At 43.6% G+C, this 556,545-nt stretch overlaps 1 protein-coding gene across 2 annotated transcripts; it reads right to left on the bottom strand.

Moving 5' to 3' along the window:
• Positions 1-177,797: 177,797 nt before the first annotated feature.
• Positions 177,798-510,194, bottom strand: GPR158 (G protein-coupled receptor 158). Of its 2 annotated transcripts, XM_069729591.1 has the most exons (12): positions 508,624-509,726; positions 449,495-449,600; positions 360,415-360,520; positions 350,482-350,699; positions 304,943-305,011; positions 210,195-210,304; positions 202,062-202,300; positions 196,136-196,274; positions 195,783-195,888; positions 193,688-193,834; positions 185,945-186,007; positions 177,798-179,685 (listed from the first exon to the last, which is right to left on the bottom strand). In XM_069729591.1, exons 1-12 carry the CDS (start codon positions 509,505-509,507, stop codon positions 177,919-177,921), a joined length of 3,954 nt encoding a protein of 1,317 aa, XP_069585692.1. In that variant the 5' UTR covers positions 509,508-509,726; the 3' UTR covers positions 177,798-177,918. The 2 variants fall into 2 exon arrangements, with proteins under 2 accessions (XP_069585692.1, XP_069585693.1); XM_069729592.1 differs by lacking the exon at positions 185,945-186,007 and having other exon boundaries at positions 508,624-510,194.
• Positions 510,195-556,545: the final 46,351 nt, after the last annotated feature.

The raw sequence follows: 556,545 nt of genomic DNA, 5'->3' as shown, positions 1-556,545 counted from the left end.
ACACGATGACAGTGCACTCTCTTTTGCCAGCTCAGATCAGCAGCAATGAACTGGAAACAGAGCAAGTTGTCAGAATATCTGCCATACAAACAGCAGCACCACCCCTTCAAGTGAAGTCACTTTAAGGGGGCGATGCTGATGTCTCTGCATTACAAGTAGTCTTGCAACACACTAACACTGCTATTGTGCCGGCTCGTTACTGCTCATCTGAGCTGGCATCAGAGAGGGCGCTGTCATTGTGCACATCGCATCGTGAATTCCGCAAAGTAACTAGCCTGGCCCCTGAAACCAGTGTCACTCTGCCAACTGATGATGCTTTGTTTGGGTATTCCATCAGGCATTTGGATTCTCAAATGAAGCATCATAAAAACTAAAAAAAAATGGAAAAAAAAACGAAAAGCAGTTAGATAGTGAAAGTAGAGAAGGATAGGGAATTTCTAATTCAAGTACAGTATGTATCTGTATGTACTGTATATAATCTGTGCTTTGGTCTGATGAGTCCAAATTTGAGATCTTTGGTTCCAACCACCGTGTCTTTGTGCAATGCAGAAAAGGTGAACGGATGGACTCTACATGCCTGGTTCCCACCGTGAAGCATGGAGGAGGAGGTGTGATGGTGTGGGGGTGCTTAGCTGATGACACTGTTGGGGATTTATTCAAAATTGAAGGCATACTGAACCAGCATGGCTACCACAGCATCTTGCAGCGGCATGCTATTCCATCCGGTTTGCGTTTAGTTGGACCATCATTTATTGACAATGACCCCAAACACACCTCCAGGCTGTGTAAGGGCTATTTGACCAAGAAGGAGAGTGATGGGGTGCTACACCAGATGACCTGGCCTCCACAGTCACCAGGCCTGAACCCAATCGAGAAGGTTTGGGGTGAGCTGGACAGCAGAGTGAAGGCAAAAGGGCCAACAAGTGCTAAGCATCTCTGGGAACTTCTTCAAGATTGTTGGAAGACCATTCTCGGTGACTACCTCTTGAAGCTCATCAAGAGAATGCCAAGAGTGTGCAAAGCAGTCATCAAAGCAAAAGGTGGCTACTTTGAAGAACCTAGAATATAAGACATCATTTCAGTTGTTTCACACTTTTTTGTTAAGTATTTAATTCCACATGTGTTAATTCATAGCGTTGATACCTTCAGTGTGAATGTACAATTTTCATAGTCAAGAAAAATCTTTAAGTGAGAAGGTGTGTCCAAACTTTTGGTCTGTACTGTACATTAGAATAAGTTTAGAATATGGCATTAAATAGATAGAGATTTAGGATGCAAATGACTTTGCATGTCAGACCACCCCTTTAACTCAGTCCCTAGATAGCAACATTGCTCTTTCACTATTTGTGTAAATAAATCTGATAACTACATGAAATGGCTAGGAGTCCTGCTTGAATTAAGATGCACGTCCACATGATATATGGCGTGACTCTCTTGCCCTCCATTGGTCCAATTTCACAGGAGCCTTCATTATTATTATTATTATTATTATTTATTGTTATAGCGCCATTTATTCCATGGCGCTTTACATGTGAGGAGGGGTATACATAATAAAAACAAGTACAATAATCTTAAACAATACAAGTCATAACTGGTACAGGAGGAATGAGGACCCTGCCCGCGAGGGCTCACAATCTACAAGGGATGGGTGAGAATACAGTAGGCGAGGGTAGAGCTGGTCATGCAGCGGTTTGGTCGATCGGTGGTAACTGCAGGTTGTAGGCTTGTCTGAAGAGGTGGGTCTTCAGGTTCTTTTTGAAGGTTTCGATGGTAGGCGAGAGTCTGATGTGTTGTGGTAGAGGGTTCCAGAGTAGGGGTGATACGCGAGAGAAATCTTGTATACGATTGTGGGAAGAGGAGATAAGGGGGGAGTAGAGTAGGAGATCTTGTGAGGATCGGAGGTTGCGGGTAGGTAAGTACCGGGAGACGAGGTCACAGATGTATGGAGGAGACAGGTTGTGGATGGCTTTGTACTTCATGGTTAGGGTTTTGTAGTGGAGTCTCTGGGCAATGGGGAGCCAGTGAAGGGATTGACAGAGGGGAGAGGCCGGGGAATAGCGGGGGGACAGGTGGATTAGTCGGGCAGCAGAGTTTAGAATAGATTGGAGGGGTGCGAGAGTGTTAGAGGGGAGGCCACAGAGCAGGAGGCTGCAGTAGTCAAGGCGAGAGATGATGAGGGCATGGACTAGGGTTTTGCAGATTTATGGTTGAGGAATGAACGGATTCGTGAAATATTTTTGAGTTGAAGTCGGCAGGAAGTGGAAAGGGCTTGGATATGGGGTTTGAAGGAGAGATCAGCGTCAAGGATTACCCCGAGGCAGCGAGCTTGTGGGACTGGGGAGAGTGGGCAGCCATTTACTGTAATGGATAGGTTCGTTGGGGGGGTCGGGTGAGATGGGGGAAAGATGATGAATTCTGTTTTGTCCATGTTAAGTTTCAGAAATCTAGCGGAGAAGAAGGATGAAATAGTGGACAGACATTGAGGGATTCTGGTTAGAAGGGAGGTGTCGTCAGCATAGAGGTGATACTGAAAGCCATGAGATTCTATGAGCTGTCCCAGGCCAAAGGTGTAAATGGAGAAGAGCAAGGGTCCAAGGACTGAACCTTGTGGGACTCCTACAGATAGAGGGCGAGGTGAGGAGGTGGTGTGTGAGTGGGAGACGCTGAATGTACGGTCTGTTAGGTATGATGAGATCCAGGATAAGGCCAAGTCTGTGATGCCAAGGGATGAGAGGGTTTGTAATAATAGGGAATGGTCCACTGTGTCAAAGGCAGCCGATAGGTCGAGGAGGAGGACAGAGTAGTGTCGCTTGCTCTTGGCGGTTAAGAGGTCATTGGTGACTTTAGTTAGGGCAGTTTCGGTGGAATGGTGTGACCGGAGGCCAGATTGTAGGCGGACAAAGAGGGAGCAAGAAGAGAGATGGGAGGACAGTTCAAGGTAGACGTGTTGTTCCAGTAGTTTGGAGGCATAGGGGAGAAGTGATATAGGGCAATAGCTAGATACAGAGGATGGGTCAAGAGAGGGCTTTTTGAGGATAGGTGTGATGGAGGCATGTTTAAAGCTTGAGGGGAAGACACCAGTTGTTAGTGATAGGTTGAAGAGATGGGTTAGGGTTGGGATGAAGATTGGGAGGTGGGATGGGAGTGGGTCAAGTGCACAGGTGGTGAGATGCGATCTTGAGAGTAGAGTGGAGAGTTGATCTTCTGTAATGGTGGAGAAGTTGGTTTTGGAGGTGGAGGGCTGGGAAATCGGGAGGAAGGGCTCTGGGGGTTGTTGACCAAAACTGTCTCTAATGCTATCAATCTTCTGCTTGAAAAATGAGGCAAAGTCTTCAGTGGAGATAAGTGGGGAGGGAGGAGGTGCTGGGGGACGGAGGAGAGAATTGAAGGTGTTGAATAACTGTTTAGGGTTGTGAGAGAGAGCGGATATGAGAGATGAGAAGTAGGTTTGTTTAGCTGTGGCGAGTGTGGTCTTGAAAGTAGTGAGGGACTGTTTGAATGCGATGAAGTGCTCGTTGGAGTGGGATCTTGCCTTTCATGCCTTAGTTCTTCCTACTTAGCTCTTCAACTTTTCACTACCAAAATAATCTTTATTTGCTGATATAGTAATAGTCCTTAAATTCAAAGAGGTTGATTAATATTTAGAGCAAGTATGAATTTAAAGGGGACCTATCATCAGAAATATAGCTATTAATCTGTCGATATGGAGTTAATCTGCAGTTTTATAGCATGATTAACCTGCTCGGTGCCCACACAATGCTGAATGCAGCAGAGAAAATTAACTTTATTCCCCCCTCAGCGTTTCAGTCACGGGACGGCACCAGTGCTGGTTCAGTCACCACTCTGTGTATAGAGAGCGGTGGCTGTAACTGTATCCCCGGCCCTGACTGACACTGGCTCTGCATTAGGGTCGACTGTCAGTCAGTACCAGGGCGGTTACAGCCGCCGCTCTCTATAAACAGAGTGGTGACTGAACCAGCGCTGGCGCCGCCCCGTGACTGAAACCAAAACACTGCTGAGGGAATAAAGTTCATTTTCTCCCCGGAGCGTTCGACTAAGCGTCAGGCAGGTTAATAACGCTATTAACCCTATATCTGCATGTTACTTAGATTTTTTTTGGTGGCAAGTTACTTTTAAAGCAACTGTCCAGTCAGGGACTAATCAAAAATAAGTTAATAATAATAACCTTTATTTATATAGCACCAACATATTCTGCAGCGCTTTACAGTTTAACAGTTTTTAACACAACAGTCATAAATAACAACGTTAACAATACAATAAATAAAACAAAATAAGACAACCCTGCTCGTGAGCGCTTACAATCTACAATGAGGTGGGGGAGATACAAAGTACAGGTGTGTATTTACAATGATGTATTTACAATGATGGTCCAGCCATCTTCAGGGGGTGGGGGATAGATGGAGATAGTGAATGGGCTACACACACACACACAAACATAAAATGACTTTGATTAGGGAACGTCATAGGCCGCTCTGTACAAATGTGTTTTGAGGGAGCGCCTAAAACTATGTAAATTGTGGATGTTCTTAATATCTTGGGGTAGAGCATTCCAGAGGATTGGCGCAGCATGGGAGAAGTCTTGGAGTCGGGAGTGGAAGGTAAGGATTAATGCAGAGGTTAGTCGAAAGTTGTTTGCAGAGCGTAGTGGTCGGTTAGGCCAATAGCCCGAAATGAGGGAGGAGATGTAAGGGGGTGCCGCATTTGTGGGTGAGAACAAGTGCTTTGAATTGGATTCTATAATGAATAGGCAGCCAGTGTAACGACTGACGAAGAGCGGACACGTCTGAATACCTATTAGCTAGATGGACAACCCTGGCTGCTGTTTTAAGGATGGACTGGAGAGGGGAAAGTCGAGTAACGGGGAGGCCAATTAACAGATTGCAGTAGTCCAGGCGGGAGTGGATCAAGGCGAGAGTGAGGGTTACTGGTGTTTCCATGATGAGAAAAGGGCAGATTCTAGAGGTATTCTTTAGGTGTAAGTGGCAAGAGTGGGCAAGAGATTGTTTATGGGATGCGAAGGAGAGATCGGAGTCAAACATAACATCCAGACAGCGTGACTGCTGCCGGGGTGTTGTTATGGTGCCACCCACGGATAGGGAAATGTCAGATTTAGGGCGGTTAGTAGATGGCGGGAACAGAAGAAATTCAGTTTTGGAGAGGTTGAGTTTCAGATAGAGAGCGGAAATGATGTTGCAGACTGCGGACAGACAGTCACTGGCGTTCTGTAGTACAGTGGGGGTAAGGTCAGGGGATGACGAGTATAGTTGTGTGTCATCAGCATAAAGATGGTACTGAAAGCCAAATCTGCTGATGGTCTGTCCAATTGGGGCCATGTAGCGGGAGAAGAGAAGGGGGCAAAGGACTGAGCCCTGAGGTACCCCAACAATGAGAGGAAGAGGAGATGAAGTGGAGCCAGCGAACAGAACGCTGAAGGAGCGGTCAGAAAGATAGGAAGAGGACCAGGAGAGAGCAGTGTCCTTAGAGCAGAGAGTGGTCACAGTTACATTTTGCTGTCAGAAGGTCGTTGGTTACCTTGATGAATGCAGTTTCTGTTGAATGTAGGGGGCGGAAACCAGACTGTGAAGGGTCTAGGAGGGAATGAGTGGAGAGCTAACGGGTAAGGAGGGAGTAGATCACGCACTCCAAGAGTTTAGAGATGAAGGAGAGATTGGAGATTGGTCTGTAGTTGTTTGTGCAGGATGGGTCGAAGGCGAGTTTCTTTAGTAATGGAGTAATGATAGCGTGTTTGAAGCAGGAGGGGAAAATGCCAGAGGAGAGGGAGAGATTAAAGATTGTAGTTAGGTGAGTTGTGACGACTGGAGAGAAAGACTGGAGGAGATGAGAGGAAATGGGGTCAGTAGAGCATGTAGTCGGACGAGAAGAAGAGAGGAGCTTGGACACTTCTTCTTCTGTGATGAGATTGAATGTGGAGAGTGAGCCAGGGGAAATGAAGGGAGGGATGGGAGTCACTGCACTTGGTGGCTGGGAGTGGGTTTCCTGACGGATATTATCTATTTTCTCTATAAAGTGGGAGGCCAGATCATCAGCACAAATGTCTGTGATAGGGGCTTGTGCTTTTGGCCTGAAGAGGGACAGAAAGGTGTCAAAAGGTTTCTTGGGGTTGTTGGATAGTGAGGAGATCAGGGTGGTGAAGTAGGTCTGTCTGGCAAGGTGAAGGGCAGAATTATAGGTTCTTAACATAAATTTGAAGTGTATGAAGTCTTTTGTTGTGCGAGTTTTCCTCCATAAGCGTTCAGCACACCTACAGCATCGCTGGAGAAATCATGTTTGCGATGTGAGCCAGGATTGTGTTACTCTGTGTTTGGAGGTTCTGAGGGTGAGGGGAGCTACTTGGTCAACGCTGCTTCTAAGAGTGTCATTGAAGTGATGTACTGCCAGATCAGGACAGGAAAAAGAGGAGATTGAGGACAATGATGAGTGTAGAGAGTCTGAAAGTGTATGAGGATTAATAGCATGTTGATTTCTGAATGTGTGGTAGGTAGGAGGGTGCTGGGGTGGGCGAGGAATTGTGAGTGTGAAGGAGAGAATGTTGTGGTCAGAGAGGGGAAGCGGTGAGTTATCTAGGTAGGAGATTGAACAGAATCGGACAAAGACCAGGTCAAGGGTGCTACTGTCTTTGTGTGTTTCAGAGGTTGAGAGCTGTGAGAGGCCTAGAGAAGTGGTTAGTGATAGACGCTGGGATGCAGATATAGAAATGGGGCTGTTAATGGGGATGTTGAAGTCTCCCAGGATAAGGGTTGTATATATATAATAAGAGAAAAAGGAGTCACAAAACTGCCATTTATAGTATATAAAAGTTGTAACATTTATTAAGTAACATCATATATTTAAAATACTCAGGTAATCTGATGATACATAACATACAATCATTATAGGGTTGCTATGTGAATCGCGGATACAGGTAACAAAACCACACACCACACCTATCCTGTACGACTTGAGGTCACAAGTTTACTAAGGAAAGTATACCATTAATAGTTAAACATTAGTTATCCCACTGGGAACCCATCAAAAGTGCAAGTCTATACCAATATATAGCACTCGACCTCACCCATATCAGTCGTGGTGTGGACATGGAAACGCCAGCCCCTAAGCGCGTTTTGCGTAAGCTGACGCAAAACGCGCGTTGGAGCCACCATGTGGGTCATCCTGGTTACCAACCCTTGGGTAAGGATCAATAAGATCTGTTTATGGTGTCTTTCCTTTCCCCCTCTCCTTGGCTCTTGATTATTGACCGGATGTAGTGGTCACTTAGCCTGTGCGCAGGGCTATCTATACGTATGCATAGTCGCTAAGTAGAGACTCATAGGGGTACTGGTATACTATCTGATCTTTTTCCCGATTACTCTGTGGCACTATGCACTTTACTAATATTAAATTGGCATCAGGATTACCTACGTGGTGTCTAATTCCATCTTTTGCTGCCATTCACTCTCCTTTTCAGTTATATGTTTTGTTTAATTGATTTATGATTTTTGTATATTCTCCTGGCTATGGTTGCCTATTGTTGTAAAGAATAAAACTTGATTTTTGGACTTTAACTCCATTGTTTCTTCCTTATTGCTATTGTGAGGAGTGTCCACTTTTACTAATTGATATCGAACTTCTCCCTGGGTAGCTCCCCCACTTGGGGTGTGAGCATGGTGGAGGTTTCGGGTACAGTATCTTCATATTTGGTCTTTTGCTGCTAAGGAGTCTAAGGTAGTCTGAGACACACACCCTGGCTCGTCATTGGTCGAAACTTCTGTTCTCTTCCTACTGCTGCAGCTCTGCCTCCTCTGATTGGCTGCTGTGTGTAAACACAAGCTTTTCATTAGCTCACCAGCAATTTAGTGCATGTAGAGCAAGGACAGAATAACAATAAAGTACAGATTACTAAACCACCAGAGAGCACATTTACTTAGATAAATGAGTATTAAGGTTCAAGTACATTACACGATTATCATTCGTGATTATCATGCAGTGTAAACAGGCTCCTGATCACTCAACAAATGACTAAAATACTCTTGCATCAGTGAAATGATCTTTGACTTGCTTAAATATCACGGTTCTCGGCAGCACATCATTCTGTATTAGCAGCACATGTGCTGCCGAGATCAATGACAGCCGATGAATACAAAATCTAATTTATTACTGTGTTCTGCTATTTATTATTGTGGTCTGCTTGTGTGAACAGGTTAAAAAATGACCAAAAATTGGCAAACATGTCACCAACATGTTGTTTATTGCCTCCGATAAGGTTGGCTAAACCCGGCCTTAGAAAGCCGGAAGGTCTCTTTAAATATAAATTACAATGCAAATGGTACTGAGCAGTAAAGTATTCAAGATAAAGATAATTAGTACTGTGATAGTTGTTGCTTCATATCATAGTTTAGTGAATCCAATTTGAATACATAATTGCTAGATAATTACTTAATAACACGTGATGAAGCCATAATGATCGCAGATTAGAAGAATTAATGGTTTATTAATTTAGATTTTTTGAGGGTTGCGACCCCCTTAGGCTTTCTTTTTATATTTTCAGGAAAAAATAAACTGCAGTGCTTATTGCATGCTGAATGTAAAATCACTGTTGTGTTTCTCCTTTATTGCCTTTTTATTAACTTTCCTATGTTGTAATGTCCACCTTTAAGTGCTGTATTTTCTTTTGTCTTTCCCGATTAGTTCCTTGATATACGTTTATATAAGTCAAAGCAAATTTTATCTGACGCAGAGCTCCAAATCCAAGATATACATAGCAGCAAGAGCATAGCCAAAGGGGCATCAGGGGAAGGTCGCCCCCAGGCCCATTTTTATGGTGGGGCCCATGCAGAGCGACGGTCACACTTAAATGTTTCAGTGTGCATAGGAAGCTAGTACAGTTAATCTCTATGGTAGAGCAGGGAGCCGTGGTGCCCCTGTCCAATCACTATCCGTTCTGTAGACTTTAGACTTGCAGCCTACTAAGGCTATATTCACACTTAGCGGTTTTTACTGCGGAACCGCCGCGATTTTGATGCTGCGGGTCCGCAGCAGTTTCCATAGCGTTTACAGTAACATGTAAACCCTATGGAAACCGCAAACCGCTGTGCACATGCTGCGGGAAAAACCGCGCGGGAACGCAGCGGTTTACAACCCGCAGCATGTCACTTCTTTGTGCAGAATCGCTGCGATTCTGCACCCATAGGAATACATTGAACCGCTTACTTCCCGCATGGGGCTGTGCCCACGTTGCGGGAAGTAAGCGGATAATGTGCGGGTGGTACCCGGGGTGGAGGAGAGGAGACTCTCCTCCAGGCCCTGGGAACCATATTTGGGGTTAAAAAATAAAAAATCTGGTTATACTCACCCTCTGATGTCCGGAGCTCCTGGGCGCTGCACGCGGCTGTCCGGTCAGAGTTGCTGTGCGACCAGGACCTGCGGTGACGTCGCGGTCACATGACCGTGATGTCACGAAGGGTCCTTCTCGCACAGCATCTCTGGAACCGGACCGCCGGGTGCAGCGCCGAGGGATCGGGACGTCAGAGGGTGAGTATAACCAATTTTTATTATTTTTAACATTACTATTGATGCTGCATATTGCTGCATATGCAGCATCAATAGTATAGGCGGAAACCCGCAGCGGAAAACGCGGAACAAACCGCGATAAATCTGCAGGGAGAACCGCAGTTGTTTTGCCCTGCAGATTTATCAAATCCGCTGCGGGAAAACCCGCAGAGGGACGCCGCAAGGTGTGAACATAGCCTAAATGTTAAGGCACCTTGTTTCTCCATCTGTGCCGCACAGCCGACTGTGCTGCCCCATCATGATCTAGAGGTTAGTTGAGTACTTACATGTGTTTTTTTATTCTGCCATACTAAATCTCTTTGTAGGGGAACTCAAAGGTGATAATTAGTATAGATGGTAGGATCAGCAGGCAAAATTAGCATGTATGGGGGGATCAGAAGGCAATATTAGTATCTATTGGGGGATCATGGCAAATTACTGGTATATATGGGAAATGAAGGGGCATTTCTACTATACAGGGTCAGACTGGTTGTCTGGCAATTCTAGCAAATGCCAGAAGGTTTCACGAGTGTGTCAAGTCCTCCTGGGAGATCTGGGGTTAGGCGATCTTTACGTACTGTGAATCGCAGGTCTTCCATTTAGCCTGTGTGTTTTGTTTCTCATATTAAATGGACTTTGTTTCCTTTGGCCCTGAAGAGGTTAACAACTCTTTGTATGCTGGTTAGAGACATCCAGCTTCATCTCATCTGGCCAGACCTTCTCATCTCTGCCTGTGAAAGTTTTAGTTTCTGGCTTGCTGGAGTTGGTGTATGAAGTTGGAGTTCGTAGTTGCTGCTGGAGATTGTTGTTTGCTGTTTTTGGGTGTATGCTTTCTCCATTATCCTATTCCCATTTGGTTTGTACCTTCCTATCCTTCCCTTTATTTCTCTCTACCCTTGGTGAGTATTTTTATATGTGAGCTGCTTTTTGTTATACCTGTTTGCCTTAAGTGTTTATACACTAACATAGCGTTCCCTGTTTGTGTCCCCGCGGCTGCATGTATTGCGACTGTTAAACAGCCTCAACACATGTGGGGATTCCCTAATAAATAGGCAATCCCTGCATGTTTTGAGGCTGTCTAAGGCCGGTTTCACACGTCAGTGGCTCCGGTACATGTGGTGACAGTTTTCTCACGTAGCGGAGACACTGACTCACGTAGACACATTAAAGTAAATGTGTCTCTGCACATGTCAGCGTGCTTTCACGGACCGTGTGTCCGTTTGCAAAACACGGAGACATGTCAGTGTTCGTGGGAGCGCACGGATCACACGGACCCATTAAAGTCAATGGGTCTGTGTAAACATGTACCGCACATGGATGCTGTCCGTGTGCCATCCGTGTGCTGTCCGTGTGCGTTTTTCCTGTCATAGGGTTAAAATTGTTGCAATACACAGACACAAGTACAGCACACGTACAGCACACATACAGCACACGGACCCTAAAAACGTACTCACGGACATCACACGGATCCCACACGGACGGCCTACGTGAGCACACGGACACACGGACATGGATAACTCCAGTACCGTTTTCTCTGGTACTGGAATTATCTGGACGTGTGAGACTGGCCTAACAGGCGCAGGGACTCAAACATAATATACAAGCAAAATACTGAGATAAAATCCGAGCATGCTCAGATAAGACATTATCCGAGAATGTTCGCTCATCACTAATCAGCACCATTTCAGACTCAGAAACCAGCGAATCCCCTGCTGCGCTCAGGGCGTGCGCTGGGGGGATTCAAAAGTCTGAAGTCACACACAGTGACTGCAGGCTTACGATTTTAGACTGGACAGCCCCTTTAACCTCAACATGATTGTTAATATTGCTCTCAGATTCTGAAAACATATTAAATAAAGTCTTATAATGGATTATAATGTATACCATATATACGTATATGGTATAAATTATATGAAGTATAATGCTGACGTAGACTGGTAGAAATCACCCAAAGAGACCCAAGAATGTTGTTCGGGGCTCAGAATGTTAAGTTCAAACATATAAATTTTATTGATCCATAAGAAAAAACTTTTTGTAAAAAATACATAAAATACAACAATTGTACATGTACCTCCAATCCAAGTAGAACAACAACTGACATGTGCTTAGTAATGATGCCTGTCATGCATATGCCCTTCAAAACAAATTATAATTTATTATAAAACCAATTTATTATATGGCAATGCTATGCAGGCTCTAGATTATTATTGCAGCAGGTGGTTGCCTTAAAATCACTGAATCACTAAAGTGTCGATGTGCCTAGGTGCGTGTTTATGTGCTACATTTGTCGGCCACAACCTCGCTGGAAGATCCCTTCCTAGTCCTGCACATACTCAGTTAGAATATTACGACGGTAAGTATAGTGATAGAAAGTATATTCACCTGCTGGAGCACACTCAGGTCAACCCCTACGCGCGTTTCGATATTGTCTTCATCCGGGGGCGTCCGGATGAAGACAATATCGAAACGCGCGTAGGGGTTGACCTGAGTGTGCTCCAGCAGGTGAATATACTTTCTATCACTATACTTACCGTCGTAATATTCTAACTGAGTATGTGCAGGACTAGGAAGGGATCTTCCAGCGAGGTTGTGGCCGACAAATGTAGCACATAAACACGCACCTAGGCACATCGACACTTTAGTGATTCAGTGATTTTAAGGCAACCACCTGCTGCAATAATAATCTAGAGCCTGCATAGCATTGCCATATAATAAATTGGTTTTATAATAAATTATAATTTGTTTTGAAGGGCATATGCATGACAGGCATCATTACTAAGCACATGTCAGTTGTTGTTCTACTTGGATTGGAGGTACATGTACAATTGTTGTATTTTATGTATTTTTTACAAAAAGTTTTTTCTTATGGATCAATAAAATTTATATGTTTGAACTTAACATTCTGAGCCCCGAACAACATTCTTGGGTCTCTTTGGGTGATATCTGACTGTTATGAATGTGTTCTAGTAATATTTATATGGACTAATATGTATAAGTAGACTGGTAGAAGCAGCGCGGTCAGACACAGGTATGTTATAAAGCAGCTGCAGTAAGGGGTAACAATAAAACTCTAGACAGTGAAGAGCCATGTCTCACTTACACCTGCACTTGGCGATATTGCCATATCTAGAAGATCATCAGGTGTCATTTGAGTATCATTGTTACTGACCGCTGTTTCACCATCCTAGTAGAACCTCCTCCATCTATGGCATGTGACACCTCAGCCATTTTCTGGTTAGCGTAAAACTTTTGGCTTAAGGTACCGTCACACTAGACAGCCCCTGCTGTGATATCGCTGGTCGGGGCAGAAAGTCCAGAACTTTGTTTCGTCGCTGGATCTCCCGCTGACATCGCTGAATTGGCGTGTGTGACGCCGATTCAGCGATGTCTTCGCTGGTAACCAGGGTAAACATCGGGTTACTAAGCGCAGGGCCGCGCTTAGTAACCCGATGTTTACCCTGGTTACCATCGTTAAAGTAAAAAAAAACAACCACTACATACTTACCTACCGCTGTCTGTCCCCGGCGCTCTGCTTCTCTGCTCTGGCTGTGTGCGCCGGGCAGCCGGAAAGCACAGCGGTGACGTCACCGCTCTGCTTTCCGGCCGCTGTGCTCACAGCCAGAGCAGAGAAGCACAGCGCCGGGGACAGACAGCGGTAGGTAAGTATGTAGTGGTTGTTTTTTTTTACTTTAACGATGGTAACCAGGGTAAACATCGGGTTACTAAGCGCGGCCCTGCGCTTAGTAACCCAATGTTTATCCTGGTTACCGGCATCGTTGGTCGCTGGAGAGCGGTCTGTGTGACAGCTCTCCAGCGACCAAACAGCGACGCTGCAACGATCCGGATCGTTGTCGGTATCGCTGCAGCGTCGCTAAGTGTGACGGTACCTTTAGGCTTAGTGTTATCATTCATTAAAAGAAAAGGTGAAAATCAGTCACTCCATACATTTTCCCCATCCAGACCATATATATATTTTTTTATACAGTATATTTCTGCTAAATAAAGCTGCCTATTTCTTAGTTATCCGTGGGTCACAAAAATCTTTGCCCCGATTCATCTAGACTAACATTTTGCACAAAAAAAGCTATGTCATAATTAATCAAGACTAGCATTTTGTACCAAAAACTATGACTCGATGAATCAAGCCTGGCCCTTCGTAGGACAGCCTCGATGAACAGTGCACTGGAGTAAGAGTGCACCAAATTTATTGAAGTGCTTGTATATTAATGAACATGGTGCATCTGTAGATACTACACGCCAGCGTAACAAAAGCACCCCAATCAAGAGCTAGAGTATGTTTCTGTCATATCCAATTTTTTTTTGCCAGAATTCTAGCTCAAGCTGTTTGATTTGGGGCCAGTAATCATATGCTTTTCTTCTAGATATAAAATCTCAATGTAGCAAAATACAAGTAATAGAAAGGGGGCACCACGGACCGTGGTATGCCACCAGGACCTGCAGAATATGGGCATACACAAAAGAGGAACAGACAAGGTCCTAAAAAAGGGGATCACCACAATGGGAATATGGCAAAACTATACACACAGCTTTATTGAAATACATGTACAAAAAAGGGTAACAAACACATGGACACATAAAAACACTAAAAAGCATACAAATGCTATATACAACAGCCCCTAATACGGCCGTACCCCACATAGGACTCAAACAATCAAACTAAATGTACATATTATGATAACATAGAACAAAAATGACCATAAATGACATATAAATCGCTGCACTACAGGTGCTAAATAAAGGACACAAATGCACAAACCTGTCTAAAGCATAATGAGCGACAGGTGTGCATCAACCAGTACAAAATGTCAGATAGCAGGGGCTATGAAAAAGCAGAGGCTATCAATCAGCAGCATGGTACCTAATAGCGTATGACCCGCGGTCTACCATGCCGCTATATAGCAAATACCACCAGGAGAGTGTAGGCAGTAGAAAGATATATTACCAAGGGCACATAATGCCCAAGCCTGTGACGCCTGGAAAAGGAGTCCTAATGTGGGCTACTAGGAGACTACTCATTTATAGTATCCAGGGGAGTGCCTAGGTAGTTTGGCCTATATATATAACCTTATGGTCATTTTTGTTCTATGTTATCATAATATGTACATTTAGTTTGATTGTTTGAGTCCTATGTGGGGTACGGCCGTATTAGGGGCTGTTGTATATAGCATTTGTATGCTTTTTAGTGTTTTTATGTGTCCATGTGTTTGTTACCCTTTTTTGTACATGTATTTCAATAAAGCTGTGTTTATATTTTTGCCATATTCCCATTGTGGTGATCCCCTTTTTTAGGACCTTGTCTGCTCCTCTTTTGTGAATGTAGCAAAATACTACGCATACAGCTGATATAATTCGAGATTATTTGGGACTATAAGGCTAGAATCACACGACTGTATTTTCTCTTATCTGAGAGAATCAGAACGATTATGCTAATCACACTCTGGTCAGAGTTTTTTCACAGTGTGATCTCAATGGGATCCGATTTTCTTGGAAGAGGAGAAGATGAAAAAAAAAGTTTTCATCTTCTCCATTCTGTTAGTTCGTGAAAATCGGGCCAAACTCGGATGCCATCAGATGTTTTCTTGGATGTTTTTCATGGATCCATAGACTTACATGGCCAACTGTGACCTGATGTACAGATGCAAATTATCCATGCTGCAATTTCGTTCCTCACAAAAATTCAGGCATGTGCATAGTCCTATAGAATAACATCGGTCCATTTGTGATCCAATGTTTGGTCTGATCGCACTTGGACCGAAAATACAGAGGTCTGCACGTGCTCTAATGAAGGCAAATGAGGCAGTTGCCCTGTGCTTTTTATCACCATCCCCCATTTAAAATAGTTGAAAAAGATCTATCACCTACTGGAAATCATTATGAGGTTAAAGGAAACTGAATTAGACAAGTGCAGCACCACAGGTGACCGGCTGCTGCAGTGATGTTGCTTTTCCTTTTGGGGAAGGTAATGTCATGCTCAGAGGCAATGGAGTTCTCTTCACCAGGTAAGGCACCCACATGCAACGCATTCTGAATCCAGGCCAGGAGGGGGAGCTCAAGACCCCGTTTCAGGGGAGCTTCCCTTTGCTATATGTATCCTGACCTGGAGGAGGAGCTAGGTAGTTGTTGAGAGACACTGAAGTAGAAGGAAGTCTGGAACTGAGTGCAGACAGAGAGGCCTGGCAGCCAAGAGGGAGCTGCAGCCTCTGGAAGGACAGATAACCTGGAAGGGTTGTATGTGGAGCAGCCGGAAGGGAATGAGCAAAGGAGAGGAACAGGGCTCAAAGGGGAACTGTGACTGGGCACCCTCAGAGCCATAACGCAGAAGCCGGGTTCCGGGAACCCGAGGCCTTAGTGGAACTGTACGACACTTGGCAGAACCGGAGGACTAAGAACTTTATGTGATTGGCCCACACCACACCTGAGACACAGCAGCACCTGAGGAGCCTGGGGCATGATAGAGTCCCTGTAAAAAGGTTCAAGCTGCCCGTCATGCCGCTACCTGTCTCAGGACAGGGGGAATAGGGGACTCTGCAGAAAGATTCAGGCAGCAGGGACTTCATTTACAGCAGGAGCTAGTTGGAAAGGCTCACAGACCTCTACTGGAACAAGGGAACTCTCTGTTGCCTCTGAGCTGGCCGGACCACCATCACCCGCGCCTGGTGCCCTGGACTGTGGCCAGTAAACTACAGTAAACCAGGTAAAGACTTACAACTGTCTACTCTATTTATTCATTGGCACATACCATCAACACAGCCACAAACCTTAGGATCCCTGGGGACCCAGCTTCACCTGTGGGAATCGTAACACCCGTGCATCCACAACATTCCCAAGAGGACCCCTTTAATGCAGCGTCGGTCCCACTACTGACCGAACACCACAGATGGCATCACGACAGACTTTGAACATTTTCCCCTTCAAAGACCGTTCCCCTTTAAAGTTGAGCCCCAGAGCCACGGACCGGGTCGCCGGCACCATGACATCCCCTTTAATAGCCGACCAGACCCGGTACCGAGTACCCTACTGCCCTGGCTGGGCGACTCACAACCATTGTCAAAAAATGTATTATTAGGAAAGTCACAAAAATTCCTGTCTTATTTAGTGATGAAAGTGCAGCAGGTAAATATAAAGGAGATCTGTACTGTTATATTAATTCATGATATATATTATTTATGAAGCAATAATTATGTTGGAGCATGGTGGCTCAGTGGTTAGCACCACAGCCTTTGCAAAACTGGGGTCCTGGGTTGAAATCTCACTAAGAACAACATCTGCAAGGAGTTTGTATGTCCTTCTTGTGTTTGCGAGGGCGTTCTTTGGTTTCTCCCACATACAAAGACATACTGATAAGGAATTTAGATTGTGAGCCCCAATGGGGATAGAAATGATAATGTATGTAAAGTGTTGTGGAATATGATGGCACTATATAAGCAAAGCATAATAAATAATGAATGTAAGACACACTTCTGTGTATTATGGAGCAACAGGAGACTAGACGTTGCAGCAACAGAGGTAAACCCAGTCTCTTCATTGTGACTGCTGTTAGTTGGGAGAGTATATAGTGAGAGATTCAGATTTCCATATATACTTGTGTATAAGCTGAGATTTTCAGCACACTTTTTTTTTGGCTGAAAACGCCCCCCACGGCTTATACACAAGTCATTGTCCAAAAAGCCAGTGGGGGGGGGGGAGGGGGATGGGGAGCGGCAGAGCAGCAGCAGGAGCCAGTGGCTGTGACATCACACGTCCTTGCATCTCTGTTGTCCTGATGCGGCAGCTCTTCCTGTGCTCAGCAGTTATGTGATACCGCTCATTAAGGTAATGAATATGCATGTGTCTCCACTCCCATAGGCGTGGAGCTCATATTCATTACCTTAATGAGCGGTACCATGTGACCACTCAGCATAGGAAGAGCTGCCACAGCGGGACAATGGAGATGCAGAGACTTGCAGTGACTGCGCGAGGAGGGTGAGTGTGATGGGGTAGGACATCGGAGGATGCCGAGCCATGCATACACGGGGGGAGGACACCAAGCCATGGATTCAAGGGGGAGGACGGGGGAGGATGCTGAGCCATGCATACAAGGGGAAGGACGCCGAGCCATGCATACACGGGGGAGTACGCCGAGCCATGCATACATTGGGAGATTGCCGAGCCATGCATTCAAGGGGAAGGACCGGGAGGATGCTGAGCCATGCATACACGGAGGAGGACACCGAGCCATACATTCAGCTAGGAGGACGGGGGAGGACGCCAAGCCATGCATACAGGGGAAGGATGGGGGAGGACGCCAAGCTATGCATACAAGGGGAGGATGCCGAGCCATGCATACAAGGGGGAGGACAGGGGAGGATGATGAGTCATGTATACAATGGGGAGGATGCCGAGCTACGCATATAACGGGGGGCGGGGACTAATCACAACTGTAGCACACAAACAACGCTGCAGTCAATCACTGAGCTGAGCCGATCTGTCACTGCTAAGGTGGTGATGTGCGCTGTAGTCATGACATCACTACTTGAGCCTTTAAACTATCATTGTAAATGAGTAAAAGCGAAAGACAGAAAGTGTAAGCTGCAGTGGGGTACCCAAAGCAGAATCCGCTTTAAAAAACGAAAATCTATCCAAAAATAAAAGTAATTTTAAGGAAACGTGAGTTTTTTGTCTGAAAGAAATTAGGGCACCTGAAGGCTGACTGCAGAATCTGGAAAGCTAGAAGGAATCAGATGAAAAAGCAAAATAATCATCAAAGGGTAAAAGTGCCTTTACTGAAGAATATGACACTTCAAGTACTGAAGCTTCTTTTACTGTTAATGCAAGTGCATCAAAACATGCATGGTGTATAGACTCTGGGGCAACTAGTCGTATTAGTCATAGACTAATGACAGAAGATTCTTCTCTAACCTTGACCAAAATAAGTCAGAGAAAGTGATCTTGGCTAATGGTCATTATATGAATTCAGATGGAATAGGAGATGGTAACATTAATTGTCAAGTCTCCCCACCACAAAGCTAAATAAAGGTCAAGATCTGCAGGATTACATAAGAAATACTCTACGAACTGGGAAAGGCTATGTGGATGCAGACTGGGCTGGTGAGTCGTGACTTAAGTGATCATAAATCAAGAAGCGGCTATTTGTTCAAGCTTTTGAGAAAGTTCAATTTCAGAAATCAGGTGTCTATAGACTTGTCACCTAGGGAAGCAGAGTATGTGTCTGCAGCCCACACAAGTCACAACTATAGCTGATGATATGACAAAGCCACTTCCAAGTACCAAATTTGAAGAATTCATAACTACTAAGGGACTAATAAGATAAGTAGTTGTTGAGTGTATGTGTTGGAATGCCATATTATTGTAGAAGATCCATGAAAGCAGTGCCCACAGAAGGGAAGATGAGGTATGAATTTCTGAGGGAGTGCAGGGCGTAGGCATAGGATTCCGGGGCCATAACTGACGTGCATGGGAGGAGGTAAGTATTACAATGAGGAGAGGAGGCAGGGATGTTTTCCAGGCGCCACATGCCCCGGAGCCTAGAAGAAATCATTAACATAAAGACAGAATATAACATTTCTCAGTAACAAGACCATTAATATGAGACATACAGGTAGGACTAGTGTAACATTTCTATTACCTGTATGCCCATATTAATAGGTCATATACGTCCCGGGGGGTGACAGATTCCCTTTAATTAGCTCTATTGGAATATTGTAACATCCAGGCGCCTTGTCGTTTGACAGAAGCTTTATTGCAGTAATGACTTTCAGAATGTTCGGCTTGTTATAATTTCCAGTCTCAGTGTCTTTCCATATTACTGAGTTGTTCTTATAGAGGTGCTCTGTGGACTCTTTCCATCTTTCCTTGACTGTTCCTGCTCAGTTAATTTATTCTTGCTGGCATCTTTGAACATGCCTACTCTTGGTTGAAATTCTATTTTACTGATTTTGTATGCTTCCTGCTTGTTACCTTTTGCAATTTGTCTTTTTTCGATGATCACTATTCACCATGGCTGCTGGGAGGTCTCTTCTGCCTCTTGTTTATTGTCTTTCTGGCTTCTTCAGTAATAATAGTCCTTATATGTGTCTATAATATACAGTTAGGGCCAGAAATATTTGGACAGTGACACAATTTTCGCGAGTTGGGCTCTGCATGCCACCACATTGGATTTGAAATGAAACCTCTACAACAGAATTCAAGTGCAGATTGTAACGTTTAATTTGAAGGGTTGAACAAAAATATCTGATAGAAAATGTAGGAATTGTACACATTTCTTTACAAACACTCCACATTTTAGGAGGTCAAAAGTAATTGGACAAATAAACATAACCCAAACAAAATATTTTTATTTTCAATATTTTGTTGCAAATCCTTTGGAGGCAATCACTGCCTTAAGTCTGGAACCCATGGACATCACCAAACGCTGGGTTTCCTCCTTCTTAATGCTTTGCCAGGCCTTTACAGCCGCAGCCTTCAGGTCTTGCTTGTTTGTGGGTCTTTCCGTCTTAAGTCTGGATTTGAGCAAGTGAAATGCATGCTCAATTGGGTTTAGATCTGGAGATTGACTTGGCCATTGCAGGATGTTCCACTTTTTGGCACTCATGAACTCCTGGGTAGCTTTGGCTGTATGCTTGGGGTCATTGTCCATCTGTACTATGAAGCGCCGTCCAATCAACTTTGCAGCATTTGGCTGAATCTGGGCTGAAAGTATATCCCGGTACACTTCAGAATTCATCCGGCTACTCTTGTCTGCTCTTATATCATTAATAAACACAAGTGACCCAGTGCCATTGAAAGCCATGCATGCCCATGCCATCACGTTGCCTCCACCATGTTTTACAGAGGATGTGGTGTGCCTTGGATCATGTGCCGTTCCCTTTCTTCTCCAAACTTTTTTCTTCCCATCATTCTGGTACAGGTTGATCTTTGTCTCATCTGTCCATAGAATACTTTTCCAGAACTGAGCTGGCTTCTTGAGGTGTTTTTCTTCAAATTTAACTCTGGCCTGTCTATTTTTGTTATTGATGAATGGTTTGCATCTAGATGTGAACCCTTTGTATTTACTGTCATGGAGTTTTCTCTTTACTGTTGACTTAGAGACAGATACACCTACTTCAATGAGAGTGTTCTGGACTTCAGTTGATGTTGTGAACGGGGTCTTCTTCACCAAATTAAGTATGCGGCGATCATCCACCACTGTTGTCATCCGTGGACGCCCAGGCCTTTTTGAGTTCCCAAGCTCACCAGTCAATTCCTTTTTTCTCAGAATGTACCCAACTGTTGATTTTGCTACTCCAAGCATGTCTGCTATCTCTCTGATGGATTTTTTCTTTTTTTTCAGCCTCAGGATGTTCTGCTTCACCTCAATTGAGAGTTCCTTTGACCGCATGTTGTCTGCTCACAGCAACAGCTTCCAAATGCAAAACCACACACCTAGAATCCACCCCTGACCTTTTAACTACTTCATTGATTACAGGTTAACGAGGGAGACGCCTTCAGAGTTAATTGCAGCCCTTAGAGTCCATTGTCCGATTACTTTTGGTCCCTTGAAAAAGAGGACGCTATGCATTACAGAGCTATGATTCCTAAACCCTTTCTCCGATTTGGATGTGGAAACTATCATATTGCAGCTGGGAGTGTGCACTTTCAGCCCATATTATATATATAATTGTATTTCTGAACATGTTTTTGTAAAAAGCTAAAATAACAAAACTTGTGTCACTGTCCAAATATTTCTGGCCCTAACTGTATGTGCTGATCGTTCCAAGAAACTTCAGGTATGTTGGTCAAACCAAAGTTGGAAATGACCTGTTGGAATCTATGTATGTTGTGAGCATGCTCTGTAACATGTAACTATTTAACTATGTATGCTAAGAGCATACTCAGTGACAGAGCTCCTGGGCTCCGATGCAAAAACTTAGGGTTCCCAAAGATCATGTGAAATGTATCATTCTAGTGGTTTATAGGTCAAAAAGCTGTGTGAAATCCCATTTGACTTCAGGCTCTCTGTCACAGAGCATGCTCACAACATACATATTTACATGTTACAGAGCATGCTCACAACGTTCACGATAGGTAATCTTCAAATACTTTCTAATGCCATGATTTTTGATATAGGACAATATTTCTGGTTCTGGAGTTGAGGCAATTCAGATGACTGCTCCCATATTCATGTAAAAAAAAAAAGAAAAAATCTATGCATATACAGCTCTGGCAAAAATTAACAGACCACCGCATCAAATCCCTGTCATGGGCAGCGCAATCTCCAGACCTTAACCCCATTGAAAACCTCTGGAATGTAATCAAGAGGATGATGGATAGTCACAAGCCATCAAACACAGAAGAACGGCTTCAATTTTTGCGCCAGGAGCAGCGTGAAAGACTGGTGGAAAGCTGCCAAGACGCATGAAAGCTGTGATTAACAATCATGGTTATTCCACAAAATATTGATTTCTGAACTCTTCCTTAGTTAAAACATTAGTATTATTGTTTCTGAATGATTATGAACTTGTTTTCTTTGCATTATTTGAGGTCTGAAAGCACTGTTTGCTGTTTTAAATTTTGACCATTTTTCTTTGTCAGAAAAAAAAATACAAAATTTATTGCTTGGCAATTCAGAGACATGTTGTCAGAAGTTTATAGAATAAAAGAACAATTTACATTTTATTCCAAAATATACCTATAATGAGAAAAATCAGACAAACTGAACATTTTGCAGTGGTCTCTTAATTTTTGCCAGAGCTGTATATATATTTTATTTTTATTTAATTAAAAAGGAACAGAAAACAAGTAGAGGCATCCCTTGTAAGGCACTTACTAAGTATTGATTATAGCGCTTAGATCCTCCAAATCTGACCTGTCACTGACCTTCAGACATGGCTGACACTGAGAGTCCTGTAACAAAAGCTGTGAGACTAACACAAAAGACAGGAAAAACCTGCATGTCTTGTGAATCAGAAGAATAGTAATACATGCAAACACTGTCAGTCAATACTTCCCCGAGAACAATGGATGTCACCACTGCAAAAGAATTCAAAGCCTCCGACACAAAGAGAGATTAAAGACTTGGTAAAAACTGGCACACATTCATTTCATACTGTGTTAAAAATGACTATAATAAAGCCCAAAGACTAACCAAAAATGAAAAGAGTTAATGTCAGCAATGTAGACAGGGTGAAAAAGTACTACATTGGGTGACATCCCATCTAATGCTCCAATAATACTGCAGTATTGGACTATCATTAATTACATTTGCAGAGCTGGTGTACATAGACCACCAGGAGTATAATGGTGTAAACTTTTTTTTACTTCTTACTTAAATGTATGTATTTTTGGCTAAAAATTATTTTTGTAATTGTGTTTCATTAAAAATGTGCACTCATTACTAGGGTTGAGCGACTTTTCTATTTATAGGATCGGGTCGGGTTTCACGAAACCCGACTTTTTCAAAAGTCGGGTCGAGTGAAATCGGCCGATCCTATAGAAAAGTCGGGGTCGGCCGAAACACGAAACCCAATGCAGTGCATTGGGTTTCTAATGGTTCCCAGGGTCTGAAGGAGAGGAAACTCTCCTTCAGGCCCTGGGATCCATATTTAAGTGTAAAATAAAGAATCCAAATAAAAAATATTGATATACTTACCCTCGGACGCGCCCTGGTTCTCACCGACAGCCTTCCTTCCTAACAATGAGCGCCTGAAGGACCTTCGATGATGTCGCGGCTTGTGATTGGTCGCGTGAGCGGTCACATGGGCGTCACGCGACCAATCACAAGCCACGACGTCATCTAAGGTCCTTCAGGCGCTGATTCTTAGGAAGGAAGGCTGCAGGTTAGAACCAGGGCGCGTCCGAGGGTGAGTATTTACCTATTAGGAATATACTCACCCTCGGACGCGCCCTCGGACGCTTCCTTCCTAAGAATTAGCGCCTGAAGGACCTTAGATGACGTCGCGGCTTGTGATTGGTCGCGTGACCGCCCATGTGACCGCTCACGCGACCAATCACAAGCCGCGACGTCATCGAAGGCCCTTCAGGCGCTCATTCTTAGGAAGGAAGGCTGCCGGTGAGAACCAGGGCGCGTCCGAGGGTGAGTATATCAATATTTTTTTATTTTTATTCTTTATTTTACACTTAAATATGAATTCCGATACCGATTCCCGATATCTTAAACATATCGGAACTCGGTATCGGAATTCCGATTCCAGATCAGAAGATCGCCGACCTCATGGCCGACCCCACACAGGGGTCGGGTCGGGTTTCATGAAACCCGACTTTGCCAAAAGTCGTCGACTTCTGAATCTGGCCGACCCGTTTCGCTCAACCCTACTCATTACCTTATACAGTATTGCTTCTGCGTTGTATTATCTAATAAAGGGTGCAGAATAAGATAACTGACGAATGGATCCTTCAGTGAACTCGTTCTGACGGTGCAATGGCAGAATTTTTTATGATTTGTTGTCTTTTTTTAGCTCTCTAAAAAATGTCCGTATATCACATCAAAGTTGAATGCGCAGATAAACAAAGAACCAGTAAAAAGCCAAATATTGCAAAGCTTTTAATGAAGGTAAATTTCCAGAATTATTTTTTTGCCCCAATTACATGCATTGGTAAACAAAATTGATTCTAGAGATGGACAACCCCTTTAAATTATAATTAGGGCTCTTACAGGTGCTGCTCAACACCATTACACTTCTAATCACTCGCACTAAGAGGTACCAGTGCCACCATCAAAATGCAGGTTGTGTCCACTCATTGTAATATTGCCTCAACCAACCCTTTCTGCAGCGCCCAATAGCAGCCACATTGTGGCTTCTGAGGAACCTGCGTCACTTTATGTATGATTGACATGGCGTTTGGATGTTTTCTTTCTACTCATCATCGGTCATAATGTTTAGCGACAAATAAGGATTTAGTGTAACACCCCAAGTAATCAGTTGTTACAGTGATGTTGCCTTCCCTTTGGGGAGGGTTATGTCATGCCTGGAGGCAAGGAGGATCCCCTTTAACAGGTAATACAACTACATGCAACATATTCTAAATCCAGGCCAGAAGGGGGAGCTCTAAACCCAGATTTAAAGGAGGTTGCCCCAGATATATGTATTTTGGTCTGGAGGAGGAGTTAGGTAGTTGGAGATGGAGAGAGAAGGAGAGATGAGTGAAAGCAGAGAGCGGGGCCATGCAGCCACGTGTGGTTCTGCAGCTCCAGCACAGAAGAGAACCAAACGGGTGGCAGTGATTGAAAATACCTGAGGGAGAAGCAAAGCATTAGAAAGGAGCTCGGAGGGGAACTGTGTTTGCGCACCCTCTGAGCTGAAGCGCAGGAACCAGGCATCAGGAGCCGGAGGTTGTGTCGCACTCCACGTCCCACAGCAGAACCGGAGGGCAGAAGACTTTATGCAGTCTGTCCGCACCCACACCCAAAGGTGCAGCAGTACACAGAGAGCCCGGATCGTGATAGAGACCCTGTAAAAAGGATCACATTGCCCACCATATGGGGTATGTCCCAGGACTGGAGAAAGAGGACCTTGTAAGGGAGCCACAATCAGCAAGGACCTTACAAAAGAGCGCTAGAAGGAAGGCTTACAAACCTTACCTGGGAGAAGGATCCATCATTGCCTACAAGCCGGCCGGACCACACCAACACATGTTGCTGGTACCATGGACTGAGACTGTCTACATCAGTAAACCAGGTAAAGAGACTGCAACCCTGTGTCCTCCGTTTATTTCCAGCACCACAGCATCCTTGCCAAGCACCAGCCCTGGGGACTCAGCTTCACCTTTGGGAACCAATACCATCTTTGCTGCAGTACTATCACCCCCAGAGGACCCCTTTAAGGAGCATCGGTCATGCCTAACCAAGTACCACAGGTGGCATCACGAACATTTCCCATTTCTACAAGCTTTATTCAAATCCCTTTAAAGACCGTCCCTTTTACTTGTGCCCCCATGGCCACGGACCAGGTCGCCGCCGCCATGACACATCCTCTTTAAGTACCGAACCCGGTACCGAGTACCCCATGGCCCTGGCGGGCGTTCCAACGAACAGGATGGACCGACCTATTGAAATGGGTCCTGTGCACCATGGACTGTATTGAATTGATTAATTGCCGCCATTGTTGCACCACGAGGCGGATAAAGGACGGAAAAGATGTGCTGTCATGGGTGGAACCCGTGGATGGGTGTGAAAGCTGGACCCACCCACTGCAGACTTTAATGGAACAGATCCGCCCCCGGAGATGGCGGGAAAGTGGAGCAGAGACCGCCCACGAAGCAAAAAGAAGGAGGAAGACGTGGTAAAGTGAGTCGCCCACAAGGGCCGTGGGGTACTTGGTACTGGGTCCGGTACTTAAAAGGGATGTCACGGTGGCTGCGACCCAGTCCGTGGCCCTGGGCGCCCAAGTAAAGGGAATGTCCTTAAAGGGGTTTTGAATAAAGTTTGTGTTCGTGACGCCACCTGTGGTATTCGGTCAGTGGGAACCGACGCTGCTTAAAGAGGTCCTCTGGGGTGATGTTATGGCAGCTAGATGGTATAACTTCCCACAGGTGAAGTTGGGTCCCCAGGGCTCCCGATGTGTAGCTTGTGATGTGGGTAATGTATAAAGAAACAGAGGACACAGGTTTGCAGTCTCTTTGCCTGGTTTACTGGAGACTTCAGGTATCCACAGTCCAGGGTCCCAGATTACAGGTACAAGCAAGGTCCGGCCGGCTTGGAAGCAAGTTCAGAGTCCCCTTTACCAGATGGAGATGAGAGCCTACCTGCCAGTGCTTTGGTGTAGTCCCTTGCTGCCTGTGGCTTCTATCAAGGTCCTCACAGTTCTCTCTGTCCTCCGTAAAGGTGGGACACAAACCCGTATGACAGGTGGCTCAAGCCTTTTTACAGGTTCTCTCTCATGACCCGGGCTCTATGTGCCACTGTGGCTCCTGGGTGTTAGGGCGGGCAGGTTACATGTAGTCAGTCCAGCAGTCCTGCCGGTTTGTGCTGTGCCTCCTAGAGTCTGACACAACCTTGGTCCTCCGGCTACCAGAATCTGCGCTCTGCAGGGAGGTAGCCCAATCGCAGCTATCCTCCCCAGTTGTTACTCCCCTGTGCTTCGCTCTCCTGCATGCTCTCTGCAATCTGTTCTTTCCTTCTGAATTCTCTGTATCCAGGAGCTGCAGCACCTCTGGCTGCGCGGCCCCTCACACGTTCTTCTGCCTCAGACTTCTCCAGTCTGCTGTCTGGCACCAACTACTCTGCTCTGTCCCTCTGACAGACTGACTGCTTTCCCTCCAAGCCAGAATATACATATAGGGAAGTTCCCCTTAAACAGGGTTTAGAGCTCCCTTTTCTGGCCTGGAGTGTGAACATGTTGTATGTTTGTGAATACCTGATAGAGTAGATGTTCCTTCGCTTCCAAGCGTGACATCACTCTCTCCATGAGGAAAGCAATCCCACTGTAACAACCAGGACCCTGGGGTGTTACAAAAGTGTGGCCGCAACATGGCTGCGCGATAACTGTTGAAAGCTATGGCAGACAGCAGTGGAGAGTCGCTGGGACCTGCCGACACCAGAGAGGATGTCCCCGGTCAGCCACAAGAAACCCTGGCCCAGATGACAACCTTGGATCTGTAGCTCGTCAGCGCAGAGATGGAGGAGCTGGCCCGTCAACTCCTTAGGACCCAGATGACAGTGGTGGCCACATGGAAGGAGTCCCTGCTGAAAAGGATGATGACCATGCAGAACCAGGTTCTACCACCAGCCCTCACAACCTCAGCAGAGCCGGAAAGAGAGTCACTGCTAAAGAAGATAACGGTGCCAACGAAAGACCTGGAGCCCGTACCCTTAGCCCCAGCTGAGTCATAAAGAGCGACACTGCTGGAGGAGATGACAAAACCGCTGAAATCGATCCTGCAACCAGGGATCCTGACCCCAACGGAGGTGGAGAAGGACACCGGCACAGGAGAGACAGGTGTGCAAATTGCCTTGGTAGCTGAGGAAACCCTGGTGGGACCCTTAGAACCCTCGTCAACCCTAAGCCTGGCCAGGTAGTTACAACCGTAACCTGGGACCACATGAAAGACCTGGGGGTAAACTCACAGACCCACTGGTACCTGAACACTTGCCTCTGAGTACATGCAGGCAGCAGGAAGCCATACACTGGAGGCACCCAAAGACAGACCTTATGGGGTTCCCAGAAAAGGCCCAAGCAGCAGCTAATCGCGTAGAGATAGCGGAAAAGGAAGAATACTGTCGACAGCAAATATTAAAACTTGTTGTCGAGGATAAAGAGCACAGAGCTAAGTGGGAGATAATGGAGGAGTGCAATATGCTAGCTAAAGCCCAGTCCGCAAAATTAAATTTGCGGATATAAGACCAATAAGAAAAGGAACTGTGGTCACTTTTAACCTGGATAGAGGATGGGGGTTTATTAAGAAACATGGAGAAACTCCTGAACTGTTTGTCAACCGCAGAGATGTGGAGTCACATCTCTTTAAGGGACACCCTGGCCGTGACCTATACCCAGGAGATAAGGTAACCTTTACCTGGCACCATGGTGCCCTGCACGTAAAATGGTGCAGAGAAGAGCATGCCAATACCGTTGTAGCCACCAAGAGTGGAGTACATACCCAGGCTACACAAACCCCAGTTGCTGGACTGTTTTCAGTTGAGTCACCAGTTGCGACATTTGCAAAAGAACTTCCCCAGTCAGGAAGCAGTGGACACCAGGACCTACCTTGGAAGAGGAAATAAGAAAATAAGGAACAAAGATACCTTGTAGGGTTGAGTGAAACGGGTCGGCCACTTTCAGAAGTCGCCGACTTTTGGCAAAGTCGGGTTTCATGAAACCCGACCCGACCCCTGTGTGGGGTCGGCCATGAAGTCGGCAATCTTCTGAATGTGGTATCGGAATTCCAATCCCGATTTCCGATATGTTTGCAATATCGGAAATCGGTATCGGAATCCATATTTAATGTAAAATAAAGAATTAAAATAAAAAATATCGCTATACTTATCCTCTGACGCGCCCTGGTACTAACCGGGAACCTTCCTTCCTTCGAATCAGCGCTTGCAGGACCTTGCGTGACGTCGCGGTGACGTCGCGGCTTGTGATTGGTGGCGCGGCCGCCCATGTGACCACTCGCGCGACCAATCACAAGCCGCGACGTCACCGCGACGTCACGCAAGGTCCTGCAAGCGCTGATTCTTAGGAAGGAAGGCTGCCGGAAAGAAGCAGGGCGCGTCCGAGGGTGAGTATATACCTAATAGGAATATACTCACCCTCGGACGCGCCCTGCTTCTTTCCGGCAACCTTCCTTCCTAAGAATCAGCGCTTGCAGGACCTTGCGTGACGTCGCGGTGACGTCGCGGCTTGTGATTGGTCGCGCGAGCGGTCACATGGGCAGCCGCGCGACCAATCACAAACCGCGACGTCACCGCGACGTCACCGCAAGGTCCTGGAAGCGCTGATTCGAAGGAAGGAAGGTTCCCGGTTAGTACCAGGGCGCGTCAGAGGGTAAGTATAGCGATATTTTTTATTTTAATTCTTTATTTTACACTTAAATATGGATCCCAGGGCCTGAAGGAGAGTTTCTGCTCCTTCAGACCCTGGGAACCATTGGAAACCCAATGCACTGCATTGGGTTTCGAGTTTCGGCCGACCCCGACCTCGACTTTTTTATAGGATCGGCCGATTTCACTCGACCCGACTTTTGAAAAAGTCGGGTTTCGTGAAACCCGACCCGATCCTATAAAAGTAAAGGTCGCTCAACCCTAATACCTTGTTTAAAAATGTTCTGATTGTGTTCGTTAGTGTTTATTAAAGTTTAAAAAGGACAGAAGGGTAATGAATGGTGCATTCCTGAAAACTTTTCCCCTGTAAATAGTTGGCACCTCTTAAGGTGCCCATTATTGGTTTTACCACACGCCGGCAGCGTGTGTGGAACCCTGTTGTTTACAGACCGAAGGAAAACCATCTGGCGTGGCTGAAGACCAGGTCTGGATGATACGCCTTGTAGCCCGCCCAAGACCTACGATGGGGGTTTATAATTGGTCCCCCGCTCATTGCTGTTATTGGTGCATAAGGAGACCTGATATTAAAAGTTTGCAGTTTTCATTTGTTTGCACTTTTTGTAATTTTTATATGTTATGTAACGTTAAAGAAGCCAAGAACCTCCCAAAAAGTGAAGCCTAAGTTTTCACCTGTTTAACCTGTTGACATGCATGTCCTAAAATGCTTGCATTATTGACCTGTATTGTTTATGTTTTCTTTTCCCAGTCCTGGAGTACTGGAGATAACGGAGGGGAGTGTAGCACCCTAAGTAGCCGGTTGTTACAGTGATGTTGCCTTCCCTTCAGGGAGGGTGATGTCATGCCTAGAGGCAAGGAGGATTCCCTTTAACAGGTGATACACCTACATGCAACACATTGTGAATCTAGGCCAGAAGGGGGAGCACTGAACCCGGATTCAGGGGAGCTTCCCCCAGATATATGTATTCTGGTCTGGAGGAGGAGTTAGGTAGTTGGTGACGGACAGAGGAGTGAGAGCAGAGAGTGGGGCTGTGCAGCCACATGTGGTGCTGCAGCTCCCGGACAGAAAAGAACCAGATGGGTGGCAGTGATAGCAAGTACCTGAGGGGAGAAGCAAAGGAGAAGAAAGGAGCTCGGAGAGGAACTGTGATTGGTCACCCTCTGAGCTGAACCGCAGGAACCGGGCACCGGGAGCCCAAGGCTGTGTCGCACTCCACGTCGCACAGCAGAACTGGAGAGCAGAAGACTTAATGTAGTCTGTCCACATCCACACCAGAAGGTACAGCAGTACACAGAGAGCCTGGGTCATGATAGAGACCCTGTAAAAAGGCTCACATTGCCCACCATATGGGGTACTGTCCAGTAGGAGAGCGCTAGAAGGAAGGCTTACAAACCTCACCTGGGAGAAGGATCCATCATTGCCTCCAGCCCGGTGGGACCACACCAACACCGGTTGCTGGTACCCTGGACTGAGACTGTCTACATCAGCAAACCAGGTAAAGAGACTGCAACCCTGTGTACTCCATTTATTTCCGGCACCACACCATCCTTTCCAAACACACCGGGAGCCCTGGGGACCCAGCTTCATCTGTGGGAAGCGATACCATCTTTGCTGCAGTACTTTCTCCCCCAGAGGACTCCTTTAAGCAGCGTCGGTCACCCCTGACCAAGTGCCACAGGTGGCGTCACGAACATTTCCCATTTCTACAAATTTTATTCAAATCCCTTTAAAGACCGTCCCTTTTACTTGAGTGCCCAGTGCCACGGACAGGGTCGCCGCCGCCGTGACACATCCTCTTTAAGTACCGGACCCGGTACCAAGTACCCCACGGCCCTGGCGGGCGTTACATTTACCTTCAAAGGTTTGAAACCCTGGATCTCACTCATCTTGATCAGTTAAGAATTGTTAAACCCTTCTTTGCCTTCAATTTGTTGCCTGAGTGAGCATTTCTGTGCCTGTAGCCTCTAGGAAATTTCACATGTCAGCTTACATCGTCTTTGTATGAGAACAAGCCAGCTGTTTAATATTGCTTGCAGCCTCTAAAGGTACCGTCACACATAACGATTTCTTTAACGATATCGTTGCTTTTTGTGACTTAGCAGCGATGTCGTTAACGAAATCGGTGTGTGTGACAGCGACGAACGATCAGGCCCCTGCTGGGAGATCGTTGGTTGCTGGGAATGATCAGGACCTTTTTTTTGGTCGCTGATCACCCGCTGTCATCGCTGAATCGGTGTGTGACGCCAATCCAGCGATGTGTTCACTGGTAACCAGGGTAAATATCGGGTTACTAAGCGCAGGTCCACACTTAGTAACCCGATATTTACCCTGGTTACCATTGTAAATATATATATAAAAAAAAAACATAACATGGAGTTGTCAGGTGTGCAGTGGTCGAAGGTACAAGACATGTGTCAAGTCCTTCAGTGTTTTGAGGAATGCACATGGCTGGTTAGTGCAGACAACGCCATAATAAGCATGAGAATCCCCCTAATGCGTCTGCTGATGCAAAGTTTGACGCACATAAAGGAGCAGGCGTCTGCAGCAGAAGAAGAGGAAAGCCTTGATGACAGTCAGCCATTGTCTGGTCAGGGCAGTGTACAGGACGAGGTAGCGGGCGAACAGGAGGAGGACGAGGAGGATGATGGGGATGAGTATTTTTTTTAATGAGGAAGCTTCTCCGGGGCCAATGGAAATTGGTGGCGTGGCAAGGCCGGGTTCTGGTTTTTTGAGGGACACAAGTGACGTAGATTTGCCTGTAACTGCCCCTCAACCCAGCACAACCGCAGATTTGACAACTGGAACTTTGGCCCACATGGCGGATTATGCCTTACGTATCCTCAAAAGGGACCCACGCATTATTAAAATGATGACCGATGACGATTACTGGTTGGCCTGCCTCCTTGATCCTCGCTATAAAGGCAAATTGCAAAATATTATGCCACATGAGAACCTGGAACAAATATTAGCAACCAAACAATCAACTCTTGTTGACCGTTTGATTCAGGCATTCCCAGCACACAGCGCCGGTGATGGTTCTCACACGACTTGCAGGGAGCAGCAGGCCAGAGGTGTTAGAGGTGCACAAATCAGAAGTGGCGTTGGACAGAGGGGTTTTCTGACCAGGTTGTGGAGTAATTTAGCAATGACCGCAGACAGGACAGGTACTGCAGCATCAATTCAAAGTGACAGGAGACAACATTTGTCCAGTATGGTTACTAACTATTTTTCATCCCTTATCGATGTTCTCCCTCAACCGTCATTCCCATTTGATTACTGGGCATCCAAATTAGACACCTGGCCAGAATTGGCAGAATATGCATTGCAGGAGCTTGCTTGCCCAGCAGCTAGTGTGCTATCAGAAAGAGTATTCAGTGCTGCTGGTTCAATATTAACCAAAAAAAGGACTCGTCTGGCTACCCAAAATGTTGATGATCTAACCTTCATTAAAATGAACCACTCCTGGATTTCAAATTATTTTGCCCCACCTTTCCCGGCTGACACCTAGCTTTCCTATTAAAAGGTCTTGCTTGTGGACTGATCTGACTGAGTTTTCTAATCTGGTAATTTGCAGCAGCTGTTTGTCCAGCATATGACATGTTTACACCTCCCTAAATGGGCAAACTCCCCCAATGGGGCCGTGGTCTCGCCACTTGGCGCAAGCACCCGTGAGAGTGCCGTTTGTCTGAAGAGGTGGGTGTGCACGCTTTTGGTCGACGGCACTGCCACTGGGTCCCTCATAGTACAATAAAGTGTCTCTGGCGGTGGTGGTGCACAACCAACGTCAGACACACCGTTGTAACATGAGGGGCCCTGGGCCTTTACCGCCGGCCACAAGACAGTTCCCCCCCCCAGCTCAAACAGTGCTCTACGATTTGCAAAATTATCTCTCACAGCTCCACCAAAGTTTAGTCTATGCGCTGACATCCTTCAATGCATGGCACTGACAATACCAATGTGTTGACATGTATGATGCAACTTAAAATAGTCAGGGGCAGTGTCCTATATTTACACCAGTAAATACTTAGCGCCAAATTACTAGGTCTGAAACTCAGCAGAGGAGCCCACCCCTGTACCTAAGTATGCTACCCTTTTGTTTTTGGGTTTTGTTGTATTGCAAGACATTAACATCTATTTATTTTTTGGGAGTACTAACTGTCAGACACTCCTTACAATCGGCCTCCGCTGACAACACCAATGCTGCCTGTGTACCCCTGCAAGATAATTCCAAGTGCATAGAGCCTACTTTTGTTATGTTAGGCCTACTAAGTCTGTCTGCAGTCCATAGTTGAAATTGTCCTCCACTGACCACACCACTGCTGCCCGTGTACCCATGGAACCTATTTTAAAGTGCCTACAGCCTACTTTTGTTATGTTAGGCCTACTAAGTCTGTCTGCGGTCCCTCCTTCCAATAGTCCTCCACTGACCAGACCAATGCTGGCTGTGTACCCCTGGAACCTATTTTAAATTGCATAGAGCATCCTTTTTTTAATTGTAGGCATACTAAGTCTGTCTGCGGTCCATAATTGAAATTGTCCTCCACTGACCACACCACTGCTGCCCGTGTACCCCTGGAACCTATTTTAAAGTGCCTACAGCCTACTTTTCTTATGTTAGGTCTACTAAGTCTGTCTGTGGTCCCTCCTTCCAATAGTCCTCCACTGACCAGACCAATGCTGGCTGTGTACCCCTGGAACCTATTTTAAATTACATAGAGCATCCTTTTTTAATTGTAGGCGTACTAAGTCTGTCTGCGGTCCATAATTGAAATTGTCCTCCACTGACCACACCACTGCTGCCCATGTACCCCTGGAACCTATTTTAAAGTGCCTACAGCCTACTTTTCTTATGTTAGGCCTACTAAGTCTGTCTGCGGTCCCTCCTTCCAATAGTCCTCCACTGACCAGACCAATGCTGGCTGTGTACCCCTGGAACCTATTTTAAATTGCATAGAACATCCTTTTTTTAATTGTAGGCGTACTAAGTCTGTCTGCGGTCCATAATTGAAATTGTCCTCCACTGACCACACCACTGCTGCCCGTGTACCCCTGGAACATATTTTAAAGTGCCTACAGCCTACTTTTCTTATGTTAGGCCTACTAAGTCTGTCTGCGGTCCCTCCTTCCAATAGTCCTCCACTGACCAGACCAATGCTGGCTGTGTACCCCTGGAACCTAGTTGAAAGTGCATAGAGCCTACTTTTTTCTTTATTTTATATTTATAAAGCCCAGATGGACTACGCTGTACCACGGTACGAGCTACCCAGTCGTCACTTCTTTTGCGAGAAAAGCCATCCCAGCCCTCCACCAGCATGTAAAAGTCCGCATTGTCTATGCACTCAGGCAATCTAAGAGTAGAAAGGTGCACCTGACAACAGACGCATGGACCAGTAGGCATGTCCACGGAAGGTTACATGTCCATTACGGCGCACTGGGTTAATGTGGTGGATGCATGGTCCACAGGGGACAGCCTACTAAGTCTTTCTGCAGTCCCTAATTCAAATTGTCCTCCGCTGACCACACCAAAGCTGCCTGTGTACCCCTATAACCTTTTTTAAACTGCATTGAGCCTAATTTTTTGTTTAAGGCCTACTACCTGTGTCTGTCTGCGCCACTCAATTCAGCTGTCCTCCTCTGAAAAAAGCTGAGCGTCAATTGTCTGGTTTTCAGCCTATAGGAATTTGAAAACTGCATTGGGGCTACTATTTCGGTAGGGCCTACTAACGGTGTCTGCCGCTCCAAGGTGTTCTCCTGGTTGCCTTTCCTGAGCTTCGATCTTCAGGCTCTTGTTAAATAGTTTTTTAATCAAACTGCAGTGGGGCTAGTACTAGGGTTGGGGACCACTACCAGTGTCTGCTGCTCCAAGGTGTTCTCCTGGTTGCCTTTCCTGAGCTTCGATCTTCAGGCTCTTGTTAAATAGTTTTTTAATCAAACTGCAGTGGGGCTAGTACTAGGGTTGGGGCCTACTACCAGTGTCTGCCGCTCCAAGGTGTTTTCCTGGTTGCCTTTCCTGAGCTTCGATCTTCAGGCTCTTGTTAAATAGTTTTTTAATCAAACTGCAGTGGGGCTAGTACTTGGGTTGGGGCCTACTACCAGTGTCTGCCGCTCCAAGGTGTTCTCCAGGTTGCCTCTCCCTAAATTCTATCTTCAGGCTCTTGTTAAATTGTTTTTAATATAACACTGCATTTGGCCTACTTGTTTTGTTGGCCCTACTAACGGTGTCTGCCGCTCCTTGATGTTCTCCTCCACTGAACAAACCAGTGCCGCCTGTTTACTTCTGTTACCAATTTTGAACTGCATTTAGCCTACTTACTGATTTGGGCCTACTTACTGTGTCAGCTGTTGTGAATTCCGCTCTTGGGCTCCCTCCGGTGGTTGTAAGTGGCACTTTTGTGAGTTCTGCTCTTGGGCTCCCTCTTGTGGTTTCAAGTGGTATGGCTGCTCCTTGGAGTTAGCAGTCATCAGCTGCCTCCACTTATCTTCTCTTCTGCTCGGCTATTTAGGTCTGGCTGTTCCTTCAGCTAGTGCCACTTCTAAATGGTTTCTGGTTGGATTCACATCTCTTTGGATTTCCCTGTTTTCCTGACCAGTTCAGCAAAGCTAAGTTCTTACTTGCTCTGTTCTGTTCACAGATTGTGGACTTATCCGTTCAGTGCTTTCTATGTTTGTCCAGCTTATCAGTATGAATTAATTCTGTCTTGCTGGAAGCTCTGGGAAGCAGATTTACCCTCCGCACCTTTAGTCAGGTGTGGAGATTTTTAGTAAACTCTGCGTGGATTTTTGTAGTGTTTTATACTGACCACACAGTATTCCATCCTGTCCTATCTATCAAGCTAGACTGGCCTCCTGTGCTCATCCTGGTTTCATTCTGTGTATGTCTTTTTCCCTCTCCACTCACAGTCATTATTTGTGGGGGGCTAATCTATCCTTTGGGGATTTTCTCTGAGGCAAGATAGTTTTCCTGCTTCTGTCTTTAGGGGTAGTTAGCTCTTAGGCTGTGACGAGATGCATAGGGAGAGTTAGGAGCATTCCACGGCTGCTTCTAGTGTTGTGTTGAGCTTAGGGACTGCGGTCAGTACAGTTACCACTTCCTTCAGAGCTCGTTCCATGTTGCTCCTAGACCACCGCATCATAACAGTCAGCCTCTCATTACAGTTGTACTCCACTGAACAAAGCAATGCCCCCTGGTTAGTCCTGTTACCAATTTTGAACTGCATTTAGCCCACTTTATTATTTGGGCCTATATCTGTGTTTCCTCCTCATCCTGCCCATTGCCCAGCCAGTGATAGATGAGTCTGCTGGTACATTGACACAGAACGCTACATTCCCTGTGCACGCTACACAGCCAGAATGTGACCCTGCTGAAAGTCAGGTTCCGCTTCCCGCATACCATACCACCTTACACGGGGACAAAGAGGAAGGTGCAGATGAAAGTGCAGGTTCCTTTATCAGGTGTGGGGGGGGGAATACTCTTTGGCGACGTCACTGGCACAGGGCCCCTCATAGTACACAAAAGTGTCACTGCCGGTGGGAGGCGCCCCAGCCGTGCAAACACACCGCCGTACTTTGAGGGGCCCTGTGCCAGTGCCAATGCCAAACAGTGGGCCCCCCCTGCTTGCTCAGGATCACAGCACTTGCAAAGTTGAAATACTTACCTCGCCCTGCTCCTCTGCCGTGACGTGGTCCAGATTTCCTGGGCCCACAAAATACTTGAACCAGCCCTACCCCCAACAACTTTAGCCAAATGACCCCCAATTTCCAATGCCTAACTATTATTTTAAGGGAAATTAAGATTGACAAGCTTCATTAAGAAGAATGGATGTTTTTGCCATTAAAATGGGCACTCTAGGTGTTTTCCTGGCCCCCACTCACTGCCGACTATGCTGCCCCATTGACTTGCATTGGGTTTCGTGTTTCGGTCGATCCCGATTTTACGACATAATCGGCCGATTTCACTCGACCCGACTTTTGAGATAGTCGGGTTTTGCGAAACCCAACTCGACTCTAAAAAAGTCAAGGTCGCTTAACCCTAGTAATGACTATAGCATTACTTATGAATAACTTGATTAAGTGCCATCTTGTCTTGAAACTTACTATGTCTTTACTTGAATGTGAGTCATATTGATACACTGGTATTTATATTATTGTAGTAATTTTCCAGGATGTCCACCTTTTTTCTGTGTCTGTTGTCTCTCATTTGTGCCTGTTTGGGCTTTTTATGACCATGCTGTGGTCTTAATTTTTGTCTTTAATAAAATATCAATTATATTATATATGTGTGGTGCCTCTTTTGATAGGTGGGTATTTAATGTTCGGCCAACCACGTTAGGATATATTATAGGTGTTGTGTCTTTATAAGAAACAGAGGCAGGTCTTTATCTCTTTCTAGGTAATAGAGGAGTGTTATGACCTGGTGGTTAGGAGCACCCGGAATGACCTGATAGTTAAACCTCATACAGGACGAGCTCTGGGATGTGGGAGCTCTGCTGACCGCAAGCCCTAATCCTATCACACACACTAGAAATAGCCGTGGAGCGCTCCTGACCAGACCTAGGCGCCTCGTCACAGCCTAAGAACTATCTAGCCCTAGAGATAGAAAATAAAGCCTACCTTGCCTCAGAGAAATTCCCCAAAGGTAAAGGAAGCCCCCCACATATATTGACTGTGAGTAAAGATGAAAGTCACAAACACAGAAATGAAACAGGTTTCAGCAAAGGGAGGCCAGACTTACTAAATAGACAGAGGATAGGAAAGGTAACTTTGCGATCAGCACAAAAACCTACAAAAGACCACGCAGAGTGTGCAAAAAGGACCTCCGCACCGACTCACGGTGCGGAGGGGCCACTCTGCATCCCAGAGCTTCCAGCTAGCAAGACAAAATCATGATAACCAGCTGGACAAGAAAACAGTGAACAAATAATGACGATCAAGAACTTAGCTTCAGCAGGAGAAGGCAGGTCACCAGAGAGATCCAGGAGCGAACTGAACCAATGCAAAAACATTGACAGCTGGCATGGAGTAACGATCTGAGAGGAGTTAAATAGAGCAGCCAACCAAAGGATAAATTACGTCACCTGTGTAAGGAACCTCAGAAGCACCAGCTTCACTCATAGCCACCAGAGGGAGCCCATAGACAGAACTCGCCGAAGTACCATTCACGACCACAGGAGGGAGTTCGTCAACAGAATTCACAACAGAGGAGGGTCTCTGTCTCTTCATAAGAACTTGAGGCGGGACTTTGTTTCTTCATGGGAAGTGGAGGTGGATTTTTGTCTCTATAGAAAATAAAAGCGAGTCTTTGTCTCTTTATAGGAAGTGGAGGCGGGTCTTTGTCTGTTTATAGGAAGTGGAGGTGGGACTTTGTCTCTATATAGGAAGTGGAGGTGGGTCTTTGTCTCTTTATAGGAATTGGAGGCGGGTCTTTGTTTTTTTATAGGAAGAAGAGGCGGGTCTTTGTCTCTTTATAGGAAGTGGAGGCGGGTCTTTGTCTCTTTATAGGAAGTGGAGAAAGGTCTGTGTCTCTTTATAGGAAGTGGAGGCAGGTCTTTGTTTTTTTATAGGAAGAAGAGGCGGGTCTTTGTCTCTTTATAGGAAGTGGAGGCGGGTCTTTGTCTCTTTATAGGAAGTGGAGAAAGGTCTGTGTCTCTTTATAGGAAGTGGAGGCAGGTCTGTGTCTCTTTATAGGAAGTGGAGGCGGGTCTTTGTCTCTTTATAGGAAGTGGAGAAAGGTCTGTGTCTCTTTATAGGAAATGGAGGCAGGTCTGTGTCTCTTTATAGGAAGTGGAGGCGGGTCTTTGTCTCTTTGTAGGAAGTGGAGGCAGGTCTGTCTCTTTATAGGAAGTGGAGGCGGGTCTTTGTCTCTTTATAGGAAGTGGAGGCGGGTCTTTGTTTCTATATAGGAAGTGGAGGTGGGTCTTTGTCTCTTTATAGGAAGTGGAAGCGGGTCTTTGTTTTTTTATAGGAAGTAGAGGCGGGTCTTTGTCTCTTTATAGGAAGTGGAGGCGGGTCTTTGTCTCTTTATAGGAAGTGGAGAAAGGTCTGTGTCTCTTTATAGGAAGTGGAGGCAGGTCTGTGTCTCTTTATAGGAAGTGGAGGCGGGTCTTTGTCTCTTTATAGGAAGTGGAGGCAGGTCTGTCTCTTTATAGGAAGTGGAGGCAGGTCTTTGTCTCTTTATAGGAAGTGGAGGTGGGTCTTTGTCTCTTTATAGGAAGTGGAGGCGGGTCTTTGTCTCTTTATAGGAAGTGGAGGCAGGTCTGCATCTCTTTATAGGAAGTGGAGGCAGGTCTGTGTCTCTTTATAGGAAGTGGAGGCGGGTCTTTGTCTCTTTATAGGAAGTGGAGGCGGGTCTTTGTCTCTTTATAGGAAGTGGAGGCAGGTCTGTGTCTCTTTATAGGAAGTGGAGGCAGGTCTGTGTCTCTTTATAGGAAGTGGAGGTGGGTCTTTGTCTCTTTATAGGAAGTGGAGGCAGGTCTGTGTCTCTTTATAGGAAGTGGAGGTGGGTCTTTGTCTCTTTATAGGAAGTGGAGGCAGGTCTTTGTTTCTTTATAGGAAGTAGAGGCAGGTCTGTGTCTCCTTATAGAAAATAGAGGCGGGTCTTTGTTTCTTTATAAGAAGTAGAGGGGGGTCTTTGTCTCCTTATAGAAAGTGGAGGTGGATCTTTGTCTCTTTGTGAAAGAACCTAATGAAAAGAGTGGGTGGCATGTAGCAGAGCATTATAATAAAAAGCACTTTTCAAGTTCTGCTAGGCGGATTGCAGCAAGACTATGCTGTTCTACAGGCTTTGTGTGAAAGTATGCTTTATCACAACAGCAGCATATTTTACCTCTCTTTTTTTTTAAGATAAAGTATTTATTTTAGGCTGAGCTAACCCCATGAATATAAATGCTGCATAATTGTAGCCTATAAATGGCCCATGCCACATATTTTTTTGTATTGTAATTCATATTAATCTGACATGATAAAAAAAATGTAGAGCCACCGTGTAAATCACATTCTATCAGTCAGTATAGCAAAGATAGGTCTCTCAATGGCTTGCACCATACACATCAGAATGGAAAATCAAACTCTAATTTTGATTGTTCCCAATCATCATGATAGCACAACAAAAATGGCAAAATGGTAAAAGTCAGTCAACAGTTAGTTCTTCCGATGCCTCATTCACAAACAAGTACAATTTAGCCAAGTGAGCATGCGTTCTCAATGGGGTAAGAGGAATAATTCGCACCCAGATACCTCTGGTGGTGGCTCATCTTTTTTGAGAACAAACAGATGATGTACTCAGTGTCTGATCTTTCTTTTCACCAACAATATCTGTCGGCGTGGAGTGTTGAGACCCCCCACACACATGATAATCGATGAGTTTGGCAGATTTTACTCTTTGGTGTTTGGCCATCATAATTCAGTAAAAAAAGTAAAAGTAAAATACAGTGGTCTGACTATTTCTCAGAAGTGTGTAGACAAACCACGGTGTAATAAAGAAGAGTGGGAACAGGGGAATCATAGTGATAAGTGGCCACTCTCACACCTCAGAACACCGATAAGGCTGCCAAAAGGTGCAATATTGTCAAGAGTGTACACTGATATCACATGCTCGATGCTCATAGTAAAACTTAAGATCCATATGCACTGAATGGTAATCATGAACGAGCGACTCTAGGAATGCATTTTTCCACAATAATTGTGCAGGCTGTCAATCAACTGGCAAACTAACGAATCAAGACCAGAAATGCCCTTCGGACTTGGCCGCCCTGCATATGGGTATAATGAAAGGTCTTTTTGGGGGATCTGAAGAGGAGATTGGGGACATACATGCAGCATACTAGAATGCTTTAGAAGAAGTCTTAGAGTAGAAGGCCGTAGTTTATATTGGAAAAGCCTAGTGACAAGCTCCCTTTAAGAGCCTTAGCGCTCAAAACGCGTAGGCCAAGTATTTCTATTTTACTCCCTTTTATTATTTTTAAAGAGTTAATCAATAAATGATGTTTTTAGAATATATTGTCAATGTGGCTACTGGAACCACTTGTTCTTTATTTTCAAAGCATACTATACTCTATAGCCTTAACTAGACTTATAGTCTTACTGGCTACTATGGAAAAAAGGTGCTATAAGCATCGTCCGCCAAGCAGATGTCCCCGCTAATTTACTTGTACTAATGGTTGTGATTTATAATCTCAATAATGGCTATGGGAAGGGTCATACATAGAAATCATGAGCCCCATAGTAGTTCTAATTTGGGCCCCCAAAAACAACAAAAAAATTAAAGGGGTATTCCCATCTCCAAGATCCATTTTCAATATGCAGTAGGTCTTATAATAATAATAATAATAATAATAATAGCAAATATCTCCAATTAGAAATATGGTATAGTTTTTCTGATTCGCTATTTGTTTTCCCTCATGTGCAGACATTACAGGACCTCCAAGGTTACTACCACTAGAAACAGGCTATCACTATATCAGTGGTCGTAACCATGGATACGTAAGGTCCTGCAATGCCTGGACATGAGGAAAGAGATATAGCGAATTAGAAATACTATACTACATTTCTAATTAGAGGTATTTGCTAATATTATTATTACTACACCTAATACTTATTGGAATAGGATCTTGGAGAGGGGAATACCCTTTTAATATTTGGCAGAGTCACAGTAGAGTATATCTCACAATTTTGCAGCCTTTAGAAAGCAATTTTCCTCCTACTAAAGGCCTAGATTCCCCTTTGATTGCACTCATAAAGTATGATGCCAACAAACATTGCATGATGTCCTCACAGTGAGTTCCTCCATAGTACTCATCACCACATGCACAGTATGATGACCTTACTGCACCCCACTTCAACTCCCCTGGCAAAGTATAGTTGGTGATGATCCAAAAATAGTATGATCCCCCCTGTGACCCTAACACAGATATCCATGCAGTATAATGGGCCTACACACAGTATTATGCCTCACATTTCACCACAGTAACCCACCAAACAGTATAATGTCTCCCACACAGCCCTCCACACGGTATGATGGATCCACACAAACCTTCACACTGGATCATTGCTTGCGTACAATATAATAGCCCCACATAGCCTACCATAAAATATAAAGGCTCCCACATAACCCTTTAAATAATATAATGGCCTCCACATAACCCTCTAAATATTATTATGGTCCCCACATAGACCTCCATATATTATAATAGCCCCCACATAGCCCTCCATATAGTATAATGGTCCCCCAGTTAGTACAGTATATTGCACCACAAAAATCCTCCATATAGTATAATGCACTCCCTAGTGTCCTCAATATAGTATAATGCACTTTCCATAGTCCTCAATATAGCATAATGCACTCCCCATAGTCCTCCATATAGAATAATGAACTCCCCACAGTCCTGCATATAGTATAATGCACTCTCCATAGTCCTCCATATAGTATAATGCACTCCCCATAGGCCTCCATATAGTATAATGCACTCCCTATTGTCCTCAATATAGTATAATACACTCCCCATAGTCCTCCATATAGTATAATGAACTCCCCACAGTCCTGCATATAGTATAATGCACTCCCCATAGTCCTCCATATAGAATAATGCACTCCCCATAGGCCTCCATATAGTATAAATCCCTTTGCATAGTCCTCCATATAGTATAATGCACTCCACATAATCCTCAATATAGTATGATGCACTCCCCATAGTCCTCCATATATTTCATACATCCAGGATGCCAATACAGTGGAACATGTGATGACAGGCGAGGAGGGGAGCCCAGTGCCGACACTGGCACCGGGCCAACCTGGCTCATGGGACCCATAGCAGCCGCGTGGCCTGCTGCCATTGTCCACCACTGGCTGTTGGTCAACGCAATTTATGGAACTTCCTATTTCCAGTAGATTAGATTTGTATGCTATACTATATACAAATACAGACAGTGACGACACTAAAGGAGGTAGAGGAGTTGCAACAGCACCCATTTTGTTTTCAGCTCTAAAGCGAGTTGTGTAACTTGGAGCTCATGGAAACTCAGTTCAAACCAACAGGGCTTCCAACTATGATTGAGCTTCAATAATTTTTGGATCTTTTGTTTTCCCCTAGGCTCAAGGACCCAGTTTAGACTACAACCCCTGCTTTTAGTATAGTTATTCCCGTGGTTGCCTCTCTCTAGATACACCACTGGCATGGGATTAGGAACACTGTTTATATCATTATATGTAGCACCCCGATGACATGAATTACACAAGACGACTGGTAGAATAACAGATGATTCCACCACAGCTAGGAAGGCATTGTACAAAGAATGACTCACCTACAAGAAGGCAGAAGAGGCCAAGAGCAGCAGACATGGGTTGTGAGGCTCATCTGCACCGCGAGTGTCGTTCCCTTTCACATGCCTATTCTCCGATGTGCAGTGCATTAAATTTTTACAGGTAAACATAGCAATGACCAATGTAAACTGTCAAAGCGGTGTCATTTTAGCTCTGACAGTCTGCCCTTACTGACGCTGTCCTAGTAATTTTCATCCCTTGTTTCACCATCTCAGATGGCACGGGTGGTATCGTGGTCATCGCACGTATGAAAATGAATTGTTTGTTATCTTTCGGAAAGTGCTCAGAACTTCAGAATCACTTCCAGATCACACAGACATCAGCAGCCGAACATTCTCTCGCACGCAGGCGACTTAGACAAACGCCAACTTCCAGAAATAGTTAATCCCTTTCTGGGTTCTTTAGAGAAGGTGTAAAATGTAAAGCTCCTAATGCAGCCGACAAGAGGATTTAGGCTCCACCGGATATTTAACCTTTTCCATGAAGGAAGAAACAAGACTAGGTGCTTGTGTGCCTACATTTACATGCATGTTTACACGCATATATTCTTTTTTTTCAATTTGAATATTGATACAGTAAATTAAATAGGAATGGAAAATAATTTGTAGAAGTCAAGTCATGACCCTATATAAAAGCCGCCAAAGATTTCTTAAATGTCATCTATCATATCTTTACCTATATTTTTTAGTGATCTAGTTACATTGACCAACCGTAACATTAAAACACCTGCCTAATAATATTGTCAGTAGTGCAAGTATGCAAATATAGTGACTCAACTAATATGGATTCTTTAAAATATACCACCAGTTTACCATTTTTAATATATATATATATATGTATATATATATACACACACACATATAGCATTAAAACTACTTGCAGATTGGTGGGTGTCTGGGTCCTGAGCCCCCACCATGGCTCAAAAAATTGGGAGAAGGCAAAAGTGTTCATACCTTTACATGAGTCTACACAGAGCAGTGGACAGGATCGTACACTTAAAGGGGTTTTAAGATGGACTATGTGCATTTTAATCATTAGATCTTGGAATAATAATATTTTCAACATTTGGATGTGTTTAAAAAAATGTTCCTGTGCTGAGATTATCTTATAAATGTGTCCCTGCTGTGTACTGTGTAATGGCTGTGTCTGACCATACATGCATGGTCTGATCATGCCAAATTTCCTGACCAGGGGAGGGAGCAAAATAAAGTATACAGACAAGACAACATGGCATCGTAAATAATTATTTTTGTAAGGTAAAAAATTGTTAAGAAATAAATAAATGTTTTATTTTATAGAGAGCAGCATCTGTGATCTCATGCTGTTCTGTCTGTATACTTTCTTTTTCTTTGACCCATGACAATACACCTGAGAGAGAGGGATCCGCCCAGCTAGGACAGGAACCTACTGAAATAAAAGGGTGGTACCTCTCCCCTGCTTCAGTTGGGTTCCCGTCCTTGATGGGATTCCCATGCTGAAATCGGTGGTAACCTGAGGATGTCCCAGCGTTGGAAGAGCAGGCTTCATACCTGTGGCGCCGGCCTTCAGATGTCTGGAAGCGCTGTCCATGGGTCCATGGTCCACCACATTGCCCTCCCCTGCTGTTTGTACATACCAAACATGTATAGGTTCTTTTTTATTTAAGTGTTGAAAAAAATCCAAAATTTGTCAAAAACAATACATAGGGTTGTATTTCATTTAATTAAAAACTTTGCTGTCAGCACTGCACACACATCACCAATAAGTTCTTGAATGTGAATCAAGCCTTCAAAAATACACAAAAGTCGCAAGTAATTGGCTCCAAACTTAGTTTGAGGTGATGCTGCCCCCCGCTTGACCTTTAGGCTATGTGCACACGTTGCAGATTTTGCTGCAGATCCGCAGAGTCAAAACCTCAATTCGCAGCAGTTTTCCATGCGTTTACAGTACCATGTACCTGTAGTTACCTCGAGTTGCGGTGATGCGCCCTCTGCTGGATGTCCTCATATGAACTCGAGCGTGGGAAAATATTCTGAAAAGTTCCCAGGCTCGAGTTCATATGAGTTCATCCAGCAGAGGGCGCATCACCGTGACTCGATGCAACTACAGTTCATTCCCCTGCATTCCATTCATTCACCAAGTTTTACAGCCAGGAGCACAGCTGCATTAGCAGAGCTCCTGGGGGTAAAATGATTTAACCCCTACAGATGGATTTACAGTGTGGGACAAGACTGAGCATCGGAGAGGTATGGAATATTGTTGTTTGTTTTTTTAACTTTATTTCAGGTGACAAGGGTCTTCAGGCGGATTAAGAGTATAATAAAATATTAAAACACCATGTGTCTTTATTTCATTAAAATACTTTTTAATAATGTGTGTGTGTTTTATTAACCATTTCGTACTATTGGATTAATAATGGATAGGTGTCATAATTGACGCTTCTCCATTATTAACCTGGCTTAATGTCACCTTACAATAGCAAGGTGACATTAACCCTTTATTACCCCATACCCCACCACTACAGGAGAGTGGCCAAGTGCCAGAATAGGCGCATCTTCCAGATGTGCCTTTTCTGGGGTGGCTGGAAGCAGATGTTTTTAGCCAGGGGGGGGGGGGCAATAACCGTGGACCCTCTCCAGGCTATTAATATCTGCCCTCAGTCACTGGCTTTCCCACTCTGGCGGAGAAAATTGCGCGGGAGCCCACGCCAATTTTTTCCGTGATTTAACTTTATTTTAATAGCTAGAGACCCAAAATTTACACACAGACACTTGGGGCATTCTTAGTGAGGAATATGTGCAAAAAAAAGGGATATGAGATGGTTTACTGTATGTAAACCATGTCTCATATCCTGTCAGGTTTAGGAAGGAGAAATGAAAAGCCGACAATTGAATTACCGGCTTTTAAGCTATCTAGCGCTGTATGAAATATAAATTCATATATATGTGTCTCACTGACATATATATATATATACATATATATATATACCTATTCTATGTGTACACATTTATTCCACCTATTCTATTGTAAGCTGTCAGTGTGATTTTACTGTACACCGCGCTGAATTGCCAGCTTTTCTATAGAAGACCGCTGCATATTTCTCACAAGTCACACTGCTGGTGTGTAATCCGTATTTTTTGCATCCCATAGACTTTCATTGGCGTATGTTTTGCGCAATATGGTGACAAACGCAGCATGCTGCGATTTTCTACGGCCGTACAAGACCATATAATACGGATCCGTAAAATACGGCAGATAGGAGCTGGGCCATAGAGAATCATTGTACCGTGTGCAATCCGTATTATCTGCGCCTCTCATACATCCGTAAATCTCTCTAGTGTGAGGCCGGCCTAATAATTTTCAGTAAAAATGTGCAAATTCTATCATATTCTTTACACAAACACCAAAAGTTGTCCTGTAGTAAGCAGCTTGTGTACATAGTACGCCTTGTAAAAGGCAGTGGAAATTAATCCTAGGTGCGGCCTGCTAAAATTTTAATGCCTTCAATTAGAATAATGGGTCAGCAGCTAATGTGTCGGTCTGTGAGAACGGGCCAAGGTAAGAGCGGATCCACAAAAGACGAATTAATTAAAGTTTTATAGTAGATTTATATACAGCATGAAGGTGCAAAAGGCGATTCAATAATTGGGAAGCTGAATCTCTTGTTCATTTTAATTGCTTTATGTTTTATATAGAAAACAGTGACAGCTATACAAGTTTTACAATTACGGTATTTCCACATGTAAGGTCTTAGGGTATGTTCCTAAGCAGCTGGTTTTTTTTTTGCTGTGGAAAATCTACGATGTTCACACGTTATGGCTGCAGTGCATTATTTGCTGCTGTCATAGTAGAAACACAGCATTTTGCACCGATTTTGGAAAAATGCAATCAAACGATACGGCAGCAACATGTGAACACAGCCTTATAGTGTCAGCATTGTAAAAGAGTTTTTAATAAGTCTTATTTCCACATCGCATGACAAACTGTTGCAAAAAAAATACCTTCTTGTGGAATTGAAATCCACAGCATGCTAATTTTTGCTGCAGATGACATTGTGTATTTCACCTTTTTCCCCAGCTTAAGCCACAGCAATATTTGCCCACACTCCTTGGAAGTCAATAAAATTTTTAGTATGCTCTTGAAAAAATTAGATTCTATTAGAAAAGTAGGTAATCTCTTGTTGATTTGTTATATGGCTAAGGAGCGACCAAGAAGCTGGGACTTAGCTATAGGACCATTGTTGTTTCCTGGCATAGGCATGAGAGGAGGCTGCAGCCAGTTGTCTTACAACCAGTGAGGAGGAAGACGACAGATGTGGCTGAGACACAGAGAACAATTCAATATATTTTTCTTAGTTTTAATTGTGATACGAAATTATTATTCCCTCTGATAGGACCAACGTATCCCATTCTGACAATTGCTACCGTTACTAATTGTGCAATGATATAATCATAGAAAATGAGTTCCAATAGCTTGATATTAGTGGCCTAGAAATAAAAGTTATAAGCTATCACCAGCAATTCCACAGTGCAAGTGGTGAGCATATATAACTGAGAGGAGTGGCCAACACAGAACTGCTGAGACAATTCAGGATAGGGAGCTCCAGGAGACAGAAATGATTAAAACTTACAACAGAGCAAGGAAGACCTACACTGCTAAAAGGAAGGTGAAGCAGACCTAATAAGTGCAGTGCATTGTGTAACCAGACACCGTTATCTTGTGGCCCCTCTCTGTCATGGTATCCCTGTGACCCTTCCACTGCCAGTCAATAAGTTCAGCTTACCTGGTCTTTGGCCCTAATCCTTGCTTCTATTGTATTTCCTAATTAATCTTATTTTATTACCTCGACTTGTTTTTTGACCACCCGCTTGCTTTCTGGTTTTGACCCTGACCTCTTGATGTCAACCCTGCATGACAACCCTTCTTACCACCAGCTTACTCTACCATTTAGCAGCTCATGCTGTGGACCCAGCTCAGGGATTCATGTGTAAGTCCAGATCCCTGTGGATCGCCCCCAAGGGCTAGGGGTACTCGGTACTGGGTCCTTCGGTTCTCAGGGGGATGTCACAGTGACTGACCCGGTCCGTGGCCCGTGGGACGTCCGAGTTAAAAGGGGAAGGTCTTTAAAGGGATATGTTCCTGACGCCACCTGTGGTATTCGGTCAGGGTGACCGACGCTGCTTTAAGGGGTCCACTGGGGTGATGTTATGGCAGCTAGATGGTATACCTTCCCACAGGTGAATTGTGTCCCCAGTGCTTCCCAGTGTGTAGATGGTGGATGGTGTGAGGCGCAGTGAAGAACGAGGACACAAGGTTGCAGTCTCTTTACCTTTTACTGAAGGTTCAGCATCCACAGTCCAGAGCACAGACCATGGGGCAGGCAGAGTCCAGCCGCTTTGGAGGCAAATCCAGAGTCCCCTTATCCATGTAGAAATCAGTAGCCTTCCTCTAACGCTGCGGTGTTGTAGTACCTTACTGCTAAGCCTCTCATAAGGTCATCACAACTGTTGAAGATGTTATGTCTCTCTCTCTGTCCCCCAGATGGATAGGACAAACCCGAATGACCGGTGGCTTGAGGCTTTTTACAGGGACTCTATCTTGCCCCGGCCTCTAAGCCGTGCCACCTTGCCTCCTGGGTATAAGGGTGGATCAGTAACATGAAATTAGCTGTCCTGCTGGTATATGGAGCAAGGCATAAAGGACTGTTGCTCCATCGGTGTTTCGGCTGCCGGGACCTTGTGCCTCAGAAGGAGGCAGCCTGTGTAGGGCAGATCTCCTCTGATAGCCACTCCTTTGCTACAACTTCTTCACCCTCTCTACAATACAGTTCTCTTTCCGTGTCTCTTTCTGGAAGCTGCCGCACTCAGGGCAGGCACAGCTCCGTGTCCTTCTGTCTCGGCCTCTGACAGGATCCCACCCCTGTCAGGGACCAACTACCTGAGCAAAGCTCAGCCAGCAACTGCCTAACTTCCTCCCCAGGTCACCAGTTTTACCGAAGTGTGAGAAGTGCCCTAATAAATAGAAGCATAGCTCCCCCTGGTGGCCTCGAGTGCGAAATGTGTTGTATGTTTGTGATACCTGGATTCGGTTGTCTTTCTTTGCCTCCAAACGTAACATCACTCCCCCCTAGAGGAGAACGATATTACTGCAATGACAAGGACCCTGGGGCGCTGCACCTGCACATGGGTTATAGGGTGAAGGCCAGGGTAACTCCTGAGAACTGGTCAATGGAGTGGCTTGTGCTAAGCCTGTCCATGGAAGCCTTATTTATAGATGAAAAACAGAAAATTTTTCAGCTCAACAAGTAGAAACATTTGTCTGTAGTCCACATAATGTCCGAGCAAGGAAAAAACATCTCTGTCTGACGTTGAAACTTGTGCACATGGAAATAAAAATCTAATATTGTTCATAAAAATCTTAACATATTAAGGGACGACCATATTATGGATACTATTCTTCAGGATGGTATAAAAATAGTATCAAGACATGCTCCCACTTTGGGTAATGTTTTATACCCTAGTTATTTAGATTCTATGAGTGGCAGGAATCCAACTGGCTGGTTATCCACTAAAGGGTTTCTCAAATGCGGGTCACACCCTTGTAAAACCTGTCCCTATACTAAAAAAAACGCTAATTTCTCCAGTTCTGAAAATCAGAAGAATTTTTTTATTAAGAGTTTTTTGAATTGCAATACAAATTACGTAATTTATATCATTGAGTGCACAAATTGCAAACTTTTTTATGTTGGATCTACTATAAGAAGAATAAAAGATCGTTTCCGTGAACATCTTCATGACATATTGCAACCAACAGTTAGACACGTTTCCAACATTTCTAATCACTTTATCAGAATACATAACAGACAAACAACTTTTTTAAGAGTTTTTGCAATCGAACAGATATACCGAGATATCAGGGGGGAGGGGGAGATAGAGAGAAAAAACTACGTGACAGAGAAGCATTCTGGATCTATTTGCTAAATACTCGTGTTCCATCAGGGTTAAATCTCAGAAGAGAAGCTATGTTGCATTATTAACTCATACTTGTGTTTTTGTGTTTATTCCACACGTCATATTTAGTTATTCCCCTTTTTTTCCCCATTTTGCCTGTTATGTGTATTTCTTTCATGAATATTTTATATGTCTTGTTGTTATTGCAGTTCTGCTTTGGTTCTCTCCCTCCTGCAAAGTCGGCATGGTAGTGACCCAAAGTACTTAGCTGAATTATTTTCACCTGTTTTTAGTGGTTATATATTGGGTTCGTCTGTTTAGTCTTATGCTGAAGTCTAAGAGCACCGTTTGTGCTCGAAACGCGTCCAGCGACTACATGGTAGCTTCCATCCAAATGATGTAATTTTTCGCTTGTCAGCAGTTTTCCATATTTTAATATGTTTAAATAAATTTTTGATACTTTTTATTCCTGGAGATGGATTTTTCTTTCTATTTATAGATGCCAAAGTTTCAGGAACAGTGCAATCTCACGCTGTACATGGAGGTCCGTAACCACCCAGGATGATCTCATGGTCATTACCTCTCTTCAGAAAATCCAACTACCACAACAGATCTTCCTCACTGCTTGTATTATGATATCTGGAGACAGATCTGCTTTAATCAAATCCCACCAAGGATGACATCTGCAAGGAGTTTGTATGTTCTCCCCCTGTTTTTGTGAGTTTACTCCAGGTTGTCCGGTTACTTCCCACTATTCAGAGACATCCTGTATGTTCTCCCCGTGACTGCATGGGTTTCCTCCCACACTCCAAGGACATACTGATAGGGAATGTTGATTGTCTGACCCAATGGGGACTGTTGTGAATTCGGTTGTCGGGCTCCCTCCTGTGGTCATGAATGGTACTTCGGCTGGTTCTGTTCATGGACTTCCTCTGGTGGGTGTTTCTGAGTTTCACAGGTGACAAGGTTAATTCTTTAGCTGCTGCTCTATTTAACTCCACTTAGATCTTTGCTCCATGCCACCTGTCAATGTTCCAGTATTGGTCTAGTTCACTCCTGGATCGTTCTTATGACCTGTCTTCCCATCAGAAGCTAAGTTCCTACTTGTATTTCTTTGGTTTGCTATTTTTCTGTCCAGCTTGCTATTTAATTTATTGTCTTGCTTGCTGGAAGCTCTGGGACGCAGAGTCGGTGCGGAGGGTCTTTTTGCGCCCTCTGCGTGGTCTTTTTGTAGGTTTTTGTGCTGACCGCAAAGTAACCTTTCCTATCCTCGGTCTGTTCAGTAAGTCGGGCCTCACTTTGCTAAATCTATTTCATCTCTGTGTTTGTATTTTCATCTTTACTCACAGTCATTATATGTGGGGGGCTGCCTTTTCCTTTGGGGAATTTCTCTGAGGCAAGGTAGGCTTTATTTTTCTATCTTCAGGGCTAGCTAGTTTCTTAGGCTGTGCCGAGTTGCATAGGGAGCGTTAGGCGCAATCCACGGCTATTTCTAGTGTGTTTGATAGGTTTAGGGATTGCGGTCAGCAGAGTTCCCACGTCCCAGAGCTCGTCCTTATTATCAGTAACTATCAGGTCAATCCGTGTGCTCTTAACCACCAGGTCCATTATTGTCCTGACCACCATGTCATAACAGTACAGGTGGCCCAAAGTACTAATGCATCTCAATAGAGGGATAAGAGAAGTTCTGAGACCATTTTTTTTTTCTTTGCAGTGTGTTTTGTCTCTATTTTCCCCTTTACCTTTGGGTGGTTCAGGACACTGGTGTAAACATGGACATTCAAGGTCTGTCCTCTTGGATGGATAATCTCACTACAAGGATACAAAACATTCAAGATTTTGTGGTTCAGAATCCGATGTCAGAGCCTAGGATTCCAATTCCTGATTTGTTTTTTGGTGATAGATCTAAGTTCTTGAATTTCAAAAATAATTGTAAATTGTTTCTTGCCTTGAAACCTCGCTCCTCAGGTGACCCTGTTCAACAAGTAAAGATCATTATTTCTTTGTTACGTGGTGACCCTCAAGACTGGGCATTTTCCCTTGCGCCAGGAGATCCGGCATTGCGTGATGTTGATGCGTTTTTCCTGGCGCTTAGATTGATTTATGACAAACCTAATTCAGTGGATCAGGCAGAGAAAATCTTGCTGGCTCTGTGTCAGGGTCAGGATGAAGCGGAGATATATTGTCAGAAGTTTAGAAAGTGGTCTGTGCTCACTCAGTGGAATGAATGTGCCATGGCAGCAATCTTCAGAAAGGGTCTCTCTGAAGCCCTTAAGGATGTCATGGTGGGGTTTCCCATGCCTGCTGGTCTGAATGAGTCTATGCCCTTGGCCATTCAGATCGATCGACGCTTGCGTGAGCGTAAAGCTGTGCACCATTTGGCGGTACTATCTGAGCATGGGCCTGAGCCTATGCAATGTGATAGGACTTTGACCAGAGCAGAACGGCAAGAACACAGATGTCGGAATGGGCTATGTTTTTACTGTGGTGATTCCACTCATGTTATCTCCGATTGTCCTAAGCGCACTAAGCGGTTCGCTAGGTCTGCCACCATTGGTACGGTACAGTCTAAATTTCTATTGTCTGTTACTCTGATTTGCTCTTTGTCATCCTATTCTGTTATGGCATTTGTGGATTCAGGCGCTGCTCTGAATTTGATGGACTTGGAGTATGCTAGGCGCTGTGGTTTTTTCTTGGAGCCCTTGCAGTATCCTATTCCATTGAGAGGAATTGATGCTACGCCTTTGGCCAAGAATAAGCCTCAGTATTGGACCCAATTGACCATGTGCATGGCTCCTGCACATCAGGAGGATATCCGCTTTCTGGTGTTGCATAATCTGCATGATGTGGTCGTTTTGGGGTTGCCATGGCTACAGGTTTATAATCCAGTATTGGACTGGAAATCTATGTCTGTGTCCAGCTGGGGTTGCCAGGGGGCACATGGTGATGTTCCATTTTTGTCTATTTCGTCTTCCACTCCTTCTGAAGTTCCAGAGTTTTTGTCGGATTATCAGGATGTATTTGATGAGCCCAAAGCCAGTGCCCTACCTCCTCATAGGGATTGCGATTGTGCAATTAATTTGATTCCTGGTAGTAAGTTTCCTAAGGGCCGATTGTTCAATTTATCTGTGCCAGAACACGCCGCTATGCGGAGTTATATAAAGGAATCCTTGGAGAAAGGCCATATTCGCCCGTCGTCATCACCGTTAGGAGCAGGGTTCTTTTTTGTGGCCAAGAAGGATGGTCCTTTGAGAACTTGTATTGATTACCGCCTTCTTAATAAAATTACTGTCAAATTTCAGTATCCTTTGCCGTTGCTCTCTGATTTGTTTGCTCGTATTAAAGGGGCTAGTTGGCTCACCAAGATAGATCTTCGAGGGGCGTATAATCTTGTGCGTATTAAACAAGGCGATGAATGGAAAACAGCATTTAATACGCCCGAGGGCCATTTTGAGTACCTGGTTATGCCATTCGGGCTTTCCAATGCTCCATCAGTATTTCAGTCCTTTATGCATGACATCTTCCGAGAGTACCTGGATAAATTCCTGATTGTGTATTTGGATGATATTTTGGTCTTTTCGGATGATTGGGAGTCTCATGTGAAGCAGGTCAGAATGGTGTTCCAGGTCCTTCGTGCGAATTCCTTGTTTGTGAAGGGGTCAAAGTGTCTCTTTGGAGTTCAGAAGGTTTCATTTTTGGGGTTCATTTTTTCCCCTTCTACTATCGAGATGGACCCTGTTAAAGTCCAGGCCATTTACGATTGGACTCAGCCGACATCTGTGAAGAGCCTGCAAAAGTTCTTGGGCTTTGCTAATTTTTATCGGCGCTTCATCGCTAATTTTTCTACTGTTGCTAAACCGTTGACTGATTTGACCAAGAAGGGTGCTGATGTGGTCAATTGGTCTTCTGCGGCTTTGGAGGCTTTTCAGGAGTTGAAGCGTCGGTTTTCTTCTGCCCCTGTGTTGTGCCAGCCAGATGTTTCACTTCTGTTTCAGGTTGAGGTTGATGCTTCTGAGATTGGAGCAGGGGCTGTTTTGTCGCAGAGAAGTTCTGATGGCTCGGTGATGAAGCCATGTGCTTTCTTTTCTAGAAAGTTTTCGCCTGCTGAGCGTAACTATGATGTTGGTAATCGTGAATTGTTGGCCATGAAGTGGGCATTCGAGGAGTGGCGTCATTGGCTGGAAGGAGCCAAGCATCGCGTGGTTGTCTTGACAGATCACAAGAATTTGACTTATCTTGAGTCTGCCAAACGGTTGAATCCGAGACAGGCTCGATGGTCGTTATTTTTCTCCCGTTTTGATTTTGTGGTTTCGTACCTTCCGGGCTCTAAGAATGTGAAGGCTCCTGTCAAGGAGTTTTGTGCCTGACTCTCCGGGTGTTCCTGAGCCGGCGGGTATTCTCAAAGAGGGGGTAATTTTGTCTGCCATCTCCCCTGATTTGCGGCGGGTGCTGCAAAAATTTCAGGCTGATAGACCTGACCGTTGCCCAGCGGAAAAAACTGTTTGTCCCTGATAGATGGACTAGTAGAGTTATCTCTGAGATTCATTGTTCAGTGTTGGCTGGGCATCCTGGAATCTTTGGTACCAGAGATTTGGTGGCTAGATCCTTCTGGTGGCCGTCTTTGTCGCGGGATGTGCGTTCTTTTGTGCAGTCCTGTGGGACTTGTGCTCGGGCTAAGCCCTGCTGTTCTCGTGCCAGTGGGTTGCTTTTGCCCTTGCCGGTCCTGAAGAGGCCCTGGATGCATATTTCTATGGATTTTATTTCGGATCTCCCCGTCTCTCAAAAGATGTCGGTCATTTGGGTGGTTTGTGATCGCTTTTCTAAGATGGTCCATTTGGTACCTTTGTCTAAATTGCCTTCCTCCTCTGATTTGGTGCCATTATTTTTCCAGCATGTGGTTCGTTTACATGGTATCCCGGAGAACATCGTTTCTGACAGAGGTTCCCAGTTTGCTTCAAGGTTTTGGCGATCCTTTTGTGATAGGATGGGCATTGATTTGTCTTTTTCCTCGGCTTTCCATCCTCAGACAAATGGCCAAACCGAACGAACTAATCAAACTTTGGAAACATATCTGAGATGCTTTGTTTCTGCTGATCAGGATGATTGGGTGTCCTTTTTGTCGTTGGCTGAGTTCGCCCTTAATAATCGGGCCAGCTCGGCTACTTTGGTTTCGCCGTTTTTCTGCAATTCTGGTTTCCATCCTCGTTTCTCTTCAGGGCAGGTTGAGTCTTCAGACTGTCCTGGTGTAGATACTGTGGTGGATAGGTTGCAGCAGATTTGGACTCATGTGGTGGACAATTTGACATTGTCCCAGGAGAAGGCTCAACGTTTCGCTAACCGCCGGCGCTGTGTGGGTCCCCGACTTCGTGTTGGGGATTTGGTTTGGTTGTCGTCTCGTTATGTTCCTATGAAGGTTTCCTCTCCTAAGTTTAAGCCTTGTTTCATTGGTCCGTATAAGATTTCTGAGGTTATCAATCCTGTGTCATTTCGTTTGGCCCTTCCTGCTTCTTTTGCCATCCATAATGTGTTCCATAAGTCGTTATTGTGGAGATACGTGGCGCCTGTGGTTCCATCCGTTGATCCTCCTGCCCCGGTGTTAGTTCAGGGGGAATTGGAGTATGTGGTGGAGAAGATTTTGGATTCTCGTGTTTCGAGACGGAAACTCCAGTACCTGGTCAAGTGGAAGGGTTATGGTCAGGAAGATAATTCCTGGGTTTTTGCCTCTGATGTTCATGCTGCCGATCTGGTTCGTGCCTTTCATTTGGCTCATCCTGGTCGGCCTGGGGGCTCTGGTGAGGGTTCGGTGACCCCTCCTCAAGGGGGGGGTACTGTTGTGAATTCGGTTGTCGGGCTCCCTCCTGTGGTCATGAATGGTACTTCGGCTGGTTCTGTCCATGGACTTCCTCTGGTGGGTGTTTCTGAGTTTCACAGGAGGTTAATTCGTTAGCTGCTGCTCTATTTAATTCCACTTAGATCTTTGCTCCATGCCACCTGTCAATGTTCCAGTATTGGTCTAGTTCACTCCTGGATCGTTCTTGTGACCTGTCTTCCCATCAGAAGCTAAGTTCCTACTTGTATTTTTTTGGTTTGCTATTTTTCTGTCCAGCTTGCTATTTAATTTGTTGTCTTGCTTGCTGGAAGCTCTGGGACGCAGAAGGAGCGCCTCTGCACCGTGAGTCGGTGCGGAGGGTCTTTTTGCGCCCTCTGCGTGGTCTTTTTGTAGGTTTTTGTGCTGACCGCAAAGTAACCTTTCCTATCCTCGGTCTGTTCAGTAAGTCGGGCCTCACTTTGCTAAATCTATTTCATCTCTGTGTTTGTATTTTCATCTTTACTCACAGTCATTATATGTGGGGGGCTGCCTTTTCCTTTGGGGAATTTCTCTGAGGCAAGGTAGGCTTTATTTTTCTATCTTCAAGGCTAGCTAGTTTCTTAGGCTGTGCCGAGTTGCATAGGGAGCGTTAGGCGCAATCCACGGCTATTTCTAGTGTGTTTGATAGGTTTAGGGATTGTGGTCAGCAGAGTTCCCACGTCCCAGAGCTCGTCCTTATTATCAGTAACTATCAGGTCATTCCGTGTGCTCTTAACCACCAGGTCCATTATTGTCCTGACCACCAGGTCATAACAGGGGACAGTGATGATGTCTTTAAAGTGCTGCAGAATTAATGGCGTTATATAAGCAAGTAAAATATATAAATGTTTGCACATGGTTTTCAAGGACTTTTTTTTGATATGTCAACACACCCCAAGTAATGTTCATACCTATCATTAATTATGCACTGACCAGTAAATGGACTGTTGATTTCATCACTAAGATCATACGTCAGGTTCCTTTGAAGGACGGCATGGTTTTTTCATGATTGCACTTGTCATTGTAAAGAATCTGTACGATGAATCATGGAAGAACAGTTGGGTACAAAGACTTAGAAGTCTGTTGAGCACCTACTCAGCAACTACCTGCTTCAGGCAAAATTACTATGTTCACTTCTACCATGAGTTCATACGTATACATTATTGCACTTGTTTCCTACTATATGTAATTATAGAGGTTACATTGTACAAATGAAGGTCTCCACAATGGCTGCTGGCGGAGCAGCAAACTCAATGTTCTGCCCTTCTCTTCTATTGCTTTGACTTGAACCTTCTTCCAAGCTGCTCCCACTTTCTTTCCATTATAAGAATCTGAAGTTATATCTTTACTATTATATTTATTCCTCCAGACCAGACTACAATAATTGATGCATTATATGGATTGTGATTTGTGACATAGCGCACCTTCTAAATGTTCCATTTTTTTCAGGACAAACAATCAGTTGGACTTTAAAAGGGTCGTTAACGTTTGGTGGGTGAATTTTTGGTGCAGTTTAAAATAAGAAATATTGGTTAACATGCTGGGAGGTACAGATAGAATTTCCTGCATTAGATATGAATAAGCTTACTATCTGAATTTTTACTATGTGCTTCTGAATATTGTAAAATAGAACTTAAGAAATGTCTTAAAGGGATTGTCCACTTTTGTCTACTGATATTAAGCTGATCACAAGGTGTCCTGCGGCTAAGACCTCCATCAATCATCTGTGAGCAAGTATTTAACTCCTCCACAGCGCCACATCAGGAGACATTAAGCATTACAATGCGCTTCTTGAAATCAGTATACTGCACTGCATGTGAAACACTCAGATTTTTAACCCCTTCCCGACCCATGACGCCACGTAGGCGTCATGAAAGTCGGTGCCAATCCGACCCATGACGCCTATGTGGCGTCATGGAAAGATCGCGTCCCTGCAGGCCGGGTGAAAGGGTTAACTCCCATTTCACCCGATCTGCAGGGACAGGAGGAGTTGTACTTTAGCCCAGGGGGGGTGGCTTCACCCCCTCGTGGCTACGATCGCTCTGATTGGCTGTTGAAAGTGAAACTGCCAATCAGAGCGATTTGTAATATTTCACCTATTATAACTGGTGAAATATTACAATCCAGCCATGGCCGATGCTGAAATATCATCGGCCATGGCTGGAAATACTAATGTGCCCCCACCCCACCCCACCGATCGCCCCCCCAGCCCCCCGATCTGGCCGGTACACTGCTCCGGCTCCCCTCCGTCCAGTGCTCCGCTCCCCCCGTGCTCTTGTCCGCTCCCCCCGTGCTCCAATCACCCCCCCGTGCTCCAATCACCCCCCCTGCACTCCGATCCACCCCCCCCGGTGCTCCGTTCCACCCCCCCGTGCTCCATTCCAGCCCCCCCATGCTCCGTTCCACGCCCCTGTGCTCCGTTCCACCCCTCCCGCGCTCCGATTCCCCCCCCCCGTGCTCCGATCCCCCCCCCGTGGTTTCCCCCCACCCCGTGGTCCCCCCCCACCCCATCATACTTACCGATCCAGCCGGGGTCCCGTCCGTCTTCTCCCTAGGCGCCGCCATCTTCCAAAATGGCGGGCGCATGCGCAGTGCGCCCGCCGAATCTGCCGGCCGGCAGATTCGTTCCAAAGTGCATTTTGATCACTGAGATAGATTATATCTCAGTGATCAAAATAAAAAAAATAATAAATGACTCCCCCCTTTGTCACCCCCATAGGTAGGGACAATAAAAAAATAAATAAATTTTTTTTTTCCACTAATGTTAGAATAGGGTTAGGGCTAGGGGTACGGTTAGGGGTAGGGTTAGGGTTAGGGGTAGGGTTAGGGGTAGGGGTAGGGTTAGGGTTAGGGGTAGGGTTAGGGTTAGGGTTAGGGGTAGGGTTAGGGGTAGGGTTAGGGCTAGGGTTAGGGGTAGGGTTAGGGTTAGGGTTAGGGCTAGGGTTAGGGTTTCGGTATGTGCACACGTATTCTGGTCCTCTGCGGATTTTTCCGCTGCGGATTTGATAAATCCGCAGTGCTAAACCGCTGCGGATTTATGGCGGATTTACCGCGTTTTTTTCTGCGCATTTCACTGCGGTTTTACAACTGCGATTTTTCTATTGGAGCAGTTGTAAAACCGCTGCGGAATCCGCACAAAGAAGTGACATGCTGCGGAATGTAAACCGCTGCGTTTCCGTGCAGTTTTTCCGCAGCATGTGTGCAGCGATTTTTGTTTCCCGTAGGTTTACATTGAACTGTAAACTCATGGGAAACTGCTGTGGATCCGCAGCGTTTTCCGCAGCGTGTGCACATACCTTTAGAATTAGGCTATGAGCACACTGTGCGGATTTGGCTGCGGATTGGCCGCTGCGGATTCGCAGCAGTGTTCCTTCAGGTTTACAGTACCATGTAAACATATGAAAAACCAAATCCGCTGTGCCCATGGTGCGGAAAATACCGCGCGGAAACGCTGCGTTGTATTTTCCGCAGCATGTTAATTCTTTGTGCGGATTCCGCAGCGTTTTACACCTGTTCCTCAATAGGAATCCGCAGGTGAAATCCGCACAAAAAACACTGGAAATCCGCGGAAAATCCGCAGGTAAAACGCAGTGCCTTTTACCCGCGGATTTTTCAAAAATGGTGCGGAAATATCTCACACGAATCCGCAACGTGGGCACATAGCCTTAGGGTTAGGGTTGGAATTAGGGTTGTGGTTAGGGTTGTGATTAGGGTTATGGCTACAGTTGGGATTAGGGTTAGGGGTGTGGGGGGGTTAGTGTTGGAGTTAGAATTGAGGGGTTACCACTGTTTAGGCACATCAGGGGTCTCCAAACGCAACATGGCGCCACCATTGATTCCAGCCAATCTCGTATTCAAAAAGTCAAATGGTGCTCCCTCACTTCCGAGCCCTGACGTGTGCCCAAACAGTGGTTTACCCCCACATATGGGGTACCAGCATACTCAGGACAAACTGCGCAACAATTACTGGGGTCCAATTTCTCCTGTTACCCTTGTGAATCTAAAAAAATGCTTTCTAAAACATAATTTTTGAGGAAAGAAAAATGATTTTTTATTTTCACGGCTCTGGTTGTAAACGTCTGTGAAGCACTTGGGGGTTCAAAGTGCTCACCACATATCTAGATAAGTTCCTTGGGGGGTCTAGTTTCTAAAATGGGGTCACTTGTGTGGGGTTTCTACTGTTTAGGTACACCAGGGGCTCTGCAAACGCAACGTGACACCCGCAGACCATTCCATCAAAGTCTGCATTTCAAAAGTCACTACTTCCCTTCTGAGCCCCGACGTGTGCCCAAACAGTGGTTTACCCCCACTCATGGGGTATCAGCGTACTCAGGAGAAACTGGACAACAACTTTTGGGGTCCAATTTCTCCTGTAACCCTTGGGAAAATAAAAAATTCTGGGCTAAATAATTATTTTTGAGGAAAGAAAACGTATTTATTATTTTCACGGCTCTGCATTATAAACTTCTATGAAGCACTTGGGGGTTCAAAGTGCTCACCACACATCTAGATAAGTTCCTTTGGGGGTCTAGTTTCCAAAATGGGGTCACTTGTGGGGGGTTTCTACTGTTAAGCCACATCAGGAGCTCTGCAAACGCAACGTGACGCCCACAGAGCATTCCATCAAAGTCTGCATTTCAAAACGTCACTACTTCACTTCCGAGCCCCGGCATGTGCCCAAACAGTGATTTACCCCCACATATGGGGTATCAGCGTACTCAGGAGAAACTGGACAACAACTTTTGGGGTCAAATTTCTCCTGTTACCCTTGGGAAAATAAAAAATTGCAGGCTAAAAGATCATTTTTGAGAAAATATTTTTTTTTTTTATTTTCATGGCTCTGCGTTATAAACTTCTGTGAAGCACTTGGGGGTTCAAAGTTCTCACCACACATCTAGATTAGTTCCTTTGGGGGTCTAGTTTCCAAAATGGTGTCATTTCTGGGGGATCTCCAATGTTTAGGCACACAGGGGCTCTCCAAACGCGACATGGTGTCCGCTAATGATTGGAGCTAATTTTCCATTTAAAAAGCCAAATGGCGTGCCATCCCTTCCGAGCCCTGCCGTGCGCCCAAACAGTGGTTTACCCCCACATATGGGGTATCAGCGTACTCAGGACAAACTGGACAACAATATTTGGGGTCCAATTTCTCCTATTATCCTTGGCAAAATAGGAAATTCCAGGCTAAAAAATCATTTTTGAGGAAAGAAAAATAATTTTTTATTTTCATGGCTCTGCGTTATAAACTTCTGTGAAGCACCTGGGGGTTTAAAGTGCTCATTATGCATCTAGATAAGTTCCTTGGGGGGTCTAGTTTCCAAAATGGGGTCACTTGTGGGGGAGCTCCAATGTTTAGGCACACAGGGGCTCTCCAAACGCGACATGGTGTCCGCTAACAATTGGAGCTAATTTTCCATTCAAAAAGTCAAATGGCGCGCCTTCCCTTCCGAGCCCTGCCGAGTGCCCAAACAGTGGTTTACCCCCACATATGAGGTATCGACGTACTCGGGAGAAATTGCCCAACAAATTTTATGATCCGTTTTATCCTACTGCCCATGTGAAAATGAAAAAATTGAGGCGAAAAGAATTTTTTTGTGAAAAAAAAGTACTTTTTCATTTTTACAGATCAATTTGTGAAGCACCTGAGGGTTTAAAGTGCTCACTAGGCATCTAAATTAGTTCCTTGGGGGGTCTAGTTTCCAAAATGGGGTCACTTGTGGGGGAGCGCCAATGTTTAGGCACACAGGAGCTATCCAAACGCGACATGGTGTCCGCTAACGATGGAAATAATTTTTAATTCAAAAAGTCAAATGGCGCTCCTTCCCTTCCGAGCCTTACCATGTGCCCAAACAGTGGTTTACCCCCACATGTGAGGTATTGGTGTACTCAGGAGAAATTGCCCAACATATTTTAGGATCCATTTTATCCTGTTGCCCATGTGAAAATGAAAAAATTGAGGCTAAAAGAATTTTTTTGTGAAAAAAAAGTACTTTTTCATTTTTACGGATCAATTTGTGAAGCACCTGGGGGTTCAAAGTGCTCACTATGCATCTAGATAAGTTCCTTGGGGCATCTAGTTTCCAAAATGGGGTCACTTGTGGGGGAGCTCCAATTTTTAGGCACACGGGGGCTCTCCAAACGTGACATGGTGTCCGCTAAAGAGTGGAGCCAATTTTTGATTCAAAAAGTCAAATGGCGCTCCTTCCCTTCCAAGCCCTGCCGTGCGCCCAAACAGTGGTTTACCCCCACATATGAGGTATCAGCGTACTCAGGACAAATTGGACAACAACTTTCGTGGTTCAGTTTCTCCTTTTACCATTGGGAAAATAAAAAAATTGTTGCTAAAAGATAATTTTTGTGACTAAAAAGTTAAATGTTCATTTTTTCCTTCCATGTAGCTTCTGCTGCTGTGAAGCACCTGAAGGGTTAATAAACTTTTTGAATGTGGTTTTGAGTACCTTGAGGGGTGCAGTTTTTAGAATGGTGTCACTTTTGGGTATTTTCAGCCATATAGACCCCTCAAACTGACTTCAAATGTGAGGTGGTCCCTAAAAAAAATGGTTTTGTAAATTTCGTTGTAAAAATGAGAAATCGCTGGTCAAATTTTAACCCTTATAACTTCCTAACAAAAAAAAATTTTGTTTCCAAAATTGTGCTGATGTAAAGTAAACATGTGGGAAATGTTATTTATTAACTATTTTGTGTCACATACCTCTCTGGTTTAACAGAATAAAAATTCAAAATGTGAAAATTGCGAAATTTTCAAAATTTTCGCCAAATTTCCGTTTTTATCACAAATAAACACAGAATTTATTGACCTAAATTTACCACTAACATGAAGCCCAATATGTCACGAAAAAACAATCTCAGAACCGCTAGGATCCGTTGAAGCGTTCCAGAGTTATTACCTCATAAAGGGACACTGGTCAGAATTGCAAAAAACGGCAAGGTCTTTAAGGTCAAAATAGGCTGGGTCATGGAGGGGTTAAAATTCTTTGAAGCCTATACAGGTTCTTGCTATTGGAGCTCTTCTTTAATTTTGTACACAAGATTTTGTTCTCTAAATTCAGCATTACAACGTAACTGATGTGTACCATAACAACATTTTATTTATTATTTTAATTGCTTATATAGCTCTATTAATACCACAGCGCTTTACAGACATTAATATCACTCTCCCCATTGGGGCTCACAATCTAGATTCCCAATCAGTATGTTTTTGGAGAGTGGAAGGAAACCCTAAAACCCGGAGGAACACCACACAAACACTGGAAGAACATACAAAGTTCTTGCAGATCTCCTTGAACCCTTAGGCTAGGTTCACATTGCATTAGTGCAGTCCATTCAACGCATATGCTAACGGACTGCGCTAACGCAAGTGGCAAAAAAGGATCGCATTTATGCGATCGCGCTAGCGGATTGCATCCGAGGGTCCGTCACAGTCTGTCAGAGAATAACAGCACAACACTAACGCATGCCGATTATGACATGCGTTAGCGATGCGCTACATAATGGCAGTCAATGGGTGCACTAACGGATCTGTTACATAGCATTAGTGCCGCTCTGTAACGGATCCCGCTAGCGGACTGCCATTAACACAATGTGAATCTAGCCTTATGTGCTGTAATTGTGCACAGTCTTTCTCTTTTAGGGTATGTGCACACGTCAGGATTTTTAGCTTTTTTTTTGCGGAATTTCGCCATAAAAACGCTATAAATCCGGTAAAAAAACGCTAACATTATGCATCCTATCTTTTAGTATGCATTCCGCATTTTTTGTGCAGATGTTAGCGTTTTTTTCCGCAAAAAAAACGCATACCGCAAAAAATCCGGACATGCTCTATCTTTTTCCGGATTTTTTGCGGATTTCCTATCAAAAAGGTCATTCCGGAAAAAAAAAAAACGCAAAAAATCCGCGCAAAAAACGCGCAAATTCCGCAAGAAATCCGTGCGAAAAAAGAGCCCAGATTATAAAGGGGATGGGAGTGGCTAACCAAGCTCAGCTGTGAGCACAGGGATTTCCAACATGGCCAATTAACCCCTATTCTGCCAGAAGAAAAGAGCACATTTAAAATGAAAGAGAAGTGCTTCTTCTTAGTGATGGAGTAGAAGCAATCAGACGCTTCAGGCTCCACACTGTCGCGGTAACTGCATGACAGGTTGTTTCATGAGTATTCTATTGTATATGAACCACTTAATTGTAAAGCGATGCAGAATATGTTGGCAGCATATAAACAAAGATTAATATAAATAAAGATTATTATTATTATTATTATTATTTTTCACCTGTGTTACCTCCTTTAACCCTTTAGTGACGAGCCAATTTTCACTTTAATGACTAAGCCAATTTTTACAATACTGACCAGTGTCAATTTATGAGGTTATAACTCTAGAACGCTTCAAGGGAGCCCAATGATTCTGAGAATGTTTTTTTCATGACGTATTGTACTTCATGTTAGTGGTAAAATTTCTTTGATACAACTTGCATTTATTTGTGAAAAAACAGAAAATTGGCAAAAATGTTAAAAATTTTGCAATTTTCAAACTTTTAGGTTTTGTGTCCTTAAATCAGAGAGTTGTGTCAAACAAAATAGTTAATGAATAACATTTCACACATGTCAACTTTACATCAAAATAATTTTGGAAACATATTTTTTTGTTAGGATGTTATAAGGGTTAATAGTTGACCAGCGATTTCTCATTTTTCCAACAAAATTGACAAAACCTTTTTTTAGGGACCAAATCACATTTGAAGTGACTTTGGGGACTCAGTATGACAAAAAATACCAAAAGTGACACCATGCTAAAAACTGCACCCCTCAAGGTATGCAAAACCACATTCAAGAAATGTAATAACCCTTCAGGTGCTTCACGAGAACTGTAGCAATATGGAAGGAAAAAATTTACATTTAACTTTTTTCCCAAAAAATGCATTTTAGACCCAAACTTTTTCATTTTCTCAAGGGTATCAGGAGAAAATGGACCACAAAATTTGTTGCACAAATGCTCCTGAATACGCCGATACCCAACACAACGCTAACCACAACACATCCCCAACCCTAGCCCCAACCCTTACCCTAGCCCCAACCCTAACCTTAGCTGTAACCCCAGCCCCAACTCTAAATCTAGCCCCAACCCTAACCCTAACTGCAAAGAATGGAAAAAATACATTTTTTAAATTTTATTATTTTTACCTAACTAAGGGGGTGACAAAGGGGGGTTTGATTTACTATATGTTTTATTTTGATCACTGTGAAAGGGTGTATCACAGTTATCAAAATGAGCCGATAGGAAAAAATCTCCTATTGTTTCTGTGTACCGTCTGGCAGATTTCGGCGGGTGCAGTGCACATGTGCTCACCATTTTCTTCCAGGAAGAAAACACGGAGGGCCAGGTGATGGAGTCAGAGAATCCGGGGATGGTAGAGGTACCGGGGGATCAGAGGACCCCATTTCTCTCTTCTCTGGTATGCTAGATCATATCAGAGGAGAGAGAAAATAATGGAAAACTGGACTTTTTTTTGCAATCGCCTTAATACGGTAAATAACAGTGATCACAACACTGGGGATGGCTAAAAACTGACCCGAATCATGTTCTCCGGAGTCTCAGCTACCCCCTGTAGCTGAGACCCTGGAGATTTTCCAACACTAGGGGCTAGGGGGGCTATACACGTATTTCTCAGCACCGTTAAAAGGCATATCGGCAGTCGTTAAGGAGTTAAGGTGGTCTGCTGCATCCTGTTTGTGCATTTTCCTTTCTGATCTTGGCTGGTAAGTACCATTGCCTTTTTGCTATGTCTATAATTGAGTTATTTTGGGAATTTTTAAAGTTCCTATTATTACTTTTTGATTTTTATTTTAATATTAATATTTGCGACAACTGAATAAACATGATTACAATAAGAAGAATAACATTGCGTAACATCATTTGTACACAAGCAATAATGGAAGTGCATGCAGTGTAATTCATCATGAGTGAAGTAATGATTTATATTACAGCGGCTGGAAATCATAATGTAAAGAGCCATCGAGTTCTTACCTATAAATTTACGATTCGCACAATGGCTCATACAATGGCAGCATTGACAAATAGCACCAGACCTCCAACTGTGCCTGCTGAATGACAATGGATAGAAGTAAGGGGATAGAACTGATGAACAACTATCATGAAAGTAAGCAGGACACTTGAGAAATGTATAATTTGAACAATTAGATGTGGATAAATATATATCTTAAGTGACCCTTAGAGTAACTGAGATGAGGTGCTCCCTATATGTCCTCATTGTGTGACTTGTACACAGCTCAATTTTTTTTCCTAGCCACACTAAGGTGGCACAAATGTAAGGGGGTTACCTTCTCTGCTCCATGCCTGGAACCACTTAGCTGTGCAGTAGGTTTCCCTGGGGGCAGACTTAGAGACCGGGAAAGGAAGGAAGCCGGGCTGAGAGAGAAAAAAGGCATGTGTTCCAGGGCTAGAGCAGCGTATACTGGAGAGAGAGCAGCATGTGCAGTAGAGAGAGCAGCGGGCACAGCGGGGAGAGCAGCGGATACAGTGGCCAGAACATCATGCAGCTGCGCTCCGGGGAAGAGAGAGAGAGCTCCCGGTTGGAGGACTGATACAGGGAGATTGTCCAGAAAGACTGCATCTTGTGAGTACCTGAAAGTGGACTCTGCTGTTACTGGAGAGGTGCACCCTGACGCACGTGCCGAGACAGTGACCCGTGCAGAGACAGTGACCCGTGCAGAGACAGTGGCCCGTGCAGAGACAGTGGCCCCTAGTACCCACGGTGTTAGTGCAGAGCCCCTGATTCCTGTTGAGAGACCCAATGATAGACTGAGCATCGTTCTCCCGGGATAGGCTGCACTGTTGAAGCAAAAGACTCAGAGCACAGGGGACCCCGTTTGCCTAGCATCCCCTCTGCCCACCAGAGTAACCCCTTAAGCCCCAGGTTGCGGGTTCCTAGAGACTACACAGCCCACAGATAACAGAGGGACGACAAGTGCCGCTGTTTCTCGGCGCCTACGTTGGAGAAGACGACCCTACAAGCAAGTCCTCATCAGACTGATTAGTGTTTTCCCAAGAAATTCCGTTTACTGCTGTTATACTGTTTGACTGTCTGGGAACTTATACTGCTTCCCATATATTTGCACAGTTATTTTATCAGTTTATATTCTACTGTTTTCTCCCTGCGAGGAGAATAAATAAACCCCCCTCAACAGTTGGTCTGTCTGTTCCATGGTGACATACTCTACCCTGCACTCTATTACACAAACATAAGTTTCATAGAGTACAATTGGTAGAAAAATGAAAGAATAGTAACACAGGTAGTTGAATGAAAGTAATTGAAGGCCTGCCTGTCTGGGAGCCCTACTGCTACAGGCAACCCACCAGATGGAGACCAAGCTTGGAGTCACCACATTCCTAAAAATTATTGTCACACACCATAAAAGTGGCATCAATTTCCACAGAGTAGAAACAGTATAATAGGCCTCTGACACACCTTCTACTACAGGCAACTCACCAGATGGAGACTCAACTTGGAGTCTCCAAATTTCAAAAATTTGTTTATAACATCAGCAGCTGTAGCAACAGCAGGCACAGAAGCCATGACAAAGGTGGCACAGACTGCAATAACGCAAGATCAGTGAATGAGAATAACAATGACATGATCTCCTTGTCTGCCCAGTCTGCGACTGGGGTGTAAAAGTCATTGGAGATTCATGACTTGTTCATTTTGATGATAGTTAGGCGGTCTACACTTTCAGGGGACAGTCGGATGTGCTTATCTACCAGGACACCACCAGCAGCGCTGAAGACACATTCTAACAGAACGCTGGCTGCCGGGGATGACAAAACCCCCAAGGCGTGACAGGCGAGCTCAGGCCACTCTTCCAGTTTTGAAGACCAATATGAAAAAGGGTTCAAATTCCTCCTGATGGCATTGGAATTGAGCTTGAGATAATCCTGCACCATCCTCTCAAGTTATTCACAACGTGTCAGACTTGGAGTTTGTTCTGCTGCTGCACGGGCTGGTCTAAAAAATGTGTGAAACGACTCAGAAATTGCTTATACCACTTACACTGCTGCTGCTAATGTTTTTGCAGTGACGCCTTAACTTTCCCGAGGTTGGAAGTCTATAACTGCGATGCACACTGTGTACCTCACTGCTGACTTGGGAAAACCACTATTAAGGATGTACGTGTGTCCCTTTACAGGAGTGGAAGCATCTGTCTAAATTTTCTCTTGTACCGTGAACATAACAGAGTGGCAACCCAGTAGTCAGCACAATTTCTTACCCTAAGAATACAGGCATCATGTTGAAGTGCAGCAAGAAGGCACTCATGTGTCAGCCGCTTCCATGAGGTCTAAGTCCATGATGTGTTGCTGGTGGGTTAACACTCAAGATTTCTTCCTCGTCCCCTCCCAACAACCATGGACAACAGAAACGGGATCATTATCCTTTTTGTCTCCTGACTGTTGCACATCCATCACCTCTTCCTCCTCATCCTCCTCAATTTGTTCCTTGGCTCCTGCACCTTCACTAACAGTTTGTCTGGTACCAGGGACCCCTTCGATCTCTGTAATCCACCCTCCCATGACACCTGCCTGTGCGAAGACAGTCCGGAACTTAAAGATATTGTTACTCCTTCCGCATCTTCCTTTGCTTCCATCTCTTCCTCTAGGATCCATTACCTCCTCATGCAGTCTTTTCAAAGTGTGCTCCAGCATGTAGATGACCGGTATAGTGATGCTGATCACGACATCGTCAGTGTTAACCATCTTAGTAGCCAATTTGAAACTGTGCAGAAGGGTGCAAATGTCCACTCTGCAAGCATGATTTGCATCACGTCCGTACTGCATTGGCCCAGGCTATGCAAAAGAACATACTGCACCGGGGCTCGTTGATGCTGCCTTGGTCGCTGCAACATGTACGGAGTAGAATTCAACTGTGTCGGAACATTGCAAATCAAACCGTAAATCGATAATCTGATAGACCTCTGTAGTGATGCAAGTCAATGACCTGCAGAGTGCAATCGAAGTGAGCACACAGCGACTATGCTTTATGCAGCAGCGCATCCAGTCCAGGTTAGTGGCGGAGAAATTGTTGTACCATCAAGTTGAGGACATAAGCCATGCAAGGCATGTGTGTGAGGTTGCTTCCATATAGGGCCACCACCAGGTTTGCACAGTTATCCAGGTTCTGTGGAGAGAGCCATTGCTCTCATTCAGCCTGGATAACTGTCCACAACTCTTGAGCTGAGTGACTGCGATCTCCAAGGCATATTCATTTTAACACTGTCTGATTGTGATGAGCCCTGGCTGCGCAGTACAGAGGTGGCGAGGATTCTCTCTGCACTGTTTGAACATGTACCTGATTAATGGAGAGGTTGGGGGTGCAGGTGTAGGCCCTAGAGGAAGTGGAGGAGCCAGAAGCAGTGGAAGAAGTGGTGGATACAGAGGTTTGTCCTGCAATCCTGGTTGGCAAGGCCTGCTAGTCCACATTTTAATGCAGTAAGATTCCCATACTATGGTATGTTGATTCTTTTTTTTGCAAATTTGGCAGATAACATGAGTTGGGTCATTCTTTGAGGTCTTAAAAAAGTCCCACCCTCATCCTCTTCCTGCCATAACACCACAGTACAGTCAGCATACGTTTCCGGTATCTGAGTCTCATCAGAATCACCTCAATCCCTGGGGGTTAACATCTGGTGACGATGGTCTGGATTCTGCTCTGAGTCTACTTCGTCTGGCCCTGGATCCAACAGGAAAACATTTTGGGCATTCGTGCTGATGCTTTCCTCCTCTGGATTCTGTGAATCTTTGGATCAGATCTTCGATGTCCATGGAATTGAATGTGTGAACAGCTCTGGAGAATGGCCCATCTGTGGCTCCCACAGTCAGTTGTAAATTTGTGATAAATGGGCAAACAATGGTGATTGGGGTGCCACCTCTGAGTATTGTACTCTGTGTGATGTTACGGTGGAGGAAGAGGAGGAGAGACCACTTGATGCAGCGCTTGCCATCCACAGGAACACATGCTCTTTCTGACCGTCATCGACAACACTGTGTAGAAGACGTAAAGAACAGCGTATACAATGCAGAGCGTGATATGTAAAGTGACTGATGGCACTTCATGTGTGGCTGCCTAAGAAAAGGAGTCGAATAGCCCATCCAAAAACAGATGTTGTCAGTGGTCTTTGGGCAGGACAAGACAGTGTTTGTTCAGTTGAGCTTTTATTAAGATTAACACCTAATCCAGACACATGTCGAACACCAAGCCTATTCGCCCTTCCACCACGACCTCATTTTTTCCTACTCATGTACAGTATGTGTGTACCTTTCCCCTCTTTTAAACTGCTGTTTCCCAACCTTATGCCTACAGCTGTCAGTTACCTGTCACTAAATGAACAATCCCTATTTATTTTCTCTGATAGCCTGATGTGCCTGAACAACACTCTTAGGCTGGGTTCACATTGCGTTAAACCCCGTCCATTAGACGGACTACGTTACACCGTGGCATAACGCGGTGTAACGCATTCCGTTAACGTCGCCATTGAATCCAATGTCGGCCACATCGCTAGCGCATGCCCACAATGGGCGTGCGCTAGCAATATGCCATCATTGAGTGACGGACCCCGAGACGCGGGCTGCAGCGCTTCCGGGTCCGTCACCGCAAGCGCAGATAGAGCCAGCAGATGCTCTATCTGCGCTAGCGCACTGTCATACCAGCACTTGCGTTAACAGCAGCCCGTTAACGTATGTGTTGAACGGGCTGCTGTTAACGCAATGTGAGCCCGGCCTTAGACCTAATGATTTTGAGAAGCAAATGGGGCCCCCTGATTCCTCACTGCAACACAGTTTCATCCCAAACAATTTGGATCAGCAAATAGGGTCTCGGCTTAACCCCTATATTGGACCTAACGATTTTTAAGAGCAAACGGGGCCTCCTGACTCCTCACTGCAACATGGTTTCAGCACAAACTATTTGGATTAGCATATAGGGCCTATCTATGCCATATCTATCCTATCTATCTATCTATCTATCTATCTATCTATCTATCAATCATACAGTTAGGGCCAGAAATATTTGGACAGTGACACAAGTTTTGTTATTTTAGCTGTTTACAAAAACATGTTCAGAAATACAATTATATATATAATATGGGCTGAAAGTGCACACTCCCAGCTGCAATATGATAGTTTCCACATCCAAATCGGAGAAAGGGTTTAGGAATCATAGCTCTGTAATGCATAGCGTCCTCTTTTTCAAGGGACCAAAAGTAATTGGACAATGGACTCTAAGGGCTGCAATTAACTCTGAAGGCGTCTCCCTCGTTAACCTGTAATCAATGAAGTAGTTAAAAGGTCTGGGGTGGATTCCAGGTGTGTGGTTTTGCATTTGGAAGCTGTTGCTGTGAGCAGACAACATGCGGTCAAAGGAACTCTCAATTGAGGTGAAGCAGAACATCCTGAGGCTGAAAAAAAAGAAAAAATCCATCAGAGAGATAGCAGACATGCTTGGAGTAGCAAAATCAACAGTTGGGTACATTCTGAGAAAAAAGGAATTGACTGGTGAGCTTGGGAACTCAAAAAGGCCTGGGCGTCCACGGATGACAACAGTGGTGGATGATCGCCGCATACTTAATTTGGTGAAGAAGAACCCGTTCACAACATCAACTGAAGTCCAGAACACTCTCAGTGAAGTAGGTGTATCTGTCTCTAAGTCAACAGTAAAGAGAAGACTCCATGACAGTAAATACAAAGGGTTCACATCTAGATGCAAACCATTCATCAATACCAAAAATAGACAGGCCAGAGTTAAATTTGCAGAAAAACACCTCAAGAAGCCAGCTCAGTTCTGGAAAAGCATTCTATGGACAGATGAGACAAAGATCAACCTGTACCAGAATGATGGGAAGAAAAAAGTTTGGAGAAGAAAGGGAACGGCACATGATCCAAGGCACACCACATCCTCTGTAAAACATGGTGGAGGCAACGTAATGGCATGGGCATGCATGGCTTTCAATGGCACTGGGTCACTTGTGTTTATTGATGACATAAGAGCAGACAAGAGTAGCCGGATGAATTCTGAAGTGTACCGGGATATACTTTCAGCCCAGATTCAGCCAAATGCTGCAAAGTTGATTGGACGGCGCTTCATAGTACAGATGGACAATGACCCCAAGCATACATCCAAAGCTACCCAGGAGTTCATGAGTGCCAAAAAGTGGAACATTCTGCAATGGCCAAGTTAATCTCCAGATCTAAACCCAATTGAGCATGCATTTCACTTGCTCAAATCCAGACTTAAGACGGAAAGACCCACAAACAAGCAAGACCTGAAGGCTGCGGCTGTAAAGGCCTGGCAAAGCATTAAGAAGGAGGAAACCCAGCGTTTGGTGATGTCCATGGGTTCCAGACTTAAGGCAGTGATTGCCTCCAAAGGATTTGCAACAAAATATTGAAAATAAAAATATTTTGTTTGGATTGTTTATTTGTCCAATTACTTTTGACCTCCTAAAATGTGGAGTGTTTGTAAAGAAATGTGTACAATTCCTACATTTTCTATCAGAAATTTTTGTTCAACCCTTCAAATTAAACGTTACAATCTGCACTTGAATTCTGTTGTAGAGGTTTCATTTCAAATCCAATGTGGTGGCATGCAGAGCCCAACTCGCGAAAATTGTGTCACTGTCCAAATATTTCTGGCCCTAACTGTATATCTATATATGTATCTATCTCTCAGCTACTAAAACCTATCATGTCGATTTGTCTCTAATCCTTCCATCATACGTCTACGTAACGATCACCTCTCTGTGTAGATTATACATGTGACGCTCAGCCTTGCATGCACCATTAGGGATTGCTTTCCTGCTTTCTGCCCTGTGTGGACAGTGCTTCCCATTCCTTTGTCCTCTTTCTATCACACATGTGAACATGTTATCTTATTCCAAGAACTGCTCAGGGAAAGTCTGTTTAATTTCTCGCTCCAGTGCTTTACAAATGGCAACACTAGTGGCAATCTGATAAATTCATCATCTGATGGAGAGAAAAAGCCTCTTATGTCCAGGAGGTAGAGATGCAGAGCAGAGTTTACAATGACCGCTCTTCAGTGAGGGTAGAAGACATAAAGAGCAGCGAATACAATGCAGAGCATGATATGTAAAGTGACTGATGGCACTTCATCCAGTAAGTAACATGCAATGACCTCAGTAATCTGCTGCGTATCAGTAGTATGTGAATATGCCGACAGGAGGACAGACTGGTCATGGTGATATAGCTGGAACTGCTGGCAGTGCCCCAGACATATGGTGCAGAAACGTGCCCACTCCTGTGCTCTACTGCTAACAGTAAAAGAAAGAACCTGGCACTCAACTTAATGCTTGTGAGATTTTAAACGTAGTAGCCAAAAAACGTTTCGGTCCTATATCTGGACCTTCATCAGTTACGTACTATGATGAAAAAAGGGAATGACTGTAGTGTCATATAAGGCACAGCATGGTCTGCGTCTGGTATTTGCGCAGATAGGTTTAGGCACACAGACTGGACTTATTCACGCTGATAGGTGCTGTGCTTGTGTCCAGACACAGAATCCCCGCTTGAGACAAATACCAGACGCAGACCATGCTGTGCCTTATATGACACTAGTTGAGTGCCAGGTTCTTTCTTTTAGTATCACATGGTGTGGGAACCTACCTGGGCACCACTAGTAGTAGTGCACACGGCTTTATCTTTGCTAATGCTAACAGTAGTCACCCTGGCAGCCAATGCTACATGTAGGGTACTGTTCTCTACCTGTACTACAGGTACTGTACTGCTCTCTACCTGTGCTACAGGTACTGTACTGCTCTCTACCTGTGCTACAGGTACTGTACTGTTCTCTACCTGTACTACATGTACAGAGCAGGCCGGAGCGAGCCGTCCCTTCCCCCCCACAGACGGTGTACGTGCAGGCCGTCATGACAGGGGTTTGGGAGGGGAGAGATAGGAGGGGAAGGGGTTAATTATGGGAGGGGGGTTTTATGCATGAGGCAGGGGTTTATAGGGAAAGGGTGGGGTGGGGCTTACCAGTTCCCGCTCTGGAAGCCTCAGGAAGATTGCGGCGCCATGTCCAGAATCGACGGGGTGCTGCAGCAGCTGCGGGCGGCGGCGGAGCATCAGCCTCCTGGCTGGCTAGAGGCCCAGGTGGCTGGTATACTGGGCAGCGGCAGCGGAGTCGTGCAGGCGGCGTCCAGCGGTGAGCGGCGCTCCCGGCGCGTGCGACCTCCAAAACGGCTGTCCCCTGATCTAATCCAGCCCCAGCGTCGGCGAAGGAGCCCCTCCAGGAACCCTCCAGACCAAGCGCCCGCCTGTAAGCGCCCCAGCAGGGCCCGGTCCGGGAGGAATCCGAATGCTGCAATGGGGCCTGCGGCGGTGGAGAGGCCTGCTTCCTCCTTATCCCGGGGGGCGGGGCCTTCGCGCACCGGAGCTAAAACTGCCGGTGACGTCACGGGGGGGCGCCATGGTGCAGCTTCTGCCGCGCGACCTGCTCCTGCCTCTGCACCGAGACAACGTGGGAGAGCCTGCACTGCAGCAGCCGGCAGCGCCGCTTCTTCCCCTGGGCTGCCGGGCCCGTCCAGCACACAGGGATCGTCAGCCGGGTCACCAGATGGATCCAGTAGGAGTCGTGGTCGAGCGTCCGTTGGGCCTGGATCGAACGGTGGGCCTGCGCCGGGCACTCCTTCCCACCGGGCCGCATCGGGATCTCCAGCATCAGGCCGGAACGGGGCCGTATCCTCACGTTATTCATCACGCGGTTAGACGCAGCCTCACGGGGTTCCACGGAGCGGACCAGGAGGCGATGACAGCGGGACGAGTAGGACGTCTGCGGCTGGGGGGACCTCAGTTCCCCTGCAGCTTGGTGAGCAAGATTCCCTGTCTGTTCTGTTACCAGCACTATCGTTTTCCCCGGTGGTAGGGGTTAGTCAGGCGAATGGGGTAGGGGCTATGGGGGAGCAGGTGGGGATTCGGTCGGTTTCAGGGAGCGAGGGGGTAGGTGAGTTATTGTCCAGCGTCCGGGAGTTGCTCGCACGGTTGGGTGGCGTTAGGTCGGTGTCGTCCCCTTTGGCTGTGTGGGTTGGTTCTATGGATTTGGGTCTTGGGGCGTCTGGGGGGGTGTATCGGCGCCCAGCAGCTCAAGTGAGCCTGTGTCGGTGTCGGTGCAAACTGAAAAGGAGAAGGAAGGCGGGATTCGTTTGGACGACAAAGCGCGGGGTGAGGTTTATGTCTGCTTTGAGGGGCCGCTTGGGGCCCATTTGAAAAAGGAAGTAAGGGAGAAGATCTGGAAAGATGAGTACATTGACATTTTTTCGCTTATTCCTTTAGAAAAATTCAATTTAGATAAGAGCAAAAAGGAGGACAGTAAGAAAGAGGACGAGGAAAAGCGGAGGTGGTGCCTTATCCCGCAGACTTTTGTGAACTGGTTGCAAGCGTTTGCAATTCTGGCGAGCGTAGTTGGTGAGAAGGCGCCGGAGAATTGTTCGGCACTCTTCTGTTACATGGATTCGATAGGCGAGGCGTACAGGGCATACGGGGGTCAGGCTTGGCTCCGGTACGACGAACAGTTTAGGCAGCGGAAGGCCGTTCGTCCAGTGATCCGGTGGGATCAGAACGACATTGGTTTGTGGTTGCGAGTAATGGCGCCCACAAAATTTGGTCATTCCTTTCAGGGGGGGGGGGGCTGGAAATGCCGGCCAGTCCGCGGCGCAAGGCAGTTCGGGATCGGGTAGTCAGTCTGGCCAATCGAGCCAGAAGCATGGCTTGTGCTGGCAGTTTAACGACAGCCAGTGCAAATTCGGGGCCACCTGTAAGTTCAAGCACGTGTGCTCACATTACAGTGGATCCTCCCATGGGGCCGCAAAGTGCTTCAAGAAAAAGGCTAAGCCTGATGGCAATTCAAAAGGGGGTGACGCCAGTGAGGTTGGACGCGATGGCCCCCTTTCTAAATAGGTTTCCGGATAGGCCGAAAGCGGAGCTGTTGTTTTTAGGTTTTCGTGATGGTTTTCGAATACCTGCCCCTACTTTTAGTATCCCGCAAGTTGTGAGGAATTTGAAATCGGCAGTGTTGCACGCGGCTGTGGTGTCGGAAAAGCTGAGCAAGGAAGTGGCATTGGGTAGGATGTCCGGCCCTTTCCCCGCTCCAGCCCTTGAGGATTTGGTTATTTACCCGTTGGGTGTGGTTCCGAAGAAGGAGCCTAACAAGTTTAGGCTAATCCATCATTTGTCTTACCCTAGGGGGCGGTCTGTTAATGACGGAATAGATCCGGAGCTTTTCTCCATGGTTTATACGTCTTTTGATGAGGCGACACGCTTGGTTCGTAGCTGCGGCAGGGGCGCATTGTTGGCTAAGACCGATATTGAGTCGGCTTTCCGGTTACTTCCCGTCCATCCGGATAGCGTTAGACTGTTGGGTTGCTATTGGGACCAGGGGTTTTATGTTGACAGATGTTTGCCGATGGGCTGTTCTTTGTCTTGCGCATATTTTGAGGCTTTCAGTTCGTTTCTTGAGTGGGTCGTTCGGGATGTGTCTGGTTTGGACTCCATCAACCATTATTTGGATGACTTTTTGTGCATCGGGCCTGCTCAATCCAGTTGTTGTGAAATAGCTTTACAGACAGTGATTTGGGTGGCCGAGCGGTTCGGTGTTCCGTTGGGCCTAGGAAAACCGAAGGGCCCAGTATGTGTATTTCATTTCTGGGCATTGTCATTGATACTGTCGCATGGGAATTTCGGTTACCCGAGGAGTAGGTGGTCGGTTTGAGAAATGAGGTGGCTCGAGCGCGTCGCTTAAAGAAGTTGCCTTTGCGGGAAGTTCAGTCTCTTCTTGGCAAATTGAACTTTGCATGCAGAATTATACAAATGGGGAGGGTGTTTTCTCGGAGGCTCGCGGGTGCTACAGCAGGGGTTAAAGCCCCCCATCATTTCGTGCGCTTATCTAGCGAGCACAAAGCCGATTTGGAAGTGTGGGATAGTTTCTTGGCACGGTACAATGGCTGATCACTTCTGATGGAGGAAGTGGTGGGCAATTCTGACTTGGATTTGTTCACGGCTTGTATCGGCTGGGGTTGGTTTTGGTGCCTTTTTTAGCAGACGGTGGTGTGCCTCCAGGTGGCCAGACGACTGGTTCGGTTCCGGTCTGGTTAAAAACGTGACTTTGTTGGAAATTTTTCCTATTTTAGTTGCTGTTTATCTGTGGAAGGATGATTTGCGCAATCGCAGAGTGCGGTTTAATTGCAATAACATGGCAGTCGTCTGTGTTATCAACAGTTTGACGGCATCGTCCCCCCCGGTTATTCGGGTTTTGCGTCAGTTGGTGTTGTTCTGCATGTCTATTAATGCGTATGTTTCGGCATCTCATGTGCCCGGTGTTGAGAACTCCATTGCTGACTCTTTGTCTCGGTTTCAGTGGGAGCGTTTCCGTGCTTTGGCTCCGGAGGCGGAGGAGACGGGTCGGGACTGCCCGCAGGAACTCTGGAGCGTGGTATCCGGGCTGCAGGACCTTTGATTCATGCGTCTTTGGCACCAAGCACATGGGCAGCATACCGGTCGGTGTGGTGTGATTGGGAGTCCTGGTTGGTGTCTTGTGGGGTTGGTAACGTGGGAGATGATTATGTTGGGGCCCTGTTGTTGTGGTTGAGACGCGGGTGCCGATAACGGGTGGTCAGCGTCAAAGGTGGAGAGGGTTCGGTCGGCTTTGGCTTTTGATTTTCAGGTTAGAGGTTTGCGGGATTTGACGAAGTTGTTTTTAGTAAGGCAGGCGGTGAAGGGTTTTAGAAGGAAGGTTGGAAGGGGCGATCAGAGGCGCCCAATTTCCTTTAGCCTGCTGGAACGAGTTGGTGCGAAGCTCAGTGAGATTTGTACATCCGACTTTGAGATGGCTCTGTTCCGTTTAGCATTTTCCCTGGCATTTTTTGGTGCATTGTGGGTGGGTGAGATCGTGTCTCCTACCACGTACGTGCAAGGGGGGCTTTTGGCTAGGGACGTGGTGCTTACCGAAAGTGGTTTACAATTTTGGTTGCGTAGGTCGAAGACAGACCAGGAGGGTAGAGGTAAACGTGTGGTCTTGGGCACTGTCGTGGGTTCGCTCATGTGTCCCGTTAGTTGCTGGCAGGTTTGTAACTGTTTTCAGCCGTCTAGGGATGGACCTTTGTTGTGTCACGAAAATGGGTCCTTTTTGTCCAAGTTTCGTGGCGGTGCTTAGACGGGAGCTGGGGGAGATGGGTCTGGATGCTTCTCATTTTGCTTCTCATTCCTTCCGTATTGGGGCCGCGACTGAGGCGGCTTTGGGAGGTTTAGCACCGGAAGTTGTGCAATGGATTGGGAGATGGGAGTCGGGGCGTTACAGGAGCTATGTTAGGCCCTAAAGTTTGGGTGGGTGGGGGTTTACGATGTTTTTGTATTTGTGGTACAGTTGTGGAATTTAAGTTGTCTGTATTTTCAGGTTCCAATCCCCTGTTGGTCTGGATCGTCGGCCACTCGTACGTGTATTGGGGCGCGAGACGGGCGGACGTTCGGTGGGACGGTCGGCAGCTCGGGTATCCAAAGAGGTGGCCGTGGTCAGGTGGTTGGGTTTTCGGGGATTTGGCTGGAACGGGGTTATGCGGGAAGTGCATAACGGTGCTCGTTTGGACAGACCTCCGGATATTTTGGTTTTGCATGTTGGAGGAAATGATTTGGGGATCCGCCCTTGTCGGGAGCTGATCCGGGATATCAAGCATGACCTTCTCAGGTTATGGGTGTTCTTTGGGGATTTGTTGGTTGTATGGTCGGATATTGTCCCGAGGAGGTGTTGGAGGCACGCCAGATCTGTGGATAAGGTTAATAAAGTCAGGATTAAAGTTAATCGGGCGGTTGCTAAGTTTGTGGTTAGGAATGGAGGTTTGTTTGTCCGTCACTTTGAACTTGAACAGGGTGGAGAGGATTTTCTCCTGGGTGATGGTGTTCACCTGAACGCTGTGGGCATTGATTTGTGGGCCCTGGGTTTGCAAAACGGTATCGAAAGGGCCATAGCGGTGAAGTGTGGGGGTCTCGGGTATTTGAGATGTGCAAATACCCTCGTTGTGGCGGTGGGAGGGGTCCTTGGAGTTGGTGCTAAATTGGCCTGGGGGATCCGTCGGGGTACGGATCCTTCAGTTGGTGTAAACTTTGGTTTCGGGTCTGGTGGTTCGGGGGGGATCTTGGCAACGGTGGGCCGGATCCCCAGGTCTAAAGTGGACATGGTTAACCCTTCGGGGTATTTTGGTGCTCCCGAGCCTGGGTGGTTATGGCTGGGAGTAAATCTATGGTATGTTTCTGTCCACTCTCTTTTATGGTTGACCACCAGTTTGGAGCTTCAAGGACTCCTCCCTACGTTATTTTATTGTTGTTGTATGTTTATAATAAAGGCCACTATGGCCAATTATAATCCAAGTTCAGTGTCTGTCGTTATTTGGTGGGGGGGTTATTCGGCGACAAATACCTGAAGGTTAAGGTACAAAGGGGGTGTCATTCCATTGAGGGATCGACCAATAGCAATTTCAAGAGCAGGCCGGAGCGAGCCGTCCCCTCCCCCCCACAGACGGCGTAAGTGCAGGCCGTCATGACAGGAGTTTGGGAGGGGAGAGATGGGAGAGGAAGGGGTTAATTATGGGAGGGGGGTTTTATGCATGAGGCAGGGGTTTATAGGGAAAGGGTGGGGCTTACCAGTTCCCGCTCTGGAAGCCTCAGGAAGATCCCGCCCTCCCGCCCTGTTTTTTGTGTTTTTGTACTGTTGCGTTTTCGGGTGGTTGTTTTGGGTCATGGTGGCTCGAGGCGGTGGGAGGGGTCCTTGGAGATGGTACTAAATTGGCCTGGGGGATACGTCGGGGTACGGATCCTTCAGTTGGTGTAAACTTTGGTTTCGAGTCTGGTGGTTGGGGGGGATCTTGGCAATGGTGGGCCAGATCCCCAGGTTTAAAGTGGACATGGTTAACCCTTCGGGGTATTTGGCGCTCCCGAGCCTGGGTGGTTGCGGCTGGGAGTAAATCTATGGTATGTTTCTGTCCACTCTCTTTTATGGTTGACCACCAGTTTGGAGCTTCAAGGACTCCTCCCTACGTTATTTTATTGTTGTTGTATGTTTATAATAAAGGCCACTGTGGCCAATTATAATCCAAGTTCAGTGTCTGTCGTTATTTGGTGGGGGGTTATTCGGCGACAAATACCTGAAGGTTAAGGTACAAAGGGGGTGTCATTCCGTTGAGGGATCGACCAATAGCAATGTCATGTACTGCTCTCTACCTGTGCTACATGTACTGTACTGCTCTCTAACTGTGCTACATGTACTGTACTGCTCTCTACCTGTGCTACATGTACTGTACTGCTCTCTAACTGTGCTACATGTACTGTACTGCTCTCTACCTGTGCTACATGTACTATTCTGCTCTCCACTTGTACTACATGTACTGTACTGCTCTCCACCTGTTCTACATGTACTGTACTTCTCTCTACCTGTACTACATGTACTGTACTGTTCTCTACCTGTACTACATGTACTGTACTGCTCTTCACCTGTACTACATGTACTGTACTGCTCTCTACCTGTACTACATGTACTCTACTGCTCTCTACCTGTACTACATGTACTGTACTGTTCTCTACCTGTACTACATGTACTGTACTGTTCTCTACCTTTCCTACATGTACTGTACTGCTCTCTACCTGTGCTACATGTACTGTACTGCTCTCTACCTGTACTGTACTGCTCTCGACCTGTACTACATGTACTGTACTGCTCTCTACCTGTACTACATGTACTGTACTGTTCTCTACCTGTAATACATGTACTGTACTGTTCTCTACCTATCCTACATGCACTGTACTGCTCTCTACCTATGCTACATGTACTGTACTGCTCTCTACCTGTTCTACATGTACTGTACTGCTCTCTACCTGTACTACATGTACTGTACTGCTCTCTACCTGTACTACATGTACTGTACTGTTCTCTACCTGTGCTACATGTACTGTACTGTTCTCTACCTTTCCTACATGCACTGTACTGCTCTCTACCTATGCTACATGTACTGTACTGCTCTCTACCTGTTCTACATGTACTGTACTGCTCTCTACCTGTTCTACATGTACTGTACTGCTCTCTACCTGTACTACATGTACTGTACTGTTCTCTACCTGTACTACATGTACTGTACTGCTCTCTACCTGTACTACATGTACTGTACTGCTCTCTACCTGTTCTACATGTACTGTACTGCTCTCTACCTGTACTACATGTACTGTACTGCTCTCTACCTGTACTACATGTACTGTACTGTTCTCTACCTGTGCTACATGTACTGTACTGTTCTCTACCTTTCCTACATGCACTGTACTGCTCTCTACCTGTGCTACATGTACTGTACTGCTCTCTACCTGTACTACATGCACTGTACTGTTCTCTACCTGTGCTACATGCACTGTACTGTTCTCTACCTTTCCTACATGCACTGTACTGTTCTCTACCTGTACTACATGTACTGTACTGCTCTCTACCTGTACTACATGTACTGTACTGTTCTCTACCTGTGCTACATGTACTGTACTGCTCTCTACCTGTACTACATGTACTGTACTGCTCTCTACCTGTACTACATGTACTGCACTGCTCTCTACCTGTGCTACATGTACTGTACTGCTCTCTACCTGTACTACATGCACTGTACTGCTCTCTACCTGTACTACATGTACTGTACTGCTCTCTACCTGTACTACATGTACTGTACTGCTCTCTACCTGTTCTACATGTACTGTACTGCTCTCTACCTGTACTACATGTACTGTACTGCTCTCTACCTGTACTACATGTACTGTACTGCTCTCGACCTGTACTATATGTACTTTACTTATCTCTACCTGTACTACATGTACTGTACTGTTCTCTACCTGTGCTACATGTACTGTACTGTTCTCTACCTGTACTACATGTACTTTACTGCTCTCTACCTGTTCTACATGTACTGTACTGCACTCTACCTGTACTATATGTACTGTACTGCTCTCTACCTGTACTACATGTACTGTACTGCTCTCTACCTGTACTACATGTACTGTACTGCTCTCTACCTGTGCTACATGTACTGTACTGCTCTCTACCTGTTCTACATGTACTGTACTGCTCTCTACCTGTACTACATGTACTGTACTGCTCTCGACCTGTACTATATCTACTTTACTTATCTCTACCTGTACTACAGTAGCTGCAATGGCATCTTTCCCAATTGGAACCAGACAAGGGGACGGCAGAAAGCTGGTGACGAGGGAAGCATGGACAGAACAGAGTCTCTCTACAAGTATGGCAGCGAATAACGTAAGGAAGGAGAGAGAGTCTACAGAAAGAATAGAGTCTGCCCGGAAGGCAGGAAAAGAGCAGAATACATGGCACAGTGTGAATTGTTCTGCCGTGTGATGAATATGCTGCTGTTTAGTAAAGTTAAGCTGTTGGAAAAAGATCACATCTCTTAAGTGATCTCTATCTGAACTGCATGTACTGTACTGATTTCTACCTGTGCTACATGTACTGTACTGTTCTCTACCTATCCTACATGCACTGTACTGCTCTCTACCTATGCTACATGTACTGTACTACTCTCTACCTGTACTACATGTACTGTACTGCTCTCTACCTGTACTACATGTACTGTACTGATTTCTACCTGTACTACATGTACTGTACTGCTCTCTACCTGTACTACATGTACTGTACTGCTCTCTACCTGTACTACATGTACTGTACTGCTCTCTACCTGTACTACATGTACTGTACTGATTTCTACCTGTACTACATGTACTGTACTGCTCTCTACCTGTACTACATGTACTGTACTGATTTCTACCTGTACTACATGTACTGTACTGCTCTCTACCTGTACTACATGTACTGTACTGCTCTCTACCTGTACTACATGTACTGTACTGCTCTCTACCTGTACTACATGTACTGTACTGCTCTCTACCTGTACTACATGTACTGTACTGCTCTCTACCTGTACTACATGTACTGTACTGCTCTCTACCTGTACTACATGTACTGTACTGCTCTCTACCTGTGCTACATGTACTGTACTGCTCTCTACCTGTACTACATGTACTGTACTGTTCTCTACCTGTGCTACATGTACTGTACTGCTCTCTACCTGTGCTACATGTACTGTACTGCTCTCTACCTGTGCTACATGTACTGTACTGCTCTCTACCAGTGCTACATGTACTGTACTGCTCTCTACCTGTACTACATGTACTGTACTGTTCTCTACCTGTGCTACATGTACTGTACTGCTCTCTACCTGTGCTACATGTACTGTACTGCTCTCTACCTGTGCTACATGTACTGTACTGTTCTCTACCTGTGCTACATGTACTGTACTGCTCTCTACCTGTGCTACATGTACTGTACTGCTCTCTACCTGTGCTACATGTACTGTACTGCTCTCTACCTGTTCTACATGTACTGTACTGCTCTCTACCTGTACTACATGTACTGTACTGCTCTCTACCTGTACTACATGTACTATACTGCTCTCTACCTGTACTGCATGTACTGTACTGCTCTCTACCTGTACTACATGTACTGTACTGCTCTCTACCTTTTTCAAACAAACTTTATTGAAACATTTTACACACACAAATAGAGGATAGGTACGGAAAATGGATATAAAGAGGGATAATAGTTAGGGTAAATAGCTTTATAAACTTTATTAGGGAACAATATGGGAAGGGGAAAGGGAAAATCATGGGAAAAGGGGAAAGGGAAGTACTGCTCACTACCTGTACTACATGTACTATGTACTGTGTCTGAACAGTGCGGTGCACACACCATCAGGATTCACCAGCATTGTCAGTGAGAGCGGGAGGTCAAGCGACCGCAAGTATGAGATTTACATAATCACGTGACTGTTTCTTTCACAGGCAATGTCGGTGAATCCTGACAATGAGCGCACCACACGCTGTCAGGATCCTGACATCTGCAGTCTCATGTGACAGTAGACTTTTATTAGAAGACTAGATGGTGGCCCGATTCTAACGCATCGGGTATTATAGAATATGTATGTAGTTTATTTATGAAGATTATAACAATTATTATAATTAGAATAATGCAATGAATACACAGGATTCGGCTGGCCGGGCACGACCAATTAGCAAAGTGTGGTTCAAATCCCGCTCCAATTCGTGGCCGAACTGCATCTGTCGTTGATTGTTCACGGCTGGCCAGGCGTGACCAATCAGTGAAGCCTGGGCCAGCTTCAGGTTTTTGAGGGCCCCGGGCGAAAGAGTCTCACAGCCCACGTAGCATATAACACAACCCACGTAGTATATAGCACAGCCACATAGTATATAGCACAGCCATGTAGTATATAGCACTGGTACGTAGTACATAACACAGCCACCACATAATAGATAGCACAGCCACGTAGTATATTGCACAGCCACATAGTATATTGCACAGCCAGGTAGCATATAGCACAGCCACGTAGTAGATAGCACCGCCCACGCAGTATATAACACAGCCCACGTAGTATATAGCACAGCCCACATAGTATATAGTACAGCCCACGCAGTATATAACACAGCCCGCGCAGTATATAGCACAGCTGTGTAGTATATAGCACAGTCCACGCAGTATATAGCACAACCCACGTAGTATATAACACAGCCATATAGTATATAGCACAGCCACATAGTATATAGCACAGCCTACGTAGTATATAGCACAGCCCACGTAGTATATAGCACAGCCCACGCAGTATATAACACAGCCCACGTAGTATATAACGCAGCCACGTAGTATATAGCACAGCCACGCAGTATATTACACAGCCACGTAGTATATAGCACAGCCCACATAGTATATAGCACAGTGACGTAGTATATAATACAGCCCACACAGTATATAACACATCCCACACAGTATATAACACAGCCCACTCAGTATATAACACAGCCCATGTAGTATATAGCAACGTGGGCACCATATCCCTGTTTAAAAAATAATTAAAATAAAAAATAGTTATATACTCACCTTCCGGCGGCCCCCGGATCCAGCCCAGGCCTTTAGCCTTGCGGCAATAACCCGGGATGATGTAGCGGTCTCGCGAGACCGCTACGTCATCTGGGGTCATTGCCGCAATGCATTCTTGGGACCGGAGCATCGCGAGGAGCAGGAAAAGCTGCCACGGACGCCAGAAGGTGAGAATATAATGATTTTTTTAAAATTATTATTATTTTTAACATTATATGTTTTTACTATTGATGCTGCATAGGCAGCATCAATAGTAAAAAGTTGGTCACACTTACAGGGTTAATGGCATCGTTAACGGAGTGCTAAAACGCTTTGTGGGCACTGACTGGAGGGGAGTATGGAGGGGGCACTGACTGGAGGGGAGTAGGGAGGGGCCAATTTGCGGCCGGACTGTGCCTGTCGCTGATTGGTCGCACCCAGCCGGCCGTGACCAATCAGCGACGCGGGATTTCCGTGACAGACGGAAGTGGACCTTAGACGATTATATATATAGCTCAGACAACCCATTTAAAGTGTACTTATTGTGGTCTACAAATGAAAAGTGAGTCTTCCAAGTCTTCATTGCAAGCCTCATCGTTGGCCAATCCTTTTTATATATTCACCTCTAATGTGCAGTCTAAACATGAAAGATGAACTTCCTTGCACACTTTACTAGATACAGCAGATATACGTACATTATAATGGGGTATGATTTGACGCCTCAGTTATACATATGAAAATAAACAGCGTAATGATCAAAGGCAAATGGAAAGTCACACAGCTCTGACTGATAATGCTTCAATGGTGAGAAATATTTAGAGATAAAAATGACATATTAAAAATTAAATGAGCGGAGGGATCAATGTCCTGCAAAATCATATTATGATTTATGGCTGTTATTTGCTGGGCAATGGTGAATATTAATTTATGGCCTCTTCAATGTGGGATTAATCATAAATGAAATATTATCAGCATTTATATACTATTTATAGAAAGACCGCGCCGTTTTATTCTTATCTGAAGGCCTCCTCATCATCACAAATAATTTCACAGTGTCAAGAATCAGACATTTTAAAGGACGTTCCATTTTTTATGTAAATATTACTTTTTTCCTAATGTTTTGCTTTAGATATTTTACAAAAATAGAATTGGTTAAATGTTTTTTGTTGCATAAAATAACTGCTCTGATTTTAAAGGTTTTCCGGTCGAAACTACAAGAGGACCAGTCACGGACTGGGACTGAAATTCAGTCCTGGCATTTGCAATCACACAGGCCCATGGTGGCCGCGTCCCCATGAATCAGAAAGGAAATATTACTAATATTACCCTGGATGGAGGAAAGCAAGATTGCTTCATCACAACTCTTAACAGTATGGGTGTCTTGAGAACAACGATTATGTTAATAGTGTAGTAGACAAGGCAGCCCATGACCAGATAGGCCCTTCTGGCATTTGCCAGAATTGCCAGATGGCCAGTCCGGCCATTTTATTGATGCATATACAATTAAAGTGGGTTGATCAGCTTCTATTTTTTAAAAGGGTCTTCTGACAATAAATCAATTGCAAAGTGTTACACTGCGGCTGGAAAGGACTGTGACTACAGGTCTACACAGGGTTCGTTTGTAGTTTATAACCATGGAAACCCAAAATTCTACGTAAGAGCTGTAGACACAGAACGGTAGCAGATTTCCAATAAGTCGTACTGCCTCCATCATTTACCCCATGCTACTTGAATGCTAGCTTATGAGTAAAATATACATAAATAAAAACACCGCGCTAACTAGAGGAGAAAGAGGATCAAATAAATGAATAATAGGGCTATACCACCAGCAAGAAACAATACTCCATAAAGTGGGGATATAAACCCAGTAGTCAAATAATGGGCAATAATATCTATATAATGAAGTAAAAAAGAGCAAATGATCACAGACCCAGCAGAGTAATCAATAATAATAATAATAGAGCATGTGGCAGAAAAGTATAGAAAATCAATACAAGAACCGCACACTTACTTCGTGAGAGATAACTGTTGAGAAGCTGCTGGCGCTGTCTGGGTGGATGGTAGCTGCAGAGAAGCTAATAGCGCTATCCTGAAAAAAATGGGCACTGTCCCAGGAAGGGAATGAGGCAGAATCCCCAGCAGTCCGGGTAGCTGGAGCTGCAGGATCCAGAATAGCAGCAAGGGGCGGCACAACACCTAGAGATATGGGGAGCGTCCTCCCCGGTGAGTGCGCAGCCTCCGAGCGTCTGGAGCGCTGCTACGCGGCACACGTGGGCCCGAGGAAAGCCGCTACACAGAGCGGTGAGACAGAGGGGGCGTGGTCTGGGTGACGTCACCAAGACAAAAGAGAAAGGAGCAACGGACGGGGGCCGCACAGGAACAAACTTGCCTACGCGTTTCGAAGGTCACCGGACCTTCTTCGTCAGGGCCCTGACGAAGAAGGTCCGGTGACCTTCGAAACGCGTAGGCAAGTTTGTGACGTCACCCAGACCACGCCCCCTCTGTCTCACCGCTCTGTGTAGCGGCTTTCCTCGGGCCCACGTGTGCCGCGTAGCAGCGCTCCAGACGCTCGGAGGCTGCGCACTCACCGGGGAGGACGCTCCCCATATCTCTAGGTGTTGTGCCGCCCCTTGCTGCTATTCTGGATCCTGCAGCTCCAGCTACCCGGACCGCTGGGGATTCTGCCTCATTCCCTTCCTGGGACAGTGCCCATTTTTTTCAGGATAGCGCTATTAGCTTCTCTGCAGCTACCATCCACCCAGACAGCGCCAGCAGCTTCTCAACAGTTATCTCTCACGAAGTAAGTGTGCGGTTCTTGTATTGATTTTCTATACTTTTCTGCCACATGCTCTATTATTATTATTATTGATTACTCTGCTGGGTCTGTGATCATTTGCTCTTTTTTACTTCATTATATAGATATTATTGCCCATTATTTGACTACTGGGTTTATATCCCCACTTTATGGAGTATTGTTTCTTGCTGGTGGTATAGCCCTATTATTCATTTATTTGATCCTCTTTCTCCTCTAGTTAGCGCGGTGTTTTTATTTATGTATATTTTGTTCTGCGTTTCATGACAGATTCTAGCACAGTTACTGTCTAAAACACCTGCAGCTCTCTAGCAGATACCTCCTCTGGGAGCGCCGGTGTGTCTTTTCCTTTTTTATATCTAGCTTATGAGTAACTCATATTGATAAAATGCTAAATTTGTAATGATTCAATGTGAAAAATAAAATTTTGCATAAAACACTTAAGGCAGAATGATGTACATTTACGCCATCTGGAAAAGTATAGTTTCCGCAGAATCCCATGCACAAGTGTAATGGTGATACACGGAGCTAGCTTCTGATCGCCGCAGGCAGGGCTAAGTATAGCAAAGCATTAACCCTGCAATCAAACATTTGTAGTTTAACATCTAGGTAAACTAAAATAAGAATTAAAGAATTAAAGGCTAAAGGAGATGTCCAGGCTTGGGACTCAGACTTGTGAATCCTCACAGTGGGCACAGGGCACTGTTAGCGGGTAATATGCAATGTGCAAATTTCTGACCACATTCCAACTAGACGTGTCCAGCCTTGCCTAGTTCATTTGTTTTGAGAGAGGCTGTGCATGTCTAGTCGGCATGTGTCCGCAAATATGCAAATACCGGCACCGACACCAGACAGTACAGTAAGGATTTATACTAATAGTAATTCATGGTAACTTGGAGGCACTTTCCTGTGTAAATGCTGAACAATGCAGGCAAATTGTGGTGTTAATCTCGCTTTTATTTGCTTAATTTGGGAGGTAAGAGAAGAAAATTCTTGCTATGTGGAAATGGTTAACAAGGCGCTGTTGACAGATCTAACTATACTTTGCTGTAAGTAGTTGAGGCGTAATATCCAGGTGCCAGGACTATCTGCTACTTGGCAAAACATAATCATCCAAACAGCATTTATATCGGAGACTCTTGACTCACAAGAGACTGATTGTGACTGAGGCTACAGAAAACAAATTGCACAAAATTTGCCCCCAAATAACTGGCGTATATGAACTCATTCTAGGATGAGAGGAGACTGGAGAACATGTGCGTAAAATTTGGGGAATTTGTAAAACGTTGCATTTAATGAATCAGTCTGGAAAAGCTACAATGACATGAAAATCTGAAAAGTAATCAAACAATAAAAGACAACTTTAAAAAAAGGTGCAATTGTTTAATTCATTTAGATATAAGCAATAAACAATAAATTTCCACACTCGTAACACCAAGAAAAAAACTTTCATAGGAAGCACTGGTACACAGTATACATTAAGGGAAATCTGTCAGGTACTTTCTTTGTCGTATCCTGAAATAGGGCGCGGGCAGCTCCTTCTGGTTATGTAATTTTTATAATCCAACGTGGCCCTCTTGTCTTGGTGTAAGCCTTGGATAAATGTATTGTCTCGTGATGGCAAGTCAAAGATATGTAAGTGAGAAATTAATATTTCCACGCCCTTCCCCCGCCCTGAATCCCACCCTTCTACCACCCATAATTCCGCCCTTTTCCAACCCATAATCCTGCCCTTCCCCTGCCCATATTCCCGCCCTTCCCCTGCCCTTATTCCCGCCTACCCCTCCTGGCTGATGTCACTGATTGAGTCAGACTGCCCTATGCCTGACTCAATGGGAATGGGCGAATATTCATTTATCATTTACATATGCGTGACTTGCCGGTACAAGACAATACATTTGTAAATTTGGGAATTACTTTGTTTTTACATAACGCTGGTGTATATTACTTGAGATGAGCGATTCTGCTGAAATTCAATTTGCTTTAAATTAATTTGATGCTAATCACGAGTCCTTATTGCCTGTAAAAGAAATTTAAAAAATAATAAATATGCTACACTTTCCTCACCCTTCACCTGTACCACCGCCGTAGCTTCCTACTTGGTCCCCTGCTGTTTCGCCTCCCTCTTTGGCACCTCGGGGGCCGGCTTTAGCCTCACATTATGTCAGCACGTCGTGTGCAGATGAAGAGCGTGGAATGAAGAGAAAAACACCGCACCAGGATGGAAAGAGCCAGCAGAGGACCAGGCGGGAAGGACAGGTAAGGAGCAAGGAGAATATAATATTTGTCTAAACCCTTCACGGCCATAAAAACAAATCAGGAAAATGGATTCAAAGGAACTGAATAGTAAAAACAATATTGGATTCTGTTGACTTAGGATTTAAAAAAAAAAAAAAATCATAGTGAATTTGGTTCCCTTTAAATACATTTTTCCATGTTTAAATATCTATATATATAATTGTCTAAGGGTTACTTCTGTCTGTTTGTCTGTCTGTAACGGAAATCCCGTGTCCCGCAGACGGGCACAGTCCGGCTGCGAATTCGCCCTTTCCTACTCCCCTCCAATCAGTGCCCCCTCCCTACTCCCCAGTCAGTGCCCCCGTAGCGGTTTAGCAGTCCATTAAATGGACTGCGTTACACCGCGGCATAACGCGGTGTAACGCAGTCTGTTAACGCTGCTATTAACCCCGTGTGACCAACTTTTTACTATTGATGCTGCCTTTGCATCAATAGTAAAAAGATCTAATGTTAAAAATAATTAAAAAAAAAAAAAATCATTACATTCTCACCTTTCGGTGCCTTTCCCGCCTTTCCCGCTCCTCGCGACGCTCCGGTCCCAAGAATGCATTGCGGCAATGACCGGACATGACGTAGCGGTAACTCGAGATGATGACGTAGCGGTCTCGCGAGACCCCTACATCATCACGTGTTATTGCCGCGATGCATTCTTGGGACCGGAGCATCGCGAGGAGCATCGCTAAACGCCTGGGCAGGATCCGGGGGCTGCCGGGAGGTGAGTATATAACTATTTTTTATTTTAATTCTTTTTTAACAGGGATATGGTGCCCACATTCCTATATACTACGTGGCCTGTGCTATATACTGCGTGGGCTGTGTTATATACTGTGTGGCCTGTATTATATACTACGTCTCTGTGCTATATACGTGGGCTTTGCTATTTAGTACATGGCTGTGCAATATACTACGTGGCTGTGTTATATACTGCGTGGCATGTGTTATATACTACTTCTCTGTGCTATATACTACGTGGCTGTGCTATATACTACATCGCTGTGCTATATACTACGTGGCTGTGCTATATACTATGTGGCTATGCAATATACTACGTGGCTGGGCAATATACTACGTGGCTGGGCAATATACTACGTGGCTGTGCTATACACTACGTGGCCTGTGTTATATACTATGTGGGCTGTGTTATATACTATGTGGGCTGTGTTATATACTACGTGGCCTGTGTTATATACTACGTGGCCTGTGCTATATACTACGTGGCCTGTGCTATGTACTACGAGGGCTGTGTTATATACTACGTGGGCTGTGTTATATACTACTATACATATTCTAGAATACCTGATGCGTTAGAATCAGGCCACCATCTAGTTACATATAAAGGCGAACTTAGAGAGCTAAATGCCAACAGTAAAAGCAGGTGGTGACTGTTTAGGTAACATAAACCTAACTGATGGGTTTCCTATAAAGAGATTGTCTGCTTTTGAAAGTTCTCTTGCAACTAAGCAGATCAGAAAGCTGGGACTCCGAACAATCAGCAGTTATCTATAGTGATACCTGTCAGTAAGTGATCAATTTCTCTGCAGCGCCGCAACAGGCAAAATAAAGTATTACACCGTGCACATTGAAATGATTGGCTTATATTTCTATTGAAGGTCCTCCAAAGCAGCAAGATGGCTGTAACCTGAAAAAGGACCCCTCTATAAACTCAGAATTTGGAAATACAATAAAAGGAATGTTTTCCTAAAGTGTAAATCCCCATACAGGGTTAGTATGGGGCAGGAACTGGTGCAGAAAAAGAAGTAGAATCAAAGTCTGAACTGAGCCATATACGGGTTATTTTCTATATCTGCACGGTTATATATGCAGGACGCCATTTCTTACTCCAGCCACAAAAAGCTGGCATACTGACTGGCATCTGAACAGTGAAGAGGAGGGGGTATATACCCCTGCTTGGAGTAGCCTCCTTTGTTTAGGCGTCTTTGTCCTTTCCCAGTGTATAATAACAGAACAGAGTCTATTTTCTAGGAGGCATCATAAATAGATGACTGGCATGTAATTATGGGAGAATATGTTCTCCTAATGTGTCTATCAGGAGCCACCATCCGTGTCACTATGGCATTAGTCAAGCATAACATGGCCAGCTGCAGCCAAACACCCGATACGAGAAGACAAAAGGACTGGACTCAAGAAATTCTAAAAGGTTAAGTGGCGGATTTGCACTAGGTTCTCTCTCATTTTCATCCACAAAAGAGCAATCTGGGATCATTATTGTTTCATTTAATGCTTTCAAGAGGCAGCACAAATATGGTAGGAAAGGTTGAAGCAGAAATAGTTTTAGTATTATGTAATCTTCCCTATTCTTGTCATGTTACATACATTTTTACCAGTAACATAAAAGGCGTAATAAAACTGCAAAATGTAATAATATCAATAAACAGCACAAACCCTAAATATACCAGTGCTGGTGCCACACTGCCACCATGTGGACAAATCAAGAAACTACACCAAGTCAACAAACACAATAATACGTAATTTTTGCCTTAAAATGCTCAAATTTTTCCACCTTGTGTCTTTTTAAAGTAACTAGGTGGACACCACATTCTGAAATTCATTATTCCAGATTTTTATTATCATCTCTCATAAACCCACCTGTGATTCTGCAGCATCTACTTATTATATGTAGTTACAGATACGCCTATAATTGCCAACCCCAAATTTTTTTCCCCCAAAAAATAAAAATTCACTTTCTAGAGCCTAAAGGGCAGAGGCTGAGAGAACGGTATTCAGTTTTGCCAATTAAAATAAATAAATATAATTTAGCAACTTGTCGAGATGAGCAAATCACTCAAAATTTCTTTTAGGCAGATTAATTCAAATTGGAATGAGATTGGAATCAGATTTAAGTCAGTTTGAATAAAATTCAGTCTTATCCGAATCTGTCCCAAAAGACATTACAGAGAAGCAAAAACAAAACAAAACAATGGACAATACCAGGAGCCATGCATACTAGTAAATTTGAGAAAGGAGGTTCCAGAACTTATAGTGCTGGCAGAATGCCAATGAAGATGAATTGCCTACTCAAAAATACTGGATGGAAAGTTATAGAGCATAGACTTGGGCTTATTAGACTGGCATGCGCACAAAAAGCAGTCTCCTGTATTGTGTGTGATGATGAAAGGAACACCATGATTTTGTACAGTTTTTATGTGAACGCAGACGCCAATACTGTACATTCACGCATGCAGTTTTGATACAGTTTTTGAGACAAACACAAATTATTCTAAAAAAAAGGGAACAATTGAAATATCCCGTACTTGGCACAAGAAAAGTGCATTTTGCTCTATGTCCTGTATATTGGTCAATAGTACGAAGTATTTTAATGTTCCCAAGCCGCCAAGTCCCATCTACTAAACAAATTCTATCAAACTGTCATTTTACATCTTGTTTATCTTATATCTTTAGATATCCTTGTACAGGCTTGGACTGGCCCAAAGCAGAACAGGAAAATCCTCCGGTGGGCCCCTCTGCAAGAATGGGCTGCTACCCTCTTATATGAGCAGTACTTGGCACAATACCCTTCAATCACTATATCTTAACGTACCTTCACACATAACGATTTCGTTAACGATATCGTTGCAACGTCACGCTTTTTGTGACGTAGCAACGATCCCGCTAACGATCTCGTTATGTGTGACAGCGACCAACGATCAGGCCCCTGCTGGGAGATCGTTGGTCGCTGGGGAATGATCAGGGCCTGTTTTTGGTCGCTGATCACCCGCTGTCATCGCTGGATCGGCGTGTGTGACGCCGATCCAGCGATGTGTTCACTGGTAACCAGGGTAAATATCGGGTTACTAAGCGCAGGGCCGCGCTTAGTAACCCGATATTTACCCTGGTTACCATTGTAAAAGTTTAAAAAAAAAAAAACAGTACATACTCACATTCCGATGTCTGTCACGTCCCCCGGCGTCAGCTTCCCTGCACTGACTGTCAGCGCCGGCCGTAAAGCAGAGCACAGCGGTGACGTCACCGCTGTGCTCTGCTTTACGGCCGACGCTTACACAGTGCAGGGAAGCTGACGCCGGGGGACGTGACAGACATCGGAATGTAAGTATGTACTGTTTTTTTTTTTTTACTTTTACAATGGTAACCAGGGTAAACATTGTGTTACTAAGCGCGGCCCTGCGCTTAGTAACCCGATATTTACCCTGGTTACCCGAGGACAGTTTCAACGATGCCGAAGTCGTTGGTCGCTGGAGAGAGCTGTCTGTGTGACAGCTCTCCAGCGACCACACAACAACTTACCAACGATCACGGCCAGGTCGTATCGCTGGTCGTGATTGTTGGTAAGTCGTTTAGTGTAACGGTACCTTTACTCATGTAACAATCTGCCCCGTTAATTGTTATGTAAATTTGTGATTGGGGATAATGTCACATCTGCATGTAGCTGAATAGTGGGGCCCTGGAGTTGGATACTGGGGGTCCTTGGCTGCCCAGTCCGACACTGTCCTCGTATCATCCTGTCTCTTGTAGATGTTCTGTAGACGCCTGCGCTCTATACTTTCACCCACTCATACTCACACACACCAATGTATGTTCTGTACAAGAAACCTACACCTCGTCACATCTTTTGTTGTGTGATGACTAGTGTTGAGCGATACCGTCCGATACTTGAAAGTATCGGTATCGGATAGTATCGGCCGATACCCGAAAAATATCGGATATCGCCGATACCGATATCCGATACCAATACAAGTCAATGGGACATCAAGTATCGGAATGTATCCTCATGGATCCCAGGGTCTGAAGGAGAGGAAACTCTCCTTCAGGCCCTGGGATCCATATTAAAGTGTAAAATAAAGAATTAAAATAAAAAATATTGTTATATTCACCTCTCCGGCGGCCCCTGGACATCAGCGGGAGGATCCGGCGTCCGGCACGGCTTCTTTCTTCAAAATGCGCGCCTTTAGGACCTGTGGAATGACGTCCCGGCTTCTGATTGGTCGCGTGCCGCCCATGTGACCGCCACGCGACCAATCAGAAGCCGCGACGTCATTCCTCAGGTCCTAAAAGGCGCTCATTCTAGGACTTTAGCTGAGGAATGACGTCGCGGCTTCTGATTGGTCGCGTGGCGGTCACATGGGCGGCACGCGACCAATCAGAAGCCGGGACATCATACCACAGGTCCTAAAGGCGCGCATTTTGAAGAAAGAAGCCGTGCCGGACGCCGGTTCCTCGCGCAGATGTCCAGGGGCCGCCGGAGAGGTGAATATAACAATATTTTTTATTTTAATTCTTTATTTTACACTTCCGATACCGATACCCGATATCACAAAAATATCGGATCTCGGTATCGGAATTCCGATACCGCAAGTATCGGCCGATACCCGATACTTGCGGTATCGGAATGCTCAACACTAGTGATGACTCTGAGTACAAGGTGTTATTCCGGCTGCCGGGAGATAATAATGCCTTTCCAACAGTATTATTTAGAAAATGTCTAACCATCAAAATGTTCAGATTTTAGCAGTGTAATAAGCGTCTTCACTCTTCAGTTTTCTGAAATAAACAGCATTGGCGAATGTGTCACATTGCACCCACTACTTTGAAAGAACACAAATAATAATGAATCTGAAAAATAATTTTTTATCTCCTTTGATATCACAAGGAAGGTATGAGAACCCTATATTTAAATAGTCCTTGTTGCTTCATTAGCTCCTGCTGTACGTGAGAAATAATGCTATTTCTGGCCATTGTATAACTTGTATCTGTAATTTCTGCCTCTATCTCCGGCAGTGACAATCATAGAGGTCTGCTGGAAACCTGTGGCTGTCATGTCATGGCGGGATTTCTGGCGCGCTTGTCGGAAGCGCCAGTTAAATGCCGCTGTCAGAGATTGACAGCGGCATTTAACTACCGTAGTTAACAGCCGTGGGTGGATCGCAATTCCACCCGCGGCTGTTAGAGGCACATGTCAGCTGTTCAAAACAGCTGACATGTGCCGGAAAAGATGTGGGCTCAGCGCTATACTATTTTATAAAAGAGTGTGTTTATGACTTGTAGCAGGTTTATCATTTAATATCAAGATGTCCAAGGCTTTGTTCTCCTCAGCATTTTGGCTTCTGTGCTGTGCCAGATCTGTCATGCAACTGGCCCCATAGGCGAACAATAGCCTCTTTTATTTTAGAATAGGGTCTGTTGGCTTCTCCTCGAGTGTCTCACTTTTTTACAAATTGGAGACAGAAGCAAGTAACGAACAGACGCTTTCTATAGGTCCATGCTCCACTTTGGGTCTCCAAAAAGAGTTTAGCAAAGCCGATCATAGTGCCCAGTTGAGCGTTCAACAGGACCAGTACCCCCACCTGATTAAAACTTATGTCATGTCATCATTTTATTTTTTTTTAAATGTTGGTTATGGTTACCTTAGAATAAAAAAAAACGTTGTTAAAGGAAAATAGGTTAACAATTTTGACCAAAGTAGCTCATTCCATTTTCCCCATGCCCCACCATTTACATGAAACTTGTATTAAGACTTAATAGTTTTTAACCATCAGCTGCCTTACTGAGTGATGAACAGTTCTGCCTCGGAAGCTGTGCTGCGCTATGACTCACTTGTCTCTGCTCAGTGTAATCTAACAGACTAGTTTAAGGACTTTAATGAGAATTGTTTCATAGGTCGCACAGCATGATAAGGGCTAAGCAGCTTAATACAGGTCCTTCTCAAAAAATTAGCATATAGTGTTAAATTTCATTATTTACCATAATGTAATGATTACAATTAAACTTTCATATATCATAGATTCATTATCCACCAACTGAAATTTGTCAGGTCTTTTATTGTTTTAATACTGATAATTTTGGCATACAACTCCTGATAACCCAAAAAACCTGTCTCAATAAATTAGCATATCAAGAAAAGGTTCTCTAAACGACCTATTACCCTAATCTTCTGAATCAACTAATTAACTCTAAACACATGCAAAAGATACCTGAGGCTTTTATAAACTCCCTGCCTGGTTCATTACTCAAAACCCCCATCATGGGTAAGACTAGCGACCTGACAGATGTCAAGAAGGCCATCATTGACACCCTCAAGCAAGAGGGTAAGACCCAGAAAGAAATTTCTCAACAAATAGGCTGTTCCCAGAGTGCTGTATCAAGGCACCTCAATGGTAAGTCTGTTGGAAGGAAACAATGTGGCAGAAAACGCTGTACAACGAGAAGAGGAGACCGGACCCTGAGGAAGATTGTGGAGAAGGACCGATTCCAGACCTTGGGGAACCTGAGGAAGCAGTGGACTGAGTCTGGTGTGGAAACATCCAGAGCCACCGTGCACAGGCGTGTGCAGGAAATGGGCTACAGGTGCCGCATTCCCCAGGTAAAGCCACTTTTGAACCATAAACAGCGGCAGAGGCGCCTGACCTGGGCTACAGAGAAGCAGCACTGGACTGTTGCTAAGTGGTCCCAAGTACTTTTTTCTGATGAAAGCAAATTTTGCATGTCATTCGGAAATCAAGGTGCCAGAGTCTGGAGGAAGACTGGGGAGAAGGAAATGCCAAAATGCCTGAAGTCCAGTGTCAAGTACCCACAGTCAGTGATGGTGTGGGGTGCCATGTCAGCTGCTGGTGTTGGTCCACTGTGTTTCATCAAGGGCAGGGTCAATGCAGCTAGTTATCAGGAGATTTTGGAGCACTTCATGCTTCCATCGGCTGAAATGCTTTATGGAGATGAAGATTTCATTTTTCAGCACGACCTGGCACCTGCTCACAGTGCCAAAACCACTGGTAAATGGTTTACTGACCATGGTATTACTGTGCTCAATTGGCCTGCCAACTCTCCTGACCTGAACCCCATAGAGAATCTGTGGGATATTGTGAAGAGAAAGTTGAGAGACGCAAGACCCAACACTCTGGATGAGCTTAAGGCCGCTATTGAAGCATCCTGGGCCTCCATAACATCTCAGCAGTGTCACAGGCTGATTGCCTCCATGCCACGCCGCATTGAAGCAGTCATTTCTGCCAAAGGATTCCCCACCAAGTATTGAGTGCATAACTGAACATTATTATTTGATGGTTTTTTTGTTTGTTATTAAAAAACACTTTTATTTGATTGGATGGGTGAAATATGCTAATTTATTGAGACAGGTTTTTTGGGTTATCAGGAGTTGTATGCCAAAATCATCAGTATTAAAACAATAAAAGACCTGACAAATTTCAGTTGGTGGATAATGAATCTATAATATATGAAAGTTTAATTGTAATCATTACATTATGGTAAATAATGAAATTTAACACTATATGCTAATTTTTTGAGAAGGACCTGTACTGCATTATAAAAGTTAGATCTGTGACTAAAAGTAAAACTTCACATTTTGTCATCAAGTCAGTTTTGTAGTTCAACAATGATATACTAAAGCGTTAGTATCAGTGGTGGACAATGACAGTGAGGGGTCCCTGTTCAGGACTTGTGTCTGCACATCCCCCCATCTGTCAGGCCCCACCTGCCAAACACAAACAGATTTACATACATATTCACAGTAGAAACAATATAATAAGTGCACATTCTAAATGCTAATACATAAAACACGTGCACCACCATTTACACATCAACAAATTTTTGCTAACTCATCTGAAAACAACATGAAGCAGAGACTGAGACCCTGATTCCAGTGATTTATCACTTAATTAACTGGGTGCAGCAGTTGTGATACCATCAGAGTTGTTAGGTACAGCATGTAGCAGAGCTCAGAAAGCTGTCCCCACCCACACCTCAGCTTTCTGTGTACATTGTATATTGACAGTGAGCTGCTAATCAGTGCTGGGAGGAGGAGTTGGGCCAGGATGCACACGAGATGTAGTCCTGTACTGATAATCTCCTGCTTATAAAATATTCATAAAATTGAAATAACAGCACAAAGCCTAGTAAGTGATACATCACTGAAATCAGTGTCTCAGCCCTACCTCATCCCTTCCTCAGACTCCATAGCAAAAACTTGTATACAGATTCCTTTAAGCGTGCATATACATAGTGCACTCATGCACACCATCAAAAATTAGATAAAATTCTAAACATAACACACATGACTTATTGGGATGCATTCAGACGACCAGACAATTTTTTTTGTTCATTCAATCTCCCCACATCCATGGGAGAGGAGAGCAGTGAATAGTCATTCCCTTTAGTAGCGGCACAAGTGATTGCCCAGTTGCTGTTGGACGCTGGATGTTGTGGCTATCACTGTGCCTGCTATTAAAAAGAAATTAATATTCACTGCTCCACACGCCCATAGTCCCGGGCGTGGCGAGCAGTGAGTATTCCGGCATCTGACCTCGGCTTGTAAGCAGCACATGATGTCAATGCCATGCGCTGCTTTCAAGCATAAATCTGCTCTTGGCATCAGAGCAGGACACTGCAAGGGTAAACTATTTGATTATGTTTCGCACTGTGGACAAAGGAACATGAAGATCTCTGGAGATTGACTTGTAACCTTGAGATTGTTGATATTGTTCAACAATTTTAGTTCTTAAGTCCTCAGACAGTTCTCTTTTCTTTCTGTTCTCCATGCTTAGTGTGGTACATAGATACACAGTGCAAAGATTGAGTCAACTTCTCCCCTTTTTATCTGGTTTCAGATGTGATTTTCATACACCTGTTACTTGCCACAGGTGAGTTTGAACGAGCCTAGAGATGGAGGGGTTATGTAGCAAGATCAGAGAGAACTTCCTGGTAGTGACTCAGACAGGGCCTAGCTTGCAGCTAGAGCAGACATTTGGCTTGAGGGCTCAGTAAGGCCACATGCAATGGGTGTTTTGGGGCAAGAGAAAAAGGAGCTCAGGACAGAGATAACTAAGACAGAGGGAGAGTTACAGAGAAGCAGAAAGAAGGACAGTACAAACTCAGAGGACTGATCAGAGAGAAGAATGACCAAGTGAGAAGGGTCCGGGGAAGGTGTGCTAGCAGCAAGTGGCTTACAGCTCTTAAAGGTAATGGGCCAGGATGGAATAGAACGTGAGACAAAGTGAGTGTCCCTGGGTGGTGGTGAAGGAAATGTGACCAGTGGAGGCAGGATTGTGTGAGGCCGAGGAAGTAACGAGACTGTGTACTGAAATGCTCTGTATTAATGAAGACACGTGTGACAAGTGGTGTACCCGCTGTCCTGTGTACATAGTCGCCACACAATGGCTGTGTAGGAAAGCTTTGATTGTTAAGAACTGGTGGTCTCCTTTCATGAACGAGTTAACATCTGGTCCTGGAAAACCAGCGTCATGAGTTACATACGGCCTGCATTGGTATAGCACCCCCCACACACCCAGGCAGGACACCCACTTTCATGTAATGTGCCGAGGCGCAAGTGACGAGTACCTCGCCCACAGCTAACGCTCCGCGCCACGTCACGGAACTAGCAAGTTCAGCATCTAAAATGCTCCACACCGAAATTGAGCAAACTTGTAATCTGACGTGTTAATGACATATGATGCACCAAACGCTGAATCAAAGTTTACTTAATATTTATGAACCATCAAACATTTCAGATAGAAATATCCTAGATTAATAACTAAATATAACGTGCTTGAGAAAATGGCAGAGCATCAGCAGATGGCACTCTTGTATTCTACAAGGCTAATGTTGAAAAAAAAAATTTGGCCGTGAAATGGCAAATGAATGAAAGTATTCTCATGGCCTTTATGCTGTACATGGGTTTATGTTTAATCTTGGTTGTTACGCTTTGCCAGTGTTATAAATGAAACATACAGATAATTGGATTTGGGTCTTAAAACTTCAAGACTTTGGGTTGAAAAATAATATGTGTGATTAAAAGGGTCGTTCTATGGACATTATGGACAGGAGCTCTGAGCTCAATCATGTGGATAGACGTCTCAGTTATATGCCATGGGGGCTCAACCACTGGAATCTTTACTGAGGCAATTGCTGCTGGTACAGCAATGCAGAACTTATATTATTATTATTATTATTTTTTTTTATTTCAATGTCATCCCTGGAATTAAACATTTTTCAGCAATGGATAATCTGGAGAATGGTCCCAAGACCAACATATGGTCAGCTGTTTAGTGAGGAACCACTTCTGTTATCATTTTTTTGCTGTGAGAGCAACATGATGAAGGCGAAGATATCCTAATTCCAGAGACGTTTCACTTAACGGGCTGCTTGTTGCAGTTGTATAAGAACAGTTTATCTGCTGCAGATCTAGCAGTTCTCTGAATGCTGAGCTCTGTATGACCCCACCCACCTGTGCATAGGCAGAAAGCTGCCAATCAGTGGTGGGAGGTTATTCAGAGCTCATGAATATGGATCGATACATAGTGATGAGCGAATATAGATTTCTCGAGCGCGCTCGGGGGTCCTCCGAGTATTTTTTAGTGCTCGGAGATTTCATTTTTCTTGCCGCAGCTGAATGATTTACATCTGTTAGCCAGCATAAGTACATGTGGGGGTTGTCTGGTTGCTAGGGAACCCCCACATGTACTTATGCTGGCTAACAGATGTAAATCATTCAGCTGCGGCAAGAAAAACTAAAACTCCGAGCACTAAAAAATACTCAGAGGACCCCCGAGCGTTCTCGAGAAATCTCGAGTAACGAGTATATTCGCTCATCACTATACATGACTGCAGGTTTACTGGTCCTCTAGTGAGGATATCCTGCTGATTAAAGGAAACTTGTCATGTCAAAAAACATTATTAACCTTTAGATAAAATAATGTCATACACCTGCCAGCAGGAAATTAAGTTTATTCCTTCTGGCAGTCTCTGACTTTCAGTCATAGAGGTGTGGCTGTTGAACCTTCATTCACTGCTCAGAATATAGAGCCTGGCATTACAGAGACGGCTGTCAGTCAGTGCTGGAGCACGGTTGCAGCCGCAAGTCACTATGTACAGAGCGCTGACTGAAACTGCGTCAGTCGCACTTCTATGGCTGAAAGTCAGAAGCTTCCAAAAGGAATAAAGTTCATTTCCTCTGGCAACTGGGCTTTCAGTAGTGCGGCTGCACAGCTCTAGAACACTACAAACCTGCAGATTAACCCTATTTCCCTTTAATCAATGATTTTATCAAAACTACAGCAGCTCAGTAAGTGACACATTGCTGGAATCAGGATCTCTGTCTCTACAGTATGTTATGTTGCTCTCAGATTAGGTACCAAAATCTTGGTGACAGATTCCCTTTAACAAGCATTGTTCCACTTACTGGTATATGTGATAAATGGTTATTGACGGCAGTATCTGAAATCCTCTGCACTCGCACCAGAGTTGTGGAGAAAACTTGGTGATGTCCTATTGTGAAGACACAGTCTTGTATCTTAATTAACCAGATGTAAATTGTGTAGGCCCAGAATCATAAACTGACTCTTTTTGTAGGGCAAATATTTGCATCTAACTTTATCTCCTATAGTTTACTTTCTGTTATCTTTGCTAAACAGTAATGCATGGCCACTGAACAATGACGTTTGCTGATTTGTTAGTTAGATTTATTGTCCTTGCCTGCCAGTTTGTTTGCACTGTAAACAGAGGAGGAAAATCTATGCAAATAGTTTGAATAATCAAGTAATGCCACTTGATCTCATCACCATTCTTCCCCTTATCTGTGATCCTGGACTGAGGAACACTGGGTAAATCTAAAAATAGGTTACATGCCTCTGTTTAACGAGACTGAGAGACAGAGAGATTGGGTGAGACAGCCAGAGATTCTGCCAAGACATATACATCCAAAGAACCATAGACAGGATAGCAGCCAATTCATCAAGGCACTATCACGAGAGACACGGATCTATAATTCTACAGGAATCAACCTAGAGGTTTTTGGCTCCGGTTGAAAGAATACAGATCTGCTTTATTGACCAATGTTGAACCATGGACACGTTTGAGAAACCAGGTTGTGACTCTTGGCTTAACTGGCCCTGCACCTCAATGGACTGTCATCTTACTATGCTTGTCATTACCTCCTCTGTTTGCCACAAGTGGGGTACCAAAGCTGGAAGATCTGAAGTCACAGCTGCTATTATCCTGGCGAGTCAGCGGAAGGGTGATACTTTGTAATGTGCACCATCTTGGGAGTATTTTGCTGGGACTGTTCTATTGGTTATCTGCATTTTTTGTGGTTCAATAAAGCATTGCCACACTGTTTTACCTTCACCCTGTGTTGTCTGAGTATCGTTATGCCCATGTTAAACGGAGAGCGGGCATTTGGCGAGATGATCATAGTCCATGCGGTTTCAGCTAGCAGACCTGGGTGCCCACCGACCGCCCATGTCTCCACACCTGTTATGGGTAGAATTGTCATGGTAACACAAGCCCCATAAAAGAAATACTCAATAAAAACACTTGACACAGATTTTTTGGTTGGGATAAAATGGCCGTGGCGTTTATTTTTGGGTTACCAATAAATTTATCTTAAACCAATAAATAAATATAACCATTGAGATATGAGCAAATTGTTTAAAGCTCCACACATATAAATCCAATCCACCCGAAAATTAACGGGCGACTTTCCCAAACGCCTAGCCTTAAGAAGGCGAGGCCCCCCCAAAACGCCAAAGCCATTTTTCAATGATGGTCTGGAAGTCCAAATTTAACACGTCCAGACCAACATCAGACAAATGAACCCAATCCCTTCTGTACATGCCTGGAATGATTTCCTCCAGATCGACATGCCTGTAAGAAAAACCGTCAATTAAGCACATAAATTTCTCCAAACTCCTATTGATTCGCTTACGAATCCTTTCCAAAAATAACATATTATTACTGAACCATAAAAACCTTGGAATGATCTCAGAAAATACCAGGGTTGCATTACTAAACTCTGTTTTTAACATAGCCATGTCCCTTTTCATGAAGGCAATCAAATTCAAGGTGCTGATTCTACCCAAATCATTTCCTCCCACATGAAAAATTATTAAGTTCGGTAAAGGCCATATTTCCTTCAATCTTCTAATTTCTTCAATTAAATTCTTCCACTGCATACCGCGCCTACTAAACCAAAAAACTTGGAGAAAAGAAGAATTAAATGACAGATTCCCCGTATAAGTTCTCACATTCGCCCTCTTTTCTGCCCAAAAAACATAAGAGTGTCCGATGATCCACACCGACCAAATTCCTAAAAAAGGAATGAAATATTAAGAAGAATACAAGTTAGGGCGAATGTACAACCTAAATCTATCCGAATCCCAGCGGCCAATTCTTTTAATTGTGTTATCGCGAAAGCCTAATCTAGCGGCCTCAGTTGCCGCTCCAATACGAAAAGAATGGGATGATAGCTTCAAATCAGTTAAATTAAGCTCTTTTAAACATTTTTTGAGTATAAAATTGAATTGGAAGCAAGTCACAGGCTCACCATTAATGTGAATAAAAAATGGGCCATTGATCTTAGGTCTTAATAACATCCATCTTTTCGTATTGGAAACAGGACAGATGGTACTGTCAGAGATCGAGTTCAGCCGCAAGGAGGCGCCTCTCCCCATTTGATCCATTTTGGATTTACGAACAAATAACATGACATAGGAATCAAAAATTGTAACGTCCTCAACGAAAAGACCAGACGGAACCGATTTCTTCTGGGATACCAGCTCACCAACCCGTAATGCTGCAAAAAACGCTAAAGAAAAAGCTGTTGAAAAAAGACATGACTCAAACTCATTAATACAGACTAAAGACACACATGAACAAAGGTTCTTTAACAAATTAAAAGAAATTGGGCGGCGTTCATCCGGTTTGAAGTGAGACCTCCTAAAACCTTTCAAAAATTGACGTACATGAAAAATGTCAGACATAGGACTAGCGCCTAAAACCTTTAGAAAAAATGAAACTCCCGCTACATGTTTAGCTAAAGCAGAGTAAGATAAACCTTGACGAACTAGAGACTCTAAGAACATCAGTGACATTTCTACGCTACAAACTGTATGTGGATGATTTTTTACTAAACAAAAATTAAACCATAAATTCCATGCCGCCGAATACTCGGCCCATGTTCGGTCAGCCAAGGATTTAGAAATGAAGTGTGAAGCTAATCCTGTATCACATCCCAAATCCAATGTGGGCAAATTGCTCTGTTTCCTTCCTCGTCGTGATTTCCTCTCTTGGGTAGAGAAAGCTGGCGACGATAAACAAATGCAGCATTATTAATGTTCATAGAAGAGAAAGAAGCCTTTAGCCAGATGTTATAATCCAAACAAAGAAAAACCAATTGCCTAATAATCTTAGCAGCCCATCTGTTTTTGGAAGACAGTGTATTCAGTGCAAAAACTAAACCTTGATTATTGGACAGAAACAAAATTCTTTTATTCCTCAGAAGCGAACCCCAAAGATGAAGGCATAAAAATACAGCGAACAAATCCAAAACCGTCTGATTATCAATAACTTTAAGCTGCTTCCATGAGAAAGGCCACACCTCAGACAACCAAAAAGACAAAAATGATAATCTAACACCGAAATCTCTATCAGCCAAATAAAACAAAGACAATTCCTCGGCAGAGGCAAATGGCTCCTGCCAAACAGTTCTTCCATTAAATTTGGACAAAAACTTAAACCACACCTTCAAATCCTCTTTCAACTCAGAACCGAGCCGGATATGAGAATGAGGTGAGGAATGACCCGCAGTTGCCTCGTATAGCCTCCTAGAGAACACCCTGCCTATGGGAATAATTCGAAGCGCAAAATTCAAAGATCCTAACAACGACTGTAGATCTTTCAGAGTAACCTTCTCTAACGCTAAACAACGGGAAATGGAAACGCACAATTTTGATATTTTCTCAGAAGGTAAAGAACAAGACATGCTTTCAGAATCCATTAATATACCCAAAAATTCCAAAGATGTACAAGGAGATACCGTTTTTTCAGCTGCAATAGGAACGCCAAAGTGATTGCAAATGCTTAAAAACTTGCTTAACATAGAATGACATACAACTGAACCCGCCGGACCAATAATAATAATAATAAAAAATCATCTAAATAATGTAACATCCCGCCACCAACAAAATCATACTCAACTACCCATTGGAGAAACGTAGAAAACGACTCAAAATAAAAACATGACAAAGAAAAACCCATAGGCAAGCATCTATCAAAAAAGAATTTACCATTAAAAGAAAAACCAAGAGAGCAGAAACCATCTGGATTAACTGGCAAAATCCGAAATGCCGACTTTATATCAGACTTCGCCATAAGCGCATTCCTACCAAACTCACGCAACAAATCCAAAGCCACATCAAATGACGTATATTGCACAGAGCAATCCACACTTGACACCTCATCATTTAATGACGCACCTCTGGGGTATGACAAATGATGAATGAGTCTGTACGAGCCAGCTTCTTTTTTAGGGACAACTCCTAAAGGCGAGACCCTAAAATTTGCAAATGGAGGAGAATCAAAAGGACCAGAAACTCTACCGGCCTCTAATTCTTTTATAATTTTTTCCTCCACCACATGAGAAAACTCAACTGCAGATAGCAAATTATCCACGAACTTGCAACCATTGCCTTTAAACGGAGGCACAAAAAACCCCTTTAAAAAACCGTTAAACAGGAGAGAACTACTCTCCTGATCTGGGTAAATTTCTAGCCAATACGCCATTCTTTCCAGCATCACTGGAGTCCGGGCCCTTTGAAAAAGACTCTCTGGTATTACCTGGCTGATTGGATTGCATCTGTTTTTTGAAACACTTGGACATCGGGTGCATGCCTCCACAGAATGAGCACTCATGTCGAAAACGACAATTCTGCGCCCATTTACAACTAGATTCATTAAATGCAAAGCACACACCCTTTCTTACTGATGGGTTAGTGGTTGGCCTTTGTGACTGAAACCTCTGTGGTATCATAAGGTTAACCCATAACCCTACATCCTTAGTGCCCCATGCTAGATTAGGGAACATTGACAATTTCTGCCTGAAGGCTTCATCATACAGTAACCAGGCCATACCCCCAAAATTTCTATAAGCCTCTAAAATAGCATCTAAATGCTGGAAAAGTCCAGAACAAAGATTAGGAAACTTCTCGCCGAGAACAGCAGAATAAATTGAGAAAGCTTGGACCCAATTGTTAAAAGATTTAACCGGAGTAAATTTTTTTCTATCGTCAGACTCCTCTTTTTTCTCATACCTATTCTGCTGTTCACGCCCAGAAGGCAAAAGCGAAAATAAATCGATGAATGACCTATTCCAAATTTGTTCTTTCACCGCAGGGCTCAAATGAAAGCCCAGCGGAGAAACCTCACAGGTAAGTGATTCTTTCAGAAGCACTTCTGGCAAACCAGGTCTCAAAACTGCATTAACATTAACATAATTATTATCAGCAGAGGAAGATCTGGGCTTGACAGGAAAAACCCCGCTGCCCAAATAATCCTCTAATGCTTCCCTAACTAAATCCTTCACTTCCAAAGGATTAGCATAAAAAGGGGCAATAGTGCTCTCACCAGATCCAGGTAGTCCAACAGCATCAGACGTGCCACCCGCACTCAAGCCTGCTCCTGCAGGCGAACGCGGAATGTGGAGAAGACGTCCTTCATCTTGAACCGAAGCTGACTCAGCGGGGATCCACGACTTGCCGGCGGCAGCAGCGGCAGAAGACACACTGGTGCTAAATTGCTCACCGCATGGCCGGGACCTCGGTGCCCCAGATCGTTGGACCGCTGCAGCGCTTGTACGGCTACAGCGGTCAGCTGTCCCAGCGATTCTCCTCGCCGGCGCCGGGATCACTTCCGGGTCTCCCCTCAGCTGCTCACCGGACGTGACATCCATCGCCGGCGCCTGAGGCAAAGAAGCCAGCTGACCGCGAAGAGGATCTCACGCAGGACTCCGGGACTTCCGCCTTGCCAGTCTCCGCCCACTGGAGCGCCGAGCCCGGGAGATCTCCGGAGCAGACGCTGATGGCGGCTCCGGCGAGTACGCAACTCTCGCCCTCCGATTTCTCCTCAGGCTCCTGCTTGACCTCGCCGGGGAAGCTTCTATAGGCTGAGGGGAAGGCGACGACCGTGGCGCAGGAGAAGCCGGCACCTCATTTTCAGAGGTAGGTTTTATAGACGGTCTTATAGCCAGGCAACTCCGCAGCCAGTCGGTGCCACCCTCCGCCTCCGCCCTCTGGATCAGCTGCTGTAGAAGGGCTTCCATCCTCTGTCTTCAATCTTTGATCTTCTCAGCTGACTGGCGACGAGCCGTTAGAACAGCTGATTTTTATACATAAAAAACCCCCCCGCACATCTTCTTTAAACCAATCAAAAACCGCAAAAAGTGCGGGAAAAATACCGGAATAAACCAGATCGAACCTGCTCGTGCCTAGCACAGCTTACTGAACATCTTAACCCTTTGTAAACCATACCATCACTTTATAAACGTCCACACACCAATACATAACAAAAAAAGGGGGGGGGAGGAGGAAGAGAGGCTGTGTTATCATGCGACCCCCTTTCAATTGACAAAAGGGGGGCGTCCATTCTTCAATCAATAATTTCCTGCTCCTCTCTTGTAAGATATTCACATAGAATCATAGAATCACAGAATGGTAGAGTTGGAAGGGACCTCCTGGGTCATTTGGTCCAACCCCCTGCTCAAAGCAGGATTCACTAAATCATCCCAGACAGATGTCTGGCCAGTCTCTGTGTGAGGACTTCCATGGAAGGAGAACTCACCACCACTCGTGGCAGCCTGTTCCACTCATTGATCACTCTAACTGTCAAAAAGTTTTTTCTAATATCTAATCTGTGTCTCCTCCCATTCAGTTTCATCCCATTGCTTCTAATCTTTCCTTGTGCAAATGAGAATAAGGATGATCCTTCTACAATGTGACAGCCCTTGAGATATTCATAGACAGCTATTAAGTCTCTTTCAGTCTTCTTTTTTGCAAGCTAAACATTCCCAAATCCTGTAACCGTTCCTCATAGGACATGGTTTGCAGGCCGGTCCCCATTCTGGTCGCTCTTCTCTGAACTTGCTCGAGTATGTTGATGTATTTTTTAAAATGTGGTGCCCAAAACTGGACACCACATTCCAGATGAGGTCTGACCAAAGAGGAGTAGAGGGCAATAATTACTTCACATGATCTAGACTGTAAGCTTCTGTTAATACATCCCAGAATTGCATTTGCCTTTTTTGCTGTGGTATAACACTGTTGACTCATGTTCAGTTTATGATCTATTAGTATACCCAAGTCTTTTTCACATATGCTGTTGCTTAGCCTTATTCCTCCCATTCTGTATATGCTTTTTTCATTTTTATTGCCCAGATGTAGAGCTTTGCACTTTTCCCTGTTAAAAACCATTCTGTTAGTTGCTGCCCACTGCTTCAGTTTATTTATATCCTTTTGAATCCTCTCTCTCTTCTCTAGTATTAGCTATCACTTCTAGCTTTGTGACATCAGCAAATTTAATCAGTGTACCCTCAATTCCTTCATCTAAATGATTGATACAGATGTTGAACAATACAGGGCCCAGAACAGAGCCCTGTGGTACCCCACTTGAGACATTCATCCAACTGGATGTGCAGCCATTTACGACCACTCATTGTGTTCTATCACTAAGCCAGTTATGAAGCAACCTAACAGTTGCCTTGTCCATTCCATACTTAGTCATTTTTTCAATAAGGATGGTGTGAGATACTTTCTCAAATGCTTTGCTGAAGTCAAGATATACTATATCTACAGCATTTCCCTGATCCACCCAGTCAGTGATTCTGTCATAGAAAGAAATTAAGTTAGTCTGACAAGACTTATTAGTTACAAACCCATGCTGACTCTGGTTAATCACTTCATTCTTATCCAGGTACTTACATACATGTTGTTTAATGATTTGTTCAAAGATTTTTCAAAGTCAGACTCACCAGCCTATAGTTCCATTGGTCCACCTTCTTCCCCTTTTTGAAGATAGGAACAACATTTGCTCTTCTCCAATCTTCTGGGACTTCTCCTGTTCTGCAAGAATTTTCAAAGATTATGGAGAGTGGTTCTAAAATTTCTTCTGCTATCTCCTTCAGTATTCTGGGGTGTAATTCATCTTGACCTGGAAACTTGAATTTATTTTTGTTAGCTAAGTGTTTCCTCACTATCATTCTGTTTATAGATATCCTGGGTTCTTCTGTACCTTTAATAGGACAGTGAAGATCAGTTGATGGTACATTTCCTTTCTGAGAGAAAACAGATGCAAAATAGGAATTTAGAAGTTCAGCCTTCTCAACATCCTTTCTTACCATTTCAGCATTTTCATCCTGTAAAAATCCTATAGCATCTTTGACTTTTGTTTTATTTTTTACTTATCCCCTAAATCCTTTTTTATTGCTTTTGACATCTCTTGCAAGTCTTAATTCATTGTCCGCTTTAGATAATCTGATTCGTGCCCTGCAGGTTCTGCAGAGAGCATTATATTCTACTTTAGATATCCCTCCCTCTTTCCATTCGATAAACATTTCTTTCTTCCTTTTTAGCATGTGTTTAGGTTATATGTTCATCCATCCTGGTTTCCTTAACCTTCGTCCGGCTGAGTAGGTACAATTGTAACTATTCCGTTTTAAAATTGCAATAACTTTTTTTTTTTCAAAAAGCCATAGAGGGCTGAAATTTTGTGACATCTCTGTAGTTTAGGTCCAGAATATATTGGCCAAATTTCAATAAAATATATATGAAGGTACAATTGTACCTATGCAGCCTGTTAACGTAAAATTATGCAGCCTGACAAAGGTTAAATGCTTCGTATTCTTCCCTCTTTTTGGAATTGTTAATGATTGTGCTTTGAGAATCTCATTTTTCAAGATTTCCCATCCTTTCTGGACATTTTTGTCCTTAAGGATATCCAGCCATTGGATCCCTCCGATTCTCTTTCTGAGTCCTTAAAATCTGCCTTTCTCATAAGAATAAGAATAAGGATAATAATTTGGCTTGATCTGTTAGTTTTGCTTGAGAGAGATTCCCAACAAATGTCTGGATACTTAGTTGAAATCTCCCATGACCACTATGTCATATTTTTTTGAGAACTTGGCCATTTGATGCATAAAGTATTCATCCATATCTTCAGCTTGCACAGGCGGCCTGTAGTAAATGCCTACAATGGTGTCCTTTCCATTGTTCTCTCCTTGTATTCTTACTCAAACAGTTTCCACAGCTCTAGCTCCCAGTCTCTGAAGCTTCAATTTCTGTGCAGATACACGCTTTTCTAACATACAATGCGACACCTCCTCCTCATTTATCAAGTCTGTTTCTTGCAAATAAGTTGTATCCTTCTAGCCTTTTATTCCAATCATGTGTATCGTCCCACCAAGTTTCAGTGATTCCAATGACATCATACCGTATATACTCGAGTATAAGCCGACCCCCCTAATTTTGCCACAAAAAACTGGAAAAACTTAATGACTCGAGTATAAGCCTAGGGTGGGAAATGCAGCAGCTACCGGTAAATGTCAAAAGTAAAAATAGATACCAATGAAAGTAAAATTAATTGAGACATCAGTAGGTTAAGTGTTTTTGAATATCCATATTGAATCAGGAGCCCCATATAATGCTCCATAAAGTTTATGATGGCCCCATAAGATGCTCCATATTAAAATATGCCCCATATAATCCTGCATAAAGGTTAATAATGGCCTCATAAGATGCTCCATAGACATATTTGCCCAATATAATGCTGCACAAATGCTGATTATGGCCCCATAAGATGCTCCATAAAGATATTTGCCACATATAGTGCTGCACAAACATTGATCATGGCCCCATACAGACACTTGCGCCATATAGTGCTGCACAAACGTTATGGCCCCATATAGACACTTGCCCCATATAATACTGCACAAACGTTATGGCCCCATACAGACACTTGGCCCATATAGTGCTGCACAAACATTATGGCCGTTATTCATTACTGTAATGAGCGGTACCATGTGACCACTCAGTACAGGAGGAAGCTGCCGGCGCCGGGGAAGCCAGGGACCTGCAGGGACCTCGCCAGGAGCAGGTAAGTATGATTACACAGCCCCCGCTCCCCCTCACCTGCCAACCCCTTGGGTATGACTTGAGTATAAGCCGAGAGGAGGACTTTCAGCCCAAAAAAGTGGGCTGAAAATCTTGGCTTATACTCGAGTATATATGATATTTCTTCTCCAGTGTTAGTAGTTCCAATTCTCCTTGTTTGTTGCCTATGCTTTGTGCATTTGTATAGAAACATTTTAGTTTGTGATTGGTTTCTCTTCCTCCAATATTTTTTATTATTTATATTTTTTTGTCTTAGTTCCTCCTTTCCACTTCTAATAGCAGAGTTCTTAATTGTATTTGTCACGTGTATGGCTTTTTCTTCTCTTCCCACATTGTTCTAGTTTAAAGCTCTCCTGATGAGTGCAGCAATGCGACTTCCAAATACCTGTTTTCCAGTTTTCGTAAGGTGCACCCCATCTCTAGCAAGCAGTCCATCGTATAGGTAATTCACTCTGTGATCCAGAAATCCAAATCCTTGCTGATGGCACCATCGATGTAGCCAGTTGTTCACTTGCTCCACGTTTGCAACTTTACTTTTTAGTACTAAGACCTCTTCTTTCCGTACACCCTGCGGGGGCCAATCACTCCAGTTCATGGTGTCCTGCAATCAGGCAGGTCTATCTTCCAGACTTCAGGGCAATGGGAATATTAGAATGCACCAAAACTTGTGCCTTGTCTGCTGTCTATTCTGCAGCCTTTACTGTCTGCTGTTGGCATCATAAGGGCTCGATCACATTTACAATGTAATCAGACAAGTGCAATCCAATAAAAATAATCGGACTGCACTCTGCCCAATGTATAAACTATGTGACAGCTCACATCTGCGATAATTTTCTCATGCCGATTCAGCATGTGAAAACTATCGCATCATGCTGTGATTGCGTCTGAGAATTGGATCGTATGCACCTATATAAGTTTAAGGGTGCTTGTGATAGATCACACTGCACTCGGATAACACAGAGCACTGACTCACGGCTCACGCTCGCAGCAGAGCTGGAAGGTCATTAGCATATCGTATCTGATGCTCTCACATTGAATGTCATATGCCAGTGTGACTCCGGCCTTAACCTGGAACTAGAGATGAAACTGAACTGTAAAGTTCAGGGTTCATACCGGACACCTAGTGTCTTGTGCTGAACTCCGAACACAGACTTCTCCCGGAAGTCCACTTTAGTGTTCAGATGTCTGGGCAAAGTCCAAGAGGAGCGAGAGAGATTTTTCAGCTCCAAAGTTCAGGTCCCCATTGATTCCTATGGGGTTCGAGTTCAGGTTCGGGTACCCAATACAAATTTTAGATTAAAGTTTGGTCAAACCCGAAGAATCCAAACTTCCACGGGTCCGCTCATCCCTACTTGTGATAGTTATATAACAACACTCACTCTTATGGTTAGAAAAAGCCTTAGTCTGTATATCGTTCAAAATCGTATCAACTCTAAAAGGGAACTTTTGGGCGATCTTGGTACAAACTACTCTGATTAGTTGGTCTCAAGGGCTCCTCGGTAGTCACGCTTTGACCCCTATGAAAGGACCTGACCATTGCTGGGTTGCAGTTATGAAGTAGAGCTAGGTGGTGGAACAAGTTAAGGGAAACAATCAGTGTTCAGTGGGCCAGGTTAATTTGAAAAATAAGATGCATTCACGGTACAACCCATTGGTGAAGAGCAATCTGTTAATCAAAGTACCAGGGCATGCTTACTGCCGCGGCCCACTGTGTACTGAGCTGTGACTGAAGCAGCTTCCGCGCACGCTTCTATGACTAAAGCATGGCGGCTCCCAGGAGGAAAAAATTAATTTCCTACCGGTAGCCATAGTTTCAGTAAGATGGCCAGGCAGCATTGTCACGCTACTAACCTTCCTTCAGATTGACCCTATATCTGCAGGTTAATAGCGTTTCAGGACATGACAGGTTCCATATAAGTTTAGCCAAAGGTGAAGAATGGGGAAAATGAGGAAAAAAGTATAAAGAGTTGGTCAAAATACAGGCCGAAAACATAGTCTATAGCCTTATTTTCTTCATTGTAGTCCCTGTTCAGTTCCACATTGTATGTTTATGTAGTTCTTAAAAATTTACTGCATTTTTTTTTTACACTGAGCCGCATCCTCTGTCACCCTGTAGAGACAAGCTCTAATTACCTCTGTCTCCATGGCTACGACGGCTTCTTCCACCTTCATCCTGACTCATGGCTCTTCATATGTTTATCCCTTAAATCTACTGCAATTTTCCTGTCTCTTCCTCCCCAGTATAAAAAGCCGTCATTGTCAACAACCTAAATGTTGTGTTCTCGCAACAGCTGTTTTCTAGATCCTAAATCTCTGTGCCCTGTGCGTGGCCTTCTGTTCATCCTACATCTTATGGCAGACATCTTCCTCTTATTATACAATGCAAGGTTGTTAGGCTCAGATGTCCATACAGTGGTATACGTCTTTTATATGGGGAAATCCTACTGACGTATACCCCCAAAGGAAGGCTCAAATGTGTCCCAATGGTTGTGAATCCTCAGTAGATGACTGATAGATTTTAACTGTTTTAACCCCTTCACGACTGACGACGTATAGGTAAGTCATCAGTCGTGTTCCTGCCTTTGATGCAGGCTCCAGCGCTGAGCCTGCATTTTTCCTTGCACATGACGGCTAATCTGATTAATAATAGTAAATTAATCCTATCGTTAAACGGTGCCACGAGAAAACAAATGAAAACACCGGAATTACATTTTTTGGGGCCTTCGTGACACAAAAATAAGTCTTCACCCAGCACCAGTTCATGATAAATGGAGACACCACAGGTGGCGACATTTTTTTTTCTTACAAATGTGGAATTTTCTATCACCACTTACCGAATATACTCAAGTATAAGTCGAGAATTTCAGCCTATTTTTTTAGGCTGAAATTGCCCCTCTCGGCTTATACTCGAGTCATTCCCAGGGGTCGGCAGGGGAGGGGGAGCGGCAGCTGTATAATCATACTCACTTGCTCCTGGTGCGGTCCCTGCACGTCCCTGCTTCTCCGGGCGCTGACAGCTTCTTCCTGTATTGAGTGGTCACATGGTACCTCTCATTACAGTAATAATTATGGACCCTATTACCATGTGACCGCTCAATACAGCAAGAAGCTCCCGGCGCCCGGAGAAGCAGGGACGTGCTGGGACCCCGCTGGGAGCAGGTGAGTATGACGGGGCAGTGCGCGATATTCACCTGTCCGCGTTCCACCGTCGGCGCCGCTGTGTCTTCTGCGTCCTCTGCAGTGATGCTCAGGTCAGATGACGCGATTAGTGTGCGCACCGCCCTCTGCCTGAACAGTCAGTGCAGAGGACGCAGAAGACACAGCAGCGCCGACGGTGGAACACTGACAGGTGAATATAGCAAGTGTCGGGGGCCTGAGCGACGAGAGGTGAGTATGTGATTTTTTTTTTTTTAATCGCAGCAACAGGATATAGCAGAATAGTCTATGGCGCATCTTATGGGGCCATAATCAGCATTTGTGCAGCATTATATGGGGCAAATATCTCTATGGAGCATCTTATGGGGCCATAATCAGCATTTGTGCAGCATTATATGGGGCAAATGTCTGTATGGAGCATCTTATGGGGCCCATTATAAACTGTGTGGAGCATTATATGGGGCGTATTTTGTATGGAGCATCTTATGGGGCCATCATGAACTGTATGGAGCATTATATGGGGCTCCTGATTCAATATGGATATTCAAAAACACTTAACCTACTGATGTCTCAATTAATTTTACTTTTATTGGTATCTATTTTTATTTTGGACATTTACCGGTAGCTGCAGCATTTTCCACCCTAGGCTTATACTCGAGTCATTAAGTTTTCACAGTTTTTTGTGTCAAAATTAGGGGTCTTGGCTTATACTTGGGTCGGCTTATACTCAAGTATATAGGGTAAATAAAAAATAATCTGTACACGTTTGGTATCTGCGTACTTGCACTTACCTGGAGAATCATATGACGAGGTCAGTTTTAGCATTTAGTGAACATGGTAAATAAAAAAACCTAAACTTTCACAGCACTTGGAATTTTTTTTCCCGTTTCCAGTACACTATATGGTAAAATCAATGGTGTCAAATGCGTCATCTTTAACTTTAGCCCTTTTAGAGATCATTTCATCTTCAACTTGCTTATCTGTTCACAATAATAGTAATTTTGACCAGGGGTGCCCAAACTTTTACATGCCAGGTTAATAATGTAGAGGATCCGAACAACAAACTCCTGTGAAACAAAGGGCTGAATAAGGGAAAAAACTGTCCTGTATTTACTTGGTGACGCCTGTCCTCTTTACATGTGAAGGAAAGCAATTTACACATCTAGGAAAGAGTTCTTTAATCGCGATCTGCCCGCACCTATTAACTAGCATTTAACTACCGCTTCTGGCCGGGCGGCCGGAAATGACGTCATCGCCGACCCCCATCACATGATCGGAGGTCGGCGATGCTTCTCTATTGTAACCATAGAGGTCCTTGAGACCTCTATGGTTACTGATCGCCGGTAGCTGTGAGCGCCACCCTGTGGTCGGCGCTCACAGCACACCTGCATTTCTGCTACATAGCAGCGATCAGCAGATCGCTGCTATGTAGCAGAGGCAATCGCGTTGTGCCTGCTTCTAGCCTCCCATGGAGGCTATTGAAGCATGGCAAAAGTTAAAAAAAATGTGAAAAAAAAAAAAAGTTTAAATCACCCCCCTTTCGCCCCAATCAAAATAAATCAATAAAAAAAATATCAAATCTACGCATATTTGGTATCGCCGCGCTCAGAATCGCCCGATCTATCAACTAAAAAAAAGCATTAACCTGATCGCTAAACAGCGTAGCGAGAAAAAAATTCAAAACGCCAGAATTATGTTTTTTTGGTCGCCGCGACATTGCATTAAAATGCAATAACGGGCGATCAAAAGAACGTATCTGCACCAAAATGCTATCATTAAAAACGTCATCTCGGCACGCAAAAAATAAGCCCTCAACCAACCCCAGATCATGAAAAATGGAGACGCTATGGGTATCGGAAAATGGCGCTTTTTTTTTTTTTTTTTTAGCAAAGTTTGGAATTTTTTTTCACCACTTAGGTAAAAAATAACCTAGTCATGTTAGGTGTCTATGAACTCGTACTGACCTGGAGAATCATAATGTCAGGTCAGTTTTAGCATTTAGTGAACCTAGCAAAAAAGCCAAACAAACAACAATTGTGGGATTGCACTTTTTTTTGCAATTTCACCGCACTTGGAATTTTTTTCCCGTTTTCTAGTACACATGTCGTACATGTGTACGACACATTGGCTAAAACCAATGATGTCGTTCAAAAGTACAACTCGTCCTGCAAAAAATAAGCCTTAACATGGCCAAATTGACGGAAAAATAAAAAAGTTATGGCTCTGGGAAGGAGAGGAGTGAAAAACGAACATGGAAAAAACGAAAAATCCCAAGGTCATGAAGAGGTTAAAGGGATTCTGTCAGTAGGATCAACCCTATATGGACATTCAGGACATAGAATTTGGAATAAAATGATATCTTGATATCTGTGATCCTATGTCTTTTTCCAGAGAAATCATGTTTTTTTTTTATATGTAAATGAGCTGTTAAGATCTATGGGCCTGACATAGATCTCCCCAAGGATATGCCTCGAGAGTTTATTTTTAATGAAAGGGGCATTGACCTCAACCCCATCCAAAATCTTTGTGATGAACTAAAATGGTCGATTGTGCGCTCATCCTTTCCTCCAGCAGCAGTGCTCTTCACGATGAATAGGCAAAAGTACCCAGAAACACCTCCAGAAGCTTGTTCGCCAGATGGGCAAACATCACCCATGGCTCCTATAAATTCCTTTTGAGACGGCCCAATCGGGACTTACCCCTACATTTCGTTTTCCCTTACATTTTCTCTTGTCACAAGTGAGGTTTTGACAAAGACCGCCCCTGGTCGAAACGTTAACCTTATTGTCCCGCAACTACTATATGTCATGTGCACCCGGTGATATTTATATGCATGAATAAAGAAATACTATTTTTTGCATAATCTTCAAACTACTTGAGTACAGCTGATTCTCTTTTTGATATTTGGACTGCTAGGTGTTCAGCCCGCACCAGCTTACTTTGGATTACAGTGTGCACATCATTTTGTGGACATTATGGATGTAGAATGGGCGGTCATAAAAGCTCCTGAAGATGATGTAACGTATAGGCGTCCCACTGCTTTTGTTCGTATAGTGTATGAAAGATGACCTACTTTGCATTCCAGATTTCAGCTCTGGACCAGTCCTGAAGTCCTTGAGGTTTTTCTACAGAATAATGAGTAAGGCTAGTTTCACATTTGCGTTTAAAAACGCAGCATTTAAAACGCATCCGCAGGTGGTGAAAAAAACGCATGTAAACGCTGCGTTTTATAGACGCATGCGTTGTCACATGCGGTAAAAAAAACCGCTGCGTTTGTACGCGTTTACATGCGTTTTTTTCACCACCTGCGGATGCGTTTTTGGTACGCATGATGAGAAATTGTATTTATTTCCATTTTCCCATTATGGTTAGGGCTAGGGTTAGGGCTAGGGTTAGGGTTAGGGTTATGGTTATGGCTAGGGTTAGGGTTAGGGTTATGGTTAGGGTTAGGGGTAGGGTTAGGGGTAGGGTTAGGGGTAGGGTTAGGGGTAGGGTTAGGGATAGGGTTAGGGATAGGGTTAGGGTTAGGGTTAGGGCTAGGGTTAGGGGTAGGGCTAGGGTTAGGGCTAGGGTTAGGGTTAGGATCCCTTTTTTCACCTTGATGGTGGGGGGTGGCTTATAAGTGTCTAGACTTGTTTTTCTCTATTAAAACGCATGCGTTCAAAAACGCAACCAAATGCATGTGCTTAAAAACGCATGCGTTTACATAGACAGCAATACGTTTTTTTGACGCAATCGAACGCATGCGTTTTTTTGCGGCAAAAAAACGCCTCTAGAAATTACTACATGTTGCATTACCGCACCAAAACGCAAGCATCGAAATGACGCATGCGTCGTCAAACGCGGCCATACGCGTACAAAAATGCGTTTTTAATGTTAAATATAGAAAAAAAACGCATGCGTTTATATGCGTTAAAACGCAGCGGCAAAAAACGCAAATGTGAAACCAGTCTAACAGCTACAAACCTCTAAGGTGGGAGGAGATCAGGTGGGTGGTCTGTGACCCACTGTTAGACCACATGCCGAAAAAAAAATACTGGACAGTTACCATAAGAATCCCTATTGTTTTTGGTATTTAAGAGTTTGAGCAACAACGGGGGCGTAATTTCTGCTCCTGTCATATAATCTAGCAAATGTTTTTGCAAACTAAGTCAAATGTTAAAATTCAAGTCTCACACAGTTCACATACAGACAGTAGTATTCAGGTTATGTCTTTTTTTTTTTTCTACCACTAAATCTATCCTTGCAAGTTTCAAAGCCATTCAAATCTTGGGTTTTAATACTGGCGTAACAGGTGAAGAACGGCTGACATTGTTCTGATACGCTCCATCTGTTTTCTGCTGATAACATAATCCAGGGTACTGATGGGAAATGTCCTCAAATGCTTATAAAGTCTGCAGTCTAATCTACTTGCAAGGGGAAAAGAAGAAAGCCCTGAGGCAAACATTGTTATTCGGAAGGAATAATTGGGCAGATACAGCTTTTACGTATACGCAGTAGGAAGCTTTCAGCGAGCAATTTTCTCTGTATGGCTGATGACTCATGTACTGCAGTGAAGGTTTTTTTTTTATTTTTTAAGCCTAAGCAATGTACAAAAAAATCGTGTAAGTATAAAAGTGGTGCATTGTAGGATTAGTTTTAAAAAAAATCACACTCCTTGATTTACTAAAAATGCATAGTGACTGAAGCATATACAGTAGCCTGAAAGCTGCATTTTATATAGTACCGTCCTACTCTTTCTGTTTGTACTATACACTTCCTACGTGGTATAACACTACTATCGCACCTCACTATGCAGCCACGCTCCTGTCATACATGCGCCAATGGTATACAAACTAGTGAAAACTTTCAAGATGAAGCCACCTGAAGAATAGTCAGGTCACTTCTTTTAACCCCTTAGTGCATTTTGAAATGTGAAGTAGTTAAAAAAAAGCTCAAAATAGAAGATATACACAGCAAGTCATTTATATATTGCAATACATATGTTCTTTTTAGCATTTATTGCGCACTTTTTTAGGCAGGTTATGTAGTGTATGAGTCTGAAAAACACTAAATACTCTAAAGTTATATTCACACAGCCATATTTTTTGTCATGCGGCTGTAGTGCAGTTTAGCGCAACTTCCACCAGAGGGAGCTTGAGAGGGAAGTGAGACTGCGTTCACAGAGTAGCTCAATAGAGCAGCAGTGCAGGCGCCACCAAGTGGAGAGAGAGTGGTCAGACAAGCCGAGTCAAAAAAGTCCAGAGGCAGAAGTACAAAATGGAATAAACAGTACACGTGGTCGCAAACAAGCCAGGAGGCTCAGTAATGGTCGGAAGTGGATAAGACAAAGACAGAAAGCAGAAGCAAGTCCAAATACAGGCCGAGTCAGGAACCAGAGAATCAAACTGACAAACAGGGAAAGCTGGGAAGAGGGCAGACAGAGGAAGACAACAGACAAGGCGAGTCAGGGATCACAGCAGGACAAATCAAGGGTTACCAGAGTCAGGTTCATATGCCGAAGGCAGAACTATAGCTGGCACCGCCTGCAGGATACCGAGGAGCTAAATAGCAAACGTGAACCCAGAATAAGGCAGAGCAAAGTTAACCCTTGACATGATCAGCTTGGAAAAAGGGCAGACAGGATTAAAACCTGGAACGGATCATGACATTTTTTGTCCAAGTGCTGTCCATGGTAAAAAAAACTGACTAGGGTCAGACAGCCATATTTTCTCTTATCTAAGAGAATCGGGCCGATTATATAAATTACACCCTGATCAGAGTTTGATCAGAATGCCAGCATAGTGCGATCTGACTGTTTTGGATGAGAGAATTGGAGCACACTGTGAGAAGATGGAGTGTAGGAAGATAGACCGGGCCTGTGATGCCTCTCTCGCATTGGTTCCGGAACTATCGGGGTTGTCACCATTGTTGTCGAGAGGAAAGCTTTCGGACCTAGACATACCTTTGCACTCGACTGTAGGGGGCAGGTCAGGAGAGGTAAAAGGGACAGTGCATGAGAAAGCAGGACACTTGGCGAGAAGACAGAGCGCACAGCAGGAGAAGGTTGACTCACTCCCCATGGGGCTACGCGATAGTCTGATCCTGCGCTGCAGCTCCTCAGCCATTGCGCACACCGACTGTGAGGGATATAGATCCGTGTGCCCGCTGACCCCTCCGAACGAGGGTCTTACCCACACCGTACCGTTGACTGCCGCGAGTGTGCGGCCTAGATCTGACAAGGCAAATCATCCAGAGCTGGCTAGCTTAATCCCTGTCACCGCCACCGGACTGAGACACTTTCTGGTGGTGTCAGAAACTGCTTCACATCATGTACGTCGTTCCGGTAATCTAGGACCTCGCCTCGACGAGCCAGGATACATCGCTTCCGTAAAGAGACAGTGCATCAACTTCCTTCAAGAACAGGGCAGAGACTTCATGCGTCACCTACGGCGCCACTATTGGATTTCAAGCTTCCACAGCCTGGAAACCATTACTTTTTTCATAACTGTTTGTTCTCACCCTGACACTATACCCAGTTTTACTCCCCTCCTAACCATTTCTCTCCCTTGTAGTATGAATGCCTTGTAGTAAACCCTTTAACTCTTGCTCTGCCTCCTGCTCGTCACTGCATCCCACATTCCTGCTATCCTTCGGGAGGACAAGATTTCTCCATCTTTTCTATTGTGTCAGTGAGTAGAAATCTAACTGTACGTAGATGTCATCCGAGTGCAGTCCGATGATTTGCATGCACTTATTGACCTGCATGGCCGAGTGCGATCCGATAATCAGATCAAACTCAGACATTCTGCTATTTTTTCCTCGGACCATCTCAGTCCTGGGAAAAAAATCATAAACCTTCGCAGCCCCATAGAACATTGGTCCGGATGTGATCCTATGTTTTGTCGTATTGCACTCGGATGGAAAATACAGTGGTGTAAACCTGGCTAAAGACCAATGTTATTCTGATGGGCTGTTGCGATTACCTTTTCTTCTGTGTTAAAAAAATGGCAGCATGCACTAGTCTCGTCAGTATTTTCCATGAGACTTGGTTATGCAATAGTGACAGGTCTCTCGTTAACAATCCAGCACAAAGAGCTGACTTCCCCACTGTGAGCAATGGGAGCTGGCACCTCATTGAGAGCCACTTACAGTCTTTGAATGGCTCACATTGGAGTAAAATGACGATGCCTGTATAGCAACTCACACGGGAAAATAGGTTAAGCATTAAAAACTGCAACTGACCCTGCCAGTTCATGTACAGACTAGATATCCTGGCTCCTCAGTCAGTAGTGTACCTGCGGGTGCAGAAATAGACCTAATCACAGACTAGGTGATGGTAACTCTCGCCTAAACATCCTAAAAGGCAGAAGAGTTGTTTCACATTCCGGAGGACAGAGCAGAGCGTGAATTACTTACAAAAAAATAAGTGTGCTGAACAAAAGAAAGAATCCAAAGTGAGTAAAGTAAATAATGAAATACCAAACAAACAATAATGCAAGTGCTGTTAACAAGTATATGGCCTACTTCCTAATGATAAGCAGACGATAGGTGTAAAGTATAGCAAAGAAACAGCAAAGGAAAAAACTCTTAGCTGGAATCTCACAGACTGGCTCCAAACATAAATAGAATGGCAGGACATCTGTCATGCAGCTGCAGTGCAGTACAGCGCAACCTCCACCAGGGGGTGCTTGGTAGGGAAGCCAGACAGCACACACAGAGTAACTGAACAGATGCCACCTAGTGGCGAGAGCGAGGTCAGGAAAGCCAAGTCTGAGCTCAAGACAGCACAACAGTACAAAAGGATTTAGACAGAATGGATAGTCAGGACGTAGCAAGGGATCAGTAAACCAGGACGGGCAAAATATGGTACAATAGGGACAAACTGAAATGGAGACAAAAAGCCAAGCCAGGAGATCAGAACCAGAGAGTCAAGCAGAACTACATACAAACAAAGAGACACTGGGAAAGGGCACGCAGGGGGATATAACAGACACAGGACAAGTCAGGGTTCACATTAGGACAAATCAAGGGCTTCTAGGGTTAGGTTCACACGCCAAAGACAGAGCTATAGCTGACATCACCCTCAGGATACCTGGGATCTAAATAGCAAACCCGAGCCCAGAATGAGGCAGATCAAAGTTAACCCTTGACATGATCCACCCAGAGAAAGAGCAGACAGGACTAAACTCCGGAACGGATCATGACAACATCCAAGTGAATCTATCACCAGCAGGGGGACTGTTGTGAATTCTGTGGCTGAATTCACTCCTGTGGTCACAAGTGGTACTGCAGCTTCTGAGCTTCCTTCCTCAGGTGTTCTGGTGAGCTCATTAGCTGCTTCGTTACTTAACTCCACCTGATGCTGCTATCCTTGCTCCTAGTCAATGTTCCAGTGTTGGATCTGAGCTTCTCCTGATTGTTCCTGTGACCTGCTGCTCTGTATAGCTAAGTGCTTTTTTGCTATTTTGTTGCCTTTTTTCTGTCCAGCTTGTCTTTTGTTTTGCTGGAAGCTCTGAGACGCAAAGGGTGTACCGCCGTGCCGTTAGTCCGGCACGGTGGGTCTTTTTTGCCCCCTTTTGCGTGGGTTTTGCTTTAGGGTTTTTTGTAGACTGCAAAGTTCGCTTTACTGTCCTCGCTCTGTCTAAGAATATCGGGCCCCACTTTGCTGAATCTATTTCATCCCTACGTTTTGTCTTTTCATCTTACTCACAGTCATTATATGTGGGGGGCTGCCTTTTCCTTTGGGGTATTTCTCTGGGGGCAAGTCAGGCCTATTTTTCTATCTTCGGGCTAGCTAGTTTCTTAGGCTGTGCCGAGTTGCATAGGTAGTGGTTAGGCGCAATCCACAGCCACTTTTAGTTGTGTTTAGGATAGGATCAGGTGTGCAGTCTACAGAGTTTCCACGTCTCAGAGCTCGTTCTTTTGTTTTTGGGTATTTGTCAGATCACTGTGTGCGCTCTGATCGCTAGGCACACTGTGTCTCTGGATTGCCTTCATTACACCTTTCATTAGCAGACATAACAGTACTAGGAGCCAACTAATGATTCTCAATAGAGGGAAAGAAAAAGTTCTGACATCATTTTTTTTTTTTCTTTCTGCTCTGTGTTCACTTTTTTTTTCCCCTAGACATTTGGGTGTTTCTGGACACAGGTGTGGACATGGATTTTCAGGGTCTGTGCTCTTCAATGGATAATCTCGTTATAAATGTACAAAAGATTCAAGATACTATTGATCAGAAATCTATGTTAGAACCAAGAATTCCTATTCCTGATTTGTTTTTTGGAGATAGAACTAAGTTTCCAAGTTTCAAAAATAATTGTAAGCTATTTCTGGCCTTGAAACCTCATTCTTCTGGTAATCCTATTCAACAGGTTTTGATTATTATTTCTTTTTTGCGTGGCGACCCTCAAGACTGGGCATTTTCTCTTGCGCCAGGAGACCCTGCATTGAGTAGTGTCGATGCGTTTTTCCTGGCACTCGGATTACTGTACGATGAGCCTAATTCATTGGATCAGGCTGAGAAAAATTTGCTGGCTTTGTGCCAGGGTCAGGATGATATAGAAGTATATTGTCAGAAATTTAGGAAATGGTCAGTACTCACTCAGTGGAATGAATCTGCGCTGGCAGCTTTGTTCAGAAAGGGTCTCTCTGAGGCTCTTAAGGATGTCATGGTGGGATTTCCTATGCCTGCTGGTTTGAATGAGTCTTTGTCTTTAGCCATTCAGATCGGTAGACGCTTGCGCGAGTGTAAATCTGTGCACCATTTGGCGGTATTGCCTGAGATTAAACCTGAGCCTATGCAGTGCGATAGGACTATGACCAGAGTGGAACGGCAGGAATACAGACGTCTGAATGGGCTATGGTTTTACTGTGGTGATTCCACTCATGCTATTTCTGATTGTCCTAAGCGCACTAAGCGGTCCGCTAGGTCTGCCGTCATTGGTACTGTACAGTCCAAATTCCTTCTGTCCATTACCTTGATATGCTCTTTGTCGTCGTTTTCTGTCATGGCGTTTGTGGATTCAGGCGCTGCCCTAAATCTGATGGATTTGGATTATGCTAAACGTTGTGGGATTTTCTTGGAGCCTTTGCGGTGTCCTATTCCATTGAGAGGAATTGATGCTACACCTTTGGCCAAGAATAAACCTCAGTACTGGGCCCAGCTGACCATGTGCATGGCTCCTGCACATCAGGAAGTTATTCGCTTTCTGGTGTTGCATAATCTGCATGATGTGGTCGTGTTGGGGTTGCCATGGCTACAAACCCATAATCCAGTATTGGATTGGAATTCCATGTCGGTATCCAGCTGGGGTTGTCAGGGGGTACATGGTGATGTTCCATTTTTGTCGATTTCGTCATCCACCCCTTCTGAGGTCCCAGAGTTCTTGTCTGATTATCAGGATGTATTTGAAGAGCCCAAGTCCGATGCCCTACCTCCGCATAGGGATTGTGATTGTGCTATCAATTTGATTCCTGGTAGTAAATTCCCTAAAGGTCGATTATTTAATTTATCCGTGCCCGAACACGCCGCTATGCGCAGTTATGTGAAGGAATCCCTAGAGAAGGGACATATTCGCCCATCGTCATCACCACTGGGAGCAGGGTTCTTCTTTGTAGCTAAGAAGGATGGTTCGCTGAGACCGTGTATTGATTACCGCCTTCTTAATAAGATCACTGTTAAATTTCAGTATCCCTTGCCATTGTTATCTGACTTGTTTGCTCGGATTAAGGGGGCTAGTTGGTTCACTAAGATAGATCTTCGTGGTGCGTATAATCTGGTGAGAATCAGGCAAGGAGATGAATGGAAAACTGCATTCAATACGCCCGAGGGTCATTTTGAGTATCTAGTGATGCCGTTCGGACTTGCCAATGCTCCATCAGTGTTTCAATCCTTTATGCATGACATCTTCCGTGAGTACCTGGATAAATTCCTGATTGTTTACTTGGATGACATTTTGATCTTCTCAGATGATTGGGAGTCTCATGTGAAGCAGGTCAGAATGGTTTTTCAGGTCCTGCGTGCTAACTCTTTGTTTGTGAAGGGATCAAAGTGTCTCTTCGGTGTGCAGAAAGTTTCATTTTTGGGATTCATCCTTTCCCCTTCTACTATCGAGATGGATCCAGTTAAGGTCCAAGCCATCCAGGATTGGATTCAGCCGACATCTCTGAAAAGTCTGCAAAAGTTCCTGGGCTTTGCTAATTTTTATCGTCGCTTCATCTGTAATTTTTCTAGCATTGCCAAACCATTGACCGATTTGACCAAGAAGGGTGCTGATTTGGTCAATTGGTCTTCTGCTGCTGTGGAAGCTTTTCAGGAGTTGAAGCGTCGTTTTTGTTCTGCCCCTGTGTTGTGTCAGCCAGATGTTTCTCTTCCGTTCCAGGTCGAGGTTGATGCTTCTGAGATTGGAGCAGGGGCGGTTTTGTCACAGAGAGGTTCTGGTTGCTCAGTGTTGAAACCATGTGCTTTCTTTTCCAGGAAGTTTTCGCCCGCTGAGCGTAATTATGATGTGGGCAACCGAGAGTTGCTGGCCATGAAGTGGGCATTCGAGGAGTGGCGTCATTGGCTTGAAGGAGCTAAGCATCGCGTGGTGGTATTGACTGATCATAAGAACTTGACTTATCTCGAGTCTGCCAAGCGCTTGAATCCTAGACAGGCCCGTTGGTCGTTATTTTTTGCCCGCTTCGACTTTGTGATTTCGTACCTTCCGGGCTCTAAAAATGTGAAGGCGGATGCTCTGTCTAGGAGTTTTGTGCCCGACTCTCCGGGTTTATCTGAGCCAGCGGGTATCCTCAAGGAAGGAGTCATTGTGTCTGCCATCTCCCCTGATTTGCGGCGGGTGCTGCAAAAATTTCAGGCGAATAAACCTGATCGTTGTCCAGCGGAGAAACTGTTCGTCCCTGATAGGTGGACTAATAAACTTATCTCTGAACTTCATTGTTCGGTGTTGGCTGGTCATCCTGGAATCTTTGGTACCAGAGAGTTAGTGGCTAGATCCTTCTGGTGGCCATCTCTGTCACGGGATGTACGTACTTTTGTGCAGTCCTGTGGGATTTGTGCTAGGGCTAAGCCCTCCTGTTCTCGTGCCAGTGGGTTGCTTTTGCCCTTGCCGGTCCCAAAGAGGCCTTGGACACATATTTCGATGGATTTCATTTCTGACCTTCCCGTTTCTCAAAAGATGTCAGTCATTTGGGTGGTCTGTGATCGCTTTTCTAAAATGGTCCATCTGGTGCCCTTGGCTAAATTGCCTTCCTCCTCTGATTTGGTACCTTTGTTCTTTCAGCATGTGGTTCGGTTGCATGGCATTCCTGAGAATATTGTTTCTGACAGAGGTTCCCAGTTTGTTTCAAGGTTCTGGCGAGCCTTTTGTGGTAGGATGGGCATTGACCTATCCTTTTCCTCGGCTTTCCATCCTCAGACTAATGGCCAGACCGAACGAACCAATCAGACCTTGGAAACATATCTGAGATGTTTTGTTTCTGCAGACCAGGATGATTGGGTGTCCTTTTTGCCGTTGGCTGAGTTCGCCCTTAATAATCGGGCCAGCTCGGTTACCTTGGTTTCTCCATTTTTCTGCAATTCTGGGTTCCATCCTCGTTTCTCTTCAGGACAGGTTGAGTCTTCGGACTGTCCTGGTGTGGATTCTGTGGTGGACAGGTTGCAGCAGATCTGGACTCAGGTAGTGGACAATTTGACCTTGTCCCAGGAGAAGGCTCAACTTTTCGCTAATCGCAGACGCCGTGTGGGTCCCCGACTTCGTGTTGGGGATCTGGTTTGGTTATCTTCTCGTCATATTCCTATGAAGGTTTCCTCTCCTAAATTTAAACCTCGTTTTATTGGTCCGTATAGGATTTCTGAGGTTCTCAATCCTGTGTCTTTTCGTCTGACCCTCCCAGACTCCTTTTCCATACATAATGTATTCCATAGGTCATTGTTGCGGAGATACGTGGCACCTATGGTTCCATCTGTTGAGCCTCCTGCCCCGGTTTTGGTGGAGGGGGAATTGGAGTATATTGTGGAGAAGATTTTGGATTCTCGTGTTTCTAGACGGAAACTCCAGTATCTGGTTAAATGGAAGGGTTATGCTCAGGAAGATAATTCCTGGGTTTTTGCCTCTGATGTTCATGCTCCCGATCTTGTTCGTGCCTTTCATGCGGCTCATCCTGGTAGGCCTGGGGGCTCTGGTGAGGGTTCGGTGACCCCTCCTCAAGGGGGGGGTACTGTTGTGAATTCTGTGGCTGAATTCACTCCTGTGGTCACAAGTGGTACTGCAGCTTCTGAGCTTCCTTCCTCAGGTGTTCTGGTGAGCTCATTAGCTGCTTCGTTACTTAACTCCACCTGATGCTGCTATCCTTGCTCCTAGTCAATGTTCCAGTGTTGGATCTGAGCTTCTCCTGATTGTTCCTGTGACCTGCTGCTCTGTATAGCTAAGTGCTTTTTTGCTATTTTGTTGCCTTTTTTCTGTCCAGCTTGTCTTTTGTTTTGCTGGAAGCTCTGAGACGCAAAGGGTGTACCGCCGTGCCGTTAGTCCGGCACGGTGGGTCTTTTTTGCCCCCTTTTGCGTGGGTTTTGCTTTAGGGTTTTTTGTAGACTGCAAAGTTCGCTTTACTGTCCTCGCTCTGTCTAAGAATATCGGGCCCCACTTTGCTGAATCTATTTCATCCCTACGTTTTGTCTTTTCATCTTACTCACAGTCATTATATGTGGGGGGCTGCCTTTTCCTTTGGGATATTTCTCTGGGGGCAAGTCAGGCCTATTTTTCTATCTTCGGGCTAGCTAGTTTCTTAGGCTGTGCCGAGTTGCATAGGTAGTGGTTAGGCGCAATCCACAGCCACTTTTAGTTGTGTTTAGGATAGGATCAGGTGTGCAGTCTACAGAGTTTCCACGTCTCAGAGCTCGTTCTTTTGTTTTTGGGTATTTGTCAGATCACTGTGTGCGCTCTGATCGCTAGGCACACTGTGTCTCTGGATTGCCTTCATTACACCTTTCATTAGCAGACATAACAGGGGACATAATATAAAGCTGCACCCAAAAGGTGATAGACACACAAATGAAAACACCTCTGTTATGCTAAGCAGACTACAGTCAGAAAAGCATAACCCAAACACCCAAAAGAAAAAGTGTGTCTCCTATGGTTGGGCAGAAAGAGAAGCCAACCACAGAACACAAACTCAAGAGATCAAATCCAGGAGCATAACAGTGACCCCAACACATTATGATCCCCCCACCTGTGACAATAACACAGCCCTCAAAGTAGCTCCACACCTCACAATGACCCCCACTAACACTCCAAACAGTATAATGGCCCCTACATAGCCCTCCATAAAGTATAAAGGCTCCCACACAGTGTCAGACTAGCCTGACTGACTGGGTTTTGGTGAAATGACCGGTGAGCAAGAAAGAGAGAAGAAAAAAAAAGTATACTGCACTCCCCATAGTCCTACATATAGTATAATGCACCCCATAGTCCTTCATATAGTATAATGCACTCCCTATAGTCCTCCATATAGTATAATGCACCCCATAGTCCTCCATTTAGTGGGATGCACTTCCCATAGTCCTCCATGCAGTATAATGCACCCAAAGTCCTCCATATAGTATAATGCATTCCCCATAGGTCTCCATATAGCATAATGCACACCATAGTCATCCATACAGTAGGATGCACTCCTGATATTCCTCCATACAGTATAATACACCCATAGTTCTCCATACAGTATAATGCACCCCATTGTCCTTCAAATAGTATACTGTAATGCACCTCATAGTCATCCATACAGTATTATGACCACCACAATACACTGATTTTAAAAAATACAATACTCATCTCTCCTCTTGTCACGTCCTCTCGCATTATTACTTTCAACTGGATAGGTATCTGATACAGTTGAATGCGTGTTGACATGCGCGGGGAGCCGGCGTTTGCACTGGGGCCCCCTGGCTCACGAGCACCAAAGCGGACGCGTGGCCTGCCACAATTGATGGTACACCACTGCTGGGAACATTTCTATTCCATCTCCTCACAACATCATATCAGTGATATACACTTAGAGATGCGGAAAATAGAACAGAAGAAAAAATGTACAAGTCTGCAAACCGTATGAGAGCAGATATGTGACGAGCGTGGAGAGTGTAAAACAGAGCGGAATCCTAACAGTGAGTACATTACACAGATAGGATTCCACACGTTAAACTCCCTGCTAAATTATATAGATATCCCCTTTAATGCAAATCAGATCCTCTTAAACTAGTAGAGATCTCAGTCCGTATCTCATCTAACGTCCATCTTGCACTAGACTCCCTAAACTCTCTAGCCATGTCCTGAAATTAAATAAGACTCCAGAGTTAACTTCCAAATCAATGTAGACCCCAGACCAGACCACAGCATAATTTTGAGACCTTAGGGTAAGTCCCAAAATTATCTGGAAGCAGATGCATTCTATGTCCTGGTGCTGGCATGCAGCACCTGCAGATAAAAATGAACCCAAAGTGACAAATAATATATGTTGGCAGCTGATATTTACTGGATTTGGATTTGATTTCTCTTTCAGTTACTGTTTTACATTCATCTATTTTCATCCAATCTTCTATATAGACCGCTGCAGGTGATTGCTGCCTGTTCGCTCCCCTTGTACGTTCTGAGCCCTTGCTGTACTCTGTTACCATGACAACAATCATATCCCATCACTGTAGAGGTACACAGAGCTTAAAGAGGTATTCCCATCTCCAAGCTCCTCTCCCTATATGTAGTAGGTAAAATAATATTGGCAAATACCTCAAATTAGAAATGTAGTATAGTTTATCCGATTTGCTATGTTTTTTTCCTCATGTGCAGGCATTGCAGGACCTTAGGTATCCATGGTTACGACCACTGATATAGTGACAGTTAGTTAGCTGGTTGCCAGTGGTCGTAACCATTGATACCTAAGGTCCTGCAATGCCTGCACATGAGGAAAGAGACATATGGAATCAGAAAAACTATACTACATTTCTATTTGGAGGTTTGCTAATATTATTATTACTACTACATCTACTACGTATTGAAATAGGATCTTGGAGATGGGAATACCCCTTTAAGTCACATAGATATGGCATTTCTTGCCCAACACAACCTCTTTTTTTTACATGTAGACTCACTGTGGGGGGAGATGTATAAAAAGTGGTGAAGAAGAAAGATGGAGAAGTTACCCATAGCAACCAAACAGATTCCACCTCTCAGGTTTTAGAGGTCCCTTGGAAAACGAAAGCAAAAATCTTGTAAGAGGTTTAGAAAGTGACTTCGCCAATAACCCTGTTACAAGCAAATATTGTCTCTCACAAGTAGTTGTAAGAGATCATGTGGGATTTGTAAAAGTGCTTAGCCGTGCCATGCCTTATTAATCCAGTTAGTTAGGGGTTGAGAAGGTTGTGTGGAGGATACCAAACAGGTCAGCCGCATGCATCCCTTGGGTAGCGTAGGGATTTCCAAGTTCATAGCATAGTTTATTTACGGCACTGATTTCCCACATTAGCAACCATGAGAGCGGGTTAGAGCCAGTTCAACATAAAAGACCTGAGGAAGAGTAAAATGGGATAAAGGTGTGCTCCAATTCAGATTTTGCAAAGGTTTACTCTGCTTGCTGTTCTTGGTGGAGGAACTATCTTCATAGCCCCCAACCATCCTGGATTCAGCGAGACTGTCCCAATTTCAGGGGTCAGTCCCGCTGTGCCGGCCCATCAAGGCTTAGTCCCAACTTTCACTCAATCTCTCTCTGTGCGATGTCTTCTCTTGTCCGTGGCTTCTCCTCCTCAGATGGCAACGGGGCCGGCATCTCTCCACCCTCACTCTTAGGCCGGGGTCACACTTGCGAGTGCAATGCGAGAAACTCGCGCGAGTCTCTCGCCTCAATACCTGGCACGGCCGCCGGCGGTTCGGACTGGAGCGTTCAGCTGCATAGAAATACATACACACTCCAGTCCCGAGTGCTGGGTATTGAGGCGAGTTTCTCGCATTGCAGTTGCAAGTGTGACCCCGGCCTTACACTAATTATACAACTTTTCTTGCGATTTGGTCTCACTGAGGACCAAACTCAAAACTACTACAATTGCATAGAGCAGCTAAACTTATGAACCACATCCTGCACTGAATAGCATAGGAGAATTTTGCATACTTGAAGCTGCAGTGCAGGCTGTGAGCCCACGGGCAGGTTATACTGGTACATAGAGATACATCTGTGTATACCGGTGTATTTATATGTACCTGTATTCTAGAGGGAACATAAAAGCAAATTTTTTTCATCCTATAAGATTACATAAAAATAATGAAAAACAATTACAAAAACATTATTTTCTCTTCTTCTGACTTGGTTTGCTGGTAATTGAACCCACAACCTACATTGTAAGCAGCAACTAAAGTTTTGAGTGACAGCACTGATGAGCATTGAAGAATTTTGCAACCTTGAAGTTGCAGTAAACCCACAGAAAGATTATACTGTTACATTGAGGTACATTGTATATAGCAGTGTATTTCTATGCACCTGTATTTTAGAGATTAAGAAAGTCAGATTTGTTTTCTTTTGATAACATAGTAACATAGTAACATAGTTAGTAAGGCCGAAAAAAGACATTTGTCCATCCAGTTCAGCCTATATTCCATCATAATAAATCCCCAGATCTACGTCCTTCTACAGAACCTAATAATTGTATGATACAATATTGTTCTGCTCCAGGAAGACATCCAGGCCTCTCTTGAACCCCTCGACTGAGTTCGCCATCACCACCTCCTCAGGCAAGCAATTCCAGATTCTCACTGCCCTAACAGTAAAGAATCCTCTTCTATGTTGCTGGAAAAACCTTCTCTCCTCCAGACGCAAAGAATGCCCCCTTGTGCCCCTCACCTTCCTTGGTATAAACAGATCCTCAGCGAGATATTTGTATTGTCCCCTTATATACTTATACATGGTTATTAGATCGCCCCTCAGTCGTCTTTTTTCTAGACTAAATAATCCTAATTTCGCTAATCTATCTGGGTATTGTAGTTCTCCCATCCCCTTTATTAATTTTGTTGCCCTCCTTTGTACTCTCTCTAGTTCCATTATATCCTTCCTGAGCACCGGTGCCCAAAACTGAACACATTACTCCATGTGCGGTCTAACTAGGGATTTGTACAGAGGCAGTATAATGCTCTCATCATGTGTATCCAGACCTCTTTTAATGCACCCCATGATCCTGTTTGCCTTGGCAGCTGCTGCCTGGCACTGGCTGCTCCAGGTAAGTTTATCATTAACTAGGATCCCCAAGTCCTTCTCCCTGTCAGATTTACCCAGTGGTTTCCCAATCCCTTGTTGCTATTGGGAGGTGGGCAATAGTTAAAACAATTACAATAATGTAGTTTTTTTTCGAATAAAGAAAAGAGGATGTGATTTCATGAAAACTGTGCCCAATATGCATCTAAAGACGGTGCCGATCTGTACAGTCGTGGTGCTTTTTTTTTCTATGTTGAGCCTAAAAAACCACATGTAAAAAAACGGACCATAAAAAATGCAGCAAGAACGCAATAATCATCACCTCGTCTGACATCCTTCTCCTGCAGGGCAAAAAGAAATGGAAAATGGCTGTGACCTGGAATGTGACCAGGGCCCTGGTCAGAATTTTGCCTCTCACATAATCTACAGTATTACGCTTTATGTTGTGCACATGTTGGGAGGTAAGCTATTGTTCACCTATGGCGAGAGGTGTGAGTGACGATCTGAACGGAAGAACTTGCTGTGATATTTGACCAGACCTTGGGGCTTTGCTAGGCAATTTGATGACTGCAGGGCCTGGGCCCCAACTTATAAGTGCATAGCCCTCTAGGGTTGTGCTTTTCAATTTTAAATAAAGTTAGCTTTATTCAAATGCAAGCTACTGCCATGCTATGGCCTCTCAGTCCATGCATAGCAGGCTGCTCCTCCTGTGGTAAACGGGTGGCGGAGTCATAGAACAAAATGTGTATGAGCCACCCAAAGGGAAGCACAGCTAGCATCCAAGCAAGTGAGGCTAAGAGCCCACAACCCAGCTGGTCAAGCAGGAGAAAAAAGGGTATTGGCCCCGTTATCCTAGTTCTTGCATTTTTGTGTATTTGTGTTTTGTTCTTTTGGAGCAGGTACATATATTTGGCTTTTGAGCTAGAATGCTATTTAATCTATTCCTTTTGTCGTACCTCCCAACTTGTGAAGAACAGAAAGAGGGACACCATGTGGCGTGTGTAGCGCCACGGAAAATTTTGACCAAGCCCCTGACTGACCCCAATCCACGCCCATTTACCATTTCCTTTTCCTCTAGCAGGAGGAGATGGATGTGATAGTGGGGGAAATTCAACTGACGCCCGAGACTGCAGGGCGCAGATCCAAATCCGGGACTCTCCGCTGTGTCTGGGAACGTTGGGACTAGAGGTGAGCGGATCGATTCATGGGTCTCTGGTCCAGCGTCCAGGTCAGTGGTTCCTGGCAGCTTGACGGGAAGTCGCAAATCTCTAACCTTCCGGCGTCCCCGGCACAGCATTTGATTAGCCAGAGCTGGCGGGATGTCATCTGTGAGTCCTGCTCATCTCTAAGTTGGGACCTGTGGATTTATTTTTTGTTTATTCATTCATTCACATTCACTCAGCCACCATAACTTTCTCATCTCTACATAGCATCACTATACGACATCTAACTTCTGGTGTCTGTAAGGCCGTGTTCACACATTGCAGAAATACTGTGTTTTTTGTTTTCTGCAGGATCTGCACCAAACTACACAACAGCAATCTTATCCCCCTTATTTTATGCGCTTTTGGTGCAGATGTGAATTTGCGTATTTAATGTGTTTTTTATAGTACAGAAAAGCTTTGATTCTGCACTTAAAAAAGTAACTGCAGTTTTTTACATGTGTTTTTTTATGCTCCACATAGAAGACAAGAGAGAAAAAAACAAAGCAAAACCGCACAGTTCAGCAGAATCCTTGGTTCAGTTGTCATGAAATCACATCAACTTTGCTTGGATAGTTAAACACAGTATTTCTTCAGGAAAATTATTGCAATTACACATTTTTGTTATACAGATGTTTACTTTTTTTGTGTTTATTGGAACAACACAAAGAAACAGCGAAAAAAAAGTCAAATTGGACATAATTTCCCACCAACACCCCCAAAATGGTCAGGACAAAATTTTTGGCACTTTTCCAAAATTGTGGGTAAGCAACTTTGTTTCAAGCATATGATGTTCGTTCAAACTCACCTGTGGCAAGTAACAGGTGTGGGCAATATGAAAATCGCACCTGAAACCAGATAAAAAGGGGAGGAGTTGGCTCAGTGTTTGCATTGTGTGTATGTGTGTGCCACACTAAGGATGGAGAACAGAAAGAAGAGAAGAGAATAGCGATAAGGTGTTATCCGAGCATGCTTTGGTGTCTTCGGGCGTGCTTAAAAAATATGTTTGAAACCCCATGGCTGCACGTCTCGATGCTATTTGATGGCAGGGTTCGCCTGTTTGTTAGGTGGCAACAATTTTGTCCGGTCCATTTTTGAGTTTTTTTGTGAATTTTAGTCCAATTTGCCTTTTTTTCTCCGCTTTGTTTATGTTGTTCCAGTACATACGAAGGAAATAAACATGTGCATAACATAACATGTGTAATTGCAATAATTTTCTGGGAGAAATACTTCATTTTCTGGAACAATTTCAAGGGTGCCAACACTTTTGGCCATTACTGTATATCACTACTATCTTCTGTAGCACTTTATGGCACAAAGCTCTTGTTTGCAATCGTTCGGCCATCTTTTCGGAGACATACAGGTGAATGAGCCAGTGTCTGTGTAAGCACCGATACAGTATGAAGTGCATTTGGTGAAACAAGTAAGTGGGCCACTGTTGAAAGAAGGCAGAAGGGTCTGAAAAGTAACGTAGAATGAAGGTAAAAAGAAAAGAGTCAAATTAGTATGACAAGCCGGTGTAAAAACGTGTTTTAGGGAGCTCTTAAAAGTGTGGATGTTGGGAAATAATCAAATTGTCTGGGGTAATGCATTCTAGAGAGTTGGTGCAGCATGAGAAAATCTTAGAGACAGCAGCGAAGGGTCTGGATTATGCAGGATCTTAGATTTTAGGCACTGGCAGAATGGAAAATGTAGTTTATAGAGTTTTTTTCTGATAGTTTTTGCTTTTTGGGACAGATTCTGGAAATATTTTTGTGGTTCAACTGTTGATCATGATCCTATACATCGGTCCTTCCACCTATGAGATATAGTAGAGCGCCACACTCTGAATACAAATATCAGGTTTACTCAGTAGAGTATACCTACACATTACACCTACACATTTAGGCTGTGTGCACACGATGCAGATTTAGTGCCGAATTTTCTGCATAAAATCTGCACTAAATATGCGTTTTTTATGCGTTTTTTAGTGCAGATTTTACCAATGGATTTCTATTATGGAGGGGTGCAGAAACGCTGCAGAACTGCACAAAAGAAGTGACATGCACTTCTTTGAAATCTGCAGCGTTTCTGCGCAGATTTTTCTGCACCATGTGCACAGCTTTTTTTTTTTCACATTGATTTACATTGTACTGTGATCACAGTGCAGTTCTGCAGCGTTTCTGCTGCAGAAAAATCTGCTGCAGTTCTGCACTAAATCTGCATTGTGTGCACATACCCTAAAGCTGTGAAGTTAGCGGCAGAAAACACCTTCAAGCGTCATACACTAAGATAAATGTAAAATGAAATAAGTGTTTAAGATAACAACGCAATGCAAAAAATATCCTGTTCTGATAACCTATAAAACAACTAAGTATTACATTTTTGTGTTAAATAAGATTCACTGATCTGAATTGTCACATCATCTGGAGGATAGAACTTTGTATATGTGGAACTGTAGTATTACAGATGCACAGCAGAGGGCACTAGTGTATCATTAAATGTAGAAAAAAAGCTGGTTAATGTCAAGTGCAGAATTCAGAGTGAGTTCCATTATAGATGGAGCTTTCAAGTGTAATTAAATCACATTAGTGGGACATGTTCAAAAGTAAACCACTTTGCAACGTAGAACATACCTATCGTCCCCAAGACATGATCATGTGATGCCTATACCTCGCCATGGCCCCGATCGCTGCCATCTTCATACCCCCGATCGCTGCCATCTTCATACCCCTGTGAACCCCTGGACGTCATATAGAAGATGATTTTCACTAAAGTATGACAATGCATAGTACAAATAATCAACTCATCCAGGATCTAAAAAGTACAATAAAAATGGGGAAAAAAAGTTTTAAAAAAGCATTACAAAAAATTCCCACTCTTTTCCTTATTTAAAAATTAAAAAACTATAAAGTGGCAAAATTAGTTTTTTGTTTTTTGCACCCCACCCTAAAATGCAATAATGTGTAAAAATAAAATTCAATTATAAACATTATTTGTACCCAAAAAAATGGTACCAAGAAAAGCTACAGCTCACTATGCTAAAAAGAAATCCCTCATATAGATGCAGCAATGCAAAAATAGCAAGTTCTGATTTTTTTTATTATTAAAATATATAAAAAACATACAAATTTGCTATCAGCGTAATCGTACTGATCTGGAGAATCGTAATGCCAGGTCATTATTACTGCACAATGGATATAGTACAAACAAAACCCAATTAATCATGGCAAAATTTGCCTTGTTTTTTTTTTACCATTTTAGTTCACTTGGAATTTTGGAGAGAGAGATCTGAAGGGGGGTTTATCTTTACTGTCCAATTCCTGCGCTTCCTGCAGAATGCCAGTCTGTCCTTGATGTTTTCCTTGGAGAGAAGTGACATCTTTGCTGCCCTTATTGTCACTACACCAGCCTCCAAAATCCTTTGCCTTCTCTGGCAAATGTACTGATATCTGCCTGCTGCCATTTGTGAGCAAGCTCTGCACTGGTGTTGTACCAATCCTATTGCTGAATTCTCTTTTAGGAGACGGTCCTGGCACTTACTAGACTTTCATGGGAGCCATGAATCATCCTTCACAGAAATTGAACATTTCTCTTTGAAGTTCTTGGTGATCTAATAAAGAGCAGCTAAAGTGTCATAGCTGTGTAGGAAGCTCACAAGTCCCTGACTCTGCTTGTGAGAAGTTTCTTCAGCTGTGCGATGAAAATGTTTGATGAAGACATGCCACTGCTCTGCAACCCAAAGAAAGGTGTCTGCATCTCATGCTGCTTTCTTGATGACTAAAACGAACAGTAAACTTGTTTTTATACACTGTTGTGGTCTTCCGTTCGTAGGGTCGCAGTTAATCCTGGCGACGGTCCAGAGGAGGCAGGAGGTGTCCACAGTCACAACAGCAACGTACACACCCGAAGCAGGCTCCTGTTTTCTGTGACCTGCTGGGGTGTCGGACTCAGGACACTCGCCCACGGCTACCACCCTGGGCACCGTTACATTTACACAGGGTATATCTTTTGCTTCGAATGTTCCTTCAAAGCAGAAAACTATTTAAAATATCATTTTTTCCGCTTCTTTGAAGCTACGTTAGCCACATAAAACAAATGTATTCACGTGTTTAACCCATCTAATTATAAATGACTCTATGAGCAGATCTAATACATAATTCATGCTGCAATCATCTTTGAAATAGACGAACAGAACCAGCAAATAAATTTAACAATTTAGTATGTTAAAACACAGGAAATACAACCATGAGCAGTCATAGTAAGTGCAAATGACAAACTCTGCATCACGATAAAGGAAAGCTGTCAGCAGGTTTTTACAGTGTAATCTGAGAGCAGCATAATGTAGTGACAGAGAGCTCGATTCCAGGGATGTGTCATTCATTAGGCTGTGTGCCATAGTTTCAATACACTCAGTGTTTTATCAGCAGGAGATTATCACTACAGGACTAGGTCTCACGTGCAGGACAGTCAGGCTAATCTGTGTAACCCCGCCCCCACCACTGATTGGCAGCTTGCTGATAGTGTACACAGGAAGCTGCCAATCAGTGGTGGGGGCGGGGTTATACACAACTCAGCACTGCTATATCTACAGCAGGGAAAATAGGGATTTTATCAAACTACACCAAGCAGCCCAATAAGTGACACATCCCTGGAATTAGAGTTTCTGCCTGTACGTCATGCTACTCTCAAATTAAATTGCAAAAATCTTTTAAGGCTTACAGTGGATGCTAATGCTTTTAAAGGGATTGTGCAGTTTAAGACTGCCATTTTCATATACCATATACAGGTGTGGCTAAACATGTTGAGACCGACACAAATTTTGTTTTTCCAACAGTTTGCTTTTTCAGTTTATATAGTAGTGGTACTGGTTTGCATTAACTCAAAGAGTAATCGGGATTAAGAATGATCAGATGAATGGCAAAGTGATGCCTTGCTATGAAAATTAAATTAATCACATAAATCACATTTCCGCTGAATTTCAGCCCTGCTACAAAATTATCTGCATGCATATTTTTTGTGATGGACTGATGCTTGACGTCATTGTCTTATGTTAACCATGCTTACCTTCAAGGAAACACATGCAGCCAGCAATGCTTTGCATCAAAAGGGCTTTACAAGCAAGGACATTGCTGCTTGTAAGATTGCCCCCAAATCAACCATTTTTCGGATCATCAAAAACTTTAAAAGGAGAGATTCAAGTGCTGTGAAGAAGACTTCAGGGCTCCCAAGAAAGCCCAACAATGGAAACAGATCAACAATAGTGATCAGCGAATATACTAGTTACTCGAAATTTGTTGAGCACGCTCAAGGGTCCTCTGAGTATTTTTTAGTGCTCGGAGATTTAGTTTTTATTGCCGCAGCTGAATGATTTACATCTCTTAGCCAGCTTGATTACATGTGGGGATTCCCTAGCAACCAGGCAACCCCCACATGTACTTATGCTAGCTAACAGATGTAACTCATTCTGCGGCAAGAAAAACGAAATCTCCGAGCACTAAAAAATACTCGGAGGACCCCCGAGCGTGCTCGAGAAATTTCGAGTAACGAGTATATTCGTTCATCACTAATCAACAACAGTACAGAGCTTGCTCAGGAATGGCAGCAGGCAGTGTGTCAGTGAATTTACACCCCCAGTGAGGTGAAGGCTTTTCGAGGCGGGTCTTGAGTCAAGAAGGGCAACGACCAAGCAACTTCTCTCCAAGAAAAACATCAAGTGCAGATTGATATTCTGCAGGAAGTACAAGGATTGGAAAGTAGAGGACTGGGGTAAAATTATTTTCCGACTAAACTGAAAGGCAATTCCATATGTTCTATGAAAGCAAACTAAAGATACGGTAGTTTTCCTATTTAAATTCTCTTTTTGGAGAGTGAATGTACAGCCGTGTCCAAAATTATTGAGACTGACACAGATTTTAGTTTTCGCAAAGCCTGAAGCTTCAGGTTTTATAGTGGCAATTTGCATTAATACTAGATTGTTGTGAGATATGATATTTCTGAAGAAGCGACAGGCGAAACATACGGTACTTTAGAGACTCAATGCTGGTGATTATAACCTTATGTGTGTGATTATTCCTGACATGTTTGGCTATCTAGTACCCTGGGGGGTGCTTGTGCTCCCATAGTGGAGGTATGTGGACTTGCATTTGCACTTTATAATTAATATACTTATATATGTGCACTATTTCTTATACAATATGCTACATAGAATTTATATACCGTACATATAGTTAAATATCTTCTCTTTCCTGAAGAAATATATATTTTGGTATTACTTGGTCTAGATTTTATAATAATTATTGTGGATAGTACTTGAAAGCATATGAATAATTAAAAAAATATATGTATTATTTTCAGCACATGGATTAATCTGACTAGCATTTATTGTTGAACATTTCATGTGACACATATTTTTTCCTGTAATCTAGCTGTATAATTCTGCAGTTATTCTCTTTTTTAACCCTGTTTTTTATGTCATTTTTAATTAAGATTTATAAATTTATTATCTATGCTGATGTCTCGGGTCCCTCACTGAGATGTAATCATTGCAGTTTTAATGGAACGTGTCCACTATGTACACATCTCCTTGTAATTAGCTTTTATTTGCGAAATAAAAAATCTCTGAATTTTGGTAGATTGGAATTTGACAATAAAGGGACTACATGGACAAACATAACAAATTTGAAAGTAAAAAGCTTAGCCAAGCTGTGTAATAAAGATTAAAAAATGACTTTTTGAAGCCGTGGCTCTACTTGAGATCACTCCTTCTCGCAGCAGGTGGAGCAGTCCCCCCAGCGCCGTCTAATTGAACTAAAGTTTTAAAACTGCCAATTATTAAACTATCAACTGTTATAATTAGCGCCTTCAGGACAGACCAATTTTGAGCCTCCGAGGCAAAGCTTTTTTTTTCTTTTAATTCTTGTATTTAAAGAGCGGCAACATTTTTATTTTTCCTGCAACATAACCCTATGAGGGCTAAATTTATGTAGGATGAGTTGTGTTTACCAGTGGCACCATTTTGGGATACATATAACTAGGGTTGAGCGACCTTGACCTTTTTAGAGTCGAGCCGTGTTTCGCGAAACCCGACTATCTTAGAAGTCAAGTCGAGTGGAATCGGCCGATTATCGCGAAAAGTTGGGTATCGCCCGAAACACGAAACCCAATGCAAGTCAATGGGGGAGCATAGTCGGCAGTGAGTGGAGGCCAGGAAAACACCTACACTGCCCATTTTAATGGCAAAAACATCCATTCTTGTTAAAGAAGCTTGTCAATCGTAATTTACCTTATAATAATTGGAAGGCATTTGAAATTGGGGGTCATTTGGCTAAAGTTGTGGGGGGTAGGGCTGGTTCAAGTAATTAGTGGGCCCAGTAAATCTGGACCACGTCACGGCAGTGGAGCAGGGAGAGGTAAGTATTTCAACTTTGCAAGTGCTGTGATCCTGAGCAAGCAGGGGGGGCCCACTCGTTGGCATTGGCACTGGCACAGGGCCCCTCAAAGTACAGCGGTGTGTTTGCATGGCGGGGGCGCCTCCCACCGGCAGCAACACTTTTGCGTACTATGAGAGGCCCTGTGCCAGTGACGTCGCCAACTAGTATTCCTCCCCCCACCTGATGAAGGAACCTGCACTTTCATCTGCACCTTCCTCTTTGTCCCCGTGTAAGGTGGTATGGTATGCGGGAACAGGAACCTGACTTTCAGCAGGGTCACAATCTTGCTGTGTAGCGTGCACGGGGAATTTTGTGTTATGGGTCAATGTACCAGCAGACTCATCTATCACTGGCTGGGCAATGGGCAGGATGAGGAGGAAACACAGATATAGGCCCAAAGAATAAAGTTGGCTAAATGCAGTTCAAAATTGGTAACACAGGACTAACCAGGGGGCATTGCAGTGGAGGACAACTGGAATGAGAGGCTGACACAGAGAGTAGGCCCAAATCAGTAAGTAGTCGAAATGCAGTTCAAAATTGGCAACCGTAGTAAACAGGCGGCACAGCTTTGTTCAGTGGAGGAGAACAGCAAGGAGTGGCAGACACCGATAGTAGGCCCCAACCCAACTAGTAGGCCAAATACAGTCTAACATTAACAACTACTTAACGAGAGCCTGAAAATGGAATTTCAGGACAGGAAACCAGGAGAACAGCAAGGAGTGGCAGACACCGATAGTAGGCCCCAAACCAACTAGTACGCCAAATGCAGTTGTTCCGTTTAACCACAATTTAATGAGAGCCTGAAGATAGAAGTTCAGGAAAGGCAACCTGGAGAACACCTTGGAGTGTAACACACCATCTCTCTACACCCCATACCCAATTTGTAGGCCTAATGCAGCGTAGTTTCCAACAACTACAAAAACGAGAGCCGGAAGATCGAAGCTCAGGAAAGGCAACCTGGAGAACACCTTGGAGTGGAACACACCATCTCTCTACACCCCATACCCAATTTGTAGGCCTAATGCAGTGTAGTTTCCAACAACTACTAAACGAGAGCATGAAGATCGAAGCATTGGCGAGGAAACCTGGGGAACACCTTGGAGTGGAACACACCATCTCTCTACACCCCATACCCAATTTGTAGGCCTAATGCAGTGTAGTTTCCAACAACTACTAAACGAGAGCCGGAAGATCGAAGCTCAGGAAAGGCAACCTGGAGAACACCTTGGAGTGGAACACACCATCTCTCTACACCCCATACCCAATTTGTAGGCCTAATGCAGTGTAGTTTCCAAGAACTACTAAACGAGAGCCGGAAGATCGAAGCTCAGGAAAGGCAACCTGGAGAACACCTTGGAGTGGAACACACCATCTCTCTACACCCCATACCCAATTTGTAGGCCTAATGCAGTGTAGTTTCCAAGAACTACTAAACGAGAGCCGGAAGATCGAAGCTCAGGAAAGGCAACCTGGAGAACACCTTGGAGTGGAACACACCATCTCTCTACACCCCATACCCAATTTGTAGGCCTAATGCAGTGTAGTTTCCAAGAACTACTAAACGAGAGCCGGAAGATCGGAGCTCAGGAAAGGTAACCTGGAGAACACCTTGGAGTGGAACACACCATCTCTCTACACCCCATACCCAATTTGTAGGCCTAATGCAGCGTAGTTTCCAACAACTACTAAACGAGAGCCGGAAGATCGAAGCTCAGGAAAGGCAACCTGGAGAACACCTTGGAGTGGAACACACCATCTCTCTACACCCCATACCCAATTTGTAGGCCTAATGCAGTGTAGTTTCCAAGAACTACTAAACGAGAGCCGGAAGATCGAAGCTCAGGAAAGGCAACCTGGAGAACACCTTGGAGTGGAACACACCATCTCTCTACACCCCATACCCAATTTGTAGGCCTAATGCAGTGTAGTTTCCAAGAACTACTAAACGAGAGCCGGAAGATCGAAGCTCAGGAAAGGCAACCTGGAGAACACCTTGGAGTGGAACACACCATCTCTCTACACCCCATACCCAATTTGTAGGCCTAATGCAGTGTAGTTTCCAAGAACTACTAAACGAGAGCCGGAAGATCGGAGCTCAGGAAAGGTAACCTGGAGAACACCATGGAGTGGAACACACCATCTCTCTACACCCCATACCCAATTTGTAGGCCTAATGCAGTGTAGTTTCCAACAACTACTAAACGAGAGCATTAAGATCGAAGCAATGGCGAGGAAACCTGGGGCACACCTTGGGGAGGCAGACACCGTTAGTAGGCTCTACCAAAGTTGTACCCCCAATGCAGTTTTAAAATTCCTAGAGGCTGAAAACAAGACTATTGACGCTCAGCTTTTTTCAAAGGAACACAGCTGAATTGAGTGGCGCAGACAGACACAGGTAGTAGGACTTAACCCAAAAATGTGGCTCACTGCAGCTTAAAAAAGTTACAGGGGTACACAAGCAGCAGTGCTCTGGGCAGTGGAGGACAATTTCAAAAGTGGACCGCAGACAGACTTTGTACGCCTACTATTAAAAAAAGGATGCTCTATGCAATTAAAAATAGGTTCCAGGGGTCCACGGGCAGCAGTGGTGTGGTCAGTGGACGAGTATTGGAAGGAGGGACCGCAGACAGGCGTAGTAGGCCTAACATGACAAAATTAGGCTGTAGACACTGTAAAATTGGTTCCAGGGGTACACGGGCAGCAGTGGTGTGGTCAGCGGAGGAAAATTGGAATTAGGGACTGCAGACAGACTTTGTAGGCTGTCCCCTGTGGACCATGCATCCAACACATTAACCCAGTGCGCCGTAATGGACACATAACTTTTTGTGGACATAGCCTACTGGTCCATGCGTCTCTTGTCAGGTGCACCTTTCTACTGTTTGATTGCCTGAGTGCTATGACAATGCAGACTTTTTCATGCCGGTGGAGGGCTGGGATGGCTTTTCTCGCAAAAGAAATGTCGACTGGGTAGCTTGAACCGGTGCACAGCGTAGTTCATCTGGGCTTTCTAAATATAAAACAAAGAAAAAAAGGAGGCTACATGCACTTTCAGCTGGGTTCCAGGGGTACACGGCCAGCATTGGTCTGGTCAGTGGAGAACTATTGGAAGGAGTGACCGCAAACAGGCATCGAAGGCCTAACATAATAACACATTGCTGTTGGCAATTTTAAATTGGTTCCAGGGGAACACGGGCAGCAGTGGCCTGGTCAGTGTAGTAGTAGTAGAAAGAACGGACCGCAGACAGGCATCGAAGGCCTAAAATAAAAAAATTGGGCTGGCTGTAGGCAATTTTAAATTGGTTCCAGGGGTATACGGGCAGCAGTGGTGTGGTCAGTGGAGGCCTAGTGGAAGGAGTGACCGCAGACAGGCATCGAAGGCCTAACAATAATAACACATTGCTGTTGGCAATTTTAAATTGGTTCCAGGGGAACACGGGCAGCAGTGGCCTAGTCAGTGTAGTAGTAGTAGAAAGAACGGACCGCAGACAGGCATCGAAGGCCTAAAATAAAAAAATTGGGCTGGCTGTAGGCAATTTTAAATTGGTTCCAGGGGTACACGGGCAGCAGTGGTGTGGTCAGTGGAGGCCTAGTGGAAGGAGTGACCGCAGACCGGCATCGAAGGCCTAACATAATAACACATGGCTGTAGGCAATTTTAAATTGGTTCCAGGGGTATACGGGCAGCAGTGGTGTGGTCAGTGGAGGCCTAGTGGAAGGAGTGACCGCAGACAGGCATCGAAGGCCTAAAATAATAACACATGGCTGTAGGCAATTTTAAATTGGTTCCAGGGGTACACGGGCAGCACTGGTGTGGTCAGTGGAGGCATATTGTAAGGAGTGACCGCAGACAGGCATCGAAGGCCTAAAATAATAACACATGGCTGTAGGCAATTTTAAATTGGTTCCAGGGGTACACGGGCAGCAGTGGTGTGGTCAGTGGAGGCCTAGTGGAAGGAGTGACCGCAGACAGGCATCGAAGGCCTAAAATAATAACACATGGCTGTAGGCAATTTTGAATTGGTTCCAGGGGTACACGGGCAGCAGTGGTGTGGTCAGTGGAGGCCTAGTGGAAGGAGTGACCGCAGACAGGCATCGAAGGCCTAAAATAAAAAAATTGGGCTGGCTGTAGGCAATTTTAAATTGGTTCCAGGGGTACACGGGCAGCAGTGGTGTGGTCAGTGGAGGCCTAGTGGAAGGAGTGACCGCAGACCGGCATCGAAGGCCTAACATAATAACACATGGCTGTAGGCAATTTTAAATTGGTTCCAGGGGTATACGGGCAGCAGTGGTGTGGTCAGTGGAGGCCTAGTGGAAGGAGTGACCGCAGACAGGCATCGAAGGCCTAAAATAATAACACATGGCTGTAGGCAATTTTAAATTGGTTCCAGGGGTACACGGGCAGCACTGGTGTGGTCAGTGGAGGCATATTGTAAGGAGTGACCGCAGACAGGCATCGAAGGCCTAAAATAATAACACATGGCTGTAGGCAATTTTAAATTGGTTCCAGGGGTACACGGGCAGCAGTGGTGTGGTCAGTGGAGGCCTAGTGGAAGGAGTGACCGCAGACAGGCATCGAAGGCCTAAAATAATAACACATGGCTGTAGGCAATTTTAAATTGGTTCCAGGGGTACACGGGCAGCAGTGGTGTGGTCAGTGGAGGCCTAGTGGAAGGAGTGACCGCAGACAGGCATCGAAGGCCTAAAATAAAAAAATTGGGCTGGCTGTAGGCAATTTTAAATTGGTTCCAGGGGTACACGGGCAGCAGTGGTGTGGTCAGTGGAGGCCTAGTGGAAGGAGTGACCGCAGACAGGCATCGAAGGCCTAAAATAATAACACATGGCTGTAGGCAATTTTAAATTGGTTCCAGGGGTACACGGGCAGCAGTGGCCTGGTCAGTGTAGTAGTAGTAGAAAGAACGGACCGCAGACAGGCATCGAAGGCCTAAAATAAAAAAATTGGGCTGGCTGTAGGCAATTTTAAATTGGTTCCAGGGGTACACGGGCAGCAGTGGTGTGGTTAGTGGAGGCATATTGTAAGGAGTGACCGCAGACAGGCATCGAAGGCCTAAAATAATAACACATGGCTGTAGGCAATTTTAAATTGGTTCCAGGGGTACACGGGCAGCAGTGGTGTGGTCAGTGGAGGCATAGTGGAAGGAGTGACCGCAGACAGGCTTTGAAGGCCTAACATAACAAAAATGTCAATACAATGGTATTGTCAGTGGCAGGCATTGAAGGATGTCAGCGCATAGACTAAACATTGGTGGAGCTGTGAGATAATTTTGCAAGTGGTAGAGCACTGTTTGAGCTGGGGGGGGGGGGACTGTCTTGTGGCCGGCGGTACAGGCCCAGGGCCCCTCATATTACAACGGTGTGTCTGACGTTGGGTGCGCACCACCACCGCCAGAGACACTTTATTGTACTAGGAGGGACCCAGTGGCAGTGCCGTCGACCAAAAGCGGGCACACCCACCTCTTCAGACAAACAGCACTCTCACGGGTGCTGTCGCCAAGTGTCGATACCACGGCCCCGTGTGGGGAGTTTGGCCATTTAGTGAGGTGTAAACATGTCGTATGCTGGACAATCAGGTGCAGAAAATTACGAGATTGGAAAAGGCATTCAGAATAGTCCACAGGCAAGACCTTTTCATAGGAAAGCTAGGTGTCAGCCGGGCAAGGTGGGGCAAAAGATTTCGAAATCCAGTTGTGGTTCATTTTAATGAAGGTTAGATCATCTACATTTTGGGTAGCCAGACGAGTCCTTTTTTCTGTTAGTATTGAACCTGCAGCACTGAATACTCTTTCTGATAGGACACTAGCTGCCGGGCAAGCAAGCTCCTGCAATGCATATTCTGCCAATTCTGGCCAGGTGTCTAATTTTGATGCCCAGTAATCAAATGGGAATGACGGTTGAGGGAGAACATCGATAAGGGATGAAAAATAGTTTGTAACCATACTGGACAAATGTTGTCTCCTGTCACTTTGAATTGATGCTGCAGTACCTGTCCTGTCTGCGGTCATAGCAAAATCACTCCACAACCTGGTCAGAAAACCCCTCTGGCCAACGCCACTTCTGATTTCTGCCCCTCTGACTCCTCTGGTCTGCTGGCCCCTGCAGCTCGTGTGAGAACGATCACGGACGCTGTGTGCAGGGAATGCCAGAAGCAAACGGTCAACAAGAGTTGATTGTTTGGTTGCTAATATTAGTTCCAAGTTCTCATGTGGCATAATATTTTGCAATTTGCCTTTATAGCGAGGATCAAGGAGGCAGGCCAACCAGTAATCGTCATCGTTCATCATTTTAGTTATGCGTGTGTCCCTTTTGAGGATACGTAAGGCATAATCCGCCATGTGGGCCAAAGTTCCAGTTCTCAAATCTGCGGTTGTGCTTGGTTGAGGGGCAGTTTCAGGCAAATCCACGTCACTTGTGTCCCTCCAAAAACCAGAACCCGGCCTTGCCGCGCCACCAATTTCCAGTGGCCCCGGAAAAGCTTCCTCATTAAAAATATAATCATCCCCATCATCCTCCTCGTCCTCCTCCTCCTCCTCTTCGCCCGCTAACTCGTCCTGTACACTGCCCTGGCCAGACAATGGCTGACTGTCATCAAGGCTTTCCTCTTCCTCAGCTGCAGACGCCTGATCCTTTATGTGCGTCAAACTTTGCATCAGCAGACGCATTAGGGGGATGCTCATGCTTATTATGGCGTTGTCTGCACTAACCAGCCGTGTGCATTCCTCAAAACACTGAAGGACTTGACACATGTCTTGAATCTTCGACCACTGCACACCTGACAACTCCATGTCTGCCATCCTACTGCCTGCCCGTGTATGTGTATCCTCCCACAAAAACATAACAGCCCGCCTCTGTTCACACAGTCTCTGAAGCATGTGCAGTGTTGAGTTCCACCTTGTTGCAACGTCTATGATTAGGCGATGCTGGGGAAGGTTCAAAGAACGCTGATAGGTCTGCATACGGCTGGAGTGTACGGGCGAACGGCGGACATGTGAGCAAAGTCCACGCACTTTGAGGAGCAGGTCGGATAACCCCGGATAACTTTTCAGGAAGCACTGCACCACCAGGTTTAAGGTGTGAGCCAGGCAAGGAATGTGTTTCAGTTGGGAAAGGGAGATGGCAGCCATGAAATTCCTTCCGTTATCACTCACTACCTTGCCTGCCTCAAGATCTACAGTGCCCAGCCACGACTGCGTTTCTTTCTGCAAGAACTCGGACAGAACTTCCGCGGTGTGTCTGTTGTCGCCCAAACACTTCATAGCCAATACAGCCTGCTGACGTTTGCCAGTAGCTGCCCCATAATGGGAGACCTGGTGTGCAACAGTGGCAGCTGCGGATGGAGTGGTTGTGCGACTGCGGTCTGTGGACGAGCTCTCGCTTCTGCAGGAGGACGAAGAGGAGGAGGAGGGGGTGCGAACGGCTACAGCCAACTGTTTCCTAGACCGTGGGCTAGGCAGAACTGTCCCAAACTTGCTGTCCCCTGTGGACCCTGCATCCACAACATTCACCCAGTGTGCCGTGATGGACACGTAACGTCCCTGGCCATGCCTACTGGTCCATGCATCTGTTGTCAGGTGCACCTTTGTGCTCACAGATTGCCTGAGTGCATGGACGATGCGCTCTTTAACATGCTGGTGGAGGGCTGGGATGGCTTTTCTGGAAAAAAAGTGTCGACTGGGTAGCTCGTAGCGTGGTACAGCGTAGTCCATCAGGGCTTTGAAAGCTTCGCTTTCAACTAACCGGTAGGGCATCATCTCTAACGAGATTAGTCTAGCTATGTGGGCGTTCAAACCCTGTGTATGCGGATGCGAGGCTAAGTACTTCCTTTTTCTAACCATAGTCTCATGTAGGGTGAGCTGGACTGGAGAGCTGGAGATCGTGGAACTAGCGGGGGTGCCGGTGGACATGGCAGACTGAGAGACGGTGGGAGATGGTATTGTTGCCGCCGGTGCCCTAGATGCAGTGTTTCCTACTACGAAACTGGTGATTCCCTGACCCTGACTGCTTTGGCCTGGCAAAGAAACCTGCACAGATACTGCAGGTGGTGCGGAAAATGGTGGCCCTACACTGCCGGAAGGGATGTTGCGTTGCTGACTAGCTTCATTGGCCGAGGGTGCTACAACCTTAAGGGACGTTTGGTAGTTAGTCCAGGCTTGCAAATGCATGGTGGTTAAATGTCTATGCATGCAACTTGTATTGAGACTTTTCAGATTCTGTCCTCTGCTTAAGGTAGTTGAACATTTTTGACAGATGACTTTGCGCTGATCAATTGGATGTTGTTTAAAAAAATGCCAGAGTGCACTCTTTCTAGCATCGGATACCTTTTCAGGCATTGCAGACTGAGCTTTAACCGGATGGCCACGCTGTCCTCCAACAGGTTTTGGCTTTGCCACGCGTTTTGGGCAAGATACGGGCCCGGCAGATGGAACCTGTTGCGATGTTGATGCCTGCTGCGGCCCCTCCTCCTCCGCTTCAGAACTGCTGCCGCCTGCACCCTGTTCCCCCAATGGCTGCCAATCGGGGTCAAGAACTGGGTCATCTATTACCTCTTCTTGTAGCTCGTGTGCAACTTCGTCTGTGTCACCGTGTCGGTCGGTGGTATAGCGTTCGTGATGGGGCAACATAGTCTCATCAGGGTCTGATTCTTGATCATTACCCTGCGAGGGCAATGTTGTGGTCTGAGTCAAAGGACCAGCATAGTAGTCTGGCTGTGGCTGTGCATCAGTGCACTCCATGTCAGATTCAACTTGTAATGGGCATGGACTGTTAACTGCTTCACTTTCTAAGCCAGGGACGGTATGTGTAAAGAGCTCCATGGAGTAACCCGTTGTGTCGCCTGCTGCATTCTTCTCTGTTGTTGTTTTTGCTGAAGAGGACAAGGAAGCGACTTGTCCCTGACCGTGAACATCCACTAACGACGCGCTGCTTTGACATTTACCAGTTTCACGAGAGGAGGCAAAAGAGCTAGAGGCTGAGTCAGCAAGATAAGCCAAAACTTGCTCTTGCTGCTCCAGCTTTAAAAGCGGTTTTCCTACTCCCAGAAAAGGGAGCGTTCGAGGCCTTGTGTAGCCAGACGACGAACCTGGCTCCACAGCTCCAGACTTAGGTGCAATATTTTTTTTCCCACGACCAGCTGATGCTCCACCACTACCACTACCCTCATTACCAGCTGACAATGAACGCCCCCGGCCACGACCTCTTCCACCAGACTTCCTCATTGTTTTAAAAACGTAAACAAACTAACGGTATTTGTTGCTGTCACACAACTTACACGGTGAGCTATAACTTCAGTATGATTTAGCTACCCCTTTACAGGTGAGTGAGACCACAACGAAAATCAGGCACAATGTTACACACTCTGTTGTTGGTGGCAACAAATGAGAGAGATGCCACACACGCAGGACTGTCACTGAAGCACAAATGTAAATATTAATCTCCCACTGATTTGTTTTTTTTTTTTTTCAGGGAGACTTTAGGAAAAAAAAATAATAGAATGAAATGATTTTTTCAGGAAGAATTTAGAAACCAAATAAAATAAAATGATTTTTTCAGGGAGAATTTAGAAAACAAATAAAACAAAAAAAGGCTTTCTATGGCCCACTGAGTGAGAGATGACACACACAGGAGTCATGAGTGGCACACAAGCCCAGAGGCCAATATTTATCTCCCACTGATTGATGTAGTGATTTTTTCAGGTAGATTTTGGAACCCAAATCAAGCTAAAAAAATAATAAGCTTTCTATGGCCCACAATTGGAGAGAGAGAGAGAGATGGCACACCCAGGAGTCAAGACTGGCACACAAGCAGAAAGGGCAATATTAATCTCCCACTGATTTGTTTTTTTTTTTTTTTTCAGGGAGACTTTAGGAAAAAAAAATAATAGAATAAAATGATTTTTTCAGGAAGAATTTAGAAACCAAATAAAATAAAATGATTTTTTCAGGGAGAATTTAGAAAACAAATAAAACAAAAAAAGGCTTTCTATGGCCCACTGAGTGAGAGATGACGCACACAGGAGTCAGGAGTGGCACACAAGCCCAGAGGCCAATATTTATCTCCCACTGATTGATGTAGTGATTTTTTCAGGTAGATTTTGGAACCCAAATCAAGCTAAAAAAATAATAGGCTTTCTATGGCCCACAATTGGAGAGAGAGAGAGAGATGGCACACCCAGGAGTCAAGACTGGCACACAAGCAGAAAGGGCAATATTAATCTCCCACTGATTTGTTTTTTGTTTTTTTTTCAGGGAGACTTTAGGAAAAAAAAATAATAGAATAAAATGATTTTTTCAGGAAGAATTTAGAAACCAAATAAAATAAAATGATTTTTTTCAGGGAGAATTTAGAAAACAAATAAAACAAAAAAAGGCTTTCTATGGCCCACTGAGTGAGAGATGACGCACACAGGAGTCAGGAGTGGCACACAAGCCCAGAGGCCAATATTTATCTCCCACTGATTGATGTAGTGATTTTTTCAGGTAGATTTTGGAACCCAAATCAAGCTAAAAAAATAATAGGCTTTCTATGGCCCACAATTGGAGAGAGAGAGAGAGATGGCACACCCAGGAGTCAAGACTGGCACACAAGCAGAAAGGGCAATATTAATCTCCCACTGATTTGTTTTTTTTTTTTTCAGGGAGACTTTAGGAAAAAAAAATAATAGAATAAAATGATTTTTTCAGGAAGAATTTAGAAACCAAATAAAATAAAATGATTTTTTCAGGGAGAATTTAGAAAACAAATAAAACAAAAAAAGGCTTTCTATGGCCCACTGAGTGAGAGATGACGCACACAGGAGTCAGGAGTGGCACACAAGCCCAGAGGCCAATATTTATCTCCCACTGATTGATTTATTGATTTTTTCAGGTAGAATTTAGAACCCAAATCAACCAAAAACATAAATAGGCTTTCTATGGCCCACTATTTGTGAGAGAGATGGCACGCTCAGGACTGGCACACAAGCCCAGAGGCCAATATTAACCCCTTTCTGCCATCTGACGTACTATTGCGTCCATGTGGGGTGGGCCCTACTTCCCAAGGACGCAATAGTACGTCATGCCCTTTAATGCGACACTGCGACTTAAGTCGCAGTGATCGCATTAAAATTCCGACGCCATCTTACCTGCAGGAAGATGGTGTCGGCATCCTAGGGCCTGTCGCCGCCCCCCCGGCCTCCCGATCGCTGTGATTGGCTGCTCAATTCTGAGCAGCCAATCGCAGCCTTTCTCATTGTTTCAGCCAATCAATTTGGCTGAAACAGTGAGGTCCCAGCCTAGGATCGAGTACCGATGTACTCGATCCTAGACCAGTGCCTGGCAATGCCAGGCATGTGCCCAAACCCCCCCGGGATTGGCGCGATCGCGATAGATCGATCGCGCCAATCGCAGGGCACAGCGGCGGTGTTACCGCTCTGTGCCCTGCCCCTATCTGCGCACTCTGCAGCCCCGGGCCATGGCTCCGGATCTCCTGCCATGGCTCCGGAGCATTCAACTCTGATTGGCGCGATCGACGATCACATCGATCGCGCCAATCGCAGGACACAGCGACGGTGTTACCGCCGCTGCTGTGTCCTGCCTACCTGCGCGCTCTGCAGCCCCGTGTTCCCAGTCTGATTGGCGCGATCGATGTGATCGTCGATCGCGCCAATCACAGGGCACAGCAGCGGTGTGACCGCGCTGTGCCCTGCCGGTGCCCTGCCGGTGACCTGCCGGTCACCTGCCTGTCACCTGCCTGTCACCTGCTGGTGACCTGCCGGTGACCTGCCTATGATCGGAGCTGTGAGCTCCGATCATAGGCTGGTGCATAGCAACACCAGCGTCACCAGGGCCTTCTTTGATTGGTGGGATCGATGTGATCATCGATCCCACCAATCACAGGTCACAGCAGCGGTGTGACCGCTCTGTGACCTGTCTCACCTGCCCCTGACCTGTGTAACTGCTCTGAAGGAATCCTCACACTTGGTGAGGATTCCTTCAGAGCGGTCACGCTTTGAGATCCCCTCCTGTGCTGAGACTTGTGGTGCCACAGTAGCCTGTGACACCACAATTCTAGCTAAAGAAAGAAGAGAGAAGAAAGAAGAGAGACTACAAACCGTAAGTGTTGATACCCCGATCCCGGCCCGATCTCTATTCATCCCCCCTTCTCCCGTCCCCCCTTCTCCCATCCCCCCTTCTTCCATCCCCCCTTCTCCCATCCCCCCTTCTCCAATCCCCCCTCCTTGCGCCGTATCCGTGCCCAAATTTAGCAGCCGCCGAGCGTTGATTGGTGACGCAGTTCACCTATCAACACTCGTGCTCGCTTTTTTTTTCCCCATCCCCGTGCGCTCCCCCAGCCGCCGCGTCTAATCTGTGCCTTCCCTTTTCTTTTTTTTTTTCTTTCCCCATCTCCGTGCGCTCCTCCAGCCGCTGCGTCTAATCCGTGCCTTTTCTTTTTTTTTTCCCCCATCCCCTTGCGCTCCCCCAGCTGCCGCGTCTAATCTGTGCCTTCCCTTTTCTTTTTTTTTTCTTTCCCCATCACCGTGCGCTCCTCCAGCCGCTGCGTCTAATCCGTGCCTTTTCTTTTTTTTTTCCCCCATCCCCTTGCGCTCCCCCAGCCGCCGCGTCTAATCTGTGCCTTCCCTTTTCTTTTTTTTTTCTTTCCCCATCTCCGTGCGCTCCTCCAGCCTCTGCGTCTAATCCGTGCCTTTTCTTTTTTTTTTCCCCCATCCCCTTGCGCTCCCCCAGCCGCCGCATCTAATCTGTGCCTTCCCTTTTCTTTTTTTCTCTTTCCCCATCTCCGTGCGCTCCTCCAGCCGCTGCGTCTAATCCGTGCCTTTTCTTTCTTTTTTTTCCCCCATCCCCTTGCGCTCCCCCAGCCGCCGCATCTAATCTGTGCCTTCCCTTTTCTTTTTTTTTCTTTCCCCATCTCCGTGCGCTCCTCCAGCCGCTGCGTCTAATCCGTGCCTTTTCTTTTTTTTTCCCCCATCCCCTTGCGCTCCCCCAGCCGCCGCATCTAATCTGTGCCTTCCCTTTTCTTTTTTTTTTCTTTCCCCATCTCCGTGCGCTCCTCCAGCCGCTGCGTCTAATCCGTGCCTTTTCTTTTTTTTTTCCCCCATCCCCTTGCGCTCCCCCAGCCGCCGCGTCTAATCTGTGCCTTCCCTTTTCTTTTTTTTTTCTTTCCCCATCTCCGTGCGCTCCTCCAGCCTCTGCGTCTAATCCGTGCCTTTTCTTTTTTTTTTCCCCCATCCCCTTGCGCTCCCCCAGCCGCCGCATCTAATCTGTGCCTTCCCTTTTCTTTTTTTCTCTTTCCCCATCTCCGTGCGCTCCTCCAGCCGCTGCGTCTAATCCGTGCCTTTTCTTTCTTTTTTTTCCCCCATCCCCTTGCGCTCCCCCAGCCGCCGCATCTAATCTGTGCCTTCCCTTTTCTTTTTTTTTCTTTCCCCATCTCCGTGCGCTCCTCCAGCCGCTGCGTCTAATCCGTGCCTTTTCTTTTTTTTTCCCCCATCCCCTTGCGCTCCCCCAGCCGCCGCATCTAATCTGTGCCTTCCCTTTTCTTTTTTTTTCTTTCCCCATCTCCGTGCGCTCCTCCAGCCGCTGCGTCTAATCCGTGCTTTTTCTTTTTTTTTTTCCCCCATCCCTTTGCGCTCCCCCAGCCGCCGCGTCTAATCTGTGCCTTCCCTTTTCACATCCCCGTTCGCACACCCAGCAGCCACCGAACTCTGATAAGTGAACCGTGTCACTTAGAGCTCTCGTGCCTGGCGTTTTTTCCACATCCCCGTTCGTACACCCAGCAGGCGCCGAAATTTGACGCGGTTCACTTATCAGAGCTAGGGCCTGCTGTTTTAGACTTTTCCTTTCACAGGTATTTTTTTCTCCCCTTTACTTTTTCTTTCCCTTTAGCTTTTTCTCTTAAGAATAGTTTGCACCAAACACTATCCCCCCACACGTACACATAGTTCCCAATAAATTACACCCAAGCACCATACTCATAAAAAAAATGTCCCGCTCGTCCCGTTCGTCCCAACAGCGCTATTCAGCGGAGGAGGCATATGCTTTCCTTGCCTCCGACACTGATAGCGAGGGAGAGGATCCCACTTTTCATTATTTTTCTGATTCTTCCTCATCCTCTTCCTCCTCCTCATCTTCCTCCTCCGGCCCTGCGGAACCGCCACGCAGACGCCGCAGGACAGAAGTGCCCATCATTCATGAAGATGAAGATGAGGCAGGGCCCACTCCTGAAGATGAACCAGCGCGCCCCTCTTCGGACCCCGTATGGACCTCGCCCCCCGAAAATTACGAGCCACTGATTCCTGATTTTGTGGCAGAATCAGGAATCAGTTTTGACACCACCGGCCTCACAGAAATAGACTTTTTCAAAGTCTTTTTCTCTGAGGATTTTGTTAACCTCATGGTGGAGCAAACTAATTTGTATGCTCGTCAATTTTTGGAGCAAAACACCAGTTCATCATATTCTAACTGGTCTCCTGTAGACGCAGTTGAAATGATGCAGTTTTGGGGCCTGATGCTTCATATGGGGCTCCTGAAGAAGCCAGAAGTTCGGCAATATTGGAGTGTTGATATTTTATTCAACACTCCAGTGTTCCGAATGGTCATGGTCCGAACGCGTTTTGAGGCCATCCATAAATTCCTGCATTATTCCGATAATGCACAGTGTCCCGCACGAGATGACCCCAACTTTGACCGTCTGTTCAAAGTTCGGCCTGTCATCGAACACTTCAACAAAAAGTTCGGTGAAGTGTACGTGCCCAAAAGGGACATCTGCGTGGATGAGTCCTTGGTTCATTTTAAGGGGCGGCTCAGATTCCGTCAATACCTGCCCAGCAAGAGGGCCAGGTACGGAATCAAACTCTACAAGCTGTGTGAGAGTACCTCAGGGTACACCTACAGCTTTAGAGTCTACGAGGGGAAGGACAGCAGGATTGAACCGCCTGAGTGTCCCCCTGTCCTGGGAGTGAGTGGGAAAATAGTGTGGGATTTGGTGCACCCACTGCTGGATAAAGGTTATCACCTCTATACTGATAACTTTTATACCAGCATCCCACTCTACAAATCCCTCTCTGCGCGAGGTACCGCAGCCTGCGGTACTGTCCGCAAAAATCAGAGAGGCCTCCCAAAGACGCTACTTGGGCAGATGCTCAGAAAAGGTGAGAGCAGAGCCCAATGTAGCGACCACCTGCTGGTGGTCAAGTACAAGGACAAGAGGGATGTCCTTCTCTTGACCACCATACACGGTGATGGCAGTGCCCTCAGCACTGTACGGGGTACCTCTACACAGGTCTGCAAACCGGACTGTGTACTGGGGTACAACAAAAGCATGGGGGGCGTTGATCTCTCCGATCAGCTCCTCCAACCGTACAGTGCTTTGAGGAAGGCCAAGGTGTGGTACAAAAAGCTGTCCGTGTACATCGTACAAATGGCAATGCTCAACGCTTTCCTGCTGTCACAATGTGCACGCCACAGCGATACGTCGTACCTTCAGTTCCAGGAGGTAGTGGTTAAGGCCCTGTTATTTGGCACGAGGGAAGGAGCGGGCCCCAGTACTTCCGGAACTGAAGGTGCTCGTATCGTACCAGGTCAGCATTTCCCGGGGGAGGTCCCGCAAACTGCAAAAAGAGGTAGGTCGCAAAAAAGGTGCCGAGTGTGTTACAAAAGGGGAATACGCAAGGACACCACTTATCAATGCGACACCTGCCCCGAAAAACCTGGCCTGTGTATGAAGGATTGCTTCAGATTGTACCACACCTCCATGCACTACTAATTTACTTTACAGGAAACAGTAGATTAGTTCCAAAAAGGGGGCACATCTATGTAAGTTCATTGGGGGTCTAGTTTACAAAATGTCACTTGTGGTTTTTTTTTTTACTGTTTGGGCACATCAGGGGCTGTGCAAACGGAACATGATGTCCGCGTACCATTCCATCAAAGTCTGCTTTTCAAAGCGTCATTACTTCCCTTCCGAGCCCCGAAGTGTACCCAAACAGTAGTTTTCTCCCACATGTGGGGTATCAGCATACTCAGGACAAATTGGACAACAACTTTTGGGGTCCAATTTCTCCTGTTACACTTGGGAAAATTAAAAATTGGGGACTAAATGATCATTTTTGTAGGAAAAAATAGGATATTTTATTTTCACGCCCGGGCGTTATAAATTTAAGTGAAACACTTGGGGGTTCAAAATTCTCACCACACACCTAGATAAGTTCCCAGTTAGGTCTAGTTTCCAAAATGGGGTCACTTGTGGGGGATTTCTACTGTTCAGGCACATCAGGGGCTCTGCAAACGGAACATGATGTCCGCGTACCATTCCATCAAAGTCTGCTTTTCAAAGCGTCACTACTTCCCTTCCGAACCCCGAAGTGTACCCAAACAGTAGTTTTCTCCCACATGTGGGGTATCAGCGTACTCAGGACAAATTGGACAACAACTTTTGGGGTCCAATTTCTCCTGTTACACTTGGGAAAATTAAAAATTGGGGACTAAATGATCATTTTTGTAGGAAAAAATAGGATATTTTATTTTCACGCCCGGGCGTTATAAATTTAAGTGAAACACTTGGGGGTTCAAAATTCTCACCACACACCTAGATAAGTTCCCAGTTAGGTCTAGTTTCCAAAATGGGGTCACTTGTGGGGGATTTCTACTGTTCAGGCACATCAGGGGCTCTGCAAACGGAACATGATGTCCGCGTACCATTCCATCAAAGTCTGCTTTTCAAAGCGTCACTACTTCCCTTCCGAACCCCGAAGTGTACCCAAACAGTAGTTTTCTCCCACATGTGGGGTATCAGCGTACTCAGGACAAATTGGACAACAACTTTTGGGGTCCAATTTCTCCTGTTACACTTGGGAAAATTAAAAATTGGGGACTAAATGATCATTTTTGTAGGAAAAAATAGGATATTTTATTTTCACGCTCGGGCGTTATAAATTTAAGTGAAACACTTGGGGGTTCAAAATTCTCACCACACACCTAGATAAGTTCCCAGTTAGGTCTAGTTTCCAAAATGGGGTCACTTGTGGGGGATTTCTACTGTTCAGGCACATCAGGGGCTCTGCAAACGGAACATGATGTCCGCGTACCATTCCATCAAAGTCTGCTTTTCAAAGCGTCACTACTTCCCTTCCGAACCCCGAAGTGTACCCAAACAGTAGTTTTCTCCCACATGTGGGGTATCAGCGTACTCAGGACAAATTGGACAACAATATTTGGGGTCCAACTTCTCCTGTTACACTTGGGAAAATTAAAAATTGGGGACTAAATGATCATTTTTGTGGGAAAAAATAGGGTTGTTTTTTTTCACGCCCAGGCGTTATAAACTTTCGTGAAGCACTTGGGGGATAAAAGTGCTCACGACACATCTAGATAAGTTCCTTAGGGGGTCTAGTTTCCAAAATGGGGTCACTTGTGGGGGTTTTCCACTGTTTAGGCACATCAGGGGCTCGCCAAACGTGACATGGCGTCCGATCTCAATTCCAGCCAATTTTAGATTGAAAATGTCAAACGGTGCTCCTTTCCTTCTGAGCCCTGCCATGCGCCCAAACAGTGGTTCCCCCCCACATATGGGGTATTAGCATACTCAGGACAAATTGGACAACAACTTTTGGGGTCCAATTTCTCCTTTTACCACTGAGAAAATAAAAAATTGGGGACTAAACGATCATGTTTGTGGAAAAAATAGGATTTTTTATTTTCACGCCCAGGCATTATAAACTTTCGTGAAGCACTTGGGGGATAAAAGTGCTCACGACATATCTAGATAAGTTCCTTAGGGGGTCTAGTTTCCAAAATGGGGTCACTTGTGGGGGTTTTCCACTGTTTAGGCACATCAGGGGCTCGCCAAACGTGACATGGCATCCGATCTCAATTCCAGCCAATTTTAGATTGAAAATGTCAAACGGCGCTCCTTTCCTTCTGAGCCCTGCCATGCGCCCAAACAGTGGTTCCCCCCCACATATGGGGTATCAGCGTACTCAGGACAAATTGGACAACAACTTTTGGGGTCCAATTTCTCCTTTTACCCTTGAGAAAATAAAAAATTGGGGACTAAACGATCACATTTGTGGAAAAAATAGGATTTTTTATTTTCACGCCCAGGCATTATAAACTTTCGTGAAGCACTTGGGGGATAAAAGTGCTCACGACACATCTAGATAAGTTCCTTAGGGGGTCTAGTTTCCAAAATGGGGTCACTTGTGGGGGTTTTCCACTGTTTAGGCACATCAGGGGCTCGCCAAACGTGACATGGCGTCCGATCTCAATTCCAGCCAATTTTAGATTGAAAATGTCAAACGGTACTCCTTTCCTTCTGAGCCCTGCCATGCGCCCAAACAGTGGTTCCCCCCCAAATATGGGGTATCAGCGTACTCAGGACAAATTGGACAACAACTTTTGGGGTCCAATTTCTCCTTTTACCCTTGAGAAAATAAAAAATTGGGGACTAAACGATCATGTTTGTGGAAAAAATAGGATTTTTTATTTTCACGCCCAGGCATTATAAACTTTCGTGAAGCACTTGGGGGATAAAAGTGCTCACGACATATCTAGATAAGTTCCTTAGGGGGTCTAGTTTCCAAAATGGGGTCACTTGTGGGGGTTTTCCACTGTTTAGGCACATCAGGGGCTCGCCAAACGTGACATGGCGTCCGATCTCAATTCCAGCCAATTTTAGATTGAAAATGTCAAACGGCGCTCCTTTCCTTCTGAGCCCTGCCATGCGCCCAAACAGTGGTTCCCCCCCACATATGGGGTATCAGCGTACTCAGGACAAATTGGACAACAACTTTTGGGGTCCAATTTCTCCTTTTACCCTTGAGAAAATAAAAAATTGGGGACTAAACGATCACATTTGTGGAAAAAATAGGATTTTTTATTTTCACGCCCAGGCATTATAAACTTTCGTGAAGCACTTGGGGGATAAAAGTGCTCACGACACATCTAGATAAGTTCCTTAGGGGGTCTAGTTTCCAAAATGGGGTCACTTGTGGGGGTTTTCCACTGTTTAGGCACATCAGGGGCTCGCCAAACGTGACATGGCGTCCGATCTCAATTCCAGCCAATTTTAGATTGAAAATGTCAAACGGCGCTCCTTTCCTTCTGAGCCCTGCCATGCGCCCAAACAGTGGTTCCCCCCCACATATGGAGTATCAGCGTACTCAGGACAAATTGGACAACAACTTTTGGGGTCCAATTTCTCCTTTTACCCTTGAGAAAATAAAAAATTGGGGACTAAACGATCACGTTTGTGGAAAAAATAGGATTTTTTATTTTCATGCCCAGGCATTATAAACTTTCGTGAAGCACTTGGGGGATAAAAGTGCTCACGACACATCTAGATAAGTTCCTTAGGGGGTCTAGTTTCCAAAATGGGGTCACTTGTGGGGGTTTTCCACTGTTTAGGCACATCAGGGGCTCACCAAACGTGACATGGCGTCCGATCTCAATTCCAGCCAATTTTAGATTGAAAATGTCAAACGGCGCTCCTTTCCTTCTGAGCCCTGCCATGCGCCCAAACAGTGGTTCCCCCCCACATATGGGGTATCAGCGTACTCAGGACAAATTGGACAACAACTTTTGGTGTCCAATTTCTCCTTTTACCCTTGAGAAAATAAAAAATTGGGGACTAAACGATCACGTTTGTGGAAAAAAATAGGATTTTTTATTTTCACGCCCAGGCATTATAAACTTTCGTGAAGCACTTGGGGGATAAAAGTGCTCACGACACATCTAGATAAGTTCCTTAGGGGGTCTAGTTTCCAAAATGGGGTCACTTGTGGGGGTTTTCCACTGTTTAGGCACATCAGGGGCTCGCCAAACGTGACATGGCGTCCGATCTCAATTCCAGCCAATTTTAGATTGAAAATGTCAAACGGTACTCCTTTCCTTCTGAGCCCTGCCATGCGCCCAAACAGTGGTTCCCCCCCACATATGGGGTATCAGCGTACTCAGGACAAATTGGACAACAACTTTTGGGGTCCAATTTCTCCTTTTACCCTTGAGAAAATAAAAAATTGGGGACTAAACGATCATGTTTGTGGAAAAAATTGGATTTTTTATTTTCACGCCCGAGCATTATAAACTTTCGTGAAGCACTTGGGGGATAAAAGTGCTCACGACACATCTAGATAAGTTCCTTAGGGGGTCTAGTTTCCAAAATGGGGTCACTTGTGGGGGTTTTCCACTGTTTAGGCACATCAGGGGCTCACCAAACGTGACATGGCGTCCGATCTCAATTCCAGCCAATTTTAGATTGAAAATGTCAAACGGCGCTCCTTTCCTTCTGAGCCCTGCCATGCGCCCAAACAGTGGTTCCCCCCCACATATGGGGTATCAGCGTACTCAGGACAAATTGGACAACAACTTTTGGTGTCCAATTTCTCCTTTTACCCTTGAGAAAATAAAAAATTGGGGACTAAACGATCACGTTTGTGGAAAAAAATAGGATTTTTTATTTTCACGCCCAGGCATTATAAACTTTCGTGAAGCACTTGGGGGATAAAAGTGCTCACGACACATCTAGATAAGTTCCTTAGGGGGTCTAGTTTCCAAAATGGGGTCACTTGTGGGGGTTTTCCACTGTTTAGGCACATCAGGGGCTCGCCAAACGTGACATGGCGTCCGATCTCAATTCCAGCCAATTTTAGATTGAAAATGTCAAACGGTACTCCTTTCCTTCTGAGCCCTGCCATGCGCCCAAACAGTGGTTCCCCCCCACATATGGGGTATCAGCGTACTCAGGACAAATTGGACAACAACTTTTGGGGTCCAATTTCTCCTTTTACCCTTGAGAAAATAAAAAATTGGGGACTAAACGATCATGTTTGTGGAAAAAATTGGATTTTTTATTTTCACGCCCGAGCATTATAAACTTTCGTGAAGCACTTGGGGGATAAAAGTGCTCATGACACATCTAGATAAGTTCCTTAGGGGGTCTAGTTTCCAAAATGGGGTCACTTGTGGGGGTTTTCCACTGTTTAGGCACATCAGGGGCTCGCCAAACGTGACATGGCGTCCGATCTCAATTCCAGCCAATTTTAGATTGAAAATGTCAAACGGCGCTCCTTTCCTTCTGAGCCCTGCCATGCGCCCAAACAGTGGTTCCCCCCCACATATGGGGTATCAGCGTACTCAGGACAAATTGGACAACAACTTTTGGGGTCCAATTTCTCCTTTTACCCTTGAGAAAATAAAAAATTGGGGACTAAACGATCATGTTTGTGGAAAAAATAGGATTTTTTATTTTCATGCCCAGGCATTATAAACTTTCGTGAAGCACTTGGGGGATAAAAGTGCTCATGACACATCTAGATAAGTTCCTTAGGGGGTCTAGTTTCCAAAATGGGGTCACTTGTGGGGGGTTTCCACTGTTTAGGCACATCAGGGGCTCGCCAAACGCGACATGGCGTCCGATCTCAATTCCAGCCAATTTTAGATTGAAAATGTCAAACGGCGCTCCTTTTCTTCTGAGCCCTGCCGTGCGCCCAAAAAGTGGTTCCCCCTCACATGTGGGGTATCAGCGTACTCATGACAAATTGGACAACAACTTTTGAGGTCCATTTCATCTTTTTACCCTTGGGAAATTAAAAAAATTATTGCTGAAAGATCATTTTTGTGACTAAAAAGTAAAATGTTAATTTTTTCCTTCCATGTTGCTTCTGCTGCTGTGAAACACCTGAAGGGTTAATCAACTTCTTGAATTTGGTTTTGCGCACCTTGAGGGGTGCAGTTTTTAGAATGGTGTCACTTTTGGGTATTTTCTGCCATATAGACCCCTCAAAATGACTTCAAATGTGAGGTGGTCCCTAAAAAAAATGGTTTTCTAAATTTTGTTGTAAAAATGAGAAATTGCTGGTCAAATTTTAACCCTTATAACTTTGTAGAAAAAAAAAATGTTGTCTCCAAAATTGTGCTGATGTAAAGTAGACATGTGGGAAATGTTATTCATTAACTATATTGTGTCACATATCTCTCTGGCTTAACAGAATAAAAATTCAAAGTTGGAAAATTGCGAAATTTTCAAAATTTTCGCCAAATTTCCATTTTTTTCACAAATAAACGCAAGTTATATCGAAGAAATTTTACCACTATCATGAAGTACAATATGTTACAAGAAAACAATGTCAGAATCACCGGGATCCGTTGAAGCGTTCCAGAGTTATAACCTCATAAAGGGACAGTGGTCAGAATTGTAAAAATTGGCCCGGTCCATAACGTGCAAACCACCCTTGGGGGTAAAGGGGTTAATCTCCCACTTTTTATTTTTTTTCAGGGAAAATTTATAAACCCAATAAAAAAAATAATAAATAGGCTTTCTATGGCCCACTATCTGAGAGAGAGAGATGGCACGCTTAGGACTGGCACACAAGCCCAAAGGCCAATATTAATCTCCCTTTTTTTTCAGGGAGAATTTATAAAACCAAAAAAAAATAAATAAATAGGCTTTCTATGGCCCACTATTTGTGAGAGAGATGGCACGCTCAGGACTGGCACACAAGCCCAGAGGCCAATATTAATCTCCCACTTTTTTTTTTTTTGTTCCAGGGAAAATTTATAAACCCAATAAAAAAAATAATAAATAGGCTTTCTATGGCCCACTATCTGAGAGAGAGAGATGGCACGCTTAGGACTGGCACACAAGCCCAAAGGCCAATATTAATCTCCCACTGATTGATTTATTGATTTTTTCAGGTAGAATTTAGAACCCAAATAAAGCAAAAAAAAAAAAAAAATGGGCTTTCTATGGCCCACTGAGTGAGTGATGATGCACACAGGAGTCAGGAGTGGCACACAAGCCCTGAGGCCAATATTTTTCTCCCACTGATTGATGTAGTGATTTTTTCAGGTAGATTTTAGAACCCAAATCAAGCAAAAAAATAAATAGGCTTTCTATGGCCCACTATTTGTGAGAGAGATGGCACGCTCAGGACTGGCACACAAGCCCAGAGGCCAATATTAATCTCCCACTTTTTTTTTTTTTTTCCAGGGAAAATTTATAAACCCAATAAAAAAAATAATAAATAGGCTTTCTATGGCCCACTATCTGAGAGAGAGATGGCACGCTTAGGACTGGCACACAAGCCCAAAGGCCAATATTAATCTCCCACTGATTGATTTATTGATTTTTTCAGGTAGAATTTAGAACCCATATAAAGCAAAAAAAAAAAAAAAGTGCTTTCTATGGCCCACTGAGTGAGTGATGATGCACACAGGAGTCAGGAGTGGCACACAAGCCCTGAGGCCAATATTTTTCTCCCACTGATTGATGTAGTGATTTTTTCAGGTAGATTTTAGAACCCAAATCAAGCAAAAAAATAAATAGGCTTTCTATGGCCCACTGACTGAGAGATGGCACACACAGGGATGGCACTCTAGCAGAAATGTCAATCTTAATCTCCCACAAAAAAAAAAAAAAAAAAAACAGGGAGTGTCCAACAATTACTATCTCCCTGCAGTAATCTCAGCCAGGTATGGCAGGCAGCAATAAGGAGTGGACTGATGCACAAATTAAATAAAAAGTGTGGACAAACAAAAAAGATAGCTGTGCAGAAAGGAAGGAACAAGAGGATTTGTGCTTTGAAAAAAGCAGTTGGTTTGCACAGCGGCGTACACACAGCAATGCAGCTATCAGGGAGCCTTCTAGGGCAGCCCAATGAGCTACAGCGCTGAGGGGAAAAAGAAAAAAAAATGTAGCTTCCACTGTCCCTGCACACCGAAGGTGGTGTTGGGCAGTGGAAATCGCTACAGCACAAGCGGTTTGGTGGTTAATGGACCCTGCCTAACGCTATCCCTGCTTCTGACGAAGCGGCAGCAACCTCTCCTTAAGCTCAGATCAGCAGCAGTAACATGGCGGTCGGCGGGAACGCCCCTTTATAGCCCCTGTGACGCCGCAGACAGCAAGCCAATCACTGCAATGCCCTTCTCTAAGATGGTGGGGACCAGGACCTATGTCATCACGCTGCCCACACTCTGCGTTTACCTTCATTGGCTGAGAAATGGCGCTTTTCGCGTCATTGAAACGCGACTTTGGCGCGAAAGTCGCGTACCGCATGGCCGACCCCGCACAGGGGTCGGATCGGGTTTCATGAAACCCGACTTTGCCAAAAGTCGGCGACTTTTGAAAATGAACGACCCGTTTCGCTCAATCCTACATATAACTTATTGACCAACTTTTTCAAACTTTTTATGAGAAGACATGCAATCACCACATGTATTCAAGCTGTCTAGCAGCCGCAAATCATGCAGCTGCATCGACATAAACTAAATCTCCGAGCACGCTGAAATACTCGGAGACCACCCGAGCATGCTCGGAAAAACTCAAGTAACGAGCATACTCACTCATCACTAGCTGTAAGCCATAATAATCAACATTAACAGAAATAAACACTTGAACTATGCACTTACCTGACTTTTATTACATCTTTTTGGCAAGGGTTGAATAATTGTAGTTGAAAAGATTGTCAAAAGTTAATTGCTACAGTGTACAAAATGTATGTTAAAAGAACAAGTGGCAATGTATGGGTTATCTAAACGAGAAAAAACCCTATACTTAAGCTAAGATGATGGGAGCCTCTAGCAGCAGCAGAAGCACAAACAGCAATGGTACAACCAAACGCAGGTGAAATTGGCCTCCGTTGGCTCCAGCAAGCATATTTCTGAGGAGGAAGCAGAGGGAGTTACGGAATATATGGCACATCATTCAACTCAGTCACAGCAGGAAGATGTTAACTCTGACAGCGACACTGTCAGTTTGAGTTAGTAATGCTTTCACATGTATAGTCCAAAGTTGTTTTCTTTAAATCATCTAATAAGTGACTTGTCTTTCAGGACTCTGGAAAATGTGGATCTGTCACACCAGCCCTACTGATTGCTGTTCATGAAGAAGAATGGTATGCCACCATGCAAAAAGCACTAAACGCATGCATATGCAATGTTGAATAACGTTGCTTCCACTTCAATCTAACAAGTGGTAGCCATACATTTGAAACTTGTCCGGATTGGACAACTATACCCTGAAATACTACCCCTGGTATAGTTTAGCTAAATTATTATATTAGCCATACCAAATATAAAAGCCACCGCCATGCATGGCCCTAACCATCTCTCTTGTGGTGAAGCACTCCCCAGCGCTCCAATATGTGATGGAGTTTAGTCCCCCTTTCTTCAGAAACAAATCACTGACGAAGGTACATCAAATATAACCTTATGATACTGGCATAATTAGTTGGAGCACTTTTTGCCTATCTACAGCTTTTGTTAGTAGTTCACCTTGAGAAGTGGATTCACTAACCTGAAAGTCAGAGTGAGCAGCATGGACTAGAGAAATTACTGCAGCCGAGCTGGACGACAGACAGCACTCGGAGAAGTGACGACGGGTAGCTAGAGATAAGTGATATTCAAAGTCTTTCCCAAATTTGCCCCAAAAATGTGATTTGTGGAGAATAAAATTGCATGAATAGCTTAATTAGAAAGCCTCTAATTACCTGGAAAAATATGTGTAGAACACTGTGAGTTCCCCTTGAAGTCAATTGAACATGTTTTGAACTCTGTAATGCAAGCACAGTCCAATCACTTTTTCCTATCTGACTATGTAAAGATTGATGGTAACCAGAGGTAATTGAGAGAGTATTTAACAACATACTGCTGTATCAGACTTTTTAGGCTTCCTAAATCATATAAATTATCCTTGTTTGTTGGATATAAAGACTTTTGTGTTTTGCTAGATGAAGAAGTGATACCATTTTTATAAGCCATCCAAAAATTATCCCTTTTACGAGGAAACAAAATAGGTGCACTGTACTGTTTTGAATGTAAGAAGTAATGGCATCTCATTCAGAAATGAAAAAAAAAATTCCTTTTTTTGGTCTACAACTGGTATGCTAATCACAAAATCATTAGGCAATTTCAAAGGCTTTTTAATCAAGCCATCCAAAAAGTATCCCCTTATTTCTGGAGACAAAACAGTGACCCTGTTTTGAATGTGAAGATGTTCTAGCTTGTTGTCATCAAGCCTTTTAAAAAATTAGCCCCATTTTCAGAGCTGTTTCATTAGGGTACGAAAACACGAGAGTACATTTCCCAGCATCAGTAATACAGTCAATCACTATGAAACACAGTGGGCAACCAGGAGATGTGTGACCAACGTTTCTGTACCATGGCTATTGCAGGAGCAGCATGGTAGAGAGTTAGGATAGGGCAGTTAAGGAGATGCTAAGGAGTTTAGTGCCAGCAATAGCAGTCTCAGCATTAGCAGTACTTCAGTATACATGACATTGTGGACAGTGACTAGATGCCTGGCAAAATGTGATCTATCGGCACTGGCAGCAGCAGAGCACCGTAGACAACAGTCAACGAACAGGCAGGCAGACAGTGCAATGGCACAAAAAACATCTGGTCCATCATGCCAAATATACTCAAAGTGTTGCTGCTGCTGTCTCATCTACTTGTAGCTCTAATTCTGGGACAGGCAGATGAATGTAGTGTTAGCGTGGATCGCAGAGGGGTCTAGGCCTTTGCTCATCAAAGGTTTCGTATAGCATATAACAGAGCTTATATTGGTAGTAAGTTATTTTGGACTTCCTTTCGGAAGATGGAAAGAATTCCTCCATTTTGCTTTGATAGCGATGGTCTAAAAGAGTGGCTATCCACTTTGCTTCATGTTAACAATACAACTGTCCTACCACAAACATTGCAGAATACAGCTTCCCATGCTCACCAGCATGACTGAGTTTCATTAAGGTAACCCCGCTGTAATGGTTCGTTGTCAAGTCCAGCAGAGTAGTCAATGTAACTTTCACTCTATCTGCCTTGCCCCTGCCTGCACCAAGTCAATGTTAGGTGTCGAGTTCCCGCCTCTGCACAGGGAGAATCTCGAACCATCTCTGCAGCGGTCTCCCATTCTTCTCCAGCCGCAGTGGAGTCTGCTCAGCAGAGACGTCGGTCCCAGCGTCAAGCTCAGGCTAATACTGGACGACTGATTACTACTGCCCTTCCAGGCTCTGTTCTTGTAGCCAGCAATGTTCAGCAGTGAGCAGGTCTTTCTGGGTCTAAGTCCAGATTTTCCCTTTCTGAGCATGCCCCGGGATGACCTCCCATTGGAGGTCGGGGGTCACATGCTTAGATACTGCAGCTAATCCCATTGGTCCTCTAGGAAGGTCCTAAAGGTGTTCTTCTTCTGTGGCAGACTCCCATTGGTCCTTCTTGGAAGGTCTTGTACTTGCTGCAGCTATAATAGGTTTGCATGGCCGCACGGCCATGCGCTAGTATACAATTGTTATCGTGTGTGTGTTGATGAGTGCAAGTCATTCATTAAAAAACCCATCCCTTGTGTATGACTGTTCGCGTAAGGTGTATGGCTGCAATCTAGCGCCCGGCTGAACTCTCAGCTTTAACGCACGAAACAGCATCTAACTGCTGTGACTGCCAGTGCAGCGCCGTGCGCTATTAGAGCGCTTACCTTACCCAAGTCTGGGTGGTTTGTGGTGTCCACTAGTGTGGCACAGCATGCACTTCTGTGCATATTAGTTACCGCTGATACCCCAATTGTGGTGTCGATCGCAAGAGGTCTACACTAACTCTAATCCTGTGTCCTGGGATAGAGTTCTGTGGTTCCTTGCTTGCACTCTCTGTGCGGTACCGTGACCCTGTGACTTAACAGGGATCGATTTCTTCATACAGGGTGAAGTTAACCCATGTGTGTATCCTCATTGTACCGCCATGTAGTCCATCATTACTTAGCAGCAGGTTCCATCTCTGCACGGTGGACCCCGGACTGCGAACGCACCTTATTATATCTATTTAATTATTTGGTGCGTTCCGCTAGCCCTAACAGTCTATATCCTCCTCCACTTTCACCTGTTCCTCCTCGTCTTCCTTCTCCTCTTTGTTCTCCAAACTCATCAGCATCTGACATAGGTAGCCCAACAGAGTACCCAGCAGACATAGGTCAAAGCTGAACAGGTGCCAATTAGTGTTCTTCCTCCATCCCCTCTTGCATGCTGGTGCGTATTTTTCCAGGATAATATATAGTCTTGAACTCCAGCGGGTTGTGACGTTTCAAACCATGTGGTGCTCAAGAAGGCTGATGCGTTGTTTTTTTGCAAAGCCAGAAAGGAGTGCTTTGCCACATAAGATCTATTGAAATGGACCAACACTTTTCTTGCCATAACTACAATAGCCAAACTTAATGGAACAAGTTGGTGAACACTTGTAGGTAGAATCACGACTCAATAGCAAGCACGCATAACTGGCCAGTGTACTCAGGTGGAGTGTGTACAAGTGTAATATTAGACTAATTGGGGCCATGAAGCGGGCTCAAGAAATTACTTTAAACAATGTGCACACTTTTGTAGGTAAACGCTTATGTTTAAGTTTCAGGATTTTGGAGATTTCTCTTTTTTTTAAAAAAAATTCATTTACAAAAAGCAACCCTTGAATTCAGATTTAGTTGCAAAATCTGCAGTGAGTGATTTAATACTATTTTTGCTTGCTGTCACTTTGTGAGAACAAGAACAAAATAGCAGCTATTAAGGGGCTGTTTCTGCTGAATATCAAAGATGTATTCCTTCACACACTGAGTGCTAATGACAAGATGTGTTATAAATATAATGATAAACATCTATCTCATATTAACCAATTAAATATCGGTCAGAAGAATGATGCTATACATGCATGTTTCCTATCTATATAAAGGTTAAATCAGGCTAGGAAACATGACAGTAATATCTCCCGCCGGGGACCTTCAGGGGCAAAGATATGGTCGAATTTGGAAATCTCCTAATTTTCTAAGACACATCCTATGGTTTTCTGAAGACCAGCCCTGCTGTGAGTCACCAGAGGGGAAGTATGTGGGTGTAACTTGTGTTAAAAAAAAAAAGCAAATGCCAAATTTTATTCTTGGTCAGTCCTGGGATATGCAGTTTACTGTAGTTCTGTCCATTACCTCCCAAAAACGAAGAGCTCCACTTCATAAAAGCCAACCCTGCAATATCAGGTTTAGTACATTTCTTCTGTTTATCTTTTTTATTTTATGCAATTGTTTATACTGTACTGTTTTGTCCATTTTGAAAGAATTTTGTACATTTTTATAAACTGCCTACGTTTTTAGGATTAGCTATGTAAAATTTAATAGCTCTGTTTCTTTTGTTCTGTAAACCACACCATGGAAGTAATACGCTATATCAATGGGTGCCCAATCGGTCTGTTTAAACAATTGGTGGTGGCAGCTAGATCTTTTTGTTATGTGGAAGTTGTCAGTAAGCATACTGGGGTATTTATCTATATTCTACATGTTTAATCGGAGGTGTATATATCATACGCTCACCCCAATAACTGGCCCAGTAGAGAAGACAGCCATGGCCTTCTCCAGCACTCGTCGGTCAATTGCACAATTGTCCTTACAGTTGGAGGCAGCAGAGTGTCGTCCCCTGACAAGACGCTACAACAGTTCACTATATATCACTTGAATCTTAGATTTCTATTCACAAATTGAGACTCTCACTCGCATTTTCAATCTGGTACATCAGCACTCCACATAGTAGCACACCACAATTGCATTAGGCCTTTATTTCTCTTTATCTTGTGTGCTCAGAACGCTCGTATTCCTACACAGTTCATGCATTAAATGGTGTTCTATGGCCAACCCCTATTGTGTACACTGCCTGTGATAGCCCCACTTATTGGCTGTGCTACATGATGTGATCAGATTCCTACAGGGCATTATGGGGAAGCCCACTCTGCCACATCAGATGCCAATAGCCCACCCACTGAGTGTGCAGCATATGTGAAATGGTGCTGAGATTTTTTTCTTTTATTTGCAAACCACAAATATTCCAGCAGATTGTTCAAATTCATGTGAAATCGCAGATTTCAGGAAATTTGACTCAAACTTGATCCTCCTTGGATCGATCCACTCATCTTTACCGGTAGAGAAGGTTATGCAGGAAGGTAACGGGATCATCGGAGCTGAAAATACTACATGCAGCAGTATCCAGTGTGTGGACAGTACATTGGAATAGTAGAGATGAGAAGACTGGCAGGTACCTTGATATTGCATAGATGAGAAAGAGAAGAGCTGACTTTCTAGTAGAAGCTGGATCTTGAATAGCACTCAAGAGCACCTAAGTTGATTATTAGGCACCTGACTGTAGTAGAGATTAATGGGAAATGTGGCTAGACTCCCGAAAAATGCATGGAAACAGTGTGCACACTCTAAACACTCAGGCCGCATGCAGCCGACCGAGGTTTCTACAGACACCTAACAATCACTACGACAAAAGAGAAGACGGAAACAAAGCTCAACCCTGGAGTCAGGACAGGTGAGTAACAATCATTCACTTTGAGTTTTGGTTTCTTGATTATTAGCTCACTGATGGATCAGATTACAGCTGTTGCCTATGTATGGAGAGGTGAGGAGGAGAAGAAAAAGAAGCTATAGACACAGAGGCAGAAAGACACACAAAGAAGGTGATATAGCTTCTAGTGAGTACAGCTACAAAGGGCAAAGCTGATAAAAATAGAAGATCCAAGTTACATAATTGCCAGATATAGTATTATTCTCATGTATACACGACATCTAAAAATGCAGTTACACTTTGACACCTTTAATTAGATTTTATTTTAATACGTTATTTGCTTCCCTTTCATTGCAATTTATTATATATAACGCGTAAGTCAATTTCCTTACAAATGTGTTTTATTGCATTTATTATAATATTTACATGCTGCGACACATCACAACATCAGTCTATCAAATTCTTTTTTTTTTTTAATGGTGGATGCTGTACAGTAAATACCATAATGTAATATATTATAAGTAACACACATTAGGGTGACATCTCTTATAGTTTTCATTTCTTATGCATATTTCTTCTAGAGAGTTACTAAAAGTCAGAAGGCAGTGTTTCATTGGTCCTATCTACCACTCACATGCAGAAATCTAGGCCATAAATTGGGAACTACCGGCATATTTGATGCAAATAATGATATTGTGATGACGGGGTACACTCTTACTGCATAAGTCATTTGGTAAAAAAATAACATATAATTACTTTATTCCAAAACAATTCTATAAATTAGAGACACAAACGGTGATGTGCAATTAATGCATGCAGTCAGAGGACAACTTAGATAATGTTCGTTAGTACAAGGACCATGACCAATGGGTGGAGACATGGCCTTCATCTATCTAGACTGTCTAGTAGAAAAACTGGTTGTGTTACCTTCCAACTTTTGTTCTGCGACTGGACGCTATGGGGTAACACCGCCATTTTATCTGTTAGTCTAGATAATTGAGGCTCAATTTCACATACATGTTTTGATAGGTCTTTAGAATCAATAGTAGCAGGACTTTAAAATCAATGGTTTCAAAGGTGACGCCCTCCGATCACAAAGTTTAATGAATTTTGGCCCCTTCTCAATGGTAACCTAGAAGATGACATTATACTTGCTGACTTTTTATACTACATCTCTGGAACGATACAATAAAACGTCTAGGGACACAGGTCTACTTTGACCCCACCAGAATGGCTATTTGGGTGCAGGACCACCCTCTGAAATATATCCATTAAAGGTTTAGAAATAAAGATGAGGAAATCGGTCAAAATTCAAATTTTGAATATTTGCTCAAATTTTGATTGGAAATTTGATTTGCATTGAATTAATTTTGCGCAACTCAAATATGCTAGGCAGGGGTTAAAAAAATGTGGCGGTCCAGAAATAGAAGAAGATAGGAAGAAGAAGTCAGAATATAAAAGACAGAGGAGCCGATAAGAAGACCAGCAGTTGCAGGAGAAGAATGGGAGGGTCAAGAAGAGCTGAGTATAATTTTTATAACCCCTTCCTGGCCCTTAAAATACAGTAAAATAGTGGCCGTCAAATCTGAATTTTTGAAGAAATTCTTAAAATTTGATTACTTATGAATTAATTTGCACATCTCTAAGAAGGCACCCAGATGATTTGTTATCTCCTACTAAAGTCTAGGCCATCTTCCCTTTGTCTGGAATCTTCATGATGTTCCATGAGAGTTAGGAAGTATTGATCACCTACTTCACCGAACCCTTATTCCACCTGGACAAGAAGTGCATTATTATTTACGTTCAATTATATATCACTAAATAACCTATCAGTATGGAGAAGGAGATGTATTAATACAATCATAAACGGGTCATCTCAATGATAACCTGGGGTAGTACACATCGTAGAAGGCGGACATGCTTGTCATTTTGAAAGAACAACTTCGGGTTTTAGGAAATTTAAGTTATTCTTATGCTTTTCCAACTCTCTTGAATGGTTGCTATGTGTTACTACATTACTGCCACAGCTTCCTAGGCACAATTAGCTGATGTCGGTGAGACAACCCCTTTAAGATACCTCAAAATATGTTCTTCTACTCGCTATATCACTTAATGGTGACCGACATATAAGACTGACATGTGGAGTTAGCCAGAAAAAAAAACAAATAAAGGTCATTTTGTCAAATCTCATCCTTATATCAGATATAAAATAAAAAATATATGAAAATGATAGAATTTTATGATGAGGGAAACGTTAGTATATTTTGATGTTACAGCAAAAATTAAAGGGGCTGTCTCCTGACATATATGGACATTGTTAGAATAGCCCACTAATGTCCAATTGGCAGAAGGTCCAAAGTTAATGACTCCTAGCAATTACAAAAATTGACTATAAAGCTGTGGTGCTCGGAGGAATATTTCGAAGCTCCTAGCTCTTAGTGCAAATTCTGTAACATGTACCCCACCTAATGTGGTATTTATAATACTGGTGTCTTCTTATGTGGTAAAGAAACCTTTGGGATCATCTTCGCTTATCTGGGTTATTTCTGGTGGCTGCATGGTTGGCTGTAGACCAGTTTCCCCCAACTCCAGTCCAGAAGAGCCAAGAACAGGTCGTGTTTTCAGGATTACCTTAGTATGGCCCAGGTGATATAATTGTTGCCTATCTAGGTGATGGAATTCTCACCTGGGCAATATTAAGGAAATCCTGAAAATATTACCTGTTGGTAGCTCTTGATGACCGAACTTGGGGAACACTGCTGTAGACCATAAAAGACAATGATTAGCTGCAGTGGTCACGTGTTTGCCAAGTTTCGACATGAGATGAAAAAGCCAAATTCAAGTTCAGGCGGATTTTCCTGGGTAATTTGATTTGCGGAGAAGTTATTCCCTTAGCATTTAATGTCCCTTATTATGTTCTGGGGTCCCCAGAGCATAATAAACATAATATGTAAAAAATAGTTATACTCAGCCTCTGCTCCAGTCTCTACGCTACTCACTGCCACCCATCAGGCCCTCAACGTATCTTCTGATTCCTCTCCTCTTGAGTTGGAATCTTCCGGCATCTCATACTATGCCGAACGTCCGGCAACTGGAAGCATTCTGAGCAAGGGCGCGGGAGGTCAACGCCGTCATGATGTGTGCTGTGACTTTCTTGCTCGCATTTGCAGTACTCTCCCGGGCACCATGACAGCTGGAATTCTGGCACAGTGTGAGAGGCCAGAGAATTCCATTGAGAGCGGCAGGGGATCAGAAGAGGCAGTGAGGACCGGATAGGAGGTAGTGATTAGCGGAGGGGTCAAAGAGGTGAGCTGTAAGGGGAGTGTAAGGAACTTTTTACAACTTTTAATGGCCCATTATGGATATGAAAAATGGTGGTCAGCTGAAATCACATGGAAGCGAATTGCAAATAATCTGCATTTTGTGGATTATTGTAGAGTTTAATTCTACTCAAATCAAATTTATTTGCTCAACTCTAGTCATGATGTCATCAATGCAGTAGGACGTAGCTACTGGTGGAAAGCCGAGCAGCATTGAAACACAATTAGTGGGGCGGAGGGTCGGTGAGGTGAGTATTGATGATAATTTTAATCAATTCCAAACCTTTTTCAGTTTTGGAGAGGTGGACACCTCCTTTAAACTTCCAATGGTCTAACTGCTATACAACTCCTCTCATTACAGAGATTGTCCATTACATAGGCTGTTTTTTTTCCCTAAAACAGAGACATAGTTTTACAGAGGTTGTGTGTGATATTGTGTGTGAACTGCAATACCATAAATGATTTATAGACAGGTGTGGCGCTGCTTCTGGGATAAAGGCAGCCAAATTGCTACTAAACCTGTGCAACCCAGAATTGGGGTGATTTCACAAGATTCGTGCTCAGATTAAAATACCAGCTCCAACCACCTAGCATATATGAGACTGCTGAGACTACTTCTGCCATTCACTCTCTATTCGCTGGATGGATAGTAACCGTTAACTTTTAATGATAGCAATAACTTATAGATAAGGCCATCAACCTTTTTTCCCAATAAACCCTCTTAAAACTAAAGAACTGTATGTAATTTTGCATGAAATTGACAAATGGGTAACAATGAAAATCTTTGTGAAAATCAGGGCTTAGATTTTGCAATATGATAAAATGTATATTTGGTCAACTACATTTGTGATTTTAAGCCTGTAAAAAACTGTAATTTGCAGTAATTGCATTTACTGTATTCCCATAAAATAACTGTATTCCCATAAATAAAAAGAAGGAACGCATGGAAGTTCTAAAAAAAAATTGATGGTCCACATTTCTAAATGTAAAAAACTCTTATTAACATATACTTGGATTTAAAGGAACACTCCATTCTAAATTGATACAGTGTTATTCCTAGGTCAGACCATGAGAGGGCAGTGCATGATTGGAATTCTAAGATATGTTGAAAAATATTTAGAATTGAGAGTCCTCAGTGGTTGATACCTTTTAATCAGTGCCTGATGAAGAGACCTGAGAAGTCTCGAAAGTTTGCAATTTTCTACCATCTTTTCAGTTAGCCATTAAAAGGTATCAACCACTGAGGACTCTCAATTCTAAATATTTTTCTATCTACTGGCTAAGACAGTACAAAGATATATATCTTTCCTGTAAGATATGTTGCACACTGCCCCCTCAGGCATACACTAGGTATTACACAATGTAATGGTCCTGGAGTGTTCCTTTAAAAATTTAGTATCAAGTGGATATGTATGACCATTTTTATACTTTACTTTATAAGAATGATGCCAAACAATAAATAAGTTGTCCCCTGAGGTACACAAATTCATATTTAGGTAGGACCATTTGATTTCTACTAAACCTAAGGCCATAAGCACTAGTAACTATATTTTTACAATAAGCCGAACAGGTATGGTAACATTCCATTTAAAAATAAGAAAACCCTGAATAATATAGTATCAAACTAGAGTACTGAATAGTTATAGAGAGGTGAACAGAAGAGAAATCAAAACCACAATATAAACCACATCAGCCCAAAAAATAGTTCTCGTACAATAGAATGGCTTCCGAAGCCAAGTGAAAAGTTACAGAAACTCTATAAAGGAAAATTTAGAACAGGTATTTTGGTTGCAATATCAATACAATATCTGCAAATTTGCATAAATATTTTGTGTCACAATATATCAAAGTTATTTGCAAATATTATACAATCTGGAATGCTTTAACATGGGACACGACTGTGTACAAGAAACATACACACATATAAGAAAATGAGAGCAGTCTCTTTAGAAAATGTACTTTTTGAATGCATTAAATTAGTAGTGCTATTAGGATTAAATATGTCAAGTGATACATCCCATTCTTTGTTTGTGCTGTTGGCAGCCTTCCCCTTCCTTCCACCACCAATCATTTCTTTACCAATCATTATTTCCGCCCGCTGTTATCGTGATAGTCCCATGGACAGATGTCCACCATGTTTGACTTTTGCGTTATTTTGTTTGGTTTGCTGTCAGATGATTCCGTGTCTTGATCCGATTGTGAAGTGGAAAGACTTTCCCATGGACACACTTCCGCTAGTTTGCATTTGTCTATGCCATGCTGGTTTGAGGTACTTTTCCCTTTATTTACTGAAACCGCCAAGGAATGGTCTCCAACCATGGAGCAAACCTCGGCACTTTTTGACTTGTCCATCTTTATAACTGGATCCATCTCTTTTTCATGACTTTTATTTTGACCCCTTATGTTGCTTTCGTCTTTTTTTGCAATACTTTTTGATCCCTTCTTTTTCGAAGGACTTATTGGCATGTCTTTAGAAGGGGATGAAAGGCTTAAAGCCGAGCTGGTAGGAGAATCTTTACTTCTGTTTACACTTAATGCATCCTGTGAATCGTAGTCCCATGGACATACTTCAGCTCGAAGAGCTAAAGTTTGTGGTAGGTTATTATTAGAATTATGGTAGCCATCTGGTGATGGCAATACCCCCTCAATGACGGGGGGATTTTTTTTGCGTTCTTTTTCTTGTATATTAGCATTTTGTTTGGTCACTAACTCTTGATCTATAGTTCCTGTATCAATAGATTGAGACTTTTTTGCATTTTCATCTTTCATGACATGATCTTGGCTTTCCTTTGAATTTAGGTCAGATTTACCTGGACTCTTCTGTTTTGATTGATGATGTGCTTGATCGGTTGTCTTAGATCGATTGTGAGATTTGCTTTTAGAACGTGATGTATGATACTTTTCAGAGTCCAGAGGTGCAATAGAAACATGCTTCTGGACTTTATTTTCAGAAGGCACTGTAGTGGGAGTAAGGTCGTACATTTCCCAAGGACATACCTCTTCAATATCAAATTTATCTTTAAACCCAGGAGTACCGATTGCTTTTTCGGTATCTGCCAATGTCAAACTCATTGCTTGTTGCTTCATAATACCAGGCTTGTGAGATTTTGGAGTTTCTTCAATGGGGCTTGATGTTCTGTGCTGCTCCATGTTCTCCTCCTTGTCGGAACAAGGCATACATTTCTGACCTGCATTCTCATTCAAGTCTACTCTTTGATACGTATCACAATCCTCTACACTATTCGTTTGCTCACTAAGTCCCAGGCTTTTCTCTTTAGAGTTAGCGATGGCACTAAGTGACTTTTGTATGACAGACAAACTTGGGTGTAAAGGTTTTTTATCTAGACTTAGGTTATGAGCACTGGCAGATTTGCAGACCAACGGTACCGATTCAGCAGATCCAACCTCCAGTTCGTCTGCCTCTTTATGTCCCGGTTTCTTACCATTGACTGAAGTCTGTATTGCATTTTCACACACGTCCATTTTTTCTGAAGAAACTCCATTGGGTGTGTCATTTGGTCCTCTTAAATGGTCATATGTGCTATGGGACTTCTTCAGAGAGAATGGCCTGTGCTTTGAGTCGTCCTTCGACTTTGCGTTATGTGCATTGGAATCCTGATGATTCTTTTTAGAGTTGCTTGTGGTATTTTTAGGATTACTATGATCGGCACCATCTTTGTCTTCCCGAGAACACTGTCTGCTGACTGACTCCGGGATCTCGGTTATCCTTCTCATAATTGACCGCCCCAATCCTTTCTTGGAACACCTCTTTTTCTGGAGATGTGGGTTGTTCGCAATCATCTTTTTTCTTTTGTAAATCTCCAACTGAGTGTAGAGTTTCTTTAGCTCATCCTAAAAAATAACACAAAACACTTGTAAGTGTAGGCTATGCATTTACCAATATACAATACGAGGCTAATTCGTCAAAGGTTTTGCACCAGAAAACTGGTGGCAAAGCTTTGAAAAGTCGCAGTACTTTTGCACAACAGTAAGTTGCGCAAAAAATCTGCAGTTTTTGGCATTGTCATATCATTTTAAATTAGATATGAAAAATAGGTGGATCTAGGGAGGAGCTGGGGCTGCAGGGAGTTATCAATAAGCATGAAATCGGCAGTCACGTCCCGTCAACAGAGCAGAGCGGAAGATTACCTGCTGCTGTGTCGACGTGATGTCAGCAGAAGCCACTGAATTGCCACAACGATCTGTGACCACTCTGAGCCGGCAGAGCTGGGCACAAGGCACAACAGGCACATCCATAGTAGAAAAAAATAGTCATGGACAATCTCTTTAGGTGGCATTAGTGGCATCTGCCTCTTAATGAATTCACAGCCTACTACTCCAGCAAGACTAACATAGCGCTAGTGTGTACTATGCCAGTATTGATAAATCTGCCCCAAAGTCTTTACTTTTTTATTTAACAAAATTATGGCAATATACAAAGGAACAAAAAAGGGGAAAAAAAGGGCAATAAATAAAGGAGGACATTCGATATGTAATAATTCTATACATTAAAGTGGGTGTCCACTACTTTACACCAGTTTGTCTTCTCTCCTCTGAACTAACGTTTCAAAAAAAGTAAATACTTTTATTTACTTATCTTGCCACATCCTTATTGTACAAAAACCTGTAACATGTTCCCACCTGTCAGATTTGCCATGAAAGCATGTGACAGTTTCCCCTCCGTTATCCAACCTTGGACAAACCGTCAAAGTGACGTCATTCACTGCAAGGCTGTCTCAATGATACTGTGGTCCCTGCACCACATAGCAGTTATGCCGTTGTCAGCTGTCGGTCTCTGCGCCGGCTACAGAAGAGGACGACGTGCGTTGTGGGAGCGGAGTAAGGTGAGAGGAATGTTTTTCTTATGCTTTAGAGAACAGATGCAGAACTGGCGACATATAAACAAGGATGGAACCCAGAATGAGGGACATATCTACCAAGAATGAGCAAAGGATGGAGGAACATATATACCAGGATGGGGAACATATATACTAGGATGGGTGACATATTTACCAAGATGGGCCCAGGATGGGGACATATATACCAGGATGGGGAACATACTGTATATACTAGGGTGGGGATCATATATACCAGGAAGGGGAACATATATACTTGGATGGGGGACATATATACCAGGATGGGCCCAGGATGGGGAACATATATACCAGGATGGGGGACATATATATATCAGGATATGAGCATATATAAAAGGATGGGGGACATATTTACAATGGAGGAACACAAAATGGGGGTTGTACATAGGATGGGGGACATATATACTAAAATGGGGGAGATATTTAACAGAATGGGGAACATATATACCAGGACAGGGGACATATATACAAAAGAGGAACCCAGGATGAGGGGTGTATATACCAGGATGGGGAACATATATACCAGTATAGGGGAGATATGTAACGGGATGGGAACATATATTCCCTGATGGGTGACACATATACCAGGGTGAGGGCATATATAAAAGGATAAGGGACATATATACAAAGAAGGAATCCAGGATGAGGGGTTTATATACCAAGATGGGGGACTTATATACTAGGAAGGGGCCCAGGATGGGGGACATATATATCAGGATGGGGGGCATATATACAAGGATAGGGGACATATATACCAGGAATGAACCAAGGATGAGGGGCATATATACCTGGAAGAGGCTTAGGATCAGAGGCATAAATACCAGGATGGGGAGCATACATTATATTCCTGGAAAAGGCCCAGGATGGGGGACATTGCTACGTGATAGGAGGGACAGCATGTATGTCCTTATAGGATTTAGAATGCTACAAGGGCCCAGGTCCAAATTTTGCATTGGGGCCTGTCGTACTCTAGTTACGCCACTGGTTGCTGCTAACATACATGTGAACTTCCTGACAGTACAGGAAGTATGAGTCAACTATAGCTATAATGGCCAATGTGTAAATTGAAAAAAAAATTGGAAAAATGTAAAAAATATATATTTATCATAAAAACCTGATTTAAACAATCGGTTAAACATTAAAATAGTTAATCTATTCACTTAGAATAGATCAAGTCAAGAACGCTTATCTGATTTTACTACTTTTCACAGTGAATTTTATACTCTTACTTTGAAGTGGGAATAAATGAATAATAAATCAATCAAAGTGAAATTATCTTAGCTTTAAATATCATTTTGGAATACTTACAGAAATCTAACAGTTTAAGGACATATCTATTTTTTGCTTTAAGGAAACAGCAGTTTGTTCTTGTGTTTTTTTTTTATTACTGTGTACCAAGTTCAATAACTTTAATTTTTTTAATTAACCCCTTCCCGACATGGCGATTTTCCATTTTTGCACTTTAGTTTTTTCATCCCCCTCTTCCAAGAGCCAAGACTTCTTTTTCCCATCGACATACCAGTATAAGAGTTTGTTTTTTGCAAGACAAGATGTCATTTTGAATTACAATCTCCATTTTCAAATACAATTAACTGAAAAATGGGAAAAATATTCCAGGAATTTGAAAAAAAAAAATGCCACAACTGTTTTTGGAATTTTGGGTTTACACAGTTGATTGTGCAGTAAAAATAACATGGCAATATGATTCCACAGGTCGGTATGATTATGGAGATATCAGGCATGACTAGTTTTTTTTTTATTTAAAGGGTGAACAAAAATTTGGAAATTCGTAAAAACAAAAACTTGCTTATGTCGATGTTTTCAAAGACCAGTAACGTTTTAATTTTTCAGTCGATGGGGCTGTGCGAGGGCTTATTTTTTATGGTGCAAATTTATGTTTTATTGATACCATTTGAGGGTAGATATGGAGTTTTTGAGTGCTTCTTATTGCATTTGTTGCAGTGCCCAAAAAAAACACAATTCTGACATTTCTATTTTTTTTCTCTGTATGGTGTTTACCAATTGGATTAATTATTTGTATATCTTGATGTATCAGACTTTTTTGTATGTGGAGATACCACATATGAGTATTTATTTAATATTTTTTTATTTCTCTATTTTTAATGGGAGAAAAAGAGGGTGATTCTAATTTTTATATACAGTACAGTGGGTACGGAAAGTATTCAGACCCCTTTCAATTTTTCACTCTTTGTTTTATTGCAGCCATTTGGTAAATTCAAAAAAGTTCATTTTTTTCTCATTAATGTACACTCTGCACCTCATCTTGACTGAAAAACAGAATTTTTAGAAATTTATTAAAAAATAAAAACTGAACTATCGCATGATCATAAGTATTCAGACCCTTTGCTCAGTATTGAGTAGAAGCACCTTTTGAGCTAGTATAGCCATGAGTCTCCTTGGGAATGATGCAACAAGTTTTTCACACCTGGATTTGGGGATCCTCTGCCATTCTTCCTTGCAGATCCTCTCCAGTTCTGTCATTTTGGATGGTGAACGTTGGTGGACAGCCATTTTCAGGCCTCTCCAGAGATACTCCATTGGGTTTAGGTCGGGGCTCTGGCTGGGCCAGTCAAGAATGGTCACAGAGTTGTTCTGAAGCTGCTCCTTTGTTATTTTAGCTGTGTGCTTAGGGTCATTGTCTTGTTGGAAGGTGAACCTTCAGCTAATTCTGAAGTCCAGAGCACCCTGGAAGAGGTTTTCATCCAGGATATCTCTGTACTTGGCCGCATTCATGTTTCCTTCAATGCCAACAAGTCGTTCTGTCACTGCAGCTGAAAAACACCCCGATAGCATGATGCTACCACCTCCATGTTTCACTGTTGGGATTGTACTGGGCAGGTGATGAGCAGTGCCTGGTTTTCTCCATACATATCACTTAGAATTATCACCAAAAATGTCTATCTTCATCTCATCACACCGGAAAATCTTATTTCTCATAGTATGGGAGCTCTTCATGTGTTTTTCAGCAAACTCCATGCAGACTTTCATGTCTGGCACTGAGAAGAGGCTTTCGTCGGGCCACTCTGCAATAAAGGCCCGACTACTGGAGGGCTGCAGTGATAGTTGACTTTGTGGACCTTTCTCCCATCTCCCTACTGCGTCTCTGGAGCTCAGCCCCAGTGATCTTGAGGTTCTTCTTTATCTCTCTCACCAAGGCTCTTCTCCCACGATTGCTCAGTTTGTATGGACGGCCAGGTCTAAGTGGTCCCAAACTTCTTCCATTTAAGTATTATGGAGGCCACTGTGCTTTTAGGAAACTTGAGCACTGCAGAAATTCTGTTGTAACCTTGGCCAGATCTGTGCCTTGCCACAATTCTGTCTCTGAGCTCCTTGGCCAGATTCTCATTTGGTTTGACATGCACTGTGAGCTGTCAGGTCTTATATAGACAGGTGTGTGCCTTTCCAAATCAAGTCCTATCAGTTTAATTACACACAGCTGGACTCCAGTGGAGGAGTAGAACCATCTCAAGGAGGATCACAAGGAAAAGGACAGCAGGTGACTGAAATTTCAGTGTCTGAGTAAAGTGTCTGAATATTATGACCATGTGATGTTTCAGTTTTTCTTCTTTAATAAATTTGCAAACATTACTACATTTCTGTTTTTTTCAGCCAAGATGGGGTGCAGAGTGTACATTAATGAGAAAAAAATGAACTTTTTTTGATTTACCAAATGGCTGTAATGAAACAAAGAGTGAAAAATTTGAAGGGGTCTGAATACTTTCCGTACCCACTGTAAATATATATCTTCTTATCTCCTGAGCATCTTTCTACCGGTAGAACTAAACGTTCATCAGCTCTATGACATACAATTGCAGGGTGTCTATGGGTTGCAATGATAGCCTGTTTGTTAGGCAATCTCTGCATGTGTTGTGGCTGTCAAACAGCCATGAGACATGCTACAGTGGGGACTCAAACATATTATTCGAGCACGCCGAAGACACTTAGCACATGAGCATGCTTAGATAACACCCGAGCATGTTTGTGTCACGAGTGTGTCAGAGGCTGCACACCGTCGCACTGCATCTTACTGCAGAAGGTCTCAGCAGTTTGCTTTGCAGACTTCCTCCTGGTCCTTCTGACTCTAGGACCCAGTGGCAACCTTCCTTCTACTCTAATGGACGCACCTGGGACCGGGAGTTTATAACTTTCAGCTTGCTGCTGGTAGTTGCTGGTGATATTTCCATCACCCTGTTCAGGCATGGAGATATAGCAGTCGGCTATCTTCCTCCTTGGTGTTTGAAGGAAGTCTGTGTTTCTCTACTCAAGCTAAGTGTTCCCCTTGTTTGTGTATCCCACCTGTTTTTAGTTGTAGTGGTGATTGACTAGTGCCTATCCTATCTTTCCCTATGCAGGGCTTACTGCTAGGGTCAGGCAGGGTTTAGGTATCCTGCTCGGCAATAGGTGCAGAACCTATATAGTGACGTTAGGGCAGACAGGGTGACATTAGTTCTGCCTAGCGGTCTCCAATCCCCCCTTCCCTAGTGTTGGGTTCCCTTTTCGTTATCCCATCATGTTGCACTTAGTCTTTCCTACACTGTGCCTGAAAGTTTTCTCATCATTAATAGCTATCATAGCAACCCATAGGCACCCTGCAATTGCATCGCGGGGAGCTGACGAACGTTTAGTTCTACTGGTAGAAAGATATTTATTTTTTCTGCCATTTTTTCACACATAGTCACAGGGGTAAAGAAAGGCAATGAGAAATCAGCTCACCACCTCATAGTTAGTGCCTAGAGTTTAGTATGGATACCTGTAGTACAGGTGTGGTGCATGGAATGATTTGCCCAAGATCATTCAGTGCAGCAGAACATTCCTCAGACGACCATTAATAACGTCATTGATGTCAGCCAAGCCGTGTAAATGTAGGGATTTGTTAATGTGGCGCTCATACTCGATACTGAATAAACGATATGTTTAGAACATTTTTTCTCCATTTTGCTATCATTTACATATCAGTAACATGTTTATCCATCCTGTGATTTCCATAATTCCACAACTTTTCTTTCTTGGTGTTGCAATTTCAATCAGTGCAGAAAAAGAATGACGTCACACAACATTCCGAAGTTAAGTGCACACATATGATGTACACTCACGATATTGTGAAGACGGTGACTAGAACAAGCATTGAGTGCATATCTGTAAAGACGTAGCTAATAAGGTGGGCTACATTGCTGCTAAGGCACGTGCAAGTGACAAAACGTGCAATTTCTGCTCACATGAGTATGTCTGACACCCCAGCCATTGCCATAAGACCGGCCCTGGTCAGTTTCATCAGGTGTCTGAAACGAAGAACCAAACTAATGTTACTATGTATCAAAGGGTGCAGTTAACTGTGGGGTGCGTTCATCATTCATTTTTATCATTTAATATTAACCAGCAAAATAAATTCTCCACCTATTGATCTCAGGGACTATGACAAACAAAAATGCACATAAAGTGCTCTGATTAGTGCACGTAAACATATGAGTTTTGCATTTTGTAAGTTAGTCTTTATCAATGATGATAAATGCAAAATACTTGCACCTTTTCAAAAATGCATGCTTTCTATGAATGCCTTATATTAAAGAAATTGTCCAAGAGTTTGAATAGTACAAAATGATTGTTCAAACCAAGCACAGGAGCGAAGTGCACACTTGGTGTGGCCAAACCGTACTGCACCTTCCCACCTACTAGGTGTGCGTCTATCTTTGGGCCCCTTGATTGACAGCGCCTGATCTTAGAAGAGCAGAGTCAGATGAAAAGCAAAGTAGGTGTGAAGGTGCGCTGAACTGCACTGAGCCCCTGTGCTTGGTTTGAGCAGTCATTTTGTAATGACAGACTGGTTTACACTGCTCCTGGTTCGGACAGCATGAATAAGTTTACAGGTTCCCTTTAAAAATTTAGGAAATGAATGTATGTTATAAAAAATAATGCTGATGTCCCCATGGTCCCCGTCGGTCTTTATTCATTTATCTGATAACATGCTGTAGATCTACGTAATGGATGTAGTCAATTATCGGCCTTAAGGTACCTTCACACTGAGCGACTTTAGAACGATAACGATAGCGATCCGTGACGTTGCAGCGTCCTGGATAGCGATATCGTTGTGTTTGACACGCAGCAGCGATCAGAATCCTGCTGTGACATCGCTGGTCGGAGCTAGAAGGCCAGAACTTTATTTCGTCGCTGGATCTCCCGCAGACATCGCTGAATCGGCGTGTGTGACGCCGATCCAGCGATGTCTCCACTTGTAACCAGGGTAAACATCGGGTTACTAAGCGCAGGGCCGCGCTTAGTAACCCGATATTTACCCTGGTTACCATTGTAAAAAAAAAAAAACACCACATACTTACATTCCGGTGCCTGTCACGTCCCCCGGCGTCCTCTTCCCTGCACTCCTCTTGCATCCTGTGTCAGCGCCGGCCGGCCGTAAAGCAGAGCACAGCAGTGACATCACCGCTCTGCTTTACGACCGGCGCTTACACAGGATGCAAGAGGAGTGCAGGGAAGAGGACGCCGGGGGACGTGACAGGCACCGGAATGAGAGTATGTGTTTTTTTTTTTTTTTACATTTACAATGGTAACCAGGGTAAACATCGGGTTACTAAGCGCGGCCCTGCACTTAGTAACCCGATGTTTACCCTGGTTAACCGGGGACTTCGGCATCGTTGGTCGCTGGAGAGCTGTATTGTGTGACAGCTCTCCAGCGACCACACAGCGACGCTGCAGCGATCGGCATCGTTGTCTAGATCGCAGCAGCGTCGCTTAATGTGACGGTACCTTTAGCTTTTTTTGTGCTTCACATTCCAGCAAATGATTGGCTGCAGCAATCACATGGATGTACGAAACATCATCACTCCAGTACAATAAATAAAGGCCGGCAGGGGGGGATATACCAGATGAGTAATTTTTAAAAAAAATATTACTATTATTCCATAACATTTCACAGAAAATGAATCACGGACCATGTACAGAAGGAGAAAGCTCAATCTGAACAGCCGAGGTCGCAACTCCACATAATACTTGCTTTGACAATCACAGCCATCGATGTTCTCTGTGGGATGTGCACCTTTCTGTGTTTGCCACTAGAAAGTTGTGACTTTTTGCTTTTAAGCTCTGTCTTTTTCTGCAGCCAAAACCTGCTCTCTTGTCAGTAAACAAAAAAAAAAGCTGTTTATTCTGCTTTTTTTATTTTTATTTTTGCTGCAGATTATATGCATCATTTGACTACAGTACATGTTTCGTAAAATTAGTTTAATTCACCAAAAATAAAAAATAAATGCATTTTTGCAGCTTTTTTGCAATTTTTCATTGCTTTCTACGGTGAAAAAAATGGTGCAAAAATGCTGAAAGAATTGACACGTTGCAGCTAGCAAAAAAGCAGCAGTTTTCAGGAAAAACCACGCAATTGCATGCATAAGATTTCTGAAATTTCAGAGCTTTAGCTGGTACTCTAAAAAGCCGCTTGTAATTTGCTTTAAAAAATGCATTAAAAAAGCTACAAAAGTGCTAGGTGTGAACATAACCTTAGTGTTCATACATACACTGCCCTATTCATTGTCTTGGGGCTTCTGGATGTAACCTAGCTCTGCTATTTTTGGCTATCTTATCGTCTATAAAAGGAGTATTGGCAAGCTTGCAATGCCATGGCTTTATTCCGAAATGTCCCTACAGAATTACAATCTGCGGACCGGTGGCGATACCAATGGTGGGACGTCTAGCAATCAGCAAGTTCTCACCTATCCTGAGATAACTTATTTATAACCATTTAACCACATAATGAACAGGTACATAATAGAATTACTTTAAGTTCTTCCAACTTTATCGTTACAAGGGACACAGCATTTAAAGTGCTTGACAGACGGAGGAGGCTTCCTCTGTCATTGCATTGATGCAACAAAGGAGTGCCAAGACGTTACAAAGGCCTTCAGGTCTGCTATAGCACACACTACTTTAAAATACTATAAGTTCTAAAACTTTAAATTTTTAATCACGCAATGTCTGTTATGAGTTCACACAAGTGAGATTTCTGAAATATTTTTTATACCCATAAGACAGACCAGGGTAATGCTTTAGTGTCACAATATGTAGCGGAAGTTCATGCCAAATTGACTTTCAATTCGTCTTTTATTTGTTTCCAGTATTCATTTAAAAATTCTACTGTGCAGACCATAAATCACATCTGTGAAAGCTACTGTCCCACATGCACCTAACCAACAATTGGAAAAAAAATGGAAAAAAATGGAAAAAATAATGTATATACTGTACATAACAATATATACAAAAATACAATATATGGCAAAAACACTGAAAACTGTCTAGCTAAAAACAAGGTTTCATATAGATAGATTGATGGAAAAATAAAATGATGGCTCTTGGAACACAAAAATGAGTTATTTTCCCATAAAAAAAGGTTATTTCCTATCGTCATATTTGTAACTAACAACTATTAGAAGAATTTTTTTTTTAATTTTACAGCATGGCATATGCAGTGGAAAAAAAAAAGTAAAAAACAATGTTGGAATTGCTAGAGGTATTTTTTCTGTGCATCCTAACCTATCCCCACCTAAAAGCTACAGTATATGTTTTTCAAAATGGCAAAATGGTGCCATAAAAAAATACAACTAATACCATAAAAAAGCTAGCACTCATTCCACATTGACTGAAATAAATTGATCAATAAAAACACAATAATGTTACAATTCCAAAATAGAGCACAGCCTAAAACACCTGACTTCATCACAATGCAGCACATGCTCAACAGTACAACGCCTACAGTAGAAATACACACATTATGAGTAGCTCGCATGGGCTGCAACCCAAGCTTTCAGCTTTATCATGGCTGGTTATCAAGAATAGAGGGATCTACACACTTTAAAAAAAAAATATTTAAATTAATAATTTAATAAAAGGGCATGGGGTCCCCCCATTTTTGACAACCAGCCAAGCTAAAGTAGACAGCTGGTGGATGGTATTCACAGGCTGGTAAGGGGCCATGGATATTTGACCCCCCAGCCTAAAAATGGCAGCCCGCAGCCGCCCCAGAAAAGGCACATTTGTTAGATGTGCCAATTCTGGTGCTTTGCCTGGTTCTTCCCACTTGCCCTGGTACAGTGACAAGTGGGGTAAGGGTTGTGGGGTTCAGCTATGAACTCTAGCTAACATTTTCACCTGGATCATCGTGGGCCATCTTTACATCGGACAAGTGAGGGATATGGTTGTTTGTTATTTTTCTGTTTTTTATAGGGGTCATGGGCATCATTGGATAAGGTGTAAGGTGAGTATTTTTGTTGTTTATTATTTTCTCTTTTTTACAGGTGATATGGGCATCAGTGGATTAGGCGTAAGGTCAGTATACATAAAGGAGTCTATGGCTTTCTTTAAAATAAAGAATTTTATTCTGGCTTTGTCTTTATTACAATATGACTAAGGGGTTAATAATGTGGGTGTCTTATAGATGCCTCTCAATTACTAAAACCTTGGCTTGATGTCATCGGCCATAAAACAGATGACATCGACCCCACAACCATAACCCCACTTAACATCGCTATAGAGCAAGTGGGAAGAGCCGGGCAAAGTGCCAGAACTGACACATGTAATAGATGTGCCATTTCTGGGGCAGCTGCGGGCTGCTATTTTTAGGATGGGTACCTACCAGCCACTTACCAGCCTTAGAATACCAGACCCAAGCTGTCTGTTTTAGATGGATGGCTGTCAAAAATGGAAGGACCCCAAGCCATTTTTTAAATTATTTATTTAAATAATAAAAAAAAACAGAGTGGGAACACCTCTATTCTTGATTACTAGCTAAGATAAAGCTGATAGCTGAGGGTTGCAGCCGGCAGCTGTCAGTTTTGCCAGCACTGGTTATCAAAAATAGAAGAGACCCCACATTTTTTTTTATGAGTTTGGAGCAACACAGCAAGATGAAGTATTCACGTTTTACTCACAGTTCAGGTATTGGGAACCAGCCTGGGTGCTGTGTCCTCCAGGTGAATGGTCCAGGAAACTCTCCAGCAACTCAGGGCTCCTGTCCAGAACCTCCTTTTATAAACCTTTCCTGGCCGTCTCTCTACGCTGGTTTCCACTCATCCTGCCCAACGTCTCAGCCACAATGTCCTAAGCCAGCCACAATTAACTTGGTCAGGCGATGTCCTCTGAGTCCCCTAGGTTCTATACGGCCGCCCTTTTAGCCTGTTATGGGTGGATGTGACTGTGACTTTTACAGATGCTACAGCCTCCGGGTTTCTAGTTAAGACCTGTTGTTCTTCCACTAGATCTGGGGCCAGTTCCCCTTTCTGCAACCTGGTCCCCCAACTTGATGCTGGTCAGCCTAGATGCGGGCCCCACGGGTGGCTTCTGCACTTCCCGTGCCCCTAAGACCCTTTCTTTCTTCTGCTAGCTTCTTTCCTTTCTTTCTCCCTTCTCACTGTCAGGAGCTGCAGACCCATATGTCTAGTAGTCAATCACAAAAAAAGAAAAAAAGCAGGTAGCACCACCAGCCCAACCAGATACCGGGCATCAATCATGCTTGGTGTTTGCCAGAAATTCGCCTTCGGATGTCGGGTGCTTGCATAGAAAAAACAGTGTCACTATCTACAAGTAAGAAGAAATGCAGCAGCACTCACCAATCCTTGAAGTTGTGTGGTTCCTTTATTCAATCATAATAAAAGGCCTTTACATGGCTCGGGGGTGTGCAATACAAAGCAGTGTGCAGGTACCGACGACGGCCGTTTCGCACTCGTCACAGCGCTTCCATGGGTGTGTATTGCACACCCCCAAGCCTTGTAAAGGCCTTTTATTATGATTGAATAAAGGAACCACACAACTTCAAGGATCGGTGAGCGCTGCTGCATTTCTTCTTACTTATGGATAGACCCATATGTCTGCTGTCTGCTCAGCTCTTCTTCCTCTCCTCACAGATTCTCAAACTCCTCCCAACTGTCTCCTTTGACAACTCCTCACTCTCCACCCACATTTTCTACCTAATCCCTCCCTGGCCTGGAGAGGTCTTGGTGTTGGGTGTAAGTGTTAGGGTTCTGTACAGTGTCCCCTCCTTACCAGAGAGTTGGGGTACCACACCTCTGGACGAGATGCAGTAACTCTGTGGTGACTGGACCTATTTATAGCACAGGAGCCGGCTCATAAATATTCCCATCAGCGACGCCTGCTCTTGCAGTCACCACCAGCAACAGGAGGTATAGGCTGATGGGAGTAGTACTCTCTTATCAGCTGATGCCTGTGGCTGGCAGTAACCTTTTACTGCTGGTCACAGCTGCTGGCTCACACTGTCAGCTGACAATGTGGGAACTGCAACTCTCTGACTGGCCGTGATGATCTTACCGCCAATCAGAGCCCATGCTTGCCACGCTGTCATACAGATAACAGCATGGCAAACAACGGATGCTTGGGCCTCCCATTTGTCTGAATGGAATTTGGGTTCGGGTTCCGTTCTGGGACCGAAACCTTTTTTTTTTTTTAGACATTAGGCCGAGCCAGCCAGACCCGAACATTCAAGGGTTTGCCCATCCCTAACTGTAATGGTTCTTTCACAATGCAATTTGTCACATCCCATTGGGGCTTACCTCTAAACCCCTTCATGTCGAATGGCATTCGGGCATATGTGCCAAAAAGGCCATGGACTACAATGGTACCAACAGAGTGAACGTGTGCTCTATCGGGCATCACTTTTCGACCGTATATGCCCACTGGTGGTGGACACTCAGTTGCAGTCTACTATGTCTAAGTATACGCCCAAAAATGATGCCCATCAGAGCACACGTTCACTCTTTTGGCACCATTATAATCTATGGCCCCATTGCTGCATATTCCCGAATCCCATTTTGGACGTAAGCGCCAACAGGACCAACGAACGTGTAACAAAGCGCAATGTCAAAGCACCCTACCATCATCACCATAGAGGACACATACACAAATGATCTTTTCCTGGACGGCTATCTATGTTGAATTACTGCTGCTGCAAAACTAAAAAAGGTTCTATAATGAACATGTTTAAAATACAAACTGTTGGTCTAATTTGTCATAACTGTCAAGAACAGTGTCATCGTTGCTTACAGCAATCAACTGGAACCTAGATTTCTGTTGTTAAATTGCTCTAGAAAAATTAAAATTGTATTATGCAGGAGGTTTTTTTTAAAGGATAGAATCCTTAAAAGGGTTGCCCCACCAAGATAGTCCCTGTTCAAGAGCCGTGTTAAAGCAAATTATATCTATAGAGGAGATTCCCACATTTAAAACCTCCTCTAGAAGGCAAAAATGGCAGTCACAGGAAACATGTGCTCTCACTCTCAAGGAATCAATGAAAATATCATAGTCAACTATTGGGTGATGTAAGATATCATAGTTATCAGCCAATGCTGGTGCAGAAGAAATGTGGACTTGATAGCAGCTTCCACCAGCTATAAGAGCTGATTGCCAGGAGCCGGACCTCTGGGGAACATCCCATCATTGAAGGTCAAGTACTTGAACTTCGAACCTGCAACATGTTTTAAGCACAGTACAGATGTGACCTTTCTTCTATGCCACAGTCTGCCTACAATGGATGTAGCATCCAGGCAATAGTAAGTATTTGTCTACACGGTACATGTGTTGAGCAGTGTTACATAGGGACATCATATCTAATGATTTCCTATGGGGTCACATTGCAACTTACGGACCTCTTGCAAAACAGGTTGTTTCCAAATGTGTCAGAGTTTCTGCCACTGGTCGCAAGTTGCACGCAACTCCCTTGCCGTAGATTTCAATGCAAGTCACATGTGACCTCTCTGCGATTTGGCGATTTTTTTTACAGCAAAATCACAGATCTAAAGTAAACTTAGGGTCAAACGGCCACCTATTTTCTTGTGGCATCAGAGTGGCTGGTGATATCTGTACAGCACAAAAAATTCTGTATTTTTTTATATTTTTCCTTTGGTCTCTTTGGGAATTAATCTATAAAAGTGTAAGATGTATGAACATACCCTTATATCTTCTGGATCCAAACTGTGTTCGCTCCAAGCAGAGGTGATACTGCTGTTTAGGTAAGACCCAGATCTTCCCATGTCCAACTCATCTTCATAGGCCTCAGCCGCGATGTCATCTCTTGGATTATTATGTGAGTGTGAAAACTGAAAAGAATACAAAATTATAGAAAAATAGTTTAAAAATAGTATACATATTGGTATCACCGAAGCCTGCAATGTTCGGGTTCCATTTCTCAGTGTCTGACCATTGGGACCATCAGTGATCCTGAGAACATGGCTCTGGCACCCCAAGACTAGTCTCTGCAACCGTGCCTTGTATGGAGCTGAGATGCATTTGCCTGACTTTGCCAGAGAAGAATGAATTAGTTAGAGGTGAATAATATTCACCTTGAATTTCAGAAAAAAACAAAATTTGCAATTCGATTCACCGATGCCATCATTCTGCTTGATTCAAAAGGGTCGAGAAGGGGTTGAAAAAAAGATTAATAATCACCTCTATTCAGACCTCTAGTCAAGACAGGACTCTACAGAGCTGATTTCTGGATTCCAAAGACCCATTCTCAGGACTGCTGGGGTCCCAGATGTTGGTCCTCCAGCGCTAAGTATAGTAAGCTATAGATAGGTGATATTATACACGCTTAGGAATAACCCTTTTAATTACTACAACTGTAACTGGTTTCCGAACCTCTCATTTGCTATGATGTCTACTTAGCCACAGCCACCCAAACCACCTATCTGCTTGGGAGGAGAATCACACACCCTTGTCATTGACTTTTCTAAGCTAAATATTCTTGTCTTTTCCAGATAGGCGACTTTACATAGCCTTCTATTTGATTTGTACCATTCTTAGATTGTCTCTGAAAAGGGGTGCTACAAGTCTTGTAGTGGTGTGGTAGACCTTTGTCAGGTATTACAGGTCTGACCTGTGTATAAGAGTTGTACTGTGCAATTAGCGTCTTCAGATGTATCGATCCTAAAAGTCAATGTCACCTCATTAGCAGGCATTTGCCGCATGACTTAGAATAAAAAGTCAAAGCAGAAACTCTGTTTCCAGACACGTGTTTCAGGTTGTTTGCCCCTCATCAGTGCAAAGCAGAAGGTCTAATTTGGATGGTAAAAATGCATCTGACAGAGATGGGGAGAGATCTATCTATCTATCTATCTTTATCTTGATTATTATGTTTTTAACCCCTTCCCGTCCCTTTCACATTGTGAAAAATGCAATTTTGTTGCATTTGCACAAGCAAGCTGAAAAAAAATTCAATTTTTTATTTGTAAAATTCAAGATAGATTTTATTTTTCTCTAATCGATTTGCTCATCTCTAGTTTCTGGTTCGGCAGGTAGAACATATTTTCATGTTTCTTTCCCATGGATCATTGCTTTACAGGGGATATGTCGCACCCCGGGACGTATATGACATACTAATATGATGAATACAGGTGATAGAAATGTTACACTAGTCCTACCTGTGTGCCTCATTGTGATGGTCTTGTGGAGGACACTTATTATATTTCTTTATGCTAATGATTTCCTCCAGGCTCCTGGGCGTGCGGTACCTGGAAGAAATCCCTGGTCCTGTCTTCATTATAATATGACCCACCTCTCATGCACGTTACAGTGCCATGTGACTTGCGGTTGTGGCACCGGAATCCCGCGCCTGCGCCCTACGCTCCTCTCTACAATGCTGACCTTTTCCTTCTTTCTATGAGCACTGTATGCCCATAATAATTGGTTATACATCCCAGACGGTGACAGATTCCCTTTAAATATAAGTCTCCAAATTGAATTTGGACTTTTAGTGTGAGTTAATATGCTATTGCTCACTGATATTCTAAGCTCAAAATGTATAATCTAATCTTTACCACTCAGGTCTTACGTCAGACGACCTGTTTGTCCCATGTAGTGTATGACATTGACCACCATTGATTAATAAATGGTGTAACAATAATCGCATAATTATAGAGCAAAATCACGCGACAATTTGCCATTGAGATGGAAAGAGTTTCGGCTCCATGCGGCCAGCCACATTTTTCTGGTCCTATCTTTAGTAAACGCTGCTTGTTAAATTACGCACACATAGATAATAATTACCTTGGGTATTAGCAGCAATCCCACTGTTACCGTCACAGTCAGATGAGTGTGAACAAAAAATATTATCAACATCCAGTCTGGCTGAAGTTTCGACACAAACACAAACCTGTAACAGGGATACATTGGGAAATGAAGACTTTCGAAGAACCGAAGACATTCTCTACTTTAATCAAAGAGACATTAAAATAGATACTATACAGTACACTCTTCTGGCCTCCGTCAGGTGAATGGTGGACCATGGATACATTCTATATACTGTACACCAGGAGGTTTTCCGAAGGATATGGTAAATGTGTGACTGGACAGTTATTCATATTCTGCCCTTCTACAAGATGTAATTTACAGATACTTGCCTAATGGTGTGGAATATTGTAGAGATTATGAGCTCATTGTGAACTATTACAGCCATATAGCGAGGCTCATGGAAGGCGGAGGGGACGGTTCTCACTGCGTAACAAAGGTACACACCCCAGAGGAGAAATACAAATTCGCCTAAAAAAAATAAAGAGGACACAGTAATTTTACAATGATATCAGTCATATAAGGACCATATTAACACTTGAGAAACCATGCATACAGTATATATAACAAAGGCACACACTAAAACTAGCATTAGGATGCATTCTCACATTCGCACGTAATAAACTGTGTTTTTCTGCTTGTTTGAAAAGCGGGGCAACGCCGCAAGAAAAAGCCCAACCAAGTCTATTTAAACTCCGTTTGACTCATTGCTCTCTACGGTTCTGCTGAAAGTCCTGTCTGAGTCCCGTTTTTTGGGGATTCAGACAAAAACAGCTGACGAAAGGGCCAAAATGTAAAGCGTCTAACTTTATTAATGCAAAAAGACAGAATGAAACACTAAAAACACTTAAAAATCCCTAAAAAAAATGGAATACAAGACTGGGCTCAAGTTCCATCAGACATAGAGAAGAGAGAAGATGATGAGAAGACGTAGAGAAGATGTGCGTTGGGAAAGTGACTCCTAGAACCATATGTGCGTACAAAAGAGTCTACTGGGTAAGGAGAGATGAGATGAGCAAATCTCTATTCACTGGCTTTGACAACATTCTTCCAAAAATTTGATTCACTGTGAATCAATTTGAGGTAAATGGCAAGCATTTCAATTGGCTTGAAAAGACATGTGTAACACTCTGAGGTCTCTTGACTGTATTCAACTCATTTCAAGCTCTATAACTCAAGCGCATCCTTAGTAGTATCAAAGTGACCTTAAGATATATGGCTATGGGACAACGGATAACAACTGTTCTTCTTCACTGCTGCCCTGTCTCACACTATCATATCATTCTTGCTAAGCTTTGAACTTTGACTCCTCTAATTAACCAAATTCCATACAAAAATGGCTGCTGCATTCCTTGCCTTGGTTTTTATATAGGCTATGATAGTCTTTCCTGATTACCTGTTCTACACCACGTCATAGGTCCAGCCACTGGGACCCCCAAATATTACCGGTCTTTCAGACCAGCCCACATTCACTCATCACCTCTCATGTAGCTACAGGTGTTATGTTATCAATGTGATCACCCCTACTCTGGAACTCTCTACCCCAACATATCAGACTCTCGTCTACCGTGTAAACCTTCAAAAGGAACCTGAAGACTCACCTCTTTCGACAAGCCTACAATCTGCAGTAACCACCGACCCACCAAACTGCTGCACGACCAGCTCTACCCTCACCTACTGTATTCTCACCCATCCCTTGTAGATTGTGAGCCCTCGCGGGCAGGGTCCTCTCTCCTCCTGTACCAGCTGTGACTTGTATTGTTTAAGATTATTGTACTTGTTTTTATTATGTATACCCCTCCTCACATGTAAAGTGCCATGGAATAAATGGCGCTATAATAATAAATAATAATAATAACAACCCCTATAACGTTTGTAGGCCCTACACAAAACCTGTGATAGAATCCCAAAGAAGTTGATGCCATTTTCTGTATAACACTGCTTTCCACCTATGTATCAGAGAACCCTTGAGAGCCCCTCTGGCTCCTGGGCAAGGCTGCGTTTGCTATACCTTTTGACAGCTCCATACCACAAGTGAGTTATATAATGTCATTTTACAGCACCCACATAAATGTGGAGCCCAAATATACCTCCATATGACTACCTTGTTAGCATCTCTTACCAAATGTGTCACGCTACTAGTACGTAGGACAACACACTTAAGAGCCAAGTTGATTCTGACTTCAGATTTTTACTATTTTCACATATCATGGTTTTGCACTATTAATACAAAGTAAAAGGGACGCTGGTTCGGAGTGGTGGAATATTGCTTTGCTATTGAACCTGTGTATGTGGCACATATGGGAAATATCCTACATCGGTGAATACAGGATTGGCGGAGTTCATCCCCCCTAAATGTTTCCTGTTCTGAAAACTTTTCTACCTTAGTTTAAAGTCAGGCATTTAAATAACGTTACTTTTGCATAATGTTAACTAAATAATGTCTAAAGTTATTAAAAAAAAACACAATAAAGGTAGGCTTAATTTAGTTTTATTACAGAAGTGACAACTATATAGTAGTGTTCATACAGTAATGCAGTAAAGCCCTGTAGATATTAGTACTGCTACCACTCCTATACACATTAGACTAAACTCAGCCAATATCGGTGGGATTGGCCAAGTCCAATGTGTAATGGGGCCTCCCAACTCTTCCCCAACTGATGATGTTGGTGCAGATCTGGACCGGACAGTTTGAATATTACCAGCCAACTCTTTTGTTGTTCAGTAGATTATCCACTGTCAGAGCCATTTTGTGGCACCTTTTTCCTTTCTCCTCTTTGAGAACCTGAACATTTGACCGGGGTCCGAGTGTACTTGGGTACGGGGAGTCGGCCAAATAGGGCCTTGTTCTTCAGCTATCCTATGTGTATACCCAGCTTTACGTACAGATAGACCCTAACAATTGTGGTTAGTGCCCATGTACATGTACGCGGTTGACCAGATATTAGTACTAATACTTTGGTACTACTGCACGACACCAGGGATCTTCTGAAATTTGGCTTGCTCACTTAGCTGTAGACCATATGCAGATGTCAAAAATTGGTGTATATTCCCAAATGCTGATGTGGCTAAAGGTTCATTCACTACCATAAGGTTCATTCACTACGACCCTAAGAACCCAATATTTGTAGCATAAAGTAGATCATTGGGCACTCTTTTTCCACTATTGGAATGGAGTTTGTGATATCTTCTTGTGTATGATCACTCCAAAACACACCGCTAGGGTCTACTGACTCCCCTTTGATACTGGCCACTTTGAGATTTTGAAGGTCACAACGACTGCGGTGATCGGTGATCATTCCTGTACTGTGCTGTGGAATTAAGTTGGTGCTATGTGATTAACAGGCACAAATAAAAGTTAGGAAAATTATTCAATTCTATTCGTTTTTTAATTATTTCTTTTCCAGAACATTGTAATCCCGAATCGCTGTAATATTTCTTCATTATGATCAGAGCCCGCTATCAGAGAACAAGGCTTAAAAGTAACATTAAGCGTGTCTATAACTCTAATGTGTACGCCGAGATAATGAAAATGAATCAAGTGTCCTACTTTAAAAAGAAAAGATTTAAGGAAACTGCAGCTGCTTATTTGCATAATATTAACATATACCAAAATTTTAAGACGAGTAACATTTAAATTAGTTCCTTGCGATGTGTCTAACAGCGTTCTTGGAAGAAAGATGTAAAACTTATTAAAACAATGGAAAGAAAGTCACTGTGAGAAGTATTATCAGTTGTTAAGACGATTTCTTATTACAGTCTGCATATATTAATAAAAAGATATCTTAGACTTGATGAGGCAGTTGTACTTACATTGAAAATCTTTGCCAGTCTGGCTATATAATCTTTTTTTTTTTTTTAAGTATTTCCAACTGACGCTATAATAGGCATTTAATGAATTCAGCTCCAATCAAGCTCAACTTATTAAAGGATTCTGACCTGAATTTTCACAGTAAGTACACCAGCCTCATTAAGTCCAAAACATCAATGTAATAACATATGCAGTTTTTGTTGTGAAATCTGCTGACAGCTGCTTGTAACAGGGAGCTTCACACCAAGCTATAAAATTATAAACCATGTCAAGCATGACGGATGACAAAAAAAGACATTTTATAGTTATAGAGACCCCAACTGGTGCCAAATACCACAGAAAATGAACCTGTATGGTAATTACTGAAGAGGGATCCATTGGGCATATGCAAGTTGATTTCATTGGTTGTGGTGTGAGGTTGTGCTCCATGTTGCAGCATTTCCATTTAAAGGGGTTTTTTGAAGTTAACATTAATGTCTGCAGTCACACTATGTGATTGCATATTGCTGAATCCTGACAGTGTGCATGTATTCCTGCATGATTGAAGCTACAGCTAGACTAGAGCTGAGCTCATAAAATGTCTGTTTATTATCACCAGGAGAAAAATGTCAAAAAGGGTTAGTGATATAAATTTTCAGTGAAAGCTCACCAGCCTCATCAGGTCTAAGACATTTATGTTATAATACATGTAGGTTATTTTGTGAAACCTGCTCACAGATCTACTTTAGGATTGATGAGACTTGCTCTAACAGTGAATTAATCAAAGTGGGATCTGTTTTTATAATAAAAAATATTATATATTATATATAAGTAATATATAAATTAAAAAAAGTTTCATCATCCTTTCCTTTCTGTCAGTCCGTGAAAATTGGATTTGAGTGTGGTCCAATTTTTTTCACAGACCCGTAGACTTGAATGGCCGAGTGCCATCCAATTATCGGAGGCAAATTGTGCATGCTGCAATTTTTTTCTCTTGGATCACTCAGTCCGAGGATAAAGTTGGACATGTGTGCGGCCTCATAGAATAACATTGTGGGATTCAATGTTTTGACGGATCGCACTCAGACTGAAACGAGCCCTGTCTATCAGCAACTACACGACGATTGTTAAGGTGGCAAAAAAGTGGAAATTGTGCAAATTGTGCACACTGTCAGGATACGACAATCTGCAGTCTCATAAAGGACTGCACCAATTTATGTGGAGCCTGGAAAACCCCTTTAAATAGGACTTAGGCTACGTTCACATTAGCGTCTTTGGGTGCAGCGTCGTCGACGGATATCGATGCATGCGTCATGCGCCCATATCGTTAACATGGGGGGCGCATGGACATGCGCCGGTATGCGTTGTCAAGCGTTGTACGACGCATGCATCATTTGTGCGCACCAGACAGGGCGCGGCTGACGCTACATGTTGCATTTTTCCTGCGCCAAATTTCCAATAAACAACGCATGCAACGCACTTGTGTCGTAAATGTGCCAAAAAAAAAATTTGTGTCTATGTAAAACGCATAGGGCGCAGGTGCCTGCGTTAACCGCATTGTTCGACACATGCGCCTTTTCAGTAAAAAACAAGTGATGAAGTGTCTAGACAGTGACAAGAGCATAAGCATTAGCCAAGGCAAAATCCAACTCCATATTCATGTAGATACTCTCCATGGGACGCTCCTTCTTGATGCTGGAAACACAAGAAAAATGGGAGGAATTCATTTCTGCAAGGGTATATATACACAAATTCCATTACACCCACCCTCTTCTATCCCATTGGTGGTTTTTCTCTTTAGTGTCTAGACACTTTTTTGGGCGTTTTTTATCTTCAATTGTGTCAAGAATAATAACATTTTAGGACAACGCATGCATCAAAAAACGCTGCGTTATGTATGCGGTTTGACATGCGATTTGGGTTGCGTCAACGACGCTGCGCCCAAAGACGCTAATGTGAACGTAGCCTTAGCTGTAAAACTACTGTACTCACATCCGCTTCCAAAAGGATGGAGCTTTATCTGGTAAGTAATAAATGGGACATGGTCTTTACTTTATCAATTGAAGCTGTAACGATCGAATACTTAAAGAGGTTGTTCCCCTTCAATTAAATTTCTCACCTGGCTGCCTAAAAATCTGTCATAAAAAGAAACTGCACTGTACTCACCGTCCTTGGGTCCACCGGCGAGTGGGTCTGCTGCTGCTCTCTGTCACCTCCACATTGCAGCAAAAAGTCAGTGAGATCAGCGGCTTAGAACGGGGCTCTGAAGTCACTTTGTACCAAGAGTCGGATTCTCCTTCGATCTGATATCGATAGCCCTTACTAAAGATAGGATAGTAGGACTACACATTTTATAACCTAATATTTCTTTTAAGGTTCTAAAAGGAAACAATATTCTACGCCAAATTAAAAAAAAAATCCCTAAAAGCTAAAGAGGACAGAAACAATTTCTGATCATCCCAACCTACCAACGGCCATCATGTAATCCCATCGATCTATCAGACACATCTTAAACTGATAATGGTCAGATGTTTCTCCTTGACCAATCAGAGGAATATTTCGGTCCATGTTCTGGAAAACAGCCGATGTCCAAGCCACCAGGAACCAGAGGACTAATAGCAGAATTACAGACAGCATCTTCATGACTCTACAGCTGGTCATATACGGGATGCGCTGGGCTGTCCGAGAGAGGAACACCTTCAGAACCCTGGAAGAACAGAAGAAAATGACTTAGCATTGGCTTAGTACTTGACAATATGCCACCTTAAAAAGGCGGTTCATACTCGGAAACCCTGCAATGTGGCTGAATTACAACAATTCTGTGAAGATGAGTGGGACAAAATTCCTCCAGATTGTTGTAAACGACTCCTTGCCAGTTATCGCAAATGCTTTATTGCAGTTGTTGCTGCTAAGGGTGACCCAACCAGTTATTACTTAGGTTTAGGGGGCAATCACTTTTTCACACAGGGCCCTGTAGGTTTGGATTTTTTTTTCCCTTAATAATAAAGACCTTCATTTAAAAACTGCATTGTGTGGTTACTTGTGTTATCTTTGTCTAATATTTATATTTGTTTGGTGATCTGAAAGATTAAAGTGTGACAAACATGCAAAAGAATAGGAAACCAGGAAAGAGGCAAACACTTTTTCACATAAATGTATATTTGGGAAAACCACCAAAAGTGATACCATTTTAAAAACCGCACCAGTCAACATATTCAAAACTGCTGTCAGGTAGTTTGTTAAGCGGATTGCCAGGAATTAATGAAAAATGGAATAAAAGGAAAGAAGTATGTTATTTTTACCACCTAAATGTTGCTAACTTCTGAACAGGTCGCTATAGCCGGCAGATGCTAAGCCCATTAAGTGGCCGTGAATTGCATTGGCAAACATCAGGACCACACAATCATGATCTCAGGATGTTGATGCGGTTAAAGAGGGAGCCCCCCACTGTATTTACCTGTTAGGGTTTGGTGGAATGCACCAAATATATACCGTATTTGTAGAGTAATCGGTGAATTCGCAACCCGGGGTCCACCGTGCAGGAGTAAAACCTGCTGCTAGTAACTGACGGTACTATATGGTGGTATATGTGAACTCTGTTACTTCATAGAGTCACTAAAGACAAGAGAACGCTGTGCCCTGTTAACCTCACAGAGGAACACAACTACCAAATAGAGTTGACAGTGGTCATGCAGTCAGAATAGCACACGCAAAACTCCTCACCGGAGGTGCTGGTATTCTAGGGGCTTATTTCAGCCGAACCCTGAAACCACATACACATGACCACACTGGCGCAGAACACATAAGTTAGTTGATACTAGCGCATTGCCGTGTGGCCATGCAAACATTTTATAACTGCAGCAACTTCAGTACCTTCCTAGAGGACCAATGGGAGCTGCTGCAGTACCTGAGCATTTGACCCCCAACCTCCAATGAGAGGTCTTACCCTGGGCATGCTCAGAAGGGGACAAGCAGGACTTAGTCCCAGAGACGTCTGCTCGCCGCTGACCAGTACTGGTTACAATGGCTGAACCTGGAAAGGCAGCAGTTATCATCCGCACCGTATCAGGCTGAGCCAGATGCTGGGACCGATGTCTCTGCTGAGCAGGCTCCACTGCGGCTGGAGAAGAATGGGAGACCGCAGCGGAGATGGCTCGAGATTTCCCCTGTGCAGAGGGGGGAACTCGACCCCTAACATTTACCATCTACATGGTGTAGTCACTATTTATCTAAGGGGTTATAGGGCCATGGTCAGTGCCAATCGATCGTGACTGATGCAGCATTTGGGGGATGCTATTCTTTTATATCTTCAGTAAGAAAGCATATCAGTGGTCACTAAAGGATTAAATGGAGGGCCAGGAAGGGCTTAATGAAATTTCCTAGGCTCTCACCTTGGTAGTTTAGTTCTTTAGTTCCACATGACCCACATGAAAACTCCAAAAATAAAGACCTTGTAGAGGATCTGGGAACTACAATGATGACAGAGGAGGTGAGGGCCTACCACAGTTAAGTACAGTGTTTTTTAATTATTTTAACTCTTTCCAGGTTTTCAAAAGAATCCTGCAAATCGGTTCCCGAAAAATTTCAGATTTGTTAGAATCACAGATTTTCAGGAAACTTGTCCCAAATTTGATTTTTTACAGATCGATTCATTTATCTCTAGTCCTGGAGGCTCCAGAAAAAAAAAAAAAATGTAGACCTAAAGCATTCCTGGAAGAGTTGGCAAATCTCCCGGAATCACAGAAGCCTTACCAAACGTCCCAGTATGTCTCAGCAATATGTACACACAGGAGCAATATTTTTTTTAATGGCTGCTATTGAAATATTGCTGTGTCGTACATTATCTAATAGAGAATTAAAATGTCAAATGGTGCGAAAGCTCCTTTACATTCATTATCATTAGTCCTAGGTCTTATTTTTTTTTCTGAAAGTTCTCTAGCTATTTTCTCTTTGTTTTAATCTGATAAAAACCCTCCCAGCAGTGTAGAATGAGCACAGTACGACTCCTCATTAATCTCCTTATGAATTATTGGTACGGGCAAGGCATTACCTCTGCTCCAGCTCATACAAAGTATAGACAAGCCTAATTGAACATGCAAACACTCTATGTGTTCAATTAAATATTAAGTTGCTGATAATGCACAGCTTATAATTTCGTCTGGAACAAAAATCATATTAGGGCTTGGTTGGGTTAATCCATCAGCCAGATAGTTCACGTCTCGCCGGATAGATGTGTATCTAAGGCTACTTTCACACTAGCGTCGTTTTGGAGAAAAAAACGCATCCTGCAAAATTGCTTGCAGGATGCGTTTTTTCTCCATAGAATAACATTAGCGACGCATTGCGACGCTTTGCCACACGTCGCAACCGTCGTGCGACGGTTGCGTCGTGTTGCGTCGGACCGTCGAAACCAAAAAACGTTGCATGTAACGTTTTTTGGGTGCGTTGTGTCCGCCATTTCCGACCGCGCATGCGCAGCCAGAACTCTGCCCCCTCCTTCCCGCAGCTCAGAATGGGGCAGCGGATGCGTTGAAAAATTGCATCCGCTGCTCCCGTTGTGCGGCGCATTCACAGTATGCGTCGCAGCATCGCATTGCGACGTGCGTCGTACGACGCTAGTGTGAAAGTAGCCTAAGATGTAAAGCATTTACTTTTAAACCGGTTTAACATGAAAAATTTGGTGAAAAGATCTCTTTAGAATTCTGAAAGCTCTTGTGACAATTTGTTAAAATTTTCTAACTAAAGGCACATTCAGACCTCCTTACAAATCGGTCTGAGATTAGTTTTGAAGAGAGACCCACAGCCAGACGCCCTAATACTGATACAGCTCACTTTCTTCTTTGTAAGCACAATGGGAATGAGTTTTCAAGAAATCACATTTACTTTGCTGAGACAATTAAAGGCAGCAGTAAAAAAAAGTAGTATTTACTCTGAATTGGAAAAGGCTGGAGATCATTATACCAGGAAGGGGCCCAGAGTGGGGGACATTATCAGAGGAAGAGGCTCAGAACAAGGGATATTATAACAGGAAGGGGCTTCGGATGGTGGACATTATATCAGGAAGGGGCCTAGGATGAAAGACATTTTACAGGATGAGGGATTATAACAGCAAATAGCCATGCTGGAAGACATTATAACATGAGGGGTGAATACGCATGTCATTATAGGATCTAGAATTCTACAAGGGCCCAACATGTAGGTGGGTGCCCAGATCCAAATTTTGCACCGGGGTCCATCGAACTCTAGTTTCGCCACTGTATCTAAGTATTTATTTCTGTCCTATTTAGCCTATTGCATTGCGCTGATTGTAATGAGATTGTGATTCTTTATTTGGCTCGGAGGCATCTTTACACCAATATGACACATCTTGCTTATTTCCCAGAAGTGACATGGAATGAAGTAAATCAATATTTTTTTCCATTTCACAAACACTAAATATAGAGTTTCTTATCATTGTGTGTTATAGTAATAATGAAATTTAATAGTTTCTGTATTGTTTACCAAAGTATTTAGACTGATTGTTTTTAGGTAGTGTTTATTTTATTTTTATTTGAAGTTTATTTTATACTTAAAAAAAAAAAAAGATTATAAAATATTTACTACACACTAGCCCATATTTCAAATCTGCATATGTGCCTCTACTAAAGACACTTTGAAGGTTAATCTGCACATGTCCTGCCTCTGGCACCATTTCACTGAAGACCACCAGGAAGTTATTCTGTGCAAGAGCCACTGCAAAGATAGGGCCACCGCAAACTTTAACGCAGAAGGCAGCTACAGGCACCAGAGACACCGGACGGGCTGGGGCAAGAGCCAGAGACCCCACACACAGTCCTGCCCCTATGCACCGAAAACTTATTACACCCAAACTACAAATGCTGATTAAAGTTCTTCCATCACGTGGATTTCTTTACTAAAGGAAGAGTTAGGCGGGCAGATGAGGAAAGCAATATAATGATCAGACTGTCCGTCGGCTCTCCGACCCGAGCGTGACAGCATGTATTTCTATGATGGTGTAAGAAGAAGAACTGGACTGGGGGTACCTCTCTTGCGCCAGGTCCAGAACTGTCGGTGCCATCTCCTCTGTTGTCCGGGGGAAAGATAAGTGGACCAGACCAACCTTTGCACTGGTCTGCAGGAGGCATGGCTAAGCAAAAAGGGAGAGAATGCATGCGGAGGCGGTCAGACTTGGTGAGAACGAAATGCGCGCAGCATGGAGAAGAGTTTGCCCTGTCCCTCGAGCACAGCAGCAGTGTAGGCCCAAGCAGCGGCGTTCCTGCTGTGACCAGAGACATGGTGAGTGCCCGTTGGCTCCTGCAAAGCAAGGTGCCAAACGCTCCAGGCCCATGAGTACCATGCGCATACCGCTTAAGAAAGACTGGGGGTGCTACCGTGAACTGTACCCCTACCCCCCCAGTTCATGTCTGTCGAGCCACGTTAGCCTCTGGCATCGCTGTGAGCTGTGCTATGCTCCCTTTGCTGGATCCCAGACCAAAGATCCCCCAAAAGACACCGGAGACTAATTGTCGATGCCAGGACTCCGCTCATCGACGTCACCAGGACTACACCGGACACACTACACGCTAGCCATTGTTCGCGCCATTCCCTATCCTGTGGACATTGCATGCTGGATGTCGTCAGGACCGGATAAGTCACACCTTGAGCACTGTTGTTATTGTAGTGTCTTGCATTTTCCACAAACTGCATATCCTTTATCTCCTAATACCCCTGTTCCCCCACCTTCCTCCCTGCGTGGAGTATATACCTGTTAGTAGTAAATACGTTAACTCTTGCTCTGCCTCCTGTTCGTTACTCAGACAGCCGCACACCGAGCAGGACGCGGATGCGCCGCTCCATCACCCTGGACACCACACCTTCAGCAGTTTTGGTTACCCTAAGACTAAGGGTCCTACATCCTCTACTTTGGCATCTCCTGCCAAGTAACCCCATGACTAAGACCCAGGAGGGTCGAAACGTTGGGTTGTTATATCATAATTTATCTCTACACTGCTTGTGGGTTATTTTTTCTCTCTGAAACTACTTTTGGAATAATTGGAATAAAAGTGTAAATACACGTCTGCAAACCAGCATCTAAGAGTGTGCGGTGAATTTCTACTACTCAACTCTGGGGCCATCTAGGTCCGTTACACCAGCACCTCGTAATTTAGACCTGAGTGCACACCATTTTTTCCTCTATTATGGGTCAGGAGAGCCGACAGCCAGTCCGAGAACTGGGTTGCGATCCTCATCCGAGTTATACTGCCGTCTGACTCTTCCCTAAAGGTATCTATTTAATATTTTTGTATTTGTAACAGTGCCAATATGACCGTGCCTTTACTTTAACCTGTATAGAATAGAATGTAAGTCCGCAAGGACAGGGTCCTCTCCCCTTTGTACCAGTCTGTCACTGTAAACCAGGGGTCCCCAACTCCAGGCCTCGAGGGCCGCCAACAGTGCAGGTTTTCTGGATTTCTTTAGTATTGCATCAGTGGTAATGTGATCATCTGCACAGGTGATGATTCCAACCCCTGTGCAATACTAAGGAAATCCTGAAAACCTGCACTGTTGGCGGCCCTCTAGGCCTGGAGTTGGGGACCACTGCTGTAAACGATATCTATAACTCTGTACGTAACCCCTTTCTCATGTACAGCACCATGGAATTAATGGTGCTATATGGTATATATATTCTATATATATATGGTGCTATATAAATAATAATAATAATAACATGTAAAATAGTGCTGACAGGTTCTCTTTAATAATACAGATATTAGCGCACATTCCAAACACTCATTGAAAGTTCACCTGTGGATGCGTGATCATGTTATTGGCGGAATAACCCCTTTTAGGCAGATATTCTGTTTTGGAAATAAACTGTACTTGGGATCAGATACAATAATAGAGATCAGATTATAAAGAAACTATGTAAATAAGACAATGAAATATATAAAAGGCATAAATACAGTGGGGCAAAAAAGTATTTAGTCAGTCAGCAATAGTGCAAGTTCCACCACTTAAAAAGATGAGATGCGTCTGTAATTTACATCATAGGTAGACCTCAACTATGGGAGACAAACTGAGAAAAAAAAATCCAGAAAATCACATTGTCTGTTTTTTTATCATTTTTTTTGCATATTATGGTGGAAAATAAGTATTTGGTCAGAAACAAACAATCAAGATTTCTGGCTCTCACAGACCTGTAACTTCTTCTTTAAGAGTCTCCTCTTTCCTCCACTCATTACCTGCAGTAATGGCACCTGTTTAAACTTGTTATCAGCATTAAAAGACACCTGTGCACACCCTCAAACAGTCTGACTCCAAACTCCACTATGGTGAAGACCAAAGAGCTGTCAAAGGACACCAGAAACAAAATTGTAGCCCTGCACCAGGCTGGGAAGACTGAATCTGCAATAGCCAACCAGCTTGGAGTGAAGAAATCAACAGTGGGAGCAATAATTAGAAAATGGAAGACATACAAGACCACTGATAATCTCCCTCGATCTGGGGCTCCACACAAAATCCCACCCCGTGGGGTCAGAATGATCACAAGAACGGTGAGCAAAAATCCCAGAACCACGTGGGGGGACCTAGTGAATGAACTGCAGAGAGCTGGGACCAATGTAACAAGGCCTACCATAAGTAACACACTACGCCACCATGGACTCAGATCCTGCAGTGCCAGACGTGTCCCACTGCTTAAGCCAGTACATGTCCGGGCCCGTCTGAAGTTTGCTAGAGAGCATTTGGATGGTCCAGAGGAGTTTTGGGAGAATGTCCTATGGTCTGATGAAACCAAACTGGAACTGTTTGGTAGAAACACAACTTGTTGTGTTTGGAGGAAAAAGAATACTGAGTTGCATCCATCAAACACCATATCTACTGTAAAGCATGGTGGTGGAAACATCATGCTTTGGGGCTGTTTCTCTGCAAAGGGGCCAGGATGACTGATCCGGGTACATGAAAGAATGAATGGGGCCATGTATCGTGAGATTTTGAGTGCAAACCTCCTTCCATCAGCAAGGGCATTGAAGATGAAACGTGGCTGGGTCTTTCAACATGACAATGATCCAAAGCACACCGCCAGGGCAACGAAGGAGTGGCTTCGTAAGAAGCATTTCAAGGTCCTGGAGTGGCCTAGCCAGTCTCCAGATCTCAACCCTATAGAAAACCTTTGGAGGGAGTTGAAAGTCCGTGTTGCCAAGCGAAAAGCCAAAAACATCACTGCTCTAGAGGAGATCTGCATGGAGGAATGGGCCAACATACCAACAACAGTGTGTGGCAACCTTGTGAAGACTTACAGAAAACGTTTGACCTCTGTCATTGCCAACAAAGGATATATTACAAAGTATTGAGATTAAATTTTGTTTCTGACCAAATACTTATTTTCCACCATAATATGCATATAAAATGTTAAAAAAACAGACAATGTGATTTTCTGGATTTTTTTTTCTCAGTTTGTCTCCCATAGTTGAGGTCTACCTATGATGTAAATTACAGACGCCTCTCATCTTTTTAAGTGGTGGAACTTGCACTATTGCTGACTGACTAAATACTTTTTTGCCCCACTGTATATTGTCTGAGAAAAAAAAAAAGTGGAATACCTGTATAGCTTCAACGTCACAGTTCCATAGACAATTGCAAATCCCAAAAGTCGAACCCATCGAAGTAGGATGCAGCGAAAGGTGCTTGGATCAAAATATAAGATAATAACCTGTTAGAGAAGAGAGAATTGACAGAAGTTAATTTATTTTATTTTTATTGTCCTTTGCACGTTTCACAATTTTTCCAGAAGTTATAAATAAATTATAAGAAGTATATAGAGGGGCTTAATTATAATGTCTGCAGGGGTTGCACTCTTGAAGGCCCATTGGAGAGTTTGCATTGGGGCCCACACTACTGGAAATGTGCACGTTGTAGGTAAAAATACCTTGAGTTTATTACATCCAAACAAACACAAAGCAAATGGATTTAGAATAGCTTCTCAGCCCACTGCATAAACCAAGGGCGATTTACAAACTAATGAGGTGAAAAACATTTCAAAGAGCTGGGTCAGCCATCTATCACCACATCACGAGGAGCTAATGGTCCAGTCTCTCTCCCTGGACCATTAAATGCACCAGGTTTATTTCTCACTATGTTCAATGTCTATTTTTCTCTAATATTATAGATAAGAAAAAAAGAAATTGTGTACTTGTAAAGATAAGTTTATAATATCCAGCTGTGTTCTGCTTGCCTTAAACTCAAAATTTTCAATACTTTTACCCATACAAATGGAGGAAAAACTATTTAAAAAAAAAAGAATTGGTAGATAAAGTTATGTTTCACAGCAAATATAGAATCATACGATACAGAGTACCAGATTTGTTTTCCTTTTTTTATCTTGTAATTTTTTACTCACTGGCGAATTTTGCGCCAAATACAGAAAATTGGCACACAGGTGTTTGATGTAGAGTATTATTTTATAACTGTTTTTGCGCCTTTTTAGAGAAAAAAAAGTTTTACAATCTTTTCAAAAAGAATTAAAATGTTTCACGTTATTCAAGAATTGCACAAAACATCAAAAAAAACAACAACAACAAAAAAGAAACAAAGGTATTGGAGAACAATTGTAAAAACAATTATTGCAACATTTTGAAAAGTCACAAATGATAAATTAGGCTAAAACATCTGGATAACCAAAGCCAAGCCAATAAGTTGAAAAAAAACAGCAGACAAAGCCAAGTAAAGCTAACTTAAAAGAGGAGCAAATTAAATAATACATAAGGGACAAATAAAACAGTTATTGTTAGGCCGATGTCACACTTGCAAGTTCAATGCAAGAAACTCGCACGAGTCTCTCGCATCAAGTCCCGGCACTGCCGCCTGCAGTCATCATATTATATAGCGCTGTGTAGTTACAATTACTCATTTTTCCTTTCTACTCAGTTAATTCTTCTGTTTCCCCTTAAGTCTATGTCATCATGTGATTAAAATCTGACTAGCTGAATCCTTCTAAGCTCTATGAAGAAACAGGAGGTCAATTTTGCCTGCGTGAGTCACCACTGCAAAAGTCCATGGGAGAAGGATGGAGCGGAGCAGCTGGGTCAGGAGCTGAAGAGGCAAAAGAGACTCATGCAGGCAAAAGAGACTTCCTGTTTCTACAGCGAACAGAGAAAGGAGAAGAATTTACTAGGTAGAAAGACAAAATGAGCAATTGTAAGCACACGGTGCTATATAATATGACTGCAATATATTAAGAGGATAAAAACTAATGGTAGTGCTTCTTTAAAGAGTAATGAAGCTTCGAAAACATTTTTTATATTTTGTTGACTGGTAAGTTCCCTGCAGATCGATGGGGTCCAGATTGAGTAACTTTTTAAAATGATTCTATAGTACTTAATTTTCTGTGAATCAGAGAATTTATTTTACGGCAACAAATATTCAGTTTGCCCTTCAGTTCAGCTTTTTAGTATGTAATTGCACTGGCTAAGGAGAGTATCCTGTTGGCACCTCTGGCACTTACCACCTAAGCTATGGCTCATCTCACAAAACATTGTAAGGAAGGAACAGATATCAATATTGTTATCTCAGAAAACCTTGTAAAACCTGAGGACAAATAGTACCTCAGTAGACAATACTGTAAAATTCAGGTCATGGAAAGTAGTCATTAAAGCCATAAAACTGTGGGCCAAATTGGGTCCTGCATCATCATCATCCTATTATCTGCAATATATGCTCAGCTTCCTATTATAGAAATTTTATGATACTTTCCATTTCAAAAATGGCCTTCTTAATAACAAAAAAGGTGATATTCTTCATGGAGCACTGCCAGAAGGCAGAATATTATCTCACAGGACTGATTAAATGAGAGGTCACACAAATGGGTTCTAAGCAAGGATAAGATGAGACAGATAATTGCCGGACGAAATAAATAACCTGCCTGGGTCCCAGGATAATGCTATGTTTGTGACTGACCTTTCTATTCACTTGTAGCCAATAGAAAATAACACAGAAAGTGATATTTATCATAGGTGATCGATCCAATGACAGAGGATATATAGCAATGATTTAAGACCATTTAAAAAAAAAATACCCCCATACAAAGTTTTTACTAGGTATAGGAAACAGTCGGCAAACTAAAAATAATTTGAAACATAGAAATAGTTTTTATTAATTCATAAAAAGCAAAGTGAATGAACCAAAAAGATATCTACCGTAAATCAAACCAATATTTGGTGTGACCAGTGACAACCCTTTGCCTTCAATACTGCATCAAAGCATTTTTTTAAGGAACTCGGCAGGGTGCTTGTTTCAGGCATCTTGAAGAAATAACCACAGGTCTTCTGTGGATGTAGTCTTGTGCAAGTCCTTCTGTCTCTTCATGTAATCCCAAAAAGTCTCAATGATGTTGAGATCTTGGCTACCAGGACTCTCAGATGGTCTTTCTGCTGAATATAGTTATTAATGACATTGGCTTTGTGTTTGGTTTTGTTGCCGAATTAGTCAATTTAACACCTCCTGATAACATTGCATGGTGGAAAATTTTCTGCCTGTATTTCTCAGCATGAAGGATACCAGTAATCCTGACCAGATCCTCAACTCCATTTGCTGAAATACAACTTCAAAACTTACAAGGACCCTCCATCATGCTTCACTTTGAGTGAAGATACTTATTATTGAACCACCCTCCAGCCCTCATGCAAACAAATGACAGTACCTTGTCTTACAGTCAAATATTTCAAATTCTGACCCATTAATCCAGAACAGAGAACACCTGCTGTCAATTTTCTGCACCCGAGATTCTATATTTTTGTTCATAGTTGAGTCACTTGGCCTTGTTTCAATGTCGAAAGTATGACTTTTTGGGCACAATTCGTACATGGAGACTGCTTCTACTGCTACTTCTACAAACAGTAGATGGTGTAGCTGGGTTCCGCTGATTTCTGCTCGTTCTGAGCTGATGGCACTGCTGGACATCTTCCAGTTTCAAAGGGAAATATGATGTGTCTGCTGCACTAAATTTCCTTGGCCTATCATAGTGTCTACAGTAATCAACATTGCTCATTTCTTGGTGTATCTTGTACAGAACAGAAACTGAACATCTTGAAACTGTAGTCTGCTTTGAAATCTGTGCCTGGGAGAGACCTTCCTGATGCAGTATAACTACCTTATATCTAGTTTCTGTGCTCAGTCTTTTTCCCCATAGTTTGTAAGCTTGCGAGCAGGGCCCTCACTCCTCCTGGTATCTGTTTTGAACTGTATTTCTGTTATGCTGTAATGTCTATTGTCTGTACAAGTCCCCTCTATAATTTGTAAAGCGCTGCGGAATATGTTGGCGCTATATAAATAAAATTATTATTATTATTATTATTATTTTGTATGACACGTGACATAAAAGAAGAACAAAGAGTCCTGGAAGTAATAATAGGGCCTCCAAAAAGTTTTGATCATCATTGAATCTTTCTGGGATTACACAAAGAGACAGACGGATTGGTGCAAGACTACACAAGATCTGTGCTTGTTTTTCAAAGATTTTTGAAACAATCTCCTTTCTAACTTTCTTCAAAATCTGTGTGAAAGTTTACTTAGATGAATTGATGCTGTTTGAAGGTCCAGGGTGGTCACCAAATATTTATTTGATTTTGATTTCTTTTTTGTCCATTCACTTTGAATTTTGTTAATTGATAAAAAAAAGTAAACTATTAAAGCTTTCTAGCATATTTGCGTCAGCTTGGCAAATTCTAAGAGGGGCATCTGTCACTGGCCGGGACGGAGCCCCCGGGACGGCGCCCCCATTATCTAGAAATCATTTTGTTTTTGCCCTACTCTGGAAAATATTCGGTAAATAAGCCACATCTTCCGGAATATTGAACTGTGTTTAATCTGCTTATCACAAGGACCTTTTTATGTGGACCACTATCTTTATGGTGTGATTTCATCACGCAAAGGTAATTGAATATTTAGTGTTTATACTCCATTCATGTCCTCATAACTTTTTAATGCTTCTGGTCAAAGTTTATAGACTCATCTTTATTGTTTGTTTATTATGTTAGATATTTATACACTCCGGTTTTTTGGCGCAAATGTAAATCTTTTTATATACTATTTGCCACACCTGCCTAAAACTTTACACCATACTGTATATAATTTAGTCCATCATGTGTAGACACAGTGTAGACAGCTGACAGATTGTATTAATGTTCAGAATAAATGGTTTTGGACATATTTGCTTTCTTGTAGTTTTACTTTAGATATTTATAACACATCTTCTCCTCTCTGGATATTAACTAGACAAGTTTCTGAAACGCTTATTCTGCACATCCACTGATCATGTCAATGCTAGAACTAACATTTAGGCTATATTCACACTTAGCGGTTTTTACCGCGGAACCGCCGCGATTTTGATGCTGCGGGTCCGCAGCAGTTTCCATAGCGTTTACAGTAACATGTAAACCCTATGGAAACCGCAAACCGCTGTGCACATGCTGCGGGAAAAACGGCGCGGGAACGCAGCGGTTTACAACCCGCAGCATGTCACTTCTTTGTGCAGAATCGCTGCGATTCTGCACCCATAGGAATACATTGAACCGCTTACTTCCCGCATGGGGCTGTGCCCACGTTGCGGGAAGTAAGCGGATAATGTGCGGGTGGTACCCGGGGTGGAGGAGAGGAGACTCTCCTCCAGGCCCTGGGAACCATATTTGGGGTTAAAAAATAAAAAATCTGGTTATACTCACCCTCTGATGTCCGGAGCTCCTGGGCGCTGCACGCGGCCGTCCGGTCAGAGTTGCTGTGCGACCAGGACCTGTGGTGACGTCGCGGTCACATGACCGTGACGTCACGAAGGGTCCTTCTCCCACAGCATCTTAGGAACCGGACCGCCGGGTGCAGCGCCCAGGAGATCCGGACATCAGAGGGTGAGTATAACCAATTTTTATTATTTTTAACATTACTATTGATGCTGCATATTGCTGCATATGCAGCATCAATAGTATAGGCGGAAACCCGCAGCGGAAAACGCGGAACAAACCGCGATAAATCTGCAGGGAGAACCGCAGTTGTTTTGCCCTGCAGATTTATCAAATCCGCTGCGGGAGAACCCGCAGGGACCCGACGCAAGGTGTGAACATAGCCTAAGTGTAGATTTAAAGGGAACCTGTCACCCTCAAAATCGCGGGTGAGGTAAGCCCACCGGCATCAGGGGCTTACTGTATCTACAGCATTTTGTAATGCTGTAGATAAGCCCCCGATGTATCCTAAAAGATGAGAAAAAGACATTAGATTATACTCACCCAGGGGCGGTCCTGCTGTTGGTCCGGGTCCGGCGCCTCCCATCTTCTTACGATGACGTCCTCTTCTGGCCTTCACGCTGCAGCTCCAGCGCAGGCGTACTTTGCAGTGCGCAGGTGCTGGACCTCTCTGACCTTTCCCTGCGCCTGTGCACTGCAGTACTTTGCTCTGCCCTCAACAGCGTGAAGATCAGAAGAGGACATCATCTCATGAAGATGGGAGGCGCCGGACCCGGACCAACAGCGGGACCGCCCCTGGGTAAGTATAATCTAACATCTTTTTCTCATCTTTTAGGATACATCGGGGGCTTATCTACAGCATTACAGAATGCTGTAGATAAGCCACTGATGCCAGTGGGCTTACCTCACCCGCGATTTTGGTGGTGACAGGTTCCCTTTAAATGCTTTTCTGAGATTTTACAGTGATGGCCTATAATTAACTGGGTCTTGTACTTTCACACATCCACATAAGTTGCTAGATAATGTTATAAGAAAATAAATCACTTTATTTAAAGAATATCTTGTTTTACCCCACATCATTACAAATTACCAGCCATAGGATGTCATCCTTATGTGTAACTTTCTGTCCACTGCCTGTTCTATAGTGTAATCCATGTCAGCAGAGATACAGAAATACGTTATAGAAAGTGGTGGCTGTGTTGTCCTTCTCTGTTTCCTTCTCCAGGTGTAAAGTCTTTCATCGTCTATTGGCTGAAAAAGACTACCTTCCGATATAATGGGATTCCCTGTATTGCTTCCATGGAAAGGCTGCTGGCCGGTGGAGTGAATCAGAGGCAAAAGAAGCCTATCTAGCTAGGTAACAGGAGTGACAAGATAACGGAGAGACACATAAATTAAAAACCGTAGTCAGCGGAATAGCCAGGATCAGATGCTAGGTAATCTGTCAGAGCCAAGTTACACCGCGGTTCGGCAAAGAGGGATATTGGAATCACACCAGGTCAAGATAAAATCTATCTCAGCAATCCACAACAAAGAATACCAGAGTCGAGGGAAGTTCTAGGCACAATGTCTGTCAACTTAAAGCATGAAGTCATGAGTTTAGGGTGTGATACCTCTATATAGATCACAGTAGGGAAATTATTACACCTGCTGGGCTGCTAGAGAATTAAGACACCCATTGGTCTGGTTGAGCGAAACTGTAGGTCTCAGCCAGACTAATCTCCGGCTCAACAGCGACAGCACTACTGGCTACCACAATTCCCTTAGTACCAGCACCACAAGTAGGGCGAATATGGTGTAGACTGGTGACTAAAAGAGATGCAACTTGAGAAATGTGACACTCTGCCTGTGAAACTTCATTCAGATATAACAGAGACACACTTTTTTAGTTAAGAGCCGGCAAGTCATTGGGCAATGGAAGAAGTCATATTTGCTGGAAAAAGAGGGAAAGGAAGTTCCAGTGCCTAGGGTGCTGTCAGAACATTGACAAAGAGGAACGAAGCATTGAGAAAAAAAAGGAAAATTACAGAGCATGAGAATCAGGACACGTTAGACTTTCATGTGCACCAAAAGGTTTGAACTCGTTGTGGGGGATGATCATGTTTTTCTACAGGTTTTCGTTGAAAGGATGGGTAGGCTTTAAGCTACAGGTTTTGGTTAGCAACAAGTGTGAGGCAGTACCTTTTACAAGTTTACTTGAGTTGAGCTCCAATATTAACCATGTCAGATACTTTATGAAGAGAAAAGGCTTTTATTTTGATTGTTGGGGTTGTTTAGCTGAGCTATACCAATTACCACTGTAATGCTATGTAATAAAAGTGTAAATGGTGCTAAGTAAATGGACTTCTGCCAACACTGCAGACGCCCGCTGAATGGGCTCTGAAATGCCCCAGACAGAACCATATATGGTTGTCGGCGCTGTATTCATTGTTTGTGGGATTGCCAGAGATAGCTAAGCACAGTGTTCGGCTTTTTCATTTGTCCCAAAGACAATGAATGGATCAATGGATCAATGGTGTGCATGAGCAGACAGGGCTTCATTGCAATAAACTATTTGATTTCAGAGCTTCGATCACTGGATCAATAAAGGTCCCAGCAGACAGATTACCACTGATCAGCACGTTATCACCTATACTTTTGACCCCTTTGATACCAGTCGGCTCTCTCAAGTCCATTCTGTAGAGCAAAGAGATACTCACCTAACTCCCTCTCTCTCTCAACCAGCCAAAATTATAGCAAAAAGAATATTTTAGGTTTATAGTCTTCTGAAAGAGGACTAATATACTGTGTACAGAATTATTGTGCAAGTTGTATTTTGATCACATGATACTTTTATACATGTTGTCCCACTCCATGCTGTTCAGGCTTGAGAGCCAACTACCAATTAAGTAAATCAGGTGATGTGCATCTCTGTAGTGAGGAGAGGTGTTGTCTAATGACATCAACACACTATATAAGGTGTGCTTAATGATTAGGCAACTTTCTTTCCTTTGGCAAAATGGGTCAGAAGAGAGATTTGACGGGCTCTGAAAACTCCAAAATTGTGAGATGTCTTTCAGAGTGATGCAGCAGTCTTGAAATTGCCAAACTTTTGAAGCCTGATCACCGAACAATCAAGCGTTTCATGGCAAATAGCCAACAGGGTTGAAAGAAGCGTGTTGGGCAAAAAACATCAACATTGTTTAGGTTTCTTCCCGACACGCACAAATCTTACATTGTCTGAGAAGCAAGCACTCACATCACTTCAAAACAATAAAGCTATCATCATTAAACCAGCAGATAAGGGTGGGGCCACGGTCATTATGGACCGTTCTCTATATTCCAGTAAAATATTACACCAACTAGTGGATTCCAATACGTATAGAATTATTCCGAGGGACCCCACCTTCGAAATCCGTAAAAAAATCCAGTCAATACTCAATACCTATGTGGATAACGGCACTATTGATCAACAAACAGTCAAATTTCTCTCCAACCCTCATCCTATAACCCCAGTATTTTATGTCCTCCCCAAGATCCACAAGTAACATAGTAACATAGTTAGTAAGGCCGAAAAAAGACATTTGTCCATCCAGTTCAGCCTATATTCCATCATAATAAATCCCCAGATCTACATCCTTCTACAGAACCTAATAATTGTATGATACAATATTGTTCTGCTCCAGGAAGACATCCAGGCCTCTCTTGAACCCCTCGACTGAGTTCGCCATCACCACCTCCTCAGGCAAGCAATTCCAGATTCTCACTGCCCTAACAGTAAAGAATCCTCTTCTATGTTGGTGGAAAAACCTTCTCTCCTCCAGACGCAAAGAATGCCCCCTTGTGCCCGTCACCTTCCTTGGTATAAACAGATCCTCAGCGAGATATTTGTATTGTCCCCTTATATACTTATACATGGTTATTAGATCGCCCCTCAGTCGTCTTTTTTCTAGACTAAATAATCCTAATTTCGCTAATCTATCTGGGTATTGTAGTTCTCCCATCTTTATTAATTTTGTTGCCCTCCTTTGTACTCTCTCTAGTTCCATTATATCCTTCCTGATCACCGGTGCCCAAAACTGGACACAGTACTCCATGTGCGGTCTAACTAGGGATTTGTACAGAGGCAGTATAATGCTCTCATTATGTGTATCCAGACCTCTTTTAATGCACCCCATGATCCTGTTTGCCTTGGCAGCTGCTGCCTGGCACTGGCTGCTCCAGGTAAGTTTATCATTAACTAGGATCCCCAAGTCCTTCTCCCTGTCAGATTTACCCAGTGGTTTCCCGTTCAGTGTGTAATGGTGATATTGATTCCTTCTTCCCATGTGTATAACCTTACATTTATCATTGTTAAACCTCATCTGCCACCTTTCAGCCCAAGTTTCCAACTTATCAAGATCCATCTGTACCAGAATACTATCTTCTCTTGTATTAACTGCTTTACATAGTTTTGTATCATCTGCAAATATCGATATTTTACTGTGTAAACCTTCTACCAGATCATTAATGAATATGTTGAAGAGAACAGGTCCCAATACTGACCCCTGCGGTACCCCACTGGTCACAGCGACCCAGTTAGAGACTATACCATTTATAAACACCCTCTGCTTTCTATCATTAAGCCAGTTACTAACCCATTTACACACATTTTCCCCCAGACCAAGCATTCTCATTTTGTCTACCAACCTCTTGTGCGGCACGGTATCAAACGCTTTGGAAAAATCGAGATATACCACGTCCAATGACTCACCGAAGTCACTAACCAATCCTCCAGGCCGCCCTATTGTGGCGTTTACCAACTCCATACTTTTGCCTCTCTCGGTCTTTTTAGAAAAGATCCTAACGCCACTAGTTAAGACCACTAGGTCTTTTTTTACTGGATACTGGTCATTTCCTCAGTGTGATTAGACACCTCCACACCATACCACCAGATAGTTTCCTGGTCACTGTGGATGTTAATAGTCTTTATGCCTCTATTTCCCACAAAAAGGGCATCACAGCATCCAAATCACTGCTAGAAATAAGTCTACTAGCTCTATACAACTTTGCCTGGACCTATTAAGACTAGTCCTATATGAGAACTTTTTTCTATACGAGGATACCTATTACATCCAACAAGGGACCGCAATGGGCTCAATGTCCCGCCCGCGTATGCTAATGCATTCATGAACACATTCGAATTGGGATTTGCCTACACAGATGATAGATTAAACAACACATACAGTGCTACCATCGCTATATAGACGACATCTTCTTCGTCTGGTTGGGACCTACAGAAACACTATTAACATTTAATCAGTCTCTAAATGGGATCTACCCAGTATTTCAATTCACAATGCACTATGACTCAAAGCAGATCTCCTTCTTAGATACCCTTGTATGCAAAGACAACCAGGGCCATCTCTCTACTGATTTATATTCTAAACCATCTGACTGTAATAGTCTGTTGCACTACTCTAGCAGCCATCTGAAGGCAACACGCAACAGCCTTCCCCGCTCTCAATTCACTAGGGTATCCAAGATTGTCTCTGACCCCGACATCCTCCCTATACGCCTTGAGAGCATGTCAAATAAGTTCAGAGAGAGAAATTACCCCCAACATTTGCTCGACCATGAGAAACTACGGGCACTCCATCCCCAACCACCACCCCTTAGGCAAACCAACACAGACTGGGTGCCCTTTGTCCATACCTTTCATCCCTTCATGCCAAAAATTGAAGCTGTCATTAAGATACACTGGCCATTGTTAGCTAGAGTGTACCCTAACATTGACAGCTTCTCCCGTCCAGCTCTCATGTGTAATAGGCGGGCGCCCAATGTCAGAGACTGGTTGGTCCAGGCTGACATTGGAAGCCCACGTCCTACTACCAATCAAAGTGTACTCTCAACGCGCTGCCACGGAACATTTTCCTGCCTAAACTGTGCCTCCTATTCAAATATTATCACGTCTGACAGTGTCACTCACCCCAGAACGGGGAAATCCTACCCCATACAGGGCTATTATACATGTGATTCTAATTTCGTGATTTATGTAATAAAATGTCCCTGTGGCCGCAACCACATAGGGGAAACGACACAACATGTCAAGGACCGGATAGCAAGCCACAAATCAACCATCCACTGTGGGAAAACGTGGCTGTCCTTCCCGGAGCATTTTATTAAATCCAGACACACGGTAGCACAATTGAAGCATCAGATGATCGAACAGGTACCCAGACCCAGGAGGGGCGGGATCACATTAAGCAACTTAAACTAAGGGAAACATTCTGGATCCATAAACTGAAGACTTTAACCCCCAAAGGACTGAATAGAGAAATAAATTGGTTGTTGTAACACTCCACTAATCTTTTGTTTTCCTTCCAGACACATTGAGCCAACATTTTAATAGGTGAGTTTCCTTTAATTACCCCTTTCATTTATAACACACATTCCTTAGCTTCATATTATGCCCTCCTTTTTACAGATATTCCTCCCACATACGTGTTTGCCTCTATCAGCCTCCCGATAGTCCGGACGCTATTGTCCTTATTTATCTTCCTTTTTTTATATATATATGTCCATATATTTATATGATCCTACTCCTTCAGACATCTCCATGTCCACAGCATTGGCACCATATATCCATATATATATACAGTATCCTATTCCTTCCTGACATCCCCATGTCCACAGCACTAGTACCGCATGATTTTATTGGTCCTCCCATTCTTTTAACTGCTTTCCTACACACATTCTTATGCCCGTACATATACAGCACTTCACAACCTTATTGGCCCTCCCCCCATACATGTGACCGCTCTTTTCACACACCCATCTTCTGGCATACTTATGCCCATACATGAACTCTACCACAAGCACCCACCACGCATGCGCAGATGCTCCTACACAGCGGCGTAATGCCATTTCCGGTCTAGCGGCCGCACTTCCAGTCTGGCGATACTATTGGCGGCATATAAACCCGCCACCTGTCCCCATCCAAGCACACCATTCTGAGCAGGGCACGGGAGCGCCGCTCTTTCATAAAGTCCAGGACATCGCAGGTATTCTTACTGCCTTTGTACGCCACCACTGCTCTCCCACCCTTACCTGATACGATCCTATCTACAGGTCCATCACTCCTGGTGCAGCAACATGATTGGGGGTAAATAGACCCGCCATCACCCCCTAACACCATAGTGCACCGTACCCAACTTGGCACGGATGTGCCATTATTCCAGGAAACCACAGGTATCCCATTTTTTTCTTTATGCTGTGCCATCCTCACTATATACAGCGATTTAGGTCTATCTCAGCTACCTATATACGCTTCCCCTCCCTTACATGAGATGGTCTTACCTACAGGTACAGCACGTTTAGTCCAGCAATACTATTGGGGGCAAGTAGACTCGCCACCCCCCTCTATCCTATTGTACCTTATCGGACTGGACACGGATGTGCCACTATTCCAGGACACCACAGGTATCCCACTTTTCTGTTCCCGCTGCGCCACGATTGTGTTTATTCTATCTCCTCAACCACACATGGTTATTTATTTACAGGCCCAACATTTTTGGTACAACTCTACCTCTGGCAGTGTATAAATTCTCCATCCACCTTCAACATAGTACACTATATCATACTGGGCACTGGAGCGCCTTTCCAGGACACCACAGGTACCTCAGCCATCCACCTACACTGCACCACCACTTCTTCCCTTATCCCTTCATAATATGCAGTTATTTACCTACAGGCCCATCACGGATGTGACGGCCATTTCCCCTGGATGTCTACTACAAAATAGGATTTCTACTTTCTTTCAACGCCTTGTACCAAGGTATATAACCAGTACATCTACTAGGGGACCCCCCTCCCTCCCTCTTTTTAGAGTAGTGATATATATTTTTTACCTGGCATACCCGCCCTCCCAGGATGCATCCTATTATGGTTACCTATACCCGGGGCTCTAAGGCACTGACCGCTTTATTCTTTATTCTTTATAATAATGCTGCTCTATCTATCACAGTGACAGGATTTATATTAAAGAGATTGCCCTCCTGCTCTCCTTCTTTGCCATTTATGTACGCACGTCTGGAAACCAAGGTAATCAGCCTACACTACATCTGTCGCTTCCTACATTTCACTTCCTTTCCTATACCTCTCCTTTCAGAAATATCCTATAAGTGAATATGCATTATCCTTGAAAGTAATTTGTGACTACCTTTCACTTTATATTGTGTATGTTTTATTCATTGTCTTTGTGTTTATTTTATTTGTACATATACCTTGGTGATTGTATACTTAATTCTTTTGACCCTCCTTCACTGTATATTTGCTTATTTTTTTTATAATGTTGCTATTAGTGTTGAGTGATACCTTCCGATATCGGAAAGTATCGGTATCGGTTTGGATCGGCCGATATTCAAAAAATATCGGATATCGCCGATACCGATACCCGATCCCAATGCAAGTCAATGGGACCAAAATATCGGAATTAAAATAAACCCTTTCTTTCCTTGTAGGTTCATTCTACATGAAGGAAAACAACTAAGAATAATGTAGGATGTATGGGGGAGGTGGCGGAGACATTAAAGGCAATGAGGATTAGTCCAATCAAATAGAATAGCATGTTTTTTTTTTTTTTTAAAGACGTTCGGATTGAAAAAGATATTGACTATGTAAATTTTTTTTATTTTGTCAGATATTGATGTTTCACTATTCCACGCCCTTCCCCTTCTTTTTTTTCTTTTTTTTTTTTCTTTTCCCACACTTTCATCTTCATCATCATCAGCATCTTTGACATCAACTTCTTCACCTTATTCATCTTCTTCTTCTTCATCTTCTACCTATTTTTTTTTTTTTATTACATTCTTCATATTCATTTTCTTCAACTATTATTATTCTTCCTATTCTACATATTCTTTTTATTCCACTGTTATTATTCTTCCTATTCTACTTCTTCATCATATTCTCATTTGTGACAGGCATTCCCGTAGTTGTTATCTATAAAAGTTGGAAGATTACACCTTCCGTTCTGCCAGTCACAAAAGTTACATTTGTCCGCGTTCAGTTTGGCCTGCAGCATCAGGCTTTATCCAGGGGCACCACGAGGAGGAACGGACTCACCCCCATACACTGCTTAGTCTTCTTCTGCATATAATTTAGATAATATCTTTTGCTCTGATATTAAGTCTTATGCTTAATGTTCTTCTGCTCTTTGTTCTGCAGCCTCTTGTTCTTCTGCTTCTCGGTCTTCCATGTTGTCGTCTCCAGGGTCGTCGTCTCCAGTGTCGTCATCTCCGCCGTCGTCGTCTCAGCCGTCGTCGTCTCCGCCGTCGTCGTCTCCGCCGTCGTCGTCGTCGTCATCGGGGTGGTCTTCCGGGTCGTCGTCATCGGGGTGGTCTTCCGGGTTGTCGACGTTAGGGTCTTCAACTTGGAAATGTAGCAGAAGGTACAAGAAGGCTGAGAAAATGCCAAGAACCAGCTGATGGAACTGGAACTCGGATGGCTACCCGAAGGTTCAAGAGCCTATGGAACTACCGAGGACCAGCTGACGTTACTGGAACCCGGTTACTAAGCAGGAGGTACCCGTGCTAAAAAGCACTACCAAGGACCGCCTGACGTTGGCGGAACTCGGATACCCAGAAGGAGGCACCTAAGCCAAAGGCTCTGCCCGGAACCAGATGACGTTACTGGAACCAGGATGGGGAGCAGAAGGTACAAGAGCAAAAGACACTGCCGAGAACCAGCTGACGGTACTGGAACCCGGATGGGTAGCCGAATGTCCAAGAGCCAATGGAACTACCAAGGACCAGCTGACGTTACTGGAACCCGGTTACTAAGCAGGAGGTACCCGTGCCTGAAAGCACTACCAAGGACCACCTGACATTGGTGGAACTTGGATACCCAGAAGGAGGCACCTAAGCCAAAGGCTCTGCCCGGAACCAGCTGACGGTACTGGAACCAGGATGGGGAGCAGAAGGTACAAGAGCAAAAGACACTGCCGAGAACCAGCTGACGGTGCTGGAACCAGGTGGTGGACCCGAAGGCCCACAGGAGAGGAGAGAACAGCTAGGCCGCGAGGCAGCCGCAGTTACCGAACCCCAACAGTCCTACAGGGGGAGCTGGGCCTACTGGCACTACAGAACCAGCCTTGACTACCAGTTCACGCAGCCCACATAGGAAGCTCCTAAACTGGAGGCACCCTGGAGTTGGCTAACTCGACCGCCCCACGACGGGGCAAGCATAGGCGTCTCAGTGAAGTTGACACAACCCGGAAACAGCTGACGGTGCTGAAACCAGGCTTGGCACGAGGGAGTACCTGTGACAAGAACACTGCCGAGAACCAGCTGGCGGTGCTGGAACCCGGATGCGTTGCCCCAGTGTGCAAGAGCCAATGGCACGACCGAGGACCAGCTGACGGTGCTGGAACCCGGTTACTAAGCTGTAGGTGCCCGCGCTTAAAAGCACTACCAAGGACCGCCTGGCGTTGGCGGAACTCGGATACCCAGGAGGAGGCACCTAAGCCAAAGGCTCGGCCCGGAACCAGCTGACGGTGCTGGAACCAGGTGGTGGACCCGAAGGCCCACAGGAGAGGAGAGAACAGCTAGGCCGCGAGGCAGCCGCAGTTACCGAACCCCAACAGTCCTACAGGGGGAGCTGGGCCTACTGGCACTACAGAACCAGCCTTGACTACCAGTTCACGCAGCCCACATAGGAAGCTCCTAAACTGGAGGCACCCTGGAGTTGGCTAACTCGACCGCCCCACGACGGGGCAAGCATAGGCGTCTCAGTGAAGTTGACACAACCCGGAAACAGCTGACGGTGCTGAAACCAGGCTTGGCACGAGGGAGTACCTGTGACAAGAACACTGCCGAGAACCAGCTGGCGGTGCTGGAACCCGGATGCGTTGCCCCAGTGTGCAAGAGCCAATGGCACGACCGAGGACCAGCTGACGGTGCTGGAACCCGGTTCCTAAGCTGTAGGTGCCCGCGCTTAAAAGCACTACCAAGGACCGCCTGGCGTTGGCGGAACTCGGATACCCAGGAGGAGGCACCTAAGCCAAAGGCTCGGCCCGGAACCAGCTGACGGTGCTGGAACCAGGTGGTGGACCCGAAGGCCCACAGGAGAGGAGAGAACAGCTAGGCCGCGAGGCAGCCGCAGTTACCGAACCCCAACAGTCCTACAGGGGGAGCTGGGCCTACTGGCACTACAGAACCAGCCTTGACTACCAGTTCACGCAGCCCACATAGGAAGCTCCTAAACTGGAGGCACCCTGGAGTTGGCTAACTCGACCGCCCCACGACGGGGCAAGCATAGGCGTCTCAGTGAAGTTGACACAACCCGGAAACAGCTGACGGTGCTGAAACCAGGCTTGGCACGAGGGAGTACCTGTGACAAGAACACTGCCGAGAACCAGCTGGCGGTGCTGGAACCCGGATGCGTTGCCCCAGTGTGCAAGAGCCAATGGCACGACCGAGGACCAGCTGACGGTGCTGGAACCCGGTTACTAAGCTGTAGGTGCCCGCGCTTAAAAGCACTACCAAGGACCGCCTGGCGTTGGCGGAACTCGGATACCCAGGAGGAGGCACCTAAGCCAAAGGCTCGGCCCGGAACCAGCTGACGGTGCTGGAACCAGGTGGTGGACCCGAAGGCCCACAGGAGAGGAGAGAACAGCTAGGCCGCGAGGCAGCCGCAGTTACCGAACCCCAACAGTCCTACAGGGGGAGCTGGGCCTACTGGCACTACAGAACCAGCCTTGACTACCAGTTCACGCAGCCCACATAGGAAGCTCCTAAACTGGAGGCACCCTGGAGTTGGCTAACTCGACCGCCCCACGACGGGGCAAGCATAGGCGTCTCAGTGAAGTTGACACAACCCGGAAACAGCTGACGGTGCTGAAACCAGGCTTGGCACGAGGGAGTACCTGTGACAAGAACACTGCCGAGAACCAGCTGGCGGTGCTGGAACCCGGATGCGTTGCCCCAGTGTGCAAGAGCCAATGGCACGACCGAGGACCAGCTGACGGTGCTGGAACCCGGTTACTAAGCTGTAGGTGCCCGCGCTTAAAAGCACTACCAAGGACCGCCTGGCGTTGGCGGAACTCGGATACCCAGGAGGAGGCACCTAAGCCAAAGGCTCGGCCCGGAACCAGCTGACGGTGCTGGAACCAGGTGGTGGACCCCAAGGCCCACAGGAGAGGAGAGAACAGCTAGGCCGCGAGGCAGCCGCAGTTACCGAACCCCAACAGTCCTACAGGGGGAGCTGGGCCTACTGGCACTACAGAACCAGCCTTGACTACCAGTTCACGCAGCCCACATAGGAAGCTCCTAAACTGGAGGCACCCTGGAGTTGGCTAACTCGACCGCCCCACGACGGGGCAAGCATAGGCGTCTCAGTGAAGTTGACACAACCCGGAAACAGCTGACGGTGCTGAAACCAGGCTTGGCACGAGGGAGTACCTGTGACAAGAACACTGCCGAGAACCAGCTGGCGGTGCTGGAACCCGGATGCGTTGCCCCAGTGTGCAAGAGCCAATGGCACGACCGAGGACCAGCTGACGGTGCTGGAACCCGGTTACTAAGCTGTAGGTGCCCGCGCTTAAAAGCACTACCAAGGACCGCCTGGCGTTGGCGGAACTCGGATACCCAGGAGGAGGCACCTAAGCCAAAGGCTCGGCCCGGAACCAGCTGACGGTGCTGGAACCAGGTGGTGGACCCGAAGGCCCACAGGAGAGGAGAGAACAGCTAGGCCGCGAGGCAGCCGCAGTTACCGAACCCCAACAGTCCTACAGGGGGAGCTGGGCCTACTGGCACTACAGAACCAGCCTTGACTACCAGTTCACGCAGCCCACATAGGAAGCTCCTAAACTGGAGGCACCCTGGAGTTGGCTAACTCGACCGCCCCACGACGGGGCAAGCATAGGCGTCTCAGTGAAGTTGACACAACCCGGAAACAGCTGACGGTGCTGAAACCAGGCTTGGCACGAGGGAGTACCTGTGACAAGAACACTGCCGAGAACCAGCTGGCGGTGCTGGAACCCGGATGCGTTGCCCCAGTGTGCAAGAGCCAATGGCACGACCGAGGACCAGCTGACGGTGCTGGAACCCGGTTACTAAGCTGTAGGTGCCCGCGCTTAAAAGCACTACCAAGGACCGCCTGGCGTTGGCGGAACTCGGATACCCAGGAGGAGGCACGTAAGCCAAAGGCTCGGCCCGGAACCAGCTGACGGTGCTGGAACCAGGTGGTGGACCCCAAGGCCCACAGGAGAGGAGAGAACAGCTAGGCCGCGAGGCAGCCGCAGTTACCGAACCCCAACAGTCCTACAGGGGGAGCTGGGCCTACTGGCACTACAGAACCAGCCTTGACTACCAGTTCACGCAGCCCACATAGGAAGCTCCTAAACTGGAGGCACCCTGGAGTTGGCTAACTCGACCGCCCCACGACGGGGCAAGCATAGGCGTCTCAGTGAAGTTGACACAACCCGGAAACAGCTGACGGTGCTGAAACCAGGCTTGGCACGAGGGAGTACCTGTGACAAGAACACTGCCGAGAACCAGCTGGCGGTGCTGGAACCCGGATGCGTTGCCTTGCCTATTAAAGATTGTCTTCCTAGAGCCCCAACTAGCGGTGTTGGAGCAAAGGGTAAGCAGGGGGAGATGAGTGTAGGCCGAAGCCTGCACTGGAGGCAGCTTTGTGTCTGCGTTGCGTTTGCAGGACACTTTGCCGGCTACACACTGGGGGAACAGCTGGCGTTGCTGAACCCCACTAACACAATGGCGTGTGTTTTTATCTGTGCAGCTAGCACTTGCGGGCAAAAACTAGCGATGTTAGAGCCCGTGTTGAAGCAGGAGGAGGAGGAGAGGAGCAGAGTGTAGGCCGAAGCCTAGTTGAACCAATTTCAAAGGAAACCTTTAACCCCCCCCTCAGGTGTTACAAAGTACAAGAGACACACCTTGTGCAGTATTAATGCTGCACAAGTGAAAGGTTGCTCTATTAATTTGTCTACTTGCACACGCTGAATGAAAGACATACACAATTTACCCCATTCTACAGTCAAACTGTAGTGGATGCGTGACTTGGTTTTTTGATGAGACGCAGCACAGGTGTCCAAAATAACGCCTTGGTGCTTGGCGCAGCTTCCTGAGCGTTGTTATTTGCTGTACAGGAGTCTGCGCTCTTGTGTTATCCCTTGGCAATGCCCTGTTAGCGCTGCCCATCTTATGACATCATTTCATGTTGGCCGGTGCGGTTAACGATGGCCATAAATCCCAGACCCACAGTGTCTTTTCATAAAGCCACACTGCGGTGCTGGGATTCGTGGCCTTGAGCAGTAAATATTTTGGCCGCTCACACACGTCCTTACACCTGCTTCAGACTGGGCGGCCTCTGCTGATCCCTTCTCGCATGCCGCGGCCATGAGGCTGCACAGTCTGAAGAAGGCGGAAGGAGATGAGTTAAGACAGGCGAAGATATGCACTGCTCGTGCCCATCAATCACACCCTCGCAGTCAAAATAATTAAGACAACGAGGAGCATTTTATTCAGGCAGGGCGGACGAACAGGCGCAAGTAGCCAACCAATGATGTCAGAAGACGGGAAGCGCTACCAAGGGGGGTGCTGCGTATCATTAGAAAGGAAAGTCACACCTCAGGGACAGTGGAATGGTCTCAAAGAGACACATTTTGTACGTGTTGAGTTCCACGTGGGCAAGGAGAAAACATCAGCCACCTTGTACAAATGCAGCAGTACTGCTGTACAAGGTGGCTGTTATACATAGAAACACCTGGGGGTGGGGGCCAGGCTCCCTTCAATTTCAGTTCATGTGCCTGCGTGGCGTTTGCAGGTCACGTTGCAAGCTGCACAGCAGGGGAACAGCTGGCGGTGCTGAACCCCACTAACACATTGGCTGGTGTTTTTCTCTGTGCAGCTAGCATGTCCGGGCAGAAACTGGCGTTGTTTGAGCCCAGGGTCAGCAGGAGGAGGAGAGGAGCAAAGTGTAGGCCGAAGCCTGCACTGGTGGCAGCTTTTGTTCTCTTGTGCCAGCGTGGCTTGTGCTGGACACGTTGCCGACTACACAGCAGGGGAACAGCTGGCGTTGCTGAGCCCCACTAACACATTGGCTGGTGTTTTTCTCTGTGCAGCTAGCATTTCCGGGCAAAAACTAGCGGTGTTTGAGCCCAGGGTCAGCAGGAGGAGGAGAGGAGCAAAGTGTAGGCCGAAGCCTGCACTGGTGGCAGCTTTTGTTCTGTTGTGCCAGCGTGGCTTGTGCTGGACACGTTGCCGACTACACAGCAGGGGAACAGCTGGCGGTGCTGAACCCCACTAACACATTGGCTGGTGTTTTTCTCTGTGCAGCTAGCATTTCCGGGCAAAAACTAGCGGTGTTTGAGCCCAGGGTCAGCAGGAGGAGTAGAGGAGCAGAGTGTTGGCCAAAGCCTAGTTGAACCAATTTCAAAGGTTACCTTTAACCCCCCCCTCAGGTGTTGCAAGGTACAAGAGCCACACCTTGAACAGCATTATTGATGCACAAGTCAAAGGTTGCTCTATTTAATTTTGCTCCTTGCACACGCTGAATTAAACACGTACACTATTTAGCCCATTATACTGTCAAACAGTAGTGGAGGCGTGACTACTAGTCTTTTTAAGGAGACGCAGCACAGGTGTACAAATTTACACCTAGGTGCTGTGCGCTGATTCCTTACCGTTGTTATTTGCAGTACAGGAAACTGCGCTCTTGTGTTATCCCTTGGCAATACCCTGTTAGTGCAGGCCGTCTCATGACCTCATTTCATGTTGGCCGGTGCGGTTAACGATGGCCATAAATCCCAGACCCACAGTGGCTTTTCCTAAAGTCACACTGCGGTGCTGGGATTCGTGGCCTTGTGCAGTAAATATGTTCGCCGCTCACACATGTCCTTACACCTGCTTCAGACTGGGCGGCCTCAGCTGATCCCTTATCGCATGCCGCGGCCATGAGGCCGCACAGTCAGAAGAAGGCGGAAGGAGGGGAGTGAAAACAGGGGAACATATGCACTGCTCGTGCCCATCAATCACACCCTCGCAGTCAAAATATATGAGACAACGGGGGGCGTTGTGTCGGGCAGGGGGGACGCACAGGCACAGCCAGCCAACCAATGATGTCAGGAGACGGGCAGCGCTAACAATGGGGGTGCTGCGTGTCATTAAAAAGGAAAGTCACACCTCAGGGACATTGTAATGGTCTGTAATGAGACACATTTTGTACTTGTTGAGTTCCACGTGTGCAAGGAGAAAAAGTCAGCCACCTTGTACAAATGCAGCAGTACTGCTGTACAAGGTGGCTGTTATACATAGAAACACCTGGGGGTGGGGGCCAGGCTCCCTTCAATTTCAGTTCATGTGCCTGCGTGGCGTTTGCAGGTCACGTTGCAAGCTGCACAGCAGGGGAACAGCTGGCGGTGCTGAACCCCACTAACACATTGGCTGGTGTTTTTCTCTGTGCAGCTAGCATGTCCGGGCAGAAACTGGCGTTGTTTGAGCCCAGGGTCAGCAGGAGGAGGAGAGGAGCAAAGTGTAGGCCGAAGCCTGCACTGGTGGCAGCTTTTGTTCTCTTGTGCCAGCGTGGCTTGTGCTGGACACGTTGCCGACTACACAGCAGGGGAACAGCTGGCGTTGCTGAGCCCCACTAACACATTGGCTGGTGTTTTTCTCTGTGCAGCTAGCATTTCCGGGCAAAAACTAGCGGTGTTTGAGCCCAGGGTCAGCAGGAGGAGGAGAGGAGCAAAGTGTAGGCCGAAGCCTGCACTGGTGGCAGCTTTTGTTCTGTTGTGCCAGCGTGGCTTGTGCTGGACACGTTGCCGACTACACAGCAGGGGAACAGCTGGCGGTGCTGAACCCCACTAACACATTGGCTGGTGTTTTTCTCTGTGCAGCTAGCATTTCCGGGCAAAAACTAGCGGTGTTTGAGCCCAGGGTCAGCAGGAGGAGTAGAGGAGCAGAGTGTTGGCCAAAGCCTAGTTGAACCAATTTCAAAGGTTACCTTTAACCCCCCCCTCAGGTGTTGCAAGGTACAAGAGCCACACCTTGAACAGCATTATTGATGCACAAGTCAAAGGTTGCTCTATTTAATTTTGCTCCTTGCACACGCTGAATTAAACACGTACACTATTTAGCCCATTATACTGTCAAACAGTAGTGGAGGCGTGACTACTAGTCTTTTTAAGGAGACGCAGCACAGGTGTACAAATTTACACCTAGGTGCTGTGCGCTGATTCCTTACCGTTGTTATTTGCAGTACAGGAAACTGCGCTCTTGTGTTATCCCTTGGCAATACCCTGTTAGTGCAGGCCGTCTCATGACCTCATTTCATGTTGGCCGGTGCGGTTAACGATGGCCATAAATCCCAGACCCACAGTGGCTTTTCCTAAAGTCACACTGCGGTGCTGGGATTCATGGCCTTGTGCAGTAAATATGTTCGCCGCTCACACATGTCCTTACACCTGCTTCAGACTGGGCGGCCTCAGCTGATCCCTTATCGCATGCCGCGGCCATGAGGCCGCACAGTCAGAAGAAGGCGGAAGGAGGGGAGTGAAAACAGGGGAACATATGCACTGCTCGTGCCCATCAATCACACCCTCGCAGTCAAAATATATGAGACAACGGGGGGCGTTGTGTCGGGCAGGGGGACGCACAGGCACAGCCAGCCAACCAATGATGTCAGGAGACGGGCAGCGCTAACAATGGGGGTGCTGCGTGTCATTAAAAAGGAAAGTCACACCTCAGGGACATTGTAATGGTCTGTAATGAGACACATTTTGTACTTGTTGAGTTCCACGTGTGCAAGGAGAAAAAGTCAGCCACCTTGTACAAATGCAGCAGTACTGCTGTACAAGGTGGCTGTTATACATAGAAACACCTGGGGGTGGGGGCCAGGCTCCCTTCAATTTCAGTTCATGTGCCTGCGTGGCGTTTGCAGGTCACGTTGCAAGCTGCACAGCAGGGGAACAGCTGGCGGTGCTGAACCCCACTAACACATTGGCTGGTGTTTTTCTCTGTGCAGCTAGCATGTCCGGGCAGAAACTGGCGTTGTTTGAGCCCAGGGTCAGCAGGAGGAGGAGAGGAGCAAAGTGTAGGCCGAAGCCTGCACTGGTGGCAGCTTTTGTTCTCTTGTGCCAGCGTGGCTTGTGCTGGACACATTGCCGACTACACAGCAGGGGAACAGCTGGCGTTGCTGAGCCCCACTAACACATTGGCTGGTGTTTTTCTCTGTGCAGCTAGCATTTCCGGGCAAAAACTAGCGGTGTTTGAGCCCAGGGTCAGCAGGAGGAGGAGAGGAGCAAAGTGTAGGCCGAAGCCTGCACTGGTGGCAGCTTTTGTTCTGTTGTGCCAGCGTGGCTTGTGCTGGACACGTTGCCGACTACACAGCAGGGGAACAGCTGGCGGTGCTGAACCCCACTAACACATTGGCTGGTGTTTTTCTCTGTGCAGCTAGCATTTCCGGGCAAAAACTAGCGGTGTTTGAGCCCAGGGTCAGCAGGAGGAGTAGAGGAGCAGAGTGTTGGCCAAAGCCTAGTTGAACCAATTTCAAAGGTTACCTTTAACCCCCCCCTCAGGTGTTGCAAGGTACAAGAGCCACACCTTGAACAGCATTATTGATGCACAAGTCAAAGGTTGCTCTATTTAATTTTGCTCCTTGCACACGCTGAATTAAACACGTACACTATTTAGCCCATTATACTGTCAAACAGTAGTGGAGGCGTGACTACTAGTCTTTTTAAGGAGACGCAGCACAGGTGTACAAATTTACACTTAGGTGCTGTGCGCTGATTCCTTACCGTTGTTATTTGCAGTACAGGAAACTGCGCTCTTGTGTTATCCCTTGGCAATACCCTGTTAGTGCAGGCCGTCTCATGACCTCATTTCATGTTGGCCGGTGCGGTTAACGATGGCCATAAATCCCAGACCCACAGTGGCTTTTCCTAAAGTCACACTGCGGTGCTGGGATTCGTGGCCTTGTGCAGTAAATATGTTCGCCGCTCACACATGTCCTTACACCTGCTTCAGACTGGGCGGCCTCAGCTGATCCCTTATCGCATGCCGCGGCCATGAGGCCGCACAGTCAGAAGAAGGCGGAAGGAGGGGAGTGAAAACAGGGGAACATATGCACTGCTCGTGCCCATCAATCACACCCTCGCAGTCAAAATATATGAGACAACGGGGGGCGTTGTGTCGGGCAGGGGGGACGCACAGGCACAGCCAGCCAACCAATGATGTCAGGAGACGGGCAGCGCTAACAATGGGGGTGCTGCGTGTCATTAAAAAGGAAAGTCACACCTCAGGGACATTGTAATGGTCTGTAATGAGACACATTTTGTACTTGTTGAGTTCCACGTGTGCAAGGAGAAAAAGTCAGCCACCTTGTACAAATGCAGCAGTACTGCTGTACAAGGTGGCTGTTATACATAGAAACACCTGGGGGGGTGGGGGGCAGGCTCCCTTCAATTTCAGTTCATGTTCCTGCGTGGCGTTTGCAGGAAACGTTGCAAGCTACACAGCAGGGGAACAGCTGGCGGTGCTGAACCCCACTAACACATTGGCTGGTGTTTTTCTCTGTGCAGCTAGCATGTCCGGGCAGAAACTGGCGTTGTTTTAGCCCAGGGTCAGCAGGAGGAGGAGAGGAGCAAAGTGTAGGCCGAAGCCTGCACTGGTGGCAGCTTTTGGTCGGTTGTGCCAGCGTGGCTTGTGCTGGACACGATGCCGGCTACACAGCGGGGGAACAGCTGGCGGTGCTGAGCCCCACTAACACATTGGCTGGTGTTTTTCTCTGTGCAGCTAGCATTTCCGGGCAAAAACTAGCGTTGTTAGAGCCCAGGGTCAGCAGGAGGAGGAGAGGAGCAGAGTGTAGGCCGAAGCCTAGTTGAACCAATTTCAAAGGTTACCTTTAACCCCCCCTCAGGTGTTACAAAGTACAAGAGCCACTCCTTCTGCAGCATTAATGCTGCACAAGTAAAAGGTTGCTCTATTAATTTTTCTACTTGCACAAGCTGAATGCAACACGTAGACTATTTAGCCCATTATACTGTTAATCAGTAGTGGAGGCGTGACTTGTCTTTTTAAAGAAAAGCAGCACAGGTGTCGAAAACAACACCTTTTTGCATGGGCGCAGCTTCCTGAGCGTTGTTAGTTGCTGTACAGGAGTCTGCGCTCTTGTGATCCTTTGGCCATGCGCTGTGAGCACTTCCTGTCTTATGACCTCATTTCATGTTGGCCGTTGCGGTTAGCGATGGACATGAATCCCAGACCCACAGTGTGTTTTTAAAAAATCACACTGCGGTGCTGGGATTCGTGCCCTGGTGCACTAAATATGTTTGCCGCTCACACATGTCCTTACACCTGCTTCAGACTGGGCGGCCTCATCTGATCCCTTATCGCCTGCCGCGGCCATGAGGACACCCAGTCTGAAGAAGGCGGAAGGAGATGAGTGAACACAGGCAAACATATGCACTGCACATGCCCATCAATCACACCCTCGCTGTCCAAAAAAATAAGACACCGAGGGCCGTTGTTTCGAGCAGGGGAGATGCACAGGCGCAGCCAGCTAACCAATGATGTCAAAAGACGGGCAGCGCTAACAAGGGTGGTGCTGCGTGTCATTACAAAGGAAAGTCACACCTCAGGGACATTGTAATGGTCTCTAATGAGACACATTTTGTACGTGTTGAGTTCCACGTGGGCAAGGAGAAAAAGTCAGCCACCTTGTACAAATGCAGCAGTACTGCTGTACAAGGTGGCTGATATACATAGAAACACCTGTGGGTGGGGGGCAGGCTCCCTTCAATTTCAGTTCATGTGCCTGCGTGGCGTTTGCAGGTCACGTTGCAAGCTACACAGCAGGGGAACAGCTGGCGTTGCTGAACCCCACTGACACATTGACTGGTGTTTTTCTCTGTGCAGATTGCATGTCCGGGCAAAAACTAGCGGTGTTAGAGCCCAGGGTCAGCAGGAGGAGGAGGAGAGGAGCAAAGTGTAGGCCGAAGCCTGCACTGGTGGCAGCTTTTGGTCGGTTGTGCCAGCGTGGCTTGTGCTGGACACGATGCCGGCTACACAGCGGGGGAACAGCTGGCGGTGCTGAACCCCACTAACACATTGGCTGGTGTTTTTCTCTGTGCAGCTAGCATGTCCGGGCAGAAACTGGCGTTGTTTGAGCCCAGGGTCAGCAGGAGGAGGAGAGGAGCAAAGTGTAGGCCGAAGCCTGCACTGGTGGCAGCTTTTGTTCTGTTGTGCCAGCGTGGCTTGTGCTGGACACGTTGCCGACTACACAGCAGGGGAACAGCTGGCGGTGCTGAACCCCACTAACACATTGGCTGGTGTTTTTCTCTGTGCAGCTAGCATTTCCGGGCAAAAACTAGCGGTGTTTGAGCCCAGGGTCAGCAGGAGGAGTAGAGGAGCAGAGTGTAGGCCGAAGCCTAGTTGAACCAATTTCAAAGGTTACCTTTAACCCCCCCCTCAGGTGTTGCAAGGTACAAGAGCCACACCTTGTGCAGCATTAATGCTGCACAAGTAAAAGGTTGCTCTATTTGTTTTGCTCCTTGCACACGCTGACTAAAACACGTACACTATTTAGCCCATTATACTGTCAAACAGTTGTGGAGGCGTGACTTGTCTTTTTAACGAGACGCAGCACAGGTGTCAAAATTTGCACCTAGGTACTGGGCGCAGCTTCCTGAGCGTTGTTATTTGCTGTACAGGAGTCTGCGCTATTGTGATCCCTTGGCCATGCGCTGTGAGCGCTTCCTGTCTTCTGACCTCATTTCATGTCGGCCGTTGCGGTTAGCGATGGACATGAATCCCAGACCCACAGTGTGTTTTTAAAAAATCACACTGCGGTGCTGGGATTCGTGCCCTGGTGCACTAAATATGTTTGCCGCTCACACATGTCCTTACACCTGCTTCAGACTGGGCGGCCTCATCTGATCCCTTATCGCCTGCCGCGGCCATGAGGACACCCAGTCTGAAGAAGGCGGAAGGAGATGAGTGAACACAGGCAAACATATGCACTGCACATGCCCATCAATCACACCCTCGCTGTCCAAAAAAATAAGACACCGAGGGCCGTTGTTTCGAGCAGGGGAGATGCACAGGCGCAGCCAGCTAACCAATGATGTCAAAAGACGGGCAGCGCTAACAAGGGTGGTGCTGCGTGTCATTACAAAGGAAAGTCACACCTCAGGGACATTGTAATGGTCTCTAATGAGACACATTTTGTACGTGTTGAGTTCCACGTGGGCAAGGAGAAAAAGTCAGCCACCTTGTACAAATGCAGCAGTACTGCTGTACAAGGTGGCTGATATACATAGAAACACCTGTGGGTGGGGGGCAGGCTCCCTTCAATTTCAGTTCATGTGCCTGCGTGGCGTTTGCAGGTCACGTTGCAAGCTACACAGCAGGGGAACAGCTGGCGTTGCTGAACCCCACTGACACATTGACTGGTGTTTTTCTCTGTGCAGATTGCATGTCCGGGCAAAAACTAGCGGTGTTAGAGCCCAGGGTCAGCAGGAGGAGGAGGAGAGGAGCAAAGTGTAGGCCGAAGCCTGCACTGGTGGCAGCTTTTGGTCGGTTGTGCCAGCGTGGCTTGTGCTGGACACGATGCCGGCTACACAGCGGGGGAACAGCTGGCGGTGCTGAACCCCACTAACACATTGGCTGGTGTTTTTCTCTGTGCAGCTAGCATTTCCGGGCAAAAACTAGCGGTGTTTGAGCCCAGGGTCAGCAGGAGGAGTAGAGGAGCAGAGTGTAGGCCGAAGCCTAGTTGAACCAATTTCAAAGGTTACCTTTAACCCCCCCCTCAGGTGTTGCAAGGTACAAGAGCCACACCTTGTGCAGCATTAATGCTGCACAAGTAAAAGGTTGCTCTATTTGTTTTGCTCCTTGCACACGCTGACTAAAACACGTACACTATTTAGCCCATTATACTGTCAAACAGTTGTGGAGGCGTGACTTGTCTTTTTAACGAGACGCAGCACAGGTGTCAAAATTTGCACCTAGGTACTGGGCGCAGATTCCTGAGCGTTGTTATTTGCTGTACAGGAGTCTGCGCTATTGTGATCCCTTGGCCATGCGCTGTGAGCGCTTCCTGTCTTCTGACCTCATTTCATGTCGGCCGTTGCGGTTAGCGATGGACATGAATCCCAGACCCACAGTGTGTTTTCAAAAAATCACACTGCGTGGCTGGGATTCGTGGCCTTGTGCAGTAAATAGGTTTGCCGCTTACACATGTCCTTACACCTGCTCCAGACTGGGCGGCCTCAGCTGATCCCTTATCGCCTACCACGGCCAGGAGGCCGCACAGTCTGAAGAAGGCGGAAGGAGATGAGTTAAGACAGGCGAACATATGCACTGCTCGTGCCCATAAACCACACCCTCGCTGACAAAATAAATATGACAACGAGGGGCGTTGTTTCTAGCAGGGCGGATGCACAGGCGCAGCCAGCTAACCATGATGACAAAAGACGGGAAACGCTACCAAGGGGGGTGCTGCGTATCATTACAAAGGAAAGTCACACCTCAGGGACAGTGGAATGGTCTCAATGAGACACATTTTGTACGTGTTGAGTTACACGTGGGCAAGGAGAAAAAGTCAGCCACCTTGTACAAATGCAGCAGTACTGCTGTACTAGGTGGCTGTTATACATAGAAACACCTGGGGGGGTGGGGCCAGGTTCCCTTTTAATTTCAGTTCCTGTGCCTGCATGGCGTTTGCAGGTCACGTTGCCGGCTACACAGCAGGGGAACAGCTGGCGTTGCTGAACCCCACTAACACATTGGCTGGTGTTTTTCTCTGTGCAGCTAGCACTTCCGGGCAAAAACTAGCGGTGTTTGAGCCCAGGGTCAGCAGGAGGAGGAGAGGAGCAGAGTGTAGGCCGAAGCCTGCACTGGTGGCAGCTTTTGTTCTGTTGTGCCAGCGTGGCTTGTGCTGGACACGTTGCCGACTACACAGCAGGGGAACAGCTGGCGGTGCTGAACCCCACTGACACATCACCTAGTGTTTTTTCTGTGTAGACAACACTTCCAGGTGGCAACTGACAGTGTTGAAACCCAGGGAATCAAAGAGGAGCAGAGTGTAGGCCGAAGCCTGCAGTGGAGCAAGTTGAAAGGGAACCTTTAACCCCCCCCCCCCCCCCCCCAGGCATTTGTTGCTGAAAGAGCCATCTTGTACAGCAGTAATACTGCACATGGAAAATGGTGGCTCCGAAAATTATGCTCCTTGCAAACGCTGAAGTACACACTCATATAATGTGTCCCCTCACACCGTCAAACCATCCCGGAAGTGGGACTTTCCTTTGTAATGTGACACAGCACAGCCGTCATTCCAACCCCCTTGGTGCCGGGCACCACCTCCTCAACGTTGTTTGGTTCTGTCACGGAGCCCGCACTGTAATGTTATCCCTTGGCCATGCACAGTTAGCGGTGCCCGTCTTCTGACATCATGTAGGTGTCAGGCTGGCAGTGCCTGTGCGTCCAAGCTGCCCGAGATCCAACCTTGCAGTGTCATCTAATGTAGTCCCACTGCGGGCCAGGGATCCATGGGCATGCGCAGTGCATATCATCGCCTCTCACTCACCTCCTTCCTGCTTCTTCAGACTGTGCGGCGTCACGGCCGTGGCATGCTATTAGGGATCAGCTGACGCCGCCTAGTCTGAAGAAGCGTGAAGAAGGGGAGTGAGAGGCTAGTATATGCACTGCGCATGGCCATGGATACCAGGCCCACTGTGGGATCACATTAGACGACACTGCGAGGTGTGATTTCGGGCAGCGTGGACGCACAGGCGCAGCCAGGACGACAACAAATGATGTCAGAGGACGGGCAGCGCAAACTGTGCATGGCCAAGGAATAACATAACAGCGCAGGGTCCATGACGGAATCAAACAACGCTAAGGAGGCAGCGCACGGTGCCAAGGGGGTAGCAATGACGGCTGTGCTGCGTCACATTACAAAGGAAAGTCCCACCTCCGGGACGGTTGGACGGTGTGAGGGGACACATTACATGAGTGTGTAGTTCAGCGTTTGCAAGGAGCATAATTTCAAGAGCGACCTTTCCCTTGTGCAGTATTAGTGCTGCACATGGTGGCTCTTTCAGTAACAAACGCCTAGGGGGGGGGGGGACAGGTCCCCTTACATTTTAGTTGTGCCAGCGTGGCGGTCGCATGACACGTTGCCGGATACACAGCTGGGGATCAGCTGACGTTACTGAACCCCAATAACAGAGGAGCGACTGTTGACTGTGCACACAGCACTTCCAGGCACCAACTGGCGGTGTTAGAGCCCAGGGACAGCAGGAGGAGCAGATTGGAGGTATTGCCGCACACACAGCTGGGGATCAGCTGACGTTACTGAACCCCAATAACAGAGGAGCGACTGTTGACTGTGCACACAGCACTTCCAGGCACCAACTGGCGGTGTTAGAGCCCAGGGACAGCAGGAGGAGCAGATTGGAGGTATTGCCGCACACACAGCTGGGGATCAGCTGACGTTACTGAACCCCAATAACAGAGGAGCGACTGTTGACTGTGCACACAGCACTTCCAGGCACCAACTGGCGGTGTTAGAGCCCAGGGACAGCAGGAGGAGCAGATTGGAGGTATTGCCGCACACACAGCTGGGGATCAGCTGACGTTACTGAACCCCAATAACAGAGGAGCGACTGTTGACTGTGCACACAGCACTTCCAGGCACCAACTGGCGGTGTTAGAGCCCAGGGACAGCAGGAGGAGCAGAGGAACAGAGTGTAGGCCGAAGCCTGATTGGAGCAAGTTGAAAGGAAACCTTTAACCCCCCCCCCAAGACGTTTGTAGCTGAAAGAGCCATGTTGTGCAGCACTAAGGATGCAAAAGGAAAAGGTTGCTCTTTTAATTATGCTCCTTGCAAACACCGAAGTAAACACTAAAAATGTGTCCCTTTATACCGTTAAACCGTTCCGGAGGTGCGAATTTCCTTCGTAATGGGACACAGCACAGCTGTCATTCCTATCCCCTTGATGCCGTGCGCTGCCTCCTCAGCGTTGTTTTAAGCTGTCACGGAGCCTGCGCTGTTCTGTTAGCCCTTGGCCATGCCCAATTAGCGCTGCCTGTCTTCTGACATAATTTGGTGTCAGGCTGTCAGTGCCTGTGCGTCCACGCTGCTCCAGATCCCACCTCGCAGTCTCATCTAACGTAATCCCACTGCGGGCCTTGGAACCATGGGCATGCACAGTGCATAACCTCGACTCTCACTCCCCTCCTTCCCTCTTCTTCAGACTGTGCGGTGTCACGGCCGTGGCATGCTAGGGATCAGCTGACGGCGCACAGTCTAAAGAAGGCGGAGGGAAATGAGCGAGAGCCCGAGGGGAAGATATGCACTGCGCATGCCCATGGATCCCAGGCCCGCAGTGTGACTCAATCAGAAGACACTGCGAGGCGGGATCTCGGGCACCGCGGCCGCACAGGCGCAGCCAGCCTGACACCAAATTATGTCAGAAGACAGGCAGCGCAAATAGGGCATGCCCAAGGGATAACAGAACAGCGCAGGCTCCGTGACAGCTTAAAACAACGCTGAGGAGGCAGCGCATGGCACCAAGGGGGTAGGAATGACGGCTGTGCTGCGTCACATTACGAAGGAAAGTCCCAGCTCCGGGACGGTATAACGGTATCAGTGAACACATTTTATAAGTGTTAAGTTCTGCGTGTGCAAAGAGCTAAAAAAAAAGAGCTACCTTTTCCTTGCGCAGCATTACTGCTGCACAAGATGGCTCTTTCAGTAACAAACGACGGGGGGGGGGGGGGACAGGTTCCCTTACATTTAGGTTGTTGTGCCAGCGTGGCGGTCGCAGGACACATTGCCGGCTACACAGCTGGGGATCAGCTGACGTTACTGAAACCCAATAACACTGGGTCGTATGTTTTTACTGTGCAGCCTGCACTTCTGAGCCGCAACTGGCGGTGTTGGAGCCCAGGAATAGCAGTTCAGGTGGTAGAAAGATGAACACAGCAGGAGACCTGGATGACACCCAATTACTTAATCAGGCAGAGGAGTGGCAAATTCCTGCGAGATCCAGGCCTGGTTCATTTTCAGGAAAGTAAGCCGGTCAACGTTATCGGAGGATAGTCGCATGCGACGGTCTGTTAGTACACCACCTGCGGCACTAAAGACACGTTCCGATAAGACACTAGCCGCAGGGCAAGCCAGCACCTCCAATGCATACTGGCTTAGCTCTGGCCATGTATCCAGCTTAGAGACCCAAAACTTGAACGGGGAAGAGCCGTCTGGGAGTACAGTAAGAGGGCAAGCCATGTAGTCTGTCACCATCTGACGGAACCGTTGCCTCCTGCTGACTGGAGCCGCCGGTGATGGTGTAGACATTTGGGGCGGGCACACAAAAGTGTGCCAGAGTTGTGCCATACTGGGCTTGCCTTGGGCAGAGGCACTGCTTCTGCTCCCTCTTTGGGCAGAGCCTCCCCCACTGCCTCGACGCACTGAGCTGCTTTGTAAAGCACTAGCAGCACTCCTCTCAGTTGGACAGGAGAAGATGATGGAATTCACCAGTGTGTCGTGGTACTCCCGCAATTTACGCTCCCGGGTCAACGCAGGGATGAGGTTTTGGACGTTGTCCCGGTAGCGAGGATCGAGGATCGTGAACACCCAATAATCAGGCATGTTGAGAATGTGGTCGATGCGGCGGTCGTTTCTCAGGCACTGCAGCATGAAATCCACCATGTGCTGCAGAGTGCCAACCGGCCCAGAAACGCTGTCCCCTGCTTGAGACATGATCTCTGCCCGCTCGTCATCACCCCACCCTCGCTGTACACACTGACCACTGGACAATTGTGTCGCTCCCTCCTCTGGACGGAGCTCTTCCTCCTCCATTGACTCCTCCTCATCCTCCTCACAAATTGGCCCCTGCGTACCCCTTTGTGAGGAACCACGTGGCGCTGACTCTCCAGAAGCTGATGGAAAAGGTGACTCCTCATCCTCCACCTCTTCCACCACATCATCCCTTAACCCTTGCAAAGTTTGCTGAAGCAGGCAGATAAGGGGGACAGTCATGCTGACTAGTGCATCATCTGCACTTGCCATCCGCGTGGAATAATCAAAAGGACGCAAAACCTGGCAGACGTCCTTCATAGTGGCCCACTCTGTGGTTGTGAAGTCTGATCGGCGCTGACTGCGACTTCTTTGCGCCTGATGCAGCTGGTACTCCATAACTGCTTGCTGCTGCTCACACAACCGCTCCAACATATGTAACGTGGAATTCCACCGGGTAGGTAGGTCACATATGATGCGGTGTTCCGGAAGGCGGAATCGGCGCTGCAGAGCAGCAATGCGGGATCTGGCCAAGCTGGAACGCCGCAAGTGAGCACACTCTAGGCGGACCTTGTGCAGCAGGGCATCAAGATCCGGATAGTCCCTCAGAAAACTCTGCACAACCAAATTGAGCACATGTGCCAGACATGGGATGTGAGTGAGGTTGCCAAGGGCCAAAGCTGCCACCAGATTTCGGCCATTGTCACACACTACCATGCCTGGCTGGAGATTCGCTGGCAGTAACCACACATCGCTCTCCTGCTTTATGGCATTCCAGAGCTCCTGCGCTGTGTGGCTTCGATGCCCCAATGAAACTAGTTTCAAGACGGCCTGCTGACGTTTGGCCACGGCTGTGCTCATGTCGGTCATAGGTAAACGTTCACGGGTCCATGTGGGGGTGGACTGTGACGGATCCTGCAGAGAGGAATCAGAGGAACTGGTGTAAGAGGAGGAGTCGATGCGTACAGACTAGATTCCTGCAATCCTTGGAGTGGGCAGGACACGTCCTGCGCCACTCGCACGATCTGTACCTGGCTCAACAACATTAACCCAATGGGCAGTGAGGGAAACATATCGCCCCTGTCCATGCTGACTGGTCCACGCATCGGTGGTGAGGTGGACCTTGCTACTGACGGCGTTCAGTAGCGCATGTTTTATGTTTGCCTCAACATGCCTGTGCAGGGCAGGGACAGCCTGCCTGCTGAAGTAAAAGCGGCTGGGCACCTTGTACTGTGGGACTGCCAATGCCATCAAGTCACGGAAGCTGTCAGTCTCCACCAGCCTGAACGAGAGCATTTCCAGGGACAACAGTTTGGCAATGCCTGCATTCAGAGCCTGTGCTCGGGGGTGGTTGGCCGAGAATGCCCGCCTTTTCTCCCATGCCTGTACTACCGATGGCTGTAGAGTAGACTGGGAGTGTGAGGATGACTGGGAAGGTGGTGCTGTGGGTGGAATTACACAAGGTCTCTGGGAGGAAGCCAAACCAGCTGTGCATGAGCTGGAGGAAGAGGCAACACGAGCTGAAGAGGTGGTAGCTGCCGCTGTTGGTTGGCCTACATCTTCAGTGTGTTTCTGTAACTCCACCGCGTGCCTGGTCCGCACATGTTTCCACATATTTGTGGTATTGAGGTTGCTGACATTTTTCCCTCTTTTTACTTTATGATGACACAGCTTGCATTTGACAAAACAAATGTCATCTGCAACTGTGTCAAAAAAGGACCAGGCACTGCAAGTCTTGGGAGCGCCCTTTTTGGCTTTGGAAAGAGACAGGCTCCTAACGGGTGCCAAAGTGGAGGCTACAGGCTCCGCAGTCTTCCCCCTCCCTCTCCCTCTTTGGCCCGTAAGAGGAAGCTCTTCCTCTGAGCTGCTCCCACCACCTTCCTGTTCCTCACGCCACGATGGGTCAAGGACCTCATCATCTCCACTACCCTCTGCCACCAACTGCTCCTCCTGGGTAGTCTCAGCAGCACAGTACGCACGAGAAAGCGGCACCTGAGTTTCATCATCAGATGCGTACTGCGCTGTGGTCACCGGAGGCACTGGCCCACCTGCCTCTTCAGAGTCAGAGAGAAAAAGGTGTTGGGCATCACTGCACACTGCCTCTTCTTCCATTTCTCCAATGCTGCTTGGCTGGCCCCGTTTCCAAGCCAAGAGATTCAGAGAACAGAAGTAGAGACGGCTCCTGTCCTGGGCTCTCTGACTGCCTGGCCAATTTGGCAGGTGGTGAAGAGACAGATGGCTGCTCTCCAGTGCTCTGTGCCTGAGAGGATGTGGCACTAACTGAAGTCGATGCCGAGGCGTTAGCTGCCATCCACCCGACAACGGCTTCAATTTGGTCTTCACGCAGCAGCGGTGCACGGCGCTCTCCGACAAAGCTGCGCATGAAGGACTGTTCCCTGCTGAAACTGAGTGACGACGAGTCACCGGCGCCCGCAGCAGGCACAGAATCACCACGTCCTCTCCCTGCTCCTCTCCCTGCTCCGCGCCCACGCCCACGTGCCTTACTCCCTGCCCTCTTCATCTTGGTTGACAGATAAAGATAAGCAGAAAAGTACTAAGGCCTTAGTGTGCTTATTCCTGTAATGCTCCTCCTAACAGGTGTAAGAAACACTAATGTTGTAAATTGTGGACTAAACTTTATTATTTTTCAAATGTGGCCTACACAAGTGTTAAGTTGTGTTTGGTGAACTTAACCTTTTTTTTGGTGCAGATCGGGCTACAGAGCTAGTTTAAATCACACGGAGACCGTGCAGACAGCCGTAAACGGCGCTGCAAGGCCAAAAAACCCTCCTCTAGGTTATCCTATATAGTGTTTTTCCACTATTTAGCTGGATACAAGTGGAAAGACACTAATAGGAATTTTTTTTTTCAAATTTTAAACTGGCTGCACTATTTGAAAAAAAGGAAATTGTTTTTCAAGGTATGAGGCAGTAACGCACCCTGAGCTGAATCCAACTGGCTATGGCTGCACACAGACTACAGGGCGAGCTGCGCTCACACAGAGACCGTGCAGACAGCCGTAAACGGCGCTGCAAGGCCCCAAAAAAACCCTCTAGGTTATCCTATGTAGTGTTTTTCCACAATTGAGCTGGAGACTGGTGGAAAGACACTAATAGGAATTTTTTTTTTTTCAAATTTTAAACAGGCTGCACTATTTGAAAAAAAGGAAAATTTTTCTCAAGGTATGAGCCAGTAACGAACCCTGAGCTGAATCCAACCGGCTATGGCTGCACACAGACTACAGGGCGAGCTGGGCTCACACGGAGACCGTGCAGACAGCCGTAAACGGCGCTGCAAGGCCAAAAAACCCTCCTCTAGGTTATCCTATATAGTGTTTTTCCACTATTTAGCTGGATACGAGTGGAAAGACACTAATAGGAATTTTTTTTTTCAAATTTTAAACAGGCTGCACTATTTGAAAAAAAGGAAAATTTTTCTCAAGGTATGAGCCAGTAACGAACCCTGAGCTGAATCCAACCGGCTATGGCTGCACACAGACTACAGGGCGAGCTGGGCTCACACGGAGACCGTGCAGACAGCCGTAAACGGCGCTGCAAGGCCAAAAAACCCTCCTCTAGGTTATCCTATATAGTGTTTTTCCACTATTTAGCTGGATACGAGTGGAAAGACACTAATAGGAATTTTTTTTTTCAAATTTTAAACAGGCTGCACTATTTGAAAAAAAGGAAAATTTTTCTCAAGGTATGAGCCAGTAACGAACCCTGAGCTGAATCCAACCGGCTATGGCTGCACACAGACTACAGGGCGAGCTGGGCTCACACGGAGACCGTGCAGACAGCCGTAAACGGCGCTGCAAGGCCCAAAAACCCCCCTCTAGGTTATCCTATGTAGTGTTTTTCCACAATAGAGCTGGAGACTGGTGGAAAAACACTAATAGGAAATTTGAGAAAAAATGTGCAGCAGGCTGCACTAAGAGCAAAAAAGAACAACTGTGTGAGGCAGTGTGAACCCCCCCTGAGCTGAATACAACCGGGTATATGGCTGCACACAGACTACAGAGTGAGCTGCACACACACACACACACACACACAGAGACCTTGCAGAACGCTGTTAAAACAGCGCTGCAAGGCAAGAGCAAGGTGAACAGTGAAGAACACACAGCGTTTTGCTAAATTAGCCTTTGGAAAGGAAAATAAAGCAATTAGCAAGCTCAACTGGCCCTCAGTTAGAACACAGCGTCCTGTCCCTAACTGAAATCACAGCAGAGTGAGCGCAAAATGGCGGCAGCGCTTTTTTATAGTGCAGAGTGACATCATTTCAGCAGCCAATCCAAGCCTTGCCAGTACTTACATGCCCACCATGCTAAACAGGATGTGCCCACACTTTCATTCATTCCTCATTGGCTGCTGCGTTCAATTTGAATTCTGGGAACTTCCGATTCCGGTATCCGATACGCGGGAAGTATCGGAATTCAGTATCGGAATTCCGATACCGCAAATATCGGCCGATACCCGATACTTGCGGTATCGGAATGCTCAACACTAGTTGCTATACTATGACTAGTTATTTATACTGTTTCTTTATCTCCTCAGTAACCCCATGAATAAGACCCTGGTGGGTCGAAATGCTGGGTTTGGTTTCGATTTACACCCACTGCTCTTATTATCCTGTGGCAACCTTTTTTGTTATGATAATAAATTTGTTGAACACTTTTGCATCACATCAAGTCTGAGTGTGCGGTATTTTTTGGTATATGACTTTTTGGGCAAAAAAGGTGCAAAATAACTGCCCATGAATTGAGGAAAATCAAGCGTGAAGCTGCCAAGATGCTATTTGCCTCCAGTTTTGCCATATTTCAGAGCTGCAACGTTACTGGAGTAACAAAAAGCACAAGGTGTGCGATACTCAGGGACATGGCCAAGGTAAGGAAGACTGAAAAACGACCACCTCTGAACAAGAAACATAAGATAAAACATCAAGACTGGGCCAAAAAATATCTTAAGACTGACTTTTCAAAGGTTTTATGGACTGATGAAATGAGAGTGACTCTTGATGGGCCAGATGGATGGGCCAGAGGCTGGATCAGTAAAGAGCAGAGAGCTCCACTCCGACTCAGACGCCAGCAAGGTGGAGGTGGGGTACTGGTATGGGCTGGTATCATCAAAGATGAACTTATGGGACCTTTTCAGGTTGAGGATGGAGTGAAGCTCAACTCCCAGACCTACTGACAGTTTCTGGAAGACAACTTCTTCAAGCAGTGGTACAGGAAGAAGTTGGTATCGTTCAAGAAAAACATGATTTTCATGCAGGACAATGATCCATCACATGCCTCCAGCTACTCCACAGCGTGGCTGGCCAGTAAAGGTCTCAAAGAAGAAAAAATAATGACATGGCCCCCTTGTTCCCCTGATCTGACCCCATAGAGAACCTGTGGTCCCTCATAAAATGTGAGATCTACAGGGAAGGAAAACAGTCCACCTCTCGGAGCAGTGTCTGGAGGCTGTGGTGGCTGCTGCACGCAATGTTGATCGTAAACAGATCAAGCAACTGACAGAATCTATGGATGGAGGCTGCTGAGTGTCATCATAAAGAAAGGGGGCTATATTGGTCACTAATTTTGGGGGGGTTTGTTTTTGCATTTCAGAAATGTTTATTTCTAAATTTTGTGCAGTTATATTGGTTTACCTGGTGAAAATAAACAAGTGAGATGGGAATATATTTGGTTTTAATTAAGTTGCCTAATAATTCTGCACAGTAATAATTACCTGCACAAACAGATATCCTCCTAAGATAGCCAAATCTAAAAAAAAAAAACACTCCAACTTCCAAAAATATTAAGCTTTGATATTTACGAGTCTTTTGGGTTGATTGAGAACGTAGTTGTTGATCAATAATAAAAATAATCCTCTAAAATACAAATTGCCTAATAATTCTTCTTCACACAGTGTATATATTTCTGTGAGAAAGTGTTAGGCAGGTGTGGAAAAATGCTGCTAAGAATGATTTAAAAAAAAATAGATAGTTTCATATTTTATTTTTATCACTTATCAAAATGCAAAGTGAGTGAACAAAAATAAACCTAAATCAAATCAATGTTTGGTGTGACTGCTTTTTGCCTTCAAAACAGCATCAATTCTTCTTGCTACTTACACTCAGTTTTTAAAGGAACACAGCAAGGAGGTTGTTCCAAACATCTTGGAGAACTAACCTCAGATCTTATATTGATGTAGATTTACACAAATCCTTCTGTCCCTTCATTTAGTCCCAGATGGACTCGATGATGATAAGATAAAAGCTTTGTAGGGCATTATCATCACTTTCAAGACTCTTTGTGTATCTCTATACTGAAAATAGTTATTTTTCACTAGGGATGTATGTTTGGGGTTGTCCTGCTGCAGAATAAATTTTGGAACCAATCAGATGCCTCCCTGATGGTAGTTCTTGATGGATAAGTATCTGATGAAAACTAAAGAATCTTCACCATGCTTCACTGTTCCTGCAGACACTCATTATTGTATCTCTCTCCAGCCCGTTGGCAAAAAAATGGCTCATGTGAAGACCAGATATTTAAAAATTTGACGCCTTGGTCCAAAACACTTGGTGCCATTTTTCTTTATCCAAGTTTCTATATTTTCATGTATGGTTGGGTCACTTGGTCTTGTTTCCATGCTGAATGTGTGGCTCTTTGGATGAATGAAAGTAAACATGTCTCTGCTGTACTAAGTTTCCTTGGCCGACTATTCCATCTATGCTCCTCAAGATTGCCCATATGGTGCTTCTTCAAAAGACCTTGAACAGAGCATTTTGAAACCCAATTCTTCATTGAAATCCACCAAGAAGAGACCTTGCTGATGCAGTATAACTACCTTGTGGCTTGTTGCTATGATCAGTCTTGCAATGGTGTATGACTTGTGACATGAAACAGATTTCCTCAACTTCACCTTTCTAGCAAATTTTGACTGTTTCTCACAGCTGTTTTTGTTTTAGTTAATGACTGTGTTTCAACCTACATCAGAAAATGATGATCATTATGACCTGATTGCTATAATTGGTTGCCTATATACCTGACTAGAGATGACAAACTCAAACATTAAAGTTCAGTGTTCGCACCGGACAACGAGTGTCCGTGCTGAACTCCAAACTCGGACTTCTCCCCGAAGTCTATTTAATAGTTTGAAAGTTGAGGGAGGAGAGAGTTAGGCTGGGGTCATACGAGAAGCTCGAGCGAGTCACTCGCATCAATGACCGGCACTGCCGCCAGCACTCGGGACCAGAGCGTTCAGCTGCATAGAAATACATACAGCCGCACGCTCCGGTCCCGAGTGTCGGCGGCAGTGCCGGGTATTGATGCGAGAAACTCGCGTGAGTTTCTCACATTGCACTCGCAAGTGTGACGCCGACCTGAGAGAGAGAGTTCGGATCCCCATTGATTTCTATGGGGTTCGGGTTTAGGTTCAAGCAGGGGCGGATTATCAGAGGGTCAATATGGGCGGTAGCCCAGGGCCCAGTGGTCTGGGGGGGCCCTGGGCTACCGCACAGATTGACCCTCTGATAATCATCTGTGAATGCCGGCGGCCGCCGCCACCGGCATTTATATGCCCCCGCCGTACCCGGTGGGCAGAGAGAGGGGGCCCGCATCGGGCCCCTTCTCATCTGCTCACCGGGCCCCTTCCGGCGCTGCGGCGGTTTCCTATTGACGTGCGGGCGCTCGCCCGCACGTCAATAGTTAACAACAGCCGCCAGCCAATTGGAGGCTGGCGGCTGATGTCGGCCGCAGGCGCACACGTCGCCGGCGTCTGACGTCATTGTCAGTCGCCGGCGAGTGTGCTCTGTTGGAGGGAGCTCAGCGCTGGAGCGTGGACAGGTGAGGAGACTTTGTTTTTTGTTTTTATAACGGTGGAAACACTGAGGGCAATGCTGGAGGACACTGGGGCAGATAGCTGGAGGACACTGGGGCAAATGGCTGGAGGACACGGACAGATGGCTGGAGGACACTGGGGCAGATGGCTGGAGGACGCTGGGGCAGATGGCTGGAGGACGCTGGGGCAGATGGCTGGAGGACGCTGGGGCAGATGGCTGGAGGACGCTGGGGCAGATGGCTGGAGGACGCTGGGGCAATGCTAGAGGACACTGGGGAAGATTGCTGGAGGACACTGGGGCAGATTGCTGGAGGACACTGGGGCAGATTGCTGGAGGACGCTGGGGCAGATTGCTGGAGGACGCTGGGGCAGATTGCTGGAGGACGCTGGGGCAGATTGCTGGAGGACGCTGGGGCAGATTGCTGGAGGACGCTGGGGCAGATTGCTGGAGGACGCTGGGGCAGATTGCTGGAGGACGCTGGGGCAGATTGCTGGAGACACTGGGGGAAATGCTGGACATACTGGGGCAGATTGCTGGACACAGTGGTGGTAATATTCTGGACACACTGTCTGGGGGCAATGCTGGACGCACTGGGGCAGATTGCTGGACGCACTGGGGCAGATTGCTGGACACATTGTCTGGGGGCAATATGCTGGACACACTGGGGCAATATGCTGGACATACTGGGGCGAATTGCTGGACACACTGGGGCGGATTGCTGGACACACTGGGGCAGATTGCTGGACACACTGTCTGGGGGCAATGCTGGACACACTGGGGGCAATATGCTGGAGACACTGGGGCAGATTGCTGGACACTGGGGCAATATGCTGGACATACTGAGGCACATTGCTGGACACACTGGGGGCAGGACTGGAGGCATGGGCAGAATGTAGACACGGGGCATGATTGGAGACACGGAGCAGAATGAAAGACATGGGGCAGGATTGGATCATGGGGCAGGATGGATACGATGGAGACAGATGGGACAGGATGTGGAGATCATATGGGGTAGAATGGATACTCATGAGGGCAGGATGCGAGAACATATGGCTGGAGCCAGGAATGAGACACACGGGGCCAGGGTTGGGAATATTATTACCATAGGGGCTATTTAAGGGATATTATTACTGCAGTGATGTATTTATTTTATTTTTTTAGTATACTGTTTTAAATGGGGGGGCGGTCCTGTTACTGTGCAGAGTGACACTATATCGCCTTTTTTTCTTCATGTGGTGTAATGTAGAAGTTGTGAAAAATTAAGTAATGTGTTCTGCAAGCGGAGCTCGAGATAACTGTGTTATTTCCTGCAGAAACGAGTCCTGGCTGGAAGAAATGATGGCGGTCTGTGCTGGATGAAAGATGAAGGACTTCACCTAGAGACGTCACTGGTGAGTCAGTGTTACCTATACACTGACACTATACACTGTATACTATATAGAGGTCCTGTGTATAATACCACCAGTGATCTCTGTATTACCTCTACACAGACACCGCATACTAAGTACAGATCTCCTGTGAATACTGGCACTTATGGTGATAGTATTGTGTTGTTGTTTTTTACTGATCAGTATTGTAGTATTCAGTCACTATGTGGTGGTAATATGTGGTCTGGACATGGTGTTGTGGTATTTGTCCCTTGTATGTGATATTTGGTCACCAAGTGGTGGTAATATGTGGTCTTGACATGGTGCGGTGGTATTTGTTCCTTGTATGTGATATTATTCGATCACTGTGGTTGTAATTTGTGGTCTTGACATGGTGCGGTGGTATTTGTTCCTTGTATGTGATATTATTCTATCACTTTAGTTGTAATTTGTGGTCTGGTCATGGTGCGGTGGTATTTGTTCCTTGTATGTGATATTATTGGTCAAAATATACCTAAATTGTATTGCAGATTTTAACAAATATTTAATAGGTTACAGTAGAGTAGGGCCTGGCCATTTTTCTGGAATAATCTGGTTCGGGTATATCATGACCCCCGTCACATGACCCCCGTCACATGACCGGGGGGGGCCCACAGTGTCTGAACAGCCCGGGGCCCTGGCTACCCTTAATCCACCCCTGGGTTCAAGTTTGGGTATAGTTCTGTTACCCAAACTGAAATTTGGACTGTCGAACCCGATGAACCCGAACTTCCACGGGTCCACTCATTCCTACACCTGAATAAAATCCTACAAATCCATGACTTTGTATAAGTGTACCTAGATGAACTGATACTGTTTTGAAGACAAACGACAATCACACCAAATATTGATGGGGGTTTAGATTTCTCTTTTGTTCATTCGCTTTGCATTTTGTGAAATGATAAAAATAAACTTCTATTTTTGAAAGCATTCTGACTTTACAGGATTTTCTTACACACCTGCCTAAAAGTTTGCACAGTGCTGGCCCATACCCTCATAAACAAGGGATTTAATATTCCTATAAGATAAATGTGCTCACATCAGTGGTTGTGTCCCCGTAGGAGGTCCTGTTATTAGAATCGCTCCACTCACAAACAGAAGATGTGTGATAATAATAAAGATGGAAAGCAGTGCTTCATTCCCTATGGGTTTCTTGTCAGCCCTTCCACAGACATCGGTGGTTTTATGACAAATTGTGTCGTTTGCATCTGTGTATTATTCCAACAGATTCACTGGGCAGTGGCAGGAGTCTGGATATGTTTTATTAACGAAAAACTCCCAATTTTTTAAACAATCAGTCAAAAAATAAAATGTTAGCCAGGACTTTAATCACATAGAATTTATGAATGTTTGCTTCAAAACTATATTTTTTTAAATAATTATAAACAAATACTGATAAAATTCCTAAGTTTTTTTTATCCTGGACCAATTGATCTCTATGTTTGAGTGTTCTGGGCATGCTCTGTGATCTGTGCAGAGGTCATTGTGCAGGGAAGGAGAGGAGGTGAGCTATGACTGTCACCTATTTGGAATGGTAGATTCTTTGTTTTCTATGCTTTTAGGGGGCGCCTTTCATCATATTTTGCTTGTGATAAAAATAATATGGCTGACAAAAATTCATCTCTACAGAACAGGAAATGGGTATCGATGAGTGAATCTGATGAGATTTGAATTTGTCAGCTTGCTTGAACATGACAAGGAAATTTGATTTGTATTGAAATTATGTGAATTAAATATTCCTCATGACAATTTTGGGTTTCTATAAACTCCAGGACATAATAAACGTAGGTTGTTAAAAAATTAATAAAAAATTAATACTTACTGTACCTTGCCGCTCACCTTTCCTGCTACCACTGCAGCTGAATGGTCCTCTATTTGGCCTCTTTCTTCATTTTTGGGCATTTTCACTCTGAACCAGGGTTTCCAACCCTGAGTAAGTTTGTAACATCACAGCACTCGTTGTAATGTCTTGATGTCACCCTTTACCTAGTCAGCACATCAGGAAGTGCACACCATGACATCATGACCTCAGAGGCCCATTTGGAATCTTCAGTACAGAGCGAAGATGCCCAAAGAGGGCATTGCATGCCGGAGATAAGAGCAGAGGACAGTTGGATATGGTGGGACAAGTTAGCAGCAAGATGAGGATAAATTTGTCCTTTCCCAACCCTTTACAGTTCAGCAAATTTGGTGGCTTGGCCACTTGCTAAATTTGCAGAAAGCAAAGCACCCAAAAAAGTGGATTGAATAGAATCCATTTTTTTTGTACAATTTGAGGCAAATTCATTTAGCCTTGAACAAATTTGCTCATCTCTAGAAATGAGGCATAGTGAGGCAGACTGAAAACTGCAATAATTAAACTATAGGTCGTTTTCAAATAACATATTTCCTTCAAAGCTAGAGCTCCTCAACCTCAATATTTCCCTACACAAGAACAAGTCATCAGCCATAATGAAATCCTTACTGCTGTGGAACTGTTCTGTACAAATGTAAAAAATAAGAAGAGAAACCATGGTTGATGGTTATTCTAAGAACTTTAATGTTCTCATACTTTGTCCAGTCGCCATTTCCTATGCGTACAGACATGAATATTCAATCAAATTCTTAACTTTTAACATCTGTCTAAAGAATCTGTAGATGTGACAGATTCATCCCCTTATCTGTCAGTATGAAAAATCCTCAGGGTCAACGTTACGGGCGGCAGGCTGCGTGATGGACCTTCTGGAATGGCTTTTGATTTTGAAGGTTGTCAAGCTGACACATATATGCCATGAATTTCATGTCATTGAATTGAAGGACTTTTCTGTTTACCGTTTATGAATTAATAAATTCCTAGAAACATTTTTCCCTGTATCACGATCAGAAATATGACATCATTATAATCTAGGCATTGGCCAAATAAGACTCACCAATTTTAAAAAAAAAAAAATGAGCAAATCAGTTTGACACCATCTGATTTTGCCTTGAAGATGTCCGCTTTACTGATTTGTAGAGGGATGGAAAAAGGCCCCAAAAACCTTGTCATCTCACCTTTCACCTTTCCCTCTTCCACAGCCCCTCGTCTAGTCCTCCTCACAACGCACAATGTTCTCTGCCGGTTTTCAGTACCAAGGAAGTCTCTGACGTCACAATGTGTTTTGCCCAAGGCACTGACTAACAGTGGGGTAGACATCGTGATGTCACATTTTTGTATGTGTCGCCATTTTCTCAGACCAGTAACGTTTTTATTTTTCCACTGATTGATCCATGTTAGGGCTTGTTTTTTATGTGTTGAGCTGAATCATTTACTGATACCATTCTGGGGTACATACAATGTTTTCATTTCCATTTACTGCATTTGGTAGGTGTAGTGACTGAAAAAAACGCAAATGTGGTATGTGGTATTTCCATTGTTTTTCCATTTTACAGCTTTCACTGTACAGGATAACTAATTGTATATTTTGATAAATCAGAATTTTGCAGCCAAACATTTTTATTTCTTTGAAATTAACAGGAAAAGAGGGTTGATTTATGTTTCTCTATTTAAAAAAAAAAAATTCTCATATTTTCAAAACTTTTTTTTACTTGGGGGACTAATCTGTGATCGTTTGTTCACTTGTACTATTCACTACATTCCATAGGCAAAATTATATTTTCCTATGAAGCCCAGCCACAGGCTGAGCTTTACAGAAGTATAAAGATGACAGCCATGAAGGTTTTCAGCAGGTTGCCAGCTGCCATGACTACCCATTGGTTGGCACCCTTCGATTGTGTCACAGGGCCAATGAGAGCCAGTAAATTATCACACTGGTAATTACATTATTTAAATTTATTGTGAGCAATTGACAGCAGCAAAAAATTCTAGTTCTTATTTTATTCCCCCTGCTCATGCCTTTTTTTTTTTTAATTCCACCATACGATTTTAGAGATTTGGGGCTTTTCAATTAGTGCTAATGTTTATGGTCTTCATCAAGGGGGCGTGGCTCACTGGTTCCTCTGGGGTGTGTCTTTAGGCTGCTCTGCATTATTATTCTGTGAGCTACGCCCCATTGGAAAGACCATAAAAATTACCACCAAGGTAAAAGTCCCATATCTCTGGAACTATGTGATGGATTTAAAAGAAAAATAGGGGGAGCAGCGGGAATAAAATACGAGCACAATCTGGCCACTTTTCACGTAGTGACAGGTCCTTTTTAAATGGCTCCAGTTGATGGTGCTGCAGACAGTTAATGGCTGTGTTACACAGCCAGCGTCTGCCAGGTATGGTAGTGGCTCATCTCCTCAGTCTGCTTCACGCATTGGGTCCGACATAGAATGTAATATTATGAAATGTGCTAATTATAATCTATGGAATAGTAAGGGAATAGGCTTGATAAGTGTTAATTTTTACTGCTCTTCTTTTATAAATTGTTTTACTAAATCCTAGGCTTTTTAGCTGCAGGATACCGTGAGATCAAATAATTGTTGGTCAACCCTCTTAAAAAAAAGAAATTGTCTAAAGTGAATATCCCCTTTAAAATTCACCAGTCATCTCTGTTTAACAAATACTTGTATACCCTATGAAATAACAATTTTGGAATTTCTTTTCTCATGATTTAGCTAATTTCTTCTGTTATTCCTTGGAGATACTTATTAACAAATATTTGAATGGGTGTGACCATTCTCATAGTCAAAAGGTGGTCCTCTTTTAAACTCTAGCACTGATTGGAGAGTGTCAGGCTATAGGGCCACACCCACAACTGATAACACCCAGTTGTCAATTTATTCATATTTTTCTATGAGAAATAACAAAGGATTTGCAAAAAACAGCGTTATGAGAAAAAAAATATTAAGAAAAGATTTCAAGAACATATACAGATTTTTAGACATATTCTTTTTTTTCTTCAAATATGACTTTATTTTCTGATGGTAGATTTTTTTATTTTATGTTATGACTTTCAGGGCAGTCCTCTTGGCTAAACTTTTCTTATTCTATGTAAAAGGAAGTTTGAAAATGTGCTTTAAAGCAGATATAAATACATGTTGAACTCATAGTCTGGAAATGATTTATTGACTTTAATTGAAGAGTGTTCTGGAGTCTGGACATGCTCTGCAATCTGTGCAGTGGACATTGCGCAGGGAGAGGGAGGAGGTGAGCTAAGACCATCTCCTTACTGTGAATGGTGGATCCAGTCTTATCTTTATACAAGTGCTACATTTCATTCCAATCCTGCCTTTGATGACTGAGATCACTGCTGAGTAGTGTTGAGCGATACCGTCCGATACTTGAAAGTATCGGTATCGGATAGTATCGGCCGATACCCGAAAAATATCGGATATCGCCGATACCGATATCCGATACCAATACAAGTCAATGGGACATCAAGTATCGGAAGGTATTCTCATGGTTCCCAGGGTCTGAAGGAGAGGAAACTCTCCTTCAGGCCCTGGGATCCATAGGGATGTGTAAAATAAAGAATTAAAATAAAAAATATTGATATGCTCACCTCTCCGGCGGCCCCTGGACTTCACACTGCTAACCGGGAGGCTTCTTTGTTTAAAAAGCGCGCCTTTCGGACCTGTGAATGACGTCCCGGCTTCTGATTGGTCGCGTGCCGCCCATGTGACCGGCACGCGACCAATCAGAGGCCGCGACGTCATTCGCAGGTCCTCAATTCCTAGAATTAGCAGTTTTGTGAATGAGAATGACGTCGCGGCTTCTGTTTGGCCGCGTGTCGGTCACATGGGCGGCACGCGACCAATCAGAAGCCGGGACGTCATTCACAGGTCCGAAAGTCGCGCTTTTTAAACAAAGAAGCCTCCCGGATAGCAGCGTGAAGTCCAGGGGCCGCCGGAGAGGTGAGCATATCAATATTTTTTATTTTAATTCTTTATTTTCCACATCCCTATTGATTCGATACCGATACCCGATATCACAAAAATATCGGATCTCGGTATCGGAATATACCGCAAATATCGGCCGATACCCGATACTTGCGGTATCGGAATGCTCAACACTACTGCTGAGACATTATCTCTACCAGGAAGTGTCAGCTGTTAGGAAACAGTGTAAAATGTGAAAAGTGTAATATTTTTTAGGATTTTTTTAACAATAAAAAAATTAAAAAAGGGCAAATAATTAAAAAATATATAAAATTTTAAACTTTAAACAAATGCAATGTCATAACGGGGGAAGCATAATGTACAAATATTATATAAGGTTATGTAAGTTGTTAAAAAAACATGGTATTAAACGTTCGAGTATTAGAAAATTCAAAGCAGAAGGGGTTGTGTCTTGGGAATATGCAATGTTTGTCTTTTCATGTTTTAATGGGCACATTTTTCACCAATGCTCTAAGGGCATAAGAGAAAGATATTTCAGAAAGCAAATATCAATATGCTAACATAGCTGCAAAAGAAAAGGGTATGTAGGTCACACAGCTTTCTCGCTTGAAGGATTCTTTAACCCACAGAGAAGCTCCCAACACCACACACGTATATACAATTTACTTTATATAGCACAGATCTGCTATGTGGAATCTGGATCACAGAACAACTTCTTTAAAGACCGCACACAGATGAATATTAGTGCAGTCGTTGAAAGCCAAATTCTAGTTGCACAACAAATAGAGAAAAATCGCTTAATTTACTGCACTGTGTTAAGAAAACAAGAAATATCAAGAAGCGATCAAACGAGATGAAAAACTATTGAAGAATTGGAATAGCTTTTCCCAGTAAAATATAATGTAAAGCCTCCAAAATTCAGCAAAAAATTTAAAGTACACATTATTTATTAACTGAAAGATCAAGTAGCAAATTAGTGCAATGCTAAGTGCTGGTGTCAAGTTTGTCAGATTTCAAAAGCTCAAAAAATCTTCCTTGGACAGACTTGGCACAAGCCACTTTGTCTGGTCAATTCCAAAGAAACACCAAACTTGACCCTTTAAACTTTGATCTTGCAACAGGGTGTTAGGCGCCGGGATTCTCCCACTGCACAGGGTAGATCCCAAGCCTTGCCTGTATCAGCGGTCTCCCATTCATGCCATCACCATTCAGAACAAATACCCTTTGCCACTCATTTCTGAGTTATTTGACAGACTGTGGGGTGCTAGGATATTTTCTAAATTGGATCTGCGTATTCGAGAGGGAGACGAATGGAAGACTGCTTTTAATACATTTGAAGATTCTATGACGTCACTCCTCCTTTAAAATAGGGTGCTCAGAAAAGGGATGCCACCCCTATATCCAGACACTGACATTCCTTTCACCGCACGGATTACTGCTGTGATTCACCGGACACACTTGCGAACTCCTGACGGAGTCACATTTAGTACACTTATGGTGGTCTATACAAGCTCTGCATATTGCGTCTGATGAAGGCCATAATTGGCCGAAACGTTACGTTATAGCTGAAAACTGGATTTATAATCAATAAAATATAATTATCTTTTTTGGAGTGCCGGATTTTTTCAGTGCTTTTAATACATGGGACGGACATTATGAGTACTTGGTAATGCCGTTCGGTCTCTGTAACGCTCTGGCCGTCTTCCAAGATTTCATCAATATTTGAAGGGAAAAAGGGAGGCACAAAGAGCAAATAGGGTCTTATTTTACAAAAGAATGGAGGAATCACAAAGAAAATCGCTCACCTGGTGAAGCTGAAAGCAGGTATGTAAAGATTTCGGCTGCCGCAGATCCACAAGCCGGTCACTGACCATATGAAGCAGTATACTATAGGAAGTGTGGATTAAATCCGCGCTGCCGTAAGAATGATGAGGTTTCAGTTGATAATAGACTTAAAATAGTCACTATTTTTAGTCTACTATCAACTGAAACCTCATCATTATTAAGTCAGCGCGGATTTAATCCACACTTCCTATAAGATTTCATCAATTACATTTTCCAGGAGATGTTATCCACATCCGTAGTCATCTACCTGGATAATATACTTATTTTTTCTCCCGATTTCGATACTCACCATAGAGATGTGGCCAGAGTCTTTGAACTCTTGCGCGCCAACCCTCTCTACGCCAAACTAGAGAAGTGTGTGTTTGAGCAGGAGTCCCTACCATTCCTTGGATACATCATTTCAGCCAAAGGTTTGGATATGGATCCTGCCAAGGTGGAATCAGTGTTGAACTGGCAGGAGCCACATTCTCTTAAAGCGGTCCATCGCTTTATGGGGTTTGTTAATTACTACCGCCAGTTCATCCCGCACTTCGCTACTCTGGCAGCTCCCTTGGTAGCCTTCACCAAGAAGGGAGCTAACCCTAAGCAATGGACTGAGGAGGTCTCAGAGGCCTTTACTTCCTTGAAGTCCCACTTCACTATGGCCCCTGTGCTACATCGGCCAGATGTAGATAAGCCCTTCATCCTGGAGGTAGCTGCCTGTTCTGTCGGTGCCGTAGCTGTCCTATATCCGAAGGATGCTCATGGATGGAAACATCTGTGTTTCTTTTTCTCTAAGACCTAAGAGAGGAATTATTTTATTTGGGGACAGGGAGTTACTGGCCATGAAGCTTGCCTTCTCAGAGTGTAGATATCTCCTAGAGGGAGCTCGGCATCCCTTCCATGTATTTACGGACCACAAAAATCTGCTCTATCTGCAGACGGCCCAACAGCTGAATTCTCGCCAGGCCAGGTGGTTCTTATTCTTCTCCCGATTTAATTTCACTATTCATTTTTTCTCTGGGGTGAAGAATTTTTGTGCTGACCCCATAGTCTCATCTGAGGATTGGGAAGAGCCATGGATAATTGTCCCGTCAGAGAGTCTTCGAATGGTGGCTCCAGTCTTTCTCGAGCGAGTGCCTCCGGGCAAATCTTTTGTACCAGCTAACGTGTGGTCTCTCTTGGGCTCACACTTCTAAGTTAGGTGGGCATTTTTGCATCAAGACTGAGAGACTATGTTCAAGCTTGTATTTCCTGTGCCAGAAATTAGCCTTCCCTGCTGAGATCTGGAGGCTTGCTTCATCCTTTGCCGGTGGCTGATAGGCTCTGGGAGATGGTTGAGATGGACTTTATTGTGGACCTGCCCAAGTCCCGTAACAACACAGTCATTTAGGTAGTCAAGGACCATTTCTCCAAGATGGTACATCTGGTCCCCCTTCCGCGCATACCGTCGGCATGGGCTTTGACAGTACTTTTCGTGAAGCATATTTTCTGCCTCCACGGGATGCCTGACAAGATTGCCAGTGACCGGGGTCCCCAGTTCACCTCTCGGTTCTGGAGATAGCTTTGTCGGTTGCTCAGTATTGAGCTCAATCTCTCTACCACGTATCATCCCGAGACGATTGGGCATGACGACAGGGCATCCTTACTGCCTTGGGCGGAGTTTGCTCTTAATAACGCCATCTCCGATTCCACAGGGCAGACGCCATTCCTCCTTAACTATGGTCAGCATCTGTGTGTTCCCATGCCCATGCCCGTCTCGTCTTCCAACCCTAGGGTGGAGCACTGGGCAGTAAAGGCTCGTAACATCTGGGACAGCATGCAGTATGCCATTAGGGCTTCTAAGGAGAGAATGAGAATCCCGCCGACGTGCATTGTCATCTCGCTCCGGTCTTCGCCCCTGGCAATTTAGTGTGGTTCTCGGCTCGTAACATCAGGCTGCATGTGGGGTCCACTAAATTTGCCCCTCGCCATCTAGGTCGCTTCAAGGTCCTGGAACAGTATTCTATCGTCTCAGCTTTCCACCGCATCTAAACATCACCGACACCTTCCATGTGTCTTTGTTGAAACCCGTATATATGACCAGGTCTTTGGGGACTCCTGCCGGGAGCTCAGAGATGTCCCTGGACAATTTTTAGGTCAATGCCATTGTCGGGTCCAAGGTGGTACGTGGCAAACCATTTTTATGGTTGGACTGGAAGGGTCATGGGCCTGGGAGCCTATTGAGCACATTTGTGCCCCCCAGTTAATTGCGGCTTTTGAGCATGGCGAACGTTGCCAGGGAGGATGCTAGCAGGGGGGTAATGTTAGGCGCTGGGATTCTCCCACTGCACAGGGTAGATCCAAAGTCTTGCCTACATCAGCGGTCTCCCATTCCGCTTTGGCCACTGCAGGTGCTGTTGAGCATAGATGTCTCATTGGTGGATGGTTGTCAGCTGCTCTTTTGATGTGGCAGCTCCAGATTGGTCCGCGAGCAAGGTCCTGTCCGACTGGACATGAGCTGAACACATAAAAAGGTCTCAGAGGCGCACATGGGAGCGCTAGTATCAATTCTTTACGTGTGTGTATGGGACTTTGCAACAGTGTGGTCTTTATCAGCATGTGCTGAGGGTCGGTGGTATGCCGTTAGAATTCCGGTTTTCCAGAGAGGAGATTGTCCGAATGAATTCAGGGCTTGGGCACCCCCCAAGAGGAGTTGGTTGAGTGCTTTAGCTGACCACTGTGTGCTTCTTACCCCATATGCAGGCTTCATTCCCCTGTGAGGTTAACAAGGATCGTATCTAGCGTCATTTCTATTACTGTGTGCGAGTGACACAGCTCTATAGCAGAGCATCTATTTCGTTACTGTGTGCGAGTGACACAGCTCTATTGCAGAGCATCTATTCCGGACCTGTGTGCGAGTGACACAGCTTCATATGCTGTTCACTGAGTGGCGTTTAACTCAGTGTGTGCAAGCAGTCGCTTGCTGTGTGTTCTGTCATTGTTCACACTAGCTGCAGTTTTACATCTCTATTATATTTATTTAGTGCTATTGGATTGTTTTCGTGGTAGGGCTGCCATCCAGAAGAGCGAACCAGAGGCAAGAAAGATCCCGATTCGCCAAGCAGGGTTAAAGCCAAAAGGTCACGTCAGGAAAAGAAACACAAAACAAGAGGAACGTCAAAATTTACGCTGAGGTCAGAAAACAGGAGGAATCAGGAAAATACCACAAGCAAGAACAGGAACACAAATCAGGTAGCAAAGCATATTGCCTGATAGTAGAAGTCAGAGACACAGGGGTTTAAATAGCAGGCAGTAAAGCCCAAGGCTCTCAGAAAGGAGTAATCAAAACCAGACAATTAACCCCACAGTTCCCTTATCTTATGGCACAAGAGTTCCCAGGAATCAAACAGGACTGAGACTGTCAAACATCACCCGCAACAAAGGTGTAGCGCTGCCTAATGACAAAAGCAGAAACCGGCACAGATGTTAAAGCTAGTAGATGTTAAAATACCCCCAAAATGTGGGTAAATAGATAACATAACATTCCTGGAAGTGTCAGTGTTTTATGAGGCTCATTGGAAAAGTGTGGAAGATTTATTTTTTAAAGACAGTGACATAGAAATTTTAACTTCCCATTAAACAAAAGCAATGTTATAATAGGGGAGTTATAAAGTGCTGGCCTTATATAAAGTTATGTAAGTTGTAAAACAATACAAAAAATAAAAAAGCATGGGTTTAAATGCACCAGGAACTGGCCAATACATCAGTATTATAGAATTCCAAGCATGCCTCTATGCCTTGGTCAGTTCCTTTGACCTCATGATTCTCATTTGGTCTGACATGCACTGTGAGCTGTGAGGTCTTATATAGACAGGTGTGTGTGCCTTTCCAAATCAAGTCCTATCAGTGTAATTACACACAGCTGGACTCCAGTGAAGGAGTAGAACCATCTCAAGGAGGATCACAAGGAAATGGACAGCATGGGACTTAAATATGAGTGTCTGAGCAAAGGGTCTGAATACTTATGACCATGTAATATTTCAGTTTTTCTTTTTTAATAAATTTGCAAAAATGTATACATTTCTGTTATTTTTCAGTCAAGATGAGGTGCAGAGTGTACATTAATGACAAAAAAAATGAACTTTTTTGAATTTACCAAATGGCTGCAAAGAAACAAAGAGTAAAAAATTTAAAGGGGTATGAATACTTTCCGTACCCACTGAACATGCACACAAAAAAAACAACAACAGAGGCATGGCATAATAAATGAACATTTAAATAAACAAACTGAGCTTGGAGAATGAATCCTTGATTTGATTAGATTGTGTGAACGCTTTATAGTCCCAATATCCAAGTGAGATCAGAGACCTGGTGGCCTCCTGTCTCTTTACCGGTTGCCAAACATTTCTGTGGTCCAGGACACAACATATACAATATGAAAGTTGTCATATTAAAAGGCAACTTTAAATCACAAAAACATAGAAGGGTTTAGGAATACAAACTTATTACAGACTTTGATCCCTCCACACAGGACCAAATCTGTCAGGAGGATTTATGACTCACTATAGAATCTGAACAATCTTCTCCAGAGATATGAAGGCACCAGGCCTCTGATCTTACTTGGTGATTGGGACTATAAAACGACCATATTTTCATACTATAAGGCGCACTGGACCATAAGATGCACCTAGGTTTTTATAGGAGGAAATTAAAAACAAATTGAAGCAAAAAAATGTGGTCAATTCTGTACTTAATATCCCCTATCCTGGTATATATGGTCCCCTCATCCCCATCCTGGTATGCATGGCCCCCTCATCCCTATCCTGGAATACATGGCCCCCTCATCCCAATCCTGGTATGCATGGCCCTCTCATCCCTACCCAGGTATGCATGGCACCCTCATCCCAATCCTGGTATGCATGGCCCTCTCATCCCTACCCAGGTATGCATGGCACCCTCATCCCTATCCTGGTACGCATGGGCCTCTCATCCCTTGCCTGTTAGGCATGTTCCCCATATCCCTAGCCTGTTAGACATGGCCCCCTCATCCCTATCCTGGTATGATTGGCCCCCATCCTGGTATGTAAGGCCTCTGATCTTACTTGGTGATTGGGACTATAAAACGACCATATTTTCATACTATAAGGCGCACTGGACCATAAGATGCACCTAGGTTTTTATAGGAGGAAATTAAAAACAAATTGAAGCAAAAAAATGTGGTCAATTCTGTACTTAATATCCCCTATCCTGGTATATATGGTCCCCTCATCCCCATCCTGGTATGCATGGCCCCCTCATCCCTATCCTGGAATACATGGCCCCCTCATCCCAATCCTGGTATGCATGGCCCTCTCATCCCTACCCAGGTATGCATGGCACCCTCATCCCAATCCTGGTATGCATGGCCCTCTCATCCCTACCCAGGTATGCATGGCACCCTCATCCCTATCCTGGTACGCATGGGCCTCTCATCCCTTGCCTGTTAGGCATGTTCCCCATATCCTTAGCCTGTTAGACATGGCCCCCTCATCCCTATCCTGGTATGATTGGCCCCCATCCTGGTATGCATGGCACCCTCATCCATATCCTGATATGAAGGGACCTAATCTCCATCCTGGTATGCATGGCCCCATCCTTATCCTGGTATGCACGGCCCCATCTACATCCTAATGTGATTGGCTCCCATCCCCATCCTGGTATGCAGGAACCTCATCAGAAAAACATAACACAAAAACCATAAACCATTACACTTACCTTCTCTGCGTTCCCTCACAGCATCTTGTTCTGATACCAACAGCTGCTGCATGCTTGTAAGCAGTGTATGGCAGGGACATCATGTGCTACTTACAAGCTGAGGACAGCATCCTGAATACGCACTGCTCTCCACATCAGGACTATTGCATGGAGCGCAGAGAATATTCATTTCTCTTTACTAGCAAGCAGAGTTTTAAACACAGCCACCGGCTTCCTGCAGCTACCGGGCGTTCACATGTGCCGCTACTAAAGGGAATGAATATTCACTACATTCCACGCCTATGGGAGTGAAGAGCAGTAAATATTCATTGCCTTAGTTAGTGAACACAGGCAACTGCCCGGCAGCTGCAAGAAGCCAGCAGCTGTGGCTAAAACTGTGCCCGCTATTAAAGAGAAATGAATATTCACTGTTTTCCAAAGCCCTTGGGCGTGGAATGGAGTGAACATTCATTTCTCTTTAGCAGCGGGCACAGCAGTTAGCCGCAGCCTCCGGCTCCTGCCTCCTGTAACCCGCTGCTCCGCAGCTGCCGCTCCCCCATCTAACCAACACAGCCAGAGCTCATCCGGACTATAAGGGTATGTGCACACGTCACGATTTCTTTCAGAAATTTCCTGAAGAAAACCGGAAATTTTCTGCAAGAAATCCGCATTTTTTTTTGCGTTTTTTCCCCGTTTTTTTCGCGTTTTTTTTAGCATTTTGCAAGCGAAATTAGCTTGCAGAATGCTAAAGTTTTCCAAGCGATCTGTAGCATCGCTTGGAAAACTGACTGACAGGTTGGTCACACTTGTCAAACATAGTGTTTGACAAGTGTGACCAACTTTTTACTATAGATGCTGCCTATGCAGCACCAATAGTAAAAGATAGAATGTTTAAAAATAATAAAAAAAAATAAAAATAATGGTTATACTTACCTGCAGACAGCCGATCTCTCCAGCGGCGTCCGTTCCTATAGATGGTGTGTGTGCAGGACCTTCGATGACGTCGCGGTCAACGCGACCAATCACAAGATGGCGACGTCATCGCAGGTCCTTCACACACACCATCTATAGGAACGGAAGCGGCAGCATGCACCGCTGAGAGGCGGGAAGACTCCGGGGCCATCAGAGGGTGAGTATATGACTATTTTTTATTTTAATTCTTTTTTTTACCAATTATATGGTGCCCAGTCAATGGAGGAGAGTCTCCTCTCCTCCACCCTGGGTACCAACCGCACATAATCTGCTTACTTCCCGCATGGTGTGCACAGCCCCATGCGGAAAGTAAGCAGATCAATGCATTCCTAGGTGTGCGGAATCCCCGCAATTCCGCAAATGTAATGAACATGTTGCTTTTTTTTCCGCAATGCGATTTTTTCGGAATACACTGTAAATAATAGGAGGCATATGTAAGCGTTTTTTTCGCGTTTTTATCACATTTTTATAGCGAAAAACGTGAAAAAAACGTGAAAAATACTGAACGTGTGCACATGGCCTAAGATGCACCCTGTTATGATACGGTGGTCTAGGAGCAACATGGAACGAGCTCTGAAGGACGTGGTAACTGTACTGACCGCAGTCCCTAAGCTCAACACAACACTAGAAGTAGCCATGGAATGCTCCTAACTCTCCCTAGGCATCTCGTCACAGCCTAAGAGCTAACTACCCCTAAAGAAAGAAGCAGGAAAACTATCTTGCCTCAGAGAAAATCCCCAAAGGATAGATTAGCCCCCCACAAATAATGACTGTGAGTGGAGAGGGAAAAGACATACACAGAGTGAAACCAGGATGAGCACAGGAGGCCAATCTAGCTTGATAGATAGGACAGGATGGAATACTGTGCGGTCAGTATAAAACACTGCAAAAATCCACGCAGAGTTTACAAAAAAAAACTCCACACCTGACTACAGATGTGGAGGGCAAATCTGCCTCCCAGAGCTTCTAGCAAGACAGAATCAATTCACACTGATAAGCTGGACAAACACAGAAAGCACAGAATGGATAAGTCCACAATCTATGGACAGAAAAGAGCAAGCAAAAACTTAGCTTAGTTGAACTGGTCAGGATAACAGGGAACTCCAAAGAGATGTGAATCCAACCAGGAACCATTTACAAGTGGCACTGGCTGAAGAAAGAGCCAGACCTAAATAGCAGAGCAGAAGAGACGATAAGTGGAGGCAGCTGATGACAGCTAACTCCAAGGAGCAGCCATACCACTAGAAACCACAAGAGGGAGCCCAAGAGCAGAACTCACAAAAGTGCCACTTACAACCACCGGAGGGAGCCCAAGAGCGGAATTCACAACAGCACCCCCCCATTTTCCTCCAGATTTTTGTAGGAAAAAAGTGCATCTTATAGTCTGAAAAATATGGTAAGTTTGTTTATTTATTATGCTATGCCTCTGTTGTTGGCTTTTTTGTGCAGATATTTGTGTTGCTTCTGAAAGTTTGTTACACTATAGAGAGTGAATGAGAAACATGGAGAGTTTAAATATCCTTGTAATGGTATGGGTTGACCTCAAAAGAGTATGTCTGAATATTAAAGACTTGCTATGTCAAATGGTACAAAAATATCTTTATTAATCAATGAATACTCATAGACAAGACAATACTAGTATGAACAAATCCATACACCCAGGTACGAACCGGGGCTGAAATTCAGCCTTGGCATTTGAAATCACAGAGGCCCATGTTGTCCCCGTTCCCATGAACCAGATGGGATATATTACTAATATTACCCTGGATGGAGGAAAGCAAGATTTGCTATAAGACCAATATTTCTAATGATACCCATGGCCTGCTGGGGTAAGTGATGGAGTCAGCGACTTTATGCTCCTTCACAACTCTTAACAGTATGAGTGTCTTGAGGACACCAATTCTGTTAGCAACGTAAGAGACAAGGCGGCCCATGACCAGACAGGCCCTTCTGGCATTTTCCAGAATTGCCAGATGGCCAGTCTGGCCCTGCATACACCAAAAGATTATTATAGTAAAAAATAGGCAGGCAGCAGTACAACCATTGAGAAAAGGGAGGCATACAATATAAACAAACAAGTGAGAGAACTCTAGACACCCGGGACAAAATTTATATCACAGTACATGTTGCTGAATGCAAAAAATGTATACATGTACTAAGGTTATCCAACAATAATTCCTAAAATGAGAAAAGAGGAAGTATTATGATTTTTGGTAAATTACAATCCTTATAATTGTAGCCTGGTCAATGTATAGGAATAGGGATATTGCCAAACACATTATTAAATAATGATAAAGTGCCGCATGTGTATGTAAAGGGATAATGGTAAAGGCCACTTACCCATAGTTAGTATGCCAAGCCGTTAGTTTGTTCTGCTATGCCTGAGGAAGAGACCTATAAGAAGTCTTGAAAGCGTGTTTTGTAACATCATTGGTTTTATTTTTGTTAGCCATTAAAGGGTATCATAACTACAAAATTATCTTATTTTTCTCACTGAGAGTAATATTTTTAATTTTTCAACTGGCTAACAGGGTACCAAATTCTTTTTTTCTTTTTACTAATCAATGGTCACGGCTCACTTCTCCATACACCCTACACAATGACTTCTGCCCCCAACAATCTCCCACAAAAGTCAATGGACATCTATCTCCAATCTACAAGTTCCTATGGTTCCTATACAGGAAGCGCTTCCTGTCTTAGCAGTGGACACTGCAGACTGTCACACAGCACGCTGCCACACAGATCTCCTCTATCCAGATGACTGATGAAGGTCAGGTATTGACCAAAACATCTAATTTATTTCTGGAATTTCTTCGCTCAATAAATAAGTTCTTGAACACATCTATACGAGTGTCAAGTATTTCTACATCACAGCTGACGGATTTGGTTATCCTACTTGTGCACCACCAGAATTCCAGAAGTGCCATGTGTTCCTAATTACCTATGGTCCATGTGGCTGCCGTGAAGCATACAGAATCTCTGAATGCTGTTAATGGCAATTAAAGCAAGATTTACACCCCCATATCCACTTAAAGAAATTGGAAGAAAAAAAATCTCCAATCAGAAAATTAAAACAGATTAGAAATGAAGAATATCTATCAGTGTTGGTTGTAATTAGTAAGAAAAAAAAATATATCGATGATACCTTCCCTTTCAGAGAGAACATTTATCTGAGCCCACAACTTCATAAGTCAACATATTTTATCAATGCCATCTGCCATATTTTGGCTCATAGGAACCTTTAAAGTAGAGATATCCTTGCAAATATTTTCTAACCTTGCACATCCACATAGTGTTTTGTAGAAATTCTGAAAGTCAAGGCCATATAATCAATGAAGCATGGCATTGTAGAAATGTTACTGAATAAAGACCATGTAGCTCCTGGGATTCTAAGAAATGACTGGAACCTTATGATAACAAGAGTGGGGAAGAGATAGGAGCAACGTCTCATGATCTAGTGCTTTTGGGAGCAAAATTGGAGGACAAAACATTTTACAAAAAAGAAAGGATTATTCAATAACTCATTGTTCCGAAGACCTTTACTTCTTATAGAAATTTTATTGACAAATTGTATGAAGCAATTTTTGTCTAATAGTTTTGGATTCGTTGACTGAAAAATACAATTACTACAAACCAAGGTTGATTGTTGACTAAAGTTCTTCAAAAATACCAAAATAAAATCTTACAACGAGACTGTAGAATTTTAACCCCTTTATGACCGAGTCACTTTATGAGGTTATAACTCTGGAACACTTCAATGTATCCCACTGATTCTGAGTTTTTTTGTGACATATTGTACTTCATGATAGTGGTAAAATTTCTTTGCTATGACGTGTGTTTATTTGTAAAAAAAAAAAAAAAAACCTGGAAATTTGGAAACATTTTTGAAAAATTTGCAGTTTTCAAACTTTTAATTTTTATGGCCTTAAATCAGAGAGCAATGACACATAAAGTGGTTAATGAATAACATTTGCCATCTGTCTACTTTATATCAGTACAATTTGTTAAACAATTTTTGTGTTAGAAGGGTGAAAAGTTGACCAGCGCTTTCTGATTTTTCCAACAAAATTTACAAAACCATTTTTTTAGGGACCCCATCACATTTGAAGTGACATTGAAAGACCTATAAGACAGAAAATACCCAAAAACGACACCATTCTAAAAACTGCACCACTCAAGGTGCTCAAAACTACATTCAAGAAGTTTAATAACCCTTCAGATGCTTCAGAGGAACTGAAGCAATGTAGAAGAAAAAAATGAACATTTAATTTTTTTCACTAAAAATTTACTTTTTTATTTTCACAAGTGTAACACGAGAAAATAGACCCCAAAATTAAATAGGTGGATGTTGCCAAAACTTTTGCCCAACAGAACACAATGTCACTCCGTCAGCATCATTAAAGTCAATGGCTCCATCAGCACAAACAATTGTATCCTGGTTTCCAAGGCTTCACGTGTAAGCCCCTATGGAGCCACTGACAGAAGACTAAAATGCAATGTGAACCTGCACCCTTCAAGTTTGTAATACTGTATGAATGTGTGACCTATTTATTTTGTTTGTGCCTCTACACTACCGTAATCCACAATGTTGATATAGATAATGGTTGGGGTCTGTCCCAAGTAAAACAGTTGTTTCTCACATAATGATTGAGTTCTGAATGATTCTGCTGAAAGCTGAAATCTGCAATATTTTAAACATCTCATCAAGTAATTTAGAAATTTCCTTTTACCTCTAATGTATTTGTAAATTCCTTTTCCGTTTCTTACATTACCATGGTGCTTATTCTTTCATCTTGGATTGACTACTTTAACCATCTCATAACATAATCTCTGCAGGTCTGCCTTAATGTACCCATGGCAAACTAATTTATGACTTCATAAATGAAGACTTCTGATATCAGACATTTACCTTGCAGCACCATATAGGAGTAGTATTACATAGCATTGGTGAATTTATGTCATATATGGGTGACCTGAGACTGTCAGAATGGTGGCTCAGTTCGGGGGGACCCAATTCTTTCATGTCCAGATGCCATTCTAGGACATACATACAGCATATATGAAGAGACCAGTCAATAAGTCCGAGCTTGGTGGAAGAAGCTGTAGTGAAGCCTACAAGAAGAAATGTCTTCCCATGCCTTGATTTTATAAAAACTGACTTTCCCAAGAAGACCATATCATTTCATAGGTGTCTGGACTTAGGGCACAACAAGACTTCCAAAAGATTTCTTGTCCCCTCTGGTCACTACACCCTTGTCCTATATTGATACATAGGAAATGGCAGGAAATGTCCATTTAGCCAATTACTGGACACAGCAGGCATCTGTCTCAACCAGCTGCTAGGCTCCCCTGTTAAGTTGAATCCTCCAAGTCCAAGACCCGAGTGGGCACATAAGCCACAGATGTAGGTGCGGCAGGGATATGAAGCATGCCGGAGACAGATAGCAGAGATAATAGAGACTGCAGATGGACAGGAGACTGAGGAACTGGAAGCCTCACACAGCCAGGAGACGTCTTGGAGACTGCAGAAGGGTTGAAGAAATAATGAAGGTCACAAGCAGACAGGAGACTGAGGGTCTGGAAGCCACAGGCAGCCAGGTGATGTCTTGGAGACCACAGACAGGTAGCAGAGATACTGAAGGCTACAGGCAGACAGGAGACTGAGAAACTGGAAGCCACCAACAGCCAGGAAATGTTTTGGAGACTACAGACAGGTTGCAGAGATACTGAAGTTGACAGGCAGACAGGATTCAGGAATATTAAAGAGTCTTAATTCCAAGACACAGGTGCATGTCTTGGTGAATCGTATACAGACCCAGGTAGATGATCACATGAGCTCATTCTGTGCCATCTGCATAGCCCAATTTGGAGCACAACAGAGTTTAGCGAGCCAGGGTGAAGAAAGCAAAGCCCGGAGCCTCAGACAGGTACATAACACCAGCGCTCAGCTGAGCAGGCAGTTCCCGAGGGTTGTAAAGGGACCAGGTAGTAGATACTTCCATAAGAGAGAACTACAGTAAGCTTATCGCTTTAAGGGAAATATTAATGCCCCTAAGGGAATTATTAGGATTATATAGAGTACGATTAGCAAAGTGGAACTTGGTCAGGGTTGTTATAAATTTTTCCGATTTCTAAAAAATATTTCTAGAGTATTATAAAACTATCATTAGCGAGTGCACTCCAGTAGAAAAAGGCTCAGAAGCTCAGATCCAGATTATAAATGTTTTTAGTGATGTTGGCCAAAGTTAATGCACTTAGTTCTTGTTACAAGCAAAATTCTATTAGAATCTGATACATGACCCTTGACATTTCCTATTAAATGGATCAAGGATATGAAAACTCATGTCCAGAAGTGTGTTTGGCATATCATCTTTCTTTCATAATGGGTTATTGCTTCTTCATGACTAATACCTGACCTTTCCATGAACAACATTGTATCTACAATGAATGAATGGAATAAGGCAGAAATATCATCTGGTTTGTATAAAACGTAAGCTGCTAAGTAGTGATGAGCGAGTGTGCTCGCGTTACTCAAGTTTCTCCGAGCACGCTCGGGTGATCTCCGAGTATTTCGGCGTGCTCAGACATTTAGTTTATGTCGATGCAGCTGCATGATTTGCGGCTGCTAGACAGCTTGAATACATGTGGGGGTTGCCTGGTTGTTAGGGAATCCCCACATGTATTCAAGCTGTGTAGCAGCGGCAAATAATGCAGCTACGTCAACATAAACTAAATCTCTGAGCACGCCGAAATACTAGGAGACCACCTGAGCGTGCTCAGAAAACTCAAGTAACAAGCACACTCGCTCATAACTACTGCTAAGCTTTAATGGTAAACTGTCACCAGGATTTTGCTATCCCATTTGAGAGCAACATTATGTAGAGACCCTGATTCCAGTAATGTGCCACTTACTTTACTGGGGGCTGCAGTTTTGATAAAATCACAATATAAAATGGTGCAGACCTACCAGTTCTCTGAATGCTGAGCTCTATATGACCCCGCCCACACCACTGATTTGCCACTTTCCGTGTACACTGTGCATAAGCAGAAAGCTGCCAATCAATGGTGGGGGCGGGGTTATACAGAGCTTATAAATAGGGACAACTACATGGCAGCAGGTTTTGTTTGCAAAAATCTGGTGACAGATTCCTTTTAATTGCAAATGTCCTAGAATCATAGAATGTTAGAGTTGTAAGGAATCTCCAGGGTCATTGTGTCCAATCCCCTGCTCAATGAAGGATTCACTAACCCATCTCTGACAGATGTCTGTACAGCCTCTTGTTTTCCTATACTTCCTACAAAGTTAGCTTGTAAATGGTAGAGACCAAACAGATTCTCTTGAATCCATAGGAGCACCAGACCCTGTGATAAACTAGAGACCTAGCATTGCGGGAAATCCTCATGATAATGTGAGAGAGGAGTCAATAAGTAAGTCAAAGCAATACATTGTATATTTTCCAATAAAATCAAAGTGTTTATTGATTGTAATGCATAGAAGTAGTCCTGCATGGCAAGCATCTAAACTTAAAGGGGTTTTACCCAGGACTTTAATATTGATGACCCATCCTCAGGATAAGATATCAATAACAGATTGGTGGGGCCCACATCTCTCAGAATCTCCATAGATCATGAATTTCATGAATGCATCTCATGAATGGTAGAAATCTTGCACTAACATTTCTTGCCACTATATATATATATCTACTATAAAGAGCTGAATGTGTGTGTGTGTGTGTATGTGTGTGTGTGTATGTCCGGGATTGGCATCTGCACCGTTGCAGCTACAGCCACAAAATTTTGCACAGTCACACGTCTGGACCCTGAGAGCGTCATAGGCTATATTGTGAGGTGAAATTTTAACCCCGCGCTTTCCAATTCACCAAACTATTTTGCCCCTATCTACATAATGGGGGAAAAAGTGAAAGGAAAAGTGTTGGAAGCGTCGCAGCTACAGCAACAAAATTTTGCACAGTCACACGTCTGGACCCTGAGAGCGTCATAAGCTATGTTGTGAGGTGAAATTTTAACCCCGCGCTTTCCAATTCACCAAACAATTCTGCCCCTATCTACATAATGGGGAAAAAAGTGAAAGGAAAAGTGTTGGAGGCGTCGCAGCTACAGAAACAAAATTTTAATAAAATAATGCACCTAAGTGCAAGAAGGTATGCGCTTGATAATAGCCAATAAAAACTATGTGCAGTAGAGACTAAAATAACCCCTATGGGTAATAAACTAAGGCACAATCAAGTGTGCGCTTGATAATAACCATTAAAATCTATGTGCAATATAGAATAAGATAACCCCTATGGGTAATAAACTCAGGTGCAGTTTCTCAATATGTCCACCAGAGACTTGTCCTTATTTGAACCGGTGATCAATAGTCAAAGTGCTAGGCATGGATGTTCCTACCTCCGGTGACAAGTCTGTGATGGATATTGAAACTGCCGTGCTGCCGCTGTATTTCCAGGAGCTTCAGGCACAACGAACTGATGCAGAGTCCAGACTGGTGGCTGCCCCGGCCGGTAGCAGCCACCTGAAACCAACCTCCGGGTTGGAACGGGGTCCTGAAGTGTCGGACGCCGCGTGGTGTGAGCGCGGTAAGTCCGAGTGAGGCGCAGGACCTGCGTGACGTGTCTAGTCACGTGACTGTTACCGAAGCCCGAGAGTGAATACGGAACGTAGTGCGGGTCAAACAACCGACGCGTTTCTGAGACTACTGTCTCCTTCTTCAGGGTTAACCCTTGTTCCGTATTCTCCATCCTTATATAGTCTCTCCTGACATAATTATTTCACTGAAATCCAAAAATTTCCGAGCCGATGTTTAAGCCTCTGGGTGCAATGGTGTCTAACATGAAGATCCATTTAGTCTCGGCTCTGGACATGGCTTTGATGTAATCGCCACCTCTCCAATGATGTACTACTTTCGCTATACCTGACACTTTCATAGAATTTATCTTTCCTTCATGATATTCAATAAAATGTTGAGAGAGTGGGTGACCCATGAATTTATTTTTAATATTACGGATGTGCTTCCCTATTCTTATTCTTAGTGATCGTTTAGTCCTCCCTACATAAAGTTTTCCACACGGGCATTCTATAATATATATTACCCCAGTAGTGGAGCATGTCACAAAGTCCGTAATTGGGAATTCCCTATCTCCTTTTTTAATATTGGTACATTTATGCGTAATAGTTTGGTTACACATGTTACATTTGCGACATGGGAAAAATCCTTTTAATGTAGTGTGGAAAATGGAGGGCTGTGTAAGGGAAGGCTTCTTTTATATGGTAGGCGCAATCAGGTTCCCCAGATTTTGGGATTTTTTGTAAATAAATCGGGGTTTCTCCGTAATCCATTCTCCCAATATTTTATCATTTTTTAGGATATGCCAATGCTTCCCAACTATCTTACGTAAGATGTAAGAATTGGTATTATATTTAGTTATTATAGGAATAAAGTCTATATTTTCTGTAATTTTAGGAGCCGGATTAATAAATTCCTGTCTAGTTCTAGATAGAGCCATTTCTTTAGACTTCTCCAGCATATTTATATCATATCCCTTCTCTAAAAATTTTTTTGTTAATGCTGACGCCTCCATTTCAAAGTCCTGGGGTCTCGAACAGTTGCGATAGATCCTAATATACTGGCTCTTAGGAATGTTAAGTAGCCAGTTCGGGAGATGGCAACTGTCTAAAGGGATGTAACTATTTATATCAGTGGGTTTATTGAAAGTACAAGTCTGGATTTTGTGTTCATCAATGAAAATTTTCAAATCTAAAAAATGAATATGTGTGGTACTGGTAGTGGAAGTGAATTTTAAAAAATGTTGATTTTTATTTATATCATTTAAAAATAGATTAAGAGAATCCCAACCACCAGACCATATAAAAATGACATCATCTATAAAACGCCGCCAGAGGACCAGGTTCGCGCGCAGACGGCCCCCCGGGTAGATAAATGAATTCTCCCAGCTACCCACATAGAGGTTAGCGTAACTGGGCGCGAACCTGGTCCCCATAGCGGTACCCCACTGCTGGGAGTAGTAGTCCTCCCCATACAGGAAGTAGTGGTGAGTTAAAATAAAATACATTAATTCCCCTAAAAATTCTATTTGTGCTAGAGGTACCTCGGAAAATTTATTTAAAAAATACATAGCGGCCTCACAACCTTTTCTGTGGTCTATTACCGTATAAAGAGAGGTTATATCCAATGTACCTAAAATGAAGTCCTTTCTCCATTCCACTTGTTGTAAAAGATTTAAAACATGTGCACTATCTTTTAGATGTGATGGTAATAGCGGTACAATAGGTTGTAGGTGGGAGTCAACCAGTTTGGACATATTGGCTGTGAGACAGTTAATACCCGAGACTATGGGTCTACCGGGCGGATTGGCAGTATCTTTATGAATTTTGGGTAAGTAGTAAAATACTGCCAATCTAGGGGGTCCACAGTTAATGAAATCGAATTCATGTTTATTAATAAATCCCATATCGAAACCTTTTTTAGTAAGGATTCTCATTTCCTTGGTGTACTTTTCAGTGGGATTATGATTTAATCTCCTATATGTGGTAGAATCCCCCAACAGCCGAAGTGCTTCCTGATGATAGGATTCCTGATCAAGGATGACCACACCTCCCCCTTTGTCCGCTGGACGAATAACCAACTTTTTGTTATGTTGTAAGGAAATAATGGCCTCTCGTTCCTTTTTATTTAAGTTGAATTTAAATTTCCCACATTTTTTATCACTAATTTTTCTAATTTCATCTGTTACGTTATTTAAAAACGTGTTCATATGTGCTGAATATTCATTGATTGGATGAAATTTAGATCGATTTTTGAGGTTCGTGTGGACAAAAGTACTCCTCTGAGCTACTTCTTCATGTGTTACCACCGGATTTTTTACGAAATGTCTTTTGATTGCCAGTTTTCGCATAAATAATTTTATACCTATATAGGCTTCGAATTTATTGAATTTGTTGGCAGGGGCATATTTGAGACCTTTCCGTAATAATGACAATGTATCCTCATTAAGATCCTGTTTACTCAAATTGAAAATGGTGGGGCCCGACTTACTGGGTATATTTAGTGACCTTTTCTTTTTGGTGAGTTTCCCGCTTCTACAACCCCTTTTCCTAGTTTTTTTCCTACCACACGAAAAAAAGGATGTTTGGTAGTTCTTTTGTTAGTAGTATTACTCCTTTTGTTGGTATCTTTATCCCTAATACTTGTTTGATTATGGTTAGATTGACCCCCATGAATTTCAGACCTCAACGGTATATGTGCCTCATCATTGATACTTCCATAATTATTCCGTGGTGACTGACAGATGTCACTTAAGGTTTGAAAACGGTTATGCGTAACTGTAGAGGTAGATGGCAGAAGGTCATGAGGTGGTTGTTCCTCCTGGGTACCTATTGGGGGATTATAGGGACTGCCGTGATTGTGCACCACATTAGGGGTTAATATTCCGGGAGAGAGGGGAGGAGTGGCATGTATGGTGAGATTTTCCAAAAAAGAATTAGTTCCCAGGGTGCTCCCTTCCACTTGATCAATGGTCTCAAATAAAGATTCATTCTGTGAGCTGTCCCTAAATGTGCATACAGGGACTGCATCTCTGCCAAATTTTTTCTTTTTCCTCTCAATAATCTCCTGTTCTTTATGTTTAATCCTGATGCGAATACTATTTGAGATTTTTATAATCTCTAGGTGTTTCCTAAACGGTTTTATGGTATCAAATAATTTAGAGATAGAGTTCTTACTTGTCATTAATTGTTTTCTCCTTTTATCTATGATGAATTCAACTGCTTGTTTAGAAAAATCCCTAAACATAGCATTCCACTGAGAAAGTGTATCTGGGTCTCCTATGTCCCCTGAGAGAGCCTTCACAACCTTTAAACCTTTAGGAATGCAATCATAGGCTATATATCTTTCTAAAGTAGCCACTTCCCACATATCTCTCATTTCTTTTAAGAGTAGTTGTTCTAGTTGTTCTGGTGGACATATTGAGAAACTGCACCTGAGTTTATTACCCATAGGGGTTATCTTATTCTATTTTGCACATAGATTTTAATGGTTATTATCAAGCGCACACTTGATTGTGCCTTAGTTTATTACCCATAGGGGTTATTTTAGTCTCTACTGCACATAGTTTTTATTGGCTATTATCAAGCGCATACCTTCTTGCACTTAGGTGCATTATTTTATTAGGATTATTCATTCATTCACCAATCAAGTGTGGAGGTTGGTTTGGTACTGCAGCAAGGATTGATAGCCCTTTTCTTTACATTTTGCGCCACCATTTGTATATATTTATTTGTAGAAACAAAATTTTGCACAGTCACACGTCGGGACCCTGAGAGCGTCATAGGCTTCGTTGTGAGGTGAAATTTTAACCCCGCGCGTTCCAATTCACCAAACAATTTTGCCCCTATCTACATAATGGGGAAAAAGTGAAAGGAAAAGTGTTGGAAGCGTCGCAGCTACAGCAACAAAATTTTGCACAGTCACACGTCTGGACCCCGAGAGCGTCATAGGCTATGTTGTGAGGTGAAATTTTAACCCCGCGCTTTCCAATTCACCAAACAATTTTGCCCCTATCTACATAATGGGAAAAAATGAAAGGAAAAGTGTAGGAGGCAAATTGACAGCTGCCAGATGTGAACAAGGGGGACTTAAAGAATGAGAGCGATGGCGCCAAAGAGTATATACTGTACAGTTGCTAAGGTGGGGCCTCGACATGGGATACTCACCACACACGGGGATATGAACACACACAAAATGCGCCACACACTACCACGTGCTTGAACACATATTACCCTCAGCACACATTTCACCACAAATACACCAACCTCGCCACATAAAAGTCAAAACACAAAAGTCGCCACTCAAAACTCGCCACGCGCAGAACTCGCCACATGCAAAAACTAGGCTCTTGCAAAACTCGCCACAAGTGCAAAATTCTCCTCATGAAAAACTCGCCACATGCAAAACTTGCACACGCGGAAAAATTGCCACATGCACAAAAGTTGCAACACATGCAAAAGTTGCCTCACACAAAACTTGCACATACTCAAAAGGCACCACACATAATACTCGCCATGCGCAAAACTTGCTGCACACAACTTGCTACACTAACCTGTCACATGTAACTCGACACACAAAAAGTTGCTACACGCATGTTGCTACACAAAACTCATCTCACAAAAGTCGCTACATGCATGTCGCCACACGCAACTCAACACACACAACTTGGCAAACGAAACTCGCCCTAAAACACACACAAGTCTGGTATTATCCTTCAAAAATAAAAATCTCATTAATAAGCTACAACAATTGCACCATATAGGAAATATGGCAGCTGTCAGTCACATGACCTGTCTATTATGTGTATGTGTGAGCTAATATATACTGCCAGGGGGAGGGCTTCCTGTTGGCTGGGGATTTATCAGGCTGCCAATTTAGCTTACAAATACTGAGGTAAAAATAATGAGCAAATAACGTGTGAACGAGGTCTAATACAGGAGATGACACACAGGTATATACTATATACAGGGGAGATGACACACAGATATATACTATATACAGGAGAGATGACACACAGGTATATACTATATAGAGGAGGAGATGACATATAGGTACATATATATACAGGAGGAGATGACATACAGGTATATACTATATACAGGAGGAGATGACATACAGGTATATGCTATATATAGAAGATGACATGCAGGTATATACTATATGTAGGAGGAGATGACACTCAGATATATACTATATACAGGGGAGATGACACACAGGTATATACTTTATACAGGAGGAGATGACATACAGGTATATGCTATATATAGAAGATGACATGCAGGTATATACTATATGCAGGAGGAGATGACACTCAGATATATACTATATACAGGGGAGATGACACACAGGTATATACTATATACAGGAGGAGATGACATACAGGTATATACTATATATAGAAGGAGATGACATTCAGGTATATACTATACATAGGGGAGATGACACACAGCAGGTATATACTATATACAGGGGAGATGACATACAGGTATATACTATATACAGGAGATGACATACAGATGTATACTATATATAAGGGAGATGACAAAAATGTATATACTGAGGTGATGAGGTGAAAATGAAAGGTGTGAGGTGAAAATGAAAAGGTGAGTGCAAAATGAGAGGAGTGAGGAAAAATAGTGGAGTGATCAGAAAATGACAGATGTGAGGTTGAAATGACAAGTGTTAGGGGGGAATGAGAGTAGTGAGGGAGAAAATGAGAGGTGTGAGGGAGAAAATGAGAGATGTGAGGGGAAAATGAAAGATGTGATTGGGAAAATGAGAGGCGTGATGGGAAAATAAGAGAAGTGAGGTGCTATAACTAACCACAGATATTTACTATGCCCAGCAAAACTCGCCATGCGCAAAACTTGCTGCACACAACTTGTTACACTAACCTGTCACATGTAACTCGACACACAAAAAGTTGCTACACGCATGTTGCTACACAAAACTCATCTCACAAAAGTCGCTACATGCATGTCGCCACACGCAACTCAACACACACAACTTGACAAATGAAACTCGCCCTAAAACACACACAAGTCTGGTATTATCCTTCAAAAATAAAAATCTGATTAATAAGCAAACAAACTACAACAATTGCACCATATAGGAAATACGGCAGCTGTCAGTCACATGACCTGTCTATTATGTGTATGTGTGAGCTAATATATACTGCCAGGGGGAGGGCTTCCTGTTGGCTGGGGATTTATCAGGCTGCCAATTTAGCTTACAAATACTGAGGTAAAAATACTGAGCAAATAACGTGTGAACGAGGTCTAATACAGGAGGAGATGACACACAGGTATATACTATATACAGGGGAGATGACACACAGATATATACTATATACAGGAGAGATGACACACAGGTATATACTATATAGAGGAGGAGATGACATATAGGTACATATATAGACAGGAGGAGATGACATACAGGTATATACTATATACAGGAGGAGATGACATACAGGTATATGCTATATATAGAAGATGACATGCAGGTATATACTATATGCAGGAGGAGATGACACTCAGATATATACTGTATACAGGGGAGATGACACACAGGTATATACTATATACAGGAGGAGATGACATACAGGTAGATGCTATATATAGAAGATGACACGCAGGTATATACTATATGCAGGAGGAGATGACACTCAGATATATACTATATACAGGGGAGATGACACACAGATATATACTATATACAGGAGGAGATGACATACAGGTATATACTATATATAGAAGGAGATGACATTCAGGTATATACTATATATAGGGGAGATGACACACAGCAGGTATATACTATATACAGGGGAGATGAAATACAGGTATATACTATATACAGGAGATGACATACAGATGTATACTTTCTGGGAAAAGCGAAGAGTCTCCCTAAGCTAGAAGATCGTTGGGTACAGCCGGGACCAGCTGCCTGGAAAGAATCACCAAACCAGGGATTCAAGCTTGAGGAGGCTAATTTGCATATTCCAGGTGCCTTCTGGGAAAAGTGAAGAGTCTCCCTAAGCTAGAAGATCGTTGGGTACAGCCGGGACCAGCTGCTTGGAAAGAATCACCAAACCAGGGATTCAAGCTTGAGGAGGCTAATTTGCATATTCCAGGTGCCTTCTGGGAAAAGCGAAGAGTCTCCCTAAGCTAGAAGATCGTTGGGTACAGCCGGGACCAGCTGCTTGGAAAGAATCACCAAACCAGGGATTCAAGCTTGAGGAGGCTAATTTGCATATTCCAGGTGCCTTCTGGGAAAAGCGAAGAGTCTCCCTAAGCTAGAAGATCGTTGGGTACAGCCGGGACCAGCTGCTTGGAAAGAATCACCAAACCAGGGATTCAAGCTTGAGGAGGCTAATTTGCATATTCCAGGTGCCTTCTGGGAAAAGCGAAGAGTCTCCCTAAGCTAGAAGATCGTTGGGTACAGCCGGGACCAGCTGCTTGGAAAGAATCACCAAACCAGGGATTCAAGCTTGAGGAGGCTAATTTGCATATTCCAGGTGCCTTCTGGGAAAAGCGAAGAGTCTCCCTAAGCTAGAAGATCGTTGGGTACAGCCGGGACCAGCTGCTTGGAAAGAATCACGAAACCAGGGATTCAAGCTTGAGGAGGCTAATTTGCATATTCCAGGTGCCTTCTGGGAAAAGCGAAGAGTCTCCCTAAGCTAGAAGATCGTTGGGTACAGCCGGGACCAGCTGCTTGGAAAGAATCACCAAACCAGGGATTCAAGCTTGAGGAGGCTAATTTGCATATTCCAGGTGCCTTCTGGGAAAAGCGAAGAGTCTCCCTAAGCTAGAAGATCGTTGGGTACAGCCGGGACCAGCTGCTTGGAAGGAATCACCAAACCAGGGATTCAAGCTTGAGGAGGCTAATTTGCATATTCCAGGTGCCTTCTGGGAAAAGCGAAGAGTCTCCCTAAGCTAGAAGATTGTTGGGTACAGCCGGGACCAGCTGCTTGGAAAGAATCACCAAACCAGGGATTCAAGCTTGAGGAGGCTAATTTGCATATTCCAGGTGCCTTCTGGGAAAAGCGAAGAGTCTCCCTAAGCTAGAAGATCGTTGGGTACAGCCGGGACCAGCTGCTTGGAAAGCATCACCAAACCGCGCGCCTTACGGCACGTGAATTTTTGCCTGTAGGACATTATTGCAAGAGAGCTTGGCTGAGTAGATTACACAAGAAGGAAAACACACAGCAAGTCAGCAGGATCTAGGAGCAACATGGCAGATGTGACAACCTACATGGTGAGCTGCAGCATGTGCTACATGTTCACAGATCAACCAGAAGAAGAATCCAATTTCACCTGTCAGAAGTGTAGACTAGTGGCCCTTTTAGAAGAAAAGGTGCGGGGTCTGGAAGAAAGAATAGCAACTTTGAAACTCATCAAAGACAATGAAGACTTTCTAGACAGAACAGAAGCATCTCTACTGGTCACAGAAGGTGAAAAAAGTGTCAGAGAACCTCTAAAAGCAGATGAGTGGAAGCATGTGACCAAAAGAAGCAAGAAGACCATGGAGAAATCACCAACCACACAACTGAAGAACCGATATCAAATCTTTGTAGAGGATGAAGATGGCACACCTAAGGATGAAGCAATACCAGCAAGCAAAAAAGAAAAGGGCACACAGCAACAAGTGACAGCAAAAAGTACAGCCAAGAAGCAACGAAGAGCGGTGGTGGTGGGAGACTCACTACTGAGAGGCACAGAAGCAGCCATCTGCAGACCGGACATAACTGCAAGAGAAGTATGCTGCCTTCCAGGTGCGATGATCAAGGATGTGACCGATAGGATACCAAAGCTCTTGAGCTCCAAGGACGTCCACCCATTTCTTCTGATACATGTTGGCACCAATGACACGGCAAGGAAGGACCTACCGACAATCTGCAAAGACTTTGAAGAGTTGGGGAAGAAAGTAAAGGAACTGGATGCACAGGTAGTTTTTTCTTCTATCCTTCCAGTAGACGGGCATGGCACCAGGAGATGGAACAGGATCCTTGATGCAAACAACTGGCTAAGACGATGGTGCAGACAACAAGGATTCGGATTCCTGGACCACGGTGTGAATTACTTGTGCGATGGACTCCTCGCCAGAGACGGACTACACCTCAACAAACCTGGGAAACACACATTCGCCAGAAGACTCGCTACACTCATCAGGAGGGCGTTAAACTAGAAGAAGAGGGGACGGGAAGAAAAACATTAGACTTGAACAAAGAAGATCCAGGAAAGCATACTCAGAAGGGAGGTAAGAACATTTCTAAAACAATCCACAGCGAGGAGATTGGAACAAAACAAAATCCTCTAAACTGCATGCTCGCAAACGCCAGAAGCCTGACAAACAAGATGGAAGAACTAGAAGCAGAAATATCTACAGGTAACTTTGACATAGTGGGAATAACCGAGACATGGTTAAATGAAAGCTATGACTGGGCAGTTAACTTACAGGGTTACAGTCTGTTTAGAATGGATCGTAAACATCGGAGAGGAGGAGGGGTTTGTCTCTATGTAAAGTCTTGTCTAAAGTCCACTTTAAGGGAGGATATTAGCGAAGGAAATGAGGATGTCGAGTCCATATGGGTCGAAATTCATGGAGGGAAAAATGGTAACAAAATTCTTATTGGGGTCTGTTACAAACCCCCAAATATAACAGAAACCATGGAAAGTCTACTTCTAAAGCAGATAGATGAAGCTGCAACCCATAATGAGGTCCTGGTTATGGGGGACTTTAACTACCCGGATATTAACTGGGAAACAGAAACCTGTGAAACCCATAAAGGCAACAGGTTTCTGCTAATAACCAAGAAAAATTATCTTTCACAATTGGTGCAGAATCCAACCAGAGGAGCAGCACTTTTAGACCTAATACTATCTAATAGACCTGACAGAATAACAAATCTGCAGGTGGTCGGGCATCTAGGAAATAGCGACCACAATATTGTACAGTTTCACCTGTCTTTCACTAGGGGGACTTGTCAGGGAGTCACAAAAACACTGAACTTTAGGAAGGCAAAGTTTGACCAGCTTAGAGATGCCCTTAATCTGGTAGACTGGGACAATATCCTCAGAAATAAGAATACAGATAATAAATGGGAAATGTTTAAGAACATCCTAAATAGGCAGTGTAAGCGGTTTATACCTTGTGGGAATAAAAGGACTAGAAATAGGAAAAACCCAATGTGGCTAAACAAAGAAGTAAGACAGGCAATTACCGTATTTTTCGGACTAAAAGACGCACTTTTTCCCCCCCAAAAAAGGGGGGAAAATGGGGGGTGCGTCTAATAGTCGCAATGCAGGCTTACCTAGGTGGCAGAGGTGCGGTTGCGGGGGTGTGGCGGCAGAGGAGGCGCAGTAAGCGGGGTCCCTTTCCCCGGTATGGTGATGCAGCAGGCCCGGTATGCAGCAGAGCCGGGTGAATCCTCTTGTTATCGGTGGTGGCGGCCATTTTCCGGAGGCCGCGCGTGCGCAGATGGAGCGCTCTGCTTCCCGGGGCTTCAGGAAAATGGCCGCCGCGATCTCCATCTGCGCACGCGCGGCCTCCCGCGGCCATTTTCCTGAAGCCCCGGGAGCAGAGCGCTTCATCTGCACACGCGCGGCCTCAGGAAGATGGCCGCGCCCACCGATAACAAGAGGATTCACCCGGCTCTGCTGCATACCGGGCCTGCTGCATCACCATACCGGGGAAAGGGACCCCGCTTCCTGCGCCTCCTCTGCTGCCACACCCCCGCCACCGCACCTCTGCCACCGGACCTCTGCCACCGCACCTCTGCCACCTAGGTAAGCCTGCATGGTACGCCAGGGACCCCTCTCACGCCATACCTCTCACTGCACCTCCTGATCCCAGCACCTCCTGATCCCAGCACCTCCTGATCCCAGCACCTTCTCATCCCAGCACCTCCTGATCCCAGCACCTCCTGATCCCAGCACCTCCTGATCCCAGCACCTCCTGATCCCAGCACCTCCTGATCCCAGCACCTTCTCATCCCAGCACCTCCAGATCCCAGCACCTCCTGATCCCAGCACCTCCTGATCCCAGCACCTCCTCATCCCAGCACCTTCTCATCCCAGCACCTTCTCATCCCAGCACCTTCTCATCCCAGCACCTCCTCATCCCAGCATCACCCCACCTTGCCTCCTGTGACCCTGCTCTGCCACCGCCATAAGATACTGTAAATTCGGACAATAAGACGGACCCCCATGTTATAAAAAATCTTTTTTTCTGCAATTTTCACCCCAAATTTGGGGTGCGTCTTATGGTCCGGTGCGTCTTATAGTCCGAAAAATACGGTAACAGTAAAAAGAAAGCATTTGCACTACTAAAGCAGGATGGCACAATTGAAGCTCTAAAAAACTATAGGGAGAAAAATACTTTATCTAAAAAGCTAATTAAAGCTGCCAAAAAGGAAACAGAGAAGCACATTGCTAAGGAGAGTAAAACTAATCCCAAACTGTTCTTCAACTATATCAATAGTAAAAGAATAAAAACTGAAAATGTAGGCCCCTTAAAAAATAGTGAGGAAAGAATGGTTGTAGATGACGAGGAAAAAGCTAACATATTAAACACCTTCTTCTCCATGGTATTCACGGTGGAAAATGAAATGCTAGGTGAAATCCCAAGAAACAATGAAAACCCTATATTAAGGGTCACCAATCTAACCCAAGAAGAGGTGCGAAACCGGCTAAATAAGATTAAAATAGATAAATCTCCGGGTCCGGATGGCATACACCCACGAGTACTAAGAGAACTAAGTAATGTAATAGATAAACCATTATTTCTTATTTTTAGGGACTCTATAGCGACGGGGTCTGTTCCGCAGGATTGGCGCATAGCAAATGTGGTGCCAATATTCAAAAAGGGCTCTAAAAGTGAACCTGGAAATTATAGGCCAGTAAGTCTAACCTCTATTGTTGGTAAAATATTTGAAGGGTTTCTGAGGGATGTTATTCTGCATTATCTCAATGGGAATAACTGTTTAACTCCATATCAGCATGGGTTTATGAGAAATCGCTCCTGTCAAACCAATCTAATCAGTTTTTATGAAGAGGTAAGCTATAGGCTGGACCGCGGTGAGTCATTGGACGTGGTATATCTCGATTTTTCCAAAGCGTTTGATACCGTGCCGCACAAGAGGTTGGTACACAAAATGAGAATGCTTGGTCTGGGGGAAATTGTGTGTAAATGGGTTAGTAACTGGCTTAGTGATAGAAAGCAGAGGGTGGTTATAAATGGTATCGTCTCTAACTGGGTCGCTGTGACCAGTGGGGTACCGCAGGGGTCAGTATTGGGACCTGTTCTCTTCAACATATTCATTAATGATCTGGTAGAAGGTTTACACAGTAAAATATCGATATTTGCAGATGATACAAAACTATGTAAAGCAGTTAATACAAGAGAAGATAGTATTCTGCTACAGATGGATCTGGATAAGTTGGAAACTTGGGCTGAAAGGTGGCAGATGAGGTTTAACAATGATAAATGTAAGGTTATACACATGGGAAGAAGGAATCAATATCACCATTACACACTGAATGGGAAACCACTGGGTAAATCTGACAGGGAGAAGGACTTGGGGATCCTAGTTAATGATAAACTTACCTGGAGCAGCCAGTGCCAGGCAGCAGCTGCCAAGGCAAACAGGATCATGGGGTGCATTAAGAGAGGTCTGGATACACATGATGAGAGCATTATACTGCCTCTGTACAAATCCCTAGTTAGACCGCACATGGAGTACTGTGTCCAGTTTTGGGCACCGGTGCTCAGGAAGGATATAATGGAACTAGAGAGAGTACAAAGGAGGGCAACAAAATTAATAAAGGGGATGGGAGAACTACAATACCCAGATAGATTAGCGAAATTAGGATTATTTAGTCTAGAAAAAAGACGACTGAGGGGCGATCTAATAACCATGTATAAGTATATAAGGGGACAATACAAATATCTCGCTGAGGATCTGTTTATACCAAGGAAGGTGGGGGGCATTCTTTGCGTCTGGAGGAGAGAAGGTTTTTCCACCAACATAGAAGAGGATTCTTTACTGTTAGGGCAGTGAGAATCTGGAATTGCTTGCCTGAGGAGGTGGTGATGGCGAACTCAGTCGAGGGGTTCAAGAGAGGCCTGGATGTCTTCCTGGAGCAGAACAATATTGTATCATACAATTAGGTTCTGTAGAAGGACGTAGATCTGGGGATTTATTATGATGGAATATAGGCTGAACTGGATGGACAAATGTCTTTTTTCGGCCTTACTAACTATGTTACTATGTTACTATGTTACTATATATAAGGGAGATGACAAACATGTATATACTGAGGTGATGAGGTGAAAATGAGAGGTGTGAGGTGAAAATGAAAAGGTGTGAGTGCAAAATGAGAGAAGTGAAGAAAAATAGTGGAGTGATCAGAAAATGACAGATGTGAGGTTGAAATGACAAGTGTTAGGGGGGAATGAGAGGAGTGAGGGAGAAAATGAGAGGTGTGAGGGAGAAAATGAGAGATGTGAGGGGGAAAATGAAAGATGTGATTGGGAAAATGAGAGGCGTGATGGGAAAATAAGAGAAGTGAGGTGCTATAACTAACCACAGATATTTACTATGCCCAGGCAACGCGGTATATACTATATACAGGAGCAGATGACCTGCAGGTATATACTATATACAGGAGGAGATGACATACAGGTATATGCTATATATAGAAGATGACATGCAGGTATATACTATATACAGGAGGAGATGACACACAGATATATACTATATACAGGGGAGATGACACACAGGTATATACTATATACAGGAGGAGATGACATACAGGTATATACTATATATAGAAGGAGATGACATTCAGGTATATACTATATATAGGGGAGATGACATACAGGTATATACTATATACAGGAGATGACATACAGATGTATACTATATATAAGGGAGATGACAAACATGTATATACTGAGGTGATGAGGTGAAAATGAAAGGTGTGAGGTGAAAATGAAAAGGTGTGAGTGCAAAATGAGAGGAGTGAGGAAAAATAGTGGAGTGATCAGAAAATGACAGATGTGAGGTTGAAATGACAAGTGTTAGGGGGAATGAGAGGAGTGAGGGAGAAAATGAGAGGTGTGAGGGAGAAAATGAGAGATGTGAGGGGGAAAATGAAAGATGTGATGGGGAAAATGAGAGGCGTGATGGGAAAATAAGAGAAGTGAGGTGCTATAACTAACCACAGATATTTACTATGCCCAGGCAACGCCGGGCTCTTCAGCTAGTATATATATATATATACATATATATATATAATAAAAGTATGGCGCTGCAACACTTCCAACTTCGGTTGATCGATGGGGGTTCTGGGAGTTGGAACCCCACCAATCTGGTAAAGGTTATCTATTCAAACTAGCATATAAAAAAAGCAGCAACTGACAGCACTTCAGATGACAAGGATGTCATCACAAAAAAGACCACATAACGGACTCAATATATAGTAGGATTTGGCAGGCAACGAAGAAAACAGGGGCACGGGTGCCACCAGTGTAAACAATCCAAGGATATTCTGCCCCATAACCTCCAATCATCCCTGGATGTCAAATCCTAAAATCACATGTAGTCCCATAGCTTCCCTATTGCCATGGAGATGGCTGGGTGTGCCCTGGGCTCTCACTGGGGTGCGTGATGCGCGGTTGTGCTGTGGGCGGTCTGGTGGTGTGGCTGGGCGTTAGTTCGCTGTGGCCCCGCCTCAGATTACACGCGAGCACCTGTTTTGCCTTGCGCCAGGAGTGGTTGACTCAGGTATTCGGCCTGTCGGTGTGGGCGTCTTGCGCGTGCGCATTGGGCCGCCCTCGGTGGTGCGATCACGTGATCTGACGTGGCCGCTCGCCGTGGGTGTCTTGTGCGCGTGCGTGCTCTGACGCTGGGCAGCCGATGAACACCATGGGTTGTGTATGTAATCATAGGACTCAGTTGATAGGCTTGTTCATATTTAAGCGCTAACACAGTATTGTTATATGATTGGCCAAAGGGGTTGTTGACATGTGGGATTGTGCTGATTGGTGAAGGGTAATCATGGCAACCGGATAGCCCGAAAATGATTGGGATATATATCAAAGGGGTGTATTTTAAGATAGTGTGTTTAATCTTTGATGGATGAATATTTATCAAATGTGTTTTGTAAAGTAATATTGCGGTAATGTGATAAATGTTTTGTACATACTATGATGTTTTTTCATGTTATTTGTGTATATCTAATAAAGGCTGTTCCTTGATGGTGATTGGTGCATACCTAGCTCCACACTATATAAGGTTGCCATTTGTACCTCACTGTATACTTGGCAAAGACCAGGTTGGGTCGAAACGTTGTACTATATTTATGGCAGAATAAAACATTTTTTACGTCTTTCACCTGGGTCGGATGCTGCTCACCTTTCTTTAGTTGTATCTATTCAAACTAGTCCTAGTAAATTCCTTTAAATGGCTCTCAACTTCACACAATGCAGGGAGTTCTCAAGTGGCCACCCAATTCCTATTTAAAGGGGCTTTCTACTTTTGGGGACATTTTCTTTATACTTAAATTCATGTATTTGGGGCAAAAAATTATTTTTGCAATTAACTTTGATTAAAAATGAAAATTTTGCAGCGTTTGTCTTCAATGGTCTCTGATCTATTGCTGGCTATGGAATGAGTTAAAAACAATAATTGAGCTTGAGAGTTTGTAGATCTTTTATTTCTTTTTCTGGGTGACTCTTAGCCAATTTGTAACCATAGATCACATCAACGTTGAAAGTGCAGGGAAACAAAGAGCCTGCAAAAATTAAACATTGCAAAATGTTGAATAAAAACGTTCAAAAATGATTTTATCCCCGAAAGATGACTTTAAGTAAAAAAAAATTGTTCACACAACCATATTTTCGGTCCAAGTGCTCTCCAAAAGAAATGGACAGCACTCAGACCACTGTTATTCACTGGGACAGTTCTGATGAGTGATTTTTTTCACTGAACTAACCAACGTGTGAAAAAAATTACAGTGTGCGCTAGTTTCTTTGATAAATTGAATGAGAATGCTCATTCAAGTCTATGGGTTGCCAAAAAAAACTCGGATACCATACGGAGTCACAGTCTGGCAAATTATTTTTTATGGATCCATTGCAATTCTGTAACATAAGAAACTGCAAATAGTCTTGTAAATTATTAATATTTGTTGATATAAGAAAACCGATGTCAAGTGAGAAAAAAAATCGTTCCACTTTTTGGGGTAAAACTCTGATTTTTTTTGTACGCTCGTGTAAAATTGTCCTTTGTGAGAGAAAAAATTTGGTGTCTGTTTCTTTTGGTTGCTCATTTTTTTCTTTTTTCTTTCTCACAATTATCAGACTTATAAGTAAATATGGATTTTGCTGCAGATTTCCTTTGAAGATGTAAAATACACGTATGTATAGAAGGCACAGTATCTGAATTTGTATTTTTCATTGCGCATGACAAACGACGCAAATTACTAATCCTATTCTATTAGAAAGATAAAATACTAACAGTAAGTGCACGATCTACCATAATCACAAAGTTCAAGTGTAACTCGCAGTAGTGTGTCAGATTTAGCTTAATAATTTATATTATCCAGTGTACCATGTCTAATCCTAATGTATTATTTAGGAAGATGGAACAATTATAGCATCAAATCATTTCCTTTCATGGGTATTACGTTAATATTGAATCTGTCTTTTCCTTACAATGACCTCAATTATACCGGAGGTGCGTACGTGGGTCTTGATTTCCGACATTCATTGGGATATCAATGAAAAAAGAACACAAACCATTAAGAAGTTGAAGAAGCGCTGGCTGCTTACTATACATAAACAACACTATCTTAAAAATAATTTGTACTTTTTTAACCTTATTCCTTATACAGTCTCCACAGATCCAATAACAATGAAGACGATGAACGTTGTGGGGCTGCACATATGTCTCCATAAAATAGAGTGATCACAGAGTGTCCCATTGCTTGGGCCACAGCAATTAGCTCAGATCAGAAAGAACATGGGAGCAAAATGCAAAGTTCCTTGAAATTAATGAGCAACATGAGACCGGAAGAAACACTTTATTCTTGCCCTCTAGTCTAGCTAATTGATGATAGCTGTGAATAAATGACTCCCATCTATCAACTTGCCCATATAGAGTATTTGAAAAAGTTTACCAAGTTTTCCTAACCTAAACATGCCCTGTAGGTAGGGATCAGTGAATCTATTCAATGTGAATCAAAGTCGTCTTGCATTTTTAGGAATTTGCAATTCACGCCTTGTGAATCACCAATACGGTAATTGCTGCCATCATTTTAAGCATTGAATAAGACTGCATTACTCAAATAATGCTCTCATAACCTCATAACCTCAGGCAGGCTTTCCAATAATGATTTGCAGCTATCACATTACATGAGCCAGCCCAGCAACTCAGGATGGACTCTATGAAAGCCGAGACAGAGAATGTAGCAGCCAGTTTGTGGTGAATCTGGATAGTGAGAGGATGTCACAGCTCAGAGCTTAGCAAAAAAGATAAGGAAAGAAAGCTATAAAACTGTGAACAAATTGTACAGATAGAGAGGTAAGAGCTGACAGAAGTGATTGATCACTACAGTTATTATAATTAGGGATGAGCGGGACCCATGGCAGTTTGGTTTCTTCAGGTTTGGAGTTCGGGTACCAGAATTTACCTAGAACTTGACCCCGCACCCAAACCCCATATAAGTCAATGGGAACCTGAATTTTGGTCCTGTAGAATGGTAAGGGCTAGTGCGCTGAAAAAGGGAGCAAAATTGGGTAAGAGCAGGACAATTGCCCTGCAAGTAAAGTTGTATACAAAAATGACTTAAAATAACATATAATAAAAAAATGTTATGAGGAGGCAGAGGTCCAAGTGAATGACTGGAGCAATGCTTGAGTGTTTCGTTTACTGCACTTGTTAATAAATAAATAAATGAAAAGAATGACGTGGAGTCCCCGCTATTTTTTAATAACCAGCCAATGAATACAGACAACTGTGAGCTGGTCTTATTATGCTGGGAAGTGGACAATATCCATGGTCCTTCCCAGCCTGTGAATATCAGCCTCCAGCTGTCTGCTTTGCCTTTGCTGGTTATTAAAAATTGTGGGACCCTAGACAAAATGATGTGAGGTCCCCTCTATTTTTAATAACCAGCTAAGGCAAAGCAGACAGATGGGGACTGATATTAGTAAGCTGGGAATGGCCATGGATATTGGCCAATACCCAGCCTAAGACCAGCCTCAGCCACCCCAGAGATGGCACATCCATTAGATGCGCCAATTCTGGCACTTATCCTTGGCTCTTCCTGATTGCACTGGTGCATTGGAAATAGGGGTAATTGGATTGTGGGGTTGATGTCGGGAGCTGACACTGACATCGAGCTCATGGGTTAGTAATGCAGAGGTGCCTATCAGCCACCCCCATTACTAACTCAGTAGTCAAAAGAAATAAACACAGAAAAAAATCTTTATTTCCCTCTTTCACCCATTTATTAAAAAAGAAACAACACTGGTCCACCGCAGTCTACATGGAGGACCCACAACGATCCCAGAGAACGGGGCTCCATAGACTGGAGAAGACGTCAATGCTGGGTCTCAAACTGTACTCCACTGGATCTTGCTAGAAAGATGAGCAGTGATATGATAGTGGGTGACCCATGGAGCCTCTTTCTCAAAACTATATAGGTCGCTCGCAATCATTTCTCATGGGCAATAAATAGTGATGGGCAGACTTGTGCATGCTTGGGACCGTCGCGTTTGACCGGACATTAAAAAGTTTGATTCTGAATCCAAACCCCATTCAATTGAATGGGGGACCCGACAATCCATTTTTTCCCATGCTTTCATCTGTGCAACAGCACAAGAAACACTGGTTCTGATCGACGGTAACCTTTCACATTACCGCAGGTCAGAGAGCTGCGATTCCCACACTGTCACACAGACGACAGCATGTGAGCCACCAGCTATGACTGGCGGTGAAAAGGTTACCGCCAGTCACAGGTGTCAGCTGATGAGAGTACTACTCTCATTTTCGTATGCCTGGTCACGCTGATAGCATCGAGAGCAGGCAAGGCTGATGAGAGATTTCCCCTGCCAGGTTCTGTCCATGGTAATAAATATGTCAGTAAGATAATTAGGGCAAATTTTAGCATGCATTCTGTCAGGTTGTGTCGTGCTGGCGTAACGGGCTGAGTGGCCCCTGTTCAGAGGAAGTTAAAATTCACCGCACACTCTTAGGTTCATGTGATGCCAAATAATTTTATTAGACTCTGGGAAGGAAGAGGGGACAAGGGACAGGGAGAGGTAACAGTGCAAAGTGACTATGGTATATCATAGACGTTTCGACCCATCCTGGGCTTTACTCATTGCGTCGCTGATTATGGTTGGAAAGCGTTTGATCAATAGTACTAGTAGGAGAGGAGGAGAGTCTCCATGTCAGAGTCACATAGAGAGAATGCTGTACAGTAGTCAGAACAGGAATTTGGGTAGAGTGTGAGTGTGCTTATTGGGGTGATGTGCTGGCGGTGCTCCCGCGCCTTGCTGCCGTTGCTGGCATCAAGATAAGATAATTACTGCAGTGCGTGTGTAGAATTACTTATGTATTTATTGAATAAAAAAATCAAAAGAAAAAATGGCGTGGTGTCCCCTCTATTCTTGATAACTAGTGCAGGTAAAACTTACAGCTGTAGGTTGCAGCCCTAAGCTGTGAGCTTTATCTTAACTAGTTATCAAAAATAGAGTGGTCCCCATGGAGTTTTTTTTAAATTATTTACCGTAAATGAGTAATTTAAAAAAAGGCATAGGATCCCCCCCATTTTTGATAACCAGTCAAGCTAAATCAGACAGCTGGGAGCTGGTATTCTCAGACTGGGAAGGGACAATGGATTTTGGCCTTCCCCAGCCTAAAAATAGCAACCTGCAGCTGCCACAAAAAAGGCGCATTCATTAAATGCGCCATTTCTGGCTCTTTGCAGTCTCTTCCACCTTGCTCTGTTGCAGTGGCAAATGGGGAAATAGTTTTGGGGTTGATGTCAGCTGTTTTATGTCTGCTGACATCAAGCCCAGTGGTTAGTAATGGAGAGGCGTTTATAAGACACCCCATTGCAAACCCCATCATCAAAAGTAATAAAGACTGAGCAGTCACATCAGTGATACGATACGGTGGTGATGTGACTGCTCACCACAACATCCTGATCGTCGTGGGACATGGGTATTAATGTATTATCGGTGGACAAGTGAGTACAACTTGGATTTTTTTCTTTTTCTTTTTATGGAATAAATGTGTAAAATAGGATTAGGAAGTTTTTTTTAAAATAGAGGACTCTGTGTGTTTATGAAAGAACTTTACGCCTGTGTTTTTGTCTTTATTACATTTGACTATGTGATTATTAACCCTTACTATCCCTTGGGCTTCATGTTAGCAGCCATAAAACAGCTGATCTCAACATACAGCAATTACCCCATTTGCCACCACACCAGGGCAAGTGTGAAGAACCGGGCAAAGTGCCAGAATTGGCATATCAAATGGATGTGCCTTTTCTAGGGTTGCAGCAAGCTGCTAATATTAGGGCTTATATCCATGACCATGACCCCTTCCCAGTCTGAGAATACCAGCCCCCAAATGTCAGCTTTAGCTTGGCTAGTTATCAAAAATGGGGGGACCTGACGCTTTTTTTTTTAATTAGTTGTTTAAATAATTTTAAAAAATGCATGGGGACCTCTCTATTTTTGATACCCAGCCAAGATAAAGCTGACAGCTGAGGGATGCAGCCTGCAGCTGTCTGTTTCCTACATTTTCTCATCAATTTGCCATATGTTTGCTGAGGAAACATACATCTAGTCATCCATTGGTCTGGGATCTCTCACGTGTACAAGTACACCACAATTACTTCTCAACGACGCCTTTGGCAAAATTATGGCATGCGCTCATCCTCCATGGAGCAAATCTACGCTGCCACTATTTCTTGAAGAAAGCAGTTTCTGGTTTCTAATTTCACATATCAGAAATTGTTTGTCGCTCCTAGGAATTGTCGTTGTGCTGCAAGTTACACTCCACCACTTTCATCAGCAATTACAGTCAGGGATTTTACATGTCTTTCATGGCCCATTGAGTCAGAACAGTCTGTTTGATCACAAAAAGAGGGATAATTTTTGGACCATTTTTTTCCCATTATTATTGTTATGGCTGTGTTTATGTTTAACCCCTTAATGACCGCCAATACGTCTTTTAACTGACCTGAGATATAAGAGAATAGCTTCCCCATACAGGTGACAATCCAGCAGCTGCCGGCTGTCCACCATAGCTGACAACTTGCTGCGTCACCCGCAATCAGCGTTTGCACCATCCAAATCTGTTTAACCCCTTAGATGCTGCTGTCAATAGTGACTACATCATTATAAATGGTTAACAGAGTGTGGGGGTTTCCTCTGTATCCCAATTGGTGCTCTCGGATCATGATTGTGTGGTCCTGGTGTTTGCCATTTCAATTCATGACCAAATAGCGGCCTTAGAGTCTGACGGCTGTTGTAATCTGTTCAGAAATTAGAGATATTTAGGTGGTAAAAATGCACATTGTCATTTCTGTCATGCCACTTTGCATTAATTCCTGAAAAGCACCTGAAGGGTTAATAAACTACCTGACAGCAGTTTTCAATATGTCAGGGGTTGCTGTTTTTAAAATGGTATCACTATTGGGGGTTTCCAATATATAGGACCCCTAAAGTCACTTCAAACATATATAGGTCCCTAAAAAAATAAATTTTGTAAATTTTCTTGAAAAAATGAAAAATTACTGCTACATTTTTAAACCGCCTAAAATGCTAGCAAAATAAAAGAACACTTTACAAATGATGCAGATGTAAAGCCGACATGTGGTAAATGTTATTTATTAATGTATTTCTGTGGTATGACTATCTGGATTAAAGGGATAATCATTCAAAGTTAGAAAATTGCTAATTTTTTTAAATTTTTCTCAAATTTCTAATATTTTTTAAAAATAAACACAAAACATATCGACCTAAATTTACCATTATCATAAAGTATAATGTGTCGTGAAAAAACAATCTCTAAATCACTGGGATATGTTGAATCGTTCCAGAGTTATTACCACATAAAGTGACATTGATCAGATTTCAAAAATTTGGCTCTGTCACTAAGGGGTTAAAAGCTTGAATGGAGTTGAATATATTTTTTCAGGGCAATTGGAGTCTTTCAAGTACTTGCTATTCACAGGAAATTGATTTGCCGCATTTCAAAATGTAAACAATTTATTTTTGCAAAGCTGCAAAATTTGAACTTTAAGAGGCTCACTTACCTTTACCAGTCAAGCTGACTGTGGTCAATGAAACAAGGCTTTTGACCCCAATACATACATAAGTCAGCTATACGGTAAACAAAATTTTTGCTGTGTCATCAGTTTTTCAACCAAACTTCTTTTATAGAGCATGAAAATGAAATACACAGAAACAAAAAATAACTGAACATAGCTAGACTTACCATATGTGCATGCCTTGCACAAAAGCTCCATAGAAATGGGGTCCACTGTCCCCTCAGTTCTCTGTTGTTATCAGATTGCTTGCAAATGACTACTGATGATGACCCTAAAGCTGGCCATACACATGAGATGACAATTGATTGACAAAAGATCATTCCTCGTTTGTATAAATATTTCCTTGCATGACAGTACCATGCACATGTCCAATTACATTGGACAAATATATTTTAGATAAAGCCATACATTTTTATGAATACAGAACAAAAACATTGGATTAACTGTGGGATGGAGCTAATGAAATGAAGCTTTCCAGGCGATCAGCACATACACATTATGCCATGCACAACACTAAACGTAAATATCAGACACGCCCGATGGATCTTTCAGACAACTGAGATTGTTCTTTATACAATAGGAGATTTTGAGTTTTTTGTATATAAAAATATCTTTTATTAAATATAAAACATCAAACAAAACAAAAAAATTATTATTTCAAAAATAGATAGAACAATTTTTCATTTGCATGGAAAGTTGTGTGATCCCAATAGGTGAAAGCGCAACGTGATCGCTAATCAGGGCTGATAGTATAGCAGCTTTCAAAAAGTTACCGCCAAATAGGCATGTATATAAGCGTGAAGCAAAAAGCACTCTTATTTCATGCATGTGCTGAAAACCAAAGACGTTTTTTTCCCCTCTCAAGGATAGTATGTCAAATATACATATCGCAGATAGAGTACATTGAAACGCTGCACAACAAGTATTATAGTGAAAGGTTAATTACCCATTATCCTAAGATTCAGTCCTGAAGGCGACCACTCTCCCCGACGCGCGTTTCGCGAGACAGATTCTCGCTTCCTCAAGGGGGTGCCCGAATGTCGATGGCTTGCCACCTAAAGGCCATACAACGAACCATCGACTTGGTCGAAATTATCTCTTTAGTACAACTTTATGTCTAATGTGCATGTGACTTTAATTCAAGTTGTTTCAATACATGCAGTACTAATCAACCTCAGTTTACAAATCCCTTGTGAAAAGTCTAAACCATGAAGGGCCAGTTGTTTCCTAATAGTTTTATCAGCACTTTAGTAATGAATGATTATATTATGATTCTCATTAGCTCGTGTCTGCTCCACTTTCAAGTCGTCAGAATGTGAACAAGTTAAATGGATCAAAAACAGGAAGATAAGAATAATTTCCGTTCTCTCTCCATTTTTCAAGGAAGCTTACATCTACGACTCAGCACTCGCATAGATGACTTAAAATTTTCTTTTTTCTTTTTTTCTTTACTTTTTTAACTAATTAACGTTTAAAAAAGCCTTTTAAATATTGTAAATTATTCCTGCTGATCGTGTTCAAAGAGGTTGAGTGTAATTTAGCAAAGGCTCTCATTATCTGGCCATGAAAGTATTGCTGCTGACTGGTACAGACACGCATTAAATCTAGTAATGATGAATAGAGCTGTTCCATCTCATTAATTTATTTACCTTAGCTATATGAATATAGATTTTGCTTTTGGCATGAATTGTTATGTTATTCCATACTGTTTTTGTTATTAATATTTGCCATTAGTTAAATCCTAACATAACGGTATAAAACACAACCCTAGTAGTTCATTATTCATCAATGAGATGTAAACAATAGGTTATATAATTTACTGCTATAGTTTTATTAGTCCATGTCATGGGTCCTGATCGTCTAGTAGAGCTATTCCATATAATGTCCTGGCTGCTCGGTTTACTATTATTGTTTTCCCTGTGTCGGCACATGGTCTCCTGTCTGTATTTAGTTTGTCACTACTACTTTATTGCCTATAATCCTAGAATACATTATTTCAAGAAAATAATTTGTGCATGTCGCATTTTGAACCTTATGGTTGATTAGAAAAACATTGCTCCTTTTTTTTCCAAAATCAGCACCACACATACCGTCTGCTTGTGTGTGTGTGGTATTGCTGATCAGTTTTGCACAAAGACCCTAGTAGGGAGAACGTACATTTAATACCTAATAAACACACAGTTCCCAAAACAGCAAACTAATACCAGCATTCACCGCTGTACTATATCAACTTCATATTTTTAGCTACTTATTACCACATGATTAAAATTTCAATCCTTTTGGTCTACCAAAAACTGATTAGTGCTTTAAAGCATCTATTATACTTCTAATGTACAGTAATACAATATGTCTGTGATGCTGAGCTACTTCTCACGGTCAAACTGTGTGGTGGGGTAGTCAAGGAGTCCGAGGTCAAAAGCCAGGAGGGTACATCAAGGACAAAGGGATAAGACAAAAGGATAGTCGGAGGCAAAGTCTGGGGTCAGGTAACTAAGGTCAGAGTGTGTTGAAGGCAAAAGGGGCAATACAAATGAGTAGGCAAAAGGCAAATCCAAGGCCCAGTAACAAAGATCAGGAAATCAGAACACAAAATACAGAGCAACACACCACTGAGCAAAGCTACAACTGGCCATGGTCTAACTATTGCTAGCCAGCCAAATATCCAGGTAGTTACCCTGAACAGTTAATATCTAGAGGAAACCCCACAGGCCCGGCCAGATAAGACAACTGGGCTGTCATTCACAATACTGAGAGCTCAGCACGCCCCTGCCTCAGATTGGATGACTGGTTTGTCACTTACAATACTTCAGGAAAAACAGTTTACAAAACGTGGTGTCATTCAGTTGCGCTGCTGATAAAGCTCGATGGCTGAGATAAAATCAAGGGAATTTAATAGTACAGGTTTTACAAGTCATCGCGGTTCAAGGTTCTGCACAACCTTTTCATCAGGACAAAAACCTCTCAGGACAGTTCATAATTCTACAAGCCATTACCAGGGTTGTACATGAACTTGTACAACATCAGAGGAAGGGCACATCCCACACTACTCTCCCTATATCTCCACCTCATATTGCGTTTATTGCTTTAGAGGGAATCTGTCACCCCATTTTTGGCCTATAAGCTGCGGCCACCGCTATCAGGGGCTTATCTACAGCATTCTGTAATGCTGTAGATAAACCCCCGATGTAACCTGAAAGATAAAAAGAACGAGTTAGATTATACTCTCCCAGAGGCGGTCCCGGTTTGGTTCGGGTTCAATGGGCATCGCGGTCCGGGTCCAGCTCCTCCCATCTTCATGCGATGACATCCTCTTCTTTGCTTCCTGTTGCGGCTCCTGTGCAGCCAAACTGATTTGCCCTGTTGAGGGCAGCGTAAAGTACTGCAGTGCGCTGGAGGTGCTGGACCCGGACCGCGACGCCCATCGGACCCGAACCGGGACCGACCCTGGGTGAGTATAATCTAGCTCGTTTTTCTTATCTTTCAGGTATTACAGAATGCTGTAGATAAGCCCCTGGTGGTGGTGGCCTTAGCTTATAGGCGAAAAATGGGGTGACAGATTCCCTTTAAGAAGTATCTTGTCTCTTTCGTCTCTTGGACCAATGATCACAAGATCATTGGAGATATATAGCGCTATTTCTTAAAAAAAATAGCCATATTCTTCTAATCCTATCATTTCCTTTAAGATGAAGTGAATTTGGTACATTCAAATGTTTAACGACTACATATGGTCAGTTTCTAAATTTTTCTACATTTTTTTTAATTGTTAGTGAACAAGATTTCCAGTTAGAATAAGGAAACTATATAGTAAATGTGTCAAAAATTCTAGTTATTGTACGTTATTATGACATTCTAAAAATAATTAAGCTGAAATTTGCTGTGATGGAGTGATTTACTTTAAATGTCATTGCACAGAAAGTTATTAAATGATTAGGTCAATGCCAAGTCTTCGTTGTGGAAAATACATTAGCTTTAGGCAGCTGGTAAATATCTTCGATATTCAGTCATACCCTGGCTATGCCAAGCCAAAATGAAGAAAAAGATGCATGCAGCAGCTATTTGTAATGTTACAATTCTCAAAGGAATATCAACATGTTCTGAAATAGCCAGAGAAACTGACAAGAACACTGACCAATTGACACCACTGACGATAGTGGGGTCTTACAAGTTTCCTTATGGTATCCATTATTCAAGAACAATTAAAAAACTGTGACATGATGTTCTATTCTTTTTCTTTTAGTTTTTCTACTGAATGTGTAAGAGAGGCTCTGACAAATATGTATGCATTCTAATAGCCACTTCTAGTGAATTGCTTATTGTTGATGACCACCTTGTTGGGCAGTCCATTGTATGCAAACTAATGAAAAGTAGCACGCATTCTGTTAGTTTGCTCAACCCTGGAAAGCCATCTATATAGGAATAAAATGACACCTTCATATCTGCAATCTGATGTCCTATTACCGAGAAATCCATGTTTTTCTTAATATGTATATGAGCTGTTAAGATCTATGGGCTGGACATAGATCTCCCTAAAAAATCTGCCTCCAGAGCTTATTTTAATCGAAAAGAGATGTTTCCAGCTTGAGACATGTAGATCAGGAGAGCAGACTGTCAGTCATTACATGTCTCACACTGGTAACACCTCCTTTGAAATTTAATAAGCTCTGGAGGCAGATTCTCCGGGAGATCTATGTCCGGCACATAGATTTTAACAGCTAATTTACATATTAAGAAAAATGTGGATTTCTCCAGAATAAAACATCGAAATGCAGCTATCAAGGTATGATTTTATTTAGCTTTCTATGACCTGCATGAATATAGATAGCTTAGAAGGGTTAACCCTATTGACAGATTTCCATTAAGATGAGATTTAGTCGTTTAAATGTTGCTGCTTTAAAAATGTGGTCAAAAAAGGTCAGAGCATTAGACAAATAAAACTCATTTTTCTGCATCTGGTACATTTACGAGTGTCCAGATACAGGTTTTTTTTTTAACCATGGAGATTTTTGTTTATAATTAGTCCATGAGAATTTGCAAAAAAAAAAAAAAAATCATGATTCATCTAGTGTCTCATCAAAGTCATTGTCATTGAGGAAATTTCATTTTTATTCTAAGTTATTTGAGAACTTTCTTTTCCCTCACCTTCTCCTCTTATTCCCGATGTTTTTTTCTGTCTCGAATGAAGGAATCTATTTTAGCTTTTAAAACCCTGAGTAGTAATTACCGTACATAGTAATTACAAAGGTCTAATTATAATTAATAGCCTAAAAGAAAACTTCCGTCCGCTTGTGTTTTTCATCATTAGCGCTTTCGTTGTTAGCTGTCCTTCCCCTCTCTACAGCTCGAGAAAACCCAAAGCCCAAAGACAAGGCACCATTTTCGGTCAACAGAAAAATGCATAGATGGAGCCGTGTAAAATGTCATATCTAAATGTCAAGAGCATTTATGAAGAACTAAAATAGACCAACAGTGCACTGGCAAGTTTTGTGATAACTGGATAGCATATGTAATTCATGTAAATAGCTTACTCCTCCATTGTGTGGACTGCGGAATATTGCAATTGTGCATTCATCACTGTGAGCAATCAGTTTTAATTAATTCAATATTTATGACCAGGTTCTCATGAATTTTTTCATCTTAATTGTGCCATTAAATGGGCAAAAATTGCAGTTGATGCTGTTAAAGGGTTATTGTCACGCAGTATGCGGTGATAAAGGGGCAGGACGGCGTACTGGAACCCGCACCTGTCCCTGCCTCTATAAAGGGGCCCTGGCTTTCCTTTATCTCGGGGGTACCTATGATGGTTAGGAGGCCCGAGCCGCCAGCGTATCCCTGTCTCCTGTGCAGGCCGTAGAAGTGGCCCCCTCTCCCCCCAAAGGAGGTGGACTGCACCAGTGTAATAATACAACAAATAACAGGGTATACAGACAAGGTAACTAAAAGTCTCAAACTCACCAAATGCTCACACAACCACAGAGGAACACAGAGAAGGGAAGAGAAGGAATAAACTTAGGAAGGAAAACAGGTTTAACATGCAACCAAAACTGCAGACACCAATCTCTGTAAATAAACCTCCAACACCAACACTACGCTCCTTCAACCTCCAAGCCAGGCAGTAGAACTGATCACTGACACTAGCTGAAGTCAGGACTGGGTCTATACAGAGGATCAGATTACAAAATCCACTTCAGCTGAGAGACCCAGCTCTCAGCAACTTAGCAATAAGGTTAACTCCTGCACTGCTGGCACAAAACAGCTAGGTCAGAATACAGGAGAAGAGCTTCTGTTCACTGTATGTGAACAAGGCCCAGAGCGCTGCGGTTCTCTGGAACCTCTCTGTCGCGGTAGCCCCGTGACAGTTATTGTCGTTAAAGAGATATTCCATCATTAAAAGTTGTCACCTACCCATTGGATAAGTGATATCTTGTGGATTAGTGGGGTCAGAGCACTGTAACTACCACCAATCCTGAGAACAAGGCACTGAATGACATTGCATACACAGTTCCATTAATTATTTTATTATTTTTTGCCTATATGGTGCTACCAATATTCTGCAGCGCTTTACAGACATCATCACTGTCCCCATTGGGGCTCACAATCGAAATTCCCTATCAGTATGTCTTTGGAGTGTGAGAGGAGACCCACACAATCATGGGGAGAACATACATACTCCTTACAGATATTGTTTATGGTGGGATTTGAACCCAGGACCCCAGCACCTCTCCATTGTAATGGTGGATTTCAGAGCCTAGTTCTCAGTATTAGTGCACAGGACAGGACGCCTATCGATCTGAAAGTTGTGACTGACCCTTTGCATAGGTGATGACTTTTAATTATGGGGATGACCCTTGAAAAACAATGTGTGAAAGACAGGGCATTTTTCTCTTCTATGACTTTATACTGAATCTTGGTGGGACAGTTAACACATGTGATATCAGTCATGTGAACAAGGTCTTAGGCTATGTTCACATTTGCGTTGTGCGGTGCTGCGTCGGCGACGCAACGTACAATGCATGCAAAAACGCATGTAAAACGCAGCTTTTTGTGGCGCATGCGTTCATTTTTGCATGATTTTTGGCGCAGAAAAAACTGCATCATGCAGCGTTTTCTGTTGCGCCAAAATGAAGCATGCGTCACAAAAACGCAAGACAACGCATGTCCATGCGCCCCCCTTGAAAAATATAGGGGCGCATGACGCATGCGTCGCCGCGGCTGCGCCCGACGCAGCCCTGCACAAAGCTAATGTGAACGTAGCCTTAAAAAGATCTTTTGTACTGCCCTTGATGCTACAACTTGTTTATCTTGTATACAATATGCATAATCCAACAGCAGGTATCCAACATTGTGAATAAATACATAAATGAATACACTTACTGGGAAGTATAGTAGAAGTGATCCAAATAAAATGGTCTCTAGTAGAATGAGTCCTGAAGCTCTGATACTCTAGGAAAAGAAAAGAGTCAAATAATGACTTGTTATGATAGATAGATAGATAGATAGATAGATAGATAGATAGATAGATAGATAGACAAAAGATGCATAGATAGATAGATAGACAAAAAGATAGAAAGATAATAGACAGATGGTAAGATAGATACATAGATACCATAGACTCTTTACAAATGCAGAGATTCTTAAAATGACAAACATATGACAATGCAGAAAGATATTCCCGGCTTTGCTGTGTGACATTGATGTTCTGTGCCGTAATATCTTTCTTGTGTGTTAGTATAAAGTTGGCCACACACATTAAATGGCCATTAAATGGTTGTTGGCCGAGAGATCATTCGTCTGACAGTCATCGCAGCCAACATTCCTATACCCAGGAGAGCTTGTTTGGCCGAGCGGTCCTGCGTTCTCTATGAGAAAGCCGCCATTGACATTTTGGCAAGGCGGATTATCTCACTGAGAACAATGTGATTGTTTGTCAGGAATCCGGAATGCCATGTTGACACTCTCCCTACCATCATTTGGCTGGTGCCCCCATACATGTTACACCGTCGATCGAAATAGTTGATATCGGTGGGTTCAGCCGACATAAGTCTAATGTGTATGGCTAGCTTATGGGTGTGTTTACACCATCTAATTTATGACCATAAAAGACCCCGGATCAGCTACTTCCTTGATGATTGCCAGTTGTTAAATTGTCTGTTTAGACAGGCAGATCACATCTATGCACACTGAACAATCAGTAATCAATCGCCCTGTGTGCTTCGGCTGCCATCGTTCTCGGCAGAAATGTTCTGCTTACACAGGACGATGTGATACCAAGAAGTATGATCTTTTAAGCAAACCAAAAGATTGGCTGATTGGCTGCATATTTGGACTACCCTATTCATGGGAGTCGAAACAAGGGTTCCTTAGAAGGTGAAAATCATTCAGTGTAAATCCAAACTGTGAATGGGCACAACCAACATTGACCAATAACACATTGACTCAGCCACTGGTCATTATTTGGATCCATCACATTGTTATGACGTCACTTATATTACACTACTGTGGAAAAAACCTTAAACAGATATGAAAAGGCATTTAATGTAATGAAAATAAAACTATAAAATGCAACATTCTTCAAATTTATATGATATCTCTGTAAAGCAGGCACATTCAGATGCTTTTACCCCTTCTCAAACCACCTTTCTTCCCGACACACACATGCCCGGGAGCTGGGAATGCTCAAAGATTACAAATCAATTTATATGAAGAGAGTAATCAAAGGTAAAGATGCTCATACACCTCCAATAGTTTTCGGGTGAACACTCGTTTGTCTGACAGCTAATTCTTCTGGATCACTGATACATATGCATGCTCAATTTAGACAAGTGTGTATGTATTCTCATAGAGAAAAAGGGGAGGTAAGATGCTACCATCAACTGCCCGATCTGTCTTTGTCTCATCATCGTCTGCTGGTGGAACGTCAGGAGTAGGGTTGAGCGACTTTTAGTTTTTTAGGGTCGAGTCGGGTTTCGTGAAACCCGACTATCTCAAAAGTCAAGTCGAGTGAAATCGGCCGATTATGGCGAAAAGTCGGGGATTGACCGAAACACGAAACCCAATGCAAAGTCAATGGGAAATCTTTTTTTCTCTCTCTCTCTCTCCTCCGTCCCTGAACAGAAAAGCTGGTGTTACACATTGCAAATCGCTACAGCGCACATGCGACAAGATGGCGATAGGCGTCCACGCCCCTAAGACCTATGTCATCACTCTGCCCACGCTCCTTCATTGGCCAAAAGCCGGCGACTTTTGAATTTGTACGATCCGTTTCGCTCAAGCCTAGTCAGGAGGAGTCTATTCACATTAGATGTTCTGCTGGTCCTCTCGAAATCAACATGTCTGGCCAGATTTGCTTTATTTATGTATGGGCACTCTTAGTTTTGGTTGACAAATATCTTTACAGTTCCTTTGTGTTATAAAAAGGGGTTGCGCAAACCCTTGCACATGAAGCAGAATGAACCTGAACTAAATGTATGTGTTGGGTTTTCAGTGCAGGAGATTTCTGCATCATGTGGACATCCCTCAATACTATAGAAAGATTTAAAAAGACAATTATAGATTTAATTGGATTTAATTTTTTGGAAAACCGGTAATTAGAAATTTACATTAAATATAAAGGAGGGAATTTACTGTCAGTTTAAACAAGCGGCATGAAAAATTATGGAGGCACTTTTTCTGAATATCGCTTCTTTAGATGATAACTGGGAGGGGTCTAACAGGAAGGGTGAGGACCACCATAGGTCAACAGATACAGTGGGGCAAAAAAGTATTTAGTCAGTCAGCAATAGTGCAAGTTCCACCACTTAAAAAGATGAGAAGCGTCTGTAATTTACATCATAGGTAGACCTCAACTATGGGAGACAAACTGAGAAAAAAAAATCCAGAAAATCACATTGTCTGTTTTTTTATCATTTTTTTTGCATATTATGGTGGAAAATAAGTATTTGGTCAGAAACAAACAATCAAGATTTCTGGCTCTCACAGACCTGTAACTTCTTCTTTAATAGTCTCCTCTTTCCTCCACTCATTACCTGTAGTAATGGCAACTGTTTAAACTTGTTATCAGTATAAAAAGACACCTGTGCACACCCTCAAACAGTCTGACTCCAAACTCCACTATGGTGAAGACCAAAGAGCTGTCAAAGGACACCAGAAACAAAATTGTAGCCCTGCACCAGGCTGGGAAGACTGAATCTGCAATAGCCAACCAGCTTGGAGTGAAGAAATCAACAGTGGGAGCAATAATTAGAAAATGGAAGACATACAAGACCACTGATAATCTCCCTCGATCTGGGGCTCCACGCAAAATCCCACCCCGTGGGGTCAGAATGATCACAAGAACGGTGAGCAAAAATCCCAGAACCACGCGGGGGGACCTAGTGAATGAACTGCAGAGAGCTGGGACCAATGTAACAAGGCCTACCATAAGTAACACACTACGCCACCATGGACTCAGATCCTGCAGTGCCAGGCGTGTCCCACTGCTTAAGCCAGTACATGTCCGGGCCCGTCTGAAGTTTGCTAGAGAGCATTTGGATGATCCAGAGGAGTTTTGGGAGAATGTCCTATGGTCTGATGAAACCAAACTGGAACTGTTTGGTAGAAACACAACTTGTCGTGTTTGGAGGAAAAAGAATACTGAGTTGCATCCATCAAACACCATACCTACTGTAAAGCATGGTGGTGGAAACATCATGCTTTGGGGCTGTTTCTCTGCAAAGGGGCCAGGACGACTGATCCGGGTACATGAAAGAATGAATGGGGCCATGTATCGTGAGATTTTGAGTGCAAACCTCCTTCCATCAGCAAGGGCATTGAAGATGAAACGTGGCTGGGTCTTTCAACATGACAATGATCCAAAGCACACCGCCAGGGCAACGAAGGAGTGGCTTCTTAAGAAGCATTTCAAGGTCCTGGAGTGGCCTAGCCAGTCTCCAGATCTCAACCCTATAGAAAACCTTTGGAGGGAGTTGAAAGTCCGTGTTGCCAAGCGAAAAGCCAAAAACATCACTGCTCTAGAGGAGATCTGCATGGAGGAATGGGCCAACATACCAACAACAGTGTGTGGCAACCTTGTGAAGACTTACAGAAAACGTTTGACCTCTGTCATTGCCAACAAAGGATATATTACAAAGTATTGAGATGAAATTTTGTTTCTGACCAAATACTTATTTTCCACCATAATATGCAAATAAAATGTTAAAAAAACAGACAATGTGATTTTCTGGATTTTTTTTTCTCAGTTTGTCTCCCATAGTTGAGGTCTACCTATGATGTAAATTACAGACGCCTCTCATCTTTTTAAGTGGTGGAACTTGCACTATTGCTGACTGACTAAATACTTTTTTGCCCCACTGTATACTATAATTTAGGACAGAAATTTGTGTAAATTATAGCACATCAAATAGATATAATTTGGCTCACAGACAGACAAATATTCATTAAATGCTATACTGTATGCATCTTTATAAAGTTGGCTTATGAAAGGTCAGTCTAAATAAATTCCTAAATTCCCCCCAAATGGTTTTATAGCTCAGATAAAATGTCAAACATTAGTTTGAAGTATAATAATCAGATATCTTCTCATATGGTAACAATATACACTGACAAGCAAAAGGGTAACATTGTTTTGAACTTTTGATTTTCAGGCTCCATATCTCACCATCCACTACTGCTTCAATCGTGAGACTACCATCACTTCATAGAAAAATTGCAAATTGATATTGTGGTTTGGCTTTTATCCTAAGTCAGTGGCTAGGCTCGTTAAAGGGGCGATATTGACTGTTAGGATTGCTACTTCCAATAGTAGAATTCTAGTCCTTTCCCTCTCTGAGACAATTTGCAGCTTTACATTTCACAAATACTTGATACTTTGTGTTGGTATTTCACATAAAAAGCCAATAAAATGCATTTATTTTTGTGTGTGTAACGTGAAAAAATGTGTAAAAGTTCACAGGGTATGAATACTTTTTCAAGATACTTTATGTTTACTTCAGAACAATAATCCAATGTAAGGGGAATGATATTTTGTGCCATGCAAATGGTCTTCCATGTGCAATATATACTTATTTCCCCAACTGTGTATATATATATATATATATATATATATATTCTCATAGACATACTGTACATATTCACCTTTATAAAAGACTCCTGTCCACAGACTCAATTAATCAGTCAGACTCTAACCTCTACAACATAGGCAACACCAAAGAGCTTTAAAAGGATGTCAGGGGTCAGGGACACTATCATAGACTTGCACAAAGCTGGAATGAGCTACAAAACCATAAGTCAGATGCTGGGTGAAAAGGAGACAACTGTTGATGCAATAGTAAGAAAATGGAAGAAATACAAAATTACTGTCAATTGACATACCTCTGGGGCACCATGCAAAATCTCACCTCGTGGGGTATCCTTGATCATGAGGAAGGTGAGAGATCAGCCTAAAACTACACAACTTGTTAATGATCTCAAGGCAGCTGGGGCCACAGTCACCAAAAAAGCAATGGTAACACATTACGCCGTAAAGGTTTAAAATCCTGCAGTGCCCGCAAGGTCCCCCTGCTCAAGAAGGCAGATGTGCAGGCTCATCTGAAGTTTGCCAATTAACAAATGGATAATTCTGTGAGTGATTGGGAGAAGGTGCTGTGGTCAGATGAGACAAAAATTGAGGTCTTTGGCATTAACTCAACTCGCTGTGTATGGAGGAAGAGAAATGCTGCCTTTGACCCAAAGAACACCATCTCCACCGTCAAGCATGGAGGTGGAAACGTTATGTTTTGGGGGTGTTTCTCTGCTAAGGGCACAGGACTACTTCATCGCATCAATGGAAGAATGGATGATGTTATGTACCGTAAAATCCTGAGTGACAACCTCCTTCCCACCACCAGGTCATTAAAAATGGGTTGTGGCTGGGTCTTCCAGCAAGACAATGACCCAAAACATACAGCCAAGGCAACAAAGGAGTGGCTCAAAAAGAAGTGCATTAAGGTTATGGAGTGGCCTAGCCAGTCTCCAGACCTTAATCCCATAGAAAACATATGGAGGGAGTTGAAGCTCAGAGTTACCAAGCGACAGCCTCAAAATCTTAATAATTTAGAGATGGTCTGCAAAGAGAAGTGGACCAAAATTCCTCCTGACATATACGCAAAGCTCATCATCAACTACAAAAAAAGTCTGACTGTTGTGCTTGCCAACAAGGGTTTTGCCACCAAGTATTAAGTCTTGTTTGCCAGAGGAATGAAATACTTATTTCTCAATGCAAAATGCAAATAAATTTATATAATTTATGCAATGTGATTTTCTGGATTTTATTTTTGATATTCTGTCTCTCAATGTAAATGTTACATTTATGCCGCTAGGTTCAGATAGGGGTGGGACAGGTCTCATGAATTTTTTGGAACTCTGGGGGAACTGTTACTCAGGGCGACCATGTACTGCAGCTACCTCAGGCACAAAATGGATCCACTTGCTCACCCAGATGCAATTGATAGAGTCATCATGAACAGATGAACAGTGTAGTTTAATGTCACAGCACATTCAGTACAATTCAAGTCTCTTAAGCACAGGCTTCATAAACTGGACAGCTTCTCCTTATAGGCACATTGAATAACAGTCTCTTTAGATAGCACAGTTGAGCACAGATCAAACTCTTTACAAAAGCACAGGAGTATACAGCATTCCTTCCAGCACAGTGTAATGGAGGAGGGAGAGGGGTTTTCTGAGGGAGATTATCCATGTACATAACTTCTTTCAGTCCTTATCTTTCTGCTCCTATTAGACTTCCTCAGCTAGCAGTATAGGGGTAGCCCAACTCCACTCTGTACATGAATCCAGTATCCTATGGTTCACTTGCCTGAACTTCTGTGAGAGAGATCACAGAAATACACCACTCATTCCTTTTGCTGCTGCCAGAATGTAAAACAAGTTTCCCAAAATCCTCCTGAGGCTCTGCTAACCCTCTCTATCTCCTGTGACTGTGTTAACCCCTCTAGTTGCTGGATGCTTTTGAAGTAACAACAGTTAGCACTATTTCTGCATGTCACATTAAAATTAACCTATCCTTAAAATTATAGACTGTTCATGTTTTTGTCAGTGGGCAAACTTACAAAACCAGCAAGGGATCAAATACTTTTCAAATACTTATTTCCCCCACTGTGTATATACAATATATATATATACAGTACAGAGTAAAAGTTTGGACACACCTTCTCATTTAAAGATTTTTCTGTATTTTCATGACTATGAAAATTGTAAATTCACACTGAAGGCATCAAAACTATGAATTAACGCATGTGTAATTTTATATTGAACAAAAAAGTGTGAAACAACTGAAAATATGTCATATATTCTAAGTTCTTCAAAGTAGCCACCTTTTGCTTTGATGACTGCTTTGCACACTCTTGGTATTCTCTTGATGAGCTTCAAGAGGTAGTCACCGGGAATGGTCTTCCAACAATCTTGAAGGAGGTCCCAGAGATGCTTAGCACTTGTTGGCCCTTTTGCCTTCACTCTGCGGTCCAGCTCACCCCAAACCATCTAGATTGGGTTCAGATCTGGTGACTGTGGAGGCCACGTCATCTGGCGTAGCACCCCATCACTCTCCTTCTTGGTCAAATAGCCCTTACACAGCCTGGAGGTGTGTTTGGGGTCATTGTCCTGTTGAAAAATAAATGATGGTCCCACTAAACGCAAACTGGATGGAATAGCATGCCACTGCAAGATGCTAGTTCGGTATGCCTTCAATTTTAAATAAATCCCCAAAAGTGTCACCAGCAAAGCACCCGCACACCATCACACCTCCTCCTCCATGCTTCACGGTGGGAACCAGGCATGTAGAGTCCATCCATTCACCTTTTCTGCGTCACACAAAGACGCAGTGGTTGGAACCAAAGATCTCAAATTTGGACTCATCAGACCAAATCACAGATCTCCACTAGTCTAATTTCCATTCCTTGTGTTCTTTAGCCCAAAACAAGTCTCTTCTGTTTGTTGCCTGTCATTAGCAGTGGTTTCCTAGCAGCTATTTTACCATGAAGGCCTGCTGCACAAAGTCTCCTCTTAACAGTTGTTGTAGGGATGTGTCTGCTGCTAGAACTCTGTGTGGCATTGACCTGGTCTCTAATCTGAGCTGCTGTTAACCTGCGATTTCTGAGGCTGGTGACTCGGATAAACTTATCCTTAGAAGCAGAGGGGACTCTTGGTCTTCCTTTCCTGGGGCGGTCCTTATGTGAGCCAGTTTCTTTGTAGCGCTTGATGGTTTTTGCAACTGCACTTGGGGACGCTTTCAAAGTTTTCCCAATTTTTCGGACTAACTAATTGACCTTCATTTCTAAAAGTAATGATGGCCACTCATTTTTCTTTACTTAGCTGCTTTTTTCTTGCCATAATACAAATTCTAACAGTCTATTCAGTAGGACTATCAGCTGTGTATCCACCAGACTTCTGCTCAACACAACTGATGGTCCCAACCCCATTTATAAGGCAAGAAATCCCACTTATTAAACCTGACAGGGCAAACCTGTGAAGTGAAAACCATTCCCGGTGACTACCTCTTGAAGCTCATCAAGAGAATGCCAAGAGTGTGCAAAGCAGTCATCAAAGCAAAAGGTGGTTACTTTGAAGAACCTAGAATATAAGACATATTTTCAGTTGTTTCACACTTTTTTGTTAAGTATATAATTCCACATGTGTTAATTCATAGTTTTGATGCCTTAAGTGTGAATTTACAATTTTCATAGTCATGAAAATACAGAAAAATCTTTAAATGAGAAGTTGTGTCCAAACTTTTGCTCTCTACTGTATATATATATATATATATATATATATATATATTGCACAGTGACGTAGTATATAACACAACCGACATAGTATATAACATAGCTACGTAGTATGTAACAAAGCGTACGTAGTATATAGCAGAGCTACGTAGTATATAACTCAGCCACGTAGTATATAACACAGTCACGTAATGTGTTGCACAGCTACGTAGTGTATCGCACAGCTATGTAGTATATTGGTCAGCGATGTAGTATATAGCAGAGCCACGTAGTATTGCCCAGCTACATAGTATATAGCACAGAGATGTAGTATATAACAGAGCCCACGCAGTATGTAACACAGCCCACGTAGTATATAGCAATGTGGGCACTATATGCGTGGTTAAAAAAGACTTAAAATAAACATATACTGACCTTCCGAAGGCCCCTTGAAGTCCTGGCACCTGTGTGCGGTGCACGCGGCAGCTTCCGTTCCCAGGGTTGGTATGAGAACAGGACCTGTGATGACGTCGCGGTCACATGACCGTGACGTTATGGCAGGTCCTTCTCGCATAGCATTCTTGGCACCGGAACCTGCCGCTTGCACTGCCGAGTACAGCGCGCGACGTTGGAAGGTGAGAATAACCTTTTTTTATTATTATTATTATATCTAACATTAGATCTTTTACTATTGATGCTGCATACACAGCATCAATAGTAAAAAGTTGGTCACACAGGGTTAATAGCTGCGTTAACAGAGTGCGTTACACCGTGATCCGTTAACGCTGGCATTAACCCTGTGTGAGCAGGGCAGTAAAGCAGCGGCCATTTCGCTGCCAGACTATGGCCATCGCTGATTGGTCGTGGCAATCGTCATGGGCGTTTTGCCATGACTAGAGTTGAGCGACCTTGACCTTTTTAGAGTCGAGCCGGGTTTCGCGAAACCCGACTATCTCAAAAGTCGGGTCGAGTGAAATCGGCCGATTATGGCGAAAAGTCGGGATCGACCGAAACACGAAACCCAATGCAAGTCAATGGGGCAGCATAGTCGGCAGTGAGTGGGGGCCAGGAAAACACCTAGAGTGCCCATTTTAATGTCAAAACCATCCATTCTTCTTAATGAAGCTTGTCAAGCGTAATTTACCTTATAATAATTGGAAGGCATTTGAAATTGGGGGTCATTTGGCTAAAGTTGTGTGGGGTAGGGCTGGTTCAAGTAATTAGTGGGCCCAGGAAATCTGGACCACGTCACGGCAGTGGAGCAGGGAGAGGTAAGTATTTCAACTTTGCAAGTGCTGTGATCCTGAGCAAGCAGGGGGGGCCCACTTGTTGGCATTGGCACTGGCACAGGGCCCCTCAAAGTACAGCGGTGTGTTTGCACGGCGGGGGCGCCTCCCACCGGCAGCAACACTTTTGCGTACTATGAGAGGCCCTGTGCCAGTGATGTCGCCAACTAGTATTCCTCCCCCCACCTGATGAAGGAACCTGCACTTTCATCTGCACCTTCCTCTTTGTCCCCGTGTAAGGTGGTATGGTATGCGGAAGAGCAACCTGACTTTCAGCAGGGTCACAATGTTGTTGTGTAGCATGCATGGGGAATGTTGCGTTATGGGTCAATGTACCAGCAGACTCATCTATCACTGGCTGGGCAATGGGCACGATGAAGTGGAAACACAGATATAGGCCCAAAGAATAAAGTGGGCTAAATGCAGTTCAAAATTGGTAACACAGGAATAACCAGGGGGCATTGCAGTGGAGGACAACTGGAATGAGAGGCTGACACAGAGAGTAGGGCCAAATCAGTAAGTAGTCGAAATGCAGTTCAAAATTGGCAACCGTAGTAAACAGGCGGCACAGCTTTGTTCAGTGGAGGAGAACAGCAAGGAGTGGCAGACACCGATAGTAGGCCCCAACCCAACTAGTAGGCCAAATGCAGTCTAACATTAACAACTACTTAACGAGAGCCTGAAAATGGAATTTCAGGACAGGAAACCAGGAGAACAGCAAGGAGTGGCAGACACCGATAGTAGGCCCCAAACCAACTAGTACGCCAAATGCAGTTGTTCCATTTAACCACAATTTAATGAGAGCCTGAAGATAGAAGCTCAGGAAAGGCAACCTGGGGAACACCTTGGAGTGTAACACACCATCTCTCTCCACCCCATACCCAATTTGTAGGCCTAATGCAGTGTAGTTTCCAAGAACTACTAAACGAGAGCTGGAAGATCGAAGCTCAGGAAAGGCAACCTGGGGAACACCTTGGAGTGTAACACACCCTCTCTCTACACCCCATACCCAATTTGAAGGCCTAATGCAGTGTAGTTTCCAAGAACTACTAAACGAGAGCCGGAAGATCGAAGCTCAGGAAAGGCAACCTGGGGAACACCTTGGAGTGGAACACACCATCTCTCTACACCCCATACCCAATTTGAAGGCCTAATGCAGCGTAGTTTCCAACAACTACTAAACGAGAGCCGGAAGATCGAAGCTCAGGAAAGGCAACCTGGGGAACACCTTGGAGTGTAACACAACGTCTCTCTACACCACGGAAGGGCTGATTCTTAGGAAGGAAGGCTGTTGGAAATAAGCATTGCGCGTCCGAGGGTGATTATATTCTTATTAGGTATATACTCACCCTCGGACGCGCCCTGCTTCTTTATTTGGAATTAATGTTTATTTGCAATGTGGTGTTGACTTTCTCTATTATTTTGGTAATTAATGATTTTATTATTTTCATTGTTTTGCATCTTCTCGGCAATAATATAAAGAAGACGCGACAGGACAACACTCGGTGGATGCCATATCTGTGTTTTCAATTTAAAAAACCTTTCAGTTAAATACTTGCAGGATAAAGTTATTGTAGCTGGTGGCCATTTTTAGTACTGTACCAGATTTTAGTTGTGTGTTTGTTTTTAATGTTAAAATGTCTGCATTTGATATCTCACCAGTATTTTCTTTTTTATAAGCAAAATACTTTTTTTTTTATTTTATGATGTTGGTTCAAGGGGTACACGGGCAGCAGTAGACAGGTCAGTGTAGGCCTAGTGGAAGGAGGGACCGCAGACAGGCTTCGAAGCCCTAACATAATAAATTGGGCTGCCTGTAGGCAGTTTAAAATTGGTTCCAGGGGAACACGGGCAGCAGTAGACAGGTCAGTGGAGGCCTAGTGGAAGGAGGGACCGCAGACAGGCTTCGAAGGCCTAACATAATAAAATGGGCTGGCTGTAGGCAATTTAAAATTGGTTCCAGGGGAACGGTATTTGTTGCTGTCACACAACTTACACGGTGAGCTATAACTTCAGTATGATTTAGCTACCCCTTTACAGGTGGGTGAGACCACAACGAAAATCAGCCACAATGTTACACACTCTGTTGTTGTTGGCAACAAATGAGATGGCACACACGCAGGACTGTCACTGAAGCGCAAATGTAAATATTTATCTCCCACTGATTTGTGTTTGTTTTTTTTAAAAGGGAGACTTCAGAAAAAAAAAAATTAAAAAAAAAATATTTTTTACAGAAGAATTTATAAAACAAATAAAATGAAATGATTGTTTCAGAGAGAATTTAGGGAAAAAAAAAAAAAAAAGGCTTTGTAGGGCCCACTGAGTGAGAGAGGACGCACACAGGAGTCAGGAGTGGCACACAAGCCCAGAGGCCAATATTAATCTCCCACCGATTGATTTAGTTATTTTTTTTGGTAGATTTTGGAACCCAAATCAAGCAAAAAAATTAATAGGCTTTCTATGGCCCACAATTGGGGAGAGAGAGAGAGATGGCACACCCAGGAGTCAAGACTGGCACACAAGCAGAAGGGGCAATATGAATCTCCCACAGATTTTTTTTTTTTTTTTTTTTTTCAGGGAGACTTTAGAGAAAAAAAAATACAAAAAAAATGATTTTTTTCAGGAATAATTTAGAAACCAAAGAAAATAAAATGATTTTTTCAGGGAGAATTTAGAAAACAAATAAAACAAAAAATAGGCTTTCTAGGGCCCACTGAGTGAGAGATGACGCACACAGGAGTCAGGAGTGGCACACAAGCCCAGAGGCCAATATTAATCTCCCACTGATTGATTTAGTGATTTTTTTTTGGTAGATTTTGGAACCCAAATCAAGCAAAAAAATTAATAGGCTTTCTATGGCCCACTATTTGTGAGAGAGATGGCACGCTCAGGACTGGCACACAAGCCCAGAGGCCAATATTAATCTCCCATTTTTTTTTTTCCAGGGAAAATTTATAAACCCAATAAAAAAATAATAATAAATAGGCTTTCTATGGCCCACTATCTGAGAGAGAGAGATGGCACGCTTAGGACTGGCACACAAGCCCAAAGGCCAATATTAATCTCCCACTGATTGATTGATTGATTTTTTCAGGTAGAATTATGAACCCAAATCAACCAAAAAAATAAATAGGCTTTCTATGGCCCACTATTTGTGAGAGAGATGGCACGCTCAGGACTGGCACACAAGCCCAGAGGCCAATATTAATCTCCCACTTTTTTTTTTTTCCAGGGAAAATTTATAAACCCAATAAAATAATAAAAAAATAGGCTTTCTATGGCCCACTATCTGAGAGAGAGAGAGATGGCACGCTTAGGACTGGCACACAAGCCCAAAGGCCAATATTAATCTCCCACTGATTGATTTATTGATTTTTTCAGATAGAATTTAGAACCCAAATCAAGCAAAAAAATTAATAGGCTTTCTATGGCCCACTGAGTGAGAGATGGCACACACAGGAGTAAGGAGTGGCACACAAGCCCTGAGGCCAATATTTTTCTCCCACTGATTGATGTTGTGATTTTTTCTGGTAGATTTTGGAACCCAAATCAAGCAAAAAAATAAATAGGCTTTCTATGGCCCACTGAGTGAGAGATGACACAGACAGAGATGGCACTCTAGCAGAAATGTCAATCTTAATCTCCCACAAAAAAAAAAAAAAAAAAAAAAGGAACTGTCCTTCAATTACTATCTCCCTGCAGTAATCTCAGCCGGGTATGGCAGGCAGCAATAAGGAGTGGACTGATGCACAAATTAAATAAAAAGTGTGGACAAACAAAAAAGATAGCTGTGCAGAAAGGAAGGAACAAGAGGATTTGTGCTTTGAAAAAAGCAGTTGGTTTGCACAGCGGCGTACACACAGCAATGCAGCTATCAGGGAGCCTTCTAGGGCAGCCCAATGAGCTACAGCGCTGAGGAAAAAAAAAAAAAAAGGAGCTTCCACTGTCCCTGCACACCGAAGGTGGTGTTGGGCAGTGGAAATCGCTACAGCACAAGCGGTTTGGTGGTTAATGGACCCTGCCTAACGCTATCCCTGCTTCTGACGAAGCGGCAGCAACCTCTCCCTAAGCTCAGATCAGCAGCAGTAACATGGCGGTCGGCGGGAACACCCCTTTATAGCCCCTGTGACGCCGCAGACAGCAAGCCAATCACTGCAATGCCCTTCTCTAAGATGGTGGGGACCAGGACCTATGTCATCACGCTGCCCACACTCTGCGTTTACCTTCATTGGCTGAGAAATGGCGCTTTTCGCGTCATTGAAACGCGACTTTGGCGCGAAAGTCGCGTACCGCATGGCCGACCACGCACAGGGGTCGGATCGGGTTTCATGAAACTCGACTTCGCCAAAAGTCGGCGACTTTTGAAAATGTTCGACCCGTTTCGCTCAACCCTAGCCATGACCAATCAGCGATTTGGATTTCCATGACAGACAGAGGCCGCGACCAATGAATATCCGTGACAGACAGAAAGACAGAAAGACAGACAGAAAGACGGAAGTGACCCTTAGACAATTATATAGTAGATATATATATTGCCCCTGATACAAGTCTTCCTGAAAATATAAAAACAGTTTCAAAGTATCAATGATGGTCCGCGTGTCACATGCATGGTCACTTAAGTCATTTCAGCAATTCATTTTTATGTCACAATATCTTTTTAGTGATCCTTCAATAACAGGTCAGGTTATCAGATGATCAGAAAGAGAATGAGGCAGAATCTTAAGTTGAGAGCAGAAATTGAGATTGATAACTCCATAACAAGGCGACTATCCATAAAATTGCACATTGCATTCATTGGAACCCTAAAGGTCATGCTATAAGGAATTTAATGAAAATGTGTTTCAGCTCATGGAATTTAATGAAAATATAAATTAATCAGAAAGAGGCATGTATGTTGTATTGCTCATGTTTGAAAACGTATGCACAGTACAAATACTCTTCCAAAATCTTCAAAATTGTTTTTTTAACATTATCTTTACAAACACAAAGAGCATTTCCACAGCCCCTGACACAAAACTGTATTAAGACTATACTGTGAATGGTGTTTTTTCTGCCTTTTTCAGCTACATAGGATCAAATGGCATTTGCAAAATTTAAAGGGACCCACTTTACCATTAGTCATTGACTTTAGTTATGGCTTTCAGTATTGTTCCTGCTACAGAACTTTGGAGTGAGTTGGATCAAACCTTGGCTGAAACTAAACCAAAGTAAGGCTGAAGTCACATCACTTTTTTTTTTCTTCCTGTTAAATATTTTCTTTTTTCAGATGTACGCAGGTTTTTCCATTTTGATATTTAACAAAAATGAATAATTTAAGAATTTTCAACTCACCGATCTCTAACCAATTTCTATCCAATGCAATCCTTTCAACACAGAAACATGTGACTGTTGTGGCCAATCACTGACTGAGGTGGATCACCACTACGACCAGTGATTGGCTGAGTTGCCATTTCCTGTGGTCAAGATTGACCAGGAAGTAAAGACCGCCAGAGGAAACAGGAACAGTCAAAATGGAAGCAGCTGCTTATTGGTAAATGGAGTTTCTTTTTATCTTAGGCACCTTTTTAATTTAATGTTGTTGAACAGGATGACCCCGTTAGACATTAAAAACTTCTATGAAAAGATGTGAATAGATTTGCTTGAAAAAATAAATAAATAAATAATAAATACCAAAGTAATAATCAAGCAAGTGGTCTGAGCTTAAATTACATGGCATTTGCAAAACTTTGCATGCATACAGTAGGTCCTGACTGTAGGAACCTACAGTTAGGGCCAGAAATATTTGGACAGTGACACAATTTTCGCGAGTTGGGCTCTGCATGCCACCACATTGGATTTGAAATGAAACCTCTACAACAGAATTCAAGTGCAGATTGTAACGTTTAATTTGAAGGGTTGAACAAAAATATCTGATAGAAAATGTAGGAATTGTACACATTTCTTTACAAACACTCCACATTTTAGGAGGTCAAAAGTAATTGGACAAATAATCATAACCCAAACAAAATATTTTTATTTTCAATATTTTGTTGCAAATCCTTTGGAGGCAATCACTGCATTAAGTCTGGAACCCATGGACATCACCAAACGCTGGGTTTCCTCCTTCTTAATGCTTTGCCAGGCCTTTACAGCCGCAGCCTTCAGGTCTTGCTTGTTTGTGGGTCTTTCCGTCTTAAGTCTGGATTTGAGCAAGTGAAATGCATGCTCAATTGGGTTTAGATCTGGAGATTGACTTGTCCATTGCAGAATGTTCCACTTTTTGGCACTCATGAACTCCTGGGTAGCTTTGGCTGTATGCTTGGGGTCATTGTCCATCTGTACTATGAAGCGCCGTCCAATCAACTTTGCAGCATTTGGCTGAATCTGGGCTGAAAGTATATCCCGGTACACTTCCGAATTCATCCGGCTACTCTTGTCTGCTCTTATGTCATCAATAAACACAAGTGACCCAGTGCCATTGAAAGCCATGCATGCCCATGCCATCACGTTGCCTCCACCATGTTTTACAGAGGATGTGGTGTGCCTTGGATCATGTGCCGTTCCCTTTCTTCTCCAAACTTTTTTCTTCCCATCATTCTGGTACAGGTTGATCTTTGTCTCATCTGTCCATAGAATACTTTTCCAGAACTGAGCTGGCTTCTTGAGGTGTTTTTCTGCAAATTTAACTCTGGCCTGTCTATTTTTGGTATTGATGAATGGTTTGCATCTAGATGTGAACCCTTTGTATTTACTGTCATGGAGTTTCTCTTTACTGTTGACTTAGAGACAGATACACCTACTTCAGTGAGAGTGTTCTGGACTTCAGTTGATGTTGTGAACGGGTTCTTCTTCACCAAATTAAGTATGCGGCGATCATCCACCACTGTTGTCATCCGTGGACGCCCAGGCCTTTTTGAGTTCCCAAGCTCACCAGTCACTTCCTTTTTTCTCAGAATGTACCCAACTGTTGATTTTGCTACTCCAAGCATGTCTGCTATCTCTCTGATGGATTTTTTCTTTTTTTTCAGCCTCAGGATGTTCTGCTTCACCTCAATTGAGAGTTCCTTTGACCGCATGTTGTCTGCTCACAGCAACAGCTTCCAAATGCAAAACCACACACCTGGAATCCACCCCTGACCTTTTAACTACTTCATTGATTACAGGTTAACGAGGGAGACGCCTTCAGAGTTAATTGCAGCCCTTAGAGTCCATTGTCCAATTACTTTTGGTCCCTTGAAAAAGAGGACGCTATGCATTACAGAGCTATGATTCCTAAACCCTTTCTCCGATTTGGATGTGGAAACTATCATATTGCAGCTGGGAGTGTGCACTTTCAGCCCATATTACATATATAATTTTATTTCTGAACATGTTTTTGTAAACAGCTAAAATAACAAAACTTGTGTCACTGTCCAAATATTTCTGGCCCTAACTGTATATGACACATTTACGATGAGTTTATTTGTGGTCTTATACAAGGGTGTAGCTATAGTGGGAACAGGGTTTGCAGTCCGAGTGGAGCCCTAGAGCCTTTGCGGGACCAAGGAAGAAAGCCAACATTTTTAAAGACCTGGGATCATTGGGGACACAGTTGGAGAATTTACATTGTGGCCCACAAGCTTCATGTTACGCCGCAACTGGTCTAAGTGCTCAGCAACGGCTGGGAAACCTCGTACTAAATCATAGACAATACTATGCCGAAGATCAGCAAAAGGCAGGCAAATACAGTACCAGAAGGTCAAGTAGGTGTAGAATCAGAAACATTGTAAGTAAAGTAAGAAAAAAAGTAATATCCAATATACATGCTAATGAAAAAGTGCCAAGAAAGACCAATAGAGCTTTAGTTTGAGTATTCATGCAATAAAATATTTTTTTATTCTCCTATTAAAATCACACTTAAAATATTATCAGTAAGTGGTGGTCAACTAGAATAAATACATTGTCCTTTTAACAAACTGTAGTTTTAGAGGAAATAAAATATTGAACCATCTGAGTAATTTGTGACTTCTCAAAGTTTTATACTAATCAATGAAAGTTGCAAAAAAAAAAAACTGCTTCAAAAAACCTCACTACGCTAAAACATTGGACAGAAATGCGAGAGAACTCAGAACCTAATACAGATAAAGGATAAGTCCTTGGTTTCCAAGTATAGAAAATCCATAGTGAAAAAGCATGGATCCCTTTAAATGTCACGATTCAGATGAAGTAAAGTGGATAAATCCAGGTGACAAGGTACCTAAAGAGTAAAAATGGAATATAGTGTAGAGCCACTAAATTGGATAAGTAGTGAACAGGTATTTATTATACTCACAAAAGTAATTAAAGACAAATGCATGGAACAGTATGCCGAATCCAAATGTGCAACCCCACCCCAGGTTTCACCTTGTAAAGGACGGCTTCTTCTGGGGCTAACGGGTAAACTGTATCGTTATTTTCCAAAATTTAGCGGCAAAACTCCAAGTGTCCTAGCTAAAAGGAAGAGGTCTTCAAGGGTTCATAGGGTGAGCAATTGACTAATTGATTTGAATTAGAAACATTTTAAAAATTTAGCAAAATGTTTTAAACAGTCATCTGGACCCCCAGTATTAATACTACATTATGGCATTTTGAGTTAATAACAATGGGTATTTTATTTGTAACCACTAGTGATGAGCGAGTATACTCGTTGCTTGGGTTTCCCCGAGGACGCTCCGGTGGTCTCCGAGTATTTGTAACTGCTCGGAGATTAAGTTTTCATGGCCTCGGCTGAATGATTTACAGCTACTAGCCAGCTTGAACACATGTGGGGATTCCCTAGCAACCAGGCAACCCCCACATGTACTTAGGCTGGCTAGTAGCTGTAAATCATTCAGCTGCTGCAATGAAAACTAAATCACTGAGCAGTTACAAATACTCGGAGACCACCTGAGCGTGCGCGGGAAAACCCAAGCAACGAGTAAACTCGCTCATGACTAATGACCACCATTAATTTACAAAATAGAAAAATAGCTGTAGATTGTATTCCCCTATGCGGGACCTGGCATATCTTCATGCTACAGGGACTAACCAAAGAGGAGAAAAACTATCAAACAGTCCAAAATTATATAAAAATGTAAATACTTTATTGATATCACATAGAGGAACAGGTAAGAAAGGGGAGAAAACAAACAGTGCGTATGTGCAGTATGAAGTGCGGGATGCAATGTGCAAGCTGGAGGTCAAGAAGGAATATTAGTTATATTTGGCAAACAGCCATTAGATTAGAACAGAGGAAATTAAGACCTACTGCCCAAAATTTGGATCACAACGGTATGGTAATCACGTGCAGATAAAGTATGCACAGAAGGCTCTAATGCATTGAACATATAGAAAGATATACAAAATATATATAATAAAATTCTGAAAAGCATACCTAGCACACCATACATAGGGGGACACAGCAGCATGTGCGTCCACCCCGACGCGCGTTTCGGCATTGCCTTCGTCAGGGCAAATATTTTATAAAATTTTGACTATCAGTCCCTTATATTGTCCTCTCTCTATATATGTGTACCATGATGAATAATATGACATTGGATTATATTTAATAATTGACAATGGTGCCATTATTTCTGTTGAGCTATTTTTACAATGTTACAGGGACTGCCTACCTGCTCTAAAGGACATCATGTACAACTTAATTTCACATCTCATAGTGCTATAGGTGAATTTAAAGGGAACCTGACAGTTGACACATGCTGCCCAATATACAGGGGCGTTTGAGAAAAAATACATAGTTTAATAGCCCCCAGGGACCAAGCCGCACTGGAGGTGATCTGTGGATCAGGCATCATGTATCAGCTGTCAGGTTCCCTTTAATACTTGATACCAAGTGTTTTTGATCAGAATTTCACCATTTTTACTATCAGAATTTTGTGAGTGATTTTTTTTTGCGTGAAAAAATGTAAAGATTCAAAAAAATGTAAAAACGTTTCCCATCCACTACAATATTAATAATGAACTAGTAAGATATATGTATCACTGTGGCAATGCAATATATAATCACAGCCCAATGTACACAGTACACTGTGGCATTAACTTTATTCATAGCCTCTGACAAGTCAGCGTGCACTGGGTATATAATTATCCTTCAGCAAAATATTTTTCCAGCAAATAAACAAGTCCACAATCCATGATCGTCATCAATCTTATTAATCTAATGTTGTGTTAAACCCTCTCTGTCTAATCGCCAGGGAGTCACACAAATTCAATAATGTTTACAAATATTCCCTTCCTGCGCTCCATATCTCACAAATAACACTTTTCCCTCAGGTCTGTTTTCTCTCTGCTACTTCTACGTGTCGTCAGAAGGCAGTTCTAGAGCATTTAAAGAGCACGGGGATGAATTTATCATCACCGACTCTGGTTACTAAAGGTACAGTCACATCTGTTGCTGTCAGGCTTTGATGCCGAGCCCTTAACCTTCGGACAGCTCAATAGTTTATTCTTTTTATACTGTACTAGATGGCAGCCCGATTCTAAAGAATCGGGAGTCTAGAATCCATATATACTTTATTTATTCAAATGTAAGAATAATACAATTAATAAATAATAGTAAGAAAGAACAAAAAATGGCTGCACTCACCAGCTCTTGACAATTCTTGTTATTTAAGGTACAGTTACACAGGATCCATGAACATGCTTATGAGGGGAGGGATGAAAGACATCAGACTTAGCACGCTGTTTGCGCTTACATGCGGCATCGGCGGCTTTTCGCTCTGCATCATTACCATACTTTATATCAGACCTGATCTTACGTGCGCCATCATAAGCTTTGGACTCTGTGTCATTAGTATACTTAACAGTGTCCATGCGCTTGCATCTATCCTCTGTACTCTTGTTAGCACGCTGTTTGCGCTTACGTGCGGTAGCGGCGTCTTTTTGCTCTGCATTATTAGTATACTTTCTATCAGACCTAATCTTACGTGCGCCATCAGCAGCTTTGGGCTCTGTGTCATTAGTATCCTTACTATTAGAGCTCATGTTGGCTAAGCTAAACAGCTTTAAGCGTGGTGGTGGCAAACAACAGGTTAATAAGAGGCAGTGTCAGGTAGTAGGAAAATAGCCAGTTAATAATAGGCAATAGTTCTTTGCAGGAATGCAGATATTAATAAATAGGCAGTTTATAGTGCAGAGAAATTGCTGGGCAATAATGGACAAATTTGTCCTTATGTGGCAAATAATAGAGCAATATACCCAATGTGGCAAAGAAGAGGTTAATAAACGGCAGTCTCTCAGTATAACAGTCAGTGAATAATAGGCAGTATATGGAGAAAACACCAAACAAAAGTTCAAAATTGGTGTGAAAATGTCACTGAACCACTTCACAACTAAATATATATAGTTTTGGTAAATGGTATTATCATTTTTTTGACGAAATTCGGCAGGAGCTTGAAGAGCAATGTCACTGCGCCCGCCTCCACGCAGTAGAAACTTGCTGTGAGGTAAAAATTCAAAAATCACACCAAAATGGCGGGCGGAGTGTGTCACAGTAGGCGGCAACCAATCAGACACTGGACACTGTTGACGTCACTTATCTCCGGACATTAGCTCCGGACATTAGCTCCGGACATTATCTCCGGACATTAGCTCCGGACATTAGCTCCGGACAGGAAGTTGGCACAAATTGCAGGAAGTAGTATTCTAGGCAATTATATATTAGATAATACACCAGGGCTCAAATCCGGCATTAGAGAACATTGCCTGAGGGGATTTTGTGCCTTACATCAGTTCCATAATTTTTAAAGTTGAAGGTAGACATAAGTCCATCAAGCTCAAACTATAGCCTAACACGTTGATCCAGAGGAAGGCAAATACCCCATGGTGGTAGATGTTAATAGCCCCATATTAGGGGGAAAATCTTTGCCGACTTCACCTACAAACTAGTTCCCAGGATCAACATCCCATTGCAGAATCTAGTACCCTTATCTGGTAATATTATATTTTTCAAGAAAGGTATCCAGGTCCTTAATGAACTTTTTTAGTGAATCGACCATTACAGCATCATGTGGCAGATATTTCCATAATCTCACTGCGCTTACAGTAAAGAATCCATAGTCTCACTGCTCTTAAAGTAAAGAGTCCATAGTCTCACTGCTCATACAGTAATTAATCCATAGTCTCACTGCTCTTACAGTAAAGAATCCATAGTCTCACTGCTCTTACAGTAAATAATCCACAGTCTCATTGCTCTTACATTAATTAATCCATAGTCTCACTGCTCTTACAGTAAAGAATCCATAGTCTCACTGCTTTTACAGTAAAGAATCCATAGTCTCACTGCTCTTACAGTAAATAATCCATAATCTCACTGCTCTTACAGTAAAGGATCTATAGTCTCACTGCTCTTAGAGCAAAGAATCCATAGTCTCACTGCTCTTATAGTAAAGAATCCATAGTCTCACTGCTTTTAAAGTTATGAATCCATAGTCTCACTGCTCTTAGAGCAAAGAATCCATAGTCTCACTGCTCTTATAGTAAAGAATCTATAGTCTCACTGCTTTTAAAGTTATGAATCCATAGTCTCACTGCTCTTATGGTAAATAATATATATTTTCACTGCTCATACAGTAGAGAATCCATAGTCTCACTGCTTGTACAGTAGAGAATCCATAGTTTCACTGCTATTACAATAAAGAATATATAGTCTCACTGCTCTTACATCAAAGAATCCATAGTCTCACTGCTCATACAGGAATGAATCCATACTCTCACTGCTCTTACAGTAATGAATCCATAGTGTCACTGTTCTTACAGTAAAGAATCCATAGTCTCACTGGTCATACAGGAATGAATCCATAGTCTCACTACTCATACAGTAAAGAATCCATGGTCTCACCGCTCTTACACTAAAGAATCCATAGTCTCACTGCTCATACAGTAAAGAATCCATAGTCTCACTGTTCTTACAGTAATGAATCAATAGTCTCACTGTTCTTACAGTAATTAATCCATAGTCACACTGCTCTTACACTAAGGAATCCATAGTCTCACTACTCATACAGTAAAGAATCCATAGTCTCACTGTTCTTACAGTAATGAATCCATAGCCTCACTGCTCTTACAGTAAAGAATCCACAGTCTCCTGCTCTTACAGTAATTAACCCCTTCGCGCCATGCGCCGTACTAGTACTGCGCTGCCGGCACTGCATTAGTGCCAGCAGCAGTACTAGTACGGCGCATCGATCACCGCGGTCTCGTGCTGAGCGCCGCGGTGATCGGGTGCGGGTGTCAGCTGTATATGACAGCTGACACCCCGCAGCAATGCCCACGATCGGCGCTATCGCCGATCGCGGGCATTTAACCCCTCTGATGCCGCTGTCAGTAGTGACAGCGGCATAGAGGGGGATCGCGCAGGGACGGGGGCTCCCTGCGCTCTCCCACCGGAGCAACGCAATGAGATCGCGTTGCTCCGGTGACCCGGAAGGAGTCCCCGGATCCAAGATGGCCGCCGGACTCCTTCCGGGTCATGAAGTGACCTGGCTAGCCGGCGCCTGCTGAGAGCAGGCGCTGGAAAGCCAGCTAAACTGCCTGTCAGATCGTTGATCTGACAGTGTGCTATGCACAGTGTCAGATCAACGATCTGATCTAATACAGAGATGTCCCACCCTGGGACAATGTTAGAAAGTAAAAAAAAAAAAAAATAGAATGTGTAAAAAAAAATAAAAAAAAATCCCCAAATTAAAAAAAAAAAACATTTCCCAATAAATCCATTTATTTATGTAAAAAAAAAAAAAAACAATAAATGTACACATATTTGGTATCGCCGCGTCCGTAACGACCCGCTCTATAAAACTATCCCACTAGTTAACCCCTTCAGTGAACACCGCAAAAAAAAAAAAAAAAAAACAAGGCAAAAAACAACGCTTTATTATCATACAGGCGAACAAAAAGTGGAATAACACGCGATCAAAACGACGAATATAAATAACCATGGTACCGCTGAAAACGTCATCTTGTCCCGCAAAAAAAAAGCCGCCATACAGCATCATCAGCAGAAAAATAAAAAAGTTATAGCTCTCAGAATAATGCGATGCAAAAAACAATTATTTTTTTATATAAAATAGTTTTTATTGTGTAAAAGCGCCAAAACATAAAAAAAATTACATAAATGAGGTATCGCTGTAATCGTACTGACCCGAAGAATAAAACTGCTTTATCCATTTTACCACACGTGGAACGGTATAAACGCCCCCCCTAAAAGAAATTCAGGAATTGCTGGTTTTTGTTCATTCCGCCTCCCAAAAATCGGAATAAAAAGCGATCAAAAAATGTCATCTGCCTGAAAATGTTACCAATAAAAACGTCAACTCATCCCGCAAAAAACAAGATCTCACATGACTCTGTGGGCCAAAATATGGATAAATTATAGCTCTCAAAATGTGGTGATGCAAAAACTATTTTTTGCAATAAAAAGCGTCTTTTAGTGTGTGACGGCTGCCAATCATAAAAATCCGCCAAAAAAACGCTATAAAAGTAAATCAAACCCCCCTTCATCACCCCCTTAGTTAGGGAAAAATAATAAAATGTAAAAAAATGTATTTATTTCCATTTTCCCATTAGTGCTAGGGTTAGTGCTAGGGTTAGTGCTAGGGTTAGGGCTAGGGTTAGGGTTAGGGCTAGGGTTAGGGCTAGGGTTAGGGCTAGGGTTAGGGTTGGGGTTAGGGTTTCAGTTATAATTGGGGGTTTCCACTGTTTAGGCACATCAGGGGCTCTCCAAACGCGACATGGCGTCCGATCTCAATTCCAGCCAATTCTGCTTTGAAAAAGTAAAACAGGGCTCCTTCCCTTCCGAGTTCTCCTGTGTGCCCAAACAGTGGTTCCCCCCAACATATGGGGTATCAGCGTTCTCAGGACAAGTTGGACAACAACTTTTGGGGTCCAATTTGTCCTGTTACCCTTGGGAAAATAAAAACATAGGGGATAAAATATCATTTTCGTGGAAAAAAAAAATATTTTTTATTTTCACGGCTCTGCGTTATAAACTGTAGTGAAACACTTGTTGGTTCGAAGCTCTCACAACACATCTAGATAAGTTCCTTTGGGGGTCTAGTTTCCAATATGGGGTCACTTGTGGGGGGTTTCTACTGATTAGGTACATCAGGGGCTCTGCAAATGCAACATGACGCCTGCAGACCAATCCATCTAAGTCTGCATTTCAAATGGCGCTCCTTCCCTTTCGAGCTCTGCCGTGCACCCAAACAGTGGTTCCCCCCAACATATGGGGTATCAGCGTTCTCAGGACAAGTTGGACAACAACTTTTGGGGTCCAATTTGTCCTGTTACCCTTGGGAAAATAAAAACATAGGGGATAAAATATCATTTTCGTGGAAAAAAAAATATTTTTTATTTTCACGGCTCTGCGTTATAAACTGTAGTGAAGCACTTGTTGGTTCAAAGCTCTCACAACACATCTACATAAGTTCCTTGGGGGGTCTAGTTTCCAATATGGGGTTACTTGTGGTGGGTTTCTACTGTTTAGGTACATCAGGGGCTCTGCAAATGCAACATGACACCTGCAGTCCATTCCATCTAAGTCTGCATTTCAAACGGTGCTCCTTCCCTTCCGAGCTCTGCCATGCACTCAAACGGTGGTTCCCCCCCACATGTGGGGTATCATCGTACTCAGGACAAATTGGACAATAACATTTGTGGTCCAATTTCTCCTGTTACCCTTGGGAAAAAAAAAATTGCGGGCTAAAACATCATTTTGTGGAAAGAAAAAATGATTTTTTAATTTTCACAATGCTACATTCTAAACTTTAGTGAAACAATTGGGGGTTAAAAGTGCTCACCACACATCTAGATAAGTTCATTAGGGGGTCTTCTTTCCAAAATGGGGTCACTTGTGGGGGGTTTCCACTGTTAAGGCACGTCAGGGGCTCTCCAAATGCGACATGGCGTCCGATCTCAATTCCAGCCAATTTTGCATTGAAAAGTCAAATGGCACTCCTTCCCTTCCGAGCTCTGCCATGCGCTCAAACAGTGGTTTATCCCCATATATGAAGTATCGACGTACTCAGGACAAATTGCACAACAACTTTTGGGGTACAATTTATCCTTTTACCCTTGGGAAAATAAAAAATTTGGGGCAAAAAGATCATTTTTTGTGAAAATTAATAAAAAAATTTTTTTTACGGCTCTACATTATAAACTTCTGTGAAGCACTTGGAGGTTCAAAGTGCTCACCACACATCTAGATTAGTTCCTTAGGGGGTCTACTTTCCAAAATGGTGTCACCTGTGGGGGTTTCCACTGTTTAGGCACATCAGGGGCTCTCCAATCGTGACATGGGCTCCGATCTCAATTCCAGCAAATCTTGCATTGAAAAGTCAAATAGCGCTCCTTCCCTTCCGAGCTCTGCCATGTGCCCAAACAGTGGTTTACCCCCACATATGGGGTATCGGCGTACTCAGGACAAATTGTACAACGACTTTTGTGGTCCAATTTCTCCTGTTACCCTTGGTAAAATGAAACAAATTGGACCTGAAGTAAAAATTTTGTGAAAAAAAAGTTAAATGTTCAATTTTTTTAAACATTCAAAAAATTCCTGTGAAGCACCTGAAGGGTTAATAAACTTTTTGAATGTGGTTTTGAGTACCTTGAGGGGTGCAGTTTTTAGAATGGTGTCACTTTTGGGCATTTTCTGTCATATAGACCCCTCAAAGTCACTTCAAGTGTGAGGTGGTCCGTAAAAAAATGGTTTTGCAAATTTTGTTGCAAAAATGAGAAATCGCTGGTCAACTTTTAACCCTTATAACGTCCTAACAAAAAAAAATTATGTTTCCAAAATTGTGCTGATGTAAAGCAGACATGTGGGAAATGTTGTTTATTAACTATATTATGTGATATAACTCTCTAATTTAAGGGCATAAAAACTAAGAGTTTGAAAATTGCTAAATTTTCATAATTTCCGACAAATTTTTGTTTTTTTCACAAATAAATGCAAGTCATATCGAAGAAGTTTTACCACTATCATGAAGTACAATATGTCACGAGAAAACAATGTCAGAATCACCAGGATCCGTTGAAGCGTTTCAGAGTTATAACCTCATAAAGTGACAGTGGTCAGAATTGTAAAAATTGGCCCTGTCACTTAGGTGAAAACAGGCTTTGGGGTGAAGGGGTTAATCCATAGTCTCACTGCTCTTACAGTAAAGAATTAACATTAAACCATTTTTCCTCTAGATGTTAAGGATCCTACCTTCCCACCTTCCCCCTTGTGGTCTGACACATTCATTTATTTACTTTGTGCCAAAATGTTCTGCAGCTTTGCGCACAAAATGATTCTACTCCTCCCAGTTGTCCACAAAGTCTACCACCATCATCTTGCACTTGTCATGATTCCTCAATAAGTGTGTCATAGGCACAGTGAGTGCTAGCTCAGTCATCCTATCGGATGCAGGGGTGTGCTCAGCTGTCAGTGTGTTGAAAGACAGCTCAGTCATCCAATCTGGCGCAGCCATGTGCCTAGCTGTTGGTACTTTAACAGCTCAGCCATCAAATCGGAGACTGGGGGTGCTGGGCTTCTTGCAGGTGATTCCTGTTTCTAATTAATTCCTATCTACTTAGCTGAGGCCTAAGATCAGATCTCTGCCGATCGTGCTGTTTGCCTGATCTATTGCTGCCTGACTTTTGACCTAGTTCTGACTATCCACTTGCTCAACCCCTTTGCTGTGATCCGCTATTCTCCTTGTATTCTGACCTCGGACCGTGACCTGACTTTGCCTTAACCTCCTCTCCTCCCTTTAGCTTTTTGCACGCTCTCTTGGTACCTGACCCTGGATCATTTGACCTCCCTGCCTCACGGCTTGTCAAGAAAGTGTGACTAGCATTACAGAGGGTAGGCTGATTCCAGACAAGTGCACCAATCCTCTGCAATTTCACTGCCTGGCACCAATAACTTTCAGAGGCACTGAACAGATGGGGGTGGTGCTAAGTGAGGAATTAGACCGCCGTCAGTGAACTTACAACCTCATTGACATACAGATGAAGTAGATTTTCCAGGCGATGGAGAATTCTATTAATATTGTGGCCAGGAAGGTATGGTTTAACCCAGGGATGTCAAACTGCATTCCTCGAGGGCTGCAAACAGGTCATGTTTTCAGGATTTCCTTGTACTGCACAGGTGATAATTTAATCACCTACACAAATAATGAGTTGGTGATTAAATTATCACCTGTGCAGTACAAGGAAATCCTGAAAACATGACCTGTTTGCAGCCCTCGAGGAATGCAGTTTGACACCCCTGGTTTAACTTGTCCTTCATTATTCTACCTAGAAAAATATTTAGAATTGAGAATCCTCAGTCGTTGATACCTTTTACGGTACAAAGATGTATTTCTTTCCTGTATCACTATCCTACCTGGCAATTTAATTAGGTTTCTCAAAAGCTCCCGACAGGTTCTCATTAAACTAGTCTGGTGTCTGGACAAGGGCAAAAGTCTCAGTTAATTATGTGAAGAAGAAAAAGCAAGCTTAGCTGTCACTTTTATCTACGTCACAAGCAGTGATCCTATAATAATAAGCCTACAGACTTAGCAGAGCAGCTGATCCTTGTCGGCAACAAGCATCATCTCCTTTGTATTATTTTTCATTGAATTTTTATATCAATAATCATCATTCATTTAGAAAATAACCAAATACATGAAATAACTTGGTTAAAGCTTGGTCATAATTTTCACTTTGTTACTTAAATAAAAGTTCCATAATCCAAATGTCCGTCTAATTTTTGAAACCGACACTTTTTCCACATTAACAGCTCGCTGGAGAACATACCAGTCCCTGGTTACTAAAAATTCTTAATGATTTCTATTATTGACCTCAAGCTGTAAATATCCACAAAACAATTGTTGAATATATCAATCAATCAAGGAACCAACAACTGACCGCCAATAATCAACCCTATGTATTAGGCCGCCGTCACACATGCGAGTTTTACGGACGTAAGAGCGCAGAATCTACGTCCGTAAAACTCGCAAAAAATACGGCACAATTATTCTCTATGCCCCTGCTCCTATTTGCCGTATTTTACTGATCAGTATTATACGGCTTTCTACGGCCGTACAAAATCGCAGCATGCTGCGTTTGTCACCGTACTGCGCAAGAAATACGCCAATGAAAGTCTATGGAAGCGTGAAAAATACGGATTACACACGGACAAGCAGTGTGACTTGCGAGAAATACGCAGCGCTGTTAGAGAGAAAAGCCGGTAATTCAGTGCGGTGTACAGTAAAATCACACTGACAGCTTACAGAAGAATAGGTAGAATAAATGTGTACACATAGAATAGGTATATATATATATATATATATGTCAGTGAGACACATATATGTATATATATTAATATTTTTTCCAGCGCTATACAGCTTGAAAGCCGGTAATTCAATTACCGGCTTTTTCCTTCTCCTTCCTAAAACCCGACATGATATGAGACATGGTTTACATACAGTAAACCATGTCTTCTCTCCATTTTTTTTGCAGATTCCACACTACTAATGTCAGTAGTGTGTATCTGCAAAATTTGGCCGTTCTAGCTCTTAAAATAAAGGGTTAAATGGCGGAAAAAATTGGCGTGGGCTCCCGCGCAATTTTCTCCGCCAGAGTAGTAAAGCCAGTGACTGAGGGCAGCCAGGGAGCTTTCTAGGTAATTTCCCACGATCTATGAACAGCCAGCAGAGGGCGCCTCACCGCAAATAAAGCTAAATATAGATCATAGATCTATTTTTAGCCTCATTCCCTGGGGTTTTGCAGCGAGGAGCAGCGTGCATTAGCACAGCTCCTTGCTGCAAAATGTTTTAACCCCTTCAGAAGGATTTACATCGTTGGACGTTACAGATCTGCGGAGGGTAAGTATATTGTTGGTTTATTATGTTTTTTTACTCACAGAACGAGGGTCTTCAGTGACTGGATTGGGCGTTGAATAAAATACTGCAACAACCATTGTTTTTATTTCATTAAAATAATTTTAAATAATGTGTTTGTGTTTTATTTAACCCTTCACTACAATTGGATTAATAATGGATAGGTGTCATAATTGACGCCTCTCCATTATTAATTAGGCTTAATGTCACCTTACAATAGCAAGGTGGCATTAACCCTTCATTACCCCATATCCCACCGCTACACGGGAATGGGAAGAGAGTGGCCAAGTGCCAGAATAGGCGCATCTTCCAGATGTGCCTTTTCTGGGGTGGCTGGGGGCAGATATTTTTAGCCAGGGGGGGCCAATAACCGTGGACCCTCTCCAGGCTATTAATATCTGCCCTCAGTCACTGGCTTTACTACTCTGGCGGAGAAAATTGCGCGGGAGCCCACGCCAATTTTTTCCGCCATTTAACCCTTTATTTTAAGAGCTAGAACGGCCAAATTTTGCAGATACACACTACTGACATTAGTAGTGTGGAATCTGCAAAAAAAATGGAGAGAAGACATGGTTTACTGTATGTAAACCATGTCTCAAATCATGTCGGGTTTTAGGAAGGAGAAGGAAAAAGCCGGTAATTGAATTACCGGCTTTCAAGCTGTCTAGCGCTGGAATAAATATTAATATATATACATATATGTGTCTCACTGACATATATATATATATATATACCTATTCTATGTGTACACATTTATTCTACCTATTCTACTGTAAGCTGTCAGTGTGATTTTACTGTACACCGCACTGAATTACCGGCTTTTCTCTCTAATATATGTGTCTACTGACACATATATATATATATATATATATATATATATATAAATATATATATATATATATATATATAGACAGTATATATATATTTTCTTTTCTTTTTGGGACACATGGATCACTTCTATAGCGGTATGTTGGTTTTGCTAGCCTGCGAGAAAACCACGCAGTACGGATGCCATACGGATTACATACGGAGGATGCCATGCGCAAAAAACGCTGACACACCCTGCCTACGGAGGAGCTACGGACCACTTTTTTCGGGACTTTTCAGCGTATTACGGCCGTAATATACGGACCGTATTGTTTTACGCTGTGTGTGACGCCGGCCTTAGGATGTAGTAAACATGGAAAAACATGGCAAGAAACGGCAGAAAGAGTATCCACCGGTTAGACACAACTGAACAGATGGAATCAGAATCAGACATGAAAATCTGTGCCTTGATTGGGTTCTAAGGGGTAACATTTCTCCTTATGGCGGTGACATGCCTGTGTAAGGAGACTTATAGGCAATGCATGCTTCTCTGGGGAATTAAATATACAAATTGTCTCTTCGGAGTGGAAGTGGACTTGAGCTCTAGTGTTTGCACCCAATTTCATTATTTTATTAGCACTATTTTTTTTTATGCTTTTTAGACGTCCTCGTCTGTGTTTTTTTTTAAATCCCCTCTTTTGGACTGAGATTAGTGACTCCAGATATTTTCTCCTGATTCATAGGTTGCAACTTTTTAAAAAGTTGCCAAAATTTGTTGCAGCACTACTCTAGTCCCTCCCTGGTGTAGTTTTATGCGTGTTTTTGGAAAGTTGGATCTTTTGCGACATTTTGAAAAAGATACGCAAAAATTGCTAATTACAGGAAAGAAGTCCTTTTTTTTTTTAATTTGCACTAAATTCATGAACCGCGTTCACTGTTTTGATGAATTTAATGCATGAAACATCAGCAAAGACATTATGTCAAAAAATAAAAGAAGCTTGAAAAATCTCACAAATGAGTAATCCGGGCCATTGTGTTCCAAATAATTAATCAAATACGTTACTTATTCTGATTATCATTATTAATAATTATTATTGCTATTATTTAATCATATTTAATTAAATATCTTAATTGTTATTATGATTATCATAATTTATTATTACGTTAATTATTATTATAATTAATATTTCGTCATATTTAATCAAATATGTTAATTAGGGTGCTAGGTCCTTCCTTGATTTGGCCTTAAGGCTGTGTATAATGTTTTACCCTCTGGTTTCGCATGTCCTTGGCTCCCTCACTGGTGAATTGCCTGAGCTTTCTCTACTTGGTGATGCTCATTCCAGAGAAGCCAGTGCTATCCATCGCCAATGATGGAGACGGGAACATTAAAGACTTGTATTGACCCTTGTCATCCATGCTGAAGTAGAAAATGGACTTATCTCCGTGTGGTTCACCCATACACACAGTCCGCGTAAAATCACAAACATGTCCACAGCTGCATAGGTTACAATGGGTATGTGTGTCATCCGTGAAGAAAAACGGATACAACACGTATGTGCAACACAGAAATGTGAAGGAGGCCTAAGATGGTACTATGACGGAAAATGTTATATACATTTGGGCACTGGTCTCCCTGTAAAGCAAACTTGTGCTTTATATCTTGCAGGATGCAGAGTTTTCCAAACGTACTTTTATGTATTTTCTTAACCTACTCTTCGCACTAAGAAGACAAAAGATTGCTGAAACTGTTCAGCCAATTAAACAGAGCCATGGACTTTGCTAAAAAAAAAAAAATCTCCTGACTGTAGTCCCCAGATTTCTCTCCGATTAGTATCTCCGAATAAACTCAATCATATGAAGGCGGGAGAAGAGTTGGGACAGTGTTGATTTTAACATTATAAGATCTGGGATTCATCCAAAGTCATCATCTAGACAAGCCAGACGTTGGAACAAAGAGGCAGCTAGACTAAATTAAGCCAACAATTAGAAGGATTAAATTGGAATTAGGGCTGAAAAATATGCTGCTGTGAAGACTATGAACCATTAATCATAGAAGAATAATAAATCCATACACTTACGATTTCCAATCTGCCTGGTGGGATTATCAAATGGCATAATTCTGTAGGGATGAACCATGGATGGGTGACCCATGGAAAGTAGACCATCTTGAGACAATTATGGCACCCTAAGAAAGGTAAGTCATTCTTCATGTAATCAACAATGATTATTAAGTGTTACGTATTTCCTTGTCATGGGTAACATTTGTTCATTCGTTTGCTCATTCGTCAAGGTGCCAACACAATGGTACAGAAAGGTGCTGCATCAATAGCCTTATACAGTAGAATTAAATATCTCTGCAATTTGTGTTCTTGGTTCTACTTGTTATACTGATTGGATGTTTTACAGTGGTAATCCTGGAAGTCTTTGTGGAGAGTGACATGCCGGTGTAAAGAGACTTATAGGCCATGCAATGCTCCTCTGGGAAATTAAATATAAAAATTGACTCTTTTTTAATCTGTATTTGTGAAAATAGTATCTGAGAGATAGGGATTTGGTTTCCAAATAAGTTAGGGTAGACTTTCAACATATATAGATTTGCCTCAGTACAAAGTATTTTTTACTCGTAGACCGAAGAGCATCATGCTACGACACTCCAGGTTACTAAAGTCAGCAGTGATCGACTGATGTCACATATTTGCTCTGCAGTGGCCACTACAGGAGAAAGGTAGTGTTGCATCCTCTTCTCTTAACATTTATATATGCCCGATTAGGGCACATGAAAAATTATTATCTTATTAAAATGACCACTTAGATTGATTTCCAACATAACTATTTTTTTAAAGAATGCCACTGCATCCTTTCCTTTCATATATACTTATGGACATGGGAAAAAAATGCATCTCTCTCCTTCTGTACCAGTTATGACTTGTATTGTTTAAGATTATTGTACTTGTTTTTATTATGTATACCCCTCCTCACATGTAAAGCGCCATGGAATAAATGGCGCTATAACAATAAATAATAATAATAATAATAAATATTAATTCCCTTTAAAAATAAATATATAAATCAATACATTTTGGTGATGTGATATAAATGTTGAAGATCATGCAGTGAATATCATTGTAAACTGGCAGATCTCGACTTTAGTTTTCCTGACCTCAAGGTCAATTGGTCTTGTCACTGAGATTTAGGTGTGTTTCTGCGGTGGCCAGCTGAGTGGATTCCTGCCGTATGACTTTCATAGAGGTCATTTCATTAATAACTATTTTCTCTGCTTTCAGTATTATACAGCTACTGTACATGGAGTTGAATGAAGCATGAAGGGAAAAGATATTAAAGCTACTTTCCTTGAGAAATATGCCATTTTTATTAAATGATCTAAGAAGTACCACAAGTTAGATTTTCAATTATTAATGCAAAATCTGCAAGGTTAGTATTTAGTCCATTGATATTTCTTTGAAAGGGAACATGTCATCAGAAAATTACCAATTGTTTAAATCCCATTTTTATGCTAAATGTATTAATGTATTCTTAAAAAAATTTGTAATGTTACTTTTAATTTTCCACATAGCTATCTGTATTTTAAAAAAAACTGAATTTTTCACACTGTATATTAGGTCTAATACTAGACTTATACATACTGTTCAACACAGAAAACTTTTCAGAATCCTCATTATCATTATGATGCTGAGTTATTTCTTACAGACAAGCTTAGTGTTAGGATAGTCAAGGAGTCTGAGGTCAATAGCCAAGAGAGTACATCATAAACAGAGGAAAGAGACAAAGTCATAGTCAGGTAACGGCCCAAGGTCAAAATACCAGGAGGATAGTACATAAGAACAAAAGGAGCAGACAAAACGGACAGCCAGAACGAGCTCCAACGTCAGGCAGCAAAAAAGATTCACAAGAAAAAGAACACAAGGCACAGAGAGACAAACCACACAGTGTTGAATGTACATCTGTGTTATGGACCTGGTGGTAAGGAGCACCCGGAACGACCTGATGGTTAAACTCACACAGGACAAGCTCTGGGAAGTGGGAGCTCTGCCGACCGCAACCCCTAATCCTATCACACAACTAGAAATAGCCGTGGAGCGTACCTAACATGACCTAGACGCCTCTTCACAGCCTAAGAGCTAACTAGCCCTAAAGATAGAAAATAAAGCCTACCTTGCCTCAGAGAAATTCCCCAAAGGAAAAGGCAGCCCCCCACATATATTGACTGTGAGTTAAGATGAAAGTCACAAACACAGAAATGAAACAGGTTTCAGCAAAGGGAGGCCAGACTTACTAAACAGACTGAGGATAGGAAAGGTATCTTTGCGGTCAGCACAAAAAACTACAAAAGACCATGCAGAGTGTGCAAAAAGACCTCCGCACCGACTCACGGTGCGGAGGTGCCACTCTGCATCCCAGAGCTTCCAGCTAGCAAGGCAAAATCATGATAGTCAACTGGACAAGGAAACAATGAACAAATAATAACTAGCAGGGACTTAGCTTCTGCTGGAGTAGACAGGTCACCAGAAAGATCCAAGAGCGAACTGAACCAGTACAAGAACATTGACAGCTGGCATGGAGTAACGATCTGAGTGGAGTTAAATAGAACAGCCAGCCAAAGAATAAACTACGTCACCTGTGGAAGGAACCTCAGAAGCAGCAGCTCCACTCACAGCCACCAGAGGGAGTCCATGGACAGAACTCGCCGAAGTACCATTCATGACCACAGGAGGGAGTTCGAAAACAGAATTCACAACAATCTGGCTGAGATCTGAGACTGACAGCCAGTCTAAGTAGCTGAACAATCACCTGGGACAAAGAACACTTGAAGACAGCCCAGAACCTCCCAGTCTGAGATTGGCCTGCTGAGTCGTCAATTAAAACACTTACAGCTCAGCACGCCCCTGCACCAGATCGGATGACTCAGCTGTCAATCAAAGTACTGACAACTTCAGCATTCCCCTGTACCAGATTGGATGATTGAGCTGTCAATCAAAGTCCTGACAGGTTCAGCATGCCCCTTCATCAGGTTGGATAGCTGACATTTCAGTAACTGCATGCCAGACACATTGAGGAGTGGAATCATGACAATCATCACAGACATATCTACGGTATATACTGCAAATAACACAGAATTCACCATTCACACCAGACAATGTCACAGACCATCTCTTCCTTCTCCCTTCACAATGGCCTTTGCTCAGAAAATGCTTAGATTAGAGCTGCTGAAAAGAACTGGAAATAAGACGTTAGTATTAGACTTAGTGGGCACTGGAAACGTTGCAAGATTTCTGATTTTTTTATGTAGAAAGTGATATGGAAAATTAAAAAGTACATTATTAATTAAAAAAATACATTTAACATAAAAACCTGATTCAAACAATAGGTCATTTTTAGATGACACATTCCCCTTAGGGTGTACTAAATAATACGTTGACTACACTCACAGTGCAGTTTAATGCAATCTATTTTTTTTATTTCAGCAGCCATTTCAAACTGGGGAGAAAATGGAGTTGGAAGTGACATTTAATAAGATTTAATTGGGGAAAATTTTATTAACTAATCGACATCTAAATTGCACATTTTTTAAGCTCATCTCTAGGTACAAGCAGCATTAGGATTAAAACTCCATTCCGTTATATTTTAGTATTTTTTGGGGGGGGGTTTGCGGGGGAAAACTTAGGTGACAACCAGTATTGCCACCAGTAGAGATGGGCAAACTCGAATTGTAAAGTTTGGGGTCCATACCGAACACCTAGTGTTCAGGAACATACCCTGAACATGGACTTCACCAAACACCGGGTGGCTCTTGTGCTGTCATGTGCATGACAGAACGGCAATCACTGCCTCTGCTAAGAGGAGCATTCATCAGTTGGCACCTGCACTCTTAATAAATAATTTTTAAAAAATGCTGTGGGTTTCCCTGCATTTTTCATAACCAGTCAGACAAAACTGATAGCTGCAGGCTGCAACGCTCAGCTTTCAGAGTTAGCAAGGCTTGTTATCAAGAATAGAGGGGTCCCCATACAGTTGTTTTTTAATTATATAAATAAATATTTACAACCAGCCAAACTAAAGCAGACAGCTGTGGGCTGGTATTCTCAGGCTGGTAAAGAATCATGGATTTTGCCCCCCCAGTCTAAAAATAGCAGCCCGCAGCTGCCCAGCAAAGGCGCATCTATTAGAAGCTACAATTCTGGCACTTTGCACGGCTATTCCCACTTGGCCTGTGGTGGTGGCAAGTGGGGTTCCTATTTGTGGGGTTGATGTCACCTTTGTATTGTCTGACGACATCAAGCCCATAGGTTAGTAATGGTGAGACATCTATAAGACACCTATCCATTCCAAATTCTATAGTTCTTTTTTAAATAAAGACACAGTCAGAATAAAGTTTTTATTTGAAATAAATAAATTTGAAATTAAAAAACACACTTTTACTTTTTTATTTAGAATAAGAAACACATTTATACTCACCTGATGCCTGTTCCAGTGAAGCCATGGTCTCCTATAAATAAATAAATTTAAAAAAAAAAAAACTATATATCTGATCTGTCCATTGTTCTGTCCCACGCCATAATTCATGTCTGGGGATAAACAGTTTTCAACTGTTTCATGTGGAAGGTGCCACATGAGACCATCCAGGATCTCGGTGAGATCCTCACTAGTACAATGAGAAATAGTTTCACAGTGCAGCGCTGAGCTCAAAGAGTTCACGGAGAAAAATGAGAAACTTATCCCAGTGAACTGCGGTGAACTCACTGCTGCACCATGAAATGTTTTCTCACGATGCTAGTGGTGATCTCAGAACAGCGGCAGAATGACGGACAGGTGAGGGATATGGTTGTTTTTTATTGTTTTTTACTCCCATCAGCCACATGCTCTCGCTATTATTAGCAGCAGCAGGTGTAGACTGATGGAAGTAGTAGTCCCATCAACCGACGCCAGAGACAGAAAGGTAAACTTTTTACCTCCAATCGCAGCTGCAGGCTTACGCTGTCAATTCACAGCTTGGTAACCGTGACTTTTTGACTTTTTGACTAGCGATTATGATTTTATCAGAGGCTGTGTTTGCCCCACTGTCAAGCACATGACATCATGAAAATACTGGATATTCAGGCCCCCCATTTAAGTGAATGGGGTTCAGGCTCTGTTCTGGTACCCGAACCCAAACTTTTCTTTAACTGTTTTTCTGAACCTCCCAGACCTGAACATGCAGGTGTCAGCCCATCTCTAGTCACCAGTATATTTTCTGCAGATATTGTTTGAGAGTATTTAATATATAAATGACAAATCTGTCTAGTTATAAAGAGTAAAGTGAAGGCCCCTTGAACCATTGCCCCCTCCCCCATTATGTATACGTATCTTAGCTTTTAAGTGCTTTTATACCCAAAAATAGGGGTGAATTAAAAAAATTGGTTGACATCTAAGGCTGTGTGCACGTGATGAGTTTTTGTGAGTTTCTGACTGTGTATTATCACTGCGTCAAAAACTCAATGTCTTAGGGTATGTTTCCATAGTCAGTAAACGCTGTGGGTTTTGACGCTGCGTTCATCCGCAGCGTCAAACCCACAGCAGTCAGATGCTACAGCATAGTGGATGGGATTTGAAGAAATTCCATCTCCACTATGCGTGCACGGACGCCGCCGGCTTCCCTGCGGAGACGGACATAAGGCGTGTCTTTCGAGACCGCAACATGTCAATTTATCTTGCAAAGATGCTCCATCTCTGCAATATACATTTACCATCCAATGTATTGGGCATGGTGATTTTGCAAGGCTCAGTGAACACATGTGGAATCACCTGCGCTCAAAAGCCGGCAGCGCTTTGGACACAGCGGACATGTGCTGCGTCCACAGCGCTGCCGGTTCCTGACCATGGAAACATACCCTTATAGTTCCAGCAAAGTGGATGTGATTTATAGTTATCTCATGCCTATTATGCTTTTTTTAAATTTATCATAAGGTGAACTGTGGTGCGTGTTTCAAATCCGCAGCATGTCAAATTCTCTTGTGGGTACGTTGAGTTTTACATGCAGAGTTTCCACATAGATTTGCATTAGATGTGGAAAATCTCCTTCCAGACTTATTCTTCTCTAGTTTTGCATTTTACCAATGTCCATGTCACTATTGGTAGCATGAGGTGGTACCTGCAGCCCAATTAGGTTCCACAAGTAGCCCAGCTCCTCCAGGATGGCAGATCCATACATGTCATCACAAGAAGATTTGCTTAGTCTCCCAATATAGTCTCAAAAATTGGTATAGATACCAGGACAGGGGTAACATCACCAGGAGAGCTGGACAGGGCCATAGAAGGGCATTAACCCAGCAGCATGACCAATATCTTCTCTGTTGTGCAAAGAGAAACAGGAGGAGCACTGCCTACTGCTTCGAGAACGACCTTCATCAGGTTTTGGTGTGCATGTTTCTGACCAAACTGTTAGAAACAGAGTCTATGTGAAGGGTATGAGGGTCCAAAATCATGTAATGGGAACTGTACTTACCTCCCAGCACCATGTAGCTATGTAGGTTGATTGACATTCAGTAGAAAACAGAATTGGCTGGTCTGCTATTGATGCCCAATTCTTTTCACAGTTGAGAGCAGGTTCCCAAAGAGCACATATGACAGACATGAAAGAGTCTCCAGATGCCATTTTGAACATAATGCTGTCTGCACTTTATGCAATACGGCTGGATTGGTGGTAGGTAAGTGGTGGTGGGGATGGCATATCCTCAGAGGTCACATAAACATCCACATGATACTTAAGGTACACTCTTAGCTGTTAGTTACCAGGATGAAATTCTCAGAGTCAAGGTCAAATCTTATGCTGGTATAGTGCACTTTGGGTTCCCCTGGTGTAGGACAATGCCCACCTCATGCGGCCATTTTGTGTATGGAGTTTCTGAATGATGAAGGCATTGATGGCACCAACTGATCCTCATTTTCCTCAGGCCTGAAACCAATCGAGAACCTTTTGGACATTATGAATCAAGTAGCTCCACACATTGTCCAAGATCACTGATGCCGGCTGCAGCTCTGGCAGGAGACCACCAAGGACATCATACACCATATCATCAAAAACATGCCTAAATGTTTTCAGGATTGAATAGAGACACGTGCAAACTGTGGGCCGTACACACTACAAAGTCACATTGTGCGTTGACGTGATGAAATTTATGCAAATTGAATCCGGCAGTGATTTAATTTTTTTTTAATTAGATTTGAAGGATGATTTAGAATACAGCCCCCAGGTGCTTGATCACCTTAGTATCCATTGACCGTAGACCATATTTTCCAATAACCATATTTTGTCATCGAATTACACAATTTCAATCATTAAGCATTTTGAACTTGAATCTTTTGTTCATTGAAATCCGATGTTTGATTTAAGTTTTCCTTTCAGTTTTTGGAGGACTGTATTAAGTTTTAAGGCCATCATAAAAAATTGTGCTTATAATCCAGGAATAAGCACTTCAGTATTTTAGGTGGAGAGTGGAGATACGTTTTCCTAATGTCTTGTATATATGCATTTTTCAATGTTAATTATGCCCTGCTGTAGAATTGGAACACCTCGGAGTTAAGCAATTACTACACACAGGCAAAATGAAATGGAGACAAAAGTCACTGCATGCATAATTTACACAAAAAGGTTAAAAAAGGTGTGCAACCTTACAACGGAGGAAATGATGTATGCACAAATCATCAGATATAGGCAGAAATTACAATGGTAAGAGTAGTGTGAACAATTACTCAACCTGAGATAATGTCAAAAGACGCCAGCCATTTTTCTTAATTGCCTTCCTTTAATTCAAAGTGTTCACACTACTGTGGCTCTTTGACATATTCCACAGAACAGAAGGTCAGAGCAGTCTTTTTGAATAGAATCAGCTCATTGTGCCATACCAGATGACTAACAGCTATATATTAAACGAGGTATAAAAAACAAGGTGCTGGGTCCAACTGTGTTCAGTAAAGTGAAGCAGGGACTTGAATAGGGTTAGGTGACTTGTAAATGTATTTCTAGGTAACAATTAATATCTACAAACATCGCATTGTGAAGAAGCTAATACCCGATGATCAGTAATCATGAAAGCTGGAAGTGGATGACCTAAGAACGTGCAAGAACTTAAAGAATTAACATAATTAGCTTATAAGACTTCTTGGGAATGGTGGGGCACCGTGCAGTCATAATAGAGCATGGCTTGACCAGGACAAGGTGGGAGGTGGGAATAAGGTTTAGAGCGTAGGTTTAGAGCACAGTTTGTAAAGAACAGTTCGATATGGAACTAGAAATAGAAGGCAACGTCTAAGGATTCATAGGAAAGGGCGGCTTTTATTCACCAGCAAAGAGTTACCCCAGAAATGTCAGAAATCTGGTGTTTTTATCAATGAGGAGCATTCATGACTCATGGAGGTTTGGCACGATAAAATAATATAGAGACAAGGAAAGCGTAAATATATTCTGGATTATGCCAAGAAACGTGAATAGTGGAAGTGTTGTATACAGATGGGGAAATGCGTAATATGAAACAGGAATTGTAAAGATGAGCGGATAAATCCACAGAGGATCAAGTGTAAGTTGAATTTCCTGAAATTCGTGGTTTCAAGTGAATTTGAACATTTTGAGATTTGCTAAAAAAAAAAAAAAACTTGCCCAACACCATTTCCCACACTGATGCAGCATCGGAGAGTGGGCTAATGTCATTTTGCATTGACATGTGGTTTTCTACAATAATGCCTTCCAACTATGACATCTTACGGATTATCATACTTTGTACAGTGGTGGTCACTACCTAGTTGTATGAAAAAGATTTGAGGGCACAACAAATGAACTGGGGATCATTAACCACACACTCTATGAGATCATTGGGAACAAAACAAAAGAAGAAAGTAGTGTGTACTGATCGGTAAAGATCACCCACAATAATGAATGAAATGTCAACTTTATTATGCAAAACAAATTGAACAACACAAAATGAACAACATGCAGAATAAAAACATAATATTAAAAGTAAGGACAAATGATTATTTGTCAGCGATTGGCTCCAAAGCAGTTGTGTTCTGCAGGATCAATTGTGTCAATTGTGAGAGAACTGAGCTCACCAGAGAATCCTCTGATGGACCCGATAGATACTGTTCATGTCATTTTAATCTGGGAAGAAGGAGAGAATATGGGTGATTCCAATGCAAGAGCATTTCGCTTGGATGAAAACAATCTGGCCGTCTTCTGCTGTGGGAAATGCTCCTTGGTTTCATTCACGTCCTATGTTCCTCGTAATGATTTTGTCTGCTTGGGAAGGCCATTAAAAGTCTATAACATTTACATAATGGATAAAATCTCATATAATGTGGATTGAATTCTTTGCCTAAATTAACAAAGAGTGAACTCAACAGATGCCTCAAAGTAATATTAGGGATACATTATAAATGAAACCAGGCTTAAAGTCTGAATGCAGAATCGCAACGTTATTAAATGCAAGAGATTTCATATTAAGTAGCGTATAAAAGGCTACGTGACTTTTGGCTGATATCCCCAGGTAAAGGGATGCTTAAATATAATGAGCATTAATCTGTCAGTCTGATATCAGTAGGTGGATTTATTTGGAAAACATTATATCATATTCTTCATGGCAGTTTGGTAATTGGAAATTGGTATCAAACATAAGGTTCTTCAGTAAGGTTTGCATTTTTCAAAGATTTCTCCTTAGAGGCATAACGTCTTGATATTGAACCACAATGTAAATTTGCTAAAGGACCTACACCTAATATTGGTGATTTTATGATACACGGAGGCTTTGTGACCAGTAGAAATGGCAACCTCTACACTCCCAAGTTCCAACCCAATCCACTACTCAGTATTCTACATTCAAAATAGTTTTTCATAGCTCTATAATTGATTTTTCTCACTTTTATTTCAAAGTAGCAAGTTCTATTAAGGTTTCGCTGTAGCTTGCGATGCATAGTATTTAAGCAATTTCTTGAAACTGTTTGCACCTGAAAAAAAGCTATATATGCTGTAAAATGCGAATTAAAAACAAGACAAAAGGTAAACACTGCTAAAAAAAGCACATCCTCCACCACAAAGCATGTTGGTCATGGCATCATGTAGTATATATGATTCCGGGAAGGTTTCTAAAGGTAGAGGATTGAAAAAATTTGGCAAAAAAAAAGAAGCTATAGAATTGAAACTTATAGTATGGTACATAAATATGAAATACCATACCATGGCTAACACTGTGAGAGACACTAGCAGAAGCAGAAGCACAATCGTGACCACTGGCACCAGCCATCTGGGCAGTAGTACTACCAAGCATAGGTCATAAGTGGTTACCTTTGTCTTCATCAAGTGTATTAGTGGGGAGAAATGAGAAGACATTATTTAATATATGGCACTTCACTCATCTCTGTTACCTCTGACAGCGACACCGTCAACTTGAATCAGTGTTCTTTAACGAATGTTTGCCTGACCACAAATGAGTGAGAGGCATACATCTTGGTCCATTTGTTTTTTTTTTTTATTTAAAAACATATGAAGTGTCTGTCATTGATCTGTTATTAAATTGACTTTTGGTCACTTCCCGATTACCATCTTTTTTATGGTAAGGTAATTAGTAAGGTTGTGTTTGCGATAAAGTGGTTGGATACATTTCTTTTACACCTAAGAGTGTTATGCATATTTTTTCAGGACGATTGGAGTACCTACCATTTTTGGAAAAATTTGACGAACCTGTTGTCAGTATATTTTTTCTTTAAAGAGAACCTGTTAGCACAATTTTGTAAAGTAAAGTAAAAACATGACTGTAATGGAGCTGTAATGCTGATTAAATACTGATAAAATTGATATCATTGGTGAAGAAATACCTTTGTGGTTCTTCTTCAATCACCATTTGTAGTTTTCTGCTCACAATATTTCGGTGCACAGGGGTGGGACTGTTCCCTGGGTCTTCTCTTCTCTGTCTGTGATTCCCCCTTCGCTTTCCTCTGGTCTGTAAATAATCTGCCTCCTCTCTTTGAAATCCCAATAATGGCCTGTGAGATGGGAGGCAGGAGGAGGAGCTGGAATCACAGACAGGGAGGAGAAGATCAAGTGCACAGTCCGGCCCATGTGCACCGATAGCTAATTAGCAACAACAAAAACCTTGAAATTCTGATTGAAGAAGAACCACAAAGCGGATTTCTTCACTACAGGTATCAATATATTCTGTATTAAAGTGCCATTACAACCATGTCTTCACATTACAAAATCGTGCTGACAGGTTCACGTTCATGCACCTACTGAATTCAAGGGTCGTATCATCCGAACTAGCTAATGCTGCATTTTTCTCCACATTTTTCCAGTTGGGGACTGGAGTGCATTTCTGTTATAGTTTCTGTCACCTTTTGTGTAGTAAATTATGATGGCATTCTTGGATACGAATGCAACTCCTTGTCTGATCTCCACCCACTTTTCTAAAAGTTGTTGGAGTTGATCAAGACTGGCGTATAACTGCCGAAAGTCATAACATTATTCACGCTGTAAACAATTTTTGCAAAATTTCCTACTGTTTTTCACCAGAAAACTGATATGTATTCTTTGTTATAACAAGTCTGCCAGAGCAAGGAACCCTGCCATTCTCATTTTCCCTTAAAGGAAATTATATTTTCATAGTTTTAAGGTTGAAGGTAGAATTAAGTCCATCGAGATCAAGAATAGCCTTACATGTTGATCCAGAGGAAGGCAAGAACCCAATGGGGCAGACACTAATAAGGTAAAAATTCCATCTCGATGGCACAAACGGCAATCAGACTAGTTTCATCACAGAATCTAGTGTCCATAACCTGTAATATTATATTTTTCAAGAAAGGTATCCAGGCTCTTTGTAGGATTTAGTAGTGAATTAACCATTACAACATCATGTGGCAGAGAGTTCCATAATCTCACTGCTCTTACAGTAAAGAATCCACAGTCTCACTGCTCTTATGGTAAAGAATCCATAGTCTCACTGCTCTTAGAGTAAATAATCAATAATCTCACTGCTCTTATAGTAACTAATCCATAGTCTCACTGCTCTTACAGTAAGGAATCCATAGTCTCATTGCTCTTATGGTAAAGAATCCATAGTCTTACTGCTCAAAGAGTAAAGAATCCATAATCTCAATGCTCTTATAGTAAAGACTCCATAGTCTCACTGCTATTATAGTAAATAATCCATAGTCTCACTGCTATTATGGTGAAAAATCCATAGTCTCACTGCTCTTACAGTAAAGAATCCATAGTCTCACTGCTCTTACAGTAAATAATCCATAGTCTCACTGCTCTTACGGTAAAGAATCCATAGTCTCACTGCTCTTACAGTAAATAACCCATAGTCTTACTGCTCTTATGGTAAAGAATCCATAATCTCACTGCTCTTACAGTAAAGAATCCATAGTCTCACTGCTCTTAAAGTAAAGCATCCATAGTCTCACAGCTCTTATAGTAAAAAAAAGTTCCATAGACTCACTGCTCTTACAGTAAAGAATCAGCACTTGTGATTATTATTAAACCTTATTTCCACTAAATGTAGAGCTTTCCCCCTGGCACCATCATGCAGCTAGGTGTACAAAGATCGTTAGAAAGATCTCTGTACTGTCCCCTCATAAATATGTACAGTGTAATAAGATCACCCCAAAGCATTTATTTTTCCAAATAAATAACCTCAAGTTTGATAACCTATCTTGTTTCTGCAGTGCCTTAATAATCTTGGTTGCTCTTCTCTGCACCCGCTCTAGTTCAGTAACGTCCTTCTTATTCACTGGAGACTAAAATTGGACACCATATTCTGTGTGGCCAACAAAGTGACTTGCATAGAGGCCAAACTATGATCCCGTCATGATCGTCTATGCCTCTTTTAATGCATGCCATTATTAGCCTTGGCAGCAGCTGCCTGACACTGGTCACTAAAGATAAAGTAACTTGTGTGGGCAAAGACTCCAACTAATTCAAGAATAGAAGGATGCGAATGTGTAGGTATTCTCACGAAACTTGACTCTTATTGCTTGGTGTCATAAGTTTCACAATGCAATCGATGCGACATAATGCCATAAAATAAAGTAACATAGATCCACAAAAACATTTAGAAAACTGTACAAAAAAACTGTTGCATGTAGAATATTCCTATCCATGACCCTTCTAGTGGAATGAATATCCAGCATGGGCTGTCGCTATCAGACCAAGTAGAGGTGTTTACCTTTGCTCGACGGAAATGATAGACCACAAGCATGCTTATGAAGTTTAGCAGCATGCAGAAAGCCTGGAACGAGATGACAGCAATCCGCAGATACTTGTCCTCCTGCGCATAGCAGGGTGCATCAGCCGTACAGTATGAACAATCTTCCCTGCAGGGTAGACACTTATATTCCTCTTCAGATATTTCTCCTCTAGAAAACTGGTTCTCTTCACTCTGCCCTATAGGGATGAAAAGTAATTCATGCAAATAAGTATGCAAAAACATTAAATAATTAAAAACATCTACAAAGGTTAACAAATAAAAAAAAAAAACATTGGTTTGGTCCAAAGCAAATAAATGTTACAAAAAAAATGATGTTTCTACCTATCTGGGCAACATAATAAAGAGTAACAGAACTTTCATATTTTCTTTGCTAATTCTACGCTCACTCGAATTATTATTATTAATTTAATTTTAAAAAAATGCCTCCAAAGATGTCCATATTCTTTAACCAGTTAGAATACATTCTTATGTCATATTACATCTCCTGGGACAAATTTGTTAAAAACTTGAAAAAGTTATTTTTTAATAACTTAGAAGCACCCTTGACCAAGTAGCGCCCCTCACCCTCAGAACCTCCAAACACAGAATAAAACAGCCCTGGCTCACATCGCAATCCCGATTTCTCCAGCGATGCTCTAAGTGTGCTGAACGCTTATGGAGGAAAACACGCACACCAGAAGACTTCATACACTTCAAATGTATGTTAAGAACCTATAACTCTGCCTTTCACCTCGCCAAAGAGACCTACTTCACCACCCTGATCTCCTCACTATCCAACAACCCCAAGAAACTTTTTGACACCTTTCACTCCCTCCTCAGGCCAAAAGCACAAGACCCGATCACAGACATCTGTGCTGATGACCTGGCCTCCCACTTTATAGAGAAAATAGACAATATCCGTCAGGAAATCCGCTCCCAATCACCAAGTTCAGTGACTCCCATCCCTCTCTGCATTTTCCCTGGCTCACTCTCCACATTCGATCCCATCACAGAAGAAGAAGTCTCCAGGTTCCTCTCTTCTTCTCGTCCGACTACATGCACCACCGACCCCATTCCCTCATACCTCCTCCAGTCTCTCTCTCCAGCCGTCACAAGTCACCTAACTACAATCTTTAATCTCTCCCTCTCCTCTGGCATTTTCCCCTCCTGCTTCAAACACTCTATCATTACTCCATTACTAAAGAAACCTGCTCTCGACCCATCCTGCCCAAATAACTACAGACCAGTCTCCAATCTCCCCTTCATCTCTAAACTCTGGGAGCACCTGATATACTCCCGCCTTACCCATTACCTCTCCACTCACTGCCTGCTAGACCCTTCACAGTCCGGTTTCCACCCCCTACATTGGACAGAAACTGCACTCATCAAAATGACCAATGACCTTCCGCCAGCAAAAGTTAACGGTGACCACTCTCTGCTCATTCTTCTCGACCTTTCTGCAGCTTTCGACACTGTTGACCACCCTCTCCTACTCTCTAGGCTCAAGTCACTAGGCATTAGGGACACTGCTCTCTCCTGGTTCTCTTTCTACCTTTCTGACCGCTCCTTCAGTGTTCTGTTCTCTGGCTCCACTTCATCTCCTCTTCCTCTCACTGTCGGGGTACCTAAGGGCTCAGTCCTTGGCCCCTTTCTCTTCTCCCTCTACACGGCCCCAATTGGACAGACCATCAGCAGATTTGGCTTTCAGTACCATCTTTATGCTGATGACACACAACTATACACGTCATCCCCTGACCTTACCCCCGCTGTACTACAGAACACCACTGACTGTCTGTCCGCAGTCTCTGACATCATGTCCGCTCTCTATCTGAAATTCAACCTCTCCCAAACTGTACTTCTTCTGCTCCCGCCATCTACTAACCTCCCTAAATCTGACATTTCCCTCTCCGTGGGTGGCACCATAATAACACCCCGGCAGCAGGCGCGCTGTCTGGGTGTTATGTTTGACTCCGATCTCTCCTTCACCTCCCATATACAATCTCTTACCCGCTCGTGCCGCTTACACCTAAAGTACATCTCTAGAATCCGCCCTTTTCTCACCATGGAAACAACAAAAACCCTCACTGTCGCCCTGATCCACTCCCGCCTGGACTACTGCAATGCTCTATTAATTGGCCTCCCCCTTACTTGACTTTCCCCTCTCCAGTCCATCCTTAATGCAGCAGCCAGGGTCGTCCATCTGGCTAATCGTTACTTGGACGTGTCCGCTCTTCGACAGTCATTACACTGGCTGCCCATTCATTACAGGATACAATTCAAAGTACTTGTTCTCACCCACAAAGCTCTCCACAGTGCGGCACCCCCCTACATCTCCTCCCACATTTCCATCTATCGGCCTAGCCGACCGCTACACCCTGCAAATGACTTTTGACTAACCTCTGCACTAATCGTACCTCCCACTCCTGACTCCAAGACTTCTCCCGTGCTGCACCAATCCTCTGGAATGCTCTACCCCAAGATATTAGGACCATCCACAATTTGCATAGTTTTAGGCGCTCCCTCAAAACACATTTGTTCAGAACGGCCTACCATGTTCACTAATCAAACTCATTTTATGTTTGTGTGTGTGTGTGTAGCCCATTCACTATCCCCATCTATCCCCCACCCTCTGAAGATGGCTGGACCATCATTGTAAATACATTCAAGACATTCATTTTACTGCCTACAAAAATGACATCCTGGCCGGATTAAAGGCCTTTTTCTATTAAATCCGGCCTATCGATCATCTGATCTCTGCTTCTGAAACCTTTAGGAGACCTGTAAATTTTTCCTACAGTGGCCTCTGCAGAACAAAGGAGGTATTACATGCATTTATTCGAGTGAGTGACTTAAAAATCACAATATGCAACCCCTATAACATTCTCCTCTGGCAGATCTCTTGTCCCAGAGAGGCGATGAACAGAGTTTGTAGAGGACCACTCGTATGGCTGGTACGTTCTGATACGTTTTCATCCATGTATATTACTGGGCTGTGATCTCTGATTTTTAGATGATATCTATTAATTTTCATAATCTGAATACTTTAATTGGATTACTACGCTATCAGTGCCTTAATACTTAATACTAGACCTGCTTTAGTAATTAATACCATAATATGGGAAAAGTGATAAGTATGGGGCTGCCATTAGCATTAACCTTTAATAGACTCCACAGAACAATGGGAGGAACGAGCCTCGCTTCTTTGAGTAAGGTCATTAAAGAACTGTCATTAGGGAAACCGGCACTCGTTCACATAATGCAGGTTTTATAGGAGTTACTATTGATGCATGGGGTTTGCTATGAACTATGACTTCTTCTGTATTTAAAAAAATAATTACATCACTCGCCCTACAATAAGCTTCCGTGTCTCGAATGGTAGCTACAGTAATGGAAAGCAGTGTATTTTATTGTTGGGTTATGAGACATCACCTTCAGTATGTGCGCAAGGCAGAGCCATCCTACAATCAATGCTTTGTCGCTTGGTCCAATCACTTAAATCAGGGGCTAGTAGGGCAAGCGCATAGGGAGATGGGTGCAATGGGTACCCTTATAAGGAATATTTTGCCTTGGTAGGGCATTGAGCTGCAATAGCAAGCATAGCCACTATGAAGTGTAGCGAGCTGTGCCTGGTACACATTGAACCTAGTGTTTGACCTAGATGATTGGTGGAGGTGCGAGGGAAGTCAACCCCCTAACTGTTGTGGGTTCTGTTTTTGGGCTCCCTCTGGTGGTTACTGATGGTACTGGGTGACTTGTGTTCTCTGCGGTCTCTGGTGTCCACCTGTTCCATCAGGTTATGGGTGTTTCCTATTTAACCTGGCTGTTTTGTCATTTCCTCGCCGGCTATCAATGTAATCAGCGTGTCTGTTTGCCTTTGCTCCCTGCGTCTGTTATCTTCTGGACGAGCTAAGTTTTGATTTTCCTGTTCTATGTTTTGCTTACTTTTTGTCTTAGTCCAGCTTGCTGTTATGTGACTCCTTGCTGCTGGTTGCTTTAGTGGGCTGAAATTACTCCTCATGTTCCATGAGTTGGCACATGAGTTCAAGTAATTTCAGGATGGTTTTTTGAAGGGTTTTTTGCTGACCGCGCAGTTCACTTTTGTATCCTCTGCTATCTAGCTTTAGCGGGCCTCATTTTGCTGATTCTGTTTTCATTTCTACGTTTGTGCTTTCCTCTCATTTCACCGTTATTACATGTGGGGGGCTGCTATTTCTGTGGGGTGTTTCTCTGGAGGCAAGTGAGGTCTGTGTTTCTTCTTATAGGGGAAGCTAGTCCTTTGGCTGGTGCGAGACGTCTAGGAATCATCGTAGGCACGTTCCCCGGCTACTGCTAGTTGTGTGTGTAGGTTCAGGATCGCGGTCAGCTCAGGTTCCATCACCCTAGAGCTTGTTTTTGTTTTTCTGCTTGTCCTTTTGTGATCCCCTGCCATTGGGATCATGACAGTATAGCCGGCCATAAAAAATAAAAATTGGTCATCGTTTTGGCTGAAGTAGGAGGAAAAGTAGTCTGAGGTTATTTTTTTTTTTTTTTCTTTCCTCCTCAGTGTGTGCTGCCTAGCCTCAATTGCAGCTTGATTGCTTTTTTCCTCCTCTTAATCCTTGAATGGCTCTGACTTTAGCTGTTAATCATGGACGTCCAGAGTTTGGCTTCCAGCCTGAATAATCTTGCTGCTAAGGTTCAAAATATACAAGATTTTGTTGTACATACGCCTATGTCTGAACCTAGAATTCCTGTCCCAGAGTTTTTTTCTGGAGATAGATCTAGTTTTCTGAATTTTAGGAATAATTGTAAGTTGTTTCTTTCCTTGAAATCTCGCTCCTCTGGAGACCCTGCTCAGCAGGTCAAGATTGTTATATCTTTCCTGCGGGGTGATCCTCAGAATTGGGCATTTGCATTGGCACCAGGGGATCCTGCGTTGCTCAATGTGGATGCGTTTTTTCTGGCATTGGGTTTGCTCTATGAGGAACCTAACCTAGAGATTCAGGCTGAAAAAGCTTTATTGGCTCTTTCTCAGGGGCAAGATGAAGCAGAAATATATTGTCAGAAATTTCGGAAATGGTCGGTCCTTACTCAGTGGAATGAGTGCGCTCTGGCTGCAAAATTCAGAGATGGTCTTTCTGAGGCCATTAAAGATGTTATGGTGGGGTTCCCGGCGCCTACAGGTCTGAATGAGTCCATGACTATGGCTATTCAGATTGATCGGCGTTTACGGGAGCGCAAACCTGTGCACCATTTGGCGGTGTCTTCTGAACAGGTACCTGAGATAATGCAATGTGATAGAATTCAGTCCAGAAGTGAACGGCAAAATTATAGGCGGAAAAATGGTTTGTGTTTTTATTGTGGTGATTCAGCTCATGTTATATCAGCATGCTCTAAACGCACAAAAAAGGTTGATAAGTCTGTTGCCATTGGTACTTTACAGTCTAAGTTCATTCAGTCTGTGATGCTGATTTGTTCATTATCATCCATTTCCGTCGATGCCTATGTGGATTCAGGCGCTGCCCTGAGTCTTATGGATTGGTCATTTGCCAATCGCTGTGGGTTTAGTCTGGAACCTCTGGAAGTTCCTATTCCTTTAAAATTAATTGACTCTACACCTTTGGCTATGAATAAACCTCAGTACTGGACACAAGTGACCATGCGTATGACTCCCGTTCATCAGGAGGTGATTCGCTTCCTGGTGCTGTATAATTTACATGATGTCTTAGTGCTTGGTCTGCCATGGTTACAAACTCATAACCCAGTCCTGGACTGGAAAACAATGTCTGTGTTAAGCTGGGGATGTCAGGGGGTTCATGATGATGCATCTTCGATTTCTATCGCTTCATCTACTCCTTCTGAGGTTCCGGTATTTTTGTCTGATTATCGGGATGTTTTTGAGGAGCCTAAGCTCAGTTCGCTTCCTCCTCACAGGGATTGCGATTGTGCTATAAATTTGATTCCTGGCAGTAAGTTCCCGAAAGGTCGTTTGTTCAATCTGTCAGTGCCAGAGCATACTGCTATGCGGAATTATATTAAGGAGTCCTTGGAAAAGGGACATATCCGTCCATCTTCGTCCCCTTTGGGAGCAGGTTTTTTTTTTGTGGCTAAAAAAGATGGTTCCTTGAGGCCTTGCATAGATTATCGTCTTTTGAATAAGATTACAGTCAAATATCAGTATCCTTTGCCATTGTTGACTGATTTATTTGCTCGCATTAAGGGGGCTAAATGGTTCACTAAGATTGATCTTAGGGGTGCGTATAATCTTGTGCGGATAAGGCAGGGTGTTTCAGGTCCTGCGGGCCAATTCTTTGTTTGTAAAGGGTTCTAAATGTCTCTTTGGAGTCCAGAAGATTTCTTTTTTGGGGTATATTTTTTCCCCTTCTACTATTGAGATGGATCCCGTCAAGGTTCAGGCTATTTGTGACTGGACGCAGCCTACATCTCTTAAGAGTCTAAAGAAGTTCTTGGGCTTTGCTAATTTTTATCGTCGCTTCATAACTAATTTTTCTAGTGTTGCTAAACCTTTGACAGATTTGACTAAAAAGGGTGCTGATGTTACTGATTGGTCTCCTGCGGCTGTGGAGGCCTTTCAGGAACTTAAGCGCCGGTTTTCTTCTGCTCCTGTGTTGCGTCAGCCAGATACGTCGCTTCCTTTTCAGGTTGAGGTTGATGCTTCCGAGATCGGAGCGGGGGCGGTTTTGTCACAGAGAAGCTCCGATGGCTCAGTGATGAAGCCATGTGCGTTCTTTTCTAGAAAATTTTCGCCCGCTGAACGGAATTATGATGTTGGTAATCGGGAGCTTTTGGCCATGAAGTGGGCATTTGAGGAGTGGCGTCATTGGCTTGAGGGTGCTAGACATCATGTGGTGGTCTTGACTGATCACAAAAATCTGATGTATCTTGAGTCTGCCAAGCGTCTGAATCCTAGACAGGCTCGTTGGTCACTGTTTTTCTCCCGTTTCAATTTTGTGGTTTCCTACCTGCCAGGTTCAAAGAATGTGAAGGCGGATGCTCTTTCTAGGAGTTTTGTGCCTGACTCCCCTGGAAATTCTGAGCCCACTGGTATCCTTAGGGATGGGGTGATTTTGTCGGCTGTCTCCCCAGACTTGCGACGTGCTTTGCAGGAGTTTCAGGCGGATAAACCTGATCGTTGTCCGCCGGAAAGACTGTTTGTTCCGGATAATTGGACCAGTAGAGTCATCTCCGAGGTCCATTCTTCTGTGTTGGCAGGTCATCCTGGAATATTTGGTACTAGAGACTTGGTGGCCAGGTCTTTTTGGTGGCCTTCCTTGTCGAGGGATGTGCGTTCTTTCGTGCAGTCTTGTGGAGTTTGTGCTCGGGCTAAGCCTTGCTGCTCTCGGGCCAGTGGATTGTTGTTACCTTTGCCTATTCCGAAGAGGCCTTGGACGCACATTTCCATGGACTTTATTTCGGATCTCCCTGTCTCTCAAAAAATGTCCGTCATATGGGTTGTGTGTGACCGCTTTTCTAAGATGGTTCATCTGGTACCCTTGCCTAAGTTACCTTCATCCTCTGAGTTGGTCCCTCTGTTTTTTCAAAACGTGGTCCGTTTGCATGGCATTCCGGAGAACATCGTTTCTGACAGGGGATCCCAGTTTGTGTCTAGATTTTGGCGGACGTTCTGTGCTAAGATGGGCATTGATTTGTCCTTTTCGTCTGCATTCCATCCCCAGACGAATGGCCAGACGGAACGAACTAATCAGACTTTAGAAACTTATTTAAGGTGTTTTGTTTCGGCTGATCAGGATGACTGGGTTTCCTTTTTGCTGCTTGCCGAGTTTGCCCTTAATAATCGGGCTAGTTCTGCTACCTTGGTTTCTCCTTTCTTTTGTAATTCGGGGTTTCATCCTCGTTTTTCCTCTGGTCAGGTGGAGCCTTCTGATTGTCCTGGAGTGGACATGGTGGTGGATAGGTTACATCGGATTTGGAGTCATGTGGTGGACAATTTGAAGTTGTCCCAGGAGAAGGCTCAGCAGTTTGCTAATCGCCGTCGCCGCGTGGGTCCTCGACTTCTTGTTGGGGACTTGGTGTGGTTGTCTTCTTGTTTTGTTCCTATGAAGGTCTCTTCTCCTAAGTTCAAGCCTCGGTTCATCGGTCCCTATAAGATCTTGGAAATTCTTAACCCTGTGTCGTTTCGTTTGGATCTCCCGGCATCGTTTGCTATTCATAATGTGTTCCATCGATCGTTGTTGCGGAAGTATGAGGTACCTGTCGTTCCTTCGCTTGAGCCTCCTGCTCCGGTGCTGGTAGAGGGTGAATTGGAGTATGTTGTGGAGAAGATATTGGATTCTCGTGTTTCCAGACGGAAACTCCAGTATTTGGTCAAGTGGAAGGGTTATGGTCAGGAGGATAATTCTTGGGTGATTGCCTCTGATGTTCATGCTGCCGATTTGGTCCGTGCGTTTCATAGGGCTCATCCTGGTCGCCCTGGTGGTTCTCGTGAGGGTTCGGTGACCCCTCCTCAAGGGGGGGGGTACTGTTGTGGGTTCTGTTTTTGGGCTCCCTCTGGTGGTTACTGATGGTACTGGGTGACTTGTGTTCTCTGCGGTCTCTGGTGTCCACCTGTTCCATCAGGTTATGGGTGTTTCCTATTTAACCTGGCTGTTTTGTCATTTCCTCGCCGGCTATCAATGTAATCAGCGTGTCTGTTTGCCTTTGCTCCCTGCGTCTGTTATCTTCTGGACGAGCTAAGTTTTGATTTTCCTGTTCTATGTTTTGCTTACTTTTTGTCTTAGTCCAGCTTGCTGTTATGTGACTCCTTGCTGCTGGTTGCTCTAGTGGGCTGAAATTACTCCTCATGTTCCATGAGTTGGCACATGAGTTCAAGTAATTTCAGGATGGTTTTTTGAAGGGTTTTTCGCTGACCGCGCAGTTCACTTTTGTATCCTCTGCTATCTAGCTTTAGCGGGCCTCATTTTGCTGATTCTGTTTTCATTTCTACATTTGTGCTTTCCTCTCATTTCACCGTTATTACATGTGGGGGGCTGCTATTTCTGTGGGGTGTTTCTCTGGAGGCAAGTGAGGTCTGTGTTTCTTCTTATAGGGGAAGCTAGTCCTTCGGCTGGTGCGAGACGTCTAGGAATCATCGTAGGCACGTTCCCCGGCTACTGCTAGTTGTGTGTGTAGGTTCAGGATCGCGGTCAGCTCAGGTTCCATCACCCTAGAGCTTGTTTTTGTTTTTCTGCTTGTCCTTTTGTGATCCCCTGCCATTGGGATCATGACACCTAACCCCACCAATCTGATATTGATGACTTATCAAAGTCCTTGAAAACACGCTGGTATCAAAAAGTGACAAAATTTGAAGCCGGACATTTTGGACCTTATTTGCTCTTTAGCCCCCTCCCATAGCACTTGTTTGAAAGTGGGTGGGATAGGTAAAAATTGCCCCAAATTTACTAATAGGCCCAAAGCCTGGCATAAATGGTAATTAAAATCTATGTCAGTAGATGTCATATTCAGGCATAAATATTTAATTAATTAAGATTTAAGAGTGCGTCTTTTAATAATTCTGGTACAACCTAGTCCATTGGGTTTCTGGTTCTAGACTGGGCCACGAAATAACAGTCTTGATAAATTTCCATTACATATCTTTCTTTGATTAAAAAAAATATATACGGTATATTTGGTGCCCTCTTTAAAAAAAAAAATGTTTCCCCCTAAATTACATATTATTTTAATAATTCCTTTAATTTAATAGTATGCAAAATATGGCAAAATAGAATATATTCAGGGTCCCATAGAGAACAATAGATGACAAAACAATGGGCTAAACCTATTTAAGTGATTATATGGTTATAAAGTTGCCGACCACTGGGGATTTACTGTATAACCCTGACAAGGATAAAAAGGCGTCCTGCATTATTAATAACACTATTTTTTTTTGTTGTTGCTCAACCCAAAGGCACTTACTTTGAAAGCCATTCTCTGAAAAGATGTCAGGAGGATGATAAAATCCAGGCTTGCAAATGCATTTGTAGGCTCCGAGAATAAATCCAAGGCCCTTAATTGGTATACACTGGAATAAAGAAAACAAGCAATGTAATGTATGTAGACTTGGGATTGCTTCAAAGAACAGCAGGTCAGCAATTTCTTACATATATATGTCTTATAGGCAACAGGCTGACTGTACAGGGCAATCCGGACAAGACGGACGTGATGCTACTTCAAATAATAATAATAATCTTTATTTTTATATAGCGCTAACATATTCTGCAGCGCTTTACAGATTGCACACATTATCATATGTATATATATATGTTATTTTATGAATATAGACAATGAATAAAGATAAATCTAAATATATATATATATATGAATATATATACATACACACAGGGTGGGCCATTTATATGGATACACCTGGGTGGGCCATTTACAAAGTTACATCCAAAATGGCCGACTACAAAATGGCCGCCATTGTCACCACACATCTTGAAAAGTTTTTCCCCTCCAATATACTAATGTGCCACAAATAGGAAGTTGATATCACCAACCATTCCCATTCTATTTAGATGTATCCATATGCATGGCCCACCCAGGTTTATCTCCATATATGGCCCACCCTGTATATATATGGTGGCCATTTTGTAGTCAGCACATTAGTATATGGGAGGGGGAAAACTTTTCAAGATGGGTGGTGACCATGGTGGCCATTTTGTAGTCGGCCATTCTGGATCCAACTTTATATATGGCCCACCCAAGTATATCCATATAAATGGCCCACCCTGTATATATAAAGCTATTACATATAGCCAGCCCTTAGTACTCTGAATAATATAATAGTACAGTGGTTATTTCTAAACTATGATTTGTTTATACTATTGATATACAGTTCTGGCAAAAGTTAAGAGACCACCACATCAAAACCCTGCCATGGGCAGCGCAATCTCCAGACCTGAACCCCATTGAAGACTTCTGGAATGTAATCAGGAGGATGATGGATAGTCACAAGCCATCAACCAGAGAAGAACTGGTTACATTTTTGCACCAGAAGCCTTGTGAAAGACTGGTGGAAAGCATGAAAGCTGGGATTAAAAATCATGGTTATTCCACAAAATATTGATTTCTGAACTCTTCCTGAGTTAAAACATTAGTATTGTTGTTTCTAAAAGATTATGAACTTGTTTTCTTTGCATTATTTGAGGTCTGAAATCACTGTTGTTTTTTTTTTAATTTTGACCATTTCTTCTTTTCAGAAAAAAACACAAAATTTATTGCTTGGAATTTCGGAGACATGTTGTCAGAAATTTATAGAATAAAAAAAAATTTACATTTTACTTAAAAATATAACTATAAAGAGAAAAATCAGACAAACTGAACATTTTGCAGTGGTCTCTTAATTTGTCCCAGAGCTGTAGATATGTATTTCTTGAATTATATTAGTATGGTGTAAAACAAGCTTCTGACTTTACTGTCAATGTAAAGTTAATTTATGTCATTTTCTGGGGAAAATTGGTAATATTTATTTTTAGCAGCACAAAGTTGGTCATGTTTATTGTGTAGGAGCACAAAGGAGGTTGTTAAAGGGGTTGTCCATTACTTGGCCAACCCCTTTTTAAATCAAACAAACAAACAAAAAAAAAACACACACAGAAAAATAGAACTACTAAGCCCAGGTAAAATTTATAATGTTTATTAATAATAAATTAAAAGACAAGAACGTTTCTTTAAAAAGTATACACATAGAGTGGAGATGAAAAACAAGAATAGCCACTGGTGTAAGACCATACAGGCAAACCTGACTGCCAAAATATATAGTGAAAATATAGGTTTGTAGGAATTACCCTTTTTAAATAAAGCAGTCCCCTTTATAAAATAAAAACACCTTAGACTCATTTTTCGGTGCCGGCGCTGTTCCAGTGATGTTGGTGGCGCTTCTTGCGTGCCATGGTTATGCCACGTGAGCCTTGTAACGAATCAGTGGCCACTATTAACTTGCTGTGCTTGATCATACCTGCCTATATAATTGTAGGCTTTTATCTCCAGAAAGGCATCATGTTAGATTTAGGGTCCCAACAAAGGAGTAAACCTTTTCGCTGGCTGTTGGGCTTACCTGAATTGGCCAGTTTTTTTATATTTGTAATACTAAGTATAAGTAAGATGGTTTTTTTTTATAATAAGGACTGCACTAATTAAAAAGGGGTCGTCCAGGTTGTTGAAAACTCCTTTAATACCGTTTTGGTGAAGAAAGTGAATATTATTTTTAAAGGACACAGTGGCGTGAGAACACATTTACTGCGTGAAGGACATAAAGAGGGCTATTATGTTATGTCAGAAAAGGGACATTATTGATATAAAGGTTGCAAAAGCACTGCCTAGGGTAAAGAAAGAGGGCATGGACTAATACTGAATGATGTCTAAAGAGGGCACTATTACTATTTGTGGGAACTGGGATGTGAGGGCATGCAAGGGTAGTAGTAATGGTGAACCATTTCATATATGGATGGATCTGCTAAGGCAAGAGCGCCTCTTTTGTAAGTCCCTCTCCACTATGGCTCCAAGGAGAAGCCACTATGACATCCATATACAATTAGAAAGCCTATGGAAGAAGGTGTCCTAAGTCAACAGCTCCAAGTGATGGCACAGCACAAGCGTGATATTAATAACGTGTATGCCGCTATTTCCAATTCGTTTCCATGAGTCACAGAAGTGGCCTTTACCTACTGTATATAATATAAAAAAGAAAAATGTAAATGAGGACAATCTACTTATATACTACTAGATGGTGGCCCGATTCTAACGCATCGGGTATTCTAGAATATGTATGTCCACGTAGTATATTGCCCAACCACGTAGTATATTTCCCAGCCACGTAGTATATTGCCCAGCCATGTAGTATATTGCCCAGCCACGTAGTATATTGCCCAGTCACGTAGTATATTGCCCAGCCACGTAGTTCACATACTATATTGCATAGTGACATAGTATATTGCCCAGCTACATAGTATATTGCCCAGCCACGTAGTTCATGTACTATATTGCCCAGTCACATAGTATATTGCCCAGCTACGTAGTATATTGCCCAGTCACAGATAGTAGATAAGGAGTCTAAGGGGTGATGGTGGGGCGGTGACGTCAGAGGATGGGGCTGTGTGGCTGCCGCTCCCGTCTGTCTGGAATCATTGATGATTAGCCGCGGTCACGTGGTTACCTGGGGAGGGGGTGAAGTTCCGGCCGGCGCTGCTCACAGCCTGGATGTGGAAGTGTCGGACGGGCAGGGTGATGTCCGCCTGCAGCCCCGGCCCCCACACCAGGCTCCGCTCCGGGCTCACAGCCTCCGGACACCCGGCAGCATGGAGGCTCCCTGCACAGAACAACAGGAGCAGCAGCAGCGGCGCCATCCTCCTCCTAGTTGCATTGCGATCTCGCGAGATGATGACGTAACGGTCTCGCAAGACCGTACGTCATCATCTCGCGAGACCGCAATGCATGCAGCGGTCACCAGGGCATCATGCGGAGCGGGAAAGGCCAGTTCCTGATCCGGGGGGCCACCGGAGGGTGAGTATGTAACTATTTTTTATTTTTTTTATTATTTTTAACATTAGATATTTTTACTATTCATGCTGCATAGGCAGCATGAATAGTAAAAAGGTGGTCACTCAGGGTTAATAGCGGCGGTAACCGAGTGTGTTACACCGCGGTCAACGCTGCCATTAACCCTGTGTGAGCGCTGACCGGAGGGGAATATGCGGATGCTGGGCACTGACTGCGGGGAGGAAGGAGCGGCCATTTTCTTCCGGACTGTGTCCATCGCTGATTGGTCGCGGCAGCCATGACAGGCAGCTGCCGAGACCAATCAGTGAATGAATAACCGTGACAGACAGAAGGACAGACAGACAGACGGAAGTGACCCTTAGACAATTATATAGTAGATAATGAAGGGATGATTACCGGGGAGGAAACACTGGTCTATCACAACTTTTATGTCCAATTTACATTAATGATAAGTAATGAACAACAATGGCACAACAAATATTTATTTCTAAATAGGATGATCAATATTTGCTACAATTCTAACTAAACTAATGAATGCATTAATTACTTGCAACAATTTAAATAACTGGCCAGGATTTGATCGCCACGGTTCCCATGGATATACTAATTATTTGGCGAGCCAGCCAGGAATCATTACATATCATTAGGAGTAAGAATGATAATTAGAGGTATATGAACAATGCACAGACTATATGCAGATAATTAGCAGAATGTAAAATGAAGACATGAACAGTTAATACTTTTAATCTATCATTTAGCCACCAGCACAATTTGAGACCCATATTATTAAACTATACAGAAAAATATACAAGTGGAACCAGTATTATTTAGCAACATTTATTTTTCTACCTTTGAACACACTCTATAGAAGCCTCATCACTTGTATTATAGTTTCAGCAGCTCAAAACCAGCTTCCATAGTCAGATATTGCAAAGGCCACTGGGAGTTGGGTTGGGTTGGCTAGGTCAGAATCTAGGAGAGCCAAATAAGGCAAACAAATGGTTAAACTACAGGGTGGGCCATTTATAACGGATACACCAAAATAAAATGGGATTGGTTGGTGATATCAACTTCCTGTTTGTGGCACATTAGTATATGGGAGGGAGGAAACTTTTCAAGATGGGTGGTGACCATGGCATACATTTTGAAGTCGTCCATTTTGAATCCAACTTTATTTTATCCAATGGGAAGAGGGTCACGTGACACATCAAACTTATTGAGAATTTCACCAAAAAAAACAATGGTGTGCTTGATTTTAGCGTAACTTTATTCTTTCATGAGTTATTTACAAGTTTATGACCACTTATAAAATGTGTTCAAAGTGCTGCCCATTGTGTTGGATTGTGCAGAGAAAACACCAACAATCTTTACACTAAGTTGAGTGCTGGGTTCTATTTTTATTCATTGTGCTGGATTGTCATTGCAACCCTCTTCTCTCATTCTTGACACACTGATAGCAACACCACAGAGGAAATGCTAGCAAGGCTTAAAGCACGGAATAGTTATCCAATATATAAGCTCATCAGATAGTATCCTAAATACAGTACAGCGCACAAAATACATAACAAGTGGTGGTGGCTCTTGAGGACTGGCGTTGGGATCACTAATTTAGACTGTCGGGGATTCTAAGTAGCTAGGTGGCCTAATGTACTATGCACATGCCCTACAACATTTCTGGCCAAGAAGACACAAGCGGCGGTGGTTTTTAGAGAAACACATTCCAGAAGGACGCCAAGGTAACACGGTGTGAATGTATGGCATTAAGTTTTAAAATTCTGCCATCACTAGAAGAAGCTTACTGTCACGATCTCCACTCTGTTCCTGTCTGACATGTTACTTTGTGTACGGGTTGTGCTGGGTTACGCTGCATCATCTGTGTTCACTTTCCTTGATTAATCTTCTACTTAATCATGTTAGCTCCTTCACTCTGTGTCAATCGTACACTTGCTGCTGCCTGTGTAAGTCTGATCCCTCTGTGCTCTGCGCCTGACCCAGCCTGACTTTATTCCCTTCCTGGACTTGACTCTTTGCTTGTGACTTGACTTCTCTTTTGCCTGCACACTGTAAACTATATTTGCCTTTCTGGTTTTTCTAACCGTGGCTAGTGAATTGGATTTTGTCTCTGATTTCCTGGACCTGACCTCTGATCGTTTGACCTCCCTTTACTAATCCAGTAAGTAGTACTATATTACTATCTGTTATTGTAGTCTTTCATTCCATCTTTGGGACTTATTATTACTATAGTGACTTTGCGTCCCACTTACGAACTTAAATTTATACAATGAGATACAAATGGAGTCGATATCAAATCCTTGACGAATATGGTACTCCATCTCTACGGATGTCACGTTCAAGAATAGTCTCTTCATGACATCTTTTGGAAGGGTCTACAAACAAACTGCTATGAATTTGGAATATACAGTAATTCCACCACATCTCAAAATTACCGACTAGCATCTCAAGACGCTTGCCTGTAACATTAACAACAAATCTTAGCACAGAAAACATCACCATAAAAGTTCACTTAGATATTAATGGTCCAGATTTGACCTAGATTTTTTTTTTTACTATTCCCTACTAAATGTCATCGCAAACTTATATCGCTCCAAGCCTATTGTAATTTGCACTCTGCCATATATAATGTATCATTTGCCCTACAGTAATACGGATGCATAATTTAATATCTACAGTGATGTTCCATATAAAATTTGATTCCCGTTCTGGCCGGTTATGGAGAGGAATTATAATGTTTCATTTCATTTTCCAAATCAATTTATTTGTTCGTTGTACATGTGAACACAGTCTGATGAGGCAATACTTATCTCCATCACCCCACCGCTTCAGCCAACTGGCTGCTCAGTAGAAAGTAGAGCGGGTGTAGATAACAAGGCAGGAAGCGCGGAGACGAATTCTCACTGTGGTTATATTTAGCTTTGCTGACGTTGGTGCTCCTGGGCCCTGTGGACTTAAGCAGCCTGGTTAATACATTTTTGAGAAATTGCGTTCAGTAACACAGGACAGACTCTCCCAAGCTTCCCAGGTCTTGGTTGTATCAGTTATGCTGTAAGATTTCTGCATCTTACAAAGTATTGAATAACTGAAGAATAAAAATCTTCTTTTTATGACAGTTCCTTGCTTACTAGTAGATACTATAAACTTAAAAAGGTTATCGCGTAAAAAAAATAAAAATGCCCATCTCAGATGCCCCAGTGGTGCTGCCAGTCTTTATTTGTAAACAATCATCACTTGTGGCTAATCAGTGGTCGCAGTAGCCATGTGCTGTACCACTCTCAGGGTTCACTAAAGCACTAGGGTCTATCCTTCCCCAGGTCCTTTATGTATGTTATGTCATTTATTGTAAACATTTTTTACATACATACCTAATAAAGGTTAAGTTTTATCCAATTGCTATTCACTACTATGAGATAGTTTTGTGTACTAACGTAGAAGGAAAACGTATCGCGTCAGGAAGAAAAAAAACATGGAAAAATATAACGGACAAAATGTATGCAAGGAACATTCAGCCGAAAAAATAATATGCGAGAATTGTCGGGGGAATATGTAAAGTTACAAATAAATATTCCTGCACCAAGTTCGCTACAACCAAAAAATGTTTTCATAAAAAAATTGCATATAGAATGCCTATATTTGGCGTGCCCGTTTACTTACTTTTTTGTTGTTTTATGCACATAATTATGTTTTGAAATATACACATCTTAGGCTGTGTTCCCAGTAGCGCTGGGGTTCGCCAGAAGGGGATCCATAATGGATCTGACCTCCTGGTAACTCCAGCTAAGGCTGCCGGAATGGCGGGATTCCGCCAGCCTTAGCTGGGATCACCAGGAGGTCAGATCCATTACGGATCCCCTCCTGGCGGACCCCAGCGCTAGTTGGAATGCATCCTTACCTTGCAATTGTAAAATAAATTTTGAAAAGTATTTTTATTTGAGTTATTCCGTGTTATTTGCACACAGGCCTCAAAGGCCCCAGGTTCGTGAATATGGGGTAGTCCCAAAAAAGGTTGTTATACCGAAATGCCTATAACATAAAAATATATGAGCAACTGGAAATTACTAACAACTATATACCTGAGGAATACCTAGAGTTTCAAAATTCTAACTAAAGTAATTTTACAGAAAATAGAAAACAAGTAACCTGGCAGGCTTGCAAGGCCCCAGGTATGCATCCGCCAGCCTTAGCTGGGATCACCAGGAGGTCAGATCCATTACGGAATCCTGTCCTGGCGGACCCCTGCGCTAGTGGGAATGCATGCTTACTTTGCAATAAACTTTGAAAAGTATTTTTATTTGAGTTATTCCATGATAATTGTAAACAGGCCTATAAGGCCCCAGGTGCGTGAATGTGTAGATTTCTATGGGTATGCGTTCTAGGGTTAATTTTATTTTAGTCATGTCTCACAGTGGGACTAAGTAAAAAAGTAAAAAGAAAAAGTACATAAATCAGGAAAAAACGTTTCACCACTCAAAATGCAGCTTTTGTAATAAAGCAAAAATAAACAAAAAAGTTTATAAAAGCTCTATAAAATTGGCATGTTATTTATTCCATATGGTGAATGTCGTAAAAAAATAACAATAAAAGACACGCCAAAAATGCCGCTCTTTCATCATACTGACTCACTAAAAAAGTGAATAAAAAGCGATCAAAAAAACATTGTATAAATGAAAAACGCCAAACCGTCCTGCAAAAAAGAAGCCCTAACATGGCTCATTCAGCAAAAAAAAATTAAAAAGTTACACTTCACAGAATATGAGGATGCAAAAACAAATTCTGTTTTTTTCAAATGTTGTTATTAGTGTGTAAAAATAGCAAAGCATTAAAAAAGCGATATCAATCTGGTATTGCTGTATTCGTAGCGACCTGATGAACAAATCGGTCTTATCAAATTAACTGCCCGGTGAACGACGCAAAAAATAAAAACAATGACTGAATTGCTATTTTTTTTTCATTATGTGTCTGAAAAATCTGAATAAAAAGCGATCAAAAAAGAAATACTTTTTATAAAAAAAGCATTTTTACTGTGTGATAGCAGCAAAACCTAAAAAAATATATAACTCACACTGACCCGAAGAATAAATCTGCCTCATCGCTTACAGTGGGGGAAATAAGTATTTGATCCCTTGCTGATTTTGTAAGTTTGTCCACTGACATGAACAGTCTATAATTTTAAGGGCAGGTTAATTTTAACATTGAGAGATAGAATATCAAAAATAGAATCCAGAAAATCATATTGTATAAATTATATACATTTATTTGCATTTTGCAGTAAGAAATAAGTATTTGATCCCCTACCAACCATTAAGAGTTCTGGCTACTACAGACCAGTTAGACGCTCGTAATCAACTCATTACCTGCATTAAAGACAGCTGTCTTATATCGTCACCTTTATAAAAGACTCCTGTCCACAGACTGAATTAATCAGTCAAACTCTAACCTTTACAATATGGGCAAGACCAAAGAGTTTTATAAGGCTTTCAGGGACAAGATCGTAGACAAGCACAAAGCTGGAATGGGCTACAAAACCATAAGTAAGACGCTGGGTGAGAAGGAGACAACTGTTGGTGCAATAGTAAGAAAATGGAAGAAATACAAAATGACATTCAATCGACAGCGATCTAGGGCACCATGCAGAATCTCACCTCTTGGGGTATCCTTGATCATGAGCTTCATTCATTTTTAGGGAAAGGCTCCTGGACAGGCAGAGTAGCTCAGGAGCCATTCTATACTACTGTCCACCTCATCCAGTCAGCAGCGAGCACATATGTGCAGGACAGCAGAGCAACGGGGCTGCACCAAACAAACAGGCTAACAACCCACCAAATAGCCACACAACTCATCATTACTACAACATGGACACAATCCCAGAAAATAGAACCTTGTAAACAATATTACATAAAACACTCAAATACTGTTGTAATAAATCCAGTGAACCAATAACTACCAGCCGTTATAAAGTGTAAGAGAGACATAGAAGTAATTAAAAGTGCATACAGACCATAGATGTAACAATAAATGTATACGGACCTACGGATGCACAATGGATGTTTCGTCTGGGGAATGTGAATTTGTGAATGATTTTGCGGAATGTTTGGCTTCTTATTTGGTCTTGTAACCCCTTCTATCTTTTTATTTAACGGTGTATAACAAATTAGTTAAGGTTCTCAGTTGAGTAACAGAAGGTCTACCCAGCTACATCAGAGTTCCTGCTGCATTTCATTTGGCTGGACGTAATGACTAATGCACAAAGGCAGATGGTAAGTGTAGCACCACAGAGACAGGGCGAAGCTGAAGATGCTTCTTACATAGTAGAAAAGCGACCGACTGTGTCAAATCAACAAATGGTTCAAGTCATAAAACACAAAATGAAAACATTGTGACTTTATTAAGAGGAAATCATCTGTTACCTCTGAAAATTATAATATCAGTAATACGAATATTTATTTTGTCACATCAATGTATCAGGATTTAGATAAAACTGACCTCTACTGGAAAGTTACTGTGTGTGTTGGATATTAGCTGTAGAGAAAATACCAATATACACTGAATATCCATTTTATTAGAAACCCATCTTGTCATGGGTTGGACCTCCTTTGTCCTTCATAACCACTGCAGGTTCTCGTGCCATAGATCTTACTAGGTGTTGAAATCTTTCTACAGGACCATTGACCCATATGAACAGTATAGCTTCTTCTAGTTGCCACAAATTAGATGGAGGTACTGATATGCTCTGAATAGACCCCTCTGTTTAATCCTAGAAATGTTCTATAAGACTAAGATTTGGGGACTCTGATGTTTAGGAAAGCAAAAAAACTTCATGCCATATGACTGGTACCAATCTATGACAATACGACTATGGCATGGTGAAAGAGTCCTTCCTCCACTGGGTACACTGCTGCCATGCAGGGATGAACTCACCGGTCGCAATGCTTCAGGTTAATTTACAATGCAAGATGATAGTGAATGATAAAGCTTGCATTCTAAACAGGTTGCGGATGAACCCGATGAAAGAGCACCACTGTCATGTCGGACACTATTCACACTAGGGCGTCCGACAGACAGCGGTAATTCCGCATTTGTCCACTATGCGCTCAGTGGCGTCGGCTAGATTTTATCTTGGTTGTCCGGGGTTTATCTAGCTGGTGCTCGGATTGGAAGCTGGGTCACGCGCACTGCCTTTAAATAGTTCTGCTGAACATTGGGCGTCGCCGATTATAGCTTGTGCCTCTTGCTTAGTGTTTCCAGTCTGGAGTGGTGGTCTTGGAGTACTAATATCGTATCTGGTGGTGTATGATCCATTGTTATATTTCTCCTTCCTATATTTGTATTTGTTTTGCCCTGTGCACATTATCGTATTTCCCTGTGTGCTTGCGGCGTGGTGCGTTTTTTGGTTTTCCCTGTCTGTGCTCTCTGTGGGGGATTGGTGTGTGGTCTCTTCACTGGGTGGCGGGTGGTGGTTTCAGCATAGGGCTGAAACAGGAGTTAGGACCAGGCCTGGCGGCCCAGACAAGCACACCATCAGTGTAAATTCTGGGAGAGGGACAGACAGGGTTTCCCCTAGTCTGAGGGATAACGCAGGGGCCCGGGTAACCAGCCTTAGTCTGTCTTGGCAGCCCCGTGACAACCACTCGCTCACCCGATGAAAGAGCACAACTCGTTCGTCAGGTGAAATGATCTTTTGGTTTGCACTTTGCACAAAAAAGTCATAGTTTTTGGCGGTCGTTTAGTGCTGCACATTGTCTAATGTAAACAAATGCTAAGAATCTCTACTGTCTAAATGTACAAATCTGTCCCCTGATAAAGCATTGGCGAAACGCGTGTCTGGCACAAACATCTGAGGTGATGTTGCTTGTTTGATCCAGTCTTACTATGTTTACTGTTTTTTGTGTTTTGTCCTTCTGTGGTCTCTTATGCAATTCATCATGAAGAACCCATCTATTATATGCTTTTGAGGGAGAAAGTAATTTCTGCAGCATATTATATGTAGCTAGCTATCATTTTGCACTTTACAGTCTTTTTTTGCATACTTATTATTGCACTTTATTGGGTATCTGAATATAGTGTCATATTTATTTTTCATTATTAATTCAAAGAATTTTCGATGAATTACTATTTTATCAGCTTAACAATTTTTTCATACATATCTACTTCTGTTAGTTGTGCCAATGTACTATTGCAGAATGGAGTCTATATATTAGAAATATTTTGCTGTGTTTAGGGAAGTCACCCTGAAACACTATATCAATTGATATATTTTGAAGCCATTTTTGAGATATATTTTGAATCATTGGATTAGTGTAGATGTAGCCATTCATTGGTTAAGAGGCTCAAGTCTCCGACCTTACTATGCTCCTGTTAAACCCTGATCAGTCCCCTCCCCCACCCCATGATGCATAGGACTGAAATGTAATGTAAACAAGACACAAAGACAAAACAGGGATAACAGAAAACCTCTATCATACAAAAGCACTAACCAATAATAGGATGAGGAGGATAGGGACAGGGAGGAATAAACTAAATAGGAACGGGGACCAGGAGATAAGCACACACATACTACTGCAAACCACAAAACACCTCCACAACAAATCTATTCCAACCACTTTTGCTTTAACACACAGCACAGGAAGATAAATCTTTCACTGGCAGGGACAAGAAGGTTTGACTAGTTTATATAGGAAGAGATAATGACCAGAGCAGAAGCAGCAGAAATGGAGCTGCATGTTTCTGACCAGAGCCAGAAGAAACTAAATACATTTAACATTGGACTCAAATCACACCATTTCTAAAGAAAACCTACGATTCATTGCCCGACGAGACCTTCTAACTTCAGGTCTTCTAGGGGGGCGTGACACACTAGTAACAAGCCAAGAACACAATCCCCCCACCATTACCCCACCAGCTTGACACCTGACATGAAAAGCTTCAGCAATTTCTTCTGCTTGCTCCAAATTCTGAGCGCCTCCATGAGTATGGTGTTTCAGAAATCTCAATTCATCTGATCAATGTTTTTCCACTGCAGAATAATCCAATTTTTGTGCTCTTTTGCCCACTGCTGTCTGTTTCCCAATGGCATTAGAACAGGTTGTTTCTGCAACAAACATCAAGCTGTGGATTTTCCAAGATCAGAACTAATTGGACCAAAAGGGTTAGGCATTGCCCATCATCCACCGGAAAAATCCACCTTCCCCCATTCCAGTACCTTGCTCACCATTAGTCTTTGTTTATGGTGCTAACATGTTGTTAGAAGATGGATATTCGGTTTAAAGCATCATAATTTCTACATTTCCATCTTACATTGTTCCTGATTACTTGGATACCTGTGAATGTCTGATGCGCATATTTTTGGCACAGGACTGTTATTTACCAGCGCTGTTTTCTTTTGTTTTATTTTGTGTAATGAAAAGGATGCTACCAAGCATTTCCACATGTCATACTGCTTTAGCATTCCGCGAGAATACAATAATCTCCATAGCAACTTGATGCAGGCGCTTCACACACTACAGTTTTCTGACATGTATTTCAGGGTTTGCTTCACAGAAATGCATCCTCTGTGCCAATGTGCTGGTGTATAATTCTTCTCCAATATCTAGTAGATCCAAATAGTCTGGCCATTATTCAGTGTACGTATATATACATTAATTATAACAATAAAGCAATGTGCGTCAAAAATAACTCTGACCCATCAAGACAAGATTTCTGAGGGTCTCCTGTGGTATCTATTAAGCAAATAAATCCTGTCAGTTATGAGATTCAAACACCATGGATCGGACTTCTTTTTCCAGCACATCCCATGATTGATCAGATAGGGATTTACAGTAAATTACATTAGGCTGGCTGTTACACACAAAGGTGGTGCACGTTGTTTATGGACCCACTGTGCCACAGACCAGACCTACCCTGGAGGGGTAACTAAACAGCTACCTTGGTGTTCACTGGAGCCTCTAGTGGTGAGGTCAGGCTTGTGCGGCAGGAAGCTGCCAGGACCGCTCCAGAGAGGCATCTGTCAGTCGCAGCTGACCCCATGGGTCTAAGCCATTAACTCAGACTCCTGGACAAGGCAGGACATCCACTGAAACAAGTTCAGACTGTATAGACAGGACGACCTCTTGGAGCGGGTTCAGACTGTGTAGATAGGACTGCTACTTGGGACAGGTTCAGAATGTGCAGTCATCGGATAGCAGACGGAACGGCCACCAGGACAGGTTCAAACTGCAATATAAACATAAGGATGAATGACCTCGGGGAGATCAAAACATCCAACACCGCGGAGACACCATCACGTGTTTCTCAACGCAGTGATCCAGAACACTGCCCCCATCCCTTATAGGAAATATGCAAATGCATGTAGAAATGCTGCGGAGACACCATCACGTGTTTCTCAACGCAAGCAATAAATAGCCAGGTCTTTCACCGGGAAGGAACAACCATGGGAAGGGCAGCATCCAAAAGGAAAACCACCTATGCCAAAACATGGTATCCATCCACAGACAGCTGTTTTGGGGTATTTTCCCCTCATCAGTGTGGAGTAGGAAACTGGCTATTAGGAGCAGTGCCTGGTACAAGGACTATAAACATAAGGATGAATGACCTCGGGGAGATCAAAACATCCAACACCGCGGAGACACCATCACGTGTTTCTCAACGCAGTGATCCAGAACAGTGCCCCCATCCCTTATGGGAAATATGCAAATGCATGTAGAAAAGCCACGGAGACACCATCATGTGTTTCTCAACGCAAGCAATAAATAGCTAGGTCTTTCACTGGGAAGGAACAACCACGGGAAGGGCAGCATCCAAAAGGAAAACCACCTATGCCAAAACATGGTATCCATCCACAGACAGCTGTTTCGGGGTACTGATGAGGGGCAAATACCCCGAAACAGCTGTCTGTGGATGGATACCATGTTTTGGCATAGGTGGTTTTCCTTTTGGATGCTGCCCTTCCCGTGGTTGTTCCTTCCCGGTGAAAGACCTGGCTATTTATTGCTTGCGTTGAGAAACACGTGATGGTGTCTCCGCGGCTTTTCTACATGCAGGTTCAAACTGCTGTCTCCGGATAACAGATGGGACGGCCACAGGGACAGTTTCAGACTGTGCAGTCTCCGGATAGCAAATGGCATGGGCACAGGGACAGTTTCAGACTGTGCAGTCTCCGTATAGCAGACGGGACGGCCACAGGGACAGTTTCAGACTGTGCAGTCTCCGGATAGAAGATGTAACGTCCACAGGGACAGGTTCTGTCTGTGCCTACAGGACGGCCACAGGGACAGGTTAGACCCACTGGTCTCAGGAAACAGTTCAGGTACCACCAATGAAGTTTCAGGGTACGGGCACTGATGAAGCGTACACAGGAACAAAGCCTAACTATACTGGACTAACAGCACACAGAATATGAGAAACATTAAATGACTAGGGATGGGGGACCTGGCAATATACAGTTGCACACACTAAACCACCTAACAGTAACTATAGGGGTTGCAAATGCACCTCCAACTTGGTGAGGGCACCTTTTATACTATATGCCCCCCCCCCACTATTGGCTGTAAGGCATCTAACAGATGTTCACATTAACTAAATGTCTCCCAACTGTCAGCTTGGGGCATCTTACCCTTTAAAAGCAGCAGGTGAGCATGAAGCAGGAGCATTCCGGGGACCATGCCGAGGGTCGGGGTGGTGAGTAAGCCGGCATCCCTGCATGGAGGGAGATGGTCAATTGTTCATCTGACAGAAATTTCAGCTGACACCCCCATTCACAGGAGCGCTCGCATTGGCCGAGCATTCCTGTATTCCTAATGCAAAAGCCACCAGCGACTTATCTTAAGTAGAACAATGTCCAAAATTGGACAAGCATGGTCGACATCTCTAGAGACCATCAGACCATCAGTCGGCTGGCGCCTCCTTACGCATTAGACCATGAGCCAAACCCATATATATTATTGGGTTCATCTGACATTATTCTAATGTGTATAGGAGTTTTAAGAGCCAAGTTAACACCTTTAATGCAATGAACCTAGGGTGCCCGTGACCCTGTTTCCAGTTTATCGGTTGCTTTTCCTTGGGCCACTTTTGATGGGTATTTTCCAATGCGCTGGGAACACCCCACAAGACCTTATGTACTCCAGATACACTTCACATGATCAGCGGTACACTGGGAACACCACACAAGGGCGGGTACACAACAGAAACAGCCCACAATTCCTGCCTTTTTGAGAGATGTCCTGACCCAATCATTTAGTCATCCCAATTAATCAAACTCAGATCTTTACCCTTGCTAATTTTTAATGTCTCCAAGACATCAACTTCAAGAACTGACTGTTTACTTGCTGCCTAATCTCACCCTTTCATCCAATACCATTCTAATAAGAAAATCAATCATATAGATTATTCAATAGTATATTCAATTTTACCACTGATGCACCAGCCTTTGAGACACAAGCTGATCATATAGATTACATTCTCTTTAAAGTGACAGTTAAGGAAAAGTTTAAGAAAGTGACACCAAAAAAGAAAAACATATAATTTAGCTGAATGCTTGAATAGAAAATACATAAATTAATGCTGGTTACACCTAATAACTTGACAGTTATATTTTTACATATACAATGGGGAAAATAAGTATTTAATACCTGGCCGATTTTGCAAGTTTTCCCACCTACAAAGAATAGAGAAGTCTGTAATTTGAGGAATGGAAATAGTTTTTCTTAAAGAAGCCCACCTCCTCTGAACTCATTGCCTGTATTAATTGCACCTGTGAGAACACTCAATCAATAGAAAGGAATGAACTAGGAGACAAAAGAGTGCAATAGGGTCTTATCCGATGGTACGGAAGAGTAAAAAAGTGAGACCACTCACTTGGTGTGGTTGCAATTCAGCAACGTGAGATAAGCATGTATTACAGCTGTGCAGGACACTGGTCACATACGGACCCAGGGAAAAGGAAGAGCAGGAACGAGGTGTCATTCAATGCGCTGCTGATAAAACCTCTTGAGCACTCAATCAATCACATTCGAATCTCTCCACCATGGCAAAATCAATCCAAAAAGCTGTCTAAGGACACCAAGGAAAAAATTGTAGACCTGCACAATGCTGGGATGGGCTACAGGACCACAGGCAAGCAGCTTGGTTAGAAGGCAACAACTGTTGGCACAATTATTATGAAATGGAAGAAACACAAGATGACTGCCAATCTTCTTCGGTCTGGGGCTCCATGAAAGATCTGTAAGGATAATTCTTAAAAAGGTCAGGAATCAAACCTGAAGTACACGAGAATACCTGGTCATTTACCTAAAGAAAGCTGGGACCACAGTCTCAAACATTACCATTAGTAATACACTATGCCATCATGGATTAAAATCCTGCAGGGCACGCAAGGTCCCCCTGCTCACGCCATCACATATCCAGGTCCATTTAAAGTCTGCCAATGACATCTGGATGATCCAGAGGAGGCATGATAGAAGGCCATGTGGTCAGATGAAACCAAAATTGAACTTTTTGGTATCAACTCCACTCGCCGTGTTTGGAGGAAGAAGAAGGATCAGTATATCCCCAAGAACACCATCCCAACAGTGAAGCATGGTGGGGGAAACCTCATACTTTGCGAGTGCTTTTCTGCAAAGGGGAAAGGATGACTGCACTGTATTGAAGGGATAATGAGGGGGTCATGTATCACGAGATTTTGGCTGACAGTCTTTTTCCCTCAGTGAGATCATTGAAGATGGGTTGTGGCTTGGTCTTCCAGGATGACAATGACCCAAAACACACAGCCAGGATAATTAAGGAGTGTCTCCTTAAAAGGCATTTCAAGGTCCTGGTGTGGCCTAGCCAGTCTCCAGACTTGAACCCAATAGAAAATCATTGGAGGAAGCTGAAACTCAATGTTGGCCAGCAACAGCCCCGAAACCTTAAACATCTGGAGAAGATCTGTATAGAGGAATGGGCCAAAATTCCTGCTATAGTGTGTGCAAACTTGGCCAACCACTACAAGAAACATCTGAGCTCTGTAATTGCAAACAAAGGTTTCTGTATCAACTATTAAGTTCTGTTTTTCTATTGTATCAAATACTTAATTCATGCAATAAAATGCAAATTAATTATGTAAAAACTAGATGGCAGCCCGATTCTAAAGAATCGGGAGTCTAGAATCCATATATACTTTATTTATTCAAATGTAAGAATAATACAATTAATAAATAATAGTAAGAAAGAACAAAAATAATAGGCAGTATATGGAGAAAACACCAAACAAAAGTTCAAAATTGGTGTGAAAATGTCACTGAACCACTTCACAACTAAATATATATAGTTTTGGTAAATGGTATTATCATTTTTTTGACGAAATTCGGCAGGAGCTTGCAGAGCAACGTCACTGGGCCCGCCTCCACGCAGTAGAAACTTGCTGTGAGGTAAAAATTCAAAAATCACACCAAAATGGCGGGCGGAGTGTGTCACAGTACGGCACGTTTCTGATTGGTCGCTCGCAGCAGGCGGCAACCAATCAGACACTGGACACTGTTGACGTCACTTATCTCCGGTAGGGTTGAGCGAAACGGGTCGAACATTTTCAAAAGTCGCCGACTTTTGGCTAAGTCGGGGTTTCATGAAACCCGATCCGACCCCTGTGCGGGGTCGGCCATGCGGTACGCGACTTTCGCGCCAAAGTCGCGTTTCAATGACGCGAAAAGCGCCATTTCTCAGCCAATGAAGGTAAACGCAGAGTGTGGGCAGCGTGATGACATAGGTCCTGGTCCCCACCATCTTAGAGAAGGGCATTGCAGTGATTGGCTTGCTGTCTGCGACGTCACAGGGGCTATAAAGAGGCGTTCCCGCCGACCGCCATCTTACTGCTGCTGATCTGAGCTTAGGGAGAGGTTGCTGCCGCTTTGTCAGAAGCAGGGATAGCGTTAGGCAGGGTCCATTAACCACAAAACCGCTTGTGCTGCAGCGATTTGCACTGTCCAACACCACCCTCGGTGTGCAGGGACAGTGGAAGTTTTTTTTTTTTTTTTTTTCCCCTCAGCGCTGTAGCTCATTGGGCTGCCCTAGAAGGCTCCCTGATAGCTGCATTGCTGTGTGTACGCCGCTGTGCAAACCAACTGCTTTTTTCAAAGCACAAATCCTCTTGTTCCTTCCTTTCTGCACAGCTATCTTTTTTGTTTGTCCACACTTTTTATTTCATTTGTGCATCAGTCCACTCCTTATTGCTGCCTGCCATACCTGGCTGAGATTACTGCAGGCAGGGAGATAGTAGCTGCCTGCCATACCTGGCTGAGATTACTGCAGGCAGGGAGATAGTAATTGTAGGACATTCCCTGTTTTTTGTTTTTTTTTGGTGGGAGATTAAGATTGGCAATTTGGCATTTCTGCTAGAGTGCCATCCCTGTGTGTGCCATCTCTCTCACATAGTGGGCCATAGAAAGCCTTTTCATTTTTCTGTATTTTTTTTTGTGGGGTGTATAAATTCTCCCTGATAAAAATACAGTGGGAGATTAATATTGGCCTTTGGGCTTGTGTGCCAGTCCTGAGTGTGCCATCTCTCTCACAAATAGTGGGCCATAGAAAGCCTATTTTATTTTTTTTTGGGTTTTATAAATTCTCCCTGAAAAAAAGGGAGATTAATATTGGCCTCTGGGCTTGTGTGCCAGTCCTGAGCGTGCCATCTGTGCCAGCCCTGAGCGTGCCATCTCTCTCACAAATAGTGGGCCATAGAAAGCCTATTTATTTTTTTTTTTGGTTTTATAAATTCTCCCTGAAAAAAAGGGAGATTAATATTGGCCTCTGGGCTTGTGTGCCAGTCCTGAGCGTGCCATCTGTGCCAGCCCTGAGCGTGCCATCTCTCTCACAAATAGTGGGCCATAGAAAGCCTATTTAATTTTTTTTTTGTTTTATAAATTTTCCCTGAAAAAAGGGAGATTAATATTGGCCTCTGGGCTTGTGTGCCAGTTGTGAGCGTGCCATCTGTGCCAGTCCTGAGCGTGCCATCTCTCTCACAAATAGTGGGCCATAGAAAGCCTATTTAATTTTTTTTTTGGTTTTATAAATTTTCCCTGAAAAAAGGGAGATTAATATTGGCCTCTGGGCTTGTGTGCCAGTTGTGAGCGTGCCATCTGTGCCAGTCCTGAGCGTGCCATCTCTCTCACAAATAGTGGGCCATAGAAAGCCTATTTAAATATTTTTTTGGTTTTATAAATTCTCCCAGAAAAAAAGGGAGATTAATATTGGCCTCTGGGCTTCTGTGCCAGTCCTGAGCGTGCCATCTGTGCCAGTCCTGAGCGTCCCATCTCTCTCACAAATAGTGGGCCATAGAAAGCCTATTTTTTTTTTTTTTTGGGTTTTAGAAATTCTCCCTGGAAAAAAAAAGGGAGATTAATATTGCCCTTTGGGCTTGTGTGCCAGTACTAAGCGTTCCATCTCTCTCTCTCTCTCAGTCAGTGGGCCATAGAACGCCTATTTTTGGTTTTATTTGTTTTCTAAATTCTCCCTGAAAAAATCATTTTATTTTATTTGGTTTCTAAATTCTTCCTGATAAAATCATATTTTTTTTATTATTTTTTTTTCTAAAGTCTCCCTGAAAAAAAAAAAAAAAAACAGTGGGAGATTAATATTGGCCTTTCTGCTTGTGTGCCAGTCTTGACTCCTGGGTGCGTCATCTCTCAGTCAGTGGGCCATAGAACGCCTATTTTTGGTTTTATTTGTTTTCTAAATTCTCCCTGAAAAAATCATTTTATTTTATTTGGTTTCTAAATTCTTCCTGATAAAATCATATTTTTTTTATTTTTTTTTTTCTAAAGTCTCCCTGAAAAAAAAAAAAAAAAAACAACCAAAAAAAACAGTGGGAGATTAATATTGGCCTTTCTGCTTGTGTGCCAGTCTTGACTCCTGGGTGTGCCATCTATCTCTCTCTCTCTCTCTCTCTCTCTCTCTCTCTCTCTCTCCAATTGTGGTCCATAGAAAGCCTATATTTTTTTTCCTTGATTTGGGTTCTAAAATCTACCAGAGAAAATAACTACATCAATCATTGGTAGAAAAATATTGGCCTCTGGGTTTGTGTGCCACTCCTGACTCCTGTGTGCGTCATCTCTCAGTCAGTGGGCCATAGAACGCCTATTTTTGTTTTTATTTGTTTTATAAATTCTCCCTGAAAAAATCATTTTATTTTATTTGGTTTCTAAATTCTTCCTGATAAAATCATATTTTTTTTATTATTTTTTTTTCTAAAGTCTCCCTGAAAAAAAAAAAAAAAAAAACAAACAAAAAAAACAGTGGGAGATTAATATTGGCCTTTCTGCTTGTGTGCCAGTCTTGACTCCTGGGTGTGCCATCTCTCTCTCTCTCTCTCTCTCTCTCCAATTGTGGTCCATAGAAAGCCTATATTTTTTTTCCTTGATTTGGGTTCCAAAATCTACCAGAGAAAATAACTACATCAATCATTGGTAGAAAAATATTGGCCTCTGGGCTTGTGTGCCACTCCTGACTCCTGTGTGCGTCATCTCTCAGTCAGTGGACCATAGAACGCCTATTTTTGTTTTTATTTGTTTTATAAATTCTCCCTGGAAAAATCATTTTATTTTGTTTGGTTTCTAAATTCTTCCTGATAAAATCATATTTTTTTTATTATTTTTTTTTCTAAAGTCTCCCTGAAAAAAAAAAAAAAAAAACAAACAAAAAAAACAGTGGGAGATTAATATTGGCCTTTCTGCTTGTGTGCCAGTCTTGACTCCTGGGTGTGCCATCTCTCTCTCTCTCTCTCTCTCTCTCCAATTGTGGTCCATAGAAAGCCTATATTTTTTTTCCTTGATTTGGGTTCCAAAATCTACCAGAGAAAATAACTACATCAATCATTGGTAGAAAAATATTGGCCTCTGGGCTTGTGTGCCACTCCTGACTCCTGTGTGCGTCATCTCTCAGTCAGTGGGCCATAGAACGCCTATTTTTGTTTTTATTTGTTTTATAAATTCTCCCTGGAAAAATCATTTTATTTTATTTGGTTTCTAAATTCTTCCTGATAAAATCATATTTTTTTTATTATTTTTTTTTCTAAAGTCTCCCTGAAAAAAAAAAAAAACAAAAAAAAAAAACAAAACCCCCCAAAAAATGGGAGATTAATATTGGCCTTTCTGCTTGTGTGCCAGTCTTGACTCCTGGGTGTGCCATCTCTCTCTCTCTCTCTCTCTCTCTCCAATTGTGGTCCATAGAAAGCCTACATTTTTTTTCCTTGATTTGGGTTCCAAAATCTACCAGAGAAAATAACTCCATCAATCATTGGTAGAAAAATATTGGCCTCTGGGCTTGTGTGCCACTCCTGATTCCTGTGTGCGTCATCTCTCACTCAGTGGCCCATAGAAAGCATATAGTTTGTTACATTTGTTTTCTAAATTCTCCCTGCAAAAATCTATTTTTTTTTTTTGGGGGGGTTTCTAAAGTGTTCCTGAAAAAAATAAAAATAAAAAAAAAATAATAGTGTGACATTAATATTAACATTTGTGCTTCAGTGACAGTCCTGCGTGTGGGGCATCTCTCTAATTTGCAGCCACCAAAAAAAGAGTGTGTAACATTGGGCCTGATTTTCGCTGTGGTCTCACCAACCTGTAAAGGGGTAGCTAAATCATACTGAAGTTATAGCTCACCGTGTAAGTTGTGTGACTGCAACAAATAACGTTAGTTTGGTTACGTTTTTAAAACAATGAGGAAGTCTAGTGGAAGAGGTCGTGGCCGGGGGCGTTCATTGTCAGCTGGTAATGAGGGTAGTGGTAGTGGTGGAGCATCAGGTGGTCGTGGGGAAAAAAATATTGCACCTAAGTCTGGAGCTGTGGAGCCAGGTTCGTCGTCCGGCTACACAAGGCCTCGAACGCTCCCTTTTCTGGGATTAGGAAAACCGCTTTTAAAGCCGGAGCAGCAAGAGCAAGTTTTGGCTTATCTTGCTGACTCAGCCTCTAGCTCTTTTGCCTCATCTCGTGAAACTGGTAAAAGTAAAAGCAGCGCGTCGTTAGTGGATGTTCACGGTCAGGGACAAGTCACTTCCTTGTCCTCTTCAGCAAAAACAACAACAGAGAAGAATGCAGCAGGCGACACAACGGGTTACTCCATGGAGCTCTTTACACATACCGTCCCTGGCTTAGAAAGTGAAGCAGTTAACAGTCCATGCCCATTACAAATTGAATCTGACATGGAGTGCACTGACGCACAGCCACAGCCAGACTACTATGCTGGTCCTTTGACTCAGACCACAACATTGCCCTCGCAGGGTGCTGATCAAGAATCAGACCCTGATGAGACTATGTTGCCCCATCACGAACGCTATACCACCGAACGACACGGTGACACAGACGAAGTTGCGCAGGAGGTACAAGAAGAGTTATTAGATGACCCAGTTCTTGACCCCGATTGGCAGCCATTGGGGGAACAGGGTGCAGGCGGCAGCAGTTCTGAAGCAGAGGAGGAGGAGGGGCCGCAGCAGGCATCAACATCGCCACAGGTTCCATCTGCCGGGCCCGTATCTTGCCCAAAACGCGTGGCAAAGCCAAAACCTGGTGGAGGACAGCGTGGCCATCCGGTTAAAGCTCAGTCTGCAATGCCTGAAAAGGTATCCGATGCTAGAAAGAGTGCAGTCTGGCATTTTTTTAAACAACATCCAATTGATCAGCGCAAAGTCATCTGTCAAAAATGTTCTACTTCCTTAAGCAGAGGTCAGAATCTGAAAAGTCTCAATACTAGTTGCATGCATAGACATTTAACCACCATGCATTTGAAAGCTTGGACTAACTACCAAACGTCCCTTAAGGTTGTTGCACCCTCGGCCAATGAAGCTAGTCATCAACGCAACATCCCTTCCGGCAGTGTAGGACCACCATTTAGCGCACCACCTGCTGTATCTGTGCAGGTATCTTTGCCAGGCCAAAGCAGTCAGGGTCAGGGAATCACCAGTTTCGTAGTAGGAAACACTGCATCTAGGGCACCGGCGGCAACAATACCATCTCCCACCGTCTCTCAGTCTGCCATGTCCACCGGCACCCCCGCTAGTTCCACGATCTCCAGCTCTCCAGTCCAGCTCACCCTACATGAGACTATGGTTAGAAAAAGGAAATACTTAGCCTCGCATCCGCGTACACAGGGTTTGAACGCCCACATAGCTAGACTAATCTCGTTAGAGATGATGCCCTACCGGTTAGTTGAAAGCGAAGCTTTCAAAGACCTGATGGACTACGCTGTACCACGCTACGAGCTACCCAGTCGACACTTTTTTTCCAGAAAAGCCATCCCAGCCCTCCACCAGCATGTTAAAGAGCGCATCGTCCATGCACTCAGGCAATCTGTGAGCACAAAGGTGCACCTGACAACAGATGCATGGACCAGTAGGCATGGCCAGGGACGTTACGTGTCCATCACGGCACACTGGGTAAATGTGGTGGATTCAGGGTCCACAGGGGACAGCAAGTTTGGGACAGTTCTGCCTAGCCCACGGTCTAGTAAACAGTTGTCTGTAGCCGTTCGCACCCCCTCCTCCTCCTCCTCCTCCTCGTCCTCCTGCAGAAGCAAGAGCTCGTCCACAGACCGCAGTCGCACAAACACTCCATCCGCACCTGCCACTGTTGCACACCAGGTCTCCCATTATGGGGCAGCTACTGGCATACGTCAGCAGGCTGTATTGGCTATGAAGTGTTTGGGCGACAATAGACACACCGCGGAAGTTCTGTCCGAGTTCTTGCAGCAAGAAACGCAGTCGTGGCTGGGCACTGTAGATCTTGAGGCAGGCAAGGTAGTGAGTGATAACGGAAGGAATTTCATGGCTGCCATCTCCCTTTCCCAACTGAAACACATTCCTTGCCTGGCTCACACCTTAAACCTGGTGGTGCAGTGCTTCCTGAAAAGTTATCCGGGGTTATCCGACCTGCTCCTCAAAGTGCGTGGACTTTGCGCACATATCCGCCGTTCGCCTGTACACTCCAGCCGTATGCAGACCTATCAGCGTTCTTTGAACCTTCCCCAGCATCGCCTAATCATAGACGTTGCAACAAGGTGGAACTCAACACTGCACATGCTTCAGAGACTGTGCGAACAGAGGCGGGCTGTTATGTTTTTGTGGGAGGATACACATACACGGGCAGGCAGTAGGATGGCAGACATGGAGTTGTCAGGTGTGCAGTGGTCGAAGATTCAAGACATGTGTCAAGTCCTTCAGTGTTTTGAGGAATGCACACGGCTGGTTAGTGCAGACAACGCCATAATAAGCATGAGCATCCCCCTAATGCGTCTGCTGATGCAAAGTTTGACGCACATAAAGGATCAGGCGTCTGCACCAGAGGAAGAGGAAAGCCTTGATGACAGTCAGCGATTGTCTGGTCAGGGCAGTGTACATGACGAGGTACCGGGCGAAGAGGAGGTGGAGGATGAGGAGGATGATGGGGATGAGTATATTTTTAATGAGGAAGCTTTCCCGGGGGCACGGGAAATTGGTGGCGTGGCAAGGCCGGGTTCTGGTTTTTTGAGGGACACAAGTGACGTAGATTTGCCTGCAACTGCCCCTCAACCAAGCACAACCGCAGATTTGACAACGGGAACTTTGGCCCACATGGCGGATTATGCCTTGCGTATCCTCAAAAGGGACACACGCATTACAAAAATGATGAACGATGACGATTACTGGTTGGCCTGCCTCCTTGATCCTCGCTATAAAGGCAAATTGCAAAATATTATGCCACATGAGAACTTGGAACTAATATTAGCAACAAAACAATCAACTCTTGTTGACCGTTTGCTTCTGGCATTCCCTGCACACAGCGCCCGTGATCGTTCTCACACGAGCTCCAGGGGCCAGCAGACCAGAGGTGTTAGAGGGGCAGAAATCAGAAGTGGCGTTGGCCAGAGGGGTTTTCTGACCAGGTTGTGGAGTGATTTTTCTATGACCGCAGACAGGACAGGTACTGCAGCATCAATTCAAAGTGACAGGAGACAACATTTGTCCAGTATGGTTACAAACTATTTTTCATCCCTTATCGACGTTCTCCCTCAACCGTCATTCCCATTTGATTACTGGGCATCCAAATTAGACACCTGGCCAGAATTGGCAGAATATGCATTGCAGGAGCTTGCTTGCCCGGCAGCTAGTGTCCTATCAGAAAGAGTATTCAGTGCTGCAGGTTCAATACTAACAGAAAAAAGGACTCGTCTGGCTACCCAAAATGTAGATGATCTAACCTTCATTAAAATGAACCACAACTGGATTTCAAAATCTTTTGCCCCACCCTGCCCGGCTGACACCTAGCTTTCCTATGAAAAGGTCTTGCCTGTGGACTATTCTGAATGACTTTTCCAATCTCGTAATTTTCTTCACCTGATTGTCCAGCATACGACATGTTTCCACCTCACGAAATGGCCAAACTCCCCACACGGGGCCGTGCTATCGCCACTTTGCGCTTGGACCCTTGAGAGTGCTGTTTGTCTGAAGAGGTGGGTGTGGCCGCTTTTGGTCGACGGCACTGCCACTGGGTCCCTCATAGTACAATAAAGTGTCTCTGGCGGTGGTGGTGCGCACCCAACGTCAGACACACCGTTGTAATATGAGGGGCCCTGTGCCTGTACCGCCGGCCACAAGACAGTTCCCCCCCCCAGCTCAAACAGTGCTCTACCACTAGCAAAATTATCTCTCACAGCTTCACCAATGTGTAGTCTAGGCGCTGACATCCTTCAATGCCTGGCACTGACAATACCATTGTTTTGACATTTTTGTTATGTTAGGCCTTCGAAGCCTGTCTGCGGTCCCTTCTTTCTACAACTACTACACTGACCAGGCCACTGCTGGCCGTGTTACCCTGGAACCAATTTAAAAGTGCCTACAGTCAGCCCAATTTTGTTATGTTAGGCCTTCGAAGACTGTCTGCCGTCACTCCTTCCACTAGACTTCCACTGACCATACACTGCTGCCCATGTACCCCTGGAACCAATTTAAAGTGCCTACAGCCAGCCCAATTTTGTTATGTTAGGCCTTGGAAGCCTGTCTGCGGTCACTCCTTCCACTAGACTTCCACTGACCAGACCACTGCTGCCCGTGTACCCCTGCAACCAATTTAAAAGTGCCTACAGCCAGCCCAAGTTTGTTATGTTAGGCCTTGGAAGCCTGTCTGCGGTCACTCCTTCCACTAGACTTCCACTGACCAGACCACTGCTGCCCGTGTACCCCTGGAACCAATTTAAAAGTGCCTACAGCCAGCCCAAGTTTGTTATGTTAGGCCTTGGAAGCCTGTCTGCGGTCACTCCTTCCACTAGACTTCCACTGACCAGACCACTGCTGCCCGTGTACCCCTGGAACCAATTTAAAAGTGCCTACAGCCAGCCCAAGTTTGTTATGTTAGGCCTTCGAAGCCTGTCTGCGGTCACTCCTTCCACTAGACTTCCACAGACCAGACCACTGCTGCCCGTGTACCCCTGGAACCAATTTAAAAGTGCCTACAGCCAGCCCAAGTTTGTTATGTTAGGCCTTGGAAGCCTGTCTGCGGTCACTCCTTCCACTAGACTTCCACTGACCAGACCACTGCTGCCCGTGTACCCCTGGAACCAATTTAAAAGTGCCTACAGCCAGCCCAAGTTTGTTATGTTAGGCCTTCGAAGCCTGTCTGCGGTCACTCCTTCCACTAGACTTCCACTGACCATACACTGCTGCCCATGTACCCCTGGAACAAATTTAAAAGTGCCTACAGCCAGCCCAAGTTTGTTATGTTAGGCCTTCGAAGCCTGTCTGCGTCCCGTTCTTTCAACTACAACTACACTGACCAGGCCACTGATGGCCGTGTTCCCCTGGAACCAATTTTAACTTGCCTACAGCCAGCCCAATGTTAGGCCTTTGATGCCTGTCTGCCGTCACTCCTTCCACTAGGCCTCCACTGACCTGTCTATTGCTGCCCGTGTACCCCTTGAACCAACATCATTAAATATAAAAAAAATTAATTTGATTATAAAAAATAAGATCGTGTTGAGATCTCAAATGCAGACATTTTAACAATCAAAACAAACACACAACAAATATCTGGAACTGTACTACAAAGGTCCAACAGCTACAATTTCTTTCTCCTGCAAGAAGTTAACTGAAAGTTTTTTGGAGTTGTTAACACAGATATGGCATCCACCGAGTGTTGTCCTGTCGCGTCTCCTTTAAATTATTTCCAATAAGATGTTAAACTATTAATTTAATAAAATCAATAATTAAAAAAATAATTGAGTAAGTCAAAAGCACATTGCAAATAAACATTAATTACAAATCAAGAAGCATGGCGCGTCCGAGGGTGAGTAGATACCGAATAAGAATATAATCACCCTCGGACGCGCAATGCTTATTTACAACAGCCTTCCATCCTAAGAATCAGCCCTTCCGTGGTGTAGAGAGAGGTTGTGTTACACTCCAAGGTGTTCCCCAGGTTGCCTTTCCTGAGCTTCGATCTTCCGGCTCTCGTTTAGTAGCTGTTGGAAACTACGCTGCATTAGGCCTACTAATTGTGTATGGGTGAAACAGTGGCGCATCTGCGGTCCCTCCTTCCACTAGGCCTCCACTGACCTGTCTACTGCGGCCCGTGTACCCCTTGAACCAACCTAATAAAATATTTAAAAAATTAATTTGATTATAAAAAATAAGATCGTGTTGAGATCTCAAATGCAGACATTTTAACAATCAAAACAAACACACAACAAATATCTGGAACTGTACTACAAAGGTCCAACAGCTACAATTTCTTTCTCCTGCAAGAAGTTAACTGAAAGTTTTTTGGAGTTGTTAACACAGATATGGCATCCACCGAGTGTTGTCCTGTCGCGTCTCCTTTAAATTATTTCCAATAAGATGTTAAACTATTAATTTAATAAAATCAATAATTAAAAAAATAATTGAGTAAGTCAAAAGCACATTGCAAATAAACATTAATTACAAATCAAGAAGCATGGCGCGTCCGAGGGTGAGTAGATACCGAATAAGAATATAATCACCCTCGGACGCGCAATGCTTATTTACAACAGCCTTCCTTCCTAAGAATCAGCCCTTCCGTGGTGTAGAGAGAGGTTGTGTTACACTCCAAGGTGTTCCCCAGGTTGCCTTTCCTGAGCTTCGATCTTCCGGCTCTCGTTTAGTAGCTGTTGGAAACTACGCTGCATTAGGCCTACTAATTGTGTATGGGTGAAACAGTGGCGCATCTGCGGTCCCTCCTTCCACTAGGCCTCCACTGACCTGTCTACTGCGGCCCGTGTACCCCTTGAACCAACCTAATAAAATATTTAAAAAATTAATTTGATTATAAAAAATAAGATCGTGTTGAGATCTCAAATGCAGACATTTTAACAATCAAAACAAACACACAACAAATATCTGGAACTGTACTACAAAGGTCCAACAGCTACAATTTCTTTCTCCTGCAAGAAGTTAACTGAAAGTTTTTTGGAGTTGTTAACACAGATATGGCATCCACCGAGTGTTGTCCTGTCGCGTCTCCTTTAAATTATTTCCAATAAGATGTTAAACTATTAATTTAATAAAATCAATAATTAAAAAAATAATTGAGTAAGTCAAAAGCACATTGCAAATAAACATTAATTACAAATCAAGAAGCATGGCGCGTCCGAGGGTGAGTAGATACCGAATAAGAATATAATCACCCTCGGACGCGCAATGCTTATTTACAACAGCCTTCCTTCCTAAGAATCAGCCCTTTCGTGGTGTAGAGAGAGGTTGTGTTACACTCCAAGGTGTTCCCCGGGTTGCCTTTCATGAGCTTCGATCTTCCGGCTCTCGTTTAGTAGTTGGTGGAAACTACGCTGCATTAGGCCTACAAATTTGGTATGGGGTGTAGAGACAGGTTGTGTTACACTCCAAGGTTTTCACCAGGTTGCCTTTCCTGAGCTTCGATCTTCATGCTCTCGTTTAGTAGGTGTCGGAAAGTAGGCTGCATTAGGCCTACAAATTGGGTATGGGGTGGAGAGAGATGGTGTGTTACACTCCAAGGTGTTCCCCAGGTTTCCTTGCCATTGCTTCGGTCTTCCGACTCTCGTTTAGTAGTTGTAGAAAAGTACACAGCATTAGGCCTACAAAATGGGTATGGGGTGGAGAGAGATGGTGTGTTACACTCCAAGGTGTTCCCCAGGTTGCCTTTCCTGAGCTTCTATGTTCAGGCTCTCATTAAATTGTGGTTAAATGGAACAACTGCATTTGGCCTACTAGTTGGTTTGGGGCCTACTATCGGTGTCTGCCACTCCTTGCTGTTCTCCTCCACTGAACAAAGCTGTGCCGCCTGTTTACTACGGTTGCCAATTTTGAACTGCATTTCGACTACTTACTGATTTGGCCCTACTCTCTGTGTCAGCCTCTCATTCCAGTTGTCCTCCACTGCAATGCCCCCTGGTTATTCCTGTGTTACCAATTTTGAACTGCATTTAGCCCACTTTCTTCTTTGGGCCTATATCTGTGTTTCCACTTCATCGTGCCCATTGCCCAGCCAGTGATAGATGAGTCTGCTGGTACATTGACCCATAACGCAACATTCCCCGTGCACGCTACACAACAACATTGTGACCCTGCTGAAAGTCAGGTTGCTCTTCCCGCATACCATACCACCTTACACGGGGACAAAGAGGAAGGTGCAGATGAAAGTGCAGGTTCCTTCATCAGGTGGGGGGAGGAATACTAGTTGGCGACGTCACTGGCACAGGGCCTCTCATAGTACGCAAAAGTGTTGCTGCCGGTGGGAGGCGCCCCCGCCGTGCAAACACACCGCTGTACTTTGAGGGGCCCTGTGCCAGTGCCAATGCCAACGAGTGGGCCCCCCCTGCTTGCTCAGGTTCACAGCACTTGCAAAGTTGAAATACTTACCTCTCCCTGCTCCACTGCCGTGACGTGGTCCAGATTTCCTGGGCCCACTAATTACTTGAACCAGCCCTACCCCCCACAACTTTAGCCAAATGACCCCCAATTTCAAATGCCTTCCAATTATTATAAGGTAAATTACGCTTGACAAGCTTCATTAAGAAGAATGGATGGTTTTGACATTAAAATGGGCACTCTAGGTGTTTTCCTGGCCCCCACTCACTGCCGACTATGCTGCCCCATTGACTTGCATTGGGTTTCGTGTTTCGGTCGATCCCGACTTTACGTCATAATCGGCCGATTTCACTCGACCCGACTTTGGACATAGTCGGGTTTCGCAAAACCCGGCTCGACTCTAAAAAGGTCAAGGTCGCTCAACTCTAATCTCCGGACATTAGCTCCGGACATTAGCTCCGGACATTAGCTCCGGACAAAGCCACGGAAGTTGGCACAAATTGCAGGAAGTAGTATTCTAGGCAATTATATATTAGATCATATATTGTAATTTTCTGGATTTTATTTTAAGATTATGTCTCTCACAGTTGAAGCGTTCCTACAATAAAAATTAAAGACCTATCCATTCTTTGTAGGTGGGAAATCTTGCAAAATCGGCAGTGTATCAAATACAGGTCTTCTCAAAAAATTAGCATATAGTGTTAAATTTCATTATTTACCATAATGTAATGATTACAATTAAACTTTCATATATTATAGATTCATTATCCACCAACTGAAATTTGTCAGGTCTTTTATTGTTTTAATACTGATGATTTTGGCATACAACTCCTGATAACCCAAAAAACCTGTCTCAATAAATTAGCATATCAAGAAAAGGATCTCTAAACGACCTATTACCCTAATCTTCTGAATCAACTAATTAACTCTAAACACATGCAAAAGATACCTGAGGCTTTTATAAACTCCCTGCCTGGTTCATTACTCAAAACCCCCATCATGGGTAAGACTAGCGACCTGACAGATGTCAAGAAGGCCATCATTGACACCCTCAAGCAAGAGGGTAAGACCCAGAAAGAAATTTCTCAACAAATAGGCTGTTCCCAGAGTGCTGTATCAAGGCACCTCAATGGTAAGTCTGTTGGAAGGAAACAATGTGGCAGAAAACGCTGTACAACGAGAAGAGGAGACCGGACCCTGAGGAAGATTGTGGAGAAGGACCGATTCCAGACCTTGGGGAACCTGAGGAAGCAGTGGACTGAGTCTGGTGTGGAAACATCCAGAGCCACCGTGCACAGGCGTGTGCAGGAAATGGGCTACAGGTGCCGCATTCCCCAGGTAAAGCCACTTTTGAGCTACAGAGAAGCAGCACTGGACTGATGCTAAGTGGTCCCAAGTACTTTTTTCTGATGAAAGCAAATTTTGCATGTCATTCGGAAATCAAGGTGCCAGAGTCTGGAGGAAGACTGGGGAGAAGGAAATGCCAAAATGCCTGAAGTCCAGTGTCAAGTACCCACAGTCAGTGATGGTGTGGGGTGCCATGTCAGCTGCTTGTGTTGGTCCACTGTGTTTCATCAAGGGCAGGGTCAATGCAGCTAGCTATCAGGAGATTTTGGAGCACTTCATGCTTCCATCGGCTGAAATGCTTTATGGAGATGAAGATTTCATTTTTCAGCACGACCTGGCACCTGCTCACAGTGCCAAAACCACTGGTAAATGGTTTACTGACCATGGTATTACTGTGCTCAATTGGCCTGCCAACTCTCCTGACCTGAACCCCATAGAGAATCTGTGGGATATTGTGAAGAGAAAGTTGAGAGATGCAAGACCCAACACTCTGGATGAGCTTAAGGCCGCTATTGAAGCATCCTGGGCCTCCATAACATCTCAGCAGTGTCACAGGCTGATTGCCTCCATGCCACGCCGCATTGAAGCAGTCATTTCTGCCAAAGGATTCCCGACCAAGTATTGAGTGCATAACTGAACATTATTATTTGATGTTTTTTTTGTTTGTTATTAAAAAACACTTTTATTTGATTGGATGGGTGAAATATGCTAATTTATTGAGACAGGTTTTTTGGGTTATCAGGAGTTGTATGCCAAAATCATCAGTATTAAAACAATAAAAGACCTGACAAATTTCAGTTGGTGGATAATGAATCTATAATATATGAAAGTTTAATTGTAATCATTACATTATGGTAAATAATGAAATTTAACACTATATGCTAATTTTTTGAGAAGGACCTGTACTTATTTTCCCCTCTGTATGCAAAATTACTTGGGAAAACAAGAAAAACACTAAGTGAACCTCGAGGATCTCAAAATAGTGACATTACAAATACAATGACTTTATGTTTAAAATGTTATATCCATAAAATCAGGCAATCCCATTTCCTTAGGGTATCAGGGTAGCAATCGGACCCATAGCGGTCCTTAAATAGGGTTTATGGAAATGTGAAAATGGAACTCTACAGCCTCATCCCAAACAAAGTTGGAAGTGCACATGTGCAGTCTCTGTTTTATTCATTGTCTACGGTGCTGTCTAATGCTGTGCTTGGCTATTTCTCTCAGTTCCATAAACAATGCACAAGCCCATTCTAGGGATTGATTACGGTCAGAAATCCAGCTTTCAGCAAGTCATCCTCTATCCTGTGAATAGCGAAAACTTGATTATTTTTGTAATAGTCCTTTAACTATTGTAATGAATGTCTGCCATTATTGGCCTCCTGACACAATTGGATAAAAATTGGTCGATATCAGCAGGACCAGACAACAAACTGATGTGTTTGGGGGAGAAAAGGATTGAGAAGTTGGAACTTTAACACCTGATCTCTTTGTTTTCAGGTGGAATAAATCATTGCCAGACATGCCTCATCTGGTAGCAGCTTTCTCCTTTTTCTTTGAACACTCGTGCATATGGCAAGAGTCAAAAGTGATATATAGTATATGAGCCATCTTAAATATATGAAAAGCTTTTGGGTATTTGCACTCATCTTCTTTTCACGTGGGGCCATTCTGAAGACAACCTGAAAAAGCACTCAAAAAACAGTCAAAAGAATGAACATATGCATTGCTATGTTTAATTTACTGGTCAGTCTTTTGCATGTCTTTTAACTGCTTCAAATTTCAAAAGACACCAAGTGGTTAAAAGAAGTGACCTGACAATCCTTTGCTCTATACTTTAAAAAATCAAGGCAATGGCTCAAAAAACATCCAGGAAAAACATAAAAATCCCCCAAAAGTGGCATTTTCGGAAGTATCTTCCTTTTGGAAAGCATGGTGCCTTAGCTCGCATGTTAAAGATGTCATGTCCACCTAACCCATGGGTTGCTTTACACTAGCCAAGAATCAGGAATGAGGGTTCCAGCTAATCGGGATGTTCTACCAATAATCGGAATGCTCATTCCCCCCATATAAATTATTGTCGTTCTTTCTAGACAAGTTATTAAATGACCGCCGAGCGACCGCTCTAAATGCACTCTATGTTTTATTTGTATTTCAGAGTCTTTTTTTTGAGGATCATTTCAAAATCCAAAAGTCTACTCACATGGATTGTATGTAATGGTGCACAATGAAACATGAAGGCTCAAAAGGAATGGATAATTTTTGCAGGCTTTGCAGTGTTTGGGAGGTTTTTGTGTAAGCACTTTTTTTTTATCAAGAAGGTATTACTGTCTAAAAATGTAAAAAAAATGACCCTGCTTTGCTAATAGGAAATGTGCAAGCAGAACTGAACAGCAAGAAGGCTTCCGGTGTGATTAACTGTAATATTACACCACTAATTGTGCTCCTTCCTCCAAGAGTTAAGCCATTAATGACAAATCCATACAATTGACCGGCCATACTTCTGCTGTGTCACCTCACTACTTTCTCAATCAATATCCCCCTTTAATCAGAGACTCGCGTTCAGTGCTTCACACGGGTTTCCCATTTTCAGATGACATTAATGTCCTGAATAGTACATGGCGACTTGTATCTTGGAAGTGAAATTGTTTGATCATCTGTATTCTGCGTGTCATGTTTATATACACACTATTTATACCATCAGTAAGGTATAATATGGCTTTTTATGAATATGACATTTTTATATTGTGCCAGTATTATGGGATGGGAGCTTTTCTCATGTAGGCAGTGATTATGTTGCATATTCAGATGAGTTTTGGCACAGGTTAGGGTACATTTCCCAAAAATGTTTGAACATTTTAAAGGGTAAAAGGACCAAAACCAAAGAAAAAATGTAAAGAAGTTGTCTATATTTTTTTTAACCTAAATTCACGCTCAGACAATTATATTTTGTAGCTGTGTTCATTCCATTCCTAGTTTTGATTTGCAAACTCTCACCAAAATACTACCGTATGAATATTGTCTTATAGCCAACTTACCAATCCCCCACTGCTTCTCAGATCTTCCACCAGCCTTTGCATCCAGCCATGATATTTACACAAGGACTAGTGACCATTGCAGAGAGTCACAAATCCATGTAGAAACAGCAGGACAAGGGGCAGAAACAAACAAATTTTTTATTCAAAGTATGTCTTTATTGCAGATTTTTACTGCAAATTTCTCTTTCAGTAAAAATTGCCAAATCCACTGTGAATTCTGCAGCAAACCCAAAGTTAAATCTATATGTGGGGCAGGTAGATTTTGCAATGGGTTGTATGGATTTGAATAGAAATTTGAAAGTGATTTGTGGTTGCTTTTTCCATCCTTTGTGTACTCAAAGCAAGACTCCAGTAAATGCTGTAGCACTGTGTACTAAGGGGTGGTGTATGACTTCTTTCTTTGGGGTTTTGCTTGCCACACAAACCTAAAAATATTTATATCTTTCCACAATTGACCAAACACCAGTGTGTTACTCACCTGTCCCAGCTCTATCGCAGGGTATTTTGTTACTTCTCCTATGGTTTTCTCCCTCTGTCCTGTTCCACATTTAGTTATTGTGGTAGCCAGGGAAGTACTACAGATATCATCATACCAGGTCTTTTAAGGCCAGCTCTCGCAGCCACTCGCTGCTTAAGTATCCAGGAATTTTGGCACCCTACTATCATGATTTTCCTGAAGTTAGCCTCATCTTTCTCTTGTCTCTGCTCCAGCAAGGTGTCTAATTATTTTTTCATATACTCCTGTCTACAATCCAACAACAACAGCCAGGTACTACTTCCAAGCTTATTTCAGCAAGTCCTACTCTCAGCTCTGCAATGTGAAGCTGTAATGATTCCACCACTCAGAGCTGAGCTGTCTGTGCAGTGACTGACAGCTTAGTTGTCCAGTCTGGCGCAGGGTTATGCTGAGCTGTTTGTGCAGTAAATGGCAGTGTTTTTATCTGAGACTGGGAGGTGCTGAGCTTTGATCAGGTGCTCCCAGTTCCCTTGATCGTTCAGCTGGCAGTCCCAGATAGATGTCAGCTGTAGCTTCAGCTAAGTGTGTTTCATTTACTGTGTGCCTTGTATTTTGCTTGTTGATGTATCACTGCCTGACCTTGTTCTGACCATCCATCTGTTAAACCCTTTGGCTCTGATCCGCTATCCTCCTGGTATTTTGACCTCGGACCGTTACCTGACTACAACTTTGTCTCTTCCCTCTGTTTATGATGTACCCTCCTGGCTCTTGACCTCACACAAGATATATTAACAAGCTCTTCTCTGCCATCCTTATGCTGTCCATATTTTCAACTTGGATTCTTGTAAGTAACTGCATCTCTGCAAGCAAGGTAACTGTTCGACTATACATTTCTGCTATTTCTGAGTGTAACTACATTTCTTCAAGCAAGATACCAGTTTGCTTATACAACTCTACTATTCCTGTGTGTGACATCTCACTTGCATTTAGTGCTTCCAGTTCTGTTTGCCCATTTCCATGGCATCCAGCTAGTCCAGCTCTGCTGCATTATCACCTTTGGTCTGTGCTGCTCACTAAGAGCAAGTTTAGAGAATACATCACCCCAGATGATCCCATAATGCGACAGTTACATGAGGTAAGAGAGTGGGAAAAGTGTTGACTTAAACAAATGAATAATAAACTAAACAGCAAAATAGTGAAGAAAGAATCCTTTATAAAAATGCCTTTTTTTATCCCTTCTGTTGGCTGAATATTATTAGTAACTTCCGCATTTCCCTAATGAGCACTTTTTATTGCAAGCTAATGGTCCATGAGAGAATAAGAGATAGATTCAAATGAACAGGCTTTTGGGAGAAGCAGGAACACATTTACTATTAGCTGACACTGAATCTCTGGATGGCTTCTTTCCTACTTTTGATATTTTACATCTATCTGAAGAGCTGGAAATCTAAAGTTGTGTCCTTATTAGTGTTGAGCATTCCGATACCGCAAGTATCGGGTATCGGCCGATATTTGCGGTATCGGAATTCCGATCCCGAGTTCTGATATTTTTGCGATATCGGGAATCGGGATCGGGATGAATATTCATGTGTAAAATAAAGAATAAAAATAAAAAATATTGATATACTTACCCTTGGACGCGCCCTGGTTGTAACCGCTGCAACCGCCATGCTTCTGTTCCTAAGAATGAGCGCGTGAAGGACCTTCGATGATGTCGCGGCTTGTGATTGGTCGCTGTTATGACCTGGTGGTTAGGAGCACCCGACACGACCTGATAATTAAACTCACACAGGACAAGCTCTGGGATGTGGGAGCTCTGCTGACCGCAGGCCCTAATCCTATCACAACAACTAGAAATAGCCGTGGAGCGTTCCTGACTCTCCCTAGACGCCTCTTCACAGCCTAAGAGCTAGCTAGCCCTAGAGATAGAAAATAAAGCCTACCTTGCCTCAGAGAAACTCCCCAAAGGAAAAGGCAGCCCCCCACATATATTGACTGTGAGTAAAGATGAAAGTCACAAACGCAGAAATGAAACAGGTTTCAGCAAAGGGAGGCCAGACTTACTAAACAGACAGAGGATAGGAAAGGTATCTTTGCGGTCAGCACAAAAAACTACAAAAGACCACGCAGAGTGTGCAAAAAGACCTCCGCACCGACTAACGGTGTGGAGATGCCACTCTGCATCCCAGAGCTTCCAGCTAGCAAGACAAAATCATGATAACCAGCTGGACAAGGAAACAATGAACAAATAATAACTATCAGGAACTTAGCTTCTGCTGGAGAAGACAGGTCACCAGAAAGATCCAAGAGCGAACTGGACCAATGCAGGAACATTGACAGCTGGCATGGAGTAACGATCTGAGTGGAGTTAAATAGAGCAGCCAGCCAAAGGATAAACTACGTCACCTGTGTAAGGAACCTCAGAAGCAGCAGCTTCACTCACAGCCACCAGAGGGAGTCCATGGACAGAACTCGCCGAAGTACCATTCACGACCACAGGAGGGAGTTCGACAACAGAATTCACAACAGGTCGCGTGAGCGGTCACATGAGCGGTCAGGCAACCAATCACAAGCCGCGACATCATCGAAGGTCCTTTACGCGCTCATTCTTAGGAAGGGAATCATGGCGGTTGCAGCGGTTACAACCAGGGCGCGTCCGAGGGTAAGTATATCAATATTTTTTATTTTTATTCTTTATTTTACACATGAATATGGATCCCAGGGTCTGAAGGAGAGTTTCAGACCCTGGGAAACATAGAGGATACCTTCCGATATTTGTGTCCCATTGACTTGTATTGGTATCGGATATCGGTATCGGCGATATCCGATATTTTTCGGATATCGGCCGATACCGATACTTTCAAATATCGGACGGTATCGCTCAACACTAGTCCTTATTACTTCACTCCATTTTCTATTCATGAATCGCATGCGCCATTTTGATGAATTTAGCACCAAAAACCTCAACAAATATCAAAAGATAAAAAGGGAAAATTAATTAAACCCCCCACAAATGATGAATTGGGGTCCTGCTGTCTGAATTAGTATTGGATCTGAACTTATTTAGCTTGTCTGGTCGGGGGTCAGTATTTATTTAGAGGCTCTCTTCCAGGGTATATATTTCTTTAGGGACCTTTATTTTCTTTGGGAATCTGCTCTGAGGTCTGTACTTGTCTACGGGCTCTGGTCTGGGATCTGTATTTATTTTAGGTTCTGGGTTCAGAATTTATTGAAAATATGCTCCTAATATATACATATATATATATACACATGTATATATATATATATATATATTCACACAGTTGTGTGAAAAAGTATTAGCCCCCCTTCCTGATTTCCTATTCTTATGCATGTTTGTCACACTGAAATATTTCAGATCACAAAACAAATGTAAATATTAGACAAAGATAACACAAGTAAGCACAAAATGCCGTTTTGAGGTCTTTATTATTAAGGGAAAAAGAAATCCGAGCCTACAGGGTCCTGTGTGAAAAAGTGATTGTCCCCTAAACCTAATAACTGGTTGAGTCGCCCTTACCAGCAACAACTGCAATCAAGCATTTGCTTGAATTCATTGTTCCATTTACCACAGCAAGTCTTCTACATCCTAAAGGTACCGTCACACTAGACGATATCGCTAGCGATCCGTGACGTTGCAGCGTCCTCGCCAGCGATATCGTCCAGTGTGACAGGCAGCAGCGATCAGGCCCCTGCTGTGCTGTCGCTGGTCGGGGAAGAAAGTCCAGAACTTTATTTGGTCGCTGGACTCCCCGTAGACATCGCTGAATCGGCGTGTGTGACACCGATTCAGCGATGTCTTCACTGGTAACCAGGGTAAACATCGGGTAACTAAGCGCAGGGCCGCGCTTAGTAACCCGATGTTTACCCTGGTTACCATCCTAAAAGTAAAAAAAACAAACACTACATACTTACCTACAGCCGTCTGTCCTCCAGCGCTGTGCTCTGCACTCCTCCTGTACTGGCTGTGAGCGTCGGTCAGCCGGAAAGCAGAGTGGTGACGTCACCGCTCTGCTTTCCGGCCGCTGTGCTCACACAGCCAGTACAGGAGGAGTGCAGAGCACAGCGCTGGAGGACAGACGGCTGTAGGTAAGTATGTACTGTTTGTTCTTTTTTACTTTTAGGATGGTAACCAGGGTAAACATCGGGTTACTAAGCGCGGCCCTGCGCTTAGTTACCCGATGTTTACCCTGGTTACCGGCATCGTTGGTCGCTGGAGAGCGGTCTGTGTGACAGCTCTCCAGCGACCAAACAGCGATGCTGCAGCGATCCGGATCGTTGTCGGTATCGCTGCAGCGTCGCTAAGTGTGACGGGACCTTAAAGCAGCAAAACAGCCCAAGACCATCACAATATTACCACCACATTTTACTGTTGGTATTTTCTAAAATGTTTTGTTACTTCTATGCCAGATGTAGTAGGACATACACCTTCCAAGAAGCTCGTCTTTTATCTCATGAGTCCACAGAGTATTCTCCCAAAAGTCTTGGGAATCATCAAGAGGCTTTCTTGCAAAACAGAGATGAGCCTTTATGTTCTTATTATTCAGCAGTGGTTTTCGTCTTGAAACTCTGCCATGCCGGCCATTTTTGCCCTGTGTCTTTCTTATGGTATGAAATCTGACCTTAACTGAGGCAAGTGAGGCCTGCAGTTCATTGGATGTTGTTGTAGGGCCTTTTGTGACCTCTTGGATGAGTTGTCGCTGCACACTTGGGGTAATTTTGGTCAGTCGGCCACCTCTGGCAAGATTCACCACTGTTCCATGTGTTTCCCATTTGTGGATAATGGTTCTCACGGTGGTTTGTTGGAGCTTTAGAAATAGCTTTATAGCCTTTTCCAGACTGATAGATTTCAATTACTTTGTTTCGCATTTGTTCCAGAATTTCTTTGGATTGCGGCATGATGTCTATCTTTAGAGGATCTTTTAGTCTACTTCACTTTGTCAGGCAGGTTCTATTTAAGTGATTTCTTGATTGAAAACAGATGTGGCTGTAATCAGGCCTGTGGACTGATCGCTGGAGAAACAAAAAGTGTTTTCTTTACATGTGTGGATTTGTCCCAATCCGTTTTCCATGCGAACTGTAACCACAGGATGGATGTTTTCCTGTTTCTTCAAAGCGGTAAACTGGCTTTGCCAAAAACTCTCTCTCTATATATATGTATATGTACATGGCTGTGTATATTAAATTCTAAATTGATTTTATACCAGGAAGGGCACAATTTAAGTCCAGAATCCAGTACTCAAGGGCCGGAGTCACAGTAGCATATGGCATCCAATGCGATATTCTAATGACACTCTGGTCCAGCTCTACTGCGAGCATGAGACGACTGTCAGTACTCTGTGCTCCGATCCTCTCGCATGGGAGAATCAAAGCCAGGTGCAGAGGAGACTGAGAAAATAATTTATCCATCTCCTCCATTGCCGGCGTCTGCGGGAATCGTACTGTACTCCGGTAATATCCAAGTGCAGTGCAATGTTTCACATGCCCCCATAGACTTGTATTGATGTGTGCGATCCGATTCTCAGATGCAGTCGCAGTGTACTCTTTCGCATTCGCAGTGTGCTCTTTCACATTCTGAATCAACATGAGAACATAATCTCAGATATGAGCTGCACCATAAACTAACACTGGGCCGAGTGCAGTCGGATTTTTATTGGATTGCGCTTGTCTTATTTATTCGCTTGTGTTAGTGAGTCCTCAAAAGATAGTCCTTAAAGAGAACCTTTCACCAAATGTTTCAGCACACCATCTAATTGTGGCTGCAGTGCCAAATAAAATTAGATTTTTTTTTATAATTTCACCTCACCACTGGAGATATTAGCAATCAAATATTTGGCAACTTATGAGTTAACTTTAATTAAGTCCAAGGGGATTTTTTTTTTTAGATATTTCTCATTGTGGGCGTGTGCTTCTGCCTCCTTTATGATATTGACCAATCATGAGCAGGCAGAGACATAGAAGTGCAGAAACAGCTGTGATGATGTCACAGGATCATATGACCTGAGTGCACAGACACTGCCAGCTGGAGTGTGCAGCCTAAATAAGCACTGAACATCTCTTACACAGCACAGAAGTTGTAGAAATATTAAGTCCACAGACTAACAGAACAGCTCATCACACCTGTACCATTAACATTCCTGGCGCTCGGCAGCCTGAGCAGACATGAAGATAAATGCAGCTAAAGAAAAGGTCGGCACTCTGTCCTCTGGGATGAACTTTTCTTCATTCAAAAATCATGTGCATATATTTTTGAATAAAGAACAAGAGTTCATCCTGGAGGACAGAGTGCCGACCTTTTCTTTAGCTGCATTTCTGGAAATATTAATCCCTTTCTGCCATCGGACGTACTATCCTGTCCATGTGACCTGGGACATAATTCCCATGGATGGGATAGTACGTCATATGCGATCAGCTGCGCTCACGGGGGGGGAGCGCGGCTGATCGCGGCTGGGTATCAGCTGATTAACACAGCTGACACCCGACACTATGTGCCAGGAGGCTGCCATGGACTGCAAAGTGTCAGATCAGCAATCTGACTTTATATAGTGATGTACCCTGTTATGTTTGCTAATGACAGGTGTTATGAAGGCAATCCAGAAACACAGTGTGCTTAGCGATCAGAGCGCACACAGTGATCTGACAAATACCCAAAAATACAAGAACGAGCTCTGAGACGTGGAAACTCTGTAGACTGCACACCTGATCCTATCCTAAACACAACTAAAAGCGGCTGTGGATTGCGCCTAACAACTACCTAGGCAACTCGGCACAGCCTAAGAAACTAGCTAGCCTGAAGATAGAAAAATAGGCCTGACTTGCCCCAGAGAAATTCCCCAAAGGAAAAGGCAGCCCCCCACATATAATGACTGTGAGTAAGATGAAAAGACAAAACGTAGGGATGAAATAGATTCAGCAAAGTGGGGCCCGATATTCTAGGACAGAGCGAGGACAGTAAAGCGAACTTTGCAGTCTACAAAAAACCCTAAAGCAAAACCACGCAAAGGGGGCAAAAAAAAAAACCACCGTGCCGAACTAACGGCACGACGGTACACCCTTTGCGTCTCAGAGCTTCCAGCAAAACAAAAGACAAGCTGGACAGAAAAAAAGCAACAAAAAAACAAAAAGCACTTAGCTATAAAGAGCAGCAGGTCACAGGAACAATCAGGAGAAGCTCAGATCCAACACTGAAACATTGACAAGGAGCAAGGATAGCAGCATCAGGCGGAGTTAAGTAATGAAGCAGCTAACGAGCTCACCAGAACACCTGAGGGAGGAAGCTCAGAAGCTGCAGTACCACTTGTGACCACAGGAGTGAATTCAGCCACAGAATTCACAACAGTACCCCCCTGGGACAATGTAAAAAAGTAAAAAAAATATGTATACTGTGTAAAAATATATTTTTTTAAATTCCTAAATAAAAAATACATTTCTTTATGTAAATAAAAAATAAATAAAAGTACACATATTTAGTATTGCCGTGTCCACAACAACCTGACCTATAAAACTAGTTAACCCCTTCAGTGAACACCGTAAAAAAAAAACGAGGCAAAAAACAATGCTTTATCATCATACCGCCGAACAAAAAGTGGAATAACACGCGATCAAAAAGACGGATATAAATAAACATGGTACCGCTGAAACGTAATCTTGTCCCGCAAAAAACGAGCTGCCATACAGCATCATCAGCAAAAAAACTAAAAAGTTATAGTCCTCAGAATAAAGTGATGCAAAAATAATTATTATTTATATAAAATAGTTTTTATTGTATAAAAAAGACAAAACATAAAAAACAGATATACAGTTAGGTCCATATATATTTGGACAAAGACAACATTTTAGTAATTTCGGTTACAGACATTACCACAATGAATTTTAAACAAAACAATTCAGATGCAGTTGAAGTTCAGACTCTCGGCTTTCATTTGAGGGTATCCACATTAAAATTGGATGAAGGGTTTAGGATTTTCAGCTCCTTAACATGTGCCACCCTGTTTTTAAAGGGACCATAAGTAATTGGACAATTGACTCCAAGGCTATTTCATGGACAGGTGTGGGCAATCCCTTCATTATATCATTCTCAATTAAGCAGATAAAAGGCCCGGAGTTGATTTGAGGTGTGGTTCTTGCATTTGGAAGGTTTTGCTGTGAAGTAAACATGCGGTCAAAGGAGCTCTCCATACAGGTGAAACAAGCCATCCTTAACCCCTCTGTGACCTTAGACGTACTATCCCGTCGAGGTGCCCTGGGCTTATCTGACCCTGGACGGGATAGTACGTCATAGCCGATCGGCCGCGCTCACGGGGGGAGCGCGGCCGATCGCGGCCGGGTGTCAGCTGCTTATCGCAGCTGACATCCGGCACTATGTGCCAGGAGCGGTCACGGACCGCCCCCGGCACATTAACCCCTGGCACACCGCGATCAAAGATGATCGCGATGTGCCGGCGGTGCAGGGAAGCACCGCGCAGGGAGGGGGCTCCCTGCGGGCTTCCCTGAGCCCCCCGCAGCAACGCGATGTGATCGCGTTGCTGCGAGGGTCTCCTCACCTCCCTCCCTGCTCGAGCCCCGGATCCAAGATGGCCGCGGATCCGGGTCCTGCAGGGAGGGAGGTGGCTTCACAGAGCCTGCTCAGAGCAGGCACTGTGAAGGCTGCAGCGCTGCATGTCAGATCAGTGATCTGACAGAGTGCTGTGCAAACTGTCAGATCACTGATCTGTGATGTCCCCCCCTGGGACAAAGTAAAAAAGTAAAAAAAAAATTTTCCAAATGTGTAAAAAAAATAAAAAAAAATATTCCAAAATAATGAAAAAAAAAAAAAATATTATTCCCATAAATACATTTCTTCATCTAAATAAAAAAAAAAAAACAATAAAAGTACACATATTTAGTATCGCCGCGTCCGTAACGACCCGACCTATAAAACTGTCCCACTAGTTAACCCCTTCAGTAAACACCGTAAGAAAAAAAAAAAAAAAACAAGGCAAAAAACAACGCTTTATTATCATACCGCCGAACAAAAAGTGGAATAACACGCGATCAAAAGGAGAGATATAAATAACCATGGTTCCGCTGAAAGCGTCATATTGTCCCGCAAAAAAAGAGCCGCCATACAGCATCATCAGCAAAAAAATAAAAAAGTTATAGTCCTGAGAATAAAGCGATGCAAAAATAATTATTTTTTCTGTAAAATAGTTTTTATCGTATAAAAGCACCAAACCATAAAAAATTGATATAAATGAGGTATCGCTGTAATCATACTGACCCGAAGAATAAAACTGCTTTATCAATTTTACCAAACGCGGAACGGTATAAACGCCTCCCCCAATAGAAATTCATGAATAGCTGGTTTTTGGTCATTCTTCCTCACAAAAATCGGAATAAAAAGCGATAAAAAAATGTCACGTGCCCAAAAATGTTTTCAATAAAAACGTCAACTCGTCCCGCAAAAAACAAGACCTCACATGACTCTGTGGACCAAAATATGGAAAAATTATAGCTCTCAAAATGTGGTATTGCAAAAAATATTTTTTGCAATAAAAAGGGTCTTTCAGTGTGTGACGGCTGCCAATCATAAAAATCCGCTAAAAAACTCGCTATAAAAGTAAATCAAACCCCCCTTCATCACCCCCTTAGTTAAGGAAAAATAAAAAAAAATGTATTTATTTCCATTTTCCCATTAGGGCTAGGGTTAGGGCTAGGGTTAGGGCTAGGGTTAGGGCTAGGGTTAGGGTTAGGGCTAGGGCTAGGGTTAGGGCTAGGGTTAGGGTTAAGGTTAGGGCTAGGGTTAGGGCTAGGGCTAGGGTTAGGGCTAGGGTTAGGGCTAGGGTTAGGGCTAGGGTTAGGGCTAGGGTTAGGGCTAGGGTTAGGGTTAGGGCTAGGGTTAGGGCTAGGATTAGGGTTAGGGTTAGGGTTGGGGCTACAGTTAGGGTTGGGGCTAAAGTTAGGGTTAGGGTTTAGATTACATTTACAGTTGGGAATAGGGTTGGGATTAGGGTTAGGGGTGTGTCAGGGTTAGAGGTGTGGTTAGGGTTACCGTTGGAATTAGGGTTAGGGGTGTGTTTAGATTAGGGTTTCAGTTATAATTGGGGGGTTTCCACTGTTTCGGCACATCAGGGGCTCTCCAAACACGACATGGCGTCCGATCTCAATTCCAGCCAATTCTGCGTTGAAAAAGTAAAACAGTGCTCCTTCCCTTCCGAGCTCTCCTGTGTGCCCAAACAGGGGTTTACCCCAACATATGGGGTATCAGCGTACTCAGGACAAATTGGACAACAACTTTTGTGGACCAATTTCTCCTGTTACCCTTGGGAAAATACAAAACTGGGGGCTAAAAAATAATTTTTGTGGGAAAACAAAAAGATTTTTTATTTTCACGGCTCTGCGTTATAAACTGTAGTGAAACACTTGGGGGTTCAAAGTTCTCACAACACATCTAGATAAGTTCATTGAGGGGTCTAGTTTCCAATATGGGGTCACTTGTGGGGGGTTTCTACTGTTTAGGTACATTAGGGGCTCTGCAAACGCAATGTGACGCCTGCAGATTAATCCATCTAAGTCTGCATTTCAAATGGAGCTCCTTCCCTTCCGAGCCCTCCCATGCGCCCAAAATGTGGTTCCCCCCCACATATCGGGTATCAGCGTACTCAGGACAAATTGGACAACAACATTTAGGGTCCAATTTCTCCTGCTAACCTTGGAAAAATACAAAACTGGGGGCTAAAATATAATTTTTGTGGAAAAAAAAATATTTTTTATTTGCATGGCTCTGCGTTATAAACTGTAGTGAAATACTTGGGGGTTCAAAGCTCTCACAACACATCAAGATGAGTTCCTTAGGGGGTCTACTTTCCAAAATGGTGTCACTTGTGGGGGGTTTCTACTGTTTAGGTACATTAGGGGCTCTGCAAACGCAATGTGACGCCTGCAGACCATTCCATCTAAGTCTGCATTCCAAATGGCGCTCCTTCCCTTCCGAACCCTCCCATGCGCCCAAACGGTGGTTCCCCCCCACATATGGGGTATCAGCGTACTCAGGACAAATTGGACAACAACTTTTGTGGTCCAATTTCTCCTGTTACCCTAGGGAAAATACAAAACTGGGGGCTAAAAAATAATTTTTGTGGGAAAAAAATTTTGTTTTATTTTTATGGCTCTGCATTATAAACTTCTGTGAAGCCCTTGGTGGGTCAAAGTGCTCACCACACATCCAGATAAGTTCCTTAGGGGGTCTACTTTCCAAAATGGTGTCACTTGTGGGGGGTTTCAATGTTTAGGCACATCAGTGGCTCTCCAAACGCAACATGGCGTCCCATCTCAATTCCTGTCAATTTTGCATTGAAAAGTCAAACGGCGCTCCTTCCCTTCCGAGCTCTCCCATGCGCCCAAACAGTGGTTTACTGCCACATATGGGGTATCAGCGTACTCGGGACAAATTGGACAACAACTTTTGAGGTCCAATTTCTTCTCTTACCCTTGGAAAAATAAAAAATTGGGGGCAAAAATATAATTTTTGTGAAAAAATATGATTTTTTATTTTTACGGTTCTGCATTATAAACTTCTGTGAAGCACTTGGTGGGTCAAAGTGCTCACCACACCTCTAGATAAGTTCCTTAGGGGGTCTACTTTCCAAAATGGTGTCACTTGTGGGGGGTTTCAATGTTTAGGCACATCAGTGGCTCTCCAAACGCAACATGGCGTCCCATCTCAATTTCTGTCAATTTTGCATTGAAAAGTCAAACTGCGCTCCTTCCCTTCCGAGCTCTCCCATGCGCCCAAACAGTGGTTTACTGCCACATATGGGGTATCAGCGTACTCAGGACAAATTGGACAACAACTTTTGAGGTCCAATTTCTTCTCTTACCCTTGGAAAATAAAAAATTGGGGGCAAAAATATAATTTTTGTGAAAAAATATGATTTTTTATTTTTACGGTTCTGCATTATAAACTTCTGTGAAGCACTTGGTGGGTCAAAGTGCTCACCACACATCCAGATAAGTTCCTTAGGGGGTCTACTTTCCAAAATGGTGTCACTTGTGGGGGGTTTCAATGTTTAGGCACATCAGTGGCTCTCCAAACGCAACATGGCGTCCCATCTCAATTCCTGTCAATTTTGCATTGAAAAGTCAAATAGCGCTCCTTCCCTTCCGAGCTCTCCCATGCGCCCAAACAGTGGTTTACTGCCACATATGGGGTATCAGCGTACTCAGGACAAATTGGACAACAACTTTTTGGGTCCAATTTCTCCTGTTACCCTTGGTAAAATAAAACAAATTGGAGCTGAAGTAAATTTTTTGTGTAAAAAAGTTAAATGTTCATTTTTATTTAAACATTCCAAAAATTCCTATTAAACACCTGAAGGGTTAATAAACTTCTTGAATGTGGTTTTGAGCACCTTGAGGGGTGCAGTTTTTAGAATGGTGTCACACTTGGGCATTTTCTATCATATAGACCCCTCAAAATGACTTCAAATGAGATGTGGTCCCTAAAAAAAAATGGTGTTGTAAAAATGAGAAATTGCTGGTCAACTTTTAACCCTTATAACTCCCTAACAAAAAAAAAAATTGGTTCCAAAATTATGCTGATGTAAAGGAGACATGTGGGAAATGTTACTTATTAAGTATTTTGTGTGACATATCTCTGTGATTTAATTGCATAAAAATTCAAAGTTTGAAAATTGCGAAATTTTCAAAATTTTCGCCAAATTTCCGTTTTTTTCACAAATAAACGCAGGTACTATCAAAGAAATTTTACCACTATCATGAAGTACAATATGTCACGAGAAAACAATGTCAGAATCACCAGGATCCGTTGAAGCGTTTCGGAGTTATAACCTCATAAAGGGACAGTGGTCAGAATTGTAAAAATTGGCCTGGTCATTAACGTGCAAACCACCCTTGGGGGTAAAGGGGTTAAGCTGCAAAAACAGAAAAAAAAATCCGAGAAATTGCTACAATATTAGGAGTGGCAAAATCTACAGTTTGGTACATCCTGAGAAAGAAAGAAAGCACTGATGAACTCATTAATGCAAAAAGACCTGGGCGCCCACGGAAGACAACAGTGGTGGACGATCGCAGAATGATCTCCATAGTGAAGAGAAACCCCTTCACAACAGCCAACCAAGTGACCACCACTCTCCAGGAGGTCGGTGTATCAATATCCAAATCTTCCATAAAGAGAAGACTGCATGAAAGTAACTACAGAGGGTTCACTGCACGGTGCAAGCCACTCATAAGCATCAAGAATAGAAAGGCTAGACTGGACTTTGCTAAAAAAACATCTAAAAATGCCAGCACAGTTCTGGATGAACATTCTTTGGACAGATGAAACCAAGATCAACCTCTACCAGAATGATGGAAAGAGAAAAGTATGGCGAAGGCGTGGTACAGCTCATGATCCAAAGCATACCACATCATCTGTAAAACACAGCGTTGGCAGTGTGATGGCTTGGGCATGCATGGCTGCCAGTGGCACTGGGTCACTAGTGTTTATTAATGATGTGACACAGGACAGAAGCAGCCGAATGAATTCTGAGGTATTCAGAGCCGCCATACTGTGTGCTCAGATCCAGCCAAATGCAGCAAAACGGATTGGTCGTCATTTCATACTACAGGTGGACAATGACCCAAAACATAAAGCCAAAACAACCCAGGAGTTTATTAAAGCAAAGAAGTGGAATAATCTTGAATGGCCAAGTCAGTCACCTGATCTCAACCCAATTGAGCAGCATTTCACTTGTTAAAGACTAAACTTCAGACAGAAAGGCCCACAAACAAACAGCAACTGAAAACCACAGTAGTGAAGGCCTGGCAGAGCAACAAAAAGGAGGAAACACAGTGTCTGGTGATGTCCATGAGTTCAAGACTTCAGGCAGTCATTGCCAACAAAGGGTTTTCAACCAAGTACTAAAAATGAACATTTTAGTTAAAATTATTGAATCTGTCCAATTACTTTTGGTCCCTTTAAAAACAGGGTGGCACATGTTAAGGAGCTGAAACTCCTAAACCCTTCATCCAATTTTAATGTGGATACCCTCAAATGAAAGCTGAAAGACTGAACTTCAACTGTATCTGAATTGTTTTGTCTAAAATTCATTGTGGTAATATCTATAACCAAAATTAGAAAAATGTTGTCTCTGTCCAAATATATATGGACCTAACTGTAAATGAGGTATCGCTGTAATCGTACTGACCCGAAGAATAAAACTGCTTTCTCAATTTTACCAAACGTGGAACGGTATAAACGCCCCACCCAAAAGAAATTCATGAATAGCTGGTTTTTGTTCATTCTGCCTCACAAAAATAGGAATAAAAAGTGATCACAAAATGTAATGTGCCCGAAAATGGTACCAATAAAAACGTCAACTCATCCCGCAAAAAAACAAGACCTCACATAACTCTGTAGACAAAAATATGGAAAACTTATAGCTTTCAAAATATGGTGATGCAAAAACTATTTTTTGCAATAAAAAGCGTCTTTTAGTGTGTGACAGCTGCTAAACAAAAAGCCGCTAAAAACCCCGCTATAAATAGTAAATCAAATCCCCCTTCATCACCCCCTTAGTTAGGGAAAAATAAAAATGTATTTATTTCTATTTTCCCATTAGGGATAGGGTTAGAATTGGGGCTAGAGATGGGGTTAGGGTTTGGATTACGTTTACGGTTGGGATTAGGGTTAGGGTTGGGATTATGGTTAGGGTTGTGTTGGGTTTAGGGGTGTGGTTAAGGTTGAGATTGGGGTTAGGGGCGTGTTCGGGTTAGGGGTGTGGTTAGGGTTGGTATTAGGGTTAGGGGTGTGTGCAGGTTAGGGTTGGAGTTAGAATTGGGGGGTTTCCACTGTTTAGGCACATCAGGGGCTCTCCAAACACGATATGGCATCCGATCTCAATTCCAGCCAATTCTGCGTTGAAAAAGTAAAGCAGTGCTCTTTCCCTTCCGAGCTCTGCCGTGCGCCCAAACAGTGGTTTAGCCCCACATATGGGGTATCAGCGTACTCAGGACAAATTGGACAACAACTTTTGGGGTCCAATTTCTCCTGTTACCCTTGGGAAAATACAAAACTGGGGGCTAAAAAATTTTTGTGGAAAAAAAGATTTTTTATTTTCACGGTTCTGCGTTATAAACTGTAGTGAAACACTTGGTGGTTCAAAGTGCTCACCACACATCTAGATAAGTTCCTTAGGAAGTCTACTTTCCAAAATAGTGTCACTTGTGGGGGGTTTCAATGTTTAGGCATTTCAGGGGCTCTCCAAACGCAACATGGCCGCCTATCCCAATTCCAGTCAATTTTGCATTGAAAAGTCAAACGGCGCTCCTTCCCTTCCGAGCTCTGCCATGCGCCCAAACAGTGGTTTACCCCCATATATGGGGTGTCAGCTTACTCAGAACAAATTGCACAACAACTTTTGGGGTCCAATTTCTCCTGTTACCCTTGGTAAAATAAAACAAATTGGATCTGAAGTGATTTTTTTGTGGAAGAAAAGGTACATGTTCATTTTTTTTTAAACATTCCAAACATTGCTGTGAAGCACCAGAAGGGTTTATAACCTTCTTTAATGTGGTTTTGAGCACCTTGAGGGGTGCAGTTTTTAGAATGGTTTCAGTTTTGGGTATTTTCTATCATATAGACCCCTCAAAGAGACTTCAAATGTGATGTGGTCCATAAAAACAAAAGGTGTTGTAAAAATGAGAAATAGCTGGTCAATTTTAACCCTTATAACTTACAACAACATATAACTTACTAACAAAAAAAAATTGGGTTCCAAAATTGTGCTGATGTAAAGTAGACATGTGGGAAATGTTACTTATTAAGCATTTTGTGTAACATATCTCTGTGATTTAAGGGCATGAAAATTCAAATTTGGAAAATTGAGAAATTTTCAAAAATTTTGCCAACATTTCCATTTTTTTCACAAATAAACGCAAGTAATATCGAGGAAATTTTACGATTATCTTGAAGTACAATATGTCATGAGAAAACAATGTTAGAATCACCGGGATCCATGCAAGCATTCCAGAGTTATAACCTCATAAATGGACAGTGGTCAGAATTGTAAAAATTGGCCCGGTCATTAACGTGCAAACCACCCTTATGGAATGTGTCAGAAGGTTTTTGCTATGTAATCTGAGGACAGCATGAGGTAGGGGCTGTTGTTTCCATACAATGAATGTTTTATTACCAGTAGATTATCATTCCCTGGACTGCTGGGCACTAGAGCCATAGTCCAGCCACGCCCCCCTCATCTGATAAGCAGCTCCCCGTCAATATACAATGTACACAGAAAGCTGTGGTGTGGGCAGCTTTCTGAGCTCTGCTGCAAGCATCTAAGAACTCTTATTGTGTCACAACTGCTGCATCCAAGTAAACTAAGTGATACATCGCTGGAATCTGGGTCTTTACCCCCACATCATGCTGCTCCCTGATGAGGTAGCAAAAACCTGATGACAGATTCCCTTTAACACTAGAACTACTGGTATAGTCATTTTGACTACTTGCACTTTTTATTTCTCTTCTGTGACTACATTTTTCGGAATTCCGGCTTGAGACTCGGTGACTTTTCCTCAAATAGGATGTGAAAAAAGATTTTGTGACAATAAATAATTTTGCTGAAAAAATTGCACGTTTTTTTCAAACTTTACCTTTAACTACTAAAGGTAGTCATTTTGACTACCTGCTATATTTTGCTGTCCTTTTGTCACTAAATGTTGCTGTAAAGTTTTGTGCATATTTTTTTCACTGTATCTTATTTACCCTGATGTTCATATAGATGTAGTTCAATTCAGATGTCCTACAAAAAGGACAAATGGTAGAATTGCATTTTTATTCACCATATCACCACGCTTAAAATTGTTTCCCCTTTGTCCATACATTGAACGGTAGAGTGAATGGTGTCCTTCAAGACTAAAACTTGTCCCATCAAAAACAAGCCCTTATATGCCTATGGTGACAGAAAAATAAAAAAGTGATGTCTCTTGGAAGAATGGGAAAGAAAAAAAAGTGCACACAGAAAATGTGCTGATCCCGAAGGGGCTAAAACACCTGTTCTTTTTATTCTCAGGGGCTACAAGCTGCCAACATAGGCGTCTGAAAACACGTGCATGCTCAGCTGAGCACACGGGTGTATGGGGGAGTTAGGGGAACCCATACCTCATGGACATCCATCTACGGTGTAGGGACAGAATTAAGAAAAATGCTGAATGACACTATTACAAACTGCAGAAGCCGAGATCCTGGACTCCTTCCAGATGGATGCAACTTGAGGTACAATTGTACAAACAATGAGAGAAGCGCAATATGTTCCTATTTATATGTTATCATTTGCTATAATGTGACTGCCAAGAGATCCAACGTTTTCTTCTGCGGTGTTGTCACTGTTTTTGCACTATATGCACTGTTTTTGCCCGTTTCCTGGCACTAATTTTCAATCAATTTTTTTTGGTAACAGTTTTCCAAGTGGAGCAGAATAGCAGCTATTTTAGCAACACATTGTCCTGCCAACTTCCCTTCTTATGTAAATCACTAATCCCTCTTCCATACGAGAAAATAATTATATTACAAAGAACCAAGAATCCTACCTCTCTGCACGGCCGAGATAAGAAATGTACAACTCTAAATTGTATTTAATAAATTGTAATAAACTATTTCTGGTAAATTTTGTCAAACACGATTAGCTGAAAAGTATATGTAGTCGCCGACATCAGATAAAATATATTAATCCAGTGAAATGTCAATGTCAGGATGTTCTGCACTGATTCAACTTGAAGGGAACAAAGAAGATAAATACTGGAACTTGATGTGATGTAGGTGTTCAATGGCAACGGTAAAATGATGCCTCGCCCTTCCCTTCTAAACCATTGTTCTCTGGCTGAATCTGCATATAAAAGATGTCAAGGCCTCCACGTCACTCATGTTAAGGGGGAAATAGTATTATTACTATTATTATTATTATACAAGTGATTGGAGACAGTAGAAGATGAATCATTAATTTCCAAGCAATCACTGAGTCACTTATACGTCGTCATCCTCACATATAACCATGATGACTACCTATACCATGGAGTCATCCAATAATTATATGGATGTCTTTGTTGTCTTACAGTGTAGATACATTGACAGAAGATACAAATGTAAAACATTATGTACTACAGCATGCTATGCTTCAGTTTGCAAAAGAGAATTACTAGGAAAATATACTTGAGGACCCGTAGAAGCGCAATCGCGCAAAACGGCCGTGTTCCTTGCAATCCACGTGTTCCCTCCCCTGCCAAAGATGTTTTAATTTTTTAAATAAAACTGGATTTTATGGAACGGTGAGTGCCACCCTTACTTCTTTTTCTCCATGGACTATATACTTACAAGTAGTCTGGTGGCAGCAGGAGTCGGGCGATTCTGCGGCGGTCCCAATCCAATGCTGCAGGGCGATGATCACACTCCCTTGCCAGGCTGGTGGGGCAGGTTCGGCGGTGGTGCTCTATGGTGCGGGAGGGTTCCGCTGGCATTTTGTGAAAGCCTGGAGGCCCCCACAAATCCATTGCTGCAATGCAATGCGATGGCCTCTGGGAAAATGGCTGCTGGGGGTGGCGCATGCTTAGATTGAGATCTTGGCACCAAAATCTCGTCTCCCGAGATCTTGGGACGAGATCTCGTTGCCAAGATCTCAATCTGCTGCAATGTGGTGGCCCATGCTCAGATTGAGATCTCTGCAATGAGATCTCATCCCAGGATATTGGGAAACGAGATTTCGGTGCCAAGATCTCATTGCCAAGATCTCAATGTGAGCATGCGCCGCCCCTGGCGGACATTTTCCCGGAGGCCACTGCATTTCACAAAATGTCAGAGCAGCCCCCGGCAACACAGAGCACCGCCGAACCTGCCACACCTGTCTGGGATGAGAGTCTTATCACCGGAAAACCGTACACCCCCTGTGACCATGCTCCACCAGCGCTGCCAATTCCCCTTCCTGGTAAGCTGAATTCAGACTGTAAGACGGACCCCCAATTGACGCATTCATTTTTTTCCCTATTTTCTTTCTGAAAATTTGGGGTGCATCTTATGGTCCAGTGCATCTTATAGTCCAAAAAATATGGTATATTCTAGGCAGGGCAATTTTAATCATCTAGAGGGTACAAAGGAGCCATTATTGCTATATATGGGGCACAGTGGTGGCATTGTGTGGAGAACTAAAAGGAGAGCTGTTATTGTGCCAAACAGCAGATGCAGTAATAGGGACACTTACGGCATTGGCTCACAATTGGGGTATCAATAAGATGAGAAGATTGTGCAGGTTGGGAATAGATGAGGACAATGCTGGAAATGTGAGCAGTTGAAAGTGTCTTTGCAGGTGAGTCCTGGCTGGAAGAAGTTGTCTTGTCAGTCTGGGCAAGTTGGAAAAGATGGGAAAAGTGAAAGACTCCATCAGAAAGAATGTCACCTGTAAATTACCATCTATACCTGTAGTGTAATCACTTGTAATTTCTGCAGGACTGGTATCCACTTCAATATGTAAATATATGGCAGTAATATCAGTGCCCCACCATAGTAATAATCAGGGAAACTGGTTATGGTCCCACTGAAATGTTCCCTCTCCTGATTTGAACCCCTAGCTATGCCTGTGCTACCACTACTGAGTCAATGGCAGACCCCGACTCTACCAGTCTTCTATAAATGTCAGACCTGAGGCTGTGGGTAAGGCTAGAGTCACACGACTGTATTTTCTCTCATGTGAGAAAATCAGACCGATTATACTAATCACACTCTGATCAATGTTTGATCACAACCTGATCCGATTTCTTGGATGTGGAGAAAATGGGAAAAAAAAAATCTCCATTTTCCTCATTCTTTCAGTCCATGATATTGGACAACACACAGATGTCATCCGAGTGCTGTACAATTTTGTTATGGACTTGCATGGCCATATGCTGTAGGATTTAGGAACACGAATCATACATGATGTGATTTTTTTTCCTTGGACAGACTCGGTCTGAGGAAAAAAATTCTGACATGTGCATGTCCCCAAAGAATAACGTTGGACCCGAGTGTGATCCAATGTTTTGTAAGATCACATTCGGACTCAAAATACAGAAATGACATGTCTGACTAAAGTGGTGAAACAGCTTAAGTGTCAGTTTGAATAGCATTGTCCTTGGTTCCAAAAAGCCATGTCATCCAGCTATTGGCAGGGGTACATGCTTCACATGTTACGAAGGGGTTGTATGAGAATAATCATTCCATCTTCTGCACTATTCAGTTGATAAAAGGGTTAACATGAAGCTCCTTTGAGCCATTATCAGTTACTTGTCATGATCACTTGGAAATAAGCTGTAGATGATCTTTTCTTCACACTAGTGACTCTGGCATTTCATGTAACTCCTTCATAGCTAAGTCTAATTTTTAGTCTGTCAAAACTTGGCACGTTGCCCGTCTGTCAGAAACTAATTGAGCATGATTTTCTTAGGCTATCCGGGAACTGTCATACATTTGATTCAACAAATATTAGCATCAGCGAAATGGCAGCTTTTGGAAAAAATGACACTATTATTATCACTAAGTGCAAATTTTGATCAATATGCACAGGTTGAAGGGACTTTTCCACAAAGTAACAAAACTTTGTGTGTTTCTGCAACTGGAGAAAGACCAGACTTGCGACCTCTAAGATCATGGCGGCTTCTTATCATTCCGATGCTGGGGTTTACAACCAAAGATATTTATCTACTATCCACAGGACAAGAGATAAAAGTCTGATTGCTGGAGATCGCTGGAGATCCCATCATTGAAATCCCCCATGGCTGCTCCATTCATCATCTGTAAAGGTACCTTCACACATAATGATTTCGTTAACGATATCGTTGCTTTTTGTGACGTAGCAACGATATCGTTAACGAAATCGTTAAGCGTGACAGCGACCAACGATCAGATCTTTTTTTGGTCGCTGATCACCCGCTGTCATCGCTGAATCGGCGTGTGTGACGCCGATCCAGCGATGTGTTCATTGGTAACCAGGGTAAATATCGGGTTACTAAGCGCAGGGCCGCGCTTAGTAACCCGATGTTTACCCTGGTTACCATTGTAGATGTAAAAATAAAACCACAACATACTCACATTCCGGTGTCTGTCACGTCCCCCACCATCATGACGTCACCGCTGTGCTCTGCTTTATGGCCGGCGCTGGCACAGTCAGTGCGGGAAGGTGACGGCGGGGGACAATGGTAACCAGGGTAAATATCGGGTTACTAAGCGTGGCCCTGCGCTTAGTAACCCAATGTTTACCCTGGTTACCCGGGGACTTCGGCATCGTTGGTCGCTGGAGAGCTGTCTGTGTGACAGCTCTCCAGTGACCACACAACGACTTACCAACGATCACGGCCAGGTCGTATCGCTGGTCGTGATCATTGGTAAATCGTTTAGTGTAACGGTAGCTTAAGACTGACCAATCTAGCCAAGTGATGTAGATGGCTTACACTGTTATTCACATAGGCAATGAATGGACTGCATGTGTAAATTTAACCACTGAATCTCTCATTCCTGGAAAAAGTGAGGGCGAATGGACAACCAGGTCTGGTGGAGGTCCTAGCACTGCGAATAGACCTTTATCGCCTATCCAGTAGATACAGGGGCATTGTGGCTTATTGCTAGGTTATGCCATTAGATAAGTGGGACCCCAACCAATCTTAAGAATAAAGAAGACACAGCTTTAAAAACTGACCACGACTATCAAGTAATGACAGCAGAAAGCTATAGTAAAGAAAATAGAAGGTCAGGACTCGTACTTTGCCGAAAGAAAGTACATGGAATTTTTTCACACTATAACACCTTGTAAATATAAGGTATGTGAACCCTAGAAATAGGTCTAGAAAGTTAAGTATTTCTCCCAGAAAATTATTCCAATTACCCATTTTGTTATACACAGGTTTATTTCCTTTGTGTGTATTGAAACAATAGAAAAATGCAAATTGATCATAAATTTCACACAAACCCCAAAACTAGGCAGGACTTCATATTTGGTTACACTGCCTTTGAAATAAATAACTGCAATCAGTTGCTAGTGCTACCCATAACCATCAACAAGCTTCTTACACCTCTCAACTGGAATTTTGGACCACTCCTCTTTTGTAAATTGCTCCAGATGTCTCATATTTGAAGGATGTCTTCTCCCAACAACAATTTTAAGATCTCTCTATAGGTGTTCAATGTGATTTAGATCCAGACTCATTTCTTTTTGCTTCAGAGCTCTCCAGGGCTTTGTTTCCATCCATTTCTGGGGGCTTCTTGAAGTATATCTGGGGTCATTGTTCTGCTGGAAGACCCATGTACTAGGATGCAAACCCAGCTTTCTGACACAGGGCACTACATTGCGAACCGGAATCCTTTGGTGACCTTCAAGGATATCCGGGACTTTAAAAAAAAAAGGCGTGTGGTTGCTAACAGAGGCAACAACCTGCCTGTTGTACCCGACGCCGGTTATTGACGGCTCATGCGAGAGATTCAGCTACTCCTTGTCAACAGAGCAGCAGATTCTCATCCAGGTTACTGAGCGGGACTACTGGTGTCATGCTGATTGACAGCCGTCTTTCTGCTGCCTAATTGTGGAACGCCGTCTATCAATCAGTATGACATTTTGTGTTTAAATGCATAAGAATTAAAATTTTGAAATTTTCAACATTTTTGCCAATTTTCTCATATTTTCACAAATAAACGCAAGTCATATCGAACAAATTTTACCACTATCATAAAGTACAAAATGTCACGAAAAAAACATTCTCAGGATCAATGGGATTCGTTGAAGCATTCTAGAGTTATTACCTCATAAAGTGACATTGGTCAGATTTAAAAAATGAAGCTTGGTCATTAACCTACAAAGTGGCTCAGTCCTTAAGGTGTTAAAATACAGTAATCCAGGCTGTATCCATGAAAAATTATCTATGTTTGCAAATGTTTTGTTGATCATAGTAATCAATATCCGATACTGAAGATATACAGTAAATGGTAATTCTTGCAGGCTGTACCTAGTTTTTCTGTTTTCCACTAGGTCACTTTAACTGCAATATTATTTCTCATTATGCAAAATGTGTTATTGAAATCATGAGAGATTAGCATTTTATTACCATAAAATCTGGTCTCACCATCCTAACACAGTGATTAATATATGAAAATATTGGATGTATGCCGCCCCCGATCTCTTGTTCTAGCTCATATTTCTATCCAACCAAATTAATTAAAATGTGATAAACAACTATTAGCGGTCATATTTGGGGTTTTAACCCCTTAACAACCGCCGATATACCTTTTAACGGTGGCAGTAGTATTAAGGGTACTAGTATTAAGGGTACTTAATAATCGGAATTTCTCTGGGGTCTCGGTTGCCGGGGGTAGCCGAGACCCCAGAGAACATGATTGGGGTCAATTTTTACCGACCCCCGGGTTGCGATCTCCGGTAAATAAATATTTATCGGCGGCCGCAAAAAAAAAAATGCGATTTCCCATTTAATTTCTCTGTCCTCCGATGTGATCGCACATCAGAGGACAGAGAAATGGGGTACCCGATAGCCCCCCGATACTCACCCATCTCCCCCAATGCTCCTCGTGGCTCCCAATGGGCGCCGCCATCTTTTTCCGGGAAAAAATGGTGGCCGGCACCCGGAAGATCTTTGGGGTCTCGACTGCCAGGGGTAGCCGAGACCCCAGAAAACATGATCGGGGTCAGTTTTTACCGACCCCTGTTTTGTGATTGCCGGTAAATAACTGTTTATTTGCGACCACAATAAGAAAAATTAAACTCGGCGTGTCATTCTCTGTCCTCTGATGTGATTGCACATCAGAGGACAGAAAAATAGGGGGATTCGGGGACCTTATCATACTTATCGGTGTCCCTGGGTCCTCCTCCGTCCCCCCCTGGCCGCCGGCTTCTTCCTCCGGGAAGAAAATGGCAGGTGCATGCGCAGTTCACCCGCCGTGATGTGTCACCCGGCAGAGGAAGATTCTTCATCTTGTTTTATTTTTGTCACTGTGACATCCTATCACAGTGATCAAAATAAAAAGAAATAGTAAATAAACCCCCCCTTTTTCACCCCCTTAGTTAGGAAAAAATTATAAAATAAAAAAAAATTATGTATTTCTATTTTCCAATTAGGGTTAGGGTTAGGGCTAGGGTTAGGGTTGGGGCTAAAGTTAGGGTTAGGGTTGGGGCTAAAGTTAGGGTTAGGGCTAGGGTTAGAGTTGGGGCTAAAGTTAGGGTTAGGGTTGGGATTAGGGTTAAGGTTGGGACTAGGGTTTGGATTAGGGTTGGTATTAGGGTTAAGATTGGCATTAGGCTTACGTTTGGGATTAGGGTTAGGTTTGGGACTAGGGTTAAGGTTAGGGTTGGGGTTAGGCTTGAGGTTAGGGTTGAGATTATGATTGGGGTGTGTTGGGCTTAGGGATTTGATTAGGTTAGAGTTGGGATTAAGGTTAGGGGTGTTTTGGCTTTAGGGTTGTGATTAGGGTTATGGTTAAGTTTGGGGTTAGGGGTGTTTTGGGGTTGGGGTTTTGATTAGGATTATGGATTGGGTTGGGAGTAGCGTTAGGGGTGTGTTGGGGTTATGGTTTTAGTTAGAATTGGGGGGTTTCCACTGTTTAGGTACATCAGGGGGTCTCCAAACGCGACAGACAATTTTTCGTTCAAAAAGTCAATTGGTGCTCCCTCCCTTCTGAGCTCTGCCGTGCGCCCAAACAGTGGTTTACCCCCACATATGGGGTATCAGCGTACTAAGGACTGATTGGACAACAACTTTTGGTGCCCAGTTTCTCCTGTTACCCTTGTGAAAATAAAAAATTGGGGGGTTAAAAAAATCATTTTTGTGCGGAAAAAATGATTTTTTATTTTCATGGCTCTGCGTCAAACTTTGGTGAAGCACTTGGGAGTTCAAAATGCTCACCACATACCTAGATTAGTTCCTTGGGGGTCTAGTTTCCAAAATAGGGACACTTGTTTGGGGTTTCTACTGTTTAGGTACATCAGGGGCTCTGAAAATGCAACATGACACCCGCTGACCATTCCATCAAAGTCTGCATTTTAAAACGTCACTACTTCCCTTCCGAGCCCTGATGTGTGCCCAAACAGTGGTCCCCCCTACATATGGGGTATCAGCGTTCTCAGGAGAAATTGGACCCTAAAATTTGTTGTCAAATTTGTTCTGTTACCCTTGGGAAAATAAAAAATTGGGGGCTAAAAAAATCATTTTTGAGGAAAAAAATATATATATATAATTTCACGACTCTGCATTATAAACTTCTGTGAAGCACTTGGGAGTTCAAAGTGCTCACCACACATCTAGATAAGTTCCTAGGGGGGTCTAGTTTCCAAAATGGGGTCACTTGTGGGGGGTTTCTACTGTTTAGGTACATCAGGGGCTCTGCAAATGCAACATAACGCCCGCAGACCATTCTATCAAAGTCTGCATTCCAAAACGGCGCACCTTCCCTTCCGAGCTCTGCCATGCGCCCAAATAGTGCCCCCCCCCCCACATATGGGGTATCAGCGTACTCAGCATAAATTGCACAATAAATTTTGGGGTCCAATTTCTCCTGGTACCCTTGTAAAAGTAAAAATCTGGGGGTGAAAAGATCATTTTTGTGGAAAAAATATGATTTTTTTTATTTTCATGGCTCTACATTATAAACTTCTGTGAAGTAGTTAGGGGTTCATAGTGTTCACCGCCCATCTAGATAAGCCTTTTGGGGAGTCTAGTTTCCAAAATGGGGTCACTTGTGGGGGGTTTCTACTGTGTAGGTACATCAGGAGCTCTGCAAATGCAACATGACGCCCGCAGACCATTCCATCAAAGTCTGCATTTTAAAACGTCATTACTTCCCTTCCAAGCCCCGATGTGTGCCCAAACAGTGGTCCCCCCACATATGGGGTATCAGCGTACTCAGGAGAAACTGGACAACAAATATTGGGGTCCAATTTCTCCTGTTACCCTTGAGAAAATAACAAATTGTGAGCTAAAAAATCATTTTTGAGGGAAAAAAAAGGATTTTTTACTTTCACGTCTCTGCATTGTAAAGTTCTGTGAAGCATGTGAGCGTTCATAGTGCTCACCACACATCTAGATAAGTTCCTTAATGGGTTTAGTTTCCAAAATGGGGTCACTTGTGGGGGTTTCCACTGTTTAGGCACATCAGGGGCTCTCCAAACGCGACATGGCGTCCGATCTCAATTCCAGCCAATTCTGCATTGAAAAAGTCAAACGGAACTCCTTCTCTTCCAAGCTCCGCCATGCGCCCAAACTGTGGTTTACCCCACATATGGGGTATCGACGTACTCAGGAAAAATTGCACAACAACTTTTCAGGTATAATTTCTCCTGTTACTCTTGCAAAAATAAAGATTTGGGGGCGAAAAAATTATTTTTGTAGAAAAAATGCGATTTTTTATTTTCAAGGCTCTACGTTATAAACTTCTGTGAAGCACCTGGGGGTTTAAAGTGCTCACCACTCATCTAGACAAGTTCCTTAAAGGGTCTAGTTTCCAAAATGGGGTCACGTGTGGGGGGTTTCCACTGTTTAGGCACATCAGGGGCTCTCCAAACGCGACATGGCATCTGATCTCAATTCCAGCCAATTCTGCATTGAAAAAGTCAAACGGAGCTCCGTCTCTTCCAACCTCTGTCGTGCGTCCAAACAGCGGTTTACCCCCACATATGGGGTATCGACGAACTCAGGAGAAATTGCACAACAACTTTCATGGTCTAATTTCTCCTGTTACCCTTGTAAAAATAAGAATTTGTGGGCGAAAAATCATTTTTGTGTAAAAAATGTGATTTTTTTTTTTATTTTCATGGCTCTACGTTATAAACTTCTGTGTAGCACTTGGGGGTTCAAAGTGCTCACCACACATCTAGATAAGTTCCTTAAGGGGTCTAGTTTCCAAAATGGTGTCACTTGTGGGGGTTTCCACTGTTTAGGCACATCGGGACTCTCCAAACGCGACATGGCGTCCGATCTCAATTCCAGCCAATTCTGCATTGAAAAAAATCAAACAGCGCTCCTTCTCTTCCAAGCCCTGCCGTGCACCCAAACAGTGGTTTACCCCCACATATGGGGTATCGGTGTATTCAGGAGAAATTGCACAACAAATTCTGTGCTTCATTTTCTCTTTTTACACTTATGAAAATAAAAAAAATTGGTTCTGAAGTAAAATGTTTGCAAAAGAAAGTTAAATGTTCATTTTTTCCTTCCACGTTGTTTCAGTTGCTGTGACGCACGTCAAGGGTTAATAAACTTCTTGAATGTGGTTTTGAGCACGTTGAGGGGTGTAGTTTTTAGAATGGTGTCAAGTTTGTGTATTTTCTGTCATGTACACCCCTCAAAGTGACTTTAACCCCTTTACCCCCAAGGGTGGTTTGCACGTTAATGACCGGGCCAATTTTTACAATTCTGACCACTGTCCCTTTATGAGGTTATAACTCTGGAACGCTTCAATGGATCCTGGTGATTCTGACATTGTTTTCTCATGACATATTGTACTTCATGACAATGGTAAAAATTATTTGATAGTACCTGCGTTTATTTGTGAAAAAAACGGAAATTTGGCGAAAATTATGAAAATTTCGCAATTTTCCAACTTTGAATTTTTATGCAATTAAATCACAGAGATATGTCACACAAAATACTTAATAAGTAACATTTCCCACATGTCTACTTTACATCAGCACAATTTTGGAACCAAAATTTTTTTTTGTTAGGGAGTTATAAGGGTTAAAAGTTGACCAGCAATTTCTCATTTCTACAACACCATTTTATTTTAGGGACCACATCTCATTTGAAGTCATTTTGAGGGGTCTATATGATAGAAAATACCCAAGTGTGACACCATTCTAAAAACTACACCCCTCAAGGTGCTCAAAACCATATTCAAGAAGTTTATTAACCCTTCTGGTGCTTCACAGGAATTTTTTGAATGTTTAAATAAAAATGAACATTTAACTTTTTTTCACAAAAAATTTAATTCAGCTCCAATTTGTTTTATTTTACCAAGGGTAACAGGAGAAAATGGACCACAAACATTGTTGTACAAATTGTCCTGAGTATGCCAATACCCCACATGTGGGGGTAAACCACTGTTTGGGCGCATGGCAGAGCTCGGAAGCGAAGGAGTGCCATTTGACTTTTCAATGCAAAATTGACTGGAATTGAGATGGGACGCCATGTTTCGTTTGGAGAGCCCCTGATGTGGCTAAACATTGAAACCCCCCACAAGTGACACCATTTTGGAAAGTAGACCCCCTAAGGAGCTTATCTAGAGGTGTGGTGAGCACTTTGACCCAACAAGTGCTTCACAGAAGTTTATAATGTAGAACCGTAAAAATAAAAAATCATATTTTTTCACAAAAATTATCTTTTCGCCCCCAATTTTTTATTTTCCCAAGGGTAAGAGAAGAAATTGGACCCCAAAAGTTGTTGTACAATTTGTCCTGAGTATGCTGATAGCCCATATGTGGGGGTAAACCACTGTTTGGGCGGATGGGAGAGCTCGGAAGGGAAGGAGCGCCGTTTGACTTTTCAATGCAAAATTGACAGGAATTGAGATGGGACGTCATGTTGCGTTTGAAGAGCCACTAATGTGCCTAAACATTGAAACCCCCCACAAGTGACACCATTTTGGAAAGTAGACCCCCTAAGGAACTTATCTAGAGGTGTGGTGAGCACTTTGACCCACCAAGTGCTTCACAGAAGTTTATAATGTAGAACCGTAAAAATAAAAAATCATATTTTTTCACAAAAATTATCTTTTTGCCCCCAATTTTTTATTTTCCCAAGGGTAAGAGAAGAAATTGGACCCCAAAAGTTGTTGTACAATTTGTCCTGAGTATGCTGATAGCCCATATGTGGGGGTAAACCACTGTTTGGGCGGATGGGAGAGCTCAGAAGGGAAGGAGCGCCGTTTGACTTTTCAATGCAAAATTGACAGGAATTGAGATGGGACGTCATGTTGCGTTTGAAGAGCCACTGATGTGCCTAAACATTGAAACCCCCCACAAGTGACACCATTTTGGAAAGTAGACCCCCTAAGGAACTTATCTAGAGGTGTGGTGAGCACTTTGACCCACCAAGTGCTTCACAGAAGTTTATAATGCAGAGCCGTAAAAATAAAACAAAATTTTTTTCCCACAAAAATTATATTTTTAGCCCCCAGTTTTGTATTTTCCTGAGGGTAACAGGAGAAATTGGACCCCAAAATTTGTTGCCCAATTTGTCCTGAGTGCGATGATACACCATATGTGGGGGGAACCACTGTTTGGGCACATGGGAGGGCTCAGAAGGGAAGGAGTGCCATTTGAATGCAGACTTAGATGGAATGGTCTGCAGGTGTCACATTGCGTTTGAGGAGCCAATAATGTACCTAAACAGTAGAAACCCCCCACAAGTGACACCATTTTGGAAAGTAGACCCCCTTAGGAACTTATCTAGATGTGTGCTGAGCGCTTTGACCCACCAAGGGCTTCACAGAAGTTTATAATGGAGAGCCGTAAAAATAAAACAAAAATTTTTTCCCACAAAAATTATTTTTTAGCCCCCAGTTTTGTATTTTCCCGAGGGTAACAGGAGAAATTCGACCCCACAATTTGTTGTCCAATTTGTCCTGAGTGCGCTGATACCCCATATGTGGGGGGGAACCACTGTTTGGGCGCATGGGAGGGCTCGGAAGGGAAGGAGCTCCATTTGGAATGAGGACTTAGATGGAATGGTCTGCAGGTGTCACATTGCATTTGCAGAGCCCCTAATGTACCTAAACAGTAGAAACCTCCCACAAGTGACACCATTTTGGAAACTAGACCCCCTAAGGAACTCATCTAGATGTGTTGTGATAGCTTTGAACCCCCAAGTGTTTCACTACAGTTTGTAACGCAGAGCCTGGAAATTTAAAAAAATTAATCTTTCCCCCCAAAATTATTTTTTAGCCCCCAGTTTTGTATTTTCCCGAGGGTAAGAGGAGAAATTCGACCCCAAAAGTTGTTGTCCAATTTGTCCTGAGTACGCTGATACCCCGTATGTTGGGGGAAACCACCGTTTGAGCGCATGGCAGAGCTCGGAAGGGAAGGAGCGCCATTTGGAATGCAGACTTAGATGGAATGGTCTGCAGACGTCACATTGCGTTTGCATAACCCCTAATGTACCTAAACAGTAGAAACCCCCCACAAGTGACCCCATATAGGAAACTAGACCCCCCAGGGAACTAATCTAGATGTGTTGTGAGAACTTTGAACCCCCAAGTGTTTCACTACAGTTTATAACGCAGAGCCGTGAAAATAAAAAATCTTTTTTTTCCCACAAAAAATATGTTTTAGCCCTGAGTTTTGTATTTTCCCAAGGGTAGCAGGAGAAATTGGACCCCAAAAGTTGTTGTCCTATTTGTCCTGAGTACGCTGATACCCCATATGTTGGGGTAAACCCCTGTTTGGGCACACGGGAGAGCTCGGAAGGGAAGAAGCAATGTTTTACTTTTTCAACGCAGAATTGGCTGGAATTGAGATCGGACTCCATGTCGCGTTTGGAGAGCCCCTGATGTGCCTAAACAGTGGAAACCCCCCAATTATAACTGAAACCCTAATCCAAACACATCCCTAACCCTAATCCCAACAGTAACCCTAACCACACCTCTAACCCTGACACACCCCTAACCCTAATCCCAACCCTATTCCCAACCGTAAATGTAATCTAAACCCTAACTGTAACTTTAGCCCCAACCCAAACTGTAGCCCTAGCCCTAACCCTAGCCCTAACCCTAATCCTAACCCTAGCCCTAACCCTAGCCCTAACCCTATCCCTAACCCTAACCCTAGCCCTAGCCCTAGCCCTAACCCTAGCCCTAACCCTAGCCCTAACCCTAGCCCTAACCCTAACCCTAACCCTAGCCCTAACCCTAACCCTAGCCCTAACCCTAGCCCTAACCCTAGCCCTAACCCTAACCCTAGCCCTAACCCTAGCCCTAACCCTAGCCCTAACCCTAGCCCTAGCCCTAACCCTAGCCCTAACCCTAGCCCTAACTCTAACCCTAGCCCTAATGGGAAAATGGAAATAAATAAATTTTTTTAATTTTTCCCTAACTAAGGGGGTGATGAAGGGGGGTTTGATTTACTTTTATAGCGGGTTTTTTAGCGGATTTTTATGATTGGCAGCCGTCACACACTGAAAGACGCTTTTTATTGCAAAAAATATTTTTTGCGTTACCACATTTTGAGAGCTATAATTTTTCTATATTTTGGTCCACAGAGTCATGTTAGGTCTTGTTTTTTGCGGGACGAGTTGATGTTTTTATTGGTAACATTTTCGGGCACGTGACATTTTTTGATCGCTTTTTATTCCGATTTTTGTGAGGCAGAATGACCAAAAACCAGCTATTCATGAATTTCTTTTGGGGGAGGCGTTTATACCGTTCCGCGTTTGGTAAAATTGATGAAGCAGTTTTATTCTTCGGGTCAGTACGATTACAGCGACACCTCATTTATATCATTTTTTTATGTTTTGGCGCTTTTATACGATAAAAACTATTTTATAGAAAAAATAATTATTTTTGCATCGCTTTATTCTCAGGACTATAACTTTTTTATTTTTTTGCTGATGATGCTGTATGGCGGCTAGTTTTTTGCGGGACAATATGACGCTTTCAGCGGTACCATGGTTAGTTATATCTGTCTTTTTGATCGCGTGTTATTCCACTTTTTGTTCGGCGGTATGATAATAAAGCGTTGTTTTTTGCCTCGTTTTTTTTTTTTTTTCTTACGGTGTTTACTGAAGGGGTTAACTAGTGGGCCAGTTTTATAGGTCGGGCCGTTACGGACGCGGCGATACTAAATATGTGTACTTTTATTGTTTTTTTTTTTTTATTTAGATAAAGAAATGTATTTATGGGAATAATATTTTTTTTTTTCATTATTTTGGAATATTTTTTTTTATTTTTTTTTTACACATTTGAAATTTTTTTTTTTTACTTTATTACTTTGTCCCAGGGGGGGACATCACAGATCAGTGATCTGACAGTTTGCACAGCACTCTGTCAGATCACTGATCTGACATGCAGCGCTGCAGCCTTCACAGTGCCTGCTCTGAGCAGGCTCTGTGAAGCCACCTCCCTCCCTGCAGGACCCGGATCCGCGGCCATCTTGGATCCGGGGCTGGAGGGAGCAGGGAGGGAGGTGAGACCCTCGCAGCAACGCGATCACATCGCGTTGCTGCGGGGGGCTCAGGGAAGCCCGCAGGGAGCCCCCTCCCTGCGCGGTGCTTCCCTGCACCGCCGGCACATCGCGATCATCTTTGATCGCGGTGTGCCGGGGGTTAATGTGCCGGGGGCGGTCCGTGACCGCTCCTGGCACATAGTGCCGGATGTCAGCTGCGATAAACAGCTGACACCCGGCCGCGATCGGCGGCGCTCCCCCCGTGAGCGCTGCCGATCGCATATGACGTACTATTGCGTCCTTGGGAAGTAAAGCCCACCCCACATGGACGCAATAGTACGTCTAATGGCAGAAAGGGGTTAAATGTGAGATGGTCCCTAAAAAAATGGTTTTGTAAATTTTGTTTTAAAAATGAGAAATCGCTGGTCAACTTTTAACCCTTATAACTTCCTAACAAAAAAAATTTTGTGTCCAAAATTGTGCTGATGTAAAGTAGACATGTGGGAAATGTTATTTATTAACTATTTTGTGTGACATATCTCTCTGATTTAAGGGAATAAAAATTCAAAGTTTGAAAATTGCAAAATTTTAAACATTTTTGCCATATTTCCATTTTTTTCATAAATAATCGCAAGTAGTAGCGAAGAAATATTACCACTAACATGAAGTACAATATGTCACAAAAAAACATTCTCAGAATCAGCGGGATCCGTTAAAGCGTTCCAGAGTTATAACCTCATAAAGTGACAGTGGTCAGAATTGTAATAATTGGCTCGGTCATTAACCCCTTCGTGACATGCGCCATACTAGTACTGCGCTGCCGGCACTGCATTTGTGCCAGCAGCAGTACTAGTACGGCGCACCGATCACCGCGGTCTCGCGCTGAGCGCCGCGGTGATCGGGTGCGGGTGTCAGCTGTATATGACAGCTGACACCCCGCAGAAATGCCCACGATCGGTGCTAGCGCCGATCGCGGGCATTTAACCCCTCTGATGCCGCTGTCAGTAGTGACAGCGGCATAGAGGGGGATCGCGCAGGGAAGGGGGCTCCCTGCGCTCTCCCACCGGGGAAACGCGATGAGATCGCGTTGCTCCGGTGACCCGGAAGGAGTCCCCGGATCCAAGATGGCCGCGGGACTCCTTCCGGGTCATGAAATGACCTGGCTAGCTGGCGCCTGCTGAGAGTTGCTGAGAGCAGGCGCCAGAAAGCCTCCTGAACTTGCCTGTCAGATCGTTGATCTGACAGAGTGCTATGCACACTGTTAGATCAACAATCTGATCTAATACAGTGATGTCCCACCCTGGGACAATGGTAGAAAGTAAAAAAAAAAAAAAAATAGAATGTATAAAAAAAATTTAAAAAAAATCCCCAAATAAAGAAAAAAAAAACATTTCCCAGTAAATCCATTTATTTATGTAAATTTAAAAAAAAATAAAAGTACACATATTTGGTATCGCCGCGTCCGTAACGACCCGCTCTATAAAACTATCCCACTAGTTAACCCCTTCAGTGAACACTGCAAAAAAGTAAAATAAAAAACAAGGCAAAAAACATTGCTTTATTATCATACAGGCGAACAAAAAGTGGAATAACACGCGATCAAAACGACGGATATAAATAACCATGGTACCACTGAAAACGTCATCTTGTCCCGCAAAAAAAAACCACCATACAGCATCATCAGCAGAAAAATAAAAAAAGTTATAGCTCTCAGAATAAAGCAATGCAAAAACAATTATTTTTTTATATAAAATAATTTTTATTGTATAAAAGCGCCAAAACAAAAAAAATTACATAAATGAGGTATCGCTGTAATCGTACTGACCTGAAGAATAAAGCTGCTTTATCAATTTTACCACACGTGGAACGGTATAAACGCCCCCCCTAAAATTATTTCAGGAATTGCTGGTTTTTGTTCATCCCGCCTCACAAAAATCTGAATAAAAAGCGATCAAAAAAAGTAATCTGCCCGAAAATGGTACCAATAAAAACGTCAACTCGTCCCGCAAAAAACAAGATCTCAGATGACTCTGTGGGCCAAAATATGGATAAATTATAGCTCTCAAAATGTGGTGATGCAAAAACTATTTTTTGCAATAAAAAGCGTCTTTTAGTGTGTGACAGCTGCCAACCCTAAAAATCCGCCAAAAAAACGCTATAAAAGTAGATCAAACCCCCCTTCATCACCCCCTTAGTTAGGGAAAAATAATAAAATGTAAAAAAAATGTATTTATTTCCATTTTCCCATTAGGGTTAGGGTTAGGGCTAGGGTTAGGACTAGGGTTAGGGCTAGGGTTAGGGTTGGGGTTGGGGTTGGGGCTAGGGTTAGGGTTGGGGTTAGGGTTACCGTTGGGATTAGGGTTAGGGGTGTGTTTGGATTAGGGTTTCAGTTAGAATTGGGGAGTTTCCACTGTTTCGGCACATCAGGGGCTCTCCAAACGCGACATGGCGTCCGATCTCAATTCCAGCCAATTCTGCTTTGAAAAACTAAAACACTGCTCCTTCCCTTCCGAGTTCTCCTGTGCGCCCAAACAGTGGTTCCCCCCAACATATGGGGTATCAGCGTTCTCAGGACAAGTTGGACAACAACTTTTGGGGTCCAATTTGTCCTGTTACCCTTGGGAAAAAAAACAACCTGGGGGCAAAAATATCATTTTCGTGGAAAAAAAATATTTTTTATTTTCACGGCTCTGCGTTATAAACTGTAGTGAAACACTTGTTGGTTCAAAGTTCTCACAAAACATCTAGATAAGTTCCTTGGGGGGTCTAGTTTCCAATATGGGGTCACTTGTGGGGGGTTTCTACTGTTTAGGTACATCAGGGGCTCTGCAAATGCAACATGATGCCTGCAGACCAATCCATCTAAGTCTGCATTTCAAACGGCGCTTCTTCCCTTCCGAGCTCTGCCATGCACTCAAACGGTGGTTCCCCCCACATATGGGGTATCACCGTACTCAGCACAAATTGGACAATAACTTTTGTGGCCTAATGTCTCTTGTTACCCTTGGGAAAATAAAAACCTGGGGGCTAAAATATCATTTTCGTGGAAAAAAAATATTTTTTATTTTCACGGCTCTGCGTTATAAACTGTAGTGAAGCACTTGTTGGTTCAAAGTTCTCACAACACATCTAGATAAGTTCCTTGGGGGGTCTAGTTTCCAATATGGAGTCACTTGTGGGGGGTTTCTACTGTTTATGTACATCAGGGGCTCTGCAAATGCAACATGACGCCTGCAGACCAATCCATCTAAGTCTGCATTTCAAACGGCGCTCCTTCCCTTCCGAGCTCTGCCATGCACTCAAACGGGGGTTCCCCCCAACATATGGGGTATCAGCGTACTCAGGACAAATTGGACAATAACTTTTGTGGTCCAATTTCTCCTGTTACCCTTGGCGAAAAAAAAAATTACGGGCTAAAACATCATTTTGTGGAAAGAAAAAATGATTTTTTAATTTTCACACCGCTACATTCTAAACTTTTGTGAAACAACTGGGGGTTAAAAGTGCTCACCACACATCTAGATAAGTTCCTTAGGGGGTCTTCTTTCCAAAATTGGGTCACTTGTGGGGGGTTTCCACTGTTAAGGCACGTCAGGGGCTCTCCAAATGCGACATGGGTTCCGATCTCAATTCCAGCCAATTTTGCATTGAAAAGTCAAATGGCGCTCCTTCCCTTCCGAGCTCTGCCATGCGCTCAAACAGTGGTATATCCCCATATATGAAGTATCAGCGTACTCAGGATAAATTGCACAACAACTTTTGGGGTCCAATTTATCCTGTTACCCTTGGTAAAAAAAATTTGGGGCAAAAAGATCATTTTTTGTGAAAATTAATATGACATTTTTTTATGGCTCTACATTATAAACTTCTGAGAAGCACTTGGAGGTTCAAAGTGCTCACCACACATCTAGATTAGTTCCTTAGAGGGTCTACTTTCCAAAATGGTATCACTTGTGGGGGTTTCCACTGTTTAGGCACGTCAGGGGCTCTCCAATCGTGACATGGGCTCAGATCTCAATTCCAGCAAATCTTGCATTGAAAAGTCAAATGGCGCTCCTTCCCTTCCGAGCTCTGCCATGTGCCCAAACAGTGGTTTACCCCCACATATTGGGGATCAGCATACTCAGGACAAATTGTACGACTTTTGTGGTCCAATTTCTCCTGTTACCCTTGGTAAAACGAAACAATTTGGACCTGAAGTAAAAATTTTGTGAAAAAAAAGTTAAATGTTCAATTTTTTTTAAACATTCAAAAAATTCCTGTGAAGCACCTGAAGGGTTAATAAACTTTTTGAATGTGGTTTTGAGTACCTTGAGGGGTGCAGTTTTTAGAATGGTGTCACTTTTGGGCATTTTCTGTCATATAGACCCCTCAAAGTCACTTCAAGTGTGAGGTGGTCCATAAAAAAATGGTTTTGCAAATTTTGTTGCACAAATGAGAAATCGCTGGTCATTTTTTAACCCTTATAACTCCCTAACAAAAAAAAATTATGTTTCCAAAATTGTGCTGATGTAAAGCAGACATGTGGGAAATGTTGTTTATTAACTATATTATGTGATATAACTCTCTAATTTAAGGGCATAAAAACTAAATTTTGAAAATTGCTAAATTTTCATAATTTCCGACAAATTTTTGTTTTTTTCACAAATAAATGCAAGTCATATCGAAGAAGTTTTACCACTATCATGAAGTACAATAAGTCATGAGAAAACAATGTCAGAATCACCAGGATCCGTTGAAGCGTTTCAGAGTTATGACCTCATAAAGTGACAGTGGTCAGAATTGTAAAAATTGGCCCTGTCACTTAGGTGAAAACAGGCTTTGGGGTGAAGGGGTTAAGTATCAAATTGGCTCTGTCACTAAGGGGTTAAAAAGTTCCAAAGAAGCTATAAAGCAGTAGATATGTGTATATCACTACACACAGGACACGTGTTATAAAAAAAGAAAGGATTGGAGCATCCACGTAGTCGGCCTTAGGTAGTGTATGACATGGGTATATCTTTTGGCATGGCTGAAGGGGATGCCACTTTTCCAACACATCCTTCCTGATCCAACACTTGCAGAACCATAGCAATGCTAATGATCCATCTTTAGCATAGGTTATAAATATTTTATCAGTAGGGCCACGACATCTGGGACTCTCGCCAGTTGGCACAAAGTTAGGATTGTCCTCTTTGTTGTTTCCATTCAGCAGACACAGTGGCTGTTCTGTGCTCTGCACCTCATCCCATTGACTTTACGATAGTCCACCATAATAGGTCGGTATTATAATCCTGGAAAACCCTTTTACACAGGACCTGTCGCTTGCCATTGAGAGGTGTATTCCCATAGTTGCAAAGCCAAATAAGTGCATAATTATTGTTCTTGTACAGCATGAATCCATGGTAAAGTTGGGTTTTTTTGGTATCGTTGAAATTTTTTTTCTTCTCTATTTGCCCCTCAGCTTCACATAGCTGATTGGGTGTTCCAATTTTTATGTGCAAAAACAACATTAGTCAGCAGAACTTTGCTTCTCCTCACTGCAGCAGACACCTCTCCCCTCTCCTGTGTGCCTTGTGTAGAATTAATCTTATGCTTCTGTTCCTGTACAGTACCCTGCCTGGCTGATTTTATCTTCTACCATCTACATCAGTATAGCTGCAGTGTGGTCTTCCATAATTGTTACCTGGAGCTTAACTTTCCAATTGTTCTCCAAAATGGCAGTGCAGAAGTTTTTGTTGCCTGCTTCTGATAGATCAGTTATGTAAAACTAAGACTGCTGCTCTATTGATACATATCTCAGAAGATAATTTTCTGCCATATGCATCAACAAAGCAGCAGTTTCATATCAATGGTCTCTCAGCAACAGGCAACAGACAGAGGTCTACTAATCTCAAACCCTATATACAGCCCCATCTTGCAGTATATCATCTTTTCTGTCCCCTGTGTACAGAGCTCCCTCCTTAAGTATTTTCTCCTTTTTGTCCCTTGTCTATACAGCCCCATCCTGCGTTATATTTATCTTTCAGCTTATTTTACACAATGCCTCCTCCTGCAGTATATTTTTCCTCTTAACCCCTTTATACCCAGCTCCATCTTGCAGCACATCACTCTCATCACTGCTTCTTGGTATGATCCTCTGCACTATGATGAAAGAGGATCTGCCCTTTTCTGGGATATCATCCCTTATAATAGATGCTCCATTTTAGACATATCCCAGAGCACAGCTATGCTAGTTAGAAGCCGACTGTACTGTGCATGATCGACCAGTGCCATTTGAACTACTGAAGGATGGTTCCAATGGCAACTGAAGCGTAAGTAGAGTCTGGAGGGTCATCTTTTGGTGTGTGATGTGTGCAAAATGAGGCAGATTTTAAAATGAATTACATTGGCACAAATGAATAAATACACGTGTGCGTTATAACGAGGCCACATTGTGATTTTTGGATAACCCTTTAATATGTAATCATTCACTTGGTCTAAATGCCTCTCTCCCCTTGAATATGGCTGAGGGGGAAGTTTTTCTTTTTTTTGTTCCTAAGATATACCCTCCTCTCTTTTCATTATGCATAACTTAGTTAGTCAACAGGGCGTAGTGCTCATGAAGATTCAAACAGATAAAAAGTTGATGATTGCGCCCGTTCCCTTCCCCCTACCATGGCTATAAAGACTAGATTTATATACTAGAAAGAGGAAACCATATCTTACTACTGGAAGGGAGGGACAGGAACAAAAAAATTGGTTAGACTGGCCTACCGCCTCAATGCATTAACCTAACGATCCCTGTGTGGCCTATTTATAAAAAAAAAAAAAAACAATCAGGTTCCTCGCATCATGTTCTCATTCACTTTATGCAGGTAATAGCCCTCTGTGTCTGTACTGCTACATACTTAGGCAGTTAACTGGTTCATGCAGCTTTACATGAACACCCGAGCCTTACACTATGGCCGGTCCGAATAACTAAAGCAATTGTTACCATCCACCTCTCGTGTCTCCCCTTTTCCTCATAGTTTGTAAGCTTGCGAGCAGGGCCCTCATTCCTCCTGGTATCTGTTTTGAACTGTATTTCTGTTATGCTGTAATGTCTATTGTCTGTACAAGTCCCCTCTATAATTTGTAAAGCGCTGCGGAATATGTTGGCGCTATATAAATAAAAAATTATTATTATATATTATTAGACTCACAAGAACAGCAGCTACAAATAGAAACCGTTCAGTAGGGTTTTCACTTCTAAACTGTGACCATTTTTTACTGTAGATTTCGAAATGTGTGCGCACACGTAAAATTACATTTAACCACACGACTGTGACGGTTGACGCCTGAGAGCTCCCAGTCGGGCTTGACTGATCTCCTAAAGGACAGGACATATTACTTCACACCCAATATAAATCCTGATTACACCGATCCGATTTGGAGCATGTATAGTAAAGCTAGGCGTACTTTCCCACCTTTAGCAGCACCCTACGGAAGTCACCCGTCTGCCATAAAAGGAATCCCAATTGTCTTCATGTCAATCAGGTCAGATTTGGCTTGTTTAGGACCTGTCTACCATGACTTTTCTGCCAAATTGCTCTACTTTCATGACTTCTACAAGGTAATTTGCCTACGGCTCATGCAACAAATAAGCAAAACATTTTACATAACACACGAAATAATATCACATAAGACCTTTTAAAAACTAAAGAGCTACAGAAAACGCAAGTGAAGGTGGTTTCGCATTGAAAAACCGAATTACAGGTCGTCTTTAAGATCTACAAATAAAATTCAGAACTATCACATTGCGAATGGTGTGACCAATGGTAATGACAATAGAAGGAACTGATAGAGTATATTATTACTCCATTAAGCGGTGATTAGTATCTTGTATAAATACCTTCCGGATAAAACACAACACGCTGAGTATTTGTATGCAGTCGCTTTGTGGAACTAAGTGTGTAATGTCAGTGTTGCCTTCTTGTATGTAAACCATGTACTTAGGACCGCATTATAGCTACAGGGAGATAGAAAAAGCTCTGCAGTGTGGGTGGTTATACATGGAAGACTAGTGGATTTAGTTCTCCAAAGGAAATCACAGCCAGAAACCATTATCTGCCAAACCAGGGAACCGGGAAACTGCTTGAGCGCATTAAGTTAGTTTAGTGCAGTAATTCCTCTTTTGCACTTTCTTCAGTTTTCTGCTTTCTTGCTGAGATAATTTCTCCATTAGGTCGGGGTTGAATAACAGAACCGTAGGGATGATTATCCACACTCCTTTATTTGTAAACAGCTTTAACATCCCATTTATTTCTCATTTTATCGTCACATTCCGTTTTTTTTTTTTAATTCTATTCGCAAGAACGTTTGAAAGGGAAACGCCGAATCTTTAACAGAACCACATAAAGAATGCATTTACCTGTATAATGAATTTATTGCAAGTAGAAAACTGCAATTTAATAAATAGAAGCAATTTTATTTTTCATAAAAAAGTAAGGTTACAATAAAGATACAGATGTATTGTGATGACTGCAGTTTTGTATTCGCAAAGTTGAATTTATAACTTTCCCTTAACACCATTTTCTTTCTAGTTACGGTACTTTGGCTTAAAATTCTGCGCTGATTAATTTCGCCTTATATTTGTGCACTGGTCCCGGCTTACCTTTTTTTAAAGACAAAGCTCTAAATCCCCAGTATGGACTTTGTCTCACTTTTATTAAGACTTGCTTCATATGACAGTGAAAAAAAGTGAAGTGCATGAAATATTTCATTAAAAGCACATACATGCTCTTTAAAAAATTTGGAACTGTCTGGATTCTGGAAACGTAAAATCTGCCTCTAGAATCACAAAATAAAAATGTGTCATTTTGTGATTTTCCTCAGAAATTTATATTGGACTTTGAGACAGTGTCCTCTTTAAAATGACCTCACCCAAATTCCGTAGGGAACTTTTTCACAATTTTTGGAAATACAAGGATTTGCAGCAATTTTTCACTCAATTTATGCCATAAACTGCCACAAATACATAGACAAATTCCTAAATAGACTTAAGATTTAACAATCTAACTACAGGTAGGCAGCGCTTAGGGGGAAAAATCTTCTGGGCTCACGGACTCCTATAACCCCAAAGATCAGCGCTGTACTTACTCTATGTGGTTGTGAATTATACTGCACTCTCTCTCCACTTAAAATATTCTTTGCTTCTAGAGTTTTGAGGAGATTTGTGTTTGGCCTTTAGATCTTAGATCATGTACGTATAAGCAGGGGTGGATTAAGGGTAGCCAGGGCCCCGGGCTGTTCACACACTGTGGGCCCCCCCGGTCATGTGACGGGGGTCATGTGACGGGGGTCTTGTGATGGGGGTCTTGTGACGGGGGTCATGATATACCGGAACCACATTATTCCAGAAAAATGGCCGGGCCCTACTCTACTGTAACCGATTAAATATTTGTTAAAATCTGCAATACAATTTAGGTATATTTTGACCAATAATATCACATATAAGGAACAAATACCACCGCACCATGACCAGACCACAAATTACAACCACAGTGATCAAATAATATCACATACAAGGAACAAATACCACCGCACCATGTCAAGTCCTCATATTACCACTTGGTGACCAAATAGCACATACAAGGGACAAATACCACTACACCATTTCCAGACCACATATTACCACCACATAGTGACTGAATACTACAATACTGATCAGTAGTGTTAAGCATTCCGATACCGCAAGTATCGGGTATCGGCCGATACTTGCGGTATCGGAATTCCGATACCGAGATCCGATACTTTTGTGGTATCGGGTATCGGTATCGGTTCCATAGGGATGTGTAAAATAAAGAATTAAAATAAAAAATATTGATATATTCACCTCTCCGGCGGCCCCTGGACATCACGCTGGTAACCGGCAGGCTTCTGTGTTTAAAATGAGCGCCTTTAGGACCTGCGAATGACGTCGCGGCTTCTGATTGGTCGCGTGCCGCTCATGTGACCGCCACGCGACCAATCAGAAGCCGCGACATCATTCGCAGGTCCTAAAAGCGCTCATTTTAAACAAAGAAGCCTGCCGGTTACCAGTGTGATGTCCAGGGGCTGCTGGAGAGGTGAATATATCAATATTTTTTATTTTAATTCTTTATTTTACACATCCATATGGATTCCAGGGCCTGAAGGAGAGTTTCCTCTCCTTCAGACCCTGGGAACCATCAGAATACCTTCCGATACTTGGTGTCCCATTGACTTGTATTGGTATCGAATATCGGTATCGGCGATATCCGATATTTTTCGGGTATCGGACGATACTATCCGATACCGATACTTTCAAGTATCGGACAGTATCGCTCAACACTACTGATCAGTAATAAAAAAAAAAATTAAAAAAAAACACAATACTATCACCATATGTGCCAGTATTCACAGGAGATCTGTACTTAGTATGCAGTGTCTGTGTAGAGGTAATACAGTGATCACTGGTTACATTGTACACAGGACCTCTGTATATAGTATACAGTGTATAGTGTCAGTGTATAGGTAACACTGACTCACCAGTCACGTCTCTAGGTGAAGCCCTTCATCTTTCATCCAGCACAGACCGCCATCATTTCTTCCAGCCAGGACTCGTTTCTGCAGGAAATAACACAGTTATCTCGAGCTCCGCTTGCAGAACACATTACTTAATTTTTCACAACTTCTACATTACACCACATGAAGAAAAAAAGGCGACATAGTGTCACTCTACACAGTAACAGGACCCCCCCCCATTTAAAACAGTATACTCAAAAAATAAAATAAATACATCACTGCAGTAATAATATCCCTTAATTAGCCCCTATGGTAATAATATTCCCCATCCTCGCCCCGTGTGTCTCATTCCTGGCTCCAGCCATATGTTCTCCCATCCTGCACTCATGAGTATCCATCCTGCCCCATCTGTCTCCATCGTGTCCATCCTGCCCCATGATCCAATCCTGCCCCATGTCTTTCATTCTACCCCGTGTCTCCAATCATGCCCCGTGTCTACATTCTGCCCATGCCTCCAGTCCTGCCCCCAGTGTGTCCAGCAATCTGCCCCAGTGTGTCCAGTCCAGCATATTACCCCCAGTGTGTTTAGCATATTACCCCCAGTGTGTCCAGCAATCTGCCCCAGTATGTCCAGCATATTGCCCCCAGATAGCGTGTCCAGCAATCTGCCCCAGTGTGCCCAGCATATTACCACCAGTGTGTCCAGCAATCTGGCCCAGTGTCTCCAGCATTGCCCCAGTGTCTCCAGCATTGCCCCAGTGTCTCCAGCAATCTGCCCCAGTGTCTCCAGCATTGCCCCCAGTGTGTCCTCCAGCAATCTGCCCCAGTGTCTCCAGCATTGCCCCAGTGTGTCCTCCAGCAATCTGCCCCACTGTCTTCAGCAATCTGCCCCACTGTCTCCAGCAGTCTGCCCCACTGTCTCCAGCAGTCTGCCCCACTGTCTCCAGCATTCTGCCCCACTGTCTCCAGCAATCTGCCCCACTGTCTCCAGCAATCTGCCCCACTCTCCAGCAATCTGCCCCACTGTGTCCAGCATTGCCCCCAGTGTGTCCTCCAATCTGCCCCAGTGTCTCCAGCATTGCCCCCCAGTGTGTCCTCCAGCAATCTGCCCCACTGTCTCCAGCATTGCCCCAGTGTCTCCAGCAATCTGCCCCACTGTCTCCAGCAATCTGCCCCACTGTCTCCAGCAATCTGCCACACTGTCTCCAGCAATCTGCCCCACTGTCTCCAGCATTGCCCCACTCTCCAGCAATCTGCCCCACTGTCTCCAGCATTGCCCCCAGTGTGTCCTCCAATCTGCCCCAGTGTCTCCAGCATTGCCCCCCAGTGTGTCCTCCAGCAATCTGCCCCACTGTCTCCAGCATTGCCCCAGTGTCTCCAGCAATCTGCCCCACTGTCTCCAGCAATCTGCCCCACTGTCTCCAGCAATCTGTCCCACTGTCTCCAGCAATCTGCCCCACTGTCTCCAGCATTGCCCCACTGTCTCCAGCAATCTGCCCCAGTGTCTCCAGCAATCTGCCCCACTGTCTCCAGCAATCTGCCCCAGTGTCTCCAGCACTGCCCCAGTATCTCCAGCATTGCCCCAGTGTCTCAGGCAATCTGCCCGTGTCTCCAGCATTGCCCCCAGTGTGTCCTCCAGCAATCTGCCCCACTGTCTCCAGCAATCTGCCCCACTGTCTCCAGCAATCTGCCCCACTGTCTCCAGCAATCTACCCCACTGTCTCCAGCATTGCCCCCAGTGTGTCCTCCAGCAATCTGGCCCACTGTCTCCAGCATTGCCCCACTGTCTCCAGCAATCTGCCCCAGTGTCTCCAGCATTGCCCCAGTGTGTCCTCCAGCATTGCCCCCCAGTGTGCCCACCGTTAACTGATAAAAAAAACAAAAAAACAAACAGTCTCCTCACCTGTCCGCGCTCCAGGCGGCGAGCTCCCTCCAGGAGCGCACACTCGCCGGCGACTGACAATGACGTCAGACGCCGGCGACGTGTGCGCTGCGGCCGACTTCAGCTGCCAGCCTCCAATTGGCTGGCGGCTGTTGTTGTTAACTATTGACGTGCGGGCGCGCGCCAGCACATCAATAGGAAACCGCCGCAGCGCCGAAAAGGGCCCGGTGAGCAGATGAGAAGGGGCCCGATGCGGGCCCCCTCTCTCTGCCCACCGGGTACGGGGGCACATAAACGCCGCCCGGCGGGCATTCACAGACGATTATCAGAGGGTCAATCTGTGCGGTAGCCCAGGACCCTCCCAGACCATTTGGGCCCTGGGCTACCACCCATATTGACCCTCTGATAATCCGCCCCTGCGTATAAGAATAATCTGGAATAAGACATCGGGTCGCAAATATCAATGTATCATTTTATCCAACTTTCTATAACCAACATGCCCATATAGATGGCTCAGAAGGGTTGATCCTACTGACAGATTCCCTTAATCCTCTTATCAACACCTGCCGTACATGTATGGCACAAGTCGATAGCAAGTGTATGGAGCAGGCTCTCGGGGTGAACTTACCCTCTACCTGACAAGTAAAGGCTGTGTATTACAGCCAGCACCTGCCTCTAATAGCCATATGGGTCATATAATTCTGTGTGCCCATTGGCGCTCACTTTACGTGATCGTGGGGCTCCCATGAGTTGCTATGGCAGCCACGGATCTGTGGAAGACCTCCATGTCTGTCATCACGGAGCTCCCTTGAAATCCATCCTGTGGCCGGGCTTCGAAGGAGACCATCATGAGTTTTACTGCATACAGCAATACTCATCTCAAGTTCAAGTCCCCTAAGGCAGTGTTCCCCAACTCCAGTCCTCAAGAACCACCAACAGGTCATGTTTTCAGGATTTCCTTAGTATTGCACAGGTGATAATTGCCTCACCTGGACTATACTAAGGAAATCGTGAAAACATGACTTGTTGGTGGCTCTTGAGGACCAGAGTTGGGGAACACTGCCCTAAGGGGACTAATAAATGCAGGAAAAAGTAAAAAAAAAAATATATAAAAAAATATAAAAGTTCAAATCACTTCCACTTTCCCCCAGTAAAAATAAAGATAATAAAAAAATATATATTGTGGTATTGCCAAATCCAGAAACGTCCGAGCTATTAAAATATAAAAATAATTAATCAAACCGGTAAACTCTGTAAGCAGAAAAAAATAAAAACGACAAAATTGCACTCCCACTGGTCCATTCCTGCCCCCCAAAAATTATGGTTTTGTTTGCCCAGGAGAGGTGACATATCAGAACAGGGACCCAACTTTGAAAGACGTCTTGACATGGCAGTTGGGCTCACATATATTGGCCAATCTATGTGCTAAGTACCTTCTTTTTTACTGTATTTTTCATAGCAATTTTGCAGATGAATATTTTGTATATACATTATATAGCACTTTTTTCTTTTCCCTTTTTCCCATTTTCTATAGCAGTAATGCAGTTTCAATGTCCTAGAGACATCATGGTGCAACCTTTATCGTTTTTCAAATTGTATTTCTACAGACAGGATTGTATAATAATTTAATTCCCGTTATATTTTATATTTAGTTTCTGTAAAATACGTATATTTACAATAACAATGTAATTTTGTGAAGGATATTTATACACACTCCCCCTTTTTACATTGCCGAAATAATGAATTACTGTGACCTTGCAAAGTCCATTAATCTAGATTTACACATTCAGGTCCTGTCTGGGGAATTATTCTGCTGCATGATCTATTATCTGTGCTATTATTATAATGCTTTGGGGTATTATATTTTCTTTCCCCTGAAGAACTACCACAAAAAAAAACCAAATCACTGTGTAGACCAACCTTATATCCCCACTGGGCATTGATGATTTTCTTATACTAGGTATGTAAAAATAAAAATATTGCTGAATATTATGGCGAAAATGATGTTTCCACGCAAATGGATTTTGTTCTATTTACAGATATGGCAGTCTGATTCGTCCTTTCATATTTTTGGAGTTGTATTATTCATACATGACGATGACTCTCTACTTTTACACATATAATGATTACTCACCTGTTGTGAATTCTGTGGTCGAGCTCCCTCCTGTGGTCACAAGTGGTACTTCGGCTGATTCTGTCTATGGGCTTCCGTTGGTGGATGTGAGTGGTACTGCGGCTTCTGAGTTTCCTTCCTCAGGTGATGAGGTTAAGTCGTTAGGTGCTGCTCTATTTAACTCCACCTAGTGCTTTGATCCTGGCCTCCAGTCAATGTTCTAGTATTGGTCTTGCTTCCTCCTGGATCGTTCCTGTGGCCTGTCTGCTCAGCATAAGCTAAGTTTTGCTTGTGTTACTTTTGTTTGCTATATTTTCTGTCCAGCTTGCTATTTTGGTTTTTCTTGCTTGCTGGAAGCTCTGAGACGCAGAGGGAGCACCTCCGTACCATTAGTCGGTGCGGAGGGTCTTTTTGCCCCTCTGCGTGGTTGTTTGTAGGTTTATGTGTTGACCGCAAAGCTATCTTTCCTATCCTCGGTCTATTCAGTAAGTCGGGCCTCACTTTGCTAAATCTATTTCATCTCTGTGTTTGTGTTTTCATCTTAACTCACAGTCATTATATGTGGGGGGCTGCCTTTTCCTTTGGGGAATTTCTCTGAGGCAAGGTAGGCTTATTTTTCTATCTTCAGGCCTAGGTAGTTTCTCAGGCTGTGCCGAGTTGCATAGGGAGCGTTAGGCGCAATCCACGGCTACCTCTAGTGTGGTGTGATAGGATTAGGGATTGCGGTCAGCAGAGTTCCCACGTCTCAGAGCTCGTCTTATGTTTTTTGGTTATTGTCAGGTCACTTTGTGTGCTCTGAACTTCAAGGTCCATTGTGGTTCTGAATTACCTATTCATAACACTCACCAGCCATAGTCCAGTTGCATCAACCCAGCTAAAGTGCATCTACACATTTTGAACCCTTTCATTATGGACATACTGTAATTTAATCACCTGTCTAACCACCAGAAATAGTCAACCGAAACCTTTCTGAGATAAATACCCCAAATTACATTGCATTAGATTAAAACATGATTTTTTTGAGCAACTGAGCTCCCGATAATGACTGGATAGTTGCCATTGGAAATGTGTCCTCCAGTATCTCAAGTACATTCTTACTGACACGTATCCCTATATACCAGTCGAACAGGACTTGTTTAATGATCCATTTACACTTGGGGACAAAACTAAAGTTGGGAAAAGAACAGAAATTAGCAAATCTACTGAAATTCAAATTTGACAAATTTTCTTGAATTTGGTTGGGAAATTCAATTTGCATCAAATTGTTGGATGGAAATTGAATTCCATTTTTCATTTATAATACGGATTGTGATATGTTTTATAAAAATATGAAAAATAATGCTTGATTTAAGCAATAAGTCATTTTCTGATGATCTGAAGGTAAGAATGGTGGAAGACAGTCACCGCAGTTGGCCCACACACATCCAACCTAAAGCAAAAAAGTAAGCCAAAGCTAGGAGAAAATTATTACACATTCATCAATGTATTAATAAAGATGAGTGAGTTTGACAATATTGTAATTTGCTAAATCTGTCAGATTTTACCAGGAAATTCCATTTTCAGTAAATTTATTCTCCATGAATTGAATGCCCCTCATTATTTTCTGGGGTCTTGATAGACTCCAGGGTATAATAAATGTAAAATACAGATAAAAATAGTAAAGAGGCCAATACCCGTCCTCTGCGCCTCTTCTTACAGCCGCATGCTAAAACCCCTGGCATCTTCACGCTAGGCCAGAACTTCTGTCCCCACCTAGCAGGGATGTCCTGGGACTAATCTTCATGTCAAGACATTGCCATAACCTTATGATGTGCATGTGTAGAGATGTCGAAGGCCTGGCTGCAGTCACGGCCAAGTATGAAGAGGCCAGGGGTTTCAGCGTGCAGCAGTAAGAAGAGGTGGTAAGAACCATACAAAGGTGGCTGGACCGGTATTAGTTTTTGGAATTTTTTTCCCCTTTTCCAGTCCTCTATGGTTCATCAAAATGAAGACAAAATCTGCATTCCAGATAATATGGATTTTGTTTAATTTTCAGTTCAATTCAATTACATTGGAATAAATTCACCTATTTCCAGTTATTATTTATGAACTTTCAGGGTCACCGTCCAGTCCAGAGACTAAATACTTTCTCCAATTTATGGATTTTGCTTCCCTTTAAACATGTTTTGCCTTTACATTTTCGTATCTCTTATGCAGCATGAAGCTTCTTTGCCATCAGGGGTATTAAATATAAACGTATTACTAATGATGGATTTCAATATGACAGGCATTGTTGTCATGGGCAGGAATGATAGATAAGTGCAATTTATTTTTCCCCCAGTGTTTCATGAGTCATGCGATTAATTCAGTCAGGTTTAATTCTTAAATTGATTCTGACCTTATTTTGCTGAATGAACAAACAATTCTGCCTATTATGATGTTTTCCTATAGCATGAGAAACGTGTTTCCATGGCAACGTGTCCCAGGTAAAATGAATCCATAACCTTGGTTATACATGACTTCGTATCCCAGCTATTGATATTTGCTTGGTTATACACGGGGATGTTGACTAATGGTTTTTGTTAAAATATCCGTACCTTTATTACTAAAAAAAAAACATGCTGGGAGCAAAAACTACTTTAATTATTTTAGATTCATCTATTCATATCATTTTATTAATTATTATTTCAAAATATGGAAATGTGGACTAAGCCCTTATCTATGAGGCATCCATGCTCTAATACTTGCGGCCCATAGTGTTCTTGTGAATTATCTATAAGGCATTCGACTGAGCTTCGGGGATTTTTTGTCACCAGTTTGTGGAATATTTTATAGGAAGGCGCCAACACCATGTTCTGGGTAGGCCATCATTGATTTCAAAAGTGCTATAAAGGTGGTGTATAGGTGAGGCCTTCTAGTGGACATCGTCTCTGGATGGTGGGGAAGCTACGAACAAGACCGTGTAGCATTATGGCTCAGAGTCAGAACAATTAAAAGAGAGCCTGTCGCCAAGCTAAAAGTGTCAAATTTTTGTTCTTATATTATTCCCGCTGCACCCCTAATTATTCCGCTTTTTATTTTATTAAAATCTGATAAATGGTTCTAGAGATATGGGTCTTTTTAGTTAGGGTAAATTTTGACAATCGTTGCCAAGTGGCTCTCAGGGTCTTCAATGTAGAGCAGCCTGATGAAATGACCCCAGACAATCTTGTGCTCCATGTCCTCTCTAAATAAAGACCATAAAAATTAACACTAAAAAAGACCCCATATCTTTAGAACCATTTTGCAGATTAAATATGGCAACACAAATATGGAAAGAACATGAAAAGTCCATGCAAACATGAAACAGCTGCAAGCTCAGAACTACAGTGCTGTAAGGCCATAATGGTCTGGTTGAACTGGAGTTCTCAGGCCACATAATAAAAGATTAAGAAGAAACTTCCATCTATACAGAACATGTAAATGTTCGCATTCAAATTGTGTTGTAATATGTATCAATAGCATAATTCTAATAGTATATATAAGTATAGTAATTGTAAACACAAGACATCAATCAAAAGAATCTAATAGGCTTTTTGTGAATCAACTCATAAAAAATAGACCCGCATAGCAAGTTGTAGGCTCAAAAAGGGGTTGTCTTCTGCTGGACCTTTGGGGAGTATTTTAATATTTCAGTGTTTGGGCCCACCAGAGGATTCCCCGGGACTCTGTTGGGCCAGTCTTACACTGAGTGTATTGCATAATTACAAATATTCTTTGCTTTTACACTACAAGTTTGGGTGATTTTTTTTTCACTTAAACATGTAATTATATGGCAGCAAATATAAAATGGATAAAATAGGTCAGAAATCTTGAACCACATCTATTTGAAGCACCATTCAGAAACATACTGCCTCTATAACATTTACGAAAGCCATGTGCCTCATTGAATTACATTTTTCCCAATTTCGGCAAAATTTATATACATGTTCATTTTTTCCCTATAATTGTGTTGATTGGATGGACTCTTCCTGGTGTAGAGATGGGAAACTGTGTTTTTTACTTTAACCAATCAACAGCCACCCTCTGCTTCTTCCTTGCCCCTCTCGGCATGCAAACTCACGCAAGTGGAAGCAGAGACAAGGTGACATGATTTGACCTCCTTCTCCTTCCATTTACAGTTAGGTCCATATATATTTGGACAGAGACAACATTTTTCTAATTTTGGTTATAGACATTACCACAATGAATTTAAAAAAAAACAATTCAGATGCAGTTGAAGTTCAGACTTTCAGCTTTCATTTGAGGGAATCCACATTAAAATTGGATGAAGGGTTTAGGAGCGTCAGCTTCTTAACATGTGCCACCCTGTTTTTAAAGGGCTCAAAAGTAATTGGACAATTGACTCCAAGGCTGTTTCATGGACAGGTGTGGGCAATCCCTTCGTTATGTCATTCTTAATTAAGCAGATAAAAGGCCTGGAGTTGATTTGAGGTGTGGTGCTTGCATTTGGAAGGTTTTGCTGTAAAGTAAACATGCGGTCAAAGGAGCTCTCCATGCAGGTGAAACAAGCCATCCTTAAGCTGTGAAAACAGAAAAAAACCCATCCGAGAAATTGCTACAATATTAGGAGTGGCAAAATCTACAGTTTGGTACATCCTGAGAAAGAAAGAAAGCACTGGTGAACTCATCAATGCAAAAAGACCTGGGCGCCCACGGAAGACAACAGTGGTGGATGATCGCAGAATAATCTCCAGGGTGAAGAGAAACCCCTTCACAACAGCCAACCAAGTGAACAACACTCTCCAGGAGGTAGGCGTATCAATATCCAAATCTACCATAAAGAGAAGACTGCATGAAAGGAAATACAGAGGGTTCACTGCACGGTGCAAGCCACTCATAAGCATCAAGAATAAAAAGGCTAGACTGGACTTTGCTAAAAAACATCTAAAAAACCCAGCACAGTTCTGGAAGAACATTCTTTGGACAGATGAAACCAAGATCAACCTCTACCAGAATGATGGAAAGAGAAAAGAATGGAGAAGGCGTGGTACAGCTCATGATCCAAAGCATACCACATCATCTGTAAAACACGGCGGAGGCAGTGTGATGGCTTGGGCATGCATGGCTGCCAGTGGCACTGGGTCACTAGTGTTTATTGATGATGTGACACAAGACAAAAGCAGCCGAATGAATTCTGAGGTATTCAGAGCCATACTGTGTGCTCAGATCCAGCCAAATGCAGCCAAACTGATTGGTCGTCGTTCCATACTACAGATGGACAATGACCCAAAACATAAAGTCAAAGCAACCCAGGAGTTTATTAAAGCAAAGAAGTGGAATATTCTTGAATGGCCAAGTCAGTCACCTGATGTCAACCCAATTGAGCAGCATTTCACTTGTTAAAGACTAAACTTCAGACAGAAAGGCCCACAAACAAACAGCAACTGAAAACCACCGCAGTGAAGGCCTGGCAGATCATCAAAAAGGAGGAAACACAGCGTCTGGTGATGTCCATGAGTTCAAGACTTCAGGCAGTCGTTGCCAACAAAGGGTTTTCAACCAAGTACTAGAAATGAACATTTTATTTAAAATGATTGAATCTGTCCAATTACTTTTGGTCCCTTTAAAAACAGGGTGGCACATGTTTAGGAGCTGAAATTCCTAAACCCTTCATCCAATTTTAATGTGGATACCCTCAAATGAAAGCTGAAAGTCTGAACTTCAACTGCATCTGAATTGTTTTGTTTAAAATTCATTGTGGTAATGTCTATAACCAAAATTAGAAAAATGTTGTCTCTGTCCAAATATATATGGACCTAACTGTATATAGTATTTTTATTTTATGATCAGCTACATAGATCTATAAAGAGAAAGCAAACTACAAGCTGCCAAAAGGTGAAGGTATCACCTTCCATGGGGTTATCCAGCTGATATACATTTTTTTTCAAAATATCTGAATTAGTGATAATAATAATAAAATAATAATAATCTTTATTTTTATATAGCGCTAACATATTCCGCAGCGCTTTACAGTTTTGCACACATTATCATCACTGTCCCCAATGGGGCTCACAATCTAGAATCCCTATCAGTATGTCTTTGGAATGTGGGAGGAAACCGGAGTGCCCGGAGGAAACCCACGCAAACACGGAGAGAACATACAAACTCTTTGCAGATGTTGTCATGGGTGGGATTAGAACCCAGGACCCCAGCGCTGCAAGGCTGCTGTGCTAACCACTGCGCCACCGTGCTGCCCTGATGATGAGCGAGTGTGCTCGTTGCTCGAGTTGCTCGAGTTTTCCGAGCATGCTCGGGTGTTCTCCGAGTATCTTGGGCGTAGATTATGTTTGTGTCCCCGCAGCTGCGTGATTTGCGGCTGTTAGCCAACCTGGACACATGCAGGGATTCCTGTTTGCTAGGGAAAATCATGCAGCTGTCGGGACTCAAACATAATCTACGAGCACACCCAAGATACTTGGAGAACACCCGAGCATGCTCGGAAAACTCGAGTAATGAGCACACACGCTTATCACTAATCAGAATCTCAAAAAAAACAACAACTCACAGATCCCATTCTGACGCTTTCCCATTGGCCCCTTTCAGCACAAGAATTGACTAAGCAGTGACTTATCACTGGCTAAAGTGAACACTGTCAATCAGTGTTATCGGCTCTGTTGATGGAGGCAGAGACCATCGGAAGTCTGTGAAGGATCAGAAGAGGACAGACAGGTGGGATAAGTATCACTTTGACTGGACAACCCATTAATAACACAAGCTGCAAAGTCTCAGACACTATTTTATGGGAATAAACTCTTTGCTATATTATTTCTTACCTGCTGAATGATTTACCCAAAGATTTTGATGACAACCTGCAATATGTTTCAGATACAGCTTGAAAACATTTGCATTACAAACATTCTATTAAAGAGGACATTATCGCTGAGTTATGAAATCCATTTATGATTAGCTGAGATCCTCATGATCCTCAAAATTAAATTAGTGCTGAAGTTTTTACAGTTTTTTCAGTCTATATAGGAAAACGTAACACAATCCACATTACTTCAATTGAGCTGTGTTCCTTGGACCCACGCTGTGCAAATAGGCTCATGAAGGAACATCTTCCTCTCTCTTTGTTGGCATTCGGTTCCCATTAATCATAAAACAATTGCGTATAACTTCCTAAGATGGGAATGCCCCTTTTTTCATTTAATCTTACAATATACACATCTTATTTCATGCGTGCTTACCTTTGAGCTGTTGTGTTGACATCTGTGAGTGCCAGAAAACCATCCATCATTTGAGCATTGATCGATGTCCGTTCTCTGAAGATTGACATCCACTTTGAGTACTCCCCTGCAAAATGAAAATATAGGAACTTCAGACAACATCATGGAAAAACAGAGCGACATTGCAAATTATTATGAGACAATCTAAGAAATTACTTGCTGTGTTGGACATTTTCGAAAGGATCGGCCAACCATCTAATATCGACTTTCCCTCAAACGACATATATCGGGGAAAAGAAGCTGACATTTTTGGAAAAAGTTATACATTTTTTTTCGATGGGGCTGTGTTGGGGCTTATTATGTGCACGCTAAGCTTATATTTTTATTTGTACCATTTTGGCATACATATGACGAATCTGGGTATCTGCACACGATTCAGATTTAGTGGAGATTTAGTGCAGATTTAGTGCAGAACTGCAGCAGATTTTTCTGCAGCAGAAATGCTGCAGAACTGCACTGTGATTACAGTACATTGTAAATCAATGTGAAAAAAGCTGTGCACATGGTGCAGAAAAATCTGCGCAGAAACGCTGCAGATTTCAAAGAAGTGCATGTCACTTTTGTGCAGTTCTGCAGCATTTCTGCACCCCTCCATTATAGAAATCCACAGTGGTAAAATATGCACAAAAAAAGCATAAAAAAACGTACAAAAAACGCATAAAAAAAGCACAAAAAATGCACAAAAACGTATAAAAAAGCGCACCTGCGGATTCTGCCAGGAGATGCAGATTTAGTGCAGAAAATTCTGCATCACATTTCCTATGTGTGCACATAGCCAAAATGTATTGGCATCATTATTCATGACATCGAATATTACGGAGCTGCCAATGTAGGCTAATATTTAGTTTTCCTAAAGATACTTGAAAAAATATCAAAAATTAACAATGACACATGTCATCAAAACCATTTATGCTTGGATGCACATTGGATCATAGTAAAGGCAAGATAATAATGCAACTTTTGCTTCTCCAATTGGAATTATCTTGTGATCACTTGAAAAAAAAAAATCCGACCTAGGTGGATTTTTTGCAATTGCTGAAAAGATCTTCATTTACTTTGACTGACATAGGGAAACATTGAGGTTATATTGTGGTTATGAGCGTGCAATAATTTTATCACAAGCTTAGAAACAACCAAATGGTATAATTTATTGCTCACCTAAATATTGACTGAATGATGGCCAAATCCACAGATTAAAAAATGAGTTAACAGAAAACATTTGAAGACAATAACAGCACTACACTTCTAATTATTATCATTAATAATAATAATAATAATAGATTTGTAAAGTCCAATTGAGACTTAATCCTTGATCAGCAAGAATCGATATCACTTTATGATGATTTTCATCTTGCTAGGATCCTAGTCATTGGAGGAATATTATGTTCATACAAACTCATTTTACAATAGATTAAAACTAAAAGCCTCCCAAAAAGCTCACTGAGATAAGAGTTTTCTCCTTGGGGACCATTAAAAATAAATGTAAATTGTATATTAAATGCAAACTACTTTTGCAAATTTCTGAGGACAGCTTCAACCCCTGTATGACTGAGAAATTTTCAGTTTCTGAGCTTTAATTTTTTACTCTTCATAACAGTTTTATTTTTCCAGCAACACAGCCCTATGAGGACTTTATTGCTGGATGATATGTAGTTTGGTATATCGTTATTCACTTTACCATGTAATGTACTCAAAAACAGGAAAAAAAAACCATGTATTGTAATATGGTGAAAAAAGTGCAATTCTTCCATCTGCCATTTTTGAGTTTAATTTTTACGGCCTTCATTATTTGGTAAAATTGACCTGGCAGCATTATTTGTCAGGTCAGCATGACTATGGTGATATCAAACTTATAAGAGTTTTTGAATACTTTAGCGGTCAAAACAAATTAAGAAGGTCGTAAAAAACTAACTTGTCTTGTGTCGCCATTATTTGGAAAAAAAGTTTTTATTTCTATGTCAATGGAGCTCTGTTAGGGTTTGTCTTGTGCACGCTGAGTTTATATTTCTTGCAGCGAAAGGAAAGAAAAAGAAGCGCAAAAGAGGTGCACACTGAGCCACAGTATTAATCAATAACAAATCTTTATTGAGACCAACAAACAGTGCTAGATATTAAAAACATACTTTAAAAACAGCATAAAACATATGCCTACACACACTAAGTCAATGTCCTCTGGATATGAGGACATGATAGAAACCAGACCCCTAAGGAACAATAATCCTACAATGTATCTCCGTGAGTTGCATGCAAAATAAAACCTTATCCAATACAGGTAAGGGCCCGTTAGCCAGGTCCCGGCTATGTAATAATAAAAGGAAATGGTGTCCAAAAGTTGTTATATTATATAAATATAATTATACAATAAATATAGATATAGATGGAAAAATATATATAAATGCAAAAAAACTATAATTGGTCAAATATCCAATATGTATATATACTATACACTATGCAGTAAATACACTGCCTAGTATAAATGCATCAGACATGCTACCATTTCCATGATATATACAGATCCTTCTCAAAAAATTAGCATATAGTGTTAAATTTCATTATTTACCATAATGTAATGATTACAATTAAACTTTCATATATTATAGATTCATTATCCACCAACTGAAATTTGTCAGGTCTTTTATTGTTTTAATACTAATGATTTTGGCATACAACTCCTGATAACCCAAAAAACCTGTCTCAATAAATTAGCATATTTCACCCATCCAATCAAATAAAAGTGTTTTTTAATAACAAACAAAAAAACCATCAAATAATAATGTTCAGTTATGCACTCAATACTTGGTCGGGAATCCTTTGGCAGAAATGACTGCTTCAATGCGGCGTGGCATGGAGGCAATCAGCCTGTGACACTGCTGAGATGTTATGGAGGCCCAGGATGCTTCAATAGCGGCCTTAAGCTCATCCAGAGTGTTGGGTCTTGCGTCTCTCAACTTTCTCTTCACAATATCCCACAGATTCTCTATGGGGTTCAGGTCAGGAGAGTTGGCAGGCCAATTGAGCACAGTAATACCATGGTCAGTAAACCATTTACCAGTGGTTTTGGCACTGTGAGCAGGTGCCAGGTCGTGCTGAAAAATGAAATCTTCATCTCCATAAAGCATTTCAGCCGATGGAAGCATGAAGTGCTCCAAAATCTCCTGATAGCTAGCTGCATTGACCCTGCCCTTGATGAAACACAGTGGACCAACACCAGCAGCTGACATGGCACCCCACACCATCACTGACTGTGGGTACTTGACACTGGACTTCAGGCATTTTGGCATTTCCTTCTCCCCAGTCTTCCTCCAGACTCTGGCACCTTGATTTCCGAATGACATGCAAAATTTGCTTTCATCAGAAAAAAGTACTTGGGACCACTTAGCAACAGTCCAGTGCTGCTTCTCTGTAGCCCAGGTCAGGCGCCTCTGCCGCTGTTTATGGTTCAAAAGTGGCTTTACCTGGGGAATGCGGCACCTGTAGCCCATTTCCTGCACACGCCTGTGCACGGTGGCTCTGGATGTTTCCACACCAGACTCAGTCCACTGCTTCCTCAGGTTCCCCAAGGTCTGGAATCGGTCCTTCTCCACAATCTTCCTCAGGGTCCGGTCTCCTCTTCTCGTTGTACAGCGTTTTCTGCCACATTGTTTCCTTCCAACAGACTTACCATTGAGGTGCCTTGATACAGCACTCTGGGAACAGCCTATTTGTTGAGAAATTTCTTTCTGGGTCTTACCCTCTTTGCTTGAGGGTGTCAATGATGGCCTTCTTGACATCTGTCAGGTCGCTAGTCTTACCCATGATGGGGGTTTTGAGTAATGAACCAGGCAGGGAGTTTATAAAAGCCTCAGGTATCTTTTGCATGTGTTTAGAGTTAATTAGTTGATTCAGAAGATTAGGGTAATAGGTCGTTTAGAGAACCTTTTCTTGATATGCTAATTTATTGAGACAGGTTTTTTGGGTTATCAGGAGTTGTATGCCAAAATCATCAGTATTAAAACAATAAAAGACCTGACAAATTTCAGTTGATGGATAATGAATCTATAATATATGAAAGTTTAATTGTAATCATTACATTATGGTAAATAATGAAATTTAACACTATATGCTAATTTTTTGAGAAGGACCTGTATATAAATAGTCACACATATCACCAGGCCTAGCACCACAGGCACTACCAAATACATAAAGCAGCAATCATGATGTAAATACTCACTAGGAGGTAGGGTCTGCGTGCTCCCGCCGGGACCTGGCTAACGGGCACTTACCTGTATTGGATAAGGCTTTATTTTGCATGCAACTCACGGAGATACATTGTAGGATTATTGTTCCTTAGGGGTCTGGTTTCTATCATGTCCTCATATCCAGAGGACATTGACTTAGTGTGTGTAGGCATATGTTTTATGCTGTTTTTAAAGTATGTTTTTAATATCTAGCACTGTTTGTTGGTCTCAATAAAGATTTGTTATTGATTAATACTGTGGCTCAGTGTGCACCTCTTTTGCGCTTCTTTTTCTTTCCTTTCGCTGCATGATATTTACAGGCGCATTGGTAGCATCGGGCATATATGGTGAGAAATATTCTGGTGGTGCCCGCTCGACTTTCTCTATTTTTGTCTATAGAGTTTATATTTCTATTGATACAATTTTGGCATGCATAGTACTTAATATATTTTATTGTATTTTTTATGGGTAGTGCAGTGACCGAAAAAGCGCTGTACTGCTTTTAGACTCTTTATTTTGTTTTTAGCACCTTAAAATAATTTTATCTCTTGGTAAATCAGAATTTCATGAATGATACAAAATATGTTTATTTCTTTTCTTTATTTTTTAAATTGGTAAGGTGGGTGATGTAACCTTTTGTATTTTTTTTCTATATTTTTTAAACTGAAATGTCGGGTTTCCTATGAGATGGGTGCTTGAAAATGACACGGCACATGCATGGTTCGTGTGCCGTGAGATTTCTTTCTCGCACCCATTGACTTTCATTGGTGAGTCTAGACCGTTTCACTCGGCCATATGCAGCATGCTGCAAATTTTTCCTCACCTCAATTCCAGGTGAGGAAAACTTGCAGATGAGCTCTGCCTCATTGACTAACATTGAAGCTAGTGCAATGCGATGTTTTCTCACAATGCACTCGTCGAGTTTAAACACAGATATGACCGCACCCTTATTCTGCGTTTCTCCCTTTATACTTTTACTAGACCCCCCAAGGAACTTATCTAGATGTGTGGTGAGCACTTTGAACCCCCAAGTGTTAGGGCTAGTGGAACGCACCAAATAATAAGATAGATTAAGGTGCGTTTGCAGCCCGGGGTCCACCGTGCAGAGATGGAACCTGCTGCCAAGTAATGACGGACTATATGGCGGTACAATGTGAATGCACACACGGTTTAACTTCACCCTGTGTGAAGGAAGCAAACCCTGTTAAGTCACAGGGCCGCAGTACCGCACGCAAGAGCGCAAGCAAGGAGTCACCAAGCTCAGTCCCAAGACCTGGGATCCGAGTCTGTCTAGACTACTTGCGCTCGACACCGCTAAGGGGGTGTCAGCGTAACCAAAGTAATAATAACAGATGCACGAGAGTGCATGCGGTGCCGTACTGGCGGACGCCACTAACCACCCAGGCATGGGTCAGGAAAGCGCTGTGAAAGCGCATGGCGCCGCACTGGCGTTCACAGCAATTAGACGCTGTATGGTGTGTAACGTGCTGGTAGCTAAGTCGGGCGCTAGATAGCAATCACCCACCTTCCGCGAACAGTCATCCAATAGGGAGGGGATTTTAATGAACGACTTTCACTCACAACACACACATGTTTACAATTGTACACTAGCGCATGGCCGTGCGGTCATGCGCAGCTTATATAGCTGCAGCACGTTCAGGACCTTCCAATAAAGGACCAATGGGAACCGCTGCAGCATCTGAGCATGTGACCCTCGATCTCCAATGGGAGATCTCACCCTGTGCATGCTCAGAAGGGAAAAAGCAGGACTTAGATCCCAAAAGCATCTGCTCGTCGCTGCCCAGCACTGGCTTCAATGGCAGAAGCAGGCAAAGCAGCAGTAATCCTATGCACAGAGTGAGACTGAGCAAGACGCTGGGAACGACGTCTCCGCTGAGCAGACTCCACTGTGGCTGGAGAAGAATGGGAGACCGCAGTGGAGATGGTTCGAGATTCCCCCTGTGCAGAGGCGGGAACTCGACACCTAACACCAAGTGCTTCACAGAAGTTTATAACACAGAGCCATGAAAATAAAAAATAATTTTTCCCCCACAAAAATAAGTTTTTAGCCCCCATTTTGTTATTTTCCAAAGAGTAATAGGAGAAATTAGACCCCCAAAGTTATTGTGCAATTTTTCCTGAGTACGCTTATGCCCCATATGTTTGGGTAAACCACTGTTTGGGCGCACTGTCATGATCCCAATGGCAGGGGATCACAAAAGGACAAGCACAAAAACAAAACAAGCTCTAGGGTGATGGAACCTGAGCTGACCGCGATCCTGAACCTAAACACACAACTAGCAGTAGCCGGGGAACGTGCCTACGATGATTCCTAGACGTCTCGCGCCAGCCGAAGGATTAACTTCCCCTATAAGAAGAAACACAGACCTCACTTGCCTCCAGAGAAACACCCCACAGAAATAGCAGCCCCCCACATGTAATAACGGTGAAATGAGAGGAAAACACATACGTAGTTATGAAAATAGAATTAGCAAAAATGAGGCCCGCTAAAGCTAGATAGCAGAGGATACAAAAGTGAACTGCGCGGTCAGCGAAAAACCCTTCAAAAAACCATCCTGAAATTACTTGAACTCATGTGCCAACTCATGGAACATGAGGAGTAATTTCAGCCCACCAGAGCAACCAGCAGCAAGGAATCACATATCTGCAAGCTGGACTAAGACAAAAATTAAACAAAACGTGGAACAAGAAAATCAAAACTTAGCTTGTCCTGAAGATAACAGACGCAGGGAGCAGAGGTAAAAAGACACGCTGATCACATTGATAGCCGGTGAGGAAATGACAAAAAAGCCAGGTTAAATAGGAAACTCCCATAACCTGATGGAACAGGTGGACACCAGAGACCGCAGAGAACACAAGTCACCCAGTACCATCAGTAACCACCAGAGGGAGCCCAAAAACAGAACTCACAACAGCGCACGTCGGGGCTCGGAAGGGAGGGAGCACCATTTAATTTTTTGAATGCAAGATTGGCTGGAATCAATGGTGGCACCATGTCACGTTTGGAGACCCCTGATGTGCCTAAACAGTGGAAACCCCTCAATTCTAACACTAACCCCAACACACCCCTACTCTAATCCCAACTCTAGCCATAACCCTAATCACAACCCTAACCCCAACACAACCCTAACCCTAATCCCAACCCTAACCCCAACACACTCTTAACCCTATTTCCAACCCTAACCCTAATTCCAACCTTAACTCTAATTCCAACCCTAACCCTAAGGCTATGTGCCCACATTGCGGATTCGTGTGAGGATTTTTCCGCACAGTTTTTGAAAAATCCACAGGTAAAACGCCCTGCATTTTACCTGCGGATTTATAGTGGGGGTTTTGTTGTGCGGATTTTTACCTGCGAATTCCTATTGAGGAATTCCTATTGATAGGTTCTATCACAGTGATCAATCACAGCGATCAAAATGTACCTGGAATGAATCTGCTGGCCATTTTGGAAGATGGCGGTGCCCATGGAGAAGACGGACGGACACCGGGAGGGACACCGGAGCTCGGTAAGTATGCGGGGGTGGGATGGGACCACGGGGGGGGAGATCGGGCTGCGGGGGGAGTGGACAGGAGGACAGAGGGGAGTGGAGGACAGCAGAAGACAGGATGGAGGACGGTGGCGGTGGATCGGTGGCAGTGGCAGATCGCGGTTTCCAGCCATGGCCGATGATATTGCAGCATCGGCCATGGCTGGATTGTAATATTTCACCAATTTTTATTGGTGAAATATTACGATTGCTCTGATTGAAAGTGAAAGTGAAACGGCACTTTCAACAGCCAATGAGAGCGATCGTAGCCACGGGGGGCGAAGCCACCCCCCGGGCTGAAGTACCACTCCCCCTGTCCCTGCAGGCCAGGTGAAATTACACTTAACCCTTTCACCCGACCTGCAGGAGCGCGATCATTCTGTGACACAGCATATGCGTCACAGGTCGAACTGGCACCTACTTTCATGATGCATACGCTGTGTCACAGGTTGGGAAGGGGTTAATTTAAATAAGAGGAGTATGTGTAGTACCCTGCGGCAGCCACTACAAGTAGATGGAGCAGTCTGGCAAGTAAGCATTTCTGACCGCCACTGACACCGATAACAGCTGATAGATATTTCTGATTACTTAATGAACTTTCAGCCCACAACTATTTCATGTGTATGGCTATCTGTAGACTCCATTGGTCATCTGCAGAACATTGTGGTGCTCTCGAACTTTAACATCCTCAGCAGTCTTTACGCTTTCCCTCCCTGTGTGTATTCTTTTAATCCACAGCACAGTGAGTATCATACAGTGGGGGGAAAAAGTATTTAGTCAGCCACCAATTGTGTAAGTTTTCCCTCTTAAAAAGATGAGAGAGGCCTGTAATTGACATAATAGGTAGACCACAACTATGAGAGTCAAAATTGAGAAAACAAATCCAGAAAATCACCTTGTCTGATTTGGCAAGATTTCTTTTAATTTCCATTATCCACCAGTCTTCTACTTCCATGCTCTGGTCCTCCTGACTTGTTGACTTAATAACCTCACTTGTTGGCAAGTGTGTCTCATCATAATCTACCTCTTGAGACACTAATTGCCGTTATCCACGTCATTTTCTTCTGACCGTGGAGGCTCAAATATTTGGGCATCACTACACAAGCTCATCATGTCCCTCTTGAAACATGCAGGGTGAGAGGCCAGAATCAATAAATGGAAATGGAAAGCGCTTCTCGGAGTGTCCAAGTGTCTCATGGGAGTCGCCATGGTGGGAGGAAGGAGGATCAGGGTGAGGATTATGTGGTCCAGGCGATTGGCTAGTGAAACTGGACCGTGTGGAAGATGGGTTGGTTCTGGGAAACATACTGGAAGCATTATCTGGTATCCACCTGACCACCTGTTCGAACTACTCTGGCTTCAAGAGTGGAGTCCCTTGCCCCCCTGCAAAGTGGATGTGCGTGTTTGTTGTGCTCCTGCAGCAGGCAAAGTTTCACCTGGCCCACGGCCTCAGCCTCTGCGTTCACCATCAGCACGACCACTTCCCCACCCCTTACCGCACACCTCCCGCATTTCAAATTAGGTATATATATACTAGCTATTGAACCCGTTCTACGCCCGGGTGGCGAGCATTTATATTGGTATATGGTCTCCATCCTGGTATGTGCTGCTCCATCCTGTGTCCCCATCCTGTCATGTGCTGCTCCATCCTGCTTCCCCATCCTGTCATGAGCTCCTCCATCCTGCATCCCCATCCTGTCATGTGCTGCTCCATCCTGTGCCCCCATTCTGACATGTGCTACTCCCATCCTGCTCCCCCATTCTCACATGTGCTGCACCCATCCTGCGCCTCCATTCTGACATGTGCTGCACCCATCCTGCGCCTCCATTCTCACATGTGCTGCACCCATCCTTGCGCCTCCATTCTGACATGTGCTGCACCCATCCTGTGCCTCCATTCTGTCATTTGCTGCTCCCATCCTGCGCCCCATCCTGTCATGTGCTGCTTCCATCCTGCACCCCCGTTCTGTCATGTGCTGCCCTATTCTGACATGTGCTGCTCCCATCCTGCGCCCCCGTTCTGTAATTTGCTGCTCCCATCCATATGCCCCATACGCTGCTCCATAAAGGTTGATGGCCCCATAAGATGCTCCATAGTATATGCCTCATATGCTCCTCCATTATGGTTGATGGCCCCCATAAGATTCTCCATAGTATATGCCCCGTATGCTGCTGCATTATGGTTGATGGCCCCCATAAGATGCTCCATAGTATATGCCCCGTACACTGCTCCATAAAGGTTTATGGCCCCCATAAGATGCTCCATAGTATATGCTCCGTACACTGCTCCATAAAGGTTTATGGCCCCCATAAGATGCTCCTTACTATATGCCCCGTATGCTGCTCCATAAAGGTTTATGGCCCCCATAAGATGCTCCATACTATATGCCCCGTATGCTGCTCCATAAAGGTTTATGGCCCCCATAAGATGCTCCTTACTATATGCCCCGTATGCTGCTCCATAAAGGTTTATGGCCCCCATAAGATACTCCATACTATATGCCCCGTATGCTGCTCCATAAAGGTTTATGGCCCCCATAAGATGCTCCATACTATATGCCCCGTATGCTGCTCCATAAATGTTGATGGCCCCATAAGATGCTCCATTGTATTATATGCCCCATTTGCTGCTGCGATATATAAAAAAAAAAAAAATACCATACTCACCTATCGTCGCTGGGCGCCGAGTGCTGGGGGGCCTGATCAGGCGGGGACACCGGCGCGCTGTGGGGGTCAGATGCCGGTATCGCCGCTAGCTCAGGCCCCCGACACTTGCTATAGTCACCTGGCCCTGATCCAGCGCTGCGTGCCGCTCCGTGTTCCGGGTCCTCTGGCTGTGACTTTTCAGTTAGAGGGCGATGCGCATTAAGCGCGTCATCGCGCCCTCTGAACTGTGAACGTCACAGGCAGAGGACCCGGAAGATGGAGCAGCGCACAGCCCTGGAACGGGACAGACAGGTGAATATAGCTTATACTCACCCTCCTGGCACGTCCCTGCCTCTCCGTTGGAGATCGCGGTGTGCATTCAGTGCTTACGCATGCCGCGATCTCCTGGGAGCATCACTCTGTGGGATCCAGACTGCACCGGCGCTTGCGCAGTCTATAAAGGCTTCGGACAGAGTGATGCTCCCAGCCTTATATTATAGATCCCTATGGGAGCACTTATCACCTGGCTTTTCTTCCTTTGACTAATGATTTTATTGCTGAATTATTATGGACTCCAGCAACTATATTAAAAAATCTAATCTAAGACTGGAGGTCCCCGGAACAACAATGTGGAGGTCAACTCTTTTTTTAATGCCCAAAGAAGACAATATGTGATTTTTTTTCGCCCGTATTTTGACAATTTATTCAGTTTTAGACTGAAAGTATCAGAGGATCCTCCAGTAGTTCTGGGCTCTGAGTCATTAATGGAATGCAAAGGTCCAGCAGAAGACAGTCCCTCTAGGGTGTACTATGGAGCTAACTACTTACCACTATCCTATGTTTCTTCTGGGGCGATCTACAAATGATCTATTAGACCATATTAATCCTATGTCCTGGTGGATCCAGGATAATCCAATTTAAAACGGTATGATGTGCATATATATACCTATAAATAGGTATATATAGAGAAAATATTCATATTATATCAAATAACATAAAGCTTAGGCATTTTATCTGCAGTATATACTATGACTCAGTCATCGGTATAGAAATTGCCCTTTAAAAACACCCACCAGAATTATGAACATTGATTGAGTGTATGCTGCATTATATTAAACGTTCACAAACTAAAATTGTGAAGTTGCCATGGGGACTAACAATAAACTGCATCATTACACATCTGATGATAGAAGTAAGTGTATCTTCAACTTGTCAGGAGATTCATCATTTGTCTTCACTAATCTAAGTATGTCCTGAAATAAGCACCATGATGCCAAAACTTGTGTTCAGAAATGCAAATTTGCTCAACAAGTAAAGAAATATCATCCATAAGTATTTTGAGACTGCAGAATACTAAAATTGGAAACTATTCTATCCATAAAAGGCTGAAATGAGAATATCCCTTTAAAGAGTAACTCAACTGATATTTTTTATTTCTTGATAAGGCTTTGCAAAATTATGAATTTTTGTAATATACTTCCTAACTTATTTCTCTCCCAAATACTATGCATCAGTGCTGTTTTACTCATTTAGGTTAAGTTCCTGAAGAATCTGCTTTGCACTGCTCTTCAGCAATAATCCATACAGTCTATGTTAGGGACTGTCTGAGTTCTATGGAGGATAGTGGAGACGCTCTTGCCGGGAAAGTCCTTAACATAGACTGCTGATTTTTTGCTGAGAAGAAGATGAATGGTGGATAAGCAGCCTCAATCAAGTTCCAAAGAAAGCGGTCCTGCAGGCTCAGGCTCAGGGTACATCAGTGTCAGCGCAAAGTATCTGTTGTCATTTGAATAAAAAGAAACGGTATGGCAGGAGACCCAGGAAGATCACTCTGCTGACACAGAGACATAAAAAAGATAGACTGCAGTATACCAAAATGTACTTGAGTAAGCCAAAATCCTTATGGGAGAGCATCATGTGGACAGATGAGACAAATAAATAGCTTTTTGGTAATGCACATCATTCTACTGTTTACTGAAAACAAAATGAGGTTTACAAAGAAAATATCACAGTGCCTACAGTCAAAAATGGTGGAGATTCAAAGATGTTTTTGAGTTGTTTTGCTGCCTCTGGCACTGGGTGCCTGGATTGTGTGCAAGACATCATGAAATCTGAGGATTACCAGTTGATTTTAGATTACAATGTAGTCCCCAGTGTCAGAAAGCTGGGTTGGCGTTCTAGGTCATGGGTCCTCCAGCAGGACAATGGCCCCAAACATACTCCAAGAAGCCATCAGAAATGGATGGAAACAAAGAGCTGGAGAGTTCTGAAGAGGCCAGCAATCGGTCAGGATCTAAATCCCATTGAACACCTGTGGAAAGATCTCAACATTGCTGTTGGGAGAAGGCACCCTTCAAATATGAGAGACCTGGATCAGTTTGCAAAAGAAGAGAGCTCCAAATTTCCAGTTGAGATTTGTAAGATGTTTGTTGATGGTTATAGGAAGTGATTGATTGCAGTTATTAAGTCCAAAGGATGTGCAACCAGATATTAAGTTGAGGGTGCCGACAATTTTTCCTGGCCTATTTTTGGAGTTTTCTGTGAAATTAAGTCCAATTTGCCTTTTTTTCAGTTTTTTTGTATTGTTCCAATAAGCACAAAGGAAATAAACATGTGTAGAACAAAACATGTGTAATTGCAATATTTTTCTAGCAGACAATTTCAAGGGTGACAACACTTTCGGCCATGACTGTAGTTTCATAATTTCAATAAAAGGGATATAGAAATGCTGGCGTATGAATTTCATATTTATGTTTCCATAACTTTATGCAGCATTTTTCTTTAGTGCATATGCTAATAAGTCCACATTCGATATGTATTTGGGGCGTTCTTTTATTCAGCACAAATATTCATCTCTGACTCTTCCTACAGGACTGTCTGTCTCTGAGATCTACAAGCTTTTTTTTGCACCTTTGACACCACCACGTATCAAGACTACATGAACTGCCAGTGCTCCTCTAGCTAAAGCCCTAGATTTATGTATAAAAAAGAAATAAGAAGGCAACAATAACAGGCAATCCTTGCATGTGCTATGGCTGTGGAACAGCCGTGAGACATGCAGCCACGGGGACTAGAACATATGTTTTTGAACACTCCGAATACACTCAGTTAGCACTTGAGCATGTTTGGATACGGTCTTATCCGAGCACATTCGCTCGTCATCACTAGTCTCAGAATTTAGATACACATTATGCATATGATACTCAGAGAAGCAATATGAACTGACCAAATTGGGGGAAAACAAAGGGCAATAGAACAAAACAAAAGGACAAAATTGAGTATTATTGCTACTTTTACTCCAGCAGATATTACATTGGGTTCCTGAAGAATCTCTATAATCATTGCATAAGAAAAAGTATACTGTAAATGGTACAGTATATAATACTTCTCACAGCTGAAAATTTGCTATAATTCTATTCAGGGCTGCCACTAGAAATTTCGGGGCCCCATACTGGCAAAATTTTCGGGGCCCCCTTGAGACTCCGCCCAGGCTCCACCCCAGCCCCGCCTCCAGGCTCCACCCCTCGAGCTGTCCACAGTCCCACCGCTCTCTCTTGGAAAAACACCACTACTCACCTATCACACATTAACAGTTCCCATCACCAGATCACACATATAGCCGGCAGCTTTTGTTTTGGCCAAAAGATTTTTTATGCCGCCACCATAACACAGTAGACACTTTTGGCCGGGCCCTACTCTACTGTAACCTATTAAATATTTGTTAAAATATGCAATACAATTTAGGTATATTTTTATTTATTTTTCAATTTTTTAAATGACCAATAATATCACATACAAAGAACAAATACCACAGCACTATGACCAGATGACATATTACCACCACAGTGATCGAATATCACATACAAAGAACAAATACCGCTACACCATTACCAGACCACATATTACCACCACATAGTGACTGAATACTACAATTCTGATCAGTAATAAAAAAAAAGCACCATACTATCACCATAAGTGCCATTATACACAGGAGATCTGTACTTAGTATGCAGTGTCTGTGTACAGATAATACAGTGATCACTAGTGAAATTATACACAGGAGCTCTGTATACAGTGTATAGTGTCAGTGTATAGGTAACACACTGACTCACCAGTGACGTCTCTAGGTGAAGTCCTTCATCTTTCATCCAGCACAGACCGCCATCATTTCATCCAGCCAGGACTCGTTTCTGCAGGAAATAACACAGTTATCTCGAGCTCTGCTTGTAGAATACATTAATTAATTTTCCCAACTTCTACATTACACCACATGAAGAAAAAGAGGCGACATAGTATCACTCTACACAGTAACAGGATCGCCCCCTCATTTAAAACAGTATCCTCAAAAAATAAAATAAATACATCACTGCAGTAATAATATCCCTAAATTAGTCCCTATGGTAATAATATTCCCCATCCTGGCCACCGTGTGTCTCATTCCTGGCGTCAGCCATATGTTCTCCCATCCTGCCCTCATGAGTATCCATTCTGCCCCATATGATCTCCCCATCCTGACCCATTTGTCTCCATCATATCAATCCTGCCCCATGATCCTGCAAGATCTGTCTCCAATTCTGCCCCCAGTGTCTCCAATCATGCCCCCATGTCTCCAATCATGCCTCCTGTGTCTCCATTCTGCCCCATTTGTCTCCAATCCTTCCCCATCTGTCTCCAGTCATGCCCCCATGTCTTTCATCATACCCCGTATCTCCATTCTGCCCGTGTCCAGCATCTCTGCCCCTGTGTCCAGCATCTCTGCCCGTGTCCAGCATCTCTGCCCCTGTGTCCAGCATCTCTGCCCCTGTGTCCAGCATCTCTGCCCCTGTGTCCAGCATTCTGCCCGTGTCCAGCATTCTGCCCCTGTGTCCAGCATTCTGCCCCTGTGTCCAGCATTCTGCCCGTGTCCAGCATACTGCCCCTTTGTCCAGCATACTGCCCCTTTGTCCAGCATTCTTCCCGTGTCCAGTATTCTGCCCCAGCGTGTCCAGCATTCTTCCCCAGCATGTCCAGCATTCTGCCCCAGCGTGTCCAGCATTCTGCCCCAGCGTGTCCAGCATTCTGCCCCAGCGTGTCCAGCATTCTTCCCCTTTGTCCAGCATAATGCCCCTGTGTCCAGCATAATGCCCGTGTCCAGCATCTCTGCCCCAGCGTGTCCAGCATTCTGCCGCTGTATAGCATTCTGCCCCTGTGTCCAGCATTCTGTCCCTGTGTCCAGCATTCTGCCCCTGTATCCAGCATTCTGCCCCTGTATCCAGCATTCTGCCTCTTTGTCCAGCATACTGCCCCTTTGTCCAGCATACTGCCCCTGTGTCCAGCATCTCTGCCCCTGTCCAGAATACTGCCCCTGTGTCCAGCATAATGCCCCTGTGTCCAGCATAATGCCCCTGTGTCCAGCATAATGCCCCTGTGTCCAGCATAATGCCCCTTTGTCCAGCATAATGCCCCTGTGTCCAGAATACTGCCCCTTTGTCCAGCATAATGCCCCTGTGTCCAGCATTCTGCCCCTGTGTCCAGAATACTGCCCCTTTGTCCAGCAATCTGCCCCTGTGTCCAGCATAATGCCCCTGTGTCCAGCATAATGCCCCTGTGTCCAACATAATGCCCCTGTGTCCAGCATAATGCCCCTGTGTCCAGCATTCTGCCCCTTTGTCCAGCATAATGCCCGTGTCCAGCTTTCTGCCCCTTTGTCCAGCATAATGCCCCTGTGTCCAGAATACTGCCCCTTTGTCCAGCATAATGCCCCTTTGTCCAGCATTCTTCCCCTGTGTCCAGCATAATGCCCCTTTGTCCAGCATTCTTCCCCTGTGTCCAGCATAATGCCCCTGTGTCCAGCATAATGCCCCTGTGTCCAGAATACTGCCCCTGTGTACAGAATACTGCCCCTGTGTCCAGCATAATGCCACTGTCTGTGTCCAGCTTTCTGCCCCTTTGTCCAGCATTCTGCCCCCGTGTCCAGCATCTCCTCTGCCCGTGTCCAGCTTTCTGCCCCTTTGTCCAGCATTTTGCCCCTGTGTCCAGCATCTTCTCTAACCAGCTTTCTGCCCCTTTGTCCAGCATAATGCCCCTGTGTCCAGAATACTGCCCCTTTGTCCAGCATTCTGCCCCTGTGTCCAGCATTCTGCCCCTTTGTCCAGCATAATGCTCCTGTGTCCAGAATACTGCCCCTTTGTCCAGCTTTCTGCCCCTTTGTCCAGCATAATGCCCCTTTGTCCAGCATTCTTCCCGTGTCCAGCATAATGCCCCTGTGCCCAGCTTTCTGCCCCTTTGTCCAGCATAATGCCCCTGTGTCCAGAACACTGCCCCTTTGTCCAGCATTCTGCCCCTGTGTCCAGCATAATGCCCCTGTCTGTGTCCAGCTTTCTACCCCTTTGTCCAGCATTCTGCCCCTGTGTCCAGCATCTCCTCTGCCCCAGCATGTCCAGTATTCAGCCCCCGTGTCCAGCATACTGCCCCGGGCCCCCTCCCCTGGATCGCCGCTACCAAAAAAAAAAAAGACTTCTTACCTTGCCATGCTCCCGCGGCGGGCGAAGCTCCTCCACGCAGGTGAAGGACGCACTCGCCGGCGGCTGACGATGACGTCAGACGCCGGCGAGGTGCGACTGCGCACTGCCGCCGTTCAAGTCAGCTGCCAGCCTCCGACTGGCTGGCGGCGACTGTTAACTATTGACGTGCGAGCACGGGCCCGCACGTCAATAGTGAGCCGCAGCGCCTGCAGGGGGGGCCCGGTGAGCAGATGAGACGGGGCCCGATGCGGGCCCCCTCTGCCCACCGGGCCCCATACGCCAGTCATGGCTGTCATGCCCTGATGGCGGCCCTGATTCTATTATCTAAACTCTAGACAAGTGTTCCCCAACTCCGGTCCTCAAGAGCCACCAACAGGTCATGTTTTGAGGATTTCCTTAGTATTGCACAGGTGATTGAATGCTTGCCTGTCCAGGTGATGCAATTATCACCTGTGCAATACTATGGAAATCCTGAAAACATGACCTGTTGGTGGCTCTTGAGGACCGGACTTGGGGAGCACTGGTCTAGACAGTCAGTCAGTATCATAAAACTCTGTCCTGTCCTGAAGATTTGCTAAAATCTACCATTAATACCCAAGAAGAAAGGCAATCAACTCCAAAAAATATGAGAAACCGATAAACGGTGGAAGCACAACACCCAAATCACCATAATAAACCTTATTGATACAATCAAAACAGTAGAATAAAAACTGGATAAAAAAAATGAGAGGGTGGAACAAAGAACCTTAATCCTTCAGAGACGATCTCATTGAAACCGATACAGGCAAGAAAAATCCAAAAATGTCAGATATTTAAGTGCACTCACATAATAAGTACATGTATATATTACTCCAACTATACATACTGAAAAAATGTGCAGGCAATATTGTGCAATAATCCTGCAGAGAGCAGCAGAGAATAGACACATACAATTCTTGTCCCAAAATAATAGGTAAATAGCCAAACAATAAAAAGCGATAGTGCAAAAACTCGCATAATGGGGATAAATAACAAATATATTCATTGGTGTATATGATATTTCTCCCCATTTTGGGCTATTTGGTCCCTGTGTTAGTGTGGTTTGTTGTTCCACTCCTATTTTTTGTCCAGTTTCTATTGTGGTGTTTTTATTGTATCAGTGACGATTATTATAATGATTTGGGTGTTTTGCTTCCATTGTTTATCGGTTTCTCCTAAAATCTAGCATTGTAGTTAAATTGATTCAATGTGGTATTCAGGTTGTTTAGCTCACACTTGGGCAGATGACCGTTTATTTCACATCCGAGAAAATCGGTCCGGGTTATGCTAATCACATTATGATCAGACTAGCTTTTGTGTCATTTGATGGCTTTTGTATATGCTCATTATCTTCTAGTCTCCTACTGGTGTTTTAGCTACCCCTCTATTTTCTGTGGGACCCTCCATGTTTTTTAACCTTTTTTTGGAATGATTAAATAAAATACTTCTACAATTTATTTATGGCTATTTGTCCTATATGAATAGGGCATTCTAGTTTAATTGCACTTTTGCCAAATACTTTGTGCCTATACAATAGGATCTTATCCTACTGAAAATATACTCCTAGTCCTTATGCATGATGTATACTGTGGTTAATTCTATTTGTGATGGCATACTTTGGCTGAATGTTTGTTCTTTCAACCTGTATTCATAGGAATCGTGTGCAAGTTAAGTTTTATTTGCATCGTAAATACACACCATTAATTAACCAATTAGAAATAGAGTAAGTAGAGTCACACGTTCCCTGCTGAATAATTTCAATAGAGAGCATTTTTCTGTTTGCAACCAATGGTGACATAATAGCTGTTGGACTTGGTTGGTGTAATGTAGCTCTGCTTGTGGTGGCCTGACAGCTCTTTCTAGGGCTTCCATGGTCAGGCTTTGTACAAGCCACTCTGTTTAGTAAGTCCCATGGGAACCCTGGCCTTCAAGCCCTTTTAAAACCTGTATAGGAATCTGGACTTTCTGGGTGATGTTCATAGAGTGTCTGTTGGCTGGTGGAATGAGCTGGCAGAGAGAATGGTAGAAAATCGAGGTCTTACTAGGACATTAAAGAAACAGTCGAGAAGTAATAAAAAAATTGGCGTCAGGAACTAAACGCCAGAAAATACTGAATACTAGAACTAGATAAGCAACAAACCAGGGTGATTACAATCTATAATTGGCAGCTAGAAATAGATGCTGAGGGTTTAAATGGGGAGTGGTTCCTCCCAAGGATCACAGCAGAGATCTGATATCCTACTGATAATCAGTACCCTGTAGTAAGACACAGACTCCCTGTCTGGTTGGAAACTTGTCACACTGGGTGAGGGAGAAGTTAGGTGCACAACAACGGGAAGAGGGTGGCGAAGCCAAGACACTAGGAAAGGGGGGAGTGGAGACCTCTAGGCAGATCTGACAACACCTTGTCTGCCCTAATGTGCCTAAATAGGTTCCTCACCTATCGCCGAGAAGGAACCTAATCCCTGGCTGCCCCTAGTGATAGGCCCTGCATAAAGAGGGGACAGGATGCATGCTAGTCAGCCCCCACTACAACTAAAGACAAAGCAGGAAAACAAACCAGGGAATACACTTAAATTGAGACGACACACGAGAGCTCATGCCAGCAATTCTCCAAGAGAACTCCAAGAAGAGACTAGTTGACTTCTAGTACTTCCAACCAGACAGAGGTAAATGGAGCTAACACCAGCGCCTTGCTGAAGGGTATTTAAACATCCAGCAAGGGTGTGTCAATAAGCAGCAGAAGGTGGAGGTCGCTGCTAGGTCCTAAAGGGAGAAGGATATCACTCAATACAAAGATGAAAATGAAGAAGGTGCGTGCAAAACCAGCCGAATCCAAAATGACTGTCGCACCTGGCACACCCGTGACAGACCACAAGCTTCAGCCAGAATAATGTAAAACATGACTGTGCTTGCATCTCCCAACACAGTCGGCAGTGCAAGCACAGCGCTGCCTAATGGCAGAGGCAGAAGTCGAAGGAGAGACTTCAGATACAGAAATTATAATTGGAAAGTAAATACCAAACCCCAGAAAAAAACAAGTATACACCTCCAAGTTTATAACCCACCTTCTATTAGAATTTTTCCTGATTCTAGGTACAATTCACCAAAGTAAACTGCACATGTGATGTATTTTTGTCTTTTAACAGGGACACGATTCTAACAAAATGCCATATGGTCTGCTCCGCACAGTATGATATAGCTGAGACTCCCCAAGCAAAATCTGTTGACACATATATTGATGATTAAAAAAACACACACAGAAGCTTATGCCAAACACATTTCATCTGTTACATGGTAGAAAAGTATTTATTTTATTCTCAGATGCACATGACTTGACTAATGGGTTCACTGCACAAAAACAAAAATAAAACATACATGGAGAAGTGATAATATTGTGTCCAAGAAAAACAGATATAACGGTTTATTATGTCTTCCTTTATGCTCGCGATGGTGGTTTCTACAAGGAACAAGGGGATCTCTATAAGGGGTGCAGAGATAGCAATGGGGATAAGATAGTAGTCATATCTGAGTCTAATGGCCCCACATAGAAAAACAGCAGTAATATAACACACGCATGGTAATACATGGTAATACCGGCCTGTATTACAGTATGCATTAGGTTAGGGTATCAGGGGCTCAGAACAAGTTACGCATTTCGGAAAATGTACAATATCCAAAGATGTTTTAGAGATTTTGCATATCGTAAGGGATCAATCACAGCTAACAAATCTCTAAAACCACAAATATAAAAAAAATGCCAACATGACTTTTCAGAGCCAGGTAAATCTTTTTTTTGGGATCATTTTGCCTGAGGAAATCAAGCTCCCTAGTAATTCTGCTTACCTTGACAAAGGATGTTATATCCTTAGGCCATACCACCGTTACACAAATAAACATCACCTAATCTGCTTTATCCAATGATCATTCAATTTTATGCAGCTTGGAGAAAGAAAGTCTGCATAAAAAATCAATGTACGTGCCTTATAATTCTGCACACAGCATATAACTATAAAGATATAGAATCTTGGAGTTGGAAGGGACTTCCAAAGTTAACGTGTCCAACCCCCTGCTCAATGCAGGAGTCACTAAAATATCTCAGACAGATGTCTGTCCAGCCTCTATTTGAAGACTTCCATTGAAGGAGAACTCACCACCACTCATGGCAGCCGCTTCCACTCATTTATTACCCTCACTGTCAAAAAGTTTTCTCTAATATCTAATCTGTATCTTTTCCATTTCAGTTTCATTCCATCTCGTGTTTCCATGTGCAAATGAGAATAATGATGATCCCTCTACACTGTGATGGCCCTTCACATATTTGTAGACAGTTATTAAGTCTTCTTAGCCTTCTTTTTTTTTTACATGAACATACATGAAATTACACAGCAAGAGCATGCAGATGATCCAACAGGTGTATATACAAGGTATACAGCACACCCGCCTAAAATTGAGTATAAACATAAGGATGAATGACCTCGGGGAGCACTGCTCCTAATAGCCAGTTTTCTACTCCACACTGATGAGGGGCAAATACCCCAAAACAGCTGTCTGTGGATGGATACCATGTTTTGGCATAGGTGGTTTTCCTTTTTGGATGCTGGCCTTCCCGTGGTTGTTCCTTCCCGGTGAAAGACCTGGCTATTTATTGCTTGCGTTGAGAAACACGTGATGGTGTCTCCGCGGCTTTTCTATATAAAATTGAGTATAGTCACAAGACCAGAAATAGTATTGTAAAACAGGAGACCAGTGACAATGAACACTATTGTAAAAGTGCCCTGTGGGAAACCATTCCCACCAAGGACAACAACTGCAAGGAGTTTGTATATTCTCCCCGTATTTGCATGGGTTTCCTCCGAATTCTCCGGTTTCCTCTCACACTCCAAAGACACACTGATATGGAATTTAAATTGTGAGGCCAAATGGGGACATTGATGATGGTGTCTGTAAAATCGCTCCCGAATATGATGGCACTAAGCAAATAAGAATAAGAAATAAATGAATAAAATCCTCAGAAGAAGCATTTCTTATGAAACGGTTTGATATTGCATTTGAAGCTCATGCCGTGGTACACTCTTTGTGTATGTGGGGATATGTATTCATTCTCACTCTAGATTGAATTTATTTGTAGCACTGGTTTCATACAGGACAGACCTGTTTATGAAGGGGGGCTGGCTAACAGCTCAATTCAATAGTAGAGCCAGCCCCTTTCTCTGTCATGGCTGATCCATACATGGGAATTCGAAAGTGAAGCCGCAAATGCAGAGACCAAAGCAAAAATAATTTCTCTATTTGTGGAGACATCATCTGACAGGTGCAGTCAGTGGCGTGGCCAGTGATCGGCTCCAGCTGTCACGTCTGTACAATTGGATCAGATATATCCATAGGACCAGTGACATAACTTAAAGCTTGTGCAATGTAAAATCGCCAACGGGGCCGTCAACTAGCACAGGTCTTTAATAGTAGCAGTCTTTTCCTTTGTGGCCCCCTTAGTCTCCAGAGCCCAGGTGCAATTGCAATCCCTGCACCTAGTATAGTTAAGTCCCTGCATAGGACCCAGGAAGCATTTCATAGGAAAGACAGGAGATAGCTAGTTTAGTCATTTTTTAAAATTATTTTATTCTTAGACCATTCTGGACCTGCATTTAGAAAGTATTACTGACAACCCCATTAATAGTTTGTCGTTCATATGTAGCAGAGGTAATATCTATGAATACACATAATGGTGAAATTCTCCAGAGCAGAACCTTGGGGAAGATTTGGAGCGTCCCGACATATCTCATAGCTAGAAATAATAAAAAATAATAATACTACTATTACTAATAACATATATGACGTTCACTCATGTAAAAGATCATCCCATTCTTTACTAAATTACATCACATTTACGTAAATGACGGTAATAACCCCAAATAATACTTTCCTCCTCATAAAAAAAACTTTGTAAAGCTTCTCTCTCTCCATTGCCTCCCTAATGGATGACCGATGAGCACAGTTACTTTAAAATGGCTGACTTTGTAGTGTGATTACACTGAAGATCACTATTCAGCTCCCGATAGCGGCTCCTCAGCTGACTTTGGAGATATTTACAGCCTAAGCTCATTTGCAAACATGTCCCTTACTCTGAAAATCTAATTAAATAACTGGAACCCCCTGTTGATCTTGACAGAAGAAATCAATCTTGGTAGAAAGGTAAGTGTCTGCACTGTGTTCTAATAACTATGTAGATAGAGCGCCCATTGTTCCCATCTGAATGTGTCAGTGTCAAAGCAAAGAACAAAACCAAAAGCGACACAGCCTCATGTATTCCTACCACGTTCATCCTTTACACAGGTGCAGCATTTTTATGCCCTTTGCCGAAAGGTACCGTCACACTTAGCGACGCTGCAGCGATACCGACAACGATCCGGATCGCTGCAGCGTCGCTGTTTGGTCGCTGGAGAGCTGTCACACAGACAGCTCTCCAGCGACCAACGATGCCGGTAACCAGGGTAAACATCGGGTAACTAAGCGCAGGGCCGCGCTTAGTAACCCGATGTTTACCCTGGATACCATGCTAAAAGTTAAAAAAAACAAACACTAGATACTTACCTACCGCTGTCTGTCCTCCAGCGCTGCGCTCTGCTTCTCTGCTATCCTCCTGTACTGTCTGTGAGCCGGAAAGCAGAGCGGTGACGTCACCGCTCTGCTTTCCGGCTCACAGCCAGTACAGGAGGAGTGCAGAGCACAGCGCTGGAGGACAGACGGCTGTAGGTAAGTATCTAGTGTTTGTTTTTTTTTACTTTTAGCATGGTAACCAGGGTAAACATCGGGTTACTAAGCGCGGCCCTGCGCTTAGTTACCCGATGTTTACCCTGGTTACCAGTGAAGACATCGCTGGATCGGTGTCACACACGCCGATCCAGCGATGTCTCCAGGGAGTCCAGCGACGAAATAAAGTTCTGGACTTTATTCAGCGACCAACGATCTCCCAGCAGGGGCCTGATCGTTGGTCGCTGTCACACAGAACGATTTCATTAACGATATCGTTGCTACGTCACAAATAGCAACGATATCGTTAACAATATCGTTATGTGTGAAGGTACCTTAAGTCTCGGTAAACTAAAATATTGGTCTTATCTCTCGCTAGATTGCATCTCAGTGGTCACTCGATGCTGTCTTCAAACTTATTCTTATTATATATTAAATTTTATGTGTAATAGTCACATATTTTTAGTTGATTTTTGGGGGGTATAATATAAGACAGTTGGGCAGGTCGTTTGGCGCAGCACTGGTCCCCAGTTCAGGTCAGCTCTCTCTGGCCATGGACAGGAGCTGCGTGAATTTCCTTGCCCTCTGGAATCCTAGGTTTCGGCCTATCATTAGCCGGGCTGGTGAAACAGTTGAGGCAACTTCAGGCTGGCAAATCAAACAATGAACACAGGAACCCGAAATCTCATTGCCAGAGAACCCTGACCTGGAACGTGGATCAAGGTTGTGAGAATTGATCAACTCATCTCAAATTACCAGTTAATTTCACATCACCCAAACTGGTAATAAATGGAGTCCCTTCCTTATAATTTAATAGTGAAAAACAGAGAGCACTATTTTGATCCCTTGCCAGATTAAACATTTGGGATATCCACCTTTTATTTAAGTGCATAGCAAAGATTACAATTTTTTCTAGTCCATCTACAATGGGATAAAATTGTTATTAACAGTACTTCAACCTTAGGCTAAGTTCACACTGCGTTTTGGTCATACATCAATGGCTGCATTGGGAATTCCATCTTAAGTCCTGATAAGTTGTAATTCGGCAAAACCTCAGATATGGTCATTGACTTTAACAAAGAAGATGGAGTCACTTGTGCTCAGTCTGGCCTTTGTTTCAGCAGCATCTGCCTTCTTGAAGTGGGTACAACAGCACAGTGGACACAGTGACTCTGCTTCCTCAAACGCAATATCTCCATCAGGGGTCCTGCTTGAAACCCATTTCTTAGGTCTTCAGGTGGAAGCCCCGAGAGCGCCTCTGATGTGTGGAAAACACACAGTGTGAACATACCCCAACAAGGTTGTCCATTTGGTACTAGAACAGAGTGCTGGGTTCTCCTGGATGTGTGTTGGGGTCTCCTAAACTTGGATCTGATGCTGCGTAGACCCTCTACCCCTCGATGTGTACTGGATGCTTGGACATTATGTTATTGCCTATTGAGTTATTAGGAATAAAATAAAATGCTAGTTTTATATTGCACAATTTGGGCACAGACAAAGGCAATAACCCACTGACTTACAGTATAGTACAAAGTGACATTGGCATAATTCATGAGAAAATCACCTAGGGTCGGTGCCAGCACTCGGCATACTGCATCATGTGCCAGTGTCCACAGCACTTGAGGTCCTCTCTATCCAAATTTCCATTGGAGATATCCACTGGACATGTGTGCCCTACATTTAATAACTTCCACCTGATGAAGACGGGGTACCATTGAAACGCGTTGTGGTTTACACCAATATTTTTGTCCTGGCTTCATTTCAGCGCTCCTGTGACCGTACTTGTTTTTTCAAGCTACATATAATAAGGGGCTCAGCTCCAATTCATGCCATGGCGGGTGCCAGCTATGTTATACTGTACACCCACATCCAAGAGAAACTGCTGCTGAGCTAGCACTGATGGCAGCAATTTATCCTCTTTAATCCAGATGTCAACAGTGACAGCAGCATATAAGAGGCTGATAATTGGGAAAGGAGCCCCTTCCAACACCCATCAACCCCCCCAAAATATGATTGGGGGGGCTGATTTACAGGAGATAGGTAATTTTACAAGACACTTTAATATTACAGCATTCCAGTATATTGCACAAGCAATCAAGTGATCGTTGATGCAATTCTTTTAGTGGGGCCAATAAAAGATGTAAAAAAAAAATTAGGAACATTAAAAAATATAAAAGATCATATCATTAACATTTTCCCAGAGCTCTGGTACATTGGTAGAGCTATTTCAGCTGTTATGTTTTACCAGTTAAAATAATAAAAACTTCTGTATAGATACAGGAACACATACATAAATAAAATAATTGTTTGACATGGAAATTAAAACTTAATTTAACAGAATTAAAATCTTAAAAAAAATAAATAAATAGAAAATAAAATAATTAACAAAAATAAAAAATTATAATAATAAAAACCCTATATGTTTGGTATCTCCACTGTCCTACACAGTGTACAGAGCTGGGTTGTTTGGCTTCTGTTCGCTGTTTACATTCGTCCTCTACCAGAGCTGAAACCAGGGACTACCGGGTGTCAGACTTCCGCTGATCTGATATTGATGGACTACCCTGAGGATAGGTCATTAATATCTTAGGCACCTTTAATGGACAATAGGTATATCATTGAGACATGATCAATTACTGGCCCAAAACCTGTTCTGAATCCACTCACAGTATTTTCATGAAGATTTTCCGTAGTTTCAAAGTGCCAAATAAATTTAGTGTTACATGTAAAATGGCATTTTATTTTTTAATTATCAAGCTCTTTATTTAAAAAAAAAAAAAATTAAGAATCACTGTGGCTTTTTAGACTCCTACTTCCTTCTCATGAAGAGTTTTCAGCAGTTTCTTTGTCATCAGAGGCAGCAATACAATAACACAGCTGACAACACAGGACCTTTACAGACGCTCATTAGATGCTTCAATACAAAAGATTGAGTTTAAGTCGTCTGTTGATTGTGGCTAATGTGCATGTGTTGTTTCCTCAAACAGCAGGAAGTTATAGTCTAATAAGCCTCAGTGGCCAATGTAAAAATTGCAAGATTTCTAGTTTTTATGTTTAATAAAGATTGTGAAATAGAAAAAAAAATTGCTATTTTATCATCAAATCCTGATTCAAACAATAAGTCAATTTCTGATGACATGCTCCCTTTAATGAATTTGTTCATTGTCAAAGGGTGATTTCCTATTCATGGGGATAACCTGCTGACCACTGGTCATACTCTCAGCAATCCTAAGATCAGTGCTTTGGAATCCCAAGAATGGGGCTCTGCAATTCTGTCTTGAATGGAGTGGGGGTGTGCTCCATTTAAAGGGAATCTGTCACCAGGTTTTTGCACTCCCCCATCTGAGAGCAACATAATATAGGGACAGGGACTCTGACTCCAGCAATGTATCACTTACTGGGCTGTTAGCTGTAGTTTTGATAAAATTACTGTTGTATCTGCTGCAGATCTAGCAGTTCTCTGAATGTTGAGTTGTGTATAACCCCGCTCGCATCACTGATTGGTAGCTTTCTGTGCACATAGGCGGAAAGATGCCAATCAGTGGTGAAAGGTGGGGATATACAGAGCTTATGAGTAGGGAGGACTAACTGGCAGTAGCTTTACTAGTCCTCTAGTGACCATCTCCTCTTGATGAAAAAGTCATCTTATAAAAAATACAGCAAGCAGCCCAGTAAGTGACACATCGCTGGAATCAGGGTATCTGTCTCTACGTTATGCTGCTCTCAGATTATACCACAAAAATCTGATGACAGAGTCCCTTTAAGCTAAGACTGCAGTGTCCTATTCTTGGGTTCCATAACTCTGATCTTGATATTGCTGGGGGTCTCAGTAATTGGACCCCCAGTGATTAGCCCTTTTCCTCATAGTTTGTAAGCTTGCGAGCAGGGCCCTCATTCCTCCTGGTATCTATTTTGAACTGTGATTTCTGTTATGCTGTAATGTCTATTGTCTGTACAAGTCCCCTCTATAATTTGTAAAGCGCTGCGGAATATGTTGGCGCTATATAAAATTATTATTATTATTATTATTATTATTATTAGCAACAGATATGGCTAAACTGTGATTTTGAGATTAACACTTTACGTAGCTTGGACATAAGCCGATAGTTGAATATTTTGTTTTCTGATTGACAAACTCAGATGCTAAAGGAGGATCACAGCTAGGGTCTGACCGAGCCACCGGAGAACCGAAGAATTCTCCGGTGGGCCCAGGTCCTGACACCTGCTGGCATACAGTGCCAGCAGCAGCCTAGGGCCCCCGCTGTTCCAGGGGCCCCAGTCAGTGGGGTGTCGCTAATAGCAGCACACCATGCAGCTGCTATGGGGCCCTGGTGCCAGCGGAGCAGCAGCGGGTGACAGGAAGCCTAAGCCTGATCCCGCTGCTAAAGTGAAATGAATATTCACACTTCCTCACGCCCCCTGGGCATGGAGAGGAGTGACTTTATTTCACTTTAGTAGCGGGCAGTGTTTGCCACAAGCTGCGGCTAAACACTGCCCGCTATCAGAGCCTGCAGACCAGGGCCCCCGCTCCCTCAGGGGCCCCCAGCCCACACGGCCGCTATGGGGCCTTAAGGCAGGGGTCTCGGCGCCAGCGCCGCCCCCCAGCACTCGTTAAGGGGGAGAGAGAGTCAGATGACGCTCCCTCTCCCATCATTCCCCTCGCCTCTGATACACAGCGGGTGCGCGATGACATCACTTCATCGCGTACCTGCTGTGTACGAGTCCGCTCCTGACAACGGAGCTGGAATCAGCGTGGGATGGGAGCGAAGAGGAGAGGGGAGTATTGTGGTTTTTTTTATATCACTGAGTCCTGGTTTTATGGGGAGGTGAACTGCATGATGCCCTATGGAAGGGGGGTGAGCTGCATGATACCCTATGGAAAGGGGGGTGAGCTGCATGATACCCTATGGAAGGGGGTGAACTGCATGATACCCTATGGAAGGGGGGGTGAGCTGCATGATACCCTATGGAAAGGGGGGTGAGCTGCATGATACCCTATGGAAGGGGGTGAACTGCATGATACCCTATGGAAGGGGGGTGAGCTGCATGATACCCTATGGAAGGGGGGTGAACTGCATGATACCCTATGGAAGGGGGGGTGAGCTGCATGATACCCTATGGAAAGGGGGGTGAACTGCATGATACCCTATGGAAGGGGGGTGAGCTGCATGATACCCTATGGAAGGGGGTGAGCTGCATGATACCCTATGGAAGGGGGGGTGAGCTGCATAATGCCCTGGGGGGTGAGCTGCATAATACCCTATGGAAGGGGGGGTGAGCTGCATAATGCCCTGGGGGGTGAGCTGCATGATACCCTATGGAAGGGGGGGTGAGCTGCATAATGCCCTGGGGGTGAGCTGCATGATACCCTATGAAAGGGGGTGAGCTGCATGATACCCTATGGAAGGGGGCGTGAGTTGCATGATACCCTATGGAAGGGGGGGTGAGCTGCATAATGCCCTGGGGGGTGAGCTGCATAATACCCTATGGAAGGGGGGGTGAGCTGCATAATGCCCTGGGGGTGAGCTGCATGATACCCTATGGAAGGGGGGGTGAGCTGCATAATGCCCTGGGGGGTGAGCTGCATGATATCCTATGGAAGGGGGGTGAGCTGCATAATGCCCTGGGGGGTGAGCTGCCTGATACCCTATGGGGGGAGTGAGCTGCATGATACCCTATGGAAGGGGGGTGAGCTGCATAATGCCCTGGGGGGTGAGCTGCATGATATCCTATGGAAGGGGGGTGAGCTGCATAATGCCCTGGGGGGTGAGCTGCCTGATACCCTATGGGGGGAGTGAGCTGCATGATACCCTATGGAAGGGGGAGTGAGCTGCATGATACCCTATGGAAGGGTGGGTGAGCTGCATGATACCCTATGGAAGGGGGTGAGCTACATGATACCCTATGGAGGGGGTCAGCTGCATGATACCCTATAGGGAGGGTGAGCTGCGTGATGCCCTATGGAGGGGTGAGCTGCATAATCCCCTTGGGGGTGAGCTGAATGATACCCTATGGAAGGGGGGTGAGGTGCATGATACCCTATGGGGTGGGTGAGCTGCATGATGCTCTATGGGGGGTGAGCTGCATGATATCTTATAGGGGGTGAGCTGCCTGATACCCTATGGGGGGAGTGAGCTGCATGATACCCTATGAAAGGGGGGTGAGCTGCATGATACGCTATGGAAAGGAGGTGAGCTGCATGATACCCTATGGAAGGGGGGGGAGCTGCATAATACCTTATGGAAGGGGGAGTGAGCTGCATGATACCCTATGGAAGGGTGGGTGAGCTGCATGATACCCTATGGAAGGGGAGTGAGGTGCATGATACCCTATGGGGTGGGTGAGCTGCATGATGCCCTATGGGGGGTGAGCTGCATGATATCCTATGGGGGGTGAGCTGCATGATACCCTATGGAAGGGAGGTGAGCTGCATGATACCCTATGGAAGGGGGGTGAGCTGCATAATACCTTATGGAAGGGGGAGTGAGCTGCATGATACCCTATGGAAGGGGGGCTCTGCTGCATGATACCCTATGGGGAGGATGAGCTGCATGATGCCCTATGGATGGGTGAGCTGCAAAGTCCCCTTGGGGATGAACTGCATGATACCCTATGGAAGGGGAGTGAGCTGTATGATACACTATGGGGAGAGTGAGCTGCATGATGCTCTAAGGGGGGGGGTGAGCTGCATGATACCCTATGGGGGGTGAGCTGCCTGATACCCTATGAGGGGAGTGAGCTGCATAATACCCTATGGAAGAGGGAGTGAGCTGCATGATGCCCTATTGAAGGGGGTGAGCTGCATGATACCCTATGGAAGGGGGTGAGCTGCATGATACCCTATGGAAGGGGAGGGTGAGCTGCATAATTCCCTTGGGGGGTGAGCTGCATGATATCCTATCGAAGGGGGGTGAGCTGAATAATTCCCTATGGGGGGTGAGCTGCCTGATACCCTGTGAGGAGAGTGAGCTGCATGATACCCTATGGAAGGGAGAGTGAGCTGCATGATACTCTATGGAAGGGGGGGAGCTGCATGATATCCTATGGGGGGGTGAGCTGCCTCATATCCTATGGGGGAGTGAGCTGCACGATACTCTATGGAAGGGGGGTGAGCTGCATGATACCATATGGAAGGGGGGTGAGCTGCATGATACCCTATGGAAGGGGAGGTGAGCTGCATGATACCCTATGGGGGGGTGAGCTGCATAATTTCCTAGGGGGGGTGAGCGGCATCCTATGGAAGGGGGTGAGCTGCTTGATACCCTATTGGGAGGTTGAGCTGCCTGATACCCTATGAGGAGAGTGAGCTGTATGATACCCTATGGAAGGGTAGTGAGCTGCATGATATCCTATGGAAGGGTGGGTGAGCTGCATGATACCCTATGGAAGGGGGTGAGCTACATGATACCCTATGGAAGGGGGGTCAGCTGCATGATACCCTATGGGGAGGGTGAGCTGCGTGATGCCCTATGAAGGGGTGAGCTGCATAATCCCCTTGGGGGTGAGCTGAATGATACCCTATGGGGAGGGTGAGCTGCATGATGCCCTATGGGGGGTGAGCTGCATGATATCCTATGGGGGTGAGCTGCCTGATATCCTATGGGGGGAGTGAGCTGCATGATACCCAATGAAAGAGGGGTGAGCTGCATGATACCCTATGGAAGGGGGGTGAGCTGCATGATACCCTATGGAAGGGTGGGTGAGCTGCATGATACCCTATGGAAGGGGGTGAGCTACATGATACCCTATGGAAGGGGGGTCAGCTGCATGATACCCTATGGGGAGGATGAGCTGCATGATGCCCTATGGAGGGGTGAGCTGCAAAATCCCCTTGGGGCTGAACTGCATGATACCCTATGGAAGGGGGGTGAGCTGCATGATACACTATGGGGAGGGTGAGCTGCATGATGCCCTATGGAGGGGTGAGCTGCCTGATACCCTATGAGGGGAGTGAGCTGCATAATACCCTATGGAAGGGGGAGTGATCTGCATGATGCCCTATGGAAGGGGGGTGAGCTGCATGATACCCTATGGAAGGGGGGTGAGCTGCATGATACCCTATGGAAGGGGAGGTGAGCTGCATGATACCTTATGGGGAGGGTGAGCTGCATGATGCCCTATGGGGGGGTGAGATGAATAATCCCCTTGGGGGGTGAGCTGCATGATATCCTATCAAGGGGGGTGAGCTGCATAATTCCCTATGGGGGGTGAGCTGCCTGAGACCCTATGGAAGGGAGAGTGAGCTGCTTTATACCTTATTGAAGGGGGGTGAGCTGCATGATATCCTATGGGGGTGAGCTGCCTCATATCCTATGGGCGGAGTGAGCTGCATGATACCCTATGGAAGGGGGGTGAGCTGCATGATACCCTATGGAAGGGGAGGTGAGCTGCATGATACCCTATGGGGGGGTGAGCTGCATAATTTTTTTTGGGGGGTGAGCGGCATCCTATGGGAGGGAGTGAGCTGCATGATACCCTATAGAAGGGGGGTGAGCTGCATGATACCCTATGGAAGGGGGGTGAGCTGCATGGTACCCTATGGAAGGGGGGGTGAGCTGCATAATACCCTATGGGGAGGGTGAGCTGCATGATGCCCTATGGGGGGTGAGCTGCATGATACCCTATGGGGGGTGAGTTGCCTGATACCCTATGAGGGGAGTGAGCTGCATGATACCCTATGGAAGGGGGAACGGAAGATGGCGGCCGGCGCGAGCGGCTCGGCGGACTACGGACGGTGAGAATAGCAGATTTTTTGCTTTTTTATCATTTTTAACATTACATTTTTTTGCTATTGATGCCGAATAGGCAGCATCAATAGTAAAAAGTTGGGGACACACAGGGTTAATAGCAGCGGTTACGGAGTGCGTTACCCACGGCATAACGCGGTCCGTTACCGCTGGCATTAACCCTATGTGAGCGGTGACTGGAGGGGAGTATGCGGGCGTCGGGCACTGACTAAGGGGAGTAAGGAGCAGCCATTTTCTTCCGGACTGTGCCCGTCGCTGATTGGTCGTGGCTGTTTTGCCACAACCAATCAGCGACTTGGATTTCCATGACAGACAGAGGCCGCGACCAATGAATATCTGTGACAGAAAGACAGACAGAAGTGACCCTTAGACAATTATATAGTAGAGAACCCAATAAGCCTTTTTGCATTCGTGCTGTTTTGCTTGATTAGGTTTCTTTAATGCTTCAAGAACATTGAGTCCCTAGCTGATAAATATATTATTCTCTAAAAATAAATAAATGAAGCGCTATTCCACTGAAGGAAAGTCTTTGTAATTAAATTAAAGAGGATATACTGTACTCCCAGAAGAAAAAAATCAGTTTTCATCAGCTTTTTCATGTATTTTCCATGTCACTATCTATATTTTTAAAAAATCATCATTTTTCACACTAGTCGTTGAACTTTACATTAGAATGACAAATCCTGTTCTGTAGAGATGGCTTCTCAGCAGTTATGTCATTACCATCACAGGCAGGATTATTATAAATCTGGAGGCATACAACACAAAATCACACCGCTCACAATAGTTTATGGTTGTATCTGACCTCCTCCGGTTCTCCGGTGGGCCAGTCCAACCCTGTCACCGCCCCATTCAAGTCGGGCACTTTAGAGCCTCATTCTTGGTATTGTAGGTGGTCCCAGTGATCCTATATGTATATTGGGGATAGATTGTAGCTTGCTAAGTTGTGAAAACCCCTGTTATATTACACATGAAGTGCTTATTGCTCTGTAGTATGGAAATAAGGAACCTAAGTGTTAGGGGTCGAATTCCCGCCTCTGCACAGGGGAGTCTCGAGCCATCTCCGCTGCAGTCTCCCATTCTTCTCCAGCTGCAGTGGAGCCTGCTCAGCAGAGACGTTGGTCCCAGCATCTGGCTCAGCATGATACTGTGCAGATGGTTACTGCTGCCTTTCCAGGCTCAGCCATTGTAGCCATTACTGGTCAGTGGCGAGCAGACGTCTCTGGGACTAAGTCCTGCTTTTCCCCTTCTGAGCATGCCCGGGGTAAGACCTCTCATTGGAGGTCGGGGGTCACATGCTCAGGTACTGTAGCAGCTTCCATTGGTCCTCTATAAAGGTCCTGAAGTTTCTGCAGCTATAAAAGGTTTGCATGGCTGCACGGCCATGCGCTAGTATCAGCTTATGTTATGAGCTTTAGCTACTCAGTAGTCTTGTCTGCTTGTGGTCAGGGTCGGCTGAAATAAGCCACTAGAATACCGGCACCTCCGGTGAGGAGTTTGTATGGTGAATTCAGGGCTGGCGTAAAGCCATTAGAATTCCGGCTCCACCGGAGAGGAGGTGTTTGTGTGCTTGCTACTCCCTGACCACTGATTGCTTTTGCTCTGTTAGGCAACTGTGTTCCCCTGTGATGCTAACAGGGCGCAGCATTTTCCCTTCTGTTCGACTCTGTGAAGTAACAGAGTTCGCTTCTACTGCCATATTGTGCCACCATTTGCTAGCAGCAGGTTGGTCTCCTGCACGGTGGACCCTGGGCTGCGAACGCACCAATAATAATATCTAAATATACTCGGTGCGTTCCGCCAGCCCTAACACTAAGTGACTCCATCTGGAATCATGGAGGTCCCGAAACCATTGCTGTGTCATGTGCATGAGGCTTAAGAAGAACTTAAAGAGGATGTGTCATCAGATTTCACAATATAAGCTATATACATTAGTTCGAATTAAGACATTAATGAAGCAAGGTCCAGTTACGAACCGTGATGCATAGACTGGACACGAGTTTCCTGACCTGAGCTCTGCAATCTCATTGTCATACATGAGGTTTTTTCGTTGGTGTCAGAAGACTAGGGGCCAGTCCATACATCATAGTCTGTCCATACCCTGTGTTTCAAGGATGTCGGAATTCACCCTAAAAAGGATCTTTTAGACCTGATAAGATTGGTGTATTTACTTTGAAAATGTACATCAGAATAGAAGGGTTGTCCGGTCACATCATATCGATGACATATCTTTAAGATAGGGCATCAATATGATATCAGTAGGAGGCCTACATCTGTAACTCTCATGGATCATCTGTTATTCGCTCCCGTGGCTGACGAATGTAATGATATTGACCATAGCTGTAAAGTTCAACTCCAATCAATATGTCGTGAACTCCCAGGTATTGCAGAACAGCACCTATTTTTTGAATATAGTAGCTGTTTTACAGCGCTCAGCAGTGGCTGCAACATATTGAATTAAACTGCACCTTACATCAAGTATCCGAGAGCAAATAAAAGGTGATTAGTGGAGGTTCAGGGTGTTAGACCCCATTGATCTTATACTATAAACCTATCCAAGGAATAGGTCATCAATATGTTGTAACTGGACAACTCATTTAAGATGAACATTTAATGGGCTTAGTTATAGAATAAAATGGCTCATGGATCCAATTACATTCAGCCTCTGCCCAAACAGCCAGACTGACAGGCAGCTTGTCCCGAGCAATGTGAGATCACAACAGTGAGGAGGGACACTGAGGCACTGCCACTGAAGCTAGGTGACCATAGACTGAGTTTAAACTTGAACTAAAACTTGTGCAAAGAATTGCACAGCCATATTGACATGGATTTTCAAAGTAAATACAGCATACTTATAAAGTCTACGATCTATTTAGTATTACAGTGGGTACAGAAAGCATTCATAACCCTTTAAATTTTTCACTCTTTGTTTCATTGCAGCCATTTGGTAAATTCAAAAAGTTCAATTTTTTTCTCATTGATGTACACTCTGCACCCCATCTTGACTGAAAAAAACAGAAATGTAGACATTTTTGCAAATGTGATAAAAAAAAACTGAAATATCACATGGTCATAAGTATTCAGACCCTTTGCTGAATATTTAAGTTGTGATCCTCCTTGAGATGGTTGTACTCCTTCATTGGAAGCCAGCTGTGCTTAATTAAACTGATAGGACTTGATTTGGAAAGGCGCACACCTGTCTATATAAGACCTCACAGCTCACAGTGCATGTCAGATCAAATGAGAATCATGAGGTCAAAGGAACTGGCCAAGGAGCTCAGAGACAGAATTGTGGCAAGGCACAGATCTCGCCAAGGTTACAACAGAATTTCTGCAGTACTCAAGGTTCCCAAGAGCACAGTGGCCTCCATAATCCTTAAATGGAAGAAGTTTGGGATCACCAGAAGTCTTCATAGACCTGGCCGTCCAGCCAAACTGAGCAATCGTGGGAGAAGAGCCTTGGTGAGAGAAATAAAGAAGAACCCCAAGATCACTGTGGCTAAGCTCCAGAGATGCAGTAAGGAGATGGGAGAAAGTTCCACAAAGTCAACTATCACTGCAGCCCTCCACCAGTCAGACCTTTATGGCAGAGTGGTCCGACGGAAACCTCTCCTCAGTGCAAGACATATGAAAGCCCGCACAGAGTTTGCTAAAAAACACATGAAGGACTCCTAGACTATAAGAAATAAGATTCTCTACTCTGACCAGAGGAAGATAGACCTTTTTGGTGATAATTATAAGTGGTATGTGTGGAGAAAACCAGGCACTGCTCATCACCTGCCCAATACAATCCCAACAGTGAAACATGGTGGTGGAAGCATCATGCTATCAGGGTGTTTTTCATTTGCAGGGACAGGATGACTGGTTGGCATTGAAGGAAACATGAATGCAGCTAAGTACAGAGATATCCTGGATGAAAACCTCTTCCAGAGTGCTCTGGACTTCAGACTTAGGGTACCGTCACACTAAAACGACGCTGCAGCGATACGACAACGATGTCGATCGCTGCAGCGTCACTGTTTGGTCGCTGGAGAGCTGTCACACAGACAGCTCTCCAGCGACCAACGATCCCGAAGTCCCCAGTAACCAGGGTAAACATCGGGTTACTAAGCGCAGGGCCACGCTTAGTAATCCGATGTTTACCCTGGTTACCAGTGAAAACGTAAAAAAAAAACAAACACTACATACTTACATTCCTGTCGCGTCCCTCGGCGCTGTGCTTCTCTGCACTGACAGTGAGCGCCGGACAGCCGGAAAGCAGAGCGGTGACGTCACCGCTGTACTTTACGGCTGGCCGGCGCTCACCAGTCAGTGCGGGAAGCTGAAGGCGAGGGACATGACCAGACACCGGGAATGTAAGTATGTAGTGTTTTTTTTTACATTTACACTGGTAACCAGGGTAAATATCGGGTTACTAAGCGCGGCCCTGTCTGTGAAGACATCGCTGAATCGCCGTCACACTCGCCGATTCAGCGATGTCAGCGGGAGATCCAGTGACGAAATAAAGTTTCAAACGATCTGCTACGACGTACGATTCTCAGCGGGGTCCCTGATCGCAGTAGCGTGTCAGACACAGCGAGATCGTAAGGATATCGCTGGAACGTCACGGATCGTGCCGTCCTAGCGACCAAAGTGCCACTGTGTGACGGTACCCTTAGCTGATGGTTCACCTTCCAACAAGACAATGACCCTAAGCACACAGATAAAATAACAAAGGAGTGGCTTCAGACCAACTCTGTGACCATTCTTGACTGGCCCAGCCAGAGCCCTGACCTAAACCCAATTGAGCATCTCTGGAGAGACCTAAAAATGGCCGTCCACCAACGTTCACCATCCAATCTGACAGAACTGGAGAGGATCTGCAAGGAAGAATGGCAGAGGATCCCAAATCCAGGTGTGAAAATCTTGTTGCATCATTCCCGAGAATATTCATGGCTATACTAGCTCAAAAGGTGCTTCTACTTAATACTGAGCAAAGGGTCTGAATACTTGGGATGTAATAATAATAATAATAATAATCTTTATTTATATAGCACCAACATATTACGCAGCACTTTACAGTTTAACAGTTTCAAACACAACAGTCATAAGTAACAACGTTAACAATACAATAATTAAAACAAAATAAGATGACCCTGCTCGTGAGAGCTTACAATTTACATCTAGGTGGGGGAGATACAAAGCACAGGTGTGTATTTACAATGATATATTTACAATGATGGTCCAGCCATCTTCAGGGGATGGGGGACAGATGGAAGTAGTGAATGGGCTACACACCCACACAAACCTAAAAAGACTTTGATTAGGGAACGTGATAGGCCACTCTGAACAAATGTGTTTTGAGGAAGCGCCTAAAACTATGCAAATTGCGGATGGTCCTAATATCTTTGGGTAGAGCATTCCAGAGAATTGGCGCAGCGCGGGAGAAGTCTTGGAGTCAAGAGTGGGAGGTACGGATTAGTGCAGAGGTTAGTCAAAAGTCGTTTGCAAAGCGCAGTGGTCGGTTAGGCTGATAGACAGAAATGAGGAAGAAGATGTAAGGGGGTGCCACACTGTGGAGAGCTTTGTGGGTGAGAATAAGTACTTTGAATTGGATTCTATAATGAATGGGCAGCCAGTGTAACGACTGGCAAAGAGCGGACAAGTCTGAATACCAATTAGCTAGATGGACAACCCTGGCTGCCGTATTAAGGATAAACTGGAGAGGGGAAGTCAAGTAAGGGGGAGGCCAATTAATAGAGCATTGCAGTAGTCCAGGCGGGAGTGGATCAGGGCGACAGTGAGGGTTTTTGTTGTTTCCATCGTGAGAAAAGGGCGGATTCTAGAGATGTTCTTTAGGTGTAAGCGGCAAGAGCGGGCAAGAGATTGTATATGGGATGTGAAGGAGAGATCGGAGTCAAATATAACACCCAGACAGCGCGCCTGCTGCCGGGATGTTATTATGGTGCCACCAACGGAGAGGGAAATGTCAGATTTAGGGAGGTTAGTATGGTGGGAGCAGAAGAAGTTCAGTTTTGAAGAGGTTGAGTTTCAGATAGAGAGCGGACATTATGTTGGAGACTGCGGACAGACAGTCATTGGCTTTCTGTACTACAGTGGGAGTAAGGTCAGGGGATGACGTGTATAGTTGTGTGTCATCAGCGTAAAGATGGTACTGAAAGCCAAATCTGCTGATGGTCTGTCCAATTGGGGCCGTGCAGAGAGAGAAGAGAAGGAGGCCAAGGACTGAGCCCTGAGGTACCCCGACAGCGAGAGGAAGAGGAGATGAAGTGGAGCCAGAGAACAGAACACTGAAGGAGCGGTCAGAAAGGAGGAGAACCAGGAGAGAGCAGTGTCCTTAATGCCTAGTGACTGGAGCCTAGAGAGAAGGAGAGGGTGGTCAACAGTGTCAAAAGCTGCAGAAAGGTCAAGAAGAATGAGCAGAGAGTGGTCACCATTACATTTTGCTGTCAGAAGGTTGTTGGTCACCTTGATGAGAGCCGTTTCTGTCTAATGTAGGGGGTGGAAGCCGGACTGTGAAGGGTCTAGGAGGGAGTGAGTGTAGAGGTAAGGGTAAGGCTGGAGTAGACTAGGTGATCCAAGAGTATAAGATCATTCGTAATAACTTGTTATTGTCTTTCACTCATTTGTTGTGTCCAGAGCAGGCAACATGTTTGATGCATGGACTCCGTGTTTATCGTAAATGTTCCTATTTACATTGCTTGCTTTATTGGTTTAAGCATTATTTGTTGTATTAAGTCTTGTGTAATGAGATAGAGATTTCCTATTCTAGGCACCATTCAGTGCAGAAGCAGGCTGGTGACAGCTGGAACACGCTTGCACCCTTATAATGAAATCAGAATTTCCTTTCGCACACTACATTACTTTCTTGGATGGAATTAAAAAAAAAACGTACAGCTCCATGGAAACTCACAATAAAGTAAAGGTCTTCTAAACGTGGATACAGCGAGAGCTCATAAATCAACTCGTGCAGAAAATCAGGCATCTCGAAATTTAGTCTCTCTGCACTCGAAGCGACTGCAATATATTAGACATTAGGGAATTTCAGGCTCTTACGGCGCGCACAGTAAATAGTTAAAGATATAATTTCAATGATTCATCTTCTGTTATGTAGTAGGAGACTTACTGCAAAGGTGAGGAAGAAAAAAAAATGACAGAAGCTTTCGTTCTCCACCGTGCAATGCCGGGCATCTTATTTCCAATGACCTTCAAGGACAGTTTGAGGTCAAAACATCATTTGAAATAAATAGAAAGTGGATTTTGCCAATAATCACTTCTCTGCTATGGGCAGAATCGATGGATGGATTATGTGACGTATTGATGTCATACTTTAGATTTCAAATATCACATATGATCGAAAAAAGAAATTGATTAAAAAATATATATTCTGGAAGATGGGATCGGAAAAATATGGGACATGACAATCAGAGATCACATTTATGGTGCACGATATTCTAGAATCAGGCGCAACACACTTATATATTACAGACCTGCACGAAGAGCAATTCTCTGATATAGTCTCATTATAGACATCACACCCATTACAAGCATTCACATTCCAGTAATGAGGCAGGGAAGCTGTAAGGAAATACAATGTTCCCGGTGGCTTTCCTGTCAGCCGGTGTTTTATGATACCCTGTGCCTGCACAGCTCCCTAGGCACAATACAGGCTGCTATAAATGGAGCCTGCATTCTGCTGACAAATCCACAGGACATGGGTTGGGAACCTGATCTCAGCTCCAGCATATGTAAATCAAGACCCAAGAAAAAATAATATGAGCATACACCCTGCAGTAAGTAAATAGTAATAGTACATGTAAATAACATAAGGGACTTAGTTAACTCTGTTTTGATCAAAAAATCATAAAAGCCATCCTGCCAATTGGGACCGTCCTATCTCTAGTATTAAAACCTCACCTTCTGTCAGCCAACTGCAATGTAGATAAGGGCAGAGCAAGGTACAGGTCCGAATCCGACTGTTCAGACACCAGCCGGTGGGAAGCTATATAGATGAAATGCCTAGCTCAGAATGGGTGAGCCACATCCCTGTTTATACAGAGTACAAGAAATTACAGCAAAACCAAAGAAATGAACCGGACCATAAATTGGCATACATGCAATGTGTAGGAGCACATTCACACTGTGGCCATTTAACAGAGAAAACCCAAGCTTCCCATGAGCAGGTGTCTAAACAGTCGGACCTGTATCCTGCTCTGCTCTAATTGAGGTCGGCCAAGACGGAGTGATCTATTTCAAGTGTTTATTTCTGTTAAAGTTGATGATTATGGCTTACAGCCAATGAAAACCCAGAAGTTATTATCTCAGTAAATTAGAATACTTTATAACATCGGTTTGAAAAATGATTTTAAAATCTGAAATCTTTGCCTACAGAAATGTATGTTCAGTAAATGCACTCAATACTAGGTCAGGGATCCCTTTACATAAATTACTGAATCAAAGCAATGTGCCATGGAGGCGATCAGCCTGTGGCACTGCTGAGGTGTTATGGAAGCCCAGGTTGCTTAGGTAGCAGCCTTCAGCTTGTCTGCATTGTTGGGTCTGCTGTCTCTCATCTTTCTCTTGACAATACTCCATAGATTCTCTATGGGGTTAAGGTCAGGCCAGTTTGCTGGCCAATCAAGCACAGTGATACTGTTGTTTTTACACCAGGTATTGGTACTTTTGGCTGTGTGGACAGGTGACAAGTCCTGCTGGAGAATGAAATTTTCATCTCCAAAAAGCTTGTCGGCAGAGGGAAGCATGAAGTGCTCTAAAATGTCCTGGTAGACGGCTGCACTGACTTTGGTCTTGATAAAACACAGTGGACCTACACCAGCAGATGACACGGCTCCCGAAACCATCACTGATTGTGGAAACTTCACAATAGATCTCCAGCAGCTTGGATTGTGGCCTCTCCACTCTTCCTCCAGACTCTGGGACCTTGATTTACAAATGAAATGCAAAATTTACTTTCATCTGAAAACAACGCATTGGACCACTGAGCAACAGTCCAGTTCTATTTCTACTTGGCCCAGGTAAGACGCTTCTGGCGTTGTCTATTGGTCATGAGTGGCCGGACACAAGGAATGTGACACTTGTAGCCCATGTCCTGGATACGTCTGTGTGTGGTGGCTCTTGAAGCAATGACTCCAGCAGCAGTCCATTCCTTGTGAATCTCCCCCCAATTTTTGAATGGCCTTTTCTTAACAATCCTTTCAAGGCTGCGGTTATCCTGGTTGCTTGTGCACCTTTTTCTGCCACACTTTTTCCTTCCACTCAACTTTCCATTAATATGCTTGGATACAGCACTCTGTGAACAGCCAGTTTCTTTAGCAATGACCTTTTGTGGCTTACCCTCCTTGTGGAGTATGTCAATGACTGCCTTCTGGACATATGTCAAGTCAGCAGTCTTTCCCATGATTGTGGAGCCTACTGAAACAGAGTAAGAGACTTTTTTAAACGCTTAGGAAGCCTTTGCAGGTACTTTTTGTTAATTATTCTAATTTACTGAGATAATGACGTTTGGGTTTTCATTGGCTGCAAGCCATAATCATCAACATTAACAGAAATAGACACTTGAAATAGATCACTCTTTTTGTAATTACTCTATATAATATGAGTTTTTTTGTATTGAAGAACTGGAATAAATTAACTTTTTGATGATATTCTAATATTGTGAGAAGCACCTGTTCATGGCCAAAAGTGTTGGTATCCTTGAAATTATCTCAGAAAATGAAGATTTCTCCCAGAAAATTATTGCAAATACACATCTTTTGTTATACACATGTTTATTTCCTTTGTATACATTGGAGCAATACAAAAAATCTAAGAAAAAAGGCAAATTAGACATAATTTCACACAAAACCCCCAAAATTGGGGTCATTGTCCTGCTGAAAGACCCATGACCTAGGACACAAGCCGAGCTTTCTGACACTGGACACTACATTGTGACCCAATATCCTTTGATAATCTTTAGATTTCATGATGCCTTGCACACAGTCAAGGCGCCCAGTGCCAGATGCAGCAAAACAACCCCAAAAACATATTTGACCCTCCACCATATTTGAATGTAAGTACTATGTTCTTTCCTTTGTAAGCCTCATTCCATTTTCGGTAAGCAATAAAATGATGTGCTTTAGCAAAAACTTTATTTTGGTCTTATCTGTCCGCTAGATGCTTTCTCAGTAGGATTTTGGCTTACTCAAGTACATTTTGGCAAACTGAAGTCTAGCTTTTTATGGCTCTGTTTCAGCAATGAGGTCCTCCTGGATCTCCTGCCATATCATTTCATTTCATTCATTTTGATGGATAATTGGCGCTGCCATTCATGCACCTTGAGCCTGCAGAACAGCTTGAATTTTTTGGGAACTTGATTGGGCTCCTCATCAATCATCATCAATCATCCGGATTATCCTGCGTTGCAACCTTTCATCAATTTTTCTCTGCCGTCTACGTCTAGGGAGATTAGCTACAGTGCTATGGGTTGAAAGCATCTTGATTATGTTGCATGCCATGGACAAAAGAACATCAAGATCTCTGAAGATGGACTTGTAATTTTGAGATCATTGATATTGTTCAACAATTCTGGTTTTCTCGTCCTCAGACAGTTCTCTTCTCCTTTTTCTGTTCTCCATGCTTAGTGTGGCACACATAGACACACAATGCAAAGATTGAGTCAACTTCTCCCTTTTTATCTGGTTTCAGGTATGGTTTTCATGTTGCTCACACCTGTTACTCCCCACAAGTGAGTTTGAATAAGCATCAAATGCTTAAAGCAATGTTGTTTACTAGAGATAAGCGAATATTTCAATATTTAGTTCGGCTAACAATCGCCGAATTTGCAATATTCGCCGATTTAATCGTCAATTTAGTTGCCAAATATAGCTGAGCATACACAGCACAAAAGCCAGTGTTTCCCAGCGAGGTAACCTTGATGACATCACCACCGGTCACTGACGCTGCGCTTGCAGCAACTCATTCACCAGTGGTTCTCAGCCTGGACGGTTGCATCTTGGCATCGTCCAGTTTGAAAACTATTAATCCCCAAAACATGGATTACAGCATGGGACAGAAGGACTGATAGGTCAGGGATATTGTTGTTTTTTTATTTTCGTTTTATCACAGGAGAACAAGGGCTTCTGTGGAATAGGCGATAGGTGAGTATAACTGTGTTATTTTTATATAAAATGGAAAACTGTATTTAGTCTAATTTCTAATAAAGAACTTTATTCTGGCTGTGTCTTTATCTACCATACAACTATAGAATTAGCAATGGAAATGTGTCTTATAGACGCCTCTCCATTAGTAATCCATGGGCCAGACAATACAAAGGTGACATCAACCCCACAAATATGAACCCCACTTGCCACAGCTACAGGGCAAGTGGGAAGAGCCAGGCAAAGCACCAGAATTGGCACATCTAATGGATGTGCCTTTTCTGGGCGGCTGCAGGCTACTATTTTTAGGCAGTGTGAGGGCAATATCTATGGCCCCTTACCAGCCTGAGAATACCAGCCCCCAGCTGTGAGCTTTAGCAAGGCTGGTTGTCAAAAATGGGGGGACATGATGCAGTTTTTATGAATTATTTATTTAATTAATTAAAAAATATGGCACGGACCCCTCTATTCTTGATAACCAACCTTGCTGAAGCTGATAGCTGAGGGTTGCAGCCCCCAGCTGTGAGTTTTGCCTGGCTGGTTATCAGAAATACGGGGGGAACCCACGCCGTTTTTTTATTAATTTATTTATAGTGCAGGCAGTGACTGATGAATACTCCCATCTGCTGCTCCTGCTGTTTCTGTTATTAGCAGCAGCAGGTGTCAGGTGATGGGAGTAAGGCTGGCGTCAGACTACCGTAGAATATGGGCGAGTGCTATGCGAGAAAACATCGCATAGCACTCAGACCAGTGTTAATCTATGGGGCAGCTCACATCACTATTTATTTTCTCGGGCGTATTCAGCGTGCGTGTAAAATCGTAGCATGCTGCGATTGTCACTGAGACTTGGCCGAGACTCGCCAATGCAAGCCTATAGGTGTAAGAAAAAAATCGCACAGCACTCGGACCGTGCGATTTAGAATAGAATAGATAGAATAGATATACAGTAGGGATAAAAAAGTATTTAGTCACCAATTGTGCAAGTTCTCCCACTTAAAAAGATAAGAGAGGCCTGTAATTGACATCATAGGTAGACCACAACTATGAGCGTCAAAATGAGAAAACAAATCCAGAAAATCACCTTGTCTGATTTGACAAGACTTATTTTGCAAATTATGGGGGAAAATAAGTATTTGGTCACCTAAAAACATAATGAAACAAAGTGCAGCTCACCATAATCGACATCCTGGGAAGCTCGGAGCACAGAACCGCTGTGTCAGGGCGTGGAGGAATAAAAAAAATGAAGAATCCAGCTCAACGAGATAGCAAAAAAAGCTTTTCTTTATTCACTTGAAAAATGTGCTCGGTAGAGGATAAAAACGTCAGCAATAACAGAGGGTAAAATGCGATATCAATGCGTTTCTGGTGACCAAGCACCCTTAGTCATGACTATCTCGTTGAGCCGAATTCTTCATTTTTTTGACACAAAAACATACAAGATTTCTGTCTCTCACAGACCTGTAACTTCTTCTTGAAGAGGCTCCTCTGTCCTCCACTCATTACCTGTAGTAATGGCTCCTGTTTGAACTTGTTATCAGTATAAAGACACCTGTCCACAACCTCAGTCACACTCCAAACTCCACTATGGTGAAGACCAAAGAGCTGTCGAAGGACACCAGAAACAAAATTGTAGCCCTGCACCAGGCTGGGAAGCAGAGGCGTAGCTAGGGTTTTGGTCCAGGGGGGTGAAGCTTCTGAGTGGGCCCCTAACCAGGTAACCTTGATTACAACTCGGTGACGCACCCTAATACTGGAGGAGAACCTCAGCAGATGACCGCGCTGTTACTGAAGATAATCTCTATATAAGGACCAATATGGATATTACCGCCATATGGTCAGTGGTAGATACCAGCCCTTCAGAACATATAACAGATCACAGCACAGTTACAGATAATGTCTTACCGCTGACGTTCTTTCTGATGGAATCATTCATTTTTCCCGTCTTTTCCATCTGGCCCAGACCGACATGACAACTTCTTCCAGCAACGACTCACCTGCAGAGAATACAACTAAAACACATTTCACTTTTCACATTCCAGCCCCATCACCACCTATTCCCAACCTGCACAAATTCCTCATCCTGCTGATACCCCAATACTGAGCCGCTGCTGCCGTATGTGTCCCTATTACTGCACCTGATACCCCAATACTGAGCCGCTGCTGCCGTATGTGTCCCTATTACTGCACCTGATACCCCAATACTGAGCCACTACTGCCGTATGTGTCCCTATTACTGCCTCTGAAACCCCAATACTGAGCCGCTGCTGCCGTATGTGTCCCTATTACTGCACCTGATACCCCAATACTGAGCCGCTGCTGCCGTATGTGTCCCTATTACTGCACCTGATACCCCAATACTGAGCCGCTGCTGCCGTATGTGTCCCTATTACTGCACCTGATACCCCAATACTGAGCCGCTGCTGCCGTATGTGTCCCTATTACTGCACCTGATACCCCAATACTGAGCCGCTGCTGCCGTATGTGTCCCTATTACTGCACCTGATACCCCAATACTGAGCCACTACTGCCGTATGTGTCCCTATTACTGCCTCTGAAACCCCAATACTGAGCCGCTGCTGCCGTATGTGTCCCTATTACTGCACCTGATACCCCAATACTGAGCCGCTGCTGCCGTATGTGTCCCTATTACTGCACCTGATACCCCAATACTGAGCCGCTGCTGCCGTATGTGTCCCTATTACTGCACCTGATACCCCAATACTGAGCCGCTGCTGCCGTATGTGTCCCTATTACTGCACCTGATACCCCAATACTGAGCCGCTGCTGCCGTATGTGTCCCTATTACTGCACCTGCTGTGTGGTTCTCTGTGCCCTCTAAATTCTAAAGCACCCCTCTATAATATTAGTAATGCCAGGTGCAAGTGCCCCAGAAAACAGTGCCCATATTTTGCCACTAGAAAGCAATATTACCCTGTTTGCCCCTTTGATAGCCACAGTAACCTGAGATCCCTTATAACAATAAGTGCCCACTTTACATTTAATAAAGTCCCGAGTCTCCCCCTGTACAGCTTCCCTTTACACAGCATGATGCTCTCTTATACACAGTATAATGCACCCACACAGTATACTGACTCCTTAGTAGCCCCCAAACTGTTTGATGGCTCCAACAATGTATAATGACCCCCACACTGTAATCTCCATACTGTATGATGGCCCCCTAGATAGCCTCCATATACAGTAGCATAATGCACCAAATAGTCCACAGTATAGTATAATGCACTCCCAATAGGCAGACTCTATAGCATACGGCAGCCCCCATAGGCAGACACTGTAATAAGGCAGCACCCCATATAGGCAGACCCTGTAATAAGGAAGTACCCCCATAGGCAGACTCTGTAGTATAAGGCAGCACCCCCATAGGCAGACTCTGTAATAAGGCGGCAGACCCTGTAATAAGGCAGCACCCCCATAGTCAGACTCTGTAATAAGGCAGCTCCCATAGTCAGACCCTGTAATAAGGCAGCACCCCTATAGGCAGACCCTGTAATAAGGCGGCAGACCCTGTAATAAGGCAGCACCCCCATATTCAGACCCTGTAATAAGGCAGCACCCCCATATAGGCAGACCCTGTAATAAGGCAGTACCCCCATACGCAGACTCTGTAGTATAAGGCAGCACCCCCATAAGCAGACTCTGTAATAAGGCGGCAGACTCTGTAATAAGGCAGCACCCCCATAGTCAGACTCTGTAATAAGGCAGCTCCCATAGTCAGACCCTGTAATAGGGCAGCACCCCTATAGGCAGACCCTCTAATAAGGCGGCAGATCCTGTAATAAGGCAGCACCCCCATATTCAGACCCTGTAATAAGGCAGCCCCCATAGTCAGACCCTGTAATGAAGCAGCACCACTATTGTCAGACCCTGTAATAAAGCAGCTCCCTTAGTCAGACCCTGTAATAAGACAGCACCCCAATAGGCAGACCCTGTAATAAGGCAGCACCCCCATAGTCAGACCCTGTAATAAGATAGCACCCCTATAGGCAGACCCTATAATGAGGCAGCACCCCTATACTCAGACCCTGTAATAAGGCAGCACCCCCATAGTCAGACCCTGTAATAAGGCAGCACCCCTATAGTCAGACCCTGTAATGAGGCAGCACCCACATAGGCAGCCCCTGTAATAAGGCAGCCCCCATAGTCAGACCCTGTAATGAGGCAGCACCCCTATAGTCAGACCCTGTAAAAAGGCAGCCCCCATAGTCAGACCCTGTAATAAGGCAGCACCTCCATAGTCAGACCCTGTAATAAGGCAGCCCCCATAGTCAGACCCTGTAATAAGGCAGCCCCCCATAGGCAGACCCAGCGTTGTACTGGAGCACCTTGGGCCCACCAGAGAAAATCATTCTTGGGGCACACTATGTAGCTACATAGAAATAGATACAAGACCACCAATTGTGCATTAAAAAGCGCTAATATCAGGGTATAATATAAGGTAGTTCACATCTTAATTAGGTAGCAAGGGTTGGGGTAGCCCCCTCACAGAATATAATGTAGCCCCCTCATAAAATAAAATGCAGCCCCCTCTCATGGAATATAATGCAACCCCCTTAGGTATAACGCAGTCCCCACCATAGAATATAATGTAGCACCCTCATAGGGTATAATGCAGCCCCCCTCATATAGTATAATGCAGCCCACCACAGAATATAATGTAGTCCCCTGAGAGAATGCAGCCCCACCACAGAATATAATGCAGCCCCCCATAGAGTATACTGTAGCCCCCTCATATAGTATGATGTAGTCCCCATAATATAATGTAGTACCCTGAGAATAATGCAGTCCCCCACAGAATTTAATGTAGCTCCTTCATAAAGTATAATGCAGCCCATCTCCACCCCCATCATGGTCCTCATTACCACCTCCATCACTGCCTTCTCCCCCTCCACCCCTTTCATTCTCCCCCACCACCTCCATCACTGCCCATTCCACCATCTGCATTATTGCCTCCTCCCCACCATCATTGTCCATTTCATCACCCACAAACACACACCTCACCAGTCACCACACCAGCAGCTCATCACACACACACACGCAGGCACGCACACACACAGGCGCACACACACACACACAGGCACACAGCACAGCTCACCTCCCCGCAGCAGCTCATCCCAGCAGCCTCTTCCTCGCTGGAAGCTTTCTGACTGAGACAGCATGCTGGATGACGACATCCAGCTGGGCTGTCTCAGACAGGAAGCAGGATGCCGGGAGGAGCTGCTCTGTGTGAGCCTGTGTGCCTGCATGTGTGTGTATGTGTGCGGTGCTGTGTGTGTGCGTGTGGTGGTGGGGCTTTACATGCGGGCAGTGTTAGCTGCAGCCTGTGGCTAACGCTGCCCGCTATTAAAGAGAAATTGTATTCACGCCTTTCCACGCCCATAGGGGCATGGAGAAGCATGAATATTCATTTTACTTTAGCAGCGGGGACAGGATACTGTCTCCAGCTGCTGCTACTGGCACAGGGTGGGCCCCCTTGACTTAGGGGCCCCATAGCCACTGGCTGAGGGCCCCTGGAGCAGTGGGGGCCCTAGGCAGCTGCTGGCCAGTATGCCAGCAGGTGTCAGTGCCTGGGCCCACCGGAGAATCCTCCGGTTCTCTGGTGGGCCAGTCTGAGCCTTGGCAGACCCTGTAATAAGGCAGCAGCACCCATGAATAAATAAATAAATACTCATCTCTCTACTTCCTGGTTCCTGCGCTGCTCCTGCTGATCTCCTGACAGCGGGCACCGAGCAGTGACGTCATCGCGCCCGCTGTCAGTGTTGACGACGTCAGACGCCGACACTGACAGGGGGATGATGGGAGAAGGAGCATAGCGCTCCTTCCCCCATCAATGCGATCAGCTGTATCGGCTAAATGCTGGTACAGCTGATCTTCCGATGATGGCGGGGGGGCCACTGCTGGCACTGGGCCCCCCGCCTGCTCAGGGGCTGCACAGCGGCCGGGCGGCAGAGCAGGGAGATCGATTCTCCCTGCTCTGCCACAGAATGTATCTGTATACAGTTACAGTAGCGTAGCTCCGGGTGGGCCCCCTCAGAGCACCGGGCCCGGGGCCCCCGCACTCTCTGCCCCCCCAGTAGCTATGCTACTGCTGGGAAGAATTAATCTGCATGCAGCTTGGTGTGATGAAGTCAACTGTGGGAGCTATAATAAGAAAATGGAAGACATACACTGATAATCTCCCTCAATCTGGGGCTCCAAGTAAGATCTCAAGCTGTGGGGTCAAAATGATCACAAGAACGGTGAGCAAAAATCCCAGAACCACATGGGGGGACCTAGTGAATGACCTGCATAGAGCTGGGACTACCGTAACAAAGGCTACCATCAGTAACACACTACGCCACCAGGGACTCAGATCCTGCAGTGCGAGACGTGTCCCCCTGCTTAAATCAGTACATGTCTGGGCCCGTCTGAAGTTTGCTAGAGAGCATTTGGATTATCCAGAAGAGTATTGGGAGAATGTCATATAGTATGAAGAAACCAAAGTAGAACTGTTTGATAGAAGCAAAACTCGTCTTCTTTGGAGGAGACAGAATGCTGAGTTGTATCCAAGGAACATCATACCTACTGTGAATCATGGGGGTGCCAACATCATGCTTTGGGGCTGTTTTTCTGCAAAGGGACCAGGATGACTGATCCGTGTACATGTAAGAATGAATGGGGCCATGTATCGTGAGATTTTGAGTGCAAACCTCCTTCCATCAGCAAGGGCATTGAAGATGAAACATGGATGGGTCTTTCAGCCTGATAATGATCCAAGCAAACCGCCAGGGCAACGAAGGAGTGGCTTCGTAAGAAGCATATGAAGTTCCTGGAGTGGCCTATCAGTCTCCAGATCTCAACCCCATAGAAAATCTTTTGAGGGAGTTGAAAGACCATGTTGCCCAGCGACAGGCCCAAAACATCACTGCTTTAGAGGAGATCTGCATGGAGGAATGGGTCAACATACCACCAACAGTGTGTGCCAACCTTGTGAAGACTTACAGAAAACGTTTTACCACTGTCATTGCCAACAAAGGATAACAAAATATTGAGATGAATTTTTGTTAATGACCAAATACTTATTTTCCACCATAATTTGCAAAATAAATCTTGCCAAATCAGACAAGGTGATTTTCTGGATTTGTTTTCTCATTTTGACTCTCATAGTTGTGGTCTACCTATGATGTCAATTACAGGCCTCGCTCATCCTTTTAAGTGGGAGAACTTGCACAATTGTTGCCTGACTAAATAATTTTCCCCCCCCACTGTATTAGGCCACATTCACATGTTCAGTATTTGGTCAGCATTTTACATCGGTATTTGTAAGGCAAAAATAGGAGTGGAACAATCAGAGGAAAAGTATAATAGAAACATATGCACCACTTCTGCATTTATCTCCCACTCCTGATTTTGGCTTACAAATACTGACCAAATACTGAACGTGTGAACGTGGCCTTAGAGATGGTCCGGAGCGGAAACAATGCAAAGTTCCAGCTTTCTAATATACTTTAAAGAAGTTGTAGCATTTTTCATTATGAAGTGATTAAAGGAATAAATTGATTTTTTAAAGAGGACCTGTCACTTGCCATAAATAGTTAAATCGAGGTGATATTTATTAACAATCCAATAGACGTGTAAATTGTACATACAACCTTTTCAGCCAATAACTTAGACCTTCTTCAGATACACGGGTGGCATTTAGGAGAGGCGTATAAGACAGAGAAGCACTAGTGGAAAGCCGGTGTGACCACAGTGATGAGTGGCGCTAAGAAGAAGGTCCGAGTTATTGACCGAAACGTTGTATATTAGATGCATATTGAATTGCTAATAAATTTCATCTCCATTTAATTACAGAGTGCCTAGTTCTTCAGATCTACTGCAAGGGGTGGGACCCTACTAGTGCACTCCATAGTGCCGTGATCCACATGCATTTATCATAGATGTAATTTTTTTTACCTGGTGTAAAGACGCTGCTCTCCGGAATCTGTCGTTATTTTCTTGCTCCTCTACGTCTCCATGCACTTGTTCCTTGAATGTAAATTTTGTCTTGTTAGTTAAAGGGAACCTGTCACCCCGTTTTTTGAGATTGAGCTATAAATACTGTTAAATAGGGCCTGCGCTGTGTGTTCCTATAGTGTATGTAGTGTACCCCGATTCCCCACCTATGCTGAGATATAACTTACCAAAGTCGCCGTTTTCGCCTGTCAATCAGGCTGGTCAGGTCGGGAGGGCGTGGTGACATCGCTGATTCTTCCTCAGCTTTACGTTGGTGGCGTAGTGGCGTAGTGGTGAACAAGCAGCGCGCGATCTGCGCTGTCATCCCTTTCGTCGGTGGGGGCGGCCATCTTCCTGGGGCCGCGCGTGCGCAGATCGAGTGCTCTGCTGCACGGGGCTTCAGGAAAATGGCCGCGGGATGCCGCGCGTGCGCATTAGAGATCGCGGCGGCCATTTTCCCAAAGCCGAGATGCAAACAAAAAACGGGGTGACAGGTTCCCTTTAAGGGGTCATGGTCATCAAGAAGCCTCCTACAGAGAAAAGCTAAGAACCACGCCCACTTGGCTAACAACTCTGGATTTACATATAGGGGAGAGAATGCTATATCTGAGGAACAAAGAGGAGCAGGAACAAAAGAAATATAACGACAGAGTCAAGTTAAAAAAATGACAAAAATGATATAATAAGGCTTCATACAATTGTGAGCTTGAGATATGACTGTGAACACTACACCTAATTGTATCCGGTATTTCACAGTAACTTGAACAAGAGATCCACAATAATGTTACTTCAGATAAGACATATTTAGTTGTGGAGTTATCCTTAAGGGTATGTGCCCACGTTCCGGAGCTGCTGCGGCTTTGACACTACGTAGCTGTACAGCTTCAAATCCACAGTGGCCAGATGTTACAGCATAGTGGATGGGATTTCAAGAAATCTGATGTCCACTATGCCCGTGGCTCACCCACGGACACTGACATGCGGTGCATCTGTCCTGAAAGTTTTACTTCAAACATTCATATTTTACAATAGTCATTAGTTTCTTAAGGCTGGAGTCACACTAAAGTATGAAAAATCAGTCCGAGTCTCCCTGCCGAGAGTCGCACGAGTGTAATGCGAGTGTCATGCGAGTACAATCTGATTTTTCATACACATAGCATCTGATTTACATCTGAATGCAGTGTGATTGCTATCCTATTGTAATGCGATTTTAACATGAGCTTTTACATAGAGAAATTTTCTGTCATTTACACATTGTTTTCAAAGGAAATATTCTTCAAAACACAGAAAACATATAAATACCGAATAAACTTGAGTATAAGCCGAGAATTTCAGCCCATTTTTTTAGGCTGAAATTGCCCTTCTCAGCTTATACTCGAGTCATTCCCAGGAGTCGACAGGGGAGGGGGAGCGGCAGCTGTGTAATCATACTCACCTGCTCCTGGCGCGGTCCCTGCAGGTCCCTGGTTCTCCGGCCCCCGGCAGCTTCTTCCTGTATTGAGCGGTCACATGGTACCGCTCATTACAGTAATGAATATGGACCCGGCTCCACTCCAATAGGAGTGCTCACTCCTTTTGTCAAGTTGCATTGCTGTACTACAATCAACCCCGCTACTTTACTGCCGGTCCCCAAGAAAGATGGCAGTGATGAGGATTATCTCCAACATGACTGTTCCCAACTCCTGACTGAAGAGACAGCTACTCCATCAAATGTCAGCGAAAATCCACTTCCAAATCCTGATCTGGTGTCATAAACGGATGGTTCAAGATATGCTGATGAGTTTGGCAGATTCCACACCAGATACGCTGTTACTACGGAAGACACTGTAGTGCACGCAGCTGCACTCCCTCCCTCACAGTCAGCACAAGAAGCAGAACTTCAGGCTCTGTCTACTGCAAGTGTTCTGACACCCCTCCATTGGGATCACACATTAAAACCCTTTTCCTCTTCATAAACACCATAGCACTAATTTCCTTTGATTTAGGTTATATGTTAAGTACTGATTGCACTCTATATATGTAGGGAATTCCAGGGTGCATATAGGGCTAGCCATCGGTGAGCGGGGGCGCCACATTGCGTTCAAGCTAGGGTGCCAACCTCCGCTGTTAGGAAGGGTTTACAAGGATCCTTTAGGGCCAGTTAGGGGTATATGGTTCTCCAAAGAGCATTTAATCTTTAAATTTTGTAGGCCCTGGGTTGGGTTCCTCTTTGGTCCTTTTAACATTTTTTCAATAAAGATTATCAGTTTTAAGTATTAGCATATGTTAGTCCTTGAATTTAATACCTGTGTATCTACTGTATATTTTATATTCCAAACTCCATATTTCATATGGAAAAGTTGGGGGTCGTCTTATACGCCCAGTTGTCTTATATACCAGAAAATACGGTACTTAATACTACTGATGCTGTCCAAAACCAACTTATCATAGTCACTAATCAACATACTGTAGTACTGGATTACTTAACAGCAGCACACGGTGGTATGCGTCAGGTTATTGGACCCACTTGCTGTCATTATATAGATCCCAATAACACTATGAAGTTAAAGCTAAAGTTGGAGGACATTCAAACACTCAGAGATCAATATGATAAAGACAATGACCATAATAAGGACAGTTGGTGGGCAAACACCTTCTCCGTTCTCAATCCAGCCAATTGGTTTAAGAGACTTGGGGGCTGGATAGCTGGAATCTTGCAAAGTTTGTTACATATCGCTGCCTTTATCCTTGTCATGTATGTAATACTAAAACTTGTTCTTTGGTGTATTTCTGTATGTATTAGGAAATTCTGCACTAGGACAACTAATGATGATACCAAAAGCGTTGCCACTTGCCACCCCTACTCTTCTCTACACCGATTTCACAAAGTTACCTGATGAACATGTTGAAGCCAAGCGCATGGTTACCTTCAAAAGACCTCCTCCACCATCATCAAAAATTGTTATCCGTAAATTGCAGCTTACAGGGGGGATGGGTGCGCCGCAACAGCCATGGCTGGTAACATGGCACCAGTCATGTGAAGGCCGTACCTCTCGAGCTTATAGCTCGGGATAGTACCTCTGATGCTGCATATTAGTTAACAAAATTTATCTAGGGGGGAATGTGAAGGGTTAAACTAAGAAAAATTAAAGCAGGCTTCATTTTGTGCTTTTCGACTCCATCTTGCTGTTTTGAGATAAATTTTTGTTACTAGGCTAAAGTTCATAGTTTTTATGAGACCTTGATTATTCCAGCCTGAACAAGATATGACACTGGGGGTGTATTGTTCTACAGGACCTTGACGTACAGGCTGTTCCTGCATTCTTATAGGTCAAGAACTGTGAGCGTGTTCTTATGTTGATTGGTTGAAGAATAATTTCTAAGATTATGAAAAGTGCGACACGATAAACGGGGGTCAGAGATCTGCTCGATCCCCCCAGAGACATACATCTCCGTCTCGTCATTTTCAGTTGCCGGCAATGACCTGTGGATCAATTTGAAAATCACTGTGTCAACTGTGATGGGTCACTTCAGATCCTCCCTCAACAGCAGTACTATATGGACTGTTTTTCTAATTGTTTTTTCACTTTGAGCCAGAAAGGCTGTTCATTTGTTTTTCCTCTTTAATTCGCTTTTTCACATCTGCCTCCCGATGGCAGTAATTGCAGTATTTTGCACCAGCCTGAGAGCGTCAACCCGCCTTCAAGCTGAGGTCCAACCTTCTCATATATTTTAATTAACCGTTTGCAATTGTACACAAACATTCTATCAAGTTCACATTGCTCAATATTCATTCCAAAAATAAAATGTAACTCTTTTGGTTCTTTCAGGGCTCGTTGATTTGCCTCTTGGGATTCGTGCCCGCATAATCCACCAATTGTAGAGATCTGTACTTACTCGGCTGTGGTTGAGGTAGGCACGGGAAGCAGTATTGTTGAAATGTTCCAGCAAGATTATTAAAACTGCATAAACTGCACAAAGTGAGAACACAAACAGTGAGTTACACATTAAAGGTTCTCCCCACCTCCAGCCACAGATCCTGAATGAGACATTTGGCCTCCATTTTATTAGCCAAAGTGCTGTCAAGAATGATGATCTTTTGTGCAAAACAAAAGATCATTCAACCCTTTCAATGCCGTTTATCCATCAGGTGAACACTTTCATAGGAGGAGTGCTTCATTAAGAATGCTTGTTTACTATAATCTTTCAATGAAAAAGTATCTTTCCCAGGGATTATTTCAGCTGGTGACCACTGCAGTTAGGATATGTGCAGACAACATCTTATTTGCCTGTTTTTGGAGCAGAAATTGAATGAAAACTACAAGGTCTTCAGACGTTTTGAGTTTTTGAGATGGATTTGGAGAAAATCTTTTCTGTGTGAATATATTCTTAAGGTATCCAGGGAGGTTTGTTTACACAGTCAAGTACCTCAAGTTTTGTATTGTAAATCGCATCAGGAACACTCCTTCTTTGGGAAGTTTTTGATGGAGTCTTTTGTTTCCTAAAGAGGTTTTGTAGAGTTTTTGAAGTGTTTTGGAAGAGTTTCCTGTAATATTTTGCAACCTTTTGATTGGACAGTGCCTAGTTTGGGGCAGATTCCACCAGGAGCTATTTCAAAGAAGTAATATGCCCTTTTTTTTTTACCAACAGGCATTTTTAACAACTTGAATGGGTTTATCCAGGACTATTTTTTTTTTACTATGGGCCTAAAAACTGACAGGCAGGTAGTTGCTAACTACCTGCCCATTCCATCCGACGCTGACACATAGTGGTCATTGACCGCTCCTGCCAGTGATCCAGCCGCCCAACGTCAATAGAGCAGCTTTTCCTCTTCAGGACTGCTTTGTTGATGGGGTGTCAGCAGAAGCTACTGAATCGCTGGCAGGAACGGTCAGACTGGAATGGTGCCGGCATCGGAGATGAGTATAGCTGCTTTATTTTACATGGCTGAACTATGGTGATTGAGATGGGGTTGTCGTCTGAGTTGTGGACAACCCCTTTATGCAGAAGTTAAAAACTGAAATTACGAACAGCAAAAGCAATTTTAAAACAGAAAATAATAGTATGAGCCTTTCAAGCATTTTTCCCGCTATATTTTTGGCATATTTTTTATTAGAAAAAGCCATTTCAAAAACTCCATATACACATGCCCTAAGATGCCTGTATGAGATATGCCTGATGATAATACATAGATTTTAGATATGAAACTTTAGAGAAAAGTGTAACTTTTAAGTATAAGGAAAATATAGTTCTCAGTTTTATGTGAATAAAGATAAAATACTGTGTAACGATTACTGTTTTGCAATCACATGGCATAGGAGAAACTTACTAATTGCTGGGGTTCTAAAAACAGAGCTCTGAAGTCCTTCTGTGAGACAGCTGAAAAAAGTCAAGCCTTAGATAATTCGGGCAGTCCCGTAGACAATGAATGAAGTCTAAATCAATCATGCCCATCTCCACTCCATGCAAATCCCCATTCTCCAGAGCCAGAACCATGCTTTTGGAATCGTTGGGTTTGGGTGTCGGAGCGCCACCAATCTGCTACAGGTGACCAATACTAGGACCCGGTTCAGTATTTGATCAGTATTTTACATCAGTATTTGTAAGGCAAAATCAGGAGAAGAACAATCAGAGGAAAAATATAATAGAAACATATGCACCACTTCTGAATTTTTCACCCACTCCTGATTTTGGCTTACAAATACTGATGTAAAATACTGACCAAAAACTCAACGTGTGAACTTGGCCTAATATGCTTAGTCATAAGCCTTGAGAGGCCCCTTAACCCAAAAAAAGGATTATCTAGACATTTTAAACATTTGTAGAAGATCTTCAACTGCAAGAACTATAAGGTCTGCGTGCGTTTCAGCTTCTGCGTGTGTCATAAACAAGAACCACATGTTAATGACTACTAAAGTGCAAAGGGTTATCCTTTTAAAATATTTTCTTTTTTAATTCACTTTACCGACTTTGCAACTTACAAAGAGCGATAAATTGATCTAATGGAAATGACAACAAACATCCATAATGATAATCAGACGATCAAGCGCATCATAATGAGATTAAAAAAAAAGAGATTTATCATTAGGGGAGATTAATACATTACAAAAAAAAATCCAGTTGGAAAATAATCAATACACATGGCTTAATGTGTAATATAATAATTAATAAATCATCATATGTGACAATGAAATCTACTCTGCAGGCATAATGCATAAATAAATACAAAACAACAATTAATAAATAAATACATACACAAAAAATAAATAAAAATAAGAATAAATAAATAAATAAGAATACCAATAAATCAATAAAATTAGCCAAAAATAATAAATAAAAATAACAATATACAGATAAAAAATAACAATAAATACATTTAACCACAAATAGTAAAAATAACAATATATAAATAAAAATAAAAATAAATAAATAAAATGATCTAAAAATATCAATAAATAAAATAACAATAAAATAAAATGAGCTAAAAAATAATAAATAAAAATAACAATAAATAAAATTAACAAATTAGAAGAAATAAAAAACGAAATTCTGATCATCAATTCCAGCATTGTGTGGGTCATTTATGTCTTCATATAACCTGCATTATTTTAGCCTTCATCCTCTACTCTCATGCCGCTCACCGCAAAGCCCTTTTTTATGTTACTTAAGTACAATAATCCTGACATTATTGGCTTATTGCATCTAATAAGTGCATAAAGTTTATCCCACGTCAAATAAATCACCGAAATCCCAGAATCTTAGCTGTAAAGCAGACTGCTTGCTGCCTGGCACTATTCCTCACTGCCAAGTGCCATGATCACATAGACTGGCACAGGTCCATGCTTGTATTTAGTGGAGCACAGCACATAAATATATTATGGTACTGTATGCACTTTATCATATGATTAATAAATCATGGAGAGCCATAATGAGTTTACACAGCAGATCTCGCTCTGCCTATATGGACTCCAGCACACAAAGGGTGGCCAGTATTTCTATGATTTGTCTGCTATATTTAGCAGGCTGTTGCTGGTGTATATGTGATATGTGTCTATGTGTGATGTATGTGTAGTGTGTAGGGCCATCATTATGGGTTGTGTCTGCTTTCCGGAAGAGTGCACAGTTCGTTTCTACTGGTAAAATTATGACAGTCTCTAATTGCACAGCCGTTATTAAGCGTTGCATTCCTACTGGGGAGGGAGAAGATATGTGTCTGAACAATAGATTAAATTTTAGGTTTCCACAATGTCCTGTGTAATTATCAAACTTAATTAGTCTGCAGTTGTTATTATGCAAATAGAGGATTCACAGAACTCCACTATCGGATATGTAGAACCAGCTGCAGAAGAGATTTCTCTTGTATCCTTTATTAGTCGCCTAATATCAAGGTAGAATTCTGGGGCAAGCTAACCCTAATAGGAAAGATTGGCTATTACACAGCCCCCCTTTGCATGCCTCCTGTGGATATCACACCATAGCAGAACGAAAAGACTAAGACTAAGAGCTCTCCCCTCCAGAGAAAATGTCTTCCTACCTGAATTCCCGGACAAGATTTGGCTTAAGCCCATAAAATGCAGCAGAAAGGGAAAGAAGCCAGTTGGGTTTGTATTTCCCATGGTCGCATTCCAGAAAAGGTGATGACCACTTGATGTGACTCCTGTCAGTAAGGTAGTTAAAGCCCTTCTTCCAGCTCTCATCTAAAGTTTTAGCACCATTTAAAACCCTCTTGTGCTGGTGGTGAGGCCTCCCTTTAGGTTTGAAAGCCCGGAACCACTCAGTTTCCTGTGTGGCATTGGACAGATGTTGAGCCGAAGAGGACAGATCTTGGAGATGGAGCTTGTCTTCCTCTCGAGATGCCTGAAGATACACCTCGGGGATGTTGTACAATGGGTCCATGCTTAAAGTGATGACAGACCTAAAAATTCTAGGTTCTCCTTCTAGGATACTCTTTATGAGAGCACTGTACCACTCCAGGTCCCTCTGCGAGGTGTGGTCTCTGGATTTATTGCTTTGGAACATCATGTTTAAAAAGTTGGAGGAATGGACAAGTAAATCCACCGAACTGTGCAAAGATTGATGAGTAGTTGTGGGTGAAACCCCTGATAGACTAGTCAACTCATACCTCTTTGAGCAGTTGGCTCGCCTGAGTTCATTAGAATCACCTGTATATAGGAAAGAAGCCACATGTTTTGGCAAGTCCTCAGCCAGATTCTGTTCTAAAACGGTGCTCTCCGTGGTCCTGATCCACATGGAAGGAGGCTCCAGGCTTCTAGGGTGGTTGTAGATGGGTTGCTTATCCCTGGTTATCTTGTGCTCCTCTTGACGAGCTATACGCCCTTCTAAGTCTAGGCTAGAAGCTGCCAGCAAACAGACTTGGGCAAGGAAGGCTGCAAGAATCATCATATAAGCCATGATCATGAGTGATGTGCAAAATCCAAAAGAACTCAAATCAGTTGTGATCAGGTCTCAGAATCGAACATCTTGGATCATCGTGCTGCATCCAACCCCAAAAATATCACCTGTGGTCGAATGGGAAAAAAAAATTGAAAGAAAAAAAGAAGAGAAATGAATATCCAGTCTATCCCGTCTTCCCCAGCAGGTTTCCAGTAGGAATTATGCAGACAACTGCCTTGATCTGAGCAGGTTACATCCCATCTAGCACAGAAGCTATAGTTAGACTGCTTACGTCTGTATCTTCATCCTCGACTATGGTCTTCAGAGAGGAAAGAGAATACAAATTCCCAGGGACTTCACCCTCTAATATCTTCATCTCAAGGGTAATTCTGCGCTGCCACGTCCACTGTGCACATCAAAGCAACGAAGCACATTGAAGAACAATGCAATGGGCTTTGGCTAATTGATGACTTGGATGAGCTTAAGGAATATTCTCCGCCTTCCTCTGCTCGTGAAAGGATTTAACTACACTTTGCCACAACCAAACACATTCAGCCCTCATCCCCCTCCCAGCTTACTCCTATAGGTATACTTTGTCTTTCTTGGGCTATGTATGGGCAGTTGCAATGTCAGTCAGGGAACAGCCATTTGTAATGCGGGAGGAAAGGTGGAAGGAGCTGTCCAGTGCTGAACCTGAGCTGGCTGCTTAGTGATTAGGAAAACACTGAGACACATCACTGAGAATTGTCTCCTCCTCCTGGAAACACTGCTCTGGCTTCTGCAAGTCTTGTTTTTCCAGCCTTTTCAATGTTGCTTTATTTATTATTTATTTTTTTTTTCATTTTTTTTTTATTTTTTTTACAGGATATGTAAGTGACGGAAGCAGTCGTGTGTTTATTTCTTCTCTGCATTGTAGACTGGAGATGCAATTCTGATTGCAGACAATTGTTATATAATTAAATGTTGTATTGTGTCACTGCAGACTATATGGGCAGGCTTACATGGGCTCACCCGTGTCATATTACGCTCATATTTGGGCAAGTTCTCACTTGCTGTATTAAGCTTATGGGAAAAATATTACTATCATACTATGCTCATATGGGCAGGTTCCCTTATGTTGTGTCAAATTCATCTGTGCAAGCTTTCTCGTGTTGTTAAATTAAAGAGTAACCTTCATCTATGTGTTTTCTCCTATAAATCACTAGTACTCATAAAAATAAGAAACTTTGTTATAGATCTTCTCAGATGAATCTGCTTCTATGTACGCTAAGACTGATCTTTCACTCTCAACATCCTCAATTCATGAGTAAATTCTTTTTTCAGTGAATAGAGAATTTCTATGTCTCCAAGCAGCCCCTTTACACAATATTATGACCTCACACAGCACTCTCACACAGTATTGTGTCCCAACACTGCCTCCTTATACAGTATTATGTCCCCTCACAGCCCCCTTACACAGTATTATGTCCCCTCACAGCCCCCTTATTCAGTATTATGACCTCACACAGCACCCTTACTCAGTATTGTGTCCCCACACAGCCCCATTATCCAGTATTATGTCCCCACACAGCCCCGTTACACAGTATTATGTCCCCTCACAGCCCCCTTATTCAGTATTATGACCTCACACAGCACCCTTACTCAGTATTGTGTCCCCACACAGTCCCATTATCCAGTATTATGTCCCCACACAGTCCCCGTACACAGTATTATATCCCCACAAAGCTCCTTTACACAGTGTTATGTCCCCACACAGGACACTTATACAGTATTATGTGACCACAAAGATCCCTTACACAGTACTATGTCCCCACACAACACCCTTATACAGTACTATGTCACAACAAAGCCCCTTTACACAGTATTATATCCCCACATGGAGCCCTTATATAGTATTAGGTACACACACAGCATCCATACACAGAATTATGTCACCACACAGCCCCCTTACACAGTATTATATCCCCACATAGCCCCCTTACATAGTATTATGTCCCCACACAATTCCATTACACAGTATTATGTCTCCACGTAGCACCCTTCTATAGTACTAGATGGTGGCCCGATTCTAACGTATCGAGTATTCTAGAATATGTAGGTAGTATATAGCACAGGCTACGTACTATATTGCACAGTGACGTAGTATATAACACAACCGACGTAGTATATAACATAGCTACATAGTATATAGCAGAGCTACGTAGTATATAACACAGCCACATAGAATATAACATAGCCACGTAGTGTATTGCACAGGTATGTAGTATATTGGTCAGCCACATAGTATATAGCAGAGACACGTAGTATATAACATAGCCACTTAGTATATTGCACAGGCACGTAGTATATTGCATAGCCACGTAGTATATAACACAGTCGCGTAGTGTATTGCACAGCATAACAGAGCCCACGCAGTATGTAACACAGCCCACGTAGTATATAGCAATGTGGGCACTATATGCGTGGTTAATAAAGACTTAAAATAAAAAATAAACATATACTCACCTTCCGAAGGCCCCTTGAAGTCCTGGCGCCTGTGTGCGGTGCACACGGCGGCTTCTGGTCCCAGGGTTGGTATGAGCGCAGGACCTGTGATGACATCGCGGTCACATGACTGTGACGTCATGGCAGGTCCTTCTCGCATAGCATCCTTAGCACCGGAACCTGCCGCTTGCACTGCCGAGGACAGCGCGCCACGTCGGAGGGTGAGAATAAACTTTTTTTTATTATTATTATTTGTCACATTAGATCTTTTTACTATTGATGCTGCATATGCAGCATCAATAGTAAAAAGTTGGTCACACAGGGTTAATAGCTGCGTAACGGAGTGCGTTACACCACGGTCCGTTAAGCTGGCACAAACCCTGTGTGAGCGCTCAACGCTGACTGCAGGGCAGTGAAACAGCAGCCATTTTGCTGCCAGACTATGGCCATTGCTGATTGGTTGTGGCAATGGTCATGGGCGTTTTGTCATGACCAATCAGCGACTTGGATTTCCATGACAGACAGAAGCCGCGACCAATGAATATCCGTGACAGACAGACAGACAGACAGACGGAAGTGACCCTTAGACAATTATATAGTAGATTATGTCCACACACAGCCCTGTTACACAGTATTACATCCCCATACAGCCCCCTTACACAGTATTACAGTGGGGGGGAAAAGTATTTGATCCCGTGCTGATTTTGGAAGTTTGCTCACTGACAAAAACATGAACAATGTATCATTTTAAGGGTAAGTTAATTTTAACTTTGAGAGATAGAGTATCAAAAATAAAATCCAGTAAATCACATTGTATAAATTATATAAATGTATCTGCATTTTTCAGTGAGAAATAAATATTTCATACCTCTGGCAAACATGACTTAATACTTGGTGGGAAAACCCTTGTTGGCAAGCACAGCAGTCAGACGTTTTGTGTAGTTGATGATGAGGTTTGCGCACATGTAAGGAGGGATTTTCGTCCACTCCTCTTTGCAGATCATCTCTAAATCATTAAGATTTTGAGGCTGTCGCTTGGCAACTTGGAGCTTCAACTCCCTCCATGTTTTCTATGGGTTTAAGGTCTGGAGACTGGCTAGGCCACACCATGACCTTAATGTGCTTCTTTTTGAGCCAATCCATTTTTTGCCTTGGCTGTATGTTTTGTGTCATTGTCTTGCTGGAAGACCCAGCCACAACCCATTTTTAATGTTCTGGCGGATGGAAGGAGGTTGTAACTCAGGATTTTATGGTACATGGCTCCATCCATTCTCCCATTGATGCAGTGAAGTAGATCTGTGGCCTTAGCAGAGAAACACCCCCAAAACATAATGTTTCCACCTCCATGCTTGACAGTGGGGACTAGGGTTGAGCGAAACGGGTCGTTCATTTTCAAAAGTCGCCGACTTTTGGCAAAGTCGGGTTTCATGAAACCCGATCCGACCCCTGTGCGTTGTCGGCCATGCGGTACGCGACTTTCGCGCCAAAGTCGCGTTTCAATGACGCGAAAAGCGCCATTTCTCAGCCAATGAAGGTAAACGCAGAGTGTGGGCAGCGTGATGACATAGGTCCTGGTCCCCACCATCTTAGAGAAGGGCATTGCAGTGATTGGCTTGCTGTCTGCGGCGTCACAGGGGCTATAAAGGGGCATTCCCGCCGACCGCCATCTTACTGCTGCTGATCTGAGCTTAGGGAGAGGTTGCTGCCGCTTCGTCAGAAGCAGGGATAGCGTTAGGCAGGGTCCATTAACCACCAAACCGCTTGTGCTGTAGCGATTTCCACTGTCCAACACCACCTTCGGTGTGCAGGGACAGTGGAAGCTACATTTTTTTTTCCTCAGCGCTGTAGCTCATTGGGCTGCCCTAGAAGGCTCCCTGATAGCTGCATTGCTGTGTGTACGCCGCTGTGCAAACCAACTTCTTTTTTCAAAGCACAAATCCTCTTGTTCCTTCCTTTCTGCACAGCTATCTTGTTTGTTTGTCCACACTTTTTATTTAATTTGTGCATCAGTCCACTCCTTATTGCTGCCTGCCATACCTGGCTGAGATTACTGCAGGGAGATAGTAATTGAAGGACAGTTCTTTTTTTTTTTTTTTTTTGTGGGAAATTAAGATTGGCATTTCTGCTAGAGTGCCATCCCTGTCTGTGCCATCTCTCACTCAGTGGGCCATAGAAAGCCTATTTATTTTTTTGCTTGATTTGGGTTCTAAAATCTACCTGAAAAAATCACTACATCAATCAGTGGGAGAAAAATATTGGCCTCAGGGCTTGTGTGCCACTCCTGACTCCTGTGTGTGCCATCTCTCAGTCAGTGGGCCATAGAAAGCCTATTTATTTTTTTGCTTGATTTGGGTTCCAAAATCTACCTGAAAAAATCACTACATCAATCAGTGGGAGAAAAATATTGGCCTCAGGGCTTGTGTGCCACTCCTGACTCCTGTGTGCATCATCACTCACTCAGTGAGCCATAGAAAGCCTATTTTTTTTTTTTTGCTTTATTTGGGTTCTAAATTCTACCTGAAAAAATCAATAAATCAATCAGTGGGAGATTAATATTGGCCTTTGGGCTTGTGTGCCAGTCCTAAGCGTGCCATCTCTCTCTCTCAGATAGTGGGCCATAGAAAGCCTATTTATTTTTTTTATTGGGTTTATAAATTTTCCCTGAAAAAAAAAAAAAGTGGGAGATTAATATTGGCCTCTGGGCTTGTGTGCCAGTCCTGAGCGTGCCATCTCTCTCACAAATAGTGGGCCATAGAAAGCCTATTTATTTTTTACTTTTTGGTTTTATAAATTCTCCCTGAAAAAAAAAAGGGAGATTAATATTGGCCTTTGGGCTTGTGTGCCAGTCCTAAGCGTGCCATCTCTCTCTCTCAGATAGTGGGCCATAGAAAGCCTATTTATTATTTATTTTATTGGGTTTATAAATTTTCCCTGAAAAAAAAAAAAAAAAAGTGGGAGATTAATATTGGCCTCTGGGCTTGTGTGCCAGTCCTGAGCGTGCCATCTCTCTCACAAATAGTGGGCCATAGAAAGCCTATTTATTTTTTTGGTTGATTTGGGTTCTAAATTCTACCTGAAAAAATCAATAAATCAATCAGTGGGAGATAAATATTGGCCTCTGGGCTTGTGTGCCACTCCTGACTCCTGTGTGCGTCATCTCTCACTCAGTGGGCCATAGAAAGCCTATTTTTTGTTTTATTTGTTTTCTAAATTCTCCCTGAAGAAATCATTTTATTTTATTTGGTTTCTAAATTCTTCCTTAAAAAATCATTTTATTCTATTATTTTTTTTTCTAAAGTCTCCCTGAAAAAAACAAAAAAAAAACAAATCAGTGGGAGATTAATATTTACATTTGTGCTTCAGTGACAGTCCTGCATGTGTGGCATCTCTCTCATTTGTTGCCACCAAAAACAGAGTGTGTAACATTGTGCCTGATTTTCCTTGCGGTCTCACCCACCTGTAAAGGGGTAGCTAAATCATACTGAAGTTATAGCTCACCGTGTAAGTTGTGTGACAGCAACAAATACCGTTAGTTTGGTTACGTTTTTAAAACAATGAGGAAGTCTGGTGGAAGAGGTCGTGGCCGGGGGCGTTCATTGTCAGCTGGTAATGAGGGTAGTGGTAGTGGTGGAGCATCAGGTGGTCGTGGGAAAAAAAATATTGCACCTAAGTCTGGAGCTGTGGAGCCAGGTTCGTCGTCTGGCTACACAAGGCCTCGAACGCTCCCTTTTCTGGGAGTAGGAAAACCGCTTTTAAAGCCGGAGCAGCAAGAGCAAGTTTTGGCTTATCTTGCTGACTCAGCCTCTAGCTCTTTTGCCTCCTCTCGTGAAACTGGTAAATGTCAAAGCAGCGCGTCGTTAGTGGATGTTCACGGTCAGGGACAAGTCGCTTCCTTGTCCTCTTCAGCAAAAACAACAACAGAGAAGAATGCAGCAGGCGACACAACGGGTTACTCCATGGAGCTCTTTACACATACCGTCCCTGGCTTAGAAAGTGAAGCAGTTAACAGTCCATGCCCATTACAAGTTGAATCTGACATGGAGTGCACTGATGCACAGCCACAGCCAGACTACTATGCTGGTCCTTTGACTCAGACCACAACATTGCCCTCGCAGGGTAATGATCAAGAATCAGACCCTGATGAGACTATGTTGCCCCATCACGCATGCTATACCACCGACCGACACGGTGACACAGACAAAGTTGCACACGAGCTACAAGAAGAGGTAATAGATGACCCAGTTGTTGACCCCGATTGGCAGCCATTGGGGGAACAGGGTGCAGGCGGCAGCAGTTCTGAAGCGGAGGAGGAGGGGCCGCAGCAGGCATCAACATCGCAACAGGTTCCATCTGCCGGGCCCGTATCTTGCCCAAAACGCGTGGCAAAGCCAAAACCTGTTGGAGGACAGCGTGGCCATCCGGTTAAAGCTCAGTCTGCAATGCCTGAAAAGGTATCCGATGCTAGAAAGAGTGCAGTCTGGCATTTTTTTAAACAACATCCAATTGATCAGCGCAAAGTCATCTGTAAAAAATGTTCAACTACCTTAAGCAGAGGGCAGAATCTGAAAAGTCTCAATACAAGTTGCATGCATAGACATTTAACCACCATGCATTTGCAAGCTTGGACTAACTACCAAACGTCCCTTAAGGTTGTAGCACCCTCGGCCAATGAAGCTAGTCATCAACGCAACATCCCTTCTGGCAGTGTAGGGCCACCATTTTCTGCACCACCTGCCGTATCTGTGCAGGTTTCTTTGCCAGGCCAAAGCAGTCAGGGTCAGGGAATCACCAGTTTCGTAGTAGGAAACACTGCATCTAGGGCACCGGCGGCAACAATACCATCTCCCACCGTCTATCAGTCTGCCATGTCCACCGGCACCCCCGCTAGTTCCACGATCTCCAGCTCTCCAGTCCAGCTCACCCTACATGAGACTATGGTTAGAAAAAGGAAGTACTTAGCCTCGCATCCGCGTACACAGGGTTTGAACGCCCACATAGCTAGACTAATCTCGTTAGAGATGATGCCCTACCGGTTAGTTGAAAGCGAAGCTTTCAAAGCCCTGATGGACTACGCTGTACCACGCTACGAGCTACCCAGTCGACACTTTTTTTCCAGAAAAGCCATCCCAGCCCTCCACCAGCATGTTAAAGAGCGCATCGTCCATGCACTCAGGCAATCTGTGAGCACAAAGGTGCACCTGACAACAGATGCATGGACCAGTAGGCATGGCCAGGGACGTTACGTGTCCATCACGGCACACTGGGTGAATGTTGTGGATGCAGGGTCCACAGGGGACAGCAAGTTTGGGACAGTTCTGCCTAGCCCACGGTCTAGGAAACAGTTGGCTGTAGCCGTTCGCACCTCCTCCTCCTCGTCCTCCTGCAGAAGCGAGAGCTCGTCCACAGACCGCAGTCGCACAACCACTCCATCCGCAGCTGCCACTGTTGCACACCAGGTCTCCCATTATGGGGCAGCTACTGGCAAACGTCAGCAGGCTGTATTGGCTATGAAGTGTTTGGGCAACAACAGACACACTGCGGAAGTTCTGTCCGAGTTCTTGCAGAAAGAAACGCAGTCGTGGCTGGGCACTGTAGATCTTGAGGCAGGCAAGGTAGTGAGTGATAACGGAAGGAATTTCATGGCTGCCATCTCCCTTTCCCAACTGAAACACATTCCTTGCCTGGCTCACACCTTAAACCTGGTGGTGCAGTGCTTCCTGAAAAGTTATCCGGGGTTATCCGACCTGCTCCTCAAAGTGCGTGGACTTTGCTCACATATCCGCCGTTCGCCCGTACACTCCAGCCGTATGCAGACCTATCAGCGTTCTTTGAACCTTCCCCAGCATCGCCTAATCATAGACGTTGCAACAAGGTGGAACTCAACACTGCACATGCTTCAGAGACTGTGCGAACAGAGGCGGGCTGTTATGTTTTTGTGGGAGGATACACATACACGGGCAGGCAGTAGGATGGCAGACATGGAGTTGTCAGGTGTGCAGTGGTCGAAGATTCAAGACATGTGTCAAGTCCTTCAGTGTTTTGAGGAATGCACACGGCTGGTTAGTGAAGACAACGCCATAATAAGCATGAGCATCCCCCTAATGCGTCTGCTGATGCAAAGTTTGACGCACATAAAGGATCAGGCGTCTGCAGCTGAGGAAGAGGAAAGCCTTGATGACAGTCAGCCATTGTCTGGCCAGGGCAGTGTACAGGACGAGGTAGCGGGCAAAGAGGAGGAGGAGGACGAGGAGGATGATGGGGATGATTATATTTTTAATGAGGAAGCTTTTCCGGGGCCACTGGAAATTGTTGGCGCGGCAAGGCCGGGTTCTGGTTTTTTGAGGGACACAAGTGACGTGGATTTGCCTGAAACTGCCCCTCAACCAAGCACAACCGCAGATTTGAGAACAGGAACTTTGGCCCACATGGCGGATTATGCCTTACGTATCCTCCAAAGGGACACACGCATTACTAAAATGATGAACGATGACGATTACTGGTTGGCCTGCCTCCTTGATCCTCGCTATAAAGGCAAATTGCAAAATATAATGCCACATGAGAACTTGGAACTAATATTAGCAAGCAACCAAACAATCAACTCTTGTTGACCGTTTGCTTCTGGCATTCCCTGCACACAGCGCCCGTGATCGTTCTCACACGAGCTGCAGGAGCCAGCAGACCAGAGGTGTTAGAGGGGCAGAAATCAGAAGTGGCGTTGGCCAGAGGGGTTTTCTGACCAGGTTGTGGAGTGATTTTGCTATGACCGCAGACAGGACAGGTACTGCAGCATCAATTCAAAGTGACAGGAGACAACATTTGTCCAGTATGGTTACAAACTATTTTTCATCCCTTATCGACGTTCTCCCTCAACCGTCATTCCCATTTGATTACTGGGCATCCAAATTAGACACCTGGCCAGAATTGGCAGAATATGCATTGCAGGAGCTTGCTTGCCCGGCAGCTAGTGTCCTATCAGAAAGAGTATTCAGTGCAGCAGGTTCAATACTAACAGAAAAAAGGACTCGTCTGGCTACCAAAATGTAGATGATCTAACCTTCATTAAAATGAACCACAACTGGATTTCGAAATCTTTTGCCCCACCTTGCCCGGCTGACACCTAGCTTTCCTATGAAAAAGTCTTGCCTGTGGACTATTCTGAATGACTTTTCCAATCTCGTAATTTTCTGCACCTGATTGTCCAGCATACGACATGTTTACACCTCACTAAATGGCCAAACTCCCCACACGGGGCCGTGGTATCGCCACTTGGCACCAGCACCCGTGAGAGTGCTGTTTGTCTGAAGAGGTGGGTGTGCCCGCTTTTGGTCGACGGCACTGCCACTGGGTCCCTCATAGTACAATAAAGTGTCTCTGGCGGTGGTGGTGCGCACCCAACATCAGACACACCGTTGTAATATGAGGGGCCCTGGGCCTGTGCCGCCGGCCACAAGACAGTTCCCCCCCCCAGCTCAAACAGTGCTCTACCACTTGCAAAATTATCTCTCACAGCTCCACCAATGTTTAGTCTATGCGCTGACATCCTTCAATGCCTGGCACTGACAATACCATTGTATTGACATTTTTGTTATGTTAGGCCTTCGAAGCCTGTCTGCGGTCCCTCCTTCCACTAGGCCTCCACTGACCATTGTACTGCTGCCCATGTACCCCTGGAACCAATTTTAAGTTGCCAACAGCCCTATTTTTTTATGTTAGGCCTTCGAAGCCTGTCTGCGGTCCCTACTTCCACTAGGCCTCCACTGACCATTGTACTGCTGCCCTTGTACCACTGGAACCAATTTTAAATTGCCAACAGCCCTATTTTTTTATGTTAGGCCTTCGAAACCTGTCTGCGGTCCCTCCTTCCACTAGGCCTCCACTGACCACACCACTGCTGCCCGTGTACCCACGGAACCAATTTAAAATTGCCTACAGCCATGTGTTATTATATTAGGCCTTCGAAGCCTGTCTGCGGTCCCTACTTCCACTAGGCCTCCACTGACCATTGTACTGCTGCCCTTGTACCACTGGAACCAATTTTAAATTGCCAACAGCCCTATTTTTTATGTTAGGCCTTCGAAGCTTGTCTGCGGTCCCTCCTTCCACTAGACCTCCACTGACCACACCACTGCTGCCCGTGTACCCACGGAACCAATTTAAAATTGCCTACAGCCATGTGTTATTATGTTAGGCCTTCGATGCCTGTCTGCGGTCACTCCTTCCACTAGGCCTCCACTGACCACACCACTGCTGCCCGTGTACCCCTGGAACCAATTTAAAATTGCCTACAGCCAGCCCAATTTTTTTATTTTAGGCCTTTGATGCCTGTCTGCGGTCCGTTCTTTCTACTACTACTACACTGACCAGGCCACTGCTGCCCGTGTTCCCCTGGAACCAATTTAAAATTGCCAACAGCAATGTGTTATTATGTTAGGCCTTCGATGCCTGTCTGCGGTCACTCCTTCCACTAGGCCTCCACTGACCACACCACTGCTGCCCGTGTACCCCTGGAACCAATTTAAAATTGCCTACAGCCAGCCCAATTTTTTTATTTTAGGCCTTCGATGCCTGTCTGCAGTCCGTTCTTTCTACTACTACTACACTGACCAGGCCACTGCTGCCCGTGTTCCCCTGGAACCAATTTAAAATTGCCAACAGCAATGTGTTATTATGTTAGGCCTTCGATGCCTGTTTGCGGTCACTCCTTCCACTAGGCCTCCACTGACCACACCACTGCTGCCCGTGTACCCACGGAACCAATTTTAAATTGCCTACAACCATCTGTTATTATGTTAGGCCTTCAAAGCGTGTCTGCGGTCCTTCCTTCCAATAGTTCTCCACTGACCAGACCAATGCTGGCCGTGTACCCCTGGAACCCAGCTGAAAGTGCATGTAGCCTCCTTTTTTTCTTTGTTTTATATTTAGAAAGCCCAGATGAACTACGCTGTGCAACGGTTCAAGCTACCCAGTCGACATTTCTTTTGCGAGAAAAGCCATCCCAGCCCTCCACCGGCATGAAAAAGTCTGCATTGTCATAGCACTCAGGCAATCAAACAGTAGAAAGGTGCACCTGACAAGAGACACATGGACCAGTAGGCATGTCCACAAAAAGTTACGTGTCCATTACGGCGCACTGGGTTAATGTGTTGGATGCATGGTCCACAGGGGACAGCCTACAAAGTCTGTCTGCAGTCCCTAATTCCAATTTTCCTCCGCTGACCACACCACTGCTGCCCGAGTACCCCTGGAACCAATTTTACAGTGTCTACAGCCTAATTTTGTTATGTTAGGCCTACTACGCCTGTCTGCGGTCCCTCCTTCCAATACTCGTCCACTGACCACACCACTGCTGCCCGTGGACCCCTGGAACCTATTTTTAATTGCATAGAGCATCCTTTTTTTAATAGTAGGCGTACAAAGTCTGTCTGCGGTCCACTATTGAAATTGTCCTCCACTGCCCAGAGCACTGCTGCTTGTGTACCCCTGTAACTTTTTTAAGCTGCAGTGAGCCACATTTTTGGTTTAAGTCCTACTACCTGTGTCTGTCTGCGCCACTCAATTCAGCTGTGTTCCTTTGAAAAAAGCTGAGCGTCAATAGTCTTGTTTTCAGCCTCTAGGAATTTTAAAACTGCATTGGGGGTACAACTTTGGTAGGGCCTACTAACGGTGTCTGCCTCCCCAAGGTGTGCCCCAGGTTTCCTCGCCATTGCTTCGATCTTAATGCTCTCGTTTAGTAGTTGTTGGAAACTACACTGCATTAGGCCTACAAATTGGGTATGGGGTGTAGAGAGATGGTGTGTTCCACTCCAAGGTGTTCTCCAGGTTGCCTTTCCTGAGCTTCGATCTTCCGGCTCTCGTTTAGTAGTTCTTGGAAACTACACTGCATTAGGCCTACAAATTGGGTATGGGGTGTAGAGAGATGGTGTGTTCCACTCCAAGGTGTTCTCCAGGTTGCCTTTCCTGAACTTCTATCTTCAGGCTCTCATTAAATTGTGGTTAAATGGAACAACTGCATTTGGCGTACTAGTTGGTTTGGGGCCTACTATCGGTGTCTGCCACTCCTTGCTGTTCTCCTGGTTTCCTGTCCTGAAATTCCATTTTCAGTCTCTCGTTAAGTAGTTGTTAATGTTAGACTGCATTTGGCCTACTAGTTGGGTTGGGGCCTACTATCGGTGTCTGCCACTCTTTGCTGTTCTCCTCCACTGAACAAAGCTGTGCCGCCTGTTTACTACGGTTGCCAATTTTGAACTGCATTTCGACTACTTACTGATTTGGGCCTACTCTCTGTGTCAGCCTCTCATTCCAGTTGTCCTCCACTGCAATGCCCCCTGGTTAGTCCTGTGTTACCAATTTTGAACTGCATTTAGCCAATTTTATTCTTTGGGCCTATATCTGTGTTTCCTCCTCATCCTGCCCATTGCCCAGCCAGTGATAGATGAGTCTGCTGGTACATTGACCCATAACGCAAAATTCCACGGGGACAAAGAGGAAGGTGCAGATGAAAGTGCAGGTTCCTTCATCAGGTGGGGGGAGGAATACTAGTTGGCGACGTCACTGGCACAGGGCCTCTCATAGTATGCAAAAGTGTTGCTGCCGGTGGGAGGCGCCCCCGCCGTGCAAACACACCGCTGTACTTTGAGGGGCCCTGTGCCAGTGCCAATGCCAACGAGTGGGCCCCCCCTGCTTGCTCAGGATCACAGCACTTGCAAAGTTGAAATACTTACCTCTCCCTGCTCCACTGCCGTGACGTGGTCCAGATTTACTGGGCCCACTAATTACTTGAACCAGCCCTACCCCCCACAACTTTAGCCAAATGACCCCCAATTTCAAATGCCTTCCAATTATTATAAGCTAAATTACGATTGACAAGCTTCTGTAACAAGAATGGATGTTTTTGCCATTAAAATGGGCAGTGTAGGTGTTTTCCTGGCCTCCACTAACTGCCGACTATGCTGCCCCATTGACTTGCATTGGGTTTCGTGTTTCGGGTGATACCCGACTTTTCGCCATAATCGGCCGATTCCACTCGACTCGACTTCTAAGATAGTCGGGTTTCGCGAAACAGGACTCGACTCTAAAAAGGTCAAGGTCGCTCAACCCTAGTGGGGACGGTGTTCTTTGGGTCATAGGCAGCATTTCTCTTCCTCCAAACACGGCAAATTGAGTTAATGCCAAAAAGCTAAATTTTTGCCTCATCTGACCACAGCACCTTCTCCAAGTCACTCACAGAATCATCCAGGTGTTCATTAGCAAACTTCAGATGGACCTGCACATGTGCCTTCTTGAGCACTGGGACCTTGCTGGCACTGCAGGATTTTAAACCTTTACGGAGTAATGTGTCAACAATGGTTTTCTTTGTGACTGTGGTCACAGCTGCCTTCAGATCATTAATAAGTTCCCCTCGTGTAGTCTTAGGCTGATGATAAGAGGTGAGAGTTTGCATGGTGCCCCAGATCGATGTCTCCCTAAGCTAGAAGATCGTTGGGTACAGCCGGGACCAGCTGATTGGAAAGCATCACCAAACCAGGGATTCGAGCTTGAGGAGGCTAATTTGCATATTCCAGGTGCCTTCTGGGAAAAGCGAAGAGTCTCCCTAAGCTAGAAGATCGTTGGGTACAGCCGGGACCAGCTGATTGGAAAGCATCACCAAACCAGGGATTCGAGCTTGAGGAGGCTAATTTGCATATTCCAGGTGCCTTCTGGGAAAAGCGAAGAGTCTCCTTAAGCTAGAAGATCGTTGGGTACAGCCGGGACCAGCTGATTGGAAAGCATCACCAAACCAGGGATTCGAGCTTGAGGAGGCTAATTTGCATATTCCAGGTGCCTTCTGGGAAAAGCGAAGAGTCTCCCTAAGCTAGAAGATCGTTGGGTACAGCCGGGACCAGCTGATTGGAAAGCATCACCAAACCAGGGATTCGAGCTTGAGGAGGCTAATTTGCATATTCCAGGTGCCTTCTGGGAAAAGCGAAGAGTCTCCCTAAGCTAGAAGATCGTTGGGTACAGCCGGGACCAGCTGATTGGAAAGCATCACCAAACCAGGGATTCGAGCTTGAGGAGGCTAATTTGCATATTCCAGGTGCCTTCTGGGAAAAGCGAAGAGTCTCCCTAAGCTAGAAGATCGTTGGGTACAGCCGGGACCAGCTGATTGGAAAGCATCACCAAACCAGGGATTCGAGCTTGAGGAGGCTAATTTGCATATTCCAGGTGCCTTCTGGGAAAAGCGAAGAGTCTCCCTAAGCTAGAAGATCGTTGGGTACAGCCGGGACCAGCTGATTGGAAAGCATCACCAAACCAGGGATTCGAGCTTGAGGAGGCTAATTTGCATATTCCAGGTGCCTTCTGGGAAAAGCGAAGAGTCTCCCTAAGCTAGAAGATCGTTGGGTACAGCCGGGACCAGCTGATTGGAAAGCATCACCAAACCAGGGATTCGAGCTTGAGGAGGCTAATTTGCATATTCCAGGTGCCTTCTGGGAAAAGCGAAGAGTCTCCCTAAGCTAGAAGATCGTTGCGTACAGCCGGGACCAGCTGATTGGAAAGCATCACCAAACCAGGGATTCGAGCTTGAGGAGGCTAATTTGCATATTCCAGGTGCCTTCTGGGAAAAGCGAAGAGTCTCCCTAAGCTAGAAGATCGTTGGGTACAGCCGGGACCAGCTGATTGGAAAGCATCACCAAACCAGGGATTCGAGCTTGAGGAGGCTAATTTGCATATTCCAGGTGCCTTCTGGGAAAAGCGAAGAGTCTCCCTAAGCTAGAAGATCGTTGGGTACAGCCGGGACCAGCTGATTGGAAAGCATCACCAAACCAGGGATTCGAGCTTGAGGAGGCTAATTTGCATATTCCAGGTGCCTTCTGGGAAAAGCGAAGAGTCTCCCTAAGCTAGAAGATCGTTGGGTACAGCCGGGACCAGCTGATTGGAAAGCATCACCAAACCAGGGATTCGAGCTTGAGGAGGCTAATTTGCATATTCCAGGTGCCTTCTGGGAAAAGCGAAGAGTCTCCCTAAGCTAGAAGATCGTTGGGTACAGCCGGGACCAGCTGATTGGAAAGCATCACCAAACCAGGGATTCGAGCTTGAGGAGGCTAATTTGCATATTCCAGGTGCCTTCTGGGAAAAGCGAAGAGTCTCCCTAAGCTAGAAGATCGTTGGGTACAGCCGGGACCAGCTGATTGGAAAGCATCACCAAACCAGGGATTCGAGCTTGAGGAGGCTAATTTGCATATTCCAGGTGCCTTCTGGGAAAAGCGAAGAGTCTCCCTAAGCTAGAAGATCGTTGGGTACAGCCGGGACCAGCTGATTGGAAAGCATCACCAAACCAGGGATTCGAGCTTGAGGAGGCTAATTTGCATATTCCAGGTGCCTTCTGGGAAAAGCGAAGAGTCTCCCTAAGCTAGAAGATCGTTGGGTACAGCCGGGACCAGCTGATTGGAAAGCATCACCAAACCAGGGATTCGAGCTTGAGGAGGCTAATTTGCATATTCCAGGTGCCTTCTGGGAAAAGCGAAGAGTCTCCCTAAGCTAGAAGATCGTTGGGTACAGCCGGGACCAGCTGATTGGAAAGCATCACCAAACCAGGGATTCGAGCTTGAGGAGGCTAATTTGCATATTCCAGGTGCCTTCTGGGAAAAGCGAAGAGTCTCCCTAAGCTAGAAGATCGTTGGGTACAGCCGGGACCAGCTGATTGGAAAGCATCACCAAACCAGGGATTCGAGCTTGAGGAGGCTAATTTGCATATTCCAGGTGCCTTCTGGGAAAAGCGAAGAGTCTCCCTAAGCTAGAAGATCGTTGGGTACAGCCGGGACCAGCTGATTGGAAAGCATCACCAAACCAGGGATTCGAGCTTGAGGAGGCTAATTTGCATATTCCAGGTGCCTTCTGGGAAAAGCGAAGAGTCTCCCTAAGCTAGAAGATCGTTGGGTACAGCCGGGACCAGCTGATTGGAAAGCATCACCAAACCAGGGATTCGAGCTTGAGGAGGCTAATTTGCATATTCCAGGTGCCTTCTGGGAAAAGCGAAGAGTCTCCCTAAGCTAGAAGATCGTTGGGTACAGCCGGGACCAGCTGATTGGAAAGCATCACCAAACCAGGGATTCGAGCTTGAGGAGGCTAATTTGCATATTCCAGGTGCCTTCTGGGAAAAGCGAAGAGTCTCCCTAAGCTAGAAGATCGTTGGGTACAGCCGGGACCAGCTGATTGGAAAGCATCACCAAACCAGGGATTCGAGCTTGAGGAGGCTAATTTGCATATTCCAGGTGCCTTCTGGGAAAAGCGAAGAGTCTCCCTAAGCTAGAAGATCGTTGGGTACAGCCGGGACCAGCTGATTGGAAAGCATCACCAAACCAGGGATTCGAGCTTGAGGAGGCTAATTTGCATATTCCAGGTGCCTTCTGGGAAAAGCGAAGAGTCTCCCTAAGCTAGAAGATCGTTGGGTACAGCCGGGACCAGCTGATTGGAAAGCATCACCAAACCAGGGATTCGAGCTTGAGGAGGCTAATTTGCATATTCCAGGTGCCTTCTGGGAAAAGCGAAGAGTCTCCCTAAGCTAGAAGATCGTTGGGTACAGCCGGGACCAGCTGATTGGAAAGCATCACCAAACCAGGGATTCGAGCTTGAGGAGGCTAATTTGCATATTCCAGGTGCCTTCTGGGAAAAGCGAAGAGTCTCCCTAAGCTAGAAGATCGTTGGGTACAGCCGGGACCAGCTGATTGGAAAGCATCACCAAACCAGGGATTCGAGCTTGAGGAGGCTAATTTGCATATTCCAGGTGCCTTCTGGGAAAAGCGAAGAGTCTCCCTAAGCTAGAAGATCGTTGGGTACAGCCGGGACCAGCTGATTGGAAAGCATCACCAAACCAGGGATTCGAGCTTGAGGAGGCTAATTTGCATATTCCAGGTGCCTTCTGGGAAAAGCGAAGAGTCTCCCTAAGCTAGAAGATCGTTGGGTACAGCCGGGACCAGCTGATTGGAAAGCATCACCAAACCAGGGATTCGAGCTTGAGGAGGCTAATTTGCATATTCCAGGTGCCTTCTGGGAAAAGCGAAGAGTCTCCCTAAGCTAGAAGATCGTTGGGTACAGCCGGGACCAGCTGATTGGAAAGCATCACCAAACCAGGGATTCGAGCTTGAGGAGGCTAATTTGCATATTCCAGGTGCCTTCTGGGAAAAGCGAAGAGTCTCCCTAAGCTAGAAGATCGTTGGGTACAGCCGGGACCAGCTGATTGGAAAGCATCACCAAACCAGGGATTCGAGCTTGAGGAGGCTAATTTGCATATTCCAGGTGCTTTCTGGGAAAAGCGAAGAGTCTCCCTAAGCTAGAAGATCGTTGGGTACAGCCGGGACCAGCTGATTGGAAAGCATCACCAAACCAGGGATTCGAGCTTGAGGAGGCTAATTTGCATATTCCAGGTGCCTTCTGGGAAAAGCGAAGAGTCTCCCTAAGCTAGAAGATCGTTGGGTATAGCCGGGACCAGCTGATTGGAAAGCATCACCAAACCAGGGATTCGAGCTTGAGGAGGCTAATTTGCATATTCCAGGTGCCTTCTGGGAAAAGCGAAGAGTCTCCCTAAGCTAGAAGATCGTTGGGTACAGCCGGGACCAGCTGATTGGAAAGCATCACCAAACCAGGGATTCGAGCTTGAGGAGGCTAATTTGCATATTCCAGGTGCCTTCTGGGAAAAGCGAAGAGTCTCCCTAAGCTAGAAGATCGTTGGGTACAGCCGGGACCAGCTGATTGGAAAGCATCACCAAACCAGGGATTCGAGCTTGAGGAGGCTAATTTGCATATTCCAGGTGCCTTCTGGGAAAAGCGAAGAGTCTCCCTAAGCTAGAAGATCGTTGGGTACAGCCGGGACCAGCTGATTGGAAAGCATCACCAAACCAGGGATTCGAGCTTGAGGAGGCTAATTTGCATATTCCAGGTGCCTTCTGGGAAAAGCGAAGAGTCTCCCTAAGCTAGAAGATCGTTGGGTACAGCCGGGACCAGCTGATTGGAAAGCATCACCAAACCAGGGATTCGAGCTTGAGGAGGCTAATTTGCATATTCCAGGTGCCTTCTGGGAAAAGCGAAGAGTCTCCCTAAGCTAGAAGATCGTTGGGTACAGCCGGGACCAGCTGATTGGAAAGCATCACCAAACCAGGGATTCGAGCTTGAGGAGGCTAATTTGCATATTCCAGGTGCCTTCTGGGAAAAGCGAAGAGTCTCCCTAAGCTAGAAGATCGTTGGGTACAGCCGGGACCAGCTGATTGGAAAGCATCACCAAACCAGGGATTCGAGCTTGAGGAGGCTAATTTGCATATTCCAGGTGCCTTCTGGGAAAAGCGAAGAGTCTCCCTAAGCTAGAAGATCGTTGGGTACAGCCGGGACCAGCTGCTTGGAAAGCATCACCAAACCGCGCGCCTTACGGCGCGTGAATTTTTGCCTGTAGGACATTATTGCAAGAGAGCTTGGCTGAGTAGATTACACAAGAAGGAAAACACACAGCAAGTCAGCAGGATCTAGGAGCAACATGGCAGATGTGACAACCTACATGGTGAGCTGCAGCATGTGCTACATGTTCACAGATCGACCAGAAGAAGAATCAAATTTCACCTGTCAGAAGTGTAGACTAGTGGCCCTTTTAGAAGAAAAGGTGCGGGGTCTGGAAGAAAGAATAGCAACTTTGAAACTCATCAAAGAGAATGAAGACTTTCTAGACAGAACAGAAGCATCTCTACTGGTCACAGAAGGTGAAAAAAGTGTCAGAGAACCTCCAAAAGCAGATGAGTGGAAGCATGTGACCAAAAGAAGCAAGAAGACCATGGAGAAATCACCAACCACACAACTAAAGAACCGATATCAAATCTTTGTAGAGGATGAAGATGGCACACCTAAGGATGAAGCAATACCAGCAAGCAAAAAAGAAAAGGGCACACAGCAACAAGTGACAGCAAAAAGTACAGCCAAGAAGCAACGAAGAGTGGTGGTGGTGGGAGACTCACTACTGAGAGGCACAGAAGCAGCCATCTGCAGACCGGACATAACTGCAAGAGAAGTATGCTGCCTTCCAGGTGCGATGATCAAGGATGTGACCGATAGGATACCAAAGCTCTTCAGCTCCAAGGACGTCCACCCATTTCTTTTGATACATATTGGCACCAATGACACGGCAAGGAAGGACCTACCGACAATCTGCAAAGACTTTGAAGAGTTGGGGAAGAAAGTAAAGGAACTGGATGCACAGGTAGTTTTTTCTTCTATCCTTCCAGTAGACGGGCATGGCACCAGGAGATGGAACAGGATCCTTGATGCCAACAACTGGCTAAGACGATGGTGCAGACAACAAGGATTCGGATTCCTGGACCACGGTGTGAATTACTTGTACGATGGACTCCTCACCAGAGACGGACTACACCTCAACAAACCTGGGAAACACACATTCGCCAGAAGACTCGCTACACTCATCAGGAGGGCGCTAAACTAGAAGAAGAGGGGACGGGAAGAAAAACATTAGACTTGAACAAAGAAGATCCAGGAATACATACTCAGATGGGAGGTAAGAACATTTCTAAAACAATCCACAGCGAGGAGATTGGAACAAAACAAAATCCTCTAAACTGCATGCTCGCAAACGCCAGAAGCCTGACAAACAAGATGGAAGAACTAGAAGCAGAAATATCTACAGGTAACTTTGACATAGTGGGAATAACCGAGACATGGTTAGATGAAAGCTATGACTGGGCAGTTAACTTACAGGGTTACAGTCTGTTTAGAAAGGATCGTAAAAATCGGAGAAGAGGAGGGGTTTGTCTCTATGTAAAGTCTTGTCTAAAGTCCACTTTAAGGGAGGATATTAGCGAAGGAAATGAGGATGTCGAGTCCATATGGGTCGAAATTCATGGAGGGAAAAATGGTAACAAAATTCTCATTGGGGTCTGTTACAAACCCCCAAATATAACAGAAACCATGGAAAGTCTACTTCTAAAGCAGATAGATGAAGCTGCAACCCATAATGAGGTCCTGGTTATGGGGGACTTTAACTACCCGGATATTAACTGGGAAACAGAAACCTGTGAAACCCATAAAGGCAACAGGTTTCTGCTAATAACCAAGAAAAATTATCTTTCACAATTGGTGCAGAATCCAACCAGAGGAGCAGCACTTTTAGACCTAATACTATCTAATAGACCTGACAGAATAACAAATCTGCAGGTGGTCGGGCATCTAGGAAATAGCGACCACAATATTGTACAGTTTCACCTGTCTTTCACTAGGGGGACTTGTCAGGGAGTCACAAAAACACTGAACTTTAGGAAGGCAAAGTTTGACCAGCTTAGAGATGCCCTTAATCTGGTAGACTGGGACAATATCCTCAGAAATAAGAATACAGATAATAAATGGGAAATGTTTAAGAACATCCTAAATAGGCAGTGTAATCGGTTTATACCTTGTGGGAATAAAAGGACTAGAAATAGGAAAAACCCAATGTGGCTAAACAAAGAAGTAAGACAGGCAATTAACAGTAAAAAGAAAGCATTTGCACTACTAAAGCAGGATGGCACTATTGAAGCTCTAAAAAACTATAGGGAGAAAAATACTTTATCTAAAAAACTAATTAAAGCTGCCAAAAAGGAAACAGAGAAGCACATTGCTAAGGAGAGTAAAACTAATCCCAAACTGTTCTTCAACTATATCAATAGTAAAAGAATAAAAACTGAAAATGTAGGCCCCTTAAAAAATAGTGAGGAAAGAATGGTTGTAGATGACGAGGAAAAAGCTAACATATTAAACACCTTCTTCTCCACGGTATTCACGGTGGAAAATGAAATGCTAGGTGAAATCCCAAGAAACAATGAAAACCCTACATTAAGGGTCACCAATCTAACCCAAGAAGAGGTGCGAAACCGGCTAAATAAGATTAAAATAGATAAATCTCCGGGTCCGGATGGCATACACCCACGAGTACTAAGAGAACTAAGTAATGTAATAGATAAACCATTATTTCTTATTTTTAGGGACTCTATAGCGACAGGGTCTGTTCCACAGGACTGGCGCATAGCAAATGTGGTGCCAATATTCAAAAAGGGCTCTAAAAGTGAACCTGGAAATTATAGGCCAGTAAGTCTAACCTCTATTGTTGGTAAAATATTTGAAGGGTTTCTGAGGGATGTTATTCTGGATTATCTCAATGAGAATAACTGTTTAACTCCATATCAGCATGGGTTTATGAGAAATCGCTCCTGTCAAACCAATCTAATCAGTTTTTATGAAGAGGTAAGCTATAGGCTGGACCACGGTGAGTCATTGGACGTGGTCTATCTCGATTTTTCCAAAGCGTTTGATACCGTGCCGCACAAGAGGTTGGTACACAAAATGAGAATGCTTGGTCTGGGGGAAAATGTGTGTAAATGGGTTAGTAACTGGCTTAGTGATAGAAAGCAGAGGGTGGTTATAAATGGTATAGTCTCTAACTGGGTCGCTGTGACCAGTGGGGTACCGCAGGGGTCAGTATTGGGACCTGTTCTCTTCAACATATTCATTAATGATCTGGTAGAAGGTTTACACAGTAAAATATCGATATTTGCAGATGATACAAAACTATGTAAAGCAGTTAATACAAGAGAAGATAGTATTCTGCTACAGATGGATCTGGATAAGTTGGAAACTTGGGCTGAAAGGTGGCAGATGAGGTTTAACAATGATAAATGTAAGGTTATACACATGGGAAGAAGGAATCAATATCACCATAACACACTGAATGGGAAACCACTGGGTAAATCTGACAGGGAGAAGGACTTGGGGATCCTAGTTAATGATAAACTTACCTGGAGCAGCCAGTGCCAGGCAGCAGCTGCCAAGGCAAACAGGATCATGGGGTGCATTAAAAGAGGTCTGGATACACATGATGAGAGCATTATACTGCCTCTGTACAAATCCCTAGTTAGACCGCACATGGAGTACTGTGTCCAGTTTTGGGCACCGGTGCTCAGGAAGGATATAATGGAACTAGAGAGAGTACAAAGGAGGGCAACAAAATTAATAAAGGGGATGGGAGAACTACAATACCCAGATAGATTAGCGAAATTAGGATTATTTAGTCTAGAAAAAAGACGACTGAGGGGCGATCTAATAACCATGTATAAGTATATAAGGGGACAATACAAATATCTCGCTGAGGATCTGTTTATACCAAGGAAGGTGACAGGCACAAGGGGGCATTCTTTGCGTCTGGAGGAGAGACGGTTTTTCCACCAACATAGAAGAGGATTCTTTACTGTTAGGGCAGTGAGAATCTGGAATTGCTTGCCTGAGGAGGTGGTGATGGCGAACTCAGTCGAGGGGTTCAAGAGAGGCCTGGATGTCTTCCTGGAGCAGAACAATATTGTATCATACAATTAGGTTCTGTGGAAGGACGTAGATCTGGGGATTTGTTATGATGGAATATAGGCTGAACTGGATGGACAAATGTCTTTTTTCGGCCTTACTAACTATGTTACTATGTTACTATGTTACAGTCATTTTGTATTTCTTCCATTTTCTTACTATTGTATCAACAGTTGTCTCCTTCTCACCCAGTGTCTTACTTATGGTTTTGTAGACCATTCCTGCTTTGTGCAAGTCTATCATCTTGCCCCTGATATCAAGTACCATGCGCACAACTATAAAAGGTTGCCTGGGTAAGTTCCCACACCGTAAGTATATATAAAGGTAAACCCAGCACTCATCTTAAGTGATCAAAACAGGATTTAATGTAAGGAAACGTTTCGGTCTTGACCTCAGACCTTCATCAGTTACAGTGTGTTTAGGTGCGGATTCGCTGAGAGCATCAGTGGATCACAATTAGATCGCTAGTTCAGAGGAGTTTTTAATCAATCTAATTTAATCTAATCAATTGCAGTTTTCAAGTCTGTGTACAGTCTCAGTGCTGCATGCAGCCGTGGCGCACATGGATGCGGTGTTTGCCGTTAGTCCAAACACCGCGTCCATGTGCGCCATGGCGGCATGCAGCACTGAGACTGTACACAGACATGAAAACTGCAATTGATTCCCTCTACTTAAAAATTCCTCCGAACTAGCGATCTAATTGTGATCCACTGATGCTCTCAGCGAATCCGCACCTAAACACACCTAACTGATGAAGGTCTGAGTGCTGGGTTTACCTTTATATATGATCTTGGCCCTGACGTCCTTATAAAGCTGTTTGGTCTTGCCCATGGTGTAGAGGTCAGAATCTGAATGATTTATTGGGTCTGTGGGCAGTAGTCTTTTATAAAGTTGACTATGTAAGACAGCTGTCTTTAATGCAGGTAACGAGTTTATTAGGAGCTTCTAACTGGTCTGCAGGAGCCAGAACTCTAAATGGTTGGTTGAGGATCAAATATGTATTTCTCACTGCAAAATGCAAATAAATTTATATAATTTATGCAATGTGATTTTCTGGATTTTATTTTTGATATTCTATCTCCAATGTTAAAATTAACCTACCCTTAAAATTATAGACTGTACTTGTCTTTGTCAGTGGGCAAACTTACAAAATCAGAAAGGGATCAAATACATATTTCCCCCACTGTATTATTATCCCATAATTAATATCCCTATCCTTACAGGATCTATGCCCACAAGTTACCTTGGAGTTTAACAAGAGCCCCTATTCCCGACTAGCGGCTTTCCACCAAAAGGACATCAACTTACAAGCCTCTAAATCAAACCTATCCCTCCTGCCACAGACCTGGCACATTACACCTTACATCGCCTGATCCCATCAATCCCCCAAGGCTAGTTCAATACCATCTCTTAAACCCAACATCCACAAATGTGTTCCGATTGTATTGAGATGAACACCATCAAACCTCAAATTTTCCCTCAATATTGTTTCCAAATCCTTATATTATACCACTATACCACCAATCATAGAAACAATATGGGCCACGGCCTTATTGACTTTAATTCTGGATTTATTACTCTGTTCCACTGACCTCACTTACCTCCATATAAGCTGAGCCACGATGTTCCATCAGATAATGATAACCCCCGGATAGGTGGACCACAACCTTAGCAGATCAAACTTTATATCTTAAATCAACTCCAGAGAAAATATAACGCCAATATCATTGACTCCTACATGTAACACAAACAAATTCAGTGGTTGGTCCACTCTGCAATAGTAGGAGAATTTAGATAAACCCCTCCCTCAAGTCATACCACAGATTCTGTGCCATTTGATCAATGCATTGTAGGTAGGCTGTCCAAGGTACCGGCCATCCAGACGAACGATGGTCTGCAGCACACTTCAGAACATGTAAGAGTGCCCCAGGATTAAGAAGGCACCTATAGTTAAACAAAACAGTCACCAAATTAATACCCCAAATGCCACGTTTCATCAAACAACCTAAACAGTTCATTATAAAGCCACCAGATGAGGGAGAATGTAAGAACGAAAATGTGATGATTACCAGCACCTGATATAACGAACCATCTCTACCCCTAAAGCCCCATCGTGAAGCTTCCCAATACATCAGGAATGCTACCCGCACTCTTCAGGCTTCTCACCAAAAAGCGATAAATGGTACTTCAAAACTGTAATAAACTGATGTTTTGAAAGTGAAGGACCATCCATATGCCTCAAGAACAAGCCTGGACATCCACCCCAAACATCCATAAAACCGTTCAACTAGCCTTGAAGGGCTGACCAACTCACCGATTCGAAAGCCAAAACAAAAGCCACTGAAAACAACACCTCATGTTTAGAAAAAAAAAAATTGACCAAAAAGAAAACAGTATCCTGTCCGACAGATAAAAGGAAACCGGCCTCCTTTTATCATGACTATGCATTACCTTGTCACAACTCTTCAACTCCTGCTTCACCAAAAAATCCTTTGTAACATCCCTCAAACCTTGTAACTTAAACAAATATGCTAATACTGCTAACCTCTGCATCACGGCCGACGTCGACGTTTCAGACACAAAATTCTGACCCACGAAGGACAGTACCAGAAACAGCCTATTCTTATAAGAATGACCCACTTCCACTTTAATGCCAAAGTCTTTCCATTCATTCCAAGCTTTTTTGTATTGACACCAAGTAGCCTTAGTCACTGATTGTCTAATTAAGCCAAAAACTTCACCGTTACCAGGTTCCACAACCAACTGGGACACTCTGCTCCCGCTTCATTCGCCCACGGTTCCAGACTTTGAAACCTGTCGAACTGAAAACAAGACAACACGTCAGCCACGTCATTGAACATCCCTACTATGTCTCACTACTACATACACATTCCTTTCCAAACACTGTAGAACCAAATGTCCAACATAGGCTACTAACAGTAGTGATTTGGCTAAGAGAATATTTTTTCGCATGAACCACTGTCAAATTGTCACAGTGAAAGCACAACTTTCAGTCAGCAAATTCCAACCCCCAAAGCTACTAAAATTGGAAAAATTTAAAGAAAAGACAAGGTCCTCACTTAACCCACAGCTAGTTGTCACAAATCAAGCCACTGCCTCGAGCACCTCAAGGAACCTGCAATATCAATGTAAAGCTGCAGAAAACCACCTTTTCCTTCCACAATGCACGCCCATTGTAGTATACCAAAATTGAATCCCAAACGTTGAGATCATCCCTGATCTCCAGATAAATGTGAACAAAATGAGTCAAGGATGACTTCTATGCCATGGCTGCTAAACGTTTGGAAAACACCTGACCCATTGGCATAATTCAGCAAGCAAAATTAAGCTTGCCCAACAAAGACTGTACTACCATCAAACGGACCATCTTGGCCTGCTTCAAAGCAGTTACCAATGACCACAAATCAACCAGGTTATCTTGCGGAAGCCTACATTCCACTGCTATAGAATCAATCTCTATACCAAGAAAATGCACAACTGCAGCTGGTCCCCCTGTCTTATCTGGGGCCAATGGGATACCATAAGCTACCTTTTTTTAATGTGAAGAGTAAAACTGAACAACCGCTGAACCTAAGGGACCAACACAAAAGAAGTTGTTCAAAGAGTGAAACATCGAGAGAATGCCTGACATGCCTTGTACTATTCACTCAAAAAAGTAATGAAAAGCCTCGAAATAAGAGCATGAGATAGAGCAACCCATGGGTAAAAAACAATCAACACAAAATTCTCCATCCCACATACACCCCAACAAATGAAGACTGTCAGGGTGCACGGGAAGCAAACGGAAAGCAACCTCAATGTCGGATTTCAACATAAGGGCACCCGACCCAGCTTTTCTTACCAAATTAAATTCCTTATCAAATGGCACATATGACACAGATGATAACTCTGAAGTAATGCCATCATTAACTGACTCCCTAGCTGGGTAGAATAAGTGAAGGATGAGCTAAAACTTATTAGATTCCTACTTAGAAACCACCTCAAACGAGAAATCCTCAAATTAGGCCATGGAGGGTTGCTGTATGGACCTGCCACGTGACCCAGTTCCTCCTCCCTACTTAGCATTTCCATCACTATCCCAGTGTTCTTCCTAGCCTTCTAAAAAAAACAAACCGAAGTAAGTGCTGCCGCTTCTGAATCCGGACACTTAAAAATGGAAGGATCACCACGACCCTCACTGGGGACCTCCCTCTTTCCAACACCCTGGCCTGACTTTCCCTTTGACCACTTAAAACACTTGACGAGGCTATGAATGCCTCCGCAACCGGAACACTCATACTCCTTCATTAAATTGCCACCAAAACCTCTTTTTCTGAACCAACTAGGATCTGCTCGCTGAGTTGGAGAACCTGGCCTGTCCACGAATGGGCTGAAAAGTAGGTGCAGCCATCAGATGCATCCATAAGGAAATATCCTTGTGACCCAACCACAAACCAGGCCTCATGGCCTCTTTCTGACTAAATTGCTCATCATACCTCATGGAGGCCAAGCCACCATTGACCCTGTATGCTTCCTCCACTGCATCCATGTAACCAAAGGAAGGAGAGGAATATATAGGTTGTTTTTCACCAATTGAGTTGTTTGATTATTATTCTCACTTTAATAGATGAAAATAAAGCCTTTTGGACTGACCAACAGCACTGTAGTTGTTTAATAATAAAATTAATCAAATATACAAATTAACTAGTAATCGTGAACACAGTATAGATGCAGGTTGTGGTCATAAATCAGCTGAGAGAAGCTCAGAAAAAAAGATAACAGTTGTAAACTCATCATCAGATCATAAAACTGAGCTTATTCTCATTTAACTCATTCTGCAGCTAGCACCACATAGAGGCTATAGAAGGAAAACAGTGCAAAATCTCTAACTGCAAAACTCATTTTTAGTCCCAAATATATGATTTTAAGTGAAAAAGAAAATACATGCATTTAAAGGGGTTGTCCACCTTTGGGATACAAATCTATAAAATCATATAATTTTGGCAGAAAATTATTTTTACACTTAAGCCTTTTAAAAAATGATGCCCCATTTGGTTATATCATGATCTTTGTTTCCCGGCACATACAGTGGCATGTGAAAGGTTTGGGCAATCCTGGTGAACAGTTAAGCAAGTTGAAGATGAAATCATCTCTAAAAGGCCTAAAGTCAAAGATGACACATGTCCCTATATGTAGTAATTTTTTCATTTTAAAAAATTGCATCAAAATAAAATGGGCCAATGCAAAATTTGGTTTCAGACGTTAATTAGCCTGTTAGGGTTAAGGTACCTTCACACATAACGATATCGTTAACGATATCGTTGCTTTTTGTGACGTAGCAACGATATCGTTAAGGAAATCGTTATGTGTGACAGCGACCAACGATCAGGCCCCTGCTGGGAGATCGTTGGTCGCTGAACAAAGTCCACAACTTTATTTCGTCGCTGGATCTCCCGTGGACATCGCTGGATCGGCGTGTGTGACACCGATCCAGCGATGTCTTCACTGGTAACCAGGGTAAACATCGGGTAACTAAGCGCAGGGCCGCGCTTAGTAACCCGATGTTTACCCTGGTTACCAGCGTAAAAGTAAAAAAAAACAAACACTACATACTTACCTACAGCTGTCTGTCCCCGGCGCTCAGCTTCTCTGCACTCCTCCTGCACTGGCTGTGAGCACAGCGGCCGGAAAGCAGACCGCTCTGCTTTCCGGCCGCTGTGCTCACAGCCAGTGCAGGAGGAGTGCACAGAAGCTGAGCGCCGGAGGACAGACAGCTGAAGGTAAGTATGTAGTGTTTGTTTTTTTTTACTTTTACGCTGGTAACCAGGGTAAACATCGGGTTACTAAGCGCGGCCCTGCGCTTAGTAACCCGATGTTTACCCTGGTTACCCGGGGACTTCGGGATCGTTGGTCGCTGGAGAGCTGTCTGTGTGACAGCTCTCCAGCGACCAAACAGCGACGCTGCAGCGATCCGGATCGTTGTCGGTATCGCTGCAGCGTCGCTTAATGTGAAGGGGCCCTTATGGCTTGTTCACTATCATCGTTAGGGAAAGCGAAGTGATGCAAGTTTCCCAGCTTTATAAAAACACAGCCTCCTCTAACCTTGTGCCAAAAAAACAGCAACCATAGGTTCTTCTAGGCAGCTGCTAGCACTCTGAAAATGAAAATGGTGGAGGCCCACAAAGCAGGGGAAAACTATAAGAAGATAGCAAAGCATTTTCAAGTTGCCCTTTTATCAGCTCGAAATCTAATTAATGCATAACAGTTAAAAGGAACAGTGGAGGCCAAGATAAGGTGTGGAAGACCAAGCAAAATTTCAGTGACAGCTGCACATATTATTGCTAGAGAGGCAAATCAAAACCCCGCTTGACTGCAAAAGACCCTTAGAAAGATTTAACAGACTCTGGAGTTGTGGTATATTGTTCTAAACACCTGTTGTGGTATTTTCAGAAACACCTGCACAAATATGGCCTTCGTGGAAGAGTCATCAGAAGAAAGCCTCTTCTGTGTCCTCACCATAACATTCAGCATCAGAGGTATGCAAAAGAACATCTAAACAAGCCGGATGCATTTTGGAAACAAGTACTGTGGACCTGTGAGGTTAAAATAGAACTCTTTGGTTACAGTGATCAAAGGTCTATGTGGAGAAAAAAGGGCACAGAATTTCAGGAAAAGAACATCTCACCAACCATTAGGTATGGGGGTGGATCAATCATGCTTTGGGGTTGTGTTGCAGACAATGGCATGGGGAACATTTCACAGGTAGAGGGGAGGATGGATTCAATGAAATTTCAACAAATTCTTGATGCAAATCTAACACCATCTGTAAAAAGCTGAAGTTGAAAAGAAGATGGCTTCTACAAATGGATAATGATCCTATACACATGTAAAAATCCACAATAGACGACTTCAGAAGACGCAAGCTGAAGGTTTTACAATGGCCCTCACGGTCCCCTTGATCTGAACATCATTGAAAATCTGTGGCTAGACCTCAAAATAGCAGTGCATGTAAAGCGACCCAGGAATCTCACAGAACTGGAAGAATTTCACAAGAAAGAATGGATAAAAATCCCTAAAAAAATAACTGAAAGATTCTTGTATTGTTACAAAAAGCATTAAGGTACTATCCATGCAGGTTGTCCAAACTTTAGCATTGGCCCATTTTCCTTTTTGTAATTTTTGTATGCGTAAAAGATTATATATAAGCGAAGAAGCAAAACGTGCGTTGGAGCGGGGGGACGCCAAACACAGATTCTCCATATATGCAAGTGCTACCTTTTATTCTCTTACAAATAGCCTGAGCTTATGGGGAATGATATATTCCCTTACAATATACTAATGAACAAGTGGTTTTAATTACATTGCACTGTGTAGTCACCTTGGATACTTTAATGCTCTGTGCAAATATTTTAATTATGTTCTAATAAATGTATCTTTTAATTGGCACTATATACTGCAGTCCTTAGTTGTTTACATATTTGCATCATTTTCTGTGCCCCCTAAATTGAACGTATGGGTTTATTTGTATATCTATATATATAATTGTCTAAGGGTTTTTCTGTCTGTCTGTCTGTCCTGGAAATCCCGCGTCTCTGATTGGTCAAGGCCGCCAGGCCTCGACCAATCAGCGACGGGCACAGCATGGCGACGATGATATCATAAAGGTTGCCTCGACCAATCAGCGATGGGCACAGTCTGCCGCGAATTCGCCTCGATCAATCAGCGACGGGCACAGTATCGACGTAGATGTCATAATGGTTGCCATGGCGACGATGATGTCATAAAGGTTGCCTTGACCAATCAGCGACGGGCACAGTCTGCCGCGAATTCTGGAATCATCATTGTCCATATACTACGGGGACATGCATATTCTAGAATACCCGATGCGTTAGAATCGGGCCACAATCTAGTTTAGAAAATATTTGTATTCTTTATGAAAATAAAAATATTCTGGCGCTTTTTTTCTTGGATTTCTGTGTTTTATTGTTTCTCTGTTACTCCTTCTACAAGTGTATGAAAAAATTGGCAACTAGGCAATAGCATTCCCCTCGTCAAGGAGGTGTGTCCCAATGTAGACACTGATTGAATGGTTTGAGAGTTCGTATGGATACAACCCCAACAGGTAACACCCCATTGTCAATTTATTTATAAATTACTAGAAGAAATAACACAATGAAAACCGATAAGAAAATATTACGCTTTGTTTCCTTTTTTTTTTTTCAATCAGTCAGGTTATAAAATATGGTTGTTTTCAGAACTCTGAGACCACCACTTTTTCCAAGACTAAATGACCATGTGTTAGGGTGGTTTCACACTTGCGTTTTTGTCTGCAGCGTTTTTTTTCAAAAAAACGCATGCGTTTTTTTTCCCTATCTTTAACATTGAAAACGCATGCGTTTTTTGTGTACGCGTTTGGTCGCGTTTTTTGACGCATGCGTTTTTTTACTGCATGCGTTCATTTTCTGAAATGCTACTTGTAGTATTTTTAGAAGCGTTTTTTGGACCAAAAAAAAACGCATGCGTTTTCATGCGTTTTTTTGGGGTCAAAAAATACATTGGAGTCAATGGGGACGCATGCGTTTTTTGGTGCATGCGTTTTTTGCGGTAAAAAACGCATGCGTTTTTTTATTAAAAACCAGAAAACACACTGATATGCCACCCCCCAACATAAAGGTGATAAAGGGAACCTAACCCTACCCCTAACCCTAAACCTACCCCTAACCCTACCCCTAATCCCTTTATGGTTAGGGTTAGGGGTAGGGTTAGGGTTAGGGGTAGGGTTAGGGTTAGGATCCCTTAGGGTTAGGGTTAGGGGTAGGGTTAGGGTTAGGGGTAGGGTTAGGGTTAGGATCCCTTAGGGTTAGGGTTAGGGGTAGGGTTAGGGGTAGGGTTAGGATCCCTTAGGGTTAGGGTTAGGGGTAGGGTTAGGGGTAGGGTTAGGGTTAGGGTTAGGATCCCTTAGGGTTAGGGTTAGGGGTAGGGTTAGGGTTAGGATCCCTTAGGGTTAGGGGTAGGGTTAGGGGTAGGATCCCTTTAGGGTTAGGGTTATGATCCCTACCCCTAACCCTAACCCTAACTGTTTCTGTTTATAGTGGGTTTTTTACTTTTTTTTGATGATTGGCAGCTGTCACACATTTCTCAGCATGCATTTAAAAAACGCAAACGCATGTAAAAACGCATGTAAACGCGTCAAAACGCCGCGTTTTTTTACCACATGCAAAAACGCATGCGTCAAAAAAACGCAGCGTTTACACGCGTTTACATGCGTTTTTTCACCATGCGTTTTTTTGCGTTTTTTACCGCAAAAACGCACCCCAAAAAACGCCAATGTGAAACCAGCCTAAGTCATACTGTATATAGCTGGAGAAATGGACACAACATGTGATGTCCATGTCCGTAGGGATGAATCAGAGCAGAACAGTCCCTTCCTCTAATAATGTCATCCGTTCTGGTCAACTTCCATTAACAATGTGTCATCCTGGTCCCTACCAGTTATAATGCTCCTCGTCCTGGATTCTTCCAGTAATACTGAACCCCATCCTATAGCAGTGTCCGCCATCTTGGTAATATAATGTGGTGTGGGGTGGCAGTTATGAGTGAGGGGAACAATATCGTCAGCTACAGGAAAATGGGGGTCCTGGCTAGATGAGTGTGCTGGTGCTACCTTGGTGATACGCTTCTGCAGACAGCACACATACGTTTGACTTGGCAGGCCAGGACCAAGTGAGGTAGAGATGAATGAGGGAAACCAAAGTCAAAAAATAAACTTTTCTTTACTTAACAAGAACTTGATGAGAAGTATACTGTATACATCAGAGAGCAGGCACAACCCTTCAGGAACTTTATGGTTACACATGGCGGTACATTACTTTCATTACAAGTCACAACAGTCCAGCAAACCATTATGGGAAGCTTCATCTTACCCTGGGAGGACCAGACGGCGCAATGTGTAATGCTACGGTCCCTTACAGCTAGTCTCATCTTCCAGTTGATTTATGAGGACCTAACTGGCTCAGGTGTGTCTCCTCACCAATTTACTCAAAGTACATTGGATGAGGGCCTCAAGCCTTGTCACTGGATCTTCAGTTCTCTGTAGCATAACTCATCCCCCAGTAGGCAACATTCTAGCTTTCTGTCTAGTATAGATAATTGTTCACTCAAGTCCTGTTTATCTAAGATAAGGAATCCTGCCTTCAGCCTAATCCCCTTTATTTGGTCCTCCTGGCCTTCCTCTCCCCTCTGGACATAATTCCATCTCATCTAAGTAGGCCTCCTTGGCCTAGGCTGAGGACCTCCTCCCACTTGCTCACCTGAATTATATTTTAACCCTTTATCTCCACTAGGCTTCCTACTTGAGATATGGGCTCCTGCTGCCACTAGATTCTTGATTGCCTTAAGAACATACTATCTGATATCTGACATATTGTGGTCTTCCCTCTTTGCATACAACACCATTTTCATGCAAGTCTACAAGCAGTTAGACCAGAGGTCCCCAACCTTTCTGACCTTGAGGGCCACATCCAGCTATGAAAGAGGATCGTGAGCCACATTCAGCTTTGAGAGAGGGTCGAGAGCCACAACCAGCTCCTTCCCCACTCACAGTAGTGACACCGAGAGCTTCCATTACTGGTATAATGACAACGAAAGCTTTTCCACTGAAATCACACCAAGGCAGTTAGCCACGCTCAACGGTTTCCTATCTCACCCACATTCAGATCTCCTCTTCTGTACAGGGCTACACACAAACCTCACCCTTTTGAGATCTGCTCTTAATAATTATTTACACCTGGTGCTAATGCACCAAGCTGGCAGGCAGCCGCGAGCCACACATCACAGGCTCGCAAGCCACATGTGGCTCCCGAGCTCCAGGTTGGGTACCCCTGAGTTAGACCATAGGTCTGTTACTTCTCAAGTACTGTCTGTGTCAACAAACAGGAAGCTGCAATCCTGTGTTCCCATGTAACTCCTCCCATCCTGTGCTGTTCCCAACTATCAACCCTGTCCTCTGCTGACTAGCTGCTGTTGGCAGAAAATAGGTAAACAGCATTTCAAAACATAGAAATGCATTATATAGCCATTAAATCTGTGCATGCTTAGCATATATTGGCACAGGATATGTTCAAATCTACCCAAAGAAAAATAAAGGAGAAAGAACCTAAAGTGAACTTGTCGGAACTTGCTGCAAAGTCACCAATATTGATCTTTCCTGTAATCTTCAAGTAATTGTGTCATTTTGGCTAAAAAATTAAGCATAAAGAAACCCTATCAGAATGGTTTTATAAGATAAAGTAAAGGCATGGATGTAATGGAGCTGTAATACTGATTAAATTGATACTTTTGGTGAAGAAATCCGCTTTGTGGTTCTTAAGTTATCTGCATTTTACATTTTCTGTTAATTAGATTTCGGTGCACAGGGGCCGGACTGTGCACTGGGTCTTCTCCTACCTGTCTATGATTTGCTGGCCCCTCTGCCTGCCCCTGGTCTGTGAAAGACCTGCCTCCTCTGTTTGTAATGTCACTGATCGGAGGTAGGCAGAGGGGATGAGGAATCACATACAGGGAGAAGACCCAGTGCACAGTCTGGCCCCATGTGCACCAAAATCAAATTTGCAGAAAATTTCAAATGATGATTATAGAAGAACCACAAAGCAGATTTCTTCACCAAAGGCATCAATTTAATCTGTATTACAGCATCATTACAGCCCTGTTTTTACTTTACATTGCAAAATCATGCTGACAGGTTCTCATTAAAGGGAACCTGTCACTTTATTTATTCTTTCCAAATCATGGGCAGCATTATCAGAGCCCAGCTGCTTGATTACTGCCAGTTATGTTTTTCTCTGAAACACTCCATTGTTTAAGAAAAAGTATAGTACAAGATTTAGCCAGGGACTATAATTGGTTAGTTTTATTGTTAAAAAACTATGTCAGGTACCAGGATTTTCTGAAGGAGGACAACCCCTTTGGTATCGGAAGAACAGCTGCACATTTTAATAAGCAGCAAATTGCAAAATTGCTTGTATCTACCGATAACCCTTTAATGCCTGCAAGATCCATGTACTAGTTAAGCTTCTCTGAAGGCAATGCGCCTTCATCAGTCATGTGCCAGGAGTGGAGAACAATGGCGCTTGCGTGGATTTTGACCAGGTTTGTGGTAACATTTCTTCCCTCAATAAGATGGGGATAATGGACATCTTGACTTTGCAACATCTCGAACTCATTGTCTGAAAAAATGTAATGAAATGGTGCAATCAAGAATTAAACTTCATTTTTACCTAAACACATGTACACCGCTCAAAAAAATAAAGGGAACACTAAAATACCATATTCTAGATAACTCTGAATAAAATATTCCAGTTGCAAATTTTTTTTCATTGCATAATGGAATGTGTTCAGAACAATAAAACATAACAATTATCAATGTAAATCAAAGTGAATATCCCATGGAGGTCTGGATTTGGAATGATACTCAAAATCAAAAATCAAATTACGGGCTGATCCAACTTCAGTGGAAATGCATAATGACAAGGAAAAAATGCTCAGTATTGTGTGTGGCCTCCACGTTCCTGTATGACCTCCCTACTGTACAATGCCTGGGCATGCTCCTGATGAGGTGGCGGATTGTCTCCTGAGGGATCGCCTCCCAGTCTCCTGGACAGTCTGTGGTGCAACGTGACGTTGGTGGATGGAGCGAGACATGATGTCCCAGATGTGCTCAATCTGATTCAGGTCTGGGGAACAGGTGAGCCAGGCCATAGCTTCAATGCCTTCATCTTGCAGGAACTACTGACACACTCCAGCCACATGAGATCTGGCATTGTCCTGCATTAGGAGGAACCCATGGCCAACCGCACCAGCATATGGTCTCACAAGGGGTCTGAGGATCTCATCTCAGTACCTAATGGCAGTCAGGCTACCTCTGGCAAACACATGGAGGGCTGTACGGCCCTCCAAAGAAATGCCCCGCACACCATTACTGACCCACTGCCAAAATGGTCATGCTGAAGGATGTTGCAGGCAGCAGATCGCTCTCCACAGCATCTCCAGACTGTCACGTCTATCACATGTGCTCAGTGTGAACCTACTTTCATCTGTGAAGAGCACAGGGCGTCAGTGGCGAATTTGCCCATTTTGGTGTTCTGTGGTAAATGCCAACTGTCCTGCACGGTGTTGGGCTGTGAGCACAACCCCCATCTGTGGATGTCGGGCACTCAGACCATCCTCATGGAGTCGGTTTTTAACATTTGTGGCCTGCTGAAGGTCATTTTGCAGGGCTCTGGCTGTGCTCCTCCTGTTCCTCCTTGCACAAAGGCGGAGGTAGCGGTCCTGCTGCTGGATTGTTGCCCTCCTACGGCCCCCTCCACGTCTCCTGTTATACTGGTCTGTCTCCTGGTAGCACCTCAAGCCTCTGGACACTACGCTGACAGACACAGCAAACCTTGCCACAGCTCGCATTGATGTGCCATCCTGGATGAGCTGCACTACCTGAGCTACTTGTGTGGGTTGTTGAGTCCGTCTGATGCTACCATGAGTGTGAAAGCACAACCAACATGACCAAAACATCAGCCAGAAAGTATTGGTACTGAGATGTGGTCTGTGGTCCCCACCTGCAGAACCACTCCTTTATTGAGGGTGTCTTGATAATTGCCAATAATTTCCATCTGTTGTCTATTCCATTTGCACAACAGCATATGAAATTGATTGTCAATCAGTGTTGCTTCCTAAGTGGACAGTTTGATTTCACAGAAGTTTGATTTACTTGGAGTTATATTCTGTTGTTTAAGTGTTCCCTTTATTTTTTTGAGCAGTGCTCTTGTGTACTAAGGACACATTTGGAGACTGAAGGAAAGAAATGTAAAATAGTTGTGGCGATTTGGAGTTCAAAATACCTTTTAAAAGCTCAAAAAACAGTAATCATTATTTAAAAAAAAAAGATATACGTTTTACAGTTTTAATAAAAAATACATATATTTTTACCCCGATTTTTGTAGTATACAGCCATGACTCAGATTCCAACATAACAACCTCAAAAATGTTCATCTGTTTCCCTTCTCTCACATGTCTCTTCTTTCACTGTAACTGATTAAAAGGGGGCCACAGATACACCAAACACTGTTTTCTTATACCTGTGCCACGATTAGCAAAAACATAGATAATAGTTAATATCAGTGACCAGTGTTCTGTGGAAAATGTGAACCGAACCACTAGCAAGGGAGCAGGGACAACTATGTTTTTGCTAATCGTGGCACAGGTATAAGAAAACAGTGTTTGGTGTATCTGTGGCCCCCTTTTAATCTGTTATTACTGTGTTTCGCACAGGCCTTTCTCTTCCACAGCTGAATATGGATTTCAGATCCAGGGAGGCATCTTGGCAGGGGCAGATCAATGCGGTATTTTCGAATAAGGACACGGCATCTAGTGATACTGGTGGTTTGGAATTTGATGAAATATTCAAAAATATTAAAAATCTAACTTATAAAAGGACTCGCTTGTGGTGGAGCAGAGCATTCCTAGATAATTATATCCAACATAAATTGGTTCCTAGGGGTTTACGTATACACGTAACTCCTTCATTCCCCGTAGGTGATGAAGAGTTCATTAAAAGCTGGGAGGAAATATGTAAATTATGTATATATGAATGTAAAGTGCACGTATTATATAATGTTATATTTGCATAATAATTTTTTTAAATAATTATAGCACATGCTCTCTCCAACCATGTATACATATGTAATATGGTCTTTCACTATATTTTCTTCCTCCTATGTACCTTGAATACAAAGTTCCCCCCTTTTTTTTTGGTTGAATTTGTTCATTTTTCCCTTTTTATATTGCACTACTGCTGCAACATATGGGGTTGGGGTTAATTACAATCCTAACCTATGGGTCTATAATCTATTATACCCCTCTTGCCCGGTAGCATAACCTTTGTGGTGACATAGTGTCAATGAGAAGTCATCTGTCACACTGACCTATTTGCCCATATAGTGCTATACATTTATGCTACACTTTCTAATTAGGCCCACAAATAGTTAATGGTACCATACTATGTTGCGGCTGTTTGCTTTCTGTTCGTTCCAGTCCCAGACGCGGCCCTTGGTGGTGCGCATGCGTGGTCGGCGAGAGGGAGCTCTGCTGCATCGCGTCGTCGTAGCTATGGTGACGTCGGGTACTCTGCCCCCGTACGTCCGGCTGCGTGACGCGGGCGGCGGAAGCTCAGGAACGAATGGATCGCGCATGCGCCGCCTACACCCGGGCCGTGGCGCCGGATTGGGGGAACATATATAAAGTGGTCACACACCTCAATAGCCACCCCCTGACGAAGGAGTTAAATCCGAAACGCGCGTCGGGGTGCGTTACACAGGGACTTGGCTGACCCCATTCATTCGATCAAAGGTATTGTGTGTTTCTCCCTGACTTATTTGTACATTATATGGTGGGCTCTTTGCTGGATTACTACTTGCAGCCACACTCGGTGTTTTAGTAAATGTGCACTGACACCGGTGTAGGAACTATGGCTGGACTAATCATCTCCGTGCACACTATCATCAGGTGCATTCAGCTCACTTTGCGGTTTTGCACATTTCCCTTTATATGAGCACTTTACAGAGCTTTATTCTCATCTCCTTAATGCTAGTTTTTGCACATAGCACTTTTTTATATAAACTCCATAACATATAAGTGTATAATTTTTTTGCTCTTATGGAGTGGCATTGATTGAGTTTTATCACCTTATAATCTGGGTTATACGTCCCCCCCCCTTTTTTTGCACTTATTACTTCAGGAATATGGTTCAGGTTTAAGGCTCTTTTTTATATATTATATAATTTTTTTAGTCACCACGAACTTTGTACCCAGAAAAATTATATATTTTTTTCTATTATATGCTGTTAGTGGTTACACCGACCTTACAACATAAAGACTTATATTTGGTCAGCCTTTTTCATTTTCCCTTGTTTTTATATATATATTTGTTTATATATTGGAATATAAAATAATTTTTGTCCTTTTGTGCGCACATTGTCACTTTTATATAATTTTATTTATATGTTTTTTGCCGTCCATATTTAATAAAGGCATTTTATATCTACTTCTTCTTTGGTGTACTGTTATGGTTTTTGTATCTATATATTGGCTGTGGTTGTCCCTGTTTCACTGTAACTGTATATTCTGTTCTCCTTGTCTTGTAATATGGAGAGCAATGAGATTCTGTAACCTATTTTCATATATTATATGTCCTACAAAGAAGCCTTGCATATTATGTCATCTTCCCCTAATTAACATGTACCCTGATGACAAAGGAGAACAAATTGTAAGTTTTAAAATGAGCATTTTATGTATTTCCCTTGCAGCGTGCGATGCGAATTTATATTAATATTTCAAGACAAATCTAATTCATGTGTAATTAGTGACTCTCATGAGTATATTACAAGTGTCTATTTAGAAAGTGCATACATCTTCCAAATCAAGTGATAATCGGAATATAATTTTACACATTGTACGATTAGATAAAATGATATATTTAATTTATCCAACATTTGTCATGCAGCTTGATATGTGACGAGAAGGCTGAGAACTTCGGGTCAATTGTATGGCATGTAGGGAGATTACTCCTAAATATATCGTCCGCTATAAATAGAGCCATAAAGTAAAATGCCGAAATATAAATCAGTCTAGCAGTCCTTTTTTACTGGGGGGCAAATGATCTTTGCTGACATAGCTAATAGACGACCAAAATTCCTTAACACATCTGCAGTCTGAAATAACCGGCAGTCAACTCAACCTGGAAATGTGACAGATTGAAAGTGACTCGTAAACGATAAACCTCAAATTATGCAGACGCGGTTGGAATTGAACTGTCAGTATTCGGTGAATTGGAGTGTGGCCATTCTTGATGCCTTTTTATTGAAACTTTATGTCCAAAAATTGATAATACAAAAATGTAGTTTTTAAGTTTTTCTTCTACGGTATGATAAAAAAGGAAAAATGAATTCAATCCAGCAATAATTGGGATTATGAGATTTGAGGATTCTCGTAATTAGTTATCTCACCATCGGTGATTACAATTTTAACTTAAAATACTATACTACCAGTGGTCGCCATTGTAGATGAACCTTTCTAGGACCGGTGAGGCTAGACTCACAACATATTCGGTCAAAGCTTGTGGAGCACTAATGTACCCATAGATGATCCTATGCCAAATATATGCCAAATGAGCGTTCTTTTGCAATTCTTGGCCATTATATGCCAGCATACCTCCTGTGGCGTAACTAGAGTACAATGTCGCCCGCTGCAAATTTTGGTACTGGGTCACCACAGGCATGTTCGACAGATGTTTGGGCACTTGTAGAGTTCCAAATTCAGTGAAGACATATGTGTTCAACCACCATGTAACAATGTTCCCGATCCATTAATAATATCCTCAATGATGGCTCAATCCTGTAATAATGTCCTCCATCCTGGGCTTTTCCTAGTATGATGTTCCAAAAACTGATCCCTTTCTCCTAATAGTGTCTCACATTCTGATATAATGTCTCCATCCTGGGCCCCTTTGTGGTGTAATGTATTACCTTCCTGGTATAATGTCCTCCATCCTAGCCCCTTCCTGGTGTAATGTCTTCCTTTCCTAATATAATATCCTATATATTGGTTCCCTTCCTGGTATAATGTACCCCATCCTGAAATAATGTCTTCATCCTGGGCCCCTTCCTGGTATAATGTATTTCTATCTTGGTCCTTTTCTGGTATAATTTCTTCCTTTAGTGATATAATGTCCTCCATACTGGGCCCCTTCCTGATATAATGTACCCCATCCTGATATAATGTCTTCATCCTGGGCCCCTTCCTGGTATAATGTATTTCTTTCCTGGTATTATATCCTTCATCTTGGTCCATTCCTAGTATAATTTCTTAGTATAATGTTGTTCGTACTGGGCCCATTACTGGTATAATGTACCCCATCCTGATATAATGTCTTCATTCTGGGCCCCTTCCTGGTATAATGTATTTCTTTCCTGGTATTATATCCTCCATCTTGGTCCATTCCTAGTATAATTTCTTGGTATAATGTTGTTCGTACTGGGCCCCTTCCTGATATAATGTACCCCTTCCTGATATAATGTCTTCATCCTGGGCCCCTTCCTGGTATAATGTATTTCTTTCCTGGTATTATATCCTCCATCTTGGTCCCTTCCTGGTATAAGTTCTTGGTGTAATGTTGTCTGTACTGGGCCCCTTCCTGGTATAATGTCTTCCTTTAGTGGTATAATCTCCTCCCTACTGGGTCTCATCCTGAAATAATGTCCTGGGCCCCTTCCAGTAATATATGTCTCCCATCCTGAGCTTCATCCAGGAATAATGTTCCTGTTCTGTGGCTCTTTTCCAACCAGTTTGCATCCAGTTATCATTTATTATCTATTATACGTATTGTCTTTCATTCATCCAATCATTCATTCACTTCAGTAAAGAGATCTCATGGACGATTGATCGTTTTGTTCTTGCTCGGTTTGACCTCCCACTAGGTCCAAAACAGTAGAATTCCAAGAAGTCCTAGTCGCCAAAGATTAATTCTTGTATACAAACTTAACTTTTATTCCATAGTATTAAAAAGGATAGCAACAATAAGAAGACAAGGCAAGTGTTTTGCCAATATTTAACCATTTTCAAGCCAGGAAACAGCTATCCTTTTTAATACCATGGAATAAAAGTCAAGTTTGTATGCAAGAATTAATCTTTGGCGACTAGGACTTCTTGGAATATTACTGTTTTGGACCTAGTGGGAGGTCAAACCGACAATGAAAGAAAATACGTATAATAGCTAATAAATGATAACTGGATGCAAACTGGTTGTTTCCTGAAATATTTACATGGTCAAATGGTTCATCAGGGTACATGTTGGCACCAAGCCCTGACACAATAGTTGGTCCAAACTGCTCAGTAGAAGACAACCATGTTTAGACATCGCTTCGGAGTCAGTTAATTGCCATTAATGGTCAGATTCTTATGGGTCTGTTCATAAAAACTTGTGTGCGCAGAAGTTCTGCACAGATTGAGGTTTGCACCTCAGATTGATGTCCTGTGCTGGACCCAAAGAAAGTCCCATAGTGAAGGACTTCATGAACTGGCATCATTGCAAGGTTCTGGAACATCTTGGACAATAGCTATTAGTATGGCTGTCAGATAATTTTATCCTGCAGCAACAGCAGTACAATCATAAAGGATGATCTGAAAAAATAGTCAAGACTGCTGCCTCTCTAAGGAAGTGAGTGATGATCTATTTTAGCAAACTTTTTTCATGCACTTCAAAGCAGCATTTGATCGGGATGTCGAATCCAATATAAATATTTTATAGGATTCTAAAGAAGCAGAAAATGCCATCACAGAGACCAAAGTCCCCTCAAACCACATCGATCGCTGCTAATGCATTACTGGTAATCCGTCGACATTCACAAATCTGCAGCGTAAGACAGAGGGTCTCTGGCTACAGAATAACAAAGCTCTACCTGTGCGTACCGCGTATCTTCTATCATGGACAGGTTTACCTTCGGACTAAGTGGAAGATAAGTTCTGTAACTCAGGGCAATTCATTCTTATCTATATATATAATCGTCTAAGGGGCACTTCCGTCTGTTTGTCTGTCTGCCTGTCTTTCTGTCTGTCTGTTTGTCTGTCTGTCACGGAAATCCCACGTCGCTGATTGGTCGCGGCCGGCACAGTCCAGCCACGAATTCGCCCCTTCCTACTCTCTGTCAGTGCCCCCTCCATACTCCCCTCCAGTCAGCGCTCACACAGGGTTAATGGCAGCGCTAATGGACCGCGTTATGCCGCGGTGTAATGCAGTCCGTTAACGCTGCTATTAACCCTGTGTGACCAACTTTTTACTATTGATGCTGCCTATGCAGCATCAATAGTACACAGATCTATTGTTAAAAATAATAAAAAAAAATCAAAAAAATCATTATATACTCACCTTCCGGCGCCTTTCCCACTCCTCGCGATGCTCCAGGCCATGCATTGCGGTCTCAAGAGATGATGACGTAGCGGTCATCGCTAAACGCCTCGCCTGGATCCGGGGGCCGCCGGAAGGTGAGTATATAACTATTTTTTATTTTAATTCTTTTTTAACAGGGATATGGTGCCCACATTGCTATATACTACGTGGGCTGTGTTATATACTATGTCTCTGTGCTATATACTACATGGACTGTGCTATATACTACATCGCTGTGCTATATACTACGTGGGCTGTGTTAAATACTGCGTGAGCTGTTATATAGTGCATCTCTGTGCTATATACTACGTGGGCTGTGCAATATATTACGTGGCTGGGCAATATACTATGTGGCTGTGTTATATACTGTGTGAGCTGTGCTATATACTGCGTGAGCTGTGCTATATACTACGTAGTTGTGCAATATACTATGTGGCTGGGCAACATACTATGTGGCTGAGTTATATACTGCGTGAGCTCTGCTATACACCACGTGAGCTGTACTATATACTACATAGCTGTGCAATATACATGGCTGGGCAATATACTACGTGGCTGTGCTATATACTACGTGGCTGTGTTATATACTACATGGGCTGTGTTATATACTACGTGGCCTGTGTCATATACTACATGGGCTGTGTTATATACTACATGGGCTGTGCTATATACTGCATGGGCTGTGTTATGCACTGCGTGGGCTGAGCTATATACTACGTGTGCTGTTATACACTGCGTGGGCTGTGTTATATACTACGTGGGCTGTGCTATATACTACGTGAGCTGTGTTATACACTGTGTGGGCTGTGCTATATACTACGTGGGCTGTGCTATATACTGCATGAGCTGTGCTATATACTACATGGGCTGTGCTATATACTATGTTGGTTGTGCTATATACTACATGGGTTGTGCTATATACTATGTGGCTGTGCTATATACTACGTGGCTGTGCTATATGCTACATGGCTGTGTTATATGCTTCATGGCTGTGCAATATGCTACGTGGGCTATGCCATATGCTATGTGGGCTGTGTTATATACTACGTGGCCTGTGCTATATACTACGTGGCCTGTGCTATATGCTACATGGCTGTGCTATATGCTACGTGGGCTCTGTTATATGCTACGTGAGCTGTGGTATATTTCTGTGCTGTATCTGTGCATCATGAATAGAGGTACGTGTTAAAGAGGGGGACCCACTGAGACTCTTTCGCCCGGGGCCCTCAAAAACCCAGAGCCGGCCCTGGCTTCACTGATTGGTCACGCCCGGCCACGAACAATCAGCGACAGGCGCAGTCCAGCCGCGAATTGGCGCGGAATTTGAACCACACTTCGCTAATTGGTCGCAGCCGGCCGAATCCTGTGTATAAATTGCATTATTCTGAAAACTTCATAAATAAACTACATACATATTCTAGAATACCCGATGCGTTAGAATCGGGCCACCATCTAGTATTTTAAATAAATGACAGATACTTTTTAAAGAAATAAGAAAGCTAATCTTTTCAGACCCTGAGTATAGATCTTGAGTGAAAGTGGAAGCCGAGGAAGTCAGGTCATGGAGCGGATTTCCAGTTATGGAGGAATGATTATTATGTGTCCTAATAAACCGCCAGTAAGAAAATTGAGATTATCAGATACAACTCCAGTATCTATATTTAAAGAGAATCGGTCACCAGGTTTTTGCTACCCCATTTGAGAGCAGCATAATGTAAGGACTGAGATCCCTACTCCATAGAATTTTAGAAGTACCAACTGCCATCTCCTATATATATATTAATAGGAAAATCTGTCATCATAGAAATCAGATTTTACCCATGAATTGAAAAAAATTAATCCAGGAGGAGAAAGAAGCAGATTTCTTTGATAAGATATATTGCAAAGTTGCTTATCTTCATGTGTACTACTGACTAATTTAATAAGAATTAAAATAGAGCTTGCCTCGTGTCTTCCTATTTACCGGAGGGTGATGTACTTCTGAAGGTTGACAGTTTAGGCCAGATGCAACTTTGTTTCTACATCATGGGCAAGGGGACACTAAAGTTGGCCAGGTCCAAGGAGCATCACTAGCAAGCTCAATAACAAAGAGTTTGTAAGCACTCGCTCCACGCCTAGGAAAACGACCACCTCTGATCCACTGCAGATGGAGCGCCCACAGACGCAGGGCCACGGGTTACTCGTTACCTGTAATCTCGGTCTCGGTGCTGGGGTTGTCACGGTGGCTGGACCCGGTCCGTGACACTGCTAAGGGGCGTCCAATAAAAGGGGTGATGGAATGTTTGTGTGGGACCCTAGAGATGCCCCTCTCCACGTTTGCCCCCTATGTCTGCTTAGGTGATGTAAGGTAGACAGCCAACCTATAATCAACTGTCCTGCCGCTGTTTGAAGTAATACTTGAAGTCTGTTACTTCCTCGGCGTTTCGGCCACCGGCTACGTACCTCAGTAGAATGTTGCCGATCTCAGGGCACGACTCCTACTGGTTTATCTCCTTGTGCTGCGATTTTGTTTCTCACTTCTCCACAATATCCTTTGCTTCGTGTCCTTCCTTAGGATGCCGCCGCAAGGTAGTGCAGGCACGGCTCCGTAACGATCTGTCCTTTCTGCTAGGTACCTGCCAGGAACCCACCCCTGACAGGTCCTCCCTGGAGCTCTCCCAGGCTGCGTTCTCTCCAACTTCCTGTCCAACCCCCAGTTTTACCAAAGTGTGAGGAGTGGCCTAATACATAGTGCATTTTGCTCCCCCTGGTGGCCGGAGTGTGAAGTGTAATGTGTGACTGTGATACCTGGTCAGGTGAACTCCTTTAGTGCAATCAGACATAATATCACTCCCCTTAGTGGAAGAGCGACATTACTGCAACAACCAGGACTCTGGGGCGCTGCACTGATGTGGGCAGTAACCTAGGCCAGTGGTGGCAAACCTATGCACGTGAGCCAGAGGGGGCACCAGAGCCCTCCTGGTGGGCATGCGCGCCATCTCCTCAGGACTAGAAGATGGCAAGAGAGGGGAAGTGGTGAAGCAGCGGGTCACAGAGGCAGGAGCGATTTGAGGCGGCTGTAACTGTGCTAAAGAGAAATGAATATTCACTGCACTGGCAATGATGATTATGGCTTACAGCCAATGAAAACCCAAAAGTCATTATCTCAGTAAATTAGAATAATTAAAAAAACACCTGCACAGGCTTCCTAAGTGTTTAAAAAGGTCCCTTAATCTGTTTCAATAGGCACCACAATCATGGGGAAGACTGCTGACTTGACGGTTGTCCAGAAAGCAGTCTTTGACACACTCCACAAGGAGGTTGAGCCACAAAAGGTCATTGCTAAAGAAGCTGGCTGTTCACAGGCTGCTGTATTCAAGCATATTAATAGAAAATTACCATATATACTCATGTATTAGTCAAGTTTTTCAGCAAATTTTTCTGTGCTGAAAACGCACCCCTCGGCTTATACACAAGTCATTGTGACAGAAGACGGCGGGGGAAGGGGGGCGGCAGAGCAGCAGGTCATAGGAGGCAGGAGCTGGTGGCTGCGGCTGTAACTGTGCCCACTGCTGACAATGAATATTTAATTCTTTTATTGCGCACACAGTTTCAACCGCAGTTGCTAGCTATCACAAGTGCCTGCTCATTAGGTGCTCGCTCATTAAGGTAATGAATATTCACCTCTCTCCACTCCCATAGGCATGGAGTGAATATTCATTACTTTAATGAGTGGGGGCATGTGATTGCTCAGCTGCAGATGCTGCTGGCACAGGCACAAAATGCTGCAAGGGAGCGCAGGGATGGTAAGTAGGGTGTATTTTTTTAATGCTTTTCTCATGGGGCCATGTATGCATGGATAGGGATGAGAAACCATGCATGCAAGGATAGGGATAAGGAGCCATGCATACAAGGATAGGGATAAGGAGCTACACATGCAAGGATAGGGATGAGGAACCATGCATGCAAGGATAGGGATGAGGAACCATGCATGCAAGGATAGGGATAAGGAGCATGCATACAAGATGAGGGATGAGGAGCCATGCATTCCAGGACAGGGGTGAGGAGCCATGCAGACAAGGGTGGGGATAAGGATCCATCCAGACAAGGATGGGGATAAGGAGCCATGCATACCAGGACAGGGATGAAGATCCATGCAGACAAGGATAGGGATAAGGAGCCATGCATACCAGGATTGGGATGAGGAGCCATGCATACCAGGATATAGATTAGAGGACAATACATACCTGCCTT

Source organism: Ranitomeya imitator, chromosome 6 (assembly GCF_032444005.1).
Source record: "Ranitomeya imitator isolate aRanImi1 chromosome 6, aRanImi1.pri, whole genome shotgun sequence".
NCBI classification, from domain to species: domain Eukaryota; kingdom Metazoa; phylum Chordata; class Amphibia; order Anura; family Dendrobatidae; genus Ranitomeya; species Ranitomeya imitator.
This window is presented reverse-complemented; position numbering and strand designations above follow the sequence as displayed.

Coding starts and splice junctions, on each gene's coding strand:
- GPR158 (XM_069729591.1), bottom strand. CDS start 509,507: ATGATCATGGCTTATATGATGATTCTTGCAGCCTTCCTTGCCCAAGTC. Junction 305,012..350,481: donor ATCATTTCCGTCGAGCAAAG/GTAAACACCTCT, acceptor TTCTTTTCCTAG/AGTATCAGAGCTTCAGGACT. Junction 193,835..195,782: donor GATTGCTGCTAATACCCAAG/GTAATTATTATC, acceptor TATTCTTTTCAG/TTTTCACACTCACATAATAA.